Source organism: Pipistrellus kuhlii, unplaced genomic scaffold, assembly GCF_014108245.1.
Source record: "Pipistrellus kuhlii isolate mPipKuh1 unplaced genomic scaffold, mPipKuh1.p scaffold_m20_p_4, whole genome shotgun sequence".
In the NCBI taxonomy this organism is placed as follows: Eukaryota; Metazoa; Chordata; class Mammalia; order Chiroptera; family Vespertilionidae; genus Pipistrellus; species Pipistrellus kuhlii.
Genome location: NW_023425540.1, coordinates 71,650,502 through 72,166,213, shown reverse-complemented (window position 1 = coordinate 72,166,213; position 515,712 = coordinate 71,650,502). Strand labels below are relative to the sequence as shown.

At 47.3% G+C, this 515,712-nt stretch overlaps 3 protein-coding genes and 2 long non-coding RNA genes across 23 annotated transcripts in view; 1 reads left to right on the top strand and 4 right to left on the bottom strand.

The window, feature by feature from the left end:
- Positions 1-5,173: 5,173 nt before the first annotated feature.
- Positions 5,174-17,035, bottom strand: PRKRIP1 (PRKR interacting protein 1). 3 transcript variants are annotated; one of them, XM_036408989.2, is made up of 7 exons: positions 16,848-17,035; positions 15,865-15,943; positions 14,985-15,085; positions 11,997-12,082; positions 10,800-10,867; positions 8,854-8,913; positions 5,174-5,607 (listed from the first exon to the last, which is right to left on the bottom strand). In XM_036408989.2, the coding sequence occupies exons 1-6, from the start codon at positions 16,971-16,973 to the stop codon at positions 8,897-8,899; spliced, it is 477 nt and encodes a 158-aa protein (XP_036264882.1). In that variant the 5' UTR covers positions 16,974-17,035; the 3' UTR covers positions 5,174-5,607; positions 8,854-8,896. The 3 variants fall into 3 exon arrangements, with proteins under 3 accessions (XP_036264882.1, XP_036264880.1, XP_036264881.1); XM_036408987.2 differs by lacking the exon at positions 8,854-8,913 and having other exon boundaries at positions 16,848-17,033; XM_036408988.2 differs by lacking the exons at positions 5,174-5,607; positions 8,854-8,913 and adding an exon at positions 5,630-5,682.
- A 23,256-nt stretch (positions 17,036-40,291) lies between these two features.
- SH2B2 (SH2B adaptor protein 2) lies at positions 40,292-62,425 on the bottom strand. Of its 3 annotated transcripts, none has more exons than XM_036408975.2 (10): positions 62,289-62,425; positions 53,716-53,813; positions 51,515-52,243; positions 48,156-48,257; positions 46,440-46,531; positions 45,124-45,215; positions 44,854-45,015; positions 44,164-44,372; positions 41,411-41,582; positions 40,292-40,808 (listed from the first exon to the last, which is right to left on the bottom strand). In XM_036408975.2, the coding sequence occupies exons 3-10, from the start codon at positions 52,208-52,210 to the stop codon at positions 40,462-40,464; spliced, it is 1,872 nt and encodes a 623-aa protein (XP_036264868.1). In that variant the 5' UTR covers positions 52,211-52,243; positions 53,716-53,813; positions 62,289-62,425; the 3' UTR covers positions 40,292-40,461. The 3 variants fall into 3 exon arrangements, with proteins under 3 accessions (XP_036264868.1, XP_045427114.1, XP_036264869.1); XM_045571158.1 differs by having other exon boundaries at positions 44,854-45,019; positions 45,125-45,215; XM_036408976.2 differs by lacking the exon at positions 53,716-53,813 and having other exon boundaries at positions 44,854-45,019; positions 45,125-45,215; positions 62,289-62,408.
- Positions 62,426-65,571: 3,146 nt separating this feature from the next.
- Positions 65,572-415,443, bottom strand: CUX1 (cut like homeobox 1). 15 transcript variants are annotated; one of them, XM_036408954.2, is made up of 24 exons: positions 415,175-415,441; positions 337,800-337,910; positions 253,556-253,603; positions 220,648-220,726; positions 202,617-202,754; positions 198,122-198,245; positions 194,069-194,145; positions 192,697-192,763; positions 163,553-163,601; positions 155,791-155,895; positions 149,096-149,284; positions 140,037-140,095; positions 136,718-136,766; positions 135,889-135,985; positions 134,228-134,896; positions 133,053-133,118; positions 131,459-131,560; positions 128,554-129,389; positions 125,967-126,132; positions 125,388-125,444; positions 104,979-105,281; positions 101,650-101,838; positions 97,051-97,315; positions 83,378-92,567 (listed from the first exon to the last, which is right to left on the bottom strand). In XM_036408954.2, exons 1-24 carry the CDS (start codon positions 415,235-415,237, stop codon positions 91,904-91,906), a joined length of 4,572 nt encoding a protein of 1,523 aa, XP_036264847.1. In that variant the 5' UTR covers positions 415,238-415,441; the 3' UTR covers positions 83,378-91,903. The 15 variants fall into 15 exon arrangements, with proteins under 15 accessions (XP_036264859.1, XP_036264858.1, XP_036264857.1 ...); XM_036408960.2 differs by having other exon boundaries at positions 134,228-134,593; positions 415,175-415,439; XM_036408951.2 differs by lacking the exon at positions 415,175-415,441 and adding an exon at positions 413,630-414,734.
- Positions 407,754-410,525, bottom strand: LOC123651153. Its single transcript, XR_006739654.1, has 2 exons — positions 408,803-410,525; positions 407,754-408,097 (listed from the first exon to the last, which is right to left on the bottom strand). It is a non-coding gene; the product is annotated as an uncharacterized LOC123651153 (long non-coding RNA).
- A 99,683-nt stretch (positions 415,444-515,126) lies between the features above and the next one.
- LOC118702720 overlaps positions 515,127-515,712 on the top strand; it is a 4,025-nt gene continuing 3,439 nt past the window's right edge. Inside the window, exon 1 of the long non-coding RNA XR_004982831.1 lies at positions 515,127-515,181. This is a non-coding gene — a long non-coding RNA (uncharacterized LOC118702720). The remainder of the gene's footprint in view (positions 515,182-515,712) is intronic.

The following is a 515,712-nucleotide window of genomic DNA, read 5'->3' as shown; positions in this document are numbered from 1 at the left end:
GGCGAGATGGGTTCATATCCGCCTGCTTTGCCAGAGGGCCCCTCAGAGTCCTTCCTCCATGCCCTACATAGGATTTTTCCATCTGTCACACAGCACAGAACCGTGACACACTTATCCAAAAAATGATATCTTTTGGTCCAGTAGGACACTTACAAAACAAATTAAGCCAGTTCCCCCTCTGGTTATTGCTCTGACAAAGGTTATTAATAGGAAAATCATGGGGACTGATATACTGCCTTGCCTCCATGACTACAGGAAAGGGGCAAAATCCTCAAAAATATTATAACCATACTGGGGCTTTCAAACCTCAAAGCTCTTCATAAAATGATCTGGAAAAAAACAGGAAGAAAAACACTAAACTACAGTAGTTGTGTCAGCAACAGAGTCATTTGCTTGTTGAGTTCTCAGTGCACATCCTTTGCAAAGATTCCTATGCTAGTCAGTGATGCCTCCACCCCAAGCACATTAATCGAGCATGACTAGACAGAAGCAAAATGTGTCATAATTACCAGTGTTTTTCAGAGTTAGTTTCCTACCAAACACAGAAAATGGCTTTTCCTTGCTGCCCCCACCCCCAAAGATTGAGGAAGATGAAGGCCATCAGGTTGATTTTAAATATATATATATATTATTCTATATAATAAAAGGGTATAACGCAAATAGACTGAATGGCAGAACAACGGAACCAATCAAAGCATAATATCCTGATGAATAAGGCTGCTCAGCTGCTCGCTATGACATGCACTGACTGCCAGGGGCAGATGCTACAACAGGTAGGTTAGCTTGCTACTGGTGTCAGGCTGATCAGGACTGAGCAAGATGGACCAGGCATGCCCTCTTGTGGTCCCTTGCTGGCCATTGTGCACCGGTGGAGTCCCTCAGCCTGGCCTGCACTCTTGCAATCCGGGACCCCACGGGGATGTCAGAGAGCCGGTTTCAGTCCAATCCCACAGGCCACTCTCCTTGGGAGGGCTCATGGCTGGCAAGTGCTGCTGCGACAGTATGAGCCTCTCCCGATAGGGACTGATAGAGTGCGAGCCTGAGACAGGCACAGTGGGGCTGAGATGAACGGGAGCAGCAGGTAGGAGCTGCAGGCAGCTTTGGACTTTGGGTTTTCAGCCCGATTCCTGAGGCCACCCAAAGGGACCCCATCTGTGCAAATTTGTGCACCGGGCCTTTAGTGTGTGTGTGTGTGTGTGTGTGTGTGTGTGTGTGTGTGTATATATATATATATATATATATAGTGCGGGACTTGAAGCTGCAAGTGCAGCATGGAGGCGGGCCCTGCAATCACTCCACATGGCCAGGCCTGGGGGTCCTGCTGTGGGAGCCCTGGCTCAGGCCTATCTCTTTGGGGCAATCCATCGAGGAGCCCCGGATGGGTGGGTGGGGCCTACCTCTTTGGGGCAATTGATGGCAAGGCTCTGGCACTGTGAGAGGGCACAGGCCAGGCTGGGGGACCCCTTCTCAGCCCTGAGAGCATGAATTTTGTGCAATGGCCTCTAGTAATAAAAGCATAATATGCTAATTAGACGGGACAGCTGGGTGTTGTTCTGGACAAAGCCAAGCCATGGCGGCGGGGGGCTGAGGGTGGGGCAGTTAGGGATGATCAGGTAGGTAGGCAAACAGTTTGGGCAACCAGGCAGGCAAGCAGAATGGTTAGGTGTGATCAGGCAGGCATGCAGAGTGGTTAGGGGAGATCAGGCAGGCAGGTAGGTAGGTGAGCAGTTAGGGCTGATCAGGCAGGCATGCAGTGTGGTTAGGGGTGATCAGGCATGTAGGCAGAGTGGTTAGGGATGATCAGGCAAGGAGGTGAGTGGTTAGGGGTGATTAGACAGGCAGGCAGACAGCCCCCAAAGGGGTCCTGGATTATAAGAAAGGTCCCAATTACATGAGGGCTGAAGGCCCTCTTGCCCCTGTGCATGAATTTCGTGCACCAGGTCTCTATAATTTATTAATTTCAGAGAGGGAGAGGGAAAGGGAGAGAGATGGAACATCGATGAGACAGAATTAATTGGTTGCCTCCTGCAGGTACTCACACTGAGGATCGAGTCAGCCACCAGGGCATGTGCCCTGACCAGGAATTGAACCACGAGCTCCTGGTTCATAGATTACATTTAAGCACTGAGCCACACCGCCTGGGATGAAAGGAGATTGATGATCACAGTACTAATCGTTGGAGGGCCCCTTAGATGCCCAGGCAGTTGAATGGAGTTACATGGAGGGGTTAGGAGGTTCAGTTTAAGGTCCACAAGTACCAGTACCCAGCAGGTGTTTGGGCTACAGTTTGGGCTATTTTCCTATTTTCCTACCTGGCAAGTTCTTCCTCCCCCAAGGCCTAAATTATTTATTTTTAATATATATTTTATTGATTTTTTACAGAGAGGAAGGGAGAGGGATAGTTAGAAACACTGATGGGAGAAACATCAATTAGCTGCCTCCTGCACACCTCCTACTGGGGATGTGCCCACAACCAAGGTACATGCCCTTGACTGGAATCGAACCTGGGACCCTTCAGTCCACAGGCTCTCTATCCACTGAGCCAAACTGGCTAGGGCGCCATTCACTCTTATGGTCTATTCCTTGTCATCACCCTCTGTGAAATTTTACATTCAAATATCCTTTCTGACTCTGTCACTTAGTTCTCAAACCACTGCCTCTCTTACTTGACCTGCTGGGACCCTCACAGCCTTCTTTCCTCTTCAGTTTGACCCCTTCCTGCCACCATTAAGAGAGCTGTCGTCATCACTTCCTTCATTTCCTCCTCAGCCTTCCGAGGTTCACTGACACTGTATTGCTACATCCAGAGTATTTCAGCCATGTCTTGCCTGTCATTGGGTACACCCCCACACCCCATCTGGAAACTATTTTCCCTCGAGGACCCCACCTGACATTTCCCGTGCAGGATGCTCCTGTCTGTCCCCTAGATTCGGGTGTTTCTCAGTGTTGTCTGGATCTCCCTTCCTGTATTTCCTGACTGGTCTCTCCCACTGGCCGTTTCAGGAACCTCAATCACCACCTCTAGCCCTGAGTTTTCCAGCCTGGCAGGGGGTATCCCAAACTTCACCATGCCCAGAGCTGCAGTCCTCCTTTCCCTGACATACTTGCTCTACTTCCTGGATCACATCACCCGTCTCCAGGGATGTGACCATCCACCCAGCTAGAGATACTATAGATCTGGTGTCTTTCCTGACTCCTCCACTCCCCATCAAGTGCTGTGAATTCTCCCCCTAAATGCCTCTGGAATTTCTACTTCTCCCTGCCCCCACGGCCTTTGTACTACAATAATTCAGGTCATCATTACCTACAGTCTACAGTCTACATTATTCCAAGAACTCCCCATCTGTCTCCTCCCTTCCTTTGCTTGTTTTTTTAAGTCAGCTTTTTTTTTTCTTTTCTTTTTTTTAAATACCTTTATTGATTTCAGAGAGAAGGATAGAACCACCGATGGTGAGAGATCAGCTGCCTCCTGCATGCAAACCCCCACTCCCATCAAGCCTGCAACCCAGGCACATGCCCAGATCAGGAACCAAAACTGTGACCTCCTTTGCCCTAACCGGTTTGGCTCAGTGGATAGAGCGTAGGTCTGTGGACTAAAGGGCCCCAAGATAGATTCCGGTCAAGGGCAAGTATCTTGGTTGCAGGCACAAACCCTGTAGGGGGTGTGCAGAAGGCAGTTGATCGATGTTTCTCTGACATCAATGTTTCTAACTCTGCTCCTCTCTTCCTCTCTGTAAAAAGATCAATAAAATATATTAAAAAATAAAACAAAACTGTGACCTCCTGGTTCATAGGTCAATGCTCATCCACTGAACCACACCCAACCAGTTCCTTTTATTATTGATCAGGAAGTAGACGGTTGGGTTCCTATGAGCCCCTGAATCAGCTGATCAACTCATAACCTTATGTATGTTTTTGTTTAATGACAACTTTATCAATATATATTACTGATTCCTTAACATTGAATCACTGCCAACAGCATTATAACTCATGCCTGAACGAAGGATATCTAAGGCTCTTCACAGCCTTCTTGTTCTTAAGAACACTAGCCAGTTTGGCTCAGTGGTTAGGGCATCTGCCCGAAGACTGAAGCATCCCAGATTTGATTCTGGTCAAGGGCATGTCCTAGAGGCAACCAATCGATGTCTCTCTCTCTCTCTCTCTCTCTCTCTCTCTCTCTCTCTCTCTCTCTCTCTCTCTCTCTCTCTCTCTCTCTCTCTCGTATCGATGTTTCTATCTCTCCCCACTCCCTTTCACTCTCTCTAAATATTAATGGAAAAATATCTTTAGGTGAGGGGTAACAAAATAAACAAGAACATCAGACTGCACTTCAGCACCTCATTTGGGGGCCATTTTAAACAGAAACCACCAACAATAAGCAATAAATGTAAAAAACTTGTTAAGTCTGCGCTGAAACAAGAAGACAGAGCACTACCTCAGTTTAACCTCAGTGTGCATTGGGCAACTCAAAATGCTGGCGTTCTGTGAATGTCTGCAAATGACCACAAAAACATGAGTATTAATTTTGGGGTTACAAATAAATTTTGGTGAATTCCTAAACATAGAACTTGTGAAAAAACGAGAATCAATTATATTTAAAACTATGCCATAGTGATATCCTGTATCCTGTATCACTATGCACACAAACGCATCAGGGGGCTTTTTTACAGAGAGGAAGGAAGAGGGAGAAAAGAGTTAGAAACATTGATGAGAGCGAAACAACCTCAAATTTTCTGATTAGAAGCCCCTTGACCTCAGGATGAAAACACAGCTTTGGGCCATGGATTCCTCCCTCATCCCCCTTCCAGTTTGGCTAGGATTCCCCATGCCCTCTACTCTGATGCAGCCCAGCCTGGATTCTCCACCTGCTTCTTTATTCGTCTCTAATTATTTTCCCTGGTTACATCCCACATCTCCCTTTGCATTCGCCCAAGGCTTCCCAAAACACACCTGTGTACTGGGAGCAGCTAGGCAGGAGCACGTGCTCTGAGGTGCAGTCTGCACCCTCAGCTGAAGGAAGTGGAGGTTCGGTGCCCTGCAGTGCACATCAGCTCCAGACCAAGGCCATTTCCCTCAATGAGCCTGGAAACAGGCTGGTGTGAGAGGCCTCATCTCTATCACCTCATTTTCAGCCTTCTCTACACTTAGACACTTCACAGATCCAATCAAAACCTCAAGTTTTTGTTCTTTAATAAATAAACATTCCTTTCACAGATACCAGCCTCAAATTCATCACTGTCCAGATATGTATGAACAGGCAGCAGGGGCAGAAGGTTATACATTTCCCCCCTTTAGCGGGAACATGAATGAACTCTGGAATGCCTTGAGTGCCCCGGAGACAGTCCTCTCTGTCTCTCCTGGCAGGGCCACAGCAGTCAGGATGGCTTCCACTTGCTTCTATCCAGCACTTGGGAGAGAAACAGTTGAAACGACCTCCTTTCTCCTTGGGTCATGTGGAGGACCTTCTGAGGCCCTGGGCTCCAGAAAGCCACCGTGGCCAACACTGTCATCGCCCCATGATGAAGCTGGGCTCTTCCTCTTTCTCTTCCTCCGTCCCAGATGTCTCCTCAGAACTACTGGATGGCTGCTCTTGGCTCTGACTGGATCCTGTAATCACATGACATTCAGATTAGAGATGTCAAACTCACTCAGATAACCCAGGATGCTTTAGAAAAAGAAGAGCTGTGGAGACACTAGGAACTGGTCATTCCTGGACAGACAAGTGAGCCATCTGTCAGTCCTCACCTCCACTGCCCAGTATAAAAGGTCCATCACAGAACCGATCTACCATTGCCTGTGGGTAGATCTCATCCTTATTAAAAAGATCCACCTGGTGGAAGGAGGAAAAAATAAGGAACTTTTGTAATAATATGAACAATAAAGATTGATTTAATAAAAAAAATTAAAATAATTTTTCCCTGAACGAAGGAGAAAAAATAAACAAAAAATAAAAAAATAAAAAGATCCAGCAGCATACACAAGAGCCTGATGTCTCATGCATCAATTCTCGCTGTTTTTATATGGTCCTCAGCACCACTTTGCCAGGGCAACATCCCCAACCAGCCCTTTAACATTTAGCATTTAATACTGACAGTACTGCTGTTGATGTCTAAAGCTCTCACACTGCAGTCTGCAAAAGAATTTTTTTTTCTTCCCTGAAGTGATTGGAGGGTTGCTTTTGAAAAATGTGTTTGTTTGTTTTTTAATTGATTTTAGAGAGAGAAGTGGGGGGTGGGGGAAAGAGAGAAGGGGGAGAGAGAGAGAACATCAACTAGCTGCCTACTGCATGCTCTCACTGGGGATGGAGCCTGAAACCATGGCATGTGCCCTGACCAGTAATTGAATCTGTGATCTTTGGTGCAAGGAGGACAGTCAACCACACCAGCTGGGGCAAAAGGACTAAAAAAAAACCCTCTGTAGCAGAGGGCTCTGCCCACACAAATATGGTAGCTTCCTGGCTCTTCCCACAGACTTAGAAGCCCTCTCTTGATACTCCACTTGCAGCTCTGAATTCATGTTTTCCCTGGCATGACTGCCAGCACCCACAGTGCCACTGAGCCAACCAAAAGCAGAGCACAAAGACAACGTGTTCCCAACTCCTCCTCCCTCTTTCTGGGAGCAGAGGAGTGGGAGAAAGCCAGAACAAGGCAGAGACAGGCTCAGAGGCAGCACCAGCCCTCCAGCTCAGCCCAGCTCAGGCGGCCACTTGCAGGCACAGTGGGCTCACCCAGACCCATCAAGGGGCCTCCTCGCTGCAGATATGCAGGAATTCCAGCACCCCCAGAGCCCCCAGGCACCCAGAGATTTGCTCCTGTCGTCATCACAGGGCCAAAGAGCATCAAGGAAGGAAACCTTGGGGTTTGCAGGACCTATAAAGATCTTTCCAGACAACAAAAAGCTAATGGAGTTCATTACCATTGAATCATTATTACATGAAATGTTAAAGGTTCTCCTTTAAAAAGAAGAGAATAAAATGCCAGTAAATATCTATAAAACAATTGAATCTAAAAAAACAATAAATAAGCAAGCAAAACAGAAACAGACTAATAGATACAGAGAACATTTTGATCATTGCCAGATAGGAGGGGGGTTGGGGGAATGGGTGAAAAAGTTAAAGAAGTACAAAATGGTTGTTACAGAGTAGTCATGAGGATGTAAAGTACAGCATAGGAAATATAGTCAATAATATTGTAATAGTCAGATGGGTACTAGATTTATCAGGGTGATCACTTCGTAAGTTACCTAAATGTCTAATCACAAGGTTATATGTCTGAAACTAAAATAATATTATATGTCAACTGTAACTGAAAAATAAAAAATGTTTTTTGTTTTTTGTTAAATAATCCATGCTGTAGAAGAAGGCATGTGGGGAAAAGACAGTGGGAAACTGAGAGTAGGTTTTAATATGTAGGTGCCTGAGGACATTGGATGAAGCCAGTACCTTTTAATAATAAACTGTTTTGAGAGGGGAAGTAGCCAGTGAAGCCTGCTGAGGTACTTGCTGAGAACTATTATATGATCTTAGAATTAGATCCATTTACCATCCAGGAAGCTGCAGAAGTGTCTCCTGTGTACTGTGCTTTAATTTCCCGCTTTTGCCAGAAAAAAAGCAAATATATGCCTTAAAGTTTCATGTGGAATATTTGAAATTTTTGTGGATAGGTTATGTATAGTAGACTAATTCATTCATTTGTTTTTCTAGCCATATATTACTATTTTCCTGGACCAAATCATTACAGTAAGGCACTTCTGATAACATGGAGACAATTATTCAGCACTGTATCAAATGAGCACTAGAGGCCAGTAATGTTGTAGATTCTTTAATTTGCTTCCCCCTCCCCCATTTTTCTTGATGTGCTTGTCCTTCTATCTAACAAAATAATAATATGCAAATTGATCACACCTCCACCACACCCACAAGCCATGCCTACCAGCCAATCAGGAGCAAGTATGCAAATTACCCCAACCAAGATGGCTGTGGTCTCGGAGAGAGCAGGAGGCTTGGGGTGCCCCTGGCAATGGAGGAAGCCAAACTTTCCACACGCCCTGGCAGGCCCAGGCCTCCTCTCAAAGCTACAAAGTTTCATTTGTAGAAGATAAATAAATCCCAGATATCAGGGCCTCTGCTTGGGTCGCCTGGGGCGTGTGCCCAGGCTGCCCCACACTCCAAGGGAACCCCACCCTGATCCGGGACACCCTTCAGGGCAAACCAGCTGGCCCCCACCGGTGCACCAAGCCTCTATCCTATCTAATTCTATCTAATAAAAGGATAATGTGCAAATTGACCATCATTCCAACACAAGATGGCTGCCACAAGATGGCCAGCAGGGGAGGGCAGTTGGGAGGGACCAGGTCAGCAAGGGAGGGCAGTTGGGGGTGACCAAACCTGCAGAGGAGGGCAGTTAGGAGTGACCAGACTGGCAGAGGAGGAAAGTTGGAGGCGACCGGGCCTGCAGGGAAGGGCAATTGGGGGGGGAGGGGGAAGTGTACCCAGGCCTGCAGGGGAGAGCAGTTGGGGGGACCAGGCCTGCAGGGGAGGGCAGTTAAGGGGAACCAGGCCTGTTGAGAAGATGGGCTGGACACACAACCTGGAGCTCTCTGCAATCCCTCCCTGGTCAGAACAGCAAGCATTGTGGTGTTTTAGCTTGTCCTATTCCCCACCTTCTTCATAAAACCAAGGTAGTCACCAAAGCCAAAAGCCTCATAATCACAGTACCTATGAAAAGTACCAGCCTACAAACCACTGGAGGAGGTAAGCTGCATTGGGAGTGCCTCAGAAGTTCCACACACAGAGGTCTGTACTTATCTGATCTGTCTGGCAGCTCCCTAAAAACCTGTATTTGCAAGGATTATCTTCATTCAGTCTGACTCAGTAGAAAAGTCTCTTCCCCAGGCATCATAAAAGAATTTCTTCTAGTAAAAAACCATACTATATATAGTGTGTCTCAGTACATTTATAACTCAGAAGGAAACTGGCCCTTGAAGGGTCCAATCATATTGCAATATGCCACTGAAAGTCTGACTTTATCATAACTGTCCAATCGGGAAATATGCCTAGTCAATCAGGGAATTGCCACAGATTCAATAATGTTAAGGAGAGTTGCAATTTTTTTTTTGTTTCTTAGCATCCTTGGTCCTTCCTTCCTATCTGAAACCCCTGTCCCTGACTCTCAGCTCAGGGGCTCCCAGGGGAGTGGCTGGTACTTCTGGCCTTGTGATGGTTTCAAAGGTAGGCAAGACTGGCGGCACTGTGGTATGTTGTCACATTACTCACCTCCTACTTCTCATCAACAAACCCAATTCTATCTAGCGATGCCAGGTATCCAGCTCTCAGTGATGGATCATGAGAGGTTCAAGATGGTCATGACAATTCTTTTATCTATTCATCTAGCCTGACAGTAGCAAGAGATGGCAAAGTGATCTAGTAGTGATCAATGACATATAAGATGTCATCGGTTGAGCATTTCTAGGGGATGTTTTGCCTTTCAGTTACAGAAAACACACACACACACACAAAAAAAACACAGCAGACAAGTAGCACTCTTTTCCCTCTTCCTGCTTTGAACATAGGTCTGATGCCAGGAGCTGCAATAGCCATATCATGCCCATAGGACAAAGGCCAAAAGAACTGCAGGGAAGTTGGGCCTGACACTACTGAACTGCTGAACCATAAAAGGCTGCCACCTGCCACCTGGTTTCCTGTTATGTAAGAAAAAGGAATTCCTCTTTGTTTAACTACTGCTGGTTGAGCCTGTTTCTTGCAGCCAAAAGCATTCTTTTTTAAAAATCCTAATCTGAGGCTATATTCATTGATTTTGTTAGAGAGTGAGGAAGGGAGAGAGAAATATCAGTTGGTTGCCTCTCATAGGCACCTTGTCCGGGCATTTAACCGAAAACCTTTTTTGGTGTACGGGATGATACTAAACAACTGAGACCCCCAGCCAGGGTGCCAAACTATTCTTTTTTAAAAATATATTTGTATTGATTTCAAAGACGAAGGGAGAGAGAGATAGAAATAGAAACATCAATGATGAGAGAGAATCCTTGATCAGCTGCCTTCTGCACCCCCACATTGGGGATCGAACCATGCTGGCCAGGTAACAATTTTTACTCTTCTTTTTGTTGTTGTTAATCCTTGCCTGAGGATATTTCTCCACTGATTTTTAGAGAGTAGAAGAATGGGGGAAAGACAAAGAAAAAGAAACATCGATGTGTCTCTTATATTGATTGGTTGCCTCCAATATCCCAACTGGGCTCTGAGACGAAGCCTACAACTGAGGTACATGCCCTCGACCAGAATCGAACCTGGGACCAGAGACTGATGCTCTATCCACTGAGCCAAAGTGGCCAGAGTGGTGCCAAAAGTATCCTTAACTGACTTGCCAAGTGATTCAATCAGATAAAGGAACACAAAAACACCTTTGCTAGGGACATCTCAATCTTTCTTACTGGACAAGAATGAGGCAGGGTACAGCCTCAGGAACCTTACAACCACAGGGGTGACATAAGCCTGCCTGAGGACAGGATGCCAAGAGACAGAGGGAAACAGTGAATGCCAATAACAACTCAAAGCTCTTTTAACTAGTCATGACTGAAGGAAGGTTTGTCCTGGACTTAACATGAGCTAGTATGTTCCTTTTGTGCTTAATCCAGTTTGGCTTTCTGACACATGCAATTAAATGAGCCCTAATTTCTTCACTGGTCAGCCAATCAGTTCCACTCTAAATCTCATTCTTAGCAGGTCAGCTTCTGTGCAACACCATGAAAGATCAAAACAAAGAAAAGTGGGCACTACTCACCTTCTTTTTGTTTCTTCTGTTCAAGTTTCATCTTCTTTGCCAATAATTTCTTCTCTTTTAACTTTTGGCTACAAATGTAATATAAATACATTAATCCCTTATCTATCTTATTGTGTGTTAGAAACACCTACTTATAGGACCTTTAAAAATGTTATACTCACACAAACACTACACTAATAAAATGAAAGAATACTTTATGATTCTGCTACTCCATCATCAACATTATCAAGCAGTTTTTCTTCACGAATCAAGAGAAATCCTCCTGAGGTGTTTAAAGCCATCTCAGAAACACTGGAGATGGTTCTTCATCCCAATGTATTAGGGACAACTTCAAAAATCCTGTTCAGCACTCTAAAAGTGGGGTTCTTCAGAAAGAAACCTCATAGGTTGACCTGATCATAAATTCCTAATTGGGCAGGTCATGATGGGCAGCCACGCCCCAGGCATATAACTTTTGTAAAAGGTTTATCTTTGCCTTAAGCAGGCCATGGTTTTAGTGCATTTAGGTTAACAGAACTTTGAAATGTCTTTTCAGAAGTAACCTCCTTCAAGAAAGCACTAATCTGGTCAACTATCCTGTAATCCAGTCTCAGCCTTACTTTCTCTTCTTTCATGTAACCTTCCTTACTTCCCTCCATTTCAAATGCATAAAAGAAGCTGCAAACTGACATTCTGGAGACAATTTAAGATCTTGATTCCCAGCAGCTGTCCTCAGTTTGGCTCAAATAAATTCTTTAAAAATTCCCTACAGGTTTAGACATTTCTTACATTGATAAGGGACTATTTATTAAAACACACACACATGCTACCTGTATACTTATATAGTCTCTTAGGGAGATCACAGGCCCTAATTTAAAGAAGTTAAATGAGAAGTTCACTCAGCACCTAGTTAAACCTGAAGTTAAAACACAGAAGTGAAGAGGGGAAATCTCTATGATCACGGAAATGCTGGCACCCAAGCTTTGAAGAAGTTGTAGCCAGCTGGGGGAGGGGCACAGTAAATGTCTTGATCTCTCTTGGAGTATTTGAAGAAAAACCATTCCTCTACTAATTGCTCCATGGTGAGTTAAACACCCGAGACCTCTACAGGTTATACCACAAACTTTTGACTGCAAGGACTCATTCACCAACCATGCATCTACTTTCCATTTCCTGCCCTTAAGTCTCATTAGTTATGAAATGCCACAAAGCCCTTACCGTTTTTTTCGACGCTTTGCAGTCTGCTCCTCTGCAGCAATTTTATTCCTTTCCAGTCTCTTCTGAAACTCTATATCCAATTTTTGCTGCAAAAAATCCCCCACATCATTTAGACACACTGTGGGCTGGATATGAGAGCTCCAAAAGTCACACCAGCGGGGGTGCCACAAGCCTATCCAGATCTCCGTGGCCACTTTAGCTTTAAATGGTTGCCCCATAGAGGGGGTGGGAAATCAATACAGGGCTCTCTGATGGTGAATTTCATTCACTAAGATACTGAAGCAGGGTAGTAAGAAACTAGGAAAATTCTCCGGAAAGTGGAATGAGGAAACTGAGACAAAGGATGGGGAACAGCTGAGCAATTAATAGCTAGCTAATAAATCACAAGACCCTAACCTCCCAACTGAAGATGCTTAAGAGCAGATGGTTTAAATCACCATAGTCAGGAAGCCAGAACAAAAACCAATTAGAGCCAGACTAATCCAAGATAAAGGTAAAACTAGCCAGAAAATGACCCCAGATCCCATTGTACACCTATTTTATTTTTTAAAATTATTACCCAAGGATATTTTTTCCATTAATATTTTTTAGAGAGTGGAGGAAGCAGGGGGAGGAAAGGAGGGAAAGGGAGAGGGGAAAAGCGAGGGGGGGGGGGAGAGAGAGAGAGAGAGAGAGAGAGAGAGAGAGAGAGAGAGAGAGAGAGAGAGAGAGAGAGAGAGAGAGAGAGAGAGAGAAGATAAAGAGAGAGAGAGAGAGAGAGAGAGAGAGAGATATAGAGAGAGAGAGAGAGAGAGAGAAACATTGACATGAGAGAGAGGACTGGGCCGGGATTGAATCTGCAATCGATGTTAATATGCCCTTGACCAGAATCAAACCCTCAACTCTTCAATCTGTGGGCCGAAGGTCTAATCACTGAGAAAACTAGCTAGGGCTAAATCTAACTTTTTTTTTTATTTTTTTAAATATATTTTATTGATTTATTCACAGAGAGGAAGAGAGAGGGATAGTTAGAAACATCGATGAGAGAGAATCATCGATCAGCTGCCTCTTGCACACCCCCTACTGGGGATGTGCCCGCAACCAGGTACGTGCCCTTGCCCGGAATCGAACCCGGGACCTTTCAGTCCGCAGGCCGACGCTCTATCCACTGAGCCAAACCGGTCCCGACTAAATCTAACTTTTTAAATCAAATTATTGGAAAATGAAATATTATTGGGTAGTCTCCTCTTTCATAAAAAGCAGACAAATAGTTTTAAAGTATCTGAATCTCTCAAAATGTATAGATGTATTCCATGAAATAATAGCCATTATGAGAAGACTGAGGAAAAGGATTTTTCTAGTGCGTGTTGTAGGATTAAGAACAAGGGACAATTTCTCGTGCACAATGTTTTATTTTTTGTTTGTCTGTTTTTATTCCTCACCCAAGGATTTTTTTTTTTTTTTTTCAGAGAGTGGAGAGGAAAGAGAGAGAGAGAGAGAGAGTGGGGGGGGGGGGGGGGGATGGATGGAAAAGGGGAGGGGGAGAAAGAAGAGAGGGCGAGGGGAAGAAAAAGAGGAAATGGGGGAGAGGGAGACACTGATGTGAGAGAGACATGTCGATTGGTTGCCTCCCACATGTGCCCTACCAGGGTTGGGAAACCTGCCTCTGAGGTATGTGCCCTTGACGAGGAATCGAACTGATGACCTGAGACCCTTCGGTCCACAGGCCGATGCTCTAGTAATTAAGCAAAATCGGCTAGGGCATGTACAATGTTAAGAGGAGAAATCAGATTTGGAAAACCACAAAGAAACAGCCAAATCATATTTGATTTTTAAAAAATAGCATTATTACCATTTGTCCACCATCCAGAACTGAAATATCATTGCTGACATATACACATAAGGAACTGTTTGACATTGAAATTGGGTCTCAAAAGAACTGTTGGCCCAGAAAGAAAATAAAAAAATAAAAAATAAATAATGGTGGGCAAATTAGGAGCACTATATGAAAGTCAGTATTTTTTTTTTTCTGCATCTCAGTAATATCAAGTAATAAAATAGAGGACCACCTAGCATCACTGCAATAAAAAAAAACTTACAATATCTTTGAACAAATGTAGTGAGATATATGCAAAATCTCCACAAATCATCAGAGAAATACAAAAAAATTTTTTAAAAATAAAAAATCATAGTTTCTTGAGGGATGACTAACACTATAACATCCATTCTCAATTTAAATTAAGTTACAGATTCAACTTAATTCTAGTGAAAAATCCAGCAAACTTTTGGTGTGGATAAAATAACTCCAAATTTTAATTAAAAAAATAAAACAAGTGACATATTCAAAAGAGTATTTTTAAAATAGGAGAGAAACTTCTGGCCCTTCTAGTCAAGTAATGCTTAATAGTTTTTACAGTATAATTTCTAAAGCAATTCTCAATCCATTATTATTTGACACTTGTCATGTAGAGTTGCAGCAGCTAAGCTAGAAAACTAAAAGCAGACACATAGAACCACACTAATATTCACAGAAAACACACCCTAACCGGAATTATAGGTATTCAGCCAAAAAGAGAGAGAAATAATATAATAGCTCAAGTGGTGTGGGAGATCCTGCTTTCTATTAAATTTCATGGCAATGGCCTGAAGGGCTGTGCCCTTCTACTACCGTGTTTCCCCGAAAATAAGACATCCTCCGAAAATAAGACCCAGCGCATGAAAAGATAAGACATCCTCTGAAAATAAAACCTAGCGCAACTCCGGGAGAAAAGAATAAGACACTGTCGTCTTTTCAGGGAAACAGGGTGGTATACATGTTATTTATCTTATGGTGAGAAGTCTGGCCTCGGATTAACGCGGCTCTCCTCAATGTCTGTTTCTGGTACTAGCTTTAAAAGACAGTTTACACAAACCAGGTGTATCTACTCTGTTTCAAATGCTTTTTTCTAGAAGTTATTAAGTGCACACTGTTCATACCCACGGGCTCAGGCAGCCTGCTTGCTCACTGACCTTCTCAGCCATGGCATCCATGTAGTCCTGTCGCTGATATTCTCTCCGGCGCAGATGCCTATACACATGGAACTCTCCGCTGCCTGCACCAGCGCTTGAACCTATAGCCAAGAAAGTTCAGAGTTCTTGATGAGCTCCAGTTATCAACACAGGCTACCTTTAATTAACAGTGATCAAAGAAAGAAACTCAACAATGGAAGGGACGGCCTGTCCTACTCCCACTATACTGCAGAATCTAGCACATCCTTCAATAAATATTTGCTGCATGAATGGCGAATGTGGAATTGACTAAAAAGTCCACTTAATGCAGTATTAAAAGGAGAAATAGAATGCAATTCAGTGACCCGGAAACCTAGAAGAGGGCCTAAGACTTTCCCTCTCCACCGGGTGTTATATTTCTGAGCTAAAAAGACATCCATGGTCTATTAAGGGAAAAAAGTTGGTTACCAAATAGTATGTGTAGACCAACCACATTTTTCTAAAAACATTTTTTTTTTTCTTAATCAGCAGTGGTTTTGTCTATAAAGAGGTTTGGCAGGCTATATCAGAATGCTACAAGTGGAACGATGAAATTGCAGGTGGTTCAAACTTTTTAAGTACTTCTATTCTTTCTCTTTTTAATTAGTACATGTTAATTTACAACCCAACAAAATAATAAAACTATTCCATGGATAAATAACCAATATGACGCATTATTAACAACAGTGCATAAGAAAATTCTCTGATGCCAAACCCCTTCGTTGTAAGAGCAAAATATTGGACCAGTGAACATTATTTTTTCCTATTAGAAAGCTAACTAACATATACTAATTGCAGGGTTTTTATATTTATACCTCAAAAATTATATTGACATGCACACACACTCCCCAAAAGACATTACCCATTACATCTCGGACAAATTCCGGGGGAGGTCGAGGTGCCCATTCACTCATTTTTTCTGGAATTGGAACTGCTTTGTCCTGAAATATTTAAACAGGAAAGCATTTATTAAGTATAAACCTGATGACAAAGTCACATCTCTTATAACCAAAGGATTTTAACTAGAGTAATGAAATAAGACTGCTTTGCTCCTTGGACTTAAAGCTGATTTCTTCCCTCTGTCTTAGCTTTATTTCATCCTGTATATTTTGGGGACTACCACAAGCTCATCAAGCCTATTCTAAACTTTCCAGAGGAGAACTCAGAAACCTAAGTCACCATGTACGGCTGGAAGCCTCCAACTTTAACCCTACACTGCACAAGAGAGTCAACCCTTTCTAGTCTAAGGCCTATGAGACCTGCTCATCCAATTGTTTTTATGTCTGAGGGGCCTGAGGCCTGGAGAGGGTGAGCGACTTGCCCCATGCCTCTAACGAGGTATTAAAAAAAAAGTTTTTATTGGTTTTAGAGAGAGGAAGGGGAAGGGAGAGAATCATCCACTAGCTGCAGCCCACAACATGGGCAAGTGCCCTGACCTGGAATCAATCCGTGACCTCACGGTTCGTGGGTCGACGCTCACCCACTGAACCACACCGGCTTGGCTAACGAGGTATACAGTTTAGAAGAAAATAACCCTTGTGCTAACCCACAGGCTCTATCTTTACAGTCTAACGCTTCTGTTTACAAAAAAGTTAAACGGGAAAAGGTCTGGGAGCACGGAAAGCCGCCCCACAGCGCCCCCGTCGGGCTAGGCTGTAACAAAAGGGCAGAAGGAAGCTCACTATCTCTGAAGCAGCCTACTCCTTCCTAAGGAACGGGCACTGGGGATCGGGTTATGAATTCCTGGATTTGGAGGCGAGGGGGGGAGTGGGCCCGTGGGCCCCCAGAGGCACCTGAAGGGAAGGGGGTGACTCGGAGGGCGGACGAGCCCACGCTTCGTCTTACCGGATTCTTCATGAGCCGCTCCAGCTTGAGCTTCTGCTCTTCCGCCGCATTCTTGGGGATGACAAGCGCTTGCGGCTCTTTCTTGGGCCTCGGCGGTCGCACCGAAGACGCGGCTGGACTCGCCATGACAGTTCTCTGGTTTCCCCAGCGAGCGGCGGCGGCGGCGCGCGTGTATGACGTCAGAGACGCGCGCCAGCGACGCAAGCGCAGTCTCCCAGCGGGGCGGGACTGGGGCGGAGTCGCCGGCTGCTGAATATTCATGAACCCGAGACCCAGCAGGTTGTTTTGATCAAAACCTGCTTGATTTCATTTCCTGTTTCTGGGTAAATCCCGGCAGCTGAGTCCCTGTCCCTGGGGAGAGGAGTTCAGCGTGCCCTAGGGTCCTGCCCCTGCTTACCTCTCCAGCCGTGCGCGTCACGGCTCCGCGGGCAGTTCTGCTTGCTAATGGCTCTCAGCCTCCCCTCCCGCCCTGAGCCTTTGTCATTGACTCTTCCTTGGGTCTGGTTCACTCCCCCTACCCATTTCTTTCTTTTATAATTATTTTTTTTCTTTATTGATTAAGGTATTACATATATGTCCTTTTCCCCTCATTGCCCCCCACTCCCTTTCATGCCCTTACCCTCCTGGTGTCTGTGTCCATCGCTTATGCTTATATGCATACATACAATCTTTTGGTTGATCTCTCCCTCTTACCCTCCCCCTCCCCTACCTTCCCTCTGAGATTTGAGCGTCTGATCGATGCTTCTCTGTCTCTGGATCTGATTTTGTTCATCAGTTTACCTTGTCCATTATAATCCACAAATGAGTGAGATCATGTGATACTTATCTTTCCCTGACTACACTACCCATTTCTGGCAACCTGTTTATTTTAAGATTTCGCTAACAACTTTCTAAGGACTGGACCTACCTCTTTTGCCCACCTCAAATTACTCTGCTCGTGGCCCCCAGCAAATATATCTCAGCCGAGTGAATGAGCCTATCTTACCAAAAAGAGAAAACTGCCCCTTGCATCTGGAGCTGGCCTGGAAGAAAGCTTTGTATTTTTCCAAGATCTAATTGGCTTTATTAAGCAACTCACGAACAGGGCAGCTGTTAGAAGGGATGCTCTTTGTAATCATTTTTGATGGAAAAACATCTTTGGAACCAGAGAGAGACTGAACACTTTCGCCATTCTCACTAATATGAGTAACTGCTGCTGCTTTACAGCATTGGCCTCTCAGATCATTCCTCCCACTTTAAATATTTAAGACATCAATCAGAATTGTCTCTGCTTCCTGAAAACATCTAACCCTTCCCCAAATCATGTAGCCTAAACTTAAATCTTATAAGACCTCTTTACCACCTTTTTTTTTTTTTTTTTTTTTTTTTTTTTTTTTTTTTGCTGAAGTAAGTGTTGTCTTACTTTTAGAGAGGTAATAAACCCAACTTGTTCCGCTACAGGTATGTTCTTGGTGGTCTTCACAATTATTGGTTTTCTCATTTATTATTTATTGCCCGCTAGAGAGTAGAAGTTCTGTTTTGTTCACTGCTGTATGCCCAGTGTCTGGGGTAAGGCCTGGCTTACAGTAAGGCACTCAAACACTTGCTGGATGACCATGGGATCTTGGGGGCCAGGTACCTCAGATACTCCCACTGCTGCTGCCTGCTCAGCCTACTCAGCCCAGGATAGTCCACTGAGTGTCCAGGGGTTAGACAGGTGGCTCCTGTGACAGGGCCCTGAATTAACACTATCAGGCCATTCTTGGCTACCTGATAGTGGGTGGTTTTCCAGGTAGTGATGAATTAGGGGAAGTTCTTGAATGGCCCAAGTCTGTCACTGGAACCTAGGGAGGACTTGGCCTGGGTATGGTCAGAGACACTTGGCCCTACATCACACACTCCAGCCATCCAAGCACCTCACTTTTCCCCAAACACATCACACACTCACACACACACACACACACACACACACACACATGAGTTTACTGGGGTATCATTTCCTCCCTGGAGAACTCCCATACACCCTTCTTAGCTTGGCTTAAATGCTACTTCCTCCTTGAAACCTATGACTCTCCCAGTCCCCTCCTCCAGGCGGACAGTTGTTTTCTTCTTGGTGCTTCCCCAGCTCTGGTCCCACAGGCTGGCAGGGTAGGTATCACTTTATATCCTCACCATCTCTCCACTCACAAGTCTGCGGGGAGAGCTGAGCCAGAATCCTGGCCTAGAGTATAGTGGTGCTTCCAGAATGCTTGCAGAACAGGGGAATTAGGGGACAAAAGGAGGGAGTCACAACTGCCTGAACAAATAAAGAATGAACATGCAAATGAGATGATCAAGTGATGGGTGGATGGGCGAACAAATATGGAAGTTAAATGAGTGAAAATATGAGGAAAATGGATGAAAACTCTATAAAATAATATTGAATGTCAATTGTAATTGAAAAAAATGAACAGAATTGTCTCTGCTTCCTGAAAACATCTAACCCTTCCCCAAATCATGTAGCCTAATGAATTACAAAGCCAAGAGGGAGCCATTTACCTGGCACCCCCAGCTCAGGGTCTGGCACAGAGCTGGTGCTTGGTAGATAACTGCTGGATGAAAGTGAAGTGAATGGGTGTACAAAGGTGAGAAAAATAAGGCATGTGGGTGTGAAGGAGCTGGTAATAATAATCTCAGTCTAAGCCTAGTGTAAGTGTATTGACACGTTTTATCATCCTTATTAGATAAGGAACAGAGTAAGGCCCTGAGGGGTGAGTGAGCTCAGGTCACAGGGACTCAAACCCAGTAGTCTGGCCCTGGGTCTGCAGGGCCTTAAATGACCACATACTCATGGATGGCTGGACCAACACTCCCAGCAGATACTGGTGAGGGCCACCCTTCCAGGGCTGAGGCCAGATTTGAAGTCCTACTCCCAGGGAGAAAAGGGTGCCTTACCAGCCTTTCTGCCCCATAAAAGTGGACTCAAACCTAGAGCGCCACCGTATCTGCCACCAGAGGGCAGCAAAGCCCCACCCAGCCATCTGCTGACCTGTACTCCTGAGGCCCAAATTTCAGCACCTAGGGAATGAGGTCTCCTGCTCAGGAAGACACAAGTGCTTTGGCGTCTGGTGGGCCTGTTGCCAATGTCTGGCTCCATCTTCTCTGGAGTGTGGGCTAGAAAGTCAACTTAACCTCCCAAAGGCTGTTTTCTATGCTCAGGATGGGACAACCAAACCTACCCTTGATACTGACTTGTGAGTAAAATGAGGTGATGGATATACAGTGCCTAGCACAGCACCTGTCCCAGTTTAATCCTAGAACTAAGGGTGTCCCAGGACAGTGCTAAAACCTGGAGACTCTTCGGTAAACCAGGACAGTTGGTCCCTATGGAGGGATAGGCACTCCTACCTCAATCCTTAGAGTTGTGGTTGGTACTCAAAGGAACTAAAACAGCAAAAACTTTTTACAACTATTCAATAACTTGGGTTTCTTACTGAATTAGTGGTCTTTCCACAGTGGTCCTGCGGTTGATGATGAGGGAACAGTTCCACCAATGGGAACAAAAACAAAGATGGAGAATACCAACTTTGGTAAAGAGTTTGTGAGTGTCCTATAAAGATAAACACACATGTACCATACAACCCAGCAATCTCACTCCTGGGTACTAACTCTAGAGAAATGAGAATATGTGTCCATTGAAAGACCTGTATGTGAATGCATGAAGCAGCCTGATTCATAATTGTCAAAACTGGAAACAACCCAAATGTCCACCTAATCGTGATATATCCAAACAGTGATACACTACTCAGCAATAAAAAGAAAGGAATTATTGATACTTGCAACCACACAGATGAGTCTCAAAAGCATTATGGTCAGTGAATGAAGCCAGATTCAAAAGGTTACAACCTGAATGACTCCATTACTTGACATTCTGGGAAAGACAAAATGATAGGGACAGAACACTGATCAGCAGGTTTGGACAGCTGGTCATGCAGGAGGGGTAGGAGGAGAGGTCTGACTTTAAAGGGCCAAGGGAAATTTGGGGGTGACAGATATGTACATCTGGATTGTAGTTTCTTTTGCTATGAGGACATACACATTTGCCAAACTCATTGAACTTATATGCTTAAAAAGGGTGGATTTAATTGTATAAAGATGATGTCTCAATACACTTGACATAATAAAAGTTGCCTTGCCAGGTTACAGGGGAGCCAATCCCCATTGTCTGGGTGGTTCTGGAGAGCACTGCCAGCCTTTGGCCCATTGTGCCTCCCCCTGTAAATAGTCCCTACCCTGTTCAGTGTGGGCAAGAGGGTGGGGTGGCAGGGAGAGGCTTTCTGAAGCTTAGAGGTTACTGTGGATGAAGTCCCCACACTTCTGCTCTGGACCCCACACAACAGAGTCCTGGCTGCTCTGGCCAAGGCCGATTAGCACTCACAGGCCAGGGCCCCTTTCTGAACCAGGCCTCACTGAGCAATGGCAGGAGGTGCTTAGAGCTACAACTGGCAGGACCCCATCCTCCGGAGCCCTCAGTCTGACTCCCTGAAGTACCTTCCTATCCCTGAATGTGGACTCGCATAGGAGGGGGCTCCATGGTCTGCTGGCTGAAAGACCCAGTGGGATATATTCCTAGAAGTGGGATCATTGGGTCAAATGGGAGTTCCATTTTTAATTTTTTGAGGAAACTCCATACTGTATTCCACAGTGGCTGCATTCCCACCAGCAGTGCACAAGGGTTCCTTTTTCTCTGCATCCTCACCAGCACTTGTCGTTTGTTGGTTGTTGATGATAGCCATTCTGACAGGTGTGAGATGGTTCCTCATTGTCGTTTTGATTTGCATCTCTCGGATTGTTGGTGACTCTGAGCATGGTTTCATATGCCTTCTGTATGTTCATTTTCGGAAAATGTCTATTTAACTCCTTTGCCCATTTTTTTTTATTGGATTGTTTAATCTTCCTTTTAAGTTGTCTGAGTTCCCTATAAATTTTGGAAATAAAACCCTTATTGGATATAACATTGGCAAATTTGTTCTCCCATGCAGTGGGTTCTCTTGTTTTGTTAATGGGTTCTCTTGCTGTGTAGAAATCAGAAACACCAATGAGAAAGAATATATGCTCCCCTTTGTTCATTGCAGTACAATTTACAATAGCTAAGATTTGGAAACAGCCTAAGTGCCCATAAGCAGAGGAGTGGATTAAAAACCTGTGGTACATCTATACAGAGGCATAGAAGCATGGAACAGAGGGAAGGCAGGGGAGGATGGAGGCGGGAGTAAGAGATCAACCAAAGGACTTGTATGCATGCAAATGAGCCTAACCAATGGACACAGACAGTAGCGGGGTGAGGGCATGTGCTGGGGGGGTGTGGGAGCAGCCAGGGAGAGGTCAATGGGGAAAAAAGACATATGTAATACTTTAAATAATAACAATTTTAAATAAATTTTAAAAAAGACCAAGTAGGAGAAATGCATCACCCTGTCCAGGCTGGCCCATGATCTCTTAACCCCTGACATCGCCCACCACACCTGCGCCTCACCTTCCAAGGGTGACCTCTTATGAATATGTGGACCACCCACAAATCCTCGGCTGAGTTCCACATGCATGAGCAGGTCACACTTAAGATCCCCCGATCCAATGATAATCAGAGTCCCTCACTTTAGTGGGCCCTTTTGATATGCTACACTCTTTGCAATGAATCCTATGTATGATCTCACAAGAATTTTATTAGATACCATTTTAAACTTTTACATCATCAAATAAAATACACATACACCAATGTACAAAAGCATATAGCTCAATGAATGACCACAAACAAACACCTGTGTAAAACCATTCTGGTCAAGACATGATACATGGCCAGCCCCCAGAGCCCACTCCTGACTATTCAAATAACCGCTCTGTGCTTTTCCTGCAGAGGGATCTCTCCCTGGCCGGAATGGCGACCGCTCCCTTGCTTTCCTTTATGCTGTTATAAGTGTATCGCCTAACCATGCATCTCTAACGCTCATGTAGCTTGTCCTGTTTTTGGAACTCTATGTACTTAGACTCAATCACAACACATTTTAAACATTTTCCTTTCACTCTGTGGCTCACTTGTTTACTCTCTTACTAGAATCTGTCCTCAAAAAGAAGCTCTTCATTTGAATGTAATCAAATGTGTCACTATTTTCTTTGTTTAGGGCTTTTTGTATCTTATTAAAAAAAATACATTTTATGCTCTGGCTGGTTTGGCTCAGTGGATGGAGTGTCAGTCTGTGGACTGAAGGGTCCTGGGCTTGATTATAGCCAAGGGCATGTACCTCGGCTGTAGACTCTATCTCCAGCCCTGGTTGGGGCACGTGTGGGAGGCAACTAATTGATGTGTTCATGTTTCTTTCTCTGTAAAAATCAATGAAAAATATCCTTGGGTGAGGATTAACAACCAATATCCTATCTAATAAAGATGGAATATGCTAATTATCTGCCCCGCCCTCCCTCAAAGATGGCAGTACCCAGTCCTTTCAGCCCTGCCAGGGTGGCAGATGTGCAGCAAGCCCAGGCCTGCCCCCAGGCAAGCCTCAAATGGGGTGGCTGCCCAGCTGCCCAGGGCCGCCCGAGGCAGGTAACCAGGGCCAGCCAAGGCTTGCACTACCGGCAATGGCAGCAGCAGAGGTGTGATGAAGCATTGTCTTCCCCTTATCTCTCTCTCTCTCTCTATATATATATATATCTACACACACACATTTCAGAGAAGAGGGAGAGAGATAGAAACATCAATGATGAGAGAGATCGTCTGCCTCCTGCATGCCCCACACTTGGGATCAAGCCCACAACCCAGGCATGTGCCCTGACTGGGAATAGAACCGTGACTTCCTGATTTATAGGTCAATGCTCAACCACTGAGCCACGCTGGCCGGCTTCCCTGTTTCAATCTTCCTAGTCCTCTATTTTCTGTTCCTTTGGGATCACTTCCCAAAATAAACCACTCACACTTCTGGAGGGTACCCAGGTTGAGATAGTTGGTATTTGGAAGTGGCTCAAGAAAGTAGTCCCTCAGGATGGGATTATGAGGCTGGATCATTCTCTAGTCAGGCTACAGTAAGGACACCTCTGCTGGGGTGAGTTGGTGATGACTCTTGGAAGCAATAGTAACATGATTACTAATACTCTCTCCTACCATTGGCTGGCTCTTGCACACCACCTACTGGGGGTTGAGCCAGCAACCTGGGCATGTGCCCTGACCGGGAATAGAACTGTGACCTCCCAGTTCATATGTTGATGCTCAACCACTGAGCCACATCAGCCGTGGTTCTTCTGCATGGTTCTTTTTCATATTTGCTATGTCCTTTTAGTAGTATCCAGTTACCTGCTGAAGTTTTTTATTTCATCTTACATAGCATATTAAAATTGTTTGTTTGTGCTGATAATTCCAATATCTGGAGTTCCCATGCACCTGTTTCTATTATCTGTTGTTTCTTCTGGATTTCTCCCTTGATATTTTATCTCCTAGTATGCCTTGGTATTTTTAAATGGATATTTAGGATTATATTCACTACCTCCAGAGAGGATTTAAATTTGCTTCTGTCAGGATACACATTGCTAGTGCTTGAGAGTTCTAGCAGTCCATGATTATTATAATTCAATTTCAGGAATTAAGATAATTAGAAGCTGGACTATAATTTATTTCTGGTTCACTTTGACTCTGAAGATGTAGCCCTCTGTTGTTTTCACTCCAAAGCACAGAGATTTTATTAACAACCCCTGTCATGGTGGGCCCTATCCGTATTCAAATAATTGTCCTCTGGACCAACAAGGCTGTCCAAGAGCTCTCAGACACTCATCCTTTGCTTCCAAATTGGCAGACAACTTTAGGGAAATGCTGGGCTCGAAATGCTGGGACCACCTCTGGATTTCTGATGCTTCCCAGACCTTAGGCCCATTATTCTTCCCTACCTCCTTACCACTCTAATGCTTCAAGAAGATTTAAAAAATGTTTTGACCAGCATTTCTAACTTCCTTACTGGGTAGGTTGGTTGCAGGAAATATGTCATTACCACCAATGAAAATCTTAGTAATAAACACTATTTTTTTTTATCTCCCTTTTTCAGATAAAGAAACCAGATTCAAAGAAGTTAAATATCTTGCCCAAGATCACATTGCAGTACATGATGGGACTGGGATAACAACATAGAGTCTGACCCCAAGTCTCTGTTCTTCATTTTTATGCCAGCTTCTTGATGCATTGGGCTCTACTTCTTCCCTGCAGCTTGCCTCACCTCTCCCTTCTCTAAGGCCCAGGGTTCCCACAGAACCACCGTGCCTCTTGGGCAATTCCTTTGGCCTCATTTCCTTTCATGCAGGCCTCTACCCAGGGGCAGGGCAGACTTGTGCAGGGGACAGAAGTTCAGGTGCAATGAGATGGGGAAGGCTTAGACCTCGCTTCCCCTTATGAGGCTCTGAGGAGCAGCTGAGTTCGCACGAGCTTTATTTGGAAGCCTTCCACCCTTTGCTGACTCATATGCAGCTTGGGTCAACTCACACGCCCTGTAATTGCATCTATGCCCTTTTTTTTTTTTTTTAGAGTGGGAATACATTCATAATTTGATGATGTATTGTTTAGAAATGCGTACATATGAGGTAAAACTGCAGAGTGGGAGGGGGCAACGGGAGGGACCTGATAATTCTCTTGGTTGAATTTCCTTGTCAGGAGGACACCTTTCTCACTCGTTGGCTCAGATAATCTTGGACCAGAAAGGTGACTTGCTCCTCTTCAGCTCCCTGGCAGCCCAGTGGGACCAACAGGGCCTGTATCACTGTCTTTAAGAGCCTCCCACCCAACCTCAGAAGGAAAAGAGGCCATCAGTCATGAAGGCTGCTTATGTTTTCCCCCTATTTCCCCTCCAATGTGACATTTCATCAGCCCTCTTCTATCCTGTTTCACAACTATGAAGACTACAAGTTTTGGAAATATAGCAACTTTGGTTTAAATACTGGAGCTGCAATTGCCACGTTATTTGACCCTGAGTAAATCATCTATCTTTCTGGGCCTTATTTTCTTATCTCTGAAATGGGGATACTTACCTCATGGAATGGTTGTAAGGGCCAATTAAGGACAAATGTGTGGCCCTAACCTGTTTTGCTCAGTGAATAGAGTGTTGGCCTGTGGACTGAAGGGTACTGGGCTCGATTCCCATCAAAGACACATGCCTGGGTTATGGGCTCGATCCCCAGTCGGGGTCATGCAGGAGGCAGCCGATCAATGATTCTCTTTCATCATTGATGTTTCTGCCTCTCTCTCCCACTTCCTTCCTCTCTGAATAAAAACATATTAAAAAAAATAAATGTGTGAGCAGAACACAAGCTGGAATTCAACAGATGGAAGTGGCATATGATTGTCACCTTTGCCATGGCCAAGCCTACCACCTGAACTCTGCATCCTATTTCCCAGGACCCTCCAGGACTGGCCCCACCAACAATTTCTTTCTTTCTTTCTTTCTTTCTTTCTTTCTTTCTTTCTTTCTTTCTTTCTTTCTTTCTTTCTTTCTTCCTTCCTTCCTTCCTTCCTTCCTTCCTTCCTTCCTTCCTTCCTTCCTTCCTTTCTTTCTTTCTTTCTTTCTTTCTTTCTTTCTTTCTTTCTTTCTTTCTCTCTCTCTCTCTCTCTCTCTCTCTCTCTCTCTCTCTCTCTCTCTCTCTCTCTCTCTTTCTTTCTTTCTTTCTTTTTTTTTGTATTCTCATTCTCTCCTAGACATGCTCCACCTTCCCAGACTCTACATTCTTCTTCAAGTATTCTCCTTCCCTTTACCATTAATTTTCTGCTTTTGAAAAATTTTCAATTATGGATATAAAAATAATCTTAAGGAGACAGACTACAAAGTGATTCCACATACCCATCACCTAACTTTAATAATTATCAATATTTTTCATTCTGCCTCCTGGCCCTGCTCTGTTGGAGTACTGTAAAGTAAATTTCAGATATCATAGGTTTTCATCTGTAAATACTTCTGGATGTATCCCTAACAAATATGAAGCTTGAGAAATACATAATACCACTTCAAAATTAACAATAATTACTCAATATCATCCAATACCTAGTCAATGTTGTAATTTTCTCAAAAATTATTTTATATTTGGATTATTACACTTAGTTCCTATGTCTTATATATATTAGTTCCCCTCCCCTCTGGTTTCTTTTCATGACACTTATTGAAGAAACAGTATTTTTTCCCCTCTAGAACTCCTCAGTTCTGGATTTGGTCAGATGTAATTTTTAGTTCCTTTGACATGTTCATTTATCCTCTTATTATTATCAATAAGATCTAGAGTTGGTTAAATCCAGGTTTCGTTTTTGTTTGATTCATAAGAGGTGCTGTGTTTTTTTTTTGTTTGTGTGTTTGTTTTGTTTTTCTCACTGGAGGATCCCCATTGTGATGGGCTGTCTTGTTTTCAGGTATGCTAGTGTTGAAGGGGTTACAAGTTGGCTAATCCATCCATTATAAAGTTCCAAAAACCTTGCCTAATGGGTTTCACAGCCTGTAATGGTTGTTCTTGGATCCATTCATTTCACTGAGTGCTACAAAATGTTAAATTTCTAATTTCATCACTCCTTATTAATTTATTAGCTGGTATTTTCCTCTGAAGGACTTTCCTCACTACCCATTTGGTTACCCTGTGTAAAAGATGCTACTGATGTCACAATCCACATCTCCTTGACCTATTTTTGAGTTCACCACATACACTGAGAGTTGCCCACAAGTTCCCAGGTTTTTCTAATTGCCTGGATATAGCATTTTAGTTACCAAGAATCTTACTTATGTTATAGCCTTAGATCTTGAAAGATACGGGGATAATGGTAATTATATGAGTTGTGGAGTTGCCTGGCTTTTCTTAACTTCCCTAGAAAACATGAAGAAAGAGAATAATAACAGGCTCAGGGCAGACAACAAAATCCAGTACCAAAAGAGTGCCTCCATGGCAGCACCTAAAAAGACTCTCATCTCCTGTAGCTGGAGGAAAGTCTATGCTGAAAAGCAGACCCAGCTGGAGGGGACAGAGAGAAAGCACCAAAGTAATATTTGAAGAAATAATGGCTGAGAAATTTCTAAAATTGATGAAAGACATGAATCTACATATTCAAGAAACTTAGTAAACCTTATGCAGGATAATACAAAAACAACAACAACAAAACCCACAACAAACCCATACCTGGCACACCAAAGTCAAATTTCTGAAAGCCAAAAATATAAAAAGAAAATTATAAAACAACCAGAGAAAAAAAAAGACACTGAATTCATGGGAACAATAGAATACTAGTGGCTTACTTCTTAAAAGTAATCATAGAATCAAGAAAAAGTGGAATAACACATTTAAGTGATGAAAGGAGAAAATTCTGTTAACTTAGTCATTTAACAACCCTCATTCTACTTTCTGTCTCTGGATTTGACTATTCTAATTATCTTACATAAGAATATTCTTCAAAAATTAAGGTAAAAATTATTGCTGAGTGACTTTATTTCCAGCAGATCTGTACTATGAGATACCCAGGCCAAAGGAAAATAATCCCAAATCTTAGCTTGGATCTTCAAGAAGGAAGAAACCTGGAATGGGTAAATATGTGGGAGCAATTTAAAAAGATGTAGAAAACAGCATGATGGGTTCTCAAAAAAAAAAAAAAAAATTAAACAAAATTACTGTATAATCCAGTAATTCAACTTTGGGTTTTTACCTAAAAGAACTGAAAGCAGGACAGACACTTGAACATCAATGTTCATAGCAGCAGCCATTATTCAATATAGTCAAAGATGGAGACCACCCTAAAGCCCATCGACAGATAAGTGGGTAAATAAATGTGCTATATACATACAGTGAAATATTATTCAGCTTTATAAAGGAAGGTTTATCACATGCAACAACATGGATAAATCTTAAAGACATTATACTAATAAAATGAGGAAGACACAAAAGACAAATGTTGCATGATTCTACTTATGTAAGGTACCTAGCAGAGTCAAATCCAGAGACAGAAAGTAGAGTGATGGTTGCCAGGGGCTGGGGAGAGGAGGGGGAAGTGGGGAATGGAAAGTTATTGCTCAATGGGTATAGAGTTCCACTTTGGGAAGATAAAAAATTTTGGAACTCGATGGTGGTGATGGTTGCACAACAATGCCAATGTACTTCATAACTCTGAATTGCACACTTAAAATGGTTAATGTGGTAAATCTTAGGTTTTGTATATTTTACCACAATAAAAATATTTAAAAGACTATTAACTGTTTAGGGCAGTAATAACAATAGTGTATACTGAGGTTTCTAACATATGTAGAAGTAAATTATATGACAATACAAAGGGCCAGGGGGAAAGGGTATAAGTGGAATTATTTGTTGTGAAGTCTTTCCTGAAGTGGTAAAAAAAAATAATTTAAGGTATATTGTAACAAGTAAAAGGCATATCATAATCTCCAGATTAATCAGGAGAAAAAATACATAAAATACTGTATTTTTCGGCCCATAAGACGCACCGGACCATAAGACGCACCAGTTTTTAGAGAAGGGAAATGAAGAAAAAAAGATTCTGAAACAAATAGTGTCCTAAAATATTTTATGTGCATTAAAACCCAACATCACAGTCATAAACACATGTAATCAACCCTGTAAAGTAAACAGCAGCATTTAGAACCATTTTAGAGCCGGGCAAGCACACAGAGACCACACAGAGCCGGGCAAGTAAAAAAACTTTTTTTTAAAAAGTATATGTGTAGGCTATATGTGGACCATAAGACGCAGGGACTTTCCCCCCCCCCCCACTTCTGGGGGGAAAAAAGTGCGTCTTATGGTCCGAAAAATACGGTAGTATAACCCAGTGGTGGGCAAACCGCGGCTCGTGAACCATATGCAGCTCTTTGGCCCCTTGAGTGCGGCTCTTCCACAAAACACCACATGCAGGCACGCATGTACAGTGTGATTGAAACTTCGTGGCCCATGCACAGAAGTCGGTTTTTGGCCTGGGAGAGTCTATTTTGAAGAAGTGGTTCTAATGCTAAGCCACACTCAAGGGGCCAAAGAGCTGTATGTGGCTCTCGAGCCGTGGTTTGCTGACCACTGGTATAACCAAAATGCCACAGAGGAGATAAAGTAGGATAACAAAAATAATATTTGGTTAAACCAAAACATTAAAGGAAGGAAAAACAAAAAACTGATGGAACAAACAAAACAGAACAATTAGCAAGATGATAGACAATCACATTAAATTCAGTGTCCTAAACACTCTAATCTCTAAGAGACATTTTAAAAAAATCAACAACAATAGGGAAGTTAGTCAATAACATTGTGATAATTATGTATGGTGTCAAATGAAGACTAAACTTATTGGGGTGATCACTTTGTAAGCCATATAAATATCTAATGACTATGTTGTACACATAAATCTAATATAATATTGTATTTCAACTGTAATTGAAAAATAGAAAAATGCATTAAAAATGAATACTAGAGCCATGGTGAGTTACTTAGTTGGTTAGAACATCACCCCCAGTCAGGGCACATACAGAAACCAACCAATGAATGCATAAAAAGTGGAACAAATTTCTCTCTCCTCTCTGCAATCAATAAGTAAAAATTCAGAAAATGAATTCTATAGAACTTAAAATGAATAAAAAATGAAAAAGCAACAAACCAATTATATGTTTTTTTTACAAATGACACATTTTTTAGTATAAAGACTGAGAGATTGAAAATATAACTATACAAAAAGACATACCCAACAAATATCCATTCTAAGAATACTAGGGCGGTTATATTAATAACAAAGTTATTAATACAAGCATGTTCTACCCCAGCGATTTTCCACCTGTGAGCTGGCTCCTGTGCTCTTTTGCAAAGACCCTCGTAGTCTTTAACTCCATCTTTGCTTTCTGACATAACACGATCTTTCTAGGCTTATCTTCTACATTTCCTTCCACAAACCTGGAGTCATTTCTCCAGAGGGCCATAGTTCCTTTCAGTGGGAAATGGTGTTTAGAGACCATAGTCAGGCAGGAGGATGCTCTTGCTACTGAACTATTGTCTTAGTTTCTGAAACTTCTCAGTGGGTGGAGCTGGAAAGTAAGTATTTTAGAAAATGGAAAACAAATCATGGGCACATACTGATATTTTCCATTTGAATATAAAGTCATAAAGTTTTAACATAATTTCTTTGATTTAATATTTGTATCTCCCCTTACCTTGGTTCCTAATAACATTGACACAATTGCTTTTTTTTGTTCTCTATACTATATGTAAAATAAATTCAAAATTGTAATATCACTATTATTACTAACAATATGATTTCCTAGTGCTGCTTAAGAGTTTTTAGTTCTTTTATCCCTAGGAAAGAGTCCTCTGGGAATGTGCTAGCAAATTACTGTGTTTAATTAGGCCACTGGCTTGACGTATAGTCAGGGTATTTGTTTCTTTCTTGTCCACTTTTAGGAATTGCTCTCTGGCATCTTTCTTTTTCATGGCTTTCCAGGGAGATGGATAACAGACTTAAACAGAGGTGCTTGCTGAAGGAGCCTTTTAATTCTCAATTTACAAAGGAAGCTCTTTCCAATCAATGTCAATCAAGCTTCCTTGCCCTCCTAAGACTTCCTCTTCCAGAGACAAGGCTCCTCTGAGGTGGATAGTGAGGGTGGTTGATGGAGTTCTGGAGGAGAATTTAACATCAGCCTAGACACAATTCTGAATCAAAATTACTGTGCCCAATAGAACAAAACAAAACTACTGTGCTTTGTCTGAGAACATACACTTTCTGAAACTTTTAACATTGTTTTGTTTTCCAAGGAGGGACTCAAGCAGATCTGACGAATAATAAAAACGTATCCGGTCGGTAGTATTTCCCAGGCCACAGGATGAAAACGTAAGCAGGTGCCACTTTCCTGGTTGCCCCTAAAGGGTCCTCTTGTCCTTATTAGTCACAAAACACAGTCCCAATTTAGAGCAAGTTATGACTCAACCTCAAGCTCACTGAGGGGTATCCAGCAAGATTTGGTTGGTAAAGAAACAACACGACCTTTTTAGATTCAGACAGTTTCTCATTTACATAGAGAGCAAAATTAAGACCAGTGAAGGTATCAGCTTCCTGCATCCCTTGTTCAACAGGATGACACCAAAATAAACCATGACAGTGCAGCAGGAGGGTGAGGTACCCTGTCCCCGAGGAGCCAACCCATGCTCCAACCCAGCAGTCCCATTGCCTGCAGCTGAACCCAGAGATGGGTGAGGCAGAGCAGCCTCCTCTACCCTGAGCCCACAGGCCCTTTCCAGACATGAGGAGAACAGTCCTCAACTCCAGGGGATGTGGAGAGCACCGTCCTCAACTCTCAGACCTGCCTCCCGGGGAGGGACGAGGTGCAGTTATGGCCCCAGTCCTCTTCTCCCCCTCAAATCTTTCAATGGATTCAGGAGACACAGAATCAGCCCAGGACGATTTCCTTTGTAAATCCTGTAGTTGACAATCTGCCTCTGGAATTTCACATCTATCACAATTTTGAGTGTCAGTGGAAATTTTTAACAACATGCTACTCACATCCTAAAATATTTTTCTTTTTCTTCTTTCTTTCTTTTTTTCTTTTTTTCTTTCTTTCTTTCTTTCTTTCTTTCTTTCTTTCTTTCTTTCTTTCTTTCTTTCTTTCTTTTCTTTTCTCTTCTCTTCTCTTTCTTTCTTTCTTTCTTTCTTTCTTTCTTTCTTTCTTTCTTCCTTTCTTTCTTTTTTTTTTTAAATAAATAGACTCATGGTCTTTTACCAACTCAACTTACTTCATTGACCATAATTTAAATTTTGTGTTTGATCTTGCAGTTGCCACTCTTTGGCCAGTGGCTGTCCCTTTAAGCTGCCTCTTAGCTCTTCGTGGTGATGTATCCTCAGTTAGCCTTGAATGCATTTTTGCTGTCTGACAGTCAGATGTTTTAGGCCCAGTTTGAGGTGTTCTGCCTCAAACATGGAATCAGTTGCTCTTTCCAAGGAACCTTGTCCTTGGATATTCAAACACTGTATTTGAGACTTTAGAATCTGGGCCATAGAAATGCTGATTTTTATGGGTTTGTATTAGTATTGGGGGCATTGTAGGATGACAGGACAATAATAAAAAAGCCCACATTTTACTTAAAAATGAAAAAAATAACAAATTTATATAGATATTTTAACTTAATTCTAATTTACTAAGTCCTTTCTTGTGCTGATATGAGTCTTTTAATTTGTTTTCTCCTTTTTTGGATTATTTTTCATTATTCTCTTCTGTCTCCTTTCCTGGCTATTAGATATGACTGCTTTGTTATTTTAGTGGTTGTTTTGGGATATAATCTACCACAGTAAGCCTTCTGATATTACATCCCATATATTCTAAGAACTTTACAACAGTGTTCTTCTGTTTTTCACCTCCCAGCCAATGTTCTACATCTGTTATAAACTCCATAATGAATTATTATGTTTGCTCTAACTAGTTGGTGAACTTTTAAAGAGCTTTAAATAATAATGATAAAAAATCTTTGCTTTTACATAATTACCATTTTTTATGTTCTTCATTTCTTTGTGTAGATGTAGATCCAGGTTTCCAAGTACCATTTTCCTTCTGCTCAAAGAACATTCTTTAATATTTCATATAGTATAGAGATGCTGATGATGAATTATTTTAGTTTTAATATGTCTGAAAAAAACTTATTTTGCCTTTTAAGAATTGTGGTAGAATATACATAACATAATATCTATCATTTTAACCATTTGTAAGTACAATTCAGTGTCATTAAATATATTCCCAATGTGTGTACCCATCACCACTATATATATATTCAAAACTTGTACATCATCCCCAACATAAACCATTAAACAATAATTCCTCATTCCCTCTCCACCCCTACCCTCCAGTGCTTGGTATTCTACTGTGTCTCTGTGCCTTTTACCTAGTCTAGACACCTCATACAAGCAGAATCATATATTTTTGTGTCTGCTTTATTTCACTTAGCATAATGTTTCAAGGTTCATCCATGTTGCAGCATGTGTCAGGGTTTAAAAAGGCTGAACAATATTCCATTGTGTAGATTTTGTTTATCCATTCATCTCTTGGGGGATGGGGGTTGTTTCCACTTACTTCTGTTCCTGCATATCTAATGTATTTTTCCTTATGGCTGCTTTTAAGATTTTCTCTTTGTTAATGACTTCATGCAATTTGATTTTGAAGTGTCTTGATATACTTTTCTTCATGTTTCTTGCACTTAAGATTTGTCGAATTTCTTGAATCTGTAGGTTTACAGTTTGTATCTATGGCCTTTCTATAAACCAATAGTGAACTTACAGAAAGAGAGACTAAAAAAGCAATCCCAATTACCATCACACCAAAAAAAATTAAGATACCAAGGAATAAACTTAACTATGGAGGTAAAAGACCTCCTGGGAGTGGGATTACTGGGTCAAATGGGAGTTCTACATGGAAAACTACAGGGCACTGGAAAAAAAAAGATAGAGGAAGATGTAAACAGACGGAAGAACATACCATGTTCATGGATTGGTAGAATCAACATCATTAAAATGTCCATACTACCCAAAGCAATCTATAGATTCAATGCACTCCCCATTAAAATACATAATACAAAATACATAAAATAATGGCATATTTCACAGACCTAGAAATAACTCTCCAAAAATTCATCGGGAATAAAAAAAGACCCCAAATAGCCACAGCAATCCTGAGAAAGAAGAATAAAGTAGGAGGGATCTCAATACCAGATTTTAAGTTGTATTACAAAGCCACTGTCCTCAAAACAGCCTGGTACTGGCATAAGAACAGACATATAGATCAATGGAATAGAATAGAGAATCCAGATATTGACCCAAACCACTATGCTCAATTAATATTTGACAAAGGAGGAATCAAGACAGTCTCTTCAATAAATGGTGTTGGGAAAATTGGACAGATACATGCAAAAAAATTGAAATTAGATCACCAACTGACAACATATACAAAAATAAACTCAAAATGGATACAGGACTTAAACATAAGATGGGAAACCATAAAAATACTAGAGGAATCCACAGGCAGCCAAATCTCAGACATATGCCAAAAGAACTTCTTCACTGATACTGCCCCTAAGGCAATGAAAGCTAAAGAGAAAATAAACAAGTGGGACTATATAAAAATAAAAAGCTTTTTTACAGCAAAAGAAACCATCAACAAAACAACAAGAAAGCCCACTATATGGAGGACATATTTGCAATTGTTATCACTGATAAAAGTTTTATCTCCAACATCTACAGGCAGCTTATACAACTTAATAAAAGGAAGATAAATGACCCAATAAAAAAAATGGGCAATGGACCTAAATAGAATCTTTTCGAAAAAAGACAGAAAGAAAGCTAAGAGACACATGAAAACATGCTCAAAGTCACTAATTATCCGAGAGATGCAAATCAAAACGACAATGCGGTACCATCTCACACCTGTCAGAATGGCTATCATCAATAAATCAATACATGACAAGTATTGGCGAGGATGCGGAGAAAAAGGAAGCTTCGTGCACTGCTGGTGGGAATGTAGACTGGTGCAACCACTGTGGAGAACAGATGGAGTTTCCTTAAAAAATTGAAAATGGAACTCCCATTTGACCCAGTAATCCCACTCCCAGGAATATATCCTAAGAAACTAGAAAAACCAATCAGAGAAGATATATGCACCCCTATGTTCATAGTAGCACAATTTACAATAGCTAAGATTTGGAAACAGCCTAGGTGCCCATCAGCAGATGAGTGGATCAGAAAACTATGGTACATCTAGATACACAATGGAATACTATGCTGCCATAAAAAAGAAGGAATTCTTATCATTTGCAGCAACCTGGATAGAAATGGAAAACATTATGCTGAGTGAAATAAGCCAGTCAATGGAAGAAAAATACCACATGATCTCACTCATTTATGGATAATACAATATAATAAACAACATTATAAACTGATGAACAAAAAGATAGATACAGAGACAGTAAAGCAACAAGCAGACTGTCAAATTATAGCGGGAAGGTTAAGGCAATATGGGGGAGATAAGAGATCAACCGAAGGGACTTGTATGCATGCGTATAAGCATAACCAATGGATGCAAAACTCTGGGGGGTGAGGGCATGTATGGAAGTGGAGGGGCAATGGTAAGATATGTACACATATAATACCTTAATAAAAAAAAGAAAGAAAAATCAATAAAATATATTTTTACCCCCTCCTCCCCAAAAAAGTTACAAGACATCTTTCTAACTGGCAGTCCAAGTTGAAAGTTATAATGCATAAATCCACGTGGGCATAAAAACCTTTAATTTTTTCCCCTTTTGATGAGTTCTCTCCAACTAGTAAAAATAGAGAGAATAAGGTTAGTAATAGAGAATTTTCCAGAACCACCCAACCTTCCTCTCGTCACTAAAAGCTGGGTCCTTGTGCAGTTTAGTTTTTGAGATCAATATTCTTGATCACGTGAAAGTAGTTCAGGAGATTAATTTATGCTGCAAGTTAAGGCAGGCTTTTGGAGAGTGGGCATCACACCATTGTCTCTGCTGTTTCTGAACATCCTATTCCAAAAACAGGCCATGTGCCCTCGCTCTTTAGAGCAGGCTTGTTAACCTGAGGCAAACCATTCACTAAGTTCATTAACTTGAGTGGAATCTTTATTTTTAATTAAGCCCTTACTAAAAATGGTATTTCTCTTGTTTAAAGAGAAACCACAGCAGTATTAGAAGTACCTGTCACTTTGCCATGAATAGGAATCAGGGGTATTTTCACATTACATCTTGGTTGTTGCAAAAACATGGAAGTGTTATTTACACTCATCATTCTTTGAAATTATGCTAGTTATTAGAGCTGCTGCTCAAGTTGTTATTTCAAGTGTTAATACAGAATGTATCACCACATCACAAGTTTGAAAATACATTTTAATTGGTTTTATTATACTTAATATTTTGATTGACTTACAGAGGTTTCCTATGCAAGTCTATTATTTTATTTCATGAGTTTTTTTTTTTTAAATCCTTACCTGAGGATATTTTTTCCATTGATTTTCAGAGAATGGAAGAGAGAGGAAAAGAGAGAGAAATATCGATGTGAGACACATCAATTGGTTGCCTCTGCACGCACCCCAACCAGGGCCCAAGCTGGGGAGGAGCCTGCAAGCGAAGCATGTGACCTTGACTGGAATCAAAACCGGGACCTTTCGGTCCACAGGCCGATGCTCTATCCACTGAGCCAAACTGGCTAGGGCTTATTTCATGAGTTTTAAAACATCCTGAGTGAGGTCCCTAAGCTTCATCAGACTGCCAAGAGGTCTGAGGCATGAAAGAGATTAAGAACTCCTGCCCTGCAGCAACTCTCTGCCCCGGCTTGGCCAGATGCATCTTTATTTTCCCAATTTTTAAAATATTTCAGAAGAATGATTGAGATTTATTACTCAAAATTTGTATTTACTGCTGCCTTATTGTCTCTTAATACTAAGCATGTAAGAACCCCTCTAAGTCCCAGTTTTATTTCTACCCCAAAGGGTCTCAGACTAGCTTGAGTTAGGAGCACCTGCCAGAAGAAACTGTCTATTTGTTTGAATCATTACTGGAACATCGATTCTATTTCTGGAGGGCTGTTCACCGTCAGGGCCCTAAAATACGTGGCTTTGCGTTTTGACGGGCAGACACAGGTGTGACACTCCGCCCTCCCCCACACACATACCTCCATCCCAGGCCAGTGACCTCCTGCGAGCCAGTTCAGCTTCATGACTGGAAGCAGGACGCTGAGCATATTCCCATTTCTTGGTCTGGCTGGAGGGTTGAGGAAGGGAAACCCATTCATGTGGTCAGGTCCGGGCACCCTCCCAGGGAGACCGTGCACCCCTGGTTTACCCTGTAACCCTCGGAGACCAGTCACCCTTGGGTCAAGCTCAAGACCTAGCCTCACTGTGGACCTGGCCACCCCATTCTCTCCCCTTACCCCCCGAAGCAGGGTGTATCAATGGCAGTGGCTTACCTCTCCATGGCTCTGAGCTCTTCATCTGGAGACTTCCGGATGAAGTCAAAGTCATCCTCTGTGGCTCAGGTAGGGGATACCTAATCCCATCTCTTATTCGAAGAAGGAGCTGGGAGATCTGACAGCAAAGTGTTGGATGGTGTGGTTCTGGGCTAGACAGAGACCGACTGTTCCTGGGAGGTCCTTGCTGGAGACAGCAAGATGCCTATCGCTTCTATTGAATTCCACATTCTCCATAGCCCTTCTCAGGTGGAGCCTCCAACAGGGTTCGTGCTGCTCTCCAAGCCTCAGCCAGAGATCCCCCATCTTTCCTGGTCTTTCCTCCATCACCATTCTCTTCCTCTTCAGCCCTGGCCCAGCTTTGTCCCTCCTCCAGACTAGCTGCCGACTCCCTGGACCCCTGGCCTCATTTTTCTCCCTTCCCATCTATCCTCCCACCCCTAACCCTGGCCCCAGAATGATCTGTCTAACACACAAACCTGACCCCATTTCAGCTCCCATTTCAAACTAGCTCTGCTCACTAAAGCCCTTGGTCCGGTACTCAGGCCCTTTCAGCCTTGCTGGTCTGGGTCCCTCTCCCTGCCCCTTGCATTTGCAGCCCCCCATCCTCTGTGGCTGTCCGTCACAATGTGATGGACCTGCCTGGCTGCCTGCCCAGCTCCCCGTGTGCCTGGCCTGGCACACAGAGCAGGCACCTGAAATGCATGCAGAGGAGCAAAGGAAGCCCCTGAAAACGCGGCTGCCACCTGTGCCCATGGCTGTGGATTCTCCGGGGTCCTACAGGCCTGAGGGCTTCCTTGCGGGACCGCACTGGAAAGAGCCTGCTTCTCACTTGACCACCTGCTGCTGGGTTTTTGTGCCACATCCCTTGGGGGGGGGGGGCCCAGATGGTGGACGCCATCTCCTCTTTCATTCTCCCCTGAATTCATCTTAACCTGGGACCATCTTAGGAACAGCGCTTGGCTGCCATCCTTAGGGTTGTGCAGACCCTCTCCAACGTTCTCATTCTCTGGACCCCCAGTTCAGCAGTGACAGCTGTCAGCGCCTCGCCTACTTCCATGCCTACATTCCTGCTTTGGCACTTGGCAGGTAGAGTGACCTCACTGTGGCTGTCAGGAGGGAACAGTAGGGCCGGAATGATGACACGCTCTGTGTTTGAACCCACCTGAGAGGCCACCCTGAACTATTCCAAGGGGCAGATCACCAAGGGAGGAAGGATGAAGCCTTGGGTTTGGGAGTGATGTCTGCAGCTCAGCTGACAGAGGCAGAGGCAGCCAGATAGAGCTCTCACCTGCCCCTGGCCTCTGCCCAGACCTCCTCTCCTCCTGTCAGGGTGGGGTTGGGGCTTGCACTTGGCCTGGCATAGGCCCCAAACCACCAGGGCACAGGGTCTGCAGTGCAGAGGGGATCCAGCCACACGGATGGAGATGCAGGAAGCCGGGGTACCGGCTGCTCTCCGTGGTGGCCGCAGAAGCACTGCTCAGTCACTTCCCGGTCATTTTGTGAGTCAGGACTGGGTAGCTGCAGCAGCAAAGCCCTGGGAGCCACGGAGGGTGCTAGTGCCCTCACCTGGGGGAAGGGCTTGTGGGAACCCAGGTGCCATCTTGGGAGGACCAGCTGTCTGGGGATCTGACGTCGCAGCACAGACACAGACCCTGCAGGGACCCTCACACCTGTCCGGGGGAGCCATGGGTCCGTGCCCGGTGGGGAGGCAGAGTTTGGATCACGGAGGAGAAGGTGCACTTTGGTTCAGCAGGAACAAGATCCTCCTCCAAGGGAGCACTCCCTGTGGGTTGGAGAGCTGGGACCTGGAGCAGGCTGCGTCTCCAGGGCATGGGGCACCGGAGCTGCAGGGAAGCGGGGGTGGGGGGTAGGGGTGAAGGTGAATGTAGGAGGGCCCTCTAGGCCACTTCCGAGTTTGAGTCTAGGACTAAGTTGGCAAACCAGCCTCTCCCACTGTTCATCCCCCAATGGGCTAACGTGCAGAAATCCTGCTCCCCCCTCCTCACCTGCCCAAGGACACTCCTGCCTCCTAGCTAGGGTCCAACTCCTCATCCTGGTATTCAAGCCCCAGGATTTGCCAGCTCCTACCTATCCTTGACCCTGTACCATCATCCAGGGGCCCCCTCCCTCCTTCCCCTACCGTCTTTCATCATTGCCCCTGCTCAGTCACCTCTCCCGGAATCCCTCTCATAGCTCCACTATAAAGCCCCTTCCCATCTCTCCCCCTGGGCAATCTCCCTGTGCCCTGCTCTTTGGTCGGGCGTTTTAACTCTGTGCCTCATTTAGGTACTGCCAGCCTTCTCCCCAGCCAAGTGAGGAGTTGGGTCCCCTAATACAGAGCTGGATGGGGGGGAGGGGCGGGCCTGACAGGCTCCAGGACACGGTGGGCTTAACAGGGGGTCCCGTACGTGGAACCCCCTCCTCCGCTGCAGTCTCAGAATGAGCGGTACCCCTTGGCCAGGATGGAAGAAAGGACGACAGGAGAGCCAGGTGCAGTCCCTAAAACAGGCTCTTTAATCACATTTATGTCTTCATTGAAGAGCTTCGCTTTTCCCACCCAGCGCTGGGCTGGCTGACGCCTGCAGGAGAGCAGGGTCCGCTGGACGGATGGACATGGGGGCGGTTGCCAGGCGGTCGGGCGGCCCAGGGCCCGGCGCGGGGCTAGTAGAAGGAGTACTGGTTCTCCACGGCGCGCGGCCTGCCGCGGGCACCCTCGCCGGGCACGGGCGCGGCCTCCGGGGGCTCCTCCGCGCCGCCCGCCTCCAGCAGCCGCTCGGCGCTGTTGCTGCGGCTGCGGGCGCTCAGCAGGCCCTCGGCGGCGGCGGCGCGCGGGGCCGCGGGCAGGGAGGCAGCTGAGGATGAGGAGGCGGAGGAGGACGAGGCGCCGCCGGCCTCGGAGGGGGAGGCGGGCGGGCAGGCGGCGGCGAGGCTGGAGAAGTAGTGCTGGCCGGCCGGCTCGCTCCAGCAGGCGGGGGGCGCGGGCGCGGCGCTGGGCGAGGGCCCCGGCTCTGCAATAGGACACAGCGCGTCAGTGCCCAGCTCGGTTCCCGCGTCCCCTTCCCAGGCCCAGCGGTCAGAGTGCGGGGGCCTAGGGTCAGAGTCTCACCTGTGTGCTGACCGGTGCTGCCTCTGAGCACCCTTCCCCTTGCAAGGAATCACCCAGGCCGCGCCCATGGGCCGGCCACTCGCCCTCCATCCTAATGGCCCTGATTGCTTACAGCCGCCCCAGTCCTCGCCCTCATCCCACTATGTTTCCCAAACTTCTCCCATGGTGAGAATCACCTGGCGAGGCTGTTAAACTACAGATTCCTGAATCCCAACTAAGGAGTGCTAAACTAGAATTTTTGGAAACATATAAGTAAAATTGCATATTAATTAGTGCACAATTTTACCTATATGTTCCCAAAAATTCTAGTTTAGCACTCCTTAGTTGGGATTCAGGAATCTGCATTTTAACAGCCCCGCCAGGTGATTCTCACCATGGGAGAAGTTTGGGAAACACTGCACTAGAGTTAGCTAAGCTGGGATGCGGCCTACGTGACCCCCTCCTCCCACTGCCCACCTGTCTGTTTCTGGAGCCAGTTACACCTGCCAGGGGGGGGCGTCTTACCGGGCGGGGGGCCTTGGACCCGCACGTAGCTGCGGAGGGTGATGTCCGCGGAGCCCCCGGACTCCAGCGGGATAGGGTGGGTGTGGAAGTGACGCAGCATGTCAAGCACCGACTGGAACCACAGGTGCTGGACGTGGCACTGCCCGTGGCCGTTCAGGGACAAGCGCAGGTGCTGTGGGCACAGATCCGCAGGGTCAGCGGTGGGGTCCTGGACTGGCAAATGCCTTTGGGGGTCCCTGGGAGGGCCAAGTCTCATAAAAGCCCCTGGGGTAAGGTGACCAACAGTCCCGATTTTTAACAATTTGCCCCGCGTCAAGATTCTTTAAAAAAAAATCGGGACTGTTTTAAAACGTCGCTTGACGCGGGATAAATTGTTAAAAATCGGGACTGTCCCGCCAAAAGCGGGACGTCTGGTCACCTTACTCTGGGGCTGTGGCAGAACTGGTTTCTACCACATGAGTCCCACCTGGGAGTGGGGTGGGGGTGGGGAGCCACTCCTGTGGTGGGGGTCGGGATGGGTGGGCAACAGAGCCAGGCTGGGGCCGAAGGGAGCAGACACTTGTCCCTTGGGAGCACCCACATCAGGCCCCTCACCTTCCCTGTCTCAGGTCTCCGAAGCCCTCACAGGGAGAGATGACAGCCCCTGTTTTAGAGACGGGAGACTGAGGCCCAGCGAAGGAGCGGCTCACCCAGTCACAAGGCACAGACTCCCGTTTGTGTGATTCTCCCAGCCCGCTCCCCACAGCCAAAGCCCAGAGGGGAATCACGGGGGGGCTGGGGAGGGGCGGGCAGGGAAGGGGCTGCGCCTCCCCGCTGTGCTGCACTGGCAGCACCTGGAGCCTGGGAGCAGCTGGTGCCGCCCAGGCCCGCGTGGGGCGGTGCCCGGGGGAGAGGAGCCACAGCCTGGGGGCCCTGCAGTGAAGTCTCCGGCTTCAGCTCAGCAGGCGTCCCACAGGAGGGAGAGGGCTGTCACCGGGTGTGTTTGGCAGGAGGAGAGGTGAAAGGAGGGTTTCCGGATATGCACTTGGCCTAGCCACCTACCTGCAGGACAGCCTGGAAGCGGGTGTGTGTGTGTGTGTGTGTGTGTGTGTGTGAATGGCTCCCTGAGTGAATTCTGCCCAGCAGTAGGGCCAGAACAGTGAGCAAACCTGGGAGCAGTAATGGCACCGAGGGCAGGGCCTTGTCCCGGAGGAACTGCCTCAGATCTGCTCTGGGCCTGTGGGGGGCCCCATGCCCCGCACTGCCTGGGCACCATTCTAGCCTCTGGCTTGGGCCTGAGTCAGATCCAGGCCCTTCAGGGAGGCTGCCTGGGGCAGTGCTGGCCAAGGGATACCCGTGGGGCTGCCAGGGATGGCGTTAAGTGCCTGGTTGTCAGAGGAACTGGTAAGGGCAGCTGCTTTCCAAGGAGGCGTCCCCGGGGAGGTGCTGCCTCCTCCACATAATTGACCACACTGCCGAGGACAGAGGCCCCGGGAGCCAGGGAGGGCTTGCACCGGGCCGGCTGGGGGCTGGGACACTGACCACCAAGGGTAGGCCTGGAGCAGGGGTGCTGGGGGAGCCCTCCTCCAGCAGGACTGACAGGAACCATGTCCTGGGAGGGGCCTGGCTGGATCTGTTTCCTTATCAGAAACTCAGGATTGGGTGTGAGTGTGTTGGGGGGGAGGGGTGAAGAGGGGCAAAGGTTGAGGTTTTTGCCTATTCTGGTCACATTGTAACCCCGCACAGTCATCTGATTTTTTGGACATTATTTTCCTTTGCACCTTAGTTAGGTCCTTATATTAGCACCTCGAGAGTCCACTTTGGGAGCACTGTCACACCCTTGCTGTGCCTGCATCATCCTTCCCCCTTCCCCTCCCTCCCCTGCACATCGCAGGTCAAGGTCTGCTCCTAATCCAGCCCTCCAGCCCTCCGCACAGCCCTCCTGCTGGGCCCACCTTCTCCTCCAGTTTGGTCCTCTAGATCAGCGTTTTTCAACCGCTGTTCGAGGCACACGAGATGTTGCCTGGTGTGCCGTAGGTGCAGACAAGACAAGAATTTTATAATTTTTCACTATTTTGTTTACTTAATATTTCATAATAAAGTAATTATAAAATACTTTCTTTGTGTTTATTTGATTCCTATTCAAGAGAATTACTTTATATATAGTCAATATAGGCACAGAGTTAAATTTTTTAACATTTTCTAATGGTGGTGTGCCTCGTGATTTTTTTCAGGAAACAAGTGTGCCTTTGCCCAAAAAAGGTTGAAAAACACTGATCTAGATCCACCTGTGTGTGGTTCCCTCCCACGTCCCTCGGCCTGGGGCCCAGGAAGGGGTGGTGAACTGACCTGAGGAGGCCAGAGGCGGGGCTACCTGGGAGTGGGTGGGGCAGGAGGGCCTTGGTTGAACCCAGACCTGAAACTGAGGTAGACACCCTCTGGAGCCCCAGTGCTACGTGATCCCTGATACACAGGGCCCACGTCAAGTCCTTAGGAGGCCCGGCCTCCTGGGTGCTCAGTCCCAGGAGGGGAATTCCCGTCTGGATAACGGAGAAGCCATATCTGAGGCAGACTTACAACACCCCAGAGAGGTGTGGGAGGGACCCAGGGGGTTCCAAGAGGGTGGCCATGGGTACGCCTGGCGCATGGAAAGTCATGCCACACCTTCACCCCCCGAGCCGCCTCCTGGGGTACGGGCGCAGGCCCAGGCCCCGGCTCACTCGGCCCCCTCGCCCGGGGCTGGCCACTCTGCCCACAGCCCCCTGCACACTTGCCTTGGCCTTGCCTTGGAAGTTGAAAGTCAGCACGTATTCCCCAGGCCGAGTCTCACTCTGGCGGATCACGAAGAGGCCGTGGCTCCGGGCCCCGCCTGCCAGCACCAGCTGGGCTGCCCTGACCCTGGACAGGGTCCCGTGGAACCAGGGGCAGTCAGAGAGCTCCAGCTCAGGGGCCACCTCGGGCTCTGGCTCTGCTCCCTCTTCCCCTGCAGAGGATGAGAGAGGGAGGGGGTGGGAGGGGGCAAATACACGAGAGAAGAGATGCACCGTCTTGTGGAGTTTTCACCTGTAAAACGCTGTTTGGAGAATTTTAGAACAAGGCCAGGAGCTGACCCCACCCACTGGTTAAGCATCTGGGGTCAACTGAGGCCCAGAGAGACGAAGGACTACCTGGGGCAGTCTCTCAGTCAGCAACAAACGTGGGAACACACCAGATTTCCTGTCCCTTACCCCTGGTTCTGACCCTCCGCACCCCCTCTGAGAGCATTTTCCATTGAAACCAGGGCTTGTGGGAGGTTGTGATCTGGGCTGGCCTACAAATGCTAGCTGCTCTGAGCTGCTGAGCAGAGGACGAGGTGGGATAAAGTGCTACAACTTCTGAGGCTCAGGAAGGCTGTGGAGGGAGCCCGGGCCTTAGGCTGGCAGCAGAGGAGGGAGGGGCTGGGAGAGCAGGCTGCCCCACTGCACCTGTGAGATTGCTGTCACCCCCGCTGCCGCCCGGGGCCTCCAGAGTCTCCAGGAAGGTCTCCAGTGGGACGTGGACCAGGGACTCGCTGACGGCATCTCGAGCTCGGCCGTGTGGGGCGCTCACCACGGCTGCGGCTGTCTCTGGGAGCCGGGGCAGGTCCACTGCGGGAGAAGTGGCAGGTGAGAAGCACATCTGTCCGGCCATCTCGGAGTGACCACCCCCCTCCCAACCCCGCCATCCACTCCTGCAGCCAGCTCTGCCCCGCCTACCCTCCGCGAGGAGCTCACAGCTGCAGGAGGCCACGCGGCTGGCCAGACAGCCTCCCCGGGCGCAGGACAGCTCTGCGTCTTCCTCGCTGTCCCTGTGAGGGCAAGAAAGCACAGCCCTGTTCTCGCGTGGGATCCGGACCCTGGCCTGCTCACCGAACCAGGCAGTGGCTCACCCGAGGGCCCTGTGCCTCCCATGTCCCTCTGCCACACTCTCAGCTTGTTCTCTGGCTGCTATGTGTGACTGGGGCGTATGAGAGAGGTCCCCAGGTGGGGACAGCCCTCCTAGAGGTCACAGGACCCCTGCCTACGAACTGGGGCCCCATGGAGTCCCGCAAATGGAGGCAGGACCTGGCAGTGGGCGGGGCAGGCCTTAGTCTTCCCATTTGTGGCCCTGCGGGTTCTAAAACACCTATTGCAAGGTTCACCTTCACAGGGCCTGAGGAAAGAGCTTGCAGGACAGACGGTTGGAAGGGTGGCAGGGGATGGGTTATAACCACTTTGGGGACTGGGGCCCTGGGTGGGACTTTAATTGTGCTTCTTTAAACGAAGCTGTTAATTAGAAAGCAGCAGCCCCTCCCCTCGGGGTTCGGCTCACCCCATTAGCCAGAAGAGCTGCTGCCAAATGCTCTGCTGCTGGTCTGCCTGCCCCGCCCACTCCCGCCTCAGGATCTCTCCCGGATGATGCAGCCGGCCTCCCTGTTGCTCTCCCTGAGCACAGCTGACAGCAGCTGTGTCGTGTCCCCCCCCCCGTTTACCACCGCCCATGGCTCCCCACTGACTTAGCAGCTTCTCGGCTCTCATCAAAGCCCCCTCCTCACCAGCCCCAATTCTAATCACCTGGCCTCAATGTTCCCTGCAAGTTCAGGCTCACACACACCTCCACACCTTTTCCCGGGCTGTTCTCTCTGCCCTCCCTTATCCCCGCCCCCTCTGCCTGGCTCAGGTCCACTCTTTCTTTAAGCCTCTGGGATGGTGAGCACCTCTGCCAGCATGCCTTATCTGAGCCCCAGGCTGGGTTAGGCACCTACCCCTGTACCTTTGGGCTGCGTGCCCCCTCCCATCACCACCGCCCTTCTCCTAGTGGTCTCAGGCCCCAGGGGCGAGAACAAGACTTGATCCAACTTCTTCCTAGGTCCCCAGGCCCTGCCCCTGCAGAGCAGGCCTCAAAAAGCCTGCGGGGTTAGGGGTGGGGGTACGGATGAACGGCCGGCACCAACCTGGAGAGAACTGCCATGAGAAAAGTCCACTTCTGGAGCTCAGCACCAGATAGCTACCTGCAACCTGCCCACCTGCCCCAGGGCCACGTGGGCACTCACCCAGGGTCCACGCAGCCCTGGATGTCAGCCACCCACGAGTGCTTCTGCAGGGAGTCGATGGTCTCCAGGATGTACTCTGCTCCGTTCTCCACCTGGGGAAGGAGTCCAGACAGCAGTCAGTACCCGAACCTCCGCCATTCTCAGCCGGCGGCTCCGGACCACAGGACAAATGGCTTACCCTCCCCTTCTCCGTAGTGGCTCACTGGTGTGAGCATCAGGGAAGAAGGTGGGGTCACCATCAAGCACCACCCCAAACCCGGGCCAAGGTCCTGGGGTGGAGCCTCCTCCCGCACTCTCAGCAGCCCTCAGGGATGATGCGCAGGCACCTGAGATGAAGCCTGGGGAAGGCTGGGCTGACAGCCTGAAGATGAGGTGAAAGGACCCATAACCCTCAAGTCAGCCAGGGGGCCAGCTGGCTCAGCACCCTGGGCTGAGGACCTCACCTGTCTCAGGGGCTGGACCTCTACCTCTGAGGTCACCCCTGGGATGAGCAGCCTCCACAGGGGGAAGGGCGGGGGGGGGGGCGGGAAGCCCTTGCCTTGGGCCAGGCCCAGAGTGCCATCCTGCACATTCATTATGTGGTGAGCTCTTCCCAACAGCCCTGGGAGGGAGGCAATGCGCTTCCCCCATCGCACAGGTGAGAAGCCGAGGCTCAGAGAGGCCGGGCCACTTGCGTAAAGCCCCACCAGTACTCTGGCAGTGCTGGGACGTGAACCAGGCCTCTGACGCCGAGGACCTGTGCTCTCTGCTTCCTATGTGTCAGCGCAGCTGGACTCCCAGCATCCCAGAGCTGGGAGGGTCCTTTTCTGAATAGATGGGGAAATCGAGGCCCGGGGGCGGTGGGGGTGGGCTTAGCCTCAGGGCTCCTGAGCCAGTCAGCAGCTCAGTGGCCACTCACTGCTGGGAGTGACGCTTGGACCTGTCTCACCCAGCAGATGGGAATGCCACGCAGGGCGGGGCTGTGTCCTCAGCCTCCAGCTGGGGTGGCTCAGGCCAGCGGGTGGGCACATGTTTGCTGAGTGAAAAAGGGAGGTCGTGACTGAACAAGCAGGGGAGAACAAGAACATGAGCCCAACCAGGAGCCTGGAGAAGAGGGTGGGGGCTCCATGCAGCTTGGGGGAGGGGAGGTGGGACCAGGTCTCCAAACATCCTGTATTCTTTTGAGGAGGCACAGGGCACAGCCCTGGCAGCCCAGAGCCCTGTCCTCAGACCCCGAGCCGGCTACTCCAGCGACATGGGCCCTAGAAAAAGGACGAACTGCATCCCGCCCACCTTGCGTGCCTGTGCCCTCTGTGGGACCATGTGGGCTCCCACACTCCAGTGCTCTGCAACAGGGGCATTTGTGTAACTGCTGCAGCCTGGCTACCAGTTTGCCTGCCCTTACGTGCTGGCTCCAGTGTGTGTGTGTGTGGTGGGGGTGGTGGTGGGGGTGGAGGTGGGGTGGGGAGTGTGGGAAGGGAGGAAGTGAAACTCAGGAGCTTCATGGGCCCCAGGAGGAAATAAGAACAGGGGGCCCCAGATGGAGGGTGACACCCAAGGCACTTGGTTCTAAAGCCCCGGCCTACACTTGTCATTGTGAGGTGCCTGACATCTGTGTAGGGTGCTAAGACCCACCCAACTGGGACCCTCCCCCTGCAGTGGCCACCAGCTGAACCGCCCACGAGGGAGGTAGTCTGGGGCAGCCAGAGGACCCATAGGGCTGAGGGTGAGACTCACCTTGAGCACAAACGTGTTGTCCTTCTCGGGCATCTCCAGGGGCATGGTGGTACGGACCTCGATAATGGCGGAGAGAGGGATGCTGACCTTGGGCCTGGAGGCCTGGGACGCCAGAGGGAGGGGCAGTGAGAATCACCACAGGGCCTTCGGAACCCTCTCTACGCTCCCCACTTCCCAAATGTCAGAGCAGCCCCCAGCTTAGGACGCCATAGCAGCAGTGGCACAAAGGTGTTTCAATCCCCATTTCACAGACGGGTAAGCTGAGGAAGTCTCTGGGAAACAAAGGGACTGCCCCCTCCTATAGTCACACAGCATGTGAGGGACAGGGCTAGGTGGCATCGGAGTCTCCCACCTTTGAGCCCTGCAGGGTGAACTGTGCCAGGGCGGCCCTTCTGCCCGTTGCACCACCAGGTCTGTGGGTTTCACATTTTTTTTTTTACCTTGACTTGTAGTAAGGAATACATTTGACGCTATGACCCAGTACACACACAGGTAAAAATACCTCTGAAATAAATGTTTCAGCATACACTATCTACCCTGACGGTGTGATGGAGTGTGATATTTTCTGTTTTATTCTAGTCCGTTTAAAAATAATGCAGGTCTCTCCCTCAAATTAGACTTCCCAGAGCACAGCCCTGGAGCCCGCCTGAGCCAGGGTTCCTGGAACTGGGCAGGGCCATACCTTCCGGTGGAGGAAAAGGGGCCAGTGGGGGGTTCAACCAAGGTGAGCTGGCAGAACTCCCAGGGAGGGCTACTTGGTGCCTGGCCCTCCCTACTTAGCCCCAAAGCTCCCGGCCGTGACCCGAAAGCCCCCTGGGGTGGCTTGAGACAGATTCCTGGCAGGGCTTGGGCTCTGGAACAGGGACTTTCTCAGGAGGAAAGGGAAGGACCACGTGTGTGTGTGTGAGTGTGTTGTGGGGGGGAGGAGAGGGTGTGAGGCAGGCAAATGGGAATTCCTGGCAGCACTGGATACCATCCAGCGGGTGCAGGGCTGGCTGGGCTTGGAGTGCTGATGGAGGGGCTCGGCTGACCATGGCAGGCCACTGTGCCAGCCACTGGGGTAGGGGCCACCGGAGAGCATGGGACAGACAGAGGTCCGCAGTGAAGGCCTGGACTCCCGCGGGCAGGAGGCACTCATTCCTCCACTGACATTTGAGGCCTCTGTCCTGGCCCAGAGGCCTTCCCCTGATCCAGCCACACCTCACTGTGCTCTGGACAGAGCCATAGGCTGTTTCATGACTCCAGGCCACCACTTATTTATAGCTGTGCCTCTGGGAAATGCCTGTCCTGGGGCCCTGCTGCTTGGGGAGCACTCACACAGCCTTGGGGCCCCTGGAGCACCCAGTGCTCACCCCATTGAGGTTTACCATCCAGTCCTGCAAATACCGGGCTCCCAGTGGCAGGGGGCCAGCCTGGCGCCGGGCTCTGAGGGGCGGGAGGCCACAGGCCTGATCCATGGGGCTGTGTGAGAGGAAAGTCGTAGGGTCCCGGGAAACAGGCCCCCAGCATGAGCTCCTGTCCGCTCCAGGGTGCAGCTAGGTCTCCAGGACTAAAACACAGTGGGGCATAGCAGCAGGGCCTCCCGGGGGCATACATTTGGGAAGCCAGACTTGAACTCTTACCATGGTGTGATCCACCTTCCTATCAGCTGAATTCCCAGACATTTGCATGAAAAACAAAGGGTTGGCCTGGCTGGCATGGCTCAGCGGTTGAGCATCGACCTATGAACCAGGAGGTCACAGTTCGATTTCTGGTCAGGGCACATGCCCGGGTTGGGGACTCAGTCCCCACTGGGGGCGTGTAGGAGGCAGCTGATCAATGAGACTCATCATTGATGTTTCTCTTTCTCCCTCTGTGAAGTAAAAAAAAAAAAAAAAAAAAAAAAAGTTTAAAAAATATATACACACTTCTCCCCCCAAAACGAAGGGTTGGGGGAGGGGAGGAAACCGCCTGCCTTCCTCAGAGGTGGGAAGTGACCTGCCTGCTGCCAGTGGTGGGTAGTGGGCTTAGTGGGGCGGCCAAAGCACCAGCTGCTGCAGCCCCACCCGGAAGGCGGCAGTCACTGCCATTGAGACAGCAGGGCAGCTGTGCCTGCCACTCAGCGCCTGGAGCCGGGCCTCTGCCTCTGCCCTTTGGGTGACCCTGAGCAAGCCCCACCTCACTCCCCACCCTCACTGGGCCTGGCCTCCACAAGGGGGGTAGCGGGGAGGGGAGTGGGGCTTCTTTGTCTATGATTTCTCTCTGGGAAGGCACCTTGGTGAGCACACAGCCCTGGGGGAGTCGGGGTGTGTGTGTGTGTGTGTGTGTGTGTGTGTGTGTGTCCCAGGACTTGGGAACAAAGCTCTCAGACAGAGAGGATGCCCCTGGGAAGTCAGTCCATCCCCCTGCCCCTCCAATGGAACCCACGGCTCCAACAACCAGGGCGATGGGGACAGAGGCGAGACGCAGGGTGACTACAGCCACTGAGGACAGAGGGGGCGAGGTCAGTGGCAGCCCTGGGTGGCTCTTGGGGTGCCGCCAGCTGCTGCACCAGCATGACCGCCACCTTCCTGAACCTCCCAGTGCACCCGGCGCTCCCTCCTCCCAGCTCCGTTCATTGCCGGGACCACCAGGGTGGTGGGCATAGGTCGCCCAGCGCTGCCACCCACAAACTATGTGCTTTGGGCAGGCCACCTCCGCTCCCTGAACCCAACTTTAATTTGTTTTCTCTTGTGTGATCTTGAGGCCATGGGGCCCACCTAGTGGAATGCAGGGAGGCGGGGCTGCCCAATGGCTGGGCACAGGGCAGGCTCTCAGGAATGGGCACGATTGTTACCCTCATCCCCCTTTCCAAACACTGCAGGTCTGCCACCCTGGAGGAGACCCATGGCTGTGGCCAGGGCGCCTTTGGTGAGCACCCACGAGGGTACAGGGGGCAGCGCACTCAGCTGAGCAGCAGCTGGCGCTGAGCCTTTGAAACCCGAGGCCACAAAAGGGCCATCCGGGCAGGGGCTGAGCGGCAGCCTGGCGACCTCACTGGGGCCCACAGGTTCCCACCAGGACAGAGCAGCCCTTCCGGGGCCTCAGAGGGTGCCGGCCGCTGCCTGCCCTCATCTCGCAGGCCTCCCCTCGGCGGCTCCAGCCACCCAGGGCCCCAGGGAAGGAAGAGGGCAGAGCGCCTGGCATCGCAGCGGCACGAAGCACAGCACCCGGCGCCTGTCCTGCAGCCGGGAGCCCCTCCGACACCACACAGGCGCTGAGGCCTTGGAGGTTGGGTGACCTGTGGGCGAGGAGCGCGGCCCACATCCCAGGACCCCGACCCTCAGCCCGGGCCAGGCCCGGCTCCCACCCTCGCTCGGGCGGGCGGGCAGGGCGCTCACCTTGGGCGGCACGAAGAACTCGAGGCGGAAGCGCTCGCCGGCCACGGCCCGGCGCAGGAGCAGGCGGCACTTCTGCCACTGGGCGGCGCCCGGGCCCGCGGCCGCGTCGTCCGCCACCATGAAGCGCAGCGCGCCCTCGCGCTGGATGTCCACCAGCTCCACCTTGGCCGCCAGCGTCCGCGACAGCCGCCAGCGCCGCGTCCACCGGTCGCGCGCCGCCTCGGCGCGGGGCTCGGGGGCGCGCGGGGCGGCGTCGGGCTCGGGGGCGCGCCGGTGCCACAGGTCGCGCACGCCGTCCGCCACGCACAGGCTCACGTTGCGCAGCGAGAAGCCCTTGCGGGCGCCGCGGGCCCGGGCCGCCGCCGCCTCCGCGGACACGTCCTCGTTGCTCCGCGAGTGGCCGCACGCCGCCGCCGGGAGCGCGGCCGGCGGGGCCTCCATGGCCCCCAGGGGCGCGGCGCCCAGCACGCGGCGCACCGCCTCGCCGAAGGCGTCCAGGAAGTGGGCGGCGAAGTGGCGGGAGAAGGAGGCCCCGGCGTCCGGCGTGTCGTAGGCCGGGTGGTCCCGCAGGAAGCGGCAGAACTTGTGCGCGAAGTCCGCGGCGGCCGCCTGCGCGTGCAGCTCGCAGAACTGCCGCCAGTCCGGGGCGGCGGGGTCCGGGGCGGCGGGGCCGGGGCCGGCGGCGGCACCATTCATGGCTTCCGTCCCATCGCAGCCGTCTGTCTGCAGCTACGGGCGAGATGAGCGAGAAGAGCGAGAAGAGCTCCGGTGACTGTGCGGCCTCCGCCCGAGGCCCGCCTGTCCCTGCTCTGCCTGCGCCCCCAAGGCTCAGGCTGGGGGTGGGAGGTGGGGGTGTCTGGGAGAGTGAAGCAGCAACTTTTCTGGCAAAGAAAGGAGATGCGCCTCTTAGGGTCCCCATTTTGCTATGACCTTTAGATTGGGGGGAGGGGAGTGCGCCATCCCTTCCTGTGAATTAGCCAATCGCACAATAATGTGAACCCAAGCCGAAACCGGTTTGGCTCAGTGGATAGGGCATCAGCCTGTGGACTGAAAGGTCCCAGGTTGGATTCCGGTCAAGGGCATGTACCTTGGTTGCGGGCACATCCCCAGCAGGGGGTGAGCAGGAGGTGGCTGATCGATGTTTCTCTCTCATCAATGTTTCTAGCTCTCTATCTCTCTCCCTTCCTCTCTGTAAAAAAAAAAAAAATCAATAAAATATTTATAAAATAATAATAATATGAACCCGAGCTCAGAGCCCTGACCAATCAAATCAGCGTCACAGTGAGTGGCAGGGCAGATGGGGGGGGGGGGGGGGGAGAGAAAGAAATAAACCAAAGGGATTTCCTATTTGGTGTGCTTTGGCCATGATTTTCAGCCGCAGCTGCACCCTCTGCAGAAGTGAACAGGCCTTGCCCATCCAGTTTTGAGTGTTTGTTTCATCCCCCTAACCCTGCTGAGCGTTTCTCACAGCCTGAGTGTGCTGGGTGGGTGAGGAGCAGGCACTCCCCCCCACCCCCCCACCAGGGAGGTGCAAGGCATTGTCTGCAGGAGGGAGACCCCATTTACTGTCTCTTCAAACAGCAGCTTCAGTCAGGACCCCAACGTCATTGCTGGGGCAGCAAAAGGAGGCTGGGATAACAGGTGCCTTGAAGTGGGGTCCCCATGAGCCTCAGTGACCTCACTTCCCCAGATAAGCTCTCCCAAGGGCTCCCAAGCCCCGTGGACAAGAAGCCATGTGCAATCCTTTGGGCTACACGTTTGAAATATGCGGGAACCCAGCCTCCCCTCCCCTCACTGCCGTCCAGGTTATGTGTCCCCAGACATCATTTCTAAAACATAAGGCAGATCAGGTCCCTCCTCTGCTCAAAATCTGCAACGGCTCCCATTCCACTCAGAGTAAGACCTCACACCGTCCTGCCACTCTTCCTGCCCATTCTGCTCTGGCCACACCTGCCTCCCGTCATTGCGGAAGCATGGCAGTCGTATTTCTACCTCAGGCCCTTTGCACTTCCCTGGGATGTTCTTTCCTCCACATTCCCTCACCGCCTGCAGGTTTCTGCTCCAACACCCTCTGGTCTGATAACCTTCCCTGACCACCACTCTACTGAGAACCAGAAATGCCCCCACTCCACCCAGCACTGGCATCTCCTGCCCTTTGCCTGCTTACTTTTCTCCATAACGTGTACCCTCGTCCGACATACCACTTATTCACTCGCTTGGTGCATGCCAGCTCCACGAGGCAGGTATTCTAAGTCTTATAAGCCGCTGTGTCCCCAGTGCTTGGCTCATGATAGGTACCCTGCAAACAACGAATGAATAAGTGAACCTGTTTGGCTACTGGGCATGTCACCGCTGTCACCACCTACACTGTCCCATGGGGCCTGGGGACACACAGCTTGTTAGTGAGAGGCCTGGGATTCTCACCCGACTCCAGGGCTTGGGGGCCACCTCCTAGGGTGGGTTAAGTGTGAGGAATTGTTCATGCTGGCATTGAGGGCACTGCCTCCTCAGACTTCTTTCCACCACAGTGGCCTGCACGCTGTACTTGTGTCCCCACCTCCTGGAGACCCGTGGCCTCCAGGGCGCCCATCCACAGCCAACCTCTTGAAGAGGCTCCAATCCGGGAATCCCAGCTGTCTCTTCACCCAGCTCCCTCCTCCTTACTCCCAGGGCCCCCATCCCTCATCATTCTGGCTTGCCAAATTACTTGGTATTCAGGGGCTTTGCCTCCTTGTGTCCCAATGTGGCCACCAGCCCTGGGACACAGTTACAGCTCGTTGTGTTTATGTAACCCCCTCCCTGGGAAGGGCTAGGGTGAATTTACCAGTGGAGAAGAGGGTGAGCCTTGGGGAGCCCATCCGAGGGGGCCAGCCCAGTGTTAGGGGAACTAAGACAGAGGGCCATGCCCTCAGCTGCCCTCCCCAGGATCCCACATTTCCTGGCATAGCCGTTGAAGCTCTTAGGAGTACCATCTCCTCTCCTCTCTGGGATCCAAACTCTGTCATTAAAGCCAGGTAAAAATAGCTCCCCACTTCTGTGAGGTCATGTGCAGGGCCTCTGGGCCACAGGCACTGTGGGAATTCCCTCTCACCTCGGGGCACCTCTGGCCATCGGTCTGCCGTCAATAACCACAGGACGGCCCCAGGGAGAAAGCAGGCCATTTGATACCACTTAGCATAGAGGTCCGCTTTCTAAACCAGCAGCTCTCCTGCCCTCGCACTGGGGGAGAGGCAACAGGAGCTAGAAGATTTCCTGGAAGAGGCGGGCCTACTTTGGGCTTCCTGGCTGGAAGAGAAGGAAGGCAGCCCTCCCTGAAGGCCTGAGCAATACCTGGGAGGCAAGGGACCGAGGCACCCATGAGCTTGGCTCATGCTGAGCCTTTTTAATGTCCTGCTCTTCCACCTTTATCTGGCTAAATCCCACTCACCCTTCAATAATCAGTCCAGGGACACTTCCTCCAGGAAGCCTTCTCTGACCTCTCCCTGCCAGGTGGCATGAGTGTCTCCTCTGAGCTCCCACAATCCCCTCCTGTACATTCCTCTAGCAAGGTGTAAATTGCAGGGCGCTCCAGATGTGTTTCCATGTCTCTCCTTCTCAGCTGGCTCAGGCACTCCTTGGGGGCAGAAGCCAGGCCTGAGTCATGCCAGCAATGGAAGTAGAGGCAGAAACGCACCTGCCCCACCACCAAGGCCTCCAGAGGAGGAGAGCTGAGGCCTCCGCCTGCCCCACGGAGAGGGGTGTTTTGGGGGGTGGGGGTGGGGAGAAGGCCCTGCAGCTAAGACCATGAGGGCCTGTCCCCGTGCTCCAAGCCCATCCATTTTACCCAGCAGGGCAGTTCCCCAAAGTGACCACCTCCCCGCTGTACCACCGAGACCGCCAGGACGGCCAGGCTGGATGACACGGCGCCTGGAAGGGCCAGCACTGGTGCCATCACCAAGTGTGGATGCCCCTGTTTGACAGAGTTTTGCTCCCACCTCCCACACGGGGCAGGTGGGGCAGGGAGGAAGTCAGTCCCCGTTCCCCATCCTCTGGCATTAATCCCTGTTCTTCCTGCTCTTCCTGCTGGCTGACAGCATGCTTGGCAAGAGGGGGCAGAGTAGAGACAGATCCCTGGGGCAGGCTCTCACAGGGGGGCCACAGCTCGCCCTCCCTGGAGGTAGGGGTGGCCCTCGGAGAGGAATCTGCTGTGGCCGCTCCTCAGGAAGGTCCTAGCTTGACCTTCCCTACCCGCCTTGCTGCTGGCCAGCAGTCAATAGGCCTGATGCCCAGCACAGCAGCCCTCCGTGTCCCCGGGGTCCAGCCGGGCTACACAGAAGTGACAAGGGTTGAGCAGCCAAAGATAAAAGTCACAAGCAGCAGGGCCAGCAGGAAGCCCCGTACTTAATTACAGACGGGGAGACAGGGCCCAGGCATGCCTCTCTGCGAAGGGGAGGCTGCAAGTCACATGCAAGAGGACTCGGACCCAGCAAGGGCAAGGGCGTGCTGTGGGCCAGAACTGGGGTGAGACCATGTGCAGGGCCCTCGGCTGGCCTGGGCTCTCCGGGTGAGTGGCTCCTCCAATGGCCCCGGAGTCAGGGTAAGACAATCAGGATGGGGCTCCCCAGGCCTCAGCTTCCCATCGATAAAATGGGGTGCTGGAGCAGTGGCTCTAGTGGCCCCTGACTCGGACGGCTCTTGGACATTTTTTACTGGGCCCTTCTATCCTCCACTGGGACCGGGGCAGGCGGGGGTGGGGGGGTGGGGCCGGCTCTCACTGTCACAGGCCTCTCTGAGGATTGGGGCTGGAGACAAAGGGAGCCCCAGCCCGGGGTCTGGGCATCAGGTGCTGGCTCCCCAGGGGCTCGGGCCTCCCTCGATCCTCACCAGGGCTTTGTGTTTCTTTTTTCCAGGCTCAGCTGGGCTTCCTGGCTTCTCCTCCTGGATAAATGTTTTTTGTTCCCATCTCGCCAGGGCGGGAGCTGGATGGGATGGGGCTTCAGGGAGGCAGGGCAGGGGAAGCCTAAGAATCTCTGCTTTCCAAGCGCAGACTCTCCTAACCCCTCCGACAGGAACCAGACGGGAGACCATCCCCCACCCCTGCGAGCAGAGGCCTGAGAGAGGGGGCGGCTGGCCTTCCGGTGGTAAAAATAGCGCTGACAATTGGAAAAGAAAAAGAAGACCAGTTGTCAGCCCCCGCAGCACGCAGTTCCGGATCCCACGGCCAGGTCATTCCTTAAAATATTGATGAGGCATCTGAGCCGCCCCCACTAATGCACAGAGGACCAATCCATCCACCACACAGGATGGTTGCCTGGGGGCCGGGGGTGGGGGCGGGGGGAGGGACCGCCGGGGCCACCGGAGGCTTCCCCTCTCCCCGCCCCTCTGCAGCAGTGTTTCTGGGGTGCGCCAGCTGGGACTGGCTTCCCTACCACAGGGGACAACTGACCCCTCACCCCTTCCCGGGAAGGAAGGAGGCCCAGCAGTGCAAACTGGCAGCACTCAGAAAGGCTGCCCCCGCAGGCCACACCGAGGCAGGACCTGGGCAGCATCCTGCACCACAAGTCCCCCCCTCCCCCCCAGGTGCAGGAAGGGATGGTAAGGGTCAGAGCTAAGGGTGGGGTCAGAACTAAGAGTGCCCACCCCCATAAAGCATTCATGATGGGGAGACTGAGGCTTCTTCTTGGGGTCCCCCAATACAAGAGGACACAAGCCTCACTTGGCTCTTCCCTGGGAAGCTGGCCCTAGCGATGTCCACTGATGTCCTCTCCTCTGGGCCTGGCCTGGCCGGTCCAGCCCAGCACTCAGAAGGCTCCTTCGGTCCTCCATCCTACTGTTCTTGCAGCTGCCCTCCTGGCCTCTGTGGAACAGGCCCCTCCAGCCCTCCGAAGGACAGACAACCTTTGGGCAGGTTGTTCCATCTGCCATGAGTGCTTTCTGCCTCCTGCCGCCTGACTCCCCCCTGCAGATGGAGGCACAGAACAGACAGGGCAGGCACATTCTCTGATTCACGGTTGGCTACTTGGGTGTCAGTTCTCAAGTCTACTCCCCACCTTATCCTGACCCCCCCTCCCCCTGAAGCGTCCCCATGGGGCAGGTTCTGAACCAAGGCTTCCTGTGAGAGTGAGGCGTGGCTGGAATTCCCCAACCTTCCCTACCCAGAACATCTGTGCTCACCCCATGACCCTGCCTGAAGGCAGAAGTAGGTATGATTTTGGTCTTAACACCCTTGAACCTGCTGGGACTTTGATGCAGAGCGTGTGGGAGGACAGTGGCTGGGACAGGTTAAGAGCCCTTGGGACTTTGCCTTGGGCGAGTGGGAGGGGGGGCACTCAGGGAGCCCCAGCTTTTCTGAGCATCAGTTTTCCTGGCTGTGAAGGAGGACCATCCTGCTCGCCCACACAGATTATTCCCGGTCCAGGGCCATGCTGAGGAGCATGATGAGCATCGTGAGGAGGCAGCTGCTCAAAGCTGGGAGAGCAGCTCACACCCTTCACAGGACCCCAGCCTTTGTCACTGGGGGCGAGGAAGACCTCTAGCTTTCACTGGCCTCTCGGACCTTGACAGGCCCTGCAAACTTCCAATCCCAGGGGGCCCCACTGCTGCCTCCCTATCTCCGCCTCTGGTCACTTGACTCACGGGACAGTGGAGTGGTTACAAGCCTGAAATCTAGAGCCAGACCTCCTGGGTTTGAATCCCGGCTCCTCTGCTTCCTAGCTGTGTCACTGAGGGTACGTGACTCAGCTTCCCAGGGCCCCCGTTTCCTCATCTGTTAAAACAGAGGGTGATCCAGCACTGACTGTTATCAAAGGGCCATCATGAAGATCAAATAAGTAGTTTGTTTAAAAGTAAAGTTCTTCTGCTTCTAGTTCTTTTTTTTTTTTTAATATATTTTATTGATTTTTTACAGAGAGGAAGGGAGAGAGATAGAGAGCTAGAAACGTTGATGAGAAACATCAACCAGCTGCCTCCTGCACACCCCCTACTGGGGATGTGCCCGCAACCAACGTACATGCCCCTGACCGGAATCGAACCCGGGACCCTTCAGTCCACAGACCGACGCTCTACCACTGAGCCAAACCGGTTTTGGCTGCTTCTAGTTCTTAAGTTTCTTGCATTCATTCCCTCTTTTCTCCCATTGCTCTGGGCAGAGGGTCACAGAGGCCTCACTTCTGCTTCTACTCCCCCCCCCCCCCACCCCCCCCCCCGACACATCCAGGCTCCACAGAGTAGCCAAGGCAATCTTGCGGGAACCCACACCTACCAGTAATTGGCTATGCCCCTGTTTAAAGCTCCTTTCCTCTCACATCTTCCAAGCCAGGAAGAGAGGGTTCTGGCAGGGGGGGTGACTGGCCCATCTTTCCCTGGATTTACACTGGGCCCCACTGTGTGTCAGGAGCCATGCCGGCAGGCAGGTCCAGGGTCACAGGCAGATGAGCGGGGAGTGTGGAGTCAGGTTCAGATCTGCCCCTTACGTAGCAGACGCTAGCCCAAACAGAGCCCTGGAGAGCTCTCCCTCTGAGGACACAATTGGGTTACCTAGCCCCTGACTCAGGAATAGAGATGCCTGGGCTCAGAGGAGAGGGCACTCTGACAGGCAGGACAATCCAGAGGTGGGCCCTGCAGGAATTAGATGCCACGTAGGCACGAGTGGGGTCCAGGACAATAAACTGCACCAGGGCCTGCGGGCTTAGGAGGGAATCCCATCTTCCTTCAGGAGCACCTGGTGCTGGACAGTTCCTGGGCAGGCTCTGCCGATGGAGCGAGGCTGGCACGGCTCTGGCTGCACTCCTCTTGCCCTCCTGGGGCTGCAGAGCAGAGCCACCCCCTCTCCAGCCTCTCCCTCTCTCCCAGGGTCGTGGATCTCACTTTGGCCTTGATTCATACTCCTCCCAGACCTCCCTAGCCCCTGACTCAGCCCCCACAAACTTGCAGAACACCTCCCTCAACCCTACCACTCAGCCCACCAGCCTGCCTTCTGACTTCTTCATGACACACGTACCATGCCTCCCCTGGATTCTGAAGATCCCAGAACTCTGGAATTGTGGGTGATTGTAAAGGTTCCCTGGGAGCCGAGACCGGTTTGGCTCAATGGATAGAGCGTCGGCTTGGGGACTGAAGGGTCCCGGGTTCGATTCCGGACAAGGGCATGTACCTTGGTTGCGGGCACATCCCCAGTAGGGGGTGTGCAAGAGGCAACTGATCGATGATGACTCTCTCTCATTGATGTTTCTAGCTCTCCATCTCTCTCCCTTCCTCTCTGTACAAAATCAATAAAATATATTTTAAAAATAATAATAATAAAAAAATAAAGGTTCCCTGGGCCTTTCTCTGAGCAACCAAACTCCCTGCCTGGTTGATAACCAGCACCTCAAACTCTCCATATCCAAGTTCTAACATCCTCTTCCTCCAGCCCCTGCTTGTCCTCAGCTCGGAGTCTTTTAGTACACATTGCCCCACCTGCTCCACTTCTCGGCCCGAACAGTTGGCAGGCTCCAAATTCACAGAGGCCTTGGGAACACCCCCTTTATACTGTCCCTACCTCCACTCCCCCAACCCCTCCACAATGCCACAATGCTGTGGCCTGTCTTCATCAGACCACGAGTCTCCAGATGAGTATTATACCCACCATAGGACCCACGTGGGCCCTACGCACAGAGGATTGGCGGTATCTGGCGAATGGAGCCCAAACCCTGCTTCACCCTGGAGCCGAGAGAGGCTGTTCTCCCACATACTGATGCCCTGTCTACCTGTGCCCAAACAGGTTCAAGCTGTGATCTCCTCCAAATGCTGAGAAGTCTTATCTGCTCTCCCCTGAGACAGAGTACAGCCATAAAAACTTCCCCAGACTCCAAAGCTGCCACCACCCTTCCAAGTCCCATGTGGACAGCAAGGCACAGGACGTGAGACAGGCTTCAAGATGGACCAGCAGCCAAGAGACACCTACGCCTCCAATTCCCTACAATCCAGGAGAGGCAGACAGGGCAAGAGGCAAGAACCAGGCTCTAGTCAGAGAGAAGTGGTTTGGAGGCCTGGCTTGTTGGTTGAGTTACTTTGGGCAAGTCATTTCACCTCCTTGAATCTCTTTCTTTTTCTGTAAAATGGGGATAATAATACCAAAATGGGGATAATAGTACCAAACCCACAGGGTTGTGGAGATTACATGAGAAACAGCATGATGCCCTTAGCCTGGCAGGAGTCATCTTCAAACCAAATGCTCAGCCTTGGGGGTGCCCAGGTTCCACCTGGCAAGGGGGGTATCTTCCCTCCAACACTCCCTAGAAAAGCCCACCCTTGGGTGTGAGTGCAAGGGAGACCCACTAAACAGGGAGGAGGGTTTAGAAAGTGTAGACAGGTTTTTCACCATAAGGATAAGAAGAAATTAACTCTCCATTCCTTAGAGCTATTCAACTAACCGGCTCCAGAACTCTTGCCCACCATCATTCACACCCCGGGGTGAAAGGAGCAGAAGAAAGCGGCCTTTGAGACCCTAACAAATGCTCTGACCCACCCCAGCTTCACCGCACTGCCTGGCCGTTCTCAAAGTTCCTAGAGTGGAAAGGTTCTAGGTCAGTCCCCCACCAACGGCCTTCTGGATGGAGCATGGTGGCAGGGAGGAAAGAGATTTGTTCAAAGTGGGGGGCAGAGGAGGAGGGGGTTCATATCACACTCCCAACAGAGTCAGCCAAAGCCTCCTGGGATCACCACCCCTGCTCCTCCTGCCCTGGCAGAGGGGCTCATTCCCCTCATGCTCAGTGACCTGCGTTGCAGGGGGCAATTCTCGCTGGCCACCCAGCCAGGATGCAGGCAGCACCGTTCCCATTTCACAGAGTAGATAATAAAGGCTCCAAGGACAGGGGTAGGTTTCAACCCAGATTTGACTCCAGACCTAGAGGCTCTCCCCTGCACCAGCTCGGTGTGAACACAGATTCTGGTTTAACATGTTCACAGTCACTCCTGAGGCTGCCCGGTCCCCCTCGGCCCCCCACCCCGGCCCCCTACCCCCGCCGCGCAGCTCCCCAGGGGCCAGTCCCTGTGCACTCCTCCCCCTGAAGACTCCACTTCGTGGGCTGCCGGTGCCGGCTGGGTCCTTGCCTCTGCTGCCTTGGCCGAGGGGCTGGCGCGGCTCGGGCCCGCGCAGCCCGCAGGTTCATCAATGGCCAAGGCCGAGAGGCCTGAATGGAGGGCACGAACCGCCCCTTCTTAAAGGCGCCGGCCTCGGGCACCTTCCGCGGTCCTCCCCGCTGTCCCGGGCGGCCGAGAGCTCTCGGGGTGGGCGGGTCGAGAACGGGACCAGGAGAAAGAAGGCCTGGGCTTCTTTCTCCTGGTCCAGGAGAAATGGAGGGCGTGCCGGCCGCCGCTGGGGTCGGGAAGGTGTCCCTCCGGTGGGACACCCTTGTTCCAGGCTGGCCCTCCCCGCTGCCGCCACAGCCCGAGGAAGAGGCCGGGCGCCCTCCACCCCTGCTAGGGACCCTCCTCCAGGGGGCCGCTGCCCTCACCCTCCTCCCGCTGGGAGGGGGCGGAGGCACAGCTGCTCCGGAGGCGGCTCGGCCCCTCCCGTCACTCCCTCTCCGCCCGGGATGGGGGTCTGGAGCCGATCCCCGCAGGGGGCGCATCTCCTCCGCCCAGCTCCCTCCCACCCGCGCACACAAAGGCTACGTACACACGCGGACCGGGGCGCGTGCGGCCGCGCTCCTGGGGCAGCGGCGCTCACACACATACACGCGCGCCCTCAGGGACCCCTGGGCTTCGGGGTGACGCACGGGGGGCGAGGGACCTGGGGACGCGCAGGCCGTACCTACAGGCGCGCAGCTGCGGCCGGGCGGGCCGGGGCGCCGGCGGAGCGCTGCCCGGACGGCGGTCGGGCTCCCGGGGCCCCGCGGCTCATGGCCCGCAGCGGGCGTGTGCTCCCTCCGGGCGGCGACCGGCGCCGGCGGTGGCTCCTCTCTCACCCGTCCACCGCCTCCGCGGCTCGTGCGCTCCTCTCGGGCCGGCGCGGCCTCGGCTCGGATCTCCCGGCGGCCAAGCCCCGCGCACTCGGAGCCCAGCTCCGCGCCGCGCGCCCCGCCCGCTCCCTCTCGGGCCCCCCGCCCACTCCCCGGCCCCGCCTCCTATCCCGGCCCCGCCCCCTCCCCTCCCCCGGCCCCGCCCCCGGCCCCGGCCCCGCCCCCTCCCCCGGCCCCTGGCGGAGCCGGAGCGGTGCGGTGGTCGGTGCGCACGGACTTCAGGCAGCAGCAGGGCGGAGGGGTTAGGAAAGGGGCGAGAGTCCGCGACCGCCGTGTTTCACGGAGCCGCCCCAGGCCAGGCGTCGGGACCTCCCCGGCGTGGAGGTGTCCCCCGGAGCCTGGAGTGGGGGCCCCGGGAGCGTGGCCGGTGGGGGCCGGTGGGTGGCCTGCCTGGGGGGGGGGGCCTCTGGGACGTGGACGCCCTTTGGTGACAGTCTACCGGCAGAGGTTGCTATTGCCCTAACCTCAGCCTTCAGGACAATGGGAGCCTCGAGGAGGCCAGATGTCGCCACCGGGGAAGTGGACGTCTACTTCTCATAAATCCGGAGGGCGACGCCACGCCCCTCCCTCCAGCCCTCCGGCTGCCGGAAATCGCCGGAGGCTGGGGCCGGGGAGCCGCGAGCCGGTCCTCACCTCTCCGGGTCCCCGCCCCACCCCGCCGTGCCTCGTCGTCCGGGGCTGATAGGGCTGACAGCTCCCGAACCAGGGCTTAGGCTAGGGCAGAGGCCATCCGGGCTAAGAAAACAAAGACTCCTGCTAGCCTTTGCGGGCTGACCCTTGGGGGCCTCGGGAGACCTCCCAGAAGAGGCGGAGACTCGAGCAGGGCTGGAAGGGGTCTGAGAAGAGAGGGGAGGCATCGATCCATGTAAACAGAAGTATGGAAGTGAAGCGCTGGCTCCTGGGGCGGGTGGGGGTGGGGGGGGCAGCCCCTTCTCTCCTCTTCTCCCTCCTGCCCCCAGCCTCAGCCTCCACAGGCCTATCAGCTTTCCCCTGCCCTCACTGCAGTCTACCCCTCTGTGGCCTGCCAGGGAGGGCCTCCATCTGTTGCTCTCTCCCACCCTTAGGGACCTCTGACTCCGGTAGTGGGCCCTTAACCTTTCCCAAAGCCATTTCACACCTAATTTCCCAGGAAACAGGACAGGCAGGGAAGGGTTCTTCTTTTTTAAATCTCAGTCTTGTGGATGGAAAGCAGGGGGCCTAGAGAGGAACAGTGGGTTGGTGGAGACTAGCCTGGAACCCTGCCTGGACCGCCTGCCCATCAGCCCCGGGCTGCCCTCCACATGGGCTCTGAAGCAAGGCAGGTCTTGTCTGAGGCCCTGGGACCTAGTCCCTTCCCTTCCACACACATACCAGCTGCTCTCTCTGCAGGATACGGACAGAAAATATTTAATGGAAGCTTGTGCGTGGGCCAGCCGTGCACTGTAGCTGCATACTGGCCCGGAGGCCTGGCTGGGAACCCGGAGGCCTAGGAATGAGGCTGGGAGGGGGTGGGAATGGGAAAGGTGGGAGGATGACTGTCTGTCAAAGGGTAAGTGGGTGATGGGGCTGTGGACGCCCCCCCCCCCCCCCCCCTGGGACATGGGAGAACCTGGCTCCCAGTGGACTAACCTGGTTCTGAGTAGTGGGCTGAGATCCACTGATGGGCTGTCCTTGGCCAGAGAGGGTCCTGGGTATGGAACCCTGGACAGGACAATAAATCCGATCCCAGGGAGGAGGAAGTGAGGAGGAGCCAGCCTTTTAGTGGCTCTGACGTACAAGGAGGAACTAGTGGGGAATGTGGAAGTGGCTGGGGAAGGAGGAGGGGAGGAGGGGAGAGGCTGACTGGTTGAGAGCATCTTTGTCCTGGGATAGGGATCGGGGTTAGGCAGGATAGGTCTATCTGGGGTCCCTGAGGGCAGGAGGCTGTGGGGTCTTGGAGGAAGTTGTGATGGGGCAGATGATGAGGGGTTTGGGGTAGGATCCCAAAGTGGGGGCCCTGGATGGACAAGTTCTAGTGTTCAGGACAGACAGGGAGAGCGCCGGGGACTCTGCCCACGGGGGCTGCAGAGCTGGGGATGGAGCCAGCATTTCAGGCCACCTGGCCAGGGAGTGAATGCCAATCACCACAGACTAAGAGGAAGCTCCTCGGGTGGGTGGGTGGGGTGGGGCTGGGGGCCTGGCATCCCAGAACCTGTGGCTCAGAGGTGTCCCTATGCAAGGCTGGCACTCGGGGGCTTGGTGGGCATGGGCTCCACAATTGCATGGCAAGCAGGACCCAGGGAAAGGGACAGGGAGAGACATGAAGTGACAGGAGAGCAGGACTCTGGGACACACAGAGGAAGCAGCGGTTCCCCAGGAGCTGATGTCACATATCCAACTCACGTCACACATTCAACCACAGTCTGACTTTTTGTTTTTTGTTAATCCTCACCAGAAGATATTTTTCTATTGTTTTTTTTTTCAGAGAGAGTGGAAGGACGGTAAGGAAGGAGCAAGGGGGAGAAAGAGGAGAGAGAGAGAGAGAGAGAGAGAGAGAGAGAGAGAGAGAGAGAGAGAGAGAGAGGAAGAGAGAGAGAGAGGAAGAGAGAGGAAGAGAGAGAGAGAGAGAGAGAGAGAGAGAGAGAGGAAGAGAGAGAGAGAGGAAGAGAGAGAGAGGAAGAGAGAGAGAGAGAGAGAGAGAGAGAGAGAGAGAGAAAGAGAGATATCAATTGATTGCCTCCTGCATGCACTCTGACAGGGGCTAGGGATTGGGGGTTGAACCTGCAACCCAGTTACATGCCCTTGACCGGGAATGAAACTCTTCAGTGTGGGAGCTGACATTCTAATTGCTGGACCACACCCACCACCAATGAGCTGTGTTTTTTTGTTTGTTTGTTTTTTTTTTGGTTGTTTTTTTGTTTTTTTAACGAATGGATTTCTCTTTTTGATTGGATTACTGGTCTGCTCAAGAGAACTCAGACACTATGGGTCTGGGTTTCAGCAAAGCTCTGAACCCAACCATGGAATTCCTGGACAGAAAAAGGGGGAGAGACCTTCTGTGTGTCAGGGGCAGTGCCAGACTCTCCTATCCCCAGGCACAGGGCACGGGTACCAGTGTGGCTGCAACCATATGTTTATTCGAAGCTGAACACGCAAGTGCAAATTTAATGCAGGAGGAGCTGTCAGTGGCCCGAGGTGGCCATGCTAGGGTGTCTGCTTGGCCAAGAAGCCCCTGGGCCCCTCAGACCAGCCCTTGGGCCTGAAGAGCCCCTGGCATGGGGTGTGCTCACTGCAGACTCCTCACCTAGAAGCCAGAACACCTTGCTAAATAATAAAGCAAAAATCACGGTGGGTCTGGGATGGGGTAGAGTGACAAAGGTAGGCGGGGGTGGGGGGGTAGGGGGTGGGGGGGAAGGATGGACTCAAAGACTCCTGGTCTGTGAGGAAGGGTCCCCTACATCTTAGGAGGTGGTGATGGGTCCCAGGGGATCCCAAGTGGTTTAGCCACGGCCAGAAACAGTGGAACACGGTGTCACAGCATCCCTGCTACCAGGGCTAGAGGTCAGGCTGTGGGCAGGGCCCAGGTCAGATCACCAGCCCGAGATGGGCTGAGAGACCACGTGGCTCAGCCTGGCTGGGCCGTGGGACTCTCTGGACCTAGGAGGCCTGAAGGGGCTGAGACATCCTCTGAAGGGAGCCCAAGGGGACTTAGGGGAGGGCAGGGGCAGTTTCCATGGGGGGATTTCTAGGGGAGCCTAAGTGATCAGAAGCAGCTGAATAAGCAGGGTGGGGAGTGCAGTCATCGCTGTTGTGAGCGGGGCGGCTCCGAGACATCACTGCCACAAGTCCCCAGCCGCGGCCCCGTTGTCATTCTCGTGGAACTTGTGCAGGTGGTCAGCAAACCTGTGGGACACAGAAACCTTTGCTGTGGCCGCGTGCAAAAAGGAGTGAAGTGTGTGCGTGCGGTGGGGGAGGGAGAAATGGAGGCATAGAAATCTCCAGGGTCGAGCACCACGTGATGGGGTGGGGGCTGAGGGCAGCAGACATGTTGGGGGGCTGTGAGGTGAACCAGAGTGGGGCAATGGTGGAAGGCTGGGGGGACAGGGAACAGAGGAGGAGCTCAGTGGTGCTGCGGGGCTCAGTGTGGAGCCATGGCCGGGGAGGTGAGCGGGAGGGGGGGTGGGGCCCTCAGGGCGTCCTCACTTCTTGGCGCAGAAGGTGGTACAGTCCCGCTCCATGCTCTCGCTCCACGCCAGCTTGTAGAGAACCTGGCCAGGCAGAGGCACCGTGAGCCGCCCGTCCTGCCGCACAGGCACGCCTGGCTCCCCGCCAGCCCTGGGCGTGCTCAGCGCCCAGACCCCAGGCTGGTGGGCCTTAGAGATGCTCCTGTGCCCACCTGTTTCCAAGGTGGCCAGACAGGCCTGGACATGGAAGCATCACCCTAACATGCTGGGTATACCACCGGCAAGGCTAGGACCTGCCGGGCCCTGGGTCAGAGCGGACTTTGGATAGGGGCCATTTGGACTGTGGCCTCAATGGGGGTGGGGTCCGAGGCCGGGCCCTCCAATAGGCACACCCCACACTCCTCTCCCCGACTCAGTGGACATGCAGGCGGCATGAGGCCTGTGTGCTGTGCACTAACAGGATGTCCCTCCGGGGTGCAGCCACCTGGCTGACCCTTAGGAGGGTCGGTAAGACCCTCTTTCCTGCCTTCCCCAGACTCCTCAGCAGCCCTCCCTTCACCAAGCCCGCCAGGACCAGACAGAGCCGCCAGGCCGCCCCAGAGGGCCCGTGGGTGGGCTTGTCATCCCCGGCCGGGCTGAAGCCCTCCAAGGGGAGAGAAGTGGCCACGAGCAGATGGTGGGGCTCGGGGGCAGCCTGGGTCCTTCTGCCCTGGAGGTGACGGGAGCTTGATGAACGCAGCCCTGACCACCACCGAGGCACCCACCAGGAAGACCAGGCAATGCAGGAACAGGGTGTAGAAGAAGCCGATGGTGCGCGCCATCTTGTTGGAGAGAACCAGCCGCCCCTGAGGAGAAAGCGGGGTGTGGAGCGGGAGTGGGACAGGCCTCCCCATCCTCTCCCCGACCCCTGCAGGGCTGCCCCGGCTCCTGCAGGGTAGGCCCCAGGGCAGCAGGGGGAGGGAGGGGCAGGTACAGGCCAGGAACTGGGGCCACAGGGACCTCAAAGAATGGCATCCTCGGCAGCAGGATTCCAGAATGTACCGCGAGAAGAGCTGCCCCAGAGTGGGGAGGGACCTGTTCTGGGTCACACAGCCGCTCTTGGAAGGGCCTGTGAGGAGTCGGGGGTCCTGGAAGGTTCTCCAGACTGGATGGCAGGTGGTGAGGTGGCCATCGGTTGGTGTCTCTGATGGCCCAGAGCAGGTGGGCACCCAGGGGGCACTCACCATGCTGAGTGTAGCCTTGTCCCAGGGGCTCAGGCTCTGGTACTTCCGCTGCCGCTCCTGAAGTGGGAGGGGTAATGAGAGGGCCCCCAGGACCCCACCGCCCGGCCACGCTCGCTGCAGAAAGGGACCCTGCCCCGCTGTTCCTGCAGAGTGCCGGGGGCCGCCCCGGTGCCCAGTCCTAGTCTGTGACGCCCCAGGCTCCTCCCAGGGGGAGCTGCCTCCTGCTCTCTGTGGTGGCCCATCCTGCCTATGGGAGTCTTTATGGGCAGGACTTCTGTGGCCTGGGAGGTGGGGGAGGGAGTTACACAGATTGGGGGGGGGGGTACTACAGGTCACCTGACACTGGGAGCTCATTGTGCGTCTGTCTGCCCCCACCCCAAGTGTGCACGTGGTTAATCCATTCACTGTCACTCTCACAGAGCCATCAGGCAGGTGTCCTGGGTGCTGTGCGCCCACCCAGGGTGGACCTGGGCCTCCATGGCACCAAAGTGGGGTGCAGGGGGCCCTGGTGGCCTGGTGGGGTGGGAGTAAGGGAGGGCTGAGGCCAGGTGAGGGGGCGGGTTCTCCAGCGTCCCTGCCCTGCCTGGCCTGAGGCCAGCCACACACCCGCTTGCTGAAGGAGGAGAAGGGGTCCAGGCGCTCCTCATACTGGGACGAGTACCGCTGCTCTGTGTCATCGCTGCCACCGCCCTGTGTGGAGAGAACGGAGACCCAGTCACGGGGGCCCAACAGGAAGCTTGGGCCCAGGGAAGGCTGGCAGGATCAGCAGGGAGCCTCAGCCGCACAGCGGAGGTGGGGAAGGGCCCAGAGTGACGGTGAGAATGTGGCTGGTGCCCAGGACCCAGGGGCGCTGGCCAAGGCCCGAGGTCTCCCAGGAGGTCAGGGCCTCTGTGCCTCAGGGCAGGAATGGGGAACGAAGGCCCAGACACGGGCTGGAATGTACAAGACAGACAGGGCTGGGCCCCATGCAAGGAGGTGGACTTATAATAGAAGGCGTCTGCTGGGAGTGTGTGGGGTGGCTGTGGGGAGCAGGCAGAGACACCCCAGCCAGCCACCAGGTGTGTGCCGCAGGTTTGCACAGAGTCTGGGCGCCCTCTGGTGGCCCAAGAACAGCTCCAATGGTGGGATGGGCGGCTAGTGGCTGAGGGTCATGCCTCAGGGAGGCCCCATCAGAAGTGTCCCGCCCATTCTGTTTCTCCACAGTCACACAAGGGTTTCCTCGCATGAGGTGGTCCCCTGTGAAGCCTGAGGGTTGAGAGAAGCCAGCAGCAGCCCTCCTGGGCCCAGAATCAAGTGAGTAGGTTTCCACTCTGTTCTTTCTCTTTTTGTTAATCCTCACTGAGGGTATTTTTTCCATTGATTTTTAGAGAGTGGAAGGACAGGAAGAGAGGGAACAGAGAAAGAATGAGCGCGAGAGAGATACAGAGAGAGACAGTCGCACATGGATTGGATGCCTCCTGCATACATCCAACCAGGCTGGGCACCGAACCTGCAGCCCAGGTATGCTCCCTTGACCTGAACCTTTGGTGCCGGGCTGACACCGTGACCACTTAGAACACTGCCAGGGCCCTCTCTGTTCTCTGGATTGTTTTGGGGGGATGTTGGACCAAATTCTGGTACGGTTTTAAACAAATGTAAAAAGCCGATGGTGCCGTCATCTTGTTGGAGAGAACCAGCCGCTCCACACCCCGCTTTCTCCTCAGGGGCGGCTGGTTCTCTCCAACAAGATGGTGCACACCATCAGCTTCTTCTACACCCCCTGTTCCTGCCTCTTGCTGTACCTCACCACCTCCTGGGGGGATCTGACGCATGAGCCTCCTCTAGGGCCCTGTGGGGGCCTCTCCCAGCTCAGGGAGCACAGCTGGCAGGCAGAGGGGGCCAGAGAGCCCAGTGCTGCCCAGCAGGTCACTGCCCTGCCCCCCTGCCTCGGAGTGCCCGCACTACCTCTCTCCTGCCTGGTACACCGGGGGTAGAAACGCGGAGGGCACTCACCCGGCCAGAGTAGTTCTGCAGGAACTTGATTTTCTCGAAGAGCTTGATGTTGTCGGCACGCAGGCTGTCCAGCTCGCTCTGCAGGGCTTGGATGGTGTGCTGGGCCATGCGGTGCTCCTGTGGGCAGGCGGTGGTGGGTGAGCCAGCGGGGAAGGGGGGGAGAGGCCTCCCTGCTGGCACAGCTACTGCTCCGCGACCTGCAGCCTCTTGGACCTACTAAGACCCTTCTCCGGCTCTGGGAAAGGCCCTTTTCCTCCTCAGGCAGAAGTCATGGTTCGTGGGTCAGGTTTCATCATGTTTTATTTGTTTATGGTATTGTCAGCCTTTTAAAATCATTATCGAGACATAATTCATATAGCATAAACATCACCATTTTAAAGTTTGCAATTCAGTTTTTTAAAAAAATCTTCACAATTCTATCCCTAGTTCCAGAGCATCTTATCACCCCAATAACCTGTCTGTAGTCACTCCCATTCCCTTTTCCCTTATCCCCCTGACAAGCACTAATCTACTTTCTATCTCAATGGATTTGCCTCTTCTGGACATTTCATGTAAATGGAATCCTACACCAGGTGATTTAATGTCTGCCAACCTAGGGGCAAGGTGAAATGGGACCTCGTTTTTCAATTTTATTCAAATCCTTAAGTAGGTGTTTTCTTCACATTGTTAACAATTCAAACAGCACTAAAAAGGACATGGTAGTAAATACAGAATTACCAAACGATCCAGCAATTCCACTTCTGGGGATACACCCCAAAGAATTGAAAGCAGAGACTCGGAGCTGCTTGCACACCCACATTCCTAGCAGCGTTAGTCACAGTAGCCAAAGACGGGTGACCCAAGTGTCCATCAACAGGTGAATGGATAAACAACTGTGGTCTCTCCAGACAACAGAATACGATCCAGCCATAAAAAAGAAGAAAACTCTGGCACATGCTACCACACGGAGGAAGCTTGAGGACATCATGCTAAGTGAAATAAGCCAGTCACAGAGGACAAACACTGGATGATCCTGCTCACATGAGGTCCTTAGAATAGCCATTCACAGAAACAGAGTAGAGTGGGGCTGGGGGGGGGGGGGGGGGGGGCAGGAATGGAAGTTAGTGTGTAATGAGCATAGAGCTTCTGTTTGGGAAGATGAGGAGTCTTAGAGATGGATGGCGGTGAGTGTAGTTAATGCCACTGAACTGTACAGTTAAAAATTGTTAAGATGGTGAATTTCATGTTGTGTGTGTTTTGCCATAAGTTTTAAAAAGTACATGATAAAAAGTCTAGATTTTCAAAGCAAAAGGTAGAATACTTAACACTTGGTCTCTCCCCTGTAATTTATTCTGAAGGCCTTCTTCTGAGGGCTGCCTAGCATTCCGCAGGGCGGCTGCGCAGGCCCTGGCGGGCGTGTGGGTGTTCCCAGGCCTCTGCCCGTGTGGGCAGCGGTGAGGGGAGCCCCCTAACATCCCTCCTTTGATGCCTCATGAGCCGGGGTCAGAGGGTCCCATGGGATCTGGCCCACTCTTGTCATTGGACCAGACGGGGCCTGGCCCGCAGGGGGTGCTTAGTCACTGTCTGCCTTCCCTGGTCTGAGCCTGGAACCCTCGGGGGACTGTGTTTGGAGAGGAGGAGTGCAGACATCCCATCATCAGCTCAGGCAGAGGCTCTCTGAAAAGGACGGGAACGTCCTGGCTCCTGTTCTTCCTCAGAAAGCGATCGGGGTGGGGCTTGGCTCTATGGGATGACGGTGTGTGTGTGTGTGTGTGTGTGTGTGTGTGTGTGTGTGTGTGTGTGTCTGCAGAGTCCCCAGAGCCAGATGGTGCCACTCTGGGTGCTCCCTGGTCTGTCAGTGGGTCCTCCGCAATCGGGATGCAGTATCTACATCCAGGGGACACCTGGAGGCTTTACAAGAAACTGCGTGCTCCTGCTTCTTGCATTCCGTCCTCACTCTCTCCGGTCCTGCTCCCTACTCTCCCAAGACCACAGCCCTCCTGCGGGCACTACTGTCACCATTCATGTATCACGTGGAGGCACCTCACATCCAAGGCCCAGACGCACCTGGACCAGCCACCTTCCTCATGCTGCTCCTCCAGGAGGCCCAGCCAGGTGCTTCAGCCAGCGGCTCTCTCACCTCACAGAGCACCCACATCCCTGGACCCTGCGTCTGTCGTCTCAAAGACCCTCCTCCCTCCACCCGCCCTGCTTCTCCAACCTCCCACCTCATTTACGTTTCCGCCTGGATGAGGATGACCACTCCCAGCCTCCTGTCCTCAATTAGCTGCCCCAGTGACCCTTCTTGCCCCCCAGCCTGGCAGTGTTGCTCCCCTGCTGAAATCCTTTGCCGGTCCCAACCTGGCTGTGGGCACTCGCCTGACAGCGCTGTGCTCTGATGGTAGCCCTGGACTGACCTGCACTCCCTTTTGGTGTATTGTCCCCGTGTCTCCTCTACCCTGGGCGCCTGATTCCTCTTTCAAAGCCCAGCGTGGCCAGGCCACCTCTAGGAAGCCCTCCTTGACTGCACAGAGCAAATCGAATCCCTCTGCGATTTTGGGTCTGTGACACGTCTTTCTCCCCCAAGCCTGAGTGTCCCCCACTGTGCCCTCAGGTCTAAGGAGTGTAGGGGAGGGACGCATGTGACTCACAGCCTCCAGCTCCTGGTTCCGGGTCCGGAAACGCTCCCTCTGGCTGGAGATGATGGACAGCAGTGAGTCTACCTGGCCCTCGGGGAGGGTGCTGCTGGCTGGCGCCATGGGTCCTAGGAAGGAGGGGAGAGTGGCTTGGGGTGGAAGGAGTCAGAGCCTAGCAGTGGGCCCTCAGGTTGGGTGGTCCCAGCCCCGAGGGAGCTCTGGCCAAGTGGAAGGCACTGGGTGTCTAAGCACAAGGTGACGAGAGGTCGGGGGAGGGTGGCCTGGGGAAAGGGGGGGTGGGGGATGACATGAGAACAGGGGCCCTGGGAGGGGAGGCCCTGCCACAGTGTGAGGGCCAGGCTCCCCCCCCTCCCCCCCATCACTCTGAACTTGGATCCTAGACCCCTGCATCTGTCCGACTCCAGCTCCGGGGGAAGCGAAGGACCACTGACCCCGCTGGAAGCCACGAGTATCCCCGCCCAGGTTCTGGCCTCCAGCCTGGAGGAGCCACCTCTCCATCAGCGCCGGGGGCTCTGGCTGCATTTCCATGCCAAGGCCTCCCGGGGAGCTGACCACCACCCACCTAGCCTTCTACAGGCCACTGGCAGGGCCACGGGGGTCAAGACCTCAGGGCGCATTACAGACTAAGGCTTACAAGGGCAAGTGGGGAGCTCCACCCTCCTTATCGTGGCTGCTGCACTGCTGGGATGGGGGCCCTGACTTTCTCTGGGGGAGGGGCGTGCTCTTTGGAACCCGGGCTCTGGCTGCATCACCTCTCCTCCCTTCCCTGCTCCCCACTGGCCCACGGCTGCCCTGGGGGTCAGGTCGGCCCCTCCTCACCATAGAACAGGGCAGTGGCCTCCTTGATGGGCTCTGGAATCTTCTCCAGGCTGAGCTCGGCTGCACCCTGCGGGGGAGAGGAGAGGCGGGAGGTCTTCACATGCGGCATGGAACAGTCTCTCAGGTGCCACGCAGACGAGGGGCAAGGAGCAGCTGGAGTGGACTGGCGGCAGGGCAGGTACACAGTGGCCACAGGAGGGCCTGGAGAGGCCACATCTCACGGCAGGGCCACCGAGTGTACCCCAGAAGCTGGAGCAGGGCAGGGCCCTCACCTGGCCACGCAGCCCTGTTGGCCAACAGCCGCTGGCGTCCCTCGTCCTGCCAGCCAGCCTGCTGTGTGCCCTGGGCCGGCCCAGCTCCTCCTGAGCCCCATTTCTCCAGTTATAAAGTGAGGGGGTACCAGTGGTCAAGGACAATAGGGGGGTGGGGTCATGAGTGGTGGTGGGGAATTGGAATGGGGGTTGAGGACAAATATGTGATACCTTAATCAATAAAGAAACTAAAAAAATAATAAAATGAGGGGGTCATGTGATGACCTCCAAGGGCCCTTGGGCTCCAGCCTTCCATGCTCTTTGGGCCTCAGGTCCTCTTGTTGTGAGATGGGTGGGTGAATCCTGGCCTTGCTCCTGCCCAGAGCCCCCAGGGCAGGGGCCACACCAGGGCCTGAGGGTGCTTGTGCCAGGTGGAGGCGGCACGCCTCTGCCTGAACTGGGCCTCCAGGTGCAGTGAGCAGGCAAATCCCAGAGAGAGATAGAGCTGTTAGTGGGTGGTGAGGGGGGAGGGATTAGAGGGCCTCACCTCGGCATCTGGCCGCTGGATGGACTGGATGGTGCTGAGGTCCTGCTCCAGGCGGGCAATCAGCTCCCTCTGCTCAGTCACCATGGCCATGGCCTCGGTGACGTGGGCCTGCAGCTCTGCACAGCGCCCTGCAGCCAAAGAAGACACGGCCATCAAAGGGAGCCTGGTGGGGCCCAGGGTGCCTGTCCCCTCCCTGCCTCTCCAGCCACCAGTCCATAAGCAGGACTTCCTGGGGCCACAGTGGAGTGCCGGTTGCTCCCTCCCCACCTTCTTCTGCCCGAAGGACTGCCGTCGGAGCAGCCGGCAGGACCAGGGGCAGTCCTGGCCCCAAGAACTCTCTGTGCTCAGGAAACCCCGGGTCAGGAAAGGAGTCCAGGCCCAGGACTTAGGAAACACGGTCCGCCCTGGCCCTGCTATGACCAGCTGGGTGAGCCTGGCCACCCTCTGCCTGTTAAGCAGGGCAAGGAGGCCCAAGCTTCTTCCAGGGCTGCTGCCCGGGTCAGTGACCAGAAGAGCCTCGGGGGGAGCAGTGGTGGGGAAAGGTATTGAGGTGCAGGGCGGGGTGGGCAGGCCTCCTTCAGACCAAGAAAGGGCTGGGGGAGTGAGGGGCCCCAACTCTGGAGCTGACACCAAAGCCCCTCACCCAACAGGCTCCAGCACCGTGGGGGGCATGGGGGGACCCAGAAATCCCCTGTCCCTTTCTCCTCCATCCAAGTGTACAGTGTCTTTCCCAACAGGCAAACCCACTTCCCTGCTCTTGCGGAAGCGGGGAGATGTGGGGGTGTTCTCCTAGCCCAGGCCCCGTGGGAACCTTCTGCAGCCTCCGGCAGGGCGGACAGCGGTGGCTGGCAGCCAGGCAGACCCACATTTGAGTTCTGGCCCTACTTCTGGCTGGCTGTGTGACTCTGGGCAGCGGAACCACCTGGTCTGGGCCTCCTCTGTAAAGTGGTGACAACAAACCTCCCCAGAGAGGGAGGCTCAAGCCCTGAGGCACAGAGTGCTGCCCTTGGAAGGACTGCATAGCCACTAGGGGGCACTGTGGTCTCAGAAATGCCCAAAGGCTCCAGGCTTTGCAATACCAGCAGGGCCCTTGTGCCTTCCAGGTGATTCCTTTACTGAGTCCTGCTTCACCCTCACCTGCTCCATCTCCTAGGTGACTGCTGTATGCCAAACCCTTTACACACCTCACCCCAGGCCAGTCAGCCAGAACCGAACAGAGGCTTCCAGCCTGAGGCCAGCCCCAGGGTGTCCACCGGGCTATGTCTAAGCCCTTCCCCACACGGGGGAAGGCCCAAATGGTTCAGATCCTGAATAGATTTCCTCCTTTAGACATCACTGATACCTCTTCGTACCTGGCAGGTAAGTGGTGGTGGTGGAAGTGAGGGTCCAAGGTGGGGCTGGGGGAAGAGACTGACCTCGAGGGCAGGGCCAAGGTAAGGGGGAGGCCTGTGGGTGCAGGGTTGGGATCCTGTAGGCCCTGGATGGCCTACGGGAGCTTTAAGCAGACCCCATGGGCAACAGGCCCAGAGAGACCCCCAATGCCATGACCCGCTGGCCTGGAGGTGGGTCCTGTGGTCTCGGACCTGCAGGATGGGACTGAAGAGCAGCGTCACCTTGCTGCACCACATGTTTAGGAGGTGAGGGGGACAGAGGGTGTGGTGAGGTGGGGAGAGGAGCTGTGAGAGGGAATGCTCTGGCCACGGGCATCCATAAGGACAGCCACATCAGGAGCACATCCACAAACGGTGTTGTGACTGACCGTGGGGGTGGGTAGACAGACCCCGGCACGCATGGAGGTGTGGAGCCCGAGAAGGCTAGGCGAGGAGCATCCCATTTTCAGGGAAGAGGCCCGGGGGACAGAAGAGACAGGGCAGAGGTGGGGGAACCTGTGGAGCAAAGGACTGCTGCCCAGCAGAGCGAGCCCGTGTCCCCGGAGGTGTGCGCGCAGCAGGGCGCAGAGGGGAGCATGGCAGGAGGGCTGGATAAAACACCAGTGAGATGATTCTGTGGGCTGCATATTTTCCCTGTCACCAGCCTGTGGCCATCCAACCTTGCCTCAGCCAGGACCCTGGGGTAGGAGTGACTTGCAGCTTCTAGAGCCACCTGTGTGCACAGGGTTGAGGTGGGGACCCTAGGCAGGTGTTCCTGTGTATCTGTGTCTGTGCCTGCTGCAGGTCCCTGCCTGAGCACATACATGACACCGTGAATGTGTGAGGGCCCTGACAACAGCCCTTCATCCCAGGCAGCCCAGCCCGCGGTGCCAGGGCGCTTTGTTAAACTGGCCTGGACAGCCTGCCTCTGCTGCTGCTGCCGCCGCTGACGCACCCCGCACACTGGGTTAGCCGCTAAGTTGGTCTCTAGGGGTGCAAGGCTGAGTGAAGAGGTGGCTGTGCGTGAACCTGAGGGCTGGCTGCATGCTCACCGCAGACATGGAGGATGGCTGCCCGGGAGCCCCAGGGAAGAGGCCGGGCAGTGGAGGTGATGGGACCAGACTGAATGACGGCCCTTCAAAGCACAGACCTAAGGCTGCAATGGCAGGACCTGGACATTGTCTGGGAGCCCCAGGGATGGCCTGTCACTCTGCACCGGAGGGAGGATAAGGCCAGGAGACTGACCACGTGTGTGTGTCTCCTCCATGCCTGGAACTGGCTCTGACCCGGGGAATGGGTGAGCAGCAGCGTGGTTTGGCTCTACTGCCCGTGATATGCCAGTGAATAGCTAAGGGGACCTCTGTGTGGGGAGCTGGACCCTGGGCCTGAGGTGGGAGATGCAGGCTGGCAAGAGCTCAGGGCCCGGGGCTGGCTGACCCCCGGCAGCAGGTGTGGGAGCCCAGAGGGCACTGCGGGGAGAACAGCAGGGCCTCCCGGGGCGCTGACATTTTCAGAGCTGCCCGGGGAAAGACTGGAGGAGAGGAAGCAGGAGGCAGGATGGACATCAAGAGAAAGTGCGATAAGGTGCCAAGCTGAAGAGAGGGCATCAGCGGGTAAGGCGGGATGCGGGGTGAGGGCGGAGTGAACCGCTGAGAGCGCTTGGTCAAACAGCAGTGCAGCAGGGAGCAGCAGGGTGTGGCGGGGAGACCTGGGCACCACTCTGGACAGATGCCAGAGGGGGCAGCACGGTGGGCAGACACTGTGTGAGGGGATGTGCTCACGAGAGGGTGTTCAGAAGTATGGAGCATGCAAAACAGAGTGTCTGCAGCTGGGGGAGATGCCTGCATCTAGGAGAGAGGCCGGTAGGCAGAGCAGTGTGCGGGGAGTGGGAGGGAGGGGGGAGAGAACTCCTGCCTCTGCAAGGTGGCAGAAGCCCCTGTGAGACGGCCCAAGGCAGCCTCCTGCCCTCAGGAAAGTTCTGGGCAAATCTGAGAAGCTTCCTAGAGCAGCGGTCACCAACTGCTCGGACCTCGAGGACCACCAGAGGGGAGAAACAGCAAAGCAAGGTCAAGGTAAAAACTTAAGGAGGCTGTAGTATGACTTAAGGTCAAGAATGACTTCTGACTGCACACTCATTAAATGCAGAACCTTATCACAGCTGGAGTCGGAGGGCAAGGCCAGGGATGCTGTGGGGGGCGGGGGGTGGGGACTCTGTGATATTCAGTCAGCCACCTGCAAGCCAGGCAGGCGCTCTGGGGCCGCTAAGGGCACAAGGCTCTCTGCGCGGGGAGCTCTGAGGGAGCCGAGCAGCTCACACAGTAGCCATCACCCTCTCGCCTCTGTGCCGTCTGTCCCTAGGCGGCCGGGATGAGTGTGGAGCACTCCTGTGCGGCAGGTGCCGGCCCCTCACTCCTGCGCCAGGGCTCCCACCCCGGCTAGTGTCCTCCCTCTCCTGCAGCACCAGCTCTCACTTCTCCTTCCCATAGCATGTTCCCCATCTGATTCTCTCTCCTCTCCACTCCCTCCCAACTCTCTCCTCTTGACTTCACTGCCCCCTCCAGCTAGAAGTCTTCTATTCCAAGTGTCCACGTTCCTAAACCTTTCCCATCAGACTCAGATACTCACTATCAACTGTCCTCACCGAGGACACACGTCGCTATGAGCTCAGCCCTCGTCTTACTGACCCACCGGCACCTGGTTCCCAGGTCACTGAACCCTCCCGGGCTTCCTGTCCCGCTCGCCGCTCCACCTCAGGCTCCTGGGCTGGCTCTGCCCCTCGCTGAGCTGGGAGCGTGCTGCACCCGGCCCCGCCCCTGCACACCTTCCCCTTTCCGCGCGCTCACTCCGGCCGCCTGGAGTCCACTGGTGAGCTGAGGATGCCCGATGGACCAGGATATCTCCAGGACAGCCCAATGAGCAACTCAAACTTAACGGGTACCAACTGGCCCTGGCATTGGAGCTGCACATGTGCCAGTACGAAGCTCCAGGGTGACCCCGCACCTTGTTAATGTGTGCACACTTGGTGGAGGGGATGGGGACACTTTCTCCCCAGCGGGGAGCCCTGCACCCCAGCATGGCTGCAGAGGCTCCCAGCGGCACCCGAGTCCGAGTCCTCGAGATGTCGGTGGAGAGAACAGCCTCACCTAGAGCCGGCTCACGTCCGGACCGGCTGTGTTCATCCCCGCGGTTACCCCTCCCCCCGCCCCCGCCCCTTCCCCAGCACAGCGCTGCTGTCCCTCCGACACCGGCGCCTGTGCACTGCCGCCCCTGCAGGCCATGCACTTCCGGGCCTGCTTACCGGAGTGCCTCCTCCTGTTCAAGGCCGCTCCCTGGGAAATCTGCCCTTTCCCAAGTTGCCCCTCAGAGGCCCCTCAGTACCAATGACAAGACCAGCCTAGGCTGTGGTTCAGCACCTGATCCGTCTCCCCTGTGGGCTGTGAGCCACTTGAGGCCACTGGACACCCGGCTTGGAGCACATCGCTGGCTCAGAGTCCTCAGTGCATCGGAGAGGAGCTCTGCCATGTGGGGACTCAGCACCATTGATGTTCGCGGCCAGGCCACTGTTTATGGGTGAGGGAGGACTGCTCTATGCATCGTAGGATGTTTATCAGCGTGTTTGGCATCCTCTAGAGCAGCAATTTTCAACTTTTAAAAATCTCATGGCACACATAAACTAATTACTGAAATTCTGTGGTGCACACACACACACACACACACACAATATATATATATATATATATATATATATATATATATATATATATATATATATACTTTGCCAATCTGACAGAAAAAGACAACAACAGTACAATTTTGATTCAGTCACACAGGACGGCTACTGTGTTGGCTGTTTTCATTTTTTCTTTCTTTAAATTTTAAATTGCCAATCTAAGGGAAAAGTAGTCAGTGCCCCTGAGATTTTAAAAATTATTTCAGTTCACCAGTTGAAAATCACAGCTGTAGTTCCCAGTAGCATCCCCACCCACTGTGACAGCCCCAAACGTCTCCAGGCATTGCCAAGAGTCCCAGGGATATAGGCTCCTTCAGCTGGGAACCAGGGCCCCAGAGGATAGTTGTCTCAAACATGGGAGGCTTCTGGGTTTGGTTCTAACTGGATGGGCATCACCTTTGACAGTTGCTTAAGTTAGGGGGGGTCTCTGTGGAGGGCGCAGCCCCCTTTCCACAAGAGTGGGTGCAGGGAGGGTCCTCCTTCCTGTTTGTGACTGAGTCCAGTGGCCTCTGACATTCAAGGACACTGAGACTAGAGTTTTCATCGGGCGCTGGAGGACTCTGCTGCCCTGCTGGGGTGCCGATTGGCACACCACAGGCATTGGTACATCACCGGCGAGCTGGGGCTGGCAGCTGCTGGCGCTCTGGCTGACCTGCGGAGAGCCGGGCCTGAGCAGGGGCCCCTCCTGCTCTGGCCCAAGGAAGAAACAACTCTGACTGCAGGTAGCTCTCTAGCAACCAAACAATGTGCCGTATTGGATGCCCTGTCTATCACCCTGGTCGACAGCCCCAAACATGCACTGGGTGCCTGCTGTGGGCCCAGGCGCCGTGCTGAGCGGGGTGCGGGTACACTCAGTCGTCTCAGCAGCCCTGTGATTCTGGCATTGTTATATTCCCTTGCTAGAGGTGGAAAGAGAAGCTCAAAGAAGTGACATTCATTGATTCTTTCAGAAAAGGTTTCCTGAGGATGATCTAAGACTTGCCCGATGTCACACCAGCGGGTAAGAGAAGATGCTGGGTCTCCAGCTCCACACAGTGCCCCCTGACCACGAGGAATGGCCCGATGCCCCCGGCACAGTGAGTGGGTCCTCAAATCTAACTCCCGGAGCACCCCGCCCCGCGCCCCGAACAGAGCAGCTCTGCTTTACCCGTCCACAAACCATTCTGCTTGGGGGGGGAGGGGGGAGGCGCATTCTACCGACATTCTGAGAACCCAAGCTTCTTGGAAGAGGCAGGAACTTACGAATGTCTCCCCAAACTGGGCTTGGACTGTATCCCCCGCTTCCATGAACGCAGCTCATTCCACGCTGGGTGGGTCAGACTCCCATCAAGAACTTGAAGACCAGCCCCACCGCGCCCCAGCGTCACAGCCCGGTCTCACGCCTACAGGACCCGATGCTGTGCCTACGCGGAAGCAGTGACCCTTGAGCCGCCATCCAAGAGCCACGGAGGAAGCAACCAGGTCCCAAGACAGCCACTTGGAGGCCCCGATTTTAAAACCCTCACCCGTTAATTGATTTTATTTTATTTTTATTTATTTATTTTTAAATATATTTTATTGATTTTTTTATAGAGACGAATAGAGAGGGATAGAAAGTTAGAAACGTCGATGAGAGAGAAACATCCATTAGCTGCCTCTTGCACACCTCCTACTGGGGATGTGCCCGCAATCAAGGTACATGCCTTTGACCGGAATCGAACCTGGGACTGTCCAGTCCGCAGGCCAACGCTCTATCCACTGAGCCAAACTGGTTTTGGCCTGTTTGTTGATTTTAAAGAAGGGAGGGAAAGAGAAACATCAGTGTGAGAGAGAAACATTGATTGGTTGCCTAGGGTAAGTGCCCTGACCAGGAATTGAACCTGCGATCTCTTGGTGCACGGGACAATGCTATAAGCAACGGAGCCAACGGGCCAGGGCTTGAGGGCCTTTTAAACACACAGACAGGATCATGGCAGACGCCCCCCTCCCACCAATAATTATATCATCTTGTTGCCATTCCCTGTACATCTGCAATTGTGTTTCCTCGGGGCATCAAATAAGGCACATTATGTCATTCAGACCCACTTAACTACAGGGCGGGAGAAAGGTCACACACACTGCCCACTTGCAGCCACAACGTGAAATCTTGCTTCCCCTGCTGCCTCTGGAACTGGCCGTTTCACAAGCAGAGCCAGGCCCACAAAACCTTGTGCAACTGCCATTTTGCTTAGTTAAATCTCACTTTAAAGGCACGTGGGGAGACTTTAGGGGTAGAAGGACTTTGTGCTGTTTTGTTTTTTACATTTTAATTTAGCTAGTGCAGTGGTCAGCAAACTCATTAGTCCACAGAGCCAAATATCAACAGTACAACTATTGAAATTTCTTTTCAGAGCCACATTTTTTAAATTTAAACTTCTTCTAACGCCACTTCTTCAAAACAGACTCGCCCAGGCCGTGGTATTTTGTGGAAGAGCCACACTCAAGGGGCCAAAGAGCTGCAGGTGGTTCGAGAGCTGCAGTTTGCCGACCACTGAGCTAGTGGATCTTTAAAACTTGGGGGTGGGGTGGGGGTGGGGGACATTGCTAAAACTGGTTTGGCTCAGTGGATAGAATGTCGGCCTGCGGAATGAAAGGTTCCAGATTTGATTCCGGTCAAGGGCATGTACCTTGGTTGCAGGCACATCCCCAGTAGGGGGTGTGCAGGAGGCAGCTGATTGATGTTTCTCTCTCATCAATGTTTCTAACTCTCTGTCCCTCTCTCTTCCTCTCTGTAAAAAATCAATAAAATATATTTAAAAAAAATAAAAATTGGGGCATATCTAAACTAGCAAACAAAAATAGCAGAATGTTAGCTGAGCTAGGCTTGACTTTGTCAGACTGGTAGAGCTCTAGTGGTTTTACGTTAATTCTCCCATCTGAGGGGAGGGGGCAGAGGTTTGGGGCAGCTTTAGACACACCCTTGTCCTTGGGTGCCCAGATGAAACTGGGGCTGCCCGAGCACCTGGCACTGAGGAGAGACTGTCCCAGGCTCCGGGGTCTCGCACTGGAGGTTCGAGTCCCGTTTTACTCACGTTTCTGTGTCACATACAGGAGCTTCACATTCTGAAAACTACAGCTTAACGCACAACCAACAAACACCTCCCTATCAGTCCTACGTCAGTAAGGATGGCCACTCTCTCCCAACCCTGTAGAACTCAAGAGGAGAAGCAGCTGCCACAAGCATGTGGACCATCTAGCAGCCAACTCTCAGAGCTCTCCCACCTCCAGCCCGAAACTTGCTGGAGGCCCAGCCCCCTTCTCAGGAGCCAGATCCTTCCGGAGTCCACACGACACCGCTCCCTTTTTCCCCGAGTGGGAACTCCCTGGCTCGCACTAACAGGTGCCCTCGGCTGCTCCTTCTTCACACCAGGGGCCAAGGACGCAGCGCGAGGCCCCGCAGCGCGAGGGGCGGCCAGGCAGAGGGGCCTGTCCGCGGCCTCGGACAGCCGAGCTGCCGTCAGCCTCGTGCCGGACCAGCACGGCGGGCCGCCTCTTCACAGACAAGAGAGTGGATGCTGGGAAGGCCAGTGCGTCAAGGGCATCCAAACAATACAGGTGACAACAGCGAGCGAGGGGACAAAGGCCATGATGGAGCAGGTACCCTGTCTGCATGGGAAACTGGACAGCGGGGCCTTGGCATCCAGCCCAGGCCCAGGCTTCTGCCGACACCTGTCAGGATGCCACACGCCACACGGTGAGGAAGGGCTGCCTCGGCCGGCAATTCTCGAGGTGCCTTCCGAACCAGAACGACAGTGTTTGCTGCTTCTCAGGACAGAGCACTTCAAATAAAAACGACCCACACATTCTTGTGTTTGTATAAAAGATATTTACTTCAATTATCACACCTAGGGTGCTAGTGAATAATAATACATGGTGTGAGTTTCATACAGTGATATTGCTTCTCCATATCATATAGGGACCGTTGTACAGTGCTGAGAACAAACATCGTATGGCTAACCAAAGACAGAAGGGACAAGGCCGAGGGTCTGACGGGTGCCTCCCCCACCCCCATGCCAGCCGGAGCAACTTTTGACTCTTAATGTTGAAAACAAATAGCAAGAAATAAAATGTTACCAGAGATGGGTCACAGCAACACAGCAGAGGCTTCTCAAAGCTATTTGTACAAATAAATGATGCCTTTTTAAAAGTTTTCTTTTTGGTCAATTGGGTCTCTGTGAGGATCTTTTTTAAAAAGTCTGTGATTGTGAGTATTAACAAACAAGCTCTAAAAACATCTAAGACTTAGTGCGTTACAGAAAATATAAAATACTGCTAAAATGTAAGACACCACGATACACTGGGTGGGGAGAGGGGGCACGGGGGCTGAGCTTATTAAGAATTCTCCGGAAGAAGTCGCCACTCCATGAGCGCGCCTGGCTTGTGCTGTGTTAGTAGTCTGGACAGGAGCGTGGCTACCCGCTCGCAGGCAAGTAGTTATTGCACAATTGCAAAGAGCTAGGTCTTACTCAGTGGAAAGGGACGTGGGAAAACCTTTTCTTGTCCCTATAACAAGCTAATCTCAAATGCTTTAAGAATTTTGAACGCATCCTCACATCTCCAAAATGCACAGCATTTTCTGAGGGTCTCAGATGGCGGGACATGAGATGCCCGTTTTCTCAAGAGGCAGAAAACGGCTCCAGAGAGAGACATGCATAGACTGATTAGAGAGAAGTGGAAACCCTTTGGGGAGGGGATGAGGACAGCTGTTTCATTGGAGGGTTTCTTTGAGAGATGAGAACAAAACCAGGGCCTCCAAATGACTTCAGAGAAGGGGAAAAGTCATGGCGTGGAGAGGGAGCCGGGGTTGTGGATGGAGCAGACAGCGGTCTGGCACCAGGCGGGGTCAGCAGCTCACGAGGTGCCTTCACCCCCTGCTTCGGCCTGGGGGAGCTTCCTTCTCCTGTGCCCACGACAGTGAGCCCACAGGCCCGAGGCCAGACCCGCTTCGCCCTCACACCCCTCTGCAAGCAACTGGGGGTCTTGTTGGCTGTGCTTCTTCCTCAGAGAGCTCTGCCCACATCTAACTTCCCTGCACACTTAACCACAGTAAGGGGGAGAGGGGCTCCCCCATGACCTCCTTGGTGTGGGCCCTCAAGCCACAGCCAAGCTAAGAGCATTGTTGCTTCAACAGATGGTTTTGACCAAATTCGTATGCAAGAAAAACAGCAACAATAACAGCAACAACAACAGCAACAGCAACAACAGCCAACTGAACCATGTCAACCCCCGTGAGCCTTACAGGAAACCGCCCTCTCCCTCGGAAGTCATGGCCTTGGCCAGGCCCCCGCGCCCTCTGCCCAGGGCTCCTCGCTGAAGCTTCATGAACCCGGAAGCCGCACAGAGGCTCTAGGAGGCTTTGGGAACTCAATCTTGCTTCTCTAAGTCTCCTCTGCAGCTCCTCACACCAGTGTTCTTCAACTCGGCATTTCCTCGCACGGGTAGGTTTTTGTTCGTCAACTCTCATTTACAAAGACACGTGAGGGCCACCAGCTTTTGAGTGGCTGCTCTGGAGACAGACGCCTAATTCTGCTGGAGAGACGCCCTCTGCCCCGCGCCAACCCCCAGGCCCTTCGGTTCTTTTTTTTGGGTGGGATGGGGAGGCAGGAGGCAGAAGACAGTAACCACTGGAGTGATAGCAAAAAGCATTTATAACAACAACAACACACAACAACAACGTAAAACAACAATATACTCCTGATAAGTACTTAAATGATTAACCTAATAATAAATAGAAGAGGATAGAAATAATTTTTTTTTTTTTTTCCCCTCAAGGAAACATCCTTTTATAATTATCCTCACGCACGCTGGCAGGTCAGTAGCAGTCAATCCATCTCAACAAGAAAAGGTTAAGTGCTGGAAGGGAGGTTCTCAGCTGCTGAGTCACAAACACCCCCATGCTGCCGCCTGCCCAGCCAGCGGTTCTGGCCCAGCGCCCTGCAGGCCTAGCTTGGTGGTCAGCAATGGGCAGGCCAGGAGCGGGGGGAGGGAAGCCTGTTTCCCTTCGGTTCATGAATAAACGGAACTACAGTGAACATACTCATCCACAACCTGAATCGTCTTGGTCTAAAGCTTACTTTGAGTTCATTTGGTGTGCAATACATTATCTCTTAAAAATGAAGAAAAGTGATTTCTATTGCACAGAGCTTTTACATATAGTCATCTATTTAAGTGCTTTCTGTTTAAAGCAAACTAAAAATAAAAAAAAGGAAAAAAGAAAAAAAGACAGAAGGAAAAAGAAAAAGGAGAAAAAGGAACCATAGAACAAAAGCAGCCCCGCGCCACTTCCATGTGTCTGGCTGATGGGAGTCTGGTTTCAGCAACGGAAGTCCCAACGCTTCCATTCACACTGTGCTTCTGATTCTTTTCCATAGGGATGGAGCCGTGACACTGGGAGATAAGGCACCTTTCCTTTCTGACCACAGAAAGCTTGATACATAGCAAATAGCATATTTTGTGATTAGAAACTAAAGCCTAAACACTACAGAAATTACAGTAACACAGGCCACACTTCTTAACAGTACTGGATAAAATGACCATAAATGCAACTCAAAGATGTTTGAAAAGTTTAGGGATGGGGACGGGGAAAGCGCACATTTACGGATAGCCTAATGTCTCTCTCTCATTAATCTTTTTTAGGGTTCTTTGTCTACAATGACCAACTTTTAAAGTCAGCATTTTTGAGGAGACTAGGCGCTTTGGAAATGTCTTGTTAAAGCTAAATGTCACTTCATCCAAAAACGAAAGTGGAGATGATGCCACTGTCAGCGTGGACACAGATCTTTGGAGGGAGGAGGTGGTGGGAAGGTGGCAGCCCGGCCTGGGCAGTGGGCAGTTCCTGCCAAGTGGGTCTGGTGAGGGGGGATTGCATTTCCCTTTATTCCCTGGCCAGGCAGGAGGCTCACAGGCTGCTGGGGTGCTGGGGCAGGAGCACTGGGATGGGGCCCATTCGCTCAGCTGCTGCTCCCCACACCCTGTCCTCTGGCCTCAGCTTCAGCACCCCTCACGGACCACTAGCTGACGACCATTACTCTAAGGTCTTAGAGCTGGATCTTTTTGGAACTTTATTTGGGAACTTGTTTCTTCCTTTCTTCCCCCAGTAGGTTTCATCTACGGAAAGGCAGAAACTGATGGGAATGGGAATGGTATTGTCAAATTGGACCAATCTCTTAGCAAGCAAGCAAGCGAGCTGGCCAGCCTGCCATCCAATGGACTGGGAAATGGAACTACATCACGGTGGAGTCCCAGGCCACCACCTTGCCGCTCAGGGCAGGAGCTCTGCCTTGTGGGTCGTGAAGGCTCACCGGACACCAAGGCCCAAGTGAAACTGCAGAGCGACGGGGGGCATTTTTACACGTGAGCTTTTACTGGTAAGTGCTCACGCACAGGATGACGGCACAGATCTCACGCTCCCACTTCCAAATCCTTTCCATCAGGAGAACACTTTGGCCACCAGGGAGGATGGATCCACATCCAACCAGCAGCCCTGGGAGCTGGTTTCCTTTAGCACTGGGTGGAGGCTGGCATATTCTTGGGAAGAAAAGAGCCACGTGACTGAAGACGGGGTGACTGGGCTGGAGAATGCTATATCCTCTCCCGTCTTTGAGGTGTTACCAAAGGAGTGTGACAGTGGAGCTGAAGTCCTAACCTCCCAGAGCCAGAGAGAATAAAGGCAGAGTTCCCCAAGGCCAGGTAGGAACCCCAGGGAAGTGTCCTCATGTGGCCATTTAGGGGCAGCCCAGGGCAAGGAGAATGACTGTGATGGATCGTAACAGCTGAGCAGAAATGGGCAGAAAGAAAAGGCAGGCCAAAGACAAGGCCCTTTGAGGCCTGAGACTGTCCCTGCCTGCCAAGGAAACAGCTGACAGATCTTTAAGAACAGGTGGAAGTCAAGAGGAAAATCCATGTGCCTCACAGAGCACAGCTGCCTACATGTTGTGCTCACAAGAGAGAGAGAAGATGCTTGCCCACCAGGCCTAGATCCTGGATGCCACCCTCCTAGCCTTTTTCTCTCCCCCCAGCCCACTCGCTGCACGGTTCCGAGAGGTGTGGGTGAGGAGTGATGTCAAACGGGAGCACAGGCTAGTGAGGTAGACGGGGGTACGTGAGGGCTGTGACAAGGGAGGGCGTCCAGGGAAGGAGCCAAACCTCTGGCCTGAAGGGATGCGGCAAACAGCCCACCCCATGCCAGGACCTCGCCTGGTTACACCTCCCCTCACAGCTGGCTTTCTGGCCTCCAAAAGCAGGGGCTTGGGAGAGCCACAAGCAGACTCTTGTTTTTCCAGGCCTGCTGAGAGGCGGCCGTCATAGTGCATTTAAGGTAAAGGCTGTGGTCCCCCAGCTCCTGCTCCCCTGAGTCACTATCACTGTTCCACGTTGTGCTCACCCAGGCTGTGCACACACTCGCCCTGCTCCTCTGCTATTTCAGTAAGGTCTGTTTTTCTAAAATCAGAGGAATGAAAACCATTGCATAGAACGTCCGTAGGACTCACTGATTACTCCTGCACGAAAGAACAGAGTTCAGGAAAGAGAAACAGCAGCCGGGAAGGCACCCTCTGGCAGCCCGAGATGCCGGTGGTTCTTACTCTAGTCTCTCAGAGCGTGACTGCTGCCTGATCTTAGGGGAGTCAGCGGCACTGGGGCGCTCCCGTGGATTAAAGCACAACCTGCCTGCCGCTAGGTTTGCCCTTGACCGATGTGCCTGGCTGAGGAGGCAGGCGGGGCGTTCCCTTCCTCCTGGAGCTCGCCAGCAGGGCCCGGGGTGGCGGACGCTCGTGCACAGAGGAAATTAACCCAGAGCTCCGTAGCCCTCTGGGTCTGGACCACCAACCAGGAGACCTGGAAGTCCACATGGGACAGGATGGATTTTAAACGGGGAGAAAGCAAAGATGCCATCAGGAAGGAAACCGGGCAGGGAGGCATTTGTGCACTGGAAGTACAGGGAGGCAGGCCATCAATGGTTACCTTCGTGCCTCAGCCACTTTCCCAGATACAATGCCCAGGGTCTGAGAGTAGTCATCCGAGTCAAGATCCTGGCATTTCCTGGAGACTTCTCCCAAGCCTGCATCGCGGGGCAGTGTGCTGACCATGAGCCACCTCTCCCCGGGGTGTGATGTTCCTCAGGCAGGTCAGCTCTGAGAATAATTAAATTGAGCTAATGGCTGTGGTTATTCTTTCTCAAGAAAAGCGGTCTGGTGGACAGAAATCATAGACGTCCTGACTGATCTGGAGGTTCAAGGGAAGTCACTTGGGAGCTGGGCGGTGGAAGAGTCCAGGCCAGAACGCACAAGCCCTGCACCTCAGACACCACGGGAGAGCGCGGGCAGGAACCAGGGGGCAAGAGGCTGCCGCGAACACTGATTTTACGCTGAGCCTCCACTTAGCCAGCTAAGTAATGGCAAAAACCTTAAGTTATGACCACTGCCTCCAATTACAAAAAGAAGCCATTTAAAATGGTATAATGGAGCTTGTAATGAAGTGTTAGTGTTTTGCATGGAACCGTTTTCCCCAGGGGAGAGGTACAAATCAGCTTTTTAAACTGATGGGAGCGTAAAGAGGAGGTCAGCTGCCTGTGGGAGCCACTGCTTGGAACGCCAGCCAGCTGAAGGTGAAACCCCACCGAGAAGATGCTGTTCAAGGCACTTGAATATTGCTTATCAAGATGAAAGATCAATCCTTAGACTCAAAATGAGGGGCGCTGTGAGGAGGGGGACACTTCCTGTGCTGACAGGTTTCTGTTACTTAGTGGCAGCTCTTAGAAGAATTACAGGCGGTGATAGCTTAAACACAAAAGAGCATAGGGTTGGGATGGCAATGGAAACAATAAATAAAGGAAAAAAAATACAAATACAGAACTGCAAGCAAAATTTAACCAACTGATTGTATCAAGCACCCAGATGTAAGTCTGGCAAAAAAGACAGAATGGAAATAAACAATAACCTACTTTAAAAAAAAAAAAAACCCACAAAAAACACAACAGCAAAAATGACTAAATTGCTTGGAAGAGCCAAAATGGCTGTTTTAGACTGTTACTTTTTGGCCACAAGAATGAACAAATTTACAATTTTTCAATTTCTCCAGATTTAATACCTCCGTATATAACAGTCATGCCTTTAAAATTAACTCTACCCTAATATTTCCTGTTAGCTCCCTGCTTTTGATTCTGATGAAAATCAGATATTTAGTGATTCATCACACATCACATGATGACAAAATTCCCTCAAGGTTTTTGTGGAGAGGACACCACAGTACTGTCAGGGCTCTACTACTCACTGTCCTAAGGGTCACTAATGCAAATGTGCTCTTCTTAATGCACCTGAATTGAGCCAGATGTTAATCTGTTTCCCCTTAAGCTCCTCCATTTTGAATTCTCTTCTCACTGAACCAGATTTCAAGTTCAGAAATGATGCAACTATCAAAAGACAAATGGCCTGCCTCACAGCCTCCTAGAGCCTTCTGAAAACTTCTTATTCATGAAAAGGCATTGTCTTTAGTGTAGTGACTCTTAAATTTGTGAAAACTTGAACTAAGTGCTGCAGCTGCAGGTTAAAAGACTGTAAATGAAATATATAATTTCTAAAACATCATGCAAGAAATGTGGTTTCACATCTTACAGTCAAAGTCCTACAAGTTAATTAATACAAGCACACTGAGGTGTAATAGCGGGAGCATACCTCTAAAATTATAACTCCCTCCCACCCCCAAATCAAAAAAAGATAATATTAATTAAACTTAAGAAATAATGAATGCACCATTAAAATGTCATCCAAAGATGTTGACCTAAGACAAAGGTTTCAATGATACACAATACGGTCAAAAAGTTTTCAATCAGTAATATACAGTATGACAACTACATCTTGTAAATTATACCCAATACTGCCGGCAGTCTATCCCTCTAAAGAATATTTGCCCCTTTCATCCCTTCCTAACAATCAGATAATAAAATACAGCACCTATAAATAAGCAAAAAAAATATATATATACCGAAATCATCTATTGTTAGTTTAAAGATATGGCAATAAAGGAGTCTAAATTAGCAAACTTGTAGAAGCCATAACTGATAAAACAGCTTATTGAAAAAAGGTGGCAGTAATGCACTCTATGTGTGCACAGGTACTTAAGAAAATACACAGACGTATAAAATTGCACACACGCACACACGCACACTCTCATCCACCTCTATTCTCACGCATATACACATAGACAACAGGAGGAATCAGAGACAAGTTAGACTTTTGATTTGTACTTAGACTGCCCTAAAAGACTAAGTAAAAGACTGCGTAAAAGAACGCTCCAAGAGGCAAAATGAATGGAGGGTCAACGGTCTGGTCTGGAAGTGAAGAGCATCTACGTTTTGGTGTCAGTTTGGGCCATCTCTACGGGGTTGGGAGCAGAGCCCAGATTGCTACGTTCTCTCTTCTGCAGGGAAGGAAGCTTCCCACGACTTCAACAGTCATCAGTGCTTGTGGTGGGAAGGAAGGGAGAGAGAGAGAGAGAGTGCGCGAGAGCCCTGCCCAGGCCCAGGCCCAGGGAGCGGCGTCCCCTGGTGGGGCTCAGTCCATCAGGCGCCTGGGAGAGTGGTGTGAGGTGTGGTGCCTTCTGTGCCAAGGAAAGACTGCTGTCTACGAGGGGTGGGCCGTTCGGCCCCAGAACCTTAGTGGCCTACTCTTTCCTCCTTTCTTTAAATGCTCACGTATGTGCAGACGCACTAACACAGACGTAGACACCATAAATTAAACGAAATGAACGGGTACATGCTACAGTTCTAACTTGTCTCCTAAACCTCCGAGATATGAGGTCTGATCAGCGTGCTCTGCGGTTAGAGGTTAAAAAGCAGATTATAAAATACCTAGATTCGGATCTTTTCTTTTTGTCCTGATTTGGCCTAGAATGGAGTGTATTAAACAGACCCTGGCCAGCAAAAGCCCAGAGTCAGTTAAAGCTATGGATCAATGTGCACTACATGTCAGGATTCTATTCACGTACAAGAAAACACTATATCAGCTACCACAAAATCAGTTATTTTCCTGATGTGACTTTTCTTTTTGTTAAAAAATATGGAGTAAATGTGTTTTATTTTAATTCAAAGTTTCAAACGAGAAGATTCTTTACTTGAAAATATTTAGGAATCCAAACTAGTGTGTTTAGAGTCGGTTTGACTGTGCAATCTCTTAGTGGCAACTGAACAGCTACAAAAACTTTCTTTTTTAATTTTTCTGAAAAATCCCCCCTCCCCCTTTCCTGGTTTAAGAAGATAATAGTGTATTATCGCTCTGAAGCCATTAGATGGCAGATAAAAAGCCCCCTTTTAATATGTGGGTTTGATTTTTTTTTTTTTTTAAAGCCCACACGAAAGAGGAGGGCGCAAGGCAAAGCTGTAAGAGTTATTCCAGAACCTGTGGAAATCACTTAGGGCAATAAAAAAAACACTTCAGGGTACAAAAAAGCTCGACTACACATTTCCGTTTTCTTCCTTGAAAACACGACAAAGATTGGGCTTAATGCTCCTTTGTTTTCTATATGCACCTTGGCCTATGGCGATTTTGCCCTGTGGCCCGCAGGGCAGTAAGTGCGCTACACGGTCCGGGCCGCGGGGTGGCGCTGCCTCAGTACCCGCCCCGCCCGCCCGCCCCGGCTCCCAGCGGCGGCCGCCAGGGGGCGGCGGGCGGCGGGCGGCAGCGCCTCAGAACTCCCATTCGATGGGCTCCTCGCGGCTGGCGGCCTTCTCCAGGCGGTGGATGATGCTGTTCAAGTTCGCGGCCTTCTTCTTCCTCAAGGGGTTGTCTCGCGAGTCCCTGCCCGCCGCCTCGGGGAGGCCGAAGAGGCTCTGCAGCGAGCTGGGCCTGCGGGCGGCCGGCGCGCTGGTGCTTGGCAAAGCGGAACTGGGGGCGGCGTCCCGGGCCCGGGCGGGGCGCTCCCCCGGGGCGGCTGAGGTAGCGGCGTCCTCCCCGGCGGCCGCGGGGTTTGGCACGGGCCGCGGGCCGTCCAAGGGGCCTTCGGGCGGCGGTGGTGCCCGGGGGCGGCCCTCGTCGGTGTCCTGCGGGGCCTGGGTCCCCGAGGGCGGCGGCTCCGGCTTCTCCGCGGGCCGCGGCGCCTCCTCTCCGCGCTCCTCCGCGGCGGCGGCCTCGGCGGGCCCTCCCTGAGACTTGGTGGCGGCCGCGGGGCCGCCTGACTCCTCCGCGTCCGCGGCGCCCCGGCCCTCGGCGGCCTCCACGCCGTCACAGCTGTCGCCCTCGGAGCTGGGCGCCGGCCGGCTGCTGCGGGCCGACGGGGAGTCGCTCGCCCCGGCCTGGCCCTGGCTCCCGGCCTGGATCTCCTCAATGAACAGTTCTCTGCGGATCCGAGACCTACGAGACACAAGCAGGGAGGGCGCCGTGAGCTGCTGTGCACAGGCGGACACGGCCCTCCGGCCCTCCACCCGCCCCCCTGCTCTCCGCATCCCCACACGTCACCCTGTGGCCCCAAAGGCCCTCCACGGGCAGGGCAGAGCCTGGGCTCCTCAGCTGCCCGGTGGCCAGTCACTGCCGACCCCTGGCCTGGCCTGGAGCCTGAGCAGAGCCCTCACTTGTTTCCCAAACTCTGTGCCTGGCATAAGCTGTCCTAACCCGTGGTGGCATTGCCAGTCTGGAGCGCCAATGTTACTTATCTAATGGCATCTCCAGCTCCATCCCACCCCACCCCTAACTCAGCGGGGAATGGCCAGTTCCCATTTACTCTGCACACCCTAGGCCTAGCATGGTGCCTACTGGTCTACAGGAATAAATGGACATACAGGACTTCAGGGCCAAGAGAGAGAGAATGAACCAATTATGAGACAATGCCCAGAGTGAAACCGTCAGCATCCATAACCTTTCTCTGAGCCACAGGTCAGGGGCTCTGGTCAAGGCTTAAGTGGGATTCCATCAAATTATGTTTCAACTAATTTCCTCCTCTGAAAGGAGAAGACCAGGGAAGGGTCACTTTGATCAAGCATGAAGGAGCCCAAAGATGTGCCTCAAGCATGTTTTAATTGTGCAGCTGACAGTGGGGAATGTGCTCCAGCACGTTGAGTCTGAAGGAAATAACGGGCCCTGGTCGTCTCTGTTTCCAAGGCCTTGGAGACACCATGAAGGGCTCTTAGTAAGCCTTTGTGTGCCAGATGTTCTCCTCCCATCATGCTGATGGCACTAGGCTCAATCAGAAGTCTCTCTAGGAGTGTATTCCAAAGAGCTGAAAAAGCCAGTGTTAGTGGAAAAGGATCTTCAGGTAAATGACCAAGTCCAGTGTCCTGCAGAAAGCCCTTGGATGAAGAATGCAGGAAAATATTTTCTGCAGTAAATATAATTCAATAAAGGTAATGTTTTTGAGACCTCAGTATATGTCAGGTCCTTTGTTGGATGTGGGAAGTGTTGGAGCCAAGGAAAATCTGGCTGTAGTCAGCGCTATCCGCTACATAATTATTTGTTCCCAGCAGAGGGTGAGCTCTGACTCTTGTTCTGAAGACGATTTCTGAGCGTGAGGTATAGGGTGAGGTCCTGAAGTCTTCCCAGGGGGCACAGAAGACTTTGCTCCTTCTCTGGGGCTTCTGTGGGAGCCTGAGAAATGGCAGTTCCTATCAACAGGTTCCTGGGCACTGTGCTGGGAGGGCAAACCGCCCTGCTGGCTTTAAAGCCTGTTGGCAGCTGAAAATGCTAGTTGGGGCGAACACCTAATCCTACCCTCCCTGTTGGGGAGGTGGGAGGCTAGGAGGGCAGCTAAAGGTTCAGTCTAGCCAGGTCACAGGCCCAAATGCTAACTCTGAGTCTCAGGGGCAGGCTGGCCCAGCACAGGGCAAAGGCTTTTTAGAACTGACAATCCTAGGTTTAAAATCTGGCTTTGTCACTTCCTACCCATGTAACTTAGATAATTTCCTTAACCTTTTTGAGCTTGATGTGAAGATGTGAACGTGCTAAGGCTAAGGTAGATGGGCTAGGGGAGGGCAGGGGCAGCTTCATGCCTGGGGGCATGGGTTCCAGGCTGCCATCCTCACCAGCTCAGTGTGTATAACCTTTCTCTGTAAAACGGGGCTGGCAGCACTACACTCAACTGCTGATTGGAGGGTCTAATAAGGTAACACTTATAAAGCTCTTGGCTCAGTGTTTGGCATATACAGGGTGGGGCAAAAGTAGGTTTACAATTGTGAATATTAATACATGAAACAAAGTTTATATTTGTACTATTTATTAATTACTGTATTATTTCCCACAAACAACTGTAAACTTATCATTGCCCCACCCTATATTCTGTGCTCAACAGATATAAGACATCATCCTTCTTGGCCTAGAATTGTCTCCATGTCTAAGAGGAAGATTGTCTTCTGGTCTAGCAAGACCAAGTCCCAGGAACAGATCTGGCTGTCAGGTGTGTCATGCAAGGTTCAAAGGCCACCATGGCTTTTAGGTTTGAAAGAGTTTTTACTGGGTGGACCTGCTCTTCCAGGAGACCAGGCATTCTGTGGTATGCTGTTCTGGCAATCCTGGTCGAATTCCTAGGTAAATGGTCACTCTAAGATACTTCTCATTTCCTTAGGGTGAAAGGGTAAGAGGAAGTAAAGTTTTATTTTTTGGATGGGGGCAAAAACTGATCCAAGCAGTATTCCCTGAAGGTTCCCGGGGGGGCAGCAGAAAATAAAATCAATGCTGCTATTTAACTCCCACAGAAAGAATGTAAGAAACTGCTTTCTCACTTAGGAATTAAACACATTCAGTGAAGTGTGCTGAGTATTACTGTGTGCAAGTCCTTGTGTGAAGCCCTGTGGTAAGGTGGCCTATTTTATGGCTTATAACATTCTTGTTCTTCTTTCATGACCCTGTATACCTCATACCTCCCAGATATTTTTCCAGATCTCTGGAGCTAAAAGCTATTCTCTGCCCTTTGCTCTCCATAGCTCTGCCTGTTTTGATATGGAGTTGTTTTTGAAAGAAAGCATTTATGAAGCATCTACTTTAGATCCAGAACTGAGCTCATTTATTAAGTCATGAGGTGTTATTGCTATTCTTCCTCTCTCCTCTATTTTTATCCAGGGTGTATAATTGAATTTGCATCTCCACAATGACCAGCTGACCACCATGGAGGTCAGGAGACCAGAAAGTTGAGTGATGACAGCTGAGAAAGCTGGAGAGTGTGTGCTCTGTCCAGGAGGCAGTGATTGACACTTAGCTGAGGCCTGAACAAGATCTGGAGAAAAGGTGGCCCCAATAGGACCAGGGAAAATGGTTTTGAAGATATTCTGTCATTAGTAGCACCTTTTACTAGATACTCAGTAATCTATAGCTTCATGCACTGCTGTCCAGAGTTATGATTAAGCTGTTTGTACTCAGTTCCTATAAATTCTTTGTCCTTGTTGGAGCTAGCCTGGATCCAGTGCTGCCATGAGTACTACTGTGTGCCAGTCCTTGTATGAATCTCTGTGGATAAGGTTCTAGGGATCAGGTAGCACAGTGGTCGGCAAACTGTGGCTCGAGAGCCACATGTGGCTAGCAAGCCGTAGTTTGCCACTCTGTTGTCTAATGAGTTTGCCGATCACTGCCTTAGGGAAAAAACACTTAAAAGGCATTTTAATAATGTACTAATGCCTTTAACCTGAAGTCAAAATTTCTGGGTAAGGGTAATGCCTTATGCAGTGGTCAGCAAACTCATTAGGCAACAGAGCGGCAAACTGCAGCTTGCGAGCCACAGTTTGCCGACCACTGAGGTAGCAGGTCTATTCAGCTCTCACACTAAGCTACATCTGTTAACTTAGCCTTTATCAGAAATAAAGATGCTATTTTGGCTCCCATCTTAAATTTAAAAAATTTCCAATTTATTCAGAAGCTGGGAGGTTTATTAGGCTCCTTCGGAAACTCCAGCAGAACCTATCAGATACAGGGCCCAGTTAGAGAGACAACTCCTCCCTCTAGCCCTTGACTGGCTATGATCTCTTGCCTGCCACTTGTTTGAGATAACTGTGAGAGCCCTGCCCACAGTAGCTGCATAGGAGTACTGGCCCTAGTTTTATTGAGCCCTATAGAAAATGAAGTTCTGATGGAACTTACAATTGAGATGGCCCCTTATAAGAAATGAAAACAGCAGTAGTTTCCACCAGGCCACGGGAAATTCTTGGTTTCCAGCAGTAAGAAGTCTTGTTACAGCTATGATCAACAACTCGTATCTTTCAGTGAATTTCCACTATCTAATCAAACGTCACCTCAGTTTACTTTGCTCTTAAAGGAGATCACTTAGCCTTTTCTTGCTCTGGTTTTATATTTTTCATGTAAAATGCAGACAATACTATATCCATCATATAGTTATGAGGATAGAGAGATACAGTGTTGGCTCAGTGTCTGGAAGTCTAGTAGATGCTCAGTGAATCTTCATTAACTCATGAACTTTCTCCTCAAAAAGGGTTTTACACAACTGAATTTAATTACAAAACCAATCAAACTGATTTGGAAAACAATACCATAAATGACCCAGAGAAAGCATGCAAAAATCACTTAAGAACATTCATTACTATCGAACCATGAATGCCTACGCTTTCCCGTATTAAGTGATACATATTAGAGGAAATTTTTTCCTTGTCATGGGTGTGGACTGTTTGTAACTATATGACCCTATATCTTTGGAGTTAAGAATGCCAGTAAACATAAAAAACCACCTAACTGGCTAAATTACTGAGAACTAACCAAGTTCTGAGACCCCAGTAGGCTAGGGGGCACACTGAGGATCCTCCTTGTGTGCCATTAATGGCCACGCTGTGGGACAGATCTGCCCAAGGGCTGGAAGCGTGTTCTCCCGGAGCCATGATTTCCTGGGCTGAGAGTCGGATCGTACCTGTAATTGTGGAACCAGTTGATGACAGTGCTGGTTTTCAAGTTGAGCTGGGTGGCGAGTTCTTCGATGGTTTTTGGTGACGGGTATGGCTTTTGCTGATATGCTCGTTTCAGAGCTTCTTTCTCTTCAGGAGCCAGCACCACACGGGGTTTCTTCAGCTGGTGCTGGGGCTGGGGGCTTGCGCCTTGGCTGTAGTCAATGCCAACGGAGGGTGGCTCGCAGGGCTGGCTGTCGCTGACTGAGCTGTGCCGCCGCTTCATGTACGCTGGGGAAGGGAGAGAAGTCAGAATGAGGGCAGGCCCAGATGTGACATCTGCCCAAGCCCCTGACCCTCATAGTACAGTACATGGTATACAATTGGATTGAGATCACTTTTTAAAAATCCTTACTAGAGGATATGTTTTTATTGATTTTAGAGAAGAAGGGGGATAGAGTGAGAGAGAAACATTGACATGAGAGAGAAACATGGATCAGTTGCCTCTCCTATGTGTCCCAACTGGGAATCAAACCTGCAACCTACATATGTGCCCTGACCAGGAATAGAACCTGCCACCCTTTGGTGTACAGGATGACATTCCAACCAACTGAGCCACCTGGCCAGGGTTGATTGAGATTACTTTTGTGTGGGTTGTGGCATCAGGTTGATCTGCTCTCCTCTCACAAGAACATCTCAAAACACTTGAACTAGAACCATTCTGAAACCTAACACATTCATCAAGGACCTGCTCTGTTATAACGGGAGGTTCCTGTCGGTCCCTGTATGACTAGTTTAGTGGAAGGCACCGAGGGAACGTAACTCAGGTCAGCCTGGGGAGAGGTCAGGGAAGGCTTCCCCGGAGATGATGTTTAACTGAATCTTGAAGGACAAAGGATTAAGTAGGAGTCTGCTCATAAAGTGGGAAGAACATGAGCAGAGACCCAGAGTTACACAACAGCATGGTTAAAGTGTGTTGTGTGTGTGTGTGTGTGTGTGTGCACGCAAAAGGGGCAGTCATGTAGGAGGAGCTGTCAGACATAAGGCTGGAGAGATGGGCAGAGGATGTCTGGGGGCCATCTTGGGTAAGGTGGAATGAACAGAGAAACATGGAAAGATGGAAGGAAGGTTGCATGTGGTCAGTGAGTGTGACACCTGAATTTAGATTTTGAGAGATAGAGTAATGGGTGATAACAAAATTTGAGGAACAGTCAAAGGTTGAGGAGGTCAAAAAACATCAGGGCCAAGTGATGTATGGGTCCGATGGGTCAGAAAATCTCCCTGGGCGAGGTAGGATGCGAACATGGAGGAAGACAGTGATCCCGGGCCACTGTCTTGAGGAAGCATAGCGAGTGAGCAGGAAGCTGGTAGATGATGATGAGAAGGGGACTTAAAGCCTGCTGGAATGAGCTTTGAGGAGGGAGGAGCCAACCCAGGAGTGGAGAAGTGGCTGACATAGATGTGGCCTGCCCTGGAAGAGAGGAGAATGGCACAGGAGCTGGAAATGAGGGGAGTACATATGCAGATGTTTGTTTTGCTGTGGGATACGGCTTAGGAGGAGCAGTGCGGAGTGGCTGGCTGTAAGGCTCAGGGACTTAAGAGTGTGACAGTCACTTGGGGATGTGCCAAATGGACTGAGATAGTGGAAGGTGATCCCTGGTTTTTAGGTTCTCAGGGTTTTATTAGTGCTGTCTGTGCTTCATTCTCTGATTGTTATTCGTCACTAACTACTAAGCTTCTTGAGAAAATGAATCCTCCATAGTGATCTTTCTAGTGAACTAGTTTGAAATACGGTCTGAAAAGTCTTTGAAACGTCTTAAAACTGATGGAAGATGAGAAATATTTAATTATCACCCCTTTGTACAGAGGAAGAAACTGAAGCTTAGAGAGGCTGAGGTCACACAGGTAGGAAGTGACAGAACTGATGACTGTTCTGGGCAGCACTGGCTGCCCTGCCCAATGGTGGCTGCGTCTGGCCACAGCATGGGAGCAGGGTCCGAGGTTGTGTCCATGGGAGCCACAGAAGTAGAGTATGGACTGTCACGGTGCATCTGTGGCCTCCAGGGAGAGAAGTCTCATCCATGAGCTGGCAGAGGCTGCATATATGTGTGTGTCTAGGTGCTGTGACTGTGTTGGGAGAAGGGCCATCTCATGAAGGTAACAAAAAGCAGAAGGCAGACTGGAGTAGAGAAAGGTTTAGAAGGAAGAAAGAGCAATAAAGGATTTGTGTAAAGGGAGAAGGGCTTTATCAAAGAGAAGGAAGCATAGTGTCCATGTTAATCCTAGTGTGGTTACCTGGTGCAGACTTTTTACCTAGGCTAGCCTGGTAGCACAACTTATTTTCATTGATTTTGAAGGAATACTTAGTAACTATCACTTACTGAGCACTTATGTGTGCTGCTTATTATACTGGGTACATTCTTTTTTAATCCTCACACCTGAAAAGGTTAACATTTTTACCCTTATTTAACAGATGCCGAGAAACTTAGGCTACTTAACTTGCCATTTATGATTAGAATTAGGAAACAACTGAGAAGGCCAATCTCTTTTCCTCACTTCCTCACCCCCATTAATATGATAGAGTTAAGAGGCCAGAAAGAAATGAGCCGAATCTGTCCCACCAGCCCCATTCTGTTGGGTGGGTGACAAGCAGTCTATGGAAATCACAGGAAGTACTGATGGAACAGGTGCCTTGGTCTCCCACTGGGGCTGGTGAAGGTTTATCTAGTGAGCATCTCTACTAGGGAGAGCAGACAGTGGGGCTTGCAGCGCTCAGGGATCTTGGGAGGTGAGGAGGGGCCCCACTGAAACAGAAACTCTTTTGTAACACAAGATGGCGCCCAGAGCCCATGTTGAAAGGAATTGAAGGACCCTCCCTCCGCCCCCCATATTTATTTCCGGGGGCTAAGGCCCTCTTCCACTGGCCCAGGAGGAGAAATACATCAAGGAGTGTATTTCCTGAGGGCAGGAAATTTTAAATTGCTTGGATGAGCACTGATAATTGCTGAAACTTGGTAATGGATATATTGGATTCATGGTATCATTCTCTGTTTTTGTATTTGAAATTTCCTGTAATTTAAATAAATTTTAAAAACTTGGGTGGTGAGGTGGTAGCACTGTCTAGAGCAGTGATTGTAAACTGGTGTCTGTGGACCGCTGATGGTCCTTGAGGTCTGAAAGGTTGACAACCCTGGTCTAGAGCTGCCTGCGAGTATGTGGCCTGTGTCAGAGCCGTGGTCTACACACCCGAGGGTGGGCAGGAGCCCACTGGAGGGGCCCCCCTGTGGGGTGGAGGGCCGCCTGGGCATACAGTCCCAGTGGGGCGGCACTCAGCTCAAGGTAGAGAGCATACAGCTGAAAGCAGCAGCTTTGAATGAGTTTGGATTCCTGCTCCTTACTTATACCAGCTCTTGAAATCATGTGAGTTTCATGATTCCAGAGACTCATCTTTCTGGATGACACCATCTATATGGGATGGAGCTGTGTGGATTAAGTGCCTGGCAAATAGGTGCTCAGGAACTGGAGTCTATGTGATACAACAGCCAGCCCCACGAGCTCCTGGGGGAGGCATCAGAGACTCGCTCCTCTCTGGAGCTCCAGTCCTTCCCTGGAGGGATGAGACGGTGATGCTGGGCTGGTGGTGAACAGCAGCCTCCTTGGTGAATTCATAGGATATAAACCTGGGCTCAGATGAGCTGGGGTTGGGGCCAGGGACAGCCACATTGGTGGTTGTCATGCCTACTCTCTGGATGAGCTTCTCAGCAAAGGCTAACTTAAGGAGGGCGGTCACAGCTTCTTATGGCCAGGCCAGCAGCTGCACCGGATCTCCATATCTAAGGGATTTGAATTCAGCCACCGAGTGAGCTCATACTGCAGGTCAGTGACCCAGGACTGTCCCCTCTGAAGGGAGGACTCACTAATGAGAAGCAGCATGTAGGAGTGCAAACCATGAGATGGAATAGGCATAACTTCCCATCACCAAGGAAATCCTTTAGGATTTATCCCATGGTGTAGCCTCCAGCGAACAAGGAGAATGTGAACCCTGAGCTGGAGGAAGTGCTGCACAGAGCCCTCCAGGAGGCCGCGGCCTCCACAGGCCCCTCGGCGCCTCAGAGCAGGAGTGCTGTCTGGCAGGAATTTGCTCTGCCATTTTCCAGGCACCTAACTTCTTTGAACCTGAGTGTATTTATCTACAAAAGCATGGATTAACGCTCTCTCCAATAAGATAATATATGGAAGTCCCTGGCATGTGGTGCATGTGCAATAAATGTAATACTGCACTCACCAAACAAGACAAAAGACAACAAACACAAGCCACCACGAAGCACTGTGGCACACACTTCTTGGTGGCCTTACTCTCCCGAAGGAAGAAAAAGGATACACTGACCACCAGGGTGACCATCAGGAATGGTCAAAATGCTCCCTGGTGCTAAAATGCCCTTGAGTTTAGGCTGCCATGTAGAAAATGACACAAATCTTCCCATCCTTGGTGGATGATGGTAAAAAATCCTTTGCCCTGCCTCATAGCCCCTTGGTTATAGATCCATGTTCCTCATCAGCTCTGCTTAAGGCTTTAAAAGAAACAGCACGCTTAGAAATGCGAAAGCAACCGGCTGGGCAGTTACCTTTCTTTTCCATCCGTTTCATGTCCATCAGCTTCTCCACGTTGTTGGGGTCATTCAGCCAGAGCTGCATGCGGACAAAGGGCTCCCGGCCCTTCAGGCTGAGCTTGTGCCAGGGCTTCGGGCGAGCGAGGAGGTCGGAGACAGAGCCTTGGGTGAGCCCTAAGATGGTCTCCCCGAATAAGCGCTGACCTGAAGAGAAAATAGAACCAAGAGAAATGTCATCATTGAGACCTCGGGTCTTGGAAGTACGTGTCGAGGTTGTAATCAGACATGGGGTTTAAAGGCCCAAAGTCTGGCCAGCTGGGTCCCGGCTCGGAGCAAGCACTCTGCAATGCATTTCCTCAGCCAGGCTTGTGACAAGCTCCTCAGTTCCACTCCTGCATTCTGCTTACACCACAAGGTCTCTGTCAGGGCTTCCGGCTCTGGGTGAACTGAGGCCTGGACAGTAACACCTGCTGCATTTATCTGAGGTGGTTAGTCCCGAACCTGAGCTCAGGAGGCTAAGTAGCGCACAGGGAGATCGCTCTTGTCCAACCTCAAACCATAGGGCTGCCTGCACCAGCTCCTTTCATGATTTTCAAGGTTATCAGGTCTTGCTGAGAAAACGGGCCACTTGACCCAGAGTCACAGCAGGAAAGAGAAGGAGAAAGAGCTCCTCAGCTATGCTTTTCTGAAAAGCAGGCCGTTTCCAATCCGAAAGCCCATTCCTGCAGTCTAAGCTGCCTCTGCCCACTGGAGCTCAAGGCGCCTTTTCGTGACGCCGCTTCCCCAGGGCCGTGGTGGGCAGCCTGCTCCCAGGCTTCTCAGAGGGCACATCGCTCTGGAGAACGCTGTGAGGGCCATTAAGCTGCAGGTTAAGAGGGGCCACCACTTTTAAAGGTACAAACGAGAACCAGGCACATCCTGAACAACTTCAATGAACAGGACATATGAGGAAGAAGTGGAGACTGGGCTCAGAGAGGCCAGTGTTTGGTATCATGAAGTGCACGGAACACAATTCCTGGGGGTGACTGTGGATGCCTGGCTACTGCTCCCGTCCCTCACGTCCTCTGTCTGTGACAGGGAAGCACTGTCACTGTGCTCACGGGGCAGCTGTGAGAAATGGCAGAGGCATTTACTGACTCTGTAAACTTGTGGCTTCTCTGCTTTTCAAATTCTTAGTTTAGCCTACCAAGTTTTTAGCCATTTTTTGTTGTGGTTGTTTAAGTTTTACCTCATTCTAATTTGGCAGATGGATCTTATTATGTTCTAAGAAGCTTACTATGTTCAGGAAAGTGACCTACATAAACAGCTATTTGCTATTTGCTGATCCACCTAGTTGTATGGGAGGAAAATCAAGCGACTAGTCTGAGAAAATGGTCTGTATTACCTCTATAGAGGTTTCACAGTAGTGACTCCCAATCATTTTGGATCCCAGATCTATTTAAGAACCTGAAGAAAGCTACAGACCTTCACCTGATGAAATGTGCACGTACCTATTCTGCATGATTTCAAGAGATTGATGCACAAATACCCCAAGATCCCAAAGATTAAGACCAAAGATTAAGACACTGCCTTAGTTGAGTCTCAATTAAGGGCCATCTGTGCTGTCTAATTCCGCTGGAATTTGGCCCCCTCTGTGTTCATTAATCCACTGAGAGATGCCCATAGCTGAGGCAGCACCTTTCCTGGAGAAGCTGAGACCTTTGAGAGCAGGGTGACACTGCTATGGAGCCTTTTGGCGTTCCTGCTCAGAGGCATAAGTTATCTGTCTGGAGTCAAAAGTCTCACCGCTCAGAGTACCGATTCGTGCTTCACGGTATTTGAAACAAAGTTCCAGAAACCAGTGGGTTTCTGCTATGTCTGCACATGAACATCATCGCTACGACTCCATCGCCGATGGGGACATGAATGGTAAGGATTAGGATGAGATTTTAAGGATCAAAATCTCATAACTGTGATCTTGCAACTTATCAGTTTAGAAAAGGAGAGTTTTCTTCAGCTGATTTTCAACATTTATATAAAATGATACTTCCTATAAGGGAAGGAACAGCAATACTATATCAGGTCTACTTCCTTGGATGTGTCATAAGACTGTAAGGTAGGGGATGACAAGTCTAGGGATCCCTGCACATTTTACTAATTGATGGTCATAGGGGAATTAGCCATTTTAAAGTCAACAGCTAAGTCTTTATTTTAATGAATTAATTAAAAACGTTCTCAGCGGATATTGCTTTTCTCTTGTGCTGTTTTGCACAAGCAGTTAAGTGGAAGGCTTCAAGCAGACAAGCTGGCCTCATCCCCAGGCTGTGAGGTCACTGTGCAAACTTTCCTGGAACGCACTTCACTGCTACTCCCTTCTTTTCCTGTCCCCTGGGGAAAACAGATACACAGGTCCCTCCTGAAGGAACTGGGCAAATTCCAAAAACTCTCTGGTGTCATTTTAACATGCACGGAAGAGAACAAGGCTTTTTTTTTTTTAACCTCATAATTTAATTATAAGTAAATCTTGGTTAAAAACATTTAAAAATTAAAGGGTATTAATTTTCATATACGACATAGTAACCGGAAATTTTGTCTGAAAACAATGCTCTTTTAATTGACTTTACTCCCGGGTAATAAGGCTATGTGTTTGGGAGTGGCCGATTCCATTCTCTGGATGCCTAAACTAGAAGCCCACTTGGTCCAATACTATCCTGCAGGAGCACAGTGTTTTGAAACGACTGAACACCTAATATTCTAGCTGCAGCCATTTGATGAGTGGTGCCATAAGCCCTCAGTGAGAGCCCTCAAACAGAGCACCAGAGGAGTGGGGGAAGGGGCTGCGGAATGGAAGCAGCTTCATGAGGCAGAGGAATGCCAGGCAGTGCTAGCAAGGCTGCTACTCATAGCCCATGGCAGGCGGTGTTGTTCCAGTTTTATTGAGGAGCCTCAGAGAGTAGCTTGCTCAGTAACACAGACAGTAAGGAGAGTTGGGGTTTGAATCCAGTCTGCCAGACCCTTCCACTGTGCCATCCGGATGCTGCTGGGCTGATGCTGATCCTGCCCAGCTCTGTGCCCACAGGGTTCAGGGCCCTACTGGGCACGCTGCAGTCAGAGTGGTTGGAGTGGGCGGTCTGAGTAGGCTGCAACCCTAAATGCCTATCTTTTAAGAGGTCCCAGAGTGGGCACAGCTGGGATCGACCTGGAGACCTCTAGCACCCTTATGAGCCCCTTAAGTGTTCACAACAGAGGGACGCTTTGTAAACAGTTAAAACCTCTGGCTGGCTCAGCCGGAGGCCCCTGGGACCTACAAACTCCACAGGAAGCGACCTGCCACCTCTGGAATAGCAGCTCCGGAGAGAACTTACCAAGGTTGTTGTCAGTCAGCACCTCCTTGACCCTCTTGGTTATACCGTAGGTGTCCAGCTCTGGAGACATGGCTACCAACTCTTGAATGCTGAGGGCCGAGTGTCCAGAGAGAGGCAGTGGGGTGGTGGGCTGGGAGTCGGAAGCAGGCGGGTCGCTGGGTTCTGGCGGTTTGCCATCCTTGCTTGTTTCAATGGGGGGACAGGGCTGCTGGACCAGTTCAGTCAAACTCTTCACCGATTCACTCGAGCTCATTGGTGATTCTGGTGCAGGGCTGCAGCTGGCAGACGTCTTTGGTGTGCTTTCTGTAATTAAAGCACACAGAAATTTGAGGCTGAAACCTCCATCTTTCACCATGTACATCTACTTTCCTTACCCAGGACAGTAAGTGAATGCCTTGTATAAGAAGGATACAGCATGGCAGTCTATGAATCTACTTTAATTGTCTTATAGTTTTTTTTGACTGAGAGTAACCACTCATTTTTGGTATAAAAAAAAAAAATTAGCCCGGTCAGTATGGCTCAGCTGGTTGAGCTTCGTCCTCTGCACCAAGAGGTTGCCGGTTCAATGCCTGACCAGGGCACTTGCCTGGGTTACAGGCTCAATACCCAGTAAGGATTGTGCAGGAAGATGCTAATTGATGTTTCTCTCTCATGGGTATTTCTTTCTCTCTCCCTCTTCTTTCCCATCTCTCTAAAATCAATAAACACATATTTAAAAAGAATAACAGCAATAGAAGAACAGCAATAGGTTTAAATAAAAGGTTTCTGATGACTCAGTACAAGGGCCAATCTGTTAAAAAAAAAAAAAAGTCATATTGCCCCACTGGTGTGGCTCAGTGGTTGAGCGTCGATCTATGAACCAGGAGGTTATGGTTTGATTCCTAGTCAGGGCACATGCCTCTAGTAATTCTGTAATTCAGAAGTACTTTACCTAGATTGTGATTCACATACTAATTTTGTCCATAATTTTCGGAACAAATCAAATGGATGTATTATTTTAAACAAGGGCTGCCACGGTGTGTGGCCACCACAGTGATGACCCTCGATAAGGAGACCTAAAGCCCTAGCTGGCACTTGGCAGCCCAGGGCTGAGTCTCAGGAACCAAGGCTGTTCTCACTATAATCCCAGAAGGCTCCAGGCACCCAGACTGGAGAGAAATGACAGAAGAGGAGCAGTCTCCCCTGCCGTTTCCTGTCAAACCATCGGAGGTATTTCTGAAAACCAAGCTTTGTGCCACATTGACAACGCATACCAGGAAAGATGGGGTCATGCGTGCCTTTCTTGAAGAGGACCTCTATCTTGTTTTTGCATGTGCCCAGTAGGGAGTGTCAACTCATGCTCTGTGGAGGGTGGTCCCTTCTGGCTTCTCTGTTAGAATCACCCATTAAACCAGGCGTCTATTCTCGATGTCTGGAATAAAAGGTTTGGCCATTTCCTAAACCTATCTAATAAAGAGGGAATATGCTAATTAAGCATCATGCTCTCACTAAGATGGTGGTGCCCATAGCCAATAAGGAGGGAATATGCTAATTGACTGCCGCATCCTTAAAGATGGTGGCGCCTAGTCCCCTCAGCCCCACCAGAGTGGCACACTTGTGGCATAGCCGGGCCCGCCCCCAGACAGGTCCGGCAGCTCCATGTGCCTACCTCTGGTGTCCTCCAATCCCCTCACCCCCCAGGGCCAGCCCGAAGTGCAGGCAAGCCATGGATGGTGGCTGCGCAGCCAACGCCTGAGGTGCAGGCAAGCTGAGGCTCAGGTAACCAGGGCAGGCTGAGGCTTGTGCTGCTGGCAATGGCAGCAGCAGAGGTGTGATGGGGGCATTGCCTTCCCCTGATCACAGGGTTGCCTCCCATCCCTGAGGGCTCTTGGATTGTGAGAGGGGTCTGGCTGGGCTGAGGCCCCCCCCCCCCCCCCCCCCCCCGCCATCCAGTGGATGAGTTTTTATGCACTGGGCCTCTAGTTTTCAAATATAGAGAAAGACTGTGTCCAGGTGGCAAATACAAAGCAACATTGCATTGCTGTCTTATCCACAAGGTAAAATCTGCCTTTAGCTCCATGTTTTGGCGCTTTCTCTTCCCCCACCCCACGGAGCATGGCACATGGTGAGACCCCATGGAGCCATGTTGGATGGGGAAGGCCGGGCATTGTCATGTGGGTGCTATGGCCTCAGAGAGATGAACATCAGCACTCAGTGAACGTCAGCACATATAGGTGCCCCCCAAATACTCGCTACCTTACTAAACAAAATGTAACACTAAGTAATAAATAAATTACAGTTGATCATATAACTGGAGAATCCTTTGATAGACATACTATATACAGGATAACAACCTAGTTTGAACCCAAGAAAATAGTAAATGTATTCTAAATACAAGGGATATTTGTATAAATACTTAGAAAGATAAAATCCCAAATAAAACAACTGCAATTCAACCAACAAACCCGTTTATTGTCCTAGAATGGTACGGAATTCTACCAGCGCATAAACCTATGTCCTCAACCTGGAAAATCAGGTTAAAAAACAACAACACTGGCTTATGAAAGATGTAAAAGAGGCAGACATAACGGCAGAAATGGTCCATATAAATCTTTAAGGCAATATGAATCCTACAAATCGGATTTCTTCTCTCTGCTCACCTCCAGGTCATCAGACAACTGGATATAAAACCCAGCAAATGTTATTTTTGTATCTGAAGCAGCAAAGGAATTGTACTGTAAATTTGCCCCGATTCACCCATGCGAGGGACCAATTTGGCAGATCATCCATCTTGCTCACTGTATACTGTCAAGGATGGCATGAATTCCCCACATGATAAACAGATTTCTTCTCAGGTTTGTGTCCTTTAACCCACAGCAAGGTCAAAACCATGGCTGCCTGGCTAACAAACAGCATGGTGCCACTGCCCTAGTGCTCTCCCCCGTTTTGTTCTGAGCGTGGGTTGAGGCAGAGCTCCCTGAATAACTCAAGTGGTGGTGCATTCCCCTCTCCGAGGCTTCTCTGCAAGCTGTTCACATGCATTTTTTTGCCATAAAGAACCCTTAGGAGAACAGAGCACTCACCACATGTGACCGGCTCGCGGCTACAGACAAAGGCAAACGCCCAAGATCAAAACCTCACGTGGGCCTTGAAATGTACCGGGCCATCTTGTGTCTGCACCTCCATTCTGAGTCTGTGTCTAAAATGTAACAGACAACTTGAAGCCGAGTGAGCTTTTTAGGGGACAATGACTCACCGGCAGATACACGTGCCCACAGACGCCGGTGCAGGCCACAGAAAGCAGAGTCTGGGCCGCATTTTTGGATAGGCACAGACAGATTAAAACAGCAAACATCCATTGGAGATACCAAGGAATCCACACGCCAGAGCATCACGGGAAGGAAGAGTCATTCTTTAGAAAGCTATTTCTAGTAAGCACACAGCTCCTGAGGCAGGACGGCACTACAAAACCAAACTCTTTAATGAGCTCCCACAGCCCCTGGCAAGGTGGCCAGGCTCCTGGGTCTGGGGAAGACTGGTGTTTGCTCGTCTGACTCACCATCACCACAGACAAGAAACCTAACTTAACAGAAAAGAAGAAATTCTACTTTTTTTCTTTACAAAACAATAATTTTTTTTTTTAAAGAATAAGGCTTTACTTCCCAACATGTGCTTAAAAATAATTAAGAAGAAAAACGAGGAATCCTGGGCTTGGCATTAACACACTGAACTTGGGGATGGAAGCTACCTCTACGAGCCAGCTAGGTTAACTTGAATTGGATTCTTCACTTCTTGGAACACCCAGGTTTCTGTGACTGAAAAATGCAGAAAGCATTGTACTGAGGAACTAGCCTGCCACAGAGTTGTTGCTATGAAACACAATCTAAATTTGATGTTAAGAAAAAGAGCAGTTATTAAATGTATTTGTTTATATAAAGGTCCCTTACATTCAACACAAATCACCTCATGACTTATTACTATTTGTTCCACAATACCTGGCCCAAGACTGAGATGCTGGTGGTAGACTCAAAGGCTACATCATATATGATACCACTGAGATGACATTCTGGAAAAGGTAAAACTATAGGGACAGAAAACAGATCAGTGGTTGTTAGGGGTGAGGGGCAGGACTTGACTACAAAGGGGCATGAGGGGATTCTGGGGGAAGATGAAATTATTCTATATCTTGGTTGCCAAAATTCTTGTAAGATATACTTCAATATAAAGTTAGAAAAAAAGTGCTGATGAAAAGAATAAATGAAGATGTGTCATTCCACCCATTCTTTCACTCATTCCCTAAGTCTATGGAGTTAGGCCTTTGGGAATATGGCAGTGAATGGGCAAAGGTGGCCCTGCCTTGTTGGAGCTCACACCCATAGAGAAGATGGTCATTAAATAGAAGTAAGTACAGGGCACGATGTCTTGATGGGAGTCAGATGGGGGAAGCATACAGCTGTGGCCTCAGGATCAGAGAGACCTCCTGGTAGAGTATCATTTCAGGTAGACACCAGACATGAACAGGAAACATCCAGGTAAGTCAGGAAGAGTAAGAGTGGCAAAGAAAGAGGTAGACTGTTCCAGACATGTGATTGGTTTGACGCATGAGCTTGGTGCAGCAAGAACACAAGGCAGCTCTTGCCATGTGAAAACACAGGGAAGAGAGGCCTTCTATGAACCAGGAAGCTGACTCATTGGACACAGAACCTACTGGCATTGTGATCTTGGACTTCTCAGTTTGCAGAACTTGAAGGAAAACAAAGAACAACAACCAAAAAGAACACAAGGCAAAGAGATACTCTAGGGCAGAGCCTTTGATTTAGGGTCCTGCACTTGGGAGTCAGGGGAAGGTCCTTCACCCTGGCAATGCTTTGCTTCTGGGGACATGTACTGAGGCCTTGTCTGAGGGAGCAAAAAACTGGAAATAGTGTCTATCACCAGAAGACTTGGTCTCCAGATTGTGGCATACTTATATAATACACTGTGTGCTATAAACAGCAGCGAGAATGTCAGGACGGGGCCACATGCATCCAAAGCACAGCGGTGAGCTCACAGAGCAAGGTGTGGAACAAAACCGAGCAGAACGTTAGCACGCAGGCTGGCCGTTTGCCTGCGCTGTATGTTGTGGTGTCTGCCTGGAACATACAAGGCTGTAAAGTCATGCACAGGAATGATAAAGAGCAAGGAGGATGGACCATAGCTGACTTCCAGGAGGGATGAACTTTGGGAGGGGGCTTCGGCTCCACTTTTAATGTTTTACTTCTTTTAAAAACATAGGATTGAATTAGAACCAAAAGGTAAGGTTAAAGTTGGGTGATGATGGGTACATGGGCATTCATTACATTATTCTGGAATTTTATGTTTCAAATATTATAGACCAAAAAGTCAAAGCAAATAAGCTCACTGTCACTTCAGTAGAGAATGAACCTGCCAATACCAAGGTTGGGGCAGGAGTCCTGAGGAGGCTGACACAGCGGTTGGTGGCCTGGAGGAGGGCAGGGAGTGGAATGAGGAGAGGTGTATCGGTTCAAGAGAAGTTAAGGAGGTAGCTTCATCAGGATGTGGGGGCTGAGTGTCTGCAGGGAGAGGGCTGAGGAAGGAGAAAATTGGTGCTTTCTACACTGGGGCCTTCAAAACCGGGTATGTGGGGTGCCATTCTGGGCGAGGCTGCATGCAGCAGGGGTGTCTTGGGAAGGAAGACATCATTTGTAACAGCAGCTAGTACGTAAGCTAACATTTCCTGTGCACGCACTGTGTGCCAGGCACTGTGCGAAGGCTCATGGGAATGAACTAATTCAATCCTCACAACGACCTCACTGTGTGAGGCAGGCATATCTACTTCCCTCTTTTGACAGACAGAAGATATTGTGTCCAGAGCTGCACAGCCAGAAACTAGTCAGATGTTCTATTTTCTAAGCATCCCACCTGTACAGTTGGATGGTGCCTGTGCCTGTGTGGCTGTTAGTGGCGGAGTGACTGGACATGGTTTCTCTATACTCCACATATCAATGTGCATGAGCCTAAAAAACATGATGATGAGCCACAAAAAGCCAATCCATTACTGGGATGAGGAAAGGGAAACAAATGCACTTACATACTGTTTCATTCAATTCTCGTGTCAGTCCTGAGGCAAAAATATAAACCCTGCACTCCATGTGAGGAGCCTGAGGTTCAGAGAGGTAACAGGACTTGGTCCAGGTCACATGGGCTTAGCCAGATCTGCACTCGGCTGGGAAGTATTCAGCCTGGAGGTGACCCTGTTGTGGTCTTTGAAGGATCTGAACCAGATCAGGAGGGGAAAGCCTCCATGCTCCTATCCATCCTCTGTCTGCCACTCACTGCAGCACCATGACAGCCTCCTGCCTTCCCTTCGCTCACTCACTCACTCAAACCTTTTTAAAGTACCTACTCTGTGTCATGGACTCTGCTAGGCAGTGAAGATAAATTAGACACAAACCTTGCTTTCAAAGAGTCTGCAGCCTGCAGGACTGGAACAACTGAAAACGGGTAATTTGCATTTTGAAAAGCCCAGCTAATGGTCCACCTATCCAATTTTGACAGCAATAGCAAAGTGTTACATTTCAAGTGATCTGTGTGGATTAATTTCTTTTGCAAGGCTTCAAATCTTCCTAAGAGTCGCTTGGTTAGTAGGACGCAGAAAGTAGAGACAGTGACTCAAGCCCTCTGAAACACACAAGCCATTCAGAAACTATAAAAGGATTATAAAAAATATTATATTCCAAAAACAGCAGGCAAACAACAGCTGCCTTAAGTTTTCAATAGAAGCCAACTGAAAACACACACCCACCATAATTTTCAGAGGCAAATCTCTCTGCAGTTTATCCGACCCACTGTTTAAATTTCCATACTCAGTCCTCTATCTGCAGTAATAATAACCCAAATTCCATTTAGTGTTCATTTGAGCAGTCAGGATAAAGTCATTTCTTATTATCTCCCCACTGTGTAAAAAACAGCTTGAAGGTAGGAAGTCAGCAAGCATTTTCACCAAAAAAGTAATTATTGTAAGTGACATTTTTACTGCTGGCATGCCATAAGGCGAACTGTGCATTCAGAAGGACAAGTTGCTGAAACAAAATGACAGGGTACTCTGTGACATTCTGACAAGAACCCAAACATTATTTAACTGGCGGCTGGTCTGATGCACCACTTTTCATTATGTCCATAGTTTAGGCTTTGAGCCTGTGCCAAACCAGGAAATTCCAAGTGTCTATAAAGACAGACAAGGATGGAAAGATGGGAGAAAGGATGAAGGCTGGGGCCAGCGAGGGGTTAGAGAACAGAGAGGGGAAGCAGCATGGTCCCAGCCGGGCACATGTAAATGTGAATGAGGGAGGAAATTAAGGACAAGAGAAAAGGGAGTGCAGGGAGAGGCAGAGAGAAAGATGGAGCCAGAAGGGACAGGAGACTTGGCAGCTGCAAGTGGCACGACAGTGCCAGGAAGTGCAGAAGGTTCTGAGTGCCCGGTGCTGGCGTCCTCTGTCCAATAGGAGCCCCGGTGGCCTGGAAGGACCTTGCCCAGCGTGAGGGCCTTTCCAGCTGACAGTGCTGACGGCTTCAAAGGCCACAACACGGTAACCACCAGGCTGGAATGCTTCCCAGCCGAGTTCAGATGTAGAGACTGAGACGGAGACACTAGCCCTGTGCCGAAAGGCGGGGACTTGATCGCAGCCTCCTCCGGTTCTTCTCCGAAGAGACCCACCACCAGAGGGGTTTTAGCTAAACGGTCTCTTTAAAATAACGAGGTTCTCTGCTTTAAGGGTGAAAAGCCACCTAAGTTAGTCACAAACAGGCCAGGCCGGTGCCACCCAGGATTGTAAGACCCTCTCACTGACAAGTTCCAACATCTCCGAACACCAGACCTTTCGTTGGTGGCAGTGGCAGCCTGAACCCCGCTTCTGGGGTTCTCAGCTGACACTCATGGCCACCCCACTTGTACAGTCACATATCTTTGTAAGACACAGCCAATATAAAAACACGGAGGTTTCTGCTTTTGCATATGAGTGGTATTTTGACTGACTAGCAGGAATTTGAAACAAAATACCTGGATACTTTAATAGATGTCGCAGACATACAGAAGCCTTCCACACCCCTCCCACCACAGGGGAGAGAAACGGAAGTAATCTGACAACAGAGGAAGGTCTCTCAGAAGCCCCCACAGTGCCACACGACAACACGGCCTCCTTCCAGGGCCTGCCCCTGATGCCTCTGGGAGAGGGGGGAGGGAGGGGCCTCCCTGCCTCAGGTCCCACTCCTGAGAGTGGGCTCCTCAACCTCAGGGCAAGGTCCATTTCCAAACGACACCGAACATCAGGGCACACCCCTCCCCACACCCAGCCTGGAGCCCCCCCTCTTGCCGCCTGGGGCTGGCAATACTCTTGGCCTTCAGCCAGCCTGGGCATTGCTGTAAATCACCAAAATTCTCAGCAATGCTACCAAATCACTCCCTGCCCCCAGTAGCAGAAAAGAGTAACCTAAGAGAGGCCTGGAGGGGAGACTGGAGGAGCCAGACTGGAGGGCCTGGTGGGGCCTCTATTGTCCCAGGAAGGGTAGCGGCCCTTCTACTTCCTTCTATAAAATGGAAGAGCGATGATCTCTCTCCTGCACACGCCCTAGCCGCCTGCCAGGGCTGAAGTAAGGCCAGGTGAGATGAGATAAAGCCCTTGGCACACAGGTGCTGATGTGTGTGAACAACACGTTTTTAAAAGTCTGCCTAAGGAACTCTTCTTCGGAAAAGGCAATACTGCTGGGAAAATGGAAGGCAGCAGGAAGGAAGGAAGACCAAATATGAGATGGATTGACTTCACAAAAGCAGCCCTGGGCATGTGTCTCCTGGAGCCGAAGGGGCTGCTCAGGACAGGACACTGTGCACATCCCTCACTCACAGTGTCGCCCGGAGTCGGAGCCATCTCAACGGCACGGAACACACAAGGAACTCCTACAGTGACCCAGAAGCCAACACATTTTACTAACAGAAAACCTGTTTAATAAAAGCAAGGTTTCTACTTAACTCATGCCATTTATAGCTTATCCCCCTAACCTTGACATCTAAGCTGCTTGAAGATAGGGCCTGTGTCTTTCATTAAAAAGGGGCCGTCTAAGTGCTGGGGGTCAGACAGTGGTGGGCCAGACAGATATCATCAAGCAAGTCACTGTTACAAAGACCCTGTGACAAGGCGAGGCCACGGATGTGCAGGGGCAGTGTGTGCTCACACACTGTGGCATTGAGGATGGGGCTAGGGTTGGGCGTGGAGGTGTGCCAGGGCCTGAGGTGGGGGAAAGAAGAGACGGAGGCTGGCCATGCACTAAGGAGGTGGGACTTAGCCCTCGGGAACAGGCTGTGGTAGGGGAGTGGCCCAGCGGGACAGGCCACCTGGAAGTAGGGTTTTACCTGTAGTACTGTAGATAAAAAAGTGACTCGAGGCTTGAGCTAGGGCTGAGGCTATGGAAACTGAGAAAAGAAAAACCTGACAGTGTGTGTGTATTTTGGGGGGCGGGTGTAAGAGGGAAAGAAAATGGAGGTGGGCTGCCTGGGGACAGGGGAGTTTGCATGAGTCCAGGAATGCCAGAGGGAGAGCTGCTCTGGAGAGGCAGGCTGAACTCAAGTTTTGGGTATTTCATTGGAGGGGGTGAGGATACATGGGTCTTGCGGGAGGTCTGAACACCAGGGGAGGACCCCGGACCAGCTGTCCTTGGCTGGTCACCTTGGCCTGGTGTGCAGAGCAGGGCCGCAGGAGATGCTGGCCGCTGAGTGCTGCTGCAAAGTCGCTCAGAGATCTACAGACACTTGGCAACTGCCGTCATAAACCATCTGTGCCACCTGGTGCTTCTCTCACTCAGGATTATTGTCCATTTACCTGTTTTCTCCCCAAACTGGCAAAGTACACGGGGGAGAAAATGATCTTAGCAAATCTGTGCTGACTTGAGAGACACCTAGCAATGCGGGGATTCAGGATGTAAATTTGCCCCCCAACCCCCGGCCTTGTTATTTTTCTCGTGTATCTTTTATAGGCTCTTATGGAAATACCCAGGTCAAAAGGAGAGTTTGGGAACATTCAAAATTAAGTTACAATTCAACTCCCGCCGTGAACGGAGTCTGCAAGGCCGCAGAAGTGGCCCGGGGTGACAGAGGCAGTCCAGCTTCAGGCACACATAGCTCACCCTGTCCCAAGCTTTCTACAGATCCGTAGTGATTTAGAAATAATACTTCCAAATTACTTTCGATAACCTTATTACCGAACCAGCTGTGTGTGTGAACACTTAGCAATGCGTCCCTGTGCATTCAGAGACAGTGTATGTCATACAAAGTCTAAATACATATTACCGAGATGGGAAAAAACAAACCCTCTGGTTAAATTGCTTTGCTGTAATCAAAGATTAATCACTGTGTGAGTGTGCGTCTGTGTGCGGGCTCGTGTATGTGTCCTCTCTCTTTCTCCAGGGTTCCTTTCTGGCTTTGGGCAAACCTGCCTATCCTTCACCAATAGTTACACTCTCTGGCACTTCCATTCTAATGGCAGAATACATCTTCCCAGATTTCTAAGAGTTGGAGGAGCTAAGGGGTGGATTTCTTTCTGAGCCTTCTAGGTCTGCCGCTCAGAAACCCTCAAAAACACGGCAGACAGCAGGCTTCAAAGTGCCATCTGTGCAGAGGCTCCAGCACCGGCCCCTACAGCAGCCCATCCCCTCTCAGTAACACGGCCAGGCAGCCCGGCGGGCGGGCGATGGTGTCTGGGCTGTGATGGAATGTTCCTTAGAGAATCCACGGCTGACTGCAGCTGAGGTGGGCTGCTTCCTGGCGTCCCGACGATAGGCAGGTGAGGGAACTTATCTGGCCCCACGAGGGCCCAGGCCGTGCAGAGCAGAACCAAGTGACGTTCTGTCGTCTGCGATGGTATTAGAAAAGCTATTAAGGTACATTATTTTACACATCCTCCCAGTCTCTCCATACTGCTTTACTTAATTTGTGATGAAATTGTTGAGAAAGGGTACTTAATGTAGGACAGTCAGTAAAAGTAATTTATCATCTTCCTGCTTCAGTGCTCACGTTATCAGCGAACTCATTTTCTGCATTCATCATGCAATCAGCCTATTATTTGCATATTAATCAGGCAGTGGACCATGAAAGAACTACATCCCAGCCAAATGCTGCACTATCTCAGGAGAAACACTCAGTAATTATCATACATCAGTGTTATGATGTGGTAATTGATTATAACATCTTTCTGCTGCCCCTGGGGAGCCCCTCTGCTACCCCAGCTCCAGGCACTCTGGACAGACTGTCCTTTTCCTCCCCAAGTAGAGGAGCCACTGCTGCTCTGTGTGCCATTTCTGAGGAGTGCTGATCCTCTCTCCCAATTTCGTGAGGTATTTAAACCATGGGGAACAAAACCGAGTAACTCAGGAATGAGAGGGCCTAGCCGGAGGAAGGCATGTCCCTCTGGACTCTGAGTGTCCTCTGTCCTCGGCCCTTTGGGTCTGGAGGTGCTGCTCTGGCTTCTGGGAAGTTCCCTTAGGGAATGAGATGCTACAACTTCAGTCTCTCCTCATGAAGTTCGTACAAAGGCAGTCTGGCTGCTTTATTTAGGTGCCAACTGACAGGCTAATTCTGGCCCTCTTGTGAAGGACAAACGCAACATCTGCCAATTCAGACTCTGGCTATATTTAGGAATCCAGTTCCAAAGGGAAGAACAAAACAAAAATCAAGATGAAGTCAGCGAGGGCCCCTCCTCACTCCGCAAGAAGAGTCTGAGTGTGGCCCCAGGGCCAGTGCGTAAGGGGTTGAAGCCACAGAGAGGGGGAGGCCATGACAGCTCAAGGGCAAGGCAATCCTTTGGTAGAGAAAGGCCCTTAGGCCACTGTGTATTTTTTCTTGAATTTAGGTGGGAAGGGGTTTGAAGCAGCATGGCCCTGCATCACAGGCCACATGAATTAAATACTCTGTTGCAAAACTTGATAGTCTGATTCTGCCAGTGATTTGTGCTAGGTTCTCTCCCCTTCTCCTGCTGAATCCCCAGAAGACACCTTACCCAGAATACATCCCAGTAACTGAGGTATCTGACTTGCTATTTATTTTTGATTTTGTCTTAGATTTGACTTTTTGATATCTGTCCATTTGTAATTTAAACCCAATGTTGTTCCTGTTTTGCAGCACGGTCTTGACTTCTGAGTATAGCTCCCATCGTGGAGGGATCAGTCCTCAGGGCTGAGTGACAGCCTGCCTGAACTGAGCGCCTGCGACATCTCTCAGGTAGAGAGGCCGTTGGTCTGGGGGCCACGTGCGCTTCTTCCACCTCCTTCTTGGCTGGGGGCAGAACACCTCTCATCCCTGAGCCCTGGCCAGAGCCTTGGCTTTCTCAATCCAGAAGACAGGGGAAATCATGTCCATGATTGAGGATTAAAGGCATTAGCATTGTGCAGGGCACACAAATGATGCAAATATGCCAGTTTCCCCATTTTATTCCAGTTACTTTTCTAAAGTTACCTGCGGATTTTTAGGCATTTAAGCTTCTTCATCCTTCCCTAGAACCAAACCACTGAAAACTGAAGTCCTCATTTGCTCCTGTGACCTATTTTTGCCTCTTGCACGCAATGAGCAATGTACTGTAAACTCGATTTTCCAAAGTGTCTACAAGGGAGAGAAAGGAGATGTGTCTAGAGACCTGTGATGAGGGCCTGCTGGGGCTTCCTCCAAAAAGGGAGTCAGGACATGCCAGCATGGAAGATTCAGGCAAAGCAACTGAGAGAACTTGATGGAGAAGGTTCTGCCACTCACCCCTGCTGAGAGTCACCCTATGTCCAGACAAGAAGGCCTGGTTCAGCACTGGTTTGCCCCAAATGGCCTGTGTGATGACCTGCAGTCTTACTCTTAAAGCTCAAGATTTTGGGCCAACTTCAAGGAATGGCAGACAGAGGGACAATGTGGAAAGATGGATGGTACTTCAGAGAAACCACGAATCGAAGAGCTGCATGTAGGTCCTGCTTCAGTGGACCCTGGTGCTGGTTGCCACCCAGCAACGTTTACACTTGATAATTTCCACCCAAGGAATGAGTGGCTGGACTTCTTTTCTGTTTTCAAAGTCAGAGGCCTGACATTTCATGTGTGCAGATATATTATTCTACAGCTATCTGTGCACACAGACAACATATAATGGCAGTGGCTGCAGTGGCAGCTGCTGTTCTGGAGGCTTTTATACACAAACTCACTTAAATCTCCCAACAGTCTCAGGCAGAGGTACTTTATTTTCCCTATTTTACAAGTCACTTGCACAAAGCCACACAGTCATCAGTGGCAGAGGCAGGGTGAGCCTTCAGGCGTGTGCTCTGAGCCGGCTGGCATACTGCTGCTTATGTGTGCTGGCTACTGCAAGTTTATGTTTTGCTGTAGAAATCAATCTAAACACCTCTCACTAGTAATTGGTTAAATAAAGTATGATATATCCTGATATAGAAATTCCCTACAGCTGTAAAAAGAGGGAACTTTATGTACTAACCTAGTAGTCTCCACCATGTATTGCTAGATGAGAAAGCAAAGTCCAGTGCCTGAGTCCTGCCCTTCTGAGGGGAAGATATACCCAATGCAGGGTTCTCTGCAGAGAAGATAACGTCTGGGGAGGGCATCTGGGGCTGGGGGATGAGGGAGGGTGACTAGTTTTAAAAAAGGTGGAAGCCCTTTTAAATCTTAAATTTTATAAAAATGGTGCACTTTACTTATTCACCTCTCCTCCCCCCAATAATAGGAAAAGCATTGAAATAAATCTCTTACTTGAACTCTCTCCTTTTTTTGGAGAGGCACAGAGACAAATCCCACTCTTGGAGCAGATAACTCTGGGTCTAATTTATGCTGGAGCAGCCTCTCCCAGGGACGCGTGCTGCTTTGAGGTGAGACAGAGCTGCCATCTCGCTCAGTGGCCCCCGGGCATGCCTGTGCAGGGTGTGCAGGTGCACGTGCCAGCACAGGCTGGCAGGTGGCTCGGCTGGTCCCGCCCCTGTGTTACAGGCCTGGAAGGGCCTCCACAGTCCCCCTGTCCTCCTGTGTTAATGTGCAGGGCGGCTGTTTCAGGATCACATGACCAGTCCCCACTGTGAATCCACCAAATGCTGGGATGGCTGGGAGAGCTGACAAAGCAGCGTCACATACAGGGAATACAGAGAGGTCATCACGACCAATCACCTCTCAAAGGAACCGTGAGAAGTGCCTCTTCGCCTGCAGCTAGCAGGCGGGTGGGGGCTGCCCCTGTGCTGCCTCACCCTCCTCTGAGCTGCGTGTAGGGGCGCTGAGCTACACAGCCTGCCTCTCATTGCTCTTGAAGAGATAGCGGCAGACAACCAAACCCCTTCTTACCTTAGCTCAGTCGAGATAAGGTCAAAATCACCTAAAAGGCATTGGTGAGAAATAAATACACAGAGTACAGTTTCCTAGACCATTTGGCAGGCCTGGGGATGACGCCTCCCTGATGACAGAGTAAGACATCACACAGCACCCAAGGTGAGTAAGGACCTCCTAGACCCAGAGGGATGCGCTCTAACCCCTGCCTCAGCCGAAGGTTCCAGGGCACATTTTCCTGACCGAGTGACATCCTCCACATCCCTCCCCACCTTTGAACAGGGTCTTTCTCTCCACGGGGCCGAAGGGCCTGCCCTGTGCGCGCTGGGCCATCATAGCCCACTGACTGGTATGCGTCTTTCCCATGTGATATCTTTGCTTCTCTATGAAGGTTTTCTGAGCCTCACAAGCCCTACCCTGCAGCACTAGACCGTTTCTCTTTGAACGGTCCAGCTTGCCTGGGGCATACTGAGCAGCTGTTGGTGCCACCTCAGGTGCCAGGCAGTGCTCACACTCCACACTGGGGCCATGCTGCTGCTGCTGACTTCAGACACTTGCCTGCCTGACTGCGGAGATCAAGCAGAGGAGGCTCTTTCCCTGGACACAAATCTGGCCCTGGGTGGTCCACCTGCTAAGGTCTTAGGCCAGGGGTCTCACCTCTGAACTCCAAACACCCTCTTCAGCCTCTAGCTTCTGTCCTGTCTTCTTTAGAATGGGAATGCGGAGACCCCTGGTGAGCTGTGCCACCAATCACTGGCCAAGGCTCACCTCCTCTCCAGAAAGAGCCACCCCAGGGGAAAGGAGCCACCACTGGGGCGATAAGTGGTTTGGGTGAGCCAATGCCACCGAAGGGCAGGCCACAAGGGTGACCTTCAAACAACAAGACCCTCCCTTCTACCCCGTGATGTACACCTTTTTTATTATATAAGCGATAGGGCAGCAATAGCAACAGTATTCTACGTCAAGAAAAGACAAATTCACCCACAATCCATTTTTCTACTGTCACTTTAAAAGAAAAATATAGGACCTCTGAATTAGGGGTTTCTAATGCTTTCATCTTTTTCAAAAGTTCCCTTTTCGATGCACAGAGCTCTCCACCTAGAATGTTCTCCTCCCTGACTCCTTCCCCCTTCACGACCCACTGCCCTCCTCTGGGCTCCCTCAGCACCACGGGCCCACCACACACCCGCAGCTATAAATAACCGATAACAGACAACAGGAAGGCAGGTTGTGTCTGAATCCAGAAACCTGTCTTTCTGACCTCGGAGTAGAAAATTCCCTTATTATAGAACTCTTGATGATGATGATGATGATGATGATGATGATAGAAGAAGAAGAAGAAGAAGAAGGAGAAGGAGAAGGAGAAGGAGAAGGAGAAGGAGAAGGAGAAGGAGAAGGAGAAGGAGAAGGAGAAGGAGAAGGAGAAGGAGAAGGAGAAGGAGAAGGAGAAGGAGAAGAAGAAGAAGAAGAAGAAGAAGAAGAAGAAGGAGAAGAAGAAGGAGAAGAAGAAGAAGAAGAAATCCTAATGCAGGCTACAACCAAGAAAGAAATGAATGGGACACTTAGTTCTCTTGGCCGCCATACTCAGTGGGCGTAGGAGGCTGAACCCCCCGCCAAATGAACCCAGTGGCCACCTGCGTCGGGAGGGGCTCTTTCTAGTTACGTGCACTTTCCAGAATTTTTTCTGTTTTTTGTTCTATTGTTTATGGTTATGTTTAAGGTAGTTATAGTCAAGCCTTTTCTGCTATTCAAAATAAACAAGGGTCAAAATAATTCTTTTTGGAGAGAACCAACTGATACTTTCACTGACTCTGATGAAAAAGAAGAGAGAAAAAAATCAAATCAAATCCAGTCTAAGGCAGTGAATGGGGTTCTGCCTGCTTGAGAAAGTGCCATGGATTTTCTGGGGGTGCAACTAGCCCCTCCTCTTCCTGTTACTGCCTTCAAATGGCCCACCCTGATTTAGTCATTAAAACTGAGGAACTGATTGCTTATTCAAGGAAGCTGCATCAAATCCTACTGCTGAGTTCAAAGCACTAAAATCCTGGGCATATTTTCCTGGTCATCTCATGGGCACAAAGCAAGAGACAGTGCATAGTAAAAGGACCTGTCCCTAACAAGGGGTTGTGGCCAGTAAATCTCCTGGCCGTGGTCATCACGTCAGGGAGGGGTACACACGGGACCACCCACGTTAGAGATGGACCGCAGCAGCTGTCTTCTCAAGAGGCAACTGGTATCCTGCTGATAGAAAACAACAACACGGAGCCACGGGATTCACCATGGGCGGGGAGACTTGGAACCCGCCGTTCCTGACTGACACGCTGGGAAAAAGCCGGAAATTTTGTGATTAATCTGAGGAGAACGGGCCATCCTTTTGCTTGTACAGCTTGCAATAATCCATCTGAAGCCGGGGTGGATGATTGTTAGCTACAACGCTGAAACACTCCCATATTAAAAAGTTACAAAGCCAAATACACTGGGCAACAATCCTCTATCAGATCTCTGTATGTAATGACTAAGGTGGCAGCCAGGAAAATCCGTTCCTCCTTCCACCCCTCCTCCCCTTTAGAGTTGTCTTCTTTCTTCTTCTTCCCTAGGGGCAAAAAGATTAATCACACCAAGAGATTGTGACTATGAAGAGCTTTAAGGAATAAAAAAGAAAAAAAAAATCCAACGGTTTACTACATCATATCTACCTATCTATGTACCTACCTACAAAGACACCCCCTCCCCCCACACCCTTCATTACAGCCTGAGGCTTTCTTCCCTTTAAACGCACTGCTAACTGGTAAGCAATAACTGCTCTCCACGAGCAGACAGCACGGTCTTGCTAGGCCCCTCTCTCTCCTTCTACATTAGTGTTCCTCCCTTCTGCCCTGCCCCCTGCATTGCTATTGCTAAAGACATTAGACAATCAATTCCAAAGGACTACTTACAATTCTACCTTCAAATAGGTTTACCATATTAAATCAGAATCCCTGTATATAACCACGGCCCCACCTTTCCATGACACTGGACATGGGGGGTTTGAAAGAAAACAATACAAAAATGTTTGTAGAAAACTAGGCTACCAGGAAATATATGAACAGGTAACTCATATGATTGGCATAGAACCCTCTGCACTCTTTACTCTTCAAGGCCTCAACAGCTTCAACAAAAAGCACAGGTTACTGCTGAAAACGGCACACCAGCTTCCCTTACTGCCCAAAGCTATCACCCCGCCACTCAGATCATCAAAGGAGCATTCAGAAATGGTTATAACCACCAAGAGGGGAAAAAGTGATGTAATCATTGTTTCTCTCTACTTATCATAAAACTGATGAGCAAGTTTGACATACAAATCATTAAGGAAAATAGAGGTGCTGAGAGGCAACAGAGTTGGGCAGAAAGAGGCAGACAGGAATTCTTTAGTGAGGAAAACAGATTCCTGTGTCAGCAGTTTCCTATTTAGATGGGTAAGGCCAGTCCACTCCTGGGGCACCCTACTGCCATGGTAACTAAGCACAGAGCCATGCCTTAGGTCCACACCATCTTGGCAATAAAACTACAGCTCTCACTGAAGGGCTATGAACAGAAGGCAAGTCTTCCAGTCTTGCACCTGGGAGGCTAACCTGACCTCCACGCTAGTTTGGCAGCCTGAATTCTCACCACTGTTCAGGTGTAAACCAACTCAGCGTTGGAATTACCTTCCTGGAGCCAAGCTGCCCTGGGGTAGAGACCTCATGGAGCCACCACCAAGGCAGAGCATCCTTCTGGGTCTGGAGTCTCTTGGAAGGATTCTGAGGTAGTCATGGTGAGAACAGGGACTCAGAATCCTGGAGAAATCCTAGGATCTGAGGCCTCACTCTGTTCTGGGGGAGCAATGTTGAATGTTTCCTCAGAGACACGGCTATTTTAAGCTGTCCAGAATCTTCTGGAGTCTCCTATAGGCATTCATCCCAATGATTTCCATCACTGTAATTCTGTTTTTTGAATCTAAATGCCACATACTGGAAAGCACAACTACTTTAATTCTTTGAAACAATCTTAAAGAATAACACTGATAGTAAAGAAATTCAAACAAGGAAAACTACCAGCCACAGTCCTGCCACTGTGCAAAGACCTTTCTTCCCATTTTGAAGCACTTTCTAGCTTTCTTGATCTAGAAAAGTATTTTTGCATAGCTACTGTAATCATACCTGAAAGTTTGTATTTTCCTAGGATATGAGAAATATTTTTCCATGTTTCTCCAGTCATTACCATCACTGTTTGTATGGATGGCTGGCTTCCCTACTGGTGACGGACCATGGGTGCACCGGGTAAGTCCTCTGCGTCCATTTCCTGTCGTACTGAGATAACACCGGGAGAGGCCCGCCTGCCACTTCTTTACAGAAGCCACTGGGAAGTTTCTATGATGCTTACTTTTATCAAGAGGCTTGCTGCCTCCCCCTTCCTCCCTCTTCCAATCTGGAGACTCCCCACGAGTTTTATATCACTTTATTTCATAAAGTAATTTGAAAGCTTACAAATATCATTTACTGAGCAGTTATTGCTTACCAGCTCTTAGGAGCCTTGTGTGTTTTCCTACGTTGGAAATGTGACTGCTGTATGAATAATCCAGCACGCTAGGGATTACCTGCTATACAGCCAAAAGCCAAAAGCCATTCTTCCAAGATTTGTTCGGACACAGAGAAGGTTTTGGCATCGATCATAACCGACTTGGAACTACAGATTTCCTGTTTTATTTAGGAACAGGGGGTTTTGATCTAAGAAATGTTAGTCACATTCTGCCAAGGTCAGTCCTGACACTGATGAGGTAGCAAAGGCTCTGGAGAGTTTAAGAGGAGGCCAACTTTCTGTTAGAGCAAGGGGCAAGGCTGATTTTCCATGCAAACGTCCGCAAACTCCAGCACAAACAACTGTGCCCATTATTTTCCCTGACGGATGTTGAATGTGAGCCAGTACCGCCTAAGTTCTCCAGAACTGGGCCAGCCCAGAAATGAAGGGAGAGGAAGGTCCACCTGATCCTTCTTCAGATGGACAACCACTCCATGTAGGTAACCAGCCAAGAAGCCTACAGCTCGGGCAAGACACAGCCTTCCAACTTCCATTTTGGTCAGAATCAGATGGGATGCCTAAAACAAACAAAAACCCCACCGGGAACTTTGCTGCAACCTACGCGCTCGGGCTGCATCTGTGTGTGGGTTTGGCATCTTGTAGTGGTAGCGGCCGCCGCCGCCCAGCTGTTCCCTCACTACACATGTTTTCCCTCGTAAAACTTCCAGCAGGCTGGCGGGCTTCACGCTCCTCACTTAGCTTTGTTTGTGTTTTCAATGAATCAATGGGATATGGAGACTAATCAAGATGTTTAGAAAAATAAAGAAAGGAAAAAAGAACAGCTCGTGATGCTGGCTGTTCCTGAAAGCTGGGTGAGAAAAGCTGCGCAGGAAGGACCCGGAAGGGGGTCTAGGAGCATGGGCACGCGGGCCAGCCCTGGGTGCACAGTAAAGGTGCCACCTCAAGGACCTTACAGATCTCAGATGCCATCTCTGCCCGTATCCCAGGTCCTCCATCTCCTGCTCCCAGGCTGGATCTCTGGCCTCAGCCCCACTCTGCTGTGCCCCTGGCTCTCTAGCCAGTCACACGCTGAACTGCGAATCTTCCTGCCTTCATTTTCCTTTTGCTTGAAGGCAGCCTCGAATCTTCCAGAGGAACTTGACTGTTCCTTACCATGACCCCACTGGGAGCGACACAGGCCTATTCCTTGTGCCCGCCTAACAATGGAAGTCCCAAGCACAGAATCTGTCCTGACTTGAACCACAGCCCCCAGCCATGAACACAAGGCTTTACACCTAGAAACAGACAGACTGATGAGAGAATGCGGCGAGGAGCAAGAAAAGGCTGCAGGAACTCTGCACTCAGCTGCCGACCCTCTCTCTCTCCATCAGAAACTACAACCACGAGGACACAGTTTGCCAACAGCCTACCATGTTTTCAGCTCCCAAATCCAGAATGAGGGGCCCTTTGAGTCTCCCTGTTCCAGACCAGGGGACAGGAAAACATGTGGCAGGGAAATATTTCACACAAAACAAGAGGAATCAGCTGGTTACCTGAGCTCACACAGCCCTGCTGCAGAGGGTCCTGTAGTGACGTCACAGAATGGAGGACTAAATAAGAAAAAGGAATACAATTAAATGAGGAAAAAAGTCCAGGGGTTTGAAGCTTTCTAATGAACTGAGTTTAGCAGAGGGGAGACCGCATTAAGTCCCAAAGGCCTAAGGGAAGGTTTCCCCACTCCTAAAGCGGGGAGGCCAGAAGGCAGGGTCCACACAGGCAGGCCAAGTGCTGACGGAAGAAGGCAGGAGCCTGCCTGGGGAACAGGCGGAGGCTGTCGCCCATCACAGCTTTCACCTCCGTGCCTTTGGCTGATCTTTCCTGATTCCCTGATTTAGCTACTTGACTTTTACCTTTATTTATGTATAAACAGCATTTCCTTAATTGGTAACTCATTTTCTGCTGCTTATAAAATTAGCTAGCAAAATCTTCTCTCTCCTAAAAAGTGAAGTGAGTCCATGGCAACAGGTAGTGCAGGAAGGGGGCCAGTTCTCTGCCTGCAGTGCCATGTGGCTGGCCACCTTATGCCCAGATGCCCCTTGTCCCTCCCTGCAGCAGCCCAGGGCTGCCCTCACCTGGCCCCTGCTGCTGTCCTTGGACTGGCAGGACGCCCTGGCCCAGCTCGCCGTTTAGCCAGAGCTGCATCCGGATGAAGGGTTCGCGGCCTTTCTGGGTCAGCTTGCTCCATGGCTTCGGCCGGGACAGCATATCACTGACACTGCCCTGGGACAGGCCCAGCACCTGGAGTGGCAGACAAAGACCATTGCATCAGCACTCAGGGGTGAGCGTGAGGCCGCAAAATGCTGTAGTGATATGCACGGACGCTGGGAGGTGACAGAGAGAGAGGATGCACAGGGAGCGCTTCAGGGAGGAGCAGAAAACCAGAGCCTGGAGGAGGGGGATAGCCTAGAGTGGGGAATACTTTGCAAGGTCACTGGTGTGCTGATGCCCTGGCATGAGAAGCCATAGGTATAGTCACAGCTTTTAGCTCCCAGGGAGAGGCAGGCTGGGAAAGGGAGGAGTGGTGTCTCCATTCTGCCAAGGCTGTAGGGTCGTTGTCTTGACAACCCAAGAGAAAACATTGAAATCATCTTGCTCTTTGCCTGGTGGCGCCAGGAAAGGCTGAGGTGCTGAAGCCAAGGACCCCTTTAGAGGCAGAAGCAGCAGATACCAGTGGGATGTTGGAAGCCAGTCTGCTTTGCTGGTGCTGGGCCAAGTTGGCATTTAGAAAGATCTGCTCTCTCTGATCCCATCCTGCTCTACGGTAGGGGCCCAGAGGTGAGCTGGTGGCAACGGGGGAGCCAGTCTGGGAGAAAAATGCATGAGTTGCACATACATTCCCGGGTTTTCTTATGCTCACATATGGCCATACATATGTATGGGCACAAACACCCCCCACAGGACACAGATGCAGCCCAGGGATATTTAGGGGCTGCATCCGATCAGTCTTTTGAAAAGTTCTCAAGTTTCAGAATAAACTGCACTCGTGGGCCAAACAAGTTCAACACTATTAAGTTTGCTAAATTTAAGGCATGAGCACAAATGTCTATTTAAATGTTCTCAAATGATATTTTTACAACACTGAACTAGAAATTTCAAGGGACTTTAAATTTTCATCCTCATTTCTATTCCCCCATCACCTTTTAAAAAATCAGGACAAAGATATTGCAATCAGATATTGCAAGGATTCATAGCACCACACTGCAACTGCTGAAGTGAAGCAGGACAGTGAGGGGGTAGGGGTGGGTGGGTAGGCCCCTTGAAGGCCACTGTTGACCCAGCTACACACCCCTCAGAGAGGCTGCCTTTAGGGGAATGGAGCACTTCTCATTATGCTCAGCATTCGTTACTTAATCTAAAATGATCCTAGGAGCCGAGACCGGTTTGGCTCAGTGGATAGAGCATCGGCTTGGGGACTGAGGGGTCCCGGGTTTGATTCCAGTCAAGGGCATGTACCTTGGTTGCGGGCACATCCCCAGTAGGGGGTGTGCAAGAGGCAGCTGATTGATGACTCTCATCGATGTTTCTAACTCTCTATCTCTCTCCCTACCTCTCTGTACAAAATCAATAAAATATATTTAAAAAAAAATGATCCTAGGGTATTATATTTCTCTTATCCCTGTGGGGGATGGGAGGGGGTTCCTCAGCCTGGCCTGTGCCCTCCTGCAGTCCGGGAGCCCTCAGGGGATGTCTGCTGGGAGCGGGCCTAAGCCGTTGGTCGGCCATCTTCCTTAGCACTGCCTGCAGAGGTGGAAGAGGCTCCCGCCACCACTGCTGTGCTCGCCAGCCATGAGCCCAGCTTTGGCTGAGTGGCACTCCCCCCGTGGGAGCGCACTGATCAACAGGGGGCAACTCCTGCATTTAGTGTTTGTCCCCTGATGGTCAGTGCACATCACAGCGACCAGTCGTTCTGCTGTTCAGTCAATTTGCATATTAGCCTTTTATTATAAAGGAGGATTTACAGGCCTGGTAAATCCCCATTATCCAGAATCAGGAAGAGCCAAGAAGAGAAAGGGTATGGGAGCTCATCCACAAGCCACTGTGAGCCAGGGAAGGACATTATGGAAACAAGGGCTTCCAGGACCCTGGGCAGCCCTGCCCAGGCCACCTCCAACCATGCATTCCTGGGCAAGTCACTTAATCTCTGCTGGACAGTACCTCAGTGCCCTCTGAATCATGAGAAAGGTGCAATTATGCTTTACACAGCCTTGGTGTTCTCTGCACACTGGCCGTCTCTCTTTGTTGTCAGATCCCTTTTGGCCAAAGAAGCCTGCAGAGGTGCCTCTGGGCTGCACTTGGCAGCAGAGGCAGGACTTTGATTCAGTCACCTGTCAGCTTGGGGTACGTAGTCAATTAACATCCCTGAGCCTCGGTTTCCTTGGCTGTCCAACGGCAACGTTACCATCCCCCTCACAGTGGGACTAAGTGGTCTAAAGGAGCACAGTTGGTGAGAGGGTCTAGCCCAGATCCTGGTCCCCAATGGATGCAGCAAAGGGAACATTCACCAGCCAACAGTCCCAGAAGTTTGGGAGTGGACAACCCATTATACTCATTGGTTAATGCAATGGGTGACAACAATGTCCTCTAGATACTTAGTTCTAAGCAATGAAAACAGATGGGAAAACCCGCTGTGATGTGCACTGACCAAATCAAATTCCTCACCTTTTCCCCGAAGATCCGCTGACAGATGCCGTTCTTGGCCAGCTTCTCCTTCACCTGCCGGGTGAGCTCGATGGTGTCCACCTCCTGGTACATGTAGACCTCATACTGCTCAGGCGTCAGCGGAGGGACAGCGGGCTTGGTGGGCTTGGACAGGGGTACGATGGGGGAGGAAGGCAGGGGGCTGTTCTGGGGTGTCTCGCTGCGGCTGGCTCCGGTCATGCTCAGCTCTGAGCTCTGGGAGTATGGCGACTCGGCGCTGGGCCACTCCTTCCAGTATTCGGAGGAGGAGGAGGAGGGTCCCTGGAGCTGGCTGCGTTCGGCCCTCGCCTGACTGCTGCCACCTTTTTCTTTCCCGCTGCCGGGTTCTTCGGCCTTGGTTTCCTCGGGGGGAGGGTTGCTCTTCCTCTCCGGCTGCACGGTGCTCCACCAGTGGTCCTTCCACCCGCCACTGCGGCCCAGCTCGTTCTTCACGTGCCGCAGGGCGCCCGGTGTGGGGTCGGTGGCTCCCTGGAGGTCCAGTCCAGGTGCGTCCTGGGACTCCTTTTTGAGGGCAGGGGGGTTGGGCAGAGCGGGGGTGCTGGAATCGGGGGCGGAGGCGGGCTTTTTCAAGGAGATGGCGAGAGGAGGGTAGCTGGACACTGAGGACATGGGCGAGGTGGATATTAACTTGGGGGTCAGGATGGCAATGTCAGTCTGGGCCAGTGGTGTTGGTTTTAAGGCGGGGTCGAGGGCAGCTTGCTGGGCCTCCATTTCTCGGCGGGCTTGCTGCAGGATGGAGCGGATGGCGTCGTCGGAGTTCCCACTGCCAGATGTGGAAGAAGGCTGGGCGGGCTCTGCTGCACGGAACAAACACACAGGAGATCAGATGGTGGCCCAGCCGCCACCTCTCCAGGGGAGCATGCTGCTTTCACTCCACTTCTTCCTAACTTGACTGCCACAACGTGTGGATTACTGGGGAGCTGCATGGCTCTATTTGTCCAGCACGTGCCCCATCAGGGAGACATTCATGCATCTTGTGTGATAAGAGAGAGGGAGTCCGTCACACTCACCCTGGACTTTCTTTCCCTGATGATGTAAAACAATTCTTGTAGTTTTTCTATATTCTAAAATTCTAGTGGTTTTGTCAAACTTTAGTAACAGTGTTAACAGTATTGACGAGAGAACAGTCTCCCAGTGTAAGGGACCGTATTTGGGTTAGCCCAGATTCTCTTCTGGGTGGGTGACTGTCGTGTGGCCAGCAACCCAAGCCCCACAACGAGGGGCAATGGGTAGGGATCCCGGGCTGTGATCTGGGGGAATCACAAGGCATCACTGGGTTTCAGGATTTCCATCTGTAAATTTGGGATGGGTAATGGACTAGATCAAGGATTCTTAACCCGAGCTGTGCACCAGAATCACCAGCTGCGCTTAAGATGCACACACCCAGGCCCCAGTGATTGAGAAGCAAGTGTGGGACTGCAAAGGGAGCCCTAGTTGAGAGGTGCTGGGCTGAAAGCTCCCTCTGGCTGAGCCAGCTCTGTAATGTGCCTTCATATCTGGGGGAGGAAGTCATACAAAGGGGCTCTTCTCCTTTAAATGATGCTGGAAAATGCCTCGAACAATAGTGACAACCTTTAATACCTCTGAGGACTCAACTTTCCTGGTTAACAGAGGGCCCTCCCTTTTCCAACTCACATGACCCTCACAGTGTCCTCTGGGTGAGGGCAGTACCATATCTTCAGGAGACATGATACACCTCGAGGTGGGCCTTTTGCCCTCAGTTCGGGGGTATCTCCTATGCTGCCTGGGGTGCCCTGCCAAGCTTTCTGTTTGTTCTGCCATCCAGAGGAGGGACTGGCTTAAACCTCAACTCTAGCCTTGAGGGTGAGAACATACGAAGTTGAAAGTACTATCCATTGGCAGGCTTGATCCCACAGGAGTCATTTCCTACCACCCTGGGATATCTGGAAGGAGGCAAGTGGCACCAGAGGGCAAAGTGCTGGGACAGGAGTTGAGAGATCAGGGTTTCCATCCAGAGTCTACCAGTTAATGAGTTTGGGCAAATTATTCTAACTTTCAGCGAATTAACCAGGAATAATAGGATAACAAAATCTATTTTCCAGGGTTGTGATGAGGAACTGGTTTGAAGACCTAGGCTAAGGTAGCTAAACATGCCCAGCCCAGGCCTGCTTCCCAGAGTTAGCACTGAGCTCACCCATTGAACAAGCAATGTGGGAGTGGGCAGCCTGAGGAGAGGACCCCCTGATCATGGAGGTGGCCCGTCCTCAGTTGCCACAGCTGCCTGAAGCCAGGCCGAGCAGGAGCAGGAGCAGGAGGGCTCTGCAGAGCAGGGCTTCGTGCCTGAGATAACTCCGGCACCCAGTTTCCTCCCCAGCGGTGTGAGCTGAATCTATGGCGTGGCGCGCTTCTCGTTCCAAAACTCGAGCAGAGAAACGCTGAAGTGTGGGAGTTCTTTCCTCTTAGAGGAGGCAGCTCTCAGGAAGCTCGGGGCCAGTCCTGAGGCAGACTAGGTCTGGACTGCAGAGGAGGACATCCATCTACTAAAACCCCCTGCTCTTCCTAGCAGCATTCATTCCAAAAAGCAGCTGTTAAGAATTTATTTTTCACCCATTCTTTTATGGTAGTGTTTGGTTAAATATATATCCAAATAATAAAAAGGCTATATTGCTTTTAAAAAAGAACTATGAAAGCAAGTCAACAAGATCCTAGAACATGGGTACCTATTGACTCAATGTTCAAGAATGACAGAAAAAGAATGTTAACTATTAGCAAAAGACCTACAGCACTTGCTTAAATACATGAAAACACACATTCTGCCTTTTTTTAAATTGAAAAGTTAACTACTGCTGACCAGAATGCCCAAGACAATATTCTAATTAAGTTTGGAAAACAGTGGAACCCATACCAGTTTTTTGCACTTGCAGTTCCCTTTTGGCTTGTTCCAGGATAGACTTGATTGCTTCATCGGACCCCGTCTCTGAGGCTCGGATCCGGGTGGTGATGTTACCTGCAAGGAGAAGCCACACCAATGACATCAAACCCATACCTGGAACAAGAACCAGTGCTGCACAAAGATGTCATTCTGATCAACAGATCTCACAGGAGTTGAGGCTGGAGATGGTAAGGAGGCAGATATGGCCTCCCATTTACCTGTACCTGCTGTGCATGCAACTTCACAGCAGGTACCGTGACCCCATGCAGGAAGGGCTTCGTGCTGAATCTACCTGACGTTGAATGCTCTTCGGCCAGTGGGATAAGTTCTCACATTTACTCAAGCGGGACACCCATGTGTTGGGACCAGGGAGAGAAAATCATTTAAAAGCAACTCCAATAACTGGTTTGACATGGGGCTATGTTCAAGGCTCTGTACGTGTATTTGAGGATGGTATCCCAAAGGAAAGATGGAAAAGTAGGGTAAAAGGTTGAGGCTGATTACCTATTAATCATTTTGATGTACAAAGAGGCTAAAGGCTTAAATTAAAATTTTCAATCTATTATCACATCCTGTCTTTTAAAAATTTATGAATGAGCCCAGTCTGTGTGGCTCAGTGGACTGAGCATCGTCCCATGCACCAAGAGGTCACTGGTTCGATTCCTGGTCAGGGTGCATGTCTGAGTTGTGGGCTTGGTCACCAGTAGACGGTGTGCAGGAGGCAGCTGATCGATGTTTTTCTCCCATCAATGTTTCTATCAATCTTTCCCTCTCCCTTCCTCTCTCTAAGATCAGTAATTTTTTTTTTTTTTTTTTTTAATTTATGAATGAGGAGAGGAGCCTACAGAAATCCCTAAAGGACAAGAATTCAGTCTTTTGGTTACACAGTGATGCTTTGCAGAGTAGCCACAATACAGATGTACTGAAGCTACTACGGCCCGGGGGCTGGCCCCAGTTCTTTCTGGAAGCCATCCACATTTTTAATTTTTCACTACCTTACTAAATATAAAGTGCCACACCAAATCATTTAAAACCCACATGTCACTGGGACCAAGCCCCATTAAAGATGCCACTCCAAGGAGTGTGGTCGGGGTTGGCTAGCCAGGACCCACAGGAAAACTGATTATGATTGGAATTTGTCCACTCCATAGCACCTTCAATGTATTTCAGAATTAAAAGACAGTACAAGGAAGCAGCAATATCTCATTTGACTTAGTCACCTGAGTCAGAGCAACAACTTTTCTCAGAGCAACAACTGTTATTCTTTCACCTGCTTCTGAGAAAATGGAAAAGTTATAATTTGAATCTAATGGGATTTGGGATTCTTATTTAGAAACTAAATCTTAGTGGTGGAGGCCACCTCTTCCGCACTCGGTAGAGTGCAGGCAGCTCAGAAGGAAGGGGCCTTGTGTACTTGAACCCGTGCTTTGTTTTATACTTACTATCTGTTTTTCCATCAGGTTCCAGGCCAGAATCACACTGCACAGTTTTAACCCAAATACACAGCTAAGGACATGCTGCTTCCTAGGTTACTAACTGCAAAGAAAAACACCTGCCTGCAACATACCTTCAGACCCATTTCTTCGTTTCGGTACTTCCTGAAATAGTCTGTTCAGGCTCTGGCCTGGATTCTCTGTTGAAAAACAAGTGTGGTAAGAACAAAACAATCAGGGGGATGGTGGTGTTGACGATATGGGCTGCGTGACATGAAATCTGAGTCACCTGTGACTACCGAGAGGGCTCGGGGTTTCCTGTGCAATTTGGGAGCTACTAGAAAAGTCCGAGAGGCCCTTCCCTGGCTGATGGGCCTCAGAGGCCATGATTCTGCTGCAAAAGGAGATCAGACGGGCCTGCGGCCTGCGGCCCCGATGCCACCAGGGCAAACAGAGGGAGCGCTGCCTCCAAGTGACTCGCCCACCAGCCCCCGGGACAAAGCTCACATGAATCACCCAAAGACAGTTACCATCGCCATAAAAACCTCGATGTGCTTTGTGAAAATTTGACGTTGTTTGAATTCTCCCTTTGATTTGTTTTTGAGCCTAAATTTCAATGTTTTTCAAATGTGTCTAAGATTATCTATCACTGTTGGTTTAGCAGAATGATCCCCTGCTGTTAGAGAGGGAAGGAATTCTTTCAATTTAGGGACCACACTGACTTTTTATCTTTTTATGGAGGGCGGGGTAGGAGGGGGTTTTAATGAAAGTTTCATGTATTGAACTCAAGGCAGGCATGATTGGCTTATAATGCTAAATAAATCACTTAATAGAACGGAAGCACCGGGAGCGAGTTGGCCACAGGACACACCCCCTTCTGTGTGGCGGGAGAGAGGACACACTCTCTCCACGGAAGCAGCTCTGTGTGAGGATGGACCCCAGCTGCTGCTGCTGCTCTAGGGCTGGTTGGTACCTCAGGGACTCCTCCTCAAGTGAGGCCAGCACCCAAGGCCAATCGATCACTGGACACTAAACACGTCGAGATAATGTACGTAAAGTAATTCTACCGATTCAATGCACAGTACTGAAATACTGAGTTTACTACACGTGAAGTGATGAGTGGGTTTCAAGAGGCTGGATCTCCCAAATCTAACAACTTTTACTCTTGCCAGTTGACCCTTGAACTCTGGAAATTGCAGAGCCGAAGAGAATTTTATGTGATGTGATGCACAAATGTTTCATCACAGACACACAGACAGCACTCTGTGACAGGCTCACACGCTGGTGCCAACCCATGAAAGTCTCTCACCTCTTTGTCTGCCTTGGATGCTGCGAAGAGCCAGGATGTTCTGCTCATCCGAGAGGAACTGCTTCATCTTGTGGAAAGGCTCCTTGCCGCGAACGGTCAGTTTATTCCATGGTTTGGGCCGGGCCAGAATCTCGCTCACGGACCCTTGAGACAGTCCCAAGACATAATGTCCAAAAATGCGCTGTCCAATATTGTGCTTGATCAACTGCTCTTTCACCTGCCGGGCGATTTCTGCAGTGTCTATCTCCTCGCCCTCGGAGACGCTCCCAGCACTTTCTGACTGGCTGGGAGACGGGGCCATGCCATTTACATCTGGGCTTTGTTGTAATGGACTTGGGGAAGATATGGAGTTTGTGCTGTATGGACCTGTTGAAAAAATCATGCTTGTGCTTCCTGCTTCCTGCATGGCCTTGGAGTAGAAGGACTGCATTAGCTGTCGTTGGAGGAGAGAGTTTAGTGCAAATTTTCCCGTAGAAGCCAGGGGTAGGCTGGGGCTTGCCAGGGATGAGCTGAAAAAGTCTTGAGTTAACCCCGCTGGTGAGAACTGGTGTGTACCATTAGTATTGGAAGCCTGCTCCCCCATGTTGCGGGGCAACTGAGGAGGGGGCGCCGGCAAAGGTCCAGGACGCCGACTCTCAGGCTGGTCTTTCCCTTTTCTCCTGGCTGACCCTACAAGGAAGGGCAAACATAATGCATTATGGGGGATTCAAAAGGGAAAAAAAACCAAGACCAAAATGCAAAGTTTGCCCCACATAGGGAAAAAAAGTGCATATTTTACAAGGGCCAATGAGCAGTGTTGGTTTGTTTTTCAATTGAATTTTTAAATCAGCCAAACAAGGCCCCCCGGAAACAAGCAACATGCATTTCATGTTTGCACCTTTCTTGTACGTTGCAGCCTGGAGAGTCCCCTTGACATAGATTCAAACTCCTGAAGTGACAAGGAGCCGGTACCACACACAGTAAAGAGTTGACAAGTCGCGGGCCTCTGGCATTTGAGCTATTACCAGGAGAGCCCCACCTGAGGAGCAGCAAACACTGACATTTTGGGACCAACAGATTCTCTCACACCACTTGCTCGGAGGCGAATGCACTGCACCGAGTCCACTCGATCGAAGGCACGCACATTTTAAGAGTGAAATATCATCAGAGCCCAAGACACTTTTAAATGGTTTACCAGCTGCCAAAACCAGAAGCAGTCAGTGACGCCACCATTTTGGGATGAGCAAAGAAAGGCTAAGGATGGGGGATGTGTTCCCAAGAAAAACCTGACGAAGGAAGAAAGGCTCCATGGAGCCTGGATGGGCAGGGCTGACCTTGCCCGCAGGCCCCAGAACACCACGAGAGAGAGGCCACACAACTAGGCAAAGATCAGAAAGCCAACATCCTTCCAGTGTCCCTCCTGTGATCTGCAACACTGGCCCTAACTGACCTCCGCAGACACTCTGCAGCCACATGTCTCACCTTGACCGACTTTAAGCAGGCGGGGGTGGGGGAGGAGAGGAGCAGTGAGGAGGACGAGGAGACCAAACACTTATTAGTCACAGTTCTCATCAACTGGTGATGTTCCCGTCATGCATCGGCCCAGACTCACGGTTCACACCTTCCTCTTCCTCGATCCCCGGAAGGGACCGAGCAGGGCTCGTGAGAGCCTGTCAACCTACCGCTCAGGTCGCTGTTGGAGATGCGCAGAGAGGCGTTCTCGGACTGCAGCGAGCGGTTCTTCTCCAGCAGCAGCACCTCCAGGGGCTTGGATGCGTCCTAGACAGGGCAGAGTGGGGCTCACTGTGGGCGGCCACTCCCCACTCCTCAGGCCTCAGACCCTGCGTCCACACTGCTCCACGGCTTCCCACCAAACACGTTACAGAAATCTGACTTCTCCCGATGGTGACTGACACACGCATGGAAAACACTCAGGTTCCTTCCCAAAATAATTCATTCCAGTTGAAATAATTTTTCTTCTTCTAGACAACTATTCTCTATTTTATCCCCAAATTCAAGTGGTCTAAACCTACGTCTCATCTGGCAATAGTATTGGCTGCAAAGCCATATACCTGTCAGAAAGTCATTGTAAAGGTGCCAGCCACAAAGAGTTAGTGTTATAGGCATCAGGAGCAGGATTCCATGAGATTACTTAAATTTTAGTTGGCTACCAGATTATCAAGTGCTATTGTCACCTTGCCTCTGTAGATAATAAAAGGACCCAAGCCAGCCTTTCTAGGCTGATCTTTAACACAATCTGAAATTGTTTTTTTCAAGTTCTTAGTACCAACTTAAATCACAATTTCACTGAAAATGAGTTACCAGTTTGGAAAACACTAACTTTTCTTTTTAAATAAAGACAAATTGCTTTAACTCGGTTAAGTGTTCATGAGGCATTATTGGCCAGCTAAGGGCGAGAGGTCTCACAGAAATATCGAGATAATGAAGCTTGCCTAGAGACAAAAGTGACATGGCCATGCTGACACTCATACACACTAAAAGCAAATGTACCTGTGTCCCAGCTCCCTCGGACGGTGCAAACTCCATGGACTTCAGAATACTGTGAAGAGCAAGACAGGGCGGTTATTTCCTGCTCTGACCTTTGTTCACAGCCATACTAACGAGCATCAACATCTCAGTTTCCTGTTCTCTGGGACCAAAGGATCTGACAACTTTAACAACTTCCCTGGCAGCATTATAATCTGATAATGTCTCTAGAATAACTACTCAACTAGCAGTTGGCCAGCAAAAGTTTCTTGCCCGGCATGTAAATCATTCCATATGGAATCACACCAGGTCTGTTCCTAGTATAATTTTAAAGCTGAACACAGGCATAACATTGATGCAAGTGGAATGTATTTGTAAAGCTTAGTGGGAATGAAAGCGTTGGTACAAGGAAGTCAGACAGAGAGAGAGAGAGAAATCTGAGCACCATATAGGGCCATCACCCTATATGCTCAATTGTAGCTGGCACCTGGGCACAGGGAAATGGGCAAAGAGCATGGCCCCACACAAAAGCTGGCACAGACCTTCTCTGCAGCCCTGGGCTGGGGAAGGAGAATCACTGCAAAGATGTGGGAGAGCAGGTTTATTTCTCCTTATCATTGAAATCACACCAGTCTCTAGCCTGTTTCAACAAGCCGGAGAGCTGAGTGAGGTTAGGTGCCCAGAACTGCTGTTTCCAGTATCTCTTTAAAATGGACATTGCTTTCTTTCTGTGAGTCTATTGGGGAAGAAAGGGCAAATGAGTGAGTGCTCCCCTCACACACTCACTTCCCGAAGGAGGGAAGGTGCTAATGAGGGTGGGCTGTGCATCTCAGGCATGGGCCACCCGAGTTCTGCCAGCATTCTCAAAGCCATGACGTCAGCCTCTGCCTCTTTAAGCTCATGGAAGTGTCACTAGAAGAGCAGTGTGCAAAAATGCTAAGGGTCCCGGGAGACCACTTTCTGCCAAGCCACCACGAGGATCAGCAAGCAGCCGACTGCTCTTAGTTTCCCACTGGTTGTGCCTTCGTGGTGTCCCTTGTCATGTAAGCTGATGAACAGCACTAGAGGAGCTGGTGTGGGCAGGCCGTGTAGCTGTAGTTCACGGAGCGCTGTAGGAAACACTAAAGGACTTGGCCTCACCCACCAGACAGATGCCTGGAACCTGCTCTTTCTCGGTGGCCACCAGGTTGCTCACAACTCTATGCTTGCCTGAGAGCTTCCTCAGGACCACGTAAGAGAAGATGTTGTCTCCAAGTTCATAGTGAAACACCGGTGTCTCTTCATGGAGTTAACATATTTACCGAGGACCTATGTGCCCAACACTGGAGAATCAGAACCACTCCTCTCCTCATCCTCACGAACAGTATGGGCTCTTTCGGGGAAGACAAAACCCAAAGAGCATGGGAAAGAGAAAACGGTGGGGCCCTTGGCAGGAGAGACCTCATCAGGCTGGAGGCAAGGTCTGTCTGTTGAGGAGTTAAGAGTCTGAGTTGGGCCTTGAAGGAACAGGATGCTTTAGCGGCCACGGCAGGGTGTGGAAACACCGGCATAGATGGGAAGAAAACATGAGCACGTTTCTGAAAAAGCACTGAAATCACTAGGAAGTGAGAGGCCAAGGACACATTTTATCAGGAAAACCACTGAGTGGGGTGGCTGTCAGATGCTGACGTGTTGGTGGGGGCTGTGGTGTGCAGATGCGACAAGAGGGTTGGCAGGAAGGTGGAAGGGTGCTCTGGGAGGAATGAGGGCCAGTGAGTAGGTGGGTAGACAGGAGGAACAGACCAGGGAGAGCTACAGGCTGGAGTCAGGGAGCCTTGGTTCCTGGGAACGGAGGCAGTCGGATTGGGGGTGTGGGACTGATCTCAGCCTGGGAGGACGGGGTCTTGGGTGAAGGCCTTCACATCAGTTCCTCTGATTCAACACTAGGGGATGGAGCACATTTTCTTTCTTTTGAGGAGGGAAGAAGATGGAAAGGAAGGGAAGGTTGGATAGGAAGGCAGGTACAGAAGGTCAACCTGGTAAAAAAAAAAATATACATCCCTGAGTTGGAAACGGGATGAGGGAGAGTAAAGGGTTTGAAGAAACCAGAGCTATAGAGAGGGTTAGAGGTCGGCCAAGAAGGTCCTGGCAGAGGCTGTGTGGCAGAGGGAGTGAGGCTGCACAGGACTGAGCAAAGAACATGGAGGCACCTCACCAGGGAGGCTGGGGTCATGGCTGAGGGACGGCTCCTGGACGTGGCGGTGAGAAGGTTGGAGAGGCCTAATGGGCTTTCCTAGCAGACCCGAGGAGCGGGATTAAGAACACCAAGCGAGTTGTATATACTTATTTTAAACGAAGAAACTGAAAGGAGCTGATAGAATAGCAGGAAGGAGTAGGAAGGGAGTCAGGGTCCAGGTGGAGGGGTCAGCCTGGAGATAGGAGAAGCCGGGACAGGAGTATTTCAAGGCAAAGGGGGAAGATGCGGGGTGTCTGTCTCCTCTGCAGGGCAGAGCACCAGGGTGTCAGTTGAAGGTTCAGGTGGGGACACCAGGATCCCTGGGCAGCGCAGAGGCAGAGCCAAGGCAGCAGCGGAGAGAACACAGCCTGCAGGGACTGGCTCACACATCACAGTGACTTCCTACCAGGATTTGATGACCTGGCCATGGAGGCGGGGGAAGCCCAGGGCAGACTCCGTGAGGCCAGGCTGTGTGCTCTCTGAGGAGGCTGCCCATGAGCTGCAGGCGAGGGGAGGAGGTTGTGAGCTTGGAGGGTGCTAGAATTGGGGGACAGGTTAGGGCCCAGAGCCTGGGAGCCGCAAGAAGGCCAAGAATAGGCCCTGGGGAAGGAGTTTGAGGCAGGAGGGCCAGGCTGGGTGGTGGGCCCTGAGGAGGGAGTGTCTGAGCTTGAGAATGTAGCACTAGCACAGAAGGGACAACACTCTCAGATGCTGCCTCTCGGGTGGGAAACTGGAGGTTGGGAGATGAAAGTCCTGGAGTCTAGGCAGCCAGGGAGGTGGGAGGCCAGGGGTACTCTTTCGGTTGGAAAAGTTTCCCTGTTCTGCTTCGGCATGGGGGATTTATAACTGAAAAACAAGCTCTTATTTTATAATGTCTAAAATGGCAATAACTTCCAATTCTGTGCATACTGGTCTACTTAAAATGCACAGTTTTATAAAAAGCCCAATAATTCAGGCACAGGCCTCAGGGCAAACACCCAGGGCGGCCCAGAACACGGCCCTGTGGTGCAGCGTCTGCTGATGCTGCAACCAAGGATCTGAGGCTGCCCGCTCACTGCCACGGTGCTTTTGGCAAGTGTCCCCGCGAGCTCTGGCTCATGAGTGGCTGAGCAGGCGTCTCATACTTACTTGAGTTCTTTCTTCACCTCTTCATAGTCAGCCTGTCCTTTGAGTTTTTCTTCCAGTTGCTGAAAACAGAGAGGGTTTTATTAGTTGCCATGTCTGAAATAGGTCAATGGACTCTGCTATAAACTGTTTGTGTCCTTCTGCCACACACACACACACACACACACACACACACACACACGCACACACACACACCCCCCTTCCTGGCAATGCATATATGTTGAGATCCTAACTTCCACTGTGATGGATCTGGAGATGGTGATTAGGCCATGAGGATGGAGCCCTCATGAGTGGGATTAGTGGCCTTATAAAAGTGGATCAAAGAGGTCCCTCGCCTATTCTATTCTGCAGACACAGAGAGAAATAAGCAGTCAGGAGGGAGCTCTCACTAGACACCAAATTTGCCAGTGCCTTGATCTTCGATTTCCCAGCCTCTAGGACTGAGAGAAATAAGTGTTTATTGTTTATAAGTCCCCCAATATATGGTATCCTGTTCTGGCAGCCCAAATGATTTCACTGACTACATTCCTTGTAAAGCATCCAGCGGTCCCTGAGAGGCAATGCAAAAATGTACAAATGAAAGTTGATAACGTGTGGTGTCGTCTTTTTTTCTTCACTCTGTGGTCTGGTGTGAGCACATATGTTAGTGGACACAGGCATTCACGAATTCACACACACACACACACACACACACACACCCTCACACAGTCAATATAAGGCTGCAACATAAAATTTGGAAAACAATAAGGAAAAGGCCATTTTGTACGAATACCATGAAATGACAAACAGAATGAAGAGATGCTCTCCTAGTATTGTAAAAACAGCAAGTGGCTTTTCACAAGCCACGTTTGGCTAGCTGATACATACAGTCAGTTGCCAACACCCTTGTGGGGCCCTGCAAACCAAAGATACAGCCCCTCTGTTGCGGAGGCTGCCATCAGACAGGCACCAGGAGAAAGCACTTGCAGGAGCAGCAGCCTGTTCGTCTGGGTGGTCAGTGTTTCCGTGACAGCTCTGAACCCTGTGGGGAGGGCCTCCGAGGGTGCCCTGGCCAACAGGGCCCCAGCAGATCCTGATGGCCCCGCAGAGGAAGGCGAGGGGCTCTGCCCTGGGGTGCAGGGGAGTGAGCACATTTCCCAAGCAGGGCGCTGCTCTAATAGGCTCCGGTGGAGTCTGTGTGCTCGCTGGGTATTCACTGATGGCTTCAGCACAGAGCTAGACAGGCTTTCCTGCCAGGACAGCCTTTGGCACAGGGAGGTCAGCAACGGTGCTTCCCTCTATGAAGGTGTTTTGGACTAGTCTGCTTTTTTGTCCCCACTAGGGAGCTCTGTAGAGGAAATAAGCAGCTTAATAAAAACACAAAGACCCAGGTTGAGGGGAAGGGTTCTAATTACTTAGTGTGTTTCCAAACCCGGGTGAACAAATTCCTGGGCCTGAATCAGAGCACCTCCCCATCTCCAGGCACCTTTGGCCTGACCAGCCACAACTGCAATCTCAGTTTAGAGCCAATGGGGAACATGCTGGAGCTGAGGGAGGAGATGCTCATGTGGCCATCAACTTGGACATTTGCCTGAATCCCACCCTGCTTGCTGTTTCAAGAATTCAGGTGTTCTGTAAACAAAAGTCATTTAGTCCATTTTTCTACTGCATTTACTGGCAGTTTGGTGTATTTTCCATTGCATAAAATTGTGCTGCCCTAGTTCCTTTATAAGACCTCTTGCCAACGTTATGTTTATAATGGTTTCTCAGCCATAATCAAGCAGGGGGTAGCATGCACTCATTTTCTGACAAAAGATTCTCAGAAGGTGCTCATGAAAAAATGATTACTTCATTCTTCTCTTTATGGTGGAATAGCAGGAAGCACTAATGTGCCAACCCTCCCAAACAAAAGATTATCCGGTGCTGCTGGGATACAGAAACACTTTTCAGATTGAGGAATTCACTGATGCTGGATACGATACACATAAAACTTGGTCATGTTCAGAGATCAGGAGAAAGGAAGGAAGCGAGAGGGGAAAACATGGAGCACTTCAGAACCCAGCATGTCAGTGAACCTGGAGTCAGTTCTGCCTCTTGCAATTTCGGTGACCTTGACATGTTAATAAACTTCTGGTCCGTAGAATGGGATAGCAGCAATGACCTTAAAGGGTTTAACTAAGGGGCGCAAAGGCAAGGACCTGGTGCAAATGTTGGCATGGTGGGCCGTGGATGTGGGACCATTACCATTGCCAAGTCCCAGCCTATTTTTCTGAGAGCACAATTCCAGGTCTTTTTTGCAGACCTGAGGTTGGCCCCGATCAGAAGACTCTAGGACTGGAGTCTGTAATTTGGTTAGGTATAAGCATTCACTGAGAACTAAACAGCTTCCACTGAAATTTCTGCCACCACTTTAATTAGGAACTCAAGACCACGCCTATAAAACTGATGATGTCTCTGCTCGTTGGGCAAATGGATGGAGGTCTGACCAAGCTTGTCCTGACCTGTGAGAACTTCAGCCTATCCTCACAGAATTCTCCACAGAGTGCCAGGAAGCATAGGTTGGGGCTGAGCATTGGCCTCTGACACTGTAAATGCCCATCATGGAAAAAAGACAAAATGTCCTCATCTCAGTTCTTTGACCAGAAACTCCTTGTTGAGTACCTGGAAAGTCTACTTCCAAGACTCAATTTGGAAAGGGCAACAGGTGCTTCAGTCTGCCATTCTCGTTGGACAAAGATTTCTCTATCAGAATTGCTAATGCTCACCAGGTAGGCCCAATTCTATGCTTGGTTCTGCATCTACTTAATTGTTGCAGCACCCTGCAGAGGCATCTATCTGTCTGACCGAAGGAAGAAAAATAATCACTGAGTTCTACAATCAGACCTCATCAGAGCGGAGGCCACCCTGTTCGCCCGTAGCAACTCGGGGAGGAAGTGAAAGGCTGGTGTGCTGAGGCCAGGCAGTGCCGGCTGCAAAGCCATGCTGAGCCTCACAGGCTGGGCGGCACCTCGCAGATGCAGGGAGACCTTCACAAAACACACTTAACTTCTCTAGGCTTCAGTTTGTTCATAAATGGGGGCAGTGATGCACACAGCACCGTGCTTCTGTGAGGCTTCAATGAAATAATGCGTATTAAGTGCTTAGTGCAGTGCTTGGCACATGGAAAAGCACTTGGCAATGGCAGTTATTGTTACCCTAGCTATTATTACTTTACCCTTGAATGTGACTAAATTGTTTCTGAAGAGGCTCTGTGGTTCTGAATTCAGGAGCTCTGTTTATGACGTTCTCCACATCCCAGTGTCATCTCTCAATGTCCCCATTGTTCTGTGGCAGATCCATGGGGGAGGAACACAGGTGCCTGGAGCGGTTCTGGCTCCTAAATGCTGATGGCAGGAAAGGCAGCCCACATCCAGTTCCATGAATGCAGACTTTGGAAGCCAGATTATCTTCCTGAAAAGGTACTTATCTGAGCAACACACACGGGCTTTATACAGACAGGCGAGAAATGGCCACATGACAGAAACAGGTTGCTAGCTCAGTTCCAGCCTGGCTGAGCTGTGACTGTACTGGCCGCAGCGAACACACTTGGGACAGTGAAATGAAGAAGGACACAGAAGAAGTAACAGGAGAGCCTAGGCTGGGTTGCTTTGGTTCACTGGGAAGTCAGAGAAAGGGGGTTAGGCCAGGATGAGCTGTGCTGCTCATTGCTCCCCTGGTTGCAAATCTTGTGGGTTTCCTTCGAGTTTAGGAGATGAAGGCCTGTGGGGGAAGGAAAAGGGGAGACAATGGCATGGGCTTCCTGTAGGGGAGAGGACGCTATATGAAGTTCTTAAATTCCTGGCTAAGACTCAAATATAAGACAATTTAATTAAAATGCAAAGTATTTTGGTGTGTAGCAAATTAGGCACTTATAAACGGTATCTATCTTAGTTGTGCCACAGGGCTTTCCATGCTCTGGGCTACCAACTTAAGAGGCCCCTGGCACGGGACACAAATACAAAGAACCTGGGGAAGGCCTCATCTTCCAGGCTGCACAGCGAGGGGTCAAGACAGCAACCCCTTTTTGCAATAAAACAGACTGTGGGCCAGAGAGGTGACTATGGTGTAGTCCGCAGACAGCTCCACCTTCCTCCTCCAGGATGATCGGAGCCAGGCTCTTAGCAGTGCTGTCTGAAGACTGGCAGTTCAGGTGATACGCCTGGTACTCACTCACCTGGGACCCTGGGCTGAGGGGCCACCGGTCAGAGCTGATCAAGTGTGACCGGGGTCCCTAGCCCAGGGCAGGAGTTTGAGGCAGAGCTCCTGGGGTTGATACAGATTTTCTGGGGTCCAGGACTAGGTAGTGTATGCCTCCTTTTCACCTAAACGGGGACCCCCTCCGGTCCCCACTGTTCCTCGGTGAGAGGTAGGATCTACAGATGCTGGGCAAGGGGGAGAAGCCCAGGGATGGCTGGGTGGGCGCTGTGCACACATGGATGCTGAGAATTTGAGACGAAAAGAGGAGACTGTAGCCAGAAAGGGAGTTGGCGGGGAGAGTGACAGTTATGCTGGAGCGCCTGCTGCAGGCGGGAGAAGGGTGGCTCTGGATAAAAGAGGAGTCCTTCTATGGTAACCGGGTCACAGGTCGCCTCCAACTTCCTCCAGCTGTGACCTAGGTGTGACCCAGGTACAGGGCGGAATGGTGACATCACACAGCAGGAGGGTACTGGCCCTATACAGGCCATCTGGACATTGTAATCGTGGTCAGCTAAGGGTGCTGCAAGCTGGGGACTATGCAAGTGAAAAACCTGGATTTACTCACCAAGTGACGAGAGCACATGCATCTTTGTAAGAGGATTCATCGTAGATTCCCCCCGTGAGCTCCCTGATGCATCTCCAGTAACACCCTCTGGCTCACAGCGATTTACAGGACACCACTGAAACCTCCAGCACAGCCCTTCTGGTTTCTGGAGATTGCTTCCCCCGGGCCTCACCACTGCTCTCTCTGAGTGGTGCCATCTTTGCCTTCCTCCTCTCCATGGAAAGCTCACTGACCTTTCCTCCAATCTGCTCACGGTGCCCTCAAGACCCAACCAGGGCAAGGCTCCGGGAGGTCGGTCCTAGGCTCCTCTGCTTTCAGGATGCAGATGCCCCTGCCGCCCAGGGCAAGTCTCTCTATGGTGGAGGGTGGGTGCAGTGGAGGCACATGTGGGTCTCCCACATACAGCGCCGGGCTAGAAACTGCAGGGCCTGGCCTCCCCTAACCCTAGTGACCTCCTCCACAAAGCAGCGATCGTCATGACCGCTTGCCTGTGAGTGTCAAATGGGATGTGGAAGTTAGAGCTTTATACACTGCACTGTTGCTAAGATGCTTGTTAAAACATTATAGAGGGCAGCCTTTATGCAGAGTCAACACACTGCCTGGTGAAGAAACTTATGTAACCAAAGAGGCAGCGTTCAGAATTAAAGGCATGGAATGACTGTAGAGAAGTAGTCTTTTGTTCCCATCCCAACCTCCTAAGGGACACAGCATGCTCTACAGTGGCTCAAGAGGACCACCAGCACGTCAGGAGGTGGGGTGAGGGGCCCAGAGGGTGGGGAGGCATGCACAGCTTAGAGACAGTCCTGCAGGTCACTGTAATACACCTGCCCAAAGATGTAATTTCTTTCTATGGGAGAATGGCATCCTTTTAGCTATCTTTTCTTATAAATGTAATTTTAAATGGAAGCTTTTGGTAGCAATGTTTTCGGTGCTATAGTGAGAATAATGTAGGTGACTGCCTAATTATATTGCCTCTACTTAAAAAAATTATTTTATTTTTGTCTTCACCCAAGGAGTGAGAATATTTTTTCTACCGATCCTCTACAGAACGGAAGGGAGAGGCACATTAACCGTTGCTTCCCGCACATGCCCTGGGGAAGGGGAATGAACCTGAACCTAGGTGTGTGCCCTTGATCTGAATTGAACCCTTGACCCTCTGTGTGCACACAATCTGATGCTCTTACCACGGAGCACACCGTCCAGGGCTATACTGACTCTGTTTTAAAGTATCCCAACAGAAGACCACAGAATAGAATTATCAAGAATTAATGGGTTATTTCATTAATTACGAATACAGAATTGTATGTTACAAGTAGCATTGTAAGGCAGAAGGAAACATCTCCTGCTTCTGAGTCCATTTCCATGTCTATTTGAAGGCTGGAGGACGCACCACTGTATATGGAGTGATAACGTTTATGGTGAACTTGGCTTGAAAAAGCGAAACCCGGGGAGGGAGAGACTGTAAACATCCAACTGTCAAGTTAGCCTCAAAACATTACAAATCAGTTGTCTAAGTGAAGGGAAGAAATCTCATTCATAGAGATTGTGAGCTTCAAGGTGCTAGAGCAGGTGACCAATTAGCCCCCAGAACCATTCCATTACAGAGAGCACCACAGAGTGTGCCGGCAGAGAGACGACTCTCATAATCTCAATAGTCTAAAGATTCTGCCCTTATGCCGTCTGCCCTTGTGAGACCAACCTCCCCCATCCCACCCGTGACTGTCATTAGCATTTGCCTCAAAGGCCATTGTTAATGTCATGGCAAAGCACCCACAACTCCAAGATGCTGAGGTGGCTGGAAGCTGCCGCATCCTCAAACTGATCCCAATTTGAGTGCCACACAGTGTCCCCAAAGCTGGACAATATGGACCAAGAAAGAAAGGGCGGGGGGGGGGGGGGGGGGGGGGGGGAGGAGTAAGAGAGGAGAGCCCCAGTAAGTTCAGGACAGCTTGCTGCTGCTTCTGTGCGGCCACCACTGCTGGGTCACAGACCCCTGTTGCAAAAGCATCAGACTGTCAATTTGATAGGCCTCATTCATAAAATATTTTCCTAATAATTGTACCACTGCTTAGACCCTGCAGTTTAGATTTGAGACTATAAATTATACACATTAGGGGGGGAAGGAGCCCTGGGAAGGTATCTCATTCAATTAACCTTACTCCTTAGGGGAAGGCTAATGTCTTTTGTGTGCAGTTCGATATTGGGGAGGTCTTCACTCCTGGCGAGAAGGGGTTAAGATAATTAAAACTAGAGAGGTCTTGTTACTAGAGGATATGTTTTGATTATTAGATCAGATGAAGATAAGGGAGCAATAATTTTGGAAGAAGTATTGCCGAATTGTTTCATTAACTGCACAGTATTAAAGATTTCCCCCAAGATATGGATAAAGAACATTCATTTGTGAAAACTGTGTTTCATTTTTTGTGAAGGCAAACATTAAACCTTAACTGGTTTAGAAGAAATTGCTCTAGAATAAAAAATGCAAGGTCTACAGCCTCCCTCTTACGAAGCCCAATGCAGAATGCATTTGAGTCAAACCCTTTAATGGTAACAGAGGAGAGAAAGGCAAATTATCTAATAATAATGCCAATGCTAGGGATAGAAATGGCTGTAACGAGAAAATTAGATTTAATCTAGAAATAAAAAATGAGCACTAGTACTCACTGAGCAGGCTGATGAGAGAAAAAGACACAATGAAGAAATAAATGCCATGGTTGATGACAAATGTGACCAGGTCTCAGACATCTTCCCAGTCACAGGATTATCTACTCCAAGAAGCCCAGGCACCTGGCAGTTTCTTGGCTGTGGGCTCTGCCAGTACCAGCGAGTTGTTGGGAACTTAACTCTGGGTCAGAAACATGGTCACGTATCAAGAAGAAAACTTTCAATGGAAAAAAATCAAGATGGCCCTGACTACATTCCAGAATTACTCTATATAAGAAAAAGTTGTCCTGACATTTTTATAATTAAAGCTTGATCCACCTTATTTAGCATACAATGATTATACTTGGTATTCATTCATTCATTCATTCATTTGATCATGCATCCCACAAACGGATGCTGAGTGGGGGCAGGAGGAGGCCCAAGTGGGCCTCGTGGAGGGACAGCAGAGTGGGGAGGAGGAACGTCTGGCCTGGGAGGGGCTGAGCCTGTGTGGTAAGATACTCTGAGGAGGCTCTCTGGCTCTGACATGCTAGGAATCTAGGGTTCCTGGACCATCTTCAAATTACACTAAGTAACTTCAAATAAAGTATATATATTTCAATATAATGAGAAATATTTCAGGTTCTGCATTTGGGACACAAAGTTATGAGAAATCCCATGAGGATCTAGCTTTTGTCTGGGCTGCTGGGATTCTGCCTGGGAGGAAAGAGGCCAACTGTGTGGGCTGTATTGGAGTAACACATTTTGGGCTGCTGTGGTACAGCCCAGGCCTGAGGGATAAAAAATGATCTTGCAGCTTGAGAGTATGGCCCAAGGGGCTCAGGAAACCCCTTGCTTTCATTTCCTCTGGGCACAGGCAGAGCTCACATTTCAGTGTGCCTGGGCAGCCCAGCGGAGCTGACTAATGGCATGTTTATGCAGACGGCCTGCGAACTTGACAGCCACTCTTATCCACTCAAGAAGCACGCAGAGCCTCCAGGTGCAGCAATGCCAGCTGCAGCTCTCAGGTGGAGAAGTAGTGACGTGGGTGGGAGGGCATTGAGGATGGGGTTTCTACCAAGTGCTGAAGATGCTGCCCAGGTTGGAGCTGGCAGAGGGGGTTCAAAGCCCACAGAGGTTCATGGTTGCCATATTTGTTGGCAATTCTGATGTGATGCCTTCCACAAAAGAACTCTGATGGAATTTAGACACCCATGCTTCTGACTGTGGTGCCCCAGGGCGCCTCATGCCTTGTCATTCTGTGCTGACTGGAGGGAAAAGCTTGTTGATGGTTGGAGTTCAGACTAAGAAATATCCATGCAGTTACTTTTGCTTTTAAAAGAGATAGAATTTTAACCATTGCCTTTGCAGACCACTAAAATAAGAATACCTGTGCGATCAAGGCAGGGCCAAGAAGGCAGCTTCTGAGACAAGGCCTCCTGCCATGGTCACTAAACCCACTGGGTGTCCCAGACGCTGGGCAGAAGCATCCATGAAGAGCTCTCAGGGTGGTGGGAAGCCAGAACCACCATGCAGGCCAATCCCAAGCTGCCTCCAGGGCCGTGTGCGGAGGAAGGCAAAGGGTACGAACGTGCACATCCAGCCCTCCCTTGCCCGCCAGCCCCCATGGTGCCCTTACTTTGAGTGTGCTGTTCTTGGCACTCAGCTGCTGCTCGAGCTGGGAGATCTGGCTGGCGGAGTTCTCCCGCAGCTTGGTGAGGCTAGCCTGCAGTCTCTGCACGTCCTCCACTAGCTGGGCGATTTCCCGCTCTTTGGCGGCCAACTCAACTTCGAGGCTGGAGCGGGTCAGCACCTCTATGGCCTGCTCCTGGGAAGGAGAAAGGAAATGACAAAACTGCACCAGCTCAGGCCGGTGCAGGGTTAGCTGTGCTGGCAACGACGGCAAACAGGCAGACGGGAGGATGTGGACGGTGAGCTCATGGTAAGACGTTACCTCTTGCCCCTGCTTGGAAGGACCTGCTGACTGCTTTCCCCACACCACCCTTCCATCCTCATGATGAGCTGCCATCCATCGGGTTTGTCCATTCAGCAGCATTTATGAGTATCAGGCACAGAGCAGTGGACAAACGGTGGACATCCCTTTCTTCACAGGGCTTCTAGTCGGTGGGTGGGTGAGTGAGTGCACTAAATGAATTTATTAGCAGCATAAAGTGCTAAAGAAAAGCTGAAGCAAAAAGAGGCCATAGGGTCAGACTTGAGAGAGGCCGTTGGGGTTTTAATAAGATGGTCAGTAAAAGCCTTATGAGATGGTGATATCTGTGCAAAGATCTAAAGGAGGCAACAGGAAGGGCCTGCTGGTGGCTGGGGATGAGTGCTTCAGCCAGGGCAATGACAAATGGGAAGGCTCCGGAAGGCTCCAAAACAGTCAGATCTTCTCCCACCAGACAGCACTCAATGTCTTTCGGTTCCTTACAGAGCTATCTAGATGCTATGCTGTTTGACAAATTGAATTTTAGAGTCAGCATTTTAATAAGACTTAAGAGATGTGGAAGATGCACATTTGGGGCTCCTTTGCTTATAAATTCTTATGATGATTGATTTTTTTTTTTAATCCTCACCTGAGGATATTTTTTCATTGATTTTTTAAAGAGAGAGTAGAAGAGAGAGAGAGAAAGACAGAGAAATATTGATATGAGAGAAACACATCAACTGGTTGCCTCCTGCACAAGCACCAACAAGGGCCGGGGCCAGGGAGGAGCCTGCAACTAAGGTATGTGCCCTTTGGAACTGAACTCAGGACCCTTTGGTCTGCAAGCTGACATTCTATCCACTGAGCCAAACTGGCTAGGGTATGATGATTTATTTTTTTAAAAACTTACCTCCTTCCCCAATTTGTTCATTGTGAAAAATATGTAAAACAGGGAAAAGATATTAAAAAAAAAGAAAAAAATTAAATCTGTACTTCCACTTCCTAAGAACCAAAGTAACGATGGCTCCTGAATGATTCTGGAAGCTTTTTTGCAGGGTGGATATACTTTGGGGCATGGCAACGGGAATGGGGAGGATAAATCTGTATGTGACAGCAGAGACTCAGGGCAGCTCACACTGCAGTGTAGAATGAATGCCATCATCCTTGCTGTCATCTGCTACGTGTCCCTGACTAGGGACTGAACCTGCAACCTGGGCATATTGAGACAGAGCTCTAAGCAACCGAGATACCAGGCCTGGGCTCACTTCACTCCTTGATCCTGCCCATACTGGAGTAGAAAACAGCAGCTGCGCCCTAGCCTGTTTGGCTCAGTGGATAGAGTGTCGGCCTGTGGACCGAAGGTTCCAGGTTCAATTCCGAGCAAGGGCATTTACCTCAGCTGAAGGCCAGGGCCCTGGTCAGGGCTCATGCAGGAGATAACCAATTGATGTGTTTCTCTCATATCAATATTTCTCTGTCTTTCCTGCTCTCTAAGAAAAATCAAGGGAAAAATATCCTCGGGTGAGGATTAAAAAAAAAAAAAAAAAAAAAAAAGGAAGGGCAGCTGCAGCCCCAGGTGGCAGGGACAGCCATGCCACTCTGTGCACGATGTGGGTTTTCACATTTGGGGACAGTGAGTCACCCCGGGAAATAATTTTGCACATCTCCCTCCTGGCAAACTAAGGCCCCTACCATTTAAGAATGTAAAGTTTTATGTGCAAAGAAACGATTCTTTCCTGTTTCTTTGATTTGCATACTATCAATTAGAAATTAAAAAATAAAAACAAAACTCTCCTTTACCACAGAGTTAGGGGAGCACCACCCTTGATCACACTGGACAGGTCAAGGTCAGGGGCCTAAGATGAGTCCCCTGGCAGTGCCAGGGGTTAGCACCTAGAACAGTGAAAGAAGCATGCGGAGGTGAACCCCAAGGAGGGAGAGAAGGGCACAGTGGGAAAGGGCTGGTGGATCTCATCAGAAGGAAGGGGGGCTCCATTCCAGAGGATATGCCACAGGTGGGCACAGAGGTTGGAAAGGGCACGAAGCTGGCACAAGGAGAGACTGATGCTTAGAGGCCAGTTCAGAAAAGGGCATGTTGGTGATTCTGCCTTGGAGAATCAGCGGGTGCCAGAGCTGCCTGGACTGGTGAGGGGAGTGACATTCAGGGAGGGTGGTCTCAGGGTGGGTAGAATGAACCATGTTATCTAATTTAACTTATTTATCAATTTTCTAACCTGACGGATGCCAGAATAAAAACTGTTTAAATGCTCTTAGGAGAAGAGTCTGTAAAATAAGCCAAAAGGTGATCTGGGCTTTCCAACAGGCAAGTTACTATATAAGGGGCAAGAGGTTCAAACAATACAGGGTGGGCAAAAGTAGGTTTATAGTTGTGAATGTATGAAACACGAAGTTTATACTTATTATTTTCCACATGAACTGTAAACCTACTTTTGCCCCAGCCTGTATATGTAAAGAAACGGTGTTGAATGTGGGTGCAAGATGGGAACCTGGCATAGGCAGTCCCAGAGGACCATCTGCTAAACTCCGGAGGCCCAGTGTGGCCTGGCCACAAGCTGACTGTGTGACTGTGTGAACTAACTCAGGACCCTGGGCCACAGATTCCTCATTTATAACATAGCAAAAACCATTGTGTCTTGCATAAACTAAATGAGATGAGGTGATATGCTCCAAAGCAGTAAGGCCTTGGAAATCAAATAGAAAAGATCACCCTACTCCAAGCCCAAACGTGGCTTACTCTCCTCTCATACACTAGGACATCCTTATTGTTTCACTGGGAAGACACATGGGAAACTAAGAAAGAAATTAACAGGCTGCAGGTGGAGAGGCCTGTGCCTGGATGATAGAGCTGGGGCCTCTCAGTCTGAGGACGGAGCTAGAAAGGAGGTTGCATGACGGGGTGAAGGGGGCTGAGAGGTTGGGGCCAGGCGGCTCGGATGCTGCTGAGATAATTACCTACTGAGAGGATTTGAGGAGGCCCAGGACCAGAGGTCCCCTCGTGTCCATATAGGCCTCTAACCAGCTGCACCTGAACCACTTGGGGGCTTTAGAAAACATATGGATTCTGGGCCCCACCCTGGAAACCATGGTTCAGAGGGTCTGAGGTAGGGCCTGGGACTCCCTGGTGATTCTGGTAGGGTTTGGGGTCAGAACCCTGGCTTGGACTGTAGCCTCTAAAGGACCTGTGTGTGACAAGAGTGACAAGAGGTCCCTGTGGGCACCAGAGTGAGGTCATGAGAGTCTGTCCCATGACTCCAGGCTTCCAAGACCTGTGAGGGCCCCTACATTCCTCATGGGGGCTGGGTCTCAGGTATGGAGGGCACTGATGACTCAGGAGCCAGGAGAGAATACGTGGGAATACTCTGTAGAGTCTAAGGACATTATAAAAAAAAGAAGGGCTTAAGATGATGATAGTGTGTGTGTGTGGGTGGGTGGGGTGGAGTGGTATTTCCAAAGGGAAAAATTAACAAGAAAACAGAAGTTACTGACGCACTAGTCCATTAAGTTTTATCCCTTTGAACCCATTTGCCTCCTCTCCCCCAACCTGCTTGTGTGAAATATCACAAGTTGTGCAACTGTCTAGTGAGTCCTCCTACTGAGATTAGGACATCGAGGTTGAAATAAGCTAGATAATCATCTTTTATCCTGCAGCCATTTTCATATTAAACGTGAATTAGATGCAGGAGCGCTATTCAATTGAGGAAAACCGAATTGTGACATGATGGTGCATCTAGGACCCTAGCCTGCGAGACAGATCCTTGGAGTTGAGGCTGATCATAGCTCTATTTGCTCCGGCAGGAAAGATGAGAGAAGGCTGCTTCTCTCTCACTGCCACCTCCATTCCTGCCAACACCAAGCTGCTGAGGTAGGCTGGGTCTATGCAGTGTGTGTCACTCACCTGAGAGACAGACAGGTATACTTCCTAATATTATGGTTTGCTTAGGTTTAAGAAGGTGAACAAATAATATCTGTCTTGTAACTACCTAACAAAGGACCTGCAAGTATACTGGGGTACTGGATGTGGGGAAAAGAGTAGACTTTGGAGGACAAACTTATGATCGAATGCCAGTTTGATCATTTTCTAGCTGGGTGATCTTCGGCAAATTACTTAACTCCTCTGAGCCTCTCAGTTCCCATCCCTGTGGTATGAGGACACTAAAACCTGCCTCAAAAGATCTGTGTCACGAGGTAGCAATGAAGCAACCGCACAAAGCCCCAGCAGGGCCCCTCACGCAGAGCAGGTACTCTGAGTGGTAGCTCACCTTCACAAACTGGCAATTCTGGTACGACACCCAGCAGATCGGTTTGGGCCTTTGCTAGATCTATAGACTCTACTGTTTCTCTTCTGAGTCCTGCCAGCCAAGCCCAACAGACATTCCCCCGCTGGCCCAGTTTCCGGTGCCTGCTCCCTGGCTGGCTAAGCTGACTGTGGGAATGCACACCCGAGGGAGCCTGGCAGGGCCGCTCCTGGAAGACTGAACCTGTGCCATGTAAACACAGCACTTAGCCGATGATGAAGTGTTTAAGCACCCCTAGGATCCACAACTTACTCTACCTGCAAAAACATCCATTCCCTTCTGAAATGTTTTGCTTGCTACAGCCCAGAATGGTGCCAGAAAAGCTTTCAATCAAGGCACTGAGCTCAGGAGCCTTGTGGACACATTGGGATGGATGGCGTTCTCCTGAGGACCAGCATTCACCATGCAGGCCAGGAGAAGCCACACTGACTCCGTCTTCGAGGGCTTCCTCTCTGAGACACTGGGGCCAGTCCACATAAACATGGAGGAGGGGATGTTAACAAGCCGAGGACCATTTCAGGTAAAATTAGAAACAGAATCCATGAAGCATGAAGGATGTAATGGTCCCTAAGTTGAAGAACTTTTCTCCATACCCTGAGATACTTAAATCTTGTTTTATTGAATGTTCAAGAAAGAAAACAAAAATCCATTCTGAAAAGAGGTCCTGCACTAAAACTCTGCTTTAGATTCATTCCTGAGGAATAATTTAAAAGTTCTAGTCTAAGGTGGCAGAAGCTCCCCCACCCTTGAATCCTGGCGTGGCCACTGGGCGCATGCACTCTGGACCTGGGGCTTATATTCATGGAGCTTCCGTTTCCTCACCTCCATAGAGAAATAACAAAACCCCACTTACGGGGGAGGTGGAATAATGGCTGTCAAACTGACGTGTGCCCAATTGGCACATGCTCACTACAGCAGCAAGCCTCCTGATTCGATCGTGCTCTCTGGGAAGGGCCTGGCTCGTGGCTGCTTGCTCTCCCAGTGCCTATATGGGCCAGCACACAGCAAGGGCTCTGTGATTCTGTGTTAAGGAAAAGGACACCTGTGAGTGCGCTTCACTCATCATAGGCTGTCAGAGATGAAGGCAACTCAGGATCACTTATTCCTCACTCTACACACAGGAACACCGAGGGCTAGGAAGTTTAACTCCCCGGGTGTGTACAAAAGTGACACAACTGAGCTTCAAGACCAGGGCTCCTGAATCACAGATAATGATGCCAACCACATAAAAGCAATTGCTAAGGTTTACTGAGGACTTATTATGTGCCAGTTTGTGCTTTGCTCAGGTTTCTGAAACCCTTGTAAAACCCATTTTACAGATGATGAAATTGAGACTCATGGAGTTTAAATGAATTGTCCAGAGTCACAGAGGTGGGGTCTGAACCCAGAGGCGTGGCTCCTACATCCAGGCCTTTACTAAATGCTGCTCCATATAACTGCTCAGCACTGAAGGAAAGACTCTGGAATTGGATAGCTATAAGCCGCCCCGATCAAGCTGAGAAAGTTCCAGCTAAGAGAAATTTTTATCAATATTAGAAAAACTAAGGCGAAAGCACTGGGATGAGAGCCTTACCCTTCCTGAATGCCTATACTTCCGGCAAGATTTGGGGGATTTGACTCAGAGTGGGTGCTACCTTATTATCCCTTGGCTTTCTCAGCTCACCGTGAAATTTTTCTCACTCTTCAGGTCTCAGAGGAGTTAACTCAGAGGAGTTAAGTAATTTTCTCACTCAGAAGATCAAACTGCCAATTTTTTGGCAAAGCTCCAGTTTCAGATCTCCACCCATCTGCCAGCCGCCACCCCACAAGTCTCGCTGGGAAAACGTTCCCTTTGGTGATGGGATCTGTCTCCACCTCCACGCTGGGCGGGCGTCACGCTGACCACAGAGCATCAACGCAGAATCAGCAAAACTTCCTTCGACTCTATAACAAGTTCCATCCCCGAATTGTTAAAAGCATTCCCCACCAAGGCAGCAGTGTTACTTAAAACAGTCCAAAAAGGGATGTTAAAAAGCAGAGGAAGAAAGCAGCTGTAACAGAGGTACAGATGCCAGGCAGACAGAGTCCCCACAGGGCCCGGCTACCCACCACGTCCGGCGCCTTCTGGATCTGCGAGGCCAGCTGGAGAGAGTGGTTGGCTGACGAGAGCTGCTCTCTTAAGGTCTCCGCCTCTCTCTGAGCCACCTCTGCCCTCTGAAGGAAATGAAAAGGGTGAGAAGAGAAAGTACATTCAGTTTAACAACTGACAATTATTACAAGAACATTCATCAATTCATGCCTGACTGACTGTAATTGATTTTCCTAAACACTCAACCTAATAAATGCTGGAAAAAAACATAGAATGTGATGGATTTTTATTTTAAACAGTACAAGGAAGAAATAATTGAGCGATTATGACAGTAATTTAACGCTAGGAGCAAGGAATCCCCTGCTGATAGTAATGCTCCGGCCCACTGAATTTCCCAGACTGAATAAATACAAGAGGAAATGGAGTCTTTTGATTCAATTTCTTTCTCTTCTCATAGACCAAGAAGATTTTATTGCAGGATTACTCCTGGGAGTAATTCTCACGGGTAAACAGTGAATTAAAGACACTCTGGCCATTCTCTTCCTAAAAACATGCACAATGTTGTGGTTGTTTTCCTTCGGCAAGTATTTCCATAAATGTACAGGGTGTAAATGCCACTTCTTTTGTGAGGGCCAGGCTTATTTCAACACATTTAACCCTTCACCCGACAAAGTTTTCTAATGCCGATGCAGCCATTCCAGCCAGCACGCTGATTTGGGGCCAGAAGCAGGAAGTGGCCCAGGCTCACTGGGGGTGGGGAGGAACAGAGCTGACTACAGGAAGGAGGTCCAAAGAGAAATGAGTCAACACTTCTACCATTTGCATGTAATTCCGCCAAGAAAATCAATGCCACTGGACAGCCAATCAGGATTTCCCACTGAAGGGAAAGAATAGGTCACCCTGGTGTCTGTCACAGGAGAGGGCACTGTGGTGCAGGGGGCAGAGGTTGGGCATTTGGGGAGAGAGGGACCAGGGCCAGTTATCTAACTAAGCTTCCACCTTCCAACCTCCAAAACTGAACCGCCACCACGCTCTCAGAGACCTTGCAAGGATTAACATCTGCAGAAGTGCACGGTACACAGAGCTCATTCAGAAAGGTTTTATTAATGGGCTTGTCTTGATTTTACAATTACAATGAGATGAAACTCCAAGGTGGGTGAGAAATGGTAGCTGGTTCACATTGGACACGCAGGCTGAGAAATACCGTGCTCATTCTTTCTACCAGACTTACATTCTGCTAATAGAAAAGATTAACGAGAAAAGCCTGGCTGAGCAGGGCTATTTCATGTGTTTTCCTCATTTTGTGGTGTGATGTTCTGTGTCTGCTAATTGCTAGGAAAGACTGAAAAAGAGAAACAAGAAGTTAGCCTGCCCCAGTACTTGCTGATCAATCTTGCTGAATAAGAACGGGCTGGCAGCTTTATCCCATCATGTGACGGCAGCACAAATCTATCTGCTCTGCCTACAGACAAATTAGGATATTCCCAAGAGCAGTTACTTCTGCCAGGGTGGTGCTGATGGCCGCCTGCCCTGCCTCTCCCTGAACTCTTGGAATTGCATTCAATCGAATTCGCCCAGCGCCTGGCCGGGCCTGTCTGTGTTCGGGAGCCGCCTCCCTCGCTCTCTGCTCCAGAGCCTGTAGAAGCGCCCACCAGGAGAGGCGGCAATGTGACCGTGTGGTGAAGATGGCAAGGTGGTTTCTGGTTTATGCTAACTGCAGGAAAGTCTTCTCAGTGAGAAAGATTCCCCCAAGGTGATATCTAAATGTGCCACTCCAAGTTTCTTCTGATGTCCTATTACAGAAAGTTTACTCGTCACTTTCTAGTTAGCTAAACTTGGGCAAAATGTCTCCATGCCTTTCCAGGAATAAGGTACATTTTGACACAGTTCTAGTCTCTCTGCCTAGGAAACCGATTTCTTAGCCAGGTGGAGGAGGTGTGCTGGTAGCAGCAAGCAGCAGCATCACTGCCCACCCTGCCTGGCAACGCTGGCTCCGGAACCACCGGGGCTGGGCAGCCTGGGCAGGAGGCCGCCGACCAGGATCTCACGCAAGCATTTAGCTGCTTGGAGCAGAGTGCTGTCTCATCAAAGGCCAGTGGCTCACAGGACAGGGATCTAGCTGTTAATGATTTCACCCTCAGTTTGCATAATTTCTCCAGAGCTGCTGTACTTTATTTCGTTTCCAAGTTCATGTACAGAGTGGCTCTGTGACCTTTCCATGCCGGTCACATCCACTAATCACATTTGGCTTGGGGCCTGGTTACTCCACTGCAGCTTTGTGATTGTTTAGGATATATATTATTTATTTAGGCTTTATACCTTGAGTACATAAAAAACAAAACAACAATAAAAATTAATTGAGGTGGTTTGTGTAGCCAAACATGGACAAAACTGAGCAACTGAAAATAAAACAGGACTGAGAGTGGCTGAGACAGGGAGATTCTGTAGTTGTAAATTTAGTCCCATCTTTGGCATCTGAGGCAGAAAGGGGTACTATGCTGGGTCAGCAGCGTGGTGCCACTTGTTTCTGGGGTCTCCCATCTTCCCAATGTCCACAGACCTATCAGATAAGGCCTGATTGTTTCTAGAACTGGAATCAATGGCAGGAGATGGAAAACTCTGGTGCTGTTTTCTGATCTAGAACCCTAAACACAGAGATGTGACTGCTATGAGACAGACATTCCATTCTGTTTCCACTGGTGGGGCCCCTCCTCCCCTGTCCCCAGGTAGAGCCTGGGGACCAACGCCAGGGCTCCCACAGGCAGCTGGCGACAGCCCTGGGTGTGATTTAGTGGCCACCCCATGATAAGAATAGCGCCTTGCCTGAGCTGAACTCCCGGGAGATTTCGCTTTCTGGCTGTTGCTTACTTTCTTTACTTTTCTGAGAAGTGAGAGTAAATGCTGGAAGTAAAAGAGGAGCTGGAGCCCTGAGGCGACCCCACGTCAGTGACTCCATCGGAGAGAGCTCCGGAAGCTCTCCTGAGAAGCTTACTGCCACGTGTCCCAGACCAAAGTCCCCGCACAGGCCTGCAGCCATGCTTCCAGGGCTCAGTGCGTATCGGTTTGGATTTCTTTCTCAGGGCAGCCAGGCTGAACGCTGGAACTACACCAAGGCCAACCTGTAAACCTTACTTGTCATGGTCTGAATCACAACTTCAGGAAAGCCAGAGGAGCCAATTTCCCTATCTCCTCCCGCCCCAGGGGTGGCCCCAGGCCTTTGAGGCCCACCTGACCTGGGCTGGAAGCCCAATTCATCACACGAAGAAACCAATGTTCCCAGGAGACCCAAGGAGTGACCAGGGGTGCACACATGGCTAACTTACTGGCAAAGAGCCCAGATGAGACCAGCACCTCCAACAAGGCCTGCTCGCAGCAGGTGCTCACAAGTATTTGCTGTATGAATGGGGGCTTGATGAGTGGGGCCTCTCTCAGAGGTGTGAGTGATTACCTCAGTCTGTAGGTGGGGAAGCATGTGCTGGGAGACTGAGGATTTTCTCAAGGCCACATGGGTAGGAAATGGGAGATCTGGGATTCAAACTCCCCATCAGAACACGGAAAATTTGGTTAAAAAAAAAAAATGCCACGTCTTGCATTGAGTTCTTCTTGCATTTCTCTAAATCTTGACTCCTTCTCCTTAATGGAGTTAAACTGTGGTTCCCGACTGAACCACCACCTGGGGTAGTCTCCTCCCTAACCATCAGGCAGGTGGGCAGGAGGGGGAGCACTCACTGGGAGAACGTCCTCCCGCCCTGTTGTGGCTGCTCTGAAAGGAGGGGCGGGTGGAGGCGCAGCCAGAGAAGCCGACCCAGTCACTAGGCCCACAGACAGCATTTCATGTGGTTGGAGAGTGCACAGTTGTGGTTTCTTATTTCCTATGAAGCTTCAAAGGTTCTGAACCTTTATTGCCACCAATTACGACAGTATTAATGCAAGTGCCTTGAAGTTTAACAAATAGGTGCGAATGAGACCGGGACCTCACTGATGGGACCCTCTTCTACTTTTCTACACAAGACACAAAAGCACTTCAGCAATAAAATGGAGCTTCAAGTCTCAGTAGAGCACCGTGACTATAAAGCTTGAGCAAAAATAATGTTATATACCAATGAACTAGTAAACTGCTCCTCCTGGGGGTTTCCCCTGATGGGAATGGGAAAGGCGGCTGGACCAGATGTCTGGCTGTGCCCATGCTGGTGTGTGGCCCTCGGCAGACCTCCTCCTGCCCTGCCCATCTCCACTCAGCTCCACTGGGACCGCCTCACTACAGGCCCATGTCTTCTTCGTCCTGACCTATCACAACAGCTGCTTACTGTCCCCCTGGCTTCTGGTCTTTCTACTCCCATTCACTCTCCAGTGGATAGCCAGAGTGATCCTTCTAGGATTCATCTGATATCTTACTTCCACCACGATTCTGCACTGCTCTCAGGATGAGGTCCTCCACACACCTGGCTGGATCCCTTGCTCTAGGCACACTCTTCCTCTCTGAGCCTCTGGTTCTGGCTTATGGAATGGCCTAAACACCCAGAGCTCATCATGTCCCTCCTCGTCTGCCTGTATGCGTCCTCATGCCTCCCTGGGGAGTTTTTCTCCTTGTGAGTCGTTCCTGTCTACCCCCTGAGCCACCTAGTTCAATCCTTCTGTCCGTTTATACTCTGTCTGATGCCCCATCTCATATTCTCAGTGACAGTTGGCCAGCATTGGCCTGAACAATTCTGGTGACAGGGAGCTCACTCCCTTCCACCAGCCTCTGAACTCAGCCATGAAACAGCCAGACCCTTCTCCTGGCCAGCCCTGAGTAGCTACAAGGACACAACTTATCATGTCCTCAGACTAGGCCTTCCCCTGTGTAATCTTTCAGCATCCCACATTCCTGAATTATTCCTCTGGAGCTTGGTGTTGAGTCCTTCTGTTGTTTCTGCTCCCCAAAGGTCAGGAAATCCCCAAACCTCATGGTGTCTTTTGTGTTAGGGTCCCTTCCCTGTCCTGGCCGCCAAAGGAGACTCTGAATGAATTCCATGTACTTGCTTTCCTTACAGTGTGATTTCCAGGATAAATTCTTATTCCCTAGGGATGAACTAATTGTTGCAGGTTGTGTAGAATCACCACCTCCTTCATTCTAGAAACTATTTCTATTAAAGTAGCCTGAGGCTGCAATGATTTCTTCTGGGCTAGTAACTCACCCCGAGTTGCTGGTTAGAGCTCTCCAATGCCTCTCCCCACCCTACCATACTCAGATTTCCCCAGAACAGGCTTTATAATTCTCCCACCAAACCTGTGCTTCTTTAGCAACTATAAGATGAATCTTTATATAAGCGCCTACTACTGACCCAGGCATTTTACTTTTAATCTTTATAAACCATCTTGCAAAGAAAGTACTAGTTAGCATTCTCTCCTTCCTTTCTTCTCACTTAAAAATTTCTTAAAATTTGCCGAAACCGGTTTGGCTCAGTGGATAGAGCATAGGCCTGCGGACTGAAAGGTCTCAGGTTCAAATCCGGTCAAGGGCATGTACCTTGGTTGCGGGCACATCCCCCGTGGGGGATGTGCAAGAGGCAGCTGATCGATGATTCTCTCTCATCGATGTATCTAGCTCTCTGTCCCTCTCTCTTCCTCTCTGTAAAAAATCAATAAAATATATTAAAAAAAATTCTTAAAATTTTTATTATGGTAAAATACAGATAACATGAAATTTACCATCGTAACCATTGTTAAACATATAGTTTAGTATGTTAAGCACATTTATACTGTTGGGCAACCAAATCCTACTACCTTTTCATCTTCCCAAACTGAAACTCTGTACCCATCAAACAACTCCCCACAAGCTCCCCCAGTGCCTGGCACCCACCGCTCTAAACTCTGTGAATGTGACTACTTCAGGGACTTCATATAAATGGGATCATAGTGTTTGTCTTTTTATGACTTTCTAGGGTAATGTCCTCAAAGTTCATATTTTTTCTTAAAAAAATAAAGAAAAAAAATAAGAGAAATGCAAGTTGTAGCTAAGAGACTTGTTTGAGGCTACATAGGCAGGAAGTACCGAGTTGGGAAATGAACCAAGTGTCTCTTTGGAGGGGACCTTTCTCTTCCTCCCTGCCTGCTGTCTTCTAGAACTGAGACCTACTCGGGTGACCTCAGTCCTTGAGAATTGCATCAACTTGGCCAAACTTCTGTAGAACCTGGGGGCTGCCTCAGACTACATTTGACATTCACAGAATAAGGTTTTCTGCTGCAAAAATCAGTGCCATCAAAAGAGGAGGCACCCAGACTGGGGAGAGTGGATGGGTGGGAATTTGAGAAAACACAAATGGCAATCCTGTGACAGAGAAGGTGAACCTTCCAGTAACTACTTTTGAGTTAAGGTCTCTGCAAAGTTGAGTGTTGCCGAGTGAAAACAGAGACCCAAGTTGATTAGCTTAAGTAAAGGTAAATACTTAAGCACCATCGGAAGGTGAAGCAGAAGCAGTGCTTTTACAGAAGGAGTTGTGTGAATGGGTGAACTTGGGAAACAAGACCATTTGAAAGAGGGGCAAAGGAGGCCCTTGTTCTGTGGCCTGTTCCTAGTGAGCTGGCGAAGAGAAAGGCTCCAGGCCCGGCTCTGCAATGAGCAGCCACTGACCTTGGTTTCCTCATCTGTAAAATGGGGATCATAACATCACTGATCTCAGTGGGCTGCGGTGACTCCGTTCATGTGAGGTGCTTAGAACAGAGCCAGGCAAAGTAGCACAGAATAAGTTACTCAGGAATTGGCAGCTCTTTCTGCCATTACCACGATAACTACATATAGTAACGCTATCTCAGGCACTTCATTCCACACATCTTTACTGAGTGCCTACTATGAGCCAGGCCCAAGGTCCTCAGTGGTGAATGTGGGAATACAATACAGAACCCACAAAGTTTTCCTTTAAGAAAGAAGAAATTCACACACCCTGGGATTATTCTTATGCATAAACTGACCTTCACATTTTATTCACAGTTAAGGGTGATTTTATTGGTCTGAGTAAGCAATGCCAGCCAAGGGGCGGGCACCCTCTGGAACTTGCGGAAGATGGGGAGCAGTGGCCACAGACCCAGAAAGGACTTCCACCCTGTGGGGCTGTGTATGCTGGCCGCGGAGGCACAGCTCTATGCTTTCCTGTGCTGCGGCTGCCCAGCTGTCCGCCTGAGCGTGGGGGGAGGCCGTGGCCTGTGCAGTCTAGGGCTGAGAAATATCATGACTTTGGCTATTTCTCTCCACAAATAGAGAAGATAAATGGGAAGAGCCCTTTCCTTCCAAAGCAGCAGCACCAATGGCGGAATAGAAATATTTTATTGTTCTACGGAGTCCTCAGGGAAGGACTACAGCAGCACCAATGGCGGTTCTACCGGTGGGAAAATCTTCCAGGCAGCTTAGCATTTAGAGCCACCTAAAACCGAATGCCTATTTTGTGCCAGACACTATTGAGGACTTCCCGAAAGGCACCTGCGCCAACTGAGTACCAGCCAGAAGGGGGCTGACCGCTGAAGGCTCTCTCCAGACAAGTGGCTGCCACACGGACAGAGGCGGGTATGAGCCGCTTCCCAGTGGACCATCGCCAACCAGGGGGCGTCTGGGATGCTTGGGTCACATCAAAGACTTTGCCTGTGATTTTTTCATGCATTTCTATGATATCAGGAAAAGTGTTAACATTGATAGCTGTATGTAAAAAAATTACAATAGCTGGCTTCTAACTTAGAGAGAAGCATCTTCCATGACAACAAATGGCTATGCTAATATGATTTTATCCCGGAAGCCATCAAGCATCCTACCTGGTTTGCTCTTTCAAGGTCCGTCATGATCATTTCAATTTCATCGGCCCTAGGGGATGAGAGGGAGAGAGCGTGTTAGTCAGGAGCCAGCCAGGCTCCGGGGTGCCCACAGTTCTGAACTTGGCAGAATGACTTGTAGGTTCACATTCCAGGCAGAGTCCCAAGTGTAGGGGGAGAGAGAAGCCATGCAGTTCTGTGATCGGGTACCACTGCTCATTGGGAGGAGGTGGGCCTGCCCTTGAGGTGCTCCTGGTCTTGTCAGGGAGAGAGCCATAAACAGATAAAGTGCAGTGTCCTGTCAAAAGATTGAATAGAACTCTGAACAGAGTAGTCTGAAAAAACAAGAAAGGAATTCTTGGGAGAGGGAATCTGAAAAGGCTTTGGAGGTCACATGTGAACTGGGTTTTGCAGGATGAGTAGAAGTTTGTTATGACCGAGAGAACCACAAGAAGTGGAATGGAGGATAGGAATGCAGGACGTGGACTCTGCAGTCTGCTCTACAGACCACCCGGGTTCACCACCATCATCTGGCCTGCTCACACACAGGAAGTTCCAGGTGCTTCTCTCTCCACCTCCCCTGTTTTGAAAGTACTTCCTTGAGTAATTTGAAGGCAATAATATGGTCCCAACTTAAAACATCATGGGACAGAAAATAATGCTGAGAATCCTATTGAGAAGGATATGGATCCATTTTGAAAGTCTATGGGAGGTTAGAACTAGGCACCCTGGCAAGTCACTGCCCCAAACTTCTATATTCAGCCCCTGGGCTGGTCCGTTTTGCTGTTTGCTGCACCCAAAGCTCTTTTAGCCTTTAGTCGCACACTGCGATTTGAGGCAATCTTATCAACTCCCCGCAGTTCGGATGGGGTAACAGATGCCTTGTGTGTGATCAGGTTCAAGGCTCATTGTATCTGTCTGAAATAGTATCCTGCTTTCAGAATGGTCTGAGAAAAGTCTGAAACAATTCATAAAATGTCCTAGTTAAGTGCAGTTATTTTTAGGATGACTTCGTGAAGAAGGCAGTGTCTTTGGAAGACAAACACCCCGACTGGGCCTCTTCGGTGAAAATACTAGGTGAAAGGGGGTGGGTTGGGGGAGGGGGGGTGCAGCTTAAATTACTAAACATCTCGCCGCATCATCTGAAACGGAAACCTCCAAGATTTCAGAAAAACTGCTCTGCCAAAGAAAAGATAATCAAATGACGACAAAGGATAAAAAAAAAAATAATTAAAGGTGTGAAGGGTCTAAAACAGGACAGAAAAGGATACCTGACAGTCAGTACAGAGAGCTGCTATCTTGACAACCTGCTGATAAAGTGCCATTCCACTGGGTACAAGATGATATAAAAAGTGAACAAACTCTTCTTAAGGCAAATCCTAACTTTTAAACACAGTTTTGTTCTTCAATCAAACAGTTATTCATATGTATTTACAAAGTCCGGATCTACCTGGCAAAGTTCCCTCGCTACTGGAATCATTCATTCATTCACTCTCGTGCCATGCACATTTCCTACACCTGCAAGTTTCCTGGCCCAGGGCAGGGCTACGGGAGGGGCACATATAGCCGTGGCTCCTGCAGATCTTGCCAGTACCGTGTTTTTTACAAGAGAAGGATGGAAACATGTAGCTGTTGAATACATTAAAACACACACACACACACACACACACAAAACCACCCTATAGGTGGTGTCTCACTTCTCTCTTCAGCAGATGAGGGGAACTGGCTGCAGGACCAGGCCACTGGGTGGGGAAGGGCCTGGCTGAGTGAGCAGAGATCCTGAGCGTGGGCCTTGGCAAAAGTTTTTTTCCTAATCACTCCTGTTGGGTCCCCAATGAGCACGCTCATCTTCCTTTAATTCTGGCTGATTTATCTGTCATTGAAATAGTTCTTCTGCTTTGTTTGGAACTATTATTTTGGATTTGGTTGCACATCTACTTCTGTCCTCCACATCATTTAACCTTTCCTTATCCTTTCTTGATGCTTTTGGGGTAGTTCTTCAATTTGATCCAATTGTAGCTGTATTCGTCCTATAATTTACCTTGTTTCTTTTGTTCCTTAGTTTAGTTATTCGGTTTTTCATATCTATTTCTACTTCATTCACTTTAAAAAAAAATTATTCCTTGTTTTTGCTTTATGTTGCTATTATCTTCCATTCTTTTCTTGAGAATATTTCTCATGCTTTATTTTGTACTCCTGTCAGATCACACATACTATTGTTGTTTTTGTTTTTATTGGGGGGAGAGGGGAGTCTGTCCCTACAGAGGGATGTTTTCTTCTGGGGCTTGGCTTTCCTTGGGGGTACCGCTACTCTTTCTGGCAGTGTAAACGGGGGGAGGACAGAGAGGCAGGCCCTGCTCTGTCTCTAGGGATAAAATAAAGGAGAAAGACACACAGCAGGTGTTCAACGTACTTTGCTGAGTGAAGAAAGGAGAGAGAGATGACTGCAGGGCCCAGAGGAATCACTGATAACTCCCCTCCACCAGGAAGATCCTCTGGCTAGAACTTCACCTTTAATTCTCTGGGAATTCCCAATCCTGGATCTGAAGGGGGAGAGGTGTGGCTGTCTGTTTTTATCCACTGCTCAATCCTCGCCTGGCTCTGCCATTGGCCAAGGGGCCAATATAGGGTCAGACACAAGCTGAGGCTAGAGAAGAGAGGGGTTCTGAGGGGCCTGGCTTTCCCTAGAGCTAGCAGCAAGGTGGGGACCCGTGGGGACAAATTCTACCAGATTTAGGGGACTTGGATGGGCTTGAGAGCCTCCTCAGATAGTGAGCGGTTTTGGGTGCTCATTAGTATGCCTAGTATCCAGAAAACAACGCACCATTTCCAAAAGGTTTCAATTCCCTTATAAAGAATTAGTCACAATTAAACAGAAAGGTGCCTTCTCGGCAGTCAGAGTGAGGCAATCCCTGGAAGTGAATTTCAAGTTTTTCCATCTTGTGGTTAGTTTAACTTTAGTTACTAAGCAACCACTAAACTGACCAAAATATTGAATGTGATAACAACTATTGCACTTACCTTTCATTACAAGAGCAACTCTCAGATTTCCAAAGCTTTCACACGATAATGACAGCACTGAGCTCTGCTGTGAAAAGGCAGGGCTATTCAGCACCAGGTATCCTCATGACAGCAGGGCCCAGGGGGCTGTAGCTCCCACTCACAGAATGGACCAGAAGCCACAGGAGGAGACAATGGAAGGAACCAGGGAGCAGTGGGCAGCGAAAACGCCAACTATTGCTTTTTAAAGTCTATAGGCTTGTGATAAAAAAACATCTAGCCAGGTATTTCGGTGCGATGGGGGTTTTGAAGATGGGAAGTGCAGCCACTGGCACTTGCAGACGAGGATCCTGATCGTCTGTGCTGGTCTCATCTTAGAACACATTTACTACTGAGACTGTGCAAAGCACTCCTCTCTCCAAGCTGCTGCCTCTGCCCTCCCAACAGAATGAATCCTCCCAGACAAACTGCCCTCAATACTAGTAAGTAACACGAAAATGCCCAGAGGTTAATGCTACAACTACGTTATCTGAAAAGTGCAGTAATGAATTAAATGCCATGTGCTTTCACAGAGTGAGTGTCAACAATATTCTGAAGGTTTTTCATTCTTTTCATTTTGAAGACCCAACTACCACATTAGGATCTGGAGCCTGACATTAGTCTAAAATCATTTATTTTCCAAAGTCCATAATAACAGCACATACTGTTTGCTCAGCAAAACTATTTATTATAAAAATTTAGTTCTCTCACCTCTTTACGAGCCAACAAAACAGCTCTCACTGATCTATTAACCTGCACGGCATTATGTTCCGCTCCGACTTCAAAGAGCGGGTAATTTCAGCTTGGCCTAGACTATTTGGTTCATTCAGTCAGTTCCCTGCGGATCACTTCAGGGTATTCTCTGCACTAGCACACCATTTTGATGAGGAACTCGAAAGGACGTGGCCAAGGTGGATGGAAGGGAGATGATATCCACACTAGGAACTCTGTGTTTACTTTCACACTAGCCCCAAGTGCCAAGGGATGGCACCAAGGCAAGGCTGGGGCATATTTCAATACCTGAATGCTCATGCTGTCATCAGGATCTGTTAAAACCAAGTACATCTACAAGCAGTTAGAGCAGTGTCCTTGGTGGCCTTCAAAGGTCAGTGTGTCTTCTTGGACCCAAGTCAAAAGTCTCAATTCTAGATTATAAAGTTCTTGAGCATCAAAAGAAGAAATAGCTAAAGATTAATCTTCCCTGCTTTAAAAATTAAAAGCCAAAAAGCTCCAGCATGTGCAATAAAGGAGATCTCCCCCTTCCACCTGGATGCTGCATCTGACGGCCTCAGCTGTCAGGAAGGTGACCGCTTTCCTGACAAGCTGCACACCCGGCCAGGCTCTCCTAGTAAAAGGCAGCAGAGGAGACGCAGTGGGCTCACTGGACCAGCATCAGAAAGGGCAGTATGAAAAGGAGGTGGCCAGAGGGCCAGGCATGGAGGAAGGTTCCGTGGCTGTGGGTCTAAAATCTCCTTAATGGGGATGGGCGTCCTCAGGAAAGGCCATGTCTCTCTGTCCCGCCTGGGCACACAGATGAGGAGCTGGGCACAGTGCAGAAGTCTGATCTCACAAGGAAAGCCTGCTCTGAGTCACATGTGAGAGCCAGGCAGGACCGTACCCGGAGGAGGTGGCACTGTGCCCTCCTCGTGCACAGGCACTGACCCCCCCCACCCCCCCAACGGGTGTGGGTCACAGACTAGGCTGGGGATGGAGGGGCAGTCTCTGCTCAGTGCCTACTGAGCACCTACTATGTGCCACAGCTGATGGGGAAGCAAATGTCCCAAGTAGAGATAGCAGTGCTTACTTAGTAGCACTGGTTATTTATTTGCCTTATTACTAGTACACTGACCATATACCTGTACATCTTAAGTGCTTTGCAAACATGAGGAGGGCGAGTGTCATGGAGGAGAGGACATGGTCTGTATTCTGGAAGATGAAGACAAGTTTGTTGGTGCTGAGAGAGCAACAACCTTCTAGGCAAAAAAATCATGCTGTGGTGGGTACCTTTAACACTGTAACAGCTTTGTGGGTGCTCCCCTGGGCTTTCACGGTACCCTGAGCCCTCATCTGCACATGATAGGCTGGTCTCTTCCTGTCCCTTTTATGCCTCCGATTTATTTCTCCTGGCTGATGGCACTGATCAGCTCTTCCAGACCACATCACAGCAAGAGTGACACAGGGGACCCCTGCCTGATGTCTGGCTTCAATGGCGATGCATCGGAAATTTCACCATTAAGCACGTTCCTGATTTTGGACTTTAAATATCTATGTTCCTATTTTGTTAATGAAATATCCAACTGTTCCTATTTTATTAAGACTCTTTAATAAAAGATGGATATTGATCTCATTAAGTACCTTTTAAGCATTTATGGAGCTAATTAAATGGTTTTTCTCCTCTGGCCCACTAAAGTGGTAAATTATACAGACAGTTATCTGCTCCCGTTTGGTTGTGGTGTATTACACATTTAATGTCCTCTTGAATTCTATTTGCTAATATTTTATTTAGTATTTTGTCATAAATATTTATATACGGGATTGACCTTATTTGTCTTATCTTTGTCAGGCGAAGTCATACAAAAACACTTTTTATAGCATTTCCTTCTCTTTGTAGACAAAGTGAGCTATCACAGATTTGACAATATTACTCTTAAAAAGAAAACCCTACACCTATATCCCACCTGTACAATCTAAATCTCACCGCCTGGCAGGCCAGCCCCTTAGTGTCTGCACCCGGGGGAGCTCCCCAAGGCGGCCTCCGCCAGGCCCTGCATCTCTCAACACTTCCTCTCCCATGAGGTCTGGGGCATCTTCTGCACGGACTAATCCTTCCCTCGGATGCATTCCCATGGGGGTTAGTGTTCAAGTCCAGTCTGCCTTAGATGGGCTGGTGATTCCAGGAACTTCTTTTGGCTCCCTCCCTCCCAGTCAGACCCAAAGTGCTTCTGAGTCAAGATCCTCTCATCCTCACTGTGGGCCTGGATTCTGCAGGAAACAGGTCAACAGATGATTATAGAATGACCTCCCCCAAACACCTCCTTTTCCAGATTTATTTCCCATGTGTCAAACAATCTAGCCTTCCCAACAAAGAAACCTAAGTGCAAGAACTGCTTTCTCATCAGAGCCATTGTATTGAGGTTTATTTTGTTTCTTGCAGATGTGTTTTTTACTGCCGATTAGTAATACACATTCTGTGTAAATTTCCTTCTGTAGCTCAATCAACAGTAAATTTCTTTCTGTAGCTCTTCAGTCTCTTGAGTCCTACTCTGTTCCCTGAAGTCACCATGCTGGTCCCCATGGCTACCTCTCTGTTGAGGTCTCCACAGCAGCTGCTGTCACCATCCAGGTCTCAGCTCTCGTGGCCATCCTCTGAAAGGTCTCCTGGCAGCCTCATTCCCCATCATCCACTCGCTTTATTTTTATTACCCTATTATTCCTGTCTCAAAGTCTTGTTTGTATATTGATTACTTGTTGACTTACTGTTATAATCCCAGAGAACAAAGCAGGCACCCATTAAATACTGGTTAATCAAATATGCAAACTAACATCTGTGCTACCTGAAGTCCACTCTGTTCTGCACAAGCAACAATTCACTGTCTGGTATTTTAAAGAGCAAAAAGTAGGCAGGTATATTGTCAAACTATAAATATGACTTTTAAGGAGTCTCTAAGTTGTTTTTGCAGAAGGAAAATAATTCACTTTTCTTACCACTTTTAATAGCCTTAGAAAAAGAAGGTAACAACTGCCTTAGAGGGAAAAAAGTATATAAAGACCAAGAAGCATCTGGCTTCTTTTTGTCCAATGTGAGGTCCTGGAGGGCAGGGCAGCTGGGCTGGCTCACCTGGTATCCTCATGCCCAGCACAGAGCTGGACACAAACTAGGTCTCAGCAAACTCTAATTGGGAGGGTTAGGAGGGAGGTGAGGAGGAGCAAGCATTTTCTGGGGAAAGGTTTTCGTGACAACCCTCATCTGTATGCCCAGTCCTGTCCTTCCCACCTGCGTTAAGGCCCCTCTGTGTTGTTAGGGGTGTAGGGCAGAGGTGAAGCTGTCTGGCATCCTTCCAAGCTCCCCATTTAACGTGTCACTCCAAAGTGGCCCCCCCCACCCCCCTGATCACACCAGGGCCTGGGCAGCGAGACAGTCGGAGAGCTTAACCCATAGGGATAACCTTCTGGAAATTAGGGTTTTTATTCTTGTTGGAAATGAAACCTGTTAAGAGACAGTTAAATGGCCAGGATGTCTCTCACCTGCTCAGAAATTAACCACAATTTGTTCATTTTTATGCCAATTTAAATGATACAACAGTAACAATTACAATCAATTTGTTAACTCTAATCTTTTCAATCTCAAATGGGAAAACATATTTCTCTTTTTGCCTAGCTATTGATTTAGCTGACTTATTTATATGAAATGATATAAATGATATCCTCCTTTAGTTTATCTGAGTCGAGCTGACAACCAAGTTGTCTTCGAGAGCCCACATGGAGTTAACGTTCCCCTGTGCCAACCAGCAGGGCAGCTCCGGGAGGTCAGTCACTCACCAGAATATGACCCTCAGTCTGAGCCTGTGACCCTCACTCAGGCCTCAGTCTTCCCTGGTCAGGGACATGGGACAGCTGTGGCCAGAGAATGAGCTCATGAGATTGCATAATTCATTTTGCTACTGAGACCACCCAAAGCCTTTTGGGTCAAGTGCCTGGGTTAATCTTCAGATGCTCCTTGCCAGTTTTAACACTGCAGCTCTAAAAATGAGGTGAAAGTTGGATGTGAAAAATCTTATTTTTTCCTTAAATCAAGTGCCTCAGGGTAACAGGTAGGATGGAGTGACTGGAGGTGAAATTAAGGAAATTGCGGTCTAGAGCAGCGTGGTCACCAACCTTTCAGACCTCGCGGACCACCAGTGGTCCGTGGCCCACCGGCTGGCGAGAGCTGGGCTAGAGAACCGCAAGAGTGTGGCTTGCAGAGCAAACACACTGGATTCTCCCCACTGCCTTTTAGTCACCTGCCCCTGAGCAGGCCTTAGAGCTCGATAGCCACGTGCATGGGTGAAGTAAAACAGTTTTTCTCGAAGAAACTGGCCTGAGGACAAAATAAGAACACTGACGAGGAGAACAGAACTTTGTAAACCACAAAGACCCATGGGCATATTCATTATTATTGCCACACGTGAAAATCAAGACCTTTCTCTTCCGGTCAAAGCTGATTTTCAATACCTGAGACCATTAGAAGATAACCATAACCAACCACGAAGTGGCCTTTGCCAAAAACTTCCAGGCTGAATCTGATCAGGCCTCTAGATTCAACTATAAATGTACAGGAGTCACAGAGGACAGAGGTACATGCTCAACTACATCTTGGGATGCTGTTGGCAAAACTGAGACTGTGGGAAACTCTTCAGGACAAATGAACCGGTTTCATACACAAATAAATCACAAGGAAAAGAAAGAGATGGAGAGGAATCTTTAAAATGAATGGGACTTAAAGGCATACCAACCAATTACAATATGTGAATCTTGCCTGGATCCTGATTTGAACAAATTTATTATTTTTTTTAAAATCCTCACCTGAGGATATGATTTTGTTGGTTTTTAGAGATAGAGAGAAAGAGAGAGAGAGAGAGAGAGAGAGAGAGAGAGAGAGAGAGAGAGAGAGAGATATCAATTGGTTGCCTCCGGTACGCAGCCAGACCAGGAATCAAACCCGCAACCTTTTGGTGTATGGGATAACACTCCAACCAACTAAGCCACCCGGCCAGGGCTTCTGATTTGAGCAAGTTAAAAAATAAAATCATTTATGATGTGTAGGGGTGGTTAGAAATTTAAATACTGATGATATTAAGAAATGAGTTTTTGATGTGATAATAGTATTGTGGCTATATTAAAAAGGAAGAATCTTATTGTGAAGATCCACATGCTAGAACATTCAGAGGTAAAATGAAAGGATTCTGAAAGTAGTTTCAAGTTAAAACTGTGGGGAGGGAACAGGTGAGACAGGATCAGCTATGAATGAAATGGTAGGAACCGCACAGAGGCACCTGGGACCCTGCCTTCTATTGTAGGTTGGAAATTTAATATAATAAAAAGCAAACAAAAAAGAACAAGATGATAAGTACAAAAGCAAAGGCGTCACAGTAATTTTGCATCCTTCCATCACCACCCGTCAACTATCCAGTCTGTGCTGCTGCTGACTGCTATACTTTGTTTGCACAGAAATGAGGTGAGCAGAACAGTGTCTGGGAGGAGGCTGCAGTGAGGCCTCTGGGAAGGAATATCGATTAGATGGGGGTGTCCGGTGCTGGAATCCAGCTCTGCTGAGACTCAGTACTTGACAAATTTTAGTCAAGACAGTTAAGCTCTTTGAATATCAATTTACCCACTCATCAAAGGAGAGGAAAAAGTATACATGAAAAGCACCTGTCTGTAAGAAGAATGTGATTGAAAAATCACATGTGAGTGTTTTCCTTTGATATAGAAAAAGATACTTTGTTGAGAACAGAGTATGGGAGGAGAAAGGATTCTGGAGGGGACATACACACCCCATCCTTCATCCCACAAGAAAAGGAGTTTTCAGGAACTGCTTCCACGTGGGCAATGGAGGAAATGGAGGCCCCCCCCCCCCCACCTTTCACCAAGTGCCTCTGTGCCCAGGGAGCCCACACAGACTGTGCCAGGAATCTTGGGCTGAGAACAGCACCAGCAGGACTGAGCTTGCTGCTTCATTACATTTAAGAAAAGGTTTTGGCAGGGCTGCTGTTATACTATCTATAAATATATATGTATTAAAGTCTCCTTCATGAATTTAGTGTAAAATTTGTCAGCACATCTTTCCAGAGGTTGGAGCACTGCTTGCCTGATCTGAGTGTTCACTCTCTTGGAAGCGCCTTGCAGATTTTGTTTCCCTTCCTCTGTTTGCTTTACCCAGTAAACACCCTGCCTACAGCCAAGAGGTGCTGATCAAGCCACCAACTGCAAGAGAACCCTGATTCCTAGCACCGCACCCGTGTCTCTCACCGTCTCCTGCAGCACGCAGAGGCTGTGCTTCTGGTGTTCCCCAAGAATCTGCTCTGGTATCATAAGTGGGGAAACTGAGGCCCACTTCTTTGTAATGACAGAGAAGCTCAAGGCCACCATGAGTAGCTGCTCTAGCATTAAAAACCACGCTTTTCCCTTCCAAATGTAAGGAATTCTAATTACTCCCTTTCTCCCCTAAGTACTACTTGGTAGGAACTGTTAAGGAAAGGCTTAGTGACAGAGCAGCTAACACTAAGAATAAAAAAAGGTCTCTGATTGCATACCAGTTATTACTACTCTCAGCTCTCTTCTCCTTACCTCCAAGCCCAAGCCCAAGCCCAAGCCCAAGCCCAAGCCGACTTCCTGGGCCCCGGGCTGCCGTCTACAGACTCGGGCTGTTCTCCCTCCGCACCCACACCCAGAGGCTTTCTGACAACATAGCTCCCCATAAACCTAAAGCTCCTTCCCTCCACCTGGACTTTCTCCAGCAAATTAAATGCTCAGCTCACCTGTGGCTTCTGAGGCCTCATTGTAGTGCCCACAACCCCCTGGCCCCGCCATGGCCCTGCACTTAAGTGAGCCGGTGGTTTCCTTCACCCTGCAGGCTGGTAAGTGAAACTGGAGAACAAGGCAGTGAGGGCAGCAGCACATTCAGAGGAAAGACAGCATCCTTCCTCTTCCTCTCACTGGCACCAAAAGTCTGCATTTCGGCAGCATAAGTGCCTTTTTTAGGGCAACTTGAAAATGAATAATTCAGTGGTTCCTATTCTACTTGTGAAGTGTTAGACAAACAATTCAGACGGGGCCAGACTTGCTGGCCCCATAAAGACCATCCCTTCCCTTCATTCTGACATCATCCGACTTGGCCATGAATCTTTAAGAACACCCTCCATCCTGTCTAATCACTAAAATACCACAAAGGAAGTTCACAATACTCAGACAGAGGTAAAAAAAAAAATAAAAAAAAAAATAGAAAGGTTAATTGCAACATCAGGTTTTCCCTCGTAGCCAAGCAAACAGTAAGTACATCAGGGCATCATAATAATATAGCTCTCTTTAAAAACCCTATGTATGAAATGTCTTAGTCACATCAGGTTATTAAGTAGTTGAGCTTTCTTTTCAAACCCAAGCCTTAAAAGTATCTTCCCTATGGAGCTCCACTTCTGAACTCCCAGGATCCATCTCTAGGAACCCTACTGAGTCTGTGCCTTGCATGAAGCCACCTAGAATACTTTTTGGAGATAGGTGTGATACAAAGTTTAAGTTAAACAAACCACCTTCTTGGTTTGATTACAAAATTCATTTTGGGAGAATTCAATTCACTTACTGAACAAGCCAAACCCTCTTTCATATGTTCGTGGCTGGAAAATGTTAGCTGATACCATCTTGATGCCCATCCACTGGGAAGACACGTACAGCTGCCCTAGAGCTCAGCCTGCTTGTGATTATCGACGGATAATATTGCAATTCTGGAGAGGAAATTGGATTCCATCACTTTTCAAATGACAGGAGATGGTACTCCCCAGGTTTAACCCTTAGAGGAGGACTTCGGAAACCCAGGCAATACATTTCTCAGTTTGGTAGAAGTTAAATGCTGTGATGACAAGAATGTCTTCATCTATCGATATGTGTGCCACCCATTAGGATCTACAGAGCCTGCCTCAAGTGTGTAAAATATATTTACCACATGCTAGGGAATAAAGAACCCATACTAGTTAATAAATAATCCTGCTAAAGAGTAGTAGATGTTTTGTTGGACAATCCAAATAACTTTAAAGAAGTCACCAGAGGGAATTGGTAAGTTCAGAGTCTATAAAACACTGGGTCTCCCTGAAGAGATAAGGTTAATAATGTAGGGAAGAGAGCATTTGAGATATTGCTCCACAACAATTATTTTCAGTTCTGTCTCAAATGAACTATTAAAAAAAAAAAAAAATCCTCATGGAAGGATATTTTTTTCATTGATTTTTAGAAAGAGTGAATGGGATGGAGGGGGTTAGAGGGAGAGAAACATCAGTGAAGAGAGAGACACCAGTTGATTGCTCCTCCATACATGCCGGGGATCAAACCTGCAACTGAGGTACATGCCCTTGACTGGGAATTGAACCCGTGAGCCTTTGGTCGGTGGGCTGATGCTCTAACCATTGAGTAAGCCAGCCAGGGCTCAAATACTCTTACAGAAATTCTAAAAAAAAAAAAAAAAAAAAAAAGTAAGGAAGCCCTGACTGGTGTGGCTCAGTTAGTTGGAGCATTGTCCTGTACACTGAAAGGTTACAGGTTCGATTCCCAGGCACAAACCTAAAGTTTCAGCTTCATACCTTCATACCCCAGTCGGGCATGTATGCAAGGCAACCAATCAATGTTCTCTCTCACCTCTTTGTCTTTGTTTCTCGCTTTCAAATCAATAAACACATCCTTGGGTGAGGATTTAAAAAAAGTATAAGGAAGTATAACTTGTTGCTATGCTTGACATATAATGTATTAACAGTACATTATGGTGAGAGAATTTAGAATAAATACATGGTTTCTTTAAAGATGTCAGAGGGCTTAATGGTTCTGCATGTGACAGTGAGTTTCAGTAACAAGAGGAGAGAGGGCAGGGCTGAATTGGAGAATCGGCACAGTCAGAGTCAATTAAGCTTTTTGGTTTGTATTTCTTAAATAGACCAGAAAGCTTATGACAGAGATACTGTGAATTAGAAAAAGGTATCAATAACGAAGAAAAATATAGGTTAAGAGAGGAGTTATATCAGTAAATGTAACCAGGCCAAATTCACCTATAAAAATAAAATGAAAAAAAAAAAAAAGGAAAAAAATAAAATGCATTATTGGAAGAAAACCTTAAATCTAACAAAATCTAGAAGAAACACACTTCAAAGGCAAAGATTGACTTAATTTTTTAAAAGATTAAGGAAAGGTTTTAAGCCATACTAGACAATATAATATATAGCAAAACAAAATTATGGAGAAATAAGTCATTCTGAGAGTCACAGTAAATAATAAAGCACAGCATGCTTGAAGTTGTCTTAAATCCCAAGGCAAGAAAACTTTTAAGACATATAATACAAAAGTAAAAAGAAATGCAATATACAGAAGTATAATCCTACTAGAAAACATGCTACACCACTCGGAGAACATGAGTTTAAGGGGTTCCAATCACATGGAATCTGAAAATCAGGCTCCAGTTGAATTTAAATGGGGCGGGGAGAAGAATGACTAGAGCGCTTGGTTAACAGGGACAGGACAGACACTTAGAACCACCATATTTTTCACAGAGAAACAAGAGAGATGCTTTTTCTAAAATAGGAGTGAGAACATATTTGCCAATGATATATCTGACAAGAGGTTAATTTCCAAAATATATAAGGTACTCATACAACTCAACAAGAAGACAAGTAATCCAATTAAAAGTGGGTAAAGTTTTATGTCTATTGGTCTGTATGTGCGTCTCCAAAGTGGACATACAGAACAATAGACATTATGAAAAGATGTTCAATGTCACTAATCATCAGAGAGATGCAAATTAAAACCACAATGAGGTTTTGTTTCATACCTAACAGAATGACTACAATCAATACTAGTAAATCAACAAACGACAAGTGCTGGAGAGGATGTGGAGAAAAGGAAACCCTTAGTACACTGCTGGTGGGAATGCAGACTGGTGCAACCACTGTGGAAAACAGTGTGGGGTTTCCTCAAAAAATAAAAAATGGAACTGCTGTTTGACCCAGAGATCCCACTTCTGGGAATATAACCTAAGAATCCCAAAACACCAATCAGAGAGAATATATGCACCCCTTTGTTCAGTGCAATTTACAAAAGCTAAGATCTGGAAACAGCCCAAATGCCCACCAGTAGAGGAATAGATAAAAAGGCTGTGGTACATTTACATCATGGAACACTATGCAGGTGCAAAAAAGAAGAATCTCTTTCCCTTTCAGGCAGGGTGAACTTGGAGGTTACTATGCTAAGCAAAATAAGCCAGTCAGAGAAGGACACATATCATATGATCTCACTTATTTGTGGAATCTAATGAACAAAATAAAATAATGAACAAAACAAGATCATAAACATGGAAGCATGGAACAAATGAACAGATCTGAGAGAAGATGGGAGAGAGAGAGAGAGAGAAGAGATTAATCAAAGAATTTCTATGTGTTCATGCGTAACCCATGGACACAGACAATAGAAAGCTAAAGGCCTGGAGTGGGTGGGAGCATGGTGGATGAGGGATAAAGGGGGAAAAGAGGGGGACATGTGTAATACTGTCAACAATAAATTAATAAAGATAAAAACAGGAGTAAAAGAAGAGGATCAGATGTTCTGGCTGTCACAAAAGGGCCAACTCCATTACTTGTAGGAAATATGGTCTCATGCTCACCAAATCCAAGAGTTTCACATGAGCAAAGATGACCCATGAATTCAGCAAAGACCCATATTTTTGGTAAAGACATGAAAGCAATAAACTCCCATGTACCAATAATAAATTTCTAGAAAATGGAATATAATATCTATCTCATCTACAAAAGGGACATAAATATTAAACATGCAGGAATTAAAATAACATGGCATAAATTCCAGCTATAAAAAAATGAATTATAAAATGCTAGTGGCAAACAAACCTAATGATAACATTTTTTTAATTTGAAGTTGTATTAAAGATAAATAAATATAAATTTATTTCCCAAGTTGACTTATAAAACTTGGTGACAAGATGTATAAAGGCAAATCAGGTGACCAAAATACTAAAGCATTTTTTCTTTGTAAAATAAGCAAACAAACAAAAAAAAATCCTTAACAACAGTAATCTGGATGTATAAGATACCAAAATAGAAAACAAAGATTACCACAACAGTATGATACTTAGTAAAATGTAAAGTTAGAGCAATGGAATGAAATTCCAGAGAGAAATCCAGAGATATAATATATGCAATTATTTACATCTGATGTCAAATGTTAAATAGTAAAGGAATGAAGGAATCATAACACTTTTGGGCAAACTGGATATTTATGTGATGAATAATATATAGATACATACCTTACCTTGTATGCTATCATAAATTCTGGACAGGTTAAAGATATAATCAATCATAAAAAATAAGAAAATGAATTTGGAAGAAAAGACCACTTTTCATTATTGAGACCATATTAAAAATGTTTAATAATGGGATTGATGGGGCCTATCATCCTATATAATAATCCTATATAATAAAAGATTAATATGCAAATAGACCGAATGGTGGAACAACTGAACAACCGGTCACTATGACGTGCGCTGACCACCAGGGGGCGCGTATGGTTATGGGTAGCGTTGGCAGCAGAGCATGAAACATGGTGGATGTCGGCCACAGTGAGATGGTGGAGCAGGTAAGCAGGGGTGCTAGACCAAGGTAGGGCGCTGGTCACTGTCATTGGGGCAGTCCTCTGGTGGTTACTGAAAATTGTTCCTGCGTGCCACAGTCCGGCCCAATGCTCACCCGCTTGCACTTGATGTTGGCACTGGAGCCACTGCTCCCACCTGCTGCCAGCCCCGATCACGGGAGGGCTTCTCCACCTCTCCCTGCTCCTGAGGGGTGATTGGGGCAGCAGCCACCACTTGCACACACTAATGGCGCTGGCCTCACTTGCACCCGCTGCTGGCACCAGCCCCAATTACTCTGTGCCACAGCAGGTGCGAGTGGGGCCGGTGCTGTCAGTGTGTGCGAGTGGAGGCAGCAGGAGCAGGGTTGCCGGCGGACAGGGGATGGGTGCTATGGCGGGAGGGGCTGGGCGGGAGCAGGGAGGATGGGCCAAGACCCGCTCCTGAGCTCACCCTAGCCTCGTGGCCCGTAGTTCCTCTCAAGGTGCACGAATTTTGCACTGGGCCTCTAGTTGTGTGTGTGTGTGTGTGTGTGTGTGTGTGTGTGTGTATGTATAAAATACATAATATTTCTAGGCAATGAAAACCACTAAAATGCATATGAAAAGAAGAGCAATTGATAAGTAAAAGTAATGATAAGTGTGAGTGGATAATTAAAATCCAGAACATACGTAGAATTAGTACTGAGTTCTCACTATACCATGTTCACAGGACATGAGGAAACATAGAGATTAAATAAGCAGATGGGCAAATGGTGAGTTTTTGTGCTAACAAATACAAAGTTAAACATATGAGGTTTCACCCAGCACGGCCAAGGAACAGCAGCAACACCACAATCTACCCCCCAACATCTGGATTTGGCACAGAAAGTTGGAGGCAAATTTGTTCCCAGGCAGACCTGGAGTTGGCCCTGGGTTTAATCTCTGACACTGGGGGTGGAGGCTGGGAGAAGGACCCCACTGCTGTTACTGTAACGGGTTCACCCCTCTGCAAAGCAACATGCTAAGGAGACTTGAAAAAGCATTTCTTTTGCTTAACTGATCTCTCTTTCTAAGAAACATTTTACGAAACTGTTTTTCTAAACAAAAATTCATTGTGAGAAACCAAAATAACCAAATGCCCACAAATAAAGAAAGATTATGTAAACTCTAATTCATCAAGAGAAAATAAGATTTTGCCATCAAAATGACAATTCAGCAGATAAGCGGGTGTAAAAACTGCGTGAAATCATGTCAAGCCAAAAAACAAAGTACAGCACACAAAGTAGACTGTCCTGACATGCTTAGCAGGAACAGCAATGTGTCCACAGCTACGTGACACATGCATGCACAGCCGTTCCCATCTGAAAGACGTATAAATGTGTGATCTTGACAATAAAACTGGCTAGGTGGTGACAATAAATGTCTCGTTTCATCTTTTGCTATAAAGGCACAGCAAACAATGGAGACAGATTCAGAAGTTCACTTGCTTTCTTGGTAGCTGCTAGCTTTCAGACAGGAGCCAGACTAGAGGGTATCAGAGAGATGAGTGATGAGGATGGCGGTGACATTGCCTGAACCTTGGCCCAGGTATCACAGAGCACTTCACGCCAGTTAACTCCTTGGACATCATGTGGAGGCGCATATGATTACAGAACACACATGTAGGCCAGAGGAGGTAACTGACGTGCTCGAAGGTCTGCTGTTCAATGGAAAGTAGAACCAGGTAAGCCACCGGATTTGGCTCTGTACACCCTACCTCCTCTCCATGGAGTTTGGCGGCATGTTTAAGCAACAGCTCAGCACAGAAGCACAAACTGCTTTAAAGATACACACATTTACAAAGAAGGCTCAACAGTGCTGTTTTGTTTAATCCTGGTGACTGAGCCAGAGAGAGATGGGAACATATAACATGAGTGATTTCCACAGAGAGTGTGGGAAACTTCCCGCAAAGAAGTGGGTCCTGATGGCCGCCAAGGCTACGCCAGATTCATCAACATAAGGGCTACAGAAGGACTAAATAAGTTCTAGTTTAATCTGATCTTCAAAATTCAGAAACGGTTACAGTGAAAGAGCCCCTCTCTATCCTGTCCCCAGAGATTGCTGTTTAGTAAAACTTATAAGCACATACACAATACAAAATTTATAAGCTATAGCATACACAATTCTGAATCTTGCTTTTTCCATTTAATTACATATGTTGAAAATATTTCCATACCGTTAACATAAGGAGCTTTTGTATTCATCTTTAAAAGAGTAATAAATGAAGGCGGACTAACTTGGCAAGGGAACTCATTTTTAACCAATGCTCCGAGGAATTCCACTCAAGTTCAGGAGTCACCAACCTGGCGATGAGGGGCAATTTATCCAGGTCCACTGCTCCTGGAGCGAGGAGAACTGGTCGTTTTAAGTGTCCGAAATTACAGGTGTGCTTAGCTTCCCCCTTGCACCGGATGTCCTGGCCCTCCGAAAAGACATTTGGAACTACTCTATATTTTCTGATCGAAACAAATTAGGGGAGTTCTAGATTTCAACATGAACTTTCTCCTAGAGGGACTGGTCCAAGGTTCCCTCTCATATAAAACAATCTATGAGCAAATGCTCCTAAAACAAATAGCAGAGTAAGCCCATTATTATTGATTTAATAACCATACAGAACAGGGGCCCTGCTATAGGCTTTTACATTTAATTTTCAACCAAGTGGCTTTCCCTGACCACCCGTCTAAGTCAGCAACTCTAGTCCTCCCCCTCCTGAAAGCATGACACTACCTGAATTTTTAAAAAAAAACATTAAAAAAATATTTTTAATTGATTTTTTACAGAGAGGAAGAGAGAGGGATAGAGAGTTAAAAACATCGATCAGCTGCCTCTTGCACACCCCCTACTGGGGATGTGCCTGCAACCAGGGAACATGCCCTTGACCGGAATTGAACTCGGGACCTTTCAGTCTGTAGGCTGACGCTCTGTACACTGAGCCAAACCGGTTTCGGCTACCTGAACTTTTATGATATGGCAATCTGCTTGTCTGCCCTAGAGGCTGCCTCCAAGAGGACAGGGACTTTGTTTTCATTCATTCCAGGACCATTTTCTGTTTTCCCGATTCTAGGCACTGAGGATTCAGTGGTGAACAAGGGAAGTCACAGAACTTAAGAGTCTAGTGGGTGGAGAGAGACCAGCAAATCAGAAACACAGTGTGTGTCATAAGGAAAACGTTATGTGGGAAAAGAGGAGAAAGAGAGCTGGGAGGAGGAGGCCAACTGCACGGCGAGTTGAGGACCACTGCATGGGCTCTGCCTTTGATTCCCAGGAGTGGCAGCCACTTCAGGGTTCTGTGAGGAAACAGCTTAGGAAGCGAGGGGTTCACTTTGACTGCTGCTGCTTTGCTCGGGTCCATGGAAAGTATCAGAAGTTGGGTCTTGTCTGGGTGAAGCTTGAGGGGTGTTAAGGACGGCTGGTGGTGAGCGGGGAGGCTTGGGCTGGAGAAACAACTGTGCAAGTCCTCAGCACAGAGAGGAGTGGAAAGTTTTGGCGGCGAGTGAACCTCCTAGGGACTGAGGTGAGCAAGTACAAAGACTGGGCCAGAGGCACTGTGGCACCACCAGTGTCCACAACAGTTGCAAACACACAGCAGGCACTCAGAAGATGCTTACTGAATGAATGAATGAATGAATGAATGCATGAATGAATGTTTAAATTAAATCCTGACATAGGTGGCATTATCTCCATCTTTATGAAAGGATAAATGTCCCTTAGCTTAGACTGAAAGTACATGTATGCTTTCTGTTCATTATCAGAATCAGACAGATTTCTGGATGTTGATTCTTTTACTTTGGTATACTTTTAAATACATAAGGGAAACAATTATTTTGAAGAGCAGGTATTATAATACTAAAAAAATCTCAAATTTGTTATATAGAAATACATGTTCTTTAATGCACTAACAAATCTAATGAAACTCTAAGAACTGTACTGACATTTTGAAGTAGCAATAAGTATACATAGTAATTGAGTATTTGCAACAATTATAATAATGTGATGAGAAAATATCTCTGCTTTCCACTTGCAACGGAATCATAGGTCTGTTCTTATTCTAATTTGTTGACTTAATTTACAACAGATGAAAATGCTACATTAGCCAAAACCGGTTTGGCTCAGTGGTAGAGCATCGGTCTGAGGACTGAAAGGTCCCGGGTTCAATTCCGGTCAAGGGCATGTACCTTGGTTGCGGGCACATCCCCGGTAGGGGGTGTGCAAGAGGCAGCTGGTCGATGTTTGTCTCTCATCGACGTTTCTAGCTCTCTATCACTCTCCCTTCCTCTCTGTAAAAAATCAACAAAATATATATTAAAAAAAAGAAAAGAAAAAGAAAATGCTACATCAGATTTTAGTGAAAATAAAGACATGTTTTCCAGGTTCAAATTCACGACCACCCTTAAATTCTGTCCATGGAATGGGGGAGCTGGAGCTCTCTCACATGCACGCAATGGCTTGTGCAGGTAAGTGCAGGTGTAGGAACGGGGCAGGAAAGGGCTGTTGAAAAAAGGTTGTTAACTATGAAGTGTGTTTTAGGGGACAGGGAGCTTGGGAAAGGCCCATAATTCCATGGCAGTAATTAGGTCTGGTATAAAATGAGGATAACAAGACTGCATCATGAAAGTGCTCTGTGTGCTATGCCATAATTTTTCAATGGAAGAAAGAATCATGGAAATACTTTGTTTTAAGGAGGACAGATTTTCAGAGAATCAGGTTTATATTTTAGAAAGATACTTTTAGAATGGATCGGTCCAGGGAGAAATAGGCACCTGGGAGATCTGGTGGAAAGATACTAAAGCATTCAGGCTAAGAGATTAAAAAAAAAAAAAAAGCCAAATTATGGTAGTGGCAGTGGAGAACAGAGAAGTGAGGGATGCAGAATGTCTCAAGGAGGTAGAATTAATATGGATTAGACAGGAGGGGTAATAAGACTCAGAAAAGACCCTCCGTCGGAGGGAAAAATTGAAGGAAAGGGTCTGTAGGAAGGAGATTATGAAAAATAATGAGTTCACTTGGGTTTCAGATGTCTATGGTAGAACTGTCTAGTTAGTCAAAGATACAGAGCTTTCTCTACTGAGGCACTAAACTTTTCCTTATTGCTTTGTAAGGGCTCTTTATATACAATGCAGATATGTTTATCAGTCCATCATCCATCCATCCATCCATCCATCTATCCAGGAATCACTGGAAAGCTGTGAATTTCCCTTTGTGATTTCTACTTTAGCATCTTAGAAAAAAAATTTCTACCCGCACATTATGTAAGTGTCCATCTAAAATTTCTCTTAGTATTTTTATGATTTTGTTTTTTACATTTAAATATTTAAAACATCTAGACTTTATTTTGCATGAGGCAGTTAATTATTATAGCACCATTTATAGAAGACCATAGTTCTCTAACTTATTTAAATTCAAGCAATTTTTATATAACTTATTTAAACTAAAGCAATTTTTATATACATCTTTTACTCAACTTTTCCTCCTTAAAAAAATACAGGAAAAAAAAAAAACCAGAGGTAAAAATACAGAGGAAAAAAAACCCAATCAACTATATGTCTATACACAGAATTAACTACTTAACAAAAATGGGTCCATTTACCATTATCAGTGACAAATTCTATTAGATAGAATTCTAACTACATTTGGGCATTCCATGGAAAATGAAGGGTATCCATTAATCTTTACTTTCTGTAGTTCCTAAAAATTGTATAGCATTTTAAAGGGAGAAAGATCACAGAAATGCATTAATGTGAAAATAGTCAAGCAAAAAGATAAATGAAAAGGTAAAAATATATGCCATCCAATAAAATTTTTAGAACATGTTCTGTTTTTGTGCTCCAGGCTATTTTGATAACATTCCAAACAGCACTTAATTTAAATTTTTTCTCCCAACTCCTTGAGGGAAATTAGACAGCATACAGGCAGTCATTTGGGGGTTAACTCTCACTGATGTTGAGTCTCAATATGAATGCCTGGAGTCTTTGCTCTGCTCATCAGAGCATTAAATCTGAAAACTCAGGAGAGCAATGCAGCCAGGCTGCAAGAGTGATGCTATAAAGTTCTGCATTAAAAATTCATATTGCAGGCTTGCCTCAGAACTTGGCTCTGGCTGGAAGGAGAGCTGGAGGGGAAATGTGAGACACCCCACTGTCTTTCTGGCAATTGGAGACATTCCTCAACAAACAGCACCTCAGGAAGAGAATGAAAGGGCAAACAAGCCGTGAAGGAAATCAATGAGTTCAATTAGCTAGCTCTCTCTTGCTTTCCTACAGCAAACTTTTCATTCTTAAGGCTGGCTCAAAAAGTTTTTTTAATGATATCTCAGAACAAGAGCCCTAGCCATCCTTGCTGGTGCCCAGATGTTTGGCATCTCTCTTAATTTGTTTTACACCAGTCCAGAGAGCCCCAAATTCTCTCAGCCAGATGGAGCCAGATCTCTCCTGAACTCTACAAGTCACCCTGATGTGGGGCTGGAGGGGACCACACACTGAACAACCTGTCTCATTTTAGAAAATGGGTCCTGCACACGCATGGTATTTAGATTTCAGAAGACAGTTACTCTGTGGTTATTAACCCCCAGTGCTGAGCCATTTGTTAAAGCATTAACAACTCCACAATGGTGTATATGCTGAAATTTTTGCACCCAAGTGTCAACTATTGTAGTTAGGATTTGTATACTCAGAGTCCCTGGGAAGATGATGCGGCACTCTTTAATAGCTGCAGTGCAGACGGACCGATTATCACAGATTCAACATGGAAAACGATGGGATTCTTTAGAGTTGAAACAGACCTTACACTGGGCCAAGTAAGACGCAACGTGCTTTGCAGACAACAGCAGCAATGGAGGCCCCACAAATAGAGGGTGTGTGTGCAGATCCTGTGCCAGGCACTCGACATCAGAAGAGTTTGATGATGTCACAAGAGAAGTCCCTAAAGATGCCATAGCCACTGGCAAAATATAAACACATATACAAGAGAAAGAGCAAGTGTGAAGCTTTCTAGTTTAAAACCTGTAAGGCAAGGACAGCAGGGTAACAGTACATCAGCCCAAACAAGAAAACCCACGGGCAACCCTCTTAACGTACACCTACTGGATGGCACATGGTGCAGCATGTGCTGTTTCTGAAGAACCGTTCGTGACACAAAAGAAATATTTACATGCCAATAAAAAACAGAAATGAAACTTGCCTATCAATTTGATGCCACTTGTGAAAAAACAAAAAACAAAAATCACCGTATAGAAAAAAAACAAAGGAAATATGCCAAAAGGTTAACATCAGTTATATCTGTGTTGTGAAATGAGTGATGATCTGCTTCTTTAAATATTTTAGAATTTTCTAAGTTTTATATACTAAACATGACATTTTAAATTAAAAATAATAAAGGTCATATAAAAGTCTTCATTGGTTTGGGCTATTCCATGGCAAGGACAGTTTCTCACTTCTTGTCAGTCTTCCTGCCTCCCTGCAAAAGGGCCTGACTGGTCGGTGTGTGCCCTTTGCCACGTCGGAAGCAAAGGAGAAGAGGCGCTGCGTCACAATACCTGCGGGGCCGCAGCCCCCAGCACCAGCCAGGTCCCTCGGTGAGTCAGAAACACATGGCTTTGGAAGGAATCTCAGTGGGGGCAGAAGGTGGTGTGAACATTCCAGGCTGGCCCCCAGCCCAGTCCTTACTTCTCAAGGCACTGTAAAGGGTCAGATGGCCAGACAGCTCCTGCTCTCTTCTTAGAAGACAACAGCTTCCTGGTTTGCCTTCTAGAGAGCGAGCACACAGCCTCACTGGGCCTTCACCTCAGTGGTACCTCTGCTCCACCTATCTTCACAGCAAAGGCTCGTGCTGACTTATTAAGTCAACAAAAATAGATGACGCGATGCTCATGTGCAAATGTACACAGAGAATAAGACAGGATCCTTCTGAGGAAGTTCAGCTGGCATTTGTCAACACGATGCAGTCTGCAGGAACACTCCCATTCTCACAGACCCCACAGTGTGGGAAGCAAGAAGGCATTCATTTTAATGCCTATTTTACAGATCACTTCTTGTGCGATGATCTTTTACAAATGGATGTTTTCTTCCAACAGCCCCTTTATCTCCTTTAGCTTCAAACTGAGTTCCCCAAGATTTACCTTTTAAAGTGAATCAGAAAAAGCTTGAGGATCTTTAAAAAAAGCAAAATTTTTATAGAACCATGCCAAACTCAGGTGACAGCCCATGAAAAATGCTTTTCTCTACAATACCCTTTTCAAGAATTCTAGATGAATGATTGTTTATGCCCACACATACAGGACAGCTACATATGCATGTATGCAGAGGCTGTGTCCATGTGCACATCACACCTGTAACTAGCCTGCCCCCTTTACTCTGCAGGTCTAGCACCATTTCAACGTGGACCTTTAGCAGGATTAGCTGAAGGGAGGAGCAAAGATTTCCAAATCTCATGGCTGCCATTAATTTCTAGACCTGTGTGGAGTTCAAAGAACAGGTGAAGAATCCGTGGCAGTCAGAGGAATTTCTATTTGGATTTGAAAATATAAAGCCATCTTTTCTTTCTGCCCAACCCCTTGGACTAGAGAAAACTCCAGATCAGAGCTGCATTGCGTAGAGAAAACAAAACAGCTGCCGTCAGCGCAAAAGTCAAGGAAAGCCCGTTAGGGCTCACCGAGGCTCCGGGCTTTAGGTGTGGAGCACGATACTTGTACAGGGGAAAAATCCCAGGAATTTTATAAAATGCACAGTCTTTTGGAGATAAGATATAGATAAAAGTCATCAAGTTTCCCCCTCTGATCTGTTTCAGTTCTTTGTAAGGTTTAAGGGATAGTAGGTTCTTTATTAGTCTATGCCCTGGAAACCATAAAAGTAGCTGCTTCACTATTTTTAGGGAAATTAATCTAGCCAGGATAATTACAGCAACCCGTACTGGAAATTGATGACTAATCAAAAGGACAGGAAATAGAAAATTTTATCTTCTTAAAGGTACAGCAGATAGACTCCACGTCAGGACAGTGAAGTTGGTCTTTACAAGTTCAATCAGGGGAGCCAAATTGGCCCGGAGGATTATCAACATCGTGTGCGAGCCTCAGGCTTTGTCACCTGGGCTCTACGCCTGAGTCTTGCATGTGGAGCTGTAAAACGATAAATGAGAGAGAAATCAGTCTGCTACGGCAGATCCAATGGGGCTTGTGGGAAAGGGACAGAGAATGAAACCCTTCAGGGAGCCTGTCACACTGGCAACACTGCTCCGTCCGGAGGCAGCACCACAGGGGCCGTCACAGGCCGCCCTGCAGTGTGCCAACAACGCTGCGCTTCAAGCCCAAAGGACTAGATCTGGGCCTGACTGCATGTCCGGGGGCTGTTCCCCTGTCCATGCAGCGAGCACAATGACTGTTGAAAAGAGTAAATACGATACCCTGTAAGAAACCACCGTGAAAAGTCCAGAGTGATCTGTATGCAGGGAAGGCACCTACCCCATCTTCATTCCATGACACACTGGTGGCATCTCCCTCCTGGGAGTCCTGTTTTGAGCTGTCGTTTTTGTCACCTTTTTAAATCGCATTCAGGTCCTCCGGGCCCCACGGATGGGCATGGAATCCCCCACCTCCACAATGCAGGCACAGGCTCCCGAAACAATTTCAGGAAAACTGTAAGCCACGCGCAAGTGGGAAACTTTTCTGCTTTCTCAGAGCATATTGTATATTATGATAAAATACTGGTTATATACTTGAAATAAAGAAAACACTATAAAATTAACCAAAGTGAAGTTCCTCATAAATGTCTCTTTTGTAATATAGTGTGTAAGTACATGCATATACAATGTAGCTCTTTTTATAAAGCATATAGGCAAGGAATACAACATAAGAAACATAAATTTTACTGGCAGGAAAGGTCTGGGAGGTGCAAATTCTTCTAAGACTAACATTAGCTGTAAAAAAAAAAAAAATTGTAGCTTTTCAGTGCAATTCAATATTTTCTTTCATCAGAGGCTCAGAGCGGCAGCCCACAAGTTAAGAGGAATGTAATAAGCTGACTGTGTGTGTTACAATTGAAGCTCCTTTTGCAACCAGGATCCTGGGAGATGGAGCAAAGAGGTGGCCATGGATTTGAGCTAAAATGGGAATTCCTGCACTTCTGCTCAGAACGCTAGTGTCCTGGCTGGGAGAGCCGCATTCCTTCTGCAGTTGCAGCAGCAACCTAAGGCTAAGCACCAGTGAGCAGCTGCGGAAGACAGGCGCAGAGACGCGGGCCTGCGTGATGGTGCCGGGCCTCCCTCCACCTCTGAGTCCACCCGGAACCGTTCCACACCACTCTGCCTTGCTGGAACCTCCAAGCTGAAGTCATTAGGTACCAATTCTCTATTTTCCAAGAGAAGTGGGAAGATCTGTACACAGGGTGACCACCTGAGAAGCTGGTACTTTTTAAACTAAAAATAAAGGGGGAGGGGAGCAGAGAAATAATTCATTTATTTAACCCAGAAATGGTTATAATCTAAAACCCTGCAAACCCATTACACAACAACTGTTCTGGCAAACGCCGCTATGTTCCAACAAATATTAAACTGTGCTTGCCATTTGTCTAAGGAATCTTGCATTAATAAACATGAAGAAGAACACTTTTACCTCCCACTCTCAATGACAGGACCAAACAAAGACCAGCTGTATTCATCAATGGGTCCTTGTTCTGCACATAAAGGCTAATTACATTTTGCTTCAAGCCTACACATGGAAAACTTTACTGCTGTGATGGCCGTCACAGTCAGCCCGCGCTGGCCCAGCTGACGCAGGGTGATGACTGTACGCAATAAACAGGGGTCTTGGAATAGCCCTGGTGCCTTTGACCTGCAGGCTTTTTTACAAAATAGGGGTAAGGGACGGTCACACCAGTGACATCTTCCAGCGACACAGAGGCAGAGGCAACCCATGCTCTTTAAATCTCATGGGCAAGAGGATGCCAGCAAGGTCAGTGTTCTCCAAGGTCTGCTAATTTCAGAAAAGCTCCCCAAGCCCTCCGGCAAGATTGCTAGGAATAGCTTCTACTGCTGATGGCGCTAGAGGCCGCACACAAATCTCATAATTCGTCACAACCACCCCATGCCTTGCCTACTATTATACCCATTGCACAGGTGAGAAAAGAGAGATGTAGAGGTCAGTGAGCTTGTCCAGGGTCACACAGGGACAGTGAGTAGTGGCCCTGTGTGAACCACTCCCAGACCATGTTCTCCAAAGCCACATTCCCCTATGCTTCCCCCACCCGCTTCCTACATTTTCTGTCAACAAACACATAAGAACCCTTCCTTTCCAAGAGATACAATGAATTGTTCTGAAATGTTTTAAGACCATTTGTGAAAGATTTGCCCCTGGAGGGCTTATATTCACATGTATTAACGAAAAGCTGTCTAATCTAATATAATATACATAGGCTGGGGCTGAAGCAGATGGTGGAGTGACAAACCTCTCCCAGAAAATAGAAGAGGAGAGGAATGCGGAGGGGGAAGCTTCACGTGGTATCTCCAAGACTGAAGCAATTGCCTCCGAAGTTAAAAGAAAGTAGCAATTATTATCTCAGTCCATTCTCTACATTTTTTGTGGATTACTTACTCTGGGAACCATTTACAGTAAGTGCTTGGCCCCAGGCTGCCTTTTGTTAGTAGCTGTCCATCTCTGATTTGGGAGATGCGGGGTCCCTGTGTGAGCCCAAGTCCAGCGCTCAGCACCCATCATGCCCACACTGACTGCAGAGAAGCCATTTGGGACTTCGGGACGGTCCTCCCAAGAGCAACCTTGCTGGTCGTTTTCACAAACTGCCTCCTTTGGCCCCCAGGAGCTCCTCATCCTGACTCGTCTTCCAACCTCAGATCACATGTCACTCCCTCCAGGAAGGCTTCCTTGACAATTCTTTCCTTTCGCTCTAGCTGGACCTGTGCTGAGGACACTTGCCATTCTCATTTCCAGTTCCCTCTCCCCGATCTCTCAGGGGCTGCCCTCTGGCTTCTAAGTTTGCCACGAGGATTCCTGGCAGGGAAAGAGAGGTGGGTACGACCACGGAGTGTTGGTATCACCCCAGATTTCTCAACCCTCCCAGAGGCCACCAGTTGCTCTCAAGGTGGTCCCTTCAAACCTGGGCATGGCGGATTCCAGCCAGTGCTCACTACGGATGATGCATTCTGTGTCCCGCCCCCTTCCTGGCACATGCCACAGTGAACAGTCCAGTTGTTAAACTCTGATTACCCTAGTTGGAGTGTGCTGCCTGTCTTCTGCAGAGACCATGACTGGCACAGGTGCCCATCATAATTAATGTTCTTTCTATCACAGCAGTGACCACACTGGATCGAAATGGCTTTTCTCTCTCTTGAGCCATTTATCCCAGGCTTTCCAGAGCCCAGCACTGGTCTAGGCACAGAGGAGGCCTCCAGGAATGTCTGCTGGACTAATGAGTGGACCTGCTACTTTTGAGTCACGCATATTGTGTTTCTGTCCCCCCAGCATTTACCTGGCCTGTAGTGAGGCCAGAAGAGGATGGGCACAGGGGCTACAACATCCCTTCTCTGATTCTGTCTCCCAGTCACTTCCCAACCACCTTGTTCCCTGCCCAGGGAAGATGAAAACCTTAGAGCAGAGGGAAATTTAAGTCCTTACTGGATGACTGTTCTCTGTTTCTTCCTCAGTCCCTAAAACAAACCAATCGGACGGACACAAATTTTCCATGCAGCCTTTTGGAAGCCCAATAAGGAAAAAAAGAGATTATTCTAAACCAGAGACAGTATTCCTGCATGCCTTCTACCGGGAATTGAGCCTCAACCACCCGCATGTGCCCTGACTGGGACTCAAACCGGCAGCCTTTCAGTGCATGGATGACTAACTGAGCCACACCAGCCAAGTCTGGAAGTTGAACTTTTCTAACGCTCTCAAAGCAATGTTTTTCAAAATGGTTTATGACCAAGATCCACAGGAATGAATAACTGTGTTTTATTTAGCAAGAGTCCCCCTGCCCCCTGCCACCTTCCCCAGCCCACTAGGGCCTGTGTGAGTGAGCACAGCAGAACTTCCTTCCTGGAACAGGCCGCCTGGGAGACACAGCCAGAGGCTCCCACAGTAGGAAAAGGTGGTTTCAACTCTAGCCTGACACTGCCTGTCTGGACTTCAAGTACAGGAGGCCATGGCTAGGAACAATCTGTGACTTCTTACCTTTCTTGATTTATGTCTATCTTATTTCTTCTTTTCTGGGGTTTTGCATGGAGTGTGGGCTACCAAGAAGTGATCCTATGGCAGACACTGATTTCCTTCTCACAGAGCCTTGTGTGATGTACATGCCCAAATATACACATTCACTATGTATGTGTCTGCAAAGGGATACCCAGTGTTGTAAGGTGTGACTTGAACAAATAAACCTGTGTGGGAATGAAGGATTCTGGCAAAGGTAAAAGGTGATGTGTTTTGTCCCAAAATTTCTGAGAAAAAGGCACAGTGTTAACCAGGCTTCACAAAAATCAAGGAAAAAAGTTCCAGGTGGTAGGATTGTTCTGCGAGCACCAGAGCTTGGGTATTAAACTGACACAAGCAACTCATGGGAATAACACTGCATTCCTTACAGCAGTTCCAGAGGCCAAGCACCTACTACACCCTGAACCACTCTGCAAAGCCAACAGACAGAAGGGAGGAGAGGGGAAAGCCTTCATGGATTGGCAAAGTCAGGTGAGACCTGACCAAACGAGCAGATGGAGGAAGCCAGGCAGAGACTTACTTGGCAGTAATTTCTTCATCGTATTTGGTTTTCAGGTCAAATAATTCTGTTCGAGTTTTTTCCAGGGCTGAAAGGAAGAGACGTAAAACCAAAACATAAGACACTAATTGTTTAAGTTTAAAAAGGAACAGTATACAAGTAACAGATTCTCATTTCAAAAGAGTAAAAAATTACAAAAGTATTTAGAATGGAATAGAAAATCGCCTTTTACTTCCGTCTCATCTCATCCCATCACCTCCTAAGAGATCAGATTTCCTCCTTTGAAATATATTTTGTTGTTTAAAAGTATTTCCACTTATCATTGTATATCAAGCACGTCAAACTCACGGACCGTGGGCCACACGCCTCATTTATTTAGCCCGTGTTGGACATGCTTGTTGTACATGTATCTATCTATTTTTCATCCCCCATAAATAGAATGATACAAGTACTTCCTGAGACTTGCCTTAATCTAAACAATTAGCTTGGGTAGCATGCCTAGAAATGAGGGGTTGGGGTAAGGGGCTTTGACGTTCCAAACTGCAGATCAATGCCCCAGCTGGCCTCCCAACAGGCAAATTACATTTCCACTAATACTCTGAGTACGACTATTTTCCTATAGCTCACCACCACCGAAGACTATCAATTAAAAATCTGTTTGACAGTCTGCTAGGCAAAATAATCATTCACTGATTTAATTAGCATATCCCAGACTATTAAAAATTATTAACATGTTTTCATGTGTATCGGCTATGTGTATTTATTCTGCAAATTGCCTGTTCACATTCTTACCCCACTGTTCTACTGAATGTTTATCTACTTTTATGATTTGTAGGTAGTCTTTATATATTTTGAGTTTTATTCATTGTCTGCTAAGTTTATTGTGATTATTTCCCCATTTAAATTAAACATATAGTGCTGTTTCCCACAGAATAAAAAAAAAAAGTAATGAAAGATTTATCATAACCTCTTTTGCTATCTTTTACATTTTAAAGGTCTGTTATTTCTGTTCTCCTTTACTTCACTGGGGTAGAAATAAGTTTTTCTTTTCCTAATATTGTTCCAAATGAAATGTCAGTCCTTGACAGGTTGGTGATTTAGATGAGTATGTTGGAAAAAGAGCAGCGAGAAAGAATGGCTTGCGGAAAGGATGAAAATGTAATTCAGATCCTCCCACCTCGACATTAACAACTCAGAGTGGGTGACTAATAGAAGTCAAGGTGGAGAAGCTGGGGCTCCACGTGGCATTCTAGAGCGTGGGCTCCCTTCCTCCTCCAGGCTCCCCACGGCAGGGCCACAGACAGCAGAGGGGCCGGGAGAGACCGGAGACCCACCAGACTCCCCCATGTCAGTCTTCCCTGCATCAACTTGACAAGCATGAAGAATAGCACACCTGTTTGCAGAGTCTGAACTTTATGTTCCGCTTCTTCCAGCTTCGAGGTGGTGGACATCTGTGTCTCTTGCAGCTTTCTGAAAAGGAAGAGAAGAAAGCCAAATTGGTCATCTTTTTACTAACATAAACACCTGGCGGGTTTTGGGGCGAAGATGATCAGCTATTTTCACCGTAACACATACAGCCAATGACAGGCACATGATCAGGTATCACTTGTCATGCCATGAGCAGTGAGGAGCTCATTTACTGATGATTTTCTACTACCCAACTTTATACCCACATGTTACATAAAATGAAGTGTGCGCATTTTGTGGGACTTGATGGGTGGTAACTAATGTAGGTTATCCTAAATGTAATTGGTTCTGAAATGCCAGATATTAAAAAAAATCATCATCATGCACTCATTGTTTTCTGAAGTTAGCCCAAGAAGAATGATACATCTACATTTTGCTGACACAATGAAGGAATTTGTTGGAATAAAGGATGTACTAAATAGATGTGACAGCTGTTCCATTTTTGTTATAATGGAATGCGAATGCAACTGCAATACCTAATGGGAAATACTGAATGTTTTAAACTACATTCCACATATTTACATTTCCCATGATCTCCAAACGAATTCCCTGGTCAATAAATAACATTCCTTCCTCCTAATCTGCAGAAAATTCTCCAAAAATAAGTTTATTATTTTTATATCATATGAATATAACACATGCTCTCATAATAATAAATCTGGGAATACAGAAAAGTAGAAATGACAGTTTTAAAAAAGCACCCAAATTTCCATCACCTATGGAAATAGATTGCTCATATTTTCACATACTTCAATTATAAAACTAACATATGCCCTAAGTTAAAAACAAACAAAAAAAACAAAACATGAATATTAAGAGCATGGAAGATAAAATGCCCTTTCCCTTCCTCAGTTCTATTTCTTCCTCATATAGAGTTCTTTCACAGTCTTCTAAAATTTTTCTGTTTACAGAAATATAATATACAATATACTCTAAAGTAATATATACTGATGTAATTTACTATAGTATAATGTAAACTCATATGCAATATACTGCAGTGTAATATATACTCATATGTAATATACCATAGTGTAATATACTGTTATATACTGTAGTGTGATATACACTCATATCTAATATTTTGAAATATAAACTCGTATGTAATATACTATAGTTTGATATGCACTCACATGTAGTTTACTGCAGTGTATATTACATACACTGCCTGCCCCTTCTTTTAGGACAAAAGGGATGACAGCACACAGGGTATTCTGAAGCTTGCTTTTTTACTTATCTCCATACTTTGGAGATACTCTACTCCAACATATATAGTTCTTCTTGGTGCTTACTAAGTAATTGATGTAAGCAAGTCCCTAAAAACATTTATATTGTTTATCTTTTATTTCCCACCAAATAACTCTGCAGTGATCATCAGGTAGATTTATTGCATAATTCTGAGAGGGCAACTATTAGATAATAATGATCAAAACATATGTGCAAATTTGTGTTTGGTTTAGATAGATGTCAAGAAACTTCCCAACAAAACAAACCTCACCAAGTAAACTCCCTTCAGTAGTCTGTGAGAGTCTGTTTCCTTATGCCAACACCAAATAAAGCAAATGTAATTTTACTGCTGAGGAAAGCTGAGCATTTGTTTGTATGAACTGCCTGCTTATCGCCTTTGCCCATTTTTTGTGGTGCTGCTTTTTTCTTATGAATTCTTTGTATATAAAGAAAGTACATAAGTCCTTTTCCTTATGTGGTGCTAATACCTCTTCCCAGTCTCCTGATGCTTGAAAAATGCTGTCTATTGGTATTTGTTTTTAAAAAGGTTTTAAATTTTAAGTAATGAAAATGGACTGCTCATTTTCACATACTTCTCAATTTTCCTTTTATGCTTACAGAGATCTCCCCACTCCAAAATTATTAAAAACAAAATATTTGCCCAAGCTTTCTTTCAATATGCAAATGATTTAATCATTATTACTTAAATCCTAGATCTGTTTCAATTTTTTTCATGTAAAGAATGAGGTAAAGATCTAGCTTTGTACTCCACCCTCAGTGGTCAGTCAGTTATTCACATCTTTTAATAGAATAAATTCTTTTCCCTAATTTGAAAAGTCAACGTAAAAAGATTAAATTGCCATATTCAGTTTATTTCCATACTTTTGTAATATATGTTTGCTTAGGCAGATGGGCTCACACTGTCCATAATATTTTATTATGCATTTTTCACTTTATATTATGCTGGATATATTTCTGTTATTACAAACTCTATGTAACTATTATTTTAATAGCTGCATGATGTTCCAGTTAGGGATGGCCAATCTTTTACTGACCCACTTCTCATTTGCTTACACCCGCCTCCCCCCATTAGCAATAACATGGGTAAAAAGTGCTTTGCTAGGAGGTATTAAGAGTCCACTCATCTCTGAGAGCCCAACTTCTCTGGGGCCGCACAAAGTCCCGATCTCCCAGCAGTGTGGGTGCAGCATCCTTGTGTCGAGTTGGGCTTGGCCTTGGCCCTGAAGTGGGGATTTTGAAGCCAGTCAGAGCACAGGGAGGTCAGGCCTGCAGTGTGGGTCAGGCCCTGGTCCCACCCTGGCTGACTAGGTGGGAGAGCAGCTAAGCTGAGGCCTAGTGTCTCCATCTGTAAAATGAGATGCCCACTTTGCAGGTCTGTTCTGGACTCAGCATTATGCTCCAAGAGGGCCTGGTGGGTGCAGAGCATGCACTAGGGGAGTAGAGTGGGCACTGTTCTTCTTTCCTAAGCGAAGCCAGCTTAACAGTACTCCCGAGTCCTCAGTGATACCCATCTTCACTGAGCCCACCATATGAAAGTGCAAGAACTTGCGCGCAAAGTTAACCGGACACAACATTAGGCCAGGATTCTCACTTGAAACCACACATTTACTCCCTCTTATTAATAGATTCACTCATTTCATGATAGTTTTAAAACAGAAAATCTATATTTCACCAGAGTTCTAAAACTCCAACTTATGTCCTATTACATTTAAAATAAAAATAAAAATAAAATATATATATATGTATGTGTGTGTATGTATATATATATATATATATATATATATATATATATATACACACACACACATAATTGATTTTTTACAGAGAGGAAGAGAGAGGGATAGAGAGTTAGAAATATCGATGAGAGAGAATCATCGATTAGAGAGAATCATCGATCATCTGCCTCTTGCACACTCCCCACTGGGGATGTGCCTGCAACCAAGGTACATGCCCTTGACTGGAATCGAACCTGGGACCTTTCAGTTTGCAGGCCAAAGCTCTATCCACTGAGCCAAACCAGTTTCGGTCCATTACAGTTTTTATTAGAAATCTAACTTTCATTAAATCATCACAATAATGACAACCAGCTCACTATTGGTAGAAATGTTTTGGGTGGAGTAGGTGATCGAGATCTAAAACTCACAGCCTTTGGATAGTTCACGCACATATTTTACTGACATCAGCTCCTTGATCTACGAAACACTATGAGGTAATGAAAATATGTAGAGTCGCCAATCACACACAGTTCATGCATGGCCTGGACAGACACACTGACTGAGATGGTCCCCCAGTGGGAAAAGACTGATACATGTCACTCAAGGTAGTCTCACCCATTACAGAATAAGGGACACCTTTAGTTTTCAAATAATTTTCCCTAGAGACCCTAGGATTTTGTTTACCCCTGGGCATATTTCACAGGTACATTTTAAAAACTGTCTTGTCATGTGAAGTTTATATTTTATTTTATTTTATTGATTTTTTACAGAGAGGAAGGGAGAGAGAAAGAGAGCTAGAAACGTCGATGAGAGAGTAACATCCACCAGCTGCCTCTTGCACACCCTCTACTGGGGATGTGCCCGCAACCAAGGTACATGCCCTTGACCGGAATCGAACCTGGGACCTTTCAGTCCGCAGACCGACGCTCTACCACTGAGCCAAACCGGTTTCGGCTTGTCATGTTAAGTTTAGATGTAAAACATTATGTCAGTACCTGCAAACCCCAACACATGCTCACCTCTCCTTTTCTGCAAAATCATTTTGTAACTTTTGTTCCTTTTCGAGAGCTATAGTCTCAGCTTGGTTCTTCAGAGTCTGTTCATATTCTCGGATTTTCTCTTTAAGTGCTTTTATCGTAACCTCTGTAGAAAGAAAGAAAGAAAGAAAGAAAAAAACTACAGTAAGAGAAGCACAGTTCCATGTGGCTATATATACAGGCATTCGTAACCGAGTAGGATCGGTGTGTTTTAAACTTTAGCTCTTCAACTCTGACACAAAATCAATGGTTATGAGTCCCTTCAGAGACCTTTTACTCCCTAAATGTTAAATTGAACTTTAAACGTTTAGGTTGAGGAGGATCAATGGATTTTGCTGGGAAGAAGAGCTATGGTTTCTCTAATACAACTTAAAAAAAAGGAGGGGGGAATCAATGGTAAAATATAACTTCTTATTGATGAGTCTTAAATTAGTCCTCTACTGAGGAAAATTAATAATGTTTTAGTGTGGGTTTTAGTACTTTCTTACAAAGAAAACAGTTCATAATTGTGTGCACATTTGGAAGATGTCGTCTTAGCTGAAGTCACTATGTCTGCAGGCCTGCCTGGCTGTGGGCACTCTTTTGCCATGTCACAGTAATGAAACATGGAGTGTGCTAAGTAGATACAACATGCATCTCCTTGGCTGGAAAGAACCCACCTTGCCGCTTGGGTGGCACCCTCCACTGAGGCCAGAGTCTGACAGCCTACGGCTGTGTGTGAAGAGCAGACAAACAGGGCCTGGGGGAGCTGCACTGAGGGATGGTAAGGATCAAGGGTGTGGGTAGTGGTGCTGGGCAAAGACGGAGCCCTGAAGTGCCAGGCTCAGGACATAGGCTCCCTGGGAGGGCAGGCTAGCCCTGGAAAGCTCAGGCCAGGGATGCCCTGAGGGATTCACCCACCAGGGATGCCATGTTTACAGCTGTCACTTCATTTTTAATATATTTTATTGATTTTTTTAGAGAGGAGGAGAGAGGGGTAGAGAGCTAGACACGTCGATGAGAGAGAAACATTGGCCAGCTGCCTCTTGCACACCCCCTACTGGGGATGTGCCCACAACCAATGTATATGCCCTTGATCGAAATCGAACCTGGGACCTTTCAGTCCACAGACCGACGCTCTACCACTGAGCCAAACCGGTTTCGGCTACAGCTGTCGCTTCAGTTACCCAAAATGGGAACGCCAAAGTAGATGTAATGAATGGGGCAGGGTCCTATCTCACAGTAGTGCTGGCTCTAGGGCAGGACTACTCCACATGCTCCCTCCCACAGATACCTCCTCCCTGTGTGCTGAGCAGTCCCTGGCAGAGCACTGTGGTCCCAACTCCAAGGAGAATGGGGCTCTTGCATGAACCTATCTCTTAGAAGGAAAGGCTGAGGCTCTTTGTAGCCCCAGCACCTGGCACAGGTGGGTGCTCTGGAAATGGCTGAGTCATAATGAACGAAGGAGCTGAGCCTGGGCCGACAGGGTGAGGCCCAGACAGGGCTTGTGACATGGGGCTCCAGGCTCATGGGACAATGCCAACTGCCAGGTCTTTGCCCAAGGAAGAGCTCGCTTGGTGGCCCCTTTCCTTCAGGCGGTAACTCATGTCCCCCTTTACTGCCTGATCAGCACAGACATGCTGTATTTATGTGGCTTAGTAGGTAAAAGCTAAAGGCTCTTTAGTTAAGAGAAGAAATTGGCCGTTTTTATTAAGTGGAAGCCAGATGGTTCTCCTTAGAGGAAGAGAGAGGGAGTTAAACTGGGGATCCTGTCAGGGCATTTGAAAGAAGAACAGGGGGCTCTGCCTTTTGGACTGGCTATTCCGGGCCTGAAAGAAATCTCTGTGAGCACTGTGGTTAATGGTTCCCATTACTGTTAGGTCACACTGACAGGGCCAAAGTCACCTCTGAAAACACCTGCACATTCCGTAAGTCAAAGGTCCATGCAAACATATAGAATTCTTGCCTCTAACAATTGGTTGGAAATATCTGTTCAGCCCCTGGACCCCAGAGCTTATTCCAGGGGGCTTCTCAGTGTGGCACCTCTATGTTTCTTCCAGGGGACACTGGGGCATTGGATGGGGCTCCCACGCCGTCTAATGAGGTCTCTTTGCTATTCTCCAACCCCAGGTGGGCAGCTCACTGATCGGCTGAGCCTAAGTCCAGGGCTGACTTGTCCTTGAGCCTCTGACTCTGGTCCTCCTCCTGTATACAGGTCTGTTTCCAAAACATGCTCCTGTGAGCAGGTGAGGAAAGAGAATAGTGTGGCAGAAAGGGCACTGAAGTGTTCTGTTCTCATTGGCTATGGCTGGGGCCCCAACTTACTCGTCTTTAAATGCGGGGAAAAATTATAGCACATAATAAATTCCCATCCTGCTCTCACTTTTTACCAAAATACAATATGGTTGTGATGACTAAAACAAGTGACATGCACCCCAACCCTTCCAAATTAAAATGATTTTTATATTGGGAAGGAAAGAGGAACTTAACATTTTTCTGGAGGTTGGAAAATCTGTTGCTATATCAATAGATAAAGAAGAGGAGGGTTTCTAGAAAAACAACAATAGTGCTCCGTAAGAGCAGCTGATCTTTACTGAGAGTCAGGAACAGCGCTAAATGTCTCACCAGCATCTCATTTTATCTATAACAATCATACGCGGTGAGTGTGAGAATCTCCCAAGAAAATGAGGCTTATCACCCTTGTTCAAGGTCACACAGCTAAGTACGGCAATGAAGGGACTCAAACCTGACCTGTCCACCCCGGTGCCTTTGCCCTTAAGTCCTGACTCAATAATATACCATTTCATTACAAACACCCATCAGGGGGGCCTTTGGGGAGCAGGACATTTCACTCTAAGATGATGTCCTTGTTGGGCATGGAGGCACTGATGAAAGCAAGGCTGGGGGAGGGATACCAGCACCTCACCATCCTCCAACAAAACAGAATGAAAATAAACACCAAGAGTAAGATGCTAGAGGTCAATGGATGGGAAAAAACAAAGTTCATTCCTTTTGGGTAGGGCTACAGCAGAACCCAGGTGTGTGCATTTAGGGGTTATCTTTCTTTTCTTTTTAATTTTGACATTTGTATATACCCCTGAAACCATCATCAGAATCAAAATAATTAGCTTTTCCATCATCCCAACAGTGTTCTTGTACCCCTTTGTGAAGTTTCCATCCTTTCCCATCCCCTGCTAAATCTGCCTCCCTCCCTCCCTTCCCTCCTGCCCTCCCTCCTCCTTCTCCCTCTCCCTCTCCCTCTCCCTCTCTCTCTTTTTCTTTCTTTCTTTCCAGATTGTCTTTCACCTGAGCATTTGGTTCTGAAAAGAAACAACTCCTGCTGGGGAAAGGCAGCACCTTCTCCCACCCAGGTCCCAGCTAGTAAGTCCAACACCTCACTTCCCAGCAGGACAAAGCTGTCCCTGAGTTTAATGACTCACCGCTCCCCGTGGTACCAGATGTGGTGGTGTGTGTGTGTGTGTGTGGGTAATCTTAGCTGTCTCCCACCTCTAGTCCCCCAAGGAAGGGGACCCATGGGACTGCTGCTCACACTGCCCAGGCCTGTACCTTCTAGCTGCTCATCATAATTTTTGACTGGATCCTTTTCGTGGACAATCCCTTCTCGCAAGCCTGTCTTCAATGGGCTCAAAGCCCAAGGACACTTTAAAAAATCTTCATCAGTTAATTCTTTATCCAACTCTCGGAGAATATTAAACAGAAGGCCACTTGGAGGAGATCATCAAAGTGGTTTAACTTTCCTTTCCAGCTCCTGCTCAACTAAACCCCAGACAAAAGCCAAGAGACTGCATGTCTCCTTGGAGCTCCTGGAAAACCTGCAGCTCTCGTCAGACAGGGCTGTGCTTTTCCGTCAAGAAGAGGACGTCATAGGGCTCCCTGAATCTGAGCACATCTGGATTTTGGGTGGAGAAGCGATTTCTTTCTTCTTCCCTGACAGGAAAAGCCAGGCAATTTTTGCCCTTTTTGTCTTGTTGACGGCAGGGCAACCGCATCAAGAGGCCATTTTCTTTCATTGAATTCGTAATGAGTAGGTGATGCTGACAAGGAAACAGTAGTGCTTAAGCATGCAGACTTGTAGGATGCGGCTAAAGCCTTAATGTATCGGCAGCAATTATTAAATGACTTACTGTAGGTGACCCTTTGATCATAAGCTGGATCTGACAGGTGTTGCCCGCAGGCAATGCATCTTTCTTGTAAAAGGCAGATCCTATCACATGATGATACAGGAAGAATTTTAAAAGAATCCTGATCAGTCCCGTCACAGGGCAATAAAATCAGATGTAGTTACTGTGCAGAGGAAAAGTTTTACTTCCAAATAGCTAAGCATTATTATTATCTCTCTTTAACGATTATGGTTTTTACCCCACCCTGACTTTATGACGTGTATTACAATTAGAGCTAGTCCCAACAGGATGGGGAAGGCAATTTAAAAAAAAAAAAAGACAAGAAAGCGCCAAGCAAAGAGGCATCTTCCACCAACCTTGATTTTTTACTTCAGCAAATTCCTTGTTGTATTCCTCGAGTGTTTCCCTAAGTTTCTGGTTCTCTGTTTCAATGTCGTGCAGGCGCTGCACTTTGAGCTGGAGCTGCTGCCCGAGATCCAGGGCTGGCACGGGATCTGCACGAGAGGTGAACACACATCAGCCCACTCTGGACCCAGACGAGCCACCTTCATGGTCACACCGAGGCTCAGGCACACCTCCAGCCTGTGGCTGCTACCACCTGCCAGAAGTCGGGGCACATGGGACCTTGCCACCTCCTTCAGAGTCCCTGGGAGCACTACGGCTGGGTTAGGGCCACTTCTCTGCTGCTACAGAGGATGCGTGCATATACAGACTCACCCAGGGCCTCCAAAACAAATAGGGTGAAATGGCCACCGAATCACTGGGATATGCCCACTGCTTTGGCATAGTGTGACAGTGAACCTTTGAGCTGATAGGAAGAGAGACACATTGGCGGCAGCAAGCAGAGGCACCCTGGGAGATCATCCATGCACCTACAGCTGCATGGGAGGATCGATGGTGTGTGGGGAGGTACCTAAGCCACAAGTTTACAGTAATTCTCATGAAGTTGAAATAACACCTAATGCTCTGAGAGTGTCTCACTGTGACAGAGTGCTTTACAGACATTTTCTCCTTTGAGTCTCACAATAATACTGGAAAAGAAATGTAAGATGTGTATTAGTTCCTTTCACAGAAGTGGAAACTAAAGCTCAGGAACCTGAGTGACCTGTCAAGGTTTCCCGGCTAGTTAGTGGACAGAGAACTCAAACCCGAGACTGTTAAATCCAAGTGACTGTTGTTCCAACAAGGAAGATCCCCTGCTGGAGTGGAGTTAGTAAGCAGGACATGCTCACTTTCCGTCACAATCCTCCTTTGCTAACCAAGGACACTCACAAGAGTCAGGTGAGCTGGGGAGCCAGCCTGAGGTGACGGTGACCCGCCCTAGGCCATTGGGCCAGGTAGCCAGGAGACCACCACCCTCTAATTATAGTATAAACAGCAGGAGATGGCACCTGGGCCAGTTATGTGAGGTCTTGTGGCCAAGTCAATAAATTATCTGCCATCAGATTTACTTACAAAAAACTGTATTTTAATGTAAAATTAGATTGGAGACACAGAATTTATGTACTGATGGTTGGCACAAAATGGAGAGACATTAAACATTCTCCTGGCGTTCATTCTATCTTTATTTTTTCGTCATCTGCCTAAAAGGCACGCATAATCCACCTGCTGGCACCGGCGTAGCACTTCCTCTGGAATGCCTGCTCCATCAGAGGAGAATACCCAAGTCCGCTGGGCTCAGAAAAGATTATTGAAGATATTTCTGGTATGGACGCCAGCATCACTTGTGAAATGGCGGCAAGGATTTAGTCTCCGGTTGAGGAATGCTAAACACCGAGCACAGCAGATCAACAAGGGTATATATTCAAGAGCTCACTTAATTTTCAAATACCAGAGTCATTAATTTTTCAGACCACCCCTGGTTCCTGGAAATGAGGGCTAGATCCGCACGGTTCAGCCGCCGCGCCTGCCAGGAGCCAGGAGCTCTCGGAGATGCCAACGTCTTCCCAGAGTTTACAAAAGGCGGGCACTGGGATGTGTCCAGCACAACGGCGTGGGGTTTAACGCCAACGCTGTCCATCATGTGGAACCTCTGGCTGCCGGGCGTGTATTCTGTGTGTGTATACAGTTTATGACTACATCACTTTCTTATTTGTGGCTTTTCATTATGATTTTAGTCAGCATTAAAATATTTATATTGAATTAGATTTCAAAAGCTATTTAGGGAAGATAGTTCTTTATAAGTAGAAATAGTAACAACAGTAAAGACTGAATTACTCAGAACATTCCAGGTGTAGGTATTTTTTTTTTTAAATTTCAGTATTTTCCAGGGTATCACCCCACTGATACCCCCTTCCTCTATGACCTCACACTGGGCAAATGGCCTGAAGGAAACAAACTGTATGCCTTCACGGCCCCCTTCACATAGAACTACAATCTGAACTTGATACAGAGGTCAGGGAAGGACCGAGGAGGGAGAGCCGTTGCTCTGCATAAAATTCTATTAGTGTTCGTTCATGTAGGCTTTCCAGCACAACTGCCAGTACAAATTATATCTTTAGAGAGCTAAGCTAGTATACTGCAATCCATCCCTAAAATTTCTGTCGACAACTTTTCCAGTCCATTCCTAAAAAAAAATAATAAAATAAAATAAAAAATCCAGGACCACTGTGTCTGCTTTGAATAAAAAATAGCTTTCCTCATTTGACTCGGCAAGGAATTCAGTGACATATAAAAATAACATGCATATTATCAAGTGAATAGTAACTAGACCTTTAGAGAAATTTTCAAAGCATTATATTGTAAATGAAAATTCTGGCAATCTCATAATTATTCATTATGGCATGTATATTTAATTTAACACTATTAAAGGTTAATGCCTAAGTAGCAAAACTGGTCACAGAATAAAGAATGAACTGAATGTTCAAACATCTCTATGCATTCAACTTCAAACTTTACCACAGAACAGTCGAATGACTAAACGCCTGCAGCATTTGAATCTTGTTTTGGATTATGTAAAAGGCATTGCTAAAGTACCTCTTAGGCTTAATTTTTATTACCTGCATTAAAGGAACAGCTAATTACCACATGACAATATAATGACTGTAGCGTGTTTGGACTAGAGACCAAAACAACGATTTTCGGCATGCCAAACCCCAACCTGCATGTTAATCTAGGGGAAATCATAGCTTTTTTGTCTCGTTAATGATTTCCAATGCTATTTAAACCCCGCACAAGTATTGTTAGGCCTTATTCTGAGCATCACAAGCCTCCGATCTCAGCAGCTCAATTAGAGAATTGTCTGGGGGAGGTAAGAGAACACACCCATATGTGGAACAGGAACACACAAAGCCCTCACCTGTCTTCCCTGCCTCCTCCAATTCAACAGGCTTTATTGCAAGTTCCATCCACCCAACGTGACAAACTTGCAATTTGTTTTACAATCATCTAATAGTTAATTCCTAAAACACCCATCGAGGCACTATAGAGCTCATTTATGCAACACAGGACCCAAAGAACATAATTACAATGAACAATACCACAGTCACCTGTATTCATTCAGCACCTTCTCCCAGGTACATGTAACATTATCTCATTAATTCCAGACATCCCAGTCCGGGTGGTGGAGGCAGCTCTGCAATATGTCTGGTGCTGGCTCCTCACCCAAGAAACAGGGAGAGGAGAGTAGTCAGTGAGGCAAACAAATATGCAAAATTCTAATGAAGATTTCTGTTTCCTGAACTAGTAGCCAACTGAATTATTCTGTTTCATCAAGTCCTAATTTAACAAGTATTCCCTAAGCATCTTTCTGCTCTTGGGAAGGCCCAAGTGAGGCACTGGGATGGACACAGCTATGCCAGCTGTACCAGCTTCACAGTAGAGATAAACCATGTTCATGAATATCAACGGTAAAACAGGATGAACCACATAAGTAAATGACCCATGCCAGATAGAGAAACTGGGAAAAGTAGACTTAAAAAAAAAAAAAAAAAAAGGAGACAAAGAGTTCAGACCCATGGAGACTGTCTGGCAGTCAGTCCATGAAGAAGATGCAGCATTTAGGGGGAAAAGGAGCAGGGAAGCGCCAGGCACACTGCAGTCTACTGCTGGCACTCCAGGACACATTCTGTGATATTAGGATTGTTCCAGGTGCTGGGGGGACATGATGGTGAACAAGATAAAACCTGTCTTCAAAGACTTGACATTCTGAGGTGAGGGATATGGAGAAAAAGCAAAATAAAATAAAATACTTTTAAGGACTGCCAAGCATGAGGAAGAGAGAAAAAAAGGTGTGGAAAATGGGGGATGGGTACTGGAGACAGGCTGGCAGGGAGGGTCTCTTGGGGGAGGTGACACTGAATCGGGAACCGGGTGGTGGAGGGGAAATACAGGAAGAACCTGGGCAGAGGAGACAGCATTGCAAAGGGATGTGAACATGGATATTCAAGGTAAAGAGAAGCTGGTAAGGCTGCAACAAAGGGAAGGAGAGTGGCAAAGCACAAGTGGTCAGGGAGGAAGGCCCATGCTCAAAGATTAAACAAAAATATGAGCACAATCAAGGAGAGAAATAGAATATGTGAAGAATAAGCCGGGACCGGTTTGGCTCAGTGGATAGAGTGTGGGCCTGCGAACTGAAAGGTCCTGGGTTTGATTCCAGACAAGGGCATGTACCTTGGTTGCGGGCACATCCCCTGTGGGGAGTGTGCAAGAGGCGGCTGGTCGGGGTTTCTCTCTCATCAACGTTTCTAACTCTCTGTCCCTCTCAATTCCTCTCTGTGTAATATCAATAAAATATATTAAAAAAAAAAAGAATATGTGAAGAATAAAATAGAACCCTAGAGCTGAAAACACATTATCTGAGGTATCCTGTTAGTGCAGTAGGTAGCGGCACATCCGTCTCACAAAAATACAATGCTGAAGAAAGCCCAAGGACAGAGTCTGGATTCAATTCTATTGCTGATGGGAAAAACCATCAGAGAATAGGACTGGGGCAAGACGAGTGACTGGGGCATGAGAAAGAAATACTGCAATTCTTTGAACCACAAAAAAATTGTTGGTTTTCTAGTTGTAAAGTTTTTAAGAGTTTTAAGCTTAAAGATAAGTTATATAATTTTCTTTTAAAAAGTTAAGTGTTCCAAAATAGCTGCCCATTCTGTGACAGCAGATGGCTATCAGTCATATGTTCTCCGACAACATTAAAACAACAACAATAAACCAACATAAACCATGTCTTTGAAATCCATGTGATGTTTTAATACTTAGTGGGAAAATTATAACTTCTTGAAAGAGATTCATCTATAGTAAGAACATTCTAAAAGTGGACATTTGGAAAATTTCCCATCATTATATAAACTTTTGTGCAAAGACAACATCCTCTTGAAAAATGTCTCAATGTGCCCTAACTGGTTTGGCTCAGTGGATACAGCATCAGCCTGTGGACTCAAGGGTCCCAGGTTCGATCTGGTCAAGGGCATGTACCTTGGTTGCGGGCACATTCCCAGTGGGGGGTGTGCAGGAGTCAGCTAATCGATGTTTCTCTCTCATACATGTTTCTAACTCTCTATCCCTTTCCCTTCCTCTCTGTAAAAAAAAATCAATAAAATATATATTAAAAAAATGTCTCAATGTCTCTTATATGAGAGCATGCATAATGGTTTAGACATGATGGGGCAGATTGCATGTGTTCAAATCCCAGCTCTGCCATTTAACTGGCTGTACAACTTTAGACTTAATTACAAAAGATAATATGTGCATACACTTAGAAAACTTTCAGGCATGGAGTTAACACTCAATAAATGTTACCTATTACCAACCAACTCAAACCTGATGAAATATTTGCGAAAAGGCATTTCAAATAATTTATTACTAATATGAAAAATACAGTATCTTCTGACTAGTTGGCAAGAAAAATTGAAATCAGGAAAAATCGAAATGTACTAGTTGAATTTCAACAAATAGTATAACTGGTACACAGGTTTCAAAAGTATAAACCAACTTTTTATAAAGATAGCCAATAATGTACTGCTTTTATTGGATCTATCCAGCGATTTATGACATCCATTAAAATCAAGAATAAAAATAACAAAACTTGGAGGCTTCTGGTCATGACAAATTAGCCAGTATTGGACTTGCCCTCTGGCTATAAACAACTATTAGTAGAATACTAGGCAAACTACGAAATAACCATTTTTGTTATTCGACAACTGGCAAGGCAGGACAGTGATCCCTGAGAGAAGGGAAACGAATGAGGTGAGCCTATGACCATCTGACTTTTTGCCAGGAAACACTTTCTAGACTGCAGCACTGGGAAGGGGTAACCCAAGCATAGCATCAGTCCTTTTTGTTGTTGTTGTTGTTAATCCTTACACGAGGCTATTTTTTTCCATTGATATTTTAGAGTGTGAGGAGGAGACAGAGAAACATCGATGTCAGAGAGACACATTGGTTGCCTCCCAGATGCACCGCGACCCGGGGCAAGGGATTGAGCCTACAACCGAGGCACATCCCTTGATTAGATTTGAACCTACCACCCTCAAGGCCGAGGGCTGATGCTCTAACCACTGAGACAAAATGGTTAGGGCAGCATGGGTCTTTCTGAGTTGAGAAGATAGAGGATGGAAGGTATTTGGAATTTGTAGGGCATAGTAATGGAAAGGAGAAGATATGCAGAGAAAGAGCTAGGAATCTGCAGAGGAGTAATCAAGAGCCTATTGCTAGAAGACATGATGCACACATTTTCATAGGGTGAAGCTACCCAAGGCTGGGCAAAGAACCACAAGGAAGGCCTAAGTGAACAAGCCCAGAGTTCACAGAGGGTTAAGAGATTTTTGAGTTGTAACCAGCCATAGTGGAGAGATTTGTTGAACAGCAAGAAGGTCCACACCAAAAACATATCTTTTGTAATTAAGTATTAAGTAACCCTAAAGTAAAGGCTACTCCAGATCCATCCCCTAAAAACTTAAAATAAGCCTTAGAATGATCAAGCTGATCTGCAAAGTGATTTAACTGCTTGACAAAACAAATTTCAACACTCTTTAAAAAAAAAAAATCCAGTTAACAATTATAATGTCCAATATCCAAACTTACTACACATGCAAAGAAGAAGAATAATCGGGGTGGGGGGGGATGGACCAGTTAATAAAATCAAAACCAGAAATGACAAGAGATAATGGGAGTGGTTGACAAAAATGAAAACAGCTACTATAGCATACTTAAGGATTTAAAGAAAAATACAATAAGGAAAGAGAATATAAAGAAGAGTCAAATGGAATTCTGGGGCTTAAAATATAGTATCTAAAATGAAAGAAGAAGAAGAAGAAAAAAAACCACACCTCCCTAGACTGGCTTAAACACAGCAAAAGAAAAATAGTGAATTCAAAGAGAATCATAAAAACTGTCTGAACAGAGGCATAGAGAAGAAACTGGAGAAAAAAGTTACTAAAACCTCAGCAACCTATGAAACAACATAAAACTATATAATATACACGTCCCAGAAAAGTACTAGAAGTGTATATGGAGAAACCCTGGTGAAATTTCCAAATTTGGTAAAAGCTATAAATCTAAAAATCCAAGGAATTCAACAAAATCCAAGTAGATTAAGTACAAAGAATGCAGATAAGCAAAATTTAATTGCTGAAAACAAGAATAAAGTGAAACTATTAAAAGCCAGAAAAAAGAAGAATCCTATATAATACAAACATAATATGCAAATTAACCCTCATTCCTTCTCAAGATGGCTGCCTATGACCAGGCTGGCAGGGGGATTAGTGAAGGATGGCTGAACAACTTAATAAGCAGGCTGCGTGGGGTGACCAGGCCAGCAGGGGGGTTAGCGAGGGATGACCAAATGACTAAACAGCAGGCTGCATGGGGTGACTAGGCTGATGGGGGTGGGGGAGGTTGACCAGGCCATCAGAGGAGGCAGTTAGGGACAACCAGGTTGGCCGAGGGGCCAGTCAGAGGCGACCAGGCAGGCAGGCAGGCGAGCGATTAGGAGCCAGTGGTCCGGGATTGTGAAAGGGATTGGGCCTAAATTGGCAGTCGGATATCTCCCAAGTGGTCCTGGATTGGAGAGGGTACAGGCTGGGTTGAGGGGACCCCTCCTCCCCCATGCACAAATTTCGTGCACCGGGCCTCTAATCGTTATATATAGGGGGGGAAAGAAAGATTAACTGGAGACCTCCTGTCTGAGAGGAAAAAGAAAAAACTACCAACATACAATTTTATACTCAAAATATAGCCTCCCAATATGAGGACAAGGTAGAGATTTTTCTGTTTCAATTGAACAAAAGCTGGCAGAATGCATTGCCAGTGTACCTAATAGTACACTATAAGAAATTTTAAAGGAAATGATTTTAAAAGAGAATGCTGCTAGATGGAAACCTGGATCTACACAAAGGAATAAACAACACCCAAATAGTAAATATATGGGTATAATACTATTTTTCTCATTTTAAATTTCATTACAAGATAACTGACTATTTAAAAGCAAAAATAGTATAATGTATTGTAGTGTTAAAACATATTTAGAAGTTAAATAACAGTACACAAAGAACAGGAAGGAGAAAATGGAAATGTATTATAATATTCTCACATTGTATGTGAAGTAGTATTTTATTATTTGAAGGTATAATGTGATAAATTAAAGATGCTTAATGTAAACCTTAAAGTAACCACTGAGAAAATAAAATGAAGAGTTATAGCTAGTAAGACAAGTGGGAAAATAGAATAAGATAATAAAAAGTCAAAATAAAGCAGAAAAAAGAAAACAAAAAACAGGTAAGACAATTAGAAAACAAATAGGAAGATGGTAGATTTAAACCCATCTATATACACAATTAAGTTAAATGTAAAAAATCAAACATTTTACTTAAAAGGCAGATTGTCAGATATAATTAAAAAACAAGACATGGCTGTGTAAAGCTTTAAAAAACATGAATTAAAAACTAACAGAACTGAAAGAAGAAAAAGTTCACAATAAAGATTCTAAAATTCTGTTCACTCTAATTAATAGTATAATTAGACTGACAAGCTAAATCGAAAATGTATATAGAAACTTAACTAGCCAAAACAAATTTGAAAAACAAGATAGAAGATAAAGGATTTGCATTACCTAATTTGAAGACTGATTATAAAGCTATAGTTCTCTTAGTATGAGACTAATATAAGGATAGATATACAGGTCAATGAAATAAGAGTCCAGAAAAAAAAACCTCACACATATATCATCCATTAATTTTTCAATGAAACTTGACCCTTACACTATACCATACATCAAAATTAACTCAGAATGCATCACAGGCCTAAAGGTAAAAGATAATACTAACAAACGTCACTAAAAATGCCCTGCTCTGATATATGAGTAAAAACAGTTTGCAGACCACTGTCTTAGACCCATTTGGCTGCTATGCAAAGGAGGGGTGAGTGAAGGTGGTGAGCCAAGAGGTAATGGCGGCTTGTATAGGTTGGCGGGAGATAATATGAGTGGTCGAATTTGGGGTATATTCTGGAGGCTGGGTCAACAGGACTTAAATGATAGACTGGCTATAAGGTGTAAGGGAAAGGAATTCAGGCTGACTCCTGCCATTTGTGGGCTAAGCCACTGCATGAATGGTGATGCCATTTACCTTCCTGAGAGGGCTTGTGGGGAACCTGTTCTCCTGTGGTCGTGTGGAGTTTGAGAGCCTAACAGATATCAGAAGTCACCTAGGGGGAGAATGTAAGTAGAGAAAAGAAAAAGACTGAGATCCTGCAGAGGAAGAGAGGTTTCCATGAAAGTCGGGGAAGGAGGCGTATAACCAGGTGAAGTGGGCTCAGCAGGCAGATTGGCTCTCAGAGGACTTTCTATGATGGTGAGGTAAGTAGAAAGCTGGCCAGTGGCTGGAAGATGTCATCCTCATCTGACCACAACAGAGATCAGAGTGAAGAGTAGGTCTGAAGTAGTACAAGTATGGTCAGTGGGCATAAGGTTGGGGCCAGTCTATGCTGTGTAGACTCTATGGAAACTAACTTACTGTGGTTCTCCAGGGACTTGGGCACGTTTTGTTTTGGATTCCCTGTCACTATCACACCCTGATAAGCCCCAATGTCTTGGTGGAGACAAGTCCTGAAGAAGGAAGAGGACACTGCTGACTTCATGAAGAACAAAGGCTGAAAAAAGCAGGGCTTCTGATAAGGGGGGGTGACCAGGTGGGTCCGAGGTGTGCTGGAGAAAGCCAGGCCAGTGATGAACTGCTTTTCCTTATGTTATGAGGAATGAGAAGAACAACCTCACACAACCTAAGGCCCTGCTTGAGCGAGGGGTCTGTAGACAGTGGGGCTGTCCCCTGCCATCAGCCGGAGGGTGAATGTGCCCCTAGAGAGTGCCATCCCTGCGATGACATCACAGTGCAGCAGACGTTACTTTTTGCCAGGGCACTCTAGGCTAATGTAATCATACGATTACATAATTAACCCAGCTGTCTCATTAAGAAAATCAACTGGAATTCAGGGCATAATTAGTCATACAGCAATTAGCATGCTGATGAGCAACTGATGAAAAGCTGTCTAGATATCAAGTGTGCCAGGACCACCCCAGCTACGGCAAGGGGGGATAGAGGTGACACACTGCCCCACGCAAGTGAACCGAGGATTCCCCGTCTCTGCGTGAGCCCCTACACGACAGCTCAGTGTCGAGGGACAGAGGGAGAGCCCTGAAATGGGCCGGTGGACAAAAGCAGCAACAAGCAGTTCTGATACCTATCTTGTCACATGTGCCTTTCTTTATAATGTTTACAGCTATTTCCTCAGCCTGCAGACATGGGGTGTACAAAATGGAGAAGCTGATCAAGCCCCAAATTTGTTTTAACCTGTCCAAGGAGGGTGAGAAATTTGCCTCCTTGTCTGGGTTCCAGTGTCGGTAGAGCATAATGTCCATCCTCTGGTCCCCTTGGCTGCTTCGGAGCAGCTCAGGCCTGCACCCAGGGAGGGGGCAGGAGGGCATCAGCAACCCACACCTTCGTTCGGAGGCTGCAGCCCTGCTACTGCTTCGGTCCCGTTATGGTGCTGGTGGTTGATTCTTAGAATGAACATGTTTCGTCAAGGCAAACTGAGACTGTGTAAAGGGAATCCTGCCATCTGGGCACCTGTGGTCAATACAGTTCTCTGGAGGGGCCTGGGCATTGGCTCCTCTGCCAACACCAGGAGATGTAGAATACATGGACTGGACTAGCCTTACAGGATCCAGCTGGAGCAGCCATATTTCCACAGCCTTCAAAAATGCTACCAAGTGGTCCATTGATTAAAATCTTGGTAGAAGCAGCAAGGGGTATTTCTAACCAATCTTAAGAGTTAAAAAAAAAGAAAAAGAAAAAAGATTTTAAATTGATTTTTTGAGAGAAGAAAGAAGAAAAGGGAGAGGGAGGGAGGAGGGAAGAAAGAAGGGAAGGTAAAAGGGAGGGAGGGAGACATCAATGTCAGACTGAAACATTGATTGCTGCTTCCTGAAAGCTCTCTAGCGGGAATCAAGTCCGAAACCTGGGCATATGCACCAACAAACTTTGGGTGCACAGGATGCCACTTAACCAACTGAGTATGCTGGTCAGGGCCCAATCCCAAGATTCTGACACTTTTTTTCCACGAGTCTTGCTATGGGATCCCTGAATGAGAGACAGACAGGGAAGAAGAAAGAAGGATGAAAAGAACAGTGTTTTCTAATTATAACCCATATTGTATTCTCACTTGAAACCAGGGTGGAGTACAAAAGCCTGGATTACTATTTTATCCTTATGAAGGAGCATTAAAAAGCAGTTCTCAAAAATGATGTTCCACTTGATTTCTGGATTCTCCAATGCTACGCTAATAGGGATATTCACCAGGAGAGAAGAGTTTCCTAAATAGACACCAAAATGTGGCCCCAGGAGCACCTCAGAGCAGGGGCATTTGCGAGTGGTTCTGAAAATGGAGTGTCCTACAAAATGGGCTCCCAACATGAACACCGCCTACCGTCGATCGCAGGCCAGTTACTCTACGGACATAAAGTGAGGGAATCAGTCATGAAACAGTAAGTTCTAATAGTGTTGCATGCATGAGTCAATGAATATTTTATACCACTGGTAATGTGCTTCCTAAGATTTAAATCTTAAAATAAACTCTTCCAGGCACTGCCTTCATGTTTGAAGGGTTTGTGTCTGTAGGATGTAAACCACATCTTAGCAAGGAGTGAAAGATGATTCTCTTTATATGGGGGCGGGGGGCAGAAGACGCACAGACAGAGGCCAGGAGAACTTGCATGAACGCTGCATCCAAAGCAGAGTTCTGCAATACCAACGCACAGGCGGCAGCTCCACCAACTGTGTCTCCTTTTCTCCTTTCTAGAAACTTAAAAGCAGACAAACAAAAATGATTACTGAGATGTTTCTGGAACAAATAATTTATAAAGATTACTAAATGTGGACAAATACTCAAATGACCTCTGCTTAAGTTATCTGCAATCCATTAATAAGGCCTATTCAGAAACTAAGATGGCAAGTTGAGTATTTTACTTATTTAAGCTCTTCCCTCGATTGTTGAAATAAACGCATGCTCATTGTAAAAAATCTGAAAAGTATCAAGAAGCAAGAGTAAGTCACCCACGCAAGGTTAATTTCTGGCAGATTATGCATGCCATCTTAACTATGCTCAGAGCACAGTAAAATTTCAGCTATGCAAGAGTCTTTAAGGAGGTCATTCCAGAATATTTCCAGCTATCTGAGAGGATCACAGTTTAAGAGCAGAGATGTTTATTCCTTATTTCGTTACAGTAAGGGATGGAAGCTGCTTTTTTAATCTGTTTAATTATGGAATAGTTTCTCAAAAGTACAGTACCCAAATAGAAGCCGCCTGAGGGAAGGCTGGGCCAAGTTTCACCTCCATTAGTATCTTCAGTGCACAGTCCAGTGCCTGGCACACAATGACCTGCACGCAAGTGCTAGCCCTGGGAATGCGTGAAAATGACTAAACAACACACTTTGAATCCTTTCTTGCACCACTGTTGTTAACAGATAGTCACTGAACTCTGCTCTCATCCACAAATACAGATTCCACAGCAAGACACTGGCCCCCTGATTAGAGGAACCCCCCATCTGGGAGGGTAGGGGGAAGGGTGTGCTTCACCCAAGTGCCCTTATTAAGTCATGTTATTGGCAGATGGCTAGAATGCTTTACTGCATGACTAATTGTTAGCAAAGTAATAAGTATAAGAGGTGTAAAAAAATTAAAGTAAAAAAATTAAATATTTGCAAGTTTGAGCTATCCCTGCTGATCATATACATCTCTCTTTATAAAGGCCATCTCTCTATATTAGGGGTGTCGAACTCAATCATAGAAGGGGCCAAAATCTAAAATCCAGCCTAAATCGCGGGCCGAATGGTTTACTGAACAGTCATAAACTGTCATTGTGATGGAAACGCAGCGGAGTGCAGTGATGACAGCGCGGTGCGGACCACATTGCAAGGCCTGGCGGGACGGATTTGGCCCGCGGGCCTTGTGTTTGACACATGTGCTCTATATAAGTGACCATTTTGACCGCTTAACTAATAGCTATGACATGCACTGACCACCAGGGGGCAAACGCTCAATACACAGGCATGGAATCTCAGTGGGAAGGGAGGAGGGTGGCAAGAGATTAATCAAAGATCTTATATGCAAAGATCTTATATGCACGCATTCATGCACCAGTGGGGTCCCTCAGCCTGGCCTGACAGGCAGTCTGACATCCCCCAAGGGGTCCCGGATTGCAAGAGTGCAGGCCAGGCTGAAGGAACTCACTGATGCATGAATCTGTGCACCAAGCCTCTAATTATGATATAAAAATCTAGCCTGAGATAAAAGGGCAGGTGAAGCCATATAGATTAAAGGCATAAAATTATAACTTATTTATGAATTCAAAACTTCCCTCTTACTGCTATGATGCTGACAATAAAGTCAAAGAACACTTTCAATTAATACAATTGTAATTTTCAATTATAATTAGAAGTGGGAGGCTAATTCTCTAAACCTTTTATTGGTCTTCCTTTTAATTTTGAAAGACATGTAAACAAGTAAACCACATAAATAAGTATTGTTACCCACAGATGGAGGAAATAACACTGTGTTAACTGAGTTCTGGGCTAAAGCTGCCCTCGTCACTTTTCAACCATCCTCTCTACCTCCTACAGATTGCTGGCATCCATCCATTTCTCTCCACCTTCACTCCTGCCACCTGAAACCTAGTGACATCTCTCTCTTCCCACATCACCTTGGACTTCTTTCCAAATCTGTTGTCCAAATTGCAGTCAGGATGACTTTTTTATTATATAGATATGATCATGTTATTGCTCTGCTTAAAACTCATTAATGGTTTGTCTGCTGAAGTCCAGAGCCCTTCACATAATTTACAAGGCCTCCACCTGCCTTTGCAGCGGGGTGACCACACTGGTGTATGCCCTTTACTCAGGTGTAACGTCTGACTACTGGCAGTGTCTTCGTTTGGACCATGTAGTGTCTGGCCACTCCTTACTGCCCTCTCCTCTTCTTATTCATAAGCTCACTGCTCCAGGGCACTGCTCACTGCCTTTGAGTCTGCCCAATCCTACCCATTCTACATTCTTATGCCCAATAGGCTCTGCCTTCCAAGCACTTACCACACCTAAAATTCAATAATTACTTGTGTAATTACTTTTTAATGCCCACATTCCCACCAGACTCTAAAGTCCATGAGAACAGGAAGTTATCTGATTGCTTTGCTCACTGCTCTAGTGCAGTAACTCAGAGACATAGCAAGGGGACGGTGTCTAAGGTGCTGACTAAGAAGTTCCAGGGAACAAGGGTCAGAGCAATGTGGAAGGAGAGTGTGCTTTGGCTGAAGTAGTAGAATATTTATAATAAAAAGCACCTTAAAATACTCTGAAATTAACTAGGGAATGCAGAGCAATCTGGTAGCAAATGAGAAAGAACACATACATCAGTTTTTCAATAGTTTAACTATTCAGAGGACTCATCAGGATGAGTGTGTGTTTAAATGTTGATTAAGTGTCTTTAATAAGAAGAAGCTTTTGAGAGGAAAAATAACTTTGGAATACTGACTGTGGATGATGAAGAAGAGGGAAGAGCTGAGTCACACCACTGAAGGAGAGGAGGCAGGTGGGAATGGGTGGGAGTGGAGGGAGATTCCATGCTTTGTGCTGAGTGTATAAAGCTTGGGATGCCATAAGGACAACTACTGAACCAAACACAGCTTTTGGATGTCAGTGCCAGCCACAAAGACAAGGCCTCTGAAGGGCACATGCTGTTCTGATGAACCCCAAATGCTAAGTGTCATATAAATGTCTGTGCAGGCAGGTAAATCTTTATAGAGTGACATGAAGCAAAATGAGAGTTCAAATAATTATTATACAGCCTCAAGTCAAGGAAAGATACATTCTGTTCTCTTGCCATTGAGGTCATTAGAATGCTCCAGCGTGCTCTTCCTCCGTTGAAAGTGTCAATTTCACAATTAAAGTCTGAGACCAAAAAAAACCTCAAAAAACATTTGAAGAAATAATTTAATCCATTAATTCGTTTGACAAATATTTATGGAGTTTCTGCTACACGGCAGGCACTGGGGTAGTCACTAGAGAAATAATTAGGGACAAGACCACATTGCTCCAGTCACTCTGCCCAGCCAGAAAGGAAAACAGCTAAGACCCAAGTAGTTGTAACAGAGGAAACAAAGGCTGCTGGGAGCAGGGCATGTGTGTGTGAGAAGGGCACACCTGAGCCAAACCTGGAGGTCAGGAAGCAGTGTCTCAACAGGTTCACCTCAGGAGTGAGATGACTTGAGCTGAGAAGGGGCCTGGCTGACCGGCCGTCTGGAGAATGGGCTAGAAGGAGGCAACCCTGCAAGCACGAAGCCTGGGGTCATAATACTGTAGACATGAGGGGGGAGGCCTGAATTGCAAGTGGAGGGCAGAAGTTGGGATGGAGAGAAGTGGATGGAGTTGAGAACATTCTGAAGGAAGAATGGCTGGGACTTGGTGACTCAGTGATTGGCATGTGCAGCTCCCCAAGAGAAGGAACTCAGTAAGGTTTCCTCTGGACACACTGGGTAGTTTTCGGGTACCCATCAGCCACCCCAGGAGGCTGGGCATGTGTCCAGGAGATTGCTGGGTATGCAAGCTGACATGCAAAAGGGAGAACAGGCCAGAGATAAAGCTTTTAGAGCTACTGATGTGACCTTTTGCCAATTCGGCTCTGGAGGACTCCAGTGTGGCCCTGGGTTGATGGACTCATTGTGTCCTTCAACATGTCACAACTGTGGTATGCCAGGCCCTGCTTCAGAGGTCTGACATACCATAGAGGGAAAACACAGGCTTTCCTCATGGAGCTTTCCTTCGAGTAGGACCAGCAGATAAAAAACAAGAAAACTCACAAATAAATAAAATTTCTGGAAGAGGTGGCAAGTGGGGACTGGTTCAGTCAGGTTACTGTGCCAGTCTCCAAGGCCTGGGACTCTGGCTCTGCCTCTTCCTGGGGTGGCTGGTTGGCTCTTCCTGGCTCCTGGAGCTGGGCCACATGGCACAAACCTGAAACACCAGTCTCATCATTCCCAAGAGTTTCCTGTAGTTTTCTGAAATAGTGTGAGTTGATGTTTCTTGAAACTAGAAGACTTAATGCACCCCACCAATATTTCTGGGTTTGGCGGGACTGAAGCACAGACAGTTAAGGTATCTGACTCCCCACAACTGTGTGACTGTCAGTAAATGCAACGCTATTGACCAAGCCCTTCCTGTAAAGCTCAGCCGCAAGATTACTTCATCTGAGCAGCAGGACTTCAAAACACAGGTAGAGTGCTCCCAGCTCCACTCATGCTTCTCAAGGAAGTTGTGAGAACTGTCAGACCACAGCAGGTGTAAGAAAGAAATACCTGGATGTGGGTAAAAGTGATCTATGTGGCATGCAGATGGACTTGATTGACTTTTATTACAGAAAACATGGAACATTATTTGCTTCCATCGTCTTAAGTTGAAATTGCAGCCAAAGATGATAATTACAAAGAATATCACCAATGGGAAAAATGCTGATAGTATAGTGTTAAGTGAAAAAAGCAGAATGTAAATACGTGGCCAGAGTATAATAAAAATTCTATAAAAATAATATACGGACATGAAGAAGGTCTGCTCAGGTGGAGATCCTTGATGAAAAATATGTTCTCATTTTTTTTCTATGAGAAATTAGGATGGAAAATAATGGCAGAAAAAAGAAACCTAACACTTTGTTAAAGTGGCTGCCCATCTGAGAAACTTCACTAAGGAAAAACCTAAGTAAAAGCTGGACTTTAAAAAAGGAGAGTGTAGGATATTTGGAAAACAGCAGCAAAAGGCTCTGGTCTTTGGCAAAGATGAAACAAGCCAGACTCCTTTCAACTAAGTCATCAACATAAAATTTGTATTTGCATAAGATCATGCCAGTGGGACCACTGAGGTGCCAGTACCTGAGAAAAGGCCACACCATGGGCATCCAATGACCCGTTTGCTGTGAAGAAGCCTTTTCATGAGCCTCGGCCAGTCTTCAGGGAACCCCCAGTTGGTTACAAACTCTTGCAGAAAGTAAAAAAGCCAGAATTTGGAACTAAGTGCTGGATAAGCTCCATTGACAGCAAAAGTTTATTTAGAACAAAGAAAACCATTCTCTACCATGAGGCTGTTCCTTTACATTCTTCCATTTCAAAGATGAGAAAACTGAGGTCCAAACAGGAAAAGGAATGTGACAAAGACCTTACAACAAGCCTCTGGCAAGAGAATGTTGTCCAAAGTGCTTTCTGCTGCCCCTTGCTTGGGGTGACCTCTTTTAATCCCGGCTCCCAAATGGTACAGCAAAGCCCACAGGAGACCTGAATTAAAATGCAATTTCAGATATAAAGGAGACCTGTAGCTGTTTTGCTTTGTTAAAGTAGTTCTAGTCATGTCAGTAATCCATATGCAGTACTTGGTTGTAGCTAATTGGGCTACTTGCCCTTGGCTATAAACTTTAAATGAAAAATGTGACCAGAGGTTACTGGCTCCCTGGATGACCTGGGAGGGGAGTGAGGTATTTGAGGTACCTTATTAGGGCTATTTCTGAATGTGGAATCAACCAGCCCAGAAACACAAACATCCACGGTGTCTGCACAGCACTCCACAGGTTCTATTTCTTCTTATAAATTGTGCAGCATTTTAAACTAAAGGTGGCCCCACTGATTTGACTTTCCGTATTTGCAAAAGTATTCACTAGAGGTTATGTGATGACTTTAACACAAGTGCATCTAATTTCCATACCTACCCAAAGTTTGGGTTTTGGAAAATTCCCAGAACTCATTGGTTTCTTGCCATTGATGGTGTATTTCTCTTAGGAAAGCTGAGAAGAATAAGCCCGAAACCCACCAACTCTCCAGACACAATGCCCACTGGGGGGGTTATCAGTGCATGGTCTTACCTGGAACATCAATCAATCTTTTGTAGACATTCAAGAAGGCTGCCTCAGCTTCTTTGCTTCGTTTACTCAGTGCATCAATCTGAAAGGGAATGGGAGAAAAACAAAGAGCTCAAAATTTGTCAAGAAGTAATTTAAAAATCATTACACATCTAGTAAATTCTCACAGCAAATGGAAGTTAGATTTCTCCATGTAGATGCCTGACAGCTGGGCCTGCAGTCTCTTAGAGGAAATATCTGTAAGCATACCAAAGAAGACAGATCCATGGGTTCACCTCTTGAGGGTACACAAGTCAGGGGCAGCGCTCCGAGAGGAAGCCATTAGCAACACTGTCCCATCACCCAACTGACTGTGGGCTTTCCATGGAGAAAATGGCCCAGTGCCCATCCTGGTCTCTTTCCTTCTTCTGCCAGTATTTACTAAGAGTTGACTGGACATTGTGTTGGACATTGTGCTGGAGGCAGGGCAGAAAGTGACAGCAAGTATGTACACAAGTAATGAAATCCCGACCGGGAAAGTGCTAGGTAAGCAAAGCCATGGGGCCACAAGAAAGGGACATCAAGTAGGAAAGCAGGTAGTGTTTGCGTGGTCCTCGGGAGCTGCCCACCAGTGTGGAAAGGTGAGCTATTACATGAAAGAACATGTTCAAACACCCAGAATACAGTTCTTAAATCGAGGGATTCATAGATCATCTCTAAGAATTTTATGACAGCCAAGCATTGTCCTCCTAGAAAAATACCACCCCTCCCCCCATTCACCCACGCACCCCTCCCCCCCCAACCACACAATTATGCATTCTATTTTAGGACATTCACATATGGAATCCAGGTTAAGAACCCATGATGGGGCTCTAATATGCCAGGGAATATGGGGGTCTGCTGAGGTGGGAACATGGACACATGGGGAGGACTGGTTAGTGGCAAGACTGGACAGGTGAGGGGATCAGATAATGAAGCACCATCGCAGCATGTGGAAGATCAACTTCATTGTCTGCTCAGGAAGGGACAGAAAGGAGGCAGCAGCCTCTTTGCCCAGATGAGTAATGTACAGGGCAGATGGGGTGGGGATTGAAGGAGAGGAGGCCAATCAGAAAGATTAGGGTCCCACTGAGCTGATGTGAGGCACAGAGGAACCAGGCCAGTCAAGGATGAAGCCCAGGTTTCTAGCTAAGACAACAGATGAGTTTCTGTGATGGTGACTAGGCCCAATTTGTCTCATGAACCTCACCCAGGTAAGCTTATTTCCCTCCAGTGTAAAGTCTATTCATCAAAGAAAGGTGAATCTGGAAATATCAAGTATGCTAGACACAGATCCAAAGAGCCTCTAACTGTGAGATGGATTCAGTATGCATTGTGCTCACGTAATGCACTTGCTGAGACAACAGACCACTTTTTACACCTGAAGCATGCAAGACGCTACATGCACGAAGTTCATACTGGCTCAGGAAAAGGACACTAAATTATATATTCCTTCCGTCCCCTCATAGAATTATACTCTCTGTCTCCAATGTTATTAAAGAGGCAAAAGGATGTGGTTTAATTATAGGGTCTCTCACTTGAGACAAGCAACAATTTGTTGAAGGCTGAGAGAGATCACCTGATTAAGGATGGGAAGACCCTGAGGAGTGGGATGCAAGGCTATCGGGGGCCGGGTCTTAGGAAATCCAGTGCAGAACAAACCAGTGCGATGCAACATTTCCATTCCTAACAACTGCGCTCCAAATGTGCTATTTGAAGTCAGTTGTTTGGAACTTGGAAACATTTGCCCCCGTAAAATAAGATCATGATTTAGGTCAAGTTTTCAGAATAATCCATGAGGACTAGTTAAATAGGATTAGTTCCCTTTATTTTAAAAATAAAACGTTTCCCCTTTGATTAGCAATTCATGCTCATTGTGTAATTAGAAAAATACCCAAAATAAAGGGAAGAAAATTAAAATTGTAATTCTGCTATTCATTGGTAAAAGTCATCCCGTCTAGTGTGCAGTTCCGTTCGATTTTTTTTCTAATTAAAATATACATACAGTTGTATAAAATGTAGGGACAGAGAAAAACTATAGAGACAGAAGGTAGATTAGTGGATATTTAGGGCTGGGGGCAGGGAGGATGAGGGTTTGGAGTATGACAGCTAAGGGGTACAGGTTTTGTGTTTTTTTTTTTTTTTGAGTAGTGAAATATTCCACAACTGCTTGTGATGATGGTTGCATAACTTCATGAATATAGTAAAAGTCAATGAACTATAGACTTTAAATATGGAGTTATATCTCAATAAAGCTGTTAAAAATGTGTGTGTGTTTGAAATCAAACCATATGCAAACTTTCATATTGTGCTTTCTTTCACTAATGTATCATAAATCTTTTACAATATCTATTACAAATTTTGGAAAATGTCTTAAGGTACTATTTCAACTGTAGTTAACCACCATATACACACACAGGGGTGGGCAAAAGTAGGTTTACAGCTGTGAGCTATTGTAATAATCATAACCTCCATGTCTTTTTCCACATGAACAACTGTAAACCTGCTTTTGCCCACTCTTGTAGACATTGTGAGTAATAACGGATAAGGAGCTGCCTCTCCAGGTGTCTGGAAGACACCAGTGTGCTGGGTCTTTCTCTCACCTGAGAGCGTATGCCCATGGGGAGCACTGTCTGCCCAGAAAGCAGGGCAGATGCCCTGGCTGCTCTCTGAATCTCTCGACACAGAGGCCCTCACTACCCAGGGGTCTGAGTATACAAAGGGTGGTTGCCCCTCTGTGGTGGACAAAGGATGGTATCTGGAAGGATCCTGAAACACTATCTTCAATTTTCTATCTGTGTTGTTGATGGGACACGAAGGAGGGTATTGGAAACTACAGCAAATTGGGAACTGTTATGGGTTGAGCTGTGCCTCCACTCAATACCCATGAATGTAACCTTATTTGAAAAAAGGATTATTTGCAGGTGGTCAAGTTTAAAATGAGGTCATTAGGGTAAGCCTTAATCCAATATGACTGTGTCTTTATAAAAAGGGGAAATTTAGACATGGAGACCATCACTCACACAGGGAAAACACAATGTGAACAGGAAGGTAGAGATTGGGTGATGTGTACACAAGTCAGGGACCACCGAAGATCAGGCTTGAAACAGATCCCCCCCCCCCACCACCACCACCACAGTACTCAGAATGACCCAATCAGACCAACACCTTGATCTTGGGCTTCTGGTTTCCAGAACTGTGAGACATAAATGTCTGTTTTTAAGTCACTCACTTTGTGGTACCTTGTTACAGCAGCCCTAGCAAATTAATACAGGGACCATGATTCTGAGCCCTCTTCCTGTTCCCTTTTCCACAAATGTAAGAAAATTCAAACCAATTCTGAGAGAACAAGGCTGGGCCAATGAATTTAATTAATTCATTAAGCAACTGGACTATGAGGTTTCTTGAGAGGTGACGAGTACCCTATGTGATTGAGGTTCTACTTGATGAGGTCCCTCCAGTCCCCTTATAAGATTTTCAAACCCAGAAATATTTGATTCTGGGAATTTCAATACGTTCTATGCTTGTTCACTCTTTTGACTCCTCCCCATGTCCAGGCCCAGGCCTTGGAGTTGGGTTTTGGTCTATCTCTGTCAGCTCCCTCTTCTCTGTGGTGGGATTTCCCTTGCTGTCACCTGGGACACCCTACTTCTGCATGTTCATTTACTTGAATGCCCTTCACTTGCATCTCTGCCTGCTGAAGACCTATCCATGTTTTGAGGCCCAGTGTGAGCCCCACCTCTCCCAGAATGTGTGTGCCAGGTTTCCTCCTGCTGAAAGGGTTCTGAGTTTGGAGGGAAGAAGGTGGATTCTGGAGCCAGGCAGATCGGCTGCACCTGCCTCTAGGGTTGGCTGGTTAGATGAACTCATAGCTTGGACTGGGAAGTGACTCTTTCATGTGCAAGAGCTCTCCTCTGGTAAAGCCTGGGAAGCAAAGCCCTGTCTGTTCCCTTATCAGTCTGTGGATTAGGTGGCAATGAAGTACCAACCTCATCTTTATGCCCTCCACCCTCTACTCCTCCCTGCGCTAGGTGCTTGGGCCCATGTGTTGCCTGCCTTTGAGATGGTGAGCCAGGGCTCATTGTAACAGCCCCTCATATGACAGTCCCTCAAATGAGGGAAAGAGGTTTGGGTTGAGGTTTTAAGGCACAGACAGTTAAAAGTAGCACCATTCCTCCTCCCTTAAAGCCACTTTGAAAAAGGGCAAGGACAGGTGGCAGGACTGGGACAGATCTGCAGAATCTCTGACTGCTCAGGCACTGGCCCTGGATAAAACCTGTTCTGCTTCGAGGATCGGCCTCTCCTCCTACCACACCTCACACTCCAGCCACACCCGGGTTACTCCCAGTTCCCTGAATACGTGAGCAATTTCCCCACAGCCTGGAAGGCGCCTCCTAGGAATGTCCTGATCCTTGAGGCTCAGCTGATCCATCTCTCTGCGGCCGCCACTCCCATCACCATATGGGATTGCTCCAAAACTGCAGATAATGCTCCCTTAGGAGATCCTAAATTCCTTGAAAGCCCAAACTATGCTTTTGCCTCAATGGCCTTACTACCCAAAGACTAATACCTAGTGGATGTTCACTATATTTTTATGTATGAATAAAAATTTATCTAAATTGGTCAACAAGTGAGCAAATGGTTAAGATATCCAGTTTTAAATCTTTATGAAAATGCTTACTATGTAAAGAATCCTTTGTTCAGTAAGCATTTGTTTCATGTGCTGATATGACAACAGCCACTTGGCTGGAGCAGCACAAGGCACATACCTGGGGGGAAGGGTAGGAGTAGAGGGGGGGACTCTGTGTGGTGAGCTATGTCCTTACTCCAGCAAGATGCCCAGGGGTTTCCACTGCAAGTTTCCTGGATCCAACACTTACCCGTCCAGCAACATCACATTATAATACCGAGTTTGTTTTTTCTATAACATCAATTAAATTAAAAAATAAAGGTCTATATAAAGGTTCTAAATCTCAATCAATATTCGATTACAGTGGTATGAAAATTCAGAGGCTGTGTCTGGAGATCAAGTTCATGGAAATAAATTGCAAGACCCCTGAGATTTAGAAGGGGTAAGAAAGTGCCCAACCATTTGGGTGCCAGCAGAGTTGCACTGTGGAGTTTGGGGAGTCATGTGTAACGTTGAATTACTGCTCCCAAACACTGTCCACCTCCCTGTAGGAGGCATTGCACATCTCTGTCCACTACCATGTGACTTGTGGTGTTTACAGCACTTTCCACATGGGTGCTTTCCCGCCCCACTGATATCAGGCCTGATTGCGTGAATTGCTTTGATCAATGGAGTACAAGTGACTGTGCCATATGCCACGTCCGAGTTTAAGATTTAAGAATGACTGTATGGTTCAGCCATTGAACTTTCTCTCTCTGCTGCGAGAACAGCATGACCTGATAGGAGCTTCTTCTTCCACTGAGCTCTGGAATGAAGACAACACACAGACTCAGAGCTGCTGCCCTCAATCCACAGCCACAGGTAATATGAATGTGTAATAATCTTTCATTGCCATAGGCCACTGAGATTGGGGTTGCTTGTTACTGCAGCACGGCCTAGTAAAGGAGTCTAATTAAAATCCTAAGAGATAGTCACATCTCTAAGAAGAAAGCACCAAGGAAAAATGAAGAATAAACAACCAATATCATAAAGGCCAAAGGATTTTTGTTTGTTTTACAGCTTATTTTTGCCAGGAGCAGGGCAGGGGGAGGATGGCATGACAAAGTAAAAAGGGCACAGGGTTGGAAATCAGAAGACTGGATTTAAGACATGGCTCCATCATGCATTTTCAAATACTGAGCCAGCTATGTACCCTCCGTCTCTTTGAATTTTATTTTCTATGTCTAGGGAAAGGGAATGACAAGAATGCTTGCCTTGTAGGAACCCGGGGAGAATTGCATGAGACAGAAGATGTGACAATAGTGCGGAGCTATTCATGAGCTAGTTCTCAGTGTTGGGATAATTACTGACCTATGATGTATTTAGGAGAAACATCATGCAAATATGTCTAAATTAAGTATCAAAATTTCAGAGGGTCAGTTAGAGGAGAATCCAGTCAAAGAATCAGCTATTGTACAAAAGAAACTGTCATTTTTAAAAGAATTAATCTGTTAGTAAGACTCTTAAACAGGATTTACAATGCGTTGTTACAATTTTTTAGGGGTACGCTTATGTCTTAAAATGATATTACCTGTAGAAAACCCCTCACCCACCTATAACTCAGAGCATAACTGGGTTTGAGGCTGTGAGGGTTGTTATTCAAATTTCTATGAGAGTCTCCAGTTTTCTGCAGAGGAAGGAAACGTGGGGAGAACAGGTACAAGCCTGAATTTTAAATGGAAGAGATTTTGCTTAGAACTGAAATAAGGACAAAATAGTATAATATTTACAGATGTGTAAATCCTCTTTCTCCCCTAGCCCTAACCACCAATCAACCAATAAATCCTGTTGGTTTGGCTTCAGAAATCAGATTTCAGAATTAAAATCTCTTTCTCTTCTTTGATGCTTCAGCCTTAACGGAAGATCCCCAGAATTTCCACTACCGACCAGGACGCAGGGGATCTCGCTAACGGTAGCCTCTCCTCACCACGGAGCACAGCTGTCCTTCACAGTGGCCCCGGTCATTAGGGCGCTAACGGCTTCTGTCACTCCCAGACGACAAGCCACATCCTCAGGCTGGGGTTCCAGAACCCTTCCCCACATGGCCCTTCTCACGCTGCCAACTGACCATGCTTTTCTAGCCCCAGCCTTGGTCCCCTCAAGATGCCGTGCTCCTCATGCCTCCGAGGCTCCGTGCCCTAGGTCCTCTGCCCGTCACCCAGGCACAGGGAATCGTTCTCCCTTCATGAGTCAGTCTGGGGGACGCCTCCTTTGTGGTGTCTCCCAGACTTCCCCAGGCACCGCTGGTCACTTGATCCTTGTGCCGCCTGAGCACTTTGGAAATCCCTTTTCGCCCACTTCTCACACTGCGCGATGATGACTCATGTCCACAAGCTTCTTCTCGACATCTCTGTGGTCTGTTCCTGGCCAGGGCAGTGGCACCTTCCTTTCTCTCTGTCCCCAGCACCCAGGTCTTAACTGGCACGGGAGGCTGTCTGGGAAATGTCTGTGAATGAGCAAGGGTGGGTTCCAGGCAGAGAAGGCTGCCTAGGCCAAGGAATTCCTTGAAACTGTCTGTTGCATTCTGTAGCACTGATCACTTTGGAAGACCAGAGTGGAAAAGGCAGCTTCCTATTGTATAATTAAAAGCTTTACAAAAAGCTTTTCCTACCCACCAGAATTTAGTCTTGTCTGAAAAGTGGGAAGTCATGACAACCAAGTTCTGATCTAGTTTAGGGAAGAGCAAACTGCTCTTGTCAGAATAAGAGAACCCTCCATATTCCTGGGGATATGTTCCAAGACCCTCAGTGGATGTCTGAAATGGTGAATAGTATCTAACCCCATATACACCATGCTTTTTCCATATACACACATACCTATGATAAAGTTTGATATATAAATTAGGCAACTAAGGTATTACCAACAACAACTAATAGTAAAATAGAACAACGGTTAACAATACACTGTAGTAAAAGTTATCTGAATGTGTTCTGATAATCAAATAAGGTTTACTTGAAGACAAGCACCAAGATCCTGCGACAGTTGAGCTGATAGCCAAGACAGCTACTAAATGGGGCATCTACAGTATGCAGATGCTAGATAAAGGGATGACCCAGGGCTAGGGTGGGATGGAGCAGGATTATGCTATTCGAAGGGGGAAAAAACTTATGAATTGTTTATTTCTGGACCTTTTCATTTATTTATTTATTTATTTATTTATTTATTTATTTATTTATTGTGGTTGACCTCAGGTAATTGAAGCCATAGAAAGTGAAATAGCAAATAAGAGGGTACTTCTGTATTAAACAGAAATGTGTGTGGAGAAACCAAGATGGCGGCATAGGTAAACACTTAAACTACTGACTCACACAACAATTTCAAAACTACACATAAGATAAAACGGACATTATCCAGAACCACAGGAAGGCTGGCTGAGTGGAAATTCTACAACTAGAAGGAAAGAGAAAAGCACACTGAGACTCAGAGGAACTGCGAAAGGCAGAGGTATCAAGGCGTGGCCAAGAGGGCGGGCAACTGAGTATGCAGCTGGCTTTCTCAAGAGGGAGATAGTCAAAAGCTCCCGAATGCACTGAATTCCAGTTCCAGGTGAGACTCTGGGGATCCAGACACATTGGAGAGAAACTGGACTGTCTGCCAGCAGGCGGAACTCGAGGGAGGCTTTCTCTCAGAGGTGCTTCCTGCGATTACCATGGGACACTGAGACACAGGGGCCTATTAGGGCAGGGCTGATGGGAAACCAATGCTGTCTGCTCTACCCTGAGACTCTGCTCCATTCAAGCTGAGCTTTTGCAAGTCTTCTCCCATAAGGGTATCTCCAGCACAGTTCTCCCAGCGTACACACACAGCTGATCCTCACAGCCAATTGGCCTGGAGGTCAATTCGTCCCAGTGATACCAATAACAATCAAGGCTTAACTACAACAAGACTGTGCACACAGCCCACAAAGGATGCACCAAGAGTGTCCACCTCTGGTAACTGGGGAGGCTGAGCCACTAGGCCCTATAAGACACCTAGCATACAAAACCACTCAACAACTCAGGGAAGCAGCTAAAATGCGGAGACAAAGAGGCAGGTCACAAATAAAAGAAATGGAAGAAAACAAATGACTGGATATAGAATTCAAAACCACGGTTTTAAGGTTTTTCAAGAATTTTCTAGAAAAGGCTGATAAATTTAGCGAGACCCTCAAAGATATGAAAAAGGATCAACTAGAAATTAAACATACACTGACTGAAATAAAAAAATATTATACAAAGATCTAACAGCAGGCTAGAGGATTCCAAGAATCAAGTAAAAAATTTGAAATACAAAGAAGAATAAAAAGCAAAAAGCATCCAAAAATATAAAGATAGTGTAAGGAGCCTCTGGGACAACTTCAAGCATACCAACATCAGAATTATGGGGGTGCCAGAGGAAGATAGAGAGCAAGATACTAAAAACCTATTTGAAGAAATAATGACCAAAAACTTCCCCCACCTGGTGAAAAGAAATAGACTTACAAGTCCAGAAAGCACAGAGAACCCCAAACAAAAGGACTCCAAAGGGGACTACACTAAGACACATCATAATTAAAATGCCAAGAGCAAAAGACAAAGAATATTAAAAGCAGCAAGAGAAAAACAGTTAGTTACCTACAAGGGAGCACCCATATGACTGTCAGCTGATTCCTCAACAGAAAATATGCAGGCCAGAAGGGAGTGGCAAGAAATATTCAAAGTGATAAATAGCAAGAATCTACAACCAAGATTACTCTACCCAGCAAAGCTATCATTCAGAATGGAAGGGCAGATAAAGAGTTCATCACCACCAAACCAGTATTATATGAAATGCTGAAAGGTATTCTTTAAGAAGAGGAGGATGAAAAAGGTAAAGATAAAAATTATGAACAAATACATATCTTTAAACAAGGGAATCTAAAAATCAAGTGAATAAAAAATCTGATGAACAGAATAAACTGGTAAATATAATAGAATCAGGGGCATAGAAAAGGTGTGGATTGACAATTCTTGGGGGGAAAGGAGTATGGGGGATGCGGGAAGAAACTGGACAAAAATTGTACACCTATGGATAAGGACAATGGAGTGAGGGGGGTAAAGGGCAGAGGGTGGGGTGGGAACCAGGTGGAAGGGAGCTATGGGGGGAAAAGAGAAACAATTGTAATAATCTGAACAATAAAGATTCATTAAATTAAAAAAAATGTGTGCAAAGTGCCTACAACTGGGACTAGCACTTGGTGGGCAGGGACTAACCTTGCAGCAGCTTTTACTACTGAGTGCTGTTTGTACACTGGTGACTCCTAAGCCCCCCTGAGGGTGACCCCGGTCTCTGTACCACAAATGTTGCACACCCAGTTCACAATGAAATCTTTCATTTGCACACTGAGGTACACCAAGCAGGCTGCTGCAGGGGCCTCAGTGCTGCCTAGCTAATCCAGGCCCACAGGCCACACACAGAGTGCCTTGTCACACCAGCTGTGAGGCACAGATACAGACAATAGTGGGACTTCTTCCAAAGGCTCTGGAATCACCAAAAACGCATGACACAGGAAGAGGGGTCCTGTCATACTGCTATGTACTCTGAAATGGGAAAGGCTCATCTTTCCAGGGAGTTGCCTGAGCTTTGTCAGGCACAGGCAGGGCAGTGCCACTCAGGGCCAAGAGCCAGGATACAATGTCAGAAAAACGGGCTTGGGTTCCAGTTCCAGCACAAACATAGGAATAGTACCTCAGCCACTGAATTAACCTCTCTGTACCTCAATTTCTCTGTCTGCAAGTGGGGAGAACACATCTTGGTTGCTGTGAATGGTAAAGGAGCTGCCATATGGCAATACCACTTCTCAGATGTAAAAACCGACCAATTTACTCAGAACCAGGCCCCTAAGCAAGGATAAGAAGCCCCCACCAAGGATATGATGATGCCCAACACACTGCACTGAGGGGGGGCACGGGGCCTGAGGCCATGTGGTCAGTGGAAAGAACGTGTGCTTTGAAGGAACGTTTGAATCCAGCCCTGCTTGCTGAATGACCTGAAGGTGGGTTACTTAAACTCTTCATGCTTTAGTGTCTTCATCAGTTTGGTGAATAATTCCATCTGAGGTGGGAATTCTATGCTGAGGTGATATGAAAATTAAATGGAGAACCTCCTATATCAAGTATTCAATACAGTATGGAGTCTATAGAGACTGAGTAAAAACATCAGTAACCTTCCTCAAAAAACCCAATCCAGCATTCTCTTTTCTCGACACCATAAATTGTTCCCCTTTGCTATCAAACCAAGCAGAAAGCCAAAATGATTAAAGTCTTGGGGGACAGACACTTAAACAACATTTAAGATTCCATGGTGGCAATGGTGCAATCAACAATCCACTATGCCCTGGGAATTTAAAAGATAATGATTTAGACATAAACACGGCCCATTAACAGAATTTTCAAATCGATGCACTCTGCTGGACTACAGGCCAATAAGGATCAGCAAGAGCTGCAAGGATATGAGAGAAGTTTTGTCTCACTGTCTGGCTGCAGAATTCTTTCAAGAGCAAAACATTTCTTGAAGAGCCACGTGGAATACTAGAAGTCAACAAAGAATGACCAAGGTCCTGTCCAAAACAGATGCGGAGGCGGCCACAGCTTCGGGGTTCTAATTTTCACCGAATACAGACGTGTAAAAGGAACAGGCATGTTTTCTGTATGAAGATCACAGTAGCAGAGCCAGTAATTCTCCTCTAAGTATAGGTTTACTTAACCTTTGGCAAGTAGTCATCCTGCCACTGTGAGAGCCCATGGGGAAAGCAGAGAAGACCCGGTGTGGAGGGAGCCCCTCTCCCAGCACCCTGGTCACCTCTGGAGCATCGTAGAGAGAAGAGAGGCTGCTAACGGGCAGGGGAGCCCGCTCATCGCTGGCTTTGTTTCTTAAAGTCACGTTCCTTTGTGATTTGTGACACTCAGATGGAGCTCAGTGAGGGAGAGTCATGTCCATGATACTCTCCATCACAGAGAACTGAACAGAACTTACTGGAAATCCCTACACTGTTCAAAGCAGAGAGGACCAATTCCACAGGAAAGTTTTGGTTATAGAGGCAATGCAGCGTAGGCCCCGGCCAGACAGCTCAGTTGGTGAAAGCGGCGTTCTGATACACCAAGGTTGTGGGTTTGATCCCCAGTCAGGGGCACATACAAGAATCAACCAATGAATGCACACATAAGTTGAATAACAAATTGATATTTTTTCTTTCTAAAATCAATCATTTTTAAAAAGATAATGCAATGTAAATGGGGGTAATGCCACAAACTTGCATCTTATAAACACTGACAGAAGTATTCCTTAACTGCCCTCACCCTCCAAAAAGTTTCTATGGAAAGAAAACTAGAGAAGTCCAGAAGAAGACTGCCATGCAGAATGAGTGGAGAGATGAGGATGTGAGGTCATGGAGAAAACACCTGTGACAGAGGACACTATGACAACAATAGCAAAGACAGTAAAAACAGCAAGAAGTAAGTCTACCTTCTTTTCCAGGCTACACAGCCCTTTCATTACCCATTCTGGCTGTCAACATATATAAAGGGTTCTTTTGTGGAAGAAGGATTAGCTATCTTCTCCCTCCCCAGAATGGAAAACCAGAATTAACAGGTGGAAGATACAGGAAGGCAGTTCACAGCTTCAAAGCAGGAAACTTCCTGAAAAGACCTTGGTGTATCAGGACGATGCTCTAATCAACTGAGCTGCCTGGCCAGAGCCTACGCTGCATTGCTTTATAAGCAAAGAGCAGAGTGCTTTAGAGGTGGTACATGCTGCCTGGCTGTCTCACTAGAGTGTTCATTCCTTCACTTGGTTAATAAATTGTTTGAGGAGTAGCTAAAACGCGCCCGGCAGTGTGCTACCCTACCCTCTGGGGCCAGAGCCTCCTACTTCTACTCCCAGGAGGCTTCAGGATAGGTGGTGCTGCCCCCACCCCTCCACAGATGATGAGTGCCTATCTAAGATTTTAAAAACACCATAATACATGTAAATGGTAGAAAAATTGAAAGGTATAAAAACATACAGCATGCAGGTTGCACAATACAAGATCAATATACAATTTAAACAGTCTCTCTGTACACCAGCCACACACCATCTGAAAATGAAATTAAGAAATGTTCATGGATTTGAAGACTTTATATTGTTAAGATGGCAAAAGTCCCAAATTGGTCTACAGATTCAATGTAATGTCTATTAAAATCCCAGCTGGCTTCATTGCAGAAATTAGTAAGCTTATCCTAAGATTAAGCTGAAAATTCAAGGAATCCAAAATAGCCAAAACAAACTTCAAAAAGAAAAACAAAGTTGAAGACTCACACTTAACAATTTTAAAAGTTAGTACAAAGCTACATTAACCAAACTGTGGCACTGACATAAGGACAGACAAACAGATCAATGGGGTACTGAGCTTAGAAATAAACCCTCACATTATAGTTAACTGGTTTCTGATAAGGTTAAAAATATAATTCAATGAGGAAAAGAACAATATTTCAACAGACAATGCTGGGACAACTAGTTATCCACATGCAAAAGAACATGGTTGGAACCCCATACCTCACACTGTATATAAAAGTTAACTCAAAATGAATTGAATATCTTAAAAGGGAATACAGATGTGGATCTTCATGACTTTAGATATGACACCAAAAGCACAAACAATAGAAATAAAATTGATAATTAGATTTCATCAAATTTAAAACTTTTGTGTTCCAAAAGACACCATCAAGGAAATGAAAAAGACAACTCACAGAATAGAAGAAAGTTTCTGCAAATCATATATCTGATAAGGGATTAGTATCTAGAATACATGAAAATCTCTTGCAACTCAACAATAAAAAGAAAAATAACTAATTAAAAATAGACAAAGAATTTGAAGACATACAATGGCCAATCCTATATAATAAAAGCCTAATATGCTAAGTGCCAGGTCATCCAGTCCTCCATTCAACTAATCAAAGCAAAATATGCTAATGATATGCTAAGGCTGCTCAACTGCTTGCTATGACATGCACTGACCACCAGGGGGAAGATGCTCTGACTGGTAGGTTAGTTTGCTTCTGGGGTCTGGCTGATCAGGACTGAGCGAGATAGGCTGGCCATGCCCTGGAGCCCTCTTGCAGTCTTTCCCTGGCTGTCCAACCTCCAATGTCCCTCCCCAACCCTGATCGTGCACCGGTGGGGTTCCTTGGCCTGGATCCCTTGGGGGGATGTTGGAGAGTAGGGCCTCTAGTAAGTACATAAAAATAAAAATATATCTGTGCATAAAATTGTATACGAATGTTCATAGCAGCATTATTCATAACTAAAGGCCTGATGCATGAAATTCATGCAAGAGTAGACCTTCCTTTCCCCAGCTGCTGGAAGCCAGGTTTCCCTCCAGCTGCCAGCACTCAGCTGCAGCCCAATGGCTGGTGGCCTGGGCCTCCCTCTGCAGAGCAATCATGGGGTGATGGCTGGGTCTCCAACCAATCGCTCGCACCCGCCTTGACTGGCCTGGCATCAGTGGGCGTCATAGTGTGGTCCTGGATGGTCATCCGGATGGTCGTTCTGCTGTTTGGCCATTCTGCTGATTTTCATATTATGCTTTTATTATATAGGATAGTCAAAGGTGGCAAAACCCAAATGGCCATCAACTGATAATGGATGAATAAATGTGGTATATTTTTACAATGGATTATTTTTCAGCCATAAAAAGAAATGAAGTACTGATACATGTTACAACACTGATAAATCTTGAAAAAATATGCTTAGTGAAAGAAATCACTCACAAAATACCACAGATTATATGATTTCATTTATATGACAACTAGAGGCTCGGTGCACGAATTTGTGCACTATGAGGGAGTTCCTCAGCCCATCCTGTGCCCTTTCGCAGACTGGGAGCCCTTGCTTCTTACTGCCCGCCCGCTCACTGCTCCTTAGTGCTGCTGCGGAAGTGGGAGAGGCTCCTACCACTGCCTTTGCGTTCGCTAGCCGTTAGCCTGGCTTCTGGCTGAGTGGTGCTCCTTTGTGAGTGCACACTGATCACTAGGGGGTAGCTCTTGCATTAAGCATCTGCCCCTGGTGGTCACTGTGCATCAGAGTGACTGGTTGTTCTGGTCATTCTGCCCTAATGGTCGCTTAGGCTTTTATTAAATAAACTAGAGGCCCAGTGCACAAAATGCATGTACTGGTACCATTCCTAGTGGCTGCTGGCTGGGGACTCCCTCCCTTTACCCAGATGCCTGCTGCCACCTCTGCCAACCACTGGCTGGGGCCTCCCTCCCTTCCCCCGGCCAGCCCCGCCCCCTGGTCAAACTCCCAGATAACTTCCGGTCGAGGGGGCAATTTGCTTTTATTATATAGGATGTTGAGAATGATTACATCTATAGAGATGGAAAGTAAATTTATTAGTGGTCGCAAAGGGGTGGGTGGGGTGAATGGGGAGTGACTACTAATGGGTATGGGTTTTCTTTCTGAGAAGATAAAAATGTTCTGAAATTATAATAGATAGTAGTGATGGCTGTGCAACTCTGTGAATATATCAAAAACTATTTAATATTAAAAAGAAAATAAAAATACCTGACCCCCAAAAGTACAAGTATATAGTGAACAGCAGGTCTCCTTTCTTTTCATGTCCACCTGTCTCACAGCTGCCTGGATTATAGGCAAAAGTTCTCTTCTGTACCCTTCCAGAAATATTTTATGCAATTGTAAGCATCTGTGTACACAGTCTTTCTTAAAAACACACATGAATGGCGGAATATTATAGATACTGTTCTGCATGGTGTGTTGTGCACACTTGAGGGAGTTTTAAAGATGACAGAAGATCAACTTCTTTTGTGGTGGGAGGGGTGGAGGCTTTCTTCATGGTGGGAGGGGGAGTCCGACCAAAGACAAAGGCATGTTGAAACAGAAATGGCCTGTTCAGAGAAGTGCAGGATCTGCTGTGCCTGGAGCAGAGGAGCCGAGCAGCAGACAGGTGGCTGAAGAGCAGGCAGAGGCTGGATGGTTAAGCCAGGAGGTGGCAACTTTACATGGAAAGCTATCGGGAGTCCTGACAAAGTCAGTTAGCAGCAACATGAAGTGATCACTCTGGATGGGAAGGCCTCTCCAGGGGATGCTGGGAAATGGTGAAAGGTTGGTAGTGACAGGAAAGGAAAGAAGATGCAAAATCTGTGTGTCAGGAAGGAGGGAGCCAACCCGAGCGAGGCAAGGAAAGCAGAATTCACAGGATTTGAAGGCAGAAGAGGTCCTTCCAGAGTTCTGGACAAGGTGACTGGGGGCGGTCACCTCTCTGGGTGGGAATGCAGAGGTGAGTATAATTGGGGGTAGGTGAGAGTTTTACGTTTGTGAGAGGCCCATAAGGGGAGCTCCAGGGGGACCTGAAGTTAGAAGAGAGACCCAGCCTGAGACAACGGTTTGGAACTATCAAGTGGTCCTGGTGAGGTTATTCGGGGAACAGGGATGGAGAGGTGTGCAGCGACAGCCCGAAGGCTGGGGGTGATTCCTGGGGAGCACGAGTATTTAAGGTTGAACTAGAACTACTGTTTACCCAGCACTGCTCTATAGCATGATCTTTAAATACATACATGTAATGTCTCTACTCTGCAGGGCAGATTTTTTATTACAAGGATGAGGCACAGAAACTAAATGACTCATTCAAGGTCACAACTGGTAAATGATGATGTCAAGATTAAAATCTAGATCTGTCTGGTTTCAAAACCTGTGATTTGTCTGCTTGGCTTTCTCTGTTACTCTAAGCTGCCTCCCCAGGAAAGAGCCACAGAAGGGGCAGCGGGAACACTGGAGAGAAGCCCGGAAGGAGAGTAAAGGAGGAAGGAGCAGTGTGTGTGTGCCTAGCCCTGAGTCTGCCCCATGACCCTGAAGGTGCTGGGCCCAACATGAACCTGGAAAGTGCTCCCAGGCATCCCAGCGTGCCCACCACAGGATACAACTGTGCTCTGAGGACTGCTACTTTTTTTAAAAAAAATTTCCTTTACTGATTAACGTGTTACATGTGTCCTTATCCCCCAACTGTCCCCCCACCCTTTCCCTACTCATCTCACCTCCCTGGTGTCTTTGTCCATCGGTTAGGCTTATATACATGCACACATGTGGATCTCTCCCGCTTACCCGCACCCTTCCCTTCCTTCCCTCTGAGGTCTGATGGTCTGATGGATGCTTCTCTGTCCCGGGATCTGTTTTGGTGAGGACACACACAGTTTGCCCGGGAGGATGCCAGGCCATGTGTCTTGGATCAGACTTGCTTTCCCAAGTCCCCAGTGGTCTCAGGCCTGAGGATGAATGGGGCTTGGAGCTTGGGGACTGAGGATGGGGTGGGCTCTGAACCAGGAGCTGGAAGGCTCACTGAGGAACATAGTCTGCCCAGACTCCTTCCCCATCAGCCCTAGAAATCGGTCTAGGTCCTTTTCATGCACCTTCTGTAATCTGGTAGGTTTCTCTCTTCGTGATATGCTGGAGAAGCAAGTGTGATCTCACAGATCTCCCCCTCCTCTCCTGCTTCTGAAGCAGTTTCAAGACACTTCTCAAGCTTTCGGGCTTCAGAGTCAGACATTGGCGTTCAAGTCTCAGCCCTAAGGCTGATGAGCTGTGCTGATTCAGACAAGTTACTTGATTTCCTGGGTCCATTTTATCCTTTCTGTAGAAGTGATCATAAAAGCTCTCGGGGTTGAGCTGCTGTGTGGACTAAAGGAGATAACATGTGGAGCCTCTGGCACACAGCTGGAGCCGGCAAGCTGTTCTCCTTCATCTCCCGAAGGGCTGCACGCAGAATCTGCCATGTTCCAGCTTAGTTTCCATTCCCTACGAGAGGGCCTGGTCTTACTTCCTGTCCTGCACTTTGGTCCTCACAGATGGCCTGGGAGGGGAGGCAAAGGATGAGGCCAAGGAGCATCCCCAAGCAGTGACAGAACAAGAGGGCGAAGTCTGTTCCGGCCACATGTGAAGAAGGGAGCTGGAATGCTGCTGGCCCACCAGGCCAGGTTGCTTTTTCCTGGCTAGCAACTTAGAAGGCTCTGGAAGTTATACTTAGAGAGGAGCACAGATGGAACAGATTCCAAGCCTGAATTTTTATTTTATTATTATTATTATCATCATCATCATTTTAAATCCCCACTTGCACATTTCCCACTGATTTTAGCGAGGGAGGAGGGAAGAAGAGAGAGAGAGAGAGAGAGAGAGAGAGAGAGAGAGAGAGAGAGAGAGAGAAATCGATTGGCTGCCTCTTGCATAGGCTCTCACTGGAGATCAAATCAGCAACCGGGGTATGTGCCCTGACTGGGAATTGAACACTCAACCTTTTAGGTGTATGAGACAACGCTCCAACTGCCAGGACTGAATTTTTAATTGATCAGTGGTCATGTCCCCTTCCACGGAGGTGAGTGGAGTAAATATTCAACAAGTCCAAATACCTGGGTTCCAACCCATGACCCTGCTCAGTCCACTTCTGGTATCAAGGGTTGTTTCCAGGCTTTTCTGTGCAGGTGGCTAACCAGTGCTTCACTGGAGGTTACTAAGGGGTGGGCTCCTTCAGTCTAGGAACACTTGCTGGAGGTGGTGAGTATGAAGTGACAAGAGGGTGGCATTTGGCTGGGCTTAATAAAGCTAGAGGGAGCCAAGAGCCTGGAACTGGGGTGGGGGTGGGGGGAGCACCCACAGACCTCACCTCCAGGCACCCTCTGCTCTTCAAACTCATGACAACCCTCCCACCGAGTGATAATATTCTAGTACAGGGTGTTGGGGAAGGCTGCATAAAATCACAGACATGGTGACTTTTATATGTAAAATTCTGTGCAAATAATTATTCGCAAAGAGAGCAGGGGGGCAGTCTGAAAGAGTGGGGGTGGTGGTAGAACATGGACTATCCACATACAAGCAACAAACCCCTCTGGGTTCTCAGCTACCACCAGTGTCCCTATGCTCCCTCCCGAGGCACACATACGTTCACAATCCTCCTTTTTGACCATCTGGTCCTTGGTGTCAGTTTCATTTAAGGAATCACTGCATTAAATAGATGGAACATTAGTAAAACCTAATTAACATCCAGATTGAGTTTTTCTAAGGGAAGTGGAATCTGCAGAAAATAAAATACCCTAGTAATGTAAATTCCACAATATTCAAGTAAATACTATATGACTCATATAATCCTCATTCAAATCTATTCCCTTAAACCATCATATTTATCATATAAAAAAAAACAGAAGCACTGAGAGATCAGCTGACTTGGTGAAGATCAAGGTCACTGACTTGAGGCAAGTAAGGCCTCAAACCTAGGCCTACTAAGTCTAGGTCTAGTACTCTTACCTTCATATCACAACTGCCTCCTGGTATCACATGATTCCCTGAACGGGGCTGGGAGTGTACGTAGACAGAACAGGGCCTTTTTTTTTAATTGATAGAGAATGCATTTTATTTATACACTGAGGTTATTAACTATCCATCCCCATCATCCCCACACCTGCCCATCCCATCCATCCACCCACCCACCCACCCATACATCTTTTATCGAAGGCCTGCCATGTACCACACGGGAATACAGATCCTGCTCTACTGTTAAGCTTCATGAGAACAATGTTTATGTTAAACTATTCACTACTGCATGCCAGTCTAGTTCAGGTCCAGCCAGCCACACAGTAGATGTTCAGTAAATACTGAATGAAAGAAAGAATGAGTAAACCTTGTCCTTCGGAAGCTTTTGATCTGGAAGGGCAGATTGAAATGAAGAGTGGGGCATAATTCAGCCTCACCAGCGTCGTCACAGCGTGGCTGTGAGCAGAGCAGTGGAGCCGCTGAGGAGGGCACAGTGGCCCCTGCGGAGATGACTCCCAGTCAGTTGGCCACAAGGTCACTTTGTGGCTCCATCAGCACAGGCTCCCTGACACGGTCTGTTTCCTGAGCTGTCACGGTGCAATGGGGGAGTCCTGGGGTCGCCTGGGCATTGGTACCAGTCTCTTTGTCATGTGGGACCTTGAATCCCTTACTTGTGACCCTCTAGTTTTTAGAGCCTCGGGTCAACTCTGCCAACATCTCATTTTACTTACTGATTCTAGAGCTCTTTGCATTCCCTTTTCTGAATTTCAACTCCGTCCATTTCAATGCAGCAAACACTTCCCTGGCACCAACTGTGTACTAATCCCTGGGACATCAGAGCCCTCTCGCCTTCCTCAAGGGCAGGGTCTGCTGCCGAACCCTAGGAGCCCACCTGCGGGTGCCTGCCCCGGGGCCTGCAGCAGAGGCCCATGAAAGCCGAGGAGGGCCCACCACACGTGGACACGCGCCGTAAACATCCAAGAACTCCTGCGACGGTTACTGAGAGGATGTTAAAAATCATTATCTACTGAAAATATTAGATTTGCTCTGGATTGTTCATTACATACAATGGCTTAATAGGACTTTTATTGAATAGCTGCAGAGCTCTGGGCCGAAATCAATTTGCCGTGCACTTGGAATTTTGATGTATGCTGTTGACTTCCACAACACGAAGCAATTTGTAATAGCTTTGGCTCTCTGTTGTTTTCAAAGCTCCTGCTACATCACAAGCATTTATTTCTGACCACAAAATTACATTTATTCAACAGAAAGCAGCTCTGGGTCTTTAAGAGGTTAACTTCTGGAGTGCTTGGCTGCTCTCCAGCCCGTCGGAGGAGCGGCGCTGGCGCGGTGGCACCCGCGGTGGCGGCAGCGCCGGGCGGGCGGCCGTGATTAATAGACTGCTGAGTGCACCCCTTTCCACATGCACACGGCTCGCTCCCCTGCTTCCATAGATCATGGGCTTAGCCTCAACATATCTGACTGAAATTGAATTTGGCTTCTCTCTCAACCGTTCATTTCCTATGTTATGCAAGGTTATATCCTTTTCTGCATGAGCAGAACCAAACCAGCTGCAGCTTGGAGAAGAAAATGTGTTTTCAATTAGGAAGCTGGCCTGAATATTGAACCACAGTCCTACTGCTCCCCTAATTGAGCCATCATGGAGCAAGCCTCCAGATAGACACCGTATCGCTAGGCCTTCGGACTTCACTGTAAGATAATTAAAACACACCATCACCTCCACAACTGCCACCACCATCACCTCAGCTATCACGTGTGAGAAGGCCTGAGCGTCTGAAGATGGCCGTGTTGGGTGAGAATGAAGGGAGTCCCTGCCAGGAAAGGGGCCAGGACAGCAGGCTCTGCTGGGGTTCTCGTGAAGTCTCCTCCATCTTCCAGTCAGTGTCCTCAGTGCCTGATCCACACTCACCTGTGAGGGACACTGGACCGCAAGCTTGCAGATACCTCTGATGCCCCTGGCAGGGCAAATAGCCTTGTATTTCTTGTGGATCACCAGGAAGCTAGTGCAGTACCTTGTACACTCAAGGAGTTCTTACTGATGAAGGGGAAGGCAAGAGGGAGAGAGAAATCCAGCTGAGAGCATCTTACTAAACAGCTCAGAAGGGAGAAGGTGAAACAAAGTCTAAGAGACAGTGCAGACTCTCAAAAGAAAATTAGAAACAGGCTGAGATGGTAAGAAAAAGGAACAAGGGAGGTAAACTTTCAGTTAGGTCTGAAAGGATGGAAATGATTTTTACAGGTGAGGAAGAGCAACAGGTTATAACAACGGAGGCCACGGCTTTAGGGAAAGGTCAGAGGCAGGAAACTGCAAGGAATGTTCAGGGTACAGTAAACAGACCAGCCTGGTGGGAGCAGAAGCCAACGATGTGTCACCTGTAAATACATTTTAAACTAAATCACAGAGCTCCACACATTCCATACAAGGTACTAGAGTCATACGGAATCACAGAATTTGATCTAGAGGAATTTTCCTCCTAGGGAACCTAGCCCAGAAGTTCCTACAATCAGCTGCTCATGAGGATCAGGATGGACTTTGTAAAATTTGATGCTTAGGCCCCACACCAGGCTTGATGAATCAATCTCCGGGAAGGGGGTTGCACAGGAAGGGAGCTGAGTTTCTGGAAACATGGTTGATTCCCATGCAGCCAGCCAGTTGGCCCTTCTGAATTCCAGCTTTAGAAACCATGGGATCTGGGTCAATCTTCTCTAATACCATGACACTTAATTCAGTACTTGCTAAGTATAGGTATGATGGGGACATAAGCATGTGTACATGCACATGCACATACTAAGCTCCTATGCTCTAGATTTCAGGCATTTAAGGCTAAGTATAAGGCAAGTTAAACTGTGTTCCAATAACTAAAATAGAAGGCACAATGTTTTCAGGCTCAAAATCAAAAGAGAGATACAAATAGAGCCCTATCAGAGATGAGAAGGGAAAGAGTTTGTTTCTGGTGGGTATTTGAGGATACCATGGAGCAGTGGTCGCCAATCGGTGGTCCGTGGACCACTGGTGACCGGTGAGGTCCGAAAGGTTGGCGACTGCTGCCCTGAGGGATACAGCATTTGGATTGGGCCTTGAAAAAGAATAGGTAAGAGCTGAACACATCCCTGAGAGGTGGTCCTCTGGCCCCTGTTTGAGCACCAGCAGTAATGGGAAACTCACTACCTTCAATGGCAGCTCATCCCAGTTTTGAACAGCCCTCATTGCGGGAAAAGTCCCTTCTGTCTGCTGATGACAGTCAACCCAAGTATTAGTCCACTGGCTCATACTGGACTTCAGTGCTATGGGGCTCCATGCCAACTATCTCGCTTATCCACCCATTGTATTGATGAGCAAAGTTGGGCAGAAAGAGGCCTGAGGTCACAGAAGAGTGAGTGGCAGCGCCTGGGCAGGCTCCCAGGTCTTCTAACACTCCGTGAAATGTTCTTTGAAGTAAAGCACTCGGACACCCTGGCTTTATTTAGACATGGCCTTTAGATCTGAACACTTAAATACGTTACCGTGCAACAGATATAGGCCACAGGACATCCTTGAAACTCTTAGTCACTTTCAACTAATTCATGGAATATTTACCCAGCTTAATACATTTCATCTGTTATTTGATTAAAATCCCTCAAGTGTGCATGGGGCCTTGCTTTCCACTGCACTCAGACCTCTCCTTTGGACTAGAGCCTTCCAAAGCAACTTAACACCATGGCCCACCAGACCCCGCCCGCCCACTCCTTCCTCCCTCGCCTTCAGCCCTAGCCCTGGCCCTCTTTCTGGCTTCTGGTCATTCTGAACACTGTCTCTCCTCAGAACCTTGGCACTTGTCCTGCTCTGCCTGACAATATGCCCAGCTCTGTGCTTGGCTGGTCTGTCTCATCATTCAGATCTTAACTCAAACGTCACCTCCTGGGAGAGGCCTCCCATTGGACAGCTATCTCTGCAGAAGCCGCCCTGCTCCTCGCACTCTCCTCTTTCCCATCTATTTTCCCCACAGCACTTGTCACCATCTGACATTACTCCTTATGTTTATTATCTCTCTCTCTTCGCTAGGACACAGGCTTCAAGACAGCAGGGGCCTTGTCCACCGTATCCATGGCTACATCCTCAGTTCCTATTTGGTCCAGAGCTACACACGGTTGGCTCTCAGGGCTTCACTGAATAAAAAAAACGGAACGAAGATCAGAGTAAAACCCAGCACCAGAGGCAATGTGGGGCCTCAAACGGCCTGACTGTGGCTCTGAATATTGTTGGCATGTTACACCTTCACTGGACCTTCAGTACAAAGGGAAACTGCAAATAATCACTTGGCCCCTCACGTGGGCCACATCGGCAGTTGATAATGGGATAAAGTCACAGTTTGTAGTTAACCTGAGCCCCACTCCTCCAAAAGGTGAAGGTTGTGGCAAAAGGTGTACACACACTTATGGATGTTTGTGCGGGATGAGGTATGGAAAGCCAGATCTGATACAGGGGGGGCTGGTGAGGAGGGGAGGGGAGCCTGAAGCTGTGTTTGCCCAGCACTTTACCCAAAATGAACATCAATGGTCCTATCCAAGGCTGGGAGGTTAACTGAGATGGTGGAGGGGTGGAAGGGGTTCTCCCTGCTCCCCAAGCACTATCGAGTGCACTAACATTAATAAACATGCCCATGGGGCCAGAGAGCACAGGCCTGCCACTGTCACTTTGTGTGACTTTGGGCAGTCAACTTACCCTCCCTGGGCTTAGTTTCTTCATCTGTAAAATGGGCTGTTATTTCCCCCACCCTTCCAATGGACACCTACTGCATGTTTACTAGGGCCAGCCAGGTACTGGGTATACAAAGGAGGCCAATATAGTCATAGAGAATCTGTAGAGAAGGTAGACATAACAAACTCAAAAACACAATGAGGAAAGTACTCTGAACAAAAGGACAAGGTGCTACAAGAGAAATAGTAAGAGGGCCTTGGTTTGGACTGAAGGTCAGAGATCTCGTTGAGGGCATGACATCTGAGGTGAACCTAAAGGTTGAGTAGGAGGGCCGGGGAACAGGGTGGGGCAGAGGGAGGCAGGCTATGGCCCATCCATGCGCTCTGAAGGCTGAGGTCAGGGCACTGGGGTCAGGGCACTGACGTCAGAGCACTGAGAGGCTGTGAACAAGGAAGTGACCTGCTCCTGGTTGATGCATGGAGGAAAGGTAGGTGTGGGCTCATAAGAGCTGGAACAGAGACCAGTCAGGGAACCACTGCAATGGCCTCGGTGACACATGGTGGCTCTGGACAAGCATAGGTGGGAAGATGGAAAGAATCAGGCAGATTTACGTACACTCAAGGAAGGATGGAGATGTAGGGGTCTGGAGAGAGGGGGGTGAACTAGATTTCCAGCTGAGAAAACTAGGTGGACTGGGGAGTTATTCCTAAGAAGGGAAAGGGTGGGAGAGAAGGACATTTCAGTAAGTGTGGAAGTTGGAGAAGGGGAGGTGGTTGTGGAGTATGAACTATTTTCTGCGGAATACCTAAAAGGCGACAAACAGGTAGTCTTAGATAAGCCTGGAACTCATCAGAGAAGACCAAGTTAGAGAGAGAAATCTGAGTTTCCAGCATGTAGATATGAAGAGATTGTAGAGCAAAGAATGCTGTGATTCAGAGTGTCTGAAGGAAAAGAGGAACTGCCCAATGAGACTAAAAATCAATAGCCAGGGAGAACCCAGAAAGGAGAGTTTGAGGGGAAATGCCATGGGCTGTCTAGAGAAGAGAACCTATCAGGAGAGAGAGGTGGACAGGTGTGCTGCACGTCTCTGAAGTGAGAGAGAGGGGACTGAAAAGGTCAAGGGAGAATGGGGTAGACACCAGGTTGGGGTGGGTTGACGTTCACACACAAGATGGGGATGGCTCTTTAGAGAAGCTTGGCCAAGTAGGCTAGGGGACAGAGGATGGTTGGCATCTCTCTGTCTCCAAATGGAACACACTAGGGCTTGTAGAACTGTAGATGAGAAGAATCTACCGAGACTAAAGACACTAAGAGGGGACAGCTGCAGGGCTATGGCTCCTGAGTGAGTAGGCTCCAGGACCCATGTGGAAGGGACTGGAGTCTGAGGAAGGGGCACTTCCTCCCACAGTGAAAGCCAATGGAGAGGACAGATGCCGCTTTGGAGGTATGGTGACAGGAAGGCAGAAGCAGCAGCTACTTTACAGTATTGTGAAGGCTGGGTGGGCGTGCGCTTGAAGATCACCTAACACAGCTCTCACACTTGCCAAGTGTCCCCCAAATGCCATTTTGAGCATTACTACAAGTGTGCTACTACCCCCTCACCTGCTCAAGTGCATGGCCTCAATGGCCTTATTTGCTTGAAGATTAAAATCTAGCACAGATGAAATGCAAAGAGAAGGGAGAAGATAATATTCAGCTTCTGACATGCAAAAATAGAATTATATAGCTTCTGCCTTATAAACATGATTTTTTTTTTTTTTTTTGGAAAATAGTTCATACTTATAAAATAACAAAAGAAACACCTGTGAATAGGGGCATTCCCACAGCATTAGAAACCTCCTCTGTGCCTACTGGTGATAAACTCTATTCTGAATTTCCTGTTTCACCTTTTCTTTATGGTTCTAGTATATAATTAAAATCTGTATTTATCCCCTAAACAGTATCAGCTCAGTATTGCAGGTTTGCATTTCATTCACTCTCCCCTGCTATGTGGTAGTCCACTGTATGATTACACCACTCTTTACTTATTCTTTCTACTGCTGATGGAAATGGGTTGATTGCACTTATTACTTTCAAACATTCTGGAACTTGTTTCCTGAGGCCCATGTTTAAGTTTATTCAGGACTAAAACTGCTCTGTCAAGATTTATTATCTTCTTTAGTTTTAGTATCTCATGACAGATTAGAATTCACACTCCTCCCTGGACTTTTGAATTTTGGCTAGCCTGGTAGACATGAGTAAGTTGCACTTAAATTATTTTGATTTGTGTTTCCTTGGTTATGAGGTTGAGCATCTTTTCATGTATTTATGACCATTCTGAGTTTCTCTTCCGAGAATGCCATACATGGCTTTTGCACATTTTCCTATGAGACGCTCATCTTTTTCTTACTAGTCGGTAAACGTTTTTCCTATTTTCTGAAAACAAACCCTTTGTCAACTAGGTGAGTGGCAACTGTCTCCATCAGGTTTGTGACTTTTGGCCAAGGTTACCCACATATGATTGGCTCATAGTATGGCCTTAGGGTACACCATCACATCAGAGGCACGTGAATCTTTATTAGGAAAAAGATTCAGATACGTTGGAATCTTTATTATGACAGGCTTCCAAAAAATGATGCAAAAAGGCTTGAGAAAGGCAGAGCCCTTTTCTAGCTCACACAAAGGTAAAAATGGAGCTAGCAGCGCCTTGGAGTTATCTCTCATTTTCTCTGGGATGTCTTTCCAAGAAGGGGTGGGCAAGCTTTTACTTTAAAATTTTAATGTAGATGAATGTAACAATTTCCTACTTTATGGTATCCTATTTAAGAAATCCTGTATTATAATATTCTGTATTTTCTTCAAAAATGTTTAAGGTTTTGCCTTAAGTCTTTATCTATAATTTATGCTTCCATAAGGTTTGAGGTAGGGGTCTAATTTAATTTAATTTCATAAGGATCATAAGTTGTCAAAGGACCATTTACTGACAAGCCCACCCTTTCCTCAGTGATCTATAATGCTATCTTTGCAATGTATCTGGCTCCTATGTATGCACAGGTCAGTTCTGATTTTTATTATGTTCCATTGGTGTATTTATCTATTCCTGTGCCAATTACTATGGCTTTGAAATATGGAAAGTCAAATCCTGTATATTGTTCTGATTTAATATTACTATCTTCACTATCATCAGCCTCATATAAATTCTGGAATCAGCTTTTCAAGTTTCATGAAAAATCATGTTGGAATTTTTATTAGAATTACAATGACTGGGAAAACTGATATCTTTAATAATAGTGGGAATTTCTATTATTAAATACCTTACCTCTCTCCATTTAAATATTTAATATTCTTTTTTCCAGAAAGTTCCTATGCATTGCTATATTTATATCTATGTTTCTTTATTTTTTTGTTGGTATTTCCAATGGTATCCTTCCTCAGTTTGCTGTTGATGTAGAAGTATGTATTTAGTTTGTATATTGATTTTATATCTAGCAACCTTATTAATAAGGTTTTATATCCAGCAACCTTGATAATTAAGGCTCACTTGAAAAATGAGTTCTATTTCTTCTGTTATAATATGTGTACTTTGTTTCTTTTTCTTATCTTCCATGCTAAGACTTCTAGTACAATGTTAAATAAATGTAGTATTTATGTGTCTCCTTCCTTATTTTCGTGTGTGTGTGTGTGTGTGTGTGTGTGTGTGTGTGTGTGTTATGTGTAACTTTTAAAATTAAATTTATTGGGGTGACATTGGTTCATGGTTTCAAGGTGCAGATTTCTGTTATAAGACTGTACATTGTACTGTGTGCCCATCATCCAAAGTCAAATCACTTTCCTGATTTTAAAGGTAATGTTATCAACGCCATTGAGTATGGTGATTGAAGCAGGTTTTTTATAACCTTTACCCAGGTTAAAGTTCACCTCTATTCCTAGCTTGCTGGTAGATTCTATCATGAATGAATGCTGAATTTTATCAAATTCTTTCACAATAACTATTAAGATAATATTTTCCTCTTTAATGTGCTAGTGACATTAACTTGCATGGATATATTTTTCTGTTATTAAACCAAATAGCATTCTTGGGATATAGAGTGCTTGATAGATTTACCAGTACTTTTTAAAGGACTTCTATGTATCTATTCATAAATTAGACTGCTTCGCACAATTTACATTTGCTGAAATCTGGAAACAGCCCAAGTGCCCATCAGTAGATGACTGGATTAAAAAGCTGTGGTATATTTATACCATGGAATTCTATGCAACAGTATAAAAATAAGAATCTCTTACCCTTTGAGACAGCATGGAGGGACCTGGAGAATATCATGCTAAGTGAAGTAAGACAGTTAGAGAAAGATAGGTATCACAAGATCCCACTCATGTGTGGAATCCAAGTAACAAAATAAACTGACAAACAAAGTGGATCCAGAGACATGGAACACAGTGTGGAATCTCAGAGGGAATGCAGGGGAAGATGGGTGGATAGGAGGTAACCAATCAAAGACCATGTGTGCATATATGCATAACCCATGGACACAGACAATAGGGTGCAGAAGGCAGGAGGGGTGGGGGTCAGGAGCGGGCTGTAGAGGGTCAATGGCGGGGGAAATGGGGACATATGTAATACTTTCAACAATAAACAATTATTTAAAACAAAACAAAAAGCAAAAGCGTAAGTTAGAGTGATGCTGGACCATGAGCTAAGGAATGTGAGCCACCTTGGGAAGCTGAAAGAAAGCAAGGAAATAAATTCCATGCCTAAAATCTTTGGAAAAATTGCAGCACAGATGATTCACTTTGGACCTCTGATCTTCAAACTTATAAAATAATAATTTAGTGTTGTTAAATAAACAAACAAACAAAACTACTTCAATATTCCTTTCTTATACTGTTCTTGTATAGTTTTGACATAAAGGTTACACTGCACTCTCTTTTTCTATTTTTTGAAAGAGTTTGAAAAAGATCAGAACTATCTATTTTATGAATGATTGATAGAATTCTCTCATAAAAATTTCTAGAACTTGTGGAAATATTTCTGTAATGGCTGTAAGGCTATTCAGGTTTTCTACTTCGTCTTTAATCAGCTTTGATGTTATAGTATTCTAAAAATGTGTCCATTTTGTCTAGGGTTTAAAATTTATTGGCATAAAATTGACTATAATATTACTCTATTTTCTTTTTAATTTCTGCTGTAGCTGCAAAGTTATCTCTATTAGCACTCCTACATTTTTTAAAAAAATTAATTAGGAAGGTAGTTTGTCTATTGCAGTCTTTTCAAAGGACCAACTTTGGGGCTATTTCCCTCTTGGCTCTTTGTTTTCTTTCTCATTCATTCTCATTCATATATGTTTTTAAGACAGTATTAAAATTTTTGACTAGTTCTTTCTATTTTCTTTTAGCTTCTTCCATTGTACTGTCATGATTATCTAAACTGGATGCTAAGCTAATCAATTTTTCATTCTTCTATTTCCTCTCTAAGCACCTGAGTTATTTAAGAGGAGATTTTCCCCCCTGAGGACACTTGGTTTAAGCAACCTGCTTTCCTACCAAGAAGAGGGGAGCCTAAGCCAACTGCTAATCCCCTCACCCCTCCTTACCATGACCCTTCTCAGGGAGAGAAGCCAGGAGAGAGGGAGACAATTTGAAAGAGTTAGCATTTTTCTAGAGAGTGTTAGTGTCTTTTCATTGAAGGGATTGTCTAAATTACAATCTGCCATAAATTGAATTGACCATTTAGGTTACTCCTCCTATCTCCACTAATCAGTTGGCTGGGCTTGTTAAACACAAACTAAGAGAAATCTAATTTCAATGTAAGCTAAATTTGATGACTTTGCTCTAATAATTATAAGTAATTGTTATGAGTCCAGCATCCCAAACTTTTTAATCAAGGACAACAAATACAGTTATTTATTAGTTTTTTCTAATGGATTTCCCAAGCATATATTCTGGGTCCCTTTCACCTTATTAGCAGCACATAACCTGAAGAAAAGATAAAGGCAAATGTTTTAAAATCTGCCTCTTGAGGAACCTCACTGTTCAAGCATTTATTCAGTAACTATTTCTGAGAGCCCAATACTTTAGTTCCAATTGCTATGCCAGGTGCTGGGAATACAAATGGCCAAGACAGGACATAGAAGTTGCCTTCACACATTTACAGACTCCTGGGGAACAGAGACAAAGTCACAGGCAGTTCTCAGGAATGATGACAAATGGGTCACAAATAGTGTGGCGTGCAATGGGAGCACCTGCTACAGGGGACCTGGCCTATCACTGAGGTTCAGAAAAGGCTCTTCTTGAGGAAGTGACTTTAAGCAGAAGTGAGGCAGCAGACGTGAAAGGGAGAAGGAGTGTCTCAGGAAGAGGACAGCCCATTCAAAGGCTTGGAGGCTTCTGAGGACACTCAACGCATAAGAGCCTCGTAGAAATTCAGAATGGCTGTGTGATGGGCTTTCTAGTAAGAAAAATCTAGAAAGGCAAGCAGTTACCATCATGCATGTCTCATAAACCACAGGAAGGAAGGTGCCTAGATTTACCCCGAGAACAAGAAAACACTGAGGGGCCTAAAAGTGGTGCCCAGTGAGGTTCATGTTTCTCCTGACTTGCAAGAACACTGAAGTCTTGTGTGAATTTACTGCTGTCTGAAGGCTTTATTTTGTTTTTTTCTTTTGGGGATCTCAAATAAAGAAGTAATCTCTATGAATTCTGAGGCAAAGAACATGTTTTTTCTAATATTATACAATTTTCCAAGGGGAACTCAAGCACCTTGGGATGACTCAAATAATATATCCAATAAATAAAACTGCACTCAGCAAACACTAATGAAGGGTATAAGAACAAACCTCTGATCAGAGAAGGCAGCGTTTTAGAAAAGCAAGCTGAATGGGTCCTGCTCCAGCAAAGCACCAAGACAGGCTGCTTTCTGGCCTCACTCAGCAGAAAACTAGCCCTACACGTGTGGTCCCCATCTGCAGCTGCCCTCTGCATAAAAGCCCATTCTTCAGAGACAAGCAGGATTTAGTCCCTTCTACTACAATCAGCATGCTAGTAACACAGATTATATATATTTATAATATATATAATTCTGCCTCCTGAGGAACCTCACTGTTTGGACCACAGTGTGTGTATGTGTGTGTGTAGTAATTAGCAAAGGCTTCCTAAATATTAGTGGTACTATAAAAATCTTTACTTTATAAATAGCCATTAAAATATAGCCAAATAAAAAGCCTTGATGTTTCTCAGGCATTTCAAATTTACTATCTAGAACCAAACCCATTAAGCTATCTAGAACAAAAAATAATAACAAAGGTAAGAGGTAGTGGAGAGAGCATTGAGAGAGAGGGGGGGGGAGATAGAGAGAGAGAAAAAAAGATGAAGGAGGAGGAGGAAGAGGAGGAAGAGGAAGAGGAGAAGGAGGAGGAGGAGGAGGAGGAGGAAAAGGAGGAAAAGGAGAAGGAGGAGAAGAAGAAGAAAACACTCATTGACACGAACAACAGTGTGGTAATTATGGGGGGTTGGAGTGGGTGGAGGTGGGTATGGGGGGATAGTTATGGAATAAAAAATAAATATATATTTTATATATATACCAAATGCAATACATGAACCTGATTGAAACCTGGTTGGGGTCAGGGCAGTTTTAAGACACAATTTGGGGATAAGTAGGGAAATTTTATTTTTGGACTGAATATTGGATATCATGGAATTAGTGTTAATTTTCTCAGGTGGGATACTCGGGGTTATTGTGGAAATGTCAAGGAATATTCTTTTTAGGAGATACACATGTATGTTTAAGGGTAAAGTGCTGTGTCATCTACAATTTACTTCCTAATGTTTAACAACAGAGTGGGGAGTAAATGTGGCAAAATGTTAACAAGTGGCGAGTCTGGGTAAAGGGTGTACATGTAGTCATTATACTAATATTTTTACTTTTATGCAGACTTGAACTTTTTCTAAAAGAAAGAAAAACAAGTAAATGAAAACATCACACAGAGCTATTTCAGGTAGAGAAACACTAAGCCTTGGGCCTCACAAAAGCTGCTGAACAGGCAAAGAAAGAGATCAGATCAGATGTGGGTGGATATAAGGTGACAGTCACTCACAGAATGAGGGCTCGGAGATGCACTTCTGAGGGAAAGGCACTTAACTTCTGCCCTTCCCAGACCCAGGATGGTGACATCCCCCGCGCCTTACAGAGCCAGGTTCAGGGGCTCCCAGCAGCCAGGAGTTATGAACAGAGAATGGCACCATGCACTGGTCTAAAATCTTCATTGCTCACCAGCCATCACTGCTGCTTCGTCTTTCTTCATAAGCCCCTCACTGTCCTGGAATCTCCTTGAAAGCATCCCACTGTTATCTTACTACCCTTATTCGTGCCCTCTCCCTCTGCTGTTCCACCAGCATGCTGAGGAACTAACCAAGGAGTCCCGCCTCCTTAGCGCTGTGTCTCAGGAGGCACCCCACAGCCTCACGTCACTCCCGAACCTGCCACCTCACCTCCCTGAATCCTGCTCCTTCTCCCTGTTCTCTCTGAAGAGAGAACATCCTCCACTACGAGCTCTTTAGAAGACGTTAAGGAAGTCTCTGCCTTTCCTCGGTAGTATTACTACTTCCATCATCCCAAAAGGAGAAGCCAAGGGCCAAGTGAATAACTCCACACCAATAACAAAATGTCTGGCCTTCTAAAATCCACCATGTCTCTTCCAAAAAGATAGAGAAGGAGTTGGAGTGTTGGCCAACTCTACCACCTGTCCTCTCTGTGGCTATTACTCTATGGTGGTGGGAGCGTACTTCTCACATGACCGGCAGCCCGCCCACCATCTTGCCCTGTCCTTCTCTGGAAGCAAAGATTAGAAAAGTTTTCCTTATACTGAGCTCAGACTTATTCCTCGTGACTTCTATCTGTTGGTCTTTTATTAATCAATCAAGTGAAATTCCTCTTCCCCTGACGGCTGCACATGAGAGTACCAGGTCGCCCTACTCCGTCCCTTCCACACAGGAGGCCTCCTGGCTGTGGCTCCTGACAGCTCAGGGACCCAGTGAGCTCGAGGAAGTTCAGCTCCCACAGGCTGTGGTCCAAACAAGCTCCATCCACCCGGTAGAAACATCACATCGGGAAGCGTAAACTCTGCACGACATTGGGTCGGTGCAGCTGGGAGAGCTCTGGCTGGGGAAGCGCCTTCTGTTAATGGCTTTCACTTAATGAAAATAAAAAGAAAGTGCAATAAACTATGAAGGGTGGCTCAGGATATAAAATAAATATAAACGCTTACCTCCCCTTGGAAGCTCTTCAGCAGCGGCGCTACCTGCTTGCGTAAATCCTGGAGCGAAGGATGGGTCAGGAAACAGCCATTTGAGAAGGAAAGAGAAGAGAAACATTCGTTAAGGCCTCCTAGAAACAGTTTTGAATTTAGTGATGGTCATCATTATATTAAGCAATCCTTGTCCCTCGCCCGTTTCGTGCCTTGATTCACACAACATAACGCCAACTGGTGCCCATGAACTCAATAATATCATTACATTTGTTTCTACTAAGCCCTGGTTAAATACACCTCATGTGAAATGTGCAGTGGGGCCAAGGCATTTGAAACCACTCTGGAGAACAGAAGAGGAGGCACAGTCTGAGTGGGGGATGTCTGGGTGCAGGTACAAGGCCCAGGTGCTCTGGAGTTAAGCCCACAAAACAGCGCCTCTTATCTTACCAGCTCTTCCCTGCCAGCTGGCACAGGACCAGCCTCCCGAGGACAGCAGCTTGGAGAAGAATAGAAGATGACAAAAGTACTTTCTATTATAGCACCGAGGAAGGCAGAAGAACCTCACCTTTCATAATGATTGTAAATAAACTCCCCTCTGCTGTTCCTGCTATAACCAATCCACTCTATATTTTACAAGTCATTTCTTTAGGCATTTTCATGTCTCATGACAGACCTGCTAAAATAACTCTTTAAAACAAGATGTATGTCTGTACGCACACACACACATATACACTGAAGACAGTTGAAGAGAAACAGATACACACACACACACACACACACACACACACACACACACGCGCGCGCGCGCGCATAGATATATATGTATTTCAAGTCCCCAGCTAACAAATTACCCATTCCAAATCTATTTTTGGCAGTTTGGGAAATTCTTCATCCGATTCTTCTCTCTGCAAATATTACATGGTTTGGTACTAAACTAAAGAACTAGAACCTAGGACACTCACTTCTGACCCCGGCCACTCCACTGCCAGTCAGAGAGGACATGCACAATCCACTGGCCTTTAGAACCGAGTGGCCTTTGCTGCCACCCCAGCCACCATGTGCAACCTTAAACTGAAGAGAGCAGGGTCCAGGCCAATCAAAACCATATTGGCGCAAACTACAATTAGGGATGTAACGCAAAATTATAAAACCTAATAACTTGGTTACACACTTAATTCAGTAACAGGTTTTCTAACACTATTTTAAATTTGCTTCATATGTACTGTAACATTTATTGAGCAAAAAGCAACAAATATCTTAACACAGAGAAGCGATGTCTTTGAGATTATTAATATCAAGGTCTGTTGGTAAAGCCACAATAGTGCATTTCAACCTCCTCCCCCTTGGTGTAATGCAAATAACAAGCAATGTTTACAGAGATGCTTCTATGTGAAATGAATTTTCATTATTCTCCAAACCACTGATTCACAATGCACTTTACAGATCAGAAAACTGAGCAGAAAAATACTGGTGAGGAATTTTCTATGTAATGATGGTTTCGGGAGAAAACCATTCTGATTTAAAAGCAAAACAGTTCGCCCTGGCCAGGTACCTCTGTTGGTTAGGTCATTACCCTTTACACCAAGGTTGTGGGTTTGATCTCCAGTCAGGATACAAACAAGAAGCAACCAACAAATGTATAAATAAGAGAAACAACAAATTGATGTCTATCACCCCCCCCCCCCCATTCCTCTCTAAAATTAACAAATATACAAATAACTGGGGGTGGAAGAGGAGGCAAAACAGAAAAATACAAAATCTTCATGTAATGCTCAGCTGCACCTGTGAAGTACAAGCAGAAAACGTTCCAAAATATCCCCTGGATACACAGAGTATGAATCTTAGGCGTTTGGGGCACTTGGGTGGCCTCTGGAAGGCTTGGTACTCACAACACCCATGACACCTCTCTCACTCCACACACACACACACACACACACACACACACACACACACACGCCAGGGCTAGGCATCACAGAATCTCGTACCATGGATGCAGAGCTGTGTTGTGGTGTCTAGGTCTGAGTGGCACCCAGGGCATGGCTGTTTAGGTTTGGAAGACAAACAGATGCTGGAAACAACCCTGGCATTACCCGTAAACAAAAGGAGGAGACGGCCCTGGCTGTTTGGCTCTGTGGATAGGGCATCAGCCTGCAGACTGAAGGGTCCCCGGTTTAATTTCAATGAAGGGCACATGCCCAGGTTGCAATTTGGGGGTGTGCAGGAGGCAGCCGATCAATAATTCTCTCTCATCATTGATGTTTCTATCTCTCTCTCTCTCTCCTTCTCCCTTCCTCTCTGAAATAAAATTTTTAAAAAATATTAGAAAACAGAAGGAGGCTATGAATTATAAATGCATCTTTGAAGTTATAAAATGATCTCCATTTTTGAAATATTTTGTAATCCTGATTTTTCAGGCTGTTTTACTGTTTTACAATTTTACTTTTGCTTTACTGTAGCTCACATGCGCTTCTATGCGATGACACCAACAGTTAAGACACACAGCTGTCTGGCTGCAGCTGTTGGTGGTGCTTCCCCCTCTGTCTTCTTTGAGGACAACATGGCCTTTTCAAAAAGGGGCAGGGCTGGGGCAGTGGAGGGGCTGCACTCGGTGACTCACACAGGGCTGCTAACACCCCTAGTGTGGTCACAGGAACCTTAGGGACCCAGCCCCGTGGTGTTCACCCTTCAGTTTCCATTTTAGATCTGCCTCAGCCCAGGTCCTCTCAACTCTCCCCTTGTCTTAATTCACATTTTCTTCATTGTGTCTGATAGTGAGAGGGTTCGGATGGAGTTTAACCCTTGTTAGCGGCCAGGCAAAGACAAAAGACTGGCTTGCACTGAAAACCCTAGGAAATGTTTACAGACAAAGAGGTTCTATGCTACACACCCATCCAAAGGAACTTACTAACCTCTGGTTGTCCTCTCATTACTCAGGCCTCAGAGTAAGAAAACGGTGACCTGAAAATGTTTTAGTTATATGTTCAAAGAAAACCATTTTGTAACACAGCATTTTCATTAAATTTGATATTGTCAAATGTGAGATGTGCCATTTTCTTATACTACATTTGAAAAACAAGCTGTGATATCACTGATTTTAAGATTCATACTGAAGACGGTAATATGTGTAAAGCTGTATGTATTATAACTGATAATGGCACACCACAAAATTAAAGATAAAATAGGACCAAGGCTGTTTTTATTTTTAAGCTGTAGTGACAGTAGATTTTAAAAAGGGGATTTATCTTTTAGAGGTATGTACTAAAATATTTATGGATTAAATATGATTTTTGCTTCAAAATAACTTCATGTGGACGGGTAATAGGTAAGAATAAGGACAAAATAAGTGTGTCGATGGGTTGATGTTTGTTACAGATGGATGATGGAATACAGGGGTTCATTGTACTCGACCTATCTCGTGTGAGTTTGAAATATAAAATGTTTTTAAGACACTGTATTTCACTGAGATACACAAAGCCTTCAGCTGACGGGTCACACAGAACAGGCAAAGAAAGAATTATGAGACTGGGGTGAGGGACTCTCTCTCTCTTAAATCACGACCTACCAACTAGTTAACTGTAATCTTCACCAAGTTAACCTGGAAATCTAAAGGTCATCTGGTCCGATCACCAGCACAAGGTAGGAGATCTCACTGTGGTGTCCTGGTCACATGGCTTGCCTTCTCCAGGCCTGACCTAGAAGGCAGCTCATCTCAGATGAGCAGTTTTCAAACACTGTGCTGCCAGAGCTAGCAGCAAATGCGGGTGTTTGGAGGAAAGCTGTCCTGACGCAGGCGCAAGTAATGTTCTTCTTCGTGGATGAATATTTTACTTTAAAAAAGTGGGAGAGGAAAAAAAGTGGGAGCAGGTTGAAAGTGATTCCACTCGCAATCTCTTTTCCTGAGTGGGAGACTGACAAAGCAATGACCTGGATCTGCCTGGGGGCGAGAATGGCTGACCCTCCTCTCTCCCGGGCCCAGGCCTGCTCTGACTATGCCTGGCGGGTGGAGTGCAGCTCTCCCTTGGGCCCCTCTTAAGTGTCTGAGAACCCTCTCATCTCTCCATGCACCTTCCTCTCCCCCGGTCTTCTCTCTGGACCAACCACCACCCGGCCCATTCCTGTGACATCCTAGGCTTTAAAACCCTCCCGCCTGGGCTCCTTGCTCCTCCGGCTACTCCAAGCCTCGTGTCCCTCTCTCGCTCTCGACACAGACTGTTAGCTGTTCTAAGTTCTTGTTAGTGTCTCTAATACCAAGATTCTACTCTCAAGATTCGAATTGTGCATTTGAATTGGAACAAAGTTCTAGAAAAGAAAGGCATGGGATTTTAAGAGCCACTGAAAATAGCCACCACCTCTACCCTCCTATCTGAGCTGCCCCAAATAAAGAATTGTAAAGATCTTTAAAAATACAAACTACAACCCTGGCTGGTGTGGCCCTATGGTTAGAGCATTGTCAGGCTGGATGTCATTTAAGAGAGCTACAATCCTCCTTTACTGTGTACACAAGAGCACAGACCAGGTATGGAGTTTTTAAAAACAAGTCACAAACACATCAACCGGTTGCCTCCTGACCAGGGCCCAGGCTGGGAAGGAGCTTGCAACTGAGGTACATGCCCTTGACCAGAATCGAACTCGGGATCCTTTAGTCTATAGGCAGACACTCTATCCACTGAGCCACACTGGCTAGGGCTACATAGAGTATTTTCTTAAAGAAAAATACAATTTTAGTTTCAGAAACATCATTTATAAATTTATTTAAACATAATAAATACAACATTTGATTAGCTATAAGTAGTGCAGTTTAAAAAATGACAACTCTTCTAAAAAGTAGTAGTAAATTAGTGATTTTTTCCAACCAAGATGTTTAATCAAACTGAAATGAGAAAATGATCTCTTTTCTACAACTTAAAGACAAAATACTGAAGACAAATTATTCAAAAGCACCTAGTTAGTGATTTTTCTAAGGTCTTTAGAATTCTAAAATATCCTGATGATGTCTGAGTTTTCCTTATTAATAAAAAATAAATAAACCTACACAGTGCACAGTATCTAAAGCTAGTCTTATTGACTGTATGCAATATAACAATTTGTTTTCTTACTGATAAGCCTTCTCTTCTAAAAGTAAGCCTATTTGTCAAGTGGAGTAAGGTCCTGGTGGCACCAATGTGATAATCATAATTATCTATAAAAGAAAGATTGTTCTTTGTTCTTATTTCCCTGGGTGTCATTTAGGAGAGCTAGAATTCTCCTTTACCGTGAACACAAGAGCACAGACCAGGTGAGGAGTTTTTAAAAACAAGTCACAGGAAACATTATATGTGATACACCGAGTATAAAGCTCCACTTAAAAACACAGTTGAGTGAAAAGCGAAGTTTCTCTTTGTTCCAGGAGCCTGAAACCTCTGCTTCCCATCTCATCTGAGGACGAAACATACAGCTATCAATGGAGCGCCACACTTTTGGCCACTTTTATAGATAAGCACATACACCTTCTAGTCTTTGTGACAGAAAAGAGAAACTTTAAACCGAAGCGTTAAATAAAAAATATCTTCCTATATACAACAGCAGACAGTAAGTATGTCCTGGCAATTTCTCAAAAGACTTTAGTTCACAGATTTGAGAAAATTCCATTAGCTTTAATTATTTATCAGCAGTCAATTTAGATTACTGTTCTTGACCTATTTTTACAATGTATGGGCCACCCAGCAATGAAATAAATGAATAGTCTTTTTCTACAACGGTTGATTTTCTGAAATAATAGAAATCTAGTTTAAAGAAGGAATGAAACCCCAAACATATAATTACCACAATATATAACCTGCCATGCTGCCTTTGTAGCTGGATAAAATGCACATCTTTGTGAGTTTTTTAGTTATTAAATAAGATTATCTTGAAAGGGATAAACTCACTCATGCTATAATTTCTTCCCATTTAAATTTCTTTGCTCCATTTAAGACATGTTCTGTTTCTTGGCAGAAAGTCTCTAATACTGATGGATGTGCCTGAGCACTGTGCCTAATACAACTGTGTAATGGGAAGGCCTGGGTTTGTGCAGCTTGAAGGTGGGAGCAAAGGGGAGCGTGTGCAGGACCCGGGCAGGGGGTTCTAGGCGGGGAGACTCCTGGCTCCCTCAGATCCTTCCAGGGGTCCACAAGGTCAAAACTGGTTTTGCTTATTTGTTTTTTCTGCTCTCATTCTCTCACAGATGTACAGTGACATTTTTCAGGTGCCATGTGACATGTGACGATACCATTATGTGCCTGGGTATTCTTATGCTTTAAAAAGTCTGTTTTAATTTCTGTCAGTACTGACAGACACACACAGACACAAAATCTCTCTGGAGTCTTAATTTTTAAGAAACCAAAATGTTAGAGAAACGGCAGCGCTAAAGGTTTCTGGTCTTGGAGCAGAGAAAGGCACCCAATTGTTGTCAGGACGTCAAGGCTGTTAGTTGGTCCACTGATGACCTGCCAGTATCCCGGAAGCAGCTGGGATCGCTAGCAGCTTCCTGTGGGGTAGGTACCTCCCTCAGCGCCTCAGGGAGACTGGGGGCTGAGGGCTCTCACAGCTTGGGCTGCCATCATCCCTGCTTGGTGGGCACCAGGGCTTCTTTGGACTAATCTTCTAAATACATCTGACTTGCCTCTAGGTCTCATTTCAAAATATTCTTCTAGGTCTCTTTCTGAATAAATCCTTATGTCTAAACACTTAGTTTTATTTCAGAACTTTGAAAATACTGCTATGATTTCTTTCTACACATCCACAGGTTTTGAGTTTGTCAAAGGAACGACATAGTATCCACATAATTTATTACATAATCATTTGCATATTTACTAAATGCAGTGAATGAGCTCGTCTGGGTCCCCTGCCCTCAGGGGCTTACATAGGACTCCTGGCAGACTACCGAGGGGCCTTTCCGGGACCACTGATGGTGCTCGGTCCATGGCAGACATTCAGGGAGTACTTGTGAACTGAATGAGTGCGTATATGCTATTCCCAGACTCATCAGCAAGCGGACCCTTTATGGGAACTGCTGCAAAGGGGATGCATGTGCTAGATGAGGCACATGCTGCCTTTTTACCCTGGGACTTTCTGAAAGGCACAAGGGAGTGTGACTACTACTTCACCACCCACCTGTGCAATTCTCTTCAGACCTTAGGCCCTCTTAACATTCAGATAAATAGTCTATTTCAAATTAGACTGCAGATTAGTCCTCCAGTGTAGCTTCTATTTCTAAGAGTTTACCCATAAGGATGACAAGAGATGTAGGCAGAAATTTACACATAACAACACTGTATTTATCAGAGAGAAAAATGAGAAATAATATAGATAACAACAGTAGGAGATAACTGTTTACTGAATTAAATAAATTTAGTAGAGCAATACAATGGCGTATTAGGTAGTCAGTAAGATTATTTCTAAAGGGGAGCTAATACCATGGAATAATGCACGTGTTTGCCATTTATTCAACAAGTACTAGTTGGGTAGCTATTACAGACCCCACGGCACTGTTACAGGCTCTCCTTTTAGTGGGGTGAGAAATATTAGTCAAGTCACCACTCACAGAAGGACATTCCATGTGGTTAGAGCCTTGAAGAGAAAACATGTGGTGATGGGAGAGCATTTATGAAGCACACCTGGCCCGGGGCAGCAGGGAGGGCTCACCTGAGGAAGAGGCACCTGACCCCACATCTGGTGTATGAGAACAGGTTAAAGGGGAGGAAGAGAGAAAAAGAAGCCACAAACTACAAAACGGGTTTCGAGTATGACCCCCACATTGTAAAAATGAATAAACATACATATGTGTTTGGACAAGAATGGCAAGAGTGTTAATGGTAGATGAGTGGGATTATGACTTATTTTTCATTTCTCAGTCTTTAAGTAAATTGTATCCTTTGAACATCGAGAACATTCTTTTGAAAACTGAGGATGGGGATCAAGTGATAATTTTAAAAAGCAAGATGACTTTTTAAGGTTTACAGAACAACTGGGTGACCCTCCTGCAGCTTTTCGGTGACAGAATTTCCAGGCATGTTGACATCCCAAAGGCCATCTAAGCAGGAGGCATTACTTCAGTCTATGTTCAGCCCACAAAGAAAGTTAAGTACTCTACTTACAATGCATAGCTAAACTTTACTTATTTCTCCAAAGAAAAATTATTTTATATGTACAATAAGTGTTACAGGAAACCTACTAGGCAATCACTCGTTTTCTATTTTTTCACTTTTATAAAATATTAAAGGGGGACCATGACAGCACACAGTATATTTAGCATAATCTTTACTGTTTATTTATTTAAAAAATATATTAAAGATCTAAGACAACATGCTAACATTTCTGTCTAGATCTTCTTTATGCAAATTTCTATAACAAGCATTCATACTTTGTATAATCAGAGGACAAAGTCACAGATCTTAGACAATGTTGGGGAGACTTAAAATATCATCACAAACCACCGCCAAAGTGGCAGAGACAGCCCACACACAGATCCCACAGGAGATGTTGGGCTCGGCAGGCAAATCACAAAACAAGGAAAGACTTTGCCAAGGAGATAGAGAAGATTAAAATCAGATCTCAAACATGTTCCTTCCCAGTCTTGGTCTCAGTTTTCTTTGTTTCCCCACCCGGAGGCCTTACCTCAAGTTTATTTATCATTTGTGTGTAACTAGCTTACTTAAAATTAAGCAGTGTGGAAAAGACATACCTTCAGCTTAGCTAAAGAATCAGCACATGTTGTTTATTAATATTTACTCGCTTGCAGCGATGCTGAGAGGAATAATTAATAATCGATGGGAAAATCTACTTGTAGACGCAGAGCACACTGTAAAAGTGCTTTCTTAGACACTCATTCATCAAACGCACAAATGGAAACAGAGGCTGGTCCTTATCGGCAGGGCCCTAACTTTACTGGTAGAACAAAGGACCTGGTGACTCCTGAGCAACCAGAAGACTCTACATGGGATCCAACATGGATCTTAGAATTTTTACACACATTTTCTCTTTTGGAAAATAGTAAAGAACCATGGGAATATGAAAGGTAAAGCTTTCATATTAATTTCTTAATCCCTAAATAGAATTATGTATATCATATGGTTGTAAACCAAGTCTAAGAAACATGTGACTCACTGGGCTATTAGGGAATCTAAACCTTTGGAATCAGATTTTATGTTTAAAGACACTCAGAGGCTTCCCTGTGGATTACCTCAACCTAGCAATTCAGAAGAAACAAAAGTTTCCAGGCCAAAGAAAGGCTTCCTGGTCCTCGTCCACTTTAGCATCCCAGACAGCAGACTAGCAGGCTTCTGGGAAGGGCACCCAATCCACTGCACCAAAGGAAGTCCATCTCAGGGCACTAGGAACCACCTCCTTAGCTTTATCTGGTCTCACCCAGGAGATTCTCCAGGTCAAGGATGAGGTTCAGGATACCCCACAAGTGTGGGGAGAAAAAGTGAGTTACTCATCATGCTGGTTATGCTTTGGCCTCCAGATCCAAAAGATGCTTCATTCACTGACTTTTTACTCTTGTTAGTCTGCATAGCTCAAGGAGTGTGTCTGCAAAGAAGCCTTAGTATTGATGAGTATACCCAACTTTGCAATTCAAAGTATGCATGCCATTTCAAAATCAGCACATTTCATGGGAAATCCTAGACAGGAAAAGGTGGCGTGTGGTGGGCGTGAAGCATGTCCTGAGTGTCCCTCTGAGGTGCCATAAGAAACTTCTAACGGCACTTAAAACAGCAACCCACTGTGAAGTCCATCGACACTGGTCTTTTCTGAGCCTGCTGCCCGTGAGTGCCCAGACCTGAATGGCAAGAGCCCATCACAGCTTGCAAACACGACTTAGGGAAGCAGAGGGCTGGGTGTTCATTTTTAACCCTGTCCCTGGAAATGGAACCTTGAATTACAACGAATTACACGTTAACTCCCTAACAGACTAAAGCGACAAGAGTATATGTGAGCAACTCAATTAAAAAAGCACAGACCTCTCTCTCTCGATTTCTGGGGAGGTAGGGAGAGTAACTAGCAGAGAAACTACTTAGCACACTGGATATGTGAACGTGGGTCTGTAGAAAACTGCTAATGCTGGCAGAATTATTCTGTGTTTTTGGTAAACAAATGGCTTTAAAATACTCTTGGAATTCCTCTAATAATCTTTCTCAGGCCGTTTACCAAACACTAACTTTTGCACAGTCCTGGAATTTTCTTTTGAATACACAGCATGGCTTCTTTGTAGTGAAACAATTCAGGAAAGGGATACAGTTTAACAAATTCTATATCTCTCGGCCTGGGCTGCTGGTCTTGCTAAATGAATCACAGAGAAGTCCATAAATGTCGCGGCATGTGCACAGACTTTTCTTTTCTTACCTTATATGGAAAATATAGATCTATTTATCTCCAATCATCTTAACTTGAGCTTTAGTGTTTTTCTTACCTTATTGCTTTTCTTAAAAATGTCTTTTAACCTATGACTCAGCCACATGGAGAGTACACCCAACAATAGTGCTGGCATTCATAACCCCAGGCGGGGGTGTTTTGGCTTTCTTTTTGTATGAGGACGGCATGTTTTACATTGGTAAATATTTGAGGAAGGTCAGAGTATCTATTTATTTAGGTTCTACCTAGAGCAACAACAGTTTAACCTAAGCAAGTTTCCTTGCCCAAAAGGAATCATGTTTCTTTCTTTTTAAAAAATATATTTTTTAATGATTTCACAGAGGAAGGGAGAGGGAGAGAGAGACAGAAACATCAATGATGAGAGAGAACCATCGATTGGCTACCCTACACCAGGGACTGAGCCCGCAACCAGGGCATGTGCCCCAACTGGGATTTGAACCGTGACCTCCTGGTTCATAGGTCAACACTCAACCACTGAGCCAAGCTGACCAAGCCAGGAATCATGTTTCTTATCACACATATAGGACATCAGCTCAAAAACAAAACAGTGGTTGGTGCTATATTCTTTAAAGAGATAAATACCTAAAAGATTTCAGGCTTCTTAAAACTGAATGCAGGGAAAGTTCATGACTGGCTAAGACAGTTTAAAAATTCTCTGGAGAATGCTTACTACATTCATTCATTCACTCACTCACTCACTCACTCAGGAACTACGTACTAAAAGTCAAGTTTAGAAGATGTGAGGATGAATGGCCCCAGGCCTGCCCCACGCCTGAGAACAGAGTGGGAGCAGGACACTAGGGAGGGGGACAGAGTGCTTTGTTTCAGAGATGGCTTTGGTTGGGGTTGGGTGATGTAGAGTTAGTGGGGCTTTGAGTGAAAAAAATGGAGGTGGGCATGGAGAGGAAACAAGGCACCAGTTCAGGGAAGGCTGCGGAGGGCCAGTGAGGTTGCTGTAGCTGCCAGAGGAATGGCATGAGCTAGGCCATCCTCCCAGGCAGCGGGGTCTGCATCCTGCTGAAGGCAGCCAGGAGCTGGCCTCTTCATGACCCCAGACAACACTGTCAGAGAGTCAGCCAGAGAGGCTGCAGGGTAAAGTACAGTTATCAGTCTGTCTTCTCCTTTTACTTTCATATTTCCCTTGTGGGAAGTGCAAAGTCTGCAGGTATAACCTTTAAAAGATGCTGAAGGCCCACAACAGATAAGGGGGCGGGGATGAGGAAGACTGGCTCTAGAGCCAGGGGTTCACACACACAGCTGTCCACCCCGAGGCCGAAAGGATTCACCTGCGGATGTGCACAGTGGCCTATGACACATAATCGCTTCCATCTGCTGGGAATGTCCGTATACCCTGGGACTGGAACCACTGGAAGCTCCATTTATAAAAACAAATAATGCGATATCAACAACACGGCAACCTATACTTACAACTTCGTTTGATGAAATTATTTTGGAATACTCTTTAAAAGAGTCCTTTCTGTAGTCCAAAATTATCTGCAACAAAGTGTGTATTTTAAATTCAAGGGTCTAGGTAAAACAATGAAAACATCTCTCCCTTGAATAAGGGAGCAAACTTAGTCCCGTGCCCTGGTTGGGTACAGCTCCACAAGGTGATCACAACTTACTCAGAGGGAGTTCACAAAGGCAGAAGAGACCGTCTCCCAAATACCATCGCCAGCCTAGGAGAACGGCACACCGCTCCACAAAGGCACTTCCTGGTGCTCACGGGGAAAGGGTTCAGGGGAATGAGTGGCTTCCGCCAGTCAGAGAACCGTGGAATCCAATACGCCTTCTCCACACGTCCCCTGCGCGTCAAGTCCCGGGCTTGGCCGTGCTCTGACGCATCGCCCTCTTATGATTCTTTGTAACATGAGGCTCTTATCTGATTCCCACTACTTGGTAGGAAAGCTTTGAAAATAGATGGCAGCTTGGATATACTATAAAACAATATATCCAGAGAGGCTTCTTCCAAACAAAACATTCTGTTGAGGGGCTACAGAAATAAAGTTCAATAAATTAAATTATAATGCATGCTTTGAGCTGGGCAATGTAAATGGGAAGCCTCTGACTGGCATTGCTTGGAACAGTCAGTAATTCGGTGGTCTGCACACAGGACTCCCTCTGATCTCCATCAGCACTTCACCCGAGACTCTTCCAGACACTTTTTATCATGTGAATGTGCATGCTCATAGGCAGACAGACACAGACACAGGACAAGAAACAGCTCCATCTCTACTGGTGTCCTTCCTCTGCTTCCAGACTACACGCTACCCTGTGGGGCCTTATAACTGACACCCAACACACACATATTACCTGGATATAGATTTGATTAAAAAAATGCTGTGTATGTGTCAGTTGCTGTAAATCTCCCTTTCTCATGTAAGCACACCCGCAACGTCATTCTTATAAAAAATTCAAATTGACCTGAACTGAAATCCCAGTTCTGTATGAATTAGGCTGCTTTCTTAAACGCTCACCTTTCTGAACCTCTGTTTTCCCTGCTCTTGTTAGGAATAACGTTACCAGCCTTGTAAGAATGCCTGGCACACAGTAAGCATCCAGTAAGTATTGTGGAATGAAGGAACGCAGTAGGTCCTTACTATAGCTGTGACAGTGATGATGATGACCACGACATTGTATCCATCTATATACGCACTACTCAGCACCCCTAAGGCTCTCTGCCTTTTACCAAGCAGTCTGCAAAGTGCTCCTTTGTTACAAGCAGGCATTCAGGTATCTAACCTGATGGGCAGCAGAGCTGTTATTTCTTCCTGGGCCCTGTGCGCTCCAGGCTCTCAATGTCTAGCAGCAGCAGCAGCTCCCAATAAACCCTCTCAAGCTCTTCTCTCCTCTGTCCCTCAGGCTGCAAACTCAGTTCATGTCTTGACAGAGAGGGCTTTTCCCAAACAGACTTTTTCAAGGGTGAGCTCGGCCTGCTAGTTTGCAGCCAGGGAAGGTCCATTAATGTCACTGGTTTCCTCCACTGTTATCCTAAACTCAGAGCCTTGCCCCTCGTCTCCCAAATGACGTGGGTATGACTTCCTATGCCCAAGCTGCGGGCACCTGGCATTTTTATATCAGGGAATCTGTCGCTGACAACAAGGGAAGCTGGTCATTACGTTTTTTTCTTAAGAAGTCCGCTGTTCTGAGAGGTCAGAGGGTGACCTTTCATCAAGCTCCCCACGTGTGCTAGAGATGCTCTTTATGTGTTTTAACACGCAGCAAAGAGATTAAGCTCAGTGCAGCATGCCATTCATGAAGGCTCACTGAAATTATGCCTGCTAATCTTTTAAATGGCAAGAACATTGTGCAATACAAAAGGAATCTTAGTAATTCCAAAGCTTTTACCCAACTGAGAAACTTTTAAATTTACAGAAACACATATTAGAGATAAAGAAGTTCAAGAAGGCTGGCTAAGGCCAAACTACCCCTCTCCTGGTGTAGAGAAGCAGAGAGAAGGGGTGGAGGGAGAAGGGCAAAGGGCAGGGTTTAAGATCTGACCTGGGCCCTAACACTTCAATTGCTTCACTTGTGAACAGAGGTTCGTTTCCCGGTCTGGACTGAGCCATTTCCTCAGCTTTCTCAGTACTGGGCTGCTCTGCTGCCCCCACAGGCCTTCCGTAGCAGGTACTTAAGGGTGACACCTGGCCCCATCCCAAGAGGAATTGTAAGGGCATCATTCATGAGGCCTGCATCATGGCAGGTGCTATACTATGGTATCTCCTGTGTATGTCAGAACAGCCCCTCCAGTGAGTGTCCTTACTGTGTAAACAGAAAACCTGGGGCTTGGGCGAGGCAATGTTTCGTCTAAGATTATTTGGCCAAGATGCAAACTCAGGGGCCCACTCACAACAAAGCTACCACACTACTCTGCCTCCTAAGCTGTATTTCATCTGGAACTGCCACAGGGGTGGGCCAAGTCTTCAGATGCTACAATCATGTGACACAGAGACCTGACAAGGATTCCCTGTGGTCAAGGATTCGCTGTGCCTGCTTCCTTCCCAGGTCATCTGGAACCCTGAGCTCACTTCTGACAAGCCTGAACTGTGGTGAGTGATCAAGAACCCAGTACATGTCTGATGTGCTACATATGAACCTGTGTTCACCAAAAAAAAATAAAAAAAATAAAAAAATAAAAAATAGAAAAACCCTGATAAAGGGCCTGCCTTGAAATCACTCAAAGTCATGGTTTCACATAACTGAACCTGTGTCTCTGTGCTTGAAAACACTTTTTTGTTCACCTTAAATGTGCAATTTGATATTGTTATGTTCCTACACATGTCTTATCCTACTCAAGATAAGGAAAAGGACCTTGACCCAGACATGCACGTTCACAACAGAGCGGGACAGAGTGAGAATTGGCATTCAGGCTCCTGGCAAATGGTGACTGAGATGGTCAATCCAACCACAAAAGTGTGTGTGTGGAGCCTGCTCATTCATTTCAAACCTTGCACAGAGCCCTGGCCAGTGCACTCAATGGTTAAAGCATCAGCCCAGGGACCAGGGGGTTATGGGTTCAATTCCCGGTCAAAGGCACATCCCTGGGTTGCAGGTTCAATTCCCAGCCCTGGTGGTAGTGCATGTGGGAGGCAACCAATCAATGCATCTCTCTCACATCAATCTCTCCTCTCTTTCTCTCCTCCTACCCCCTCTTAAAAATCAATGGAAAAAAAATCCTCTGGTAAGAATTAACAAAAACCTTGCACAGATGTGCATGCAAATAATGACACAGGGTGGGATGAAAGGCACAGGTAAGATATGATGGATGCTCAAGTGAGAGAGGCCTTTTTTGTTGGATCAAAGAAGCATGTGAGGAGGAAGGGGCATGCGAGGTTGAGTAGAGAGGATACTTTTTAGGAAAAGGTAATGGCATAACCAAAGGAAAGAAAGAAGTGAGCCAAAGGTATAGTCAAAGAAAACCAACATGGGGTGAGGTGTGTGGGAGACAAAGCCAGCTGAGCCAGGCCCTCAAGGGCCATCTGGGCCACTTGGAAGACACAAATACAGCCTAAGACAGTGGCTGGCAAACTCATTAGTCAACAGAGCCAAATATCAACAGTACAACGATTAAAATTTCTTTTGAGAGCCAAAATTTTTAAACTTAAACTTCTTCTAACGCCACTTCTTCAAAATAGACTCACCCAGGCTGGGGTATTTTGTGGAAGAGACACAACAAGGGGTCAAAGACCCCGCATGTGGCTCGTGAGCCGCAGTTTGCCAACCACTGGCCTAAGAGGTAAGGAGAGCCACTGCCTGTGGCAATGTAATACAGAATCAGATCAGGGCTTGCTTTATGAAGGTTCACTTGCGAGTAGTGATGAGCCAGAGGGGAGAATGCATAAGGACGAGGCCACTGATAGGGAAATAAATTCTAGGAAAAGGTGATAAAACCAGAATTGGGGCAACGGCAATGGAGAAGGAGAAGGAACATGGTGTTCTCCAGAACCAAGACAAGCAGGATGTGGCAAGGGCAGTGATGTGAAGACAGAAGAGATGGCAGAGATGAAGTCAATGTGGAGGTTCAAGCCAGCATGATGGGGCCAGTGGCCTTCCAGACAGGTATGAGGAGCAGAAGGTGGGATCAGACCTGGAGTAATGATGACCACGAGAAACCTGCTTCTGAAAATACTAGGAACTAGCACAACTTTCCAAAAGGCAATCATGAATTGGAGAAATGAGGCGCTGGGACCTGGGGTTTGGGACCAGAGGTGGGCGGTGTGGAGGGTCCTATGCACAGAGTCCTCGAGGAACATCCACGTATCAGGAGTCAGAAAGTGGACACGGGACAGAAAAGTTTCAGGTACTGCTTTGTAAAAGTAGTGAAAGGAACAACAGGCTAAGACCTATGAAAATGCCAAAGGCCTTGGTGAGTAGTGTAACGTGAGAGAGACAGAGGTTAACACCAACTTGACTTAAAACATTTCATACTGAGGAGGCAGCGAAGGCTCGTGCATAGAGGCCAGCGGCAGAGGGAAAGAGCGCACAGCCACCTGAGAGCCACTGCCCTGAGGATGTTGACAACAACAAGATCAATAAGAAACCCTTTCTACATGGAAATCTGGAAAAGCAAAGGTTTTCCACTGCAGCCTAGTTTACACTGGCAGGGCTGGGGCCACTTCTCGTTGCTCTTGTGCCTCCAACATGCATGCTTTCTTGCCATGGTAGCTGCTATGATGCTTGATCTGATGCATTGAGCAATTTTCACTCCCGCCACAGGCATCTCGTTCTAGATCAAATCACTTCCTAAAGATGGACACTCAAACTCATTCACTGTAAACCTTATTTTCCCCAGAAGAAAAACCCTCTCAAAAATCCATTCTACCTGGGTTTTAATGGTACTGGCACTCCAGGGTTCTCTCCTTTAAAGGAACAGTGTGGTGTGGTTAGCAGTCAAGAGATTTTTAATGCTGCTTCCTTGTTTAAACAGTAACTAGACAAAATGCAAACAAACAAACAATCTCCATCCCAAAACAGTAACTAGACAACTGGCCTGGTCATTAAAAAGCAGGCTACCAACTGGAGTCTCTAAAGCAGGTCCACTGAGATCTACCTATATGCCAGTTAACCCCTGCCCACTGCTTCCTCTTCATTCCCAGGTTAGAAGGAAGAGAAGACAGGGACAAAATGCAGATGGTTTTCTTGCTGAAAGGCTGCAGGTCCACCTGGAAACCTTGCTTTCTGAGCTCCACGGCTAAGAACCACCAACTTAAACTCCTGAGGCCTTATCTTTCTAAGCTAATATTCTATCATCTCCAAAAACTGACTGACTAAATTCACCTATATGCCCACCCATTCCTCACTGCTTTTCTCTTTAGAGACCCAAAGAGAAAGAAAAAGAAAAAAAAAAAAAAAATCAGAGAAAGGGCCTAATAGAAATTGCACAACCTGCAACTCCGGGAGCAGGTTCCAAAAGAGACATGATCCTGCCAGAACGCAAAACGATCTCTGTGCTTCCTATAGGCTGTGCTGCTGACTGTCTCCTCGAGCGTCCCCAACCTCAGTCAGAAGGTGGGCTGAGCAGAGAGGAGAGGAAATGGACCCAGAATCAATGGGGGCAGAACTTTGGAAACCACATGGCAGGAAAACTGCCTCAAAAGGAAAAAGTCCAACAGCCCAGGGCAGCACTGAGCTTAGAAGAGAACAAAGAACCAGAAAGGATGGCACAGGCTGGCAAAATGGTCAAAACAGCACTTCTTTCTATAAGTATGGGACTCTGGACCTGGGGCTTTGGGGCCCAGCACTGAGCAGAGCAGCCAGGCTCCTGAGGAGAAAACAATGACGTCAGTGAGGAACAGCAGAAGGAGATTATTATTTTTTTTTAAAAATATATTTTATTGATTCTTCACAGAGAGGAAGAGAGAGGGATAGAGAGCTAGAAACATCAATGAGAGAGAATCATTGATCAGCTGCCTCCTGCACACCCCCCACTGGGGATGTGCCCACAACCAAGGTACATGCCCTTGACCAGAATCGAACCCGGGACCCTTCAGTCCCCAGGCCGACGCTCTATCCACTGAGCCAAACCGGTCCCGGCAGAAGGAGATTATTTTTAATGCATCCAAAGGAGCTTTCCATGGGTCCTTCCTTACTCTATCAAAGGCCAAATTCTCGTGAAACAGGGAAACTACATGAACTGGTCAGAAGCCTTCTGCAGGAGGCAAAGCAGCGGTGTAAGGCGAACAGAACCTGCAGAATTCCACTGTGAGAAGCAATAGACTATCTACCCAGGGGTCGTAAACTATGGCCGGCCTGACCAATCCAGTCTCTGCCAGTATTTTTTATGACCTGTGAGTTAGGAATGGTTTTACATTTTTAGAACGTTACATTTAAAATGAGTAGTGAAGTACCTACCCAATAACTGATTTTTGTCTCTTGGCAGGCCAGGCTTAAAATGTTAAGTATCTGGCCCTTTAAGAGAAAGTTTGATCTAATAACTCATTCTTTTCCTCTTTGACTCTCCTCACATTCCCGTCACAAGTATGTGTACCTGTGAGAAGGCTGGGTGCTGCTCCACAGGCGGGAAAGCAGGCCAAGAGTAGGAGCCGGCCCAGAGCCTCAGCTCTCTCCGCCTGTGAAGCGCAGGCATCCCCGGCCAGCCTCAGTTTCCCCACCTGGGAATAACTCAAGCGAAAAGGTTGCTATCAACATCAAATGACATATAGGATATTAATCTACTTCTTCAAAAGTTGAGAACACTTTGGGGGTGGAAGTCTGTCATTTGTGATTATTTATGAGTTGATTTATCACCAAAATTTATTTTCTTTTCTCGTAAGCGTTGAATCCTGACATTCTCTTCTAGTCCACAGAAATACTGAAGGCGTGGGGGACTTGCTCAACTGCCAAACAGATGACCTGAGCAGTCTAACTTGTGCTCCCATGATCCAATTTCATTACCAGGTCAGGCTAACCTCCCAGCTCCTATCTCAATAAACCCATCAGCCTGGGGGAGAAGCTGCTGGCCCGCTGGAGACAGCTCACCCAGTCTGCACTCTGCCATGTGGAAAATCTTTCCGACTCTACATTCAGATGTATGTGAAAGGTGACAAAGATAAAGTCGTACTTTTTAGGAAACTCAGACTATCTAAACAAAGCATGAAGTAATTCAGTAACAAGGGTGATATTTCACATTCTAAAACTGGGGTCCCTAATACCTCCATTATCCCTATCATTTAATGGCATATGAGGCAGACAAATATGTCACTCTGAGGATAAGGAATCTGGAGCTTAAAAATCCTGGCAACCCAGGCCTCTGACTCCAGGAAGGGCCCAGCTCTGTCCACAGCATGAAAGCCCCTTCCCTCCAACCCCAAACACCTTTCAGTAAGGCATCAGGCTGTTATTTGCAGATAAAAGGCTGGTGGTCCATCCCTCTCAAGTCACTTTCTGGGCATCTCAGAAATAACCTGCTTCCCAGTCACTAGGAACTGGAGCCTGAGCAGCAGGGAGATGCATGCCAGCCCTTTTTGCTGGGGGCTCCGCCCCTGTTGGTGGGTCTGGTGGGGGAGGGGGGGACACACACAGAGACACTCCCTTAAAGGATCAAAGACCCTCTCTACAGAGCCCCTCAATAGGTGGCAGCAGCTAAGACTTCCCTTCCAAGGAGTGAAAGAACCCTCCCCAAGGGACATACTCTTAATAATAAGTTGCTACAGGTGGAGGAGGCTAGGATGGCCCATATCTGTTCTCAAATGCACAGAGCATGCCCATGTCCCTGGAGGCCTGCAAACACACTTAGGTTCTTTGGCAATAGGGAGCCTCACTCAAAACACCCTAGCAGACTTCAAGCAAAGAGGGGACCTGAGGTCCCGCAGGGCTGTGGCCCAATAGCAAGGCATCCTGGAATCCTGCTCATGCTAGTAAGAGTCAGATGAGACTTGAGAACCCCAATGGGGTGAAACCTGCAAGAAAACATGAGGTGGAATGAGCCATGGAGCAAAAGAACCAACCCAAACCTCACGGACTTTGGGACAAGAGGGAAGGGACCAAACCAAATCTCCATGCCCTAACTCTAGGTGATGCAGAACTCAAGGCGACATGCAGAAGTCGCAACCACACACCATTTTACCTCATTTTATATAATAGATCTCTGACGGTCCTTTTAGTCAAATTTTTGTAAATTAATCATATTTTTCTATTGGCATAACTGAAAAATGAATAGTGATGTCTCAAACTTCAGTACATCCAGTAAGTAGGTGCTTCTGAGCAGGGGCAACGGCTGTGGCTTCAGGTGAACCTGTGATCACTCTCTCCAGAAGGAAGGAGTAGCTTTTGCTTAGTATACACTCACTGAGTGCCTGCTGTGTGCCCTGACCCTACATGGATAGGAAGATTGTCCAGGTCTCTTAAGATGAAAGTAATATCAAATAATGGCAATATAGCATGAAAAAGGCAAAACAGGAGTATGTCTAAGACACATACAGAGTTTAGAAGAAAGCAGGTATTAGAATACTGGGCTGCTCTAGATCATGAAGCCCACCCAACACCTCCTCATCCCAGGGAGAACTGAGTGCTGGCCCAGTGTCCCAAAACCTAAAAAAAGTATTTACAGGTCTGAGACCCCCTAAGAGTCCACTATAGGTAGGGACATGGTTTGCTGATGCTTCTGTTCCCAGCATAAGGCCTGACAAATAGGACTCGTTTTTTATAAGTGTTTATTAAACAACTTAAAGGGAGAGAAAGCATTTCCACTCCCTACCCTTCCCCCCACTCACAGCTAAATAGATAAGAACTTTTCGGTAAAAAGACAAGAAACCAAAATTTAAACATGATTTTGTTCAAGAGGGAGAGGTCACTGGAGCTTTTGGCAGTACCTAGGACCAACGTTCTCGGGGCCCTCCAGCATGAGTCTGATTGGGGAGCAGCTCCCTCCTTTTTAGAAGACCCCGAGCTAGCCTGTGAATTCTCCAAGTGAAGGCTGCAGGACATGGGTCAGAAGTAAATAATGTTTAAAAATAATTTCCCCTGAAGACTGATGAACACTCGGCCATTCTGTCAGCATTGGGAAACTGCACACACCCAGCCAAACAGGCAGTTTGCTCAAGTGCAGATAAATGTATGAAGGAGAAAATCAGGTGCAGGTAAGGCAAGGCTACTCACTCTGCTTCAGCCTTTACATGCCCACAACCTGGTTATTTCTGGAGGAGTCTAACGCAGGATCAGGGTGACTGAATATACAAGGATAGTTGAAAATTTCAATGTATACAGAATACATGTCGCTTTCCAGGTCTGAAACTGTTTAAAACTCTTTAGGACTAAAAATGTTATCTCCCACATAGGGTAGATGAGGAAGAAGCTGGGTGAACCCAGTGGGTCTGGAAAAACATTTGGAAGTGGTTTCATTGACAAGTTGCCTGCAAGAGATGCTGCAGAGTCCGATTTCTATTTTAGTGCTAACATCGGGAAACAAGCTTAAGACACGTGTGTCTCAGTCAGGGCAGCTGCTTTTCCAAACAGCTCAAAATAGAGACTCTAAAACATGCACGTACAACACCGACAAAACCAACAGGCCCCGGGTTGGAATAAAAAAATGTCATTTTCTTACCAAACCTAAATACTTCATAACCTATATATTTTTAAACATGATCCAATTCAATGCATTTGTCGGTAATCTGAAGCCAGGCAGCCAGACCCCTCGGGAAAGTTTAATCTTGGAAGCAATTGGGCCACAAGTGGCCGCGCTGCGGACGAACACACCGCGCTCTGTCAGGGGGTCTTCTCAGGCAATCTGTCACCAGCCTCGGCGGGGCAGACACCGCACTCCAGCCCTCTAATTGCGGGGTGCTCTCTGGGAGTGGTGGCAATGCTGCTGTGTGAGTGTAGCCAGCATAAATCAAAGGAAAGGCAGCTCCCGAAGTTGCCGTGTCTGCTGGAGAATTGAGATTTCAAAGTAATCTCCTAATGCTTGTCGCCAATGAAGTTAAAACGGCCATGTGTAGGTGATGAGGCCAAAGGAGATGAAAATCCAGAGATGAGGGAAGAGCTGCTTCTCAGGAAAGCACAACGAGGCAATAAATGGGGACCTAGGAACTGAACCCCTTCCCATATCCCAACAGGCAGGTCACCCTGCCTCCAGCTGACACAAAGGACAGCAGATGCCTTAAGGCGCAGGGCTGGGAGGCATGATGAAGGCAAAGTGTCTTTGCTGCCTCTCTGCAGAACCTGGAGGAAGCTGGTGGGCTCTCCTTGGGCACGTCAGGCTCTGGAGGAGGAAATGCTGCGAGAGGCACCCCACAGAGGTGTGGCCCGAGGGCCAAGAAGAAACACACTTCAAAGCCTCACCATAAACGTGAGAGGTCAGGGGCCTTTCTGGATAGTGCTCTTGGCATAACTCTGCTTATGAAAGGGAGGAAGAAAGCTGGACATTGATGTTTACACAAGGAAGCGGCTCCCTGCCCACACACACACACACACACACACACACACTGCACAGCCTCCTGGGAAGTGGCCCTCCCCGACCAGGGCCTGCCCGGGGACCAGATGCCGAGGTCACTCTTCCTTCCAAAAGGCCAATCTTTCACCAGTGATGGGTTCACCTTCAGGAAGTCTGAAGTTAGAGAGGCCAACCGCCTCCCTTCCTGTCCTTCCTGAAACCCTACAGGCCTAAGTGGGATGTGGAAAAACTGCTTCTCTCGTGATTGGCAGCGTTTACAGTAGGTTAGGATGACAGATGTCTTTCAGGCAACCGTGGGTGAACCTTGGACACGTCCTGTGCTGGGTTGGTCCCTCGCACCCACACCTCACCTCTGTGTTCCAGGTTCATCTGCAATGGGCACAATGCCCAGGAAATGTGGTGAAGCAGAGGGTGATCTTTGCTGAAGCCCATGATGGCACAGTACTTGGCTCTGTGCTAGGTCCTAGGGTTGGGGCAGGAGGGCACATAGCCCCAAGTAGGAGTCCTCCTACAGGTACCAGTTTAAGATACTGAGCCAAGTGACTGACACCTGGGCAGCCTGTGTTCCTGTGGCACGGAAGTCTGAGATTGGGGGACAGAAGTTGGGCAGTGAGAGCTGATTAGTAGGGCAGCACAGCCCAGTGGCACTGGTTTGGGTAGACGGTAAGAAGGAGCCTAGGGTCCTTATGACTGGACACCAACCCACAGTGACTCCTCCCCGAGATCCTCATCCCAGGAAGGAGCCTGAGGACTGACAGGAAGCCTTGCCCCAGATCATGAGCCCTGAGTTGTGCTAGGCCAGGTGCCTCCACTCCCAGGCTAGGTGACAGTCTGTAAAATGGGGAGAAAATGAGACAAGTGCCAAGGGCAGGGCGGAAGTGCACAAGGTGTGCTGAGGAGAGATCCCTGGGGGCAGTCTGTCTGGTAAATGTGTCAGACAAGTTTCTACAGGAGGCTGTTTTGGACAGGAACACTGAAGGGGGTCCATGGCTTATGGTGGATATCGGGTGGCAAGGTAAGGACAGGGCCATAGTAGAAAAGAAAGAGAAGGCAGAAAGGGGTCATATCAATAAGGCTCAGAAAGAAAGATGGGGGGAAAAGGATAGGAGGGAAGGAGTAATAAAGCTTTGCATTTGGGGATCATCCATTCACTTTCTCCCTAGAAAGCCACACTGCTCCTACAGGTTCCTCACAGCAAGCTGGGCACAGCTAGGCCAGAAAAAAAAGACTTGCTACAATATGTCTGAACAGCTGGGCCTGCTGCCCAGAGGCATGGGCTGCTGTCCACTCCTAAGGCCTGGAGGGTCAGCGAGGCTCGAGACCAGGGGACCCAAGTCTGCGCAGCCTTCCCGCCTGCCCCCTTGCCCACTGCTGACCTAGAACAGAGGACAGTGACTCAGAAAATGCCCCACAGTCACCTTCCAGCCATCATCACGTGTACAGCCTCCCTGGGAGTTCTCCTCCATCAGAAGGTCACACATCTCCACCAAATGTAAAATAGGCAGATGGCCCTGCATCTCTTGGATAAATATGAACAAGCACTGCCAAGCTTACTGCAAACTACCCACCAGTCTGCTAAGTCCTCATAAACACAAATCGCTCTGTATTCACCAGGGTGTCATCTTGCCTATGGGACCAGGGCCAGACCAATGTGATTTTTAAACATCAACAAGAGCTTTGTGCAAGAAAATCTAATCTCTGATGACTACTGTCTAGAGACATTTTATAATAGTCTGCAAGATTATTTTTATTCTTGTTTTGCTATTTTGTGATAAAAATTATTTGCCAAGTAAACTGTCACCTAAAGTTCTGACAATGTTTAACATAAATGACCCTTCCCTCAGAGATATCTGTGTAAGGTCATTTAATCAAAAGGCATGAGGCCCTAAGTTAAGCCAAGCAGGTTTGGATGGTATCTTAAACAGAGGGATCCCAACTCATTAAGTTTTAAAAGAATGACAAAAAGAACAGGAAGAACCTGATGAGGTAAGCAATATGTTCTGTCACTGTGGATGGTTTCTATGGTTTCTATAAAGAACATTTTCTGTCCACGTGGCAGGAATAAGTGAGCCAGGGTTGCTTTAAGGGCCTTCTCAGGAGAATATGAGAAGGGTTCCAAGCCATCCGGACAAAGTGATGGGAGAAGGTGTGCCTGGAGACCCAACCCCCAGGGCGTCCCAGTAATGGTCCACAGGCATTTTTACAGTTTTTCTTTTGGACAAATGAGACAACTCTTGAGTTCTCGAAAGCCCTCCAAAAAGAAACCGAGAGCTTTTGTAATATTCTTGGCCGGTAGATAACAAGTAGGTTCTTGAATGCGACATCAGAGAAGCTGAAGCCTTTAGCCCAGATCCAAATGCAAGTATCTTGGCAGAGAAAGCCAATTATAGGTAAACTAGAGGCCCAATGCACGAAATTCATGCAAGGGGCTTGGCTCTTGCAGCCGCATGGCTTGCCTTGGCCTTCACAGCCCCAGCTTCATCTGGAAGGCCAACGGAAAGGACATCCGGAAGGTCATCAGGCTGTCCAGTCTAATTAGCATTTTATGCTTTTATTAGTATAGATAAGGCTGGTCAAGATGTCCGACAGAGATTGCCAAGGAAATACTAGCAGAGACCTAGGAGAGAAAGAATGGCAATTCCTAAGGTATAATGGGGAGAAAATGAATAAACCCAAGACCCTAGGAGATAAAATTGGAAGGTCTTGGTGATGTGTTGATAAAGGATTGTCAGGCGGTCACTCCCAGAGTGCAGACAAGAGCAGCTCGGTAGACAACGGGGTCACCACCAAGAAAAGCCTGAGCAATCGGAGGTCACTAGATTGGCTTTGAACACACTCTACTGGATGCACCGGGCAGCTGAGCTGGTTGGGCTGGGAGCTGAAAGGACCGAGAAAATAAATGGAGCTCTGAGAACGACCTGGCCTCCTGAACAGAGAATGAGAATGGAAAGGGCCAGTGTAGTGACACAGAGCACCATGGTGATGGAGAGAGGGTAGCCAAGAAGCCAAGGAAGCTCTGAAGTGGCCCCAGAAGCCAAGGAAGGAATACATTTACAGATGGAGTGATTAAGACGAGGCCTAAGAGAGCCTTCTGCATCTAGAGACACAGCAGCCAAGGCCAGATGGAAGGGACTGGGGAAAGAGTGGGCAGTGTAGCGAGAATGACAGCCAGGAAGCCAGCCCCATTCAAACTTCTCCATCCAAACTTCTCAGCTTTGTGGGCCCCATAGCTAGGAAGTGGAGTAGCTGCTCCTTCTAATCTGCCACGGTGTGCAGAAGGGATGAATACATTCATTAATAAACAAACTGCACAGTCTGAGTGGCAACTTGCTTCTTTCTTGCATCAGCGATTCTCTGACTTACTATAAATGGTAGAGTACATGCTCCCCTGGGAACTACCCCTAAACACTCTCGAGACCCCCCCCCCACTGGAGCAGCTGCAACTCTCAGCCTCCACCTCCCGACAGCACATGGCTGACTCTGACCTGTGACCTTGTCTTAGCATCCCTTGATACCTGCACTGGACAGCCAACTATGTTCTCCAGATCATCTTTCTTACTACCAGCCACCATGCACAGAAGTCAGAGAATGTTAGAAAAGGTAAGGATTGAGGCCAAGCCCTTCTTCTCAGTTGGAAAAAGCTGAAGCCCAGGCAGAGGAAACCCTGAACTGGTCATGGCTGGCACTGGCGAGTCCAGGACCACCTTGGAGGGAGGGTGAGGGGAGAGGGGTTCCAGAGAGGTTTCCCAGGTCTGAAATTTTATACATATATAAAAAAAATAATAATATATCACATATAGTAAATATATACATGTATAATATATATTATCCTCTATTGAAAAGAAACTATATTTACTAATAGTATATATTTGCCATAAAAACTCAAATAATACCAGAAAAGATAAAAATTCTGGCAGCCGCCACCCCAGATTTAACGCTCGTTAACAGTCAGTTTTATGCATTATCTTTCAGACACAGCCATGACGCCAGATGTCAGCTCACTCATATTTGAGTTAGCTCTCTAAACAAGCTGAAATAAGAAGACCTAAGTCAGGGTCAACCTATGGAGCATGTGGCCACTCTGGAAACAAAAATTTATTTCATTTTACAAACACGCACTGGGTACATAGTTAGAATGCTGCCTAGCCTCGGGGATCCCCTCGCCATCGGTGGTATCTCAGGTAGGGGGAAAGCTTAGACATCTCCCCGAGTTTCCCAAACCAAAACCCAAATAGGTTGGAGTCTAATTTAGTAATTTCCAATCCTTTGAATATTTCCAGTTGAAGGTGCCCGATATTGTAATATTTTAGGACACAACATTTTAGCTGGCATTCTGGAACATTTAAACTATTCTGCCTATGGTGGTGATCAGGAACCCCACGTTTGTTTCCAACATGGCTTATGTTTTGGCAGTCTTTTGTGTGTGTGTGCAGAGTTCTTAACGAAGTGCAATTAGAACTAGACCTTGTGAGCCACCGGGGAAGTGCTCCCCTTTAAAACCCGGGGGGTAGAGATTCAGGGGGCTGCTGCCTCAGCAGTACCTGGACGGCCTGACAAGCCACCTATCTCTTCGTATACTAGTTCATTGCAATGGGAGGTTTACAAAATGTTCACTAGATTCAGGAATGATGAAAATACACATACTGAAAGGAAAAGGCAATTTCAAAATCCTCCTGTGGCCTTTATCCTATTACTATAACCAGCCACCCTCTCCCCAGCACTTTCCACCAAGGACCTCAACAGCAGTTTTGGGTGCAAAGGCTAGGAGCTGGGGGATAATGACAGAAGAAATACAGCCAAGTGATCCTCCCCAACCACACACAAGGAAAGCATGGTTTTTACACTTAGCAGCTACTTTACTTAACCAGGTCTTGTTTCAAGTTCATTTTTTCCAATTACCCCATTGACTCTTATTTGGATGCAGGCACTATTCTAACACAAAACCCTTTACTCCAGCATCTGTCTCCTATAGATGCACCCAGTACATCTACAGAAAGGAAGAACCAGAGCCAGCCAGCCAAACAGGCTTTTCTTCTAGCTCACTATATGGCCCTGGGCCTGATGAAGCCTCAGAGTTCCTCAACTGTCAAAGGGGACAGACCGGTATGTGCCTGGAGAAGTTATGGGGCAGATCAGCGCGAATGCATGCATAATGAAACTTAGATAATTGCTATTTGTACCTACTCTTCCTGGCATGGCTGAGGCTTCAAGAATCCTTGACGAGGATGGCTGCCTTCCACCCCTCAGCCTCCACCACATCCCCTTCCCATCAAGTCCTGTCTCCACTATGGAAAAGCCATCATTTCATTTAAAGTTAGTCTTCAGAGCCCAAGAACCCACATATAATTATGGCCCCAGAGCGTATGCAGAGAGACATGGCAAGTGCCTTCTATAGGGGGAGGAGGTCACATCCCTCCCCCACTCTACTCATGTCACTGCCCTCCTGATCTAATCTGTATAGTGGGGATGACAGAGGATGGGGCAGGAATTGAGAATTTAGACTAGCTGGAGGAAGCTGTGTTGGGATCAGGACATCCTCACCTGCCTTCTAGTTTTAATCCCAATTCACTGTGAGAACTATACGTTAGCTTCCATCGAACTGAGTTGCATCACCTCCAAAGTGCCTTTGAACTCAATCTCCTAAAGTTCACTAAAATTAATGCCATGCACAGCCAGGTTTGGGTTTGGTCCCTGCCCCTTGGCAGCTCTGTAACCTGAGAGAGCCCGAAAATTTTCTTAATGCTTCTGAAGCTGTGTTTTCTCATCTGTGGAACAAGATATGATTACCTAGCCCACTGGGTGCTGTGAGGTTCAATGAAGAAATGGCTGTAGACAGCAGAGTACTGTGTCTAACTATAAAGGTAGCCACTCCTTATTGCCACTGTCACCATTGCTCAGAGCTTGCAAAGTTCTGGGGAGGTACCAATGGGGACAGCATGTGGGATCAGACACCACCTGGGAGCTGTGGTTCTGCAGTTTGGTGGAGTGCGGCTTGTGCCACGCAGAGAGACAGGACGAAGTGAGGAAGGTGCTGTGAGAGGGAAGAGGGCCTGGGAAGGTTCACAGAGGGGTCTTGGAAGGTAAGCAGGATATTGACAGGCAAAAAGAGAAGGATGAACAAGCCCACAGACCCCAGAACATGGAAGCCCTCACTTCCAGAGGGGATCTCAACATCCTGAGGACAGAATGTGTGAAGCATTTAAGCAAAGGCTGTATTTGTCTGTACCAGCGAGTGGGACCCATCACAAAGAGCACCGGTGTGTGCATCAGGGTAGAGGCCTCATTTCAAATGCCCTGGGAAGCCAGGAGATCCTGAGGACGGTGGTGATGGATGGAAATGGCTGGCCAAGCCATGTCCCAGACTCGGAGAGGATCTCAAGAGGCATCAGGACAGGCCATATGAGATTGGAAACCTGAGCAGGGCTGTGGACTCAAGAATGAAAGAAAGGCAGCAGTAGAGAGACAAGAGTTTGGGGAGAGAGCAGGGGCAGGGCAGAAGGGGAGGAAAAGTTGGTGCTGACTCATCTGAGAGGCCAGCAGCTGATGAGAGTTTTCAAAAACTCTTGGTGTGACCACAAATAGCTCTCACAGCTGGGGAGAGGTGCCACTTTCTTCGCAGCTCACGGAGAACCTCGGGCCCAGCCTGGATTTCTCACCCCCACCCCAGCCCTCGCCCCGGGATGATACAAGCTGTGAGGAACAGAAGGACGCTCAGCAGTCAGTAGGGTTGACCCACGAGGAATAGCTTCTGCTACCAAGACCTTTACCTTTTCTGACCTCGGTTTTTCTCATCGATGGTTAATTTAGACCTATTTTCAGTATAAAATGTTTTTATTCAGTGTGAGAGCGAGTGTAGAGCCAGACTGGTTCTATTAATTTGTCCTTTCTGGTCAGACCAGCACTCCTGGGCCTCCAGGCGCCCCCTGTGTCCATTCATTCAGTGACCCACAGACAACACCCCTGCTCCTGCTTCTCGTGAGGGTCTCCGCTGCCACACAGAGAAATGACAATAAAGGCTCTTAACTCTCAACTCATGAAACAAGTTCCTTTTTAAGTAAAAAATAAAAATAAAAAGTTTTGAAACATACCTAACTCTATAACAAATTCCAAAACAAACAGTGGACCCACATTTATCATTGCTTCCACTTGAAGATATGAAAACCTACTAGTAACTACTGTCAGTAAGTGACTGTGCTCACCGAGTGTCTGAGAAATGACTGAACAGTGGGCCAGGTGCACACCTCGCCCTGCCTTTTCAGTCTCAGGATTAGGATAAAAGAAGCACCTCTTGGCCCAACACAACGGCTTACATGAGTACATTTGTACCCACATCCATTCTACATGTACGATGTCTGCTATGTGCTGCGCCCCGTGTGTGGATGAGGGGGAGTTGACCAAGAGTAAACAGAGGTAGGAGATGCCCAGGCATTCCTCAGCAGCATCGGCCCAGCGGAGAAGGAATCCTGAAGAGGCCCAGCTGAGTGGTGAGCGAAGGAAAGTGGGGGCAGAGGACAAGCACAGAGGGACAAACTTGGGATTCCACCAAGGTCAGGAAGGCTGGAGTCAGGCTAGGGCATGTCTCCATAGCTCCGGGGAAGGGCAGGGCTCTTCCTTTAGGCTGCAGGGAGATGCTAAGAGATCTGAAGCAGTGGCCCTGAGAGGATCAGCTTAGTGCTGAAGGAAGAGCATTCTATAATAGATCGATAACCTCATGTCACATATGGGGAAGATGTCCAGAAAGGTATATGCTCTAGAGTAATAGGGTCCAGAGTTGAAACTGGTCTCCTTATACCAACCCAATACCAGTTCACAGGAATCTAGACAATGAGGACCATTCACCAGTTCTGTGCTGGAGCTGGAAGCCAAGCTAGAGGCAGGCTTCAGGCGCTGCTGCCCGTGAGGGTGGCCTCCACACTCGTCCCTGGGGTCCTTTAAGGAGGCCTGGGCTCTGGCAGCAGAGACCAGCCCCGATCCCAGCTCTGACACACACCAGCACGGTCATGAGACCTCAGGAAGGGCCCTGCCTCTCATCCACCTCAGGGATTAAGTAAAAGGATAAAGTGCAGCGCATGCTACGTGTTCAGGAAATGCTGTTAGCTCTCTCCCAAGTGAGTCATGAGATAAATAGGATTTTTATTCATCAACTAAGAGCTAAAACACTTTGACAATATTTTATTTCCGTATGGAAAAGAGATTTATATTCTAAGTAGTAAGTAAATGCCTTAAAAACAAGCTTTTGAGTTGCAACCTAACCCAGGAAAAAAACATTAAATTCATCATTCTTCTTGGAAAAGATAGAAGCACCAATCTCAACTGATGAAATTTTACAAAATTATTAAGAGCTAACCCCGAGTGCATCATTACTAATTCCAATTACCAGATATTATTATCACTTGTGCAAAATTACACCTAAAACCAGGCACCATTTTCTAACTGTAAGTGTTCCTGAATTGTCAGCCAGGGGCTCTGGTCCACATATCAACAGTTTAAGAAGCTCCAAGATTATGCTGGAGATGGATTAGCCTTAGTGGCTCTCAGGCCTGGGACAGCCCAGGTCCTTCTCTCAAGAAGGCGCCCCAGAGGCCAACATAACAGAGACACATTGGAGTGTCACTGCTCCGTGGAAGCCATGTTCCTTTAAAAGGCTCTGTAAAGTACATTCCTGCAGCCATAATGCAATGCTGTTTAAAGAACCCCCATGGGAATTTGCCCTGAAGAACAAGAAAGTTTTTGTAACCCTAAGAATCACGCCACATCCATCTGCTCTATAATTCGCCCTCAACACCATCACCACCATTTTCTGGGCCTGGTACTTTGTCCCTGTCCCGTGCTGAGTGCTGTTTTACGGGATTATCTCATTCAATCCGCTGCCATTTACAGATGAAGACAGTGAAATGGGGCTCTCAGGAAACCTCCCCAAGCTTGCCTCGTTGGCCAGAGGCTCAGGCCATCTGGCTCCAGAGCCCAGACTCCAAATCTCTCTATTGCAGGACGTCCACAGAATACAACTCATCCCCATTGCATTTCTCCGAGTGTCACATGCAGCAACGCTGTGGGCACTGCCTCACAGCCACCACCGTGACTTCAGTGAGCTGCTTCCAAAAACAGACTGCTCCTCTTGGCCCGCATTCCCAATTCCGGGTCTGAACTGCAGGTGCCAGCTGTGTCTGGTGCACAGCACTTCCCAATATTCAGATCTGAACCTCAACTTGAACCCTGGGGGGCTGGCTGGAGTAGCCCCCAGCATAGGAACCCCTTTTAAGAGACGCTGTAGCTCGCCCAGTCTGCCAGCAGCCAGGCAGCTCAGAACTGAAGGTAAAAGTATCTGAAAGCCAAGACTATAGACTGTATACACATAGCAATTTGTTACTGTGAAAAACCATCTGTTTCTCGGTATTACAATCCTCAGAGGGCAAATTATAGCTAGCGTTCAACATAAAACATCAATTTAAACCATCAACTATTCATAATTTCAATTCTTTATTGGAAACCAAGGACATAAATGTCAGGGAATAAAGCAATATTTCTTTTATTAACTGTTCCATTCATCTGGCTATTAAATAAAACCAGGGCCCCAATAAATGGCAGGAGTCCTTGCCTGACAGCCACAACCAAATAGCTCTATAATTCTCAGACGTTTTAAAACAACGAAAACTGCATTATTTGAAAAGTTAGAAACTTTAATATATAATAAAATTAAGATGAATGTGATCTTAATACCTTGCGAAACTGTTTGCATTGCCCTCATATTAAAATATATTTCTTCTTGTACGTTTTATTTTTAACAGTGCTCATTTTGTACTGAGAACGCACTGGTTTTATGAGCAGCTTTTGCAGATGCCAACCACCTCCAGCATTTTTCACTGACATCTAGTTTTCCCAGGCTGAAGCCTCCTTCTGCAGGGGGTGGAAGGGTGGGGGTGGGGGTGGGGCGCTGTGTCAGGCGGGGTGGCATTTTGAAAGTGCAGCTCGGAGAGTGCATGGCCTTCAAAATCCAGTCCCATGGGACACTCACAAAACAGTTAAGTAAAAATAGCCTGATACAGTGCAGGGCAGACTCTTATTACAAGCAAAAATTTTTTTTTTTAGAACAATCTGAGTATTCGAAAATGAAAGCCACAAAAGATGAAAGAGACTTTTACCCTAGTATTGAGTGCCTTTTGTGTATTAGGACCTGTACTGAGCTTTTTATATGCATCATTTTGCAGCAATCCGGCAGGGTCAGTATTCTTTACAGATTAGAAAAAAGGTGTAGAAGGTGAGTCACCCTATCCTTTCTCTAAGAGGTGCCCCTATGTGCTAACCAACAATGAAACAAAGATAAAAAAGACACAGCACCCATCTCCAGCACTTTACATGCTGGCTTCGATCACATCAGTAACTGTTGGAGCAGTAAGCAGCACCAGCATCAGGGGCACAGAGGAAAGGACTAACTCCTCAGAGAGAGGAGGAATAATTGGTGATGGGTGTCAGATGGGGCCCCTGGGGGAGAAGACTGAACCTGGGCTGAGGTTTAAACAAATATCAAGATTTCCCCCTTTCTGGAGGTTTAATTTCTAAGATAGAGGTTGCCACACTAAGGACAGTTATTTCAAGGAAAATACATAACAGCATTAAAGAAAGATCTTATATTCCATCACCCATAACCCATCTAGAATCCCTAGCAGAGCTCATAGTCCTTGACCTCCTGCCAACAAAGTGGCCCCACCTTGTTATTGCTAACGTAACTGTCACCATGCTTCTAAACAGTATTCATGATTTTAGTTTTTAGTGGCTCTGTAATATTCCTTCTTGCTAGGGAGGCTGTCAATAAATATTGGTTAAATGAATGAATCGACCAACTGACAAGTGCTTTACTTGGGCTCAGCACACCGACACCCACTAAATGCTCAGACGCATGCCTCTGTGGGTGCTCTGTCGCCATCCAGGAAGGGGATTAACACTATTCCTGTTTGCAAATGAGGAAACTCAGGAAGCCATGGGGCTTTCCCTCCTTGTCCTGACACTAATCCCAGAGCTGTCTAGGGTATGGGAGCATTTTCGGGGGCTGTGGTGCTGGTGCTGGTGCCGGGTGAGGTGATGATGCTGTTGGAGAAGGCCAACAGCTCCTGGGTATGGGCTCCTGCACCCGGAAGTACAGAGTAGGCCAAGGGCACACAGCCACACAGCCTAGGCTGCGGGCCTCCCCCAACCTCCTCGAGCCCACAATACCTCCGTGAGAAAAAGGAGATGGCCAGAGCCAACCCACTGTCTACTTCCAACCACGGGAGGAGAAAAAGCTCTTCTAAGGGTAAACTGTTTTTATTGGTGTCTCATTGGCCACAGTTGAGTCATACCTTTTAGCCTGAAATGCTACAAGAGAAAAATCCAATAATCAACAGGCCCAAAGACAACTGCAAAGATATACTTGCACAACCTCACAGGGTTTGGGGTTTTCTTTCTTTCCTTCGCTACTTAGTTATGTTAAGGTCTGGAGTGGTCAGGTCATCCTGGTGAATACAAAAAACAATAGCTGACTTTTCCTACTGAGTGCCTGTGACCAAGCGAAAGCTCCCTGGTTTCATTCAAGTCAATACTTAAAAGTTCAGAGTCCCTGATGTTTGCATTCACAATTTAAATACCATTCAAAACCCTTTAGGTAATTTCAATAAACATCTATCTGTCAAGGAGGGTGACTGAGAGTCTCTCCTGGGAATGGATCACCACCTGCATTCAGCCACCAACTCTCAGTGCTCTGAGTTGATAGTCATCGCTCATTAAACGGCTATGCCAATGCTTACTATATGCCAGCCACTATGGTGGCTTTGGAAATGAAACAGTATAGTATTCATGGTATTTATATGCTAATGGCCAAGGATAGGTGGCAGACAAACAGCATGTGTCAGAAGACAGTAAGTGCTGTGGAGAAAACACAGCAAAGTAAAGGGGATGTGTGTAGAGGGAAGGTGCATAGTGCTGGGTTAGGATTCGTGAAAAGAAGGGGAGGGGACCTTCCTATCACAGACCCATCCCTGCTCAGCACTGGGGCAAGTGATGTGTGTTTGTAGTGCTCCCTGAGACAAGTCTAATGTTCACACAACATTCCTTTTACTTTCAAAATTCCAAAAGATACAGCATTTAACTTGGTGGGTAAATAAAAAAATAAAAAAAGGCTCTCTAGTTAATTACCTAGGAAATTGGATGCAAAGGCTGGATTCAGACAGAAGAGAAAGGGCCTGTCTTGGAGAGAGAGAGCCACAGCTTCTGGGATCTTGAGGATCACAGGGTCCCTCTGAGGACTAGCTGGCTGGGGAACATAAACAGTAAAAAGCTGACTAAGAGCAAGAAGAGGCCTGGGAGCCAATCTACAACTTCCTCGTATTGTCATTTCTGCTCAGGTGCCAGGTGGAGAACTGGTCAGATCTGTTAATGTGAAAGTCCTTACTTTGTAGCATCTTGTTCTTACACCACTGGCCTGGGAAGCTCTCTTCTTTACCACATTATTTATCACAACCTCTCTGAGCCGGAGGGACCCTGCTTTGTTAGCTCAGCGCTGGGCAGAAGCCCTCCACGTAGCAGCTCCCCAGAGGCCCTGCTCACTGCACTCCAGCACCTTCCACTGGGCCTGGCACCCACATGCTCACAACACAGGTCCTGCATGAACACGTGAATGAACTTGAGCCCAGTGAGGGGGGCTATCTGCCCAAAGTCAGAGGCTTATTACATTAGGGGCCACAGGGAGGTCAGCCCCAGTTCTCTTTTACCTGGGGTTGTTTCTGAGTTACTCTTATATGGGTAAGATCCTAAGGGTAATCCTCTTCACCTAATGTTTGATTTATAACAGTATACCAATAATTAGTTACATTAGCCTAATTATAATTCAAAATCTCACATCAACTTTCTATGCTATTTCATTAACTTGGACTTTTGCCACAAAACCCTAACTCGTAAGCATTACTGAATTCAAACTTGACTCTGCTTCTGTGTGTGATATCCCGCTCCAGGGTGAGAGCCCGGGGGCCTCTCCTCAAAGCCCTTCTGCTCCAGGGCCCTTACACCAGCCCGCTCCACAGGAAACCTGCTTTCCCAGCCCAGAACCCGTATCCAGCCTCACAGGCTGGGGTCCGTCAGTGGAACGGTTCTCCCAGTAGTAAAAATGTTCTTCTGAGAGCTTACAGCTGTACAGCTTGTCCGGGAGTTAAGTTCCTCCAGGATTAAGTGGACACTCCCAGCTTTATGGGGAAAGGGAGGGCAGCCCCACAGTAACTTGTGATCACTGGTCGTTATTCCACCCACAAGAATATCCAGCCAGCCAGTCAACAGATATTTATTGAGCATCTATTAAAAGTTTGTACCAGACTCTGTGCCAGAAACTGGAGGTACGGCCATAAGCCATGAAATGACCAATAAGGTTCTCTGCTCTCCTGAGACTAACATTCTAGTAAGGACAGACATGCAGAGAAGGAAAAACAGCACATTAGACACTGTGTGCCGGCACAGGATAATGACCTTAGATTGGGGCGGGGGGGGGGGGGGGGGGGTGAGGGGGAGTGTCCCAGGGCATAGACACACTGATTGGGCTGGAGGGGCCCTGCCTCCTGGGTCAGGCAGGAAGGCACCTGGGGTATAGGCTAGGTGGCTCTCTGCTCTCATTAAGGGGAAGAGAAAAGGAGAAAAAAGGAATAGGATACTCAAATTCCTGTTTCAATACCAACTAAAAGGAATAAAGTCTAATTTAAATAATTCTCTGTAATGTGAGTTATACTGTAGTTACTTTTGTTTCCTCTGAACTGTGAGTCAGCAGGACAACTGTACAGGGGTGCATGGGGTTTTGACATCTCCAGTATAAGGAGACACAGCAGACCAGCCAATGCAAATTTAGAGATTTCAATAAGTGTGATTATGCCACCATCCTAAATGCCAGAGCATTTACACAAGTCATCATTCACACAAGTCTTCAGAGCCTTAATGGCTGCTCCAAAAAAGCAAGGGAAAGAGGGAAGGCTAATGGTAGAAACATTCAATTCCAGGGAGCTGGGAAGCCCTCAGGCTATCACTTCTATACATTTTGGCTTTTAGGGGAAATTTATTTCAAACTCCTGTTCCCAGTCTGGGTTTTTAAATAAAAAAAAAATTGCTATGCATGTTTTTAGTTCAGAATCTCCATCTCTCAAAGACAAATTTTTATTCTCTTTTATTCAGAGTATTTAAAAGAATACTGCATTGAGAAAATCTGCTATCCACTTGGGGGGAAAAGTTAGATCCCTATACCTCACACTATATGCACAAAACTGCTGTCAGATTTTAAAAAATCAAATGAAAAACCAGAAAGTCTCAATTACTATAAGAGGACACAGAAAAACATTTAAGACAAGGCAAGCAACCCATGATGAGAAAATGGGCAAAGATGTGAAAAGAAAATTACACAAGGGATACTATTGGCTAATAAACATGCAAAAGGACGTCCAACCTTATTGTTAATGGAGGAAATGTAAACTAAAGCAATGTACTTTCTACCCATGGAAGATGTAACAACTGACTTATCAAGTGCTGGTAAGGCTGTAAAGAAAAGGACAGTTCTCTGGCCCTTTCTGTCACCTGGTGAAGGAGTGACAACTGAGGTCACCATTTCTGATGCCACACTGGCAGACCAGCAAAAAGAAAACATGTACATACTCTTGGCCCAGCAATTTCACACCTAAAAACCCACCCTACAGTAATACCTGCACCAAAGGCAAGGACTCACGTGCAGAGATCTCCACTGTAGCATTCACCCATTCCACACACATTTATGCTCCACACACATTTATGCACCACGTATATTACAATACTGTTCTCGGAGGGTTGAGATACATCAGTGAACAAAATAGGTAGAGAGTCCTGTCCATATATCTTAATAGGGAAAAAACCAATAATAAAAATTAATTATATCCTATGTAATTTATAGTGGTGACCTCTGAAATGCGGGAGGAGGAACCCTAAATTTTTTTTTAATGTTATGCACATCTGAAGTGGTTTAATTTTTATGAGCATACAGTAGTTCTCCCTTCTCCGTGGTTTTAGTTACCCACAGTCAACTGTAATCCGAAAATATTAAATGGAAAATTCCAGAAATAAACAAATGATAAAATTGTGCACCATTCTAAGTAGCATGATGAAATCTCGTGTTATCCCAATCTTGCCTGGGACATGAATTGTCCCTTTGCCCACCGGTATCCCATGCTAGATGAACAGTACAAAATATTTTGAGAGATTACAGTATATTGTCATAATTGTTCTATTTTATGAGTTATTGTTTTATTCTTACTGTGTCTAATTTATGTTAAACTTTATAAATTAGGCACAGTATGTATGCATAAGAAAAACGTAGTATATGCATATAGTATATCTGTGTTTGGTTTAGGTGTCCATGGGAGGGAGAGGTGGGCTTAAAACGTATCTCCCCCCCCCCCGCCCCAAGGATGAGGAGGAGACTACTGTATAAATCTGATAATAAAACATTTTTTAAATGATAGAGCAATTGCCACGAAAAGGCCAACCCAAGGAGGGGCTCTGTCTGGAGGATCAGGGCAGTAGCTGACTGCTCTCATCCTCACGGTCACTGTCACTGAAGGCAGAATGGCCGTGAAAGGCAAGCAGCACTCGCAAACCTCCCCCGGCCACATCGCAAACACTCACTGACCTATCTTCCCTCCTGTCCTTTCAACTTGTTTATTATACCTGTAATACACAAATACATTCTTATCACGGAGTTTAAGAAAATAAAGACTAAGGAACACAAAAGTAAAATTCCTTCCTGGACGTTCTGAGCTGTCACCACAGCCAGTGAGCTGCTCTTCTCTGTGACACAAAAGGCGCTTTTTAGAGTGAATGATCCTCTCCCAAGCTGAAAAGGCCAACCTGTAATATATCTATATCTATATTTAGATTATAGAATTAGATCCCAATTTAGCTGACTTTCATCTCAGAGCGTGTGATGTTTCCCAGGCCTGCCTGAATTAGATTTCCTAGTAGTTAGAATTTCCTGTACCGCTAGGATTAAAAGCTCTCGTTTCCTAGTTCCAATCATTACACAACACTTCAAATTTCATAAGAAGTTTTGAAAATATTAATACAGTATTTCATTTGCTCAAAATCTATAAAAGACAGAGAAAATGAAACCCAACAAGCATGGCTTAGATGAGAGAGCACTGGATAAAGATTTCGGGAGACCTGGTTCCGGGGCCTTGGCCTCGGTCAAGTCTTTCAGCCTTCTGAGTCTGATCTGACTTTTAATCTTTAAAATGAGGGTTTGGAGTCACGTGAAAAATATGCAAAAAGACTGTCCCATAAAAGAGAATTCGTCAATGTTGTTTTGCCTTCCCTCTTTCTTCAAAACTTCTTTCCAATTCCGGGGATCCTGAGAGGAGAGCCTCTTGGGGGGCTGGTCATGTTCGTGATGTTGGTGTTATGATAGGGATGAGTTCAGTTGGGAAAACTGACTGTGGGCATATCAAACTTCATTCAAGTGGTGAAAGCAAAAAAAGAACTATTTCTTCCTGTACCTAACTCTCCCAACAGCAGACTGCATCCTGGCTTAATGGGGAGAGAAAGGGTCTCATGGTGAACATGTGCCTTCTGGGGGCTGTGACAGGAGTGTGAGGCGAGTCCTGCTGAGGCCGTGGAGCCATGGAGAGAGGGCCAGGTCATCCAGGGGCCATGTGTGTCGAGCAGGGAAGGGCTAGGAGGTGAGTCCAGGCTATAAGGAAACTCAGGTGCCCAGCCTCTGCTGAGGGGCAGGCCCGGTATTGCAGAAAGCTGAAGGCACTCTGATGGATTTGAGTGCCTGGCCCAGGATAAAATGAAGCAATCTGCTTCTTCTCTCCTGGAATGTACCAGAATGTGTAAGCAGTGATTTCAGCTGCCTGAAAAGGAATCCTCTAAAACCCAAGTATCATTTTTAGAATCGAATAAAGGAAGCCGGTGGCTGGCTGGACTGGTCGGTAATAAGATCCGGAGCTTTGCACCGTAAGGTCACTGATTAGAACCCTGTCGGGTCAGTGGTGACAGGAAGTCATGACTCCATGAAGGCATCAGGCAGAATCTCTGAATGTGGAGATGGGATGGTGTCTATTGGTCATTGCACAACAGGCTCCTGGACCCCACCTGACACCAACACCTCTATAGACAGTGCCCAGGAGGGGTCCTGGGTCACTGAGGCTTTCCCCTCTGGGACCTGCCCCCTCCCACCACATCAGCAGGTGACCTTTCCACTGGTGAAAGCACCCTGGTCTAAAGGAGACATCAAACTTGCACTGGACCAAGAGACTTCACTGAAATTGTGGAAATGGAACTAAGGGTTGTGAATAATAAGGCACCTCCCTCGTCTCCGTGGCTGCACCCAAGTGCCTGAATACACAGGACATGCTGAGGGCATGTTCCACCACATGAATCAGAACAGGCCACTGTCAGAGCAAGTCAAGGGAGAGTCGTGGAGAGCAGCTGAACTCTGGACCCTCTCCCACGCTGTGTGCAGCATGGGCTACCCCTCCCTGCAGCAGATCATCTGAACCCAGCCGGCATCAGAGGCTGTTACTTGTAGCCAAGAAGAGCCCTATATGGAGGGATCTTCTTGTCCCAAAACAGTATGCATCCCAAGAGGGAACCAAGCAGATTTAGGGGGTGGGGTTGTATGCTCTGCTTCTAAGGATCTGTATCTGAAATAAAAATGTGTTATCCACACCTCATAAATGCAGACAGAAGTTCTACCTTTAGAAATGAGTGTACCCTCTGAACATGGGCCTGCAATCTTATTTTCTTCTTTTAGATAATGTAATACTACCTCTATTAACCTGGAAGATACATTCCAGTGGCACTATGTTGCCAGAAACTTGTAAGCAATAAAACCAAACATAAAAATCATCTTTATGAGGATCTTGGGAATTTTCACCAACACCAGAGGATCCATGCTTTTCCTAAACAAATTCTCTGATTTTAGGTGTGTGTGCGCTATCTTGTTGCCCTCTTTGTATCGGGTGCTACGAAGCTCACAATCAAGTCTGAGTATCATCCTTATGAAATGTACAGGATCTGGGGAGCATAACTTTGGACAATCACCCAACTCTGGATCTAATTATCCTTTTTTCCTCCTTTATTTCTTCTTCCTTCCCACTACCTCCCAATCTCATTGTCTTGCTGATATACCTTTGCAAGCCATGCTTGTAATTGTTGGTCTTTAAACTTTTTCGGTTGACCTGGACGTTCTTTGTCTTTCACATCGAAATCATCACTTTTAAAGTGTTTAAACCAATGTTCACAAGTACCTTGAGATGAAGCATGTTCACCATAAGCTTCCCGAAGTATTCTGCAGCACTTTTCTTCAAAATAATGAAAACTTCCCACAAATGCTCTTTTTTGGGGGGCATGAAATTCGACATTTTAAGTGTAAAACTATCGATGATGTTAACACCTTCAGAAAATTTGACATATGAAGTTTTGAAGCTTGTTGTCAATAAAGTAAAATAGCATACATATCAAATCACATATATATCAATTGACTCCATCTATTGAAAAAAAAAATCGACCTTATTAACCGGTACACCTGGTACTTAGAGCCTCAGGCTCCTTAGATGCAAATGGGAAAAGTATATTTTCAGGGTTGTTGTGAGATTTAATTGGCTGATCTTTGTGAATGTGAATTACTTTGATAAAAAAGTAGGTGCTTTGCACAAAACAGGTGCTTAAGAAAAATAATTTCCCCTTCTTTCCACTGTACTGCTTCTCTTGTCCCCACTCCTTTCAATAAGGCAAAACTGGCAGAGATCCTATTCAAAGTCCCCAGGTAGCCTGACACCTCTATACTCCAAAGGCCATTCCTGACGAGGAATGTTAAGGTCTGGAGTAGTCAGCACAGGCCTGGGGTAACCCTGCCCACTCCCAGAGATTAGGCTCTGCAATCCTGGGAATGTGGCTCCCTGCTGACACTCTTATCCCCATCCTGGGTGGGGTCTGGCCTGGCCACATGAAACCTGTATCTGAAATAGTATTTCCATCAATGAGAGCAGAGGGAGAGCTGCTTCCCCATGGCCAACTAGATATGGCAAGACACTCTGTCTCTAACATATCTACAATGGAAGCACTGGAAGTCAGGTCTAACTGTGTCTTTGTGAATGGTCAGTGCCATGTTTTCCACCCTAGGCTGCCTGGCCCCATCACACAAGAGTATTCTGGGCCACTTTTTGTGACTGTCAGTCAGTATCTGCTGGAAAAGTAAAGACTAATTTGAATTTTAACAAGCATAGCAATTAGAAAGGCCACACTGCTGCAAAGAGCATCATGCGACTCATTTGAAACCGAAATACAAATATTTCGGATGCTGACCCATGTTGGAACCTACATTTCAATTTATGATGGGTAAATTGAAAGCTTCATTCCATATTCATTTATCTCGGTTTTCAATAGTATGACTTATACCACAACTAACTCCAGTGAGAAGACTGGGATGAACTAAGAAAGGAGCAGGCCCTGGTCTTTTCTGAGGAATCCTGACACAGGGAGAGAGGAGGTCAAGGGCAGAGAAAGTGACTTTATTAGTGCAGGCTAAAGGCTTCATTTTTCAAGATAAATGCTAATTTCAATGGATACATTTAAGTAGGCTCCAGGAGCACACACTGCACACATTTTTCAACTAAAGATAGAAACTATGCTTAAAAAGCTAATTCGGTATTTTTAGAAGTTTGGGTTTCTTTGATCCGGCCAAAAGAGGCTTAAAATTCAGCTTCAGACTATTTTAGTCTCTGTGCTTTACAACTTTGAAATAACTGGCACATCTTAAGTTTCTCTAAACCACTGACAGCGTATGAATCTATAAGCCCACATGTTGGAAAAGCTGAAAAATTCATTACTAACTTGACATCAGAGTTTTCTTTATTGTGAGGATCCAAGTTTTGTAAAAAAGGGGTTGAAACTTCAAAAAGCATGATTTGGTCATTTTTGTGAGTAATGTAAACATATGCTCTCTTTAAGGCTCAGGAATTTCCGGGAACCTATTTAACTCAATATTGGTAGTCTAAGGTCCTTAGGCAATAACAGCCTCGATTGTTAGGTGCTCACTCTAATACTGAAGCTCTGTCGCCATGACCTCTTAGCAATAGCCCATTAGGTGACCTTGCCAGTCCTTGTTATCTCCGAGGAAAGCAGGGCTCCTGGAGGCCCAAGGCTTCACGGTCAGCCGGAGGGTCTGCTCCTCCTCAGCTCATCGCCTCCCTCCCCAGTTCTTCTCTGTCTCCCATTGGGGCAGCAGGAACATTCAGGAAAGGGCTGAAGGAGTCTAGATTTTTCCTGTGCCCTTACTATACCCACATGCCCAGGGTTCTAAGCCTCATTAAAAGCAAGAGTGAGCCTGAACAGGGTTGGTGAGAAGATCTATTTAGGCCATAGTGTTGGCCTCTTACATCTCATATTTAAATGCCTGTTTGATATGGGAATCCCCTACCATTTAATTCCTATATGGAGATAGATGGGCAAAGTGGAGAAAACCCTAAGACATTACAATTACTTCAAGTAACAGAGAATCTTCAAACTGCATTAGCACAAGGACTTGGTGGGCGTCCTAGAACTAGCACCTCATTTTACAGATGAGAAAGTATGTCGGAGAGAAGAAATGACTTGTCTAGGATAAATTCTAATTATTTGTTTCTGGGGACCCTTTACATATCTTTTCAGAAAGTGTGAGACACATATTGTCTCTTCATATGGTGCAGATCATTTCAAGGATGTGGTTTAATTAAACAATTCAGCTAATAGAATGTGTGTTTGTGGTTTTACCGCTGACAGATACATACCCTAGCCAAACAAATGGAGTTTATTTCTTTAAAGCAGTTGCAGATCGTTATTTGCAAAAGAACGTGTTTAATGAACATTACACCTACAAGAAGCTTTTAAAAGCCTCTAAAACCTGCAGTTTTTAATCATTCCCATTGGAGACAGAATCCAAATTGTCAGCTACTATCAGGTCTAGTATGGTGTTTCAGAAGCTGTTAAGGCTTTATTAGTCTCTGAAAAAGACACTTAGCTAAGTCGCAAATGTGTTAAATCGAAAAAGATTCCAAATAGTCCCTTTCTAAAGGCAGCTGGGACCCGAGTCATGGGGCTGGGTGTTGGTGCTAGGATGGACTTACCAAGTCCCTCTCGGATAGGCAAGAATGTCCTACCACCAAGTAAATGCTCAAGAAATGGTCCCTGTCCTTGTCCTTCTGTAAAGAAGCTCCCCCCCCCCCCCCCCCCCCCCCACCCCCCGATCATTACCCTGGCAGATCTGCTGGACCCAAGGGATCACGATGACCTGTTCAGAGGGGAGCCACATAGGATTATAGATTAAAATAGGTGGAGAGCAGGGACTGGTGGGTAACTGAGCCCTCCAAGAGCACAGATAACCTGGGTCCCCACAAAGAGCCACCCCTCTCAACCCTGTCTGCGTAAGAACTTCAGAACAGCCTAGCCAGAGAACATCCTCCCTGCACATCCTCACATCCCTCTGGTTTCCTGGGAGCTAGGCTAATGCTACATCAAGCCTCTACCACATTAGTAACCAATGCTTACCTGCCTTACTTGTTGTTACACTCTGTTCTAAACACTTCACCTATACTAACCCATTAAAATCACTCAACAACTGCCCTGGCTGGTGTGGTTGAGCTGGTTGGACGCTGTTCCTTGCACTGAGAGGTTGCCAGTTCAAATTCCAGGTGGGGCACATGCCTGGGTTTTGGGCTCGATCCCCAATGGAGGGAATGCAGGAGGCAGGCGATCGATGTTTCACTCTTGCATTGATGCTTCTCTCTCTCCCTCTCCCTGAATCTGTGCAAAGCCACTGAAACCATCTGAACCAGAATTTCCAAAGTGTCCCGCGAAGCCATGGTTTCCAGGATCAGGTGGGCATTTTTGTGATCAAAAGAGGATAGTGGCAAAAGAGAACAGGAAACGCCAGATAAAACAGAGCCAAAAAGACCCGCTCTCAAAACCAATTTCAAAAATCTTTCTTAAAAAAATAAAAGCACATGACATCCTATTCACCCCATTTTTCAATTGAGGACACTAAGGCTCAGTGACTGAGGACATTGAGGCCCAAATCACAGGTTAGTGGGAATGCTGGAGCCGGTGCCCTTGGATTGCCAGGTCAGTGCCCTCCCCAATGCCCAGAACATCCAAAAAACCAGGTGCTATAAACTCTTGTTCACAGACAGGTCCTTCTTCACAGCATCAGAATGACAGCAAGGATGATGCCAATCTTGCAAACATGTTAAAAGCTAGAACAGTTACCTTGTATCTCCACTGCTTAAAGAATACAGAGATATTCTCTTCTCAGGCATTTGAGAGCACACTTCAAAACTCTAAGACAGCTTCTAACATGATTAAATATATAGTATTTATTCAGTTCCAACAGATCTGTTTTAGGTCAGAATGGTGATGCATTAAAGTGGTATTCTTTGTGGATGCCATTTAAAATTGATAGCCTATCAGGGGCCACTGGGTAATCACTGTGGACACAACACTGATGCCCATTTGCAAGAACTCAGAACATGAGTTGATTATTTCAGGCTATTGTGGAGGTTTAGTGGACGGCCCAACTCTGCTTCTTGTAATATTTTTTCGGTGAGATCCACAAAGCTGAGTCAGGAAAGCAATCCTAACCACATGCTGCTGTTTGAGGAATGTCCAATCCCTCAGGCACAGACCTGCCATTTCTGAGGATGCGCAGAGGCAAAAGTCCAAAATGACTTTTCTATTTGGCTGAAAATAGGTTTGTCATTGTCAGGTGCTCTCTGAGTTAGGCTTGTACGGAACAAAAGGTGATGAGGGCTCTGCTGAAATCTACCATCGCCGGCAACACACACACACACACACACACACACACACACACACACACGGAAAGGAAAGACCCTCTCTTTTGTGACGTGAGATTCAGTGGTGATTAGATAAGGGCCTGCTTCACAAGCCCTATTTCATTTCCAGGCTTATAGGAAAGAGATGTCCCCCTCTGTTCTAGCCCAAATATAACTGTCCTCCACATGAGTCCTGGAACCACAGGGAGGGCCGGCAGCCTGATGCAGCTCCTTTCAACTCCAACTCGACATTCCACTGACTGGACATGGTTTGAAAGCACTGAGGTTGGCATACCGGATTCTGAATCTGTGCAAAGCCACTGAAACCATCTGAACCAGAATTTCCAAAGTGTCCCGCGAAGCCATGGTTTCCAGGATCAGGTGGGCGTTTTTGTGATCAAAAGAGGATAGTGGCAAAAGAGAACAGGAAACGCCAGGTAAAACAGAGCCAGCTTTCTCCTTTGACTTCTCTTAACCTGGATGTGTTTCGCCTCATTCTAAGCCCTGAGCCAACACCAGCAATAACAGCCAACACACAAGGCATTTACTAGGTGTCAGCTGTTCTGAGTATGTTATTTGTATTAACTCATAGAATTCTCATAGCAACCCAGTGAAGTAGGGTCTTCACAGTAGAGGTGGCTGAGACACAGAGGGGTTAAGTGGCTTGCCCAAGGTTACACAGTAAGTGGTGGGGCCAGAGCCCACACATGCACCCTTTAACCGCAACTATGCACACCTCTGTGTGCCTAGAGATATGTGCCGAATGGAAGAAGCGCCAAGTGAAGGAGTAACACTATCCTGGACATAAAACTTGGGGGAAGTCAATGTTTCTTCAAGTCAACTGGTCTTTAAGCCCTTTTCCCCAGGAATGCCCTGCAACTTGCCCTCTTTGCAACCTGCTTAGGGAAATTTAAGCCAATCTGTTTAGTGTAATGAAAAGATTGCAGCCAAAACCGGTTTGGCTCAGTGGTAGAGCGTCGGTCTGTGGACTGAAAGGTCCCAGGTTCGATTTCGGTCAGGGGCATGTACGTTGGTTGTGGGCACATCCCTGGTAGGGGGTGTGCAGGAGGCAGCAGGTCGATGTTTCTCTCTCATCGATGTTTCTAGCTCTCTATCTCTCTCCCTTCCTCTCTGTTAAAAATCAATAAAATATATTAAAAGAAGAAAAAAAAAAGAATGCAGTCTTTGGTCTCTGGTCACCAAACCCAGATCCAAATTCTTGCTCTATTATTTCATGATATGTCTTTGAGCTTCAGGTTTTCTGTATGTGAAATAGGGACAAGAACAGTCAACCTATGTCATGGGGTTGTTGAGGCAAATGGCCTGCTAAAATATTGGCCTATGCTCATCAGTAATACCTAGTAGCCTTACCACAGTTATTATGCCATTTCAGGTGGGGACCCTGGCCCTCCTGCTTCTGCTTTCCACCACAGGAACAATAGCAATCACCTCTGAAGAATGGGAAGAGGTGAGGGGAAGGAATGATACCCTGGGCCCAACATGGGATGGGGGGGAAGAGGGGACAAGGTCTCTGTCATTCTTGTTCACTATTATCACATCCACATTCACAATGTGAGCCCCTTCATGGTATGCAAGTAATCCTATCTAATAAAAGGGTAATATGCAAAGTTACCATCACTTCATCACAAAGATGATAGCACCCATAGCCACAAGATGGCGGTGCCCAGTCCTCTGAGCTCTGCCGGAATCCCCCAACCCCCAGGGGTTGAGGGGGAGGGCGGCCACTGAGAGTGGGCAGTGTGAGCGGCCTGGCAGAATGCTTGCTTTGTCACCCTGGTGACGAGGCACGATTTCGTGCCCAGCTGTAGATAGGCCTCTGGGCCACGGAGAGCCTCTGGGCAGCGGGTACGGAGTGGTCGGGCCTCGCAGAGAGCTACTGGTGCATGGATTCGTGCGCAGGGCTACTAGTAGATTAATAAACCAACAGGACCCCCTCCCAATTAGCAGCAAAATACCAGTTACAAGGAAGACTGGCTGTCCAAATATAGAGAGGAGGGCATGAAAATTAGTGGCAGGAGTGAGGACTAGGTGAAGTGCAATAGAGTGAAGGGAAATTTTCCTTTGAGATTTTGGAGAAGGTAGCAGGTGGCACGGAGAAGGCATCAATAGTAGAACAGAAGATGCTGGTGGCAACAACAAAAGCAGTTTCAAGAGTCCTGGAAAGGGATGAACTAGGATACGCCAAACACAGAAAAGAAGCAAAAATTACAGCTACAGCCAAAACCGGTTTGGCTCAGTGGTAGAGCGTCGGTCTGCGGACTGAAAGGTCTGGGTTCGATTCCGGTCGGGGGCATGTACCTTGGTTGCGGGCACATCCCCAGTGGGGGGTGTGCAAGAGGCAGCTGGTCGATGTTTCTCTCTCATCGATGTTTCTAGCTCTCTTTCTCTCTCCCTTCCTCTCTGTAAAAAAATCAATAAAATATATATATTTTTTTAAAAAAATTACAGCTACACCTTAATAGTAAGTGCCTTGGACCAAATGAAAAATCTAAAATTGATAAATACTGTATCCTCATAATGAAAGAAAGGAGTCAAGAATAATGAAAACACTGGAGAAATCTACTTCTCCCAGAAAAGAATATTCAGCATACTTCTACCATCTTCCTATGCATGCTAGGGGCACACATAAACACATCCATTATATATGCCTGCAAAACAAGTTCCATGGCACTTGCAGGCAAAACAGAAGATAAATAACAATTCATTATCTCTGGTCTCTACAGGCTGCTGAAAACATTCACTAAACAGAAATGTTATATTTATACACAATAGATTTAGCTGAATCAAGATCAAATTTCATTATAAAAAAATATTTAAATAGGAGATCCCAAAAGGGCAGAGTAATTCGAGACTCTGCTTAGGGACCTTTGGTTTTGTTCCTACAGTTTCTGTGTAGTCAAATTCATGATTTCACTGCCAGATGAAAAATGGTATTTAAAGTAAGATGAACACAGGAGAATATTAAAAGGCTAAAATCAATACATTTGTCCTTTCAGTTCTTTAAACACCTAATTCTCATGTGAATTTCTTTTTGGAGGAGGGAACTGCTGTTGCTATTGTTAATTTATTTTTCTGATTACACAAGTAATAAATGCTATGGTAATGTATGCTTAAAGCATAGAAAAGTATAATATAGAAGAAAGATTACTCCAAGTCCCACCTCTTTATCTTAAAGCAAAGCCATACCCTAGAGAGTATAGTTCTGTTCCAGACCACTACAATTGAGTTGCAATCTTTTTGCTAGTGAAGAGACTTGCCTTCAATCTGTAAAAAATGCAACATCTGTGAAATGCAATAGAGTGAAGCACAATAAAATGAGGTATGCCTGTACTCACTTACTATTTTGGCATAGGTCCTTCTAATATTTTTTTGTTTCTTTTATAAATGTAATAACACACTACATATACCTCCTAAAAACTGCTTGTGTTAAGCCTGCCCAGACATTACAAACTCTCTGTCTGTAAATATAAATGACTGCTCCTGTTGCTTTTGAAATATACTGCTTTAATTTTTCTTTTACTAATCAATATTTTGACTGAATGAACAAACAACTGAACAAACAGATAATAACATGCACTACAAATCTCCATGTGGGGCTATAGTGTGCAATGCTTCCCAAATGGTTCGCAAATTATATTTTAACACAAGAATGATAATAACTGTAATAACTAATATTTATTGCTAGGTTAAGAGATTACAAACCATTTCTGTGGGCATTAAGCACATTCAATCCTCACAGCAGCCTTGTATACAAGTTATTCTATATCTAGTTTACCAAGAAAACCAAGGATTAGAGGTTAAATGATTTTCCTATGATCACACCGTGGGAAGTGACACAGGTCACAAGAGATGGGACCTGTCCCTAGGTCAATGGTTCCCCTATCTAACCCTCTCTCCTGAGGGCCAGCCAATGTACTGGGCAACTCCGCTTGGAGGTATCTTGGAGCGATCTCACTACTATCTTAATACTGCTATAGATCTATTTATCCATACCTAGAATCCCACTACTATTTCAAACTCTCTGAACACCGATCTCATTCTTCACAGTACTCCAAATTAATCCCTTCTTAGTTCTCTTTTAACAGCACCACCCACAGCAGCTCTAGACAGAAAGTGCATTGCTCCTGTTCCTGCTCCTCCCTCACCCCTACATCTAGCCATTTCCCAAGGCTCAGTTCACTTTAAGAGAAAAGGCCTTGTTTGAGCTCATCCTTCTATCAAAGGGCACAGCAACTGGCAAAGAAGAGACCTTTAATGGACATTGGGAGAGAAGGGGAATCCTCTGACTCCATACACTTTACTCTGTTACAACAACACACTGCCTTAAACAGAATTAACGTGGGGGCAAATGCATAGGAAAAAACCTTCCATCTCATTCCCTTTATAAGACCAGGCTGTTAAAAATAACAAACAAAAAAGTGCATATAAAGGGTTCATTGAGAATTTTATCTGAAACCAGAACTTCTATAGCTTTCCTTAGTAAGAACAAGAATCTTGCAATTAATCATCCAATTAATTTTCAATTCCCCTTTGCAAAATGAATCTCATTAGTGAAACCTGGAATGGGGCATGACAAAAACAATGAACCTTGCTATAAGCTAAAAGATAGTGAATGATGCAATTGAAAAGAACATTAGGAAAAAACACAATTATTTAATAGTAACTGGTCTAGGGCGGAAGAAGCACCTAACTGAGGCAGTCTAAAACAACCAGGCGGCCATAAAATGTTCTCTAAAATTCACCTTAAGGTACCATGCTATTATAAAGCAACTGTGCCAATTTAAGGCGTCTTAATGGCATTTAAGTCTTATTAAAACAGCAAACATATTCTCTTAAAAAGAACAATGGTATTTTGAAAAGCATTGCAAAATTAATCTAGTTATTGCCCTATAAAGAGTCAAGCATGTAACTATGTTTTAAAGGGTCCACAGGTTGTACCATGTTCAAACAGAGAACACGTACACGATGAAATTCTCAACAGGACATTTTCCCATTAATTGGGCAATGAAAGCAGCAGCCTCCCCAAATCAAGCTGGAACAAACAGGAAAGAAAAGAATATACTTCTTGTGAAGGAAAAAATAATACACGCACACAAAGAAATTAAACGCAATGCACTCCACCCTCCATAGAATCAGTTTCAACAGAAATAATTAGAGATCTCACTTGGGCTCCATGATTTCTTCACACTGCTCTAAAAAGCAGAAAGAGCCTCCTCATGGCTCCTGAGGAGGCAGAACTTCCCAGTCTCCGCGCCCTCTGGTCTTGCCAAATACTGAATGGCTGAAAAAGCAAGGTGCTCAGGAGAAGAGAATAAGATTCTTCTTGGACAGGATGGGAGGAAAAGGAGTATCAAACAGTCCTAGGTTGTGTGTTGAATGCTCTGAAAAAGGAGTCTATCTTTCCTTAAAATAAAGATATTTTATTTTATGATGTAAAGACAACACTCTCTTGGATAGAGAGGCCCCATTTAAAACCTTAGTGTCACCCTAGACACACTTTTGATCATCCCTCCCACTAAACCAAGCTCTCTAATTCTTCAGTCTCCTAAATGCTCTCAAATCTTGCTGTGTCTCAGTAGGACCCTCAGTTGGCTTTCCTGCAAGCTCTCACTCCTCGATTATGGCCCAGTTCACATGACACCCCCATTTTTATCCCTGGGCCCCCCAGGTTTTGGCACACACATCCTAACTTACAGAGCGCCTACCAGACTGCAGTGCCCATTACCTCCTCCAAAGCGGAGGCTCCTGGAGGAGCAGGACTATTTTTACCCTCTGTAACACTCCTCCTCACACTTCACAAGGAGTCTGGCACATGCCTAGGATTTTATTAATCACAACAACAATAGTAGGAGTAATAATAGCAGATGTTCTAGACACAGGCCTCAGCCTGGGGCTCACATCCCTTCTCTCATTTAATTGGGGTGCTAAGGCTCCCCCAATTTTACAGATGGGACACTGAGAGTTAGAGAGGCTGAATTACTCGTATGGGGACCACAGCATGTAAAGAACAGGCTAGGATTCCCCTTCTGTTGGACTTCACCAGATCTCATTTAAAAATGCCTGGTGAAAATATAAAAAATACCAGAGCCTTTCAAAGAGACTCTTTTCTCTTTTGCAAAGTTGAACATATTCTTAATTATCGTTTTCAAATTAAAGAGTTATATTCACACCTGGCCATTGTGGCTCAATGGTTGAGCTTCAACTTATGAACCAGGAGGTTATAGTTTGATTCCCAGTCAGGGCCCCTGCCAGGAATGCAGCCCGATCCCCAGTAGGGGGCATGCAAGAGGCAGCCAATCAATGATTCTCATAATTGGTGTTTCTATCTCTCTCTCCCTTCCTCTCTAAAATCAACAAAAATATATTATTTTTAAAAAGAGTAACGCTCATTATTAAAAAATTAAAAATTTTATTGGAAAATATAGCAAAATTAATTTTTAAAAAAATCAAACTATCTCACATCATCCAGAAATGATCCCTGCTAAGACCTAGACTTATTTTCTCCCAGTCTTTTTTCTATCTACTTACATACACTAGCATGTAAGTGTATACATGATAGTATTTGCATGTATATGTTATATTATATTCCTGTATCTTTTTCTTTCATAAAATTAGGCTAATACAGCATCTGTAATTCTTTCTACTTTGGGTTATATCATGATCATTTTCCATGTTATTAAATATTCTTGAAAAATAATATCAATAAGATTTTATTTTATTATACTCCTCATTGCTAAAATAATTATTTTTAATGAATGAATGTAACTATTTCCCTAAATTGAACATTAGGTTGTCTCTCCCCCCCCCCCCCCGCCCTTTATTTTAGTTTTATAAATAACACTGTACCAAACATTCTTGCCATTAAAGCTTTGACTACATTTCTAATTTTCCCCCCTGAGATGGATGCTTAAAAATGGAAATGACCTAAGCTTGCGGACTGAAGGGTAGCAGGTTCAATTCCGGTAAAGGGCATGTACCTTGGTTGCGGGCACATCCCCCAGTGGGGAGAGGGGGGGAAGGTTTGCAGGAGGCAGCTGATTGATGTTTCTCTCTCATTGATATTTCTAACACTATCCCTTTCTGTAAAGAAAAAAAAATCAATAAGATATATATATTTTAAAAAGAGTCGTGACTTGTGTCCTCTCCCATAAAGCGATCCAATACCTGCCAAGCCTTGTTCCAAAAAAAAAATAAAAAAAAAAATGGAACTGGTCAATGGAGTATAAACATTTTTAAGGTAGCTGTTTTCAGAAAGGTCTGACCTACTCTTACACCATTCATTACAGAAAGTTTTCTGAGGGAAAGTTGATTCCATTCAATGATCCATTTGATTTTCTAAAACTGATTTACTTTATCAGAGTCATGAACTATCTATTCTTCCATGAGTCAGATTACAATTTTGTGTATCTGGTGTCATATGCTGATAAGTTAGTGGTGATAAATATAACCAGCATCTGCAAAAGGCCATTCCCAACACAGAAATGGAAATGACCTAAGCCTGGCACCCTCGAGAGCACGATGAGACGGAGGCACTGCCGCCCTCATGTCGAATGTGGCTGTGTGCATTCCATCCCTTCGTACCACGTGGACAGATGGCGGTGCTGACTTTCCTCCAAAGCTGCTGTCTTTTCCTTTAGAAACAAAGCTTGGCAATATCAGATCACTTTACGGGACAGGACAAAAGTCATGGCTCTTTTTAAAATATATATATTTTATTGATTTTTTTTTTTTTTTTTTACAGAGAGGAAGGAAGAGGGATAGAGTTAGAAACATCAATGAGAGAGAAACATCGATCAGCTACCTCCTGCACACCCCCTACTGGGGATCTGCCGGCAACCAAGGTACATGCCCTTGACTGGAATCAAACCTGGTAGCCTTCAGTCCACAGGTTGATGCTCTATGCGCTGAGCCAAACCAGTCAGGGCACAAGTCGTGACTCTTATCTGTCACACACTGGCCTCAAGTGGGCAGTTGCACATCCCCAGGCCCAAGTCTTGAACCCGTATTCTCACTAAGTTGCCTTATTTGACTTCTCTTTAGTGGAAATGGCTCCTTGGCCTATCTCCCAATCCAACCCAGCTCTCAGGCCTGTGGCAAGAGGGGCTGGGGAACTGGGCCAGCAGGAAAGATGCATTCCTGGATTTCAGGAAAGGCCAAACATAGGCCAAACCGGCTGTGGGGGTGGGCAACTCGAGGGTGGAGTACACTGGCCCTGGGAGCAGACCGACCTGGGTAGGACCCTAGCTTTGTTGGTCACCAGCTGAGTGGTGTGGGCCAGCTCCTCAGTTCCCTCCTCTCATAAAATAGACATGATATTATGCCTACCTCGTGGAGCGTTCTAAGGATTAAATAAGAGGATAAATGTAAAACGTTCAGCAAAGACTTGCCAATGTTATTGCTGAGAAGTGAGAGGCTCCTCTTCCCTCACAGCTGCGGGTAGCAGAAAGAATGGGAAAAGCGGGCCCATCAGGGAGAAGGCAAAGGGCGGACGCCAAGTCGTCGTCCTTCCTGGAACCTGCATTTAAACAGCTCCCCAGTAAAAATACTTATTTGCGCTGCATTTCGTACTTGGTGAGACCAGATACACCACAAGGGAGACATCAGTGCTATGGAGCTGGTTACTGATACGTCGTGAGCACGGCATACATATCCAGGTGTCCTGGTTTCACCTGCGAAAAACTTGTGACTGGAAGCACGTGATTCTAAAAGTCCCTCTAAGCTGCAGTGCCCTCTCTCTACAATGGAGACAGCACTGCACCTATATCATAAGGCTGTTGAATATTTTAATCAGACAATACATAAAGGTACCTAAGACACTAGGCATTGTGTCTGGCAAATAATAAGGATGGTGATAATAAGATAATTACAATGGCTAACATGTATTAAGCCCTTACCAGAGTTGTGATTTGAAAAGCAGTTGAATTCATTGGTAAGATTTCCAAAGCCAAGAGGCTAACACATTTAGAACATGCTGAATATGAAGAAAATGCAAGGCCAATGTGAAATGCCAAGCTCTAATTGCAATATTACAGTGATAAGTGAACTAACACTTTTTTTTTTTTCTTTCCCAGAAGATTCTTAAAAGGCTGTATCCACTTCAATCTTCAATGTCAGGAGACAGAACAGACATCACCAGATTCCACAGTGCTTTGGCACCAGCATGAGACCCAGGCCTAGAGTCCAGCTGAACCGGACCTTATCTATATTTGGTACATGATGTCAACCTAGAACATCTTATTCTTTCACATTCAATAAACCAGCTTAAGACACCATTACTCACCACCCTGCTGAACTCATTTTGAAACTCTGAAGGCGAAGAGGGTACACCTCACATTTCTTACTAAAAGAGAAGTTGCTTAACTCTTCACTGTTAAAACGTGAACTGCCACAACTATCTTTAAAGAGAGAGAGGGCCATTTCCCATACCAGCTCACTTTCTGATTTTTCAGACAAGAAGGCTGAAAACAAATACACAAGAAAAGTTTTTTGTTTTTCTTCTAATGAACACCTTTCTACAAAAAGCTACCAATTATGAAAACCAGAAACGCATTTAAATGCTTCTTACTGCACCAAGTGGAATGTCAGCTACTTTTATTTATTACTGGTTTGAAAGGGAGGGAGAATGGGGAGGACACAATTTCCCTCTCCTCTAACGGGATGAGTCGCCGTTTCCAAACATCGATCAATCGGTAAGTCAGAGGGGGCGAGAAGAGGAAACTACTAGGGAGCCTCCCACCTCCAGAGCCACAGAAAGCCGGGAACCCCAGGTGCTGACTCAACTTCCCCATCTCCTCACACACGAACATCAGGCATTTTGACCAGAAACTGGGCGTTACGATAAAAGGAGTTTCCTTCGCTCATTCACTGAACTCCCCAGCAAGCATTCTGGGATGGCCCATGTGCACCTGGAGTACAGAGATGAGTTGAATGGTCCCTTCTGAGGAGTCCACATCCAAGCAGGAAAGGCAGACGGGAAAATCAATAACTGCAGTGCCACCCACACGAGACTTGCCCTGCTCAGGGATGCAATAGCAGCTACCCAAGTGCAGAGGAGGGAAACCCAACAGGCAGAGGTAGTGGTGGGGATGGGAAGTTCCAAACATACTCCTTGACATTGAACACCTGAGCTGAGCCAAATGGCCAGCAGAAGTCAGGTTACAGCAGGAGAAGGAGGCCATTCTGTATAAAGGACACTGTACATGGGCTGGGAAAAGGACGGCATATTTTAGAACCTACAAGTAGTTCAGCCCGAGTATACTATCTGCTAAATGAGGGAGGGAAATTGGTCAATGACCAGATCTTAAAAGGCCATCAGTCTTGAGGTTCAGATTTCCTGAAGTGTGCTGTGGTTCTGCAGCGGGGGTTCTCACACCTTAGCCGGCAGGTAGGACTGGGTAAGACACACATGCGGGGCCACTCCCAGAGCTTCTGATTCATAGGTCTGAAGTGGATCCAAGAATTTGCACTTCTCAGAGGTTACCAAGATGTGCTTCTGCTGGTCTGGGACCACACTTTGAGGACCACCGTTACAGTAACAGGGGCCAGCACAGCAAGTCTGCCCCCTGGCCTGTTTTACTTTTCTCAAAAAAATGTTTGGAACATGCCCACCATTTGTGTTGTCTATGGCTACTTTATAGCAGAGGTGAGTAATTGCAAAAGAGAGGGTTTGGTCCCACAAAGCCTAGGGTATTTTACTATCTCGCCCTTTAAGTTTGCCAACCCCTGCTATAGGATAACCATGGGTGAGCTGGGGGAAAAAAAAAAAAAAAAGTGGTGTCCCTTACTGTTGGACTTTTCAGAGCCTTTAATAACTAGTATTATTATTCTGTGTCCCAGGAACACATTAGTCTATGCAATGACAATAAAGGATTTTAACCGATGAGCTCACTGATAGAATTGTGCTTTAGGAAAATCACTCTGGGGGTAGAAAGACTGGAAAGGAATGGAGTAGAAGTAAGGAGACGGGGTAGATGGTTACTATGGTAACACAGGACCTGCCAAAAATATGCACTAGGGTAGTGATCAACACACTTTTTCTGGAAAGGATCAGATAGTATATATTTTTGGCTTTGCAGGTGATTTGGTCTCTGTTGCAAGTACTCAGCTCTACCCTAACAACACAAAAGCAGGAATAAAACAGGTAAGCAAATGATGTATAGCCATGCTCCAATAAAACGTCATTTACAGAGTTTCGGTATGGGATGATGGATGTGGTGAGAGATGCACAACAATGTGAATGTTCTTAATGCCACCAAATGATACACTCAAAAATGGTTAACCTGGGAGCCCTGGCTGGGTGGCTCAGTTGGCTGGAGTGTCATCCCATACATCACAAGGTTGCAGGTGCAATTCCTGGTCAGGGCACAAACCTAGGTTGCAGGTTTGATCCCCGGTTGGGGTGTGTATGTAAGGCAATTGATCAATGTTCCTCTCTCACATCAATGTTTCTCTTTCTCTCTAAAATCAATTAAAAAACAACATATCCTACCCTGACCGGATTGGCTCAGTGGATAGAGTGTCAGACTGCTGACTGAAAGGCCCTGGGTTCGATTCCAGTCATGGGCATGTACTTTGGTTATGGGAGGCAGTTGATCGATGTTCCTCTCTTATCGATATTTCCAACTCTCTATCACTCTCCCTTCCTCTCTTTAAATAAATAAATAAATAAATAAATGATATTTTAAAGAATAAAATAAAAAATATATCCTTGGATGAGGATTAAAAAGAAATGGTTAACATGGTACATTTTGCTGAGTACATTTACCACTTTTAAAATAAACACCTTCATTTGTGGACACTGAAATTTGAGTTTCATATAATTTTCATGTATCAAAATCTTGTTTCTTTTAACTATTTTCAAATGTAAACACCATACTTAGCTGTGGGGAATGATGGTGGACGGTGGCCTGCAGGCTGTACGAGGCTTGCTGACACCTGCACTAGAGCAAAGGGCATAAAGAGGAGGGTGCAGATGCAAGAGGCAGTCAGGAGCTCAAATCAGGCATTGGTGACTGCCAGCCTGAAGGAGAGGGAGGAATCTGGGCTTTTGCCCCATTCTCCCCTTCGGGGTCTGAGAATTGTGGAAGGGATGACAGAATGGCTGGCAGGCAGGCATACAGGCAGGGTAGGCAGGTAAGCAAGTGGGGTTGCGATGCCCAGCCAGCATGTGAAAGGAACAGTCTAGGGTTCATGAGGGAAGCCTGAACGAAACCGCCAGGTCCTGACAGACACCCTCGGGAGATGCCAGCACCCCCGGGGAGACCCATACTGTGGCTGCCAGCCGCTCAGGGTCGTTGGCCTTTCCCTAGGGCCCTTGCCTGCGTCTGAGGAATCCTGCTTCTTCTGGAAGCTTCTCCCTTAGGAACTGTGTCCTGCAAACCACTGCCCACCAGAAAAAGAAAATATTCTGCCTAATCCACAGTACATTATTCTTATGAAATCCAATCAGAAATTAGGAGTTCAATAATGATCAATGCCTCTCAAGCAATCTGTAGGGGAAGGTCACTCCAGGGATTTATAAATTTCCAATCTCTTGTGGACTGGTATTTTTATAAAATACAATAAAAATGCCACTTGCATGTCGCTGTAAAATGCCTGCTCTGAACTCCTGGGCACTGCAGGCCAGTAATAACCGGTTTACTGGTCCTCTGGCTGCACTCTGACACATTTTGAGTGGCACACTGGCCTAGATCATGCTTCCTGAAGTTTCTCAGCTGAAAACAGAGCAAAATGTACAACCCAACCAGGCCAGGAAGCCTGATTCCCCAGGGACAAACCTCTTTGGAGAACTTCCTGTGTAGCCGCCTTCTACCACCACACCATAGGAGGCTGGGGGCAGCAATGCCAGAGAAGACACTGTGCACCCCATCCACCTCTGTCCAGGGCACAGGTCAGACCACAGTGGTTGGGTTGGTGCGGTGCAGCAGGGTCGAGTGGGCTCAGCTAAGCAACCAGAGCATCAGCCCGGAGGGACCTCAAGGAGACAGGGGGGCAGGGTCACTCCTCTATCGTAAGAGCTCAGACAACTCTATCACTGAAAAGCTACAAAACAGACAATATTCGAAGGCCACCCCTTGTTTTAAATGCTCACTTTTTTATAAAACCCAGGGCATTCCATTCTCCTGTGGAAGCTGATCCCTAAAGCAGTACCCAGAGCACAGAGGGAATGTACTGCCTACTCCAACAGAACAGACACGAGTTTCCATTTAAGATGCTACTGCAAATCATTTTAGAAAACCCTCAACAACTCAGTGTCATTATAATACCAAGTTTACATAGCCAAAATAATGGACAGATATCACCATGTAATACAATAGCATAAGGATGGTAATTTTACTATGGAAAGTTGGAACTTGCCATCTCAAATTAGCAGAGGCTGTGAAGTGGGCATTACTGACAATGTGAATATAGTAATTGGGACTGATTTCTTGGCGCCTGGCTGGATCTGGCTGCCGGGCGTCCTGTGAGTTAATTATAGCTCTGTTCATAGAGCGGGAACACTTAGCAAAAAGACGCAGAGATAAAACTCAGCTCAGGTCTCTCTGCAGATGAGGTAAAATATGAATGTTTTTAGAGATCTGGTACAGAAGACATTATTCTAAGTTTCTTTAGCAGTGGCCCTAAGAAAATACAGACATTTTATTGCTAGGGGTCAACAATCTGCAGAAGCCAATCTTTTTGGAGGTGCCCTTGCTAAACCAAAAATTGTCTTCATACCTTTCATGTTGTTGATGTAACAGCTAAGTAAACCATCTTACTTTACATCCAAAAATACTTTATCTATTGCTTAAAAATTTCCTTTAATAAACTTCCAGAAATCAAAATCATGATTCTACCCAAATTAGCTATATCCACAGACTGAGACAATTATTTCACTGCAGGCTTTTTCTTTAACTCTAGAGATTTTAGTGTGTACTTTCTAATTTAAGATTGAATTCTTTCCACCCCATGTCTAAGTAACTGCCTAGCTGATATATCAGCATGCCCCATACCGAGCAGCTCCTTTCGTTATGAAACCAAGGAACTAACTTACAGATTTATGGAAAAATACTCAAGCTGGAGTCATTCCTGGGATGGTCAGATTATTTTAAAGTGGAGCTAGTGAAGTTTTAAATTGTCGTCCTAGTGCTTAAAATGCAGGCCTTTAGAAATGCAAGAAAGGTCACTGCTTTCTTGCTCTTCAGATCTGCTTCCATCTTCCTTCCCCCACCAGTATCATCGCCCCCAGATGGAAATGTAGACAGTACATCCCAATGCTTTCGGGCTTCCTTTGCTCTGCATCTTCTATTTACCACCAAGCCAGTGGAGAGGCTGGTCCAGAGCTCCGGTTCTTGAGTGACTCTTGCCCCTGCCCTCCCCAGGGAAGCAGGCACCAACATTGGGTTGGACTAGTCAAGTCTGGATTCCAGCTGAGGGCCCTGGGCACAAGCTCCTGGTTTTCCTCATCTCTAAAGTTAAGATGCCAGGGCCTACCTCGGGTGACCATGGGGGAACACATGCAATAGGTCTGGCAAGCCCTTGGCTTTGGTGTTCAGTAACTGAGTGATCTTCATTCCCTTGCCCCTTTGCACTGAAATCTGGCTTCACACACACCCCACTCTCACTCCTCAAGGGTTCTCAAAACTCTAAATGCAACATTTCCAGCATTGGCGGCACTGGAAGCCCTCTTAATTAAAAACCTCCTCTTCCCAAGCAAATCAGCCTCAGAGCACTTCCATCAGCCACTTCATGGTTGGTCTCTGATTCTTGCACAGCTATCCAGTCTATACTCCAAGCTGGAGAATGCCAGCACCTCTCCAGTCCCCAACAACAGGCTTTGTCTGGGGCCTCCCAAGCCATCCCTTTCCAGACCAACAACTCTAGCTTGCCCTCCTCCAAGCCTTCTCCCCTGGCTATAGACCCATGGAGAAACATCTGAAACTCATTCTTTAAATAAGCAAATGCTTCCTCTTAACTCTCAAACCAAGTCATTTGCCTCTTGGTATTCCCAGAGTCCCAGTCTCAGGTGACAGAGCCAATAGTCTTCCTGTCACTCAGACCCATAGGTGAAGGGAAAGAAAAAAGGTAATACCCCAGGCACAGCTTTCAGAGTCAGAACCATTCCGCTGTACCCAGGTGGTTCTGGGCCACAGAAACAAGACACTTGGACACACTGAACCGCAGAGCCTGTTCCAGGCCAGCCTTTCAGCTCCTCCCTCTGGCCCACAGCCCAGAGTTCAGAATCTGTGGATTCTACCCCTGCTCCTGCCACCACCCAGCTACTCCCCTAAGCACTTGTAGCTCCCAGGGAGTCTACTTCCACAGAGAACATTAACTCCATAAGGCAAGGCCATTTCCTGTACCCCAGCCCCGAGCACAGCACCTGGCATGGAGAGGACATTCCAAAATGACAGAGTTTCCATGAGTCCTTGCACAATTTTAAATAGCAATAAATTAACTCCTACATATAATTTACAAAGTGCAACAGAGAGAGCATTTACTCACAATTTAAATATTAACAACTATTTTATTTTCCTGTCGATGAACTACAAATTCCACTGATCAGTTTCAGCCATGTTATGCTTTGTATGTATCTAAATGATAGTGGATATATTGAAAACAAACATTGAAGACAAACTTGCAGAAGAGGGGCCCAGCCTGGGTTGGAGTGGGCTGCGGTCCAAGATCTTCGGCCCAAGTCTTTGGTGGCTCTGCCCTGCATGGTCAGGAGATCCCATGAAGACCCCACTCCCAGTACGACCTGGCACTTGCCCCAGAGGCTCCTCAGTCTCTGGACAACGGTGAAGTCCCAAAGTGGGCTCAGGGCGTGGGGGTGGACCCAGGAGTGACAGCACTTTGGGAAAAGTAAAATGCTCTCTTGTTTTCTCACTCTCATGGCATTGGGTCTTAACTGCTGGGTATCAGAAACAACAGGGCCAACCCTGATTCACATGCGCAGCCCCAGGCCAAACCATAGCACCTCGCACCAGAAAAGAATCTCTTATTTCACACTGGCAGGCAAGAGTGTGGGCATGTCTGCACCCATGTGGCAATGTGGGACTCTGGGTCTTCCAGGGGCAACCTGGATATGGCCACCTTCTCTCTGGATAGGCTGAGGTGTCTGCTGGAAGCTAGGGGAACCGTTGAAGAATAAGAGCACCAACCAAAAGGCACAGGGTTTTATTAAAAACAAAACAAAAAAACAGAATCACCGACAGGCAGACCCAGCATGCCAAATGACAAGGCAGAGGAGACAGACAAACACCAGCCTGGTAGTGGGAGTGCAGTGGAAAGATCCAGGGCCAGCTATTAGACTCATGTGATAACTCTCTGAACTTCAACTGTGATAGGTCCATTTCCCTATCTGTGGAATGAGAAGGATGGACCCCGTCATAGGTCTCACTGGGAGTTCACTGGCTGCCCCTGGAAAACAGAGGTGCATCTGAGCAGACCTGATTGCTCCTCACAGTATCAGGCAGTCACTCTCCTCGGCTCCACGGAGTCCATCTGCCTAGAGCACCCATAACCCTGGCTCCTTTGGTGAGTAAGCTGGAACCATCACTCCTCGCATTTAATACCGTCAAGACTGTTGGGGTATATCACTTACAGTTAATGCCACCCAATCAACTTAGCAACATCCTCCTACTTGTGTTTCTGGGTTTGACAAAAGGCTGGAGCTACAGACCAGCGGGCTTTGCAGGTCTTGTCCTACTCTACCACATAAGACTCTCGATACGGCTGCCCCACTGTCCACAGCCTCCTTTCTGGAAAGAGCCATAGTGGAGGAGCTGGGCAATGGGGACAGGAGTCCCTTCATGCCTCTGACAAGTCAATTACCTGCCCCCACACATGGGAATAGCTGAGTCTAGTAAATAAAGAAAAAACAAGTTTTCTGTCCTGAGTCACAGCACTAATGGATGGTTTGGCAAGAACCTGTGCATGGCTCAAGTTGTTGTATTGCTTGACTAGACATGGTTTAATTTAAAATAACAAGCAACCTGAACTTCCATCAAGAAAGGACTGGCTAGCCCAACCAGTGTAGCTCAGTGGTTGAGCATGGATCTATGAACCCAGCCAGTGTAGCTTACTGGTTGAGCATAGATCTATAAACCAGGAGGTCACAGTTCAATTCCCAGTCAGGGCATATGCCCAGGTTGCAAGCTTGATCCCCAGTAAGGGGTGTGTAGGAGGCAGCCAATCAATGATTCTCCTCATCGATGTTTCCCTTTATCTCTCAAATCGATTTAAAATATATTCCAAAACAAAAGAAGTAATTGGCTAAATGCACCAAGGCAAGCCAAACACTGGCATAATTTATAGCAATGAAAAATACAGGCCAGGCCAGACTAGTACAGATGTCCCTGATACACAAGCTCACAAAGTGCGTATATCTGTATGACCCCTAAGCCCTTAGCACACAGAAGATACTTTTCAATAATACTGAACATAACTGAGCCTATATCTGCATTTAAATATAGAGATATCAGAAAGGCTGTTTGAAAAATGTTTACACTGGTTCACATTTTTCAAATTTCAAGTGACTTTGTTTCTTTATTAAATATTTTACAACTGACCAATATTATTTTAATACTGAGAAAACAACAATGCTCCCCCCCCCATTTTTAGAAAGCTGATGCCATATGCAGACAGATTTTATATATCACTCAGGACAGCACAGGAGTAAGTGCAACAAAGATATAATCAAGAGAGTTGCAGTTAGGTCTACCTCTGTGCAAATGCATGAGCAACAACACTATTTTCTTAAGCTACTTCTTCATTTATTTAATAATATTTATTAAATGCCTATGTAGCAGGAATTATGCTGTGTATATGACAGTGACTAAAACTATAATCTGAACCTCTAAAAGCCAAAAGGTACCCACAAACTTAATCACTACCTTAAAAAAAAATCATACTATTAAGGAACATTGTTCCCTCCCTACTTCTGGCCCTGCTACTCCTTTAATTCCCAATATCTCTGAGCCTGGCTCCTCACTGTACAGCCTGTCTACACATAATACTGAAAAGAGCCAACTTGAGGGAAAACACTAAAACTGAGACAAAAGATGTTCAAAGACAGGCTGCGTTCAGTCATACGTGTATAGCAAAGTCTCTACCTACTCCAATTTAGATGAATTGTTCCTATCCTGCAACTCAGCATGTCAGCATACACCAGGCTGGGAAGGAAAGTGACGTTCACCAGACACCTCTGTGCAAGTGCTAAGATATGATGACTATGGATGTGGGCTCGATGATTTAATCACAGCCCAAAGAAGTCAGATTCCTACCCCAGTTGAATTGAGGTGCAGAGAAGTGATATATGTAGTCAGTGGAGGCAAGAGTTGAATCTAGGTCTGTGCTGCTCCAAAGTCACACAAAACATATATGTGTTGGCTCTCAGAGAGCCATAGATGCAATGCCATCGGCTGCTAACAGGCAAAGAAGAAGCAACAGCAGGGGAAAGAACAGTCAGGTGGCCGGGATCTTTAGGGAGAGATGCTGCTCTCAGGCAAGTAGTTGGCAGAGTGATTAGGAGACAGAATGTCTCCCTTTCTCAGCCAGCTACCTGGTTTGGAGTAGATACTGTCTTAAGTGAATTTGAAATAATACTGAACAGTAGGCGAGACCGAAAGACACGCCTGAAGAAACTAGACCTTTTGGAATGAGAAATCAAAAAACTCTTGTTCCATTTCACTTATTCTGTGAAAGCAAATCTATGACCCAATATGTCTGTGCTGCAGACATGTAGTTTCCCTGCTGGGAATTTTCCTGCCCTGGCCGGGATACTCCACCCTGTTCGCTTTGGGAGTAGTCTTTTTCTCCCTTAGTCATACTTTTTTGGCAGTCTTCCAGCCCTCGAGCTAAACCTGCAATACCCTAAAAAGGTAGGTGAGCGTGCTTCTAGGATTTAAGTATTTTCTCCACCTACTGGAACAGAAGTTGGATACGTTTCTACCCAAACTAGTGCAGAAACAGACCTGGGAAACAATGTGTGCTGGCATGTCTGATAAAACTGTGCTTCCACCACCAGCCACCCAAAAGACTGAAAAGCAGGAGGAGGGGGAAGGGACCAGGAGGAATGGGACCTTTCCCTGGTCTGTGATTTAACAAGTTGTTCTCAGCGTTTTCTAGTCTTTTAAGGTTTGCAATTAACTCTGGAATTCAGCAAGGCAAAATGCCCCTCCGAACCAATGTGGCCAAAGGCTTAAACGGAGTAGTTAAAAAGTCAGAATTCTTCAGAGAATGTATCTGTTGACTATTTAATATAATAAAGGCTTCATTACTGAGTTGTGATCCAGCATGAAATGAAGCAGACCAAGTTCAAGAATGCCAAGACATTAAAACTACCGGACAAGAGAGAAGACAAGTCTACTCTCACCACTGGGTTATCAAACACAAAATGCCGAACTGCAATCACGGTGAGAAAGAAGATCCAGTAGCTTGAAATTAATTTCAAGGAATAGATTCCACTCAGATATTTAGGTGTTCTTGTTTTTTGTTTGTTTGTTTGTTTGTTTTTTAAGAATTCGCTTGCAATACAACACAGAGATGCTAGATATTTCTTCTATTTTCATCTATAAGGTCCTCCAGGAGCAGTGAGGAAAGCCACATAGACAACAGGGGTACCCCAATACTTAGCAGGGACCTCAAAGAAGAGATTCCCCAGTGTAATGTTAAAGGCTGCATTGCCATGTAAGTTTGGGGGAAAGTGTAGGTTGGGACTTAGCAATTCACTGACTTTCCCGTCCAACTGAATTCCTGTAGCAAATAGTAAGCAGGAAAGGACTCTAGGAGGGCTCCCAGGTCCCCCCTCCTCCGAGAGAGTTGGCGAGAAGCCCACCGGGAGTTGAGGCTCCAGCAGGCCTCAGGTTGACAGGAACAAGCTGCCCTGCTGGCTGCTTCCATGGAAACAAGGTCAGATTGGCAATAATCCCCAGCTTTAAAAGAGCCACCTGCCTCAAGGAAGCCCAGCACAGTGCCCTTTTCCTTCTGACTTTCAAATTTATAGCACGAAGATGAGACACGTACAGAGCCGCTGACTGCGGAGAAAGCAGACCCATCCCACGTGTGTCCATGTGACTCTGTACAAGTCAGTGCCCCTCTCTGGGCCTTAGTTTTCTCCTGAAGAATGTACAGGGTTGGTTACAGATTGCTAAGTCTGCCTACCTCAACCCCAGCCATGACAGTATCTTTCTGGCTCAATATACATATGCATCGCAGCATTCAATCAATGGGCCAATTAACAACTCCAGCCAGAATTAAAGCGGATCCCAGGTTTTTGTTCCTATCTCCCCAGAGCTCATAACCTAAGGAGGAGAAAGCACATTCACAGGAGTTAGAGGCAGAGGTATTAAATAACAGTCTAAGGAAACACTAGCAAGACACCTACAATTCAAAGAACAAAGGGCCCTGCCTAGCCTTCTGGTTCACTGTAGAGCTGCTTTTCCAAGTCACTGAGAGACTGCAACCTTCCACCTGGCCATACCTGTGTGCTCAGAGAGGGGATCCTCCTGCTCTCACCGGGGCGGGTGGGTTGGAGAGGAGAGGGCCTGAAATCTTCAGGGGCTGTGTCTCTGGGTGAGTTTGTTCCCAACCACTCTCAAATCCTTTTTTCCTTGGGGACACAGGACCAGAAATCAGTCAGTTTTACCAAGGGTAACCTAACCCCTTCAAGGAACACCATTCACGTTCAGAAAGAGGGTGTGAGGAGAAATGGCAGAGCTTCACACGTGATCATTCTTGGTAAAAATGGAAAGCACACTTGCCAGCCTGCCTATTAAACCCATCAGGGTATCGGCAGGGTGCAGCTTTTAAGTCCCGGGGGACTGGATATTTAGGGACCCTGGTAAGTGCAGCCTGATCAGTTTTACAAATCCTTCTCCACTGGGGTGCATCCAGACAAGGGAACTCTACTTGGCACTAAAAAGGGAGGAACCACTGATACACACAGCTGCCTGGTGAATTTTAAAAGTATTGTGCTGAAGGAAAGAAGCCAGACTCAAAAGCTTTATGATCCATACTAGAGACCTGGTGCATGAAATCTGTGCCCTAGCGGGGAGATAGGTCCTTCCGCCTGGCCTGCACCCTCTCACAGTGCAGGAACCCCATAATCAATCACCGCGCAGAGGGAGGCCCCACCCACCCACGGCAGTGCTGCCGGCCAGGTAGCCTGGGCCTCGCTCTGTGGGGCGATTGATCGCGGGGCTCTGTGATCAATCGTACCCATCTTGGCTGGCCTGGAGCCAGTGGTGTCATAGTATGGTAGTCTGGATGGTCGTCTGCTGTTTGGTCGATTTGCATATTACGCTTTTATTATTATAGATGGCATTCTGAAAAATGCAAAACTATGGGAACAAAACACAGGTCAGTGGTCAGCAAGGGCTGGGGTTGAGGGAAGGTCCCACTCAGCAGGGGAACTGCCCTCTTAAGCCTTATCCTTCTCTGGCTACACCCTGTCTCTCTCCTGGTCTCTGCTTCCCTAACTCCAGGATCAGAATTCCATGTCCGCATCCCCTGGGACTTGTTCTTATCTTTTGATTTGTTGTGTCTCCTCCACTCGAGCGTAAGCAAAGGGAGGGCGCAGTTCTTTGCTATTCTGTTCACTGCTGTGTCCTCAGGGTCTAGAATAGTGCCTGGCCCAGAGAAGGTGCACAACAGGTGTTTGTGGAATAACATACCGCCACTTGCTTATTCTCACCTAGCCCCCTCTAGCAGGCTCCTGCCATTCTGGCTCCACCTTTGTCCTGGAACATCCATGTGAGGTGTAAGCCAGACCAGGTCAGCCCTAACCACTCACCCTGTGGACCCTTGGTAGGGCCTTACGCAGACTAATGTCCAAGTTCCTCAGCCTTGCTCTCCGCTTCTCCAGCAGGGGCCTGAGCCTCGCCACCATGTCAGCCCCACTCCACCCCCGTGGACTGTTCACTCCAGGCTCCTGCATCGCACCTTGATCCCCTTCTCTTTGCTCTACTGGTGTTTCCCAAAGTGTGGTATGCGTACGCCCAGGGGTACGGGAAGCGTTTGGTGGGGGTACGTGTTGCACCGGAGTTTGGTGGGGATATGCACTGCACCATGCTTAGCTGCGCCTAATTCTACGTTCTCATGAGTACGAGGGGTACTCAGCGTTACGAAAATTACAGAAGGGGTACACATGTCAAAAGTTTGGGAAACACTGCCCATTCGCTTGGCATGGCCCTCTCCATTTTGTCATTTACTACTCTTTATCAAAACACTATATCCTTGCCAATCTCCTACTGAGGCCCGAGTGCCTCAGGGGAGCTCTGAATACCCCAGTAACTCCCCGAGGTCCTAGGTCCCAGACAACTACACAGCACAGAACTGTGAGCAGCTCACTGGGATGGGCCTCAGTCATTCATGCCTCTCAAGTCAAAACTGCCCCATAGCTGTCACGCGCTCAGTGAACAGCCGCCGCCTGCCCCCTCACCCAGGGTGATGCTGCTTCCCCCTCTACTGCTAGAGGCCACGGCTAACCCAACTGCACTTTGGCCAGAAGTGACTTGAAACAAACCCGAAAGTTTACTTTGGAAGAGAATTAATAGTAAAAGTTGGAAGACATCTTCGAGACGATAAACACCTCCCTCTTCCTTTCTTCCAGCTTCTGGCACAGCACCTTCCTCTAGTGGAAACGCTTTCTGGGAAACAACCACAAGGCTCATGACTAAGGGGCCACCAGCTCCAGGGAGGCTAGACAGGGAGAAGAAAACTTCGCTGAAGCCATAGAATGTGGCTCCCGGCTTCTGAAAACTGCGATGCCACTTCTGTAATCTACTTCCCTCGTTCTTACAAGAGAAGATGCTCAAGTCTGGGAGCTGAGGTTTTTAAAAGTCAGAGAGATTTTCAAAACCTTGCCCCTCACCAGGAAGAGAGAATACTACCCCCAAAATTCCCCAAAATAATTGCAGAAATAGAAAAGGCACCTTTTGAACTCCACAAAAATTATTCTGTAAATGTAGAAGGTTGTCAGAGCAATACAACAGAATAAACATCTCTAGTAATGAAATATTATAATGCAAATAGGTACTTTAAAAATGTCAAATTAGCTATGTTTTTTAAAATAAAAGAAAACTGTCATTTCTTTTACTCCCTAACTTAAGTAGGAGGAATCCAGAGAGACTGTCAAACTTGTACAGCACAACTGGACTTTGAGATCACACTTTGGACACGTTAAATTCTGAATTTTTAAACATACCAGTATCATTTGAACAATAACATGCATTCTAGTTCACAAAGACACTGAGGAGGCTACAGACTTCCTGATAAATATATTAAAGCTCCCTGAGGGAGAAACAAGTCCTCGTCTGATTGGCTTCTGTGATTTCAATGGGCTGAGATACATGTTTTATGTTGAAAACATTATTAACCAGCTGATGGGGCTGAAGAGAAGTGATGATCAAATAAAGTGAACTTCTTCAGAAAACCATAAATAGCCCTTCCAGCTTTCTAACTACCATAAAAATAACTTAAGGGTTTTACAACAGAAAACAGAAGTAACTTTTTTTCCCCCCCATAATTTCAATGTAAAGCTTTAAATTTTTTTTTTTCTAATTTAAGGCTAGAAGACATGATGATTATTTTTAAATGTCTGGTTAAAAATTAGAAAGTATCAAAGGTAAGCCACAAACGTGTGGAGTAACACTGAACATTTCTATTTCTGTTCAAGCACCAAATAGTGCTGGCAGTAAATGAATATATTCATCTTTACTTTATAACTAAAACAGTCAACTGCATTTACAAAATCAAAAATTACTAAAACAGAAATTTGTATTTTCTATGAAACTTACTGAAAAGCCATATAGACATTAGTATGATCTTATCATCAGAATAATTTTCTTCTGATTTTAATTTTAAAAAGGAAAACCATAGAGTCTATTAAGAACTCCATAACAATTGGTAATGTGGAACTATCGACTTAATATTGTTTGTTTAGGAAAAAGGTAAATAGCTAGCTTCAAATTCTATTTTAAAAATTCAATTCATTATTTTCTTAAAGGAAAATGTCCACTTAAATATAAATACTAACAAAGGTTCTATATTTTTTTTAAAAGATCCTCAGAACCCCTGGGCTAATGCCTGCCAACTAAAACACCTACTATGAATTTAGTAATGGGTTATGCAAACATAAATTACAAGGCCAGACATTTTAAAAGGAAAAAAAGGTGATTTATTGACGTGCTGGAGACACGGCAGGATAGAAGCACTATTTCAATTTTCCATATATTCCTCAACACTGCAGATGTGCTAATGCAAAAAGAATTTTAGAATAAAAATCACTCTCAGCTCTTCTGGTTCTAACATATCAGTTCATTTACTTAAGAAGGGTTTCCACACAACTCATTTCCCACAGTTATAATCTATAATAAACCAGATTAAAATGTTTAATCTAGTTTCAAGTACAAATGGATTTGAAAGAAATAGAAATATTTCCCTTATCTTACAGCAGCAAAAAGAGCTAAACCACAAGTTCTATTCTTCACTATATTAGCCAACCTGCCCAGATAATTTTTTTTTTACTTTAATCCCTTCATTCCTATTCACGGGTCATTTTATTTGTAGGTGGGATGGGGTAGGTAGGGTATTGTTGTTGGAACCAGTACTTTTTTCTTTATCTTGGCAAAGTAATCATTTAAATATATATGAAATAATTTTCATGGGTTGTTTATACATTAACAAAATAAATAAACATTTCCTTGTTGTCAACTTTTAATTAAAGGAAAGAGAAGATATCACCCTTCTCTAAATAGGCATGGGAACTGTACTGGGCTGCAGAAAATCCCTGAACACACATCAACAGAAAATGAGTCTTTCTTTTTCTTCCTTTAACCAATGTAGACAGTTTCATAAATGGTCATTTTTGAAAGCACATGGAACTGTGTGTGTGGCTGAATCAGCCTATCTAAAATATAGTAAGCTTGAAAACACTCTAATAGGAAAGAACACACATTTTAAAATGCAAAGGTACAAAACAACACCTCTGAATTTTGGCAATGCATTCTTCCCAAAAAAGCTAATTCGTGTACACACACACACACACACACACACACACACACACACACACACGAGATATGAGTTCCTGGCACTTTGATTATGTGAACACACCTGACCCCAGGGAAATAGGCTGAGACCAGCCCCATATTTCAGACAAACCAAACAGCCAATAGACAGTAATGGCTTTAAGCTACTGATGACCTGGGCCAAAAATGAAGAACCACTTAATCTTCTGAAGGAAACTGTCAATGTTAGGAGGCCCACAGCTGACCTTTCCCCTGATCTTAATCACAGCCACCTATGATAACAGAGTGGGGTTTATTTTCATGCCTGGCTCCAGACTACAATGATCAATCCTTCAATTTTGACTATTTTGTATCCACACAGTGAACCAGAGTAAGTAAGAGTGTATAGTTTTCATGGATCCCTGGAGTCATACATGGAATGAAATTCATCCAAGAATAAGATCTAAAATAACTCCATCAAAACTCTAAACACTTTATAAAATCTCTCCATATTAACCTACAAATTCAATGAAATTCCAATAAAACCCCAGTAGAATTTTTAAAATGGAACCAAATAAATGATTCTAAAAGTCATATGAAAGAATAGTCTAGATCAGTGGTCAGCAAACTCATTGGTCAACAGAGCCAAATATCAACAGTACAATGATTGAAATTTCTTTTGAGAGCCACATTTTTTAAACTTAAACTTCTCACGCTACTTCTTCAAAATAGACTCGCCCAGGCCATGGTATTTTGTGGAAGAGTCACACTCAAGGGGTCAAAAAGCCGCATGTGGCTCGGAGCCGCAGTTTGCCGACCACGGATCTAGATAATTTTGAAGAGCAATGAAGGTGGAGGTCTTCCCCTACCAGAAATCAAGACTTAGGAATGCTATGAAAATAACTGTGGTAATTACACAGTAATAATCACCAGAACAGTAGAGGGTTGGTGCAGGAACACACAGACAACAGGGATGGGCCAGTAGCCTAGAACGGGGCATCGCACCTGACAGAGGTACTGAAGGCAACTCACTGGGGAAAGGTGACTAGATGGTAATGGTTTGGGAATGAAAGGCTCTCGGTATTTATTTTGACTCTCTCTGGATAAAATAAATTGGATCCTTACCACCCACACAAAAGCTTTACAGGCCTAAAATGTAAAGCAAAACCAAAAAACTACGGCAAGAAAACACGAGAGACTGTCAGCATAGGGACAATTTCTGAGATAAGATTAAACTTAAAACATAAACATTATATCAAAAACTGAAAAAATCAGAAAGATTAAAATTAAAATTTTGCAGGTGATAACTGCCCCATAAACACAGTGAGTCAAAGGATAGGTCTGGGAGGTGACATCAGCAAAGTACACTTGCACAAAGGACCCAGATTCCAAATACTGACATTTCCTACAAGAAAAACAGCAAAACAGTCCAGTAAGAAAATGGGCAAAGAATATGAGCAGTTAAGACATAACAAAGGAAACTGTATAGGCTCTTCTTTGTACAAAAGGTATCTTCACCCACATTCGAAGCCGGACAGTAGCGGGAGCTGGCCAGTGGGGGGAGAACAGCATGCCGCTACACTGGAGAGCAACTACCTGGTGCAGCTGTGACCCGAGAGACTGCACTTCTGGGTGTCCACTCCAGGGAACTCCTGAGCTCACTCCCTAGGACACGTGTAATAATAAAGTGTCAGCAACCAAAAATCCCACTTGCCAACTCAACAGGGCAATGGATACATCTTCTGTGGTTCATGCACACAGTGGAATAGTGTGCCCCAACTTAAAAGAATAAGCTAGATGCATGTACACCTCAGCTACATCTCTAAAAGGTAATACTGGGTGAAAAAGACAAAGTGTCAAAGATGCATACATATCCCTTTGCATAAACCTATTTATGTAAATAGTAAAATACATGTGTATCTAAAATAATATCTACTGTTTATGAGGGTGTAAACATTGTATTGAGTGGAAAAAAGCACATGGAAATGAAGTATCAGTTTTAGAATGGGCTTCATATCTGAGGAAAAATGGAAGGGGGAGACATGGAACTGGGGTTTTCACTGTAATCTTTTATTTATATACGAAAAAAGAAGCATCGGGAGCAAATGGGCAAAATGTAAACATCTACCTAATCTTCATGAAGGACAGGAAAGCCTTTGTTTTATTTTCTATATTTTCCAGAATGCTATAAGTTATTTCATATTTTAAAAAATTAACCCCAGTTTCCTGCTTCATGTAGAACAGAACTACTGCAGGTAAAATCCCGAGTGAGGCTTGAGAGGGACACAGGAGAGGCAGAGGCGGCTGAGCCTTCCGAGTCTTAGGTTAAGAACAGGATCTGGTTGATGCGAATCTTTCTTAGGACTGAATGATACCCCTTACCTTACAAATGCGACGTTCTAATGGCACAGCAGGGAAGGCCGTGTGGGAGGTACCAGGCACTGAGGTAGCACCCACCCCCACAAGGCAGAGACCCTGGGAAAAGCTAACTGTTGTCAACTGTCCAAGCTCAGGATACTTGATCACAGACCTCTTTGCAGCCAGCCCTCTTTAAAGCGTCCCCAGTACAGAGTCAGTAAATAAATAAATATGGGGTCAAAATAGCTTTCTGAATTAAAATGGTGACCTTCCCAATGTAAAGCAGGGAAACACCAAGATGGAGTCCCGTAGCCAAAAGTTGCTCAGGATGTACATTGTTCCCTGGAGAAGTGATCCAGACTGTTCTCTCCCCTGAATGCACGGGAAATTCTATCTGCTGGGGAGACAGGCAGGGAGGGTGTCTGCATGTGGCGGGACCACTCTGGGCCAGAAGCAGGTTTTGCAAGCCTGGACATTGGCCACCAGAACTCAGTTAGTATTCCCCATGGAGCCACTGTGGCATATAGACCTGCAGCTGCTTGGCCTGGATTTGAAACCTCCAGCCTGTGCCACTGGCCATTGGCTGTGACATCCTAGGGGACTCTCTCCTCTCTGGCCTCAATTTCCTTCTCTTTATTTTAAAAAATATACATTTTATTGATTTTTTACAGAGAGGAAGGGAGAGAGCTAGAGAGCTATAATAGAAACGTCGATGAGAGAGTAACATCCACCAGCTGCCTCTTGCACACCCCCTACCGGGGATGTGTCTGCAACCAACATACATATCCCTTGACCAGAATCGAACCTGGGACCCTTCAGTCCGCAGACCAACGCTCTACCACTGAGCCAAACCGGTTTCAGCAGTTTCCTTCTCTTTAAAATGGAGATAAACACTATACTATTTCATAGGTATTCAGGGCACCATTGCTCAGTGAGTGTCAGCTGTTGTTATTCCTGTGTTCCTGCAGTGACCAGGGCCCTCAACACAGAATGGCCCTGGTACGCCCTGTTTCACACACAATGATATCACCATACGGCTTGCTGTACGTATAATGAATTCTGAATAGAAAAACCCCCAAGAGGTAAATTAGGTGAGGCCTACAAAGAAGAAAGGGCAACACCTACATCTTGGCCCATGGGATGAACCCGAGAGAGAACTTGAGGAGGGAGAGGGCCCAACTCCATAGCCCTCACTTCTCAGCCACACATGTTGCATCATCACCTCCTTTCTCAAACAACAGTGGCACCTGGCTTGCTCAGATCTCAAATCCAGTCAGTGGCAGACCCAGGAGCAGAAATCCAAGAGTCCAGATTCTCAATACAACACTTTTAATTATATCAACTATACCAGGTATATATGTTCCTATTAAAATACTGAGCCACAAACAAATTATTATACTCTGCATGGCAAACCGTAATGCTCCTTATAAACTTTTATGCAACTCACATTTGCAAGTTAAAACCAAGAACCAACATTAGTGAATAATCAATATTCAATGATTAACCCCACCCACAGGCCCCTGCCCAAAGAAAGGAAAATCTAAGCCAACAAATCTCAGGATAAGTGGGACTTGTCATCCATTGTCTCTTTCTTGACTAACATAATCTCAAAATTAAAGGGAAAATTTTCCTGTGCTTTGGCTTATAATAATTCCTAAGTAAATGTTAGAATTTAGCCTAATTGCTCCTCCCTGGGTATATGCACCCCCAACACACAAAATCCTTTAAATGTATGTCACTTCAAAGCAATACTAAAAATCATTTTTTTAAACTAAAAGAAGAGAGACCACTTACAATTAAATGAATAAAAATTGACTTCCAGAAGCTAAAAGGAGACAGTTTGGCACCGTGGTCATGGCCTGGTGCATGGGAGCCTGTCCGCCTGGTAGGCAGGTGGCTAACACTCTAATGTGACACTAATGACACCCACTTCCTGGGGTAACTGCAAGGGGCACTGAAATGTCTGTGAGGCATTTTGCATAATGCTTGGCTCTTAGTAAGTACTCAATAAATATTAATAAATAACAGTTCTCCGCGATTTCAACCAAATTTTATGGCTTTCACATTTAGCCATTATGCCCTACAGGATATTTATTGAGAAGAGGCTGTGAGATCCTTTCCGCATCCAAATTGTTATTATATCCTACATAGCAAGGCATTCTCCATTCAAAATGCATGGCAGATGAGGTTACTGACCAGAAAGATAAGTTATTGGCTACTCTCAAAGAACAGCTTCCAAAGAGAGTCCAATGGCAAATATTTCCACTTTACGAACAGTAAAGCTAATGCAAAGGGAGAGAAATGAACATCTAGGCACATGGAAGGAACACATTTTTATTTTACTGACTCTATTCAAGTCTGCGGTAGAAACTAGGTTTACAGTTTATAGATCTACTGGTCTTCTCTAGGCTTTAAAAGTATTTTGAAAATTTCAGTGTTCACTTATAACTTTAAAATCGATTCATGAATAGTACAATTTCTCCTTTCAAAAGTTTAGATATTAATAACATAACTTGCCAATTTACTGAGCTCCTATTATTCACCACGGTTATTCTGGATATTCTATAACATTTTGTCAGAGTCACAGTAAGTCCAAAATAGTTGTCATCAATCCCATTTACTGGATGAGAAAATGGAGGCTCCGAGAGATTATACAACTCAACATGGTCTCGACTAAACTTACACACCACACCAATCTAATTACAGTCTTTTCCTTTGGACAGTTATTAAACTCTCAAATACTTTGTCTGTTATACTTAAAATAGCCCTTTAGAAGCTGCTAGACACACGAAGGAAGCAGCACACGGGCTCAGGAAGGAAAGGGAATGTCGGTCCGGTGCCGACGTTTCAGCGAGTTTGGACAGACTGCCTTTCAGCGCTCACAGAAGGCGTGGCCTGGGGCTTCAGCGGCCCCCCTGCTGCCCCTAAGTCAGGGCTCCACACACAGTTCTCACTCAGTCCTGGAACACAGAAACTGAGAGATTAACTCTTCCCTGGCGGCCTAAGAATTCGCTTTTCAGTAAGGTCTCCCTCTAACTCCAATGTTCCTTAACTTTCTAATGTCCAAATTAAACGGTGTCTTTGGTCATAGAAAGTACAGGGACTGGATCTGATGCCTGAAAGTGATCAGGTGTTAAGAGCAAACAAAGATAAATCAGGCCTTTACCGACCGGAAAGGCATTTTAGGAACCCCAGTGCTAAACAACCTGTTAAATTCATCAAGGGGGCAGTCTGTACAAAGGGGCACTTTCCATTTTTTTATTCAAAAAACTTCCTGAAGAACCTCCACCCATCCACACTCACTCTCAGCCATATTCTCCTGCTTTAGTTCTTATCACCACCTGAAATTATCTTACATGTCTATTGTTTACTTAGTCACTGCCTGCCTGCCCCTCTTTGAAAACTGGAAGCTTCTTTCTCAGTGCCTGATGTATCTCAGCAGCTCAAACTGCCCATTGTCCCTGGGCGGGTGCAGAAGTACTTGTAGATGGAAGGGAAGGGAAATGGAGAGAAGGGAAGGGGAGGGGGAGAAAACAGAGAAGAAAAGCGTTTATTGAGCACCTACTATACTCTCTGTGTACATGAATTCATTTCCTGCCTACGGTAATAGCTGGGACATTCATTTTTGGTTCTGCTTATTTCTATATACAAAGCCCAACTCTCAGAATATTTAGTGACCTCCCTCAAGGTCACTCAGCCCAAACATGCATGTCACCACTTACTAGCTCTCCACTCCACTCCCAGTCCTGGACTGTACATTTACCTTCCAGGAATCTCACCCACTCCTCTTCATGACCCCCTGAAGTAGGCAGATACAGTGTGGCAGGTGATGGAACTGAGGTGAAGTCTCTGTCCAATGCTAGTGAACCAGGGAGCTACTAGTCCTTGGTTCAGTCTGCCCAAGACAAGGAAATTCCTCTGCTCTACAGGCCTCCATGATGCCTCGGAGCATGCTGCAGGCTCTCTGGAATGTGGGGGGATAATGTCACCGGCTCTTACTGACTTGGGGCTGAATGAGGGCTAAGTTACATTCACTATCACGCTGGAGGCAGGTTTTCTCTCCTAGGAACCCAAAAGAAACAAGAAAGTAACCTCCTGGGTTGATATATTGGCTTAAAGAGTTTAATTGGTAACAGTTAAAAGTTCACTTTTAATTTTTAAACTTTGCTAGTTAAAATCTTATTATAACTTAACGGTGGGTAATTCTAGAATGATTAACATACAGGTTGATTATTTGGGCTTTATAATTTTGCCAAACACTAGAGTAGCCTTTTTAACACTAAGTTGCTACTGCCAAAATGAAAATTCTCATGATACTATGGTTTTCTTCAGTCTAAGAGCACAATTGCATAAAAAATCCACCCCCCACAAGAAAGACATTTGTGCAACTATCACCACTTACTAATTCCAGGACACTTTCACCATCCCCCCAAAGAACGCCCAAACATTAGCAGTCATTCCCGATTTTTCACCCCAGCCCTAGCAACCCGGTTACTAGTCTACTTTCTGTCTCTACAGAACTAGACAGTTCATATAGATGAAATCATATAATATGTGGTCTTTTTGTGTCTGGCTTCTTTCACTTGGCATATTATTTTCAAAGTTCATCCATGTTGTAGCAAGTATCAGCTTCATTCCTTTTTATTGCTGAATAATAATATTCCATTGTATGCGCAGACCACATTTTATTTATCAGTTCATCCACTGATAGACAATTGGGTTGCTTCTTTGTGATTATCTTGAATAATGCTGCCATGAACATTCATATACAAGTTTTTGTGTGAACGTGTTTTCAGTTTTTTTGGATATGTACCTAGGAGTGGACATGTAAGGTCATAAGGTAACTCTATATTTAACTTTTTAAAGAATTGCTAAAGGAAAAAAAAAGGGGCATTTCTTGAATTCTTTTTAATTCTGTAGAATAAAATATAATAAAATTTGTGTCAAAGTTTTATTATCTGCCTATTTGAGAAACCAATCATACAGTGATGTAATTAACATTTTTAAAACCTCTGTTTTGTAAAGGAAAGATTTCTAAATGCATGCTGTAGATTTCACAGGACCTTTCATACTACAATCACCATAAAGTGTCCATGGAAGTCCACAGCCAAATGAAAATGCAATGGAAGCACAGCTCCTGCCATAAGGTCCTTACCCTTTACAAATGGAAGAAAGGAATTGTACCAGAGCTGCAGATTTGGCTACAGAGCTGTGGCTAGATTCCTGGACCCCCAACATGAGCAATTTGTTGGAAGATGGAGATGCTCGTATTCCTAGGTGTCCACCGTGTGCCCCTGATCTTCTTAGCTTATAGACCTCCCTCATGTCACTGCCTTCTTAAAGGGCCCATATGCCTAGGCGCATGTCTGTCTGCTCTCCCCTTTAAAAGTCAGATTTATCAAATCAGTGCTACGGGCTTCAATGAATCCATTTGAGTGTCTAATGAGATATAAGAAACATAATGTTGGTGTCTTTTGTGTTCACTGATTTTGGTTCCTATGAGCATGGAAGCAAAAACAAAAGCTGAGTGGTAAACTAGAGAGCCATAGTCGTCAATCTGTTTAAAACAAGGTAAGAGAGTTCAGTAGCTACCCTACATGCAACTGTGTCCCATCGCAGCTAAGACGTCTGAATGCTGTTTTAGAGTTTAAAAAGCTCCTTTAATCCTCCTTAGCTACTTGACTCACGGGGGACCCCAGGTGGGTCCTGCAGAGCAAAGACCCCCCCCGCCCCTAGGCTTCTAACCAAGCTCCAGCCACAGTATCTCAAGGCAGCCTGCACAGGACGTGTCCATTTGAGTCGCGACTTTATTTTTAAGTGACTCTCTTTTTCCAGGCTGAGTCACTCCCTGCAGTGTCTATATAAAGGCTGTAGAGGCAGTGACTAAATGTATTTGGGTCTGGGCCACAACTATATATTACTCCCCCCGTCCTCCCCCAGCCTGCTGACTCCTTTTCTCACAGGGAGTGAAAAAGGAGTTGAAACTTTGCAGCATCTTTCCATCCTTTTGTCTTCCTCACATCGGCAAAAAGGGAGCAGGTGACTTATGTGTGAAGGAACCGTGTTGGGGCATGTGATTTCATATCCATCTCATCAGGGGCAAGATGACTGTGGCTCTCCTAATGAAGACACTCACTGCCCCCATCTGCCAGAGTCCTGAAAGAATCCACTAATCTAGTTCATTTCAATGATGGCACAAGATTGCTTTCCAGGTCATAGCTGAAGGTGACTCCTGATTTTTTACTACAGTTTCCCAAGAATGTAAAACTCAGAAAACACTCTAACTTGAGACAGAAAGGGCAAATTAAGATTCTGGCACTCAGGAAATGAACGCCAGTGAACAGGCAGTTATGTCAGCAGTAAAAAGAACATTCCCTGTCACAGTCATGCTGACCAGACCAGGAGGCGGGGCTGTGAGGCTGCAGCTGGTGTCAGGCCCAGAGCCACCTGCCCTGGTGGGAACAGCGATTGAGGAAGGGGTGGTCAGTCCCAGTGCTGAACCTGTTGACAGCAGAAGCAAGAAATGGTGACATGGAAAGAAGCCATATGCATTGGACAGGACAGACATAGAGAACAGATCTGGAATGTAAGCATAGTAGACCAGGTGTCATGAGGATTAAAACTCCAGAGAAGAGATGTTTAGACAAAAATATATCAGGGGGAAATTGACCAATGAGACCTCTGGAATTGAAGCTCACTTTTAAATCTCACAAAAGAGATGTGGCCCCTTCTACAGGAAATGAACCTTGCAAAGTCAGAGAGAGAGAGACACCTAAGACACATGATAGGGTAGGAGCTGGACACAATGACAGCACAAAAACAAACCCTGAGCATGGATTATAATAAAAATCACTGCATCTCGGGTCTGCGGGTCTCCTCCTCTCACCCTCATAAAGGATGGTCCTGCCCTTACTGAAAAGAATTGTAATAAAACAAAAAGCATCCCTGTGCTCTTTCTGGAAGAAAAGTCCAACACTGAAGACTTCTCTTCTGACAACCAAGCATCTCATTCTAAGAGCAGAGGCCGGTGAGCTGAACTCTTCCCCTGCAAACATCCTGTGTCCTCACCTTAGGGCCTGCACTGCACAGCGCTGTGTTTGCTCCAGCTTCTGGGCCTGTCAGCGGGCAGCACAGCTCCACAGCTAAGAAAAATGACTCTGGGCCCATACTGCCTGGGTTCAAGTCTCAGCTTGGCTGAGCGCAGTAGCTGTGGCAACCTCAAGTCAAACTTTAGTGGGGGGAGGGGGGGGTTCGGGGGCATAAAAATTAACCAAGTGGAAAAGCAAGAAAAAAGCAATTCCTAGGCAGAATCATGAAACTCTAGTGCTGTCCCTTTCATGGTACCCAACAGAAAATAACTCAGTTTCCAGAAGTGAGGAATTGGCCCAGTGCCCTGGGGGTTTCTGGGTAGTGGCACATGCATGCTTCTATGTCGCCACTGATCCAATCTGCAGTCAACTTTATCAATACAGATGCCATTTGGAGCATCAAATCCTGGCTCGCCTGTGCCTCAGATCTCTGATCAAAGCAACAGAAAAGCAGAAGGCAAGAGGGTTGGCCTACACTGCACACAGTTCTAACACCACTAGGCCTTGAGACAGCTACTGCTTCCCCCTCCCCTGCACACACTGCCACCTGGCTGGCCTTGCCCTTCACCAGCCTCAGGCAGGTGCAAAGCTTCATCCAACGCAGAGGTGTCTATGCCTGCTGCCAGCCTGTGGGGCCCCAATCCAACCAGAGGTGGTCCGGTTCCACCACCTTAGTGCCCAGCTTGGAGGCTAAAGCACAGTGGCCTCTGCCCAGAGGTCAGGGCCTTGGCAGTGATCCCTCATACAGCCCCTGCCCTCCTTTCATCCCTCCTAACTGGGGCACGACTAGGAGAGTGAAGGAGGAGTCACACAAGGTGTTTCCAGAGTGGCATTCCGAGACTGCCCATGTGTGCCCAGAGCTGTCTGTAAGACAGTGGTCCAGATGAGTTTCAGAGTCCAAGAGAAACTTTATGGAAATACATGCATTTCTCAGGGGATTGCAAAGGTTAAGAAGCAAGGCTTAACAGGAAGCCCTGTCTACCTACAGTAAGTTACTGAGGTGCTTGTGGTTTAGATCCTTCCCACCATGGATATGTGAGTGTTTCTGGGTGAAGGTCTATATACCGGAGGTTCCAATTACACTATCCTCGCACTGAATACGCGGTGTCAGGATGTTCTCGTGCAAGGTAGGAAGATAAGGTTTGTAAGAAAGGGGACAGGATTTTACCCCCAGGGCCAAGCCGTCTGGCACATGGAAGATGTTCAAAAGGAATCTTGTAAAATGATAAACTGTTATAAAAAACCAGCTTTTGGAACACTTTGGGCTGAAATTACCTGCAAGTTCCTGAACTGGCTTTGAGGAGCAGAAATCAGCTGCATCTCATGCTTTCCAAGGTACTCGTTCTAAGTTAATACTAGTAACAGACACAGACTGGACACCAGGTGCCAGGTCTGTGCAGAGCCTCCACACACACCTATCAATCCTGTGAGCTGGGCCCTGTCATTACACTTTTTATAGATGATGAAACTGAGACTTTGGGAGGTTAAGTAATTTGCCCAATGGCAACAGCCAGTAAGTCACCTGCAAAAATAATATGGAAAGCTACACAACGTGGAAATACTCCACAGTCTTTTATGTTCAGCTCCCAATTATTAATTCAGTAGGAAATGAATGTTTAGTTACAAAATTAAATATGTTTTTCTTTGAAAGGAACTCATTTTTGGAATCAAAGAAATGCATAAAACTTTATTTGCAGAGTCATTGCAACCTCCTTCAAATTAACTACAATTCTGAGGGTAAAAGACATAAGCAATAATATCAACTGATTGTAAAAGATTTTAATCTAATGACATAAAACTGAAACTTAAAGAAAACAAGAATTCTAAACAAAAGATATGCAAGGCTCTGGCCACCCCGGCGCTGCCTCTGTGTCCCTTTGGCTGGTCCCGCGGAGGATTCCAGCCGGCCGGGCTCCGTCTGCCTTTCCCGAAGCCTCCTGCTAGAGCCCACCTGTCCCTCTGGACTCGAGGTTTCCCAGTTGCCCTTGGGCAGGGCCAGCCCAGGAAAATACAAATCCCCTGGCGAGGGACAACCTTACTCACCTCTGCCTTCACCCTGGTGTCTAATCCTGCCTATTGAATTTATTGATATTCAACAAACACTGGGAGGACATTTCCCTCTTACCCAGAACAAAGAGGAATGCCAGCTTTTTCACAGAGAATCAACACACTTAGTGCGACCCCAGCAAGAATACCACTGGCCCTGGTCTGCCTCAGAGGGACCTCGGAACAAGGCCTGGGCCTCACTCAGCTAACCAAGTGAAACATGAGGATCCTGGTAGTCTGTTTCCACATGAAAAGATACCTTTCCTACCAGCAAACCAACAAAGTTCTAAGCAACATTCATTTTTACAGGTCCATCTTCTAGCACGTTCCCTCCATAGTGTGGCAATCTGTTTCCTCCCTTGTTTAATAATCTGTCCAGTGGCAGAATCAGGAGAAGTGACTAACGTCAAAGAGAAGTCGGGATCCTCTAATCTGAAACCCCAAAGCTTCACCCTTCTACACTTGCTGAGATTCGTGCTGCAGCCAGACTCTCCCTACTGCAGGGGAAGCAGACCGAGTGGGTGCCAGCCTCGACCAACTAGCAGAGGCCAGAAACAAGCAGGACGGCAACTTCCATCCTCTTACAGGAGAGTTTCTCGGTCCTTTTCTCCACAGAAAACAATGTTTAAAACTGTGCCCTGAAAAAAAGTGCCCCAAATGGCATTTACCAATCAGGCTGCTTCCTTCCCAAGCCTCTTCTGTGTATTGGGATTAGGAGATAAAATGCAGTTTAAGGTGAGGTTTTTTTCAAGTAACTGGCATGGGACACAACACAAACCATGTGAGCTGGTACCCAGTTCCTGCAAAACAAGGCCCATTTAGACATCAATGGAGGAACCGGGCCCAGTTCAGTACAAGCAACATTTATCAACCGAGTGCAACACTAGGTGGCCGGGTGAAACACGCCCCACCTCGCCGGAACAGGCCCTTGGCAGCTAACAGGAATCTGGGGTCCAGAGGAACACCCAAGAATCCAATTCTCTGCTTCCTCACTGTACTTGTCATATGACAGATTAGGTTTACTTAAGGTTGTCTAACCTTTTTTCTATGGTCACTGCTGGACATATGGTTCCCAAGGGAGGGCAGTAAGGAGAGAGGACAGATGACAGTTGCTTACTGCCAAGAGTGTTGAGAGTGGCTTGAGAGACAGTCATGGCAGAGGTTGGTGGGGGAAACAAAGTCAAGAATGAGAGCTTGGGAAACCCTACTGCAAGAATCTCTAGGAAGACCTACCCTGAAGTAGCCCAAGAGAAAGAGGCAACAGAAGGATCCTATCCTTAGTTCCTTTCTTTGCTCCTATCTTTACTCCGGACAAGATGGAACATGGAGAATAGAGGCTCCCCCGAAACTGCAGAGGGCAGCAACCCCCATGAATTACTCTGATCTGCATTTTTGGTCTGTCAAAATATGGCAGATCCACACAGGGCAGGTGGGATGGAGAGGGTAAATCGTGGGTCTCAAATTAAAAGCCTTTAGGTAGCCAAAACCGGTTTGGCTCAATAGAGCGTCGGCTTGGGGACTGAAAGGTCCCAGGTTCGATTCCGGTCAAGGGCATGTACCTTGGTTGCGGGCATATCCCCAGTAGGGGGTGTGCAAGAGGCAGCTGATCGATGACTCTCTCTCATCGATGTTCCTAACTCTCTATCCCTCTCTTTTCCTCTCTGTACAAAATCAATAAAATATATTAAAAAAATAAAATAAAAAAGCCTTTAGGTAGGTCGACCCCTAGAGCCCTTTCTCTTTCCCCAGAGCTATTATGTTTTCTCCCAACATATTTATTCTGAAAACAGAGGGTTAATTATTTGTTTCCCCAAATGATTCACAATAGCACTCACTTAAATAGCAATCTCCTTGGAACGCTTAAAACAAGACCACTTTTAAAAATTCAATTCACTCACCATTTTACAGGATTTCTGTACATTGTAAATGAGATATATTGTGAAGGTTAAAGGCACCCTCCCAGAAAGCAGCTATTCTTCCAGGCCTGTCCCTGTGACCCCCAAGGAAGAATCTGGAGGCCCGGGAGATGGGGCCAAACTGCTGATCTAACTACTCCAAACACTGTCCTCCGAACACGAACTTACACACACACACACATACACACACACACACACACACAAAGGAGCACATAAAGAGCACATTTCCAGTGCCCTTTAAAGCATATTTCAGGAAACAGAGGCATTTAAAAGGCCTTACCAGACTAAATGTCTGATTTACAAGAAGTATTGGCATATGCATCCTGAGATGTGGGCAGTCCTCAGCTACCCTGCCTGCCCTCCATCATCTACAGCCTCACACTCAGTGATTCTCCATAGACTTGAGGGTAGTGTGGGCATGGAGGGCAGGGACCAGAGGCGGGGGTGGGCTCAAGGGTCTGACCTGGCCACGTATTCTTGAAGACCCAGACGGCAGTGTCTGCCTCTGCAATTAGCTCATCATGCTTTAAATTTGCTCAGACAACCTGTCAATGCCCGCGTTCTTTAGCCCTCATGGAAGCAAGCAGTCTGCTGGTACAGGGCTGAGGGCAATCAAAAGAAGGCAGACTGTCTGACAGAAATTAAATGCTTACAACACATCTTCTGATTATGTAACAGGATAGTGAGACCCCTGCAAAGAGACCTGGCCGGAATGCTGCCTCACCTCTGGAGTGTTCTTCTTGAACTCTCGGCTCTGCTCAATGAGCCGCTTTCTAGACTGCTCGCTTTCATCTTGCCGGTTTGCCAATACTGTTGCGGTGGCATCGAGTTCCCTCTGTCAAGAGAGACAAAAAAAAAGGGGAAAGACAAGATTGTAATTGCAGTTTGTACCAGAGGGGATCATATTTGCATTTGACCAGAACACTGGGGACAGCCCTTGGTGCTCCATGGACTGTCACCTCCTCAACAGAGTGACGCTGGGGGCTGTGGACAGGGAAAGAGACGGTAAAGAGACCCGATCACATGGTTCCCATCCAGCCTCATGCGCTAGTTTGCGAAAACCAAACTCTCTCGGCTTTGATGTGTGTATTGACACCATCTCACAAATTACTGTTTCTGTACTAGTACAAACAGATACTTTTTTTGTCTTTTTGCTAAAACCAGGCCAATTCCAAAGGGCATCCCTCCCTGGAGTCACTCGCTTCTTCTGTTCTTAACAAGTGTTTCTTCTTGTCATGTCTCTGTGCTCCGTCCTTTGGACTCGTTTTGCACTTCTCATTAGGGCATTCAGTTTGGCTATCCTTCAACAGTGTGGATCCGAATCTTTTGTAATGATGCTTCATTGCTTTAATTCAACAAATATTTATTGTGGGGCTTACTACAGGTTAGCCATCATTTAACCTGTTACTTGTTTTCAAAAGGTAAATTCCAAGACTAATGATTTCTGATATCTTATAAACATTCAGAAATGAGGCTTATTTCACTGGTTCTGGAACTCTGAGAAGCACCAGGTATGGGTTCCCTGTAAGAGGACCTGTCAAAGGCTAAGGGCTATGGGCTCTGCTCCACGCAACAAACTGATACTCAAAGCATCAGAGAGGCTGTGCCCTGACCTCAGGAATTCTGGGAGCAGCCACCAAAAGGATCAGTTTCAAACAAGCTTACAGCAGATGGGCCCAGACAGCAGAAGCTCAAGGACACGTTCCCATAGCCTCTGAGAGGCCCATTTTAAAGACACACACTAGCACATTCTGCTTAGGGTTACAGTGGCTGTCCCAAGTGGCTTCTTAATGGTCTGGACTATTCCCCTCAGGAGCAGGTACAACAGAGCAAGGACCCCATCAAAGGCTGAAAGGCAAGTAAAATAAAAATGAAAATCCATCCAGAGCCATCCAGGAAGCAGGTGAGAGTTTCTCCACCTACCTTCCACCCACCTCATGAAGTTCCACCTGCTTTCCTATTTGGTGGGAATACTGAAGTAGTCTGTAAGCCCTGCTGGTGAACACTTCACTCGTACCACTACGGGTGGGCCACTGCCAGACGAGATGACAGAGTGCTGGAACAAACATCCAGTGTGCTGTCGACTTGGAAACTGGACAGTTTAAAGGGGAGGCGGGGACTGGAGGGGGAGAGAATACCACACCACACTCTTCCCTTTAGTGATTCTGGCATTACAGCAAATCTTGGGCAAACAAGTCCAAAAGAATAACGTGGGCTAGAATTCAAGAACAGATGTCAAAGCTACTGCAGCAAAGAGGGAAACACTGCACATTTTGATAGACCACATTTGAAACACATCCCAGTCAAGTGAAGGCAGAAAAAAAGAGCAACCGAAAGCAATGTGGTAACGCAGGGATGGAGATAGAAAAGAGAGAGCAATCGCAGATAAGCAGAAGGCTCTTCAAAAATATAAACAATCTGGTAAGGAGGAGGACTTAGACATCTATATTTAAGCAGCAGCAGCAGAAGTTATAAAGGGAGACTTCAAGAAGGGGGAAAGAAGCCAATATTGAAATATGACAAAAAAAGTAAAGTTGATGTTTCGTTCCAGTCACACACAGATGCAGAAAACTTACAGAAAAACAGAGAGCCCTTGACTGCTTTCAACGAGGACCCTAATTCCAGAGCTGAGGGGGGGGGAGAGGGCACAAAATCAGCAGTGTTTGGTGACTTTTGTGGCCCAAAGCTGGGTGCTGCAGGCTCACTAGAGGGAAGAGCTTGGAGACCGTGGGATTGGGGGTGGGTGCTTTGGAAGAGCACACTATCTATGAGACCCTCTTATCCCCGAGGCTCCCCGCCAGCCTTCTAAGCAGATCCATTACAGAGACAGACAGAAAGGCTGCGCTTGGGACAGGTCACTTGATGAAAGGCAAAACCACCTTTACCACAGGGCTGAGGGCCGGCGAGCCTGAGGAGACCTGCTGTTGGCAGTTGGGAGACCCCGGGGGGCCTGCCACACTCCCTTCCCCACCCGTGCAGACATATGCAGGTCCACGTGAGAAACCAAAGGGGGGTCTCCTGATACAATATCGTGCTGCCACCCACCACCAGGAAAACAGATTGGCACAGCGAGGAGAAAAGACTGAACGTTCAGAGATTGCGGGGTGGTGGTGGTGGGGCGAACGGCTGTCACCTCCCCAAGTATGGTTGGTCAGATTTCAGCCTCGCAATCTTTACGATCTTTGATTGAATAAAATAAAACCACTGAACCTTTCTAAAGGACACCAAGGCTGTCCCAGGCTGCGGGGACAACACAAAGGGAGGAGAAAGTTACTAAACATAAGCCAAATACTGTTTTATTATCTACCCAGCCTGCCTACACTCCAAGTGTCAAATGTAATGACACATTAACAAGGGAATTTAATGTGTTGGGGGGGGGGCAAAATACAGAACCCTTAGCCCCTGAGTCACTGGTCACAAGTGAGATCGAATGTAGAGTCCTCACAGCATTAAAAACTTGCGAGGAGAAAAATCCAAAAAACGGAAAACCAACCTAAATACCCAACAATAGCAGACTGGCATATCTACTCAGGGTTATTCTGCAATGGTTAAACAAGAAAAAAAATACAGTCCTACATGCACTATACAAGATGGAGTGATCTTTAAGATATATTTAAGTGAAAAGAGCAATGTGCAAAACTAATGCTAACACTATTTAAGAGAGTTTCTATACATATGCCTACCTAAGTTTCAACTATCTCTAGAAAGGTTCAGGAGACAACTGTAATTGTCCTTGGCTTTGAGGAGCCACCAGGAGGAGGGACTTGCTATTCAATATATGTCTTTTGGCTATTTTGCCATGTGCATGGATTACCTAATAGGAAAAACTGCAGTGTATCTTAATCTTTTAAAGTACTACTAATGTGAAAATATACACATATGATAATAGAAACATATTTTACATAATGCACCCCATATATGAGTTCATGGTCTGCGGGTCCACCTGCCTAGGGTTGGCAATGGCCTCCTGACTCACTCTGGTGATGCAGAAAGTAAGGCAAGCACATCCTCTGTCAAAACAACAGCTGTTTCTTGCCCAACGCACTGCACACTGGCCAGTCCCAGGGCTTATGAATGAGGAGGAGGTGGCCAGACTTCCCAGAGGAAGGACAGACAAGGTTGTCCCCTCAGAACTATTTCGAACTCTCCTCCTGCTGGAAACACTGACAGCCCCAGACCTGAGGCGATGAGGAGCTGGCAGGGCTGGGAACAAACCCACCGGCTCTGAACACAGAGGCCCTTCCAACTAGGCTGAAAGAGCTGGAGGAAGTCCTGGGAAAGTGTCTTGCAAGGATGGCACCTGGAGAAGCTGTGGGATTTTCTTTCTAAGTGACCAAGAGATGGCTAATGTCAGGCGGCGACAAAGTCCAGGGAAAGACCTTTGGCTGCGGGACCAAGGGTTCAGTGCATCTGACTCTCTGAAACGAGGGTACTGCTGAAGAGCTGTGGATGGCTGCAATCATTTTTTCCTCTGGATTATAACTTCTGGCACGCTTTTTCTCCATTTCTGACTGATCCTAAAAGGACCAAGCTCCTAACATTTTAAGTTTCTTTCTGCCTGAACCCCAGCCTCTCAGCCAAGGATTAAAGATTTACTAAACATAAACAATAAACAGCAACCACAAACCTGTCTAAAAGAAACTGTGGGGAAAATATTTCCCAAATAAAACAAGTCTCACTTTTGTGAGACTCTCTTCTTAGGCCCCAGGCCAGCCCTGTGGAGGAGGCCCTTGTCCCTGAGCACCCTGGCCTGACAGAGAAATCACCGGGCCAGCTGCATCAGCAATGCAAGTATTGTCTTTTTATGGTCGCTAATTTTAAACCAAAAAGTTCATCTGGTGTTTCTTTAGTGTCTACCTGCTAAACTAATCAAACAACAATCCCATGTAAGAATTTTAAATGGCTTTATTAGTGAAAACAAAGAATACTTGTGCAAAAAGGAAAATACCAACCGCAGTGTCTGTGTTTCTGCACCAGGTAGTCCTCATGACATTTTCTATTTTATTTCCAGCAACAGAATCATTAGGACAAATGAGAGCTGCTCTGACTAGAAAGGAGTGAAGGGCCCAAGCCCACCTAACATCAGCCGCCTTCTTGTCATACCCATCCCAGCCCCCTACACTGAATATCTCATAACCCTCAGGCAGTGGCCTCAGAGAATCCTGGCTTGAAATCCAGGCTCCATCTCTGTTGTAACCTGTGTAGTTTTGGTCAAATAACATTGCCTCTCTGGAGATAATTACGACAATGCATGTCAAGTGCTCCATCAAGGTAACTTTTACTGTACTATCAGAGCCATGCACTTGATTTAGGCCTCAATTCATTCTGCCACCAGCACCCCCAATTAGGCTGGAGGCACCTGGGCTGCACAGATGAATTGGAACCTGACCCTGAACTGACCTCCAGGTACCCACAGTCCAGCCGAAGAAACTAGGCAGGCAAGGAAGAGTGACAAGAGAAAGGGACCAGGCTGGTGGAACGAAAGCAGAAGTAGAGGTAGAAAAGGAAGAACATACTGCCAGCAAGAAAGCTCTTAAAGTTTTTGTGAAAGATGTCTATCTTGCCTTGGACCTGTGGGTAAGACTGGCTCACCCTCCTCCTCCTCCTCTCTATGTGGGCTCATTGAGTACACGGCACAATACCTGGGGAGTAGGTGCTGTTTTAGGCCCAGATCAGGATTCAGAAGAACCAGGAACCTGTTCAGGTCCCCCCAGGGTATGGGTGGGAATGGGGTAGGAGCACATGACAGGAAAGTGCCATCAGTAAGCAGAGGCCAGCCTTGCTTGGGCATGGAAGTAGTGACAGGGACTGCTAGGAGGCAGGCTAATATTAGAAATGTAAAAGCCACTCCCCAGACATGTCCCCAAACAGTGATCAGGACAGCCACTGTGAGTACACAGATCTACATGCATAAGTAATGTGCTTACACACAGGCTCTCTCTGGAAGACTCCACAAATAAAAGATGCTCTGCCATTCCCTATCCTACGGAGGAAAATGAACAGGTGGGGGCCTGGGACGAGGTGCTTTCACGGTTTATCTATTTGTACATTTTTAATTTTGAGCATGAAATGTAATGACTACTCCTACAAAGTAAATATTTATATATTAAAATATCTTTTTCCTCTATAACAAGACAACATGGGTTGTGAAGGGCTGATAAGGACCTATGAATGCCTCATTCCCAGAAAGGTCCTCCTACATGGTACTACAGGAAGGACAGTGTTCTGTTCATGGGTATGTGACAATGATCTCTATTTAAAGGAGAACCTGCAGAATTCCCAAAGTCAATGTTCATGCTTTCACTTACTTTAAAGAGAACCAAATCTGACCACATATTTCCCAAGGGTTTTTTTCCCCCCCAGACACTTAATCCTTCCCACTTTTCCACTCACACACTGTGATTCAGGACCAGGTAATGCAAAACTCTGAATTATGGCTACCATGTTGTCATGTGATGGCAGTCACGTGAGCCAGCAGTGAGCATTTCCACTCAGGAAGCTGTAGTTTCCACAGAATTAGACGGATCTCCAACAGGGACCATAGTGGACAAATGGCAAAGATGGAACAGATGGAACAGAGGGAGAGACCCACCCGCCCCGCCCTGAACTGTGAGCTTCCTACCCTCCCTGCATGCAGCCCAGGAGAATCTCAACAGAAGGCAAGGAGGGGAACAAGCAAACTGAATGGAGGAAAACAGCACTGACTAAAGGCAGGAGGTACTGGAGTAGGTTCAGGGAGCTTCAGGGAGTTCAGTCTGATGCAAGATTAAGGCATTCTTCATTCCCTTTCGGGCATACATTACCACACAACTGTAAAGGTGACCGGATATACACATATACCCTGCAAGAAAGGGCACATGCCATGACATAGCCCAAATCTGAGCTCGTCATTCTTACTCAGAACTGTTTGGTGGCTTCCCAGAGGGCTTGGGGTGAGACCACTGAGGGCCCCCAGGCTCCTACACGGGTACATTGGTCTCCTCTAGTGTCCGCAGAAGGCTGGGCCTACTCCTTTCCCTCAGACCCTCAGCACAGGCTGTTTCCTCTGCCTGAAAGCCTTTCCTTTCTCTCTTCAGTGAAACTGCCTGATCTCCACTCAAAATACCCCTTTCCTATCCCTTCATCCTCTACCCTGCCCAGAAGAGATTGGGAGGTATGTGCCCCATTCCCTGAACTGTGTCTCTGGCAGAAAGCCTAGTTTGCAATTCTGCCTTTGTGTGGGTAGGTGCCTGGTTAACGTCCAGCCAGTGGGTTATAAGCTCTGGCAAGGACTGTGTGTTGCTCACTACGGGATTCTCAGCACTTGATGTGCAGCTGGGGCACATCACAGGTGGGTAGTCAAAATTTGATAAATGAAAGAATAAGCTTTAAAAAAAAAAAAAAAAGGCAAAATAAAGTAAACGCTATAACACCAGTCCCAAGAAAAAGTGCTAAAGGGCTCAAAGGAGGAGAGATTGCTTCTCCTTGGGAGAAAATTAGAAGCAGCTTCATGAAAATAATAGCACCTCGAAGAAGAGCCTGCAGGCTGGCAGGGATATACTCTGGCAGAGGCACCAATATCCATTATAAGGAGAGGGGAGACACATTTAAGAACTCTGAAGGCTGGCAAGGCTTCCAGTAGGAAGGAGAGATGGCTGCGCAGAATAAAAATAAAAACGGGGGGCGGGGGAGAGGGGGCACTAACCCAAGCACTGAAGTCCTGAATGGCAGAGAATAGTCTGGAACAGTTCAGGGGGCTCTGGGGGGCTGAGGAGGAAGAGAAAAGGCTGGCAGAACTGGCTCTTGAAGGCAAGAATGGCTGAGGAAGAGGGAAGGAGAACCTGGAGGAGACCCACACCCCCCTCTCACTCATCCTCAAAGGATCCTGGGTAAAGCTGTAGAATGGTACTTTTATAAGAATTAGAAGTCTATGGCTAAGAGGGGCTCCTCCCTGCTTAGGAGCCCTTGGAAGTGGTATCCGATTGGAGATCAGTTTAATGGAGAGAGAAAGGAAAGGTTTTGAGGCAGAGGAAACAGCCTGTGCTGAGGGTCTGAAGGAAAGACGTAGGCCCAGCCTTCTGTGGACACTAGCGGAGAAATAGCCGGGCAAACTCTCTAAGCAGCCTCAGAAGTAACTTTCATCACAGCTCTACTGTAAGAATTGGGGGAAGAGACACAGGAATAGGAAAAGTCCATTTCAACTGGGCTTTTAGGAAAACAGGGAGCAGCAGAGCATACATGAGGTTCGCTGTTGAAGTTGTTCCCCTGTTAGATGGGGCACTTCTGCTTCATATCTGTGCCCCCAATCGCAGATACCAATAGGGGAAATTCAGGAAAGAGTGCTTTTCCCAGAGCGGGGAAAATGAGGCTCTTGCGGTGCCGGCACAGAGCCCAACACACAGTAGGTGTTCAGTAAATGCTGGCTTAACTGGGTGGACAAGAAGTGACCTCTCTGGGATAATCACTCCCTGTGGTTCTCTGACTCAGGGAACAAAAACATGGGTGTGTGCCGGAACCGGTTTGGCTCAGTGGATAGAGTGTCGGCCTATGGACTGAAAGGTTTCCAGGTTCGATTTCAGTCAAGGGCATGTACCTTAGTTGCAGGCACACCCTCAGTAGGGGGTGTGCAAGAGGCAGCTGATCGATGATTCTCTCTCATCGATGTTTCTAACTCTCTATCCCTCTCTCTTCCTCTCTGTAAAAAATCAATAAAATATATTAAAAAACAAAAACAAAAAACATGGGTGTGTGAGCAAGAGACTACCTAGAGTTCAAGTTTCTAGTTGTCCAGGGGTTTAATCAGAAACACTGTGTTTCAGCCTTGCTGAAATCTGTACAACACAACCAGCCATCTTCCCCTATCTTGGCAATTAGAGTGAAATGATAGGAACGCAACCACGTAACCTCCTGGCCAGATCTCACAGGGCACAGAGCATAGTGGCTATATGTCTAGCATGAAGGTGGGTCCTGTTCCCTAGGAGCCCAGAGAAAGGAGAGAATGTTTGGGTCCAGGAATTGGGGGAGGGGGGGTTTTGAAAGGCTACAGGACAGTGTAGAGGGAGACCCGTGTACATATGGACTCTCACTACCTGTCAGCTCTGTAATCAGTACAGCAGCCTAACCTACAATGGGGACACAGATACATGACTCCTAGAGCTGTTATGAAGATCAGATAAGATCAAATGCTGGTGCTATGAGTGATGATGTTAGTTTCGTTTTCCTCTTGCTATTCAACCTGGCCTCACCTCCAATAAAGATTATTTTCTCATACCCATTTAACTCTTAAACCAGTGTGAGTCTAATATGCACTCAGTATTTTGTGATGCTGAAGGATGACTTGATATTAATATCCAATCTAGAAAATTCAAATGAAATAATTACTCCAACATACACTTGCTCCCTGTTGGCCTTTCCAGCTAAAGGCTGCATCACTGGATGATGGTGCAGATAGAAAGGTACGGAGGTGGGGGCAGGTTTCTCAGTATATATTTTTAAATATATATATTTTATTGATTTTGTACAGAGAGGAAGGGAGAGAGAAAGAGAGCTAGAAACGTCGATGAGAGAGAAACATCCACCAGCTGCCTCTTGCACACCCCTTACCGGGGAAGTGCCCGCAACCAAGGTACATGCCCCTGACCAGAATCGAACCTGGGACCTTTCAGTCTGCAGACCGACGCTCTACCACTGAGCCAAACAGGTTTCGGCTCTCAGTATATTTTTTAATACAATCTTGATTTTGGATCAAGTGAAGGCATGCTCAGAAAATAAAACTGAATAAAAATAAACTGGCCTAACAAAAGCTAGAGCACTAAGTTTTCATACAGCCTTTTTGTGAATTCCTCAGTATTAAAGAAATTTCAAGATTTTTGTTTTTGACTGATTTTCATCACACAGAAAACCCAATATGCAAAGACAAAAAATGCCAGATGTATCCAACAAGCACTGCACTACACATAGTACTTGCCAGACTCTCATTTCAACAGGGAGATGTGAGAGACGTGTCTGGGTGATGCATAATGGAGTATTGGGGGATAGAGACCGGTGTCACTGAGAGTAGGCACACACAGCCCAGGAAGAGGAAGAGGCGTCTTTTAACCCTATTGAAAGAATTCTACTTCACATATTAATTGGACCATATGAAATTGTTGACATCTGCCCAGTTCTGAGCTACAAAAATGTCTGCTCCCTAAGAAGCATTCTTTACTGCTCTGCCTGGATCACAAAACAAAACTAAATCTGCCTGCCAGCCACAGCCTTTCAGACACTGCACGGCTCCAAATGGCAGGAGTGCCTCGCCCCTCTCTGATCTTGTACTTCTCCCAGGAGCCCAAAAGGTTCTTCTTCCTCTGATGAGCCCCCACCGTGCCATCTGGGTTGGTCTTTGCTGTCTGTCTATCCTCATTTGCCGGGGCTCTCTAGCTCTTTCTTCTGTCTTGCTCCTGGGTTGAAGTGTGAGCCTGTTGTCTTTTGCTTCTATTGTGTGCGACCCCCCCCCCCCCCCCCCCGGGCAAGCCTCCACTCTCCCCTGCAGGACCCACACTGGGGACCACGGAGAAGCTGCCGAGGTCTGACCCGCTGGTACTAATACCATTTCCCCGAAAATAAGACAGTGTCTTATATTAATTTTTGCTCCCAAAGATGCACTAGGCCTTATTTTCAGGGGATGTCTTATTTTTCCATGAAGAAGAATACGGTACACATTTATTGTTAAATGAAAATAAAGGAAATTTATTACCTGTATACGGTATGGTAGTATGGTAGTTGTCAACACAAACCAGACAAACTGTGAATCCTACAGTATCAAGAATTTACTCATTTATTCAATGACAATCATGTCATTATCTTCTGGAACATCATCATAACAATCCAATTCCTGAATTTCCTTGTGAATTTCTTGTGACTCCATTTCTTTCAGAATCAGTGGACCAAATCTCTCATGCTTAGCAATAGCATTCTGAGACAGAGCCTAGGAGGGATGGGGGGGGGGCTTATTTTTTTGGAGGAATGCCTTATATTTCACTCAGAAGAAACCTGTAAGTAGGTCTTATTTTCGGAGGATGTCTTATTTTCGGGGAAACACGGTAATCCTATGGGTCTCAGGATGAACTTAGAAGAAAAGTGGCCCATGTCACTTTTTTGCTAGTCCCATGTCACAAATGAGGAAACAAAGGTTGGGCACATACATGACTTATCTGCTAACAAATGCCCAGGGAATAATAATAGGTCCCTTGACTCCATGGTGCTTTTCATTCATATATACGTTTTTTGACTTGAGAGAAGAAGTAAGAGAGAGATAGAAACATCAATGATGAGAATCATTGATTGGCTGCCTCCTACATGTCCCCTACTGGGGATCGAGCCAGAAACCCTGGCAGGTGCCCTTGACTGGGAATCAAATCTGGGAACCTTCAGTCTGCAGGCTAATGCTCTATCCACTGAGCCAAACCAGCTAGGACTGTTTATCATTCTTCTTTATACTTAGTATACATTATGAGACAAATCTTAAAACAAAATGAGATCTTGTTAAAATTTTTACATGTTCATGAAGGTTGATGCTAGGTGGGCAGTGGTCTATGACTTAAACATTCATTCTCTTGCCTCGCTCAATGGAACTGCTCCACTGCCCTGGCTGCAGGACAGGAGATGGATGCCAGAGAGAACAGATACCAGGTGTACCGATTAATAGTGCAGATTTTATCATCAAAGAAAACACAATAATTTCAAGAAAAACACCAAAAGTGCTTTATTCAAAGTAATATCCATCACTAGCTACACATTTCCTCCATCTTTCAGGTAATTTGGGATACCATCCCAATAGAACTTTTCTTGTTTTGAGGCAAACCATTCAGAGACCTAATTTCCCACTTTGTATGTTCTGAAGTGCTGCTCAGAAAGTGCATGTGCCATAGATTGGAACACGTGGCAATCTGAAGGAGCAGGGTCTGGTGAATACAGCAGGTGGGTTAATACTACCCAGGCAAGAACATTTAACGTGTCTTTAACTGGTTTTGAAGTGTGTGATGGTGTGTCATCCTGAAGTAAAATTACTTTGCCATGTCTTCTGGCACATTCTGGTCGCTTCATCATCAAAGCGTGGTTCAAATTGATTATTTGTTGTCGGTAGCGATCAGTATTAACTGTTTCACCTGGCTTTAGAAGCTCATAATACACTACACCTTCCTGATCCCACCAAAAACAGCATTGTCTTCTTTCTGAAGCGATTTGGTCTTGCAGTCGATGATGATTGTTGACCTGGATCAACCCATGATTTTGTGTCTTTGGGATTCTCAAAATAAATTCACTTTTCATTGCCAGTCACAATTTGATGCAAAAAAGACTTTCTTTTGTACCATTGAAGCAACTTTTTACTGATGACTTTGGTTTTCCATTTGTCTTTCGTCCAGTTGATGTGGCACCCATTTTCCTTCCTTAAAATCTTTCCCATTGTTTGTAAACCATTAGAAATTGTTTGCTGAGCAATGTTTAATCTTTCTGTAAGTTGTTTTTGAGTTTGATACGTATCTTCGCCCAATAATGCGTGTAACTGTTAGTCTTTAAGCTTTTTCAGTTGACCTGGATGTTCTTTGTCTTTCACATCAAAATCATCACTTTTAAAGCGTTTAATAAAACCAGTGTTCACAGCTACTTGAGATGAAGCATGTTCACCATAAGCTTCCCGAAGTATTCAGCAGCACTTTTCTTCAAAATAATGAATTGAAACTTTACGCAAATGCTCTTTTTTTGGCATGAGATTCGACATTTTTAAGCATAAAAATATCTATGAAAATTTGACACATGAAGCTTTGAAGCTTTTGTCAATACAACAAAATAGCATAGATATCGAATCACATATATATCAACATATGTGTAACTCCATCTATTGAAAAAAATCTGCATTGTTAACTGGTACACCTAACCCCTACAAATGCATTCGGAATGGGGAAAGAGAGAGACTCGAGAGATCTTCAGTGGGCTTGGGCTGACCTGTCAGCCAATTAACTGGAACTGGGGACCAATTAATTAAATGAGCGGAATGAATGAAAATTGCATTATTCAAGATGGTAGCCACCAGCCACATATGTTATGTAAATTTAAATTCAGTTTCTCCTTTGCAGTACCCACATTTTGAGGGCTAGCGACAACTGTATTTGATGGAGCAGATATAGACCAATCCATCAACATAGGAAGTTCTACTGGACAGTGCTGATCTACATAGACTCTCTAGGTTCGGAAGGTGGCATTAACTGCTACAAAGCAGACACTGCTGCCCCATTTCACAAACTGAGGGAGATGACGAGTTCCTAATCAGCTCCGCCCAAAAAACACTCCATGAAGGAGCACAGCCAGGACTCCAATCCAGGTCTGGATAACCAGCACTGTGGAAGCAGAGGCTCTTTGCAGTAAACCACTCCGACGCCTCTTTTCCTCACTCTAGTTTAACACACTTGACTTTCCTCAGGAAACTGGAGGCTAAAAATGAGGCAGGGAGTAGGGGGAGATGCTCGGGGTGAGGATGGGGGTACAAAAAGAAGCGTTTTAATGACAACACAACTATGCCACTGCCAAGAGGGATAACTCTGATCTCATCTACACTTGTAAATGTTTTCCTCCTAAAGTATTTGTTTCAGAAATAAGCCTTTAATTTGAATACTTTTGTAGCCAAAATTTCTGTCAGTTGAAAATATTTGTTTCTATTGTTTGGCAGGAATCAATTTGTCAGGGCACCAGCCACGCTGGCAAAGGTTCCCTTCCACTTCTCTGGGAAAATGCTTGGCGGCAAAACTATCCACCACCCAGCAGCTCCCTCGCTCTGCTTGGGCTATCCCAGCCACAAACATCTGCCAACACAGCCAAGGCTGCAAATCAGGCCAACCAACAGTGCCTGCGGTGGTGTTATTAGGAATATAGGACGGGGCTTGGTGGGCAATCTACTGAGTGAGTTTTTTCAGGATCAGAGTATATTTTATTAATTGTTTTGTAAGTAGTAGACTTGTGACACAGTATTAGGTGATTTTTCAGACAGCCCTATCTCTTCTGGTATTAGTGAAGTCTAGAAAGCAGACAGCAGAAGTTTGGGAAGACCCAGCTCCATCCTGGCTACAGGAATTTGGACAAGTCACCAAGACGCCCTGAGTCTTGATTTTCTCATTTATAAAATATATCACTTGCCCTGGCTCACAGGGTTCTTGGAAAACTGCATGACATAAAGAATAAGAAAAGTTCTTATAAATTAAAAAAAAAAAAAAAAAAAAAAGTTCCACAGGAATAGTTCTTTTCTTCTGCAAAGATAAGGTATCCTCCAGTTTCCTCACTTAGCTCCCTTTTTGTATACTCTGAGGGTTGGGGCACTTAAGAGACAGATCACGAAAGTTAAAAGCTATCACAGTTATAGGTGAAGTGCTAATAACTTCATTTTGAAACTGTCAGGTTTCGTGTGTGTGTTTTTTTTAAAAATCACAGCTGTGGCTTGCACTAGAACTCTACCTGTAGCTGCATTTCCTTCTCACATTTTAATTAGCAAATAAAAACTCCCAAAAGCTCTCCAAATGTTTTATACTGAAATTTGTAAGTAAAAGTCAAAATATGCTGAGTAGGTGCTGGGAAAAAAGTCAAGCCAGTAACAGCCATCTATCAACAACAATGAGCAGGTTTATTTGAGTTTATGTCAGGCCAAGAGACTCCATCTCTGAGCCAGGTTTGATTTTATTTTTGCAATTCATTTTCAGGGTTTTGGGTGTTCAGCGAGCATGGTTTATAACATCCTGCCATTGCTGAGCGCTGCTGCCAGCCAGATGGCCCAGCAGAATGACGCTCATATGGCAGGGAATGTGAATGCCGCCTGTGATTCCTTCACTCTCTCCTGGCACCAGAGCTGCTGGCCGCTATCAGGAAACCTGGGTGCTGGTTGCCAACAGGTGACACTACATGAGGGCTCCTGGTGCCAAGAACAGAAATGTGATTTTAAAGGACCCACTTAAATCCTCAAAAGAGTTTCACCTTTAGCTATACTAGATGTGAGGAACACCAGGGAGGAAAAGGAATTGCTTCGTGAGCTGCCCTGGAAAGTGCTGCTACCAACCTGCCACGCTGGGCACTGGAATGGTGACTCCGGTTGATAGCTGCACTCCACCTTGTCCAGGGGGTTTTCTGAAACATCGCTGGAGGGGCTCTTTAACTCAGACTTTATAAAGGCAGCTGAAGAGCTACTGCTATCTAAACTCACACTAACGGTGAGAACACAAATGACAATAACAACAAACTGCTACCAACTATATAATGGGGTTCGGCTATTCATTTGCATACAGCGCCCTCAGCCAGTATAGCTCCCAACACCCTCCAAGCTCTCTCCCGGTACAGACAGCCCCCATTCATCCGAATCTTGATTCCATGGTGTCTCTGGAACCCCACAGGAGAAGGCATGGAAGTGAGGCAGAAAATTAATGATAACTAGAAAGCATTCTTAATCTCTCCGTGTCTGCTCCAAGTTCAGGTTTGTCTCACCTGTTTTTCCCTAACGCTACATGTTATTTCTTAAATATATAGATATCAACGAGATTTTTCTCTATCAAACTCAGCAAAATGGTGTCACTTGTCTTGGCCCAGGAATGACATTTCTCTATACCCTCCGTTTTGGTACTTCCATGTTTGTCCTCTTGTGACTTCTTGAGAGGTAGGGGAGAGGAGAGAATTCTAATCTGGTTTGGGAAAAAGGCAGCTCCCAGTAGAGTGTGATCTACAAAGAGGCACCTCCTACCCACCCCATCACCCTCTAAGCAATACCAGCCAGGGGCCTAGGCCTCAGGACACTGCCCCCGGGGCATCAGGAAGCAATGCTGGCCAAGCGGGTTGGTTCCAATGGCCGGCTATTTCTCTGCCCATGTCGTTCCATCGCAGGCAGGAAGCCACAGGCAGTTTGTACAAGCAGCAGCACTGTCTTCTATGCCAGCGAATATTTGATTCTGTCAAGCTAATGTAAATATAAAGAAACTATTGCCATAGATCTGAAATGATAATCAAGATCTTCAATCATAAAAAACAATCAATTATGTCTAGTAAAAAAAAAAAGCACAGCAATATATTTATTTCATCAAGATTTTCAACAAAAGCTGAGACAAAAAAATGATTCACTAGTTTTCTCCTAGCTATATCCCTATCTTTAAGTGTCTGCTCAATGGATATTACTGGATTTCTATACATTTGTATTATACTAAATAAACTGCAAGAGCAAAGGTTCAGCTGCAGTGGGAACACTTACATTATAGAGGCCCAATGGGATCGTGAAGAATTCACTTGCATCCCAAAGACTCTCATAAGAAAAGCTATGGCCTACGTTTGGCACCTATGTGATCTACGGCCAACGGATACCCAAGGCTTCACTCCAGGGGGACAGCTATGAAGCCCAAATGCTCCTCTACCACTCAGTCCTGGGTCAACTTACTGTCCACTCATCAGAGTGACCCTCCTCCTGGGCTTATTATGGGAGCAGCTCCAGACATAAAAGGGCCAACAAAGTGCACTGGTGCTCAAAAAGCTTATAACTTGGTAAAATAATTGGACGACTGTAAGGCAAGATGCTACAGGAGAGATACTCCTAGTAATATTACTGGGAGTTGAAAGGAAGAGAGATGACTTTCTGTTGTGAGGTCAAGAAAGACTTCCTAGGAAAGGTAGGAAGAGATGGCCTTAAAGGTGAAATTTCATGTGGGGGAAGGAGAGTTCTAGGAGGCGAATTAGCAGAGATAATACAACAACTGCAGCTAGTTTACTGACTCCTGCTTTACAACGTTTGTCATTAATTGCCATAATGATGTTAATGTGTCCACCAATGAGCGAGGACATGGGTTCAGAGGTAAAGCCAACCTGACCGTATCACACATTTATGAAGTGAGATTTAGAAGGCTATTTTCTGCACCTAAATCTGCTCCCTCCACTACAGAAGAATGCTCTCAAAAGGTGCAAAGGCTTGACGTGGGGACAGTGGGCTGCAGGGGCACAGGGAGAAAGAACTTGAGGGTTCCTTTCTCTTCTAAGCTTCTGTGATTATATCTCAGCTGTGGAACAGGTGAAGTTGTTGGTCTTCTTATCCTCCAGCTCTTTTTCTGTATCCCCTCTCTCTTTCCTCCTCACCAGGGTAGAGGCGGTCCCATCAGGTTGCTGGTGCCAGCTCTGCTTTGAAAAAAGGCAAGACTGTGGGGTCTCCAATGCCAAAGTTACTTATACTATTTGTTGGGTGGTAGATCTAGTCAAAGCTTTGAAGGTGCAGGTGACTGTGTTGAATCAATGTGTTGTTGACTCTCCAGGCTACTGGATCACTGACGGTCTTTAGAAAGACCATTCTGGCAGCCACAGGAAGAATTAATAAGAGGGAGGAGAGGCTAAGAGTAGGCCATGCAATTCAGCATTTCAGCAAAGAAGCCACAGGACAAGGAAAAGAGGTCCAGCATTAACAACCTGACAAGAAGGTAACCACTCAGTAAAATCTGCAATGAGAACAAGGAAAAGGAAAGGAGAGAAACAAGACTTGTCTCGGAAAGAATCTTGAATCCACTTCAGTGAGTAAATGCAGGAAGCAGCCACATGAAGAGAAAATAGGATCCACTAAAATGGAATTATAAGCCTGGCACTGAAAACGGCGGGACTTTCTCCATCCCAGCTGTTGCCAGCTTTTGCTTGAACCCCTCCTGCTTTAAATGCTTGCAGGGGTCCCAGACCAATCAGCATTGGACCTGTCAAATCTGACTGCTGGAATAAATATGGGAAGGCCAAGTGGCAGCCATAACATGGAATTTCCTTGTTTTTATTATGTTAAGGCTCTTAAAGAGTAACTTTAACATTGGGGAAAACTTTTCAAATATGTACTACTTGAAACTTAGATCCAGTTACCTCTCACATGTTTTCAATCATTCCGCTTGCCAATTTTACTAGTTATCAAAAGACATTTGTGGTTGAAAGCAAGGAATGGGCTTTTCCCTCCCAGTACATCTGCCCAGTGACCTCACCCTGCTGGATCCCTAAACTGGCCACTGGCTGCCAGAACGGCCTGATGGGGCAGATCCCCCAGGGTGTGCTACTGGATCTCACAGCTGTTTATTTCATAGCACTGGCACTACAGTGATACCTGGGTACAAATTTGGGGGGGGGCGTGGGGGAAGATTCCTGATAAAATCCAGCTATTACTACTTAAATGAGTCCAGAAATATAAGTTCCTCTTGAAATGCACACATACTAAAATAAATCTGGTTGCTTGATTTTCAATTCCTACAGCTAAACTTGTTGCAATTTGGGGATGATAGTGGGCTCGTCATGCTACATTCTGGGTGTTATTCTCCAAATTCCAAATAAAGAGGCCTTGGGTTAACATATCTTTTCTTGATATGTTAACCCAACACACCTGGGAGTGTCAAAGCCTTCTAAGGGTATGAAACCACAAATGTCTAATATCAAACAATGTAAAATTCTGTGCTGTCAATGGGAGTACAGAGATGGGGAGAGGTAGACTGAAACCTCAAAAAACAAAATGAACACATATTTAGGTGTCCTAAATAGCTTACCCGATATAAATACAGAGGAAGGCCTAATAAGACGAGCATTGTATGATCTGGCTGAAAGGAGGCCACCCCCATGTGTACTGTGCACTTCATATGTAGTAAAAGGGACATGACTTACTGACCATCGAAGTCAGCTCAGAGGCCCAGGAACCAGAGGGCATGTAGCTGACGGCTGGCCTGAGACATAAAAGGGCAATACTGACTTCTCTTAAGAGATTGTTGGGGGTGGTTTATACATTTCTGGCATGAATATGCACTTTTCCTGTGAATACAAAAAGGCAAACAAATCTTCTGGAAACAGAAAACTCTGTATTCAGTTTGTTAGGGGCAGGCTTCAAATTTCCGACATAAACATTTATTTTTAATCCACCTCTTCCTCCCCCTCCCCCTCCATTTGAAACCTGTTAATTCCATCACTGAGAATCTATCAAGTTTCAGACTGGAATTAATTTTAGCAACTGCTTTATACCAAAAATATTAGGAGATGTAGCTGTGTAACTGGCCTCACTTCACACACTGTCACCGAAAGTCTGCATGTTTGAATTCCTTGCAGACAGTATAGTTCACACTGACAAAGAAGTGTTCCCAAGTTGGTGAGCTCATGATTCCTTTTTGAGGAGCACACAGAGCTGTCGGAAGCAATGCTAGCAATCTGGTCGCCGGCCGTTTTTACATAGAACTGACTACGGTGTTGATTCGTCCCTTCCCTACTCAGGGAAGTGACTGCCACTGCATACATGCATACACACGTTTACCTCTCAACAAATTCACATCGATTACACACTGTCTCCAGTCAGGATTGTTGGTTATCTTTACACCTGCTTCCTCACTGATCCCCTTCTCCAACCTCACCTGTCACAAACTAAGCTGCCTGGCCCAGAAAGCCACCTATGTAGGTTAAGACAAGCTGTGGATTGTAGTCTGCCTCCCTGAGGTATATATCTTGCTTCATTTTACTTGTGATCCAAGAAAACGTGGCCCAAGCCATCAGTAATCCGTCCCCTTACATACTGCCACCAGTTTCACGATTATAATAGTTCAGCAGCAGTCATCCCCTTTTGACCGGTGCTCTGTGAAAGCTCGTTACTGTGGCATCTCTAGAGGACAGGCTTTGATATCAGATTACTGCAAAAAGCTACATGAGTTCCATTTTGAGGGGCCAGAACTTCTGAGGCTCTCTCAGTCTATCATCCCTAGAGTTCTTTAAGAATGTAGGTGCCTTTGCCCTGGGAGGTTGAGCCAAACCCATCTATGGAGCAGTCTGGAGCTTACTGAATGAATATTCCCCATCCCATCAAAGCAATTTCAAAATCTCAGGTTCTGCTACTGCCAGTAGTATCCAAACCTGGAAGCCCGACTAAAGTCTCTGCAACCAGGGTCTTACCCCAGGCAGGCTCACCCCAACTGCTGGGTCCAGTTTTCCAATGACCATGCAGTTGGAATTCCCACTGTGGCTTCAATGGGGTGGCCTTACTAATTAGAATTAGTTCTACCTTTTCCTGCAAACCTCCAGGAAAAACATTTCCCACATAATTCCTGAAATGTCCAGTGTCTAAGCAATTTGGAAAGCTGACCAGGGCTCAACCTGGGATGGGCGCTAGGGTCATATGGTTCAGCAAGGCCATAATCCCTGCACTCCAGCCAGATGGCATCAGATAGGACAGCCCAGCAAAGCGCACTCTCAGGCTTCAGAAGCTATGTTCTACTTCACAATCAAACCAGGTCCTTGTCTTCAAGGCTATCAGCCCCAGAGCCATCCTTCAGGAGCCCTGAAAATGCTTAAATGGTTCCCCTCCCCAGCAGCACTGCCCCCATTGGATTTCTCCGTAAGATTTTATTTAAAACTGGCATTAATGCACACCATTGCTTCTGAATCTGAGGGCTTGTAAAAGACCCAAAACTACTCTGCACTTGATACTGCACTGCCAAAGCACGTCCATTCTTTAAAACCTAGACCATAATTTATGCAGCTCTACAGATTCTAAAGAAATTCTGGTCATACCGTGCATAACTTCCTGAGGAATTCTAATACTTCTAGATTTGCTTGCTAATTTAAATTAAAACAAAAAGAAACATAATCCCTACATAAGACATTTTCCTACCTGACAACATCACCATGGTGATAAGACATGTACCTGTGCAGTCTCCTAAGCGTGCAAAGCAGAAACACAGGCCCCAATGGCAGCAAGAACTTCAGAGCAAAAAAATTGCCACTTATTTACATCTCCAAGCGTGTCAGATTCAAACCTGAATATATATTTCACACAGTACCAAAACTTTTAAATATCCACAAGAAGATTTCATTTTTATAGGCAATAAACATTAAATCTAAAGGACTGGAACATAAAAAAAGAGTTTTAATACCATATAAATCACTTTTCCCTAGACAGACTAAATCTCTGAAGGTTTTAAGGACTGCAATATAAATTTTTATGGCAAATTATCTACATAGAAATTATCTGCATGAGATGCACTTTCACTTCTCATTTACATAGTGCTGACAATCTTCTCCATCACAACAGCCAATCCAATTTGGGAAATCACACGTACAAGAGAAATACTAGTGCTCGAGCTAGGAGGCGATCTCCCCTTCTTTCTGCCCATCGTCTTCATTTGATGCAACTAAGTCTGTCCATCCCTATATAATAAGAGCTTAATATGCAAATTGTCCCTTCGGGCAGTCATTCGACTAGGAGACCGAGAGTTTGACCGCTCTATGATGTGCGCTGACCACCAGGGGGTGGTGCAGAACACAGCGGACTTTGGCGACCTGGCACTGGCTGCAAGTAAGTGGGCTGCGCCAGGCCAAGGCGGGTGCAAGCAGGGGCCTGATCATTGCGCGGACTGGGACCAGCGGTGGTGGCTGGTGGCAGTAGGGGGTGTGGGGGGGTGGGAGCAGCCACCTGGCTCTCAGGACTGAGGGAGCCAGGGCTCCAACCAATCGCCCTGCAAGTGGGATGGTGGAGCAGTTAAGGGGGTGGCACCAGGCCACATGGTAGTGACAGGTGAGGCTGCAGGGCTGCGAGGCTGGAGGCGCAAACTGGGGCCCAATCCCTGCAGGCCACCCCATGGGCCCCCACCCATGCACAAATTCGGGCACCGGGCCTCTGGTTTTTCTATAAGAGTCTTCAGCTAACCCACAGCCAAAATGGAGTTTGGCATTTCAAGAGATGGAAGTTATTCACAGGCAATGCCCAAAACATGCCGTCTACCATGCTCCTCTTGGGCCTGTAGCCATTCAGCTTGATTCCACAGCCCCCTGGTGTTTTAAGAACTTTATGTTTATAAGGCTAGTATTTTTGCACATAATTTTGTCTTCAAGATTAAAATTTTAAAAGAAATCCCAAGAAAAGTAGAAATTAGAGGACTGTTCTATCAGAGAGCAAAATATGATTATTTTATCAACAAATAATTTACCATATTAGTGAGTTACAAAAAGTTTATAACCTGACCCCAAAATACAAAAAGATTAAGAGTTATTATTCCCTCTTAGTTATTTCCTAATAACAAAACCAAAAAACAAAGTAGTAAACACGCCTGCTTTCAAGCTATTTATCTTAGCCAGTCATCTGAAGAATGAAAAAGATAGAGTTCCTGAGAATATTTTCCCTATAGTTTAATTCATATAATAAATATTAAAGTTAATTTTTGTGTCTTTCATCTAGGATAGTTTTAGAGGCTTTAATGGTTTGAAAATTTAAATACAGCTCTCTTTTAATTTCTTCCAGGGCCTAATTAAACAAAAACAGATCTAGCATCACAAAATTCTGCACAAAAATAAAAATAAAAAAGTATTTTGGCAAAGGGCACCAATTTTAACTGACTCTAGCTGGGATATATAAGCATTAACAATAGACTGACGGAAAGGGAATACAGGACATTTTAACAACATTTTCCAATTAAACCATCACATTCTCATGAAGTAAAAACCCACACAGATTTTTTTAGGTTGTGTATAAAATAGTAATGACAAGCCCATTTCCTCCAGCTCATTACAAAATTTTCTTCTTGAAGTGGCAATTTCTGCCCTGGACGACTAAATGAGGGTAATTAGAGGCCCAGTAAGTTTTGAAAAACCGAACAACCAGAAGACACTCTGAAATATGGTGCCAGAAACACTCTGTTATGCAAATGAAGGAGGTAACATTTTCTCTCCAGATTAAAAGACACTTGATGCCAGTTAACAGCAGCTTGTGTAATCTTATTTAAAATGTGCTAAAGCATTACACCACTTCACCAAATGGAAGAAAAAGGAACAATACTAGGCCTAAAATTAAAAGAATGTGACCAACAAATTGCTTTTAGATGCAGTTTTCATAAGAAGCTCAACTGCCTTCAGTTTGCCACTAGCTACTTCAGAACAAGAAGAGGTATAGAATGGAGACAAACTAAAAAAACATGTTCTGGGATCTGACTCATTCAACAAACATTTAGTGAGTCCCCACCTCTGATGGGTTGGTTTATGGGAACAAAAAACCAAAATGAGCGTCGCACCTACCCACCTGGGTCTTCCAGTCTATGTGAAACAAAATAATAATGAGCAACTGAGATAATTAGCAGCAACAACAGCAAAGCCTTCAAAGTAATTCAATTTAACATTTATTGACACTATGAAATGGAGGAGGCAACAAAAATAATTAGCAGACTTTCTCCATACAGAAATTCAACACCCATGCCAAGTGGTTTAAAAATCAAAATGTCACAATTTCTTTGAGTTGGGGAAAGGAGAGTAGAGAACTCCTGCCCCCAAATTAATATTTGAATCCAACAACTCCAAATATGGACTTCAAATACCATCATCTCCATGAATCCTTCCCTGTTCTCCCACCCCAGTCAGAATGATTTCTCCCTTGCCTGCACTCTGGAGCACATGTCAAATTCTATGTAGTTTTCAGTTATTAGTGGACCTTCCTGATCCTTTTTACAGCACAGCTCCTAAAACACAGAGGCCGTCTTACTTATCTGTGGATTCTCCACAGCACCTAACGCAGGGTGGAAGTCCACCCTGATCAGTGAGTGACACTTCATTTCTGCTCTGTCTTCTCAGACGATCCAGTCCCAGACTCCAGCTCACTGCAAACAGCCAACTCCCCAGGATTATAGTTCTAAATAAACTCGTTAAAGAAAGTGGTTTGTGTAACTATATTAATAAACACCTTTGAGAACAGAATTACAGGATCTATAGTAATTCTAAAAGATATCTCCACAGGAAAGTGTTCAAAACACAATGCAAAAACTTATTAATAAGTAAGCAAAAAAAAGTAAGCAAAAAATTCTGCTAAATGATCTAACACTAAATAAGAATGAAGATATCTTACTTAAGTGACAAAAAAAGTCAAAAATAAGAAGCAAGCAACAGCTTAAACAATGTCAAACCACACTTCAGAAATAAAAAGATCTTGTTAGCATGTAAAGTGAGAAGGGGTAGGTGGTAATAACCACAGCCATGAAAAGGTTCAAGGTTAACCTGTTTGATTCATAAAGTACATAATGATTAAATGATAGTTCCAATAAGTAAATTCAGAAAGTAGAAAGGTAGATTTGTGTTCTCACAGTAAGTGAATATACACAAATAGAATAAAGCTATTTTTCCAATCAACCTTTATATGTTTTATAGGAGAGACCCTCATTTTGTCCCATGCTGACCCACAAAAGCAGCAGCTTAAAAACATAAGGCGGGAATTTCATTGTGATCTCAAGAATAACCTAATGGAGGGCTATGCAGGGCACTCTGCCCAGCCAGTTCCAACCTAAGGCAGAAGGGGAAAGGGGAAGAGGAGAGAGAGAAGATAAGGATAGGGAGAAGATAGGGATAGGGAGGAGCCCTTCTGTGAACTGCCTAAGATTTCAAAACCTCTGGTACCTCTGGAAATGATGCCCAGCCCTTCTCTGACCAGTACCCTTACCCCAGGTGGGATTCCTGCTCTGAGCCACCAGACTCCCCATCAGCCTCTCTGAACAATGTCAAGCCTGTCTGCTTTCCCACATGAGCCCTACTAACACCTGCTGATCTGTGGTGATCTTATGCTTTTTCTAACACTCTCTTCACCCAATGGGTATATCACTCATTCCCCTCCCCAAATCCTTACCAGCAGGAATGGTTCATCTTTCAGGGCAGCTGAGTCTCCACTCCAAAGACCCTGGAACCCTGGCTAAGTTAAACAAGGGTGGGAAAGCTTAAGTTTCCAGAAAACAGAGCATCTCCAATCATGTGGATTGAAGAAAAATTCCAGTACCCTGTGTTTAATCAACAAAAATATTGTATTTGCAGTTACAGAGCTCCTTCTTCTACAAAATTATTTCCTGAACACTTCACGTGCACTGGATATTTTACAATAGAAGAAAAAACAAGCCTGCTTTATTCTTTTCAAGTCTATTTGATGTATGCTTTAAAGTTTAAGTACATATAAAACTAAAGGAGCAAAAGAAAAAAAGAAAAACTAATGTGCACCTAGAGACAAGCTTGTGGTAGGGGGAGAAAAGTCACTGGACCTAGAGGAATGAGAAATTTTTTTTCTCTGTGCATTAATTTTCTAATCTGCAAAATAAGAGTGATACCAACTTGGTAGGGTTTTGTGAGGACTGACTAAATAAATTTAGCAAACTTTAATGACCATCTCCTATGTGTCAGATCCAAGGGAGAGAGCACAGAATGGGCCTGATTGCAGTTTGTTCGCAGTGAACAAGACACTCAAGCTGACTGTACAGATAAGAAGGACCAAAGTACCAATATATTAAATAAATTTATTTACAAGTAAATGAGTCTGCAGATACAGACATCTAGAAACAAATATGAATTTATTATCCGATGGAATTAAATGAGATACAGCACAATACCAGGCACAAGAAAAACACTTGAAAATGTTTACTCAACTTATTGGTCCTCACTGAGCTTTATCCTGGAAGTTCCTAACTTTTACTCTACCCGTCATAGTTTCCTGGTATTGGATGTGTTCTGGAGAAGCATACAAAGATCTCCATGAGTACTGAGCTGCACACAAACCAAAAGACACCTGAGAATTGCAAGCTTAAGGTCATTTTCTAGGCAAAATTAAGGTCATTTTCATTACTAGATACAGCTTCAGGATTTGGCTTTTCACTCTCTGGATACTGAGGACAGGAAGTGCCATAGAACAAATCCCAGCAGAGGACACCCACCGTCTCACTGGGTTGTACCATATAGTAGGTGTGGATTCTGCCCAGGTCGGGGGACCCCATCAGGGCTCGGCACTGAGTAAATATTCCGTAAGTGGAAACTATTGTTGTTATTCTTTAAATCCAACAGCCTCATCAGAGAAGGGCAGACTAAGTATATTTGAAAAACATGAACGTTTTTTGACTAATTTACAAGATGCAAAGAGGAAATCTTGACAGCACTAAGCTGGGCCTTTGGGAACAGCAGGTCTGGGGTTCCCTGGGCAGATTCCCTTTCCTTCCCTCCTCCAGCCCTGGCCTGCAGGAGGAACCTACCCCTCTAACAGTGTCAATCCATGGCCTTCTAGACCTCCCTACTGGACTGTCACTTATTAGTGAGTCACACTCATCTCCATCTAAACACTTGGGGACGGGAAGGGGGCGGGTAAGTGTAGGGGGACATCCCTCAAACCCCCCCTGGCTGAAAATACCTTGGGCAACAAGAGGATGCATCCAGCCCAGAGCAGGGCACCCCTGTACCTGAAACTCTCAACTCTCCTCAGTGAGCAGATCTCTCCCAGCCTCCAGCCAAAGGAAACAGGCCTCAAAACGCTGGCCACATGAAAAGGCTGGTGTAAAAATAATTCAGTTCAACAAATATTTCCGCTACATGCAAATCACAGAAATAGGCACTGAAGAGGGTAGAGAGAGAAAGGGGAGGAAGTGAGTGCTTCAAAGAGCCTGAAACCCAGTGAGGAAATGAGGAGTGAGTGGAGCGCTCCAGAGAAGTGTTCTGGTTGCAACAGCACCATCAAAACCAGGCACAAGTGGAGCCCAGGATTCCAGAAGGGAGGAGGGGGCGTGGCTTTGAATCACTGAAGATCCCATTAGAACAAATCCCCTGTTTATCCAACATTTGTGGTGTCCCTGTGTAAATATCCATTAAAGTGCCAAATCAAGCATTAAGCACTTCTATGCTAGCTAAAATCAACGTACTATCATGCACAGGACTCTGCAAAAAAAGAAAAAAAGAACATTAAACAGTATTAACTATAATCCATAAAATTGATAATCACAGGTATTTTTGTCTCAAAGCCCCACCTACCACTACTCTCCTCCTAGAGAAGCCTGCTTTCCCAGGGTGGAGAGGGGAGGGGAACACTCACCTACCGGCAGGGGGCTTAACAACTGCCTGTCCAAACAGCACGGCCTTTGGGATGAGGCCCCGCTGGCACGCTGCCTTCCCACCCCATCTACAAACTAGTACTTCAGCAATCACCAGGGAGAAAAGCACATATTGAACTATGGGAACAGAGAAAGGAGTTCTGGAATCAAGTATTTCTGGCAATCCATCTGGAGGACTCTACAGATAAGATGAGAGATGGCAAGGCCCATGGCCAGGGACTCCACTCCCGGTATTTCTCAATAGCATCTGGCATGCCATGGGGGCTCTATCACATTAGCTAATAAAAGCACAACTAATAAATAGAAATAGCCTTCTATGTACGTACTATAAAAATTCACACAAGCCAACAATTTCTATAGTATGCTAGTTTCATCCCAATATAAATTTCAATAGCTCTGTTGTAAACAGAAATTACTGGCAGGGTTCTGATTAAAATGACAGCAACATTCCACATTCAGACTGTGTGACAATCAAATAAATAAAATTAAAAACATCAGCAAAATATGAAGATTAAATGAACAACCATCCTCATCACAGCCTAAAATTTAAAAATGGAGCCAGCAAAGTTGAGACTTGGAATCAATCACTGATCTGAATTCTGTAGTCCCTGTTTCCAGGGACTCAGGGCTGTTCATAAACCACAAAGGTGGCATACCACCACACCGAGGAACTGCTAGTGAGAATACGCAGAACCAGAGGGCCTTTAGAAGCCTGATTTTCAATTCCCAGGACAAACTGAGGGGCGGGAACAGAAGCTGGCCAGTCCACTGCTTGTGTGGGAGCCCAGCCCTCCTGTGACTCTGCAGGTCACCAGGTCATCAGAAAAGGAAGATTCCCATCAGGAGCACAGCTTAGAGCAGGGACCCACATGCAGATTTCTTTGTTGATTCTTCCTGAGACATGTGCGGTAACAGCTGCCGTGTGTGTGTGTGTGTGTGTGTGTGTGTGTGTGTGTGTATGTGTGTGTCACTGTGCAAGGCCCTGGGTTTCAAAGTCAAAAGGTAAAAAGAGAGGCCACCAAACACAGGCTCTGAATGGGAGACCACAAAGGGCATCCTGGCTTTATTTCCATGCACAGCTTCCTTTATACTTCCTTCTACAACAAAGTCCCGTTGCCAGTATTTACTAATGATCATAAGTTTTCACTTCATTCGAATTTCAGGAAAATAGGCCTCTGAAAAGAGACACTTTTGCTAACTAGGCTAAACCAAAAGCTGTGCAGGGGGTGCCTCGACAGTGCTCTTGTCAGATGGCACGGTCGTTGCCCCTTCTGCAGGGAACACTCAGTGACTAGTCACCCTCAATTTATTAAATTAGTGGACAAACTTACTGCGTTATGCTTACTTATTTGCCAGCCTTATCAGCCTCTTTTCTACTAGGAGATGTTCCTTTTTCAGCCATTTACTGTGCTCCTAATGTACAACTCAATGTAGTATCTAGATAACTTGAACCCTCTCCTCTAATTCCCAACTCTTAGAGGTAATAACAAGACTAACATTGACTGTCCCATCGTGTGCCAAGCATTGTGCTAAACAGCAGTACAATGAGCATTCTGATAGGCCTTCGGCGGGCCTCTCTCAGGCAAGGACACTAGTTCAAAGATGTTGAGAACTCTAGTGGCTCCTCAGCCCGTCAGAGCCCTGCAAGGTTTCAGAGCCAACCTCTCTATCCATTTCAAGAGGGCAGGGACAGGCTGTCACAGAAGATGCTGGTCTTGACTTCGTACCCTCCGCCACTGTTTTCTCCTGCAGAGGACCACGTTCCCAGGGAGGGCAGGTGCTGTGTCCATCTCCCTCCCTGCTAGGGAGCCTCCCACCAGCACAGAGACTGAGGCACAAAAGTGTGAAAGTTTATGGTGGATAATCAGGGCCAGCAGGGCCTTAATATCACTCCCGTCCTTTCTCCCGCAAGGCCATAGAGGCACTCAGCCCTTTTCTGGGGAGCTGAGCTTCAATTTTATATTCAGACTATGATTTACCATGACAAAATGACTCAGCCATCCTATAGAAGTGTGAGATGAAGCCAATACTCTTCCCTTCCTTCCCCAAAATCACCCCCTTCAAGGAGGTTTCTGGGTACCCAAGAATCACAGAGTTGTTGGTTTCCTTTTCTTTGCTGGGAGAATACCCAATCACATGATTCGGCGGCCCAACAGGTTCTGTCAAATTGCTGAAAAGGCAGAAGAAATTCCTGACAAATCGGCAGCGTCAGAAAATCAATTCCCAAATGCCATGTAATTCACTGACAAGCCCACAGGGGCATTAGTATTGAATGGGAACGGATTTCTTTCCTTAAAAAAGGACCAAGATAAGAGCAAGAAACATATTTACATTTTGTCTGCAGACCTGAGATCTCGAGCCGGCGAGCAGGAGTAATGAGAACAGTGCGTCACAAACAACTCGGGCCTGCCAGCGACGAAATTAATGGGAAGGTGAGGAGCTTCGTTTGATGCTGGAAGGCCTCCAGTAAAAACTGGTCTGTACAAGGGAACACGGTGTCAGACTAAGAGAGAATCAGCTTGTCTGACTTGTGGTTTTCTTGACAACATTCATCTTCTCTTGGCCTGATACAGGGCAATTAGCGCTTGTCAGCTGAATCATGTGTTATTAAGATCATTCAGGCATTTTTTAATTACGGTTAGCGAGACAGACAGTAATGAGATCTCCAGCAACTTTAACTTCCCACTTCCTTTTCAGATAAATCTCAAGCTGCTTCCCCCGCCCCATTCCCCCCGAGTGATGTTTCAAAAGAATTGTTTATTCCTGCAGGTAGATACATGTATCATGGCGGCAGCTTCCCCCACCTCCACACAAAACATTCACTGCTGGGGGCTCCCCCCAAATCAATCAGACAAAGACACCTTTCTTAAACAAATAATCCGTTCCCTCTGGTCCGACCTGAGATAGGCAATTTCTGCTCGACAAAATGTTCTTAACAGAGAATCCCATTCCGGGGGCCTCTTTGGATCTCCGGAGCTCCCAACTCCAGGCTCGTTACTCATTTCTCTCCTGTTCCTGAAGGGTCATAGCCTGTGCGAGATCCGACATGACCCCCCTGGTCCTCATTCCAGGGCCTACTCTCCTATGAGCTCTTTTGCAGCGTGTGACATAAAAACCCAGGAAGCATAAAATGACTTAATTTGCTTTTATAGTCTATATTTCATCCTATTTGCTTTTACATGAACAATTCTCAAAAAGGTTAAAGTATAGTAACTGGCTCAACTTGAATCTGGGTTCATAATTTTTTTTTTAAATACTCCCCTTACATCGATATTTCACTGAGGGAGTAATTTCCCTTCCTGGGAGACTTCAAATTTTTATAGTCCCAGCCCAGTCCTTTCCCTTTACACAGCCAGGAACCAATGTGATCTCTGGGCTATTTCTGGTTCGCCATCTGTTTCTTTATGAGGCCAGCGAGAGGGGTCTGGGAGATGTGTGATAGGGGAACAGCCCCCCAAAGCCCATTTTTGCGGAGGACATTCCCTCCTCTATACTCACTGTGCAGTCATGCCCAGTGTGGATGCTTCTAAGGAACAGGGACTTCTAAACGCTCCAAAACAAGCCTCAACCAACAACCAGCACACAGGAATAGAGCTTTCTGAAGGCAGGTTCTCCAAACCCCATGATCCATTCCAAGGAATATTTTTATGAAAGCCATTTTTTAAAATCTTTTTCCTAAGTTTGTTCAGACTGTTTTCCCCCACCCGGAGGAGCACATTATATAATGCATTCTGGATGTTCTCGTGCTTTGAATCTTATGTGACTTGGTTGTTGTTGTTTTTAAAAAAACAATCCTTTTGTTGTAGGTTTTTATACAATTCTGAACAAGGTGTGCACTGCAGTCCAGAAAGACATCTTCTCCTTCCTATAGCAAAGTTGCCTTTCCCTTCTAGCCCCTGACTGATCCTGTAGTACTGCAAACATACACATACACACAAGTGTGACACACACACACACACACACACACACACACACACACACGTGTGCGGTCCCTCTCTCTCTCTCTCTCTCTCTCTCTCCCCGAGGAGGAGGAGGAGGAGGAGGAGGAGGAGGAGGAGGAGGAGGGGGAGGAAGCAGTCTGGCTTGCATTTACTGACCACAAGTGACCACTGCTCACCCAGCTACACGCCTTCCCTGGAGCCACAATGGTGCTTCTTTGCAGTCACTGATCCTATAGATTAGGGGTGTCGAACTCAATCAGAGAAGGGGCCAAAATCTAAAATCCAGCCTAAATCGCGGGCCGAATGGTTTACTGAACAGTCATAAACTGTCATTGTGATGGAAACGCAGCGGAGTGCAGTGATGACAGCGCGGTGCGGGCCACATTGCAAGGCCTGGCGGGACGGATTTGGCCCGCGGGCCTTGTGTTTGACACATGTGCTATAGATGAATAAATGCCTACAACTGGAACTCCACCAGAGACCCTGCAGGCAGCCCACTAAGTAGCCAGTGAGCCCGCTTTCATTGCCCAGCAAGGCCAGGTGTGGGAGAAGTGAGCCATAGCAGGTCTCGGAAGAAAGCATACTACCCCTCAGGAGGCCAGGTGAGTCCCCTGTGGTGATCACACTGCCTGAGGAGACTGCTGGCTGATTCTGCCTCTAGAGCAGGAGGCTGCAAGCCCAAGAAGAATGCTGAACACCATCAGAGCCATAGGAAGACCAGCCTCCTAGGGTAAGACCAGCCCCATTCAAGAAATGGCTGACACTTACTTAGCCACTGAGAAAGAAACTCTGAAACAGCAATAGTTAGAATGTATTTATCTAGAAAAATGAAGCAAAATGTTAAAGAGCTAGGAATAAGAAATGAAACAAGGAGAAAAAAGGGATCCACCCTAATTTCATAGTGTTTAGAGGAGACCGCTCCTGCGGAGAGAATGACTTATAAATATGTATATGTTAAAGCCAGCAGAAACGGACAAGGGGAGGGGCAGAGAGGGAGTCAAAGTCACCGAAGCTACCACTGGTGCCCTACATTCCCAGCCCTCCACCCCCACGGCAGACCCAGGAACTCCTCCTGGGCTCCAGTCAGCCCCACTTAGTCCCCTAGTTTCAAAAAGCCCTGAAATGCAACAATTCCAGCTTGTATCACTACAGAAAATTACAAAAACTGGACAGACAGGGGCAGGAGCTCCCATCACAATGTTATCAAGCTTTTTACACTAGCAGTATTTTGAAGAAAATAGACTCTTCCATTTAAAAATCTTGTGAACCACTGGTTCATCTTTTGTCTTAATAAAATTTTTAAAAATCGCATTGTATTACAAAGTAGTAGTTTGTTTTTGTGGTTTCAGAGCCACACTATTCGGAACAAAACTGCAAAAAGGCTGGCTTGTCTGGTCCACCCAAATCCTGTCTGGAACTGCATCACTGCCGCTCCGGCGTCTGCCGAGCTCGCTGCAGCCCTGGCTCACCTGGGCCACAGCTGCAGCCAACCTGGAGGCCCAGGCTTTTCTCACTGGCCCCACCCACGTGCTGTCAGTTTTAGCTGCAATCATTTTGGTTCCTCATGCCTTTCCTTGACGGAAGGTTTACCTCAAACATCACTTAGTGAAGCTGTAGTTTGTTGCGAGCTAGTTGTGAGGTCCATCTCTAAAAGGGCTCATTGCTTTTCTGGTTGCACACACTGAGAGCCACTGCCTGTTTCATGAAAGGAAGTGGCGATATTTCAGGTTGGAGAGGAGGGTAGAGACGTAGATCCCAAATGTGTGTGTGTGGGCGGGGGGGGGGGGGGGTTACCCATGGTAACCAATTTTATTCTCTCTTCTGATTCCTTGTTTCAAGGGGCACCTGCACACAAGCCTACAAGAGAGGGTGGTTGGTTTTGCTTTTCCCCATTCCTTATGTACATACTTGTTGCACAACTAGAGTGATCAAGAATTAGAACTAAAGGTGGACTCCATGTTAGGGCTGTGGAGAACAGACTCATTCCATCGATGCTGGAGGAGTCTAAATGGATAGTGAGGGGAAGGTGGCTGTACCTATCACACTCACAAACATACATATCCACGGACCCCGCAACTCTCCTTGCAGGAACGTACCCTTCAGATATTCCTGCATCAGTATCCAGTGGTCTACGTATAAAGGTACCAAATTCTTCAAGGCGGCATTGTTATAAGAGCAAAAATTAGGAGCAACCCAAATATTTATCAATGGGGAACTGGGTTCATCAAACATGGCCATCCACACCATGGAATATCCTGTAGTTTTGTGTGTGTGTGTGTGTGTGTGTGTGTGTGCGCGCGTGTGTGTATGTGTGTGTGTGTTTATGTGTGTGTGTGGGGGGGGAATAGAGAGAATGAGAATTTTAAGCTTTCATGTACTGATTAGGAAAATCTAAAAAAAAATTTAAGCAAGGTGCAAAAAAGCATGCATAACATGCTAGACTATGTGTATATAAGGGATAAATGACATATTTGTATTCATTTCTGTGTGTAGTTAAACTGGAAGGGTACACAAAAAAGCATAATAGCATTAGTGGTGGTAGGGAAGGTAATAGGAGACTTCTCTTTATGCCTTTGTTGGGGGAGTAGGGTAAACCACAAGATTACGTTACTTATTCAGAAATATTCTGGTGTAATTGCTGCTATCTATTGGCCCATCTTTCCTGAAAAAATATGGGTAATGTCTTAAAAATATACACACTGTTTACTCAACACTTTTAGAAATTTAACCTAAGGACATAATCAGACATTAAAAGTAATCGTAAAAAACATGCGTATGTGCATAAAGCATTCATTCCAATGTAGTCTCGAGTGGTAAAAAGATGAAGCTTATGAAATATAGGAAATCATACAGTGGAATACTATGTATCACATAACTTCAAGAAACAGTATATTTAATTTTTTAAAGTAACAATGAAAGGTATCCTATATAATAAAAACCTAAGATGCCAAGTGTCTGGTTGACCAGTCAGCCATTCAACCAATCAAAACATAATATGTTAATTATATACTAAGGCTGCTCAACCATTTGATATAATGTGCACTGACCACCAGGGGGCAGACAGTCGACCAGTCGACCAGTCGCTATAATGTGCACTGACCATCAGAGGGCAGATGCTTTGACGGGTAGGTTAGCTTGCTGCTGAGGCCTGGCCAATCGGGACTGAACGAGATGGCCTGGACACGCCCTGGAGTCCGTCCCCAGCTGGCCAACCTCCTGTATCTCTCCCCGCCCCGATTATGTACCTCTGGGGTCCCTCGGCCTGGCCTGAGCCCTCTTGCAATCCAGGGCCCCTCAGGGGATATCAGTCAGAGAGCCAGTTTCTTTTCTTTTTTTCAATATATTTTATTGATTTTGTACAGAGAGAAAGGGAGAGAGATAGAGAGTTAGAAACATCGATGAGAGAGTCATCGATCAGTGCCTCTTGCACACCCCCTACTGGGGATATGCCCACAACCAAGGTACATGCCCTTGACCGGAATCGAACCCGGAACCTTTCAGTCCCCAAGCCGATGCTCTATCCCACATGTGTCAAACACAAGGCCCGGTGGGCCAAATCCGTCCCACCAGGCCTTGCAATGTGGCCCGCACCGCGCTGTCATCACTGCACTCCGCTGCGTTTCCATCACAGTGACAGTTTATGACTGTTCAGTAAACCATTCGGCCCACGATTTAGGCTGGATTTTAGATTTTGGCCCCTTCTCTGATTGAGTTCGACACCCCTACTCCATTGAGCCAAACCGGTTTCAGCCAGAGAGCCAGTTTCAAGCCCAATCCCAAAGGTCAGGCTGAGGAACCCCACTGGTGCACGAATTTGGGCACTGGGCCTCTAGTTCTTAATAACATAGTAAACTCTAGGTTGGGAAAGGTTGTTGCAAAACAGTATCCAAAGTGTTATCTCAGACTCATTCCTCACCCCACCTGGGGTGGGGAGAGGTAGATACTGAAGGACATATACCCAAATGTTAACAGTAAGAGCATTAGTGGTGATTTTTATTTTCTTCATTATACTTCTTTGTAGTTTCTTAATCTTACTTGTATTTCTTACTTTTTAAAAATCAGAGATAAGGTCATTTCCATTTTTTTAGGGGAGGAAAAGGCCAAATCAATAGACAAAATGTTTTCCTTTATTAGACAAAATGTTAAGGCCTGCACAATAGAGAATAAAACAAACCTCTTAAGCCAGATCATGAAGACACACCACTAAAGCACACCTGAGCATATGCGGAGGGTCTCTCCCACCCCACAGGTCCTGACCAGCCTCCAGGCCAGGTGTTCTTTCCATGCAAGGTAGAAGTGGTAAACAGAAACCAGAACCAAAATAGCAAACACCACCAAGGGCTCAAAAGGGAGCCGAGAAGGGTTTTCATCCTCCCTTCTAAGTTTGGCACAGACAGTTCCTGGGCTTATTATAGGGCAGTGTAACAAAAATACATTCTAACAGCAATTAAATACCATGTCTAACAGCCAACTGTTTTTGGTTAATAAAAAGCTCTGCTTTTAATAAGAGAAATCATTGTCTAATTCAAAACAACTCAAATCTAAGCCCTCATCATTATTTCTTATGAGTGATTAGCAATTTTTTTTTAAAACAATAAAAAAAAAAAATCAACTCACCAAAGGCATGGCACACAGTTTATTGTATCTGAAAGAGGGTGAACTTTGTAATCATTGAGGACTGGGTTTGGATCTTAGTTCTGGGGAAGTTCATCTTCCTAACCCTCCCTTTTCTTGCCTGTAAAGCAAGATGTCTATAAGGCCCTGAGCAGGAAACCAGGACGCAAAGGCCACAACGGGTCCCTACTAGCTTTATTTCCTCTTGGTGACCTTTCCCTGCCGTCAAATAGAATTGCTAGAAAATAAAGTCATCTAGCCCCTGGCCCACAGTAGGACCCTGTTAAAGTGGCACAATAAAACCTCTCACAGATACTCTGAAAGGAGCACCTGTTCGTGAAGCTCCGAGGTGGACACCTCTGAGGTGTCAAGAGTGTGAGTTCAAATGCCCTGGAACTCTACCCAATGATCCCAAATTATTTCATTTAGGTAAAACTGTTTTTAATGGGCATCCACAACTGAATGTGTCAAGTTTGCTTCAAATACACTGAACCTTTATCTTCTACAACCACAGATCCCAAGAGTTTCTTTCACACCACCAGTGGATGCATGGCCAGGTTGAAGGTGGGAACTGAAGAGTCTAGTGTAGGGGTGTCGAACTCAATCAGAGAAGGGGCCAAAATCTAAAATCCAGCCTAAATCGCGGGCCGAATGGTTTACTGAACAGTCATAAACTGTCATTGTGATGGAAACGCAGCGGAGTGCAGTGATGACAGCGTGGTGCGGGCCACATTGCAAGGCCTGGCGGGACGGATTTGGCCCGCGGGCCTTGTGTTTGACACATGTGGTCTAGTAGGTCAGAGCCAAGCCTGTTACTGACCAGCTTGGGGGCTTGGGCCAATGATTGAACTTCTCTGTGAGACCCTGGGATAATACCACCGATCACTTTGCAGAGAACTGTTTTTAGGATCAAAAGCGATCACAGTCCTAAGAGTTCCCAATACACAGCCCGGCACCAAGAAGACACATCATAAATACTTCCTTCCTCTTCATGATTCTTTTTCCTCTCGGCTCCGGGTGGAGTTAATGTGCTGCTGACTATACTCAGGAAAGCTCAGACTCTGCATGTTTTAGCTGCTTCTTTAAGTAAAATGGAGATAATACTATCTGCCTTCTATTCACCTTTAAGGATGTTGTCAGGATTAATTGAATGGGGCATATTAAGCCCTTATTTCCTCAGAGAGAGACACCGAGTTAAGTACAGGATATTATTCTATCAACGGCCTGCTTTAATAATATCCCCCACCACTGGAACGAAAGGAATGTACCATTTCACTCCCATCCTGACTGCAATAATCCTAATTCAATTAAACCAGAATCTCATTCTGGAAGCATCTCTTGTTTCAGGGACAATATGAAACCATTCCAGGTTCATGGCCTGGATAATATTAAATATAACTTATATTTTAACCTTTGCCAAGGCATTCTGAATATTCTAAGGACTACATATGGAAATGCAGATATTTTGGATCTTTTCTTGTTAACAGTTCTCCTGTCCTTGTTTTTCTGCAGAAAATTCGCTGTTATTGAACAGAAATAGACAAGGACTTATTTTCCTATCAAAAGGCATAATCCAAAGGAGAAAATACAACTTAAATTTTTTAAACTATATTTTTTATTGATTTCAGATAAGAAGAGGGAGAGAGAGGGGTGGGGAAAGAAACATCAATGATGAGGAAAAAAATCATTGACCAGCTGCCTCCTGCACACTCCACACTGGGGACAGTGCCCTGACCAGGAATTGAACCGTGACTTCCTGGTTCATAGGATATCTCTGTGAGACCCCAGGATAACACTACCGAGCACCTTGCAGAACTGTTCTCAGGATCAAAAGAGATCACAATCCTAAGAGTTCCCAATATATAACCCGGCACCAGGCAACACATCATAAATACGTCCTTCCTCTGAGCTTCTGAGCTACTGAGCTACGCTGGCCAGTATTCTGTAAATGATGAGGAAAAAGTAAGATTAGAAGATCCCACATAAAACAACCCAGTCTTGAAAAACTTAGGCTACAAGTACAACAGAGTACTAAGCCTATTAATATATATGCTTAGAAAGTAGATACTATTTTTTTATATAATACATTTCAAGCATAGATAAAATCATAAATCCTATGAACCTACCATGCAGCTTCAAACTTTTCCTGTCATATTTGTTAGTTTTTTTCTGTCCATTTTCTCCCCTCCCCCCATAATCACTTTCCAGAATTTGGCAGTTTCCTTTTCCAAAAAAATATTTCTATAATTACTAGCCCTTCCTGGTGCCATTAACAACATAAGGTATAGTTGTGCATACTTAACTCCATCTGAATAGGATTACGTACCCTTCAGCTGGCCTTTCCTGCTCTGCCCTGTGTCTGTGAAATCCAGCCACGCGTGGGAGATGTGGCCTGCCTACTCCTAGAACTCCCCCGATGGCCACGCTCCCCCATGGACCTTCGCATTCTTTCCAGTTGTTTACTCCTGTAGACTACCCTGCAATGGATGTTCCCGTGCATGTCTCCCTGTACACATGTCCAAAAACATCTCCAAGATCACACTGATTGCATCTAGGAGGGAGCCTGCGTCATCCTCCTGCAGGCACTGTCAACAATTGCTCACCGGAGTGGTCGTTCTGGCTTGCACGTCCACCGACAGGACAGAGTTCACATTGCAAACCCTTGACATAGTCAGACTTAAAGTCTTGCCACTTTGATGGGCGTAAAACAAAAAAACAAAACAAAAAAGAGGCCGAAACCTGTTTGGCTCAGTGGATAGAGCATCGGCCTGCAGACTGAAAGGTCCCGGGTTGGATTCCGGTCAAGGGCATGTTGCGGGCACATCCCCAGTGGGGGGGGGGGGGGGGGGGGGAGGGTGCAAGAGGCAGCTGATCAATGTTTCTCTCTCATCGATGTTTCTAACTCTCTAAACCTCTCTCTTCCTCTCTGTAAAAAATCAATAAAATATATATATATATTTTTTTTTTAAAAAAAGAGGCTTTTACTTTTGAAAGTCATCATGTAACTGAGAACATCCCCTCATAATCCTCACTATTGGACCAAATTAAATGGTTCTGAGGTCTATATTCTGTTGATGAAGCTGGTATGCCCTAAAGAATGTCAGCAAGTCAGAATGCAGGAGGATTCACCCCACAATAGCCCTAAGCTTGGATGCTTTCATCAGATACAAAAAGGAGAGCTCAGAGAACACATGCACTGATGACGTGCTGCAAGTTTCCAAGAAGAAAATGTCAGAGAACATTGGGCTTCCGCCCAACTCAGTGACACCCACACCAAGGTATCTCAGGCCTTCCAAAGCATAGACAGGTGAGTCCAGCTACGTAAATATTTATAAAATGGTTATGTGCATGGCATTAGGCAAGGGTTTTTAAAAATTATTTATAGAATTCATAAGCATCTACCCCCAAATTACTCATTACCAACTTTAAAAAATGCAAAACTTTATACTAACTACCTTCACAGTTTTATCTGAACAACTTTGAAAGAGGAAAAAAATGAAAAACCCATACCACAAAGTTAGAAAAATCTTGTTAAACCAGTTCTGCCACTTAAGGTATTTACCAACCTACAGCCTCATCAAGATTGCAGTGATGTTTCCCTTTAAGATATATTCTGGAGGATTCCTCAAGAAATAACCTGACAAGATTCCCTATATTCTCTCACCCACTAACTTTTAGATGGGAGTTTTATGAATGTCAGTGAAGTAGTAGCTTTGAAGATATTGGCACACTTTCCATTTACTGGAATACCCTACTTTTAGGCCCAGAGGTAAGAGGACAACACGATCCCATCCGTGAAACTAATCTTGAGGACTGGGCAGCTGCTCCATGCCTCCATGACCTCACAAGGTGCTCCAAGAGGACGAGGACACAGGGATCCAAAGACAACAAGGTGCTCAAGAGGGCCACGGGGCAAAGGAGGGCAGGCAATGCGGCCTTCAGTCAGCATTGCCACCTGGGTTTGGGCTCAGAGAGAGTGGGAGTGGGAGTGGGCCTAAGCCAGGCAGGATGAGGACCCGGCCTCCCAGGGGGTGGCGGTCCTGGGGGTGGAACGTGAGGCTGGTGGGTGAACACAGAGGGGGTGGACAGTCCACTGCAGGCCACGAAGCAGGGTCCCTACAGAGAAGTGGGAAATGAGGCAGTGGAGGAGAAAGGTTACATGGGACCCTAGCAAGAGAGTTTATATCTAGAGAGGTCTGAACACTAGAAGGGAAAACTACCAGAAACCTGAACAAGGTACAGCCTTCCAGTCATGTGGCTGCCCGATAAGCCTTTACCCTCCCCGGCCTGCTCACTTGTCCTCCTTTTCCACAGTGAGGGTATGAAGACTCCCTGAGCCAGAACCCAAGGCTTCCCTTGTGCACAGAAACCACCACCTCTCAGGAACCTTTTGACCCTGGCTGCCCTTATCCCGTGTGGCTTCCCTCCTACCACTGCTCATTTCCTTCCTGCCCCCTTTGCTGATGTCTCTCCCTCCAACGAGCTCTTAACTGCAGCTCTTCCAGGGTAGCACTCAGCCCTTGGCAACCTTGCCCATTAAATGCTATCCCTCAGGGAACTCATTCTTTTACATGGTGTCAATGAAGGAACTCTGCCAGGTATTAGGAAGACCTGTGGCCAGTTCTGAGTTGCCCTCAACCTTATGCATTCAGTCCATGCACTTATTAAGCACCTACTAAGTGCCAGGCACTGTCCTGGGCACTGGGAATGCAGCACAGACAGGACAGACCCACCCTGTCCTGGCATTTCTATTTAATCAGGATGTCCAAAAGGCAGCACATTCTCCCTATACTGCTGTCCCTCCCACTGTCTAGGGCACATGTGTCAAACACAAGGCCCGCGGGCCAAATCCGTCCCACCAGGCCTTGCAATGTGGCCCGCACCACGCTGTCATCACTGCACTCCGCTGCGTTTCCATCACAATGACAGTTTATGACTGTTCAGGAAACCATTCGGCCCTCGATTTAGGCTGGATTTTAGATTTTGGCCCCTCCTCTGATTGAGTTCGACACCCCTAGTCTAGGGTTTTGAACAAGAACTTGATTCACCTTCCAGTCGTGCCCAAGGGCACAACTTGGCTCATCCTAGTCTCTTCCATTCCTTGTCCCCAAATTACAGTTACCAAGACCAGGGTGAAGTTCTTACTCTTTCTCATCCTTGACACCTGCCACAGGCTCTCATAACCCGGGAGCTCCAGACCCTCTACCCACTGAGTTCTCTGCAAGTGGGAGGTCTTCCTGACACATCACAGGAGCCAAAACACGGTAAGGCAGAAACATCTCCAGTGGCACCTCTTAGTGGGTCAGTCCTAACCCGCTGTGCTTGGTTCTCACGCCCTTTCCTCTCCTACTCCATCTGACGCTTTCAGCCTTCTCTCCTTTACTCCCTTCCAGATTAGCCACAATCTAGATCCTTTAGTGCACAGTGACCCTTCTGCTGTAGATCCTATAGCACGTCCGTACCGTCAGTCTGCTCTGAATTCTGTGCTGCTCACGATATGTCCTACAGTTAACGTACACCAAGTTCTACACAGCTAAGTTTTCCCATGAATGTCCCATTGCCCAGTTCACTGAGGGATTCCCTGAAGAGTGGGACGGGACTGCAGTCATGGATCACAGTGCTATGTATCCAGTGAGCGCTCCACCTTGGGAGCACCAACAGCTCGCATGTCCTCAGTGCAAGACAGATCAAGAAGGGAGATGGTCTGCCTGCAACAGGGAGAGCCGCCTGGACTAGGGGGAAAGAGGGAAATGGCAGAGGGGTCAGCCAGAGGAGATGCCAGGCCATAACAAGGCCAAAGCAAGCAGGAGGATAGAAGCCAGCTCCACATGGGCACAAGCCAGCTCCATAAAGGGAATGCAAACAGGTGAGACTGGTCTCAACTGGACTGAAGGAAAGTTAGGCCACCAAGTGACCAAGTTCAGCAGAACTGGACTGCTGATGCCTGGACATGGAGGCGAAGATGAAAGCTGCAAGTGAATGGCTGCACACAGAAGTTGGCTTAAAAAGAAAAGAGCAAATTATCTTAAGTCTGGGTTTTTGGAGGCACCCAGGGATATAAGGAGCAAACGGAAAAGTCAGGTTAAGTATTGGTCAGTTGACGCACCTGCTGGCTCCCATGATGACCCCAAACCCAAGTGTCAGACACTGCTGAACACACTGCACTACACACCTGTCCTCACTCCCTGCCTCGCTCTTTCTGCCCAAAAACAGAGCCTTAGATCTGCCAAAGTCTTGCCACTTGGCTGTGACTTCATCCTGGTCACTGCCAGCACCACAGAATGAGCAGGGCTGCTCTGTGGCTCTGGATATGGGACTCACCACTTGTTGGCCAGACCTTGATAAATAATCTGCCATTAAAACTGAGCATCCAGCCTTAGCTAGTTTGGCTCAATGGATAGAGCATCGGCCTGCGGACCCCAGGTTCGATTCCAGCCAAGGACACATGCCTGGGCTACAGGCTCGATCCCCAGAGAGGGCATGCAGGAGACAGTCAATCCATGATTCTCTCTCATCATTGATGTTTCTATTTCTCTATCCCTCTTCCTTCCTCTCTGAAATCAATTAAAAAAACAAAGCAAAAACCTGAACATCCAAAGAGCCTCCTGAACAACCAGGATGCTGCTGCCTGAGCTGGCTCCATCACTCATGTTCTAGAAAGTACCTCGGTATAAAGAACCATCATTTAATCCATGGTTGTTGAATCTTCTCCACCTTATAAAATTAAGCATTATAGAAGAAAACAGAAGTAAAATGCTGTGATTTTACAGCAACACAAATTATCATCAAGGAAAATCAAATCACACTAAATTTCAAATATAACTTTCATGAACCTTTTTATATAGCAATTTCCCCAGTCCCAGTGGTGTCTTCACTACAAGCTTTGAAGTGAATCAAATACTTTGAGGACAAAGTAGAATCACCTTTAACTCAATGGTTATGGCTTGTCTCATTTAGAGTGTCTCAGGGTTAAAATTCTTATGATTTCATTTGTTACCAACAATTTAATGAGTTATTCACTATATCAATCATGAATGATCAGCAAACAACTATGCCTGCTCATTATCCACTCTAGTTTAATTTGAATGCTTAAAATAAATGTTCATGTCTACAATAAAGAGTTTGATATGATTCTATTGTCTGGAGACTAGAAAACAAGCATTCTAAGTATCTAATCCTTTAATAGATTTCAAGTACATCTACTTTGCCAATGTCTCTCAAAAACAAGTTTTGCTTTTACTTGAAACCATTAAAATGGAAGTCCCATGAGGGCACAGGTTGTCATAATCTCCAGTAACTAGCATTGTGCCTGGCCCTTACTAAACTAACAATAAAGTTTAGCATAACAAGTGGAGTGATTAAACCTTCAATCATGTCCATCAAAAACAGTGCTCCACACACCTCTGAATTTGTAAACTGCATGTACACACTTCCTACATCAATAAACATCTGTGTTTACAGACTCCATACAAGAGAGTAAATGGATGCTGGCTGCCCCCAGGACATGCACATGACCCATGCTACATGGATGCTTGCAGTTGGACTGTCAGACTCCACTCCGTCCCGTCCTGCCCATGTGCATTAGACACCCAGCACCACACATCACCAACTGTGACAAGGAGGAAAAGCTTTAACTAACATCAGACTTCAATATCACTCTCTGCCAAGGGGCTCTTCTGTCATCTGAAAATAATACATTAAGTTATACAGCATTACTAATAAACATTTAACAGCATGAGAAACACAGTAACTCTACAAAGTGAAATGCTTAAAGAAACAGAGGCAACTTCAGCTGAAGGAAATAAAGATTTAACTTAGCTAATCTACATGAACATTAGTGCCTCTACAGGATCCAGAAATATGTTCTCAAAAGGTCATGTGCATAAGCATCCACTGTGAAGAATAAAAACAGTTGTTCTGGGTTTCATGACAAATAAGAAAAACCACTCTGTAATTAGAACAACTGCTGGTGGGCATGTTCAGTCAAACAAACAGGGCTTTGTGCACCTGGACTTCCCCACTGAAGGACCACAGTGGGGACTGGAAATGGGGTGGAAGGTCAAAGGCAGCCACCTCCAGGAGGAGACTCATTCCTCAGATCCCAGGAACTTGGGCTCCAGCCTCCACTTCTGTCTCACAGAGTTAAGGACATGAACAAAGACTTGACCTCTCTGGGTGTCAGTTTCTTCATAAATGAGAGGACTGGTCTAACTTTGGTGATTCTACAAAAACATTTCAAACCAATGACATACATTGTGGCACTGTAGGGAAAATAGTATTTCCCATTTTAAAAAGAATTAAGGTGGTCCCTAGAAATAATACAAACTTGAAAGAAGTTATTAAAAATAACTACCACTGCTAGGAAAATGTACATCAAAATTATAATGAAATACTACATTATACCCATTAGAATGGGTTCCATCAAACAAACAAACAAACAAACAAACAAAAAACAAGTATTGGTGAGAACCCTTGGGCACAACTGATGGGAATATAATCTGACACAGCTGCTGTGGAAAACAGTATGGCAACTCCTCAAAACATTCAAATTAGAACTACCATATGACCTAGCAATTCCACTTCTAGGTAGGTACTCAGAAGAATTGAATTAGTTCACAGCAGCATCTTTCACAATAGCCAAAACATGGAAGCAACTCAAGTATCCATCACAGATGAATGGATAAACAAAATGTGGTCTATCCATATAATGGAATATTATTCAGCCTTAAAAAAAGAAGGGCATTCTGACATATATTACAATATGATTGAACCTTCAAGCTCATTATATTGAGCAAAATAAGCCAGTAACAAAAAGACAAATACTGCATGATTCCACTCATGAGGTACTTAAGAGTAGTCAAATTCGTGGAGACAGAAAGTAGAACATTGGTTGCCAGCGGCTGGGGAAAGAGAGAATGGGAAGTTAGTGTCGAATGGGTATAGAATTTTGGTTTGGGAAGATGAAGAGTACTGTGGATGGATGATTTTTGTGCTAATGGTTGCACAACAATGTGAATGTACTTAATACCAATGATTTAAAAGATTAAAATATATATGAACCAATCACAACGTGAGGATCTTGGATTCCAATTCAAACCAATTTTTTAAAACTATGACATTTATGGAAAATGGAAATTTGAGTACTGACTAGATAGCTGATATTAGCAAATAATTTTTGTCCTGGGGGGGATGGGGAGAGAGGATAGCATTGCGGCTGTGTTTTTTAAAAAGCCCTTATCTTAGAGATACTGGAATATTTATGCATGGAATAAGATATGCTGTCTGGGATTTGTTTCAAAATTAAGTTGGGATGGGGAATGAGAAAGTGCAGCTACAACATGGTTAGCTATAAGCAAGTAATTCTTGAAGCTGGGTAACAGGTACAAAAGGATTCATTAAACTCTTCTGTTGGGTATATAATTGAATCGGGGGCCACATTTTTAGATACACTGAACAATAAAAGGTATTTATCTTTTCTGAACTTTAAACTTCAGGTTTGACATTTCTAAACACATAGTGAGCACTTATAAATTGTAAAAAAAAAAAAAAAAAAAAAAAAAAAAAAAAAAAAAAAAAAAAAAAAAAAAAAAAAAATCAACACAACAAGTGGCCCTACACCAAATCTGGAATGAAACAATTTAAGGGCATACCTGCATATTACTAGTATACCAGGATGTCCCAAATTAGGTCAATATAATTACTCAAAAAGAGGAAGTGCCCACCCTTTTACAGGCAACTCAATGGGAAAGAGTTGGTAAGCCAGGAGACAGCCCAGTGGAAGACCTCGGAACACCTCTGAGCCTGTGTTAAGGGCTGGCATTGAGAGGTCACATTTCACCGGCAGCTGTTCTCCGTCAAGCTGAAGGCCCATCATCAGAGGCTGGAATGGCAGGCTAATAATTCCATGGATAAGATGGTGTAATTTGTAGAGTGACTAAAAAAAACACTAACATCATCCACCATAAACTATAACTTACTATATAAACATACAAGAATGTAAGCTCCTTGAGGGTAAGAATTATCTTCACCTCTCCTGGCCAATCTCCAGAAGCAACAAGAATGTCTGGCACATGGCAAGATGATCTTTATGTGCTTTTTGAGTCACTAACTAAATGAACAGCTATCAAAAAGGTGTATGTCCAGAGAAAAATACCCGAAGGAAATTAATCACAAACTTAGCAGTGATTATAACTCTTTGAGTAGGATTACAGGTGATTAACATATGACTATCTGCCATCACCTACCATTCTGGACATGGTAAAATCCCACTCATGCTTCCCATTACCACCAAATCAGAACCAGTCTGTTCTCCACCTCTCTCCTCCTCCCAGCCCCCAGCACTGGCCCCGCCCCACTGTAGTTAAGGTGCTGGACTTTTGTCCTCCTCCCTTCCTGCCATACGGGAGCTCCTTGAGGTCCAGCCAGCTCTGAAGAAGCTTTGAAGCCCCAGCATCTGGTGCAGTTTCAGGCCATTTGTTAAATTCAAATGATTGAAACATTTCAGTTCTGAAAGATAGGGGCAAAAATGAGTTGCAAATTTGGCATCTGTCACTGACCCTTAACAGCTAACTACTAAATATGGAATCAGATCTTCCACTTAGAGAATCAACTATTGAGCAGAGTTTCAGATGATCAGCACAAGTCTGTGGCACATGAAAAATTCTGCCAGAATATGAAAGCTGTCCAGGAGTACCTACCCAACTACCAGGTGGATGCAGCTGAAGTAAAACATTCAAACTCCCACACCCAGCAGGAATGATGCCGACATGGCCTTTGGGAACCTGACACAGTCAACACAAAACACATGCCCACCTCCTCCACCAGGCTGAGTGAGAGACCACTTCTAAGTCAGCACCTTACACATTCAAAGTCTCAAGGTTTAAGAGTCAGAACTAATGCAACTCCCTGGTTCTAGAGATGAAGAAACTGGGGCTCAGAAAGAGCAAAAGCAGCTGAAACCGGTTTGGCTCAGTGGATAGAGCGTCCGCCTGAGGACTGAAAGGTCCCAGGTTCGATTCCGGTTAAGGGCATGTGCCTTGGTTGCGGGCACATCCCCAGTAGGGGTTGTGCAAGAGGCAGCTAATTGATGACTCTCTCTCATTGATGTTTCTGACTCTCTATCCCTCTCTCTTCCTCTCTGTAAAAAATCAATAAAATATATATTTAAAAAAAAGAAAGAGCAAAAGCAGACCTGGGCCTGGGGCAGAGTTCTATGTCAGGCTACTGCTCCACAGTGACATCAGACTGTCCTCACCATTGAGAAACACGGTACAAACTCTTTCTTCATATTGTTCATTTAGGTGTGATAATATTATAGTGTTTTTTTTTACAAATAGAGACATTATCTTTTATAGATACATCAGAGGCCCAGTGTACGAATTTGTGCACAGGTGAGGTCCCTAGGGTGGCCTGCGGAGATCAGGCCCCAGCTCACACCCCCAGCCTCGCAGCCCCACAGCCCTGCCTAGCACCCCCCCTCACCTGCTCCACCATCCCACCTGCGGGGCGATCGATCAGACTGGGGCACCACCTCACCCAGGGCCCCCACACACACACCCAGCTCCTTCAGCTCCTGGGAACCAGGCAGCAGCCCCATGTGCCCTCCTCTACCCCCCTGCTGTTGATTGCTGTCTGTGGGGCAACTGGCAGGGTGATCAGGTTCCTGCTCTCACCCACCTTGGCCTGGTGCCGCCTGCTCACTTGCTCTACCATTCCTCCACAGTACTGCTCTCATCAGGGCCGGCAGCACCTCCACTGCCGCCCACTGCCAACTCTACATTGCCAACAATATCCACCATGTTCCACACCAGCCCCTAGTGATCAGTGTATGTCATAGCAAGCAGTCGAACTCCTGGTCAGGGTAGAAGAACAGCCTGAGGGGGCAATTTGCATATTAGGCTTTTATTATATAGGCTATTGTAATATTTATTAATAAAATATGATGTCCTTTTCAAAATCCCAGAAGCAAGTTGGGGTAGAGATGTAACTAGATTGGCCATGAACTGATAACTGGTAAAGCTGGTGATGGTACATGGGGGGTTGTTACAGCCATCTCTCTAATTTGATGTATGTTTGAAATATTTAATAAGGAAAATTTTTTCTTAAGTACTTTTCAAGATACCAAGCAACAGAAATGCTAGCTTCTTCAAGAAGTCTTTGTTACAATCTAGGTCTTCTCCCCTCCAAAAAATAAAAAGGAAGAAAAAGATTATGAGGAAGGAGAGAGAGAAAGCAGGAGGGAAGGAAGGAGGAAAAAAGCAGCCTTCCTATGCTGTCTTTAAGAAACTATAAAGCTAAGGCAGGGGGCAAAAGAAAAGCAGTGTGGCTCACTCGGAGGGGGGCTTATTGAACAAGTTATCAAGTCAGCGGAGAAAACAAGCCATGTCAGTATTAGATCATTAAATCAGCATTCTGGCAAAAAACAATATTTCCAAACATTCTGATGACAGCTGGATCAAACCCACCAATACTTGACAGTAATAAATATAGTTATTTGGGAAGAAAAATAGGGAGTGACCTTACAGTTCCACTGAAATATGCCAAATAAGGAAAGCTTGAAGCTGTAGGAAATGGAAAAGAACGGCTAATATTTGGCAGGCTTCCTTTATGATCAACAAATTAAAATGTTAAGGAAGCAATTTGTTGAGAAAAGATATTTTTAAAAGGAGCTGAATCATGCAGGTTCAGCCCCGGATATGGTCAATTGGTAATTTCAAATCATTTTTAAAAAGTTAATGTTTTCAGCCCCCAGAAATTACATTTAAAGCACTGCTGAGTTAATCATAGACCCCCCTCACCCCCAGTCAGGTGGAGGGAAGAAGGCCTCAACTTAGTTTCACTGCAGCTCTACCCTTAACCCCTGGCTCAGCAACTGCAAGTCAGCTTCCCCTGGAGTCACTTTAATGACAAAGAGGATGAACAAAATTGCAGCCTCAAGTCTAGCTTTACGTTTCTAAAGACACTCTGGGTGCCAATCCATTTCCAATCGTTAGCCATCTGACCTACTTTGAATCTAGAAAGCTTAATGTTACTGGATTTCTTCAACAACAAAAAGGTTATTAGTGCTCTGGTTTTCACAATTTATGAATAAACAGGAAGGCGTTCTGGTGATTAGAAGGCCATTCCCATTTTAAAGGCAAAAAGTGTACCTTTCATTAAGGCACCACAGTTCACACGAGGGGTAGGGGAGAACAGCTCTATGGTGGCCCATGTGCTAAGTCACTGGAAAGTCTGGGGGAGGGGCGGGAGTGGCCGGGAGCAGGTTCTATCTCATAGGGGGTGGGACCTCTGAGCTGAGGCCTGAGGAAGTAAAACCAACCAAAGCAAACCAAAGTCAGTGACTATGATGGAACCCTCACCACCACCACCACCTAAAACAGAAACTGAAAACGCTTATTGCAACATTTTTGTCTATTTTTGTCTATTTGCTTGGTTACAAACTGCTTTAGCTTTGTCATAACCTTGAGGAATCTAGATATCACCTTTTTTTTTTTTAAATCAAGCTCCCTGGTATTGACTTTGTTACTACTACTCAGTAACAAATGAAATAGTGTCTGATTTTCAAAATACTATTTGTTCTGGCATCAGCACTGTGCTGAGCAGAGCGCCTGGGCTGTGCTCTCCGCATTAAACCTCAGCCTGGGGTCACTGATGCGTGATGTGGCCTGTATTTGACCAACTATCTGGAATGGCCTTGAGTGATTGTCCAGGCAGAGCCCAAGGAATAGATGGCTCCAAGGGGAACAATTGAGCTCCTGTAAGAACTGCCAGCACCCAGTGCCCACCTGCCCACCGCCCAAAAGGGCAAGGCTAACCAGAGAAAACATATGGGAACAAACTCAGCTGCCCCAATATCCATACGATTCATTACAATTGATCAAAATTAACCATGGTTAGTTACAGCAGCTGGCCAAACGTTTGTCTTGTCCACAGCCAGAATGGAAATCAGCACCCCACATCTGTTGGTGAAGCTCATAAACAGCACTTGCCTCGGGCACAGAAAAATCACCTCCACTCCCCTCATAGTTAGACCTGGGCCTCCATGACCCCATTAGGATAGAGGTCAGTTCAGCATGTCTTGTGAGGACTTGGTAGGGTTTGCTTCACATTCCGTTTTAGTCAGCTTTCACGTGGCTAGCTGACTATATAGTCTCTCTGCAAAGCTGGCTACTGCATAGTGGCTGGGGCACTGCTGTACACAGAATATCCAAGCCACGTGATCACTAAGGAGCAAGCAGGCAAACAGAGCACCGGGTGACCACACATTCACCCAGTGTCAGTGAAGGCGTTCATGGAGCAGCAAGGGCTTCCGAGTGGGCTCATGCAACCTCACTGTGAGGACAGTCCGTTCCCTGGCCTCAGCATGCTTACTGTTGAGTAAACCTGAAGATGATGATCGCCGAAAATCACCGGAACAGCTAAGGAAAAAAATAAATAAAACCTTCTTGCAAGTATGCAAAGCTACAGGAGAGCTAAGTCATTGTGAGCTAAGTCAAGGTAAGGGAGGGATGGGGGGGGGGGGGGCGCACACCAGCCTTGTAAGGGCAGAGTGGGGGCCAGAAAAGCTCTGCCCACCCCTTCCTGCTCATTTATGGGGAAACAGTCCTCAGAGTTTAAAGGGGCCCAGCATATTAATCCTCCGCTGGTTAAATCCCATCCTCTTGCTTCACCTGAGTCCAACCTCATTTGGCTTTAATTCAAAACAGCTGATTTCAGAGGAGCTCATCCTCATTTTTCATTCTAGTCCACATCATTCCAAAAGCCGACTACTAAGTCAAGAGTGGTGAAAGGCCTTTCTGTGTTGAAAACATCTTTTATGTATTGAAAGTGGATGAAAGCCATGCATTTTGATTCCTAAAAAAAAACCAAACACATTTCTTTTTATTTCTACAGATATTTTAAAAATATGACATTTATTGAATGCCATTCCTTTTATATGCAAGGCACTGTGGGAGGTGCTGGAGTTTCAAGATTTAAGCACAATCCTTGTGCTGATAAGCTGACCACCTGGAAGAGGGACAAAACCAGGACCCAGATGACTGAAATACTAGGTGCGGTGAGGGCAGAAATATAGGGCAGGCCCAGTGTGTGCCGGGGGGTTCAGAGGAGGACAGATTCCATTGCTGGAGGGGATCTGAAGGGCTTCCTTCACACAGAAACAGGAACTTGAACTGGGCAAGACTTCAGAGGGCGAGGGAGAAGGATGGTGAGGGAGGGTGCTCTAGGCAGAAGGCACAGAGAGAGTCCGCTCTACAGCAGTGACTGCGGGGGCAGGGCTCAAACACCCAGGGGCCTGGTACGGCTCGGCTCGCACTTGGATTCCAGGAGGCGGCAGCAAGCAACAGAAAGAGGTTACACGGACCGATCAGTGAGGAGGAGGCCCAGGGAGGGATCACAGAATTAATTTGGCTTCAAGAAAGCAGTTTCAATTAATGATGAAGAGGGAACCAGAGAGAAGAGGAAACCTTGTAGACACCTCATGGGGGTCAAGAGGAGGTTTTTCCTCAAATGCACAAGCAGCAGCGGCACAGCAGCGACTGGCTGCCCGGCGCTGTCAGAATTGGAGAAACAGTTGAACTATGTCTAACTGGGGCAGCTTTTGAAGTCACCAACCACAAGGAGGAAGCATTCCTTCGGGCCTGCAGGAAACAGATTGCGTCGCTGTGTCTGTCCTGGCGGGGAGAGGCACAGCCCTCCGGGGTTTCCATCCAGGGGGAACAAAAACCGTCTGCTCGGGCCATCTCCCTGTGAAGCCCACTGCATTTCCACATCCACCAGGCTCCGTGACAGGCCCCTTTTTAGAGCCTTCAATTACAGAATGGAAAACACCAGCTCAGAGAAACAATTAAGGTTAGGGAGGAGAATGGATGAAGACACAATGCTAATGAGGTAAACACTGAAGCTGTGGAATAACATTCTGGTCAGGGCAGATCGGTGAGGACTAAAGCATGCCTTACTTGCACACTTCCAGCTGACCCAAACTGCTTCTTAACACAAGGGGAGAACACGGGAAGAGTGCCAGACTGAATGTTGTGACTAAGTGATAAAACCACCTGCAAAACCCTGACCACTCTCCTACTCTGCCACCTGTAAATTCAGGTAAAATCCTAAGCCCAGTTTGCTACTTTTCGATGAGAAGTAGCCGGACACGATGGTGAAAAGAGACCAATGCAGCAGGCAGGGTCCCTCAGCCCAGGATGGCCCCTGGCAGGCAAGACCACCAGGCCAGATTAATGGGACGCAGAAGCCCCAGAGGACACAGCTGCTGCGGAGGCTGCGGGGTTTCAGAGGAGATGGGGCTCCTGGGGCTGGGCAGGAAGAGGCAGTTTCTCGGGGAGCCACCGCCTGAGGTGCAGGCACCAAGGGACAGGGCTCACCCTGCACAAGGGGAGAAGAGTGAGTTCTGAGGCAGGAAATTAGACCTCAAAGTGTCGGGGAAGATAGCAAGCAAGAGGGCAGGAGATAAAATAACAGAGTGGGAGGTATGTAACCATTATAGCAGATCATTGCAATCCAAGTTGTCTGTTTTTAGTCCTTGAGAGAGAGAGAGAGAGAGAGAGAGAGAGAGAGAGAGAGAGAGAGAGAGAGAGAGAGGAAGAGAGAGAGAGAGAGAAATGGGTGGGAGAACCACTACTGAGAATGAGGTGCCACATAAATGTGAGATGAGGGTCATTTCTTAGTCCAAAGATGTTACCGTTAATAATAGCTCCCATTACAGAGCAACTACCCACAGGCACCTCACATGTGTGTTTATAACAACCCAGTTAGGAAAGTCTTGCCTTTTGCAGATGAAAGAGTGGAGGCATCCAACCACTCAGTGATGGAGACAGCATTTGTACACTGGTCTCAAGTTCCAAAGCCCATGTTGTTTCTCCTTCCCATCACAACCATGGTTCTCACACCAATAAGATCAGTGTTCCTGGTGTCTCATGAAGTTACTCTGAAGATGATCCCAACATGTGTTAATCATGTGTCACTCACTGGCAGCCTGGTTGGAAGGAGCTCCCAAAAGATTGCTTTGAAAGACAAAACTAATGTGTTAGCTATAAAACTGGTGTCATCATATATAGCCTTACTCCATACATAAATTTAGGCATTTTAAAACTGTGTGTCTTCTACTCCAGAACAGCAAAGCCTAAACTCAAAGGACAAAGAGGAAAATAAAGGTAGAGCAAAGGAAAAGCCCACTAAATCTTAGAAGCTAGAAAGCTGCTGCACCAGCCATAGCAGCCTCCACAGAGCAGAGGCTCATAGCCCAGCCTCAGGATGGGACACCCACACACGGCCAGCTAATTCATGCCACAGAATTTAGAAAGACTCAGGAAGGAAGAGCAACAGGGACTTCAGAAGGTGGGGGGGAGAGGGGAGAGGAGAGATTGCAAAATAAGCAAAATGCCAATAACAGGAGCAATCACACCCCTCCCCCACCTCTTGCAGCCATGGTGCCCCCTCCCCCATGGCAGACAGAACATGGGTTTCTCTAAGTCACATGCGGGGACTGAGTGACCTTCCCCAGCCTGGCTCCTAACGAGAGATGGTCATATAGCTCCTCCCACCAGGGAAACTGAGGGCTTCTCACTAGAGAAACTGTCAAACCAAGAGAAAAATGCCACAGTTACTGACACCTGGGGGACTCCCCTCAAGAAAACACCTGGACTGATCACTTACAGTGAAGGCCATTAATAAACTGCCCCCAAAACATATCTCTCTCTCTCTCTCTCTCTCTCTCTCTCTCTCTCTCTCTCTCTCTCTCTCTCTCTCTCTCTCACACACACACACACACACACACACACACACACACACACCCTCCATATAAGCATGCTATTAGACCTGGACAAACAATGAAATGTCAGCATTTAAAGGAAACCTGTAAATGGAACTAAAACAAAAGTGGGGGGGGGGGGAGAATAGACTAACAGAAGATAAAAATTGGTCTAGTCACACAACTGAGCATCAAGATCAGAGAAAATAGAGATCGGGTTTTCTACAACATCATAGATGAATCTCTGTAACAAAAACTGAGTCAAAAAAGCAAGTTCTGGAAGTCTACACAAAATAATATCATTTTTATAGAGATCAAAGCCAAGCAAGGGTAAATAATATAGTATTTAAGCATATACAGGGTGGGGCAAAAGTAGTTTCACAGTTGTGAGTACATGAAACGGACCTTATTCTTGTATTATTTATTGTTGTATTCTTTTTCATACCCCACTCTGTATACAACTGTGATAAAAACATTATTTTAAGGCTAGGATACAATAAATACAAAATTTAGGACAATAGTTACCTGTCCTGGATAGGAAAGCAGAAAAATGGGGGTGGGGTGGGGGAAAATGTAGTAGAGGCTAATGCAAATTATTGGTAACATTCTGGTGCTTGGATTGAGGTTGGGCTGAGGGGAGTACTAGTTACATTATTACTCTTTATAACCAAAATGTGTTACATACAATTGTTTTACATATATTAAACAATGCATTTTCTTAAAGATTTCAAAAAAGTGAAATCAAAGAGAAGTCAATGCAGGGAACAGAAGAAAACTTTTTTTTTTTAAAGTGTAGCAAATGTAGGTAGTGAGATAAAGAAGACACTGAATGCATCAATGAAACAAGAACAGGTCAGAATGGAACATTCAGAGAACAAGAAAGGAAACTCAGAAGTTAAAAATACAACAGATAAAATATCAGAAAGATTCGAAGATTGAAAAAAAAAAAAACTCCCAGAGAATACATCAAAAAAGACAAGAGACATGAAAATGAAAGGTGAGAAAAATCAGCAGATACATCCATGAGGCCTAACATCTGAACAATCAGGTCCAGAAGGCAGAAACAGAGGTAAGACACACGCCAAGACACGTTTTCAAACCTGAGAACAAGAATGAGACATGACTCTAGAAGGTGCTAGAGAGAAACACACAGGTCAAGAAGGTGAGCCCCGGACGCCATGTGGTTCCCATTGGAGGGCGCTGCTTTCCAGCTGAGATTTTACTCTTGGCAACAACCATAGGGAGACCAGAAAGAAGACCTTGTCAGGTCCACAATATGAACACTCTTTATCAGGAAGCTACTGGAAACGATCTCCCCGAATGAGAGATTAACCAAGAAAGACGGGGACTCAAAGCAGGAGAGGAGGAAAGGGAGGCCTCAAATGGTGGGGAAGGGCAGCTGGGCCCTGCGCTGGCAGCAGCCAGTCCCGGATGGAGCAGGAAAGTGAGCGGCCGGGAGGGATGCTACCAAGAAGAGAAAATGTACCTATCTGATAGGTTCCCATGTTTTAAGATATATATATTGCTGGAAGGGAATTTAGGAATGGATGAGATAATATGCACAGAAAATTAATATTTACATTGTCACAGCTATCCAAATGCTGAAAATTATTTTAAGGCTATGATACAATAAATACAAAATTTATTTGAAATAGATTGAGCCAAGAGGAGAAATACCACTACCATGCAAGTCCCACAGTTCCACATCAGGGAGTAATGCCTCGCACTGGAAACCCAAGGAATAAGGTGCATAATCCTGCTACTTAGACAAACAGGCTGCTATGGGATGCAGGAGCATAGCTGACAGTGGGACGAGGGCTGGTTCTTTAGCAGAAAGCCTTATACTCTTTATTTAAAATGAAAGAAAAAATACATTGAAAATAGTGACTATCTTTAGGCAATTTTTATTTTAAAATAAAATATACTTAAGATATACAATTGTCTTTTTTTCTTTTAATTTTGGTCTGGAACAATTTCCAAATGATGATGACCATAAGAACCACATGGAAAAGCGTTTACTCTTTATTCCGCCTTATAACTGTTTTATTCACAAGCCTCTCTCACCCATGAGCATTTTCTTCTCTTGAGCCTCACCTGAGCATATGTTTATTAATTTTTAGAAAGAGGGAGAGAGAAGGAGAGAAACATCTATCGGTTGCCTTCTGTACATGTCCCAACCAGGGATGGAACCCACAACCTAAGTAGGTATGTGCCCTGACCAGGGATTGAATGCACAACCTTTTGGTACATGGGACAATGTTCCGACCAACCGGGCCATCTGGCCAGGACACCCTTGAACTTGCTCAGACCTCAGGCCTCCCAGAGGCTGCGTGCAGCTGCAGGGACTAACAGCACAGCCCGGGCGGCCCAGCACACCGGGCCCACTGGCACCGGGAGCACGAGTGCTGTAAGGAACCACCGAGCCCTTACCAGACACGGATTTCTTTTTTTCCTTGTTATCCAAGATATTTTACCAATGAAATTTGACTTTGCTTCTGAAACCTTCACTGATGCATATTCTATACAACTACTTCATCATGTTCTCCAAATTTCCTATTTCTCTCCCTTATATATCTAAACATCAGATCCAAGTGTGTTTTACAAGCATTTCCTGCATTTGCAATTCAGACAATAGTTCCACTCCATTCAAAATTATGTGCTATAGGAAGGAATGCTAATGTTAGCACTCTGCCCCGCTCCCGAACCCCCAGCTCAACTCCACTTCATAAAAAGACAGGCTGACAGCATAACCCAAATGCGCTGCCAAGGAAGAAACACCTATCTTGGGCACAGTCTTCAAGATCCTGGCCAAAAAAACAAAACTCAGACATGTATATCACACGGCACAATCGCTGTATCCTGTTCATGGCTGTCAACGATCACTGCAGAGAGCAAACCAAGCCCTCTTAACTGGCAGAAAGACGCCTTGCAAGCATTCTGTTGGCCTGCATACATTTTGTCTTCTATTTGCTGAGTTTAATAGACGACTAGAAATTATTCTTCTCCTTGGAGCTGAGCACATTCCATAAGCAGAGGTTCACTCTGTACAAAAGCGGTAAATTCTGAACTCAATTTGGCCCCCATGGAGGCCTAATAGGCTGAGAAAATAGGAGGAGAAAATTCAAACAATTACTGGTCCTAATCAACATAAAGAATGAAGATACTTCATCTGAAGAAATCTTCTGCCACCTAGATCTGAAAGGACTTCATTTTGAAATCCCTCCTCTCTATCGGAAGTGTGCCACCAAATATTAAAAGCTGAAGGTGCCAAGTACGGCATGACTCACATTTTTCATTTACCCAACTGAACATTTGATGTGGAAGTTACACCCAGAAGTAGGTGTTTGCCTTAAAAAATAAACATTTCAAACTGAGGTGGGTTTAACATGTAAGCAGTTCTTTTTAATCATATGAGAGGGGAACTCTCTAAGGAAAAGCATACAAGAAATAAAATAGTAAACAATACATCAATACGTACCCAGTGACCCAGACGACCCAGGGGTCAGTCCTGACACTATGACATATGACATCTCAGTATGGATTACTACTGCTATTATTCTTTTACTATAAGGCAGACTCTATTGGTGAGCTGCCAACACCACAATGCTTTCCATGACTTTTTCATTTTGAGGCTAAAAACCATTTGGGATAGTATATCAGGCACTGTCCTAAGCTGAGTCTTAGTAAAGCACCTATAAAGCAAGTAGTGTTATTCTCACCATTCCAGAGGAAGCAGGTTAAGTACCCAAAGTCACACAGCTAATAAAAGGGAGAGCAAAGATTCCTTCCAAGTCAGATGGAAGTGCCCTTAGCTAGTCAATCAGTCAGCGGGCGGCCAACGGTTCTGGGCACCTCCAAAGGCAGGCCATGGAGAAAACCCTGTGTTCTCACTCGGAGAGAGCTGCCATTTCTAGGTGACAATGTATTACGGATTCAGCACAATGAAGCTCCCAGAAGTTCATTTTCCAAACAAGTGTTTATCTTCGGTCTGTGCCCTGACATTTGCTAAGGCCCTGGTAAAAATACTACCTTCCCCACGGGGTGGCTGGAGTAGGTTTATAATCAGCACATAATTTAGTCATTTCTTAGTGGCTCATGGTAATGAGAATGAAGGTCAATGCTGAAATCCACAGCGAATCTCTACATTCCTCAACAACCTACATGTTCAAACAGCCCCAGTCTGCAATTCTGGTGACTTTCTGTTCTCCTGCTCTCAAGCTGACAGCTACTCCTGCCTCTAGAACTTCCCTTGTCTTCTTCCAATTTGCTGTTTTAGTGTGTTAGGTCTCTGAAAAGCAGATAATCGATACTATGGGAACTGTGTGTAAAAAAGAGCTAGGTTCAAAACAGGCTTGGAAGAGGGCACAGGCACCTCCTTTACATAACCACACAGTAAATACAAAGTTTACAAAATGAAAAAATGTGTGTCTTTCCCTCCCTAACTAGCAGCTCAGCCCACTGGCTGCTAACCATCTTCTGGAAAGTTCAACTTGGAAGATAAGGGAAGAGTGGCTCTATTAATATGTGAATTAAATAAAACCAATCATCTCGTTTAAAAGGTTCTAGACCAGTGCTTCTCAAACTTTAATGTGCATATGAATCACCTGGGGACCTCATTAAAATGCAGTCTGACTCAGTCGGACTGGAGCCGAAAATTCTGCATTTCTAACAAGCTCCCAGGTCATGTAAGGTTCATGGACCACTTCGAGTAGCAATATTCTGGATTAGAATACCTCTGTCCTATAGAATTAGAATATATGTCCCTACACCACAGACTAGATAGGGCCAGTGGGTCTTAGCCAGGAGGTAACCAAAATTTTAGCTTATAAACAGTACTTCACATGTACACTAACAATAGGATGAACCCCTAAGTACCATCTCCCAACTTCAACAATTATGAGTTCATGGCCAGTCTATACCTACTCCGCTCCCATCATAAGGAGGTTTTAAAATATACCAATGCCCATCCCAGATGAACAGAATTAGAATTTTAGGGTGACTCCCCCCACTCTAGAGCGCCCTGAAATGCAATGAGGGTTGTAACAATGGGAAACAACATCAGAAATAGGTAGCCCTGGGGAAACAGGTGTGACTGGAGCAAGGCACCAGGAGGTTCCCTGAAGGGCTTATTGCATCCATCAGCCCATACCTAAGCCCCCTACCCTAACACTGCCCCTCTCCACCAAACTCCTGGACTGATATTAGCTGAGGCCTTAACTTCCTGCCGCTCCCTCCCATCCCCTCTCCCACCCCAGCCACTCCCAGGGATAAGTGATCAGCTGATACCTTGGGGTCTAGGGACTAGGTGACCACACAGGTCACAGCAAAAATAGCCAGAAGGAGAGCAAATACTAGAATAGCGGACAAACTAGCCTTAAACCTGCACAGAGAAAGCAGAGTTGATGGACCTGGACTGATCACAGTAAAAACCAGAAGAGAGGCTGATGGAAACAGGAAATAGGACAGAGATATTGACAAAGTTTAGGAACTGCAGGGAAAAATAAACACATGATGGGTCTTAATAATTTCAGGAATAATCCAGATTCTGAATTCCAGAAGAATGAACTAGATTTAAGAATTTTAAAATCCAGCAGAGGAAAGGTCAACCCAGTAAAACCTCACACAAAAAGATACCCCCAAAAAAGTAATGACAAAAGGAAAACAAAATAAAATCACGTAAGTCCTAATATAATCATAATTAGCATAACTATTGTATATACCAGTTAAATTCATTAATCAGGCAGACTCTCAATCTAAGTTTAAAAAACAAGATCCTGTATCATATATCTAAAATAAAACACTGATAACAAAGGATATAGATAAGTTAGAAATAATGGAAGAGAAAAAGCATCAGGCAAACAGAAGCCAAAGCAAAAAGAAAAAAACAACAACAGGAGAATAATTTTAACATCAAAACAAATAAAATTTAAAGTGGAAAAACATCATAAATGATGAAGAAAGAATGAATATATATCTACACAACAGAAAAAGAATGACATAAAAGATGATGGTATATGCATCTAATAATATAATATTAACATAATGTAATGACTGTTAAAACTACAGGAAGAACATTAGCAAAGACATAGAAGAATTATGTGACATGAATATACTCAAAATAATACACATAGAGAAAAATATATGCCCAAATAACACATCCTTTTTAGCACCTTCTTTTTTGAGAACATTTACAAAAATCCACCATGTGCAATGCACTAAAAAGTCTCATATGTTCCAAAGAATTTGTTAAATATGTTCTCTGACCATAAGTAATAAAAATAGATATAAATACATAAGAAAAGTCATTGAAGCAAAATCTCAAAAATCTAAAATATATATACTATTAAATCACTTTTAGGTTAAAGAGAAAATTATAAGAGAAATTACAAACTGAATAAATGTCAAAATGTATGGAACACAACTAAAAAAAAACAAAAAACAAAAAGAACCCAAAGGCAATGATAGAAAGAGTAAAAGGTGTTTTTTTAATATTAATATGGTAAACAAAACTCTACATGAGACTGAAAATAAAAACGTTTTACACAAATTCAGAAATACAGAATGTAGAAAGACAATAAGAAATAGCCAGAGCTAAAAACAGATTTACAAAAATAATAAAAATATGAACAATCATACAAATTTTAAAACCTAGATGAAATGGGTATATTTGTAGAAAACTATAAAATGCCAAAACTAGCCTAAGAATAGAAAACTTGGATAGACCAATAACAAAGAAAAGCGAAATGGTGAACACCCTCCAGCCCGCTCCGTTCAGGCCTAATGGCTTTACAGGTAAGCCCTATCAAATTTAAAATACAGATACTACTAATCCTCACCTTACACCAATGATTCCAAAACAATTTTAACCCATTTTATGAGACTAGTATAGCCTCAATTAACTGGATAAGAAAATTATGGCCAATTTCATGTAGTAACACAGTTGTCAAAACAGGTATCAAATCCAACAATATGTTTTAAATATAAGACAATGAGGAGTTTATCCCAGAATGCAAGGATGATTCAACATCAGAGAATTAATTAATGTATTTTTACCATATTCATACACTGAGGGATAAAAATTGCATGGACATGAATAGATTTCAAAGAAAAGCATTTGCTGAGGGTTAACATCTGCTTATAATAAAATCTGAGAAAATTAGGGGAAATGGACTTACTGTAGTTCCTTAACCTTTTTAACGCTGCTACCAAAAAAAAAAAAAAAAAAAAAAAAAAAATGCCTTTTAGCACATTACCTTTAAGACAAGGAAAGAAAAGGCAGCTGAGTCCTTGAGGTCCTGGCAGACAAAGCAAGTCACTCCAGTATAAGGAGTGGAAGGAAAAGGACAAAAAAGAAGTGTCCCTTCTTTGCATGTTATTGTCTCCTGAGAAATACAACGGAATCCAGTTAACCAGTAAAACTAATAAGAGATTCAGCAAAGCAAGCTTGCCAGGTACAAAATCAGTAAACACAGCCAACTGTTTTCCTCTGCAACACAATAATCAATTAGAAATAAATTTTAAACATAAAGCACTATTCACAATACTACAAAAAATGTAAAGAACTAGAAATTAATCCAATAAAGAACACACAAAATCTTTATAAAGAAAAACAAGACCTACATAAATGGAGAAATATCCTTGTTCAAAGATGGGACAACTTAAATTTATTAATCTCCCCCAAATCAATCTGCATTTTAATCCAAATATAGTAAAAATTCCAGCAGTACTTATGGAGAAATGGACAGAAATGTGCATGAATGAATAATGAACCTTGAGAAGCCAAGATATTTTTAAAAAGAAAAGCAAAATGGATAAATTCACCCAATCAGAAATAACCGGTTTAAACCACAGAAATTAAAATGGGTGGTACCTGTCCAAGAATAAACAAATAGGGTAGCAAAACAAAAGAATGACCTCAGAAACATGCTCATACATATGGGGACCTCTTCCCAAATCAACAGGAAGGACATGAGCTTGCTCAGCAAGGTGTTGGAAAACCTGACTACTTCACACTGGATAGAAAAATCAAATCCAGCCTACACTAAAGACCTAAATGTGGAAGACAAATCTATATGGCTATCAAAATATAAATATCTTTGTGATCTTGAGTGGAGAAAGATTTTCTTGAATAAGACTAAAATGCCACAAAACATGAGAATAAAAATTGACAGATCTGACTTCATCAAAATTAAATTTCTATTTATTAAAGGACACTGCAGTGAGCAGGGGAGGGACTGGGAAAATATATTTGCAACAGTGAAACCAATAAAGGATTAGCATGTAAGACATACAAGAAACTTACATAAAAGGTGGTAAACCATTTAAAAAAAAAAAAAAAGGACAAAATATACAATCAGACATCTTACAAAAGGGGAAATCTGCAGACTCTAACAAATATAAAAATGAGATTTATAACAAGCATAAACCTTACCAGTGATCAGAGAAAAATTGCACATCACTGAAGTACCACTTTAAAACAAGAATGGCAAAAAGTCTCTAGGGAATGCTGATGAGATTGTGGGGAGAGGAAAGTAATACTGACACTTTAGGAAGCAATCTGGCAGTTCTTAGTCCCTAGTCCTCAGTCCTGGAACTCAACAATCCAGTCCTGACAGATGGAAGAAGTGGGAGACACTGGGATGTTAGAGGCCACCACGGGTGACCATCCCCAGGGAAATGAATATGTGAGCTAAGGTGGTATGAACTAAATTGTATCCCCTCAAATTCATATGTTGAAGTCCTAGCCCCCAGCATGATGGTATTTGGAAGTGGGGCCTTCAGGAGAAATTAGGTTTTGGTGGGGTCATAAGGATGTGCCCCTCATGATGAGATTAGTGCTCTTTTAAGAGATGCCAGAGACCTCCCACACTCCCTTCATCATATGAGGATACAGCAAAAAGATTACTGTCTACAAGTTAGGGAAAAGTCCTTGCTAGGAACAGAGTCTGCAGGCAGCTTGATCTTGGACTTCTTAGCCTCTAAACTATCTATCTATCTATCATCTATCTATCTATATAAAAGCCTAAGCGACTGTCTGACCATTCAACTGTCAGACCGGTAGCTTGACACACACTGACCACCAGGGGGCAGATGCTCAATGAAGGAGATGCCTACCTGTAGTGATTTGACGGCTGCAGTTCTTGAGGGAGCCCAATTCTGGGGTGCATCACCTGAGAACCACTCTCTTGCAATCCAGGACCCCTCGGGGGATGTCAGAGAGCCAGTTTTGGCCAATCTCCACAGGCCAGGCTGAGGGACCTCTAGTTAGCAATAAATGCCTGTTATTTACACCACCTAGTCTGTGGTATTTGTTACAACAGCTCGAGCTGACTAAGATAAGTAGATTCTTAAGATGGAATCCGATGCAGCTATCATGAATGATGAAGAAAACTGATAGGGAGTAATGTAAACAGATCTCAAAAATAGTGTTGAATGAAAAGGAAGGAAAGAAATATTTACAGCATAATACCATACTTAGGAATTAAAATTACACAAAAAGAGGCCACATATTTTACAAGAATACATCCATATAAAAGCACATTAAACACATTAGACTGAGGATGGGGGGGACTAGAAATGGAGATGAGCATAAAGGAGAAAAGTATAATCAGATGAATTATGATGTGCTGTGAACTTAAGAGTAATTAATGCAAGTCATGTAGGATAAGATCCACATGTATGCATACACACAAAACAATCACACCCTGAAGGCAAGCAGAAAATTGAGATTTGGTTTTTCCTGACCAAAGGGTAGAAATTACTTTTTAAACTCTACAATTTGACTTAAGGATTTTGATCATTAATGTTATAAAACTGGTAAGATGTTCCAAATTTTTCAAATTTATAGTGAACTACAGTAAGTTGATAACGGTCCCTCATTTCTATTCCACTAAGGAATGATATACCTATCTGAATTGACAGACCCACATAGACACACATATACAACTGAGTAAGATTTTGTATTTTGCTGTAACTTATGGAATCTGTCCATTTCACTCACAATTTACCCCCGCTTCAAATTATACTTAACTGAGTATTAACCATTCTAATTGCTTAGTGCTTTATTGGCTAGATCTAAAGAATGAGGGACATCTGGCTTAGCAAATGGAATTCTGCTTGCTATTGGAAGAGAGCTTAGAGCATTCATATTCTTCTCACATTCTGAAGTCCACATTCACCCAGGACTGGTATGTCTCAAAAACATTACTTGTAATTCACACCAAGTCAAAGCAGTCAAGAGAAACGTTCTATTTCTATGATCTGGATTTTAACTGTGATGAGAAACTTTCTATGATCTGGATGTTAACTGTGATGGTTTGTTCCATGGCACAGAGAGCTGGGGGCATGGTGACTGCTGGACTGACGGCCAGGTTCCTTACATTTTTACTCTGCATTCTCTGCAGTTGCACTTTCTTGGGTCCACCCTACGTTGCTAAGACGATGGTAGCAGGCCTGCACAGCCTCGTCCCGCACAAGAGTGTTCACAGACAGAAAATGACAGTTTGTCCTGCCTCATTAACTTTTACCAGAGAAGCAGCACTCTCTCATAAGCAACTCTACCAGACATCCCCTGTTCCTCCAGCCAAAACAATGAAATGCCCACCACACCTGGTGGGGAGGAGGGAATACCAGGGTTCCAGAATTAGTTCAAACAAACTTCAAGCTCTGTCCTCAGCAGAGGAGAGGACCGGACCCTTGCTGGTTAGCAAGGAAGGAAGGTGGAGATGGAAGAGATCCTAGGTGGGCAACCAGCAGCATCCACTCCTACTCCGAGGCCTTCCAAAAAATCCAATTGTAAGTAACACTCATTCCAAAGGGGAGCTACTCACCATGTGAGGAACCTATGGAGGAAATAAGAGGAAAAAAAGAAAAGAAAATGGATCCACCACCTGATGCTAAAATGAGCACCTGGGAGGTCATAAAGTAAAAAACTCAAAAAATTAAACATAAAGTTACTATGTATGACCCAGCAATTATACTCCTAGGTACATACCTAAGAAGATTGAAAACATACCTTCACACAAAAACAGATGCTCACACCAGCATTATTCATACTAGCTCCAAAACAGAAACAACCCAAATGCCTCTCAAAGTATAAAAGAATAAACAAAATGCTGCATTACCTACCATGGGATATTATTCAGCCATAAAAAGGAATGAAGTACTGACACATGCTACAAGGTAGCTGAACCTGGAAAACATCAGGCTGAGTGAAAAGAACGTTTAAAAAGGCACATATTGTATGATTCCATTTTTATGTGAAGTGTCCAGAATAGGCAAATTCACAGAGATAGAAGCGGGGAGAGGGGGTGACTGCTAACATGTATGAGGTTCCTTGTTGGGGTGCTGGAAATGTTCTAGGGCAAACTGGTTGCACAACATTGTGAATGTACTGACAACCGATGAATTGTATGCTTTAAAAAGGTGAAAATGGTGAATTTTATCTTTAAAAAAAAATAGAAAATAACAGAACAGGGGTATCAAGCATTATGGCAGCTCTTTGTACCAAGAGAACAAGCAGCATGCTTAACAGAAAAAAATTTCCCATAGTGCTCTGCACCATCATACTCCCCCCCACCCCCAATTTAAACTATAGTTGTAAACTCAAATGTTTTCAAGTCCTACTCTCCCTTGAAAAACAGAAAGTCAATAAGACTATTAGGCATCTTCACAGACCTAACTCCATTTACCTCAGTTTGTGCTTCAAAAGCTGGGGCTCAGTTTGCTCTGCACATTCCACAGGGAAACGCCGTGGAAAACCCATGGAGCATGAAGAAAACCTCTCTAGTTTGGGACGTAAGGACCAGCTTTGAAAAAGATGCCTTGGGCCTCTCAAATATAACAGCAGGCATCTCACAGAAACAGAACACTGGACACTGAACGACACACGTGGGCACCGCGGTCTAAAGTCCATGCCAAGAAGCTTCCAAGCAATAGTTAGATGGCAGGTGTGTCTGCCTTCCTTATTCAAGGGTAAGTGGGACAGGACAGGGGGCTCAGACCGCTGCAGCCTACTGAGAACACAGCACCCCCATTCTGAGATGGGCTGTGACCCCATCAGCAGGAGATGGGAGTGGCAATGGTCAATTGAGGTGAAGATTTCTTAGCAAGACCCCCCCCCCCCCCTTTCCTCCTAACACAAAATAAAAACACCACTATTTGCACAGAGGAAGCCTAGAAACATAAAGCTCTATCCTGGGTCTGAGGCTCAGTTTTCTGGTGCCCGAAGCCCTGGGCCCTGATCCCCTGAATAACACAGCACACGGATATTTTTAAGCCGGCTTCCACCTTGCTCTTTCCCCAGAAGGTGGTTTTCACACCTTTCCTCCCTCCATAAACAGTCTTTCCCACCCTGAAGCCTCCACCTTCACTTGAAGGCAACCTCCCTTCCATGACCCAGAAAAAATAGAAGAATCGCACACTCTGGCCTCAGCTTCCCTCCAGTCACCCCAAACTCACTTTCCTAGTATGAGACCTTCTCTCCAACCTGCAGAGTTCCAGCCTCTGCACTCTCAAACAGCCCTTCCTCGGGGAATGTACACTATCACCCTCTCTCTCTTTCCTTTCCTGCACCTTGGCATGCCCCCAGGGAGCTGCTCCTGCTGGGGCAGGACAAGGAGCCTCCTGGGCAACCCCAGAGGACAGCCAGCCTGACCCACGTAAAGGTGTAGTCCCCGAGCTGCTGAACAGCAAGTGGCAGTCCTGAACACCAACACCCCCCCTCAACACACACACCAGTAGGCACCTGACTTGCCACAAATATCGCACTATAATTAGTTGTAATTGAAGCCCAAGGTAATTAATTACATAATTTTGAAGTGTTCAAGTTTAAGTCCGTTAAAATTACATCATGAAATTGGGGAATTAAAAAGGATTACCAACCAAAAAAGCAAATAGGAGAAAGAAACCAGAGGCTGACTCCATGCATATCTGAGTCACCCACTGCTCAGGTACAGGGCAGTCACCCACCTGCTTTTAATGAACATGTGGGCCCAGCCAGGCAGCCATGTGCACCCGCTGCCTCTGGAAGGGCCAGCACCAAGGGACGCTGCCCTGCTGGATGCTCAGCGTCAACGGGCCCTGTAGACCACTCGTTCAGTGCACTGCTCCCTGCCTCTTCACAGCGGCTTTCCCCGGCCTGTTTCCTCCACTGAGCCTCTCCCACAGGCGGCTCCTCTAAGTACGGCTCTCCCAGCCCCATCTCTGCCACAGCCACTTCGATCTCAGGGGCCCTCCCAGAAATGCCAGGGCCAGAGCACCTCCTTTGCCACCCCCCCCCCACCCCCACCAGCACTCAGTCTGGTATCTTCTCTCCTGGCCCAGTCCCTCTCCATCTCTTACTGGACTGTGAGTGCCGCACCCTGCAAATCCATTCTTTACCATGCCTCCCTCCACATTCTGATTCAGCCTTTCATAGAGGGATCCTAAAAGGACCTTCCTCAACACAAACCTGAGGACTGAATTTAAAAAGCAGTTATTTCTCAGGGCTTCAGAACCAGAAATGACTCCATGGGGCTTTGCACAGGCCCTGGGCACTGGCACTCTGTAATTGACTTATTCCTATATTTACTTTCTCTCTCTCCTGCTAGAATGGAAGTTCCTTGTGGGAAGGGATTTCCTGCTGCTCAGATCATTAGAACGCTGTGCTAGAACTGTGCCTGGCCCTACGGAGATGGCCTAAGTCAACAGAGCAAGATGGCCCAGGCCCATTTCCCCCCATCCCTGCCCAGCCTTCTCTACACAGACACCCCAGCCCTTATTGACTGATGCCTGGGACACTGTGTACCCTGCAGTTATCTGACCAGCAGGGCAGGGACTTACTGGCCTTGGTACCCCAGAGGCTTCAATGGGAACAAGTAGTAATCAGGCACAATGGAGGTATGTGCCTGACTGATGAATGAATGAATGAATGAACGAACGAACGAACTGCCCCGGCAGTTTATAAAAAAAATGAGTTGCTCAAAAAACAGATAACTGAAACAACTTCACTCAAATGTGCCTTATTTCCCAGACCAGCGCACTTTCTAACAGATTTTACTTATAACTCTATTACAAGCAAGCAACAGCATCACAAAAAGTCAGACATGCAAAAATATCATCTGAATCCTAAAAGTTCAGCTTTTCCATGAGACTTCCTTGAGGAACATAAGCTAAGATCTAAGGAATGTCAGCTGACTAGGCCTCTTCTCTCTGAATAGATGCCCACCCACAGACCCCTTAGAAAGCCAGCCTCCTACTGAACTCACCAACTCTGCCTTCATGTGTAACAGAGAACAAAACCCTGTGTAGTCGGTGCTTCTGGGTGATGTGTATGGGTTTGGATCCAGTATCACTGCCGTGACTAAATCAACTAGACTCTCAGGTGCTGAGAGAGTAGAGATGTTGGCCATCAAGAGGCTAAGTACAATATATATTTGGTGCTGGGGAACAGCAAACTGTTCCCCAGCACCAGCTTCAGACCCAGCGTCTCAGGGAAAAAGTCCTGGCTGGGACTCATGCCCCCTCCATGGCTCTTCTTCCTCCTTCCAGTCCTATGGATGTCAGGCCCCACCCCCACCCGTGCTGGAGCGGGGGCAGTGGCTCCTCTCAGCTCCCCTCGCTCAGTGCAGTCCCACAGCCCTGACTTCCCCAAATCCATGCAAATGATCACGCAGCCAGACAGTGACATCACCTCTACAAAAATATCCTAGGTACTTTCTTTGTAAATGAAGAAGCAGAGAAAGCATGCAGGCTATGAAGGCCACTGCTCTGAAACTGGCCCGGAGCCGCTGCCCGGACGCACGCCAGAGCCTCGGGCAGCTGGGGGATGAGCGCCCACGAGACAATCCTCCAGTGCCGACACCCAGGCCTTCGTGTTCCTGCCTACTCAGTTTCCCTTGCATCGGGTAGGTTCTGATCATTTCAGTACACATTTTCTCTGTTAATATGGGGAAGTCTATTCCCATTTAGGCTGCGAGCAGAATCAAAGGATAAATCTGCCAAAGAATTGTTCTACCCAATTCTAGTTTTAGAAATGTGAATTTTTTTGTTTTATGAGCCACAAATACAATTATGTATATTTCAACCAATGTGTATGTCCCCTCCGAATGGAGGAATCAAAAAGAAATCTAGCCCCGGCCAGTGTGGCTCAGTGGTTAAGCATCGACCCATGCATTAGGCCACATGTGTCAAACACAAGGCCCGCGGGCCAAATCCGTCCCGCCAGGCCTTGCAATGTGGCCCGCACCGCGCTGTCATCACTGCACTCTGCTGCGTTTCCATCACAATGACCGTTTATGACTGTTCAGTAAACCATTCGGCCCGCGATTTAGGCTGGATTTTAGATTTTGGCCCCTTCTCTGATTGAGTTCGACACCCCTACATTAGGAGGTCAATTACCAGTCAGGGCACATGCCCAGGTTGCAGGCTCGCTCCCAAGCAGGGGGTGTGCAGGAAGCAGCCAATCAATGTTGATGTTTCTATTTCTCTCATCCTCACTTCCTTTCTCTTTAAAATCAATAAAAACTTATAAACATTTTTTTAAAGAAATCTTTGTTCTATCAATGTGTACCTATCGGTGGCTGTCAAAACACAGCCATTTTAATACAACCTATGTACCCACCTCTGACAATCCTAAAAAGAATTCCATTTGCATTCCTTAGTTAACTAGCTGAATGAGTCCTAAATCAGAACACATGGGACTATGCCCTGAAACAAGGCCCGCGGTTCTCATGCAGCTGGACTTTTTGGGTACCGAGGGCGGGGCGAGACAGCAGGTGCATAACATGAGGTAGAGAGCAAGAGCTTGAGTGGTAAGGATGGCTGGAAGGGAAGAAATAACCAAGAAGGGAGCCAGGGCTCAGAGGGGAGGTCTGAGAGACCACCGGCCACTCCCCAACTATTCTGCTGGAAGGTCCTCACTCCCACATTCCCCCACGAGCATAGAAATCAGCTCAAGCTTTCCCTCCCTTCTGGGCACTTTCTTGACCCATCAACTCTGCCCTATCCCCCATTTTGATGCCCTTCCTCTGCGGCCCTTCAATGGCTCAGGCACACAGCTCCAAGCACACAGCCATATTATCCCAGCTGCTCCATCCACCTCTGCCCACAGGAGGCTGTCATGCTACCCTGAATCGAGGTGCCTGGCACACAGGGTCTCTCCAGCAGCACTGGTTTTAAAACGAAGGAAAGGAGTGAGTGGGTGAAATAAGGCTTGATATTCAGATGTGCACAGGGAGGATAGTGAATCTGGAATCCTAAGTGGGGCAAGGTTTAGATAAAAGTAGAGACAACTATCGGGAACTCTGCTGGCCTGAGGAATGTGGTCTCCATTCTGTGCTAAACTGAGCCTCTGTGGGTGTCTGAGGAGAGGAATGGCATGATGAAATTAATGGGTTGGGAAGATTAATCTGGCAGCCACTTCTATAATGGATTGGAAACTGTATTGAATGGACAATTTTGAAACAAGTAAAGTCTACACATTCAGCTCTTGTTAGATTTGGCTCTCACCTAGAAGCAGCCCCCAAAACTAATTGTGTACACACACACAAACACACACACACACACAATTTATTAAAGTACCAGTTTATTTTTAAATGGCGGCATAATTATATAACAACACAGAGCAACGTAAAACATAGCAAACCACTTCATAGTCCCCTGACAATGACAATCAACATAACTGGCAATATCCTTCCTCTTCCAACGCCATGTCTATGCTGCCAAGTTGGAATGCAAGGATGAGAAGTGGGTAGAGGAGAAGAGTGATGACAGCATTCCCTCTAGGATGGCCAGCTCCAGATGGGGACAACCTGATTGCGTACCACTGCTCTCCAAGATAAGTGCCTACCAGGCCCTGGCCGCCGCACTGATTCTCTGTGCTTGCCTGTGACTGTGGTGTGTTGTGGACAAAGTCGTCTGGACAGGCACCTTGCAATAGCCTGAGTTTCTGTCTGGCTCCTAGGTCCCACTCGAGCCTACAAACCTGACCTCATTTCCCACTTGGCTGCACGATGTGACAGCATGCGGCATTATGTAAGCAAAGAGTTGAGGTACAGCTAAGATGAAGCAATTCCAGTAAAATAATGTTTCTATACTGATTTACATGAATGCTCCTATACTCAGTTTTCTGTTTCAAAATTGTACAATTTATAACAGTTTTGCTGTGTGAACAGGAGAGGAAGACTTGTTTTCCAAGTCTACTTATAATTTTTGTTGTAATTGTTATGTTGGTGACTCAAAATCTTTTTCCTTTAAACGGTGTTTTGTTCTATGCGTCAATTGCTATTTTGCTCAATGAGAGCAGAGAAGAACAATGAGGCACAGAAATAATTCACTGTACACAGACCTGCATGGGTTCAAGTTCTAGTCAACTACTGTGGTGAAACAGAAAATAAAGGACAGTTTCACCATTATCTGCTGCACCTTTCAGAATGAAGCAAAAATGGTGATAGGAGCAACAGACTATCCCTATTTTCCGAGTAAGAAAGTAAGTTTTTTTCCATATCCAATAAAAAATTAAATGTGCAATTCCCTCCAGCAAGATTTTTATTTTTCATTTACATAGTATCTTTCTTCCAAGAATCTCAAAATAATAGCGCTCCAAAAATATTTTTTTTTAAAGTCACAACAACGGAGGAGACAAGGTTGGCAGGGCAGGAGCTCAGAAGTGGGGCAAGAAATGGCAGGCAGTGGTGACAGCAGGCACTCGGGGCCGGCAGCATCCAGGCTGAGGCTGGTTCCATGGAGGCTCTTCTTTTACCAGACAGCCCATCGGCTTTGCTTACATTTTCAGCTTCAGGCTTTTCAAGACAAGGATTTACCTTTGGTGTCGTTTGCTAGCTTTAATCAATTTTTTTTAATCTAAGTAGCAATTTCTCTCCAAAAAAGTGGCAATAAACCAAAAACCCTAACAACTCCAAAATAACAACTGAACCAAGGTTCCTATAATGAATTCACGTTCTTTTCAGTTTCTAACACATAAAATTATATTAGAAAAATAAAATATTAACAAATGGGGGGGGGGGAAAGACCCAATGTAAGAAAGCCTGTCTTGCATTTAGGAGGAAATTGGGAAGAAACTTTAGAATTTTTTTTTTTAAGCTAGATGGACAGGATCTGAACATCTTACATTTAGCAAAAAGCTGCCAACACCCAAATAAAATTTTAATGACAGCAGGAATGGCATCCTATTTCTCTTAATTTCACAATATTCACTTAAGAACTATTGTTTTTCCTTTAACCAAACTCAAAACCATATAGAACTTAAAAAAAAAACAAAAAACTGTTTTTACTTATTGACCAAACACAACCAAATAGAAAAAAGTTTTTAAGAAAAGAGCTCCATGCTGATATACTCAGGGTAATGCTAATAAAGAACAAGCTTCAGAGTAAGCTCTGCTAATTTCCTCGGACATTAACTTCATCATTCAGAGTCAAAAGCACTCAGGATTTCAACTGTCAGCTGACTAAGTCCCCCAGGTCATGAACAAGACCCAGTAGGCCTGTCCTGTCCTTTTGTGTTTTATAAAGGTACAGGGCCACTCTGTTGAAGAATCTAGTCAATTTTTTGTGAATCTCACACCTGGCTATTGTTCCCTATTGCTCCCAGGTGTTAGGTAAATTCTTGGGAGGAATGCAACTCCCAGCCCTCATGCCTTTCCGGTCTCCTGTCTGATGGTGTTTCTGAGGAGGGAGAGAGGGGCTGGTTCCTCTTAAGAACCCACACCAATCCTGTCTATGGCTCAAGGCTCTAGTAAACAAAAATTCTGCTCTGGGCCTCCTTCGGTAAAAGCCTTCAGATGCAAGTGAAGAAACTGACATGTATTGTGTGCACTAACATCATTCTATTGGAATTTAATTAAACCAAGAGTTAGAATTATTTTTATTATAGAGTTGTTTACTTTTCAAAGAAAAGATTCTTGATGGGTTTTGCAATAAATTACATGTCTTCCAGAAAGAGTAGTTCACCATCGTTTTTTTTTAACTGTGTCATATTATGTGAATAGGATAGCACACCCACTCTTAAAAAACCTTTAAGTCACAGGCCAGGTACATTAACCCAGGTGCTTCAAAGCTGTTTCAGGTGTGGCACAAATGAGTGCAATGCCGCTGGTTCCTCTTCAATCCCAAGTAACTTCCTGCAGAGCCATTTCCTGCCCAGCCAAAACTACTCTCTTCTACCAACTTTCTCAGAAGACAGCTGAAAAGCAGGACTGATTACAGCTCAGCAAACCCAAAAGTGCGACAAAACCAAGAGCTTAATACAAATCTTAGTCATCCTCTTCAGTAAAATCAATAACCAAACACCAACCAAAACTTAGTTCTTAAACATAAAGCAAAATGAAGACTATTTGCTAGCTTTGAAAACTAGAATAGAAAAAATGATATACAATTCAGAGGGCTCCAAGTTTATTAATGAAATGTCCCCCTAACCATTTTGGTTTGTGTTTTTTCCCCCCCAGGGCAGGCTACGATTTAAGTTTATATTTCTAAATATAGAACTTTAGGGAAAGTAGCTCCTGTCTGAATTCAAAATCATTATCAAGGTATAATAAATGTACCCAAATGCTCATGACAATAAATGTTTATTAAATTAGAAGTCACAAATGAATTCACAACCTTTTTGCTATATAAGTTACATAATATAGATAGTAAATCACTTGTCTAATTATGCCATTAAAGTTCCTTTTTGCTCCACACTCTACACAGGCAGGTCTCTCTCAGCTGTCCAGGTATCCAGTTCCTAAAATGCCCAGCAGGACTGGGACATCCAGGGAAACAGTAGTGGCCAAAATGAGAGGTCATGAGGCTCCTCTTCCAATAATTTCAATAAAACCAATGGCCTTAAGTAAAAAGTGTCTCTATGCTTTGCTATAATAACATTTAAACACAGGATTCCAAGAATTCCACCTGTTTCCAATTAGATAGCAGAATTGCTTGAGTGTTTAAACTACATTCACTTGCTACTTATACAAAACAATTCTTCCGGGTTTTTTTGAACATTTTAAGTATGTTAAAATAAGATTAAGGGTCTGGTTTAAACAATCCGAGGCAGGGGAATTTCAATTGAAACCAAAACTATCTCTCTGCAGCCATAATGCAGAGCTTAAGACAAAACAACAGGACAAGATATGTGACTGTCTATCTCTGAGGATTACTTGTAAAAATCAGATCTTTCATAAGGAAAACAATTATATTTTAAAGTTATACATTAGTGTTTATTAAATATATATTTTTATTGGTTTCAGAGAGAAATGGAGAGAAAGAAATAGAAACATCAATGATGAGAGTCATCAATCGGCTCCCTCCTGCACGCCCCCTATTGGGGAATCGAGCCCAAAACCCAGACATGTGCCCTGATTGGGAATCCAACCCTGACCTCCTGGTTCATAGGCCCAGACTCAACCACTGAGCCACACCGGCTGGGCTGTACATTAGTTTTAAGTAGGTTTCAAAATAATCTCTAAGATTATGTATGATCCTATATGTTAGAATAACTTCTATAAAAGACTTTGGGTAACATTTGTGTTACAGTCATCAGATACACTCATGTGAATTTACATGAGGCCAAATCTGTGAACTATCCCAATATATAATGGAAGCACAAGGAAGAATGTGGCCTAGCTCTGCAAGAGTTTTTCACATACTGACTTTCTCTTTTTTTAAAAAAGAACACGGTTTCCTCCAACAAATTTGTTCTTCCTTCATTTCACTGTGAATGTTCCTTGGGCTTTATAAATGAGCTGAAATGAATAATGCTTTTTCTACTGTGAGCCTGTTTTCTCTCCTAAAACACAGCCTGTGAGCACAGCCTTGAGGAGTTTTGACTGTGGACTGTTGCTGGTAGCCTGGGGGGAGGGGGGTAGACAGAAGTGGGGGGATCTTACAGGAACACAGACTACTGTTTCTGCACAGCTCCCACATAAAACCTGGTGGGTTTGTTTTAATTGTACACAACTGAGGGGAGGACTTTTTCAGCCATTAAAGGTCTTGAGCTCAATCAGCTCGTTAGCTCAGTGGATTAGGAGAGGTTAGCATTTTTAGGTTAGCTCAGTGGATTAGGAGAGAATAATTCCTAAGGGAATTGGCAATCTATTCCCTTTCTCTTTCCAACTTCCTCATGTAGCTAACTACTGGTAGAAGATGGGTAAAATTGGGAAGCAAGTGAAGGGGGTCTCTATGGACACAAACGGTATGAGAAGTTGTTGTATAACTTCATTCCTTCACTGACTTGCACCAAAACAAAAACAAACAAAAAATACACATAATTTCACAGAAAAAAAAAGCAAACTTCAATCAACTGATAATGACTGCTCCCCATACCCAATCTCAAAGACACCGATATTAAAAGAACCAAGGAAATAAAGAAAGCAACAGCATGGAAACCCCTGATTTGTTTACTCATTATTTCATAAAGGTACTCGATGGGACACATATTTCAATCAAAATAATATATTTCTTATGGAAATAGTACTGGATGACAGGTAACATACACACTTCCTTAACCAAGAAAACAAAATAAAAGCAACCAGAAAATGGGCGTACAGCAAAATTGAAATTGCTTTCTTGTTTAAAAAAAAAAAAAAAGTAAATGTTTAAAGTTTTACTTATAGAGGTTTTTTAAAAAGGAACATCAGTCACCAAATAGGAATAATGCCTCCAACGAAAGCAAGTCACTGGCAGGCTCCATCCCAAAAGTTGTGCTAACATACAGAGTTACTTGAGCTTGTTTTAGAAAGTGTCCTCTTTTCAAGCATGTATTTAAAAGGCAAATTTATACAGTGGTGTTTTTCTCATTTAAAAAAAAAAAAAAAAAAAAAGCCTGGTTTTTACAAGTGTGGGATAGGATAAAAACTTGTCCAACTAGTCTTAGCAATGCCAGAGCACTGAAACTTCCATACCACAAGCTTTGGGGACTAAAAAGGAAACGAAATAGAGCTCAGTCTTCGGAAACTCTCTTCCCAGGCACTCTTCAGTCGCAAGACAGCTTCAAGACTGACCAAGCAGAGGAATAAGAACACAGCCCTGGCTCACTGGTTGTGAGAGAGGCCACACCCAACTAGCAGGGACCCACTGAAGTCTCTAACCTGGATCTGGGTCCAGCTGAGACCAGCCTCTTCACCCTCGGGTATCAATGCCACAACTCACACTGGGCTCCGCAGGCAACCTGATCTCAATGGAAGGGGTTCTGGAAAGATGAGAAGAATCTGAAACTAATGAATTCTCTCTTCTCAAACTGCAGTCTCATTGGGTCACTTACTGTCTGTGGGAATAGAGATGACACTAAACTAGATATCAACTCAAAAGGCCTCTTCAGGGCCCAGAGAAAGAACCAGTTTAGCTTAACTTTGAACTTTGGTAGTCCATAGTCAACTGAAGTTTTTTAAACATGTGAAAAAAGCGGCAATAGGAAATCATCCAAGGCCAAGTCATGTCTACCATCAAAAGCCAACTTGTGCTCAGGAAAGAAAAATATGTTTTAAATTCAAGATCAACGTCTAATGGTTCATTCACATAAACTGAAAGGGAAACTTTCAATCGAATCCTAGAGTTACACAGTTAAGTGTCCTCACCATATCCTGAATAAGTAGCTAGCTAATCACTGGGGGAGAGAGGGTGACCTGAAAGACTTCATAAGATCTAATAACGCTCTAGAAGCCAAATGCATTTCCCAGGCAGTTTTTCCAGGATGCTTAAAAAAGAATGTCACATTCAGGAAGACAAGAAGAAGGGGGAAAAAAGGAAAAGAAAAGAAAATTAAGGCTTGTCTCTTAAAACTCCACAACGGGTTTTACAGTAAGCACAGGAATTAAATTATGGTAAAAAGGAGCTATTTTTACTAAAACAGGGTAGACCAATTTATCAAAAATGCCATTTGGCTGTGTTCATTACATTCAGGAATTTAATTTACACAATAGACACTTTGGAGTAATCTATTTTAGTCAATAAATACTCAAACTCCTTTTAAGTTTTAATCTTATCGGAAATACATATTTCACATAGTCTTCTTCCCAGTGAAGCGAAACATTTGAAGAAATTTCATAACGACGATGAGTCTGCATTACCAAGTTCTTACGTAGGCAAGGGCAAGAACAAGCCTATACAATTAAAGTTGTCAGGCTCCATTTATATATATGTTTTAATCCAATCTGCTTCTTTTCATATAAGCCTGCATCTGGATTTCATTTGCTTTCCTCCTAAAAGTAGTGCAGGTCACAATCACCGGTTCTCCGGGTGAGGAAAGTTCGGCCAAGTTTACCTTCACGCACACCTTACAGTGGGGAGCAGTAGCCGGCCCTCGGGGGCGCTGAGGGACCCCTGAAGCGCCGGGGCGCCCCGGGGCTCTTTGAAGCCGCAGGGGGTCCCCGGCGCTCCCAGAGCCTCGGGCCCACACGCCGCCACCGCTCACCTTCAACTTGGCTCCCGCTACGCCGCACACCATCCACCGGGCCGAGTCCCGAGGCTGTCCGGGCGCGGCGAGCTTGGAGCCGGCAGGTCCGGGGCGGCCCCCGCGGGCGCGCCGCTCCTCCGGGTGGGAGGCGGACCGCGAGGACGCACCCCCCGGGCACGGCGGCGGCTCCGGCGCCGGATGGGGAGCCCCGGCGCGATCGCGGGCCGGCGCCACGGGCTCGGCGCGCGGACCGCGGCCCCGCACGCCACGGTTCGGCAGGGCCCCAGGGGCTGTGCTTTCGAAAACACAACCCGAGGAGGCATTTCGGAGCCGACCCGGAGCGCGCTCCATCGCACCCCCGGACCCCGCTGGGAAGGGAGAGCCCGGGAGGAAAGGGCCAAAGGGGAGTGGGAGGATGACTCGGGGCCGCGGGAAGTCCTGGGCGCCGGTGAGGCCGCCGGGACAGGCGGCGCCCCCCGCCCGGGAAGGCAGCGCACGGGGACTCGCCGCGGGGCCGGCGCCGGGAGAAAGTTGCGGCCCCCGCACGCGCCCGCACAGCCGACCGCTGAGCGCTCCCGGGCTCCCAGACACCCAGGCTCCGCGCGCGGGGCGACCCCACCGCCCCCCGCAAGTTTCCTCCAAGCGCCCCCAGCCGTGTCCCCGGCCGCGGGGGAGCCGGCGGCGCCGCTGGGACAGGCACACAAAAGAGCGGGGCGCTGGGGGGTCTGCGGGCGCCCCGGGGCTCCCGCCCAGACGTAAACAAACCCCGGGGTCCGCGTTAGGAGCCCGACACCGAATGCGGGAGCGGCCCCGCGGCCCCGCCCGCTGACAGCTGGGGCAGCGGCCGGAGCCCGCGCCGCCCGGGCCGGGGCACTCGGACGCCTGCCGGCCCGCCCGCCCGCCTGGCCGGAGCCGGGCCGCGCCGCCGCCGGTGGCCGCTCTGACCCTCCCCCGAGCCGGCGGCACCACAGCGCCACCAGCCCAGCTCCGCCGCGCCGGCGGCAGTGGCGGCGGCGGCTCCTCCTGGAGAGGCAGGGCGCTTCACCCCCCACAGCAACTCCCCACAAACTTTCCCCGGGAATACGGCGGGCCGGGGGCGCGGGGCGCGCGGCCAGGCGCCACCGGCCGGCCGCAGCCCCCTCCCGGCGCGGCGCCGCCGCCGCAGCCGCTCCCCGCTCCCCGCGCGCGCACCCCGCGGGCCGCCGGGGCCGCCCCCTCCCCGGTCCCGCGGCGGCGGCGGTGGCGGCGGCGCAGGGCCGGGGGGGGGGGGCGCCCGGGGTGGGGGCCGACCCCGGGGGCAGCGGTGGCGGCGGCGGCTCCCGGCGCCATCTTGGGCTGATCGATGAATTGAACAAAGAGGATCAATTTCTGATCAAGCGAGTGATCAATGGGGGCCGGGGAGAGAGAGGGACTTGTCCCCGACTCGGCCCGGCTTTCCCCGGCACCCCCTCCTCCCCGCCGCCGCGGCCCCCCGGCGACCCGGCAGCCCGGGGCCCCGGGGGAGGCCGCGACCGCCCGCAGCCCCCACCCCGGGGCGAGAGGCCGAGCGCGGAGAAGCCTGACCTGCAGCTGCTGTAAATCAAAGCGCTTCCAATATTGAAACATCGATCCCACATTGGCCGCCATCTTGAGACATATTGAGACGGAATGAGAGGCTGATAGAGAGGGGGCTGGAGTTCAGGAGCCGCCAGGAGGCAGCAGGCGGGCGGCGCCAAAACCCGGCCTGGAGCCGGCCGTCGCCGCCTCCGCCGAGGACGCGGACTCCTCCTCACGGCGCCGCCGCAGCCACGGCGAGCCCGAGCCGGAGCCGGAGCCGGAGCCCGAGGGCGCGGCGGCCGCCACCCGGCCCGGCGCGTGCGGGACCTGCCCCCTCCCCCCGCGCCAGCCCGGGGCCCGCGACCCCCGCCCCTCCGGGCCCCCAGCCCCGGCGGGCGAGGCCGCCGGCCCGGCCCCGCCCCGAGGGGGCGCTGGAGGGCAGCGGAAAGGGCAGTCCGGGCCGCGGCCGGAGTCCCCCGGGGCGTGGGTCGGGGCCCCCGGGATCGCGGTCGTTGGCCCAGCGCGCCCCTTCGGTGTCTGAGGTTGCGGGGTGCTGCCGCGTTCAGGGCGGGCGCGGAAACGGCGCTGCTTTCGCTCGCCCTCCTGCGGGGTGCACAGCGCGCCGAGCCGCCGGGACCACCTGCCCGGCCCCCATTCGGCGCTGCACCCCCACTCCTTGCACCCCAGCCGACTCCGAGACCGAGCCCGCCGGGGACAGCGTTTGTTTGGTAGTGCGGGGAGTAGATTTAAGGGAAGCCACCCCTGACCCTCCCGTAGCGGCACAGATGAATGCCCCGGCACAGCGTCAGCGCGGTCCCCGCGCGCACGTCCCCGCGCCGCAGCCGGGCGGCCGGCGGTCCGAGCGGCCCCGATCGCCGGAGCGGCGCCCGCTAGGCCCGGCAGGAGAAGGCTGCGAGCCCCGCTCCGCTCCCCCCCGCACCGCTCCCGCGAAGCAGCCCTGCAAACTTCCTGCACTTCAGGCACCTCGGGTTCCACTCCTTTGGGTGCAGAAACTTGGAAAGTTATGGGAGCCCTTAGATCAGAAAGCATGGTCTTTCATTTACACAAATGCTAAAATTTATAAACCAAAAAGTCAATTCTCTTGATTTTTTTCTTTTTCGCAGAAACCCTTGGCCAAAGCACACGTTTTATGTTCGTCATCTTTAATTGATTATATACACGTGTTAGTTTTGGAGTTTCCAGTAGGAATACTGTACTTTTACTCTCCCGCCCTTCATTTAACCTGTAATTAGTTTTTTTTAAAAAAAAAATCCCCAAACTCCTTAATCTTGAAACTTATATGTAAATAAAATTTGTGTGAACTACAAAGTAAAACATGTAAATGAGATATAATTGCTGTTCAGCTGAGTGCGAAGGCCTGGCACTGAGCATTTGTGAACGAGGGGCATGGAAGTGGAAGCGCCAGGACTTGGAGCCCCTGGTCCCGCACCGCTGACCCAGAGCTTCGGTGGAGTTACGTGCGCGATCCCCAGGGTCTGGAGGGGGTTCTCTGTGCGTCTGCATCGCATTTTTTCCAGCAGGAGGGGCAGGAATCAGGTGTGAGAGAGCGCGCCGGGGCCGTCAAGGGGTTGGGGGGGAAAGGGGATTCGAGAGCCTCGGACTCAGATGCCACGACGCCGTGCCCAGCAGAGCACTCCCGACCTCCGACGCCAAGGGCCGCCTGCCAGGGTGCAGGGCGCCCCAACCGCGCGCAGCCCACCGGCGGCCGCGCTAGAGCTCCGACAGCGCCGCCCAGCAGAGGGCAGCGGCGCCCTGACACTCGAGTCCTCGGGTCCCCGCGCACGTGCCCACCCGCTCGCCTGGCCACGCCCTGTCCCAGAGTCAGGCCTCTGGCGGGAAAGGCATTGCCACCTCCGGTGATTCCTGTCCCTATGAAAGGCGGTATCTTGACTATTCCTCCCCAATTCCATGCTAACGGCTGCGGATGCCCTCCCCTCCTGTTTGTGCAGTGGCAGGCAGGGGAAACCTAGGGATTGCCCTCGAGATGACTCAACAAATAAAATGTGCAGGGGCTTACACACACACACACACACACACACACACACACTCACTCACTCACTCACACTCCCTGGAGAAGGCTCAAGGAAGGATCAGGGAAATTGTTTTGATTTGGTGCAGATGTTCTCAATCTAATTATCGTGTCAATCCCCTGGGTTTGAACCAAAAAAGTGAAATATATATGACCTGTGTAATACTCCAGAAGTACATCAGGTTGAAATTCAAGGTTCCGAATAATCCACTGCAATATTTTAGAGATAGATGTGATGAGTATTAAATACCCTTGTTACACTTATGGTTATATTTACATTATTTGCACGTTAACTTAACTTAGAAAAACAGTACGTTGAATGTACTTAGAAAAACTACGTTGAATTTACATAAAGTTTAATTTCTTCTACCCAAGTTTTGGGTTATACAAGGCTTCTTGCTCTCTATTAGGGTAGGGCAGGAGTGGGGGGACAATTTCTAATAACTTTGCCAGCACCTCAAAATGTTACCACTTTAAAATGGCGTCAAGATAAACCACTGATAAAAAATTATCTTAACTCAGGGAAATAATCAACAGGGACCTAAAAAATTTTTTAAAGTACCTTTATTTTTCTTCAATACAGTCAGAATAGGAACAAATTATATCTGTTTTTAGAGGCATTTTAGCTTCCAGTTTAACTTTCATTCTCACCATTGTGGGAAATCAGGAGGAACCACTGCCATCCAAGGATAGTGGGTCTACAAAGCTTTTTACAGTATAAAATACTCAGGAAATGGAAAGATTTGAGAACTTAGATCTCCATTAACACCTACAAGGACAATAAAATAATTGCTATAATCACCCAGAACAAAGTGTGAGAAAGAGGCAGGTTAACAAGATGACTGGCCCAGTACCAAGAAGCACCTTGATCAAAATTGATGTTAGAAGTAAGCACAAGAAAAACAATCCAGAGGCATCCTTTTCACTTTTAATGTTCAGGCTCTCTCTGTATGGATAGAAAACTCCTACTTCTCAAGTATGTGACTAACTTCCTCAAATTCCCAAGTATCATATCCCAAATATTAGATGGGGTTCCTGACACCTTTAAATGAAAGGCAATGTAGCACCAAATAAGGCAACTAAATAACTAATATATGAGCCCAGAATTCCTAAGTTACTTTTCCGACTCATTTCATTCTGCCTAAGCAAAGATTGGTGGCCATATTGGGATGTGATAATACTAATGAATACAACTTACAGAAAATTGTCAGGTACTTTTAGCAGTTCACACATTCCCATCTTTCTAGCATTTTGTGGAACCTCCTGTCTCCCAACATCTACATATGATTGATTAAATCCATTAAGGTGAAAATTGGAAAATTCTCTAAAATACTATGTGAGTTGATTATTACTAAATTCGTCCTCTTTCGGTAGCCTCAAGAAAGGAAAATATATTACCTTGTTTTCTAAAGATTCTAATTTAGTAATTATTCTGATACACTTAACCTAATTCCTTGAAGGAATTAACCATCAAGAATTTCTTCCAAACTGAAAAATGTCTTACAATGTAGGGCATCATAAAAAAATAAAAAAAAAAGATTGATTTATTCCTCCACAAAAGACTCATTATATTCTGAAATCTTATTTATAATGGACTCATAAAGCTAAGTTCCACCTAGAAACTTTATCTCCAGAAAAAGTTGGAGAATAATCTGGAGTTTTTAACCTCAATCCAAGAATAATGAGGGGAAAAAACAAAAAAACCAGAAATCTGAATCCTATATAATATGCTTTAAAAAAAACTGAAAAAGATTCATTCTAAGACCTTGATTCACTTTCTGAATATTTTTGCATTCAAATTAGACTGGTTTTGAATAGCTTTCAACAAGAAACATTTAGCCAGATACAATACAAAATGCTGAATGTTTACATCATATCCATAAAGTCATGGCTACTTTTTGACATGGTAAAAATGAATCATATTCTTAATAAGTAATATAGGAATCTCAATTTTACAAATATAGAAATTGAAAATTATATCAAGATATTCATTCAAGTTGACTGAATTTGTACATGTTTTAAATTTAGGAATAGCTAAGGCCAGACAGAAGTTTTGAGACACTTTAAGTTTAAAAAGGTCTTTGCCTTAAATCAAAAGATTATACATTGTCTTTGGTAACTGCCTTCCAGAACAATTTGGCATAGACTACTGGAATAAATAAAAGGAAGATTCCAGAGTCTCTCTGTCTCTTCCTCTCTCTCTGTCTGGCACTCAAGCAAACCAAACTACTTTTAATTGTTTTGTTTTTTAAATAATACTTTATGTTAATTATTTCTAAGTACACTATTCACTGTACTATGTAAATACCCACCAAATAAAAGTACACATTTTGCTACATGTAATTACATGCATAGTACATAATTCATCTCTATACGCCAAATGTATGTGTAGTTATATAATTGTACCAAGAACCTGCCAAACTTGTAAGAACAAACTATAATGATTTCTGAACAGTAGACTCTCCTATTCACCACCCTCTCGGCCTCTCTCTGGTGACAGCATCTCTCAGTCTCTAAGACCCTTTTTGGAATCTTCAAAGACTTTAAGTTCTGGCCCACCATTTAACTCTGCCTTCTACTTCTGGACGGCATATGTCGATGCCACTAGCTCTCTCTAGCTATCTTTCTACACCTCTAATGATTATGTTCTGTTCTCCTCTGCTTGTCTTAAACAAGAAAACTTGCAGCTCAGCCTTTCAGATGGAGGTGGCTCGCACTTAGAAAGTCCATCTAGCTTAATGGACTAACTGCTCACTGCTTTGGGACTTTTAAGGCCCTAAGAGGGACCTGGGGCTTCTCATCACCCCACAAGTTCCCAAACCCCACCCCACCAGCCAGAGCCCCCACACCCCAGTCTCTTTTAACAAACTTATAATCTAATATCAATTATCTTGAAATGTAAAGTTTATTGGAATATCACATCGGATTTTCCCCCTTTTATCTCTTACTCATCCTAAAATGCCCTTGTAAAGATCATATTACAGACTTCCTGTGCACTATTGAAAGGGGGATTGCCATTTTGTATGACTCTCACTGATGTCATTGCTGAATCACTGGAAATTAATAATATATATATATATATATATATATATATATATATATATATATATCAGTAGCTTGAAAGGGCTTGAAATGTGTAAAGTACTATATAAATATTATTATTTTTGTGTTTAATGTAAAGTTCAAGTTCTGTGCTAAGGCCTTATATGAATTCCTTTTCTTTGCTCCCAGTAGATATGAACCGTATAGGTTTTATTTATATTGAGATTTCATTATTAATATTGCCCTTACAATATCAGTTTGCCATATTTTAAATATACAACCATGTCCCTGGTGGCAGGACATATAGAGCAGACACATCGTTTTTAAAAATTGTATTCAAAGCATTAAGTAAAATATTGTTTTGTTTCTTCACAAGATCTTTTATGACACATCTCTGCAGTTGTACAGTTGGGGTTGAATGAAGATTTGTTTTCAAAAAATGTAATTAGATTTTTCTTTTGTCATAAGCACTGTCAGATTTGTATATTATTTTTTTCCTGGGTAACTGTGGTTTGTAAGATTTTGAAAGCTTATTCCAATGGAAAATAAGAAAGCTAATATTTCTAGCAGTGAATAGAAGACATTTTTCATTCCCTCAAGTTTCACTCATGTTAAATATTTGACTTAGTGTCAGTTTTCAAGAATCTGTATTATAATATCTTTAGAGGTTTAAATAGCTAGCAGAATCTCATCAAATGTCAAAATTTTGTTTGTGTATGAGATAGAAGGAAGGAGCCAGGAAAGTGGGCCTCTAATCTAGCAACTTTTTATTATTATTAAAATATTCACACATAAAATCTGAAAAACATAAATGTTATATAAAAGAATAAAGTGCAAACATTTTCATCACAGGGGTTTTTCTGACAACAATCCAAGCAAACCAAAAAACAACAAAATAGAATGACCTAATGCCCAACAATATAGAAATTATTAAATGAGGAAATAGTGCTTCTCCATTATAAATTATATTTAGTAAAATATATAGTGACGTGGGGAAATGTTTATGATAAGAGGAAAATGGGACATGGTATGAGCTCCACTACAAAGAACAGCATATTCCGTAGGCATATAGAATGCCAAAAAAAACACATTAAAATATTAAAAGTGGGTGTCTCTGAATGATAAATTTATGGGTAAGTTTTATCTTCTTTAACATTTCTGTGTTTTATATGATTGCTACATGAGCATATGCTATTTTATAATGTAGGAAAAGAGCAGATGTCACTTAAAGTAAGGATGTGAAAAAGGCTGTATCATCTTTAAATAGTAATTTAACTCTAACCTAGAAGGGGTAGCATGATCTAGTAATTACAATAGACAATTGAAAATAGAGAGGGAAAATCATGTCCTAATTTTGTGACTGACTGACTCACTGTTTGACTTCGCCTGTTTCCTGCCTGTAAAATGGGAATAATTAATACTTTCTTGTAAAATGCTTTGAGCTCTCCAACAAAGATGCTATAAAGGTGCAAAGTGTTGTGCTATAAAGTAATTGAAGTGAATATAAAATACAAAGGCATTTGAGAGAAATCGAGGTCATTATGGTCTCATGGAGGAAGGTACATGGGGTACAATACCACATGCCAAATCATGACTGTGCAGGATCCTTGTGTTCTTTAAATGGCTTTTGGGGGAGCAGATACTGTTGGAACCTCCACTGTCCAATCACTAGACTCTATATCTTGAGCAAAGTGCTGTGTCAGACACTACACTATAAAGAAACACAGCAGCAGTAAACGATGTCCCTGCCCTTAGATGCTTACAATTTTGTTGGGAATAGGGCAAGTACATGTGGGGGTGAGAGGGGGAGATTCAGCTTAAGCACAAGGCAAACAGTATCCAGGAAAGAAACTGATGAAATGCTAATGCATTCCATAGCATTAGTGTTGATCTGAGCAATGAAGTGAGATTTGTTGTCAGTTTAGATGAGCAAAAGATTTCAGAAATGATGGGGTCTTGGACAGGGTAGGATATAAGATGTGGAAAGAAAGGTGTGGACCAGGAAAAGCATGCATAATGCCACACAGACTAAACCCATACAAGAAGGGACACAGTGAGTGGGTTGTACAGTTGGGAGCCCAGGGGTGGAGAGCAGGCTGGCACCTTCAAGGCTGGCTAGATGGGAAGATGCTGATGGCATCTGTGAAGGGGAGAGTGAGAGATTGGCATTCTGGACAATGTGCCACGTGCTGCCACTGATATGCAGGTCCTGCAGATGACCCTGCAGATTCCTATGTCAGCGCCCATTTCTAACTCACTGTGTCAGAAAGGACACTGGCATTATTCGTCCAGCCTGCATTTAAACAGCACATAACCACGGAGTGAGATATGGATTTAAATTCTGGTGAAGAACAGTTTGACCTTAAGCATGTTAGCTAACCTCGCTGAGTCTCAGTTTCCACAACAGAAGTCTGCACCTCATTGTGTGCAGCGAGGATTAAACAAGAAAATTTGCATAAAATGCTTCCATAGCTACCTGCATAAAAGTCAACTGTTATTTAATCTCATTAAACTGTATTATATCCACATATTCTAACTTTGCTTCTCTGCATTCTTACTGATATTTTCAGACAATTTTCCAGACTGAGAATCAGAGGCACCAAAAAGTTGCTTTCTCACCCAAACACCTGCTCCATTTTCTGACCACCTTAATGACAGTATCTCAGCTGCCCTCTCCCAAATGCCTACCCGAAACAGCTGATGCTTTTATTTACTTCTTCCTCCAACAATTATTTACTAAAGTCTTGCTCTGTGGCAGGTTTGGAGCCTGCTGAGCAGTATGGGAAGAAATCTCAGAGTGACAGGAGAACGTCCCTCATGGCCTTCTCTTCCTGTGCCATGTCACTGCTGGCTATTAAACGCCGCTCACCTCCCTGAAATACATTCTTCATGCCACAGAGCATTGTAATCCTTCAGCCTTCTTTGTTTTGGCAACATAAGCACTTATGACCAGAACGAGATCTTTGGTAGGCCTGACCTTGGAAAAGACTATTCTCACATTCAGCTGCAAGGCCTTTTACCCGGGACATTTTTAAAAGTTCAGAAATCAGGGCTGAGACCAGAGAAGCAACGTTTCCCGTTTTCCCAAATGCAATGGGGAAAATAAAGTCAACTCAAATCTGCAACTGCTCCCAGAGACTGGGACAAAGTGTGCAGGGGAGGGGGTGTGCATGCCCACAAGTGCTGGGGACAAGGTGAGGTGGGTAGGGTAGAAGTAGAGCCAAATAAAATGAATCTCATCTGTTTGTCTCCTGTCCTAAAGAGAGTTTAAACTGGCCGAGAAGATGATTGAAACATACTTGGTTTCATCCTATAAGTGATTTGATATCGACAAGAAAACAGCATGTGATAGAGGTAAAGACCCAATGAACCCCCACACGTAGGTCCATGGCTGTAGCTGGTTGGTTCTGCTCTTGAGACATCAAGAGCCAAGGCACCATCTGACTCAGCGGGACCTCACTTAGACTTCTTTCCTCTCTGTGGACCTCTGAGGTCAAGTGTCCCACAAATAAAGCATACTATGGAAACTCTCGGAAGATAATTGGGAAGAGAGTCCTGGGATACATCCAAAGGTCAGACTGAGAGTCACCTTTGTCTGCAAAACCACCTAATAACAACAATTACGATCCACTGAGCACCGCCCGGTGCTTTAGAGAACATTATCTGCAAACCTAGCAGCAGGTTTCCCAGGCAGGAAGCATTGTTCCCCTTTTACATAGAAGAAGGCTTAGGCTCGGAGAGGTAGAGACTTCTCTAATGGAACTTGCTCGCTGCTAAACCAAATCTGGGCTTTCTGCACCGCCCTAGACTAAGGGCAGCTGTTCTGTTGCACCTGAGCACCAACCTGATCTGATCAGAACCTACCTGGGACGTGGCACAGGCAGCCTCTCCTTTCCCCTTCAGGAAGCTCTGGGTATTGCCAGCCCAGGAGGGATCCCTCCATCTTACCTTGCAGCAGCCTGCTCCCCAGCTGTCCTTCCCGGTAGAGGCTTTGTCTCCAGACATTTCTCTGCAACAGTAGAGGCTCCAGACCCCCTGTTCCAGTGCATCTACAATGAAGATTGATAACCTGACCTTGGTCTTGAATAAGACATCGATTGCAAATGAGAGACTGTGGGGAGTCTACCCAGTACAACGCGTCCCCCTTACGTACAGGCAGACGGTATGTTTGGCGATCTAAGCAGTTGGAGAAGGATGTGTTTTCCTAGTCATCATTGGGAATCTCCTTGCTAATTAATTGCCCAGGGTTCTTCCTTCTTCACTTTAGGGGAGTCTGGTCTAATGGACTGTCTGGGGAAGTATCTGATTAACAATCACATTCTGGCTGCAAGTCTGCCTGGGAGGGTGGGGTCGTGGATTGGTGATTAGTCTAAGGCGTGCAGTTTAATAAAGCGATCACAAGCCATTCCCAGTTCAGTATCTTATCCTCTCTCATTCCTACACTTAATACTGACTTGTGAGTGGGAGGTGGGATTCGTTTACACAAGCTCCTCTGATAGCATTTTATTACCAACCAAGTCAGACCAGGTGGTGGGGTTTGGTTTTGTTTTCTTTTGGAACTGCTCTGCGTTTTACTGTTGAGCCAGTTGCTTCCACCCCCACCTTTAGATGCTGTGTTTTCCGTCAAAACGGGCTCCCTTAGAAAACAAAAAGCAATGACTCCCTGGCTCTCCTCCTGTCCTCTGTAGCCTGATCTATTGAAGACACGCTCTCTTCAAACAAATCCTGTCCCAGTTTCTCGAGGGCCCTTCTTCCCCTCCTGCCCTCCACCGGCGCATTTGACACCAGCTCAAGAATCTTGTAGCTTCTCGCCTTTCCATTCCCCGCGGAATTTGTTATTCAGGACTTCAAAGCGGAGACTTGTTTGCACCTCTTGTCTCAAACAATAGACCAAATTTCCTGTCTCTGCTTCTCTTAAAAAGCAGCCTCCCTCACAATCCCTGGAACAATCGCAAGAGCTGCTCCACAGAAGAAGAAAGGAGCCCACCTGTCTCAGAGGAGATGGGGCCCTGGGGCAGAAAGGGTCGCAGGTGTGAACCTCTGACCAGACAGACCTCTGTGCAAACCCTAGACAGCTACGAAGCTTTGAGCTGGTTATTTAACCTCTCTGAGGCTCTACCTCTGAACCATAAATAACTTGTTGCATAGAGTTGTGGTGAAAATAAGATGAAATGATGTTGCAAACTCCTGCCTAATGATGGAGGTTAAGAGCACATTCCCTGACTCGAGGTTGCCTGGGTTCAAATCCTAGTTCCAACACCTTCTTTCTCAGTGTCGTTGGACTTAAATTGCTTAAACTCTGTGGCTGCACTTCCTCCCCTGTGAAATAGAGTAATTATTGTGTCTACCTTGTAGGATGAAAGAGTTAATACACAGAGAGCATTAGACTTGGGCTCGGACATCACTCAGTGAGGATTTTCCTCTTCCACTTCCTTATTCCCCACTCCAGAAGGAATCATTGGCCCCACTCTCTCTCAACCACTCTGTTTTATACTCTTCTGTCCAACTCTTTTCATAACGATCACAGTTTTGTTCAGCAGCCCAAATCCATAGCCCACACTGGGAGTATAATACTTGCTCAGACTTTCTCATTCCAGGAATCTGATTTTTATATTTTTGTTTTTTAATTCTCACCTAAGGATATGTTCATTAATTTTAGAGAGAGGAAAGAGAGAGAGAGAGAGATGAGAGAGAAACATTGATGGGTTGTCTCCATATGCACCCAACCTGGGATCGGACCCTTAACTTGGTATGTGCCCTGACCGGGAATCAACCCATCACCTTTTGGTGTATAGGACGATGCTGCTACCAACTGAATCACCTAGCCAGGACAGGAGGCTGGTTTATTTATTTATTTATTTTTTGCTTAGCTTTAGGATGATGAAAATGCCTGAGGAACTGATCCATAGGGAGGCAGTTTGGGGGCGGGGGGGGGGGGGGGGAGAAGAGCCATTCTCTATATAATAATATTTATATGATATTATGCATTTATCCAAATCCATACAATATGCAGCACAGAGAGTGAAACCTAATGTAAACTATGGACTTTGGTTAATAATGACACATCAATATGGGTCGTTAATTGTATCAAATGTACCTTACTAATGAAAGATGTTAATGATAGGGAAACTGTGGGGGCTGTGAGAATTATCTGTACTATCTGCTCAATTTTTCTGTACATCTAAAACTTCAAAAAATAAGGCATATTATTTTTTAAAAAAGAAAAGCAGGTGGTTTTGGAAACTTTTGCCCCTTCCAACACACTCACAAATAATGACCAGCAGCCAGGAAGTGACAGCATCCCTTCATAAATGACTTGAAATTAACTACTATTATCTTGTCCTTAGGTCATATGCTAATGGTCTACAATGAGCCAGCATTGTCCCTGGAGGTAGTAAACCCAGACAGAAGGCATTCTTAGGGTCTGGTCAGGGGGTCTCTGGATCAATGTCTCATAAGTTCTGGAGTAAATAATATTGGGAATAGGTAACCCTTATCTTTGTCACTGACTGTCATTTCCCATCTTTCATTCTACACCAACATATATACTGTACAACCTTTCCATTCCTGGGCTCTGCAGGAACCACCATACTGGACTTCTCTTTCCCAGGCTTTGGGCCTCTACATCTGGGCCACTTGCTAGACATGGTGTAGTGGTCGAGTGAATCTCTGAGGCTTCTCTCTGAATCTGAAAGTTCAAAGCCCAAACTCAATGAAAGAAGCAATGGGTCCCACGGAATAAAAACAGCCTTCCCACCCGGGTGGTGTTGCTCAGTGGTTGAGCATCAACCTATGAACCAGAAGATCACGATTCAATTCCCAGACAGGGCACATGCCTGGGTTTTGGGCTCGATCCCCAGTGAGAGCCATGCAGAAGGCAGCCAATCAATGATTATCATCACTGATGTTTCTCTCTCTCTCCCTCTCCCTTCCTCTCTAAAATCAATAAAAAACATAAATAATAAAAGAATGGCTTTTAAAAAATAAAAACAGCCTCCTCACCCAACGCAAATCCCTCTGAGCAACTGAGGTCTGATGGTCTAGTGTTCTGAGGCCAAGATTACAATAATCATATAGAGTAAAAAAGCAAATACAAAAGGACAGCAGAAACTTCAAAAACATATTTTAAACACAGACAGAAACTTCCCCAGCACATCCTGTCTAGTTGCCAAGTTCCCAAACTCTTACCCTGTGAGACTGAAATTTCCATGGCATGTGACTGATTAATAAAACCATCATTTTAGATATACTCACATAGCGTGTCATGGAAGGGGATTGGCCCCACTGCTGTTACCAGGTGCTAAAATTGCTAATGATCCAGCAAAAAAGCCAAATATAAGGCAATGGAGGTGATGTGAACAGCAATGTTGGAAATTTTGGTAGGTAATTATTACAAGTTGCCTCAGCAGTGAGATTTACCAAAGAGAACGCAAAATGGTGAAGCAGAACATGTGGGGTCAGAGCAGACTGTGCTACTTACTGGCTGTGTGACCTCCTCAGGCCTCTCTTGGGGAAATACTTGCCTCACAGACTTATTGCAAAGAGTGTTTCAGATAGAACATGTTCTGCGTCTGGGAAGGTGCCTAGCACAAGTACCAGCACAGGCTGGTGTCCTGCCTTAAAACAAGTTTTTAGATCTTTATGAATGATGTGTCTTAAAATTTGCCTGAGCCTGCCCTAGGTAGTCTGACTCAGTGAATAGGATGTTGGCCTGCAGACTGAAGGGTCCCAAGTTCGATTCAGGTCAAGGGCACATGGCTGGAATTCAGGCTCAATCCCTAGTAGGGGGTGTGTAGGAGGCAGCCGATCAATGATTCTCTCTTGAGTCCAAGAAGATATAGTAGGTGAAAAATGGACATAAAATGATGCACCCATGACATCTCTATTTTTCTTTGCATTGTAAATAATTTACAGCATTAAAAGTGAGTTAACAGCAGGTCTTTGAGGGACAGAAGAAAATACTTTCTAAAATGAGAGATAGTCTTCATAATGAGGGACTGCTGAGAGGAAAAATTTAGAATTTAGACAAGCATCTTTTACATAGTTATTAATCTGGTTGGATAGGATTTTAAATAATTAAATGGTATTACTGCAATGTAACTGGTATTTTATTAAGCTTAAATGAAATGTACATTTAGGAACTTAATTTGAAACATTGCCTACTTTGTTATTCTGTTTTTCATAATTGCATATGTTTGGAAATTATGTTTTCCTTTCCGAATTGCATTAACTGTCTACATACTTAGCCTTTTGCTTTATTTATAGAAATGTTACTTCTTGTGTTTTAAGGAAATTGATATGAAAACTCTATATGACAAACTCCTAAGCTAGCTTCAAATATTTCTGACTAATCACTAATGAAATATCCATAATAGATGAGGAAGAAAGCATAAATTGCAATGAAATATAACTTCATTTCATAAATGCATTGTGTGTTGACAGCTTTGGAAATTTTCTTTGTCATTTTGTAAATCAACACAAAATACAGCTAACCATCCGACTTAGCTGCTGAGCCTGAGACAGCATAAGAGATTGAAAGCTCCTCTATCACCAGCTGTTGATTGCCTAAGATCATATTGCTGAATGCAAGAATTTTTTCTCCAAACATTTCTGAGTCTCCATGAACTCTCACTAAGGGCCAGATGCACACACATTATGGTTGTGAATTCACAGCACAAAGGATGGGATGGGACAGCTGGCAGTTATCAGTTTAATTGATCAATACAGACAGGAAGGGGAGGAACCACCACCCTGCCCTCCCAATTTTTCCTGCTTTGAGACTAGTTCACACTGACTACCTAAACAGCATGGGTTAACCAGCTACCCTAACTTTGCTTTTCCTCCTGTGTTAAGTCTCTTCATCAACACCGCCACCTTCTCAGCAGCATTTACCTAAGAAGAATGATTTCACCCTGGCACATGAGCTCCTGAACCCTTTCGCTTATTTCCCTGAGAAGTCCCTCCTCCACCCCTTGCACAGGTCATAGTTGTTCTCATTTCCCTCCCTCCACCCTGACAGCCACTCTCCATCCTTTATTCCCCTGCTCTGGGCCTCAGGGAAGCCACTTTGCCAGGCTCCTTTGCACTCTGGCTTTCCATTGGGTTAGGCCAGTGGTCAGCAAACTCATTAGTCAACAGAGCCAAATATCAACAGTACATACAACGATTGAAATTTCTTTTGAGAGCCAAAATTTTTAATCGTAAACCTCTTCTAACGCCACTTCTTCAAAATAGTCTCGCCCAGGCTGTGATATTTTGTGGAAGAGCCATACTCAAGGGGCCAAAGAGCCACATGTGGCTCGAGAGCCGCAGTTTGCTGACCACGAGATTAAGTCAATGAGGTTTCTGCTTCGTAGAAGATTGTAGAGTGGAAGGAGAGGCTGAGATTTTCCTTGCCCACTCTCTTCTGCTTTACCTCTGGAGTCTGCATCCTCCCACAATATGGCTTCTACCAGGGCATCCCCTCACTAAGTCATCCCTCCCTTTACTGTGGCTCCAGCTATACAGCCACTCCCTGCCCTCAGCCTAGAGGTAGTACCAGATTTCCACTGTTGCTCATTTTAGGGGGCTTCAACATCCCTGGTTGGCTCCCTTAGTTTTGGCCATACCTCATACCCAGCCCCTTCTTAACTTCTCTTGAATTATCTAAAATTGATTCTTGTTTCCTGCTCGGCTCCTGACTGATACAGCAGAAATGTCAAAATATATATATTTAATTTACACATAAGTGAATGAAAATGAATAAAGAAAACATGTATGCTACTCTGGAAAGTGGGATTCAGTTAAGATTTGGTTCCTTTTTGTCCTGCTGTCAGTATGTATAATATCAAGTTCTTAAAGCACTCCTGGTTGGCTTATCTTCTCTGCTAACCTCTAAGAGTGGTGAGTAAGAGACCAGGTCTGTCTTCCTCGCCCTCACTGGTTTGTCTCCAGGGCCTGGCTCTATCAATAATGATGTGTTGAATGAATGAAGGCGTCAATGGCAGGTTTCATTCAAAGCACCATCTCTTGCTGGGCTAAGGCAATGGCCCTTTGCAGTTCTGATCCGAGAGCATTTAGCTCTGAGGATTAAGGGAGAAGCCGGGAAGGCAGTATGCTTGAAGGGTGAGACAGTTTGACCCTGTTTCCTGAAGCATAGAGAGAGAGAGAAAAGGGCAGTTAAGAATTATACATGCTTGCAAATGGCCCACAAGGTACACTGGGAAGTCTTACAGAAGCTCCCCTGTTCTCCAGAGAGGCTTGTGGTTTCTGAGCCTGCCTGGTGATTGAGAAAGATATTCTGCAACAGAAGGCTGTAGCTAAGGTCCTACACAGGACTAGCGGTGGAGGGCATGACCTTCCCCATCACAAGGAACTGGGACAGGGAGAAGGAAGCCCAGTAGCTAGCTGGGGGAATCTTCAGATTCTCTACGTGAAGAGTGAGCGGGGTAATAGCACTTAGCCTAGAAGGGTTGATCTGAAGATGAGGCATGTGTGAGCTCTCTGTTCACAGAAGGAACTTGATCAAGTTGAACTTCAATGGCCCCTCTTGAAGGAGAAAAACAGTAGCAATCAGCTCCTGAGAGATTTCATTCACCTTAAATCTTGGAATTCAAGATCACTCAGGTACGTGGTCACCACTGAAAAGGCTAATGTGAACCTGGCCCCACCACTGTCCAACTGGGTCACCGTGCCCATGTATGTTGCTGACACTAGTGGAAGTCTCCTCATCTATAAAGTGGCGATAATTCCATAAGCTCTCAGCACTGGTGACTTCCTGTTTGTGGGTTCCGGGATTTGGGACTAACCCTGAAGCTCTGTGATCTGTTGCTAATTTGCAGTTTTGCTGGATGCCAGCAGGCAAATGCACAGGAGCTGGTCACTTTGCCAAAGAGTTATCTAGCATATGGTCCAGCATCCTTCTTGGGCTCCACTCACACTGTGTACCCATTTCGAGTGTGCTACAGTAAATCTTGTGATTTTGTTTTTGTATGTAAAAAAAAATAAAATTATATAGTGTGTATATATATATATATATATATATATATATATATATAGAGAGAGAGAGAGAGAGAGAGAGAGAGAGAGAGAGAGAGAGAGAGGAAGGGAGAGGGAGAGAGAAAGAGAAACACCCATGTAAGAGCAGAACATCTATCAGCTGCCTCCTATGAGCCCCATACCTACCAGGGACTGAGCAGAAATCTTGGGCATGTGTTCTTCCCAGGAATTAAACCTGTGACCTTTTGTTGTATGGGATGATGCCACTATATAGTGGAGGAGATAATTGAGCATAGTGGAAGTTCAAATTCTTGGAACTAGGACTTATCGTTATAATTCCACTTTGATGTCTGCTCAGTAGGTGCCGGGGGCTGTCTCATGCTCTCTGGACAAACTCTTAAAGGAGGCCAGGCTTCCTAAAGGCTGCATGCCCCAGAGGGTAGAGTTACTGTGGACTTTTCCTCCAGCTGGGCTGGGCCACACCAGGTGTTATGTGGGGCTGGAAAATAGGGATTAGAATGTGAGGCAGAAATCAGGTCTGCATGGGCCTTGGTCTTGCTTTTGGCTCTAGGTCATGGCCAAGGACAATGTGATAGAAGCGACTGGAAGCTGAATTTGCATTCAGAAAAAGAGGAAGAGGGGGACTGATGGCTCTGGTCCTCTACTTTTCATGTCCTTCATTCCCTCAATCTTGGCTTTTATATTCATTCTCAATTACACAGGACATAATGACCAAATTATCCACTGACACTCCACAGGCCCACCTAGGTGAGCATACTGAAACACTTCTATCTGGCCTCTCTCCTGCTAATCTTTCAGGCTCTTCCCCATTTTCCTGGAGGTTAAAATTCTCAGCCCCCATCAATCATCCCAGATTTTGTCCTACCTTCCCTGTCCTGTAGTCAGCCCTTCAGCCACTCACACTCCTCCCTGCTTCCCTAACATACACACCAATATGGTACTGATGGTTCTGTAATGGCCAGCGTCCACACTGATTGGTCAGGGTCTATCTATTCTGATTAGCTAGTTGGTAGAGTTTTCTAACATGAGGTACTAGATTTGTCAGTGACTTCTTTCTTTGCCCAGAATTTAACCAGCACCCTACAAGGGGCAGACACGTATTCCCTCCCCTTTCACATGGCAGTTTGCCAGCCACTCTGAGGGAGTTTAGGGGGGGGGGGTCCCAGTTTCAAGGTCAAAGCCATCCTTTGGCACCCAGTGCAGATCACACAGATTGCATCTTTGAATTGAAAGTTACCTGCAATATGTTTGTCTGGCCATATTTCAGTTATTTTTCATTTCTCCCACTGAACTGAGCCGTTTGAAGATAGAGACCTTGTCTTATTTCTCTTGGCATTCCTATCAATCTGGGTGATCTATAGGCCTGGTGCATAGTAGGTAGTTAATAAATTTTGATGAAGGAAGGAAGGAGTCAGGTTCACTGCTCAGTTAAGAGTCAAAGGTTAAGAGTCATGAGGTCTAAGCCGATCTTGCTGTATTCTTCATTTTCAGAACCTCTCTTTCTTTTTATTAAAGAATGGAAGAGCGATACTAGCCACTGCCCACTGCGTTCCCTGGTGATCAGCCCCAGCTCTGGCTTTCCACGACTTCCTGAGCTCTTTCCAAACATCTGGCGCCGGTGCTAAAGGAGCCGGGCGAGGCCCGGAGCCAGTATTAGGCCATCAGCAAGCTCTGAACCTGATAAAATCCTGACAGTCCCAGAAGCCAAGCTGGACTGCGGCGTGAGATCATCAGATGCCTGAGATACTTGAATCAACTTGTTCACAGCTTTCCTCAGTCATGTTTTTCATAATTCATGATTCACATGAGATTTTTAACAACAAAAACACTCAGATTAAAATTTTATATGAGATGTTTTCACTTCTCATACAAGCATTATCAACCATTTTGATCACAAAAAAAACCTCTGCCCACTTCCATAATTATTTAAGGATTTTTTAAACTTGTTTTTCTACTTAATTTGACTTAGAGATAAGAACCCTGAGTATTAAAAGATGGCATTAACTTGTGGTTTCTCAGGTGACTCAGGCAATTTGATGATCCAATTTGCTTTCATTTGTGGAACAAACATCATGTATTATTTTTTTTAAGTTGCAGCAATATCCTAAACTCAGTTTCCCCTCTTTTCTTCTGAAAGAATATGCAAAGATATCTCTTTTTCATTTACATTGATGTTTTTCAGTGGCTTATGAACATAACTCATAAGGGACATATCATAACTTTGCTGAGCATCTCATCTCTTTGGATAAAGAGTGACTTCAATTCTCCAGTAGTAGCAAGATGGCTCATTGCTGTCATTATTATTGTCATCTTAAAACTCTCCATTGATCCTTATTTCTTACTGCCAAAGTTGCTGCTGCTTTAAGAGTGAGCCTTGTGCCAAAATGCCTCAAACAGCAGAAGGGGAGAAAATAAAAGATTTGAAAACAAGAAAGAATGATTTTTTTATGGTATGTGGATTTTATCTTAATTTTTTAAAATTTAAGGAAAAAAACACACAAATAAAACAATGGAGAAACTATAAAGAATTCAAGGATTGGATCCCAGAAATGTCCTAAGTGCAGCTCTTTTAAAGAATATCCTGGAGGGGGAGCTATGGGGGGGAGGGGAAGAGAAGAGGAACACCTGTAATAATCTGAACAATAAAGATTTTTTTTTTAAAAAAGAATATCTCTATTATGGTTCTTTCAAAAGAAGTTTTGCTGTCTTTTGTTTTATTTGTTCTGTGAGGCCATAGAGGTTCACTCCTCAGAGGTGAAGAGTGGCTCAGCTAGCCTGTAGGGAGAGCACTGTGGTAAATGGGGGCAACACTGCCCCGATCCTCCCTTAAGGATTGACACCTCCATCCCCATGCTGCTGGGAGTCCCGGTGGCCAACAGGACTCAGCCGAATTCTATCCCAAGACTGCTCTTTCCCCAAAACAGCCACCTTGCTCAAGGTCATGCCCCTCTGTGGGGGCCAGCCCCTATCCCAGGGCAGGTCAATGTAGAAGGTCAGCCCCTTGCTTCAAGACAGGACAACTCTGATTGGTCATCCAACTTCTAGAGGCCCCTATGGGATTGGCTGAGACCTTTCTGTGACTGCATCTGCTCAATCCTTTCCCCTACTTAAGCCTGCTTTCCTTTAAAATATTGATCCATACCCTATAGGCTTTCTGCACCCAAATCTCTGCCTCACTCTGCTTCCTGGAAAACCTGCACTACAAGGTGGGAGGCAGGAGGGAATGTGATTGGGACCTGGCTGCTGAGGGGACAAATGTGCTTGTCAAAAAGTAAAGCTCTAAGAACACAACTAATGACTCTTGGGCCAAGAATTACTTTATTGTTGTCTTCTTCTTCTTCTTCTTCTTCTTCTTCTTCTTCTTCTTCTTCTTCTTCTTCTTCTTCTTTTAACAGCTTTATTAAGATACAATTCATGTACCATAGAATCTACCCATTTAGATTGTGCCATTCAGTGGTTTTTGGCATGCTCACCGAGTTACTCAATCATTACCTCAATTGGCATTAAAACATTTTCATAGCCCCCCAAAGAAATCCATACAAATCAGCAGTCACTCCCTACACCTACTCAACTGCAGCCCCTTGGCAACTGCTCACATATGTTTTGTCTCTATGGAGTTGCCTATTTTGGGCATTTCATATAACTAGAATCATACAATACATGGTCCTTTGTATCTGACTTCTATGACTTGGCAATGTTTTCAAACTTCATCCATGTTGTATTACTTCATTAATTTTTATAGCTAAATAATATTCCACTGCATAGATATATAATTAGTATATCCATTCCTTAGGTGATGGACAGTTGGATTGTCTTCACTGTTTAGCTATTGTAAATAATGCTACTATGAACATTTGTGTATACATTTATGTGGGACTGGAAACTTTTCACTTGGATGCCCCTCACCTAGGAGTGGATGCATACCTAGAAGTGGAATTGCTGGGTCTTAGATAAACCCTGTTTAACCTAATGAGAAACTTCAGATTGTTTTCCAGACCATTTGATGTTCCCACCAATAGTATAATCCTCATGTTTCCTGAATAGGCTTGTCCTGTGGGGATCTTTCTAGGATGTGCATTATTCACTCCTCCCCATCCTCACCTCTGACCCATTTCCAATGATCTTTATTTTTATTATCTTTAAGCTCCACCCGAAAGCTCATCTCCTCTGAAAAGTCCTCCCTGATTATTCCAGTCCACAAGGATCTTCCTCTCTCTTTCTGGTTGCTTTGTCTTTGGGATACAACATGACAAGAAGTCCTGTGCTTGGCCCACCTCTGTGCTCTCTGCACAGACCAGGTACCTGGCAGAGGAGGGAAACCTTTGGAAAATACTTGCTTCAACTAATATGATGAAGTTCAGTGTTGATGGAGTGTGGGCAGCAGTGCGCAGGCCTTGGAGAATGGAAGAGCCTCAAGCAACAAAGGACAACTGGGAAAAACAAGGTCATTTTCACAAAGTCTCTTGGCCCAGCCAGTTACCTGTAGGCACAATGACATTCTTGTAATTCCTTCTCTTTTGTTCACCTTGATGGTCGAAAGGACTTTTGTCCACATTCTCTGAAGTGGACTAACCACACCAGCCCTAGCTTTGATGGAAACCTTTTGGGGCTGAGCTTCCCAAAGCATTCCCAAATATCCGCAGATGGTCTCAGCAAGGAAAGTCAGAAGCAACTGGTGTTCTTCTGTCTAAGAGAATATATGTGGGAGGTGCTAGAAGGAACACCTTGAAAAGGGAGGCCCTCTAACTCCCTGTTTCTGCCTCCCCATGCCCAAGCCATCAGGAATCACCACTCCCTCCAACCAGCAATTAACTCAGTGGTCACCTGATCATAGAACTACAGAAGTGTAGGAAGGTGGGGATAGAAAAGATGTGAAAGATCAGCTAGTCCTAAGTGTGGTCCCAGGACCAGCAACATGTGCATCACTTGGGACCTGGGCAGAAATGCAGAGTCTCAGGCCTTATCTTGGACGTGCTAAATCAAAATCTGCATTTTAACAAGGTCCCCAGGTGATTTGTGTACACACTGAATGTCAAGTACTTCCATACAGTATTCTTGCCATCTGGCCTCTGCCCTCATCCTTCCAGAGTAGCGCAGTCCCTCTTCTAGGACACACTACCAGAAATTTCCCCTCTAAGAAACTAAAATTGGATTCACTACAGCTTTCACCATAGGGCCTAACTCCACATCTTAGATCCATTCACGATAAGCTCCATATCTCTGCCATATGACACCCATCAAACAGAGCAAGACCTTCCTCCCATTTTGGGGATGAGCTGGTAAGAGTGTTACTCAAAAATCTAGCATAAGTACAGTGTCTGGAGTCTTCCCGGGAACCCCCAGGAGAAGAGGAAATGGAGTGGGAGACAGTTCAAGAGCTGCATGTACCTGTTTGGACTCAGACAAGGCCTTGCACAAACAGGGCTGGAATCCTTTGCTGGCAAGTTTGGCCTCGTGCAGGTATTTAGAAGAAAACTGTAAACATACTTGGCTTCCCCATCCAAAGGCTGCTACAAGTTAGTTCACAAGTACTTAATTATTATGCAAGTGTTCTGTGAAAGAGAGAAATGTTATTATACCCATTTTACAGATCAATAAAAAAAACAAACAAACATAGAGATTGACACCCCAGTCAGAGGTGATGGAGCGTGAATTGGAACTGAGAAGCCTGGCCCACAAGCTTCTAGCTCTGGCCGGAAGGGAGAGGCAATGATGTCTTTTGTCATCAACTAGCCAAGACTGAAATTGAGTGGTTGCCCAGAGAATGCAGTTTAGAGCAACTCCAAGATGCACACGCGATGGAAATAGAGATGGCGCGGGAGCATTTACCACACTTTGCCCACAAGAGATGCAACACATTTTCATAGTTGAAATTTACATAGTTCTTTATTCATGAAATTATGAACAGCTGCTATTTTGCCGCATTCCCAAGAAGAGTTGAAAAGGCAGCAAAGAAGAGAACAGACACGTTAGGCAAACTCCATCTGCCCCTCGTGTCTAACACTTTCTTCCCTGCAGATAGCAGACAATGGGTTACCAGATGTCATTTCTTGGGAAGGACCCAGAAGTTTTGTGTGACCATAAGCCAGCCAGAGCAGACAATTCTTGTGGTCCCCCCCCCCCCCCCCGAACATTATAAATGTGCCCTCTCCTGTCCACATCTCAATGACTGTTCTAAGACGCATGCTCTTCCCAAAGGATTGCTGGTGCCGGTGGATCTTCAAGGGAACTTCAGATATAGCACTCCAGGCTTGATCAACGTCGATTTACCCTGGCTTCCAGAGAGGGCTTCACCGTGTGTAAGTCTCCTGCAGGCCTATCACCACACTTGAGCTTCCTAAGAACTCTGGAAGGTCATTTATCATCTCTTATTACAGAACAGGTCACTGAGGCCAGAGACCCAACCTGCTGGCATTCGGTCACCCAGCCAGTGGTGGTCAGGTTCTTAATGTGGCCTTTTCCCCATCACATTATATCTCTGGACTCAGACCATGTGGGCTAAATGTTTTAAGTAGGTCCTCCAGCCCTCCTAAGCTCTGTAAAGCATCCTTTTTCCAACATGTATACCCCAGAAAGCATTTCCTGCACACCAGGTCCAGTCTCTGCCTCCTGCAGTTCTCTTGGCAAACACACATTGGACACCTGCATGCCTGCTTCCAATGAGGCCACACAAAGTTTCCCTCAGAAATCAGGAGGGGATCTTCCCTGATTTCCTGATGTGTCCTCCCATCACAGGGGACATTAAATGCCAGCAGCACAGCAACCCCCTACTCCTCCCCATCCCACAGTTGTCTTTCACTTCCCATGCATTTGTCTTGGACCTTCATTCCAGAGGCCTCAGCACGGCTTTCCATGGCTACTCTGGACAAAGCATTCCACAGGAGGAAGCTGGGACAGACCAGTTGAAAAGGCCCCTGGACAAGCTGGGGACTCCTAGGAGCCCTCTCAGGTTGTAGGCGTGAGAAAGGCCAGCTGCCGTTTTGTACACTGGTTAACGGTAGAATGTGTTTTTCTTGTTTTTCGGTGAGCAACCTGCTTCTCCACACCTTGAGGCTGAAATTAAAGCAGGGAGGAGCACATTCTGAAAGATGTCGTAAGGGAGATCAATTATCCCACTTTCCTTGCCAATGTAAGCACTGGGCCGCCATCTCTGGACATTAAAATACCAGGAGAATGACAAGAGAGTGTCATCTTATCTCCTTATCTCCTTGCTTAGACTGATCTCTCTCTCTCTCTCTCTCTCTCTCTCTCTCTCTCTCTCTCTCTCTCAAGCCTATGGGGTGGGGGAGAATGTGAGCTGGGCAGTCCTGTGTCCCTTTTGCCTGGCCAGAGACCCCATAGGGCCAGGGTAAACCCCAAATTCAGAATGCTGCCTCAGAATGAGAAGTGGGGATCTCTTTGACATTGCTTTGGGGGCTTTAATCTTCATTTGGGGGCAACAAGGAAGGAAAACTAGATATTTTGTCTCAATGTCAGGTTCTGATGGCTAAAGTGATGGAGCATCAGGCAATCAGGCTGACTATGAGAGGCCACTTTCTGGTGAGGAGCTAGCAAGCATCCAGCTAGCACACACTGTGCAAGAAAGTGGGAGTGAGGTCCACTCTCTGGAGATGGGCTTTCAATGTTGAGTTAAGATTTCCTGACTGGGGGTCATCTGTGGAGAGAGGGGCCCATAGGGGGTCACACAATGTTTGCATTTCTGAGTGTTGTCCCCCAACCACTCATCAACCATGTAGCCTTAAGCAGGTCACTCCAATTCTCTGATTCTTACTTTTCTCATATGGAAGAAAGAGATGACCATCAGGATGCCTCCCTCATAGGGTGATTGCACATCTCAACTATGACCACGTGTGCAAAACTTGGCCAACTGCATGTCTGGGTGCAGCTAGGAGTGTCCTCATGGGCATGAGGGCAGTGAATTCTTTTCCTTCTGTCCCTGTAAGGCTGGGACTCTGTGTCCTTGGACAGGTACCGGGTATCTTGCCAGCAGTCTTCAATCTATCCCATCAGTGGACAAACAGAACACCAGCGTAGAACAAATCATCAGGGTGGACCTGGAAAGCTGCCATCACGAAGAATCAGGCTGGCTTGGTTACCCCACAGCCTTAGGCTGTGACCTTGTTGCCTGAGAGAGAGCAGACTTGCTCAGCCCTGGACAGAAAACCCGAGGGCCCGTTGACAGCCACGTCGAAGGGGACCTACTTGGCAGCTACGTGAAATGGTCATGGTGCTCCAACTTGTTACAAGGAACCTGGCTTTTCACTCACAGCCTCCCTGTTCCCAAATAAAGAGAGATGGCGAACAGGTGGCAGAGAGCCTTTCCCAGGCCTAGACCTGCGTGCCAAAGTTCCAGGACCTCCATGCTTGAGGTTCATGTAATTAGGACAGTCAACCTGCTGTAAAGCCACATGCTCCCCAGCCACATGGGAATGCTCTTTGCATCCTCCCTCTCGTTTAGAGGGAACTAGAAAGCCCACCTGACCTCTTCTCAGAGACAAATAGTAACAAAATAAATCAAAGCAAATTGTAGACATTGTCTTATGACAGCCATAGCTCACTTGGGGCCTGTAGCTATTTATAAGGGTGGCTTATTCTACCAAAGCAATTCAGAGGGAGCAGCACATCCCTGACCACAGCATCTTTGCCCACATGCTGGCCTGGGGAATCAGGTCAGAGCTCCATTTTTGAGGCTGGTGGTGCCCCCAATTGCCAGGTTGAGGCTGAAGCTGGAGTGTGTGTGTGTGTGTGTGTGTGTGTGTGTGTGTGTGTGGTGGGGGGATGCTCAATGTTGGGTTCTGTAAGGGCCTTGGCATTCTGACCTGGATCTGCCACATCTGGGAACAGAGCCCACCATGAGGAGTTCGGGCTGGTGAATGGGACTCCATGTTCCCTAGAACCCTGAACACTCCTTTAAGCAACAAGTGGGATGCTCATGACAGGCCATGGACATGGGTAACCAGGGAGGCTGCAAGGAAGCTGATGGAAAGCCCTGCTCTGGGACTCCCATCAGAGTTGGATCTGGGGGTGGGGGCGTGGGAAGACTAGGTTCTCTCCTGCTGGGACCTGAGGTGGGAGAAAAGGACCAGGAGATCTTTCCTCTCCTTCCTGTTCCAATTCTGACCACCCTCTCCCCTCAGACCCATTTTCTTTCTGAGGTGGGAGGAGAGGAAAGTGAGAGAAGAGAAAGAGGAAGGAGGGTGGGGCTGGGGGGGGGGCAGAGAGTAGGGGGAGCCTGCCCCGGAGGGTTTGGGGTGAACAAACCATATTGTGTGAGCAGCCAGGCCAGCCTCTTGGGGGGCCGATGCCCTGCCTCTCTGCCAAAGCCCCCAGCCCTCGCCAGGGACCAATTCTCGGGCTTCCCTGCAGTCCTGCCAACAGCCCAGCCTTTGCGACAGCCTTTTTCTCGTTCTGCTCTTTTCTGAAGCTTCCATTCAAATGTTTTCAGCACAGATGCCTCATGCATCAGTCCAATGCTAAAAAGATGCAGTAAGTGAAATTTTTGCCATATGTTAATACACATGTTTTAGTTTCCATAAATGCTCAACGTGGTTTTTATGGTACTCAGAATGGTGGTGTTTATACTGTTTTGAGAGGCTTTGAATTCAAATGTGCAAATGATTTTTTACAAGATGTGATTCAAGGACGAGCCACAGTTGGGGTCTCCTGCCATCCAGATGGAGGAGGCTCTCGGCTGCTCTGAGCCTGCCACTTGCGATCCAGCAAAGCCCTGCTGCCACCAGCTCCTTGTTGCGGGTGGGGTTGGAGGCTGGTTCCAGGAGCTGACCAGGACCCAGCTATTTGCAAATCAGGGTAGAGAACCACCCAAGGCCTCACAACCAAGTTGACCAGACATGCAGGGGGGAACCTGGAGGGATGTCACAGAGGAGGGGTCCCTGAACGGGGGCCTGAAGAAGCCACAGACCTGGGTTGGCAGGAGGAGGAAGGAGGAATGACCAATGGAGTATAAGGGGCCGCTAAGGGGTCAGATTGGCCACGTGCAAGTTTACATGAGGAAGAAGAGGTGGGAAGGTGCAATGGGGTGGGCCTGGCAAGAGGATCTAGCCTCCCCTCTCGACCACTCTCCTGCTTGTCCTGTGAGGCCTGCAGAGGTTTTCCCTGAACACACCATCCTGTTTCATTCATCCCTCCATGTTTTTATGGGGGATGTTTTCTCTCTTCAAAATTTCCTTCCCACCTGGAAATTCCTACTGATCTCAAATCCCAGGCTCTGCCTCCTCTGACAAGTCCTGCCCACCTCTCCTGTCCTGCCCCTGAGTCTGGTCCAGGGGCTCAGGGATCATGCTTATTTCTGTGTAGGTACTCCACAAGCCTCTCTCACTGAGTCTCTCTCAGCTCTTTAAGGATGGGCCTGGGTCCTTTTCATGTCTTCCCCAGAGCCTGGCCCAGAGCTGCAGAGGCCTGAGGAGGGAAAGAAGGAAGGATGGAAGGAAGGAAGGATGGAAGGAAGGAAGGAAGGAAGGAAGGAAGGAAGGAAGGAAGGAAGGAAGGAAGGAAGGAAGGAAGGAAGGAAAGAGAGAAGGAGAGAAGGAAGGAAGGAGAGAGGAGTGGGTAGGTGGCTCTAGCACCTGGTGGGGAGCTGAGGGTCTGGCCTAGAGGAGCAGTCCTTGTGTCTTTCCTACACCCAGCTTATCTCCCTCCCGCCCAAAAGTCCCATGAGAAACAGTCAGACTCAATGAATCTTAGCTCCTTGCCATCAGTGGAGTGGCCAGGAGGGTCCAAAGCCCAGCTCAGGTCTAGCCCTGGGCACCCTGAATGGATGTGGGTGTTACCAGACCATTGCCAGACTGGGAATGGCCCCAGTAGAGTGAAGACATCTCTGAGGGCACGAGTGCTCAGCTAGTCCTGGGAGCCAGAGGTGTCCTTGAAGGTGTCCTCCAAGACTGAGGGGAGAAACAGGCCTCCAGGCCACACAGCTGGAGTGTCCTGGGGTCTCACCTCCTGCTGTCTGGACGCCAGGCCCTCCCTGGAGCTTCCTGAGCCCGGCACTTTCTGCTCTCACTCTCCCCTGAGAGTTTGCCCTCACATGTCCAGATTTGTTCATGCCAACGCCTCAAGTGCTGTGGGGAGAGCTGATATGTTCTGGGGGAGCCAGGGAGGGGGGAGGTTGTGCATGAAGATGGGAGGGGGCGCCTCTGTTGTTTTGACTAAGCGTCTTTGAAATTTGGAAATCATCTCCCCTCCTGGCAGCCGGCTTTTTCCCAAGGGACCGAGGAGTGAGGGTACATAATCTTGGAGGCTGGGTCTCCTTCAGGGGGATTCATATATATGTTGCCTGTAATTATAGGTCGATAATGATATAATTTATAGTATGTATATCATCATTTGTGAGTGACTGGACAAGCTGGCAGGCAAGGAGGGTGCAACCATGTCATAAGCTCGTAAAAAGGTAATTATATTTCTTTCTGATCTAGCTTTCGCCTACTCGGTCAGGCGGGGGTATTGTGAAATGAGTGATGATGGGTGAGCACAGGAATCGTTGGAGGTTTGATTCAATGAACACGGGGAACTTGACGTCCACAGCCAGGCGGGCTCCGTATTTTATTTATTTATTTATTTATTTATTTATTTATTTATTTATTTATTTGTTTATTATTTGGTCTGGAAGTCAGTTCTTATTTGAGGCAAGGGAACCATGAGATGGGACCCCATAGGGGCACCAGTTTAGCACAAAAAAGGCCCCCCAAAACACAGGAACCTGGCCTGATGACCCAGGGTCAGACTGGCTGGTGGGGTACAGCCTCTGGATGAATTCAGAGACCCCCCAGAGTTGTTGTTTTCAGGAGGAGACTCAGGAGACAGACTTTCTCGATGTCTCTCAGCCCTGGGGGAATTCTGGGGCTGGAGACGCTTGTCATGTCTTCCAAGCCTGATGGAATCTCCGGGAGTTTAGATCTAGATGGAGTTTAGTCGGAGTTTGGAGCGATGGTTGGGGGAGATTGGGCTTTATCTGCACCCCATCGCCCGTTCTCACTAATAAAGCAAAGCTGTAGAGGGCCCTTGGCCCGAGATATAATAGTGTAATGTAATTACAGTAATGATACTTTGTAGTTCTATAGCGCCTTTCATCTGTGGATCTCCCCGTCCTTTATAAACATTAATTAATTCTCATAACTCGGCGATGAGGTAGGTAAGTATCATCATCCCCATTTCATGGATGAGAAAGCCAAGACGCAAAGAGGGTAAGTGATGAGCTCGAGATCACCCAGAGAGCCTCTGGTTTAGTTGGCAGAAGTCCTTCTCTCTGTTGTGTCCCCTCCACGGAGGGAGAATTGCAAATGCCCTGGGACGTCCCTCTACAGATGCTCCAGGGAGCATGTACGTTGCCTCCTTCCAGAGGTCAGGCAGATGTCCCCTTGTGTGGCCACACCCTGGCCCTATGGGTTAGGGAGGTCTTGGTGACTTGATCCCTGGAAAAGACCCCCTGGAATGAGTTCACCCTATATGGGACAACTGAAACCCTGCCCTGACCTCTTCTCATTGCTACCCATTCTGTAATGCCTCCTTATTGCCACCAACCAACCTAGGCCCACATGGAACCAAGCCCTCATTTATTTTTTAACCCCCTCTGGGTACCAAGATCTGAAGGCTGAATGTAACAGCAAGACATCTGGGCTGAAACATTTTTTAAAATCAAATCTGGCCCATGTTCTGTTCCTTGCTCACGGGTGACCTTGGGCAAGTTACTTTCTCTCTCTGGGCCCTGGTTTTCTCACCTCTGGATGAAGGAAGACATAGATCATCCCCCAGGGTGGCATTCTATGATTCCTTACCTTCCACTTGGATGGTGGGACAGCCTCCTAATGTGGCCTCCCTTTCTCCTCTACCCATCTCCACAGTCCATCCCATGAACTCCCTGAATTAAGGGCCATGATATCAAACCTTTAGTCACATCCCTAAGCCTGTTAGGAGTCCAAACCCTTGAACCTGTCATTCAAGGCTTTTCGTGATCGATCCTAACTTTCCTCTGTAAACTGGGGCCCCCGTCATGAACCCTTGTCTCAGCCTGACCTACTTTTCCTCCAAATAGGCCATGGTCATTCCCAACTTCACAGCTTCGGCCATACCATTCTTCTCTCTACCTATTTTCTATGCTCTTTGGAGCCAACTACCTGCTCACCACTGTGTTGGATACTGGATTAAAATCCTGTCATTCTTCAAAGTTTAGCTCACACCATTCAAGGTCTAGGAGATGGCTGCCCAAAGAGCAAATGTGAATTTAGGCTGCATTTCCAGAGGCCTAGTTTCCATAAAAGGTGCGGTGGCAGTCCTGTTCTCTAGAATACTTGTGTTTTCAGAGAAAAAGCAGATGGAAGAGGAAGCTCTGTCACGTATGGAATGGTCAGGGGACCACGATCATTTCACTGGGAGAAAACTTGGTGGGTAGGAGACTCTCCTTTCACAGAAGAAAGATTATTCTGTGAGGCCACAAAGGGCGGGCCAATGGGCATAGCTTCCAGGAAGGAGGACTTCAGTTCACTAAAAGGAAGAGCATTCTTCTCCCCAAGATGTTGGGAAATGTGATGGGGTAATGAGTTGTCTGTCCCTGCTTGCTCTGGAGAGGCTGAGGACAGACTTGTCAGGGAGGTGTGACTGGAGCTCCTCTTTGCAGCATCAGGACCCAGGGAGGTAAGCCACTCAGGACGGCAGAGTGGCCCCCACTTGGGTTGCTTGGTCACCCACCCAACCCCCTCTACTGCTGACCATTGGAATCATCTACAGAACCAGGAGGGCAGCATCCAGTGTGGTGTAAGCTCCTGCCAAGTGCTTCTCTGTGTCCCACCTGCCCCTGGTGGGTGTTCTAAAAGGGGCTGAAGAGAGTTGCCAGACCTGCCAGACCACATTCCAAGAGAACAGACTGTAGAAACGGAGCCCTGTCTGGGTTCTCAGGTCCTCACTGAGCACCAGCCACTTGCTGGGCACTTCACGTTTACTAACCAGTGATAGCTCAGTGTGCCTTCTTTCCTCTGCGCCAGGTCCCAGAGCCAGCAGAGACGAGGAGAGACAACTGAACTCAGGATCGGGGGCCTTCGGGTTAAGTTTCCACCCTGCTCTTGACTAGCTGTGTGGCCTCGGGAAGTTATTTAACCTTTCTGAGCCTCAGGTTCTGAGTGTAATTGTGTCTGTCTCCTTGGGTGGTTGTGAGGATTAAACAGGTGATAGGATGAAATTATAAACTGTCTGCCACTTCACTGGGGAGGGTTTGGAAGGGATGAATGGGAAGGATGAGTAATTAATTAAAAGACCCCCAGGGATGGTGGTGGTACTGGTGGTCAGGGCCACACCGGGAAGGGAGAGACCAGCTTTCCGAGGGCCGAATGAAGACATAGCTTCGTCTCCCTCATGCACTTCCCGGGGGAACAGTGAGGTGTGAGAGGCCGAGTCTGCAAACCACAGAGGAGACGGCGGGTGGCAGTGAGGATGTGTTCACAGATCTCCTGACACACCAGGGAGGGAATTCCTCACTACCCCCAGACCCTGACAGCGTGGGTTGAATTCATTTAGTCACTGGACAAATATTTAGAAAGCACCTCTTAAATGTTAAGTACCGTTCAGGCACTGGGGATACAGCAATTAACAAAACAAAGTCCCCGCCACTCTGGCTTTTATATTCAGGTCAGGGAAGACTGGAAATAAACAAAATGAAACGATTACTATAGAAGGTATTATCAAGGAAAGTTCAGATGTAAAGAGCAGCAGAACAGGGTGAGGACTGGCCACTCTGATGAGCTGCCTTTGTGAGCAGAGACCTGTGTGTCCTGAGAAAATAAGCCCTGGGGATGCAGAGAGCCTCCCACACGGAGGGAACAACAGGTGCGGGGGCCTTGAGGCAGGCGTTCGGCTTGGAGAAGGGACACGTTGCCGTCACCCACACACTCAGGAAGTGTTTCCTGTGAGGGAGGCTCTGGCTGTGCCCGGGTTGGGGCACACTGTGCAGATTGAAGGCATGAAAGGGGAAGCTCGGGCGCCAGGCTGGCTCTGCCACCAGCTTGCTGTGTGACACAGACACCTCCTTTCCCTTCCTGGCTCTGTTCCTCTCTCTCTGCACATTGCAGGGGCATCCTCAGCTCCACGGGTGGGTTCTGACATGCGTGCCTTGGAACGCGGAGACCAGCAGAGGGACCTGTGGTGTGTGAGGATTGGAAGAGAAGGGGAGCAGCCTTGCGGAGGCAGCAATGGGCTCTTGTGCTCAGCAGCCACGGGGATGCCCAGGGGGCCCCTGGCTCCAGGCCTTTCTCTCCAGTTTCAGCTGCTGCAGGGACAGGCATCAAAGCAGGCATTGGCAGCTGGAATAAAGCTCCCCCAGGTGCCCCGCACATCCAGGTGGCTGGCCGTTGGCTCAGATCGGCCTGATACCAGCCTCCTGGGTCTGAGTGGGAGTTGCGGGAGCTGCCCTAGTTTTCCTGGAAATTCAGCTGGCTGCGGCAAGGCAACGGGGCAAGCAAGGACTTGCTCCAGGGAGGCCCTCCGCGCCAGGCCTGGTCCCCTCCTTTCAGGGCACTCTTGCCCTTGCCAATGAGGACCACTTGGCCCAGCCTCTCAGCTTCAGCAGCAAAGCATCTGGCCTCCCCGACGGCATTTGCGAGGAAGTCCCTATGCTCAGGGCTGAAGCGCCTTCATCTGTGAAGCTGACAACAAGCTCCTTCTGGTCTGGCAGGGTTCGGTCGGACTCAGATGAGACCACTCATGTGGAGAGCCCTGGGTGAACTTCACAGTCCTGTGCCCAGCTTGGTTTTCACTGAGAAAATGACCTGTATTCTGTACTCTGCCCTCTCCCTTTGACCAGGCTGCCACCTAAGGGCTGGGTGCCCGCACCTGTAGGTCTGCCACCTTGCCGTTCCTTCTGCTTTCCTTGTGGCCTTTAATCTTCATAGCTGTGTGCGTTTCACTTTAAGGAGCCATTCCAGGCCCATTAACTCAGCGCTTCTCAGACTTGAATGTGTGTGTGAATCACCCGGGATCTCATTACCGTGAGCACTCTGGTTCCGCACGCAGGCCTGGGGTGGCGCCTGAGATCCCCAACTTCCAAAGAGCTCCCCCGTGCTAAAGAAAAATTATTAGGTGCCACTTGTAAAAGACAATAAGAAAGACTGTATACAAGGGGGGTCCTATTGAGCTAGGTGTGGAGACCACTGCCGTGGGGTTTTGCAGGAGGAGAGAGAGATTAGGCTCAACTCCTAATGCAACAAAGAAAAAGTGGGAATTTATCACCAAGAAACAGGGAAGGGTCAGTGGATGGAAAATTATTGAGAGGGAACACCAGGGCCAAGGAGTTCTGGCTCAACTAACTCAACATGAGGATTCTTGCTGAAGGCAGGCATTGCCTGGAGGTGGTAGAGCATGAGGAATTTGGACAGCCATGGAGGGGGTCGGATATGGAGGACTCGGGATTCTGGTGAAACTGACTTAGCAGGATTCCTGCTGGTATTGGACATGAAGAAAACAAACATGAAGTCCAAAGGTCGGGGCCTAGTTAAAAAAGACTTCAGGGAAGCTTGAGTGGACTTTGCTTGAGGATAGAATCTGTCACTGGGTGATGCTGATGCTCCAGGTCCAGGGACCGCTCTTTTAGTCCAAGACTTCGGAACCGGAAACTCAACATGTCTGAACCTTCCACACCCTTCCTGCCCTTCGCCTCTGTTCCCCACAGTGCTGATTAGCACCACCATCATTCTTTTCCTCTCAAAAAAAATTTTTTTTAATCCAACTTTATTGACATGTAATTCATACCCAATTTAACTGCATCTTAACAGTTGTATACACTCATGTACCCATCACCCTTGTCAAGTTCTAGAACTTTCCCCATATCGGGTTCTAGATCCTTCCACAATCCCCAAAGATTCCCCCAGGCCCTTTTGCAGCTGAACCCTTCCCCCAAACCAACCTTCTCAAGGGCTTTGCTCCAACATTTTCTTCCTATCTCTTCTATCTCATCTCTCTGGTTGCGAGGTCTTTCCCACTGACATGCAGAGACGCTCCCTGAACACCGTCACTCATGCTAAGTGGCAGTCCAGGAGCTTCCCAGAGAACCCCTCCCTTCTTTTCCAAACAGGATGTATTGTGCAGAGTTTCTCATGTCTGGTTGGAATAACGTGGAAGCAGGCAGTTGTTTCACTCCTGCTGCTGTGTCTGAGCCCTGGCCGGGCTGGGTGTTTGTGACATGGCTTCCAAGGCTTTGCTTCAGCCAAGGCCTCCCTTGCAGGCTGAAGGCCGGGAGGTCCTCTCTGGATGTGAAGGGTGGCATTGGCTGACACTAGCACCTTCCTAGTGCCAGCAAGGAGCCCGACTCTCCCCAACAGTGGGCAGAAGATCCTAAGAAAGACAGTCACTGCCCCCCTCACCCCCCATTTCTATCTGGGAGAGGCTTGAGAGCCAAAATCAAATCATGTTGGGAGGAGGGACTGGGAACTTGTCTTGACACGGGATATGCAAGTTCCTTTTACTTAAGTTGTAGGTTTTGGGGGGTCTCGGTAGGATGGCGGATGACCACACTGCCAGTCACTTCCGTGAAGCCTTGGCTCAGTCTTCCTTCCTCACTGGAGCCAGGGAGGAAATGACTAACCTATCTTCTGCAGTTATCACGATACAGTGAGAAATATACAGTATTCAGTACCTAGTGCAGGGCTTTTAACACCTTTGGAATTTCCTGAGTGATAGATGAGATAGGACCTTTATTTTTGTTGTCATTCATAACAAGGTCATTTCAACAAATTATTGAATCCAAGGAGGGAGTCATGAGAGACCCTGCCTTTGTAGCCCAGTCAGACAGAAGTGTAGGTACCTGGGGCACCCATTACTTACAATTGACATCTGAAATGAGTCCGTCTTGTGGGACTAGCCCTTAACCTGTGGTGTCTGCCTTAACTCCAGGTAATTGCTGTCAGAATTGAACTGAATTATAGGACACCCAGATGGTGTCCACAAAGTGAAAGAACTGGTTGGGGTGTGTGTGTGTGTGTGTGTGTGTGTGTGTGTGTGTGTGTGTGTGTGTTGGAGGTGTGGGGAGCCATCATATACACACCCATTTGGTGTTAGAATCATCACCATCTGTCTTGCCCTCTGAACGCTCTCAGGACATGAGATGGATGGTTCACCTGCATGCTCAGGGCTCATCTGTGGGCCTGGCATGGGAGTGCTTTGTGAAAGCCCTAGGAGTAAGAGAATGAACAGAGGTTCCCCCTTCCCCCACTTCTCAGAGAGAAGAAAAAATTGCTTGAACTGTCAGAAATGTGACAGAGACGAGTCAAAAAGACATGGAATCTGCTACATCTACATGAAACGCAATTCATGCTTCCCTTTATGCTGTAGTCGTATAAAAAATAGTAATCTTCTCATCAAGATAGAAGATGAAAGCTCACACCGGCACATGCATGGCCGCAGAATTCATCAATTACGCCCTCTCTCTCTCTCTCTCTCTGCCCGCTCACTCACGTAAACCCCGAGTTCATGTTGACAAGTGCATAGCTTTGTGTTGCCCAGAAGACAAATGTCTTACTCTCCTTCAATTATTGGGTATATTGGTCATGGTCAGCTATGGTTTCTTTCTTGGTAAGTGCGATTATTGGAAAAAGATGTGAAAATTAGAGTCTGTGTTCATATTTCTAAGAGTTCAGCTCAGGCAATCTAAAAATCATGCGTATCGTTGAAATGTGGCTCCAATGAGTACTTGGAGGCTATTGAACCTGGCTTAGGAATACAAATAATATATGTTTGTTTTATTCTTTAATGATGGAATCAAAATGGTGGGATCCAGTGCTTCAAGTTCCTTTTCACCAAGAATTAATTTATAAACAAATGATGCCAATATACATATAGAAAAATAACACGGGTTCAAGCTAGAAGACTAGGTGTAGCTTGAAATTTGTGATTTTTAAGTATGAGAAATTTAAAGTGAATATGGAAATTTTGAAAACTACTGGCATTTGGATTTGCAAAGGTAGGAAATGGTGATAGAGCATGCTCTTGCTCATACCAATGTTTTGTCAATAAAATACACCTGCAGAGGAAAACCATTCACATCGCACAAGGAGTTTCTGTTTGGGAAAAAGAGAAAAATTTCTGTAAAAATTCTGAAAACGCAGGAGACATAAAATGCATCTTTAATCATTGCAGCTGGGGGAGGTGGGGGGTGGCGACAGTGAATATTGATTTCCTGGGGAAACTGTCACCAACAAGTTATTATCTTCTCACTCATAACAGCTTGAGGAAACTAGAACATACCTGAAATTCAGAGCTAAACATATTTTATTCTTTGGAAAACAGTGTTTATCATTAAGAACTCATGACAAGTATATTTCATCTGTGAATAAAGGCAATTTGGAGGGAGTTGCTGGGAGAGAGAAAACTAAGTATTATAACTTATGAATCCATTGATACCTGTAGAAGTTAGTAAATTCAAAATGAAATCACTATAAAAATAAAATCTGAAATGTTATAGGGCAGTGTTTTTTAACCTTTTTTGGGCAAAGGCACACTTGTTTCATGAAAAAAATCACGAGGCACACCACCATTAGAAAATGTTAAAAAATTTAACTTTGTGCCTATATTGACTATATATAAAGTAATTCTCTTGAATAGGAATCAAATAAACACAAAGAAAGTATTTTATAATTACTTTATTATGAAATATTAAGTAAACAAAATAGTGAAAAATTATAAAATTCTTGTCTTGTCTGCACCTACGGCACACCAGGCAACATCTCGCGGCACACTAGTGTGCTGCGGAACAGCGGTTGAAAAACGCTGTTATAGGGCATGCCAGGTGAAATCTATGTTTCCTGATCTGATAACCTGAGACAAGGCCACTGGTTGGGCAGTGGAAGAACCATAGTACGTTTAGGTAAGAAAAACTCCAATCACTATTACCAAGATAGAGATTCATAGATTTTACTAGTATTGAAAAAAAAACAAAAAACTATTAAGATCAACTTCTAGATGGTCACAAAGCCATCTGCATCAAATCAGAGTGGGGTGCATAACACAGGTGGTCAGATCCATAGCTGATGGCTTGACAAACGTGGGGGACATTTGACCACACAGCAATACGGCATAAGGAGGAAGAGCCGAAGCTGTTGAGGCATACTGGTTGGACTTTGTGGTGTTGAGGCCTTTGCAGAAAAATGAAAACCTCACGGAGGGCTTTCACCATGTTCAATGCTTTGTTCCACGTTATCCATCCATCAGTGAAAAGACCGGCGATTACCCAAAACACATGTCACGGGCGTGGTGAAGCAGCACGCAGGACGCCGGGTAGTTTGCCGAAGTCACATTGGGTCGTACATCACCAGGTTTTATCTGCGGTGACTGAGTGGCTTCCAGTGATTATTGAAACTTCGGAAGCAGCATTTAATGACTATCAGACACACAGGTGGCCCATGAATCGAGGATTCCTGTACACGTGCTAAATGTTACAGGAGTTGTTTTTCTCCTGATGAGCTTCAAAGGGAAACCATAGACATATTTTCATTGCGCTCAAAAGTAAAAGCAATCTTCCCTGCTTAGCATCTCAGAGAAATGATGACTATTTGAAAACCATTGGGTAGACAGCAAAGGAAACTTGCCAAAAACTAATCTTAGGGGTTTAAAGTAAAAACAAAACCAAACAAAAAACCCTTCCCTTCAGAGAAGAAAAAGTCTGGTGTGAGGCTGTGTGTGTGTGTGTGTGTGTGTGTGTGTGTCAGGGGAGAGATCATGGAGATTCAGATAGTGAATTTTTCTCTACTTTGTCAGGACAGTATCCAACAATATCCAACCCATAAATGTTTGGTTACTGTACTACTACATTTAAATGTATGCTTTTCAGCAAATGATTATAGTAAAATAAATTATATTTTAAATAACTGTTTAAATGCAGTTAACCAGACATATGGGATCCATTTGCAGACCTGATGTAAGAAAAACCCTAGAGCTTGAGTCTCGCCAGAGCTGCGCAGAGCTCAGCCCGTGCCATGATGGCTCGTCTGGGCTGGGGGTGAACGCCATCACCCCAAATGCCTGCATCTCAGCTCTGCACTTGGCCTGGCTTGCCCAAGCCCTGTGGCAGGTGAGGATGCTCATTTTCAACCCGTTAGAACTGGTAGCTGACACCGAGAACAGCTAGCCAGGAGCCGATACCAAAACGAGGGAAGCCAGGGAGCCCTGTGGTGCCTCAGAGAACTTTATGGAACTGTCTGAGAGGTGGTGGGCTTTATGAGTTCCGTCTCACCTCTGGGAAGCTGGCCCTGGAAAGGGACATTTTTCTCATTTTATCCTTTAAACCAGGGGTGGGAAGCCTGCAGGCTGTATAAGCACTAAGAAATCATTTGGTCCGCCCCTGCCAAGGCATTAGCAACAACTTAATTAAATGTTTGACCAAATAGAGCAGGCTAATTTTTAAGTTGGGATCATTTTGTATGGCCCCAAAATGATGTTATAAATATTCGAATGGCTCTTGGCAGAAAAGAAGGTTCCCCATCTCTGCTTTAAACCTTAACTCCAAAATAAAATAAAATAATAAAATAAAATAAAATAAGCCTTAACTCATAGTTCCTCAAACTGACTGCCCCAGTTTCATGTGAATGAGGTGTGGTTACAGGAATGATGGAATAGAAGTCACCACGTTATTTTGTGAAAATGTTTACAGGTTATTAATAGATATCTTGTTGACCTCTTGCTTAGGTTCACTGGTGGAGAGGTTGTTATCACTGTCTGCAAGTTAATGGTCATTCTCTGCTTGTCAAACACAAATTCTACTGAATGAATGAATGAATGAATGAATGGGAAGTCTCCTGGATGGCTACAGACAGGCAGAAAAGACTGGTGAGTTGGAGACCAAAGAGCCTAGGCTCAGGAGGAGAGTCAGTAGCAGCGCAGGACTGGCCTAGCCTCCTTTCCACAGACCTAACATTTTGGGTCTGATTCCTTCGACAATGTTGCATTGGGCTCCAGGGAGCAGCCGCCATTGGATGGGACAGAGCAGGTTTGGGGAGTTAAAAGGAGGACCCAGAAGGACTTGTCATCTGAGGGATACCCACTTTTCCATTGCAGTGACTGCTCACATGCCCTTGGCATGTAGCTCCTCTCACTCCACAGTGCCACCCCCTCCAGCTGCGTCCTCCCCAGAATCCACGTGGGTGCCCTGACCATAGTGTGGATGACCTGGGAAGCCTGTGCGGCCTCTATCCTGCTGTAGCCTAGCCCCATGGCCTCTGGAGCCTCAGCGCCAGCGTGTGGCATGTGACCTGTCAAGGCCTCTGCTGGATGGTGTTAACTCACATCTGTTCCTCCTCGCTCCCTAGGGTGGGCCAGCAGCCAGTCCCCAGAGACTCCCTCCCTCTGAGAGAGAATGTATTAGTCAGGCTTGTCCAGAGAAACAGAACCAGGAGGGTGCATATATAAAGATTTAAAAAGAGATTTAGTACAGGAACTGGCTCATGTGATTATGGAAGTTGAGAAGTCCCACGATCTGCTGTCTGCAAGCCGGAGGTGCAGGAGAGCCATGGGATAGCTTCAGCCCGAGTCCAAAGTCTGAGAACAGGGGAGCCAGTGGTGTGAGCCCAGTCTGAGTGCTGGAGAAGCCGATGTCCCAGCTCAGGTAGCCAGGGAGAGAGCCAGTTCTTTTTTCCTCCCCCTTTTTGTTATCTGGGTCCCTCAGTGGATGATTGAATGAGGCCACCTACATTGGGGAGGGCAAGTTGCTTTACTCAGTCTATTGATCAAATGCTAATCTCATCTAGAAACACCCTCACAGACACACCCAGAAATAACCCTTAGCCAAATATCCGGGTACCCCAAATCCCAGCCAGGTTCACACATACAATAAACTATCTCAGAGATGGTAGACCCTTGGCACTGGAGCTGCAGGCTTGCAGGCCAGTCCTGGCAGGTTTTAGTATGGAAATTCATGGTTTGCTGAGGTCTCAAAGAGGGGAAAGGGGATGCGGGGGGGGGGGGGGGTTAAGGAGGGTGGCGGATGAGCCTCCCCTGAAGGCTGAGCTCTAACTCTGCACTGTCTCAGCTGCTGGGGACCCTAGACTTTCCTGAGCCTCAGTTTCTTTAGCTCCAAAATGGGAATAAAGCAATACTCTATTTGAGGGTAAGAGTGTGTCTCCAGTGAGATGGCCAACAGGAAACCACTTTTGAAGTACAGCACAGTGGGAGACTGGACTTCTGAACCGCTTCCCTTCCTGGGGCTTTCATTTCCCCTGTCTTGCATAGGGTTGCCAGATAAAATACAGACTAAATAGTATTTCAGAATAAGTGTGTCCCCAACATTGCCCAGGACCTACTTATACTAAAAAAAAAATGTGTTGTTTATCTGAAATTCAATTGCATCAGGTGTCCTGTATTTTTACTTTCTAAAGCTGACACCCTTATCCCTGCCTGAAGCCTAAGGTGAGTACAGGCCTTATTCAGGTAACTTTCACCACACGCTCAGGTGACTGGCAGAGGAGAGTTGACTTACATGCAGTGCCCCTGTCTTGCGTGGGGAGAAACCACAGGGCTCCAGAGACTGACCAGCTCACCCTGCGAGTAAGGCAGGGGGCAGGGCCCCACACCACACCAGCCCCCTTGCTGCTTTCCAGCCTGCTGCAAGGAGGAGGGGCTTGGGGGCTACTTTTCTCAGCAGGAAGGACAGGCTCCGTCCTCTAGATGACTAGCAAAAACAATGTTCCCTCCCATGCATGTTGAAGTATTTAGGGGGGAAGTGCTAGTCTACTGCTGTCTGCAATTGTATGAAGAACTAAAGGTGGATTTATGGATGGCGGGAGGGAGGGAGGGACAGATGGGTATGTGAAAAAGTATAATAAAATGTTAGTGGTAGAATCTAGGAAGAGGTATATATATATGTGTGTGTGTGTGTTTTTTATAACAAAACACCATTTCAACTTTGCTGTATGTTTGAAATTGTTCATAATAAAATGTTGGGGGAAATATAACTAATTAAAATGAATTTTAAAAATCTACTCATTATAGAAACATTGGAAAACACAGAAAAAAATGAATTCCCAAACCTCCAATCTCACAACTCAACCATGTTTTGTTGTATTTCCTTCCTGCCTTTCCCTATGAAATCTTTATTGTTATGGTTGTTTTATAACACTGGCCCCAGTCCATTTTCTGCCACTATAAAGAAAGCTCTGGAACACCCTTGGTCAGGAGTGTTGTCACTCATGCCCTAGCCTGGACATTTCTCTGGCTGTGTCTCCCATTAAAGAATCATCACCCCGCCTCGCAGACATTTTCATGTCCTTCCCGGGCTCCCTTTGGAGCTGGGGATGAACTCACTAAGGCAGAGTCCCTCCCTCTCAAGCGGGGCCCTGGAGCCTAGGAAGGCACGGGGCAGCACACAGGTGACCCACAGGTAGTGCTGGGGATTATGGCCGGCTGCTCTCTGTCCTCTGGAGAGAGGGGCATGATGTGGAGAGTGGGGGCCCGCGGCTGTCTGGAGGCCTGTTTAGCTATAGGGCTTAGAGGACATCCTCTGGGGTGTCTAGAAAGAGTCTGGTCATCAGCAAAGAACAGGAGGGTGGGAGAGACCTTCTAAATGTGTTCTTCTAGCTGGATAGTTCCTTTAAATTCCATTTCTGCCCTCTAGGATTGCCATTTCCTGATATCTAGAAGACATTTCTGTCTTGTTTCTCTATCTCTATTTTAAATCTGGAGTTTAAAATTGAACCACTGCCTACATGCTGGGCATAGACAGGGAGAGAAAGGATGGAGGGCCTTACAAGTTGTCCAATATTCCTTTTTCTCTCTCTGCCTTTTCAGAGAGGTGGTGAAATCCTGGAGATGAAGGCGCCTGGGCTGGAGCCCCAGCTCCAGGGCAGGTACCCTTGGGCACATCAGTTCTCCCCTCCCAGCCTCAGTTTCCCCATCTGTAAAGGAAAGGGAATGATTTCCATTTCAGTGGGAGGTGAGACAGGGTGCACGCAGGTGTGTGGCAGGGGGCCAGGCATGGGAGGCCCTTCGTGTCGTGAACGGGATTGGCCTCCTTCTCCCCCGGCCTCCCTGGGGAGGTCATGTTGACTTGCAGACTTGGCTTCACTCCACCGCACACGGCTTCCTTCCCTGGAGCCTGAGTGGAATGTTTTCTCTCCCCTCCTCCTCCCCCTCCTCCCCTTCCTGTGCACTGTCTATGGGACCCCTCCAGTGTCCGAGGGCTCCCCTGGGGCGGCTGAGCCCTCTCCCACCCGGCTCCTGCCCCGCAGCCTACCAGGCTGTTTCCAATTTGGACACCATGCATCTTGCCCCTTCAGATCATAGCCGCCTCTTTGATGGAACTAATGATGATCTAGAGCTCCGGGACCCTGGACCTCCCCAAACTGAGATAAATCCTGCCTCTGCGCAGACAAGGGGCCGCCTCCAGCCCAGCATCTGATCCCACTTGTCCAGGCAGGACTGGAGGGGGAGGAGGGGATCTCCGGGAGCCCCCTCCTGGAGGGCAGTGAGGGCCACAGCTGGAGCCAGGGAGACCGGAAGAGAGGGACTTCTCTAAGGCTCTGAAGAGGATGCCACCACTCTTGGGGGAGTTGGCAGGCTGTGAGAGGGCCAGCTGGGCACGCCTTATCCCAGCAAGACTGGAGGGCACAAGCTGGAGCAAGTGGCAATCACGTAGGCCAGCCTGGTTATGAGGCTCAGTTTCACAAACAGCCCCTGACAGCGTGCTAACACTGCTGGGAAGAGCGGGAGGAATGAGACTTTCCTCCTGCTCCTATGGGCCCAGGAGTGAGGGAGCGGTGGGCAGACAGACACCCCAATACTGTGGCTGGGGTGGCAGCAGTGGAAGTGGGGGTGGGGGGGCTGTGAGAGCATGGCAGAGAGGACCTGACCCAGCCTGGGTGGCCTGGAAAGCTTCCTGGAGGAGGTAGCCATGATCTGGACTTGTGTAGGCCCTACCCTGGCCACATGGTATGCTCTTCCCATAGAGAATGAAAGATAGAAAAGGATACTAAATCCTAAGTCATAAAGCGTATAAACCAAAAAGCAGAGTACTTTCTAGTTTTTTTTGTGATTGGAACTTTGGACAAACTCATCATTGAAACTTACTATCTTGGCCATTGTTTGTTTGTTTGTTTGTTTGTATTCCATATGCAAATGATCAGGTATGTGTCCAGTACTGGTTGAGTGGAGACTCTGTGCTGAAAAGGTGAATGAGTGTACTTATGTGTGTGAATGTATGTATGTATAAGGCATTCCACAGACTATCCTGAGAAAATGCACCAGGGGAGTGTTAGAGCTGGCCGTAGCTCCTTGTGGCTGGAGTCCTGGCTGCCTGGAGGTAGGCGATGATGGAGGTGTGCCCAGGAAGAAGGTGCCACTCTGGTGGTAACTGGCTCTTGTAACTCTATGGTCTTTCTCGAATGCAGTGTGACTGACAGGCAGGGGCTGCCACAGGTCTCAGGGACAGGTGGAAGAGGGGCCTATGAAGCCGCATTGGGTTTGTCTAGAGATGGATGAGGAGCCATTGATTAGCAAGTTGAGGCCCTTCCAGGGGGCCTCAGTGATCCGGAGTGATCACTGGGGCTGCTGCCACACTCCCATCATGTTCCCCGGCTACGCCTGCATGCAGTGGGATTGGCTGGTCTCTCTTGAGGGCATGGTGTCTCTGAGCCAGACCACTGGAAGGGAGAATGGTGGGCACCATTCCTTGAGAGGTTGGGGGGCTTGTGTCAGAGCCAGTGGTGAGAGGGGTGTGGGAACGGGACCATCTGGATTCTACCAGGAACACTCTTTTCTTTAAAAAAAAATTTTTTTTTTCTTCTTGATTTCAGAGAGGAAGGGAAGGGAGAGATGGAAAAACATCAAGGATGCGCGGGAATCGTTGATTGGCTGCCTCCTGCACGCTCCCCACTGGGGATCTAGCCCGAAACCCGGGCATGAGCCCTGACCAGGAATTAAACTGTGACCTCCTGGTTCTCCCTAGCATGCCCAACCCTACCCCTCCACCTTCTTAATCTTTCACTTCTTCCTCCTTCACCCCCTGCTGCTGGCTGCCCAAATTCCACCCACCTCAAATGTATTAAGTTAAAATATTAAAATTAATTCAGGTTTAACTAAAGAGTTTTGGGCTTTTCTGGGAGGGAAACCACGCTGAGGGTTGACTCATTTCACCCCACAAAGGGCTCTGCTCTGACACACATGACCCTCAGGTAGGAAGCAGGAGCTCACCTGGCTGCTCACCAGTCCGACCCTCCCTTGCAGGGTGAACTCCAATGGGATTTAGTGCTTCTGCTGGCGGCCTGCCTCTCAGCCCTCTGCTAGAGCGGCTTCAGAGACCGCAGCAGCCTGGACTCAGTTTCCTGAGTTCTGTAGTGTGTTATATGAGGCTCTAGGAGCCTTGATTCAGGCTGGCGGTGACCCTTTGCAAGGGCTAGGGGAAAGGACGAAGGTTATGGTGGTGGGAGAGAGCTTTGCCATGGGCCTGTGGTGAGCCAAGCCCCTCTCGTCCAGCCCTGTCACTTTGAGCAGCTTTTGTCCCGAATCCCGAGCTGGAAGCCACTCTCCACTTCCCAGATAATGGGCGTATGGCCCTAATCTCCTCCCCACTGGGAGTCCTGAGGGCAGTAGCTGTTCTGCCTTGTTTTTGAGGTCACCACTTTGCTCAGGGTCTGGAAATACAGTAGGTGCCTAATAAAGGCAGTGTGGGACTCTGTGCCCAGCACACCCTCTCTGTTCACTCATTCATCAGAGAGTGGGGTGTGGAGAGGGGGCCTGGTGGGGGTTGAGGGGGGTTGTGCAGAGGCGGTTAGGAGTCCTCCTGCCTAGGCTGTGGCTTTTCACCCCGGGGCGGCAGCCATGCACCCGGAGGAGGAGGTGTCTGCAGTCCGTGCCATCACCTGAGCTGCACCGGCGAGTTGGATAACAATTATTGGGAGAGGTTAAAAAAAAAAAATCATTATCAAATAACTACAGCCTGGAAAAGTTGGCGGGCGGGATGGAAAACACGGCCTGGATCACGTCGTGGCCGCCGCCGCCGCTCCTGGCGCGCAGCGCCGCGGTAGCCAAACATGGGAGGAAGCACATCTGCAACGCATTTATGCGATGTTCACCTTTGAGACCGCGCGGCTGGATGGAGGCGGTGAGTTCACGCGGAAGGAAAAACTCTTTAAGAGGTTTTCCTTAGGGGACCTGCCTGGTGCAGGCGGCCGCGGGTCCGCACGGCGGGGAAGGGCGCCCCCTGCCTGGCGCGAGAGGAGCGGGACGCGAGCTGGCTGGTGTGGGGATGGGTAAGGAAGGGGGTGGGTGCCAACTCTCCATGCGTGTCTCCCGGTCTGGATAAAGAGGTGGCTGGGTTTTCAGGGCCCTTTCACTGGGGACACGCTAAGAGTCCCTCTGCTTTCCTTCTGAACGTGTCCCCTGCTGGAGGGAGAGGACCAGCCTTGGGTGGGGAGCCGGCAGGGAGGAGCCCTCCTGTCCTGTGGTTGCCTGACCCCTGTCATTGCCTGCCAGGCCCTCTCTCTGCATTCCAGAGCCAGTGACGTCTTCTGGGGGAGCGTTTGTCTCCTGAACGAGGCCAGATCCACCTTCCCGGACAGCCACTGCTCAGTTCATGCAAAGTATTGCAAGGAGCCCTACTTCTTGGGGGAAGTCATCCTCACCTCTTGGGTCTTCCATATGTCCTCAGGCCCCTCTGCCCTGATACGACCCCTCCCCCCTCCCCCTGGAGACGTCCTTGCCAGAGTGGGCAGCGTGTGGTCCAGCCTCTTCATTCCCCTTACCCAGTCACTTTGGAGTTGGCCCCAGTTTCCTCACCCTCACCTCCCAGGGGCTGATTTTGCCTCCGGAGCAAAAGCAGATTTCAGGCCGATTCAGGCCTCCAAAAGGGCCTCTGAGCTCTTTAAAGTTAGAACTTTTAAAAAGCTCAGTGGGCTGTGGAGGGCTGGAGAGACGTAGGAATGTACAGGGACTTCTCCCGCCGGTATCCACACACACACACCACGCTCACTACCCCACTTGCCCAAGAGTGGGGCAGAGCTGGCGCACTCCCCAGGCCCAGGATTTCTACTCATAATATTATGTGGTTCCCAGCCTGTGCCCAGCAGGAGACACAGAGCACTGGGATATGGTTAGGTGGAGCCAGAAGCACAGATCATCCCTTTGCATAGATCCTGGTCAGGTGTTCACTTCAAAATAGTTAAGGTGGCAAATTTTATGTTATGTGCCATAATTAAAAAAATAATAATAATAAAAGCAGAGCAAGGATTTGAACTTGGTTCATTTAGCTCTAGAATCTGTGCCCTTATTTCTGCACTGCACTATATACCTAGAAAGTGCTCAATGAATGTTGGAAGGAAGGAATGGGAAAATGAGTGACTTCGGAGGCTTTCACACATGTCAGGTTTCCTCTCACTCCCTGGCACCTGGGTGTCCTCATTTACCCATGACCCTGGGCACATGCGATCCCATGTGTGTCTTCACAGTGGTGGTTTGTGAACACCCACCTTTGCGTTTTCAGCTGTCTCTCTCTTTCCCTTGCATTTCTCCGCCCTCGCTCAGCTACCTCCTGGGTAGCACTGCCCTGCCTGGTTGTGGTGCAGTGCTACCCAGGCAGCTAAGGCACAAAGGGCCGGCCTGTCAGGGCTCTCACATCTTCTCGTCCCTCCTCAGGGGCTGCTTTTCATGTGTGCCTCGCCTTCTCCGTGACCATGAGGTAAGGCAGGGCCTGAGAGATTGCATGGCCCGTCAGTGCTGACTTTTTTCCTAGATCCCGGAGTTCTGGTCTGGTGGGTTAATAAGGTTGTTGGCATTTCATCTGACCCATTCCCCTGAGTTTCGGTTGCACTGCCACTAAAGTTGGGGATCCAAGGGTCCAGCTTTCTGTGTCCCACCTGGCTGTGAGCATCCTGTTTGTGGGTAACCAGATGAGGGCATCTCTTTCCATATTGGGTCAGAGCTTGGCCAGCACAGCCCTAGGCCATGGTCATCCCTGGTTGCTGCTGGAGAATTTCTCTCAATTAAACCCAAGTCAGCTCTACCTCTCTGTTCATTGCATCTGCTCCTTACGTAGCCCAGAAGCTGCATAGGTTGGGAGGACTGGACAGAAGTTCAGGGTTAGTTAGATCTGGGTCAGCCTTGAACTTCTGGACTCTGGACAGGCCCACAGGGATGGTGAAGGGCTGGCTGACTGATATATGACTAGAGGCCCAGTGCACCACTTTGTGCACTGGGGGGTGGGGAGAGAATGGGGTCCCTCAGCCTAGCCTGCTCCCTCTCACAGTTCAGGAACCCAGGGAGTGGGCCTAAGCTGGCACATGAACATCCCCCCCCCCAGGGGTCCTTAGTGCTACTGCAGAGAGGGTCCCACCACTGCCATTGTGCTCCCCAGGCTTCTGGCTAAGTGGCACTCCCCCTGGGGGCTGGTAATGACCTGCATTGAGCGTCTGCCCTCTGGTGGTCAGTGCACATCATAGAGACCAGTCTTTCCACCATTCGGTCGATTTGCATATTAGCCTTTTATTATATAGGATTGCCTATTAGGATTCCAGGCTCTAGCCCTCCTAGGGTGAGATCCAGAGTAATATTTGGTCAGGAGATGGTTCCTCACCTAGCTGGGTATCTGGGGGCAGGAGCAGATGGAATGAGGAACAAGACACCTAGCACCGAATTAAGCTGAGGATGGGGCTCTGGTGTTCGGGAGGGGCAAGGACGGTCAAGGATGGACAGGGCCCCACACTGCCAAGGGTCCTGAGCAGGTTAACAAGGGCGAGGTGGGGCCTAGGGTGATGTGGGCCTGGGCTCTTTAGCCCCCAGGAGGATGCAGGACACGTAGAACTGGACCACAGGTCAGACAGAGCAGCAGGAGGAAGTAACTGAGGGGGAGGATGAGGCACGGTCCATTTCCACAGCAGATTCTCTCACTTTGCATTAGTCATGAACAGCCCAGAGTTCCTAGTTCAGGGACCAACGCAAGCCGCTTAGCCCAGCAGACCTAGCCACCGCCCGGTTACCTACTTGGTGAATTATTTGCAGCTCCCTGTCCCTTCCCCACAGTCAGAGGAGCTCAGGACAAGTCAACTCACTTCCATTTGCCTAACTAGGCCTCATGTGGGATGGAGCCTGACACTGGCAGGACAGCTGGGCACGACTTTGGCAGTGACTGCCTGGGGCCTACTTGTCCCATCCAGTCTGAGCTGTGAACGACTGAGGGCCCACCTGGGCTTGCTTTTCTTCACCTCACTTTTCCCAAGAGGCTGGCTCTGGCACCAACTGTCACCAAATGGTAAACAGCCCAGCACCCCCCCCCCCCCCCAAGAAGCTTAAGATAAGAGATACCCCTGCGGGAAGGAAGAAAAAAACCCAACAGGAAGCCAAGTGGGTAAACCGTTACTGGCATCGATGTGAGGGTTGCGTCTGTTTCCCAGGCAAGAGAAGCTGTGCCTTGAGCTCCCCGGCTGTTCTGGGGGTGGGGGCTGGGGGGGGGGAGGGGGGTCACAGGGCAGATCTCTGTGCACCTGGGAGCGGAATCACCAGGTGATGCAATTTCCTCCCGTGATCCTCTGAGTCCTGCCAAGGTGCCCCTACCTGGCCTCTCCTGAGGGGCAGGCAGTCAGGAGGCAACATTACCAGGTCAGACAGGCTCTCCGTAAAATGGCTGAGTGAACCCCTCACTTGGCTCTCCTGAGTCCCTTGACCTTTCTGCATGTGCCCCCTAAACCGTGCAGTGGTGATAAGAGTGCTCACATCATGGAGTTGTTGAGGGGACTCACCAGGGCGTGCAGGTGCAGAGCTGAGCACAGCGCCGGCCATGCCGTGAGCGCCCTATAAAGGGCACCTGCCATCCTTTTAGCCGTGGCTGAGCCAAGCTTGGGGGCTGGAGACAAGCTGGTTGGTGCACTTTGCAGACCTGGAATCTGGCAAGAAAAAACTGAGCAGGCCCCCAGCCTGATCACCATCTCTTTCATTGGAGACAGACGATGGGAGTATCTTAATCATAACTACAGAAGTATGAGTCAAGCACTTTCAATGCAGTTCACCAGCATTCATGAGGCACCGAGTGTGTGCGGGGTGAGAGGTTCGTAAGATGGCAGAGCTACCCAGGACATGTCCTCAGCTGCTCGCTGTCTGATGGTGGACTGGGACCGGTGGGAGGGGCTCAGAGAAGCAGGGGAGAGAGGAGGGTTCTCAGGGCCAGGGCCACCCCATTGCCCTCCCCTGGAGCTAAAGGGAGTGAAGTGCAAGCTGTAGGCCTGGACCGCTATGGAAACAGACTGAGGAAGGGGCTTCCACACCCACTTGATGCCCTTTCTCCTCCCTCTGCTCCTGGAGTTGTATCTTCCTTCCAGGCAGGGCCCTTTCCCTGCCTGAACCTGCAGGACCATGCCACGTGGAAACAACGGCCTCGGTGGGCTCCAGAGTTCCAGACTTGTGAGGAAGGGTGGGGGCGGCCCAGGGCTCCCTAGCTGGAGAGTGTCATCTCCTAGTCCTTTGAAGAGCTGATCCAAGGGCGGCAGGCCCCTCTCCACCTGCTGTCACTCACCTTCATTCGTTTGTTTTTTTTGTTTGTTTTTTTTTTCCCCGACCCCTGGCAGGAAAGCGGGGTGACACAGAGTGCCCAGGAAAGGTTACAATGCTCTGAGCGCCAGAATCACCCTTACTCACCAGGCTGTCTCTCTGGCCTTCTGTGAGGCAGACCAATACTGTAGGGCAGAGGGGTGAATCCCAACCCTCTGTTGTTGCCCTGAGCTGAGCACATTGTAAGGAACCTCACACTTTCCCCATCGGACCCTCCTGTAATCCACCTCCCTGGGTGCTGTTTATTGCACAGATTATGCAGGTGGAGAAGCTAAAGGTCATAGAGGGCAAGGGATTTGTCCAAGGTCACACAGATGATAACGGCAGGAGCCAGATTGTATTGATTGTTTACTGCATGCCATGCTTAAATCAGATCATTGTTTGTATTTTTATAATGATTGCTCACACACTACCCTGTGAGGTAGGTGGTAGTATTTCTAAGTACTTAGCTAGGAGGCTGTTGCTGTTTTAATTGATTTCAGAGAAAAAGGGAGAAGGAGAGAGAAAACAGAAACAACAATAATGCGAAAGAATCGATTGGCTGCCTCCTGCATGCCCCCCACTGGGGATCAAGCTTGCAATCAGGGTATGTGGTCTTAACGGGAATCAATCGAGCCGTGACCTCCTGGTTCAAAGGTCGATGCTCAACCATTGAGCCGCACTGGCCGGTCAAGGAGGCTGTTTTTGTACAAGCACCTCAGGCAGTCTTTTCTGTTTTTCACTGCAAGTTTCTAGGAGGCAGGGGTGACATCTGATGGCCCCTACCCCTGGCTGTCCAGATCCTAGCTTTACCTGGGAGAGCCAGGCCTACAACTCAGAAAGCTCAGGGAGCCGGAGATAAAGAGGAGAGGATGGCAGCCAGCGAAGTCCCTCTGGCCCGTCGTCGGCTCTGTGCGGATCTGGCCCAGTTCTGCTCTGGTCATTCCAGCGCTGGGCCTCCTGTTTGAGTTATTGGCTGTGGGATTGTCAGATGGCGAAATGAAGGTTCTCAGTATGCCCCGGAGGTTGCAGAAATTCGTTTCACACTTCAATATTTTTTCTAACACCTACTAATGTCCTTCATGTTGGGCCCAAAGTTCTGGCAGCCCTCTTCTCACAAAGTATTCAGGGATGGGGCCTGAAATTCCTCCTGCAGTGAGAGGCCAGTCACAGGCCTGTAGGCAGATGGGTGGGGCAGGGGAGACTTGGGGGCTTGTGCCAATAGCCAGAGGGGAGAGAGGAGGTGGGTAGGGAGATCAAGGTTTAGTTTCCCAGAAGCAGAGAGCCTGGCTTCCTTACACAGTTACTGCCTTTCTCTGAGACTCAGTACCATCACCCATAAAATGGGCATAATTCATCCTCCCCCACGGGTTTCTGGAAGGACAAAGTGAATCATGATGCAGACGCTAATGCTCGGGATAGTGGCAGGTCCCTAACGAGGGCTGGATGTGAGCAGCCAAATCGCTCTTGAAACCCGCTGCGGAAAGTGGAACAGAGAGGCTGATTTCCTGGCCAAGGTTTCTCTGCCTACTTGGTCGAAGGTCCCTTCCCTGGCGTTTCTATGGCAATGTTACGATACACAGGGATTTCCACTGCCCCACCGACTGGTTATGAAGCAGGACTTTGTTTGGTCCCTTCTGAGAATAGGACCCCGGTGCTGCCTCTTCTCCCAGCTGTCATTCATTCCCTCTCTGTTGTTGGAGGTGGGGGACAGACAGAGGCAGGCCCTGGTGGGGGCAGTTGGGCAAACTGCACTGACCCCCTCTGGAGTCTGACCTGCTGCTTCCCAGGGGCTATCACTGGCCCCAGTTTACTTATCTAAAAAAAGCAGAGAACTCAGCCTCCCTGATACAAGGGGGAGATATGTGTGGGTTGAGGGTGAGGAGAGGGCCGAGCAGAGGGAACAGCCAGGAAGAATGTTCAGAGGCTCTTCCTGCCCCCCACCCCATCAACAGCATCTCTTGTGGCCTCCCAGCAGCCTAATCTCTACAAGGACTCAAAGGAAGCATCTAGAATGCCCATACTTATCACAGAGAAAGCCAACAGATCCTTTGTGGATGGCCGTCCCAAGTTCCAATCCAGAAAGCTTGTCGTGTGAAGACTGCTTGAATTCCTGCAGTGTGACCGAGTGACAGTCCCCACTACCCTCCCTGGCAGGAAAGGACTGTCCGGACTGACCACCTGGGGTGACAGAAAAGCCATGCCTGTGCCTGACTCACCTACATCAGGGAGCCCCCAAGGGGTGAACATGAGGTTGCATCCTACACTTGACCAAGAGGGGAATAACCAATGGACACAGCCCTGCAGAGCAGAAATGTGCCAGGTGGTGGTGGTGGTGGTGGTGGTGGTGGTGGTGGTGGGTGGGTTGTGTGAATGGTCCTACCCAGGTGCGGGTGGTAAGGGGCCCATCACCGTAAGGAATTTAATAACAATAACAAACTGACTCAGACTCAGCCTGTTCATATGATCACCGTGTGCCAGTACTTTTAAGCCATGTCAGTGATAAGACACTCGGCACACTGGGATAGCAGGTACCCACCGTCCGCCTCTTACTATGTCTCAGGGGTGCAGGTCCCTGAGCAGCTACAGGTGACTCTTCAGCTTGTGCTTAGTGTGGGCCTGCCTTTCTGATTGATTTCCATCTCCACTGCACAAGGTTAACATGGAAATGAACTCAGAGAGGCCTGGGGACACCAAGAGGTCAGAGTGGCAGCTCAGAAGGCAAGGCCTTTCTCTGCTTATAACCCTCCAGGCACTTGCCAGGCTGACAGGAGAGAGAGGTGCAGGGACCAGGCGCTGTCAGAGCTTGTATTTTATTATAACTACAGGGGAAGTTCTTGGAGGGTTCTAGGCAAAGGAGGCCCTGCTCTGATTTATGTTGGGGAAGATGGGATGATTCAGGAAGCTGAATACAGGAATGGGCTCTAGTGAGACTTCAGAGCAACATCCTTTCATTCTATCTATAAAGTTTTTTTCATTGTCTGCTGTGTACCAGGGTCTGGGCCAGCTCTGGGAGGTATCAGTATAAATGAGGCAGATAGGCCCCTGTCTTCAGGGGGTGCATGAGCTGGAAGGGGAGGCAGACATTAATTCAGCGACGTCACCAACATTGGCACGCTGACCAGTGCTGGAAAGAGACGTGCAGGAGTCCTGGGAATCAGGGAAGGTTTCCTTAGCAGAGATCTCAAGACACAGTGAGGTAGTTAACTAGGTACAAGAAAAACACCGGGAGAGGTTGGGCAGAGGCCTGGAGGTGAGAGGCAAAGGAATGGAAATAAGGCCAGTGTGGCTGAGAGTGAGGGCACCATGGTGACCTGAGCTGACGAAGACTTGGTGAGGGTTCGGAGCTGTCTTTATCCTGGGAAGGCTTTCAGCCAAAGGAAGGCCCCCTGAGTGGAGTTGTATTTGTGTGTGTGTGTGTGTGTGTGTGTGTGTGTGTGTGTGAGTGTATATGTGTTTTAGATATAATTGACATATTATGTCTATATGTATAACATGATTCAATATTTGTTTATATTGTAAAATGGTCACCATAATAAATCTAGTTAACTTCCACTACCACACATAGTTACAAAATTTTTTTCTTGTGATGAAAACTTTTAAGATCTACTCTTTTAGCATCTTTCAAACTTACAATACAGTATTATTCACTACTAGAAGCCTGATGCACGAAGGTTCGTGCTAGAATGGCCTTCCTTTCCCTGGCTGCCGGTGCCGCCTTTCCACTCCAGCCGAGCCCTTTCTGCTCAGGCCCCAGAGCCGACTCTTGCCATTCCAGGAGCCACCTCTTGCCACTCTGGCCCTGCCTTCCCACGCTGCGCAGAGGCCCTGAGAGACCAGGGATGGGTCAGAACACCTGTGTCCTCTCCCCATCAATTGGTACCTGTGTATGCAAATTTACTTCCATCTTTGTTGGGTTAATTTGCATATCACTCCTGATTGTCTGCTGGTGTAGCAGAGGTACAGTCAATTTACATGTTTGTCTATTATTATGTAAGACTAGAGGCCTGGTGCACAAAATTTGTACACTCGCGGGGGAGGGTCCCTCAGCCCAGCCTGTGCCCTCTCACACCCCAGGAACCCTCAGGGATGTCTGACTGATGGCACTGCTGTGGATGCAGGAGAGGCTCCTGCCACCGCTGCTGCACTCGCCAGCCGATAGCCCAGCTTCTGGCTGAGCACTCCCCAGGTGTGCATCATAGCGACCAGTCATTCTTCCGTTCGGTCGATTTGCATATTAGTCTTTTATTATATAGGATAGTCACCATGCTGTATATCACATCCCTAGGACTCATTTTATAGCTGGAAATTTGTACTTTTTAACCCCTTTCTTGCATTCTGCTACTCCCTTCCCCCTTTGGAGTCGTGTTTTACAGCATGATATAAATGAGAACAAGAAAGCTGGAGCCAGAGGATCCAGCATGAGCCAGGAGCCACTAACTGGGCAAGTGGGAAGTCAGACTGCCAGGCTCCAAGCAGCACATAAGAGCTGTGGGAAAGGTATCGCCGGGGTGGCGTGTGGTCAGTCCAGCAGGATCCACGGGCACAGCTCCCAATGGGCATGAGGGTGCAGCCCAGCCCTGTGGCATGAAGGCGCCAAGAAGTGTGACTTGTTCCTTTTACATGCACAGTGACCACAGCCTTTTGTCTTGATAAGTAGATTAGGTTGATTCATGGCCTAGGACTTCAAAACAAAACCACAGTCTGGCTCAGTATATTTCACTGGGGAGTCAAGAGATCACCGGTCATAATGCAGCCACGGATCTCCCCGTCTTAATCACAGGCAACTCTGTCAGGTTAGCTTTGGGTTTGCCTGGCTTGCAAGAATGCTGTTTTTCTGCTTAATTTGTTGGGTGCAAGCACCTTAGCATGGGAAGAGCCAGAGACAGGAACTCAGGATCAGGATGGGTGTGGATATGGGAAGGGTTGTTGCTGGTGTGTGTGTGTGTGTGTGTGTGGTTTTTTAAAGAATAACAGCATTTTTGAGATATAACTCACATACCACCCATAGAAGTGTACAATTTCATGGCTTTCAGTATATCCACAGAGTTGTGCAACTATTTCCACAATTTTAAAACATTTTCATCACCCCCCAAAAGAAACTCCATACCCATGAGCATCATTTCCCTTTCCTTCCCCACGAATCTACTTCTCTCTATAAATTTGCTTAATCTGGACATTTCATAAATGGGATCATTCAACACCTGGTCCTTGGAGACTGCCTTCTTTCACTGAGCATAATGCTTTCAAGGTTCATCTATGTTGTCACATGTGCTAGTGCCTCATTTCTTTATATTTCAGACTACTATTCCATTATGTGGATAGGCCACATCTTATTTATCCATCTATCACTTGATGGACATTGGTTTGTTTCCACTTTTTGGCATGAATAATGCTGCTAGGACCATTTGTGTACACGTTTTTGTGTGGATGTATGCTTTTATTTCCCTTGGGTACATACTGACGAGGAGAGTTTCTGGGTCATTTGGGAACTCTATATTAAACCTTTTGAGGAAAGGCAGTTTTCCAAAGCAACCACATTATTTACATTCCAACCAGCAGCACATGAGGGTTCCGATTTCTCTACATCGTCACCAACACTTCTTTTAAAAAAATTATTAGGTAACAGTGGTTAATAAAATTATATAGTTTTCAAGGCCATTCTAGGATACATCATCTATATATCGCATTGTGTGTTCACCAACCAAAGTCCAATCTCCTTCTGTCACCATATGGCTGACCTTTACCCTTTTCTGCCTAACCCCAACACTTCTTATCATATGTGTGGGTGTTTGTTTTTTTTTGTTTGTTTTTTTATTGCTATCCAGTTGGGTACCAAATAATATCTCATTGGTTTTCATTTTCATTTCTATAATGCCTAATTAGGTTGAAAATCTTTACATGTGCTTATTGGTCACTTGTAAATATTTTTTTGAGAACTGTCTCTTTAGATCCTTTGCTCATTTTAAAATTGGGTTATTTGCCTTTTATTATTGAATTGTAAGGGTCCTTTATATAGTCTAGATACAAGTCCATTATCAGGTATATGATTTGCAATATATTCAGCAGGCTGTTTTGATCCCTGGAAGTCATCTTTTGTTTGGTGGATATCTTGCCTTTTTTCCTCTTTACAGTGGAATTGCAACTAATACATGTAGAAGAAATGATGGACTTGAAAATCACCATTTGGCAAATTCCATAGTAATAATTGTTTCAGTAAGAATCAATAACGGATGTTAAAAATCAGTGGGCAAAAAGTATATAGATTCCCCCCATAAGACTTATTAATAACAAAGGGGGAAATAGCAACTTTACCCTGCAGAAACATGACAGGAAATGTCTCAATCAAATAGTCAAAATTATTATCAACAGTATCAAGGAAAACTGACATCACCAGCCTCCTGGGATGAGGCACTGAGAAAGAGGCATCTGCACTTTTGTGGATTTCTTACCAAAAATGAATACTCTGAATTTATTAATGAGGAAATCCCAGACAGAGCTAAGTGGAGGGGTGTTCTGGAAAACAACAGACTAGTACTGTTTACAAGTGTCAAGGACCCTTGTAAGACAAAGACTAGGAACTGTTCCTGGTTAAAGGGGACTAAAGACTCGTGACAACTAAAAGCAAGTTGATTATCAGTGGGCCTACCTGGGAAATTCAAGTAAGGTTTATAAGTTAGGTAATACTATCTCCTGATTTTGATCCTTGTACTGTGTAAGATACTAACATTTAGACAATCTGGACAAAGAGTATATGGGAATTCTTTGTACCATTTTTTGCAACTTTTTGGGAAGTCTGAAATTATTTCAAAATGAAAATTGACCACAAGAACAACAACAAGAGCCTATCAAAGCTGCTTTAGTTTCCCATTTGCCTAAGGAAGGAGACCCAGTTCCTTAGCCAGATTGCCACCAACCTTGATGAACTTCCTTCAACCCACTTCATGCAGGTGGGTAGCTCTGTAGGAGAGGGTGAGGCTGCCCGTTATCCCGAAGGCAGTGGGGGCTCCTTGGAAGGATATTAGCTAAGAAAGGTCATGGTCAAGTCAATTGCATCTTGGTGGTTGGATTTGGTTGGATATGGAGAAGGAAGCCAGTTGAGAAATAATTTGCAATACTCCAGGGGAGAAGGAATAAAGACAGGAAGGAACAGACTCCAGAAATGTTTGGCAGGTGACCTCAGTAGGACTTAGTGATGGAACATGGGAGAAGAACCATGTGGGGAGCAGGAGTGACTTTAAAGTTACTGCCGCTGGGAAACTGGAGGCCAGAGAATAGATTCCACGTGGGTGACTGCCCGATGAGTGGATGTTTCCCATTGGCTCCTTCAGCTGCATTCTCCATGCTGCTCCACCTGCTCTCTGCCTGGAAGGCTGACCACCATGGGGTGCATCCCTTCTGTTCTCGCTGGCTTCCAGTTACGTTCAGCCAATGAGAGGCCAGCAGGAGACCAGAAAACAGGCCTACTCTCCCCCCAATGCTTACTCTTCCAGGTTTGGCAGTGGCTGCATCTGTTCAACGAAGACAGTGGTTAGTTGGGAGCCCTCTCCTGTGCTGCTGCTCCTGCTGGCCTTCCCGTGCCCTTTCATGCCCATGGGGCGGGGGGTAACAGCTCATCTGTGACTGCCTCACCATCCCTTGTTGATTCTCTTAGCTCTCCCCTTTGTAATTAGTCTCCTTATTAAATTTCTCCAATTACCCCATTTGAGTGCCAGATCTGGTTGTTGTTTTTTTTTTTTTTTTTAACCAGGTTCTTAACTAATACACCAGTTAGCAAAAATGCCTTCTCTGGATTTTGTCATTATTGTTGCTATTCGTCTAACACTGTAAATGCCTAGTCTTTGGGGGAAGAGATTGTTGAGATCCGTCTTCACCCCACCATGTATCTGGCTTTCCTCTGTCTCTAGCAGCCCTGTCTGCGCTAGGCGACCTCTGCCCTAGGTCTCAGCTAATTGGTGTAGGGTAGGCACTTGACTAGGTCAACAGGGTTCTTCCTTCAGATATTTCAGTGTGAAGAGGTGTGGTCCTTGGTGATGCTAATGAGCCTTAGACCCATAGCTACAGGAGCTACCACAGGGTCTTCCATTGCCACACTAGCTCACCTTGGTTCCCATCACCGACAGCCTAAAGGATGCAGCTGTTCATTATGGTGCTGGTGGCGCTGTTCACCCAGGTCCTAGTACTGATGGAGCTTTGTCCCGGTGGGGTTGTATTTTGAAGCCTAAAGTCTCTCTGGCTGGACACTGAGGTTTAGGAGTCATCTGATACAGTGTGTGTGTGTGTGTGTGTGTGTGTGTGTGTGTGTGTGGTGGGGGGGTTTGAAACCGTTGATGTGGGAGAGATATGAAAAGGGATGAAACTTAGCATCAAGAGCCAGTGTTTTGCTGGCTCTTGATGGTACACACTTCCCAGTGGCATTTGCTGCATTTGTTGCAGGAGATGTAACAGCAGAGGCTCCCAGCCCTCATTGCACATCAACTGACCATTTTAGTTTTAATAAAATACTGGTGCCCAAGCACCACTTCAGACCAGTTGAGTCAGTCTCCTTGGAGGGGCTTGGGCATAAGTATTTTATCAACCTCCCAAACGATAACAAGGTGGAGCCAATGTGTAGAGGAATCAGCTGAGGAATCAGAGGGTGTGTGTGGACCTGATTCGGGCTGGCACTGCAGAAGGCTGGTGGGCACAGAGAAGATGCAGGAGGCATATCCTTTGTGCTGGCAGATCCAGTGCAGGTGAGGCGCCTCCCAAGCCTGACACAGTGATTAGAGAACAACGCAAGGCAGCCCGTAATTAACCATCACACCGCCAGCTGCCCACTCTCTCCTAGTCCCAGGAGCAGGGAGACGAGGGGACCGGAGATCCTACTGACTAATAATCCCGCACAGCACAGTGTTTCCTCTCCTCTCCTCCCTCAGTTCTGTGGGGTCATAGGTGGACTGTAGGCTCCACACCACAAGCTCATGGGCTTTAAAACATCTTTCTAACTAGAGTCCTGGGCAGATGTGAGCTCGTGGGCTGTGATGGGATTATTGGTGGCTTGATGGAAAGGCCTCTCACAGGAGTGGCCCAAGGACCCACAGTCCCCTATCCTGCTCACTTTCAGTTTGAAGTGATCATGTCCACTGCCGTGTGTAGGCTGCAAATCCAACCAATTCTGCCTCTTGTCTCTGCCGTAGAGTTAGGGGTCCTGTGGCTTTGGGTGCCCAGGGATTCTTTGCTGCTGCCAGGGCTCCCACCCCTACTCGTCTTTCTCCATTTCTTCCTCCCAGGCTGAGCTTAACTGAACTTGGCTTTGGAAGGAAGATCACCTTCCAGGAGCTCCCAGTCTGATGGGGGAGGCAGATGCAAGAACTGACTATGATAGCCCAGCCTGAGCGGTGCATCTCAGAGAGGTGTTGATGGTGATTCTGTTCCAGCTGCCTCCTCCCCTCATGAAACCCCTTTAAGGCTGTCATTCCCATCACCTCTTCAGTGAAGCCGTTTCTGGCTCCTCCTGGTAGAAGGAGCAGCCCCTCATGTGTCCTCTCTGAGTCTGTGCTGTGCTTGCCCTTTCCCAGCATCTCCTGCCTACCCTACCGTGGTCTCCTTAGGGCTTCCCTCCCTGCTGCCTGGACTCTGTGAAGTCTGGATCTCTGCTCCACTCAGTTCTGGGGCCCTGGAATACAAGAGGTGCCAGGAACTGTGTCTGTTGAGAGGGTGAGTCTAGTGCCCATGTAGTGGGATAAAATTCCATTGTTTTAGGAACCGGCACCAAATTCCCCTTAGAAACCAGTTGTTTCTGTTTTGGAAAATTAATTAGACTTTCTATGGGAGAAAATGGGCTGGACAACTCTATTCTGACAGTAGACAGTAGACTGTAAACATGATTTGAAGGGTTAGGAAAGGAGGTGCCAGGGCAGAGACAGCAGAGAGACAAGGAGGGAAAAAGATTCTTATAATTGCAAAGAGATCTCTGTCTCTCCAACTGCAGTATACCTCTACCCAAACAAGTGCCTGATGGAGAAGGATTTGCACATGTGCATGGGTGTGGTGGAGGACTAGGCCATCTTGAGTAAGAAGCTGAGACTGTCCCCAAACTGAAATGCTGTGGAGGCAGGGTTTCAGGTCATGAGCAGCTGTGAGATGTGACCAGTCTTGCTGCCACCAGAAGACTCTGCAGACATCCTGGGAAAGGGGTTCAGAGTCTTCCGTCATCCACAGGCTGGACTGGGCTGTGAGTCATTCTGGTGCAGCCTTGCAACGTCAGCATGACCCTGCTGGCCCTAGCCTGCAACAGCAGGGTGTCAGTCCCCTTGAACTTGAACCCTTGTGCTGACCGTGGCAGCAGGGCTGGTGAGGTGGAGTGGCCTGGTGCCTCCCGAGGAGCCCCTTAGGAACTTCCCCCACCTGCCCACGTCAGAGGAGGAAGAGCTATTCCAAAGGGTTGACTTCTACTCACAGCTGTCCAGGAAACTGCTATTGCTGCCTCCTCCCTTGACATCTGCTTGACAAGGGTCTCAAGCAAACAAATGGAAAGGTTTGCATTTATAAGGTACAAATAATGTGGGGTAAGGGGGGTTGAAAATATGTTTCCATCGGATTTGCTAAGAAATGCATGGTAGCTTGAGTAGCAGGCAATGGCCAGGCAGTATTGACCAGCCCTGCATATTTCCTCTGCACAGACACAAGCCCAGCAGGTTATCACTGGCCTGGGGGGTCAAGTAGGGATGAGTGCACCTACCAAGCCCCAGGGCCACCTGGGCAACTGCCTCTCTTCCAGTCTCATTGAGCCCAGAGTCCTTTCACTTCTCCACAGGTGAGCATGTTCAGTCACTCTGTCACTCATCAAACATTCTCTGAGCATCTCCTATGTGCCAGGACTGCTCTTGGTGTGGACTTCTCAAAATGGACCAGACATGGCCTCTGCCCTCTGGGCGTCACCATCCAATAAGAACACAGATGGACGTGGCAATGGACAGTTATACAGTGTGGAAGGGCACAGATGGCAGGTTTGGCTGGGGTCTCTGGGACCACTGAGGAGGCACCTAATCCAGAAGAGGTAGAAGCTTCCTGAAGGAGATGATGAGAAGCTGAGTATTAAAAGACTAGAGGCCTGATGCATGAAATTTGTGCACTGGGGGTGTGTGTGTTCCTGAGCCCAGCCTGTATTCTCTCCAATCTTGGACATCCTCCTCACAATCCGGGACTGCTGGCTCCTAACCACTTGCCTGCTTGGCTGCCTGATTGCCCCTAACTGCTCTCCTGCCAGCGTGATTGACACCTAACTGCTCCCCTGTAGGCCTGATCACTCCCAACTGCTCTCTCCTGCAGGCCTGGTCTCCCTCAACTGCCCTCCCCTGCAGGCCTGGTCTCCCCCAACTGCTCTCCTCTGCAGGCCTAGTCCCCTCTAACTGCCCTTCCCTGCCAGCCATCTTGTGACAATGTGGGGGTGGCCATCTTGTGATGTGAGAGTGTGAGGGTCAATTTGCATATTACCTTTTTATCATATAGGATTATTACATAGGATAATGAGGAGGAGTTAGCAGAGGTTGAGGGGATTGATGGCAGAAACAAGAGCAGGGGTGAAGGGGCAATGTCAGACCTCTGGCAACACCTCTCACAACCTGTCCTGATCCCACTTTGGTGAGTGGGCACCTACAGGTCAGGGGGGGCCTGACCTGGTGCACCTCTGTCCCTCTCTCAGCCTGCTGCCCCCAAAGGCCCCGCACAGGGCCTGGCTGGACATCTGTCTCATGCGCAGATGCCTGTCTAAGCTGGGCTCAGTGGAGGCTTCCTGGGCACTTTCATCATTGTGAGGTGAACACCCAGAGTCTGGAATTTCAGACACGGAAGCCAACAGTGGCCCGGTTAGCCAGATAAGAAACTTATCCAAGGATACGCCATAGCATGAAATTTCCAGGAAAGCTAGAATACCAGAACCAGGAGCGGGCCCAGATCTCCCTACAGGACTGCTGTGTAGGCAGACCTGGCTGGCTCCTGTGTCCTCCTACACTAGTCATGGCACTGCCTTGGAAACTGGACATGGGAGCTGACGCTTGCCAGTCAGGATGAATTCCACGTGGCATCTATTTCCTGGGTCACCCCTCCCCATCCTGAGTCTGGGGTGTGACTGGTGGAGGCCAGGGCTCATGATTAAACACTAGCTGCAAGCGAGGCCAGAAAGTGGATGAGTGGCTTCTTGAGGGGAGATGGAAACCCATAAGGTGGGAATTCTCCAGGCTTTGGGGAAGCGTTCAGAGGCTTTTCTCAGGCAAAAGAATGATGCACAGGAGGTCCATAACACAGAGGGGGAGCCCGCTGTCCAGCACACTCTGAGCATGATGGGCACCCCAAAGGCCTGCCACTACGTCCTCTCCTTTCATTTGTCCTTTTGCTCATTCGTTCATTCATTCATTCGGACAGTCATCAATAGCAGTTCTTGTGTTCTGTGGGACGCTGTGCTCGGTACTAGGGTCTCTGAGAGGAGTCACATCCTTCATTGCAGACGCCCACCCCACCCCACCCCAGAAACTCACCACCTGGTGGAAGGAATAAGAGACAGGCCTGCAACTCTGATGCCAGGCAGAGTGACCTGCTTCAGCTCTGATACAGGGCAGTGGTCATGTCTTTGTGGGGTGACTTTGTGGAGGGTAGAATTTGAACTGGGCATTGAAGTGCATGTGGATGGATGGGGGGACATGAAACCCGAGGCAAAGTCCTGGGGCGGGGGGGGGGGGGGGAGCACACTGAGTGTGCATAGGAGCGTTCTGCTGGCTTAATATAGTCCCCGGGGACAGGAAACAGGGTGTGCTTGCCATGTGTCAGCAGTTTTCAGGAAGGAAGAATTGGGTCTATTTGGCCAAAACAAAGAGAGTGCGAAGTGATGAAGAGGGAATTAGAGGGGGAGGCAGACAGAGACGATTTTGTATGGGATCTCAACACATCAGACCGAGGACTGGGCTGATCTTCTAAGCAGCGGGAACTATTATTCAGGCTCTGGGCAAGCCAGGCAGGGTGGGATTTGATCTGGATTTGGTCAGGACCCTCTGCTGATGGAGGGCTGGATGGCAGGGGCTGAGGCCAGGAGCAGGGCCAGGTCCACAGCCACCCAGGCCTCTACCACCCAGCGCTGGGCACAGAGTGGGCAATTGAGCACTCGCTTGTGAGCTGAGGTGAAGAAAGAAGAGGGCGGGGTCCTGGCACTGTGCTTTCCAGGTGTCTGACATCCCCTCTCTGTTTCCTTACCCACCTCCAAGGGTGAATCGGGATGAGGCAGGGGAAAGCCTCTAAACTGCGCAGGACTGTACTCCAGGGTGAGGGGGCCTTTGAACCCAGGCCCTGGGCCCATGGCGTGCGGCTGAGCCCCAGCGCCTCCCAGGTCACAGGACTTCCTCCCAGTGTGGTGATGTAAGACGAGGGCAGGCGCAGGCTGAGGCTGTGACTGTATTTTATAAACTATCGCTACCAGCCTATCACAGTGCTTTCCAGGGAGCAGGGAAGGCCTAGTTCAAGTTGGCCGTTCCTATTATTAGACTCGGGGGGAAATCACTGCTGGGGAGACAGTCTGGGGCAGGAGGCCACTAGGCTAAGTGGCCACATTTTCCTCTTCTGGAGGACACGCTGGCCTGGCTGGGTAGCTCAGTTGATTCGAGCCTCATCCTGATACGCTTGCAGGTTCAATCTCCTCGGTCAGGACACATACAAGAAGCAACCTATGAATGCATAAGTAAGTGCAACAAATCGATGTTCCTCTCTCAAATCAACAAATGATATTAAAATAAAAAGATGCTCCAAGAAGGGCTCTGGCTGCTGACTCGGCCATAGTGACCTCCTGAGGTCCAACTGAGGAAGCCCTGACCGCCCCTCAGATGAGCACAGAGGTTCCCCTCCATGCTTGCCCTCTGCCCAGGAAAGGGGGAGAGGAGGGCTGGCGCCTGTAATGCTGATTTACAACTCTTTTTTAAAAATACATATATTCTATTGATTTCTTACAGAAAGGAAGGGGGAGGGATAGAGAGTTAGAAACATCGACCAGCTGCCTCCTGCACACCCCCCACTGGGGATGTGCCCGCAACCAAGGTACATGCCCTTGACTGGAATTGAACCTGGGACCTCTCAGTCCGCAGGCCGATGCTCTATCCATTGAGCCAAACCAGTCAGGGCATGATTTGTAACTCTTCTCCCTTCTGGGATTAAGCGGAGGATGGAGAAAAGGCATCTTGGGCAGCACTGCTTTGGTGCGAGGGTGGCTTCCAGGCACCTTTGTGAAGTGGACACCTGTCTGCCCAAGTAACAAGATCCCCTAGAGCTATCCATCCCTCCACTGAGGGTCTGGAAGTTTCCTTTGTGGTTTTGCATGTGGTTCCGTGAGCAAGGCAGGGCGAGAGGAGCCCAGGGCAAAAGGCCTTGCGGGAAGCAGTGTCCCCTCAAGGCTTAGAGCCCATTGCTTTATTCTAGAACAGATGACCCCAAGCCTACATCACTGCTCTAGCCCCGTGCTGAGCCCCCTGAGGACGAATGGAGGCCGTGCCCAGGGCTGGGAGCATATCCAGCTTCTGGCTTGAGAACTTCTAAGTTCTTCTCTCATCATTCCCTGATTGCCATCCCGAGCGTGGGGAGGGGACCCAGGCGTCTGCCCCTGCCACCCCATGTGGGCTCCCCATCTCAGGGCAGGGGACTTAGGGCCAGGGAAGGTGTCCTGCAGTCTCTGCAGGGGGTGTTCCACCTCCGGCAGCTTTTCTTTTCCTTTTGCTTTGTTGTCATGGTGACAGCTGTTGACCTGCTTTGGCAGTCCAGGTAATGTGCCTGCACCAGAAATTACAAATTCCGCAGAGGAAGGGAGCATGGCCACGAGGTAGGAGGATGGGGAGGCATCCGGCATGGAGTGCGGTGAGCATTCAGCAGAGGCCCCTGCTGCCACCGCTGCTGTTGTCCCCCCCCCCCCCACACACACACACCGTCTCCCCGTCTCCTGCCTAGGGCAGGGGCACTGGGCACAGGGAAGCCGCCTCTTGCTTGCTTTTTCTCAGAAGGATGGCATGACTGGCTTTTTCGTACCCCTGCCGGGCTTGGGGTTCCCATCTGGAAAATGGCAGCTTCCCTCTGGAGGCGTGCCCACGCCACAGGACTTGATTATGCCTGCTCACGCTCAGCTCACTGTTTCCTGAGCCCGGAACGAAATGTTTGCTGTGGCTTTTTATAGAAATGGCCGTGGCCATGGCCTCCCCCGTTAGATATGCACGTCTCCCTCCATCCCGGGCACATGCTGGGGAACTGGCATGAGATCTGGAGGGAAACCCCCGGGTCTCACTAGCTTTGAGACTTGAGAGATGCCACGTCACCTCTGGGAGTCTCAGTTTCTCATCTATATTATGGGGAAAATATTACTTATTTTTAAGGCAGGGGAGATGGGCCTGTTTGATGAGCCCAGGGCTGGTGCACCGAGGGGGTGGGGTCCCAAGCCCTGGGTCTGCCCTCCAGGGACATTGGTCTGCCCTGTGCTGACATCGGCTCTCACACTGGCCCTTTCCCTAGAGCCTTCTGGGAGAAGATGGCACTGTGCCCTAGTCCCCTGTCCTGGATCTCTATTACCCCATTTACAGATGAGGGACCCCTGAGGCACTTCCTCAAGGAGTGGAGATGGCCTCCATGGCGCCTCCGCTCCCCAAGAGAGCAGCAGCCATTCTGCCTGGGAGTCGGAGGAGTTGAGAGAGAAAACGTGGAACCAAAATAGCTTTTTTCCATAAACAAAGCTGCTTTTCGTTGGGGGAATGTAAACAGGCAGATGCATTAGGAGACGGTGCCATCCGGCAGAGCAGTGGGGGAAGTGACAATGGGAGGGCCTTAGCCTGGACCCCCGACAGCATCTCGGCTGCCTCCGGAGAAGCAGGAGGCTGGGCAACGAGGCTGCCCCTGTGCCCCGGGAATCAGGGCAGCCTGGACGCCCTCCTTAGGCTCCCCAGCACCATGGCTGCCCTGCGGGCCCCCTTCTGATGGGGCTCGTGGCCTCTTCTTATGCTGCGTGCAGCCCCCTCTGGGTTCAGAATGCCTCCTGGGGCTGGAGGAGCAGGGATCTCTGACACCAGGGCCCAGCGTGCAACCTGGCATGGAGCAGGCAGGAGGGTGTGTGGCTATTCCTGTCCACCTCCACCCCAACCCTTGTGTGGAGCTGACTTCCCCTCTCTGTTTCCCATCCTGAGGTCCTGGCATTCGGTTACCCTGTCATCATGTGGACCAGCCTCAAAGGCGCCTTACATTGAGAGGGCATAGGTCATGTTCAGAGAAGGTTCCTAAATGGGGCACCCATTGAGGGAGAGGGGAAGAGGGAAGACAGTGAGTGAGAGTGAGAGAGTGCGTTGGAGTTGGTCTGCCCCACTAGGTGGGCAGGGGCTTGGGGTGCCCCCGGAGTCCTTGCCCAGCCTCAGGGTGTGGAGCTCTCTGAAGGCTGATGGGAAATGGGCTCATTTCTGGGTTTGTAGTGGTGCCTTTACCGAGACCACATTTGTCAAGAGGCTGGTGGTCTAGCCTCGGAGCTACAGAGCTCTCATCAGGGAAGTGATCGTCAAGAAACAACAGATGGCTCTAGAGCCAGGTGGAACCTTGACCACCAGAAGAAAAACACGACACAGCACGCATACACCTTCCTGGGCTTTGGATAAAAGAGAAGTTATTATACCCCTTTTACAGATGAGAAAAAAGGCCCAGCGCAGGGAGGTGGCCCAGCTCCAAGAGGCAGAGCTAGACCCTGCCCCACCGGTCAGCCTGTGCTCAGAGGTGTTCTTCACCAAGCCATGACCTTGGCCAGAGAGGCAGAGACCACTGCCTCCTTTGGAAGGGGGAGGGACAAAAGCCCAGGGATGCTTAAAAACTTCCCTAAGTGATGAAGCAAAAAACTAGGGTGTTGCAGGATCCCTTCTGCTTCGTGGCTGCTTGATCGTGAGCCCGCGAACATGGGCAAGGGCAGTGTTGGGCACTGGAGGGGCAGCAGGTCCCAGAGAGAAAGCCAAGCTGGGGTGCTGGGGAGGGCAGGGCCGGGGTGGCTGCCTGCCCAGGAAACAGGGGCAGCTGGCCCCTCACCTGTGGAATGAGGATGGTGCTGGCCACATAGACAGGGGCTAGCATCACTGAGACGTGGGCGCCAGTCAGGGAAAGCCAGCCTTCTACCCAGCCTTCATATGTCTGAAGGTGGTGACTGCCTCCTGTAAAAACAGCACTTGGAAAAGGGCTCTGGCAGAGGGGATGCACAGTCCTGCTGACAGGTCCTTGCCCCAAGGACAGGCAGCGGATGCCTGGTTGAGGGCTGGATGACTAGCTTCCTGCAGGGGAGCTGGGAGAGGACAGAGGGGGAGGTCTGGAGGGGGGGACTGGGCTGCAGCTCAGCCAGGGGAGAACAAGGGAAGGCTGCAGTGGGAGTCCAGGTAGGAGGTGGGTGCTGTTGGGGGCTGAGCAGTGGGCACACCAGTGGAGGGACAGGTACGGGCTGTGTTGAGGACTCAGTGGGGTTCAGCTGGGAGGCGGTTGGCACGCTGGCTGGGCTGCCCTGGTGACCCTATGGGTGACCTTGAATGAAGCCCGGGAGAGGCCAAGAAGGGAACACTGGAGAAAGAGGAGACAGGCCAGGAGGTGGGATCAGGGGAGGAGTCTGCTTCCTAGAGCATGAGCCAAGAGCCATACACCATCACTTTCTTGGATAATGTGTCTTGGGAAAATATCTGACTGTCTCAAAAGTTCTGATCAAGCCCTGACGGGTTTGGCTCAGTGGATGGAACGTCAGCCTGTGGACTGAAGGGTTCCAGGTTCGATTCCAGTCAAGGTCATGCACCTGGGTTGCAGGCACATCCTCAGTAGAGGGCATGCAGGAGGCAGCTGATCAATGCTTCTCTCCCATCAATGTCCCTCTCCCTTCCTCTTTGTAAAAAATCAATAACATATATATTTTTTAAAAGTTCTGATCAAGCAGAGAATCAGCATCCTTGCTGGGGGAGGGGCGTGGACCAGCTGGGGCCAATGTCCAAGAAGACCCAGAGTCCCTTGTGAGCCCTCTCCACCTCCTTGGTACGTTTCTGAGAAGGGCCCCTCATCATCCAATCCTCCCAGCATGGAACTTAATCCTGGGATCCACTCCCACATCCTCAGAGCGCCTGCCTTCTCTTCCACCCCTCACTCTGGCCACTGTCCCTGCTGGTTACGGTCTGGCCTAATGGGCATGCTCTGCCTCTCACCTTCCTCTTCCCTCCCCTGAACCCTCCACCTGCTGCTTGCTGCCAGGCAGAGCCTGAGAAGAGGCTCCCTGCACTGCGGAGCAGGTGGGACTCCTGAGGTCAAAGCCCTATGGCTTCCTCTCAAAGGAATGCAGGCTCCTGGGCCTCCCTGCGTGGCTCAGTCTGTGTGACCACATGGCCTGCGTCATGTGTTCCAGACCCCACGTTCTTCTCCACACTCTTCCCGCTCCCTGGGTGTTCTCTTCTGACCCCTCCCACACCTCATCTCCAGCTCCCAGGCCAGTCCATCCTCCATGAGCTCTCACCAGATCCCCAATAGGAACTGTCTCTCCCGGCCACGGCCACTCTGGAGACGTGCGTTGGGGTGAGGTGGGCACGGGTGGAGGGCAGGGTGAGGATGCGGGCTGGCTCTCAGCCTGGATGTGCTCTGCTTGGGCTTCCCTTGGCTTTGCGGGTCTCTGGTCACTCATCCCTCCAGCTCTGCCAGGTCGGGGCAGTGGCTCTGTTGTCCCGTGTGGTGGGGGGAGCCAGCATTGCTCTCCACGACCGCTGTTCCGTGGTCAGTGGGCCCTGCTCCGGACCTCACCTCCCGGCCGCAGCTGGAGCTTAGCCTCCTGAGGGGGTGGTCAGGATCCCGATGGAATCTTGGATCGGGATGAGCTGAATCAAGGACTCTAAGCCCAGCCCTGACGCTGATCCGCTGTGGAGAGTTCGGTGGGCTCCCGGAGCCGCCCCACAGCTGTGGGTGCTGAGCTGCACCTCGGAGCGCCCACAGGCTTGCCCCGCACAGGGAAGTGGAATGTGGTCAGGGCCGTGATTCACAGCTGCTGCTGCCATGAGGTCATCTTCAGCCTCCTCCCCACAAGCGCGAGGCTGGGAGCGGGCCCAGTGGGATGGGACGGCCAGTCCTCCCCTCTCCGCTCCCTGCCAGGCAGAGGGAAGCGGGGAGGCAGGAAGGTGGGCTATCTATCTCTGCCACCATCTAATTACCCCAGCGGTAATTGCTCTGGGTTTCCTCTGACACCCTGAGATTCCTCTCGGGGGCCTTCCACCGTGGAGCCAAAACAACCCTAAGGAGGCTGCAGGCCCCAAGACAGCGCCTATTGCTAAACCCCAACAACTCCCCACCAGCCCCGCCGCGACGTGCCTGAGCCTCGAGACAGCGTGAGTTTATGACAGGTCCCATTATGTCTCTTGCACAAGCACTGAGTGTTGAAATACCCAACGGATGATGACAGTGTTGAAATAACCTGTCGTCTCAGCACTTTCCCCGTCATTAGCCAGATGTTCCAGCCCTCAGAAGCATTCGCAGCCTTTTGCAGGAGGGAGGGGGCCTGAGTTGAGGTAGCTGTGCCTGGGTGGGGGGATGGAGCTGGGGCCTGCGTCCCAGGAGAACAAGGCAGGAGGTGGGTGAGCCTTGGAGGAACGTGGGAGCAGGCAGAGGGGAGATCGGGCCTCCTGAGGAGGAGGTGAGGCTGGTCTCTGCCATCCCTGAGTCCCCTGATCGCCACCAGAGCACCTGTGTATACTGGGCATGGTGGGAGGGCTCGGGAAGGAATGTCCTGCCCGGATCATGGGGAGCCAGGCCTGTGGGCCCAACTTTCCTCAGAATGTGGCTCAGAGCCCCAGCTGCTTTGCCTCAGTGGATAGAGTGTCAGCCTGCTGACTGAAGGGTTCCATGTTCGATTCCAGTCAAGGGCACATGCCCGGGTTGCAGGCTCGATCCCCTGTGGGGGGTGTGCAGGAGGCAGCCAATCAATGATTCTCTCTCATCATCAATGTGTCTATATCTTTCTCCCTCTCCCTTGTTCTCTGAAATCAATAAAAATCTATTTAAAAAAAGAAACAGGAATTCGGCTCAGAGAGGTGAAGTGATATCCTGAGGCCCTATTCCTGCCTCGTCTCCTCTTGAACTGGGCCTGTGACTATTAGGCCTGTGCCACCATCGTGCCACTCTGTCCCTCCCTCCCCCCCACCTCACCATGGCTTTTGGGAGAACACTTTTTTTAAAAAATATGTTTTTATTGATTCTAGAAAGAGAGGAAGTAAGAGGGAAAGAGAGAAACACCCATGAGAGAGAGAAACACCAATCGGCCACATCCTGCCAGGAACTGAGCCCACAACCTGGGCATGTACCCTGACTGGAATTGAACTGTAAACCTCTCGGTGCACGGGACCATGTTCAACTAACTAAGCCACACTGGCCAGGTCTTGGGAGAACTTTGACCAAAGGGATTGCTAATGATGAGGCAAGCAGGCCAGGGCTGGACCTCCCAGGCCACCTGCTCGAGCTTCCAGGGGTCAGGCCTCTGGCCTGGGATTGCATCCCAGCTCCATTCTGTTCTGTGTGATGTCTGGCAACCCTTTGCCTGCCAGTGCCTCATATTCCTCACCTAAAAACGGGAAATTAATAGATCCTCCTATAGCTTTGAATCCCTCCCTCCCTGTTGCACACCTGTATAAAGGGACTTCTCTAGTAGCTGTTGTCATATGGCATAAGCTCCCTTGATAAGCGCAAGGCCCTGGCACTGGAGGCATCCAAAGCCAGGGCAGGGACAGCCACCAACTGTGGAGGGGACTCCAGCACTGGTGGGGGTAGATGAGCACTGAGCTCTGGCATCTGTTGTTGATTTGGGAAATTAAGTGGAGGAGTTTGCAGCTAGTAACTGAGCCCCAAGGGCCTACAGCTGCCAAGAGAATACAAGTGTGTGTGTGTGTGTGTGTGTGTGTGTGTGTGTGTGTGTTGGGGAAAGGGGGGGAAGCAAAGTTTTTATCTTTAGTGCCTTCCCTTTCTCCTGTTTTTGGAACCCAGTGTATGCTCCCCATGCTTTCTCTTTCAGGAAAGGACAAGCTATCAGTCATTCACACCTTAGTGAGAATGACTTTCCTGGGAGCTTGGTCTCTCTGGGCCAGGGTGTCAAGGAATACAGGGAGCAGCCTGGAGCTCTATCTCTGGGCTGTCAGTGCTGCCATCTGCAGGCTGTGTGGCCCAAGCCTGGCGTGAGCTGTTAGTTTTGCCTTGTTTGCCAAGAACACGGGGGCAGCTCTCTGCCAATACCTCCACCCATCCTTCTGGCTCCGAGGAAGAGGTGAATTCCAACCAGGGACCCAGCCTGGCCAGGGGGACAGTCTGTGCTGGGTTCCATGTGCTGTGTGATGTTGAGTAAATGCCTTCTCCTCTCTGAGTGTCACTTTCCCTATCAGTTTAAGGGACTCCAAGAGCATGTGACTGACCTAGGGTTCAATATGGGATGTGATGTGTGGCTTCCTCTGAAGGAAGGGATCTCGTGGCCGTGACCGTGCTGACCTGGGGGACAGTGGGGCTCTGATGGTGGGTGCTGGCTGACTCTGGAAGGAACACGGGCTCAGCTGTCCAGCAAAGGGGCTGGAGGGGAGAGCTGGGCAGCCAGGGGACTGTTTACCTCAAACCTGGGTTCAACACAGAGGCCTGTTTCAATGGGTTGGCATCTCACCTCCTCTCTTGTCACCTCCTTGGTCCAGGACACCCCTATCTCTCTCCCAAACAGAGCTAGGAGATCCTGATGGGTTCCCTATGGGTCACTCTCCACAGCCACCAGAGCAATCTTTTTGTTTTCCAGAGATCTTTTAAAAATCCTAAATCAGATAAAAGAACATCCCCCCACTCCACCTTGCTTAAGCCTTTCCTGAAGTCTTTCCATTGCACCCGAAGTGAAATCCAGACTCCTCCTCCTGGCCTGTCTCCCACGCCCCATCCCTCTCTATGGCTACCAGGCTGCCTTAGGACTCTGGCTGTTCTCCCTCACCCAGTCCCTTCTCCTAGGCTCCTTATTTCCAGATGAAATGTCCCCTTAAGTGTCAAATCATCAGGGATGCCCTTCGGAATTACTCTAGTTAATGGAGCTCCCACCCTTCCAGTTACTCCCCCTACTGTATCCACTTGTTTCTTTTAAAGTCCCTGCCATATGTGCAATCTCACATATTTATTATTTGACTCCCCCACTGGAATATAAAGATCTTATCTTTCTTGTTCATCCCTGCTGTGCCTTGCCCATTAGCAGGTACTCAACAATATTTGTTGAATGCACAAAGGTGTCAGTCATGCCGAGGAGTGATGACTTATTGAAGTCCTACTATGGGCCAAGTGACTTTCAGAGAGGGCACCCTCCACCAGGGCTGCCATTGGCATCACCTGAGGACTTTCAAAGACTAGTCCCCCCCAAGAGATGCCAGTCCAGCTGGTCTGAGGAGTGAACTGGCCATCATCATTAAAAATATTTATCTAATTCAAGTGTGTCTCCAAGGTTAAGAACCACTGATATGGTCCTTGAAGAAAAACAAAAACAAAAAACCCCACACTTTTTACTTTAAGCTAATTTTAGATTTATTGAAAATTGCAAAAATAGAGTTCCTATATATCCCTCCTCTCTTCCCCTAAAGTTAGCATCTTCTATAACCACAGAACAATCATGAAAAGCAAGAGATCGAAAAAGGGACAATACTATTAAGTAAACTCCAGATCTTACTTAAATCTACCTTGATTTTCCATTACCACCCTCTTCCCCGTCCCAGAATGCTATCCAGGATCCCACACTGCATTCCATTGTCATTTTTCCTCACTTTAGTTGCTAACACATCCGTGTTCTTGCTTCATCTTTCATAACCTTGCCACTTTTGAAAAATATTGATCAGTTATTTTGTCAAATTTTTCTCAACTTTAATTTGTCCTGTGTTTTCCCATGGTTAGAGTGAGGTTATACATTTTGGGTGAGAATGCCACAATGTTGTGTCCTGCTAGGTATATATTAGAAATATGACTTATTGCAGTAGCCTTGATCGTTTGGCTAAGGTGTGTCCATCGGGTTTCTCCCTGTAAAGTTACTGTTCTCCTCCCCTTATCAGATGTAATAAGAGGCTAATATGCAAATAGACCAAATGGCAGAACAATTGAACAACCAAACAAGCAGTTGCTATGATGTGTGCTGACCACCAGGGGGCCCGCACGGAACATGGCAGGTGTGGACAGCAGGCAGCAGAGCAAGGAACATGGCAGGTGTCAGCTGCAGCAGGATGGTGGAGCAGGTAAGCAGGGGCACCAGATCAAGGTGGGGGCACTGGTTGCTGTCATCAGGGCAAGCCTCTAGTGGTTACTGAAAATTCTTTGTTCCCACATGCCACGGTCCCACCCGGCACTCACACCTGCTGCTGGCACTAGGCCCACTCACACCCATTGCTGGCACCAGAGCTACTGCTTGAACCTGCTGCTAGCGCTGGCCCCAAAAGTGCTGTCAGCACATGGGAGCAGAGGTGGTGGGAGTGGGGCTGCTGACAGACAGGGGACCAGGAGGGTCTGGATGGGGGCACAGACGATGGGCTGAGACCCATCCCTGTGCCCATTGCAGCCTCGAGGCCCACAGTTCCTTTCAAGGTGCATGAATTTATGCACTGGACCCCCAGTCCTATAGATAAAAGGCTAATATGCAAATAGACCAAATGGCAAAAGGACCAGTCACTGACCACCAGGGGGCAGATGCTCAATGCAGGAGCTGCCCGCTGGTGGTCAGTGAACTCCCACAGAAGCCAGGCTCATGGCTGGCAAGCACAGCAGTGCTAAGAGTGTCCAACTAATAGCTGAGGCCCACACCCCCCTGGGGGACAGGCCTAAGCTATCCGGACTTCAAGAGGGTGAAGGCCTGGCTGAAGACCCCCCACCCACCCACCCCGGGTGCAAGAATTTTGTGCACTGGGCCTCTAGTTAGTTAATAAGTGTCTGGAGAGTGATACTTGAGACTAAGCACATCCTGTTTCTCTTCAACACATGCTTAGTCTTAATTTTAGTAGCCTTTGAGCGTATATCATTTGCAACAATTATTATCTGGTATTTGTCTGAAGACCACTTTTTCATTTTCTTCTACAGTGTTAATTGTATGGGAGAGCTGTGCTTTCTCCCCCATTTTATTTATTTATTCAATTATTGATTTACATCAGTGTGGCGTAGTCCGGCTTTTAATCCCTATTAAATCTTGCTATCTTGGTAAGTAGGCATTGCTACTGTGATTTAGAAATGAGGAAATGAGGAACCATGGCCAGGAGTATGTAAATCACTTGTCTATATTCTCACAAGTAGTATATGGCCGAGGAGAGATTCAAAGTTGCTCCAGATTTAGTTTTGCCCATCTTTTGCCTTGATCATGGCTGTAGCTTCTGAACTGTCTCTGCCATCATCCTCATAATGCACATTTCTCCCACCCTCCACATCAGAGCCTCAAAAAGCTTCACATCCTCCCAAGGGCTCCTCCTGTCCTTTCAATGGAGCTCAAACTCTTAGCCTTGGTGTAAAGCTCCTTTCCGGTCTGACTTTGATGATTCCTCAGGTCTCATCTTTCCCTGTTCTCTTCCCAGCTCCAGCTGTTCCCAAACCTCCTGCAGCTGTGTCTCGCCTCCGGACCTTTGCACGCATTGTTCTGCCTGAGAACACGCTCTCCTATCCTAGCTCCCTCTGCCTCTTCCTCCACGGCTCAGGCTCAGGCATGCACCACCCTAGGCATGCCTTTCTGCTTCCAGGATGTGGTCATTGCCACCTGCTTTGTCTCGCCTGTTACTGCTCTGGGTCTCCACTCTCTCAGGGAGGATGAGCCCCTTAAGAGCAGAGATTGGATCTCTGGATCCCCAGCACTGTTCACATCAAGGTACTTAGTTAATACTTATGATGGGTTGCCTAGCCATGGTGGCTCAGTGATCGTCGACCTACGAACCCAGGAGGTCAGGATTTGATTCCATTTCAGGACACATACCCAGGTAGCAGGCTCAATCGCCAGGAGGGGGTGTGCAGGAGGCAGCTGATCTCTCATTGATGTTTCTATCTCTGTCTCCCTCTCCCTTCCTTTCGGAAATCATTAAAAATAAAAAATCCTATATAATAAAAGCATAATATGTAAATTGTCCCCTCAATTGGGAGTTCGACCAGGGGGTGGGGCCAGCTGGGGGAAGGGAGGGAGGCTCCGGCCAGCAGCCAGCAGCTGCTATGGACCTTACCAGCGCATGAATTTCATGCACTGGGCCTCTAGTCCTATATAATAAAAGCTTAATATGCAACAAACGGTGGAATGACTCATTGCACTGACTACCGGGGGACAGATGCTCAATGCAGGAGCTGCCTAAAGACCTCAGGCCAGCCAAGATGGGTGCTAGCAGGGGCCCTCTGATCAAACCACCAGTCACTCTGCAGAGGGAGGTGACTGGTGGTGGTGACAGGGGCAGGGCCAGTGAGCGGGGGGTGCCAGGCCGGCCAAGGCAGGTGCCAGTGGTCACCCCACCCATTGCCCTGCTGATTGGCCCTAATTGCTGGCCAGGCCTAGGGACCTTACTTGTGCACGAATTTCGTGCGCTGGGCCTCTAGTATATGTATATTTATGATGGGTGAAAACTGCACTCCAAAGCTCTTGCTCTTTTAGCTATCCTGTGTGCCTACTGTGTGCATGACAGTAGGTTAGGGACTGTAGAAAAAGATAGGAGGCTGAGTGAAAATAAATATGCCTATAAAACTGAAAGCACCAACTGTGGGCCTGCAGAGGACTCAGCATAGATAGAATGCCAGCCTAGTTATCCCCTCAGCAGTTCCATTCTATAGAAATGGAAACGGAGGCTCAGAGAGGTAAAGTGACTTGTGCGGGTCACAAGCTGATGAGTACCAGAGCCAAGATCTGAATCCCGTAGGAAGGCAGAACACATTCACCAGCCCCCACCCCATGTAGCTTCCTTATACCCACCTAGAGGGGTTAGTGCTGGGTCCCGATAGGGCTTCCTATGGCCCCCATCCAGTGGTTTTGCGTGGCTTTCCCTCATGTCATTAACTGCCCTCCAGACCTTGTCTCTCTGGGTGTTTCTGCTATAGTTAAAAGAGCAATAAAAAACAGCATAATTGGAAGACAAAGGCGACTGCCTGGCCAGCCCGCCCTAAGGAGCGGAGTGCCGGTAATTTGGGTGTGATTCTGCCTGTGACTCATGCAGAAAAATTACAGCCTTCCGCATACAGGTGTGTACAGGCCGCTGGGTGGGGTGCGAGCAAACGTGGCATTTAATGCAGACAGTAAAACCTGGGCCTGTGGTGGGGACCCGCAGCCAGACGGCCCTCCCACCCCGGGGGAGATGTTATGAGTGCAGAGCCCCTTCCAGTGTGCAAAGTGTTCCTGCTCTGTGTTTCTACGGACGGAGCCCCACCAGCCCTGGTGAAGGGCTGGGTTCTCCGGACTGGGACACCTACACACCGGTTCTGGGACGGTGGACTGTCAGGACCCAGGGTCCCAGAGCTGGACAGGCTTTGGCAGAGGGGCTTCAAAGCAGTGTCCCAGCATCCCCACCGACCCAGGCAGGCTTCCTGAAAGAGGTGGGTGTGGGGAGGCAACTAGGACTTCCTTCTTCCCTGCCTACCTCTCATCTGCCGCTGGGAGGAAGTCTTCATGTTGAAAGGGAGGGAGGAGAGGGCCACCCCCTCTGGCCCCTGAGCACCAGAGCTGCTTCTCTGGCCACCTGCCATTGTATCGGCTGAGGGCCCTGGGCCCAGTCTGCCCAGGCCCTGGACTCCGGGCTTCCTTCAGCTTACCGAGGTAGCTGAGAATCCTCTTCCTCGTGCAGAAAGCAGCCGGCAGAGAAGCCAGGAGCTGGGGGCTAAGTGTAGAGATTGAACGTGGGGGTGTAGGTGCTTGTGCCCCGAGAAGGTCCCACCTTGGTCTAGAACTGCCTGAGGGACTCCGGCCACAGTCCCCTTGCCCTGGAGGTGTTCTTGGTCCTGAGCCCTGGGCTCTCCTGGGCTCCCAAGTGCCTGCCCTGCTTGGAACCGTGAGTGATTCCACCGCCTGTAGCCCTTTCTCCCCAAGTTGAAGGAGGGCAGGTTGTTATAGGTCTAGGCCTTGGAGTTTAGGGCTAAACAAACCCCCAGCCACATACCCGATAAACGTCCATGCTTACTTTCATGGCGTGTTGTTTATTTTAGTGTCATGATCAAACTTTCAATGGGCAATACATTCACATGGCTCAAGACCCGAACTGCCATCAAAGGCTCCAGAAGTCCCATTCGCACTCCTCTCCCAGCCATCCTACCCCCTGATCCCTAGTTTTGGTGTATCCAGTATTCCTCATGCAGATGCATGAAATGATATATATTTGCATACACGTATGCTGTTCCACTCCTCATGTTTTAACCTATAGTGATACCTATAGGAGACTTGTGCATATCCTCCCTCTGCTCCTTCTTCTCCTCCTCCTGCTGCTCCCCCTTCTCCCTTCACCTCCCGCTGCTTCTCCAACCGCTGCATAGTATTCCACTGTGTGGATGTACCATGGCTCATTTCCCCAGTCCTTTCGGACTTACGCCAGGGTCACGGCCAGGTCTTGGCTGTTGCACACAGCTTCGGGGAAGAAGCTCGCACATCCTTCATGTGCTCGTCATGTATATGTCGAGTAAATTCCCAGAAGTGGGATTGTTGGGCCACAGGGTAAATGCGTCTGCCACTGTGATAAGAAATGACTAAATCACCTTTCGTCGGGGTTGTACTTTTTTCATTCCCACCAGCAACGTACGAGCGTGCCTGTTGCCCAACACAGCAGCCTCCCCAGCAGGCTGTGCTGTCATCCTTTTGGACGGCCGCCTATCTGATAGGTAAGAAATGGCATCCTGGTATCGTTTTGATTCACACACATCTTAATATGCGTGAGGGAAGAGTACCTTTTAATAGGTGTAAGGCCACCGAGACTTCTTTTCCCTCCCAGGGCTCTGTTCAAGTCCTGTGTCCTCTTGTTTCCTAGGAACCCTTTGCATTGCAGGGAGATTAGCCCCTGGCTATGGTGTGAGTGGCAAGCATTTTTCTCCCTCTTCGTCTTTTGAATGTGTCTACGGTATTCTTTACCACGTAGGAGTTTGTGTTGTTGGTATTATTAATTCATTCATTATCTTTCCTTTCTGCTTTCTGGATTTTGAGTCGTTATTGGAATTTTGAGTTGTTATCCCCACCCTACAATTATACAGGGATTCCCTCATGGTTTCCTCTGATTCTCTTACAGGGTTAATTTCTATAGCTACATTTTGGGTCCACTTGGAGTTTGGTGTCCTGGTGTCCAGGCCTCCAGCTGTACTGGTTCTCCAGATGGCTTCCCAGTTCTGCCCAAACCATTCATTAACACTCTCATCTTGGGAGCATTTGCGATCTTACTTCCTGGCACATGTCATCGGTTTAGCTCAAATAAACTCGTAAAAATTAAACCTCTTCTGAACTTTCATCTGTACACCCCTGATGTAAGAGGCCACCTCTCTCAACACGAAATCAGTGTTTGGGGTGCGTTTCTGGGCTTTCTTTCTGCTCCATCGGTCTGCCTACTCACAGTGTGGTAAGTAATTAGAAAAAAAAAATGTCATTTCAAGATAAAACTCTAAATATCCAAGCAATTTGAGCTTGCCCCCATCTCCCCGACCCCACCCCCGGCCAGCCCCCCCTTACCCCTCGGTGATAGTCACGGTCTGCCATCAGGAGAACTGCAGCCCGAGTGTCCCTAATGTTTATTGGCCGAGTGGTCCCCTCCTCCAGGAAGTGCTCCTAGCCACCTCCTTGCCCTGGGCAGAGTTAGTCACTTGCTCAGCAAGCACCCAGGGCTCCCTCCTCTCACTGCAGCATTTACCACATCTATTGGGCTGCGTCGTAATCGCCTGTTTACTTGTCCTGGGCTCGATTCCTGGTCGTGAATCAGTCAACATACGTCTTACTCATTTATAGGGCAATAACATGGCTGCAGCCTGCAGTACCGCGTGCAAAGTGTTTGATTCTTGTAAAGTGTCAATCAATCCAAGACATTTTCTAGTTCCCCTTAGGCCTAAAGTTTAGGGGCTCAGTGCTGGGTTTGTCTCCTCCTTCCCATTGCTCCCACCCCTCAGCCTTGCTGCTCCTCCCAAGGCTCCATGAGGACCCCCAGATGGGCCTTCTCACTCTGGGGGCGAGGGCTTTGCAAAGTCGGGGAGGGCCTGGACCTCCACTTTTCCTGGATCCTTGTTCTGAAGAGCTGACGTGCCCCCATCATTTCTTCCTGGATGTCTCGCTGCAGCCCACCAGGCCTACCCAGGGTTCCATGGGCTCCGATGACAATCCCCACCCCCCACAACCCCCAACCCCAGGCCCTGGCAGCTCCATGGGCAACAAGTCATAGAGGGCTGTCATGCTGTTGCTCCTGAGACAGAGAGGATGCAGGTGAGGGGTCTCCCCTTGGTGGAGAAGCCCCTTCATTCAGAGGAGGAAGCTGAGGTGAGTTGTGGAGGGACAAGGAGATACTAGAACCAGGGCCTCCTGCGTTTCAGTCTGGACAGGCTGTGGAGAGGCTTTGGCAATGCCCCCTACTTCCCACCCCTGCCACCCAGGCCTCCTTGGGTAACCCTGATTTCCCAGCCATTGCTCTGGGGCCCGAGGCCTGGGAAAGCATGACCAAAATGGTCAGGGCTGGGCCCGCAGCGGTGCCAGAGACCAGCTGGAGCTTGTTCTGAGCAGGTGTCACAAAACCGGGGAGAGAGGAAGTGGCAGGAACTGGGCACAGCATCTGGTTCAGGGGCCAGAGCTTGCTCTTCCAGGCCCCTCCCCCACGACTTCCACCTGCGATCTGACATCCTCCTCTGAAAAATGGAGACAGTAACCGTGCCCTGCCCTTCCTACCTCCAAGCATCACGTATCGAGTGGGAGCCTTTGGGGGCTGTTCCCTGAGGACATGGTCCTTCCCCACACCTACCTCTCCTCCCAGAACCCTCTCTTTCAACCCGGCAATCCAGCCCTCCCCAGGGTGGAGAGTCAGGGTCCCCTCCTTTCTGGTGCTGCAGGAGATGGCCAGGAGCCTAGGGAGGCCCCCTAGTGTGGGGGCATCTGCCTGAGGTCCTTGAGGGTATTTCCAGCCCTGATTCTGCACCCTCTCCCCCACCAGCTGTGGATGCCACCCTAACTCGTTACCCAAAAGGAACACACACGTTGCCACAAGGGGCGTCTCCGTCTCTCAGAGCTGAGCCCCACAGGAGGAAAGGCTGTTTCTCCATCACATCTGACTTTGACTCTGAGCCTTGCGAAGGAGTTCATCTCCCTCGCCTCCCTTTCACCCCCTGCCCCCAGCGAAAAGCCAGTGTAGGTCTTACTTCTCAGTCTCACGGTTCCACCACAGGTGGTGTGATTTGCTCATCTAGGATCCTGAGCCGGAGAAGGGGAGGCGGACAGCCGGCCCCAGGTCCCGCGTCTGTGACCCAGGCAGTAACACAGTGACCGGAAGCCCTTCACCCTTCAGAGCTGGGGCTGCTGGTGGCTCTGCTGCTTCAATAAGCTTTGTGACCTTGGGCAAGTTACTCAGCCTCTCTGAGTCCCAGCCCCTCTGCCACCTCCCTGCCAGGCTGCTGTGAAGATGAAGAGAGAGAATGGGTGTAAAGTGCTTGGCTTCTGTCTGCCCCACAGTAACTGCTCAATAAATGGAGCCCTCTCGTCTCCAGCCCAGAAACCCTGGCCTCCGCGCTGTCCCCACTCACTGACATTCCCTTTCAGCTCCAGGACAACAGCTGTCCCCGCTCCCCGCGCCCCTGCCCCCACCCCATTAGAGCCAGATCATAAAACCTCCAGGGGTGGGAGGCTGGTGACATCTTTAGTGGCGACATTTGGGTGAAAAATTCATGACCATCAGTTACTCGAGGAAGAGGGGGGGAAATGAGCCATTTCCGCCGCTCAGGAGCGTGGCTCTCCCCGGCTGCGAGTCCACAAATCTATTTTATGTGACGAGATCTATAGTCTAATAGAAGGAGCTTATCACAGACTTAAGAAAAAGTGCACAATAACGCGCCGCTCCTTCCCCACCTTTCAGCCTGCCAGGCGTCCTTCTGGAAAATGAAGGCGATGGCGCCTCCAGGAGCCACGGAGAGTTCACAGGCCAGTGGGGTCCCAGGGTGGCAGCCCAGGGTGGCGGGGGGGGAGGAGGGGGGAGAGACCTGGGTGGCACCTTGCCCTGCCTTTGCTTTGCACTTCCCAAGGCTGCTCCCCAACCACCAGCCCTCATGGCCACAGCTGAGGGGTTCCCAGCACACTTGTCACTCTGTCCTCACCAGGCCTGGGAGTCAGCCAGTCCTGCCATGCCAGCTTGTCTGTGACACAAAGGAGCAATGGAAGTGTCCCTTTTCCCACGGCCCCTCATGCTGGGGAGGGAGGTCCAGGCTGAGGTGGAAGGAGGGGCCAAGGTGGGCATCTCAAATCCTCTTCAAGTGCTTGGGTCCAGGCCCCGTGGGCCTGGGGCAGCTCTGAAGAGTAAGAGGCTCTGAGCACGCCGGCGTGGCAGCCGTTCTCCGGAAGCCTCCCTGCGTGCGGTGCTCTGTGTGCAGGGAGGCCCAGGCTGCCTGCGCAGGCGAGGGAGGGGCCTGCAGGGAGCCGGGCTAGGGACTCTAGGGCCCAACGTGGGAGCTTGCTTCAGGGAGCAGTCCCAGGACAGACCCCGGCGCTGGAGGGACACAGCAACTCTTGTCTCTGATGCAGTGTTGCCCCCACTGGTCTCATCCATCAACCCTGAGGCTCAGCCCTCTGGCGGTCCCATTGGAGCCTCAGGCCTGTCATGTGCTGCACAAATGAATGACGGAGTGAAGGAATGGATGGCCTGGCCTGGGCAGGAAGACCCTAGCTCGGTCCCAAGCCTTGTCCCCCTGAGACGTCAGAGCACATGGAGCGCTGGCAGACAGGCCTGCCCTGGGCTTGTGTGGTGAGCGGCCTGAGTTCTCCGGAAGAGAGTCACCTGGGCCTATAGACACACACCTTTGGGTGGAGGACGAAGGCTCAGTGCTGGGAGGGACGGCATTTTACATTGGTTTGTTTGCCTAATCACATCTACCTTGCCAGGAAAAGGATTTCACCAAACAGAAATGCACATAGACAATAGCATAAATGACAAAGTAGAAAATGAACACAAAGGGAAAATAAGATCCCAGGGTGGGGTGAGGGGCAGGGAAAGGAAGTGAGAGGCAGAAGGTTTCGGGGCTGGTTGGAATCTCAGGCCCGCAAAGTTCTGTGGTCCGTTTCCTCATCACTAAAATGGGGTAACATAGAGCCTTGGGCCGTTGTGAAGATGAAACAAGATGAAACCTGTAAAACAGTCCACATAGCAATTGATTATTACTATGTGGATTGATTATGACTATTATATGAAGCACTCAATACATAACCAATAATCAATCAATCAATAATCAAGCAGTAACATTGTGATTCTTGCATTCCCCATGGGCCAGTTGCCGAGCCTGACCATTGGACTCCTAAGGCCATAGTAGGCCAAGCAAAGTAGGGAACTTTGTCATCACATCCATAGGTCCCAGCAGCACCAGGGAGAGGACATTCCCTCCAGGACTGAGGCCGGTGACAAGGTTCTTTGTGCTTTTCCCTGGGCAGGCACCAGGGCAGGTGCAGGGTGGTGTTCCAGACAACATTCCCATCCCAGGGCACATTGGCAGTCCCCTGCCTCGTGCGGCCCAGGCGAAGGCATTCGTGAGGGCCTAACCCCGTGGTCCCCAGCCCTCGGCTGATAACGTTTGGAACCCTGGAGCAGTGAGGGGCTGCCTCACCCATGGGCCGGGCTCTGGGCCTGCTGCTGCCTGTGCCCGGGAGCCCAGGGCTAATGGCACCAGGCACAGGGGAGGGCAGTGGTGAAGAGCAGCACAGACTCTGAGACCTGCTTCTCCAGGGCTTCGGGACACGAAGGGTGAGGTCCTTCCTTGAAGCACACCCAGATCAGGGCAACCCCGGTCTCCCCCTCTGCCACCCTGGCTGGAGCCCCACAGAGTACAACCTTGGATGCACAGCTTGGTTTCCCAGGAAGACTGGTTGCCACCCTCCCAGGCCATCTGCCCATGCCGCCCCCTCTAGCCTTACCCGGCCCTTTGTCTGCCCTCTTACTCTAACCCTCACCAACTCCGGCACCTACACTCCTCCCAACGTTTCTCTAACTCTTGCCTTTGCACATTCTGTTCTCTTTGCCCCACTTCGCCTGCGCCCTCTGCTCTAGTGAACTCTCCGAGGATCAGCCCAGAGGTCATTTCCTCTAAGAAGCTTTCCCTAAACCCCAGACTGAGTCAGGCTTCTCTCCTGCACCCCCATACCTTCCTTCCTGCCTTCTGAGGTGCACGTGTGGCTCCAGGCTATAATTGCCGGTATCCTTTCCTGCACCCATTTTACTATTGAATAGTATATCCCACAGGGGCAGGAGCTTGGTCTCACCGGGGCTCCGGGGTGTCCCTGGTGCCCAGCACAGGGCCTGACACATGGGTGCTCTTGAATGAATGAAAGATTGAGTCTTTTATTGAGATGGCTCCTTGGCCCAGGCTGTCCCAGGTGCAGGCAGAGGCCATGGCGTCTCCCGCAGGCGTCAGCATCCCAGCCATTGGCTTGGCAGAGGCACCCTTGCCATCGTGACCTGCAGCAGGTGGGGGAGAGGGCAGCCATCACGTGGGAAAGAAGATGATCCTTCTGTCTGGGGGCCCCTGGGAGCCAGAGTGTCCATGGAGTGATTAAGGGTGAAGCAGGTGAGGGTGACACAGGATGAAGTGTCTGGGGGTTATTATTGTAACCTCCAGTTTTTTGTTTTGTTTTGTTTTAAAATATATTTTATTGATTTTTTACAGAGAGGAAGGGAGAGGGATAGAGAGTTAGAAACATTGATCAGCTGACTCCTGCACACCCCCTACTGGGGATGTGCCCGCAACCAAGGTACATGCCCTTGACCGGAATGAACCTGGGATCCTTCAGTCCACAGGCTGATGCTCTATCCACTGAGCCAAACCTGTTTCAGCTAACCTCCAGTTTTTTAACATTGCCAGGTTAGAGTGCCATATTTTCCGGCATATAAGACGACCCCCTAATTTTACAGTTAAAACATAGGTTTAGGCCTATATTCACTGTATAAGACTACCCCCCACTTCCGAGGCAACACCAGTTCTTTTTTTTTTTTTTTTAATATATTTTATTGATTTTTTCAGAGAGGAGGAGAGAGAGATAGAGAGCTAGAAACGTCGATGAGAGAGAAACATTGACCAGCTGCCTCTCGCACACCCCCCACCGGGGATGTGCCCGCAACCAAAGTACATGCCCTTGACTGGAATCGAACCTGGGACCTTTCAGTCCGCAGACTGACGCTCTACCACTGAGCCAAACCGGTTTTGGCAAAGTTCTTTTTTTAATAGACCTCTTCTCTGACTCTGGCCAATCGAGCAGGCTTTTTACTAGAACACAGTGTACATGTTCTGTACCCGAAGCTTTTCACTAGAACACAGTGTACATGTTCTGTACTCGAAGCTACACTGTGTTCTAGTAAAAAGCCTGCTCATGAGCAGATTGGCCAGAGTCAGAGAGGTGGTCTATTAAAAAAAGAACTGGTGTTGCCTCGGAAGTGGGGGGTAGTCTTATACAGCGAATATAGGCCTAAACCTATGTTTTAACTGTAAAATTAGGGGGTCGTCTTATACGCCGGAAAATACGGTAACCTCTCACCCTGGGTTCCCAGAGGAAGGGGAGACCAGTCCTTGTAGAAACCAAAGACATAGCAGCTGGAAGATTCAGGGAAGGCCCAGGAAGAGGGGGCAGCTGGCGGGATGCACCTCAGCTAGTGCTGCTCCGACCTCATCGATTTTGCCTTCGGAGGCGGGGAGAGGGGGGCTGCATCTGACTTCACCTGTAAAGCGAGTTGGAATGTCGAAACAAGGAAAAGCCATGAGTGAGTCCAGAGCAGACAGTCACTGGCTTTCTCCCCCAGACCTTCCTGCCAGCCACCTGCTTGGGGTGTGAGCCGTGCCAGTCAACGTCCATCACCGAACAGCGAAGGAGCAGCCGCTCGGTGAAGTTACACCTGGGCGCCAGAGTCAGCCAGAGTGCCTGTGCCAACGGGGATGTGTGTGGGCCAGCAAAGTCCCATCCCAGGGCTCCGCAGCCAGAGCCACAGAGTGGGCAGCAGTGCCAACGTGACATAGACGGTGTGTGAGAGTCACGCACCACCGGGCTCGGACACAGCCGTCCTGTGAGAAGCGCTGTGCATGGAAGAGGGGAGAGACAGCGGCTGAAGGCTGGCTGGACATCCTTTAAAGGGAGTTTTATCGACGCTCAGCGCAGGCAGCGGTTGTGACGTCTGGGCAGTGCTAAGGAGGGTGTCGATCTCCAGGAACAAAAGGCAGATCCTAAGCAGGGTATCATCAGCTCTTAGTGCGCCTAAATGCTGGCATTAAAATAGAAGTGCTTGAAAGCCATCACTTTCCTTGAGTGGGTTAGGCATCTCCATGGCGAGCCTGCTTATAGCTTAGCAAAGCCTTTCCCCCCTTCGAGTGTTCGATGGCCAGCTTTGGCTGAGCCCGTGTCCAAATTAGGTCAACTCCAGGCTGGCGCTGCCCGGATTCCTGGCAGCCCTGCCGGCCCACCTTTGGGATGGATCAGCTCCGCCATGGCTGGGGCGGTGGGAACGGATTCTCCTCGGCTTGGGCTTGCTGCTGTGTCCCCCTGCATCAGACCTCAGGAACCAGCCACCCTTGTGGTTGATGGTCCCCATGAGGCCCAGAAATGACTGTTAAAATATTATCTCCTCCGGGGACACTTAGGGACCAGACATGCTTGAGGCAGATGTCAAGTATGGCGGGGCTGGCGGGGGTGGGAAAGGGGGGGGACAGCCTGTTTTCCCATCCTTGTGCAAGGGAAAGAAGAAATGAAGCAAGTGGAAGAACAGATGTTGCTGCCTCCTCTGTGCGGCCCGGTGGGCTGCAGGGGTAGCGGAGGGGCCAGGCCTGCTGTCGGGAGGGGCTGGCTTGCTTCCTGGGCTGTCCTGTCCTGTTGGGGAGGAGGCGTGTGCTGGCCCCCCCCCCCAGCCCCTGAAGGTAAATGATTGACACTGTCTCTAAAGAGGGAGAGACAGAGATAGAGAGAGACCAAGGAGAGAAGGAGACAAAGAAAGGAAGGAAGAAAGAGAGGGAGGGAGCAGCAGGGCTTGCTGCCTTTCATGGTGCAAATTCTCCTGCCAAGGCCAGATGTACACAATCTCTCTCCAGAGCAAGGCGAGCTGCCTCCAGCACAGGGTCTCTCAGCCCAGCCACCCAAGCCTGTTGTTTGTTGTACTGAGGAAGCTAGCTCAAAGCAGAGCCCAGGGCTACAACACAGGCAGGAGCAAGCTGGAGCAGTGCGTGAACCTTGGCTACCAATCCCAGCCTAGGGCTGGCTCCACAGATGCTGCTTTGGAGGAACTTTCCAGAATATCCCCTGGGCGCAGTGACTCTCCGGCCTGAGACCCTGAGAGGATGGGTGCCAGTGGGCTTCTGGGAGCTCCTGGGCTGGCCTGGCCCCAGGTGTTCAGGGCATTCGTCCTGGTGACCGGGAGGCAGAGCTTTCTGCTGCACAAACCAGGCAGTGACAGATGTGCGAGGGCGGGAGAGGCCTGGGGCCCGGCTCGGGGCCTCTCCAGCACTCAGCCATACCTCTCCCAGTTGCATACTCCAGTTTTGCTTTTGACTTGCCACTTGTGAATGTATGTGTTTTAGATCTATTCCTTCCAGTTTTCCTTGTTCCACTTTTATGTCCTGTCACTGAATGTAGTGGCAGACCTGGGTTTGTGCCGAGTCTTTGCTCTGGGTGCTGTGTGACTGACTGACTGAGCTGACTGCCCTGGTCACTTATTCCCCCTGGTATTTCACCATCTACTCGGTCTCAGTCAGCCCAGGCTGCTGTAATAGCATAGACTGGGTGGTGTAAACAACAGGCACTTATTTCTCACAGTCCTGAAGGCTGGAAGTCCAAGATCAAGGTGCTGGCAGATGTAGTTTCCGGTGAGAACGCTCCTCCTGGCTTGCAGATGGCCCTCTTCTGGTAGATGCCCTCACATGACCTCTTCTTTGTGTGCACGGGAAAGAAATTTGCTCTCTCTTCTTTTCTGAGGAAGGCACTAATCCCATTATGGGGGCTCCACCCTCATGACCTCATCCAAACCTAATTACCTCCCAGAGGCCCCGCCTCCTTGTATTATCACTCTGGGGATTAAGGCTTCCACGTATGAATGGGGAAGGGCAGGGCATATTCGGCCTATACCCTACATGCCCTTCTAAACGCTTCTTTATAAATTGGGGTTGGGGCATGATGAAGACTACTTCATGGAACAGCATCCTGGTGGTGGCGTGCTCTCAGCTGGTCCCTGACAGCTGGCGGAGTCCACAGTGTGTCTGAGCCAGGGATGCCAGCAAGCTTCTGAGGCCCGGAACCTAGGCCACGGAGTGTCCCCGGAAGCCTCTATTTAGGGCCTAGTCATGGAAGGCTTCCTGTAGGAGGGGATGAGGCTGGGAAGGCCTCTTTCCCAGAGGCTGATGACGAGCCCCCAGCAAAGGCGAGGAGCTGGCTATGAGGCAGCAGGCGCCTCGAAAGGACAGAGGTGGGATGCAGCGCTGGGAAGTCGGAGCGTGGCCCAGCCGCCATGCCTCTGGGTTTAGTCTCAGGCAGGGAAGAAGGGGTTTTGGCATGAGCATCTGGGGCTCCTTGAATGACCACAGGGGAGGAAGTGATGTCAGCCTGAACGGGGCTCCACTCTGCACGCTGCCATCCACCCTCTCTGAGACCTCGGACTCTCTGAGCCCCAGCTTCCTCCCTGTCGGTAAGCTGCTCGCAGAATATTTGTAGGAAATATAGTAAAGAAAGCCCTTACCCAGTCCCTGGCACAGAGAGGGGTCAGATGTGTTGTTAGTGTCCTGTCTCTTCCTCACATGAATCCAATTAGCAAGCATTTTTTGAGCATTTATTTTGCCCCCCTCCCTGTGCCAGGCTATACCGAGTGGATGGAGATCTGTCCCAGGGCCCTAGGGCCCGGACGTGGGGTGGGATGAACACACAGGATAGACCCAGAAGCCAGGAAGAGTTTGGTGGATGGGGGTGTCTCTCTGGAGTGTCAGGGTGGTGGTGTGAACTGGCCAGTTTGCTAAGGAGGAGGACAGAGGAGGCAGACGTGGGGTGCAGGTGGCTGCTCTTTAGATGCTCCTGAGCTGCAGCCCACACTGCCCTGGGAAAGCTTGGGGCACAGACAACCTAAAACCGAGGGGGCTAAGGCAGAGGCAGGGTGTGATCTAAGGAGATGGAAAGGGGAAACGGAGGCACTGCCACCTCCTGAGCATGGGTCTGCCATGCCTTGTGCCAGGACTCGTGCATACTCACTTCACCTCTGCTGTGGACTGAATCAGTCCCATTTCACAAATAAAGGGACTAAGGCTTAGAGAGAGGGAGGGACCCACCCGGGATGGGATTGGGGAGCGGCCTCAACCCAGACTCTCAGGCTCATCTCCCTCACCAGCTTTTCCCATTTACCCGCCTCTGCGCTGCACTCCAGGAGCAGGGGCGCCTTGTGAGGGCCATGCCGCGGGAGAAGGGAGAAAGGGGCGGCCCGAGTGGGAGTCATTGGTGAGGGGACCCCAGTGTGTGTGCCCTGAGACTCAGGGCGAGCCTGGGGCCTGGAGGGGCACTTCAGCTGAGGTGGCTGGCATGGGCATCCAGAGGCAAGAGAAGCCAGATGGTTGCATGAGCGTGGGAGGGCTGGGCGGAGCACCTGGCTCTGGCTCTGGCCCTTGCCACGCAGTCTGTCCCTTCCATCCGGATCCTCGTTAACACGCCGCCACCTAGTGGCGCCAAGTGGAAGCGGCGGCACGACCTGGTTCTAGCCGGAGTTCCTCTGGTTTCCTTGCCCCCAGAGACCAAGAAAGAAAGGAGGGAGGGGCCGCCCCCAACCTGACCGAAAGAGCAGGAGGTGACACCTGATATTTAAGGGGTTGAATGGATGGAGGTGGAGGCTGGAGGAGGAGGAGGCTGGAGGGAGGCGGGGTGGCACACCAGGCTTCGACCTTGACCCTGGTCTGTGTGGTTTGCCCCTCTTCATCCCAGCCTCCAGGGTGAAGGAGGAGGTGAGAGAAAGTAGAAGTTGTCCAGACTGGGCAAGGAGGAAGAAGGGCCCTGAGGATTCAGCAGGGGGTGGGAAAATATCTGGACAGAAGCTTGGGGCTCAGTGTGAGGTTGAAAGTGGGGGCACAGGTCAGGCTGCAGGTGGGAGCAGAGGATGCAGAGGTGATGGTGGGAAGGTCACAGAGCTGCATGGGACTGGCTGCCAGAGATTGGAGGGACTCCCCCCGACTCTCCTCCAACAGAATCCAGTCCTGGGACGTGGCCCTTTCTCTATTCTGATCCTCCTGCCTGGGCTGGCTCTTCCTCCTTCTACATAAGGAACACACCATGTTTGAGTCAAGAAGAACTAACACAGCTTCCCTGAGTCTGTTGGTGGGAGACATGTCCGTATGATACTGAGCCTCATGGGGAGGGAGGTGTGAGCCGTCTCCCATGCCTTGGGGAGGGGGGACGTTGTTCTGGCTCTGCCCTGAATTTGCCAGTGAACTTGGGCGAGCCACAGTTTCTCCCTCAGCAAAGGCCTGAGTGCGAAGTAATTCCTGCTGGTGAGGCTTGAGGTGTCGGTGGTCCAGGGGTGTAGGGGTGAGCGGAAACCCATTCCTGCTGGAACCTCAGTGAAAGGCAAGGCCATGAACACCTGCTTTAGGATGTTAAGACATTAGTCTGGTGTGTGTGTGTGTGAGTGTGTGTGTGTGTGTGTGTGTGAGAGAGAGAGAGAGAGAGAGAGAGAGAGAGAGAGAGAGAGAGAGAGAGAGAGAGAGAGAGAGAGAGGGAAACATAGGCAGAGCTGCCCCTTTGACTATGAATTGTGGGACTACCTGCTCTCCATGCTGTGCACCCTTCCTGGGGCTGCTAGATGCCGTATGCCCCAGAACAGGCGTCCTCAAACTTTTTAAAGTGGGGGCCAGATCACGGTCCCTCAGAGAGCTGGAGGGCCGGACTATATGAACTACTATTTCCTACTGTAACACCTCGGCTGCGCTCACTGCCCAAAAAACCTGGCGGGCCGGATCAGACTCCTCTGCGGGCCGCATGTGGCCCGCGGGCCGTAGTTTGAAGACCCCTGCCCCAGAAGGACCCGCAAACTCCTTCCAGCTGGGGCTATCCCCCATCCCCAGCCTGTGCCTCAGTCCCTGCCCACGGTCCCACTCTCGGCAGATGCTCCCCTGGGCCTTGGCCACGGAGGGAAACTTCTCCTTCAAGCTGGAAATCTGGGCCACCCAGCTGTCTACCTTCAGTCCAAGCATCCTGCGTGAGGATATTCAGGTGGAAAATGTGAGGACATTCAGGAGCCATATGGCGTGTGCTTTAAAAAACCAGGTGCAAGAGGATTTCTTCTGCTGTGTGCGGGGCCTGGAACAGTCCAGAATCCGCTGCTCCAGACCTGAGAGTGAGGAGGAAGGAGGCCCAGAGCCCCAGCAGGTCTCAGGAACGCAGGCGGTGCTGGGCCTGGTGTTCGGGCCCCGCTGAGCCTGCTTTCCGGAGAGGAAGGGACATGTCAGCGCGTGTTTTATACACTGAAATGACAATGGCTGTGGGAATGGGAGGATGCTGAGCACAGATCTGACCAGCATTGCTTGTCCTTTGTCATACACTTCTCAGAAGCCTGCAGGCCTCAGATGTCCATGGCAAGGGGGGGGGGTCCCCCTGATTGAGAGCTGTGAGCTCCTGGAGCCCCCAGTGGAGGCGTCTCCTTACAGAGTTGGGGAGCAAACCTCAGGGCGGTTATCAAACCCCCATCTCCAAGATCCCTCTGAAAGGGACGGAGGATTTGAACCAGGCTTGACCTACCCCAAGGCAGGGGCACCGACCATTATCAAGGGCATGGTGGGGCCTGGGCATGCCTCAGAGTGGGCACAGCTGGCGACGGCTGCCCAGAAGCCCGGCAGTTGCTCCCCCAGGGTGCGATGTCCTGGGTGGGTGCTCTCCAGCGCGTGGGCCTTGGGCCTGGAGTCTAGGCAGGAGTGTGTGTGTAGGAGTGGGGCCTTGCCTCTCTGAGCACTGCCCACAGGGAGAGATTTTCTTAGTTTATTCTGAGACAGCACTGATGTCCTTCATTCTTGATAACAACTCCTGCCTTCCCCCAAGAGGCCAGAGGCCCTGCTGGGAAACCAGCAGACATTTCCCACCCCTTCCCAGCAACTCCTAGCTGCCCTCTGCCCCCCGCCCTGAGTGCTGGGACAGTCACTAGGGCCCTCGCTGTCCTTCTCTGAGAGATTGGACAGCCCCTCCACAGGGGCCCAGGGAGCCCCACAATGTGAGCTCCGACAGAGGGATCCAAAGGACAGTATGGGCAGGAAGACCGTACACAGCGCCGAACCGGGGGTGGGGTGGGGGGGGGACGACTAGGCCTCAGTTTCCTCATCTGGGAGCGAGGGCTCGGCTCTGGAAAGCTCAGACCCCCTGCCCCCGTGCGATGGGCGTGGCCTGGGGGTCCTGGCCTCTCTGTCTTCCTGGCTGGTTCGAGGCGTGGGCCCACCTCTCCGCCTCCTTGCCCTTCCTCAGCCTTCTCTTCTGTAAGATGAGTTTAGCACGAGGACCAGGTGCTGGGTGCTGGGGCTCCCTCTGCCCTCCCTGCTCCTGACCTCCATCAGGTCCACCCGTTACTGTTGCTGCTCCTCCAGTTCTTTACCGAGATGCTTTATAGAAAAGCGTGAGGCTCAGAGAGGGTACCTTGCTCAAAATCACACAGCCTGTATGACAAGGCTGGGCCTCGTGGGTCTTCTGTCTCTAGGGTCTTCCTCGAGGACTTTCCCCCGAGCGGGGTGCTGCTTCCCTGACAGACGTGGCCATGTGAAGAGGATGGGGGTGGGCGTGGGGCCCCAGCGTTCCCTTCACCCCAAGGAGGTGGAGGAGCTCATCGGGGGCCTCCCCCGACGGGATGCTGGGCCAGGGATTCCCATCCAGAGCTCACGTTAGCACCCGGCTTATCCTCCTCGTCTCTCCCCGGGAATGACTCAGTAAAGAGTTGGTTTAATTGGATTTCCCCCAGGATTGGTATTCAGAGGTTATCGCTGCATGATTTACTGAGTGGCCCATGCCAGCATTTTGCTATAGAGTGCGCTTCTGTGTAGACACGTGTGTGTGTGTGTATGTGCGCCCTGCACTTTCAGAAGTGCCACAAACAGCTCTTTATCCAGTGGGCACTCTGCTCCCGGCCCCCCGCCCCTCACGCGAGGGGAACTGCGTCTGCAGCCGGGAGCGGGGCAGCGGCTGCCAGCTGGGCCGGCGCGGAGTTGTGTCTGGGATGGTGTGTTGTAACTGGCAGCCTGGCACATGAGTCACTGGCCAAATTAACTCGTTTCCTTTGGGGAAAATGTAATCAGTTATTGCACTCTGTTCCATTTTAGCAAATTAACTGGTTCCGTTTTTTTATTTATATATATATATATTTTTTAATTTGGGGGGGTGGGTACTGAGAGGGAGGAGGCTGGTAGAGGCTGAGGTGGGTGGATGGGAGTCAGCTGCTGTGAGAAGGCCCCGAGGGCTGGGAGGACAGACTGCCAGAGAAGACGTGGCCTCTGGTCCTGCTGGGCCCGGGGTTGGGGGGGGGTGGTGGTGGTGGAAACACGTTTGAAGAGCTTCACTGCCTGCAAAGCACGTTTCCTAGAGACTTTTTCCCTGTGCCCTCCAAGTTGAAGAACACAATAGCTTTGTAGTGAGCAAGTGGCTGAGGTGTGAGCAGGACTCCTAGGACTTGTTGTCCCATTGGCCCAAGACAGCAGCCTGGAAGCTTCCACCGGCCTGCCTGTGTGTGAATGGCCGCACTGAAGTCACGCACGGGCACTGCGGGGCCTCGCCCCCTTCCATGCTCACCTCTGCCCCAGGGCCAGGCATGGCAAACCCTGTTTCACAGGTGCCGTGTCTACCTCTGAGACGCACACAGGGGCACCAGCCGCTCCCATCACCTCTCAGCACGGCGGGGCTCCTTCCCCCTCAGACTGGGGATGGAAAAGGTATTGGATCTTAAAGAGCCTGAGCGTGCCCAATGAGTCAGACCCCTGGGGTCTCCCTGGAGGATGCTGTGGCCGGTGGGCTCCCCGCTGGCCAAATGACATCTGCCTCTGGTTGGGGCCTGGCGTACATCCTCCGTCTCCGGGGGGCCCACCCCTGTCTCGGTATCAGGCCCATCATTGCCCAAGCCTCGCCAGCTCAGGTTCTCTGAGAAGCCTTCCAGATCATGCCCAGCCCATGAGCCTTCCTGCACCCCTCTCCCACCTCCCGCTGCTCTGCGCCATGACATGCTAACCTTGGGTGCCAGATTAGTGTCCACCGTTGTCATGGTAAAGTTTTGCAGCACCCATGGGACTATAGGCGGGAGGGCCCCCACCTGGAGTCGTCAGTCCGAGCAGGGGGTGAGGGTGAAATCTACGCCTGTGCATCCCTGGCCTAGGGTCTGGTCCAGGTGGAGGTGGCTGCAGGCAAGACCTGGGACACTGGGTTCTGAGGAGCAGTGAACAGGCCTTCTACCCAGAGCCTGGTGCCAGAGGGAGGCAGCTTATCAAGGGGAAGCACCCCCCGCCTTGGCCTACAGATGGGGTGTCCTGGGAGGCAGGACCTTCTTTCTGGCAATGAGAAAGGAGCTTCTGTACAGGCAACTGTAGGCTGTGGGCGCGATGTGGGATTGGAGGTGGTAGGGGAGAGGCGTGCTCTCAGGACAAATGCAGGAGCCTCTTGGACCTTCGGGAGCTCATCGGCAGTTGTCTGCAGGACATCTTGACCCATAGTTAACTGCAGCTCACATCCTATCAAGCCAGAAGCCCCTGCATTGTCCGTGCTGAGGGGTGAGACCCACACTCTCTCCATCTCCCCTTTGTAGCAGCTGTCCTCAGCCTGCTGGCTGGATGCTGACAGTCGAGGCAGGGTCAGGGATGGGCAGTGTGTGTGTTCACAGCCCAGGAGTCTGGCTCGGGCCCCTCACTTCCTTTGGGGTGATCGTGGGCACTGTTATTTAGACAACGTGGCATCCAGGCTTGTGGGTGCTGGACTTCCTCTGTGCCCATCAGATGCCTGACTTGGTGAGGGGGCAGAGAGAGAGAGGGATAGGATCAGGACTTCTTGCACACGTGCTGGTCCCAGACTCCATTCCAACCGGGCTGGGTGTGGCTGTACGTCCCGCCACTCTGCAACCAAAGAGTCGCAGCAGGGCAGGAACGGAAGTGGTCACCACGGGCCAGTCTGGCCTTTAGGTCAGCGTGTGTCACCAGGCCATTGGTGGGTGGTGTCAGATGACCAGGGAGCGCAGGAGGGCCTTGGGGCAGAGTGTGCAATGGCTCTGTGTGGCTTATTCCACCCGGGGGTGTCTGGACACCACAATCCTGGGCGGGGGAGCTGGCAGGTGGTGGGCAGGGATGCCCAGGACTCTACTGTGCCCAATGGGCCTGCTCTGGGAGGAATGGTTACTGCACCACTCAAACTGCAAATATCCCACCAGGCATTCCAGTGGGTGAAAAATCTGTTCAAAACGGCCTGAGCCTAGAACTAAAGTCTGTTTTACATATTAACATACAGCATCCCCCCAACCCCCCAATTCTAACATACAAACATACACTGAATCTTCCAGGAATGCAGCAATACTGGAAATTGAGGAGAGATTGTCCTTTGTTTTGTCATGGGATTTTACCAGGAGCATTCACTGTTTTAGACAGTCACACCCTTGAACTCAAGGCTGCGTGTGGCTGATACAACAGCATGACGCCAGCCTGCATTTTTAAAAATATATATTTTATTGATTTTTTACAGAGAGGAAGAGAGAGGGATAGAGTGTTAGAAACATCGATGAGAGAGAATCATTGATCAGCTGCCTCCTGCACACCCCCCACTGGGGATGTGCCCACAATCAAGGTACATGCATGCCCTTGACTGGAATCAAACCTGGGACATTTCAGTCTGCAGGCCGACGCTCTATCCACCGAGCCAAACCAGTTTCAGCCAGCCTGCATTTTGAAATGCCATGTTGGTGGTGAGCATATGAACAGGCGCCCCAATTCCACTGCTTCGTTTTCTTTCTCTAGTGTTGCCATGCCCGAGCATTCACACATTATTACAATATTATTTGATTATAAATCACTCTCCTTTTATTTTTCCTTTATATACAGGTTAAGGCATTGCTATATTAACCTGTAAAATTATGTACGTGGATAGGTTATATTAATGATGAACTTCATTTCTAGAGAGAAAAGGAGATGTTATAAAACATTTATTTATCATCATTATTGTTATTTATTAATTTGGGAGAGGGAGAGAAACATTGATATGTTGTTCCACTTATTTACTACTCATTCATTGGTTGATTCTTATTTGAGCCCTGACTGGTGATCAAACCCACAACCTTGGCATATCTGGATGTTGTTCTAACCAACTGAGCTACCTGGCCAGGGCACAAAGGATTTCTTATAGGAGGGATGCTGGGTCTTACAGAATGAGGACAACTGAGTCCTCCCATTCAGAGATGGGAAAAACGGGTCCAGGAAGGCACAGTAACCTGCCAGATGTCACATTCTGAATGAGCAGAACCAGGATTAGAGCACAGGTCTCCCAATTCCTGGCCCAGGGCTCTTTCTGCTCACTCAATAGCTTTTGATAGCCCTTCTCAGCCCTTCTCTCATGACAACTCCATTTCCTGTTATAAAGGTGGATGAAAGATTTTTTTTAAACCTGTGGACTTATGTTTGTAATTTATGGAAACTTTCCAAGCAGCCAGGGAGGCCCTGGGCTGTGTGAACCCAGCAGCTTGCTGATGTCCAGGGCCTCTCCCAACTGTACCACCCTGTCACTCTGGCCTGACTCCTCCTGGGCCAGGCTGGGACCAGTGGGCGGGGCCGGACGACCTCCTATGACCTCATCTAGCCCAGACACAATTTTCTTCCCTTCTAGATAGTTTTCTAATCACCAAGTGAATCTGAGACTGTCTATTCTTTGGACGACTACCTTTCAACTCAAGTTATGGTTTTATAAATAATATATATGGCAAGTCAGTGCTGGGGGAAGGACGCTCATTCTGCCCTGAAATATTTATGGCCCAGAGTGTCTGCTTACTTTTCTTCAGAGTCATTTTTTAGCACAGCGTGCGGGAGAGTGCGACAGCCCAGGGCATCGTTGGAGGCAGCAGCATGAATAGTCCTTCCAGCCTGACTGCTGGGCCTATTCATCCCACGGCCGACAGGGAAGATGGCAGCTCTGCCCAGGGAGTGCTCCCGAGCCCAGACCTCCTAAATTATCTCAGGGAAGACTGTGTCGGTGACAAGAATCGGCGCCACTGCCTTGGAGACAGACGTTGCTTTCCAGTGTGCGGATTGAATAATAACAGACACTACATCAGGCTTTTCCAAGTATGATCTTTAATTCTTCAGTCTTTCTGAGAAAGTGTGCATTGTAGCTCTCCCTTTACAGGTGGGGGAACCGAGGCACAGAAACGTTAAGGGATTCCTTGAGGGTCACTCCACAACCAAATGGTAGTCTGGAGCTCTACCCAGCCTGGCTGACCCCTCATCTCAATCTTTTCTCCTACACCAGCCTGCCACCCATGCTGACCCATCACTCAACTGTAGCCGGGAGCTAGTGAATGGATTCCGGATCAGTTTCCATGGCAGTGCTTGCCTGTCTGCAATGTTTGAACTGCTGGGTGGCTTGGATATGGGAATAACAATCTGTGCTGAACAGCAGGCTTGAATCCCAAACCTAAGGCGACGAATGCATTCTTGCATATGCTTAAGTGGGGCCAGATGGGAGTGTGAACTGAGGAATTGATAGTGCTGGAAGGACCCGTAGAGTCATCTTATCTGACTTCCCATGTTACAGGTGAGAGATTGGGAGCATGACATAGGCTTGTCCAAGGCCATAGAGATAGATAGAACCTATTGATCATGATGGTCTACCTTGGTCAACCTCATCTCTCTCCTCAAACCCCTTTTCTTGTAGGAGAAAACTGAGACTTGGGAAGGGAAGAGCTTGATCAGAATCACAGGGGAGGATGGACAGAGAGCTGTGTACTTCCTTGGTCTGGCTATAAATCCACTAGGGAGTTAAATCATTCTGTGACTGTGCTTGGGAGAAAAAATTCCTGAGCATTTTTTAGCTAGCTGACCATGAAGAAGGCTTTAGTTAATAAAATATAGATTTTAATCAGTGATTGGGATTAAGTAGTGAGGACAGGAATATAGGGCAATTTCATATAGGAAAAAGGCTCTTATATTTCTGAAAGTTGCTGATTCTAGGGAGGGCTGGCTCCGAGTCACCATCCATGTGGCAGGTGACAGAGAATGATTGTGAAGTCAAGGAGTGACAATATTTCTGAAGAAGTCCAGCTGGATCTTGAGTCAGAAGGAACTGTTGAGCTGTCCTGCCCTGGCTGCATTTGGCCTTCCCCTGCCATAGGAAGCTCCCACTTGGGGTTAGGTAGTCTTTAAAGACGGTCCCCACAATAAACCATGCTTCTGGGTATTCATGCCCTTGTATGGCCCCCATCCGCTTGAATATGGGCTGGCCCTGTGTGCACCAATAGTTTGTAGTGGACACAACTGAATGACTTCTAAGCCACATCAGAAGAAGCCCTTGCAGTTCTCACCTGGCTTTCAGGTAAGGCTTGCTCTGGGTCTGACTACTTTGAGACTGCCATCATGTGAGGAGCCCAAGCCAGCCACGTGGAGAAGTCAGGAGGGGAGACAGAGAGATCTGGCCAATCTCCAGCTCTTCTTGTTATCACAGCAGTGGCATCAGATGTGTGAGCGAAGAAACCATTCTGGACTTTCATCTCAGCTGAGCCTATAGCTGACTCCAGCCACTGCTTCCACCTGACTGCAACTACACAAGCAACCCTGGGCCAGAAGCACCTGCCTGGCTGAACCTGATCAGCTCTATAGAACCACGAGAGAGAGAATAACAAAAAATATGAAGCCATTATGTTTTAAGGTGATGTGCTCTGCAGCAATAGATAACCAGAGTGCCTTGCATTGCTGATGCCATCTGGGCCTGGACCAGAAGTCCAGGGTGATGTGGAGGTTTTAAAATCAGCCTTCTCACAAGCAGGACAAGCCAGGCAGCCTCTCAGAGCCCAGGGAGTCTATGTTCCCTCTGAGGCAGCCTCTCCAGCCAGCTGAGAAGCCCCTGAGAGCATCTGCAGGGTACCTGATGGAGGACCTCACTGCCCTTCTCTCTGGACAGCCCTCCCTCAAGTCATTCACAGACCTTCCTTCTGCCCTTGGCTCCTGATCAGCTCCCAAAAAGCGAGGTCACAAGGCCCCAGAGTGTCTCTGAGGGACCCTCAATGGGCAGGAATAGGACTGCTTCTAGGCCCAGTGCTATGCAAACAGTTGACTGGTCAAGACAAGATGAGCAGACATGAGCATGTCCAGACACTTGTTTAGAAATGTGGCATTGCCATGACAGCTAAGCTTTGAGGCACGGACTTGTCCCCTCGAATATGAAATAGTATACAATAAAATGGAGTATTGTCAACTTCTGAGATGGGTCCCATTTGACCTGAGAAGCACCCTGGTCACATACAGGGGAACCAGGTATGGTCCATGAGGGATGTCTAGTTTCAGAGGCAGAGTTGGAGCTTGTCCTGTACCTCTGTGCACCCCCCTCTGGGAAGAGCCAACTCAGGGGCATACATGCCATCGGCGAGGGCGGTGTAGGCTGAACCTCGGTCCCCGAGCTCGCTCACACACACACACACACACACACACACCCCGGCACCGCAGCCGGGTTCTTTGTGCTGCACATAGATTGCATGGCTGTCCTGGTAGCCAGGGGTGGAGGTTTGAGCAGTAAGAACCTGAGCAGCCAAACCTCTCCTTCCTCCCTGAAGGTAGGCCTTTGGAGGCACAGGGCTTGCCTCACAAGAGAAACCTGATTTTCTGCCTTTTAAGGAAAAGAGCGGAAGGATTCTAGGATTTTTGCATGTCCTTTTGTAAAACAAGCTGGTGGTGACATCAGACTTTAGAATCAGTGCCTTGAATTTCATGCACGAGACTTTCAGTTAGCAAATCCACTTAGAACAGCGTTTTTTGAAATACCTGAGGAAGCGTCAGAAAGCTCAGTGGACCCCAAGTACCAGAGACTAGGAGCCAGCTGGCGCAGGTGTGAAATGGCATCACACAGTGACGTTTATTTGCATTTCTCCAATGCATTTGCATTCCCTTCTAAACTGGTTTTTACTTAAATGATTTAGTATTAAAACACAAACTCACAGGGACTGTATATTAAACATATAGACACTGTGATAGACACTGTGCTTGGGGCTCTCATTACACAAACTCACCTTCATTTCATAACCTCAGTCAGGAGAGTGGGTGTGATGGGCAGAATAATGCCACTGACATTCAGAGACGACCCTGCCTTGTCTGTAATCACAGGGTCCTTTAGAGCAGAAAGGGGGTTAGAGAGAGATTGGAGATGTCACCTGCCGGCTTTGAAGGAGACTATGGCCATGGGATGTGGAAAGTCTGAGGAAAAGATGAGGAAACATTGTCCCTAGGATCTCTGGAAAGAACACAGCCCTGCTGACAACTTGAGTTTAATCCAGTGAGACCCATGGCAAACTTCTGATTCCAGAACTACCTGGTAATGTATTTGTGTTCTTTGAAGCCAATAACTTTGCAGTAACTTGTTACAACAGTTATAGGAAACTAATACAATGGGGTTCAGAGAGGCTTCGTAACTTGCCCAAGATGGTTGAGATCCAGTCCCAGGTGCCCAAGATGGCACAGCGTTGAGATCCAATCCAGGACCCCTTGCCCTTGCCCTCTACTCCACACTGCCCCCTGCTGACTCTCTAGGTTGCTTTGGTGTGAAGCTGGGGGAGGGGTTGCCTGAGGGAATGGAGCCGAGAAACACCAATGGAGAGAAGAGTGGTCTGTGACCCTCCCCTTTGGGCAGTAGCTCTGAACAAAGGACTTCCCCCAGGCTTCAGGGGTCATCGCGCCCCCAAACAAGGAAGGTCCAGGCAGGGCCAGTGTCAGAGACCAGGGCCCACCCGTGGGCGGGGATGTATACATCTTGGAAAGAAGATGCCTCTTACGAGTCAGTCAGCAGGAGAGACGCGGGTCTGAGTGCCACTGCACCGTGTGGGAAAGATGTGACCTCCACTGGGCTTCGGCTTCCTGATGAATAAAAAGGGGTGACAATGCCTTCTCTACATCAGGATCCCGAGGCCAGGTCCCTGCTGCCGATCCACGGCAGTGCCCCTTTTCCATGAATGTATAACGGCTGCCCATTCCTACGCAGCCTCACCCAGTTGCCCTCCAGTCTTGAGCTGAATGCTTCTTTGTAACTCCCACTGCATCTGCCTTGTGGATTCAGGTTCCAAAGGACCGGGGCAGAGTGTCTTGTATTTGCCATGCCTTTGCTCCTCCATCTTAACCTCAATGGGCACCGAAGAGATGTTCTGGTCACATGGTGGGTAGAGCGTGGTGCTCGTCCCCGGTCCCTCAGAAAAAGGGCTTGTTAGCAGTCAGAGGGGGTGGCCGGCGCGGCTGCACTGAAGGTTGCCAGCGGCAGGCCACAGGGCTCTGGGCTGGCACCGGGCCCTGTCACGGGGCGCCTGACGGAGATGAAGACATGGAAACCAGCTAATCAGATTTGCAGAATGTGCTGACTCGCTCCGGGGTTCCTAGGCGCCCCGCCCAGGATGACAGCGCCAGCACATTCCCACAGAGGCTGGGGTGTCTGCTGGAAGCGGAGTCGCCGGGGCCCACTTCATCTTCTTGGGAAACACATGACATTTCTGGGTTAGTGATTCATTTCATCTGGGTCCTCGGGGTGCCCTGCCGACATACGATACAGTCAGTAGTCTTTGCGAGGAGCCCACAGGCAGTGCTTCATTAAGTCCCGAGTGTCAGGAAGGCCACCCAGAACGGAGAGCTGGGCCTGGGCAGACTTTGGAGTTGGTTGCATTGGCTGGAGCCCGGGAGGCAGGGGTGCGGCTGTGCCCTGCTGGCTGCCCTGCAGGGACGGCAGACGGGGAGGCGTCTGGAGCCGCCGCAGTGCACTCTGCCTCTGGAGCTTTCCCGCCCGCCTAGAGCCCAGGAGGAGGCTCCTACCGGGTGAGCTTCGTCCACGGCTGGGCCCTGCACCCGGTACTCCAGTCACCTTCCCATGGATCTTCCCTGGTCACCGAGTCTTAACGTTCACCCGCTGTCCCACCCCAGACATTTTCTGGCCCCTTTCTTGCCTTAACTTGTACCACCGTCTAGCCTACGGCATATTTATTTTACTTGTTTAACTTGTTTATTGCGTGTGTTCCTCCACAGAATATAACTCCACACGGACAAGGACTTATCCACTTTTTCCCTAGGTGTCCCCACCACCAAGCACAGTGCCTGGTACAGGGTAAGGTACCCAAAACAAATGTGTCCAATGAATGAATGAATGAACGAACAACTGAGTGGATAAATGAAATCAGGCCCTGCATTTATGACTCTCCCTCCCAGGCGTCAGTGAGGACTGAGTGGTGAAGGAACTGATGTCTCACAAAGCAGCAGTGAGCGAAGGCGCTTTGGGAGGCGGGCGATGAGCTGTGAGAAGCAGACAGGTCGAGCTCCTGGCATTTCCCAGCTCTGCAAACTGGGGCAGCTGGCAGCGTTTCCAGTTCCTTCATCCTCCAAATGGGGATGACACAGTGACCTCAGGGGCAAAAAGGCACTGAGGGGGTCCTTTTGGCTGGAGGCCCCTGAGGTTACTCCTAAGCTTGAGCACACTGTCCCTGGCCTCTTCCCGAAGGGGCAGAGGGGCCCAGAGCATGAGCCGGGCTGGGGTAATTGGCCGTGGGTGGAGGGTCTGGAGACCCTGGGGGAGGTGTGAGAGGGAGGTGGGCAGAGTGAAGGGAGCAGGACCAGGAATCCCAAAGAGAAGGTTCGGTCC

Coding starts and splice junctions, on each gene's coding strand:
- PRKRIP1 (XM_036408987.2), bottom strand. CDS start 16,973: ATGGCGAGTCCAGCCGCGTCTTCGGTGCGACCGCCGAGGCCCAAGAAA. Junction 15,944..16,847: donor AGCGGCTCATGAAGAATCCG/GTAAGACGAAGC, acceptor TAAATATTTCAG/GACAAAGCAGTTCCAATTCC. Junction 15,086..15,864: donor ATTTGTCCGAGATGTAATGG/GTAATGTCTTTT, acceptor TCTTGGCTATAG/GTTCAAGCGCTGGTGCAGGC.
- SH2B2 (XM_045571158.1), bottom strand. CDS start 52,210: ATGAATGGTGCCGCCGCCGGCCCCGGCCCCGCCGCCCCGGACCCCGCC. Junction 46,532..48,155: donor ACAACACGTTTGTGCTCAAG/GTGAGTCTCACC, acceptor CTCCTTCCCCAG/GTGGAGAACGGAGCAGAGTA. Junction 40,809..41,410: donor GGTCCAAGGCCCCCCGCCCG/GTAAGACGCCCC, acceptor GTCCTATTGCAG/AGCCGGGGCCCTCGCCCAGC.
- CUX1 (XM_036408951.2), bottom strand. CDS start 413,962: ATGGAGCGCGCTCCGGGTCGGCTCCGAAATGCCTCCTCGGGTTGTGTT. Junction 253,604..337,799: donor TCAAGAAGAACACTCCAGAG/GTGAGGCAGCAT, acceptor CCTTCGCTCCAG/GATTTACGCAAGCAGGTAGC. Junction 134,897..135,888: donor CTCCAACAGCGACCTGAGCG/GTAGGTTGACAG, acceptor CCTTCCTTGTAG/GGTCAGCCAGGAGAAAAGGG.